Source organism: Chaetodon auriga, chromosome 22 (assembly GCF_051107435.1).
Source record: "Chaetodon auriga isolate fChaAug3 chromosome 22, fChaAug3.hap1, whole genome shotgun sequence".
NCBI lineage: Eukaryota > Metazoa > Chordata > Actinopteri > Chaetodontiformes > Chaetodontidae > Chaetodon > Chaetodon auriga.
Window position 1 is genome coordinate 15,278,466 of NC_135095.1, and position 477,218 is coordinate 15,755,683.

A 477,218-nucleotide genomic window follows, 5' to 3' on the forward strand; every position below is an offset into this window, starting at 1 on the left:
TAATGCAATTTAAAGCTTTGGGCGATTTTGGTGTTTTTAAATCACGTGCTGCTGTACTTGTGGTAAACGCTCAGCCTGCTTTCCCCGAATCTAAAAGGCAAATAACGACTGTCATTATTGTCAAAGAAATGCCTGCCTACTTCTTCCAGCTCTCGCTCCCTCCCTCTACACACACACACACACACACTCACACACACACACACACACACACACACACACACACGCCTCCCCCCGCGTCCCACCTCTCCACTTTCCCCCGTGCAGCCGAGGCGCTTTTCGTCTCCAAAGCCTGTCTCCAGAAGCATGTCCTCAGACATGCAGCCGCGGTGCGATGAAGCGGACCAAAAGACGCCACCAGCATGACCGCGTAAACGCAGGTAAGCTGGCACCTGAATAATCTTTGCACCGTACGAACTGGTTTTTTTTTCTTTTTCCTGATAAAAACCAAAGGGATCGATATTTCTCAAGCAGGTTTACCTGACTCTCAGACCAGGAGGTAGACCGCTTGTTCCGAGTGAGCGAGCGGGCGGCAGCTTTCATTTCGCGGTCTTGCTCAAGGACACCCCGACAGCGGGGAATCGAACCTTTTCAGATACGGGACTGTCTCTTTTGTATCCGCCGCGTTGCTGCACACACGTCAACACCTGTAATCACGATCCATCAGCGCGTAAAAGACGCCGAAATATGGAATCTCGGCCATTAGTCATATTCTCAATGATTTTTCTCACAATTTCAGACAGTGTGAAGTTGTTTTTACCGGCCAGAGTGACAAAAGTGTCTTACATTGTTTTTTAACTCAACAGAGCGCTGTAAAACATTTGAGGCCATGTAATCGGTTGAAAAATCGCGTATAAAACAGGCCTGCCAATATCTGCTGCTGGGGAAGCTTTGCACGAGGACAACGAAATGTTTGACGCTTGATCCACAGCTGGCTGTGCCATATGGCGCGTCGTGGACGGAGAGCAGAACTTTATTTGTGCTTTATTTCGTGCATCCATACCTGAAGCTGCCTCAGTATCGCATCGTACTGTTGCATGGTTCAGTGGCATCAGTCTTATTTTTCAGCCAGACGCATCCAACCCCCCCGCAGCTACAGCACATTGCGCGCTGTTCCACCAAATATCCGGTGCCGTTAACCCCCATTTTTGACGATTTTTTGCCACAGTTTTTCTTTAGGCGATTTTACCAACTATATTTTCATTATTTAGGCAAAGAAATACCAACCGGTTCTCCAGTAATGTGCGCTCATGGCACTCTAATGCGTTTTGGATAAACGCGTCCTCAGTTTCCTTCCTGCCTTCAGGAAACAACTGGTTCCTCCACTATTGTCCCCCCCTTTGATATTTCGTACATGCTATAAACTCTATTGTCTAATCATCGACACACGCCACAGATGCAGATCTGCGTGAGTCTCTTTGCCCAGGAGCAGCCTGCTCTCTTGTCTCCTCCATTCGATCAACCGTACTTGATTTCAGCGAGTTTGACCACAACAGAGCGATGAAAACGATATTTTTCTGCTGCCATGTGATTCCAATCTCTTTATACCAACAAACAGCAAAGTGGTGCGATTATATATGCGCTGAGATCTGCAAACCTGTTTAAGAACGAGAGGCGAGCACGCGTCGCAGCCACAGCCTACGTGCGTAAAAGCGCAACGCGAGAAACCGAACAGACTTGAGACGGCAGGTTTGTGTGACTGTGGCTCTTACAGTTGAGCTGCTTCACGCTCAGAGTGGATCTCCAAAATCATGCTTTGAATGTCGTACTGTGAGCTTGTTGCCCATAAATCCACCGCAGGACTCAGGACGCGGTATCCAAAAGGTAAAGCTGTGATTTATCACGACGCGTTTCTGTTTTTTCCACCCCTCGATTTCAGGCTGAACATGTTAGTTTTTCCGGATCTGGATGACAGTTCGAGTAACAGCAGTTGAGTCGCGTCTGTGTGAATGAAAAGGGGGAGCCAAAAAAAACGTGGATGGATAAACCAGAGCAGTGGGACGAGGTCTGCTTGTGATGGATGGAGGTAGGTTGTAGTTTTGGAGCATTTGACTTAACTCTGGCAGTAACAAGAGAGCGAAGTCTGCGTTAGTAGAGCCTGGAAAACTGAAAAATGAGAATTCCCTGCGAAGGAAAATGTGTTTACTCGTTATTTCGAGTCTCTGCTTCTGAACATGGAGGGAAAAAACGATTCCTCGGTTATCGTTTCGCTGCAACAGACGATTTGTGGTCTGTACGAGTCCCCCGTCACTGTGAATTCGAGGACTTTATAATAAGACACGGCACATTAAGTTTGTGATTATTTTTACTGAATGTATTATTTAATCAGGTGGATATTTACAGCAGGGTCCTTGATAACAGTGCAGATGCAGCTCACCTGTAGCACCAAGCTGTGCAGAGATTTGATGCTCATTTGTCACTTTGCTGTGCTGTGCTGTGCGTGAGTGAGTGAGTGCTGTGGCTTGACCTTGATTAAGCCTCTGCTGGTGATTGGTTTTGTTTGAAGAGATGGCAGCTGAACAAGAAGTAGCAGTGTCGCCTTCAGTGTCTGGATTGTCTGTTCCTGGGCGTGCAGGACGATGCTGGTTTTGTTCTTGGCCATTCAGGCAGATCTCCAGTTTGGAATGTGATTTGGTGCCAGAAAGAGGAGGGATTTGCCTTTTGCCACTGTCTGGAATCCATTAGAAAGTTTCCATCACTTCTGCCATGCATTGTTTTTGAGACTGCACTGGAACAGGTGATATTTCTATGTGCAGAATGCACTGAAAAATTAATTTTGGTGCTTTTTCTGAAGATTTTTGGAGGATACTTGATCACGACTGGGTGCCATCTGCTCCAACACTTGAACCAAAGGCATTAAATAAACAGTTCTGACAACTTATTATGCCGATGTAGAAAAGTTAGTCCAGTTAGTGCGGCCACAAAAAACCCTCCAGGTTTCAGAAATCACATGGTACAATCGCAGAGCCTCTGAAAGCACAGCCAGAAAGAAGAGCCATTTGTTTGGATTTGATTAAATCCTTCAAATGACGGAGGGCAAAATAATTTGACATTTTGTTCTTATTGCATAATTGCATTATAATCCTATTGTTTATTGTAGAAAATGTGATTATCACGAGCAACTGGTGAAACAGTCCATTCTCCTTTAGTAATGCTGTTGGAACTACTATTTCCACATCTTCTCCAGCTTTCTCAGTGTTATCATATAGTTTTAAATATCCTTAGCCTCACTTTTCCTCTAATGATTTCGAGGACTGAGGCACATTTGAGTACACTTTAACAACCTTTTCTGTCCGGTGGAAACATTAAGATCTTAAATAAACCTGCATTATTCAGCGTTCTGCTGGTCTTACAATGTGTTTCGTCACTGCAGAAGTTGGCAGAAGTTCCTCAGACTTGTTGCGCCCCATTTCCACTTATCACCCAGTCTGACACCCTGATGTTGATGGATGAGGTTTGGATGCACCGTGACTGCACAGTTATTTGACGGGTTTTTCAATTTCTGCCAGCCCTCCGAGGTTTACCGAGGTCAGGCGTGTGGCTTTTTTTTGTTTTTTTTTTAAACGTCCCTCCCTAAATCTATTGATATTACATTATAGATGCAGATATTATAGATTGTGCATATGTTTTACTGGAAGTGTCAGCAAATGATGGTGTGCATTGATTCCTACATCATGCTTGGCCAGCGATTCTGCATTCATGCCTGCTGGCATGTTGGTTAATGCAGAAGGGAGGAAAGTGACGCATGTAGGGAGCATATTCATCAAACTCTGTGACAGAATATCCAGGTTTTAAGAAGCAACCACAAAAAATGGTGCTTGTTGTCTCTAGAACATATATGTGTTGGCTGTTTTCTCTCATATTGAAATTATGAGGACATGAACCAGCACTGTGCTCTGTAACAGCTAAATGTGTATGCACACACACACACACACACACACACGCACACACACACGAAAATATACCTCTGTCTCACTCACATGGAGGACAGAGAGAGGAGGAGAGACTGAAGGAGGAGGCTCATGCCAACGCTCCTACCTACCATGAATGCACATTGCACACATATTCTCAAATCTGTGTTTTTGGCAGCGGTGGAGACAGTGTTAGAGGCGAGGTTGCTTTTGTAAAAAGTTAAATTTAGCCGGTGGGGCGCCTCATTCCATGGACATAAGCTTCTCGGTTGTAGAGCGGCTGCACAGTGCACATTAGTGAATCTGTGTAGCTGGCGCCCACAGAAAGGAATGTCTAATTATCACGCTTTCAACCGCAGTAGGCTCCTCTATTTGCACTGAGCTCCTGCTCTAATCGCTTTCTTTTCCTGCCATTACACACTTATTTATTTTATTTTTACGCAATTAAAATGTTATTTTTGCTCCGTGTGGATGAGGAGGTCCACGCAGCGTCGGCCGGGTGTTGAAGGAAGCTCTCATTGAGCAGAAACAGAAGACTGGCTTGTGTGGAAATTTTATGGAAGAGATGAAAAGAGATTCTATGAAGGGGTTTTACATAACAGCGAACAAGCAGCGTACCACTGTGTGTGTGTGTGTGTGTGTGTGTGTGTGTGGATGAAGGTTGTGTCAGTGAAAAGACTGACAGGATGAGGATGAATTTGACTCATACGTATGTCTAAATATGGCTTCATAAGCTTAAATATCCGTGTAGTAATCTGTGTCCACATTCATGCAGATTCCCACACGCTGATGCTGAACCTCCAGCCAGGGACAAATGGCTAGTGTACCCTTTAACTGTGCTTCTTATCAGATGCTGAGTGATTGCAGAGCTGTACAATATGAAGTGCCACTAAACCACCGCACGAAGTGGCATTGATTGGAAAGGATGGGAGGAGGGAGATTCCTCCTTAAGGTCATTATCTAGCAGACAGAGAGAGTTAGACGAAACAAACCGGCGTAATTGCATTTGTAACAAAAGACTTGGAATCAATGGACTAAGCACTACTTACAGCATTGTGTCAGCATATTTCATCAACATACAAATGGATTCAGTGACCCTGTAATTGCTCATAAAGTCTCTTCTATGAAATCAGCTCAGCAGCTCCCTGAAGTGTGTAGTCTGTGTGGACCCACAATTTTTGCGTGACTCAGAATACATCTGACAACCCGAATGCTGATCCACGCAGCACACGCTGCAAGACTCTGACATGTATCAGACATGAGAGTGATGTGTTTGCCGACATTACGGCAGTGTGGAGCTATGATTTACTGTCAGTCTGCAGATAAAAAAAAAACTCAGGTAATATGCGAGTGAGGAAAACATGTTTTATTTTCAGCCCTAGTGAAGATGGTAGAAGCGGTGTGATGATACTGTCACTCACGGTTCAGGGCTCCTGATTACTTTAAACCTGCATTAACAGATTTTTTTGTCCACTTGGGGGCAGCAGAAACAACACTGCTGCTGCTGTGACGTTAGCAAACGCTTGTTTGCACATACAGAACACATGGAGCAACATTATCATTCATTTGGAGTTTAATCCGCCAACTCCTGAGGACGCATATCTGTTTTTTGACTAACAAACTGTCCACTTTGCTCACAAGCTAGTCACTGACTTTAGCCTTGTTTGTGATAAGTTGGACCAACGCAGATATGTGCACTTTGCGAAATGCATTGCATGATGGTTAGTGATTTTGTCTGCCTTGCTCTGGATGCGTCTCGCTGGACAAAGATGTGCGCAGTTGCGACACCAAGGCATCGAGCAGTGACAAATGCATTTCGGAGTAAGTTTCTTCGTGCATCTTCCATTAATGCAAACTGGTCAAAACCACCGACCGACACTGTTATAGGGACTAATAGTTACATACGCCTTTCACATGCAGTATTCGACCTCCTGTATTGATTTATTTTAGAATGAACAGACACTTGAGTCACATTCATTTGTAGTGCAGTGTTATTTCCAGCAACTCTCATACACCCTTGAGGTTAAACCAAATCATTACAATCAATCATTACAAATGGTCTGGGAATTGTAATTGCTGTTTGTACTACAATTGCAGGATATAATTATGTATACATCCATGCTGTAGACATCATATAGCCTATAATAAAGAGCCGACTGAAGAACTCCGTCTCACACCCATAAGAACAATCGCCTCCATCTAACAACACAGCAGGTCAGTGCTTAGATCAGGCAGACACACAGAAGAAGATAATTAGCATAAATAATCGTTCAACAGTGTGGGGTGTTCTGTCGTTGTTGCCGTCTCTGCTGCTGCTGTATATTATCTCTTCCCTTGGTTTTATTCTCATGCTTTCATTATACGCTGTATATCTGCACTGCTATCTTTGCTTTCAATGTCTTTATTCATGTAGCTTTAGATGTTAGGAGAAAACAGATCAAAACATGATCAAAACAGTGAAGATGTGTGCTGCAAAACCAAAACAGTGAGCTAAAAGATGCTAAATTTCTGTGTAGCACTGAGGGGAACTGCAGAGTCAAGTGGTTATTATTTGTGGGTTCATCAGTTCAAGGCACATCATCCATGTTACACATAGTTTTTGATCAATTTTTAATGTAAAAAATACTGATGGTAGCAGCTTTAAAGTGGGAATAAAAACAACGAATGCACGTTTTGATCCATACTTCATACATTTTACAACATTCAAGTAGCCGAACCTCTTAAATGTACATCTTCTACAGGCAGATGGTTACATACATATAAACCGAAGAATAAAAACATCTGGAGAGTCTTTGGACCGAGTTCGGACTTTCTGAGGACATTGTAATCCAAACACCCCAGACGGCCGTAAACCTTTGTTTAAACATCTTCACACAAACTGTTTAGGTCTCTGGAGTAGGGCAGGGACGGTGTTTTAAAGGTATCGTTGAGACTTCTATCAGCAGATGACAGTTAATTGTACTCTGTATGCAAATAAACAGCATCTTCTGAAAGGTGTAAGTGTTAAATTTAGTTGATAGTGAACTTCATTTTACCCCCGTGGTACATTATTGTACTGTGGTGTTGAGCCCAGATATTATGTATTACTCCACTTCTAGTGCGTGTTTCAACAGGAACGACACATAGTAATTAGAAATTGTTTGCATAATGAATACACCGGAGATCTGAATAAAATCAGGAAATAACTCTTCAGGTGGGCGAAGGGCGCCTGCTTTTAACCAAAGCGGGTCACCATGGTGATGCTCAACTGCAATCAGAAACAGGAAGATTAAGATTTGTTTATTTGATAAATGCAGTGAAAAGCAAAGAACATTGGCATTTAACCCAGGCTTTTCAAAGCACTGTAAAAAGTCGCTTCCTCTCCTTTGCCGTACAGAAGGACACTTTGTTTTTAAACAGCCTGGCTGTAAATTGTCCAAGCTGACGCTAACTTTTAACGCTAGATGCTCCTTTCACCCTCGTGCTGTCCGTCTCCATTTCACGCCAGCGTAATAGAGCCATACATTCCAGCCATTGTGAAACTCTGAACAGTAGTTCGGTTGCGACGGCGGCGGCAGCAGTTGTAGTACTACCCTCAAAACCTCTGGAGATCCCTTTGAATGTGCTCTGCTTCCAGAAGCCTCAGGTGTTCCTCAGTCTTGCCGCTCATCCAGCAATAATGTCGAGCGGCCTTTCCCTGCTCTTAATTACTCTAAGCCTCAGCACCAGATAATTCCAGCCGGCTACTTCAAGCTCTGGCTCTGCCATTATCGTTGGCTCCATAAAACATTCAGTGTGCCCGTCTGCTCTCATTGGACCTTGGCAGGGAGGGGTAATTGCAATTGCCAGCAGGCCTAATTCCTCTATGATGGGAGATTGTAAGACATGAGACCAAAAAAAAAAAAAAAAAGTAGATGGAGCTTCTTCTCTGACCTGTGCATCGTGGGGGCGCATACACAGAAAAGCTAACATTTCACACAGAGTTTGGTGATGTGGAAAGAAAGGGAGCAGGAATGACATTTTGGGGTGATTACTTTTCCTCTCTAATTGTTCTGCTGCAACTTTAGCAGCAGGGGGAAACGCTCAGGCTGGTGACACAAGTTCTTGTAAACGGCGCCAGCATGACAGGGCGCCTTAATATCTCACTGTGCTGCTGCAGATGCTGCTGGTGTGGGCGTTTTTGAAGTAGCCCTGTGTGACTTTTTCTTCTCGTGGGCCAGGAGCACTAACAAGCAATTAGCCAACAGGAGGAGCAATTGGTATTTCAGCGGACAAAATCCAAGCTTACAAAGTCTAAGACTGCTCTTTTTTTTTGTTTTTGACTGGAGGCTTTGCTTGTTCTGGGAAGCAAAAACCACAGCAGATATCAAAATGGCTTAAAATAGTTTAGACAGACAAACAAGACCGAGGGGAACGTCTGACCATTTTTAAAAAGGAGGCAGAAAATTGACACACATGCACAACGTTGAATATCCGCTTGAGTGTTCTGTAGATTTAGCACAGATTACACTACAGTATAAGTGATGCATTAGAAGGAGCAAAGCGTTAATCCGTCCACTTTTTCAAGCTGCTGGCAGCTGACTTTTATTTGAAGAGGCAATAAAAGTCCAACTGTACTCCTGGAGGTATTGCTGTCCTAATTACAGGCCTGCCTGAAGCTGATGAACAGGAATAATGGCCAAATGGAGGCACCATGTACTTGACATCAATAATGAATCACTGCCTCCTTGTGACTGTGATTCTGTTGTTCTGCCCGGACACAGTTTATTGGTCTGTTCTGTTGGGCTCTCCACTACTTTGGTCCAGACTGAAATATCTCAACAAATACACGATGGGTTGCCATTAAATTTTCTCCAGACTCTCATGGACCCCAGATGATGGTTCCTAATGACCTTTATGATCCCTTGACTTTTTCTCTAGCACCACCATGAGGGTGACATTCATTTTGAATGACTTCACAACTGTTAGCTTGTTTTCCACAAAATGATTAGCAAGTTTTAGCATGCTAACACAGTGAACAAAGGTGGTGAGCACGGTGAACATTATATCTGCTAAACAACTGTATGTTAGCATTGATATTGTGGCCAAGCTGCCGTGCTAACATTAGCATTTAGCTCAAAGGACCTGAGTACAGCTTGTGCATTGCTTCACAGAGCAGCTAGCATGACTGTGGACTCTGTTAGCCACTGTAAGCAGCTACTTTTTCAGCTTGTAGTATGACAACTTCAAACTGAACCATATTCAGGATCCCATTATTCAGCATTAACGCCTGTTTTACTTAAAGCCTGAAGATACAATTGTCGCAGCAAAAATATGCTTTATAATATCAATTTCAGAAGCACATGACAGATTTTCTGAAGTTTGGATTTGGCTTAAGGGCTGCGCTTGATTATCATCGACTCCCACAAACCAAAAACAAAGTACAAATATGCATTTTGAATCACATTCATCCATCAGCTTACAGATTCTCGTACAAGAAGATAAATCTGAGCTTTATTGCTTTCTGTAATTACAGCTTTAATGATTATTCTCTGCTAGCAAGACGTGTCCCTGGGCTTTCTTAAGAATCTGAAAAATTTGCTCCCCGGTGACCACCACGAGTCCACTCACCTGAAACTGCCAGTTAGGATGGAACAGCCGAATCACCCTCAGCTCATTTCACAATGAAAGCTATCTCTCCATGGGGCCCAGCGGCAGCACATTCAGTTCCTTTCCATTCCAATAAAAGGAAGGCTATTTAAAACCACAAGACCTCTGACTTTCCTCTCCGCCAGAGTTTTGATCACGATCATTAATTTAAGAAAACATTTGCTGAAATAGCTTTAGGGGTTCAGACATTTCATCTACGCACAGGTGACAAGAGAATAATGGTTCCAGGTAGTCAACAAACTGCATCACACAATTACCATCTTCACTTCTTCGGCCAGAGAGAGAATTAGAGCTGCCTCTGAGACAGACGACTCGACACGAGGCTGAACACTGTGTACACACTCGACAGATAAACGCAGGCTCTGACCCTGGATATTGCGGATCAGATCGAAAGGTAAACATTTTTCCTCTGCACACTGGAGAGACACTACAGTACTAGCAGAGGCGGCGAGGCGGTGGCAGAGTGGCTGCTGTACATCCCATTCTGAGCCACTACTATTAAGTCCAGTGACAATCATTGTATGTTATTGGATTGTGCGTTTGCTCTCAGGTTATTTCTGCGCTTTTGCAAGTGACGACCTGTTTATTGCCTCGGGTATAAGTGAGTTCTGTGTTTTTTTTTCAATGCTCCGAGGGACTGTAAACTGTGGTTTTATTTTATGCGGTCAGCCGGTTGAATTTATTGACTCTGTCTACACTGTCTTTTAAAAGTAAACGTGAGACGAAACCCAGATATTGCTAGTAAATACCACTGTCTGGTTTGATGGCATTTGGTGGAACGAACGGCAGGGGAAATCACTGGAGTATGCAGACATACAGTATCACTCCAAGTTGCACAGGAAATGGGGTCATGAGATACTTCCACAGGATAAACATGACCGGGTTATTTAAGAGACAACACATAGCCTGGCTTGATAAGTGCAGTTGATAAGTGCAGCGTGACGGAGTCGTCTGAGACCTGTCTCACTTCCTCCCCTCGGGCTTCACTGTGGGAAGCTGGTGGACATTGCACTTTATCCAAAGCTTTGTACAGATTCATGGTCCGGTCTGACATTCACCACAAAGATCCCTGAAGGTCTCTGTAACCTGTTCCAGGTGAATGATTTGACATTTGAAAGAAATGCCAGCAAGAACTGATGTGGGCATTTCCAGGTTATCTTTTTGGCATGCATGAGTGTTGTGGAACTTGCAGGGCTTCTTCTTCTTCTTCTTTGCATTCCGCAGCAGATTCTGCCGTGGACACATGGTCGACTTCTGCACATTTCCCGAACAGTATTTTGAACCTCTCTGGCCTCCCGTTGAGCCTGCTCGCCGTGTCAGACTGAGGACCCATCTGAAATGCTGTTATTTGACTTGACAGGAACAGGACTGCCGACAGAGTCCAGAGACTCCACTGTGTCAGTGGAACACAAACAGACTGTGGGATAGATTCAATGTGTGAGGCGCTGACTGCACCTATGTTCACACTCTCTGATGGCCCTTTTTGACGGCCCTCTCACAAACAAAGCAGACATAGCAGAGAACAGACATGTCTGATCATGTGAAAAAACTTAAAGGCACAGTGAAAGAACTTTTCCAAGAGCACAAAAGCAATATATTTGATGTTTGACCTCATCTGCTTCATTGATTTTTGTAAATATCTGCTTATTCTGAAGATGCAGCAACACATTTCACAAGTTGGGACAGGAGCAACTAAAGACTGGGAGAGATGTGGAATGCTCCAAAAACCCCTGTTTGGATCATTCCACAGGTAAACAGACTCATTGGTTACAGGTGATAGTGTCATGATTGGGTATGAAAGGGGCATCCTGGAAAGGCTCAGTCGTTCACAAGCGAGGATGGAGCGAGGGTCACCACTTTGTGAACATGTGATTGGATGAAGGATGTTACACTTCGTAAAACTGTTGTCGGTGCTGTCTTCGTGCAATCTCAGCACCTTGATTGAATGACTCAGGAGAAATCAGGACTGTCGTGGTCCCCTACAGCTTCAAATCCCTGAGATTCTCCAGAGGCCGAGCGCGAGCTAAGTCGTGCCCACTTACGAGCCATTAAACCAAATCTCTGAGCAATCTGATCAAATCCCTCTTGAAATCAAAGCCCAGGCAGACGTCGCTTTACAAAAACAAAAGGTGTTCGAACTGCCATTAAAACACACTGTTCAACTGGGCAGCCTGACAGCTCAAGCCATTGCTATGCAGGTACATCTCCACAGCTGTCTGTACTTTGTTTGTCAGTCAGGAGACGAGTACAAGAGACAAGGTCATCCCACTTCTCTCGGATTTTACACAGTTTTCCAGTCCAATCAATACGGCCCTACATAGCTAAATCAGAGAGGTCTCATTCCCCAGTCGCCTGATAATTGGAAGCTGTTAGCATGGAGGACAGGACAGGAGTATCAATTGACTTCTCACTTTTTGTGGAGGGAGACTGATGCTGTGCTGACTCACTTTGTGCTAAAAGCTATAGTTCGAGTGTTGGATTTTGTGAGCGAACACAGCACTTCCTCAGTCTCCACTTTGGTTAGTCACAGATTTTAATATCCTTGAATTTTTAGCAGGGAAATCATCAGTCTTAAGCCTTTGGTGCTTCTTGGGTTGGCAACCTACTTTGCCAAGATGCACGATTTAAAAACACTTTACTCTTAAAGTGAACAATTCATTTCACATTAGGCCAAACACATTAGTAGTCCAATGTCTTTGAGCATCATATACCTTAGCATTCAGCAGCATGGAGACAAACTCTCAAGCTGTCTACTTGTAAAACATTGTAGACACCCTCAAGTTAAAAAGTGTAAGGAAAAGTGGCTTGTGCGTGTGAACCGAGAAATGCCTGAGTTGTCGTTTTGCTGTGAGATCTGAATGGAAAGCGGGTCTTGATCACTTTAACTAGGCACCTGTAGCATCTGGCACTGCCTTTGACTTTTCGTCACACTCTGCAGACCTGATTCGATCAGAAATGTTCCCGCTTTGCAGACGACTCTTCAAACCGTGAGCCTCGGTGATCAGAGCTACTTTGAAGATTCTTTTTTCTTTTGGTAATTTCTCTGTAAGACAACCTTTCACTCCTCAAAGTAATAATAACTGAACTTTTTGGGTCGTGAGCCAACACAGCCTCCAGCAATCAGTTGCCGGGGATCTTATTTTGTGTTTAAACAGCCATTTATTGCCAATCTCTCGAATCCTAATGAGACTCTTACTGTAATTAGTGCTTTATTAGAGGAAGGTGTGCTAGAAAGGTCAACCAGTTTGCTTCATACACACACAGTGACAACAATCAATGTGAGCAAAATACAAAGTGTGTTTGCTACGGCTGTCTAATTGGAGTGATTAAGGTGAAGTCCACTTTCTATTAGATCCAGGTAATTTCCAATAAGGTACAAGTTAAGGTCAAATAAAGGCAGAAATGTCAGATTTTTTAACATTTGGTTGGTATTACAGTCTGCTATCAAAAAGACTAAAATATGGGCTGTTTTAGTGGCTCAACCCTAATGCATATCACCCTCTCTTTCCCTCTCCCTCTTCATGTTTCCTGTCACTTCCTGTCGGCAGCTTTTGCATTAAACAGCAGAAGTGCCATAAATTAAAGAAACATCATGAAAGACTATAATGTGACTTTGTTCCAGCGCGACGCTTTAACACTTAAAGCTCCTCATGAGTTCTGCTTTGCATCTCAATTGAGTGAAACAAGAAAGTTCTTTGTCTTTCGATGGATTTTCTTATTAGAAAACACTTTTTTTTTTTGTAGATAAAGGAACACAAACCTCGTATCGGTGCGATCCTATCTTTAAATTACACTTCTGTCAGAGTGTGATTGCGTGTTCGGCGTAATTATGGCCACGTCAAACGACCTCTGATCAGAAGACGCCGAGCCTGAATCATCTCGTCCTTGGGGTAACTTCACCTTCTCTATGGTACTACAAGACTGGCAAAGCGAGAGCATTCACCCGATGACAAGACCCCACGTATGGACACAGCCAGCACAGTGCAGCCCATCATGGCCGTACTTGTTAATTGCTCTGGGTCATTAGGTGTCCAGGTCCACCTCCAGGTCTAATTTCATATGTTTCTGCGTCTCAGATCGAGACATTTGGTCCCTGCAGAGAGGCGCCATCATACAAGTTAAATGACAATAACGATTCCTGCAGCCCAACAGATTCATTACGGCGACCATCTTGTCAGGTATCACATTCCTGGAATTAATCCAAAGGGAACTAAATCCTCGTTTCTCCTCTCGGAGTTAATTGCAAATCACAGTGTCACTTTTCACTGTGCTGCAACAGTCCCTTGAGTGCAGCTCGTCCAATTATCTGTTGGCTGGTGATTTATTTGGTCAGTTCTTTCCTCCTTCCCTCCCCATGCTAGCATCCTTCATTCACACTCCCTCATTCCCTCTCCCCACTTCATCATTGTGCTTATCCTATATCCTCGCTCCTCATCTTTCCATCTTTCCCCCTCTTCGCTCTGTGTTTGGTCTCTCTCACTCCGGAGCGGTAATGGTCTGGTTCGCCATGCCGGGGCTCAATAATGAAGCTGCTGCCCTAGAAAAGCCATGTTAATGTTGACTCTGGGATCAGATTCTGCTCCGAGACGTGCAGCAGTGACAAATGAATGTGCAAGCCCGAGCCAGCCGTGCCCAATAAACGGCACATATAGATTCGTGGCTCGTGACTGAGAACTGGGAGCAGAGATGCTTTGCGGACAGATTATGGATATGAGAAAATAGAATTTCAAATTTGTCCACCGGGGAATGTTCAGATGAGCTGTTAACATGTGCTCGTGGTAAATATCTAACTAGTTTAAGCGGTTTGGGGCATGTCCAAGTGCAGTAGTACAATGTGTTAATAAACAGGAAAGTAGAACTGTGGCTCCCCAACGTATTGGTTCATCCATCTGGTTGTCAACAGCATTGACAAGCTGTCTGGCTGCTCGTGCTCTGCCACACTGACCTCCCTTAACCTCCTCGGTCCGATCTGACAGCCAGAGATGTGCTCTGCTCATGGAGAGGTGTGTGCATCTGTCTGTCTGCCACTGTGCTTAGCTGCATTTACATCTGAGGACTGCTGTGCCAGTGACCCCGGCTGACGTACATAGGCAAGACGAGAGGAGTTTCCTCAGTCCGCCGTCCCCACGTATCTCCTGTCAGTCTCTGTCTGTCCAGAGCCTGTAGAGCAGCCATGCATGCCTCCGCTCCATCACAAAGATGGTCTCTGTCTGCTGTGCCCACTCATGCTCCCATAGCTTGATGTGTAATCTATTAAAGTGCTGCAAACTATATAATGTCTGTTTGAAATGTTTCTCCAGAGGCAAACCCAAATGTCTGTCTCGATTCAGTGGTGAAAAAAAAAAATCAAAATACTGTCATGTCTCCAGTAAATTTCTGATTTGGGAATGTCCAAAGGTAATTTCCAATCTGAAAAACAGAAGGCATTAATTTGCATTTGCTTGCCAGGACGCCCCTTTCATACCCAATCATGATACTATCACCTGTTACTATTACCTGTACTGTTTCCATTTGATCACATGTCAGAAAGGATTAGCAAGTTATCACATTCTGTGCTGTAGATTTCTGAGAGGACCTATGGGACTATGGTGTCATCCACCAGCTGGAAATTCAAGTGTGGAGCTTGGTTGAAGACAAGGTGGATCAAGCAAGTTGGAGCCAATTCAGACAAATGTACTCATAAAATGTGCTTGTAAATGTAAACTGTGAATGTGAAAATAGCCTCTGACAGCCTATAACGATCTAGGATTAGTTTCCTTTGGGCTCAGTGGGTCATGTTCTGAGGCCCTGTATCGCCCGGAGTTTGGGAACATTTGCATTAGAAGGCGGGAAAACAGCCATTAGCCAAAAAACTCTCCAGGAGCCATTTCACAAAAGCAATTTGTGAGAACTGCTAACATGCAGATTGTAAACGGTGGCCATTCCTGATCGCTCCTCACAAATTGCAGATGAATTTGTGAGTCCGACTGGGCTCTCGCACACTCATGCTCAAAATATGCTGCTTGTTTGTTTTTTCGTCCGTGAAAATGTCAGAATGAGCAAGAGGAAATGATCTCATGTTGGAAACTTGGAGAATTGCATCCCAGATTAGTTGACACCATCTGGATTTCTCAATTGACCATACAGTTGGAGTATTTCGGAGGCAGCATCTAGCAGCCATTAATAACACTTTATCTGAAGGCTCCTCTGCAGTTGCTTCAATATTCAGCTATAGGGGTTTCTGCCTGGAGCTTTTTGCCTCTCTCAATCCTTTGCTATCTGCCAAAGATGATAAAAGGCTGTGCTGTGTGCCGTTTACTAACTTCTGGTTTGGGGGTTTTCTGCATATTGAAGTTTAAAACCTTCAAATATTTCTGCCAGACAAATAAAGGCCTTAAAAAGAGCTTCACTCCAGCGTCATGTGATTATCTCAGCAGAGAAGGCTGCTGTGGAAATGTAATTCTTTGCATCTTTCATTCAGTGACAAAACTGCAAAACAGCTGATGAAAATTAGGTTAAACACCTGGAGCCTGTTTCACAAAAGAGCCCGTGTCCTTTGATACGTGCGCTCATGCTACACTTGGATGGGAATGCATTTGCCTTGACACAGTATTACCAAATTCGTGCCCATCAAACGTGAGAAATTGCCGAGCTCGCTCAGCGCTGCGTTCAGTGGCCCCGCAAAATGACACCGGGCATCCATCTTGGAAAAAGGAGGAGCTGATTTTTCTCAGCTTTTTATGACACCAGTGAGGTTTTTGTTTGCAGCAGTTGCAGGGCAATGGCTCGTGACACTCAGATATGAGGTGCAGCACGTTCCCCAGCACTCACAGCAAGGAAAGCTGCATCCGTCATGCAAAGATCATCCCCACCCGCTCTCTTTGAAGTGATGGCTTGGATGTGTTGAGGCAACATGGCTTCATCCACAGAACTTTGTCCACAGAGAGACACCAGCGTACTCCTGCTGTGGAGACGGCGTATTGAAAAATGCATCAAACTCTCTGTGCATGAGGGATGTGAAATGTTATGAGACCAGGTGTAACGCGGCCAAGTCAATCAATTTCCAATTAAGCCCCGTCATCCATAATTCTTTTTAGCATGTAAGTGGCTTTTTAATCTTTTCGTACAGGAGGTGTGCTTAACTCGTGCACCCTCTGGAAAAAATGTCACCGAATGCGTGAGGTATTAATTAAAAGAGGCAACGTACCTGATGGATAAAGTTCTCCCTGTGAAAAATGTAGTTAATTTGTTTTAATTTAATTAATGCGTTCAAATCAGGAGGGCGAGTTCAACCGAGATCCGGCCCACTCATTTACAGTTCAGAAACTCCAGAGATTTATCGTGTCCTCTCGCTCGGCCACGTGAATAATTTATCACTCAATTTCTCAAATAATACTCAACTCTTACTGGTATCACCCTCTGTTGTGTGGAGAGGGAGGGTCGTAAAACCAAAATGCTGTTTATAAATAATTTTATGTTGTCTTTATGGTCTCTGAATTGTTTGGCTTTGATTGTTTGGACCGGAGACTGCAGAGAGATCGACAGTGAAGCATTACTCAACTCCAGGGAGATAAGGAGGCCTGGTTTTCTAAGTAAAGGCTGTCAGTTTGCTCAGGACAGAGAATGTGATTGAGCATGTCTGGTGGCTGCTTACACCACAGTCTTGCCACCTCACTCATGCGGCGATTGATTAAGCTGTCCCAACTGGATTTTCATTGGCCCGGTGCCCATCCTGGGGCAAAAATACACCTGCCTAGCCTGTCAGCTACTAAAGTTATGACATCATGAGGCCCCTCATAAGGCACCTCTATTGTTTTGAAATGAAGGCACATCAATTTCATGGGCTCCACTGCCCAGCGGATGATTTGTGAGTGCTATTATCCCTTGAAATCGCTCCGGAAAATGGCTGCAGTGTGAAGACAGGAATTGGTGCAGGGGGGTTCGGGGATTGGGGGGGTTGGTTGGTTGCACGGAAATGGTTGCGTATGCATCCGCTAAGAGCAAGAACAAGGTCGGCGTGTGGAGAAAAACAAAAATGTCATGTTTCCATAAAGAAAATGTGTTTATTCATCTAATTTTAGAGTTGCTTTTGGAAATGTCAAAGCTCACCATAAACATGACATCCAGCAAACACTTAACAGACGTGGCAGGAATGAAGAAGAAGAGGAAGAGGAGGAAATAGAAAGAGTGAGAGCAAGAGGGGGGGGGGGAGTGACCAATAACCTAGTTACAAAATCAGCATGCAAGCACTTCATCTTTTTTTTCCTCGCAGCAGCAATGAGAACAGGACTGACTGCCACCCAGCTGACAGCCGAAGTTTTCATTTCCAAGCTTGACTAATTCATTATAAAGCCATTTGAGTGCCAGAACCCTGCGTTTGTTATAACCCGAATCTGAGAAATATAAACTGCTGACTGTTTGAAACTTCAAACTTGACCATAGTGGAGGTAAATGCAGAATCCATCTTGTTAGGAATTCACTTCACTGTCCCCTTAACACGAGCGGTTCAATTTGTCTGAAGCTTCCACCTACTTAGCAACGAAATAAGCAGATTGCTGATAAGAAATGCTCATTAATCTGGTCCGTGCGGCAACTGGACCCACGCGCCTTGTGGCTTTTCAAGGGTCTCTCCTTTTTTAAGAACTCGAAGTCGTGCGAGAACAAAAACGTGGATCTGTTTGGAGGCAAGCAACGCGGCGTGCTTTCAGCAGACCAGCCGCCTGAACACAATACGTGGTCAGATGTTAAAGTTATCAGCCGAGTGCAGAAGTGAAGGAGCCTCGTCACCGCTCTGCTTTCCACACCTGCACTGAGGGATTTCAATTCTCTGGCAAAACCCTCTATGACAGCGCAGAGCCATTCTGCTGGGCCGAGATAAAACATAACACTAAAAAAAAAAAAAAAAAAAAAAGTTAAATAATCAATTCCAATGAAAAACGCCTGGGTATTAATCTAGAGCAGACTGCAGATGGTACCTCCCACAGGATTGCAACATGATTTGCAGAGGGATTTGGGAGATGATTTGCACCCTGTGAAAAAGTTATATACCAATATTTTCTAAAGTGCAAACATTTTATCATGTTTGAATGAATATGTGCAGCCTCGGGGCTTTGTTCGTTATTATAAAGTAAAATTGTCAGGAAATAGGAGAAATTATTCTTTTATTTCAGGCAGCATCTCTGTGCTGTTGCCATGTGTGGTCATCATCCTGCTTCAGCGTCACGATTAAAGAAATTTAAGACTCTCGAGGGGAAGGAAAGGTGACATCAGATGGTTTGGATTTTCAGGTGATCACTAAATTCAGATTAGGTGATAATAGTCATTAATTCTCGACTGACCGGGAGACATGACAGACGACAAGTTGGAAGGATAACTTGCTGGTCTCATTTTCCTTACACACCACATGCTCATTAACATTAGCAGTTCTGCCATAAAAAGCAAAAGAAGTAGCACAGATTTTGTAAAATCTGAGCTGAGGCTGTAATATGACTCTTTGACATCTGCTTTATCATATTTGAGAACGAGTTTTCAGAACAACATAGCTAAAGCAGGAGGGCTACATCAGGTCAAAGCTAGCTTGTGAAATAGCCATAGCTAGCCTTAGCTAAAGCTAAGTTTACTTTCCCAGCTGTTATTGTATTTGAAAAAATATAACATTTTGATGAGTTGACATCCTGGTAATTCAGTTTATTACCTGATAAGAGTAAATGTGGCTAAATCCAATCAAGATGGAGGGAAAAAGAAACAGCTAAACTCGTGCTAAAGCTAATTAGCCTCATAATGCCATTAGCTTTTGACTCAAGAGGAATTCATGTGATGTTGAGTGGTTAAACCACTGACAAACCTGATATTTAAATGTATTAAATGGGAGATTTTTCTCATTGATTTAACTGTAAATACTAAGAGAATGAATTGAGGATAGGCAGACACAGAGATGCATTTAATCCCTGTGAAATAAATACTTCAGCTTCTTTCACTGCGTCTGTAGTTACTGCGGTTTGCCTTGACAGGGCAGATTAATGTCAACTCTAATTTTCAGTCCCGGCGCCCTTTATCTGTCAGGTCAGGCCATTATTTGGCTCACATTGTGCAGCCTGAATTTGACAAAACGTGGATTTCCCTTTATTCCCAGCACTTTCGGTGTACATGAAGCTGTTGTTACTGTACACTTGTAAACACCAAGTGTTTTACCCCATGGGAGGAAGCAGTAAACTGTGAACAAGACAACATGAGGTCGGTGATGGCTCCCCGTGCTTCGTTTCATTTGAATGAGTGAAATAACAGATATTATCATTTACACCAGCCTAATGGTACATGCAGATTTTGAAAATACAAGATTATCTCCAGTACTAACACTGACACAATACACTGCCATCTGATAAGGGATTTATAAGCTTGATTTGAAAAGCTGCTGAAATCCTGTCAAGTTCCTGCTTCCTCAAAAATGTTACTCCTAATCCTCCAATAGGATTATAGTGATCAAGAGTAGTGTAAATGTACCTTTCAGCAGACTTGAAGCCCATGCAATGTCCCACAGAGTGAAAGCCAGCATGTGCGAGAAGGACGTCAAATTTGCAAAAGAAATGACGCAGAAAGACGTTTGAGAGAGAGAGCAAATAATTTCCACTAACGTCTGCTTAACCCGAATTTCTGTGCTGTTCTTTTCAGAAATATTCGCTGCTGTTTGACTTCTTGAAAAAGGAATAAATAATTCATTTCTCCAAAACATCATCCATTGTGAATTTAATTACAATCCGGGCAGAGAGTGTTGTGCTACTTCAGCTCTATCTTTTACATTCCTGTGAGAGGAAGCCAGTGAAGTCTCTAACAAAGCTGCCGTGTGATTCTGTCAATCCCACCTCTCGACTTGAACTTTCAGCGCAGTCCCAGCCATGATTAAAAGCCCCGGTGGCATTGTATGAAAGCTCCAGTCCATTGCCATCAAGATTACTGTTAAATCAAAGCTCGGTGGAATTTCATCTAATCTCCTTGTGAGGGATTCTTCGGAGCATCTCATTGACCGTAATGTGCAAAGCTAACCTTTATATGATCCGATGGTTGTTTACTCCAGTCTCATCCTGTCTCTGAAGCCTAGCCCTGAACTTTTAGCCCAGATTTTTTTTCATGCTTGCGTTAAATTCTGAGCCCAGCAAAGAAATGGATTTTCAATGAGGAGATCAGTGTAAAAGCACACTTTAAAAATGCGTTCATTTTAAGAGCTAATAGAATTCATTTCTATGAATATGGAAGTGGTGGTTTTGTCAAAGGGGAAAAGACTAAGTCAAACAGCTCATCATTTATGCTTGGCAATAAGTTAAAGAGACAGGTGTCTGAAGTTTGAACATTTTAAATCTCCGACTTTTTCCATCAATTTTTAATTTCCAATTATTTTTCCATCTGCAGACTTTGATTTCATCGCGCACTTTAAAGTATAACAAACAAATTCATGTTATATTTGTGCTTCCTTTTCTGAATGAACACGCATTTGTTCAACTCAAAAACGGAGCAACATTTGGAGAAAAAAAAAACAAAACGTGATGCTGTTGGCAGCAACATCAAAGAGGCTCTTCAGTGGTTCCCTTGTCAGGGTAAACGTCTGGTTTGCAGCCTGGTGTAAAAGATCAGCAGCTCCACCTGCAGTGAAGCCTGAAACTCATTAAAATATCATTATGTCCTGACGATATCTGGACAGAGATCATGCTGTGCCATTCGGTGAAATTAATAAACACGGCAGAGATGAACTGTACAATTGAATTCATGAGAACATTGCATTCAGTGGAAGATGTATTTGCACCCCTTACTAAAAGTATGCTGCTGTGTACACGAAGCGATAAAGTGCATCTTATCTGTCTTGACTTTGAGTCAACAGGTGGAGTTTCTGAGTAAAGCTGAGTTTGTCCATTCTGTGCTATAATGTCCCAGAATGTGACATCACTGGCTGATATATTGGTCCAGGTGAATGATTGCTCCAGCCCCGGTAGAGCAGAAGCACAAAGTACAAAAAACACAAGGTTAAATCCTTCAGAATTGTGCTTAAGTGCAGTACTTGAGTAAATGCACTACAGATTACAGCATGACTGGCACAGATGACTTGTCACTGAATCAAGATCGACATTGTGATGATAAAATCCTTTGTGCACTCGCTGCCAAAAAACATCCTTTGGTGGTTCCCCTAATTAATGCCGTTAGCTCTGAGTGGTGCTGTGCTGGGATGCACTGCAGAGAGAGAGCGGGCTGGAGGAAGGCAGGCGGCCGTGCAAACAGCTAAGTAAACTCTCCGGTTTAATAACTGGATCCTTTTGCCCTGAGGTTAAACAGATCCACTAATCACTCTCTTTGTTTGGCCTGGGTTTTGCATTCATCTAGGCAGCACCTGGAGCGATGGATGTCGGTTCGGCTCTTTCTGTGTACCTTAAGCTTAAACAGCTACAGGTGCAGAAACATCCGCCCACTGACAAATGAGCGATTAGTCAGCGCACATTTTTAATACATGCTGGCAGTTGTCCACGTATATTTAGTGACTTGTTATTTGGATTTGTTGATCGATCAGAGCAGTCAGTTAAATGGAAAACGTTTTACCAGCCAACCTTGCATATAGATCCATCATGAACATTAGAAGCTTGTTTCCCAGATATTCTGAGGAGATGCAGAGTCAGTGGAAGATTGATGAATTGGCTCGTAAGTAGGCTGACAGCCAGCATTTCAGACAGTTACATAATCAAGGCTTTTTATCCAGACACATGCCCCCCTGCTGGGATGCTGGCTGAGAGCAGATAATGAAGAGCCAGTGTAGATGTCCACTGAGATCTATGACCAGGTTCAGACATGGAGAAGCAACTCCTCCCTCCTCCCCATAATAATGCTGATGTTGCAATAAAGCAGCAGCCCACACTTGAAGGAGGGCCCTGGCAGCTGCAGTCCAGGGACACCAAGTACTAGGAAATTGCATTACAGACGTTCCCTTTGGAGTATTTAAAAATGGAAACACTGGAAGGCTTGTTTTATTGCTTTTGCTTTCGATGAGGTCTCTCCAAAGCGCTTCCGACAGTTCATAGCAGTGTGAACATGTTTTTGTAATAAGACGGTTAAAGCGGCACTCTTAGGGGGATCTCGGCCAGATGCACAAGTCATCAGACGTAAAACAACAGGGGTATTCTGAGGTGAAGTTGCGATAAGTTCAAATGTGATTTGGATGGTTTCATCTCTGTGGATATCAAATCAAGCTCAGTGAGCACCTTGTCTCATTTTCCATAACCCCCATGCCACATCTTTCTTCTCTCTACACTTCTCTAAATGGAATTTGACTCTGTTGCTATGCAGAGGTAAACCCCCCGTGAACCACAGTCTTAATAAAAGCGAGACCATTCACAGAACCTTAAAATGGCTGAAACTACTTCTGTAAGTCTGCAGGATCAATGTGCCATATGCTCGGTGACTACTATTGATGGTCCTCTGTGACATCACGCAAATACATTTGCATTAGGGCTGCACAAAATGATTTTCATTATCAGCTGATAGAAAATCTTGTAAAACGCATCTATCAAAGTAGTTTAAAATAAGCTCGAAAAAATGTAGCTCTGTGTGTTTACAGTGCAGTGACAAATCACTTCAAACTTAATACATGAAATAAAGATTATTCACAGCAAACGTACAAACTACAGAGTTAAACTGGGTAATATATCTGCAACCAAATCAAAATTGTCAAACTCAAATTGCTTTTTTCCCCTCGAGGTTTTTTACACGTCTTGACGGTTATTTTGAAAAAGACTTAAAGGAACTATGTGGAGGTTTTGACCAACAGTAGTGCAATACAACATGTTTTGCTACTGGCCCAGTCGGCAAGTGGGTCAAGAAAAAACTGGCCCAAATAAATTTCTACTGGCCCGGCTAGTGAGCAAGCAATGGCGTCAACCAGCCCAAGTTCAACTCGCAGCGGATCAGCAGAGCTAACTTCTTTGGTTGAGCTCTCCAACTACCACATGGTTGCTGTCGGACATCATTTTCCGCACTCTCTTCTCCTTCGGGATCAGTCAGGATGGCAGTCTCAGCTCATCTCATTCTCCAGAGCACCTGTTCCACACCTTGCTCGATACCTGCAGCCAGTACCTCAACCGAGGCTCCAGCAAGAAGAAAGCTGGACTGAAGCTGGACCTCATCTACCCCCCCAGCGATACATCTGGTGGAATAAGAGCATTGATGTTTGGTCCAAGGACCAAAATTCAAGCTGGACATCAACGATCGACTGAAGCAGGAGGACTACCAGGAGATGATGCAGGTAGGCTGGTTAGTTCCTTTGTCAGGCAGCTGAACAAACACGTATTCGTGTGTGTGTGTGTGTGTGTGTGTGTGTGTGTGTGTGTGTGTGTGTGTGTGTGTGAAAGGCCCTGCTCACTGAAACCTTCTGAGTGAACCAGGCTAAGCTAGTGAGTTCAAGTGAACAGGACTGTTCAATCCTTAATTAGCATTCAGGGTTGAACAGTGAACATAGCCAATTGTGGGAGAGCTCAGCTGAAGCAAAGCTGTTTGACTTAACTGGAAAGAATATAAGTTTAGTTGCACTTTACTCAGAAATCCATTTATTGATGGCGAGCCAATCGAGACGAGATCTCTAGATCCCTGGACTGAAGAGCTCAGAGACGAGCACCGCCGACCTTACTCCTCTCCTGCTATGTTGGTAGGGTGAAAACATAATAAACTGCACGAGGCCAACATCACTCTCATGCTCACTCCCAGCACCACTTGCACAACCCCAAATCCCAGACTCTGACTTTACCTTTTTTGGCTTGAAAAGACGGTTTCTTCATTCCTCTTCAAATGCATTCCCTGTGCCTGCGGAAGGACTGAGTCATAGCCATCGCTTGTTCAAGTGAATGGACTCGTGATGGGGCTTGCTTATCTTGTTATGTACGGACTCCAACTCATTGGTCGTTCTTTAAATGACATAAAAAAAAACGCAAGAAATGAAAGGCAGAAGAAGTGAGACAGGGAAGACAAGCAGGCGAAGGGTTAAAGACGTCAACATGGTACTGACGCTTCAGCCAAGTTTGACTTCTGTCAGTATTTTCCTGGCCTTTGCCTGAACCCTGTTTAATCCTGTGTTTTCCTGTGCCTCAGGTTCATCGTCCCTCTGAGCTCTCCTTGCCTGCTTTGCCCAGCGTTTGCCTCCCAGCCAACTACTCAGCTCACACTGCTTGTTCCACAGCTCCACCATATTCCTGGCTCAGCTCACCAAACCTCGATCTCAACCAGTTGTCAATAAATCTGCATTTGTGCTGTTGCAAGCTGTGTGTCAGAGCCCTGCTTTTGGGTTCGAGATTACTTTAAACGGCACAAGAATAGCTGTGTATCCAAGACCCATCGAGGACTTTAATCAAACCTCACGAAGATCAAGCTCCTCCACATTGAATGCTCCTTTTAAACTCTATGTTGTTTGAGGATTGACCTCCATTTCATCTATGAATCAAACAAGCCTGCCTGGTACTTGCCTGACTTTTTACTGACCCCAGGCCATCAGGCCCTCCTTATTGTTGGACCCTGGTGAGGGTCCTCAGTTTGTTTGTTTGTTTTGTTTGTCCTCAGAATGTATATATTTATATATCTGCATATATATATATTTACAGGTGTGTTCCACTGATGCAGTTGGTGGTGTAATGTGCAAAAAAATGCAGCAATAAACACAATGAAGATGCAAACAATGGACAAATTAATATATGAAGAAACTAAGGAAGAAAAACTTTGTTATGTTTTGTGGTGTGTTTGCTGCCAGCCCATCGCAGTGAGCTACCTACAGCGGTTGTTCCTCCAAACTCCTCTCCACCTATCCAGAAGCACATTGATTTCACACATGCTACGTCCATATTTCTCGCTTGTTATTACTCACTGATGCTAATGAACAATCAATTTAAAGATCCTTTACCAAATGCATCTTGCAGCCTCCGTCCCCCACAGGTCGCCAGTCTTCTGAACATTAACTGAAACTGACTGTCAGCAGCTGCCATCAAAAGAACTTTTAGAAGCAGCGTTATCAATGAGAGCTGGAACAACAACCACTATTTCACCATTTCGGCTGAACGCTGCATAAATCTGGGAGATAAGTCTCAAGATCAGGCAGACCGTCCTGGTGTGCACTAACACATATCTCACAAATGTGTTTTCAGTAGTGTAATCAGATGTAAATGTGATTTAGTTGGCAGCCCGGCCAGCTCTAAGGCATCAAATTTAATATTTATCTTGAAGGTACCTGATTATAGGTGTGAAAACAGAGGGATAAAGAACAAAATGCAATTGTTCACACAATAATGGGGATAAATTAGTTCAGTTTGGAGATCCCAGCCACACGGTGTAAACTCTGAGATATTTGTACAGTGAAGTACCTGCTAAGAGCTAGCATGCTAACCAGGAAGTGACAGATCATTCCTATGTCTTGATGGGGCTGAGACACATTTCAGGTTTTTATGAGTCCACATGGCATCCGAGCAGTTCAACAGGCGTGTTCTTTACCAGTTGTTTACCGCTCCTCAGTGGCGGCAGTCTTCTGTGCAGGTCGGTCACCTTATTTAATAGGAGTCCCCCCTCCCCAGAGGTAACTCTGGGAAGATTTAGGTGATAAAAACAGTGTGGATAGAAACCGCCGCCTGGCTCAGGCTGAGCACGGGGAGAACATACTGTTCTTTATGACCTTGATGGACGTTTTCACCCTCAAGTCCGCTGCTTGGAGCGGCAGAGAAACTCTTCTTAGGTCATGTCACTGTACAGCCAATCAGCACGCAGCATACTGTATCTGATCTCTATTACTGCCCATTTATTCAGAATTCTCAGATTTACTCATGGGGGAATTAACTGCCTGTCGGCGAAGGAGATTGCAATCCACGTCCAAGGCCGCCTATTAGATATTTTAAACCCTTATCGTCATCTGACAATTTTATGAATAATTTTCATCACCTCATAATGCAGCAGAATTGCTAGGAGCCTTCAAATCCTCTTTCAACATGATTACGGAACATTGAAGTACACTTGTGTTTATGCAGTGTCTGATCAGACTAACGGCTTTTCCTATTAGCATAATAAATGAATTAGAGCACCAGAGACAAAGATCATTAGGCAGATTTTCACCACAGGGAAATCATTTGGACAATGTATTGTCTAACAATGTGAGACAACAGCGATGCATCACGAAGCCCCAACATGTTTCACCCTGCAGCTTTGCCCAAATCCTTCACTCGCTAAAGCCCTGCTGGTGTTTGCATTCAGCCCAAACAACCTTCACTTCTTCAAGGCAGCTGTTTCGTTTCAGACGCGTAAGCCCTGCGATTTCTCTGCTGGCTTGTGTGATTAGTCATAACAGCGAATGGCATGGCCGCGGTGGCTAATGTGTCCATGCCGTGACATGCCATAAACACAAGTTGTTATCATGACACGGCATCTCTTCAGCAGCTTTAGTGTACTAAACACTGCAGCCTCAGGGTTTATCCCTGTATCAGCTGCTCCTGTCTTTCCCTCAACTCCTTCAGCTCGAGTTATTCCTCTGCCTGCAGTTCAAAAGCAGGTGTGACATTATTTCATTCTTGCTCTTCATATGCTAAAGACATAAACAACGGCTTGCTAAGAGTTGTCTTTAATAAGTGTGAAAAGCTTAAGTAAAGACATTTCTAAACCGCTGTGGTTCCTGCAAGGAGCTCGGCCTGGAATTTGCATTTAAACATGAGGTGTTCCTGTTAGCAGCTCATCTGGAAATATGAGTGAGAGTGTTGCAGCACTCTGGGATAATGGCCTCAGAGGGCTGTGGCTTCCATGCAGGGTGCGTACATTCAGTGAACTCAGGCCACAGTTATTTACATTGGAGGCGGTCAGAGGCACCATCATTTTCTTTGATTGTCATGCAGGACGTGTACATTATGTATATTGGGGGTTACAGGTCCATGGGGAACAAGGACTGTATAATTTATATAGTGAAGACTGAAGCTTAAATCCCAGTCCAGCTCCATGACGCCGTTCTACCCTTTAAACGGAATCACAGGTGGTGTAGATTCCCGAAGGAAACACACTGGTGTTGGGTGATCCCATCATGCATCATTTAAACTACAGTGTAAATCCATGTATGTCCTGTCATGTGCTTAACATGTATCAAAAAGTTATGATTTTTGAGTATTTTTGCATCAGAATCCATTTCTTTTCTCTGAAAACAAAGACTTAAGGATGGTTTTATGCATTCATTCAATCAAACAAAAACTTGTACTCTAAACATAGCTCCTCTCCGACCTTAACCACAATGTAATTAGATATTTTAGAAATCATTTTAAGCCCTTTTAACCTGTAAAAGTGTTGCCACTGGACATGATAAGATGCAGTGAATGTTGTGTCAGCGAAAGGTAGCACTGTTTTCCCATCGCTCATCCCTTTTTTCTCTTTCAACAGTGGCCATGGCTGTTCACCATGAAGCTGGAGCCAGACACACCCATCGCTCCCTTCTGTCTGAAAAAGCCTCTCTGGTGCTACATTGAACACAAACACTCTGAATATGCCATCCAAGTGCGAGAAAGCCCAACGGACTGCGTAACGCCCGCCGTAAGTACTAACACTCTCTGACTCTGTAGTGATAACTTTTGAGTGTTTACTCACACCGAGTCAAACCCCAGAAGAGAAAAACTCATCCTGCAGCTCTGATTTATGAATGAGTCATTTTCTCCAAATTACTGCCCCTCTGCTCAAATACTGTAGGGAGGCATCACACCCACAGTCTGTACACATGGATTCCACTTTTATTTTTTCCATGCCATCTGAGGTGTTAGGTCTGTCTTGATATATGATTTGACTTTACTGTGGGTCAGCGCTCGCTATTGCATTTGAGTTAAATTTATGCACACGGAAATGACATATTTACATATTGCATACCTCCCCTGAAGCCAAATCACTTCACCGAACCGCAGGTAGCATAAATGATTCCAAATGTATTCATCATGCATATGAAATAAAGCAGTCATTATGCATACAGGTAAAGAGATACCTGCAATTCTGTGCACTGAAGTCCTAAGATTTATGGTAATGGTTGCATCCCTGGATCATTATTACAGTCTGCGTATGTGACATTTTACTACCTTCAGTGGTGCTACAAGAGCTTGTCCTACATCAATGGACACAAAAGAGCTCTTGACCATGAAGTAAAGAGTAGAGCTGTGACTCCTCACCTCCTGAATGTTCACACCGCGCTGCAGACCTTGAACACAGAAACAATGTAGTGCTCAGACTCAGGAGACTGAGGACCGGGCGGGTGGGGTTAACTACATAAGGAAGGTTCAGATGCCTCAGGTAAGTAGTCAATTGTGGTAAAGCATTGTAAACAGATGGAAGATTTTTAACCATGTTAGCTGCAGAGCTCTGAGCGCAGACTGAAACAGCTGTTATTTGGTGCAAATAACCATCTCAGAGAATGAATCCTAAAGACTTTCATCCAGCACCGTCATCAGGTCAGAACAGTTTGTCCAATGCTTGTGTTTGTTGTATAACCAACTAAACTCTACAGCACTGCAATTACAATATAGTTTATCGCATTGTTTTCAAGCCAAGCCTTTGAGATGTACATCAGTATGCAGTTCAGCAAGCCGCTGCGTATCTTGTCTTATTGCTGTTCATTTTAGAAGTTTCGTAGCGCAGATATCGTGATTCGCGACAGTGGCACTGCACAGCGGTTGCCTCTTTGGACTCTGTATCACGGCTGAGCTGACGACGACACTTTGGGTCACCAGAGAATCAGATTCCAGAGCAAAAAGGTGGCGATTCAGTTAGCGTCGCTGTTGATTTTGCACACTCCGCTTGAAGATCCGGTGGTGGCAGAACTCACTCCATCAGCCTCACAGTTCAAACATCTTTACAGATTTGCGGTTTGTCTTCTGAAGCTTCAAACGCCATCAGATCAGGTGTCTCTCTGTCATGCCAGACAACCCCTGCTCTCAAAAGGGACGTCATGTACAGCAACGTGCCAGCACTTGATATCAACAACCTCACTTCTGTCTGTGTGAGTGTGTGTGGGCATTATCAGCAGACATGGCATCCACGTGCACGCACACACACACACATACACACACACACACTCACACCACTGTTTGATGCTGTTCCTCCAACAACACAGTCAAGAGCTCTCCCTCTTCATCATAGCGATGCTGTCCAGAACCATATCTCAAATGGAGCCGCAGCTCTTTCATTTCACTGAGATTGAGATTGTGTGTAGATGAGTGTGTGTGTGTGTGTGTGTGTGTGTGTGTGCATTTGCCTCTCTAACTGCATATCGGTGTCTCTCATTTGCATGAGAGTTTGTGTCTCTTTGTGTGCGTGTCTTGTGTCTAACTGACTGTATATTCATCTTTCTACTTCTTTCCGAGTGTGTGTTTGTGCGTAGAACACCCCCAAAGGACTGCCAGGTCAGTTCCATGTCATCCCAGCCAAATCCCTGGCACAGATTAACAGGAGAGGGCAGCCCCAGCCTTTGAGGGCAAGAGTAGTGGGAGCAGTCGCACCAATTAGAAACCGGCAACCCGACCACCCGGCCCCACACTCACCCTGGCTGGCTCGAGATAACAGAGCCGGCACACATGCTCAGACAGATAGGCGTGCACGGGGATGCGCTTGCCACATACCCACTCATAACTTGGTAGCTAATACATATGCAACACCCTACCAAACATCATCCATTAGCTGCAACAGGGGCCTGAGCGTGCTGCTGGAAGTGTCAAATATGCATGAGGGAGAGGAGGTCTCTGTCTCATAATCCTCCAGGCAATTAATACAATCGTTTCCAGGACCGAGCACCCAGATGCACCACTCTCTGGGCTCGTTGAATTTTTTTGGGTTGACTAATTTACAGGTACATTGACCAGAGGCTTGCTTTTATGGATTGGAGCCGCCTGGAAGCCGACAGCAGGCCATACATTGAGAATTGTCCAAAGTGATGTATGGGGCTGTGGGGACGACCTGCTCACGGTGGAAAACACTGCTGGAAAAGCTGCTAACAGAAAAAGAAACGCTTTCTGTTCTAATTACATCACGGCACTAATTAAGCAGCGATGTGGCGTTTGATTTAACACAGATTCACAGATTTAACATTTGCACCACACGAGCAGGACGAGTGTAGACTTGACTGTCATGGAGAATTGCATTTTTTCTTGATACATCCATGTTTTCATCGTATTTCTGCTCCTGCCGAGTGTCGTCTTCAGTATACTATAAAGCATTTAATTCAGCCTCGCTTTTTGTTGTTGCTTCTGCAGATGTTTTTAGCCTCCAGTCAGATATTGATTGAAATGTTCAGCCCAGTGTGCGGAGAGGGGGGGGCTGGTATTCAGAGGCATCGGGGTTTGGTGGTGGAAGCAGTATTGATTGCACTTAAAGTGACAAGATTGAGGAGGCCCACTTTGACACGTTATCCCCACTGCCGCCAACAGACAAAGTGCGGGCCAGAGGAGCAGCACGGATTGATTTCTGTGATCATGAATGGCCTGAGACCTGTGAATCAGTCGTGCAAGCTATGCTGCTTGAAATAAGTCAACAATTTTTCATAGGGCTGTGGTAATGTATGGACTGACAGCCTGTTTGATTTAGGAGGACAAGCAAATACTATGGTAATGAATAGGCTTGTGCACATTCTGACAAGCTGAAAAGTCCTCACAGCTCGGGCAATAATAACCCAGCGTGTAAAGCAGACTGGTAGTATATTCGAGGAGGCAGGTATTGCGGTGCAGCCGGTTTGGGCATCTATGGGATTTTGTTGTGCATAATTCACTGGTGAGGCATGAAGCTGATATAGCCTCTCCCCCTCTTATGACCATCCATCAGGTGAAATTGCTTTCTTCTAACATTAGGCTGTCAACGAGAAATAACAAATGTAGCCATGCAGAGCAACACATGATTACAGGGTAATAATGCCCCGAGGTCAGAGCAATGTGACCTCATTCAGAGCCGTTTGTCGAACGGAGCAAGTGAAGTGCTCGTCGTGCTGGAAGATGAGTCACCGGGGAGCGGCTCAAGCTCATCCGAGGCGGCTGCTGTCGGGTGGCCCGCGTCTCTGTGAAGTCTGCTTTTTAATCATCGCAACTACACGTTTCATATAATTGAAAACGCGTCATTTTGACCGTGACGCTCTTCAAGAAAGATTCACTGGGAGGTTTGGAGAAAGACTCAAAAGCGTGCGGGGAGCGTGATGGAAAGCGTTTACATCACCTTTGTTTCTGGTGGGCTCTTTGATCACTGCTCCAAAACATCTCTCGCCACTGGTGGAGAGCTTTGGAGCCCCACACTTGCTCTGATTGATATTGTGTAAATCCATCACGATAATCTTCCAGGAAATTGCACAGGCGTTTCCAGAGGTCTAATCGAGACTCGGGCGTGCTCACAGACTTGAGTGGGAGTGAGGATGAGGAGGAAAATGAAAGGACAGGCAAAGACAGATGGAGAAAGACCTGCACGGCTCAAGATGGATATTTTGAAAAGTCTGAAAATGTTTGTGGACACGGTCGGCTGGAGCATGGTGTGTTTGAGGAAAGCACAAAATTAATAAGTGAAGAAGAAGACATAGTGACTGAATGGAGAGAAAAAAATGTTTGACATGCTCCAGTGATCCCCGCTTCTTCCATCCCAGTGTTCCCCTTCCTCTGTGTCGCCTGCAGGTCTCTGGTTCCATGTGCTGCATAGCCAATTACCCATGAAAATGAGAGAGAGAAAGCCGGGCGCAAGTGATTAACACACACTACACACCGAGCACCTCCTGGATGCAGAGGCAGAAACGTGGATGCACGCGGAAAGACAAATGTTCTTTAATATATTGTAAAAGAATTTCCCTGATGAAGCTTAGCGCTGCATCTGTATTAGGGCCGTATTAGAGCATTTAATCAAAATGCCGCATTTTTTGCCCTCATGTTGTGCCAAAGGAGAGGATACAAGAGCAAACTGGGGGACTAGTTTATTGGATTTTTCTTTTTTTCCTTCTTTACTCAACATACAGTGTCGTAGCAGGAGGCTCCACACAAGCAAACGCTGCATGTGTGTTAGCGCATGTGGTTGTTGGGGTTTCTGTAACTGAATTCTGCGGTGTAGATGGTATTGTTCATCGCAGGGAAGGACTCAAAGGATGTCTTAATGAATGGCGCTTGGGGAATGCATTGTCACAGCAGAGGGAGGGATGTATGCTTTGTTTCTGATGTAGAGATCTGTGCGCTGACAGCACGGCTAACGCTGTTTCAGTGTGGTGAAGTGTAGCTATTTCACACCTGACGCAGAGTTTTTTTTACGCGTTTCATGCTCTTTGCACAAAAACAAAGTCCTTCATCCTGACGACCAGAGCTCAGCTTATTGCCACCGCTGCCTGCGAGACTGAAACAAGCGGCTGAGAGGCATGTTCCTATATGATAAGTTAGATGTGACAGCCACTCTGCTCAGCCTTGGGAAGCTTAGTGTGCACATGCCTGTGAACAAATAATGCAAAGATGTGCAAATAACATCAAATTCCATCTTGGCTACGTTTTATTTGTTATCTGTGTTTTTCTCTAAGCTCCTAATCAAAACGCAGGAGGGGAAATTACGTGCATATATGCATCTTTAATATCAGGAGTATGAATTTCTCTGACATGGTAACATATTTTAATCATCTGAGGATTTCCGTGGTTCAAATGAGTGGGTTTTCCAGCCGGGTGGGATTAGCGACGCTCGGCTAAATGTGTGTAGAGTCGCTAAACTGTGTGTAGGACGGTGTCGTGTGCAAATGCTCGCATGCTTGTTTAAAACCACCTGTGTGTGATGAGCATCTTTCCCTTCTTGGGTTTAATTAGGTTGGAAATGTCAACATATGAACCCTTCTCTTCCGCCTTGTGAAGCGTGCGTGCAGCGTTTGCTTCGGCGGATGTGAGATCACCGTTCTTCTTTTGTCACATGTTGACTCGTGGACAATTGGAGAATGTGAATGATTCAAAGGCAGGGCCGAGAATAGCTGCCGGAGGCGCCTTTCCCTTCCTGACCTCCATTCTTCCCAATCTGCATCATGACAGAAGAGGGAGATATGGGTCCTGGCAACCACCAATTAAGGCCACATATCCTTCACATGAGGGGTACTGCTTAATCAAAGCTCTGAGAATAATGAGCTAAAGTAAACAGTAATTACTGGAGCAGGTCATTGATTACGGTTCTGTCTCTGACTGGCCCCATGGGATTTCCAGGCAAGGGAACATCAACAAATATCCAGCAGATAGCAACACGCGACCTTATGGCTACCAATAAAATCCATTCATCTTGCTGAATTTGCATCAAATATAATTCATCTGCACGTCACCGAATCCAACTGTATTCAGACACGGAGACCGATGACGACTCCTCCCCACTAAACACACACTCACACGTTATTATTCAGGGTGTGATGATAAATCCAGTCATTGTGCCCCTACCGGCAGCGTGAATTATGCATGTCATATAGATTTGCCCTCTCTATGAAAAGGTGGAGAAAGACCTGAGCGTGCAAGCTGCCATCACATTAGGGAGAGACGAGCGTGGATTTGAGAATAGCTGATTCGTGGAAATTACTTCAATCTAGGACTCAGTTTCAATATAATCCAAGAGTGAGAGGTCAATAACAGTGGGTTAACAATACGGGTCAACAGCACAGACAATAATTGTCTTCTTCTGAATGTTATTAGGTTGTATGAGACTCTCCACAACAGAAAAATGGCAGCATTTGATGTTTCTTCCTGTGTTCATGTATCAAGAGTAACCTCCTGGGTGAATGCGAATGGATGTTCTGTCTTACCTGTTTACAGACAACATGTTTAGGAAGTGTGGACTGGACTGCTTGAGGTAATAAATACCATCTGCACACTTGTTAGCTTTAACGAGCTAGCCGTACATACACTGACCACACTGAGCTCGGAGTGTACTTTGTATTATAGTTTTGTATTTGTTTCTGTCAGAAGTCAGACTTTTTTTAGCAGGAGCTGCAGTTCATACAGTAATTTCCCATCAAATCCTTGTCTGTGTTTGTTCATGAAGCTGAGTCATACAGATCTGCGCTGTAGCCAGACAAGAGCATCCACATGGGCTGATTTTGGAAAACCCAGAATTACACAACATTGTTTTGCTCCGAGTGCCAGCATTTTTTTAAGTTTTTGTTTTCTACAATATCTGGGCATTGTAACGACAGTGTAGTTAATGTTTGGGAAAGATTGTGATTCTGTCTAGTAAACTAAGGCTGGGGTATTTCTGCATACTAATACAAAGTTAGGGAAAGGTCATGGTTACATTTAATAAAAAAGCAAATTGCAGACATGCTAAGCTCTCATCCATCACCCTGAACTCCACATAGGGCACGCTAATTCCTCCTTAATGTCAGCACTGGATGTAAATCAAGAGCAAAAATTCCTACCACTGGATACTGGGTGGCTTCAGGACACCCTTTTTTTGTTTGTGTAGTTGAGTCACACAGCCCCGAGATGAGTGCAAAATGTTCGCTTTGCCTCAATCCACTCACGTCTTTCCATTAACTCTGTGTGTAATCAGACCACCTTTTAAAATTCGCCCTGTGTTCAGTCTGAACACGCCCTCAGGGAGAAGGTCAAGCCCATATTGGAAGTTTTAGATGCCCAAACTTAACCATCTCTCAGCCACAGCTGTGCCAAAGAGGCTCATGTCAGCCATTTTTTAAACTCTGGCAAAAAAAGCAATATTTTCTGCCTTTTAGCTGTTTGTATTCTTGGTTATATCCATTTCCTCAGAGAGTCTCGACAACACCTGAGGTACAGCCACATGAATCCTCCTGCGCTCAGAGAAGGGGACTCTAACAGGGCCTCAGCTCAGAGCTGCTAATTTAACTGCACATAGGAGACACTGCAGTCTCTTGATTGTCTCTGGGGGCAGAAGCGTGATGCTAAAACAACCACTGATGGACATTAACAGTATGTCAATCCAAACAGCGTTCTGGTCGCACTGTAACGACAAAAGGTATTGAGTTATCTATGCACACTGTTTGTCTGCAGGGGCGGGGGGGAAGGGGGGTTAAGGGCCATCGTACAGGGTGGCAGCTTGTCTGTGCATTAGAGCGGGAACACAAGAAGGCTGGTCTCTCAGATCATTACCATTCATCATGGCTATTATCATCAGAAAAGATACTCATAAAACCCGCATATTAGCCCTCACTGCAGACACATTATATACTGTACATAATCCTCCATTACAAGCCATATTGCATTCCCACTAAATCAGTGATGGAGAGATTCTCGGGCGCCGAAATTTGCATACATGTTACAGTCTGTGTGTGGGTAACATGAAAAATGCAATTTTCTGGGTGACTTCTCACTCCTCGAGATGGCGGCTGTGCGAGAGAGAGAGAGAGAGAGAGAGAGAGAGAGAGAGAGAGAGAGAGTGCTGCCACCTGTAATTACACTGCTGCTGACATTTCTCATGATTTTGACTGCCGGAGCAAAAGGCTGAAAGTTTGTTATTGAAGGGATCTTCCCTCCGTAAAAGATATACTTGGCCGTAAAGTTTCTGTATCAGTCATCCCTCGTGGCCTGGAGCGCTGCATCGATTGTAAAAAAAAAAATAAAAATAAAAAAACAACATGGCCTTCAAAAGTGGCAGATTCAGAGAGGATGAAGTCAGCTGGAGGCAGTTTTACGACAGCAAAATAACATAGAAATATTCATAAAAATGACGTTTTTTCGAGGTTATTGGCTGCTCCTGCAGTGACGCAGCCCCAGTATTCTACACATCAGGACTACATCCAGTGCAAACGTTCGACTCAGATATCAGTGTGCCGTATATGTAGCGAGGTGAGAGTATTGACGTCTGCGTGCTGGATGAGTGTGTAGCATCTGTATTTCTTATTAATGATAACCACCATCTTTCCCAGCCTTGATGCGTTTTAGTTGCCTACCCTGCACCACAAAAAGCAAAGTCAACGTAAGAAAAAACACCTTAAATCAAGGGAATATATACTTATTTTTTGTCTGACAAGGTATATCTTCTTTTGAGGCATGTTTTATGGTGGAGCATTTCAACTGTTTCACGCTTTTTGTCCTTAATTTTACTTAAACTTTGAGAGTTTTTGCAGTGTAACCACATTTTAGTCAGAGCACAACAGGATACCTGGGATCTGCACTGTGCTGTGTGTGTTTTATGTGTTGTTACAGAGGGACTTAACTGATTTATAATTATGTATTGATGGTGTAGCTTCAGAGCATGTAGCTGCCGTAGATATGCTGCATGGCTGCAGAGATACAGAATCACCTGGAGACCGCAAGAGCTGCCGTTTGGCCTACCTGTGTTCCCTCCTTCAGGATTCTGTAATACAATATCAAGCAAGTCAAAAAAGACTCCTGCTAGCTGTAAAAGCCGCTCTCCATCACAGTAACTTAAAGAGTGTAAGATTGTGAGGCAAGGCAGAGTAGAAGGTACCTGGGTGTAACTCCAGTTCTATCAGTAGATGCCCACAGATGTTCTGTCATCAGTAAAGTAAGTAAATGAGTGAATGTACACACAGTTACTGTGGGGAACGCAGCCGAAGCACCGGAAGGCCTGATCATGTGCGATAAATCCGCTTAGCGTTGTGTTGCAGCCATCAACAGATGGAATCTAATGCTGAGCTATAAATCTAAACTGAACTGCTGCCATTCCTGTGTTTACTGTTGGCTACCAGGTTTGCAAGCTCTGTTCTTTGTTGAATTAACTTTGGACTCATCTGGTGAAGCACTCATCCAAAGAAACAACAATTTAAAATTCTGAGAGAGAATTTCCTCTCAGTGGAACCAGAAATCTTGAGGATTTCGGATCCCCTGGAGGCGATTCCAGTTTAAATACTCTGCACTGACTTCTCCCACAAAGTAACAGAGGCAAGAATCAACCAATATTACGCATAACGTCTTTTTCTCCGACAGTAGAGGGGAAATAAAGGGATGTGTTCCAGGGTCACATCTGGCTTCCCTGCTATTTTGTATCTAGATATTCATCCATCTGAAAAATGCAAGTCCTCCAAAGGGTCCCTTGATCAACCATGAGTTAGAGTACTCTCTGAGGCTGAATGAGGCACATCAGTGACAGACTTCTCTTCAGTTTTTGCTCTACATCGGCAAACCTTTGACTTCCCACGTTAGATTAGTGTTTTGACATGAATGCAGCTCCGTGGAGAGTATCAGCCCGCCACACAGTGTCCAAGATGTTCGATTTATGACAACCCTCGCTCTGGCGAGGGTTTCGATTCAGCACATCAATAGCTCTCAGTAATTTCTAAACAGAATGAATGAGCGGTCAGCGGGGAGTCTAGGAGAGGAGAGACAACCAACTTCGCCACAAGAAGCTCTTTCTCCCTGTCCTGCTGAATTTACAGTGACAGGATTATTCCCAGCACAGTGACACACAGTAAATGTAACAGCCTCTTTCGTCTTTGCTCTCTGCGAGGGGGCAGCCTCTAAGAGCACTTCTGCAACACATTTGTGAGAATAAAACTGTAATGATGTGGCTGAGGTACAAGAGTTTCAACATGGTGCTTTTTGGATTTTCAGTGGATGCTCTCTGCTCTCTCCACGCGGCGTTCTTTCGACATGGCCGCAGCACAATCCTCCAGCTGTCCGATATTGGCGCGCAGCACCAAAAGGGGGTTTAAATCTGCTGCCAGGGAGCCTCAGCAAGACAATAAACAGATTTGGGCATGGAGAAAAGGCTACATGTCTCAGTCCTGCATGTGAGGTGTCAGCGTTTGATTAATGCCTGACATCATTGTGCATTTCGACTTGAGCAGGCTGATAAACTGAGAGAAATTGCTGATGGATGGCCACCTCCCTGCGAGATAAGGCTCATTTCTCTCCTTGGGATATAGGCAATACAGAAACTAGAGGTTCCTATTCTGACATTAAAGACCTTCTATGTATCACATTGGCGATCTTATTACCTGTTGGATCACTGCAACAAGATGGCCTTGACTTTGTGCACTCTTTCATGAAATGGCTTGGGCACAGGACGAGGGATGGTCACGTGCAGCGTTCGAGACACAGGTTGGATTTTTTTTTTTTTTTTTTTTGCAAGTGCGCCAAATGATAAGAAGCCAGATAGAGAAACACACGTGACAACTCATCTCAGCAGCAACCTAGTGTGCAGTGAGATCTCAAAGATGCCACATGGGCACATTAATGATTAATTAGTTTGTTTGTGTCACATTAAACATTGGTTCATTTAACATTTAGGTGTCAAGATTAATTTCCTCTCATCATAGCACGCCTTCAGGGTAAACTCAGGTTTCTGAACAAGCAAAAATAAGCACGAGACATGAACAAAAGCATGAAATTTCACAACAGTCTCAACAGGGTAGATTCCAAGTATGAAATATTCATTGCACAACAAGAGCTGGGAGAAAAACAACTCTTAAACTTGTAAAAGCTTCTTATAAACACGTCTACCCTGAAGAACTACCTTCTCAAGACTCCTCAATACACGTTAACTGAATCACAGTTTGTGATTGTATTGTATTCATATAACCTAATCAATACTTTAGATGGATGATGATTAGGACAGCCTGAGCAAAGGGACTGCTGATCAATTACATGTGCATCAGCTTCAAAAAGATCCAGAAACTAGATTTCTAAATGACTTCTCATGTCCTAATTCACTGGCTTTGCAGTCACATGAACATCATGTTTCATGGAGAGGATCGTCTTTTCCGACCATCAGAACAAATAAACGTCTTCCGGGTCGTAACATTCGCTTTCATTTACCCTAAGGGCAGCCCTGTTAGGAAGATTTACCACATCTTCAGCTGCCTGCAATTGATTTGAGGTGAATCCCAGTGGAGTCGAGTAAATGAAATGTCAACATCTGCGTGACATGTGATGAAAATTAATGGCATCCCACATGGGAGAAGCGACGGTGAGGAGGTAAAAGTAAGCAGTCGACTGTCATGTTTGGTGAGAGAAGACGTTTTGATTCACGTATTCATCTTCAGACTCTCTTTACTTTCACCCAGCAGTGGTTTTGAGTGAAATGACTCAACCATTGGTTTGGTTGAGACACGAAATTTGGTGTTCATCCATATCCTGGTCAGGAGGAAATGCAATCTGATTAGTAACTTACATGCTAACTCAGATGATTAACATGGTAAACGTACTTACATACGTAGAATCTGCATGTTAGAGAGCATATTAAAGTGCTGACATTAGCGTTTAGTAGTGAGCATGGCTGTTAACTCTTTGTCTTGTTTGTGGCGTTAAAGGTACTGAAAAATGGTATTTTGAAAACTCTCTCCAGGACGTTGTACTTGAAATAATCCCAAAACCTCAGTGGCCCTCGGTTCCAACGGTAACAGATTTGGGTGAACTGGCCCTTTAACTGGAAGCACTTTTAAAGAAATCCAAGAGGGACAGAGGATGCGGTACGCAAGGCCTGTTTCTACTCTCCGAAACACACAGTCTGCATTGTGAAAACTCATCTATCAAATTAAGCAACACAGTCGTAAACCCAGTGAGGGTGTTTTGAGGAGGGCGGGGGCATATTTTGTATGGCTCACTGGAGTTCACCTTTTCTAATCTCTGTCATACACCTTCCTCATCTTCTCACTGTAATTATGGGCTACATTCACCACGGTTGATTTGGCGGCCCTGGTAATCGTATTAAGTAATCCCACTACTGAATGGTAGCAACAGGACATTGTTCAAGAACTTTTTCTAAGATGCTTAGGCTGGCAACGTGCCAGACATGACTCTATTCCACCGCTCTAATTTTCTCTTTCTTGCTGCTGAATGTCAGTTCACCTTGATCTGGTCTGTTGTTGTCAGCTTGAGTTACAATTTGTAGCTGTTTCAGGAGCCGAGCACAGGGCAGTAAGATGGACAAATCCGCACAAAAATACTATTGATAGCTTTTTTTCCATGTTTGTCTGGGCCAAGTTTTATTGTTTGGTTGTCTTTTAGTCATACTGTTCATTGCCAAATGTCATCTACATCATGGCAAGTACATTTGCAGTGCAGCTGCTGTGGAGCTGATAGCAGCAGTGGCTAAATTGAAAACAAGAGAGACATTTAATGTTGCAGAATACAACAATGCCTCATATTGCATTTGGATATTGAGTGATCAATTGTAAATGCATAACAATAGAGATAGCCACAGAGAAAGACTTGGGACTCCATCAAAGTGAAGCGTCCTCATTATATGCGGCGGTTCGCAAAGGCTGAGCCATGTTTGTCTTCTCTGGTGGGGTGGCTGGGCAGAAAGTTATAGTGCAGCAAGGGAGGACTTGCACACAGAGAACAACAACAGACTAGAGTCTGGATTTGACAAGTGTTTGATCCGTTACAGACAAAAAATGTGCAAAATGTGCAAACATTTCAGTCCATGTTGGACATGAGGCACACATAATGAGTCAACCTTTATGTGGGGTTACTCTACAGGTGCATCTCGTCAGTCATTTAAGGCTTGATTGGACACACATGAACCAACTACCAGCAGGTCATGTCATTACAAAACTCATAATGCTGATATACAGTATACACAGAAATGTTAGCTTGTTCACTGAGGTTCAGACAGTATCAGTCAGTAGAGGAATCTTCTCTGGCCTGGCATCAAGGACAAATCTTTGGGGTGACATTCTGGAAACCCTTCAGTAGGCTTATGTACTTCATGTAGGCCATAAATTGCTGGTTTAATGGGAAAATCATTAGTGAAGGATTTGTATTCAGACTGAGTCACATTGCCAGAGGACAAGGTTTGCTGTAGAAAATATTCAATTTCCCCTTCACTTCATGCAGGCACATGGAGATAGGAGATGGGACAGTCGATGCTGGTGGTGGTGGAGGAAAACTAATATAGGTGGAAAACAGACTCAGAGTTGAATCTCCTGGAACAATCTGTAGATCACGATAGTAATGGGAGGTGGAGGTTCTACGTAGACTGGACCAGGAAAAAAAATAGCAGGAATTCACCAATAGAGTAATAAATACAAAACATGGACAGAGATTTTGTTTATTGAGCTTTTGACAAAACTTGAAAGACGTTGAACTGCGACTAGCATGTCTCTGTTGTTCTCTGACTTTTTGGGTTCAGAGTGGGAAATGCAGGAAACTCATTAACTCTGTGGTTCCCAGCATTACAATCATCATACTCCAATCAGCTCAGGAATATCTATGCTGGGTTTTCAAGCTAAACTGGTGCACTTCTTGTCTCCAGTCAATGAGGTCCAGTATGCCCAAGGAGCGACAGCCAGTTAGCTTCAACTAGCCAGAAAGTATACAGTTCATAGCTCACCTGTTCTGCAGAACTGGATTATTCTTCAGCTCCATCCTCAGTCCTCCATCAGACTCCCAGGCGGTCCATTCCCAGCAGCCCACTGCAGCCCACTGACCAGGAGGTAACGGTGGTGTTTCCAGAGAATCACAACGCTTGTTCATGAGTCACTTGGCTTTGTTTTCGTTGGCCAACTTTTTTAAGAGTATTTCTGTTTGCTTGCTGGGATCCTGAGGAGGAGTTTTTTTATGGAGACTCTTGCTGATATTTGAACTGATACAAGGACTCATTCATTGCGGTTGAACTGTGGGTTTTATATTGAGCACTGATTGTATAATACACTGAGGTGAGCTTCAAATTCCTGTCTGCTGGTGCCTTTGAGATTTCTGTTGTTAGTGATTGTTATTCCAAGGATACTGAAAGACGTGCTTCTTGTGTAAGGCTGACTGGTACCTAAGTGATGGGCACCACAGCTGCTGGTCAAACCGATGCAATATGAATAAACTTCCTGCAACAGCATTTCTATTATGAAGTAATGCTTCCTGCTGTAGAGTGCATGGGATGCTACAGCGTGCAGGCTTACAGTGCAAGTAACCTATCAATGCCAGCACAGAAGCAGCTGTGTTTTTAAGCCCCAAGTTGCGCTCTCTTGTTGCAGAGAACCATGACCAAAAGAAGAGGCTGAGCTGAACTGGGTACACCAAAAAAATGGCATTTAAATCCAGTGTAAGTACTGGGAATCACACAACACAACAGGATCAGGTTTGAGAATGAGAGCTGTCGGCGTTGTTCTTGTGCCTTGGCTGAGTTTGTTGCCGAGGGTGCATTGCCCACTTTGGTCATTTCTCAGACACCCTCCTCCAGTCACTTCATCTCTGGCATAATGGAAAATCACTCTGTTTCACCCCACAGCCCCGTGCGTCTCCATCAGCCAATCAGAGGGCCATCAGAGAGGAAAATCCTCTATTTGATCAATATTCCAAGAAGCATATGAATTATGGTCCAATACACAATTTAGTTACTTTTCATTTAGCATTATCAATAGCCACTCCTGTTTAGTTCAGGACTAATTGTTCAGGATGTAAATCATTACACATTTCTCTGGAAGTCATAGTGGGATTTATAACACACACTATAAATACAAGATAATAGATTGGTAGTGATCTAGGCCTGTTGGCAAGACTGCAACATATTTTTCATGTATTTGTGTCACCAATAGCTCTGATACTGTGTATTTCACTGTCAGCCACCTGGGATGTTTGAATATAGAGGCAACCCTTTAAGGCTTCCCCATTTTTGGAAGTAATGGAGCTGTCCCTGTGGTGAATAATTCAAACGACACGCTGACGGGTGACTTTAATCACTCTTTGGCTGTCAAATGAGAATCAGAGGCCACAGACAGAATCATAACATCATAACCACCACATAATTACAAATTATAGTTCTGAATGGGACTGTAAAATTGCCTTCTGCCTTTGACAAAATGGTGCCAAAGGGAGTAAAGTATTATTAGAAGTAATAAATCATTTCCATTTTTCCCTCTTTTTTTTTTTTTTTTGGATCTTGACACAGCAGTAGTGAGGGAATAATCCCTATAGCGAGGCCATACACTCACATGTTTAATTTATAGCTCTGTAAGATTTGAAAAACAATAAATCTTCAAACATGACCAAGACAAAGATTTTGCAAAGAAATTTAAAAGCCTGTGAGCTTTGAAATCGTGAAAAGGGAGCTGAACATAAAACCGAGGCTTTCCCAACACCTTATTAACACACTGTTTTCTACAGTATTCAGCTACACTGCAATACACAGATTCCAGTCCTGCACTCACACTTTTCATTATCAGGTTGGATGTAATGTCCATTCAGCTTTTTAGGAAACGTTTTACGGCTGTCTCGAAGAATTTCAACAGTTTCAACAAATTAATTTCCCACAAACTTTGTTTCAAACCATCAGCAGAATCTTCAGATGCCACACCAATTTGTCTCCATATTTAGCAACTTACAAAATATGCACTTCTGAACTTCTGGCAATTACATCTGTAGTGAGAAAAACCATCCTCGGATGACGGAAGCTGGCGCAGGAAAAGGCTCTGAGGAGCTCTCTGCTAAGAGTGTGCAGTCACCCATTACTCAAGTCTGGCCTCTCTGGCTGTTCCTGCAGCCTCCCCAGTCTAACATGCGCAAAGCCGCTGCTTTTATTACTGCAGGGGTCATTGATGGTCGGCCTTTCATGACTGCCTCTGATGGCAGAGAGCTCTCAGTGCTCATGGACCATGTGGTTGTTCATTTCCATACACATACTGACACACAGGAGGGACGTGCACAGTTGAAATTTAACGTGCAAGTTTGCTGAAGACCTTCCTCATTCCCTAAGAGCATCTCTCCATACGCACAAGAGGATGACAACCTCCAGCCTCCGATGCAGCTGCTAATCTGGGGCTATAAATCAAATTGGCAAAGCCACTCCCTCTCAGCCTCAGCCACATAAAGGCGGCGGAGCTGAGTGTAGCATGCTGATGCCAGTCCCTGGAGTCTAGCTGCGGCCATCCAGCTGGACTGACGCCTGGCAGTGCTTCTGCTCGTTTCCTGCCATCGCAGGCACACAGCGCTTAGCAGTGGTTTATCGAAGCCACTGTGCCATGAAAATATGACGGCGTGAGGCCTGCAGATTAAAACCACTCTGTGCTCCGTCATCACAAGACGAGACGCACGGCGCTCTATAACAAAACATTTCACAGAAGTCACAGCTCTGGGTCACAGCCAGATGGAGTTATCGTTTCCTTTCCATTTGCCTCTGCTGAAAAAAACTGATACCAAAAAAACAATATTTGCTCCCCAAACACTGACGGCTCATTCGAATTTGCCAAGTTTGGTCCCAGCTGTTTGATCTCGCTGTCCCTGTTTCAACAATGACACTCTGCCACTCATGACAAACTAAAGCAGTGCAAATCCAGATGGTCTCAGTATGATAGCAGTAGTAATAATTAGAATTATAACTAAGATTTTTGCGATGGCATATCCTCAACCTTTGTTTTCTTTGCATTAAAATGTACCAAGTGAGCATTTCTAACCAGAGCGTTCCTACAGCAGCACAATATTACTTTTCCAAACCAGAAGGCAACAGAAGAAATGAAGCCGTTACGCAACACAACAGCAGCTCTTTTAGCTCCTGTGTGTTGGCTAACTCCTACGAGCCCTGCCGGCTCATGAGGGAGTAAACAGATCAATAGGCCCACCTGAGAGATGGATGCTCACCTCCTCCGAGCAACGGTGATCAAGCATATTCTACAAATCCCTCCTTTCAGCTGCAGCCTAATGACGCTAATGGGCAGCAATGCTCTCAGAGACCCTTTATTACACTGATTAGGCCAACAACCTCAAATATAATGTCCTGATCTGATTAAGAGATGGACACAGCTGAGCACGGCGGGGACAGAATAGACAGAGAGCAGACTCAGAGATGGGTTTTTGTTATTTATGTTATCTAAATTTCAAAGAACTGGCAGAGCATTCGTGCTGATGTATGGTAAAATGTCATCTGTAAGAGGTTTATGGTCATGTGAAGTGTTGTTGAAAATTAAGCCATTTTCCAAGTGCACTGCTGACACTGACAGGCAACTGTCTGCAAGTGATAGGAGCCGTCGCTGCTGCCAGCCGCAGACATCCTATACTGGATCTGCAGTCATGTTGTGGAGCCTCATGGATTAAATTGTTCTCAAATTTAGGTCACTGTGACAATACATTCCCTCGTCTGCAGCCCAAGTTAGCTCAGACCTTAAACGATGCCCCGAGGACTTGTTTACCTTCAGTTTCCCACCAAAATGCATTGTGTGCACATCCTTGAGGTATAACAAATGTGCTGAATGCATTTCCTTCCTCATGACATATTTGCATATTTTAAACCATGCATTGTTTACATCCGTCTTTGCAAGCTTCTTCTTCACTGCCTTTGCGGCTGCACTGCTACGCTTCTTTGCATGTTGTTGCGGCCATTGGTCAGTAAAAATATGTGGAAACCAGCAGCAGGAGTGTACATCGTGTCACTCATGCATGCACAATACAAACAAAGCAGTGACCCACTCGTGGAAACATGCTCCATAGTAGTGGCCCAAATCAGCTATTAAAAGTGGGCCTCTACCTACAGCTTGATACTCGTGCAGAGTATGATTCAGCGTGTGGAAACAAGTCCTGTTTCGGTGTGCTGAGGGAGATTTGTCACGTTTAAGGAAAGAACCCGAGTGATGTCATCAGGGTTATCTCAGACTGAGACTGGAGAAAGCTTGCATTAAAAACTAGGGGTTCAGAATTTAACAGACTCATTTGCTACGCAGTGAGAGTCTAATGTAAAGACAGGGAATCGTAGGATGCAGCGTTTTTGGAGCTTTAGCCACACTAGGGATTAAAAATGAGCCTAGCTCACCTTCTATTAACCATTTTTATGTCTCTTGTGTGAAATACAAAAGATCACTCCCATTACCTTTTTATTTTTGGCTTTGCTGGAGCAACTGTCCATCAGATTAATTAGCAAACACAGGCTAGCTGCTAGTTGTTGGCCTACAGTGGCTCATTAGCAAATCACAGTAAGAAAGCTGACCATTAAGACACTATATTTAGCCATCCAAGCACTAAATCAAGCAGCAGAGAACAGTCAGTTCAGTGTAGCTCTAAGTTCAGTTGAGGCCATTAATGCCCAGGTTCGATGGTGTCAACAAAGCCCTGTTTAGATAATAGTTTGCTCCATTTTTCAAAAAAAATGTCATGTCTTCAGACTCTTTAAAATCCAAAAGACACAATAATGCACCTCAGCTTTGAAATTTATCATGTGATCCTGCCAAACCAAAATCAATCATTTCCTCTGGGATGAAACCCGCAGTGATGGATAGCACCTCCCGGCTCACTGTGAGACAAGAGTGCCACTTTAGGTGTGTGTCTGTGTGTGTGTTTGTCGACTACACTTCATTTAGCACTGCTCCACAGGGGAGCCAGGGGAAATCACACAGAGACGCGAAGAGAGAATAAACAAACAAATCAAAAGCATTAAACCAAGCAAACACAACGTAGGAGGCTTTTTTAAGGACCGTTAAACCTCCATTATCCACCTCAAATTAAATGTCTTCTTTGGTGGACTCCTCTCGTTCTGTAGGGAGGTATGAACATGGTAAGCACAGGTTGCAGGAGAGAGTAAACAAACTGGGTGCCAGTAGCGGCGGCTTAAAACAGATAAAATGGATATTGACCGTAATCTTATCACACTTCTCCTCATTTTTATCGTGAGTGGAGAATATGTGCTGTTTCCCCGGAATAGAATTTCCTCGACATTCGCTCCAAAACTCCATTTTTCACCGGCAAGAAAGGAATTAAAAGAGCACAAATGCTTCCACTTTGAGCTTTCTTCAGTGTGCAGATACATCTGAGTGTGCCGATGCCTCACCTCCTCCAGTCTATATTTATGTGACCCCACCCACCATCTTCCAGCTGCAGGCACTCAGTCGTTGGATGATCCAATTAGATGATACAAGCTATCTGCAGAGCTCAGAGAAGGTACAAATCTACTAGATCTACTAGTACTACAAGCGACACATTTCTCTCAGTAAAGGGACACACACACAGACAATACAAGCCCCAATGCATACAGATGCGCAGCCGTATGTAGCGAGCTGCCCTACATTTTGCTTGGAAATTTATAGTCTTAGGCTCTTGATTTAAAGGATTACTTAAACATTTTGGGAAACATGCTTTTTCACTTTCTTGTAGAGGGTTAGATAAGAAGATGGCCATGACTCTCATGTCAGTACAGTAAATATGAAGTTAATAAACCGGCCTACCAGCATCTCTTAGGTATGTGCAAACACACTGTGTACAACGTGCTGGTCGTTAAGAGAGAGAGCAGCATGCAGGAAAGACAGTAATTACTGATTGTATGTCCATTCTGTGCCATGAAAGCGCCAAAAGGTGTGTTATTCTAACAGGACTGAGTGGAAATTAAAGCAGCTGTGGTTGGAAATGAATCATATGAAGTAAGAAATAACTGCAGCTGATCTGCTGTTAACGAGGCTTATCATTGTCCAAGTCACAGAGCAGCTCACACTGCGACACACTGGGACAAACTAGCACAATATTTATTTTTTTTTATTTTTTTTTTTTACAAAGGTGCAATTTATTGCATTTTCCGACTTAAGAAAGGGGAGAAATAATTAAGAATTTGTCATCGACAGCGTTTCATAAAGTTTCCTCTAACGCAACAACTCGGAACTTTTGCTGTCACACCAGGTGAGAACACAAAGATAGCTCACCCAGATACAGATCCCATTTTAATACCAGGTGTAAATGGGGTGTCAAAGCCAGGATGAATCGGCCTCAGCCACATTGATTTTCACCGGGTTTTATACTTGGTTCATCTTTCCAAACATTACATCAAACTGTCTTCCTGCCTGAAGTTATTTATACGTAAGAAGAATACCAAGAAGCTAAATTGAGAGTCCATAATGTGTCCGTCTCGTCCGTAGGTTACGAGTAATGGATTGGAAAGTTTTGTTCCTTTCATCAAAGGCCACGCAGTAATGTACAGAGTGTTTCTTTTCTCTATAATTATTCACAGCTAAGAGCTTTTTCTCCCATTATATCTGAATGTATTCAGTACTTAAATCAGCCACGTAGGAAAACGTCCACCTCTAAATCACTGCGAATGTGATTCAGCTCTTAGACTGACTGATAGAAGTGTATTAGACCTGTCAGTAAGTTTATAAAAGACTTTTAATGAGGGGTATTTATGCATTGTGAAGGCAGTATGCGCTGTATGCTGATTGGCTTTGTTTAAATAGTCCCATGATTGAGGAGATCTGCTGCATCTCTGATCTCTGTGACCTGCACAATCTAACTGGACCCCCTGATGGCTGAGCGCCTTCAGCTGGGAGATGGTGGATGGGATCAGACGGTGTGTTGACACAGAGCGGCGTTAAACCCAACAGCTTTGAAAACACCTGATGCAAGGAGTTTCTTGAGCTTGGTAGTCCCCTTCAGTTCTGTGATTCTCCTGTATTGCCTCACTGGAGGACCACATCCATCTATAATAAGCTCCTCTGAAACTCCGAGTTTATGTTGGCTTGTGCATTTTGGCGCCCAATCGGGAAATCTCTTTGAGAGCGGGTAGATACAATGGTCCAGGCTGACATTTCAATTGAATGGATAGAAAATGGCTATAGAAACCGTGAAGGTTACGGTCTAAAAATAGACAAGAAAAGTCCTCAATGCTTCAGGGTGGTGTGGAGAAACCAAGGATGGGATGTAGAAAAGAGATAATAGAGGTCATAAAAGCAACAGGTGAGTAAGTATTTAGTAAAAAAAAAAAAAAACCCTTATTTGCATGATGCGTTTTATTGCATTACGCTTAACTCTAAACCCTGAAGTTTAAAGTGGTAATATTTATATCGATAAGGGGGTTTATGCAAAAGCAAGGCTGAAAGACTGCACCATGACGGGGCCAAATACTATTAATACTACACGACTTTCTATGTTTTCACCAAACTCAGCACAGTGCAAATCCTCACTTTCCCAGAATTTCATCATTTCTTTTGCTGCAAACGACTTTTTTCTTTTAAACCAAACAAAGGAGTGACTGCTGATAGCCTTTAGCATGCAACACCCACACAATTACAGTGCAGCGCGCCGTCTGAAGCCCTCACCCTCCTGTTGCTTATTAGTACAGTCAATATGCAGATCATGCAATTTGTTGACATGACGTGTGGGTGAACGAGCCGCAAATGAAAATTAAACAGGATTAAAAGAGGTGATGTTTTCCTTCTGATGGGTGCAGAGAGGAGATCCCTCTGCACCGATGGACTGTTTACCGTGGCTCTCGTCTGCACTCGACTTTCACCTTCTCTGTTTGACTGACACCGTGATTGCAGCATAATGATGAGCTGAGACAGATTTGAATCTATTCTTCCCAGGCAAGGATGTCCTCGCCCTTTCACGCCGGTCAATTATCCTTTTTGTGTAATCGGTCGTCATCTCAATCAAATTACAACAAAGGGGATCAAAATCAGCCTTTTTCCCTGTAAATTATAGACCGTGACAAAGTTTGAGCAGAGACGTCGGAAGAATTGACTGGAATTAATCTGATTTTGTCGCTGTCACATGTGCGTAGGCGCTCAAAAGCTGCGCTCGAGCTATGTTAGAAGTTTGAAGAGGCTCCCTTTGGGTTTTTTTATAGGTCAGATTTACCCAATTGGGCAGGGAACAGGAAAAAGCTTTATCCCATTTGTAAAACAGAATCACTTGGAGCCAAAACACTTTTTAGTGTCGATTATTAATGCAGAGGTTTCTGATCCCGATTTGCCGTGCAGCCATCCCTCCTCTTCCTCAATGCTTCGCCTTAATTCCTCCATCGTAAAGAACTGTCGGCTCGTCCGTTGAGGAGCAGCTTGTCCTCACTTCTCAATAATTAATTAGTGTAGTGCAGTTACTTAAAAACACAGACAACAGCAGTTGAATAACTGCAAATAAATTCACACGAGTCGAGCGGATGACACTGTTGAACGTTTGTGCACAACAGAAGGTTTCTTTAAAGATCTCTTCGTCTTAATGACCTAAAACACAGTTTGTGTGTGAAACACTGAGGGAAAACTTTGCTTTGCAAAACATCCGTCGAGGCGAAAGCGGCTGCAGTGCACGGCATGATTTGTGCGTCACGGATCGGCTGCGAGTCACTGTGGCGTGCACAGATAAGTGTCCTTGTTGATCTGTTGCAAGGCCTCATTTACTGTGTGTGTGTGTGTGTGATCATTGTGTATTTACTTGTATTGTCTTGCTCTGTATAACTTAATGATTGTTACCTGTTGGTGATTACAGAAATGTTTATTTCCCTGCTTGTTGGCAATAATCCCTTCAGTATATCCTCACCAGCTTCATTAACTTCCACATTTCCAATCAAGATAAGGGGAAATTACACTGAGGGAACAAAACAATGCAAACAAACATAGGAGCACCGCAAACAAAGCGCCCACTCCTGCCATTCGGTTATCAGTGTGTAAACTTATCATATACCAATTAAGTTTTTATGACCATGAGCAGCTTTGTGAACTCTCCAAACAAGACAAAATAAAGCAGGAATGATATTTTTATTCATCTAAATAAACAAACTGCTGTTGTATCAAAGGAGTAGGAGAATCTGGAGACCTTTGATCCTAATTTTTACCCTTTTTTTGTTATTATTATCAAGTGGGTTTTATTCTGCGTCTTATTTTACATTTATTTTCTATTCCTGTTTTTATGTCTTTGTTATGTGAGGCACTCGGTGCATGTGAAGCACTTTGAGCTGCTGTTCTTGGCTGAAAGGTGCTATACAATTAAAGCTTATTATTGTTATTATTATTGTTATTATATAGCATTATCAGCCTCTCTGTGACGGTGTACAAATGCCCAAATTCCCCAACGTGCAAGCAAAAAGAAAGCGAGGGGTGATTGCCATTTGTTGTGACTGCGTTGGATGGCTGTGGGCGTAACAGCAACGGTGGAAATCCAGTAAGAAAAGAGCAGTAAATCTAAATCTGGCAGCACAGACTCTGAACATCAACCCTGCGTTTTTTTTAATTCCAGATTGGCTGAATTCTCAGTGCGCCTCTTCGCTGCCTGTGGTGCAGATGACGTCACGCCAGCCACAGCCTGAATAATGTGTGAATGTTGTGCGCACGTTAGACAGCTCATCAAGATGAGTGACAAGTGCTGGGGCAGGAGCTTGATTAACAGAGGGGGAGACGTGGATGCTGCTGTAACTGTAATGCCGCTCGGCGAGCTGGAACTTGGCCTCCAGCTGCGTTGAACCTCCGCGCCCCTCGGTTTGTCTGGGATGCAGAAAAGAAGCGTCGACCACACGGGAGTCCTGGTGTTGCTGCATGTGCTGCAAGTTGTTGGGTTGTCGCTGTGTATTAACGGAGTGTCATGTTGAGTAATGTGCCATAATCTTGTTGGGAACACAAGTGCCAAAAAATTAATTCACTGAGAGCTGAAAGGTCCTGAAATACCCAGTGACTGACGCTATTAACATAATTTGGGTGAATATGGGCATAATTCTCTAAATTAGTAGGGTACCACTGGTGTGTGTGCGTGTGTGTGTGTGTGTGTGTGTGTGTGTGTGTGTGTGTGTGTGCCACCACAGTGTTAACATAAATGCCTTTGGTTGGTTCCTCCAGTCTAACAGTTTTCCTGGTGTCTGACCCGATCCAGTAAAACTAGACAGAACTTAGTCCAAAAGTCAAATATTTTGACTTAATTTTTTTTAAATTAAGTTCACTAAAGAAAGCTGATGTGTTAAACAAGTCAGTCTCATTTAATCTGATGAATCGCTTCATTTAAATTGAGGATTTTTTCAAGGATTTTTTTTTTTTTAGGGCGATCATCATAAACTATGACCACAGATGTTAGAAGCTGCGTTTGAAAACCTCAATCGAAGCTTTGAATGGAAAACACGTCGTTCAGCACAGCCCTGATTTCAACTTGAACCGGTTGCTTTATTTTTTCCGTAGACAATGTCTGTCTGAATTTAGTGACTGACGAGTTGGACCTTTATAAAGTGCAGCCATCAGCTCACGCAGACATTCCTGAGGCCTTATCGTGGAACGTTAAGAGTGAAAATAGTCAAGGACCCTGTCTTGGTCCTTGAAGGTACTCCACGATTTAAGTGGGTTTTTTTTGTCTGAGAACTCCTTTTCAACTCCTTTTCATTGGATAATGGTCCTCTTAGGATCATTTAATACCACAGAGCACCTTTAAACCGAAGATATAAACGTCTTTGCAGCATTAAACTATGATCTATCCTGTTGAAGGTGTGTTCAAATCCATTACACAGCTCCTGTTACCATCTGGTTTCATTCAGCCAGCTGCCGATCGTTCACGTGTGCCGACACCTATCGGATCCACGCTCCTGTTGACAAGTACAAGACTCTGCAAACAAGCATTGTTTTATCAAATACAGCGTTTACAGCCGGGTTCAGAGCAGGCAGCTGTTCGAGCCACACCGTAGCCACAGAATAGCATGTAAGTAATTCTCAGTGGGAAATGACCAAACACAGGAAAACAACAGGTAATCATCAGACTAATGGAGGCGTATTTACAGAGAGGTTGCTGCGAGGATGCCTCAAGGCAAGATGCAAATTACAAAACAGAACTTGGAAAAAGGAAAAGCCTAAACACAAAGTCAAAGCTTGTTAAAGGATTATGTGTTGCAGTAGAGGTTTGGCCAAACGTGGCCAAGCGATTTCTTATATATTTAGCCTATAAATGTATTAAATATAGCAAATCCCTCAGTCAATGAAAGATGTTTTGATCTGTGAAAATGGGTCAAAGACCGGCCTTTCAATGGTTTTTGCCTACAGGCGACGCAACATCACAATCTACCAATTAACAGAATCCAAAATGACAGCGAGTTTCCTTGGGCTGATTCCCTTTGCGTGCTCTAATGTCAACAGAACAGCCGTCATCGGTGTCAGGTCTGCTAATGAGTGTTTAGTTGGAAGCATTTGATTGGCTCTAGGCACAATGTTTTGATGAGATGTGAGGTGCGGTGCGCCGCTTTCGATCCCGCAAATGTGAAACACCAATTAGCCATGTCTGAATGGCGGAGAGTGGTTTCTGTGCACAGAAGTCCAGTGGCATGCTCCCCCCCGAAATCTAAAGCTGTCAGTCAGAGCACAAGGGGATGAGATGCTGAAAGCAAGGGGAGGACAGACGAAGAAGGGCTAATTACATAGCTGACACCTCTAGCCTTCAGATATCCTTTTGCGGTGCATTTTTTTTCACATTTCTCACAGTAATTTCCCAACAACCGCTTTGTTTGGGTGTGCTTCGCTGTGCCAGCATGTGTTTTTCTCCATTATTTTTAGGACGTGGCTTGATGAGATGGACAGAAATGATGTGACATATGCGGTGAGCAAACCACAATGTTGGCAGTTTGTGTTATCCCTGTTGCAGTACTGAGAACAGTGCTTGTCAGTGCTATCAATCCCGCGTGTCAAGACCCACTGGAAAGACAGATGGCTTAAATAAATCAAACATGATGCAGGAGCATGCCTCTTGTCTTTCACAATGCTTCACGTATCCACCAGCAGCAGGATTAGAATGCCTCTCACAGCGCAGCTCTTCCTGTGTGGTCCACTTTTCAGAAAATTAAACCCTGTGATCATTATTTATCTTTTTAAACTTCACAAACAGCATTTAACTAAGCAGTCACCATTATGGATGGTTATTCCAGGCGGGACAGCCTCTCGAGGCAATGCAAATAAGTGGAGGGCAGATAGTGAAGCTGCAGTATTTAATATACAACATGTATAATTGATGACAACGGCTGTGAAATATAGTGTGGATTCAAAGGGTGGGAGCTTATTATAATTTTACTCTTTGAAAGAAGCCAAGACCTGGCCTCCAATAATGTTTCATTTGGAGCGTTTGCACAAATTCAGCTCTGTGAAAACTGTAAAAAAAAGGGCAGAAAGGGCACTGCCAAAAACTGCCAGTCAGTTATCACATTAATCCACTTCTAATCTCTTTTCATCAGCGAATAAATGAGGGCCAGCGACAAGGTAATCAATTCGGGAAAGCCACATAAATGGGTGCTGTCAGAACCCCCTGTCTGCGTGACAACATTGCTCGACAGGCCGTCAGGTTTGAGTTTGAGCTTCGGTCATGGCGCATCTGTTATTTGGATCAAGGTGGACTTCCATGGATTAGCATCTGCCAGCTGCATTAAAAGCGTCACCACTCGGCTTCAGAGCGCAGATTACTGCCAAGGATGCTGATGGCCACTTGTGACTGGCTGTGGCACATCGTGTTCCTGTCTTATCAGACTTAGCTGAAGTTTCCTCTCTACAAGTGTTGAGACAGATCCCTCTGCAAGTGAACAACCACAGAGAGGCTTCATGCATCAGCGGGTCCTGGACTGCGAGTCCCATAACGCTCCACTGAAACAGACAGTTTGTTAGTCTCCTGGCTTTTGGTTCGGCTGTTGCATTTAAAGAACGCAGGAAAGTAGAGTTTGGAGATGAGACATCGCTCTAAACCTCTAAAAAAAAAAAAAAGAGCGCGTTCAGTGCTTCACTCTCTTCAAAACCCCACTTTATCCTCCCTGAATGCTGCTCTAGGTGAATCTATATTGTGATGGAAATCATATGAGAGACTGGAGCAGGTACTGTAAATACAGCAGCCTGTCCAAGGGCAACATAGCTCTGCTTTTTATCACTAAACTCTGAATCACAGGAGAAAGACAGTGTACGGGGGGGGAAGGGCAGTGAAATACAGAAACAATGAAGTGGAACAAATCCAACAGGCACACGCTTTATCTCGCTCCCTTCGCCTCCCCTGCCTTTTTTCCATTTTTGCTATCTTTCTCTATCTTAATGAGCACCACAGCTTTCTATCGAGGGATGGTGCCAGTGTGATGCATCACAGGCAGGACACATGCAGGGGAACGAGGACAGGACAGTCGCAGGGTGACAGCGATGCCGGCAGAGCGATTAAGAGTGCTTAGACAGGCCTGCTGATTCAGAGTGCGGGCGAAAGAGCAGCATCATGCCCATGGGAACGGCACCCATCGTCTCTACAGGAGGAAAATGTCAGAAGCTCCGAGTCCAGTACCTGTAATAGATGGATGGAGTTCTTATTGATCCCCTGAGGGAAACTGCAGTGTTGCAGCAGCGATTCACAAATCAAAAAACACACATGACTCACGCTAAGATGACCTGAGGTAAGTAAGAAAAACACAATTTTAAAAATAGACACACATGCATAGAAACCACTTCATTAGATGAGAAATAAAAATAGTTCTTGTATGAAGATAAGATAGAGCCCCCAAAGTGCAAATTAAAGTTCAATGTGCACAGTCCTTCAGAAGATAAGTCGTCCCTCGTTGCACAGAGGGGAGTCACTGCACAGCATCATTGCAGTGGGGAGGAATACTAATCGGTGCATTAACGTTTTGAGTACATATTTCAGTACAAATATTATGTGTGAAGTTTTAAAATTTCCTTTTTTGGCATCCTGCAGCGGTCGTAAGTAAACTTACACCTCAATGCATGCTGCAACCCCCAGATCCTACCCAGGGAAAGTGAGATGAATGGGCTGAAAGCAGCAAATAGACAGCGCCACAAGCGTAATTTGAAAGAGGCTACAATTGCGTAACAAAACACAAAAATTGTGCATGTAGTTGCTTTGAATGGGTTTCTACAAGTGAAATTACCGTAATGCTTGAAAAACAAGGCGAGGTCGACTTCCCGGACATGCTCCTCGAAACCGTAATGAGACTCGAGTTCTCTCGTGTGTGTAATATCACATGACTTTTCTTGACTGATCCCCGGCTACTGAATACCAGCTGTGTGCTGGACACCTTTTGGGAAGCGGTTAAACCTTTAAGAGTGTCACATTGAGAGTGACATTAACAGGCTTATGCTCTTCTCACTGAGCTCACTCTAGTCAAAGGCTAAGTTATAATTGCTCGTCGGCCCGAGTTAAAATGTCTGGTCGGAGAGTCAGTGCGCGCTGAGAGCCGGTGGCACGATCACAGCCGCTCACTGTACAAAGTCTGAGAGCTCACTTGTATAACACGATCTCATTATTCAAAGGCAACGTTGATAGAAGGTGACCTTTCCATTTGTTTGCAGCAGACGCTGCCTCATATTTTATTTTTACTCCTCTTAGCCGTGCTGTCTCAAACTCTTCAGCAAATCAAAATTGAAGTGCATATCCCTGTAACACTTATGCGTTCTTTTCCTCTGAATTTCCATACTCTGTACTGTGACACCATACACTTGTTCTGTGGTGGCAGCTAAGGGCAGGGTTTAATTGAACAAGGCCTGTGAGAGGAAGCCCCAGAGCGGCACCCGCAGGGCTCTGCTTCACCTGCGTGAGACGATTTACTAAGCCGCTACATAAATGCAGTGGCTCGGAGAGCGCATGCATGTCTGCGCTCCATGTGAAATCAGTAATGAGCGAGCAACTGCCAGGAGAGACTAGCAGGCCAGCTCATTGCCATGCGTTGTATGAAGAAGCAGGGACAGCAGGGGAGTCCCAGAGGCAATATGGAAAAGGAAACAGACTATATTGTCATCCTAATGGCAGTGTTCATTACTTGGGAGATGCTCTTAGCTGATAGCAACAATAGCTTAAGACTCCATATTTGCACATATAATGTGATACATGACGGTGTCCCTGTCCGAGCAAAGCTGAGCTCCGAATCTTGGATGGATTATGTGAATCAGAGCCTGAAAAAGCAGCAGGTCTGTCGGTAGATGAGCCGTGGAGAAAGGCATGCACTGTATCGCGCAGGAACAATCATCGATGTTCTATTTTTTCCCACATGAGACATAGATTAGATAATCAAAAATGGGCATATTTTTACAGGAGAAGAAATGGAAACGTCAATACACTTATTCAAGCTCAGAGGACTTCTCCACGCGCAGCGTTAGATCACTGCACACAATTTGCATTATTCCATCCATAGCATTGGCTTTGCCCGAAAACTCTGCAAGCTGCCTGTTGCTGGCAGTGTCCTGCAGCATTTCACCGGAGAGATGACTGGCCTGACAGATGTTGCTTAATATGTCTGTCTGTTGATTATAGCTTGTTTCAGGGCTGCTGCAAATGTCCTTGGTGCTCAGTGAAAATTGTTTGTCATGTACCAGCTAACGGACACCTGGGACCATTCTTTGGACATTTGGTATTAGCTCTGTGCGTCACCTAGCCAGCAGTTTGCGAGGCTGCGGTAGAGATGCATGCACCGAAGAAAAGCTCACATTTGTGGCCGGAAGGAGAAACAAACGCACTTTAAAAGATTATGAAAGACTTGGGTATCAACAGGTTTTCGGATCGGCGCAAATATCACAACACCAGTCTCTCAAGAAGGTTTCTGAATTAAAGCTGGAGGCTGTGTTCGTTAATATGCACAGCTGCATGTAAACAGGAATATTAGTTAGTAGGAGGATTGTTTTGTTTTCAGAATATGTGCAAAAAACTGCATATTTGTGCATCTAAACATAGTCAGTGCCTTAAGAGCTCTCATGTGTTTCCTGATCTGCATGATGGTTTTAGCTAAGATGGATTTTTTTTGTAGGTCAGATGGTGTTTATGGTATTTTTAGATCAAGGTTCCTGATAATAGTGGATATTTTGTGCTGATACTGGAAACACAGCTGATGTTACTTAAACTATAATAAGACACTAAAACTCTCCGCTGAGATTCAGACTGATGAAATTGTACTGGGCTCGGAGAGCAGCTCATACCACTGCTTTTACTCCTGAGAAGCAATTATGATTAGAAATATGGAAATCTGCTAATTAAAGCCAAATCAACAGAGGATACACGGTGCAGGGTTTTTCAGTCACGGGTAAAGTATTTGTATGAAATCAAACGTTTAATGTGAAGTGAGAGGCGAGATAGCGAGCGTTGGAGTAAGTAGCGTGACCGTGTTTGGGAAGTCGTCGCCGCCGCAGGGTCTCTCTGTGTGACAGGTGAAAATTGACTCGTCTCTCTTACCTCCCCAGCTTGCTTGAGAACTTTTTTGTCATTCGTTACTGGCTGAGCTCCAGTGTTTCTGCATCCCAGAAGGCTTGTGATATTTTCCAGACTGTGTGGCTTCTGAGCTGACAACTATGGTTAGAGCTAGAAAAGATCTTTCCATTGACCTGCATCTGTTCACAATACATTGACTTGGCTCTCACAGGCTGTTTTACTCTTTGCTCAGCAGAAGGCTAAAACATGCTTCCAGGACTTTTATCTTCAAAATGTGGATCGAACAGATTTTAGGGCCGAATGTGGCAGTGAGATCCAGGCTGGGCTGCCTGGCAGAGCAGCAGAGGTCGTATGTGACACTGTCATTTTTCACAGATGGTGTGGAGGCTGCCATAGCAAAGTAGCAGGAATATCAATAGGCTGATCTCAAAAGCATCCTCTGACAAGGTAAGGAGGGGGTGTTGCTGGATAGAGGGCACCTTAAAATGACATTCCTGCAATGCTGGAGATAACTTGCTGTAAATCAGTATGAATATAATTTCTGTGAAGTGGCATCTAAAGGTCACAGTGAAAGAGTTATGAGGCTCTTGCTGTCAAGTCTCAAGACAATTCATCAACAGAAATAAAGAGGGAGTGGAGCAGTCACTCGCTCTTGATTTGCTTGGCCGCATTACGACTGGAAGATAGAGAAGTGTGGCCAAGAGCTGTGTTCATGCACTCCCTCGCTTAAGTAAAATATGTGCACAGGCGAAGACATGCAAATTCTCCAGTGTACATTTTGATCTCGTTTCCCTCACTCGGTGCACAGCGACACATGGCCACCTACAGGTTCTCTGGGGAACCTCCGGGTAGTTGACTGTTTGCAGATTATCACAGCTTGTTTTTCCACCCGCCTGGATGCCATTTCCTGCTCGTTAACTCTCCATTACCGACTCCTGCTTCATGTCCACTTAACACAAGCGCTGCTAGAAAGGTCTGGGTTTGAAAGGCTCCGCCTCACCTGCAAAGATGAGGTTTTCCCTGTAATTACATCCTCTCGTGCATAATGCCATTGTCTAACTTGTAATGAGAGGCCAGTGTCAAGTTATTCCATGAGGGTTTTGATACTCCTTCAATTAATCGTATAGTTATCTTACTGGAGAGGTTGTTTGCCCCGTGACCCTGTGAGTTGTCAGAGGGCAGAGGCGCCTGGTGGGATCTCCCAAGATAAATTAGCTCCAAATGATGGGAAATATTAGAAGTGACTGCAAGACCCCCTTGAATCAGCTTTAATGGGAAAGCGTGACCTCCACTGAAAAGGGAAACCCCCTCCGAGGAGTAGGATGGGAACTAGATGCAGTTGGGCTCATGTCTACGCACAGCACATGCTCTGGAAACAGTGCGTGGATTGGGCTGGACTTCTTCAGCGCTGCCAATGGTGAAAGGCAGCAGCCAAGTGTTTAAATGCTCATGAGAACCCAACTGGGATCCACTGTGTTGGAGGAGAGAATATGGCATGCGCGCCATTGATATGAGCCTTCTGCTCCTTAGAGTGGGACCCATGTATGTGATCCTGGCAATAAATAAGTGCCACATGGTCAGTGGAAACATGAGGGTTTCCTAGCCGCACAGAAAGTATGAACACTTCTCATTTCCGATGTGGTGAGCCAACATGTTGTACAAACCAGTTTTTTTCTGGCATGACCTGGCTCTAAGGTAAGAGTCTGAGACTGACTGGCAGATGCAGGCATTGTAATGGACTGTTGTGCTCTCATTTTACCTGATAATGAGTTTTCCCAGCATCTGGGTAATGACTGAGTTGTGGATGGAAACGGCCAAAATTGGCTTCGTCCAGAGGGCGTCAGGGCTCACACCTACAGGTACAGGGTTAAAAGCTAAGACAGGGGGGAGCTTCAAATAGAGCCCTTGCTCCTATAAGTTGAAAGGAGTCAGTTTGACCGAAATGTCTCTCACCAAGGGGTATTCCTCGTGGTGGTATCCCCCCTGGGCCTCCTCCCATGTGGAGATCCAGGAGGATATTTTCACAGAATTTGCTGGAGGAATTGTGTTATCTTTTCTGGGAAGGGAACACCCCAAGATTACCGAGGTAGAGAGGGGGTTATGGCTTGGGGAAGAAGACCTCTGGCCTGCTTATTGTAGCTCACTGTCACCGTGAACCGGCACCCAAATAAATGGCTGAAAATTAATGGATAAATGGCTTTGATCATCCCCTGTATAAATATTCACACCAAATCTCTCCAGGCATCTGTCAAACTCAATCCCCGATACCCCTGAGATTGTGGAAAGAGCTTGAGGAAATGAATGCAAATTTGTAAGTATGCCTCACCAGCTCAACATTGGAATTGGTTTGTAGCCCTGTTTCGTCAGGACACGGGGATGGTGCGTTGGTTTGATGGTTATCATGACCTTTTTCATTTCCTGCTAAACATTTCTTCAAATATTTGTATGCGTTTGTGTGTCTCAGTGCTTTGTCAGTTTCCCTGTCTCAATGACAGCCTGGCTGGAGAGCAGTTTCCACTCACTTGGGATGAAATGAGTCAATATTTACCTAAGCAGGAACTTAACCTCACAGTAGAGTCCAAAAAGATGTAGGAAATTGTCTCAGTGGAAAAAAAAGACTTCCACTTTATGTTTACCAGCCACCATTGATGTGAAGCAGTTCAAACTTCCCCACACTGACATATTTCACCTCTTTCAACACCAGAAACTGTCATCTATGCTCTTCCAGTATAGCGAAGCCTTGGGCTTTGGATGAGCAAGTGAAGTGGTGATTTAAAAAAAAAAACAGGAACTTGCTTATATCCATTAACTGTAACACCATTGGGAGGAGTGTTGAATGGATCTACACCCCCTGTGGAGCCGCTATACTGCAGCAATGATGGCTTTTGCATTCCAGTCATGCTTCTCTGCAAACAGAAAGTAAACGAAGGCCTAACCCTGCAGCTCCATGGAGAGGGCCAGCAATGAAAATGCATGTAATCATTGGAAGCAGGGGGCAGGTGCCCTGGGTTTTACCTTGGATCAGTGCTCAAAGATGGGGAATGGGAATCTGGACACCAGGGAGGCAGCCAAATGCATCGGTTTAAGAGCAGCTATGCAGCTGCCACATTTGGAAATAATGTTTCTTGTATTTATGCTTGAAGCTACATTAACACAAAGCTGGAAACTGTTGCCTGTCCCTGACAAAACCAGTGACCCGCGTAAGTGGTTATTTAGCTTCAAAAACAAGGCAAAGCCAATATTGTCTAAAAAACAAAACAAAGCAACGACCGTTTCTTACTTCAGTTCGGTTACTTGAGTTTACTCGTCATCTGTCCTGAAGTCCACTGCAAAAGACAGTGAGGACGGAAGTTGTGGAGAAAGGTTGAGGTTGGCCCTTTCTGCTTCCCGGAGGGCATAAGCAATTTTCAGCTCTACTGAGCCAGCTCCAGGAATACCTAAGTCCTGACCACAGAACAATACTCAAGCTCATTTATTCATGTCCCCCCATGGCAGCAACTGACTTGTCTCACTTTTTTCTAATCCACTAAAGAAAAATTTAGGATAGTGGAATCCACTGAACCCCATTTAACTGCAAAAGTTTAAGGATGATGAGGATAAACAATGATGCCAAGCCTATCTCATACTTTACTTCGAGCACAGTGAGTGTGTTAATCCATTAAAAAGTGTGATGAGATAAAGCAGAAATATCTGAATATTCATCTCCCTCAGGATAATAATGGATGTGTCACTCATGCTCTGATTGGGCTCTGTCAGATGCACCAGCACTGACTGCAGTAGTACTGAGACTTGCAGGTAAGCTCTATGATTGATAGCTATGCTAAGAGTGCCACTGCTGCTCTCCCCAGGCGATGGCAACTGCACTCATGCTCAGCAGGCTGGGATGCCAGCATCTCTACCAGTCAACACGAAAGCAAAGATGTCTCCCTTCTGTTCAGTGCAGCTTCTCTGCTATTGTTCGCTGTTTTCTTCGGGAGACGAGATGTATGTGAGCGTGAATCCTGCAGGCAAAAACTGCAAACAGATGGCTGAAATAAAGCACTGCACCTTGGAAGCAGAAGCATCTCGCAGGAGGTTGATGAGTCATGACTCACAATATGTGGATGGAAGCTTTAAAACAAAGTCTAAGCTCCCGTGAGACCTTTTCAGAAAACCATAGCTGTCCACACTGAGCTGAGAAGGATTTGTGCATCTTTAGTTGGCCTGGCTGGAGTCAGAGATTTCAGGTGTGGGACGAGGCTTACGGCAGCTGGAGGTGGACAAAGAGCAGCTCGGGGAGTTGACTGCCTCCACTGCGCTATGACCATCTATACTGATTCACTTTACTCCTCTAATCCACTTGTCTCAAGCAAGCCACAAGTGTGCCCCATTTGTATTGTTGGTGTTTTTGAATATAAATCGGCGGACTTAAACATTTTATGGGGATTAGGCCAGCTTAGCTCCATGGCTAATGCAATGATTAGGGATTTCTGGCACAGCAGATAAGTGAATGTTCACTAGTTACTCAGCAACTGCGCTCAAGACCTTAAGCCAAAACGGCAAAGTCTTGGACAAGCTTTCCGGCTGTGGCAGCGCGTCACCCACAACACTTCATTAACTCAGGCTGCAGGGCGATACATCGGTTTCAGGTTGTTTTGCTTCATGAGATGGCGCGATCTATCGTCACCATCAAGCTCAAATCGAGTGAGTGAAGCTCAGCATGTTGACGCAGGTGTCTAAATGTAATCTGAGGTACGACAATTACAAAGAAAAGCAAAGGAATAAAGAAGTGTTGCATAAAGGAAAATGTCTTCAAAGTTTTGTGTTCTCAGGCAAATGAGTCAGATTTATTAGCAATATGTCTACACTTTTCATATTTAGCATTTATCTCTCTTTACCGAACAGGCACTTTGATTCTATCTTACATCTTGATTAAACTCCAGATGTTGTCTGAACAATGATAAATGTGTGTGGTTGTCCTCATGGGTTTATAAGTCAAAATTACCCGAGATTTGTATTCACTGCAATGTCAAGAAACTCACTGGGCGCCATATTGATCTTTCTTTTAAGTCACAACAGAATGGTGCTTTCAAAAAGCGTTTGATTCACAGACTGAACACCACAGGCTGAACAAAGTTTGATTAGTTCTTTCAAGAAAAAAAAAGGCAGCTGAGGAAAAAGTTGAACCACTTCTTCCGGCCTGATGATATTTATGTCAAACTGAGAAGTGATAAGCCACCAAGTGTGCCATAAAATCTGACCCATAGCGGCCAAAACAGCTCAGAGAGTTGTGGTCCAGCTCCAGACGCAGACCAGACAAACCACATAACTCCTCATATCAAAGGTCTGTGAAACGCAGGAGCGAGCAGTGTATAAATCAAAGCAAGGTCTCCAACACAGGCAAATGTTTAAGGTTAAAAGCGAGAACTGGTGGGTCACTTGAGGATCAAAAGAATTTTATAGTGCCGTATGAAGAGAATTTTTAAGTGAAAGTTGGAAATGGACCTTTGAAGATAAAATGTCAGCGCCAATTTTGTCAATAATTCCTTTTAAAGTTTTTATTGAACTCCTGGTAATACAGACTGTGTGTGTGGTGTATAATTACACTTTTCCCCCTCTCCCTTTAAAGCATGTGCATGCTCACATTGCATAGTTTAAAAAGCTATTACATCCACCGCAAATATAGGGGTTTGGGAACACATTCAGAAGAAAGAAGAAACGAAAAGACAGTAATTGAAGCCATTAGTAATTCGGAGTCATTAGGCATTGTGTGGTCGAAAATGCATCCATCAAAGCGGGTAGGCAGACAAAAGCCTGGAAAAAAAAAAAAACAGCTTTGAGTATTCTGCATGAAACAATAAATATGAAGCTGATAACAGTACAGATGTACACGCTTTGAAAAGACAGCAGAAGCATTTTTCAGGCAGCACCACACCGACTTTGAATAAACTCAGTTGTCCAGTAAGTAAACAACCTCTTCCTGAAATGAACTGGGTTTGCACTATTCAGATCCTTTATTTAAGTAAAAGCATCAATACCACACTGTAAAAATACTTTACAAAAATACAAGTAGAACTGCTCAACGCAGAGAAATGTCACCAGTGGCTGTTATACCGTGATAAATTATACATTAGCATTATTAGCTCTGCATTAACATAAAAGCAGGAGCTCATTTTTAACCTGCAGCACAGGACTGCAGCTAATAATCATATCAATTATGGATGAATCCGCAGATTATTTTCTCCATTAATCGATTGATTCTATATTATGGTCTCAATTAAACAGAGTGAAAAATGATTCGGTTTACTGAGAAGAAAACAGACTGTCAGATCTGAGAGGCTAAAACCGTGAAATGTTTCAGAGATTTTTGCACGAGAAACAACGATTGATCCGTTATCAGAACTGATGAATTGATGAATCAGCTGGTTGATTAATGGACTGATGGTTTCAGTTCAATTTTAACAACATGTTTTGTGTGTAAAACTAGTAACTAAAGCTGTCAGACAAATGTAGTGCAGTAAATACTCCAATATTTCCCTTTAACTGTAGTGGAGTAAAAAGTACCATAAAATGGAAATATCGCTTTGAGGTACTTAAGTATACAGTACTTGAGTGAGTGTACTTAGTGACTTTCCACCACTGTGGGCTGTAAACGTTGCACCACCATGCTGAGGACATCGTGATATCCTCATTTGACTCGTTGCCTCATTTCCACCCATCTCATTCTTCATCAGCTGCTCATGTGCAGCCCCTCTTTAGTGTTTTTGTCTTTTCTCAATAATGAAGCAGGTGTCTAATGGCGAGATGTTATTTACGCAGTGATTATGAAAAATATCTGTGCCAAATATCCGTGCTTCTAATTACCAATTTAATTGGCTTACAGCCAAAATTGTCACTGTTGCTTGATGAATTGCTATTAGACGAGCTAAAAGCTGCAACACAGAAAAGGTCACAGCGCTCATAGGGATGTTTGCAGAGACGTATTGATTTCTATTTATTTATCTACCTCTGGATCACCATTAATCTCCCCTCACACCATGACACATTAAAAGATGAAACAGCATCTTTTGTAGCATATTTATACTGAATGTGACTGCAAATAAATGCATGTTAAGTGTCAATGTGGTGCTAACGTTTCACTGTATTTTTTTATTATTTATATTTTCATAAGATTAATTCTCTTAGACGTGTTTAAAATACACAACTACTAAGAAAAGGCTGAGAGTATTCCTGAATGTCTCAATGTTAGCATGATATAACCCGTGACCCTGTGGTCTGTGTGTGCCATTCAAAAGACTTCAAATGACTAAGACACAGTCATCACTTGTAGCTCACTGCAAATCTTCTTTTCTCGTTTGTTCTCTATTGTAGGTTCCATCTGAGTAGGAGGTGGCAACAAAAGACCAAATGCCATGGATGTATTCAATTTCACCTACTGGAATGCCTCTGAAGGCAATGACACAGAAGCCGTGGAAGAGAGCGACAGCGCCTACAAGACTGTGGAGGTGGTGTTCATCGTGTTGGTGGCCGGTTCCCTCAGTTTGGTTACAGTTATTGGAAATATCCTGGTCATGCTTTCCATCAAAGTTAATAGGAACTTACAGACTGTCAACAACTATTTTTTATTCAGCCTTGCATGTGCTGACCTAATTATCGGACTGTGCTCTATGAACTTGTACACGGTCTACATAGTGATCGGGTATTGGCCACTGGGGCCGGTGGTGTGTGACCTGTGGTTAGCCTTGGACTATGTTGTCAGCAATGCATCTGTCATGAATCTTCTCATCATAAGCTTTGACAGATATTTCTGTGTCACCAAGCCCCTCAGCTACCCTGTCAAAAGGACCACCAAGATGGCAGGAATGATGATTGCTGCGGCCTGGGTCCTGTCTTTCATCCTCTGGGCGCCAGCCATTCTCTTCTGGCAGTTCATTGTCGGTGGGCGGACAGTGCCTGAGAAGGAGTGCTACATCCAGTTCTTCTCCAATGCCGCAGTCACCTTTGGCACCGCCATTGCCGCCTTTTACCTGCCTGTCATCATTATGATACAGCTGTACTGGCAGATCTCCAGAGCGAGCAAGAGCCGCGTGAAGAAGGACAACCGCAAGCCGTCAGGAGCCAATCCGGAGGCGCTGTCGCCTGGCCAGAGGAGGAACAACATGCCAAAACCCAACAATAACAACGTACCAGGAGAGGACCCAGGACGCTCCCAGAGCCAGAACGCTGACGATGGAGCTAACCAACACGATGGAAAACTGCAAAACGGCAAAGGACCTTCCTCGACCACCGCCGAGGGAGAAACCGAAGGTGACGACGTGGCGAGGGAGAACTGCGCTCCTGCAGAAGAGAAGGAGAGCTCCAATGATTCGACATCCGGCAGCGTGGCCGCGTCCAATCAGAAGGACGAGGAGGCGGTGCCCTCCACCGCTAACTCCAGCGCAGAGACGAGCCAGCCACTCCCGCGTCAGCGAGCCAAGGCGGGGGGCTCCAAGCTGACCTGCATCAAGATCAAGACTAAATCGCCCAAGGGGGACTGCTACACACCGTCCAACGCCACCGTCGAGATCGTCCCGGCCACAGAGCGGCAGAATCACGTGGCGCGGAAGATTGTGAAGATGACAAAGCAACCTCCCAACAAGAAGAAGAAAGCGGCACCATCACGGGAGAAAAAAGTGACCCGCACCATAATGGCCATCCTGGTAGCTTTTGTAGCCACCTGGACTCCTTACAATGTGATGGTGCTTATTAACACCTTCTGCTCCAGCTGCATCCCCAACACAGTGTGGACTATTGGCTACTGGCTGTGCTACATCAACAGCACCATCAACCCGGCCTGCTACGCTCTGTGCAATGTCACATTCAAAAAGACATTCAAACATCTTCTCCTCTGCCAGTATAAAAATAGTAGGTCAGCCAGATAAATATGGGCCACTTTGGAGAAAGAGATGAAGTATGAGTTGCCTGTGTGAGAGTGTGCCATCCGTGTGTGTGTGTGTTTGTGTTTGTGTGTGTGTGAGAAAGAGGTTTGCGAGATAAAGACTGCAAGAGCACATCTGAAATTACTTTAATTCATTAAATCTTTTTTTCTTTCCTTTTTTTCAAATTTCTCTCTCAATAACCGGTTGTAGCACTTTACACAAATTCAACTGATGCCAGTTGCGTTGAGATGTGTCGTGCAGAAGCAGCACAGATAAGGAGGGTTGTGAAAAATTCAGATTCATTCAGTGTTGGGAGCTCAAGAAAAAAAAAAAAAAATGAGGGCGCGTGAAGCAGGGAGCACTTGGGAGTGACACTGAGCTGATGAAAAATGAAAAAAGATGAAGAGCGGAGGAAGATCTGCGCTGTACGAAAACACAAGAAAACTTCAAAATGGGAAAATAGGGCTGACTGAATTTACAAACCTCAGAAGTTTGAAGTTCAGTGAAGATACCTGTAGATAACTGTACATATCAGTGTATACTCAATATTTATGTGAGTGCACATGTGGGTGTGTGCTGGCTCGGAGTATGTGTGTACACCCATGCGTGCCCATCTGCCTGCCTTCTTTCTATCCGTCATCATGGCACTTCCAACCAGCAACATGTAGAATAAAGTGGGGCAGCTTGTGTAGATTGCTTCTGACATGGCCACATCAGGGCTGGAAGCTATCCCATCTACCAGTGAACCCCTGTGGGAATGAGTTGCCATTAATACATAATAGATATATAAATATATTAACGCTGCACTTGTCATCTTGCCAACCGGTGGCTATAAATAATTTCAAACTTAAAGAGTCGGTTCAGCCAAATTACAGAAAAGCATTTTCTCACTTACCTCTGCAGGTGGTGTTTGACCGCGCTGCTGCTGGTTAGGTTGCTTTTATTGGGCCGGCGAATAAAATAAACAGTGTCGCAAAACAGTGGATATGCATATCATTTTGCATCTAATCAACAATTAGTCTTCATAAGTGAGAAAACGTGTTTTCGTAATTTCCACAAGCCAATTCTTTACGGGAAGTTGACTCATTTTGTGCCATAAAATATTAAAATAAGTATCTTACTAACCCGATGAAACCGTGATCCAACTAGAAAATAAACTTCCAATTTGATTTCGAGGAACAGTTTTTGGGATATATGCTTATTTGCTCTCTCGCTGAAGCAAAGGCATCGTTAGCTTAGCTTAGCATAAAGACTGGGAGCATCTAATACGTTATATCTCCTTTGTTTTATGCATACAAAAAAAAAAAGTTGTGGTGTCACAAGGTTTATGTGTGGGATTGTTCACGTGGGACATTTGCGTAACTCTCACGAGCCGCCTCAAGTGAAATTTAAGCAAAATTTTGAAATGTCGCAGAAAAGAAAAAAAACAAGAAAATGCAAATTAGGCGCATTTCCATAAACTAGTTTGGAGCGAATAAACCAGGTTATGTAAAGTGTAGTTTTGTCAGAAGATGGCGGTATTAGCTACGTTAGCATGGCTATAATAAACAGAGTAGAAGAAGAAGAATGTTGAAAGCTGGAAACACCAGTCTTACTGCTTCATGCCATCGTTGGTGCTAGCAGCCATGTTTTAGCGTGTTATGGGAATATCCTGGAAGACGACGAAGGCGGAAACAGCTTCTTCTTTGCGGAAACAGTCATGTCAGTTACCTTCGCTATGTCAGGTGTTTCCATCTCCCATGTAATGCTTTAACACTTTTAACTTTTTTTAAGCTTTTCAAATGCGATATTTCAAAATGTGCATAAAAACACCGGCTACTGTGAGGAAGTCACTGCACCCGGCCAAGAAATAGTCCCTCACATAACGCTGTAAAACCATGACTTGTCGTTTTCACATTCTGGGTTTTTCATCAAAGAAAACTCACCAAACAGAACCTGCCATGTGTCATAATACAGAATAATCAAATAGCTTAAAGAGCAACAAGTCAAACCGGGGAAAAAAAAAAAAAAATGGCATGAGATTGTTCAGTCGCACTCTTTGATTTGCCAGTCGTTCGTGTCACATCATGTCAGCTTTGACACCCGCTGACAGGACGTTTGATGTGTATTCTGTGGTGGTTATTAAGATGTTTATGTTTGCTATTTCACCACCGCGAGGAGCCTTCCTGCTCCGAGTGGAACAGGTGGCTGGAGCTCAGAGCTGTGGCTTATTAGCGTCTGTGGGAAGGCATTGTGTGCTGTGTTTGTGTGTGTGTGTGTGCATGGGAGACGTCATTTGATCCTGCTGATTGGTGGATTGATGTCACAGCCTGTACTGTACCACACTGTACTGATGATGATTGTGAGGACCTGTGTGTGTGTGTGTGTGTGTGTGTGTGTGTGTACATGCTGACATGTGTGTTTGCTCCAGGAGTGGAGTTTATTTCTGATCACAGGTCGCGACCTTGTGGTTTAAATAAGGGCTAATTCCACGTCTTTCCTGCACGTTCCTCCTTTTCTCCGTCTCCTTTTTTGATTAACGGTTAATTAATTCCATGTAAATCATCATATTCTTAAATTAAAAGTAATAAATTCTTACTTTAATTACAAAAGAAATCAGAAAATATCCATTTTCTGTCAGACATGTTCTGTGTAGTCATGCGTGTCATCCATCATTTCAGCCTATTAGACTAACCTCAGTTACATTAATGTATGCTCACCAGTAGGATTGATGAATATGCATGAACATTTGCCATCAGGCGGCTGCCGCGGCGGCTGGTAGGGGGGCTTTGCGCAGGATCCTGCCTGCGCCGAACAGCTCCTCAAGGCTGTCTCCTTAAAGAGAGATCTGGGACAGATCCTATAATGAAAACTCACCATGAGGCTGATCAGATTACGGGACGATGTGGAACACCTACATTTGAGATTAAAGATTGCCCATTACACGCTCAGCTTGTGCTTGAATGCTACGCGCCCATGCCCCACTTAGTGCTCCACTCAGCCCTGATCCTGTTATAGTCTCTGCCTCATATATGAGGTCATGAATGTAATGTAAATATGTACATTCATTAGCTTGCTCTATCATTTCTTCTCTTTTACTCATTCAAACCCTCCTTCCTGCTGGATTACATTGCACATGCTGCTCCAGTATTTACAGAGTCAGCGCAGGATCAATATTCTTGCAGTTGCATTAAAATTTCAATGTTGTAGAAGTAAATCACAATTTTTGCATGAAGCTAACACGCTGATATTTACATTTCTTTGCTGGCAACTTACAGCAAAATGGTAAACGCTATGTTAAAATACCAGAAGCAAGTATTCAGTATTCAATTACATGAAATCATAATGTATAAATACTACAAACTAAAACATTTTAAACCCCCCCAAAAAACTTGAGTTCTTCTTTAAATAAAGCTGTTGAACTGTCAAAACCTCAGCTGCTCTGTTTCGTCGTGTCCGTGTGGACGCGGTTTGATCAGATTTGATTGGCCTCACCTGGCAACATGTGCAAACAACCCAAAGACCCACCAGCAATGATCAGATTTGACTCACATGTTGCTCAGTTGTGATTGGTTACAGCTGAGCCCTGCACGCCTCAACAGAACACAGAGAAGAAGAACAATCTGGGTGAAATCTCTCATGTGAAACAACCAAAGCTGTGGTAACTTTGGCTTATTTGACCCAATGAGTCCCACATAAAGACAAGCAGCTGATGGAGAAAAGGCCTTTAAGGTCTTGTTCTCCACCATTTTTTAAATCCCCAAACACATACATGTTTGCACTTATGCACGCTCTATAGACATTGTCATCAGGATGGAGGACAACTATTCACCAGGCCGCGAACGCAGCATTATCACTGCCCGGCGCTTTGCGAGGGAAGCCTCCTGCAGCTGTTTAGAAGAGGCCGACCTTCTCTCCAGCATGACAGCTAACTGTTAGCATACTGACAGCTTCGATCAGATGAGCTGAAAGCATAATAGCTTATGATGCTCGCCTGTGACTCACAGGCCAGCCACAGCCTTGACGGTGACACAATGATTGATTGACACACATACAGACAAATCAGTGCTGCAGTCAGACGTGTGGTGCGTTGTTGAATTAGGTGATAAAGAGTGGGATAGAACGTGATAAATGTCTGTGTAAGCACTGAAAACAAGTACAGTGTTAGAATTGTTAGCTTAACTGCGATGAAAACTGGGACAGTTTTTGTAGATATTTGTCAGAACACAGGACGCCAAGACAATCCGGGATGTCTGGCGATTGCATGCTTGCATTTGGTCTTTACAAATTTAAATGATTTCCCTTTTTTTGCATATAGAGTGGAGAAGTGAGATCACAAAATAATTTCTTTAAGCAGACATGCTGGAAATTCATTGGTTCCACCTCCTCAAATGAGAGTTTTTGTTCCTTTTCTCCAGTTTATGTAATTTAAACATACAGTACTCTTTATGGAGGATATTCAGTTTTATATCATTGGATTATTACTGATGCATAATATTGAAGCAGCACTTAATGTTGCATCGATGATAGTGCGTCAAGATGATCACGTTTTATATAAATGTACTCACTAAGTACATTATGCATGAAACGTGGCACTGAGGAAGTATGAATTAGCAGGAAATGACGAATTTAAGTACCAGTCGCTTAAAATTTTACTTTGTAGTATTTGATTAATTGTCGTTTACACCACTGCTGCACAAACACGGATGGCCTTCCGTGTTGATCTATCTGAGCAGTTTCAGCAGGAACTGAGGCATCCATCCAAGTTCAACATCCGACCATCCGTCACGGTGATAAATGGAGCCACGTCTGTCTGACATCTGTCACACATCTCAGCAGTGGGTAAAGAGCCTTCCAGAATATCTGATTAATCTTTGCTAAGCTGTCGTTTGAGTGATACCAGCAGGAGAGTAAGTGGCTCACAGCTCAAGCAGAGGTCCGGGGGTCCCACTTTGAGCAGCTGCTTGGGTGTTTGATGGAAGGTGATGGCAGTTTATCACCTCCTGGAGCGCGAGGAGGCCGAGATGCATCTTAAAAAAAAACAAAAAAAACCCATGCACTCCAAACATCAGGAGCAAAGTTCTCTAAACCATTACCCCCCCCCCCCCCCCCCCCCCCTCCTCCTGCTGCTGTTGCCAAATGGCTGAGCAGATGAGAACAAAACAGCGTTCCTGTATCTGGCGTTGTCTCGTGCTGGCAACTGAAACGGGGGGAGTGGATGATGATGGGAGAACGTGGAGAACGTGAAAGCGCTGTTGGATGACAGCGGCTGTCATAGCTCCCAAGGTGAACATTCTGTACGTGTGAAACAGATAAGCTCGCCTTTTGCAGGGAAGGAGGCTGCAGGAGGAGGAGGGGGGGGTTGTCAGTGACAGAATCCACAGCTAGAGGATCACACTGCATGTGGACCATGTTTGGAGAAGCCACAGCCGTTCTGGGCAGGTCAGCCAAGGGTTTTGCTGCAGGAATTTGAGCGTCCCAGACGAAACCTGCCGCCTGGTGTAAACACAGTGTGACATGCCGCTGTTTACCATCCCTCCTGCGCTTTTATTGCGCCTCATTCTGACATTAAGATAACAAACAGAATCCATAAGCAAACAGCTCTCACTTTGTGGATTTTATGACCTTCATACGTCCATGAATCCATTGTAATACATATTTTCTGTCTAATATGACCAGACCGAACATTGTCTCTATTGTAAACAACAGATCATGATGTGCCGTCAGAGCTAGCTGGGCTCCTCTTCATACGGCTTATGTCAAAGGGCTAACCTCCTCTTACGGGGTACATACGACATGTGACGACTTAAGGTTTTTCTGGCTTCGCTCTTTGGGCCGCTGCTGACAGCAATCTTGTGCAGCAGTGCACGAGTGAAAAGGCAGCAGCCCACGCGTGCTGCGAGAGTTTTATCGGGAAAACGTATATCGCCAGATTGTACAGAGCAATTTGAAGTGCCTTATCCAGAGTGACGTAACCAAATTGCTCTTTTATCCTAAAATCCTTGTTGTGTCTTCAGTGCGTCTGTGCTGAAAGTTGTGGATGGTGCTGCAGTGGCGCGCGTTAACGAGCTTCTTATTCGGCCTTCGTAGATGAACTTTTTTTTTTGGGTGAAGATATTGTGTTTGTCAGCTCTGAGCTCCCGTCACTGTAATTTCCATCTTAACAGCCGCCGCCTGATTGCAGAAGCAATGAAAGTTTGGACTGAACAAACCGAAATCATCATGCCGTCTGAAATAATCTAGAAAAAACTGTACAGTACACAGTCACAGCAGTGACATATTTCAATACCATCCTGGAGGCACAGCGGGTCATTTTGGTTGACTTTCCATCCAATTTGTGTGTGTCTGCTGTATGTGTGAGTGAGTGTGTGTGTGTGAGTGTGTGTGTGTGTGTGTGTGAGTGTGTGCATTTGTCATATGTGCTTTTCCTGTGCAAACCACATCATTACACCAGGATCAGTGGTGTCATTTGGGTGAGTGTCTGTGTGTGTGCGTGCAGCTTGCTGTGCGGTGTTTTATTTTTTCTAAACGCCATCCTCAGCATGAAGACATCAGATTGGACAAAATATCACGGCACACATCAGGGAAGATGCACACAGCGTGACTGTCTGCTTCTCCGTCATCACTCCTTCCTCTTTAAACAGTCTTTCAATAGCAACAGGCTTCCAAAGACTCATTTAGACACAGCTTTGCGTGGTACTGGAATACATATAAATACATTATATTGTACATTTTCTATCACATTTTATAAATCTGGTTATCATTGTACAAAGTCCAAATGTAGTATTGCAGATTAGAATATGATCAGTGTACAGTATCTTTTTTTTTGGTTTGAAATTAAAAATGTTATTTAAAATCTATAGAGATATGAATATTATGGTTATGGAGGTGTTGAAGTGTGAAGTGGAAGGTATAAATGTATTTCTAGGGGGCATGATTTCCCAAGAAATGGATTCCTGTCCCGCAGAATGAACGACTGGATCCAAGCTTTTAAACTTCGGTGCAGCGTTTCAGGGGATTTCAAGAGTGACTTTTGCAGCCAGAAAGGAAAAAAAAAAAAGAGAGAGAGCAAACCTGGAAACCCAGAGGAGGACAAAAGCTAAAACTAGTTTCAATGTGACCCAAAAGCCCAGAGGCAAGGGCTTCATTTTGACTCCACCTGTAAATTTGCAAGGCTTCGCTCTCACCTTGGGACGAAGCCGCTCGTCTGCTATATCACCGGAAACACTTTCTAACTTTTGCAGTTTTAACGCTCTGGGGGAAAAGGTGTTTTTTCGTGGAGCGGCCAAAGTGTTGAGGGTCGAGCCGCTCGACCCCGTCTGAACTTCGAGGGTCACGATTAACATGTGGATTTAAAACGAAATCAGCAAATGGGAAAAAAAAGAAAAAAAAAAAGAAAAAAAACTCAGTAGCCTGCTGCAAGTGTTAAATGTACATACAAGTGTTCATTTTTCATTTGCTTCTGTACGTAGATGTTCATTGTGTACTCACTCACTGTGGCTTGTGGCTTCTCTTGCAATAGGAACATTTAAGAGTCTATTGTTTGCATTGTATATATCTATATGATAATACATTATATGTAATTCAGATGTGGTACATTTGAAATGTACATACACGTCTTTAATAGCTACAATCTGAATGTTTCCCCCCCTCCCCCCCAAAGAATCCCCCATTTATTCTCCTCCCCCACTATGATACTTCCTGTATAGTAAAAATGGTATTGATTTCCTTTTTGATGCATTCTTGATTGATTATTTGTTCTGGACAATGAAGTGTTGCTCTCACTGGCCACCTCCGACACTGTAAGATGAACTGCATCAAGTGCTTACATTGTGCCATATTCTCTCAGAATGAAATTCAAATAAAAATATATCAAAATGTGGTAGAAACTCTGGCGTTTTTGACTGTCAGGAGGGAGAAGAGAGGAATCTTTTCTGCCTTGTATTTTTAATTTGTTTTTATTTTTGGAAGTGTAACAGGAAACAAAAGGGGGGTGTTAACTCCAACTGAGGACTACAATAGTCAAGACTTTAATTTTTTACAGCCAAGAGCTGGAGAGTAAAAATCAGTGGGTATAAATTGAGGTACAACAGAGCAGCAGAAGGAAAACAAACTAAAAACAGTTTGCACACTTGGACAGTAGCTATTTCATGCAGCCTCCAGAAAGAACAAGCTTGTGTTTATTCTTACCGGAAATAAAAGAAAAATATCATAAAGCACAGAGTAATGGGGGAAAATGTTACCGTTAACTTGAGCCATTTGAAAAATTGCAAATGCACAACTTTTTTTTTTTTTTTTTTTGCTCAAATTAATTAAGTGAAGATGTTTAGAGCTTCACTTTGAGCAAACTGCTTCATTAAGTCGGGGCAGTTCTCCAAATTAGAGTTAGGCTATGCAACTGTAAGACAAATCCTATCCAATTTGTTCTTAAGAAAATAATCCTAGAAATAACATCATTAGGTAAGAGAAGCGCTAGAAAACAAATCTCGTCCAAATTCATTATTCATCCCTACCGCTGAGTATTATATCGTCTATCGCAACATACAAGTTGTTTCTTATCAGGTGCTAAAAAGAAGAAAAAAGTAAAACATATTGTCACTAAAAGTCATATTTCCACTGGTTTTGTCAAAGCTCTATAGGCTCCTACTGTCAACCTACAGGACACATGAAGAGGAACCGTGCTGGAACAGGGCAGTGAACGTCTTTCCACCCTCTTCTTCCTTCCTCAGCGGGACAAACAACCTCATCAGTCCATTTGGGTGCGCTCTCGCTTCTTGCCTTCCTTCTTTTGCTTCTTTGCATCTGCAGAGACAAAGTTAAGAGTGTTTACTCGAGACAGTTTCGCTGCCAGAGGTGATGTGTTTGAAAATAAACAAATCCCATTGTGTCCATGAAGAGCACAGATGCTCCGCTTCAGATTGTAATAATCAAGGTTTTTTTTTTTTTTTTTTAATCTTTATTTATTTATTTGTTTTTGCCGGGGCGCAGGTTTAATGCACGCCGTCCCTCCTCCCGCTCTCTCCAGGGGACTGATTTGGTGGCTCTGCGTACGCCCTGTGAAACCCCCCTTTATCAACTTCCCGCAACAGTGGATTGGTAGCTGGCAGCCACGACAGAAGCCACAGTCCATGGCTTCCTTTTCTGCTTTGCAGGTTCTCCGCTCTGCTGAACTGGAAGAGAGCACAACCTGCAGCGGTTTGGCTAGCTAGCTCCTGGCTAGCTGTTTGTTGGACTGTCAATCAGCTGTGCTGTTTGTGTGTCTCTGCTGGTCTGCATGCATGTGCATCAGCCTCCCAGTTTGCCTTTTTATTCTCTGAACACGTGCCTGTTATAGATAGGAGTTACGTACTGTAAATAAATCGACTTTTCGTCTTAAACTGAGCTGATTCCCTGCGAAATAGGACTATTTCATAGACTGCATTTCATGACAGCAGGAACAACAGCTCTTGTAGATAACAAAAGCAAAACAATAAGGACATCTCAGTTGTTTTGTCTTTTAATTTCCTGTCTACACAGGAAGTGCCATGTGTTGTGTAAGTTCACATCTGCACTGGTGATCTGACCATATAGTGTGTATCAAAAACATATATTATACACTACACAATGTCATATTTCTACTCATGTTTCTAAATCAGCCTCCAGCCAACCGAACAATGTTTTGCTGGTTTTGTGATTGTTTCATGATTGTTTCATGATTGTTTCATGATTGTTTCATGATTAATGGAAATGATGTTAATAACTTAATATTATGCATCATCCAATTAGTGGAGGATCAGTGCTCTTAATTTTTTTACACTATGAAACCATCAAACTACTGCTACAACACAAAGAAAGCTAGTTGAGGTAGTTATAAGCTAGCTAACACTGTCTGTACTTTGCTAGCTATCAGCTTGCTAATGTTGTAACCAACTATGCTAGTTGTGAGCTAGCTAACGCTCCTGGTAACTTTGTGAACTGTGAGTTAGCTAACACTGTCTTTGATTTTGCTAATTGTTAGCGAGCTAACGTAGGTGATTGTAGGTGATTTTGTGTTTACTCTGTGTTTACTACAGCTAGCGATAGCAACCAAAGGTTAATGACAAGCTTATGACTGTAACATTCCTCTAAATATGAAGCTACCACAAGAGCTAACTGGCACAAATACTGGAAACAGCCCAATAAACAAGATACATCACAAATGGTGAACTTTAAAGGGGCTGGTAGGGGGAAACAGCTATGTTTTCAGTCTTTGCGCTAAGCTAAGTTAGCTGGCTGCTGAAGGTGGCTTCATATAAGGGTACAGACAAAGTGGAGGCATCAATAGCATCATGTAACTATCAGCAAGAAGGTAAATAATCATGTCAAAATGGCTGTTGTTGCCTGCAACCTCTGTACGTCTCAGCTGCTTTTTCAAAATACATGCATCTGTTTATTCTTCTTCGATGCTTGGCGCCACTAATCTTCCTACTCATTCCCAGTGAGCAGTGTTTTCTAGGAAGCTTTTCAGATTATGACATGTTGAACAGAGATATCAGCCTGTGTAATCCACACCCTTTTGTTTCGGCCGCGTACCAAATCCAAAGCAAGTTCCTAATGCAGCACTTAACACTAAAATTAGATCCTCCCACATCGCTTTCGTTTAGATTCACAACTCAACAGGCTTCGTGCTATAAATGGAAGACGTGTCAAATGTGACATAAAAATCGGCGCGTATTTTCATAATGGAGCCGTTTCGGAGGCGAAACTAGCAGAAGTCGCATGAGAAAAGCAGATTTGATTAACATGCATGGAAATCCAACAAAGGGACAGTGATATAAGAAATAAAGCATCTTGGTGTGTGTCAAAGGAGATGAAGTGTGATAATATATGAAAAGACTGTCAATACCTAAACCCTGAATTAATTTTTGTATGAATGGATTATCTTGAAAAGGACACCTCCACAACTCACAAATCCTCGATAATGACATGCCGGCAAAGCGGTTCGGAACAACGACAAGGTGTGCTTAGTCAATGAGATTTCAATTGAGTTTCAACCTTTTAACATGCTGAATGTGCGCGATGAGGAAAATCTTCTTAGAAATCTGTTCTTGTCACCCGGCTGCAAACTTCCACGGGCATTAAGATTTTGACGCGCAGAGCGTTCTCACCCATGCAAATACGGAAATTGCTCTTCCATCCCTTTTGTTTGCTTGTTTTCATTTGTTTGAAGATTTCCTCTCTCTCTTTTCTCTCCCCGCCTGCTGTTTTTGTCAGCATATTCCGCTCTCTGGGGACGGAGATGGAGAAAGGGATCCACTCTCGCTCTATCTGCTCCATATATGAGACGGGGACTCTCATATTAGACTGGAGTACTTTCTGCTGTATCCTCGCTGCCTCTGACACAGACTCATAATCAGGTCTGTTTCTGCCTTTTTTTTTTTTTTTAGCTCAAGAACAGAATCTGACTTCTTGACATCTGTTGCTTTTCACCCATAGTAACTTTGCATATTGAGATTTTAAGTGCCAAATGTTAAATCACATCATATAAATGATGCACCGTTACAGATAAAACTACCCCACAGTGCATAATGTACTTAAAATTACCTCCTTCTTGCCTAGCTGCAACATCAATTTTGCTGCCAAGCGCGTGGTTGCATTAATAATACATGATAATACCACAATGAAGAGGGCCTCTGACACACAAAATACTTTTCTGTTTGATACTTTAAGTACATTTTAATGCCGTAATGCCACCACTGCATCTATTTAACCTTTAAAAAATAACATTATGCCATAGAGATGTGTCTTTTCCCAGGGACCCTGGTGGCCTAAGGGTTAAGCTATGGACCATGAACCGCAACATCCCTGCTTTGCATTCCGCTCGGGGCCTTTTTTGCATGTTTTTTTCTTCCCTTCATTTCGTTGTTTTTTTTCTACCGTTATCTGTCTAAGTTAGGAATTAATGCCTGAAAAATCTTTTTATTATTATTTGAAAGAAAACATCAGCAAACTGCACCAACTGCAATGCAGGGAGACAGCTAATGCAAGAGAGGTGTTCATTACAGTTATAGATTCATTTATTATGCTAATAAATGAGTTCAAATTGACGAAAATGAGCTTTCTTTCCACTTTGCCATGAGATCCAGAGGCAGAGTGTGATGGCTGCCTTTGGACAAATTCACAGAGGTCATCGTCACATGACTGATGGTCTGTCAGTTATATTTTAGGCAGAAAAATCTGCCTAAAAAGGCATAAAATTGAGCTATTATAAGTTAAGTATCTGTTACATAGTTTGACATACTTTTCTTAACTTCAGAGTTTCTAAAGTTTCTCTCGGCCTCGGCCTGACAGAATCATTGAGTGAGTGTAATAATTGTATTGTGCGTGGCTCTGGATTTTAAGTGATTTCAAAACCTGAGCACCACCTGTCTGTCCAGGAAGAATGACACAAACAAAATGGCTCCAAACAAACACAGACATGCCAGAAATATCCCGACAAAGCCTTTTGTTTAACCTGAAAGCAACTCTGGCGTCCAAAGCCTCCCTCACCCGCGACTCGCTCCTGTTCTTTGGAAAGCGAAGGCGGGGACCTTGAGGTTTCTACAGGCATTCATAATGTTTCATTTCTGTCACTCTTTGTTCTCTCCTTCGCTCCGCAGGGTCTGTGTTTCACCTGGACGAGACAGCAAAGACACGCAACTCTGAATCTCAGATCGCTCCCAAGGCGCCTCTTAGCATTGTCTCCTCCAGAATCTGCAAATGACAGATGCTACCTCCATCACAGCGACCCGCTGCAGTCGGGGGAAACCTATCTCGCAAACCCAAGGTGGCTGTTCAGAATTGCAGATTTGGCAGGGCAGATCTCTGCTCCCACCCGGGGGGTTAGATAGCCTCTCCTCTCTCCATCTAAGTCACTCCGAAGCCAAACATTTATGTTTTTTTTTTTTTCCATGAGTCCTCTGATCCCGCTGCTGTGGACTGTATCTCTGCCATCCCCTGACACGCACAGAAAAGCAGACATAATTCCCCTTCCTGTACACACCTCATTGTGCACAGCACCGCCTCTTTCTTTCTCCCAGTAACCTCTCTGCTTCCCAGGGCTTATCTTCCGACTGGCAGACACGGGAAATCGCGCCGCACATCGCGCAATCCCACTGCTCAGATAGCGAGGTCTCTCTTCCCAACCGCCTCCCTTCATCTCGGCCACTGTCATCCTCGCTCTGCTTCTCTGTTGCCCACAGCTCTCACACCTCTTGGGCTGTCACTCCACATCCACACATCTGGCCTTCATTAGAATTGATGCGAGCAGGTACGCCGCGCCGCACACACGGCTGCGGACACGTTTCCGCTCGAATGCGCGCACACATGCATCGACATGTGAACGTCTACAAATTCATTTGCATTTTTCAGCATGAGAAGTTCATGACCTACATTGATATTCCTGCATAATGAAACACGAGGAATTAAATTTGAAAAGCAGAATAATCAAAGTCGAATGTGGACGCATTCATGCACACTGGAAAGGTATTGAAATTTGGACTTCACACCTTCCTTTCGGATTTTCTTGCCGTATACTATTAGCAGCTAAAAGGGTGTGATGATTAAATTCTTTGATGTTGGCATGAGGTTTTTTTATTTCACCAATTTGGCTGAAGGTTTGTGTTCTCAGCACAGAGTGAGACACGTTTTCAGTGGTTTTCCTGTTTATGATACCCATGAACAGCAGCTCAACCTGCAGCCGGCGTGAGGAGAGCGTCCGGAACGAAAACCTCAGAATTGCCTCTCTGCTCTTTGCAGATGATGTGGTTCTGTTGGCGACAGCAGACCATGACCTTCAGCACGTACTGTGGCGGTTTGCAGCCGAGTGTGAAGCAGCCAGAATGAGAGTTAGCACCTCGATGTCTGAGGCCATGGTTCTCTGCCGGACAACGGTGGATTGCTCCCTCTGGGTTTGGAATGAGTTGCTGCCCCAAGCAATGGAGTTTAAGCATTCTGGGATCTTGTTCATGAGCGACCATCACCTGGAGCATCGTCAGCAATAACGTGCGCATTGAACCAGACTGTTGTGGTGAAGAGAAGCTGTGCCATCAGGCGATTTTCCAGTCGATCTACGTTCAGACCCTCACCTGTGGTCATGAGCCGTGGGTCGTGACCAAAAGAATGAAATCGCAGGTACAAGCAGCCTCCGTGTGGTGGCTTAGAGAGAGGTGGTGAGTTGAGGGGGAGCTCTGATTAGAACCGCTGGAACGTGCAAACTCCACGTCCACAGAGACGGATGCTGATAGATTAGAGATCTGTCCATGGTCTACCTTTCTTCACTCTCACCAATTCCATTACGTGATAGGTTCATTCCTCTACACCTCTGGACAGCATAAATCAAAGCAGAAAATGGATGGACATTACACCACTGCCATATTATTTGTCAAAATGCAAATATTACATGTAATATGCAACATCTCAAACACTTTTATACACATTCCCACTGTAAATCCATACACCTCTATAGGTTTTAACAGTGCCGCCCTGCAGTATGTATATTCGGTGGAAAGCATGGAAAGAACGCAGATGGCAAGTACAGTACAGCTCCTCCAGAAACTTCCTGTCACAATGCATTAATGATGTGCTACCGAGTGAAAAATTTAAGCGATTCCTCCTTTGAAAGTCAAATGGAGCTTGATATAAAAATCTTAAGACAAACAGCAGAGCAGACAGGCACGTTACAGTTGGCAGAACTGCAGCTGCAGACATCCAGTAGACAAAAACTGTCTCAGAAGTGCGCACGTTGTCTTATGGTAATTTGGGGCTTCACCTGACTGTGGCTGTTCCACAAAGTGACAGTGGGGTTAAGCAAACTCCACGCGCAGCCCTTGTGTGCACACGTGTCATCTGCCGACCGTGATAAGGGCGCAGTTTATGACCATTGGCAGCGATTCTGCACTCATTATAATCCTGTTTGGACAATGGGACGTCCACAGTGGGTCAGTTACATCCTTGTTTGCAAAATTAGCAAAGGGCATCGGCTCACTTGGATTGAATGGAGCGAGTGCTTTCTTATCACCGGCTTCACACACATCTCTCCAAGCAGGCTGCAATGTATTCTACACGCATCCATGTGGTTATTTAATATTCTGCCATTCGTTCTGTTCTCGTGTCAACTCCGGTTTTCCAATAACTGTCCATTTCCGCAGAACGTGAGAGGTAGTAGCTAAAGAACTCCCTGACTTCAGTGTCTTTGTCAGGACTGAAGAAAGCTAAAAGCACGTAATTACAGCTGAATAGTGAGTTAACCTTTTCACCCCTGCTTTAACACTGTCACTCAACACCTCAGCTTAGCGCTTAAGTAGGTGGATTTCCATCACGCTGATGATGGCTTGAATACGAATGTGAATTAGAGATTAAAATCATTTGCGAGGGTTTGTTGGATTTAGCAAAGATGCAATCAGTGTGAGATGTACCTGGAGGCAAGATAAATGCCTATCGAACTTCCACAGCGATTATCACAAAGAGGATAGGGGAAGTTCACTCTCACACACACCTTGATAGGTGTACTGGTGCTAATTTATCATCATTAAAATGAGGTTCAGATTATTTGATTTCACTTTGACCCGTGAGTTAGAGCTAAAACACACTGAACTCCCTAAACGGCGCAAAATATATGAGCTTGTCAGGAGGAATATCAGCAGTTCAGCCGAAGAAACAGAGACGCCCAAGTGGCAAACACGCCTTCAGCTATAATTAATTAAGCAAACCAACTAATCTAACATTCCCTGTAACTGTTTACAATGATTTGACAGTGCAATAAAGTACTGGAACGATCCTCCTCATAAATCATCAGTTTGTTTCTGCGTGGGCCTTCCTTTTGATCCAAAGCGACCTAATGATGTGGTTTCTCTGGAGGGTAAATAATATTTCCAGCTTTCAAACTAGTCAAAACAGGCTACTGTGCTGCATTCAGGATGGTCTGTTTTTAACATTTCTGTCTATTTTACATCACAAAGAAGGCGGTTAGCGACTACCAAAAGAGAAGCAATGTGACTCCCATTAACTCCAGTGTTGTCTTAGCTGTACATTCTTAGCTGGCTTGCTAATGTTAGCCAATGCTAAGGCTACACTCTTGAATTGAATTAACCTGACAAACTTGTTAGCAACAAGCAGCAACAGAGCGATATTATCATTTATTTGGAGTCGTATTTTTTAAATCTGCCAGCTCCTGAGGGAAACAGCTAGCTCTTTAGCTGCTAAAATCACCACATCTGCTGTTCAGTACAGTGCGTTTTCTGAGCCTTTTCACCGAAAACAGCTGCTTGTTACGACTGAAAACGATGCTATGAGAACATTGAGCCGGAATAAAAACAATTAAGTCGCAGGATGAACCACTAAAATACAAGAGGCTGATATTAGCTAGCGATTGATGGTCAGTAAATTTCTGCGACGAATGCACGTGTTAAATACAGAATATGCAACATGAGGCTGTGTAATGTGAGTAACTCTTGTTGCAGGATGACAGAGAGATGGACAGACAGCAGTCAGATGGAGATATTCCTGTACAGCTGAAGTGCCAGCATCCGTTTAAAATTCATTCCAGGGTCAGGCTCAGTATGTCCAGTGAGAGTTACATCTTATCTGGTGATTTATTCCTCTCAGCTTACCTTGCAGCTTGGTCTTGGGGATTTTCCCACAGGGCTTGGTGGCTGTGACAGTGGCAGCACAGGTCGCATCCATAAGCGCTCGCTTCAGCACGCCCGTCCTGTTCTTCTTGCCTGTCGCCAGATCGCATTCCCCCCAAGCCTGGAAGTCGTACTTGCATTCCCCTACAGCACACAAAGAAACCAGACGCTTAATTAGATGCTTTTGTTAGGTGAAGGAGCTCTGAGGAGACACAGTAAAGGAGCCATCAAGCACACAACCTGGTAAAAGGACACAATGCAGCCTCCATGTTTATTTTAAAAAACAGTCAATTGCAATCAGTAGCTGAAACAAGCCCCTTGAGCCAGAGGAGTTGTTTTTCATACACTCTGAATGGCTGTTTGATGAGCAGCTTTAATTTACTTGGCTATTATCTCCTCTCTATCAATAGAAACCGTCCGAGATTCACAGAGCGAGCTCTGCTAAAACCTCATCACCAGGCTCTCCTATTAACAGCAGAAGAAAAGGTGCTTGTGCACACACGAACAGATGGCCCTTCACAGTTTTGATCTTATATTTCCTATAGGATGAAAGCTGCTGACAGACGGATGCAATCAAGAACAGCCTGTTCATGCTGGAAATAATGGACAGACACGGCTTCTGAGGAGTGAAAGTACTTTCAGCAGCACCTAAAATAAATTTCACATACGTGCTTTCATTTGATAACCCACCTTCAACTGAACAACACAGGACGCAAGATTGCTCTGGAAAATAGCGGTGTGTCTTTTACAGAGATGTGCTTGAAGAGCACAGCGTGTGTGTTTGTGTACAGTACGTCCACGTCACTCAGTTCTCCCTCCATTATTTTGTTGCCACTCTAGCCGGGCGCCCTCCAGGCTGCGACACTCATTCCTCTGCTCCCTCGCACATGAAAGCGTCGGACCCCCCTGCCACCGCCTCTGAGATCCCAGGGTGCTCATCAGAGGAGGCGAGAGGGGAGAGAGGGGGTGAGGAGAGGAGGAGAGGGGGAGTGACAGGGCCATTGTTGCAAGAATCCTACAGGGATTTGCTGAGCATCCAACTTTAAAACCCTGCGCCTCCGTAATTTGTCTCCAGGAGAGAGTACTTCCTTGCGGGCTCCTGGGAATTTGTCAGGGAGCCCCTGTCCTCCTTCAGGTGACACATACATGTAGGGAAAAAAATGGTTGTACACGCCCACTCATCAGCAGCCCTACAACCCGACACACGTGAATCGCTTTCAGAACGATTGGAGATCATTCAGGAAAGAAAAATGAAACCCAGTGAAAAATACTGGTTTGGGACTTTGAGAAAGTAGTTAAAGCTGAGCATCGGGGATTGATCGAGATCATTATATTAATATTTTCAGGATGGGAGAGATCTCAAGAAGACTGACGCAGTATGTATTGTCACAGGTATATTTAGGACCCAGTACCACCAGAAGATGAGTAGAGCTTGTAGCAACTTTAATTTCAGGCTTTGAAGAAACAGAAAAGTAACAATAAAGTCTCTTTTGATGGACTCTGAGTCTCTTGAAGTGTTTGGTGACGCAAACAACAAACAGTCACAGGCAGGCAAAAGATCCAGGAAGTGCAAAAGCAACAGTTTGGTGAAGCACACAACAAAGAAGCACAGGTAGACAAAAAACTGGGAGAGCAGGGACAGAGGACTGATGTATTTACAGGTCTTGCAGGAGAACAAAGAACAGCCTGGCCCTGAGTGAGCGTGTGGCAGCAGCTTACTGACTGGGAATGAATCTCAGGTGTGTGACCAGGTGAGTGGGCAGGTGGGCGTGGCTGGCAGGGGAGCGAGAGTACAAAAGCAGTGACTGAGCATGTGATAATGGAAGTTCTTCACATATTCAAATACTTTTCCAGACTCCTACAAACCCTCAACCTGCCTAGTTTTCATCACGATGAGTAAACTGACGTTGATGTGTGTAACGGGGGGAGTGATTCCCTTTCTGTGATCACTTTTCAACATTACTCCTCATCTGTTTCAGGCTTTGTATGCATTCACTGAACAAGTATCTCTGCGGTCTATTGTATAGGAACCCATTAGCTGTACTGCTGGTTACCCACGTCACCTTCTCCACACAGTTGTCCTCTTTTTCGGGGTCATGCTGCGGGCAAACCTGGCTCTACAGTATTGTGCACATCCTCCCATATCAAGCACAGCATTTATACCCTCCCTGGATTGTTGTGTCGCACTCCTGTGAGTTGCAAAAAAAAAATCTATTTAGGCCATGTGCTGCAAGCTTAAAACCACTGTTAACCTAGTTTTCACTTGTTTGTTTTTAAGGATCTTTTGGAGTTTGATATTGTAATCAGATGTAGCAGATTTGCCAAATGGGATGTTACATGCTCCAGATCGAGTCTGGAACAAGTCACTTAATTCAGAGGTTACACTTTTTCTTACAAAGTTCATGCATTAGTGCAGAAAGTCACATGTGGTTCCCTAAAGCAACATGTTTGGTACCAGAACTCAGCCTGCGACTCAAAACGCTCTTTACATCAATGATTTTCAATGAGCAGCACCACATCTGAGTCCAGGTTTGGCTGCCAGGGTTGAATTACAGGGTCTTTTCACACCAATTCTGACGCATTTTGTGTAGGCACCAAATGTTACAGTATTCATTTATCTTTTTGATTGCAAAAATACCCAAAATAAAAAAAGACACTGGCTCAGGTTGCAAGGATTTTCAGCCCCTACAACACAAGGAGGGCCAGTTAGCCTCTTCTTTACTTTTCTTTTCTCAAGTAACTTTCGACAATTTAAAGGCCAGAGGCATGTAACTTATTGCCACTTCTCAAAAACTCTGGCTGTTGTAATCTATGGAGCCAGTTAGCAGGACCATTATTTCCTGCAGTGTGTTCATCACTCGTGACAGGCTCATTGCAGAGCAGCAGGCTCCTGCCTGACAGGCCTTACTGGGGGAACAAAAGTCCCTGAGGCTTGTCACTGTAAGACATTTGTGCTGTGAAGGCTGCACAGTCTCAAGCCCAAAAAAGCAAATGACAAAGCAGGATGATTATTCCTGTGTTTTCCATGACGATGTACCACGTCCTCAGCAGACATTTCTGGTGTACCTCTAATTAGCTAGCTTACTCATTCCTATTGTGAAAATGGGACCATTGTTCGTGTGAATGACAGGCCGGCATGCATCACGGGGGGGGGGGGGGGTACGGGGGGGGGGGGGGTGCGGGGTGGGAGGGATGGGAGCCTTGCAGTCGTACAGAAGGAGGGAAGCTCTCTGGATCTCTCAGTGGCCTTTGATTATTGAAATACCCTTTAAAAGCAGCTTAGGGTAAAGTCTCACCTCCGAACTTCTTCTTCCAGTTGCAGGGGATCTTGCAGCGCTGGGTCTTGATGGTCTGCTTGCAGTCGGTGCCGGTGCGCGTCCCCTCCCTGGTGCCCAGTCCACAGTCCCCTTCGTTGGCTACACAAACGCTCCACTGCCACTCCCCGCAGTCCGACTTGCGCTCCTTCTTCCCTGTAGGACCAAACAAACACCAGTTCTGTGTAACCTCCGTATGCTATCACCACCGAGGAAGTTCACCAGTGTGACTCGTTTGAAGTGGCAGCTCTTGTCAAAGCGATGCACGACCGCAAGTCCTTTAATTCTCTGAATGCTCACCATTTTTCTTTAAAAAGATCTGTTTATAGTTTCACGTGGCTGAGAACAAGCCCTTTCATCGTATAAGCTTAATCATTTTCAGCATTAAATATAAATATTCAGGGTTTGAGGACCTGCAAGGATTTCAGCAGATCCAACAGACTTCAAGGTTTTAGCCTTCAAATGTCAAATCATGTATTTAAAGGGTCAATTTTTAGGTCCAACCAGAAACAAATGTCTCACATCCACATCTCTGATTATAGGAAGTGCGTTAGAATCTTAGTTTTTATTAAAGCAAGAAAAGAAACCTGCTGTTTGCAGCGTTTAGAAAAGAAAAAATATTTACCCCCTCATGGGCTTTTGCAAATTATTTCAAGGTAGATGTAATGGGTTTAGGTGCTTGTGCTAATTTCCAATGCAAATGAACTTTTTTCCCCCTTGAATTTAAATGAAGCTAAATCCTGTTTTCTTTACCCCAGTGAGAGTTATCTAACTTATTTTGCCTTTCTTGCAAGATATTGCTATTTGTCTCTGGTAAATTCTCAAAGGAGACAAACTGCTTTACTCCCAAAGGCTATTTTTTTCATTTTCATAATTTTTTAAGAGTTGTGTCCAACTAAAGAAGTTGTTAACGGGGACACTGCTCACAGTGCAGACTTTTGGAGAGTAATAGCACTGTACGTCATTCCACTGAGAACAAGTCAATTTTATGCTGATGAGGTTAATTGGCAAACATGGCGTCCATCATCGCAAGCGAAGACTTTTGATTTGATTTCAAGCTGAACAGCGCGGTGCTCCTGTTTCATATTAATCTACAGTATGAAGTCAATCTAAACCTGCAGAGGTGGATTAATTCTATCGATTTTCCTCTGACTGAGGAGTCTGTCCTGAGCTCTGCAGGATTCACCTTGTTTCTCTGCTTTGCCTCCTTCAGCTGCCATCACCGTTAAGACCAGGAGTGCCATTACAGCCACCCGTGTCCACTGCTTCTGTCCATTCATTCTGAAAGAGAGACAAGACGTTAGAGGAGAACCAAATCAGGAGGAGTTATTTTGGAAAGTGTCCCCCTGTTGTTTGAGAACTTGTGAGTTTTGAGAACCTAAAAATGCGCCTGAACTTGACACATTCAGGTGTTTGGTGGAACAGGAGGAGGGAGAGAGAGGAAAAAAAAAAAAAAGCAATAGTTGTCCCAAGTCTCAGGAGACAGAGGAATCGCCTGGGGAATTTCCATCTCTCATCTCGTGTCATTTCCACTGTGCTGGATTCCAATATCAACATTTTGATTGTCTGCACTGCCTCTACACTGTCAGTCACGGCTGCATCTGCTGTCAGTCTCTGTGAAACCTTGTCACGAGGAGATAAAGCGTACCGAGCTTGATTTGATTTGTCAAAACTCTTGTTCCTCTGCGGCATGAAGTTTGAAGCAAGAAGAGAAGTTTAACTGATTCTATTAATAATGTAAATAGGTCAATAATTAATAAGTCAACCCTTGTTCACAACAGAAGACTGAGGCTGTCTTGCCTATTAATTGTGAGTGTTTAAAGAAACCTTTGCTCTGTGATTGTCACCGAAATCACTACTGATCCCTATCAGTGCTGTGTCGGAGTGTTATGAGTGAGTCTGTGCATGAGGATGCATGGTTTCACATTATTCAACTGACTGACCTGATGCAGCAAAGAAGAGCAATAATGCAGGTTTCAAAATGTTTAAAAATGTCTTTTCCACTGTTTTACAACGAAGGAAATGCAGGAAACATGTTTGTTACTCAATGAAAGGCTCTGTGTGAATCCCAGAAACTTTAAATCTCCACAGGGCACCTTGGAAGGTATTGGGTATTGGCCATATTTTCTCCATCAATGTCATTATAAGATTAAATGTTTCCTCTCTCACTCAGTCATGGCGGGCTGGATGCCACAGCAGTCCCTGGCCTCCTGTCACCTCAGACAGGAATTACAGAGAGTTTCACACAGTGACTTATACATATTTTAATCTGGAAGAAGAGAACTGGGAATGTGTACTGGGAAAGAATAAGTAGGGCCATGGCATCCTGAATTTGGGAGTAACAATATTCACTTTTTGACTTGTCTCGAGTCCAAACAGGCTTAGTGAATTCTACAGTAACTGTCCAAGAAAAGATTAAATCTGCTGCAAGGAAGTGAGACAAGCACAATGAATCGTCATGAGGAAAATGTCTCTGCGTTGTCTCTGTTTGCGTCAAGCTGCCGACATTTTTTTAGCAGGTTTAACATTAAAATTTTAACATTTTAACAAAAGTATTCCATATTAGCAGAATCAGAATTCCCTTTATTGTCTGATGCTCCAGCAGAAAGCTGTTGCTGTCACGACCACCGGACTGATGCGCTGTGATGGAATTAGAGCAGAACACCCACTCTGTCCGACTTCGCCTGCCTTTTTTTCTCTGGTGGAGAAATCCTCTGGTAGACGGCGCTCTCTGAGGGGCCAGGCAGCTCCAGACTGAAGCAATTAGGGAAATAATATACATTTATCATTTTTAATTAATCACCAGCTGGCTGCGAGCCCCCCCGCCCCATTGTGGAACGAACTCACATTCCAAACTTTTCATTTCACTCACTTTCAACTCATTTTTATTACGTCCTCCACAAGGCTGCAAACCTCACCGGCCGCATTTCAGAAGCAGAGCGTTTTGCCTGCCTGATTTTGCTCAGATTGGGCTGATTTGCTCATTCATCCTTCATATTTGTCCTTCTCTCATGCAAAAGCAGGCTTTGCAGCATCTGTTTTAATTGTGTTTTTTGTTGATGTAAGATTGGGAGCTTTATTTTGAAAATTCACCGGATTCTCGGCACCGTTCCTGCGTCTGACTTCCTGTTCTGCTCTGTGCAGATAGACGCATTGTCTAGAATGGCAGCGTTCAACTCAGCACAGTTACAGTCCATCTTCAAAGGAAAAACGGCCTCATAGGTTAGATTTGAAAGCAGGTTATTACGATCCATATTTATGTTTACTGCTAGGCTGTGATCTTTATTGGCTGTAGTAATTATGATGGAGCAAAGTCAGGTGATGTAGTATAAAAAGCAAGAAGGTTCACATTTGGTGGAAGGTGCCAATCAACTTATGTAACATACGCAAAACCCAAACCATGATTTTTTTCCTGCCTTGCAACATTAATCATGTGACAACAAAGGTCCGGTACGCCTGTCGCTGGTGCCGTCCAGCAGTCACATGTGTTGTCATTTGTTTGACTGTTTGCCAAATGAACCTACGCAGTCGTTTAAGTGTGAGGACGTGCAGTCAGTCTCTGAAATTTAAATGAGGTATTCAAACCATAGGCTATATTTAATTATGGGATGTTATCGTAGTGTGTTTTACACAGGATTTAGTGTCTCCCAGCACTCATTATGAGCCTCGTGGTAGCAGCTGTAGTCAGCCGAGAAAAGTCGTCTGAATCCCTCACATGATTGATGTTATGCTTCTTCGGCTGTGACAGCGCAGAGAAAAACCTGTTTTGATGAAATACTTCAGACTCCCATCTCCCTTTTTTGTTTTTTTAATGTTGACTCTTTTTAAGAGATTCCAAACTATTCATCTCCATAACCCAAAAAAAAGGGAAAAGCAAAAAAAAAAAAAATGATTGAATGCCAACTGTAAGAAGTGCATACAATGAGTTCTGAGAGTTTCTGAGAGAAAACCCAATGAAAGCTCCCCGATAAAGATCATTTTCCAACAGAAAGGCATTGTGGCCTTTCAAAAGAAAGCCTTTTCCTCGGCTCGTCACATGCAGGATGACGGGTTCTTGGTGCAGTGCGGGCATGAAAGGAGCCCGGGTTGATGGCTTTGAATGAGCTCTCCATACAGCAGGTTAAAGAATTAAACTGAATTAAGCAGCTCCCGTGGAGCTGGAGACTCCTCTGAGACGACAGGTTTCTCCTCCTCGCCGTGTCAATAAATTAAATTGAAGTCTCTCCCAACCATGTAGCTCCTATTTCCAGAGCATGACAGCACCTATAATGGATGACTGCGTGGATCGGAGCATTTGACTATCATTGAGCAGGCGTGTGTGCTGCCGGTGTAACGCTTTGATAAGAAGCGCTGGGGATTGCCAACTTAAAGGACGTCAACCTGCGCTCCTCCATAAACGCTCTGCCCCTCTTTTACTTCAGTACACACACAGTCAGATAGCTCGACGCGTCGTGACGGGGAGAAGAGGAGCTTGAAAAAAGAACTGACGTTTTCTCCTTTCAAGTCGTGGCCCCTGGCAACCTGCCCACGGCTCCTCACTTCACCACTCAGACCCCCGTAATTTGACTTGGAGCGGAGGTTTTTCTAATTTCGCCTCAGTTCGCCACGTCGTCCTTCAGGGAGCTGCCGTTTGGCTTTGCAGGATGTTTCGTCCGATGTTTCTCTAACGGGGAATCAGATTATTTCAGGGTCGGCTAAAGTTGATGCCAGACACAAGAGAAGAAGAGTCATCGATCATCGCTCAACTTGTCCCCAGATTCTATGTCAGATATTTGATCCAGGATATCGACGTACCTGAGAGTTTAGAGAAGTGAAGCTCGAACAAACGCTTCATAAAACTGGGGTTTGTGAATATGTTGTAGCTGGCTCTAAAAGAGACGGCGCTCCTTGTGAAAATAAAGATGAAAGGTTCGGTGCTGTGGATTTTCGGGTGTTTGAGCACAGCTCTTTTTTTTTTTTTTTGAACATTCACATCAATTACAGAAGACATAACTTCAAAACTAGGAACGACTAGGAACCACTCTTGGACTCTTGGAGAAGTAAAAACCATGATCGCGTGTTCAAATATGTTGTTTTCTATCCAGTCAGGTGTGTGAGAAATGTGTGTAATTGTAGATCTCCCAATTAGTTTCTCAATTAATTATTTAGTCTGTAAAACAACGGTCATCAGGGTTTCTTACTTTATCCTAAAATTGCTTGTTTTGTTGAGCCGGCAGTCGAAAATGCAAAGATATGCATCAAATTCTCACATCTGAGAAGCTGGAACTGCAGGATGTTTGGGCTTTTTTGCTTGATAAATGACTGGAACAATTCCAGTCGTGTTCGAGCTTCGACGGGAACGGGAGAACTGAGTGTTTGCAAACCTCACACCGTGGACGTCTCATGAGCTGGAACATCAGAAGCATCCAATGGCCAGTGAGGCTCATGAGCCAGTGAGAATTAGTCCTATCAAACCCTCAATTTGCCCCATTGATCCAGACTCAGCTGCGGGTTCCTGGCGAAAGGGATGGAGGAGGAAAGCCAATACTGGCCACAAATCGATGGAGCATCAGTGATTCCTTGTGTGCTCCAGCGAATAAACACAAGACGCTCCACCACTCTGGAACGCTCTCTCCTCTGTCTCATTAGGGCTGACGTAATCCCTGCCGCGGACACGAAGGAGATTCTGTTTATACATCAGCTCCTTTCGCCTGCGCCTGATGGCGGGAGGCGATGGAGTCGACAGCACAGGAATAAAGGAGAGTGCAGTTTAATGAATCAGTTGTAAGGCCGAAGAAAAGGTGAATTACTTCGGTTATTATGTGCACTGGCTGGGCAAAAAAGATTTCCGCCATTATCGCCGTGTGAAGAATGGATTTTGGTTTCTTCCATTTCGACCATTAACCTCTCAGAATCCAGTTCTTAATCAGAGGACTTGTCTACATGAATAAGGGGAGCATGTAATTATGCAACAGCCCCTCTGTGGTGTGTTAATGATGAACACAAATATTATCATAACACACATGTATGCTTTTAATATCACTTAGCTGCGCATGAATTATACATGTTTTTCTTTAATAACTCTTTGCCCCCGGAGGTAACAAATCAAGGAGCGGGGTTTCCGACGGCAGCTCGCTCTGACTCTCACGCAATACTTGCAGTGGTGTCATTATGCAAGCATTGAAATTAGTCCAGATGTGCCATATTGCATATTAAAACACACTTTAAGTCATGTCCGAAAGCTGCGAACATTATTTAGAATCCACAAACATACATAACTGGTTTTAGCGGACACTTTAAAGTGGTTATACTCCTACATTTTAATAATAACAATAAAATGTGACAATGTGAAAGAGCGTGTAGTGATGAACCTGCAGAGAATTATCAACCAAACCTGCAGCCCGCCTCGCTTTTATGGAGGTTTATATCAAGTTTTAGCTCATTATTGAGCCGTCCGGCCTGCAGCCTTTACTGTTTTACTTCACTCTCATCGCTCTCGTTTATGGCCACAGCAGCAGAGAGAAGCTCCAAAAACCCACTGGACACTCCCTGCTCAGCACCAAGCGCGCACAGTTAGCAACTAGCTGGTGGACAAAGTGGAGCGTTTAGCAGCCAGAGAGCCAGACGTTTCCCTCAGGAGCCGGTAGAGACCAAAAACAGAGCTACAAGAGACTCAAATTCGCCCGAGAAACACCTACAAATGAAAGATAATGATGTTCTGAAACTGCTGGATGCTATATGAACTTAAACTTATGCTCAGCCAATCATAAAGAGCCCTTGAATTGATTACATCTCTGGTGATTAATGGAATGGCAAGTTAACCCTGATAGCAGGTCGGACAGGAACAAGCCACCAACACTCCATCCAAAACATGGTCCATGACGTGAGGCTGATCGACTGAACGCCGAACAACAGGCCAGCGAGCAGAAAAAGACAACCCCATGTGCACTTCATGCAGGGGAGAAAGTTGTGGATGGCAAAGACAAAACATGCTGCAATAAGCATGTTTTGTCTTGTGCAATAAGCTTTCCCCCCCCCCAGTTCTCCCCCCAGCTTTTCCGCCTTTTCACAGCCGCTTTCAGTTTTGGAGATACGGTTCACATGAACGTGCAATCGGAAGGAAAGCCAAAGTCTTGTAGCCACACTTCTCTTTCAAGTGGTAAACACTGGTCTCATGTGGAAAGAAGCACTCGGGTCACACAGGCCTATTATAAGTGCAAAAATGGACCTGAGCGAAGGGGTCTTCACCTTCTCTTCGCTTTACAGACGGTGAGCATCTGACTCACAGGTCTTTGTCCCAGCATAAAGCACCAGCCCGGAGGAAAACGCAACACACACAGCTGAGGTAAGGTAACAGAAATGAACCTCTGCAGAGGCAGGAGTTCAGCAAACAGCAGACACAGTCCATGAAACAGGCAGGAAGAAGCTGCTGTGTATCACACTGTTCCAGCACGTGTGTGGATGCAACCTGTCCTGCTTCCTGAAAGGTTTCAGCTCTGCCCGCCCCCTAAACCAGATACCACATCACAGGAGTCCGCTGTGCCTCAGCTCTTCAGCGCTTTAGCATCTTTTAGCTCATTGTTTTGGTTTTATGGCCAAAATTTTTTACTATTTTGACGGACTTTAACCACTCTCATCAACCTTATGTCCAGCAGCAGGAGGCAGCCATTTTCACCAAAATAAAGCTCTGATAAACCCATTTTACACCAACTGCCCAGCGCCACACTGCAAAAAGACAGAGTTAGCATCTAGCCTGAGAACATCTTGGAGCATTTAGCGGCGAGAGCTACTTTGGAGGAATCCAAAGACAACTACACGACGATTGGATATTGGTCTTTAAATCGATCTGCTGGCCAGACATCAAACTCAAATGAAAGCTTACATTGGCTTGATGTTTGAAGGGGCAATTCCTCACAAACAGACCTTAACCGTTAACCCCCAATTGGCCAAAAGAATCCTTAATGCTGCTTTGGGAGCGCTCATTGATCGAAAGATTAACTGAACAGCAGCTCGAGGTCTCTTTTCTGCTGTTGGTCTGTTTAAGAAAAGGCTCGACTGAAGGTGTTTAGGTGGTGTAACATCAGCAGGCAGGCTGCTCCATTCCTTAGATGCACAAACGCTGAACGCCATCTCACCAGCCTTTGAAAATGCCCTCGGCACACGGGGGAGATTTCCACCTTGTGACGGGAGAGATCTGCTGGGATTGTAAACTGACAGCATGTCCACACAATGCATTGTTGCAGCTTACTGCTTCTGCTTTTTGTCGCAGCGACTCGCTTTTTTACTTTCTTGGAAAGCCGTCACACAAAAACATCTCAGTTGGGCCGACGCTCGTCCTCCTTCTTGCAAAGCCGATGACCCTTTCCTGGTAAATAAAGGCCAAATTACTGCAGAAACTCAATTTAAAAGCATCTCACATAAATGTCTTTACTGGGAGGATCATTTCTGCTGCTGCTAAGACATTTCAGATATTTAGAAAAACAGAAACAAAGGACTTTTTCCTGTATGGTTTGGTTTGTTTATCTTGAGTTACAGAGAGAGAATACAGCACAATGTCCTTGGGAAAAGTCAGGCAGAAAAATTCACTTCTGAGCAGCTTTCCCATCTCAGGAGTTGTGATTCAGAAAAGCAGCGAACGCCTCACCTAGACACAGGGCATATTGAAAGGATTTATTTCGGAGTTTCTCGGCCCGTGTGTTCCTTGAGCGGAGCTTTTGAGAGATTCCAGCACAGATGAAATGAGAAGTGTATTGACTACAGGACAAAGGAGGGTCTTTGAAAGAGACAGACAGGCTGACGAGCATGTGAAGTAATATAACTCCGATGCACAGCCACAAAAAAACAGCAGCGTGAGGAGCTGTGTGAAGGCTTCCAGCAGGAAGAATATGGATGAATAAATGTAAATCATGGAAGAGAAAGCTGCTCGCTGCAATAATACCTCCGGGTTTGATGACGACAGCCATTGAAGAAAAGGGAGTCACCTCTCACGGGGGCGTCGGACACCTTAATTGAACTACGCCGCCATTTCTCATGTTTTCAGGTGCAGGTGATTAGAGGGAAATACGGCACATTTTCTGACTTGTGTTTTGTAAAGGTCAGACGGCGGGGGGGGGGGGGGCGTGGAGAGGGTCCCTGCTATCTCTCAGAACAGCCCTGGAGGAGGCCCCAGGGAGTCGTGCTCCGGAACAAAAACAGCATGTGTGGCGCTCTGTGTGTGTGTGTGTGTGTGTGTGTGTGTGTGTGTGTGTGTGTGTGTGGTGTGTTTGAGGCCAAGCGCTGAAAACAGAGCTGGGTTTGAACAGAACGACGGCCTTGTTTAATGATAAAAACACAATATTAAGGACAAACAAAGGCTCAGTGAGAGCATCGGAGCTGAAACGGCTGAAATTGAAGACTTCGATTTATGCATGAATGCCTCCATTACGCCGATCATATTATATCTGCGCCTCCACACACCCACGCCGTCACTTATCCTCCCACTCATCGCCGTGCCCCCTTTTTCTTTATTATGAGCACTCACATGAGGACGTGATGAGCCCCATACTGTCGCTGGTACGACAAACCCCACTGGTTATCAGTGACCCTCCTCTTTTGGGATTATAAGTCTGCATTTCCACAAATGAAGTATTCACCTCCACTCCCTGCATCTCATTACATCACAGCCCATTCAGCTGCGTAATATTTTAGCCATCTTTTCACATGGGAAAAAAGGCTGCACAAAGAGAGCCAGGGGGGCCGCACAAGTGGATTAAACTTTCAATAAGGGCTTCTTTTCAGCGGAGACAGGTTGGTAAAATACCACAAGACAACGCCTTTTTAGCACCGGCTCAAGGGGTAAACATTTCAAACAGATGTTAGAGAGTGTTCAACTTCAGGACGCCGTGAATGATGGCAGGCGGGTTTGAAAGATGCCCACTGTTTGCAGCTGTTTTGAAGGCTTTGTCTCAGTTTTAACAAGCGGACTTGAGTTCCACTGGCTGAAGTGTGCTGGACACAGCACATTGTTTTTTTTATATTTTGACTGATGCCTTTGAAAAAATCTGTCACAACAGCTTAAAAAGGCTGAGATCTGACACTCAGGGCCCTGGAGGGTCCCGAGCCGTCCTTGCTGGACTTACTTTGTTTTGATTCGTTACACATTCGTTTAAATAGCTTCAATATTCCAGTTTACATTAATGCTTCCATGGAGCAAATCCCCAAACCTGCAATACCTGATTTATTTGGCCACTTGGAGGCAGCGGACACAATACAGCGTCAACAGTTACACATCCAGGCGATACGGAGCATCATTCATCTGGTCCAATATTCACTGTCTTTTGTCTCTGTTTTTGGTCTCTACCAACTCCTGAGGGAAATATCTGACACTTCAGCTGCTAAATGCTCCACTAGGTTCACCAGCTAGGCACTAACTGTGTGTGTCTGCAGTGTGGTGCTGAGCAGGTCGTTTTTTGCTGGCCTGCCCCGGCTGGAAATGACGCCACTGGAGCGGCGAGAGTGGATCCAAACAGTCAATTTGCTGGCGGACAGCTCAACAATGAGCTCTGAGCTTCAGGTGATGATTCTCTGGTTGTCATTTGATGTGATTTTTAATATAAAAATATCGATTAAAGCTTCTTTTAACATATTTGTTTGAGCACAACAGGGGCCTGGAGCTCGTTTTTGGCCCTGTGTAGCAGGATAGTGCTGCTGCTTTCCCACCTTTTTGGCCATTTTTGTGTTAAAATGCAAAAAATGATGCTAATAATTAAAAGTTTACATAATTATAATTAGGAATTGTCCTGTAGTCCCACAGCTGACTGATTAGGTTGGAGCTGCGACAGTATTCTTCAGCTTGGTTTCTCGTGTACTCAGAACGAGAAGGTTCACAGGCTAAACGCTGAGGGATGCAGGCCTCGCACATTTCCAGAATCAGCTGAAAAAAGGCGACACAGCGTGAAGTTCGTGAGTCAGCAGGTTTGACCGCTTTAGATCACGCTGATCCCGGCGTGCTGTATTCCTACTTGTCCATTCGTCTCAGTGCAGGGGGCCGAATCACCTGCGGACCTGCCCGGCTGCAGAGGACGCCTGTCCGCCCGCCCGCCCTCGTCCCTGCTCTTCCCTCAGTCTGGGAGCCTTGTGATTGCTAGAAATAGCTGTTCCGATTAGATCCTGCTCTGTCTGCCTGCTGGACCTGTGCAATCTGAACCCCCACCCCCCCCCCCCGCCAGCAGCCGCTGACAGCCCAGAAACGGAGCCCCGTCCCTCAAGCCCCACGCTGTTAGCATCAGCAGTCACCGCCTCCCCTCTCTCCTCTCCTGCCTACTCTCCAAAGGCGCCAATTTAGAGGTGTCTGTCTAATTGAATAGGCAACATTTATCTTTATGTGTGTGTGTGTGTGTGTGTGTGTGTGTGTGTTCCTCGCAGGAACCCGCTGAAAGCACCTTGAGTCACTTGTTCATTAAAGTATGCTGGATGAGAAAGCCTTTGCACACAGCGTGGGCAGCTTTGTCTGCCTTTTGATTAAGCCATCCTCCCTCCTTTTCTCTCCTCCATCATGTCTGCATCTCGCTCTCCCTTCCCGTCTCCACTCCTTATTCAAAGTATTTCGCCGCGGCATTCACGGGGAATTTGTATTTCTGTCCACTTCTGTCCGTTCATATCTCTGCGTATTTAATTTTGCTTGTAAACAGGCTGTGGATTTTCACATTTGGAGTGGAACTGCAGCGGCAGCATATTAAAGAGCCCAGAAATCACAGCCTCCTTGAGAGTGGGAATGTGCTTAATGTGCTGTGGATTAAGGTAAATAATGCTGTAGCAGATATGCCTGCCAGTCATGACTCACTCATGAATAATACAGCAAAAATGTGAAATATGAATATGGTTCTGATGTATGAAGTTCAACACAGTCACGTTTATTTGAAGGTTCATTTCAACTGTATAGATTCCCTCATTAACGTATGCACACTGACGGAGCATCAGTGAGTTCCATACGAGTCAATTAGAAGGACATTAATTACTTACTCCCTGCTGTTAAGGTGGTCCTGCGACAGTCTGTCAACGGAAATCAAGCGTTCGTCCCCAGTCGGGTTAAAAATGGCTGTAAAAACTTTCCCAGGACGAAACTAGGCCTAATATGAGCGCTAACCACCCTTCCACAGCAGGCTTTGTCTGTAAGCTTTTAACCACGGAGTAACTTATAATAAATCATGAGCGGCTCCTGCACTTTGAGCGGATCAGCCGCTGGAGGATTCTGTGCTTCGAGATTTGTCCATTCGTAAATTGAACACCTCTAATGCACAGGAAATGGAAGCCGAGGTCCATTTGCATCTGCAGTTACAATAAATTCCAATGGTTTTTATGGCTTAAACAAGATAATGAATGTCCGTAGAATCTATTCAAAGCAGTCTCGCAGCAGAATCCACATCTGTGCCGTCCCTCTACACGCTCTGTGCTTCAAACGCTCACAGCTCTGCTAAATGCTTCTGTCTCAGTCCTAATGGGCAGCTCTCTAAGCTCACCAAACTGACCGCCATGCAATAAACACAGTTGAAGACGGCGACACGTGAAAGGGTTTCTGACGCACACGCAGCGCTCGTAGGCTCTGATGATGATCGTCTGTGACATTTTAACTCTCTGCTTTGTAAGATGCTGAGAAACTGTGTTTACTCACATGTGCACGTGCAAAAGTACACGTAAAAAAACAGCTTTTTAAGATACACGCACTGCTTTTGATATGTTAAATCCCCAAATTTGGTGCAGCACCACACAAAAAAGTGTTGTTATAATCACAGACTTTGTTTTAGCCCAAACCCCCAATGTATTAGTAAAATTCACCATGTCACTCACTCACTCCAAACTTCTCCATAACACGCATAAAACGTCTTTTTTGTTGTTTCTACTGTGTGCACCCTAAGAGATTTGTAATGTGTTATTATCTCATGATTTGTTAAAAAAAATAATTTGAAACATTTGGGGGAACTGAATGGATTTGGGAGGCCCCCGGTTGCGAGTGTGGTACAATAAGAAGCCACATGTTTTCCTCGTGGAGGCTCATTTGAATAATAATGACAGCGGGCTGAAAGCTCGACACACCACTCCACACAGCCTGACCTCAGATCCGGATCTGGACTCTGTATCGTGTACCACACACCGGAGACGGCATATTGCTCATCCTCTGGATTTAAACATGATTCCAGTCTGAGATAACCTACATCCACCGCCTACACACACGCCAACGTGTCTCCACAGAGGTTTACCACCCACCTCCCCCAAACCAGGCGTCACGCTGCGAGGCCGAGCAGGAGCACGGCTACAGCTGCAGGTGGAGAGATAAAGCCTTCAGTTACCTGTAATCCCACACCAGCTTCTCGCACACGGCGTTATGGCCACAGCAGCGCGAACCCCAGACCGAGAACACGCGCTGTAAGAGCCGCGTGCACTACTACGACAAGCTGTCCGTGATACGCTGCACTTCACTCCCCACTTCGTTTTTTTTCTCACATTTACTCCTGAAGTTTGAGCTTTTTTCTCCCCCAAGGAAATCCAAAGAGCTACGGCAACAGACGGCTGCTGTTTGGAGCTGGAAATCTATGCTTTTATGAGCCGAGAGTGGGCCGAAGAGAAAAATTTATTTATAAGAAAATGTCACTGATTATTACTTAGCAGGCACGCAGACTGCAAGGAGTTCTGTTTATCTCACCCACTGAGTTATGAGACTTACATTAGAGTACAAATTTGCATATGTTCTCATTCAGAAGTGAGACTGAGCTGTACAAATATCTTTAAAATGACAACAGTCATGACTTTGTGCGCAAGTTGATGAGGCAAATATAAAACCTATGTGAGGGCTTGACCTTGAAAATGTGGCACGTGATAGAATTTAGAGCGACAAGACACTGGAAATGTGCTCAGCTTCAATAGAAGAAAGGAAAGATATGCGGCCACACAAGCCAGATGTTTCTGTCAGTGTGACATCTGCAGGCTGCTCTGCAGTGTCACGCCCACGTGCGCTACAGATCTCTGTCAATTAAAACCAGCCACCACTCTTCACTTATTAAAGCACAATGGAGCTTCAAGGTCAGCGGCTGGAAATGCACAAGTGTCAAGGAGCCGTGGACGGAGGACACGCGCTGCTCTCTGCAGTCAGAGCACAACATAACCTGCGTCATTTGGTGGATATTTTTATCCAAAACGCATTACAGCACAGTGCCAGCGAGACTGTGCCAGACAAAGCGATTAAACAGGTTTATGCATCATGTTTGTGCACAGAAACGTCGAAGAATGCGAGGCAGGGGCTCGTTTCGTTACCTACGACGTGCTGTCGTTTGTGTCAAATTCACAGACATTGTAATCAACTTTTCCGCGTTTAATTTCATTAGTTTTGCTCTGTTTTATCATCCGGAGAGTACTGCTAGCACATTGCGCAGCGCTGCATGCAAGTTGAGAGAGAAGATGTGAGTGAGGCTGTCAAAGGATTCATTAATGCTCCTCTCCCGCCTCCCCTCACTCTCTGCCTGCAGATCTCATCCTGCATCTTGAAGGGAAGCCGTGGTGACAGTGGTGCCAACATTAACTTGCAAGGCATGCTAAGCCGCGCTGTCACCGAGACGTGCTCGAGACGAGAAGTTCTGACTGTCTGACATCGACACAAGACAATAACCGAGAAAGTGTGGGCAGATCGTGTTTACTCACTTTGGCAAAACAAATTGTGCTGGACAGTTTTGACAGCTGTTCCCACCATTTCGTGGAGATGTAATATTGTGTTTACAGTATTAGTGTCACATACGTAGCGTAGGTACTGGGGAATGCATACAGTACATGCTGTTCATATTTACCTTCACATTTAAAGCAGTGCTCTCCTGAGCCCACAGACTGTGAATCACAGGCGCTTTCATGTCCTTCTGCATGTCTTCTTGAAATAGATCTTAAAGGTGCACTTGTATATGGTCTCTAATGTGGAATAACAAAGATCCAGCATGGGTTCTTTGTTTCCTGAAGCACCGCGGCCCTGTTGGCTCCCCTGTAGCCTGCGTGGCGGTGGAACAAAGCTCGACTGCAGATTACGAGAGCCGCACAAAGGCAAACAGTTGTACATTTCCCTCCAGGCTGAGGCTCACCTCAGATCACACAGCAGCACCGGAGAGAAATACAGTTCAGCATCCACGAGGCGCGTGTCACGCACCCCTCGACCAGTCCACCCCCCCCCAACCCCCCCACCCCGGCTAAAAAAAGCCTATTGATTTTAAAATAATAATAATCGTCGGTCCCCACAGCCCTTTGAGTCGCAGCATTACCTCGATATCCGTCCAATTTCAGGGATGACTGCCACCGAGCGAGTTTCGGCCTTTGAATCACCAACCTGTGCGATTCGGTAGGTGGGAGGCAATCATCAGTGGTCGTTTTCAACTATTTTCTCCCAAGGACACCAGTCGGCATATGCAGATTCCCTGTCAGCTCGCGCACACACATCCAAACCTTCTGTTCGATTCCCATCTCCAGTTTGAAATGTTTGGCTGATTAATATTCGCTCGCACGCTGCTCCCAGGTGGACGACCCGCAGAGAGACGGGAGCTTTAGGTGCGCCGCTCAATAACGGTGTTTCTCTGCTGCTTTGGTTGGGGATTTGTTTCTCTCTGCAGTTTTTCTCCTCAAATGCCCCCAGCAGCCCGTCTGAAGCTCAAAGATAGCCGGACAGAGTTGAGGTGAAGTTGTTTTTTTTTGTCCTTCCCAATATTATTCGCACAATTTGTGGCTGAATATGGAACATGCCGAATGGATTTTACTTCCTCTTGAGATGAAATAATGAATAATTTTCCAGCTCTTACACCTTTTTCTATGAATGAAGTGGCTCGGGACACGAAAGCGAGGAGGAAAAACAATGAATAAGTAACTTAAATCGTTAATTTAAAGCTCTGAATCTCATTGGTCTGTAATTAACTGAAAAAAATTTGAGAAAAGTTCACTTTTGAAGTTACTCATTTCAAGTGTTCTCTTCTGGCTTGTTTTGACAAGAAAAAACAGCAGCTAGCCTGCAACACAGTGGAGCCTTTAGCAGCTAAAGAGCCAGATGTTTCCTTCACGAGCTGGCGGAGACCAAAACGGAGCTAAAAGAGCGTGGATGCTGGTCTTAAAGGTCGCTCTGTGGCTGCTGAATGTGTGAACACGTATTCTCATGAGATGAAATAATGAATAAGTTCACAGCTCTTTCGTTCATTTAAACGCCTGAATCTTATTGGTCTGTAATTAACTGAAGGAAATCTGTCAAAGGAAAGTTCAGCTTTAAAGTTACTCATTTGAAGTCTTCTACTTTGGCTTGTTTGGACACATTTCACTCCAGAAGCAGGTGAATGGGCACCAGGAATGAGTGTTTTGACTCCATTCTCACTGCAAGATCTGTCACAGTTTGAGCGAAAATGAATCTGAAAGCCATGTGTTAGACTGTGTGACTTATTCTGCGAGTAAAGACCGTCATTTGTTCCTTTCTGCAGCTTCACGCCTGTGAAAAAACAGGCTGTAAAGTTGCACAGCTCCACCAGCGAAGGGTCAAACCTGACCAATAAATCAGCGGTCACTCAGTTTGAGCATATTCACACTGTTGTCTTTATCTCCTCCACACCTCCCCTTTGATCACTAAATCATTTCTTCATTTCTTTTACAGCAGTAGGTGGGTGTCTGAAATAAGATTTTAGTGCTAAATGATGATTAGAATTTCCCACTTCAATTCTCCACATGAAGGGGAAAAAAAAGCAGCTTATTTCTGATGACTCAACCACGGAAAATAATCACACCTATTCAGTAAAGTCTATTTTTCTTCTTAATGTGGGGCAGGAATTGGAAGCAGGAGACTTTGTTTTGATGGTGAGATTGGTTTCTTTTGATTTAACTGTCAGCAGAGGGCTCTCATGATCTATCCACAATGGCCCTGACCTCTCATCTGCACTCTGTTGCAGTAACTGTATTTAATGACACCCACCATCAATGTCCTTTCATGGCAATATTGAGCAGAGCTTTTCTCTGCCGCTCGCTCTGTTTTTCTACCTCAAATAATGGCGGGGATGGCTTTAGCGTTTACCTTTCTTCACTGTCAAACACTGTGTGCCTCTTTGTGTCCTGCTACTCGATGTCCCATTGATCCGCTCGCAGCGCATTCTCCTGTTTGTACTGGACGAAATGATATCCATGCCCCTCACACCTTCTTCGCTCTGACCTCCAGTGAAGGTGTTCAAAAGCCTTTTCTTTTTCCCCTTGTAGCTGTCATATCGAGAGGATGACCTCATCAGCTACACACTGGCCTCTACTGGGTGAAATAAGTTACAGCCTGAAGAAAGGGAGGCAGAGAGAGGCTGGAGGTGGTTTTGGGGGAGATAATTTCAAACGGTTTTTGTAGATGGAAGATGTCAGCCACATTAGGGGTTCGTGTTCATGTTGATGTGTAGTTTTGGAGCATGCAGCAGCGCTGAAATGAGAGTTTCTCCGTTACTCCTTGTGAACCCGCGTGTCTTCTCATCTCCCCAAAACACTCTTTTGGCAGGCTTTGAATTACCTGCTCTCATCCCTGCCTAAATTGTTCAAATATGTTAGAAGTTGATCAAACAGAAAGGCTTTCGGAGCGCACGGCCGACAGAGCTTCCCCTGTGGGCTGTTGGGGATCAGACATGAAAACAGGGAAAGAACAAAGGCTTGTCGGGACTGTTAAAGACGCCTGGACCATAGCAGCCCATCAAAATTCATTCAGTGAAACGGGCATGAAATACCCGCCGACTGCAAGAACCTCTCAAACATGTCAAAGCTCCACTTCTGTCTCTCAGAAAATATGGTGTCAAAACAGGGAGATACTTGCATTTAAGACACAAAGCCTTCGCTTCACTCGCTCTTTGTCGCAAACATAAACCACTAAATACATTCTCATGGTAAACCATGAACATTTAGCTATTAAAGACATTTAACTGATTTGTGTGTTTTAACTTAGTTAAAGCTGCAATAAGCAATATCTGTCATTTTAACAACAGGTGATATGACAACATGCAAGATGAAAGCGACAAACCAAGCCGGGGCTGAAAAATGAGGAGCAGTGTGAAAAACTGCAGTTCCTCGAACGACCACTAGAGGCTGGCTCCAAAAGTTAATCCCTGTAGACCCCTGTAATAAAATGCCCAACGTCAGGGCAGAAATAAACATGTTTACAGCTAATTTGCCTGTTCATGACAACTGTATGAGGGTGAATTTTTATATAACTCACTCGTTTAAATCATATTTAAGCTTAAAGTTATGCATGATTATGGACTTGGCTGCTCTGAGTGACAGCTAGCCGCTAGGCTAGGCTAGCAGCCAGGCTTCACTGGGGCCACCTCAGCTCCACCTATTACATTCTTGCATTAATCAGTGTGATTTCCAGCTACATTCAGGCGAAAAATTTGATCAATCCACTGTACACCACGTGCCCAGCACCAAGGAGCTCACAGACAAAGTTAGCAATTAGCTGGTGAACATAGTGTTAGCAGCTAAAGAGCCAGATGTGTAAACAGGTCACTGTTTGCTAACACGTTAGCCAGCTTGTTTTGCTACGGCCTTAAACTCAACTTCCTGCTCTTGAATTCTCGCATGTCATCATTTACATATGTATTTTGTATCGTTTATGTTTTTCTTTTCTTCTTTGTTACACGGAAGACGCGGATCAGGTAAAACCATCCATCAAAAGAGGAGCCGTGAAGAAGCAGAGGAGGTAGAGAGGAATTCAGCAGAAATGAGATGGAAGGGCTACAACTCATTATCAGGATATATCCTCATATTGTGTACAGTCTCTGTGCTTAGGGTATAATAACCTGTTCCTCTTGTTTCTCAGTGAAAAATGTGAAGAACGTTTCTGGTTGAAACCCTCCAACGACAAAGAAAGACTGCTATTTTTAACTTGTTTACTCCAGTTTGCAATGATAGTGTCACTCAGCTCCTACTCTGCCAGGGTCTGTGCAACCCTCAATGAATCAAACATAGCTTGCGTCGCACTATATTCCAGGAGCCAGTGACAGTCTTATTTCCAGCCATCGAGGAAGCAGGGGAAAGTTATTTACTGAGAATGGTGGACAGAGGAAGATTGGACATCCCAGATCTGTCAAGGACACGACTTTTGGCCGAAGCAAATCCTTCACTTTTATTGCATTGTCTTTGGGGCCATTTGGCACGAGGAGATGGAATTGGGAGGCTAACATGGTGCATTGCTTTCATCTAGCACTGTCTTCCACTGCTAAGTTTCCTGGACAGAGACGAAGTCCAGTCTATAACCTGTGGAGTCCAATTCCTCATAGAGTGTGGCCTTGCTCTCTGGAGCCAAATGCTGATCTGAGACTAACATTCATTAGAACAATGGGTATCACAAAAAAAGGAGCAAACAATTTAAGCAATCAGCTATAAAACATCTCTGATACCACCTGGCTGAATGTTAATTGAACACCTGTTTTCCCAAAGAGTCCTCACAAATCTTGCCTTCACACCAGACTTAATAAGCATATAAATAACTTTTTTATATGAGATGTTCTTGACTGGAGAAGAGAAAACAAAAAAAAAATGGCAGTAATTGGCATGTAATTGGCCTGCAGGTCCCTGGAGGTAACCAAACAGTGTGTGTGTGTGAGTGCGTTGTTTTGTCTGCGTGTTTGACAGAGAGTTGGAGTTTTAAGTGGAGAGCAGTCACCGAGGACGGCACGTGCATCACCACAGAGATCCACCGCCTGAGGTCCTCTGACGTCAGCTGCACAGGCTGATGGGAATTCAATACACAGGATCAGCACCGCCTAATTTATTCCACGATAAAACGGGCTGCAGCTCGTTCCTCTGCAGTTCCACGGACGGCTGGGGCCCACGAACGTCGCCGAAATTCAGCTCAGGAGGTTTCTGCGCATCAGTTTGAACCTCCTCTCGCTTATTTGTTAAGCAGCTATAACAGGTGCAGAATAACAAAACACCCTCTGAAGGCAACAGTGAGGCCAGTTCAATTGCGGTGCCGCCTGCTGCAGTGGTGTTACAACACAGGACACTGAACAATCCAATATTCCAATAAGCCACATTCACTAAAGAGTGCCGAAACATCTATTTTGACTGGAAAGGTAGCCGCTGCGTGACGTTTCAAAATATGGCCCATTGTCCAACCTCATCTAGTCTCATTCCTCACGCACACACACACACACACACATGCAGTGCTTGCTGATGTCCACCTCACAGATCCGTCCCATTCACCACCGGCCTGCCTCTGCAGTGAGCTATTTCCATCCATCAGCAGGGCAGCCCACCAGATTTCCTGTGTGCCCACTGCTGTCATTGTCTACATTCATCTGCACAAAACACTATTTGCTCTGGCTTTATTTACCAAACCATAAAATGTGGCGATGCTATATGTGGCACGATTTACAAATAAATAAGGGAGCCCATCTCGCGGCATGGACACATCCAATCATTCCCGTCCAAAATGAAAACACAACTCAGAGCTGCGGCGCGAATGCCAGGAGCCCCTCGATGACACGGGCTGTGCTCAGCTGTGGGGCGGGTGCAGGGTTAAAGGGTAGACGGAGGGGGGGGCGTAAGGTGGGGAGGTGGAAATAGCTCATGCCCACAGTCAGAGCCCACGGCATTAAACACGACCTTCCAGCTTGCCACTGAGCATTAGGACAGTCAGAGGAGACATCGAGTCCTCGTACGAACACTGCAGAGTGCACCAACACCGACTCTTTGACTTTAATGTGTGTCACACAAGCCAGCGCAGTCAAGGCTGCCTCACCCTGTGTGAAAAGAGCATGCAGGTGCCCCAGACCGACACCGAGTCGGTTCTCTCTGCAGCGTGTACGCAGTCAAAAGAGCCGCAGGAGAAGCACGAGTTCGTAAACTAAAAGGTCGAAATGCAGCATTGCTTGCACGTAACTAATTAGTAAGGTTATTGACAAATAATATATCATGAAGACGGTTGATGAATTACAGGAAAAACCTGAATAAATTGGTGGAGAAATGCCCATAACAACTTAATGCGCACCAGAAATTAAGGATTATGCAATAAAGTTGACAAAAAGCCAATGCAGGGATAAAAAATCTGATCTAAGATATTAGATTTTGAATTAATAGGCCTTCAAGATGGCCCACCGTGAAGGCACAAAGTAATTTCTGATACTTTAAAGTGGAAATTTGTCCCACATTAAAGGTGGCAAGGTTATTAAATATCATATTATTAAAGTCAGTTACGGCAGAAGTCTGACTGGGGAACCTGTACAGGACTGCAGGGGTTCAGTTCCTGGCAGCAGTGCCCGACCCCAGTTGGCAGCGCTGGTGAGGGATGAGGAAGCTGGTGAGGGATCGAGTCCTCGTCACAGCACTGATTTGTTCTTCTTGTTCACTCTTCAGCCTCCCCAAGCCGAGAGCGGGAGATAGAGGCATCAAGGATGGCGGTGCAGAGGGGACTGGCTATTCAAATTAAGGCAGCCCCCTGATTTTCTCCATGTCCCTTGATGATTATGTTTAAAGGTCACTCGGGGTTCAAAATCTGACTGGAAACAAAGGATATCTGAACGTGCTTGTTCCGGGTGCAGCCCCAGGGTCCAGCTTTAGTGCTTTAAAACACTGTATGTTCTTCTGAGAGCACAGAGGTGGCCAGCTGGTGTCCAAGGGCATCTCAAGCGGCGTTTCCACCTGTTTCTGTGCCCTTTTCCACAGAGGAAATGGCAGAAATTGAGGTGGAATAGCTGGAAGATGAAAGACATTTTACAAATGCACTTCGACGTGTGGCACTTGCTTCTTCTACTGCATTAACACCATGCTGCCGCTCACTGTTATCTGCCTCCAGTCTGTCAAAAAGAGGAGGTAACAAAAAGAGCACAGTGTTGGGAGGAGGCACGTAACTGCAACATCCCTGGTTCGAGTCCAGAGGGGGCCCTTGTCCCATGTCACCTCCCTCTCTGTAAACCATAAAGGCTGATTAGAGGGTACATTTGTCCCAAGAGACAAATTTGTTCATGAAAAAACACAAACATCTTCTGAGGTGGGACGCAGCGGTGAAATGCCTTCATGTATCACACTTACTCACGCTCCATTAATCACATAATCTCGTCATGTCCTCATGAATATTTTCACGTTAATGTAGTCAAAGCGAATGTGCAGCCATTTACATTTTTGGGGAGTTTTAATGAAAACGTGGCTCCTGTCAGATCGTGTCAGAGCCTCCCTCTGGGAACGCTGGGATCGTTCTGCGATAAAACTGTTGGGAAGGGACGGTGGCGGGTGCGTGAGGAGCGGATGTCTCAAGGGTAGAGAGACGCCCCTGACGCCCACAATGCATCAGGCTGAAGAGGGCGTCAACCGAGAGCCACTCAGAGGGCTAAACAGAGCGAGTTCACGTTGTGTTTTTGCCTTCCCTCTCCCGGGACGCTGCCTTGTACTGTACTGTCCTCGTCATGTACCGAACAGCATGTGAACTGTTGCTTTACTAGCCCCGCTAACAACTCTAAACTCCAGCCGAGACAGAGGGCAAGGCCGCAGCCCTGGCCTGGTGTTTGTGGTCAGATGGAATGTGAACTCCGGGTGAGAAAAAAGAGGGGAAGTAATAATGAGGCATCCCCCCTCTGCTGGTTGTTTGTTTGGACAGACCGGCTGTCTCACAGCACAAGCTGTGGATGGAATACTAATGGATATGACTAATGATTCTCTCTCGCCTCTCTCCCGATTCCCTCCTACTCGACTCTCCTCTCTCGCTCCTCCTTCTCTCCCCTCCCCGCCATGTGAATGAAAGTTTTAGCTCGCGTGTTACAGATTCAAAATGCATGATTCAGTTACAACTGCAGGGACAGCTGTGACATGCACGTGCGTTTCAAGGTATTTAGGACAAATAAATAATGCCTGACACGTTTTCTCCCTCGGGGCTTTGTTGAGCACACCCCCACCCTTAGTGATCTGGGGTTCTAATCACTTATTGGTGGGTGGACATAACACCATCCTTGGTTTTTGCAGCCATCGAGTGGGTCTGTCTAATCCTCTGCACATCCATCTGAGGTGTTTAGCTTTCCAAATCATACCTTCTCCAGAACGTGGTGCCTTGGGGGAGGAACAGGAAGACATCCCAGAGTTGCAGAAACTCTCAACTGGGCCAGATTAAAACCTGCTGAGATTCAAACAAGGATTAGACACCCCCTTTGGCATTAGGAGGCTGTATAAACTGTTTAAAATTATTTTGGTATTAAGTGTTGAAGATTTGGCCTTTAAGCAGCCTGGTAACCACTGTTTGGCCTAATAAAAAGAGCTGCAAGAGCGAAAAGGAAGAGATTTTCTGTCCTTCTGTCCTAAACATATCGTTTCACTGAATTAGTTGGAGGGAGCCAGGTTAAAGAAATTGGATGTCCCTTTCATGTGATCACTGCATTTAAAATAGAATTGAATTTCATGACAAACTGTGCAAACCCTTCCGATAAGAGAAGTTTGTCACCGCAGCACAACATTACCATTAGCAATCCAATTAGCAGTGGGATTGGAATGGAGACACTAAGTGGGAGACGGTGTTCCACAGTACGGCTCACGATCAATTTAACTTTCCATTCGACACCAGTGGCCACATCACAACAAATCCCAGCATCCCTGTGAGTAAGAGCAGCTTGCCGCCACGCGACTGAGCGCCTTCGTCCTCCATTTACAACCTACGCACTCTTTACATCTTGCGAGAATCGAGCTCTCTCTGTAGAACTGATTATTATATTGCTAATAACTCTGCCGGCCGGGTCGAATCCACTCCCGGCTACGGAGCAGCCAAAGAGCGGCTCTAAATAAAACGAGATTGCATTGATTGAGACAATAGATTACAGCATTTAGGCGAAGCTTTGGCAGCATATTGGCTGCACGTTATTTAATAGTCCCCTCAGGTTTTACCTCTGGGCCATTTAGCAAGGTTCTGCATTGGGGAGAAAGTTTTCCCAGTCGATAATGTGGCTTACTTTTATTTCTGCTGCACCTGTTATCAGAGAGAAAAGGACTAATGGAAGGATGATCAATTAAAAACATTTCCATGAGCAATTACCACTGCATTCATATAACACTAATATCCAAAAATGTCTCCAATAGGCCATTTTTTTTCTTTTTCATTTTAAATACAACTGAAGCAGCCCCGCTGGCCCAACTCTCCTCTTTGTCTCCAGCTTTCTCCTTTTTCCTCTGATGACATGGTGCGTGAGAGAGACAAGATCATGCCTCAGATCATTAGAGGAATACAAACACTACCCACTCCCCTGTGCTTCACACTCTGAAGCCTGCACACACACAAACGAGGGCTGAGGGAGCGCCCTCAGGACCTGTATTCCCCGTGTGACATTTGTTAAAGATACTGAACTACTGCTACTACTTCACCGCTGCCATCAACCTCATTTTCAGCAGCAACAGTAACATCTCTGTTCAGCTCAACGGAAAAAAAAAACCCTGTACCGAAGCGGCTGTGCACCAAACTGCACAATCAGGAAGTTAGTGACTATCTGGAGAACGCAGTGCAGCTAAATAGCCGGATATTTCCCTCAGGAGTGGTTGAGATGTTGTCTTTAAGAGAGCTAAAGGAGAATGAATATTGGACTTGCATGCATCAGTTGGACACAAACACGGCGCCAAACGAATGCTAATGTTCTCCTTGTCTTCTTCATGTGTGGATAAACTGTTTGCTAGCTTTATAGGCTGATAATGTGACATTGACTACGTTTGCATGCACAAAACACTCAAACACAAGAGGCCAAAAATCAATGAATCCCGGTTTAACGTCTTTGCTGACTATTTTTGAATCAGTGCAGTGCAGCTGGATAACGTTTGATGTAATTTTACAACTAAAACAGCCAGCCGCTGATTTATATTAATTCCTGTACAGTAAGAAAATCAATTGGCAGACTCACGTTACATGAAGCATTTCATTAAATTAGATTAATCACAGAGTTGCCTTTGCAGTATTCTCATAATGGATGCCTCCAACATGGTCTTGCCAAATGATTAATGATGATGAAGACTTGCAGCAAAGGGGATAAAACTTGCAAAACCACTGATTTGTTCTTTTAAATCTTAATGTGCCACAAATCACCAGTGAAATCAAATCAAACACATGCAATTAAATGTTGTCCAGCCTTCCACTGCGGTATGTTTCCTGTCTCCAGCCCTGCAGCCTTTGCCCTTCCTTCTTTCAGTCACCTACCGGCAGGTCTGGGGACAGTTTGTGTGCGTTTGTGCATATGTCTGTGAGCTTGTGTGGGCGGCCGTGTGACTGAGCAGGACACTAATGAGCGGATTGATTACAGTGGAAAGCCTCGGGTTATCATTAGCTCTCCGAGGATCAAACGCCAGATCAAGCCGACAGCAGGGTGGGGAGACGCAGGCCACGATTAGGTATTTGTTTTTCCACAGGAAAAGTAGAAAATCCTCGTGCATTTAAGGAAGGAAAGAAACGAGCGCCTTCTTAAAGCCGCAAAGCGAGATGGTGGATTCTGATCAAAAAGCGACTGAGGGTTTCGCGGTGTGCCTCGCCACTTACGCGTTAATACAAATCCTGACTTGTGTGCATAAATTCATCCACAGAGAAGCATTAGTAGCCCCATCAATGGACTCCCTCAGACAATGGGGACCAACACCACACAAGAGGAACATTCTCTCATCACCGGCTTAGAGGTTCTGCAGACAGCTTTGATTGTCTCGTCCTTGCCTGTAATGAGATAGCTGCTCACTTGACGTCTCCATGAGAACGTCTGCGTTTCCACATGACAATTAACCCAACAGCCTCGGGTGCCGGTCCCCTCGCAGTCCCTGCTCGTCTCCACAGCTGAATAAAAGATTAGGTGAGATTTCAGTGGCAAGCTCAGGTGCTTTAATTGTGAGCTCCTCTGCGTAGCCTGAGGAACTGTAGTTAAAGGGTAATTCCACTTTAACACAGCTATTTTCACAGTATTGGACATTATTTTTTATCGACTATTGAATGCTATACTCTGCCGTGACCTTGGGTTGCAATATCTTTGTAAAAACTAACGCGAGAGGGAAAGAACCATTGATCACTGGCATTGTGTTGCATTATGGGACCTGTAGGATCCAGTGTTTTTGGAGCTTGATCCATGTTGTGAACTAAATGTCAGGATATTGGAGCTTCTGCTGCTCAAAATCTGTCACCTGTGAGTTAAAACCTGTGTGACTGTTTCTGTCACACTTCTTTCAGCCCTTTCAGACAACCAGAAACAGTGGCCAAACAAAAAAAACAACAGCAAGTCGCGATACACCAGAATCCATCTTACTGCATCTTCTGCGCTATGACGTCTACGGCTGGATGCAATGAAGGATAGTTCCTTGACAGGCCTCTCTTCTGGCACCCCTCCCCTCCTTTTTTTCTTCTATTCCTCTCTTTATCCTGTCCTCCCTTTCTTTGGAGGCCCTCCGGACCCCATCAAGGCTCATTCTGTTCATCCCACATGTGAGGGGTCAGTGCGTACCCCACAAGAATAAACCAGCCACTCAATGTGAGGATCTTTGTGTATGTCCTCATCCCCCTACCCCTCTTTCTCCCTCTCTCTCACTTACTTGTGCCCTATAGACGAGAATTGGCTCCATTCACAGCCCTTCCCTCCCCCCTGGAGCGGGCTTCTCAGGGCCCTAACAGCGCAATTCTATGCCTTATTGCTCCAGCTCCTCCATGGAGAACAGTCTCGTCAAAGCATTTGTGAAGACACAGACGGAAATGAACTGGCTTTGTGCTGCTTAGTCTTGACATATAGGCCAGATCACGTGGTGAAGTCTGTGGGGCAAGCGTTTAACAAGAGAAAAGGGCAGAATGTGTAAAATGTCTCTTAAAGGGCCTCCAAGTGGCCATCTTGGAAGGAAAATGCCAGGATCTTTTTAGAAATGAAGCAGTTTTATGAGTTTGGCCCTGCTGGCCGTCCTCCAGCTTAATCCACATTGTGTTCTGACTTCCTACGGACCAAAGCTGGTTTCTCAAGCTCATCTCCACCTCATGTTTAATCTCCCCCGGCTCTTTCATTAGGACCACACCATGTGTTGATTCTAAAGAAATGAAGCGGACACCTCATTTCGAGCAAGAATGAGCCGGAGAAGGCTTTTGTCTGCTGCAGGAATGCCCATAAGACAGAGAGGAGCACTGTTTGGTCTGACTCGGGTTGCTATACCAGTGCTGGAGAAAGCCATGGCAACGCAAGCAGAAGGTCTGCCGGACCACATAGCGCTGATACAATTCAGCTGCTCCGGGTTTGTCATTCCAGTCAGGCCTGACCCAAATTACGACATCCTGGGCAAAAGTGGCCCACTTCAACCAGCACGCATGCACAGACATACTTAATCGGGCTTGCGTATATTTGGCTGGTAGCGATAATAAACAAAACATATGGATGTTTGAAGTCTAATCACTGAGGAAACGGCCCTGTTAATGATTTAACACCACAGTCCGTAGCCCATGGCTGCTGGATTATTGGGACTTTCCAATTGTTTACCCAACGTGTCTAAAAGCCACTTTCCCATCTGCGCTTATAATTCTCAGCATTTTAAGCTTAATAGTCTTTTATGTTTTCATATGTTTATTATCTCCTATCAACAGCCCCAGGGAAAAAATCTGCTTAAAATGGGAAGAGCAACAAAGAAGCGATTAGGACCATGTCTACAAAAAGTATCAGGAAAAATGCACAAATGCAAAACATTGTTTTGATCACCAGAGAAACTTCGGCTGAGATTCGTTTGCAACTTTGCCCAAAGTTTTCCCATCGTGAGATTTAAAAAAACAACGTGAGCACAACGGGGGTTGATACTGACAGCTCTGGAATGGCATAAATCCCACCCCCGACATTCACACACCACCACGAAGAAAGCAAAAAAGCATCAAAAGTGGACTTCCTATCGTCCACCGCCGAGTCTGTCTGCGCTGCTCAGCTCAGCTCCAAACTTTTCTGCCTGCCTGGCTGCTCAAGTCACCACCTCACCATCACATCACACCTGTCCCACAAAGGCCATGTATCATGTGCGCACCCAGGGTTTAAAAAAAATCCACTTACGTTATTTTGGAGGTCTGGTAGTTGTATATCAGAGCTTGAAGAAGTTTCTCTAGACTCTTTTCATCTGCACCTCTGCCCCGCTGCCCTGCCTCTCCAATACTATTTCTCTTTGTGGGCTGAGCATACGATAGCTGTGTAGTTTTTTTTTTTTTTTTTTCTTTTTTTTGTGTGTTGCATGGGGTGAGGGGAGGGTGATGGGGTGGGTGTTGAATGCTGGGTTTCCTGACTCGTGATCAGGAGCTCATTACCCGCAAGGTCACTCCAGGGACGCCCTGCCTGGCACTCACTGAGACACCGGAGAGAAGATGTGAGATGGACGATGAGAGTGTGAGAGAAAGAAAGAGAGAGAGCAGTTAAGAGCCAAAGTGCCTGGGAGACCCGTGGGGACGAGGGGAAAGAGGCGAGACAGAGGAGAGAGGCGCAAATACATGTAAACAGAAAGAGAAGGGAGACGGTGAGAGACACTGATCCAAAAGGCAACAGAGAGGCAGATATTCACAACAACAAAATGTGACTGCGGGAGCCCACAGAGGGAGGAAGGTGGGAACAGCAGCCCAGTCAAACCACACTGAGTTACATAAAATATCTTGTTGATCCATGGAAAAGTGAGTCCGACCGCAGGAATCAATGGAATATTGACAAGCACCAGCTGGGCACTGGATTTGTTTTTCAGCATTTTATATGGGCCAGCTCTGCAAAAACATGCTGTCATGTGAATGACATCTGATCATGCCATGTTTTTTCTGTGTCTCTGTGGCCTCACTGAATGGTTGTCTAATGTTATACAGTAGCTATATGTGTTGAGTTTTTGATCTCAGTGAGACTGCGTGATCACAGTGAATGGAGTTAGAAATCACTGCTCTTTCATGACGACGGAGATGAATATTTAGCCTGAAATTAGCAATTCTTCCCACTGTTGATTCATCTGATCAATTCACGGATGAAACGTTTAGTTTAAAAATGTTTCAAAATGAAGAAAATCACAGTTTCCCAGTGCTCAAGCAAACACCTTTGCTCACTGCGTTCAACCATGCTGTGTGTTAGCTGGCTCGCTAACGTTAGCCTCTAGTAAGCCTACATTCAGGCTTGTTTGTATGGATTGAACTTGTGCTGATGTAGTCATGGTCTTCCTCCTCTAAGAGTCTAAAGCAGTGATGATGCACTTTAGTCCTTTATGTCTACAGAGGGAGCAGGTCCTCTTCTACAAAACCTGCCATGTGGACCCACCAGGTTTCTACAGTAGACCAGAATGGACAAACCGAACTCTGACTCCAAACGAGGGCTGTTCAGTTGGTTTCAAGCTGCAACGTCACCACTAGATGCCACTAAATCCTACACACTGGACCATCATGGAATTTAAAATAGGTCGATGCTGACTTCCAGTTTCAGGCAGGACATGAACAGTGGTATCTTAGCTGTGTTTGTTTGACCCATCCACTCACCCCCCACCTCTTTATACTACATCACCTGACTCTCTCCCTCACTCCTAAACACAAATATGGGTCATAAAAAACTTGCTTGCACGTCTAAGCTATATGGGTGTTTTTCTGGTGAGGACAGACTGGATCAACCAGTATCATCCACCTGAAAACAGAAGACGTCGGGTGTGGTTGTGGAGGCTTCGGAGTTGTTTAAAGTCACCTTTGCTGAAACTGAGTAACTAGTGATGTAATCAGTAATGTACCTGATTACTTTTGCTGATGATAAATCAATAAAGCCATCACACTGTCAATAAATACTTACTTAGTCATTGCCTACATTGACGGATTACATTTTTTCAAATAACTAATTGCTTCAGCTCCAAACAAACCTCCACAGCTCTACTTGATTACAGATGTAAGCGGCTAATTTATCACAAGAAAAAAGGGCAGTAAACAAACAGCAACAGTTAACTGTTAAATTCAGGCTCCCTTTAATTGTCAAACTTGAATTTAGATAATTAAACATGAGACCAGTTTTTACAGCTATCTGGAAGTTAGTCTGCAGTCCCTCTCTTCCACCTTAGCTGCCATTTGTGGGCAGTTATCCTTTTAGAGGGACTGTGGTAATAAGCTGATACTCTCGGGGTGTTTGGAATGGCAGATGGCTGGAGATGACCCTTTAGAGCATCCCCGGCACCCAGCCGCAGCTGGACAAGCCTGGACTGACAGATTACAGCACACACAATCAATAAAGTGTACCATTAGATCTGTCCACAAAGCCCTGTGTACAATACTGATGTCAGACCGCCTCTGTAAACTCTCTGTTGTCCTCACACAGAGAAATGGCCTTATATTTCACCTTATAAGGCTGTCTTTCCTGGCTCGGGTTCGTGATCGAGTGCCTGGCTCGAATTCATGCTGTACTAGAAAAAAAAAAAAAACCTCACAGTGCCAAAAAAGCAGCTCTTTAGCTCATAATTATTAGATAAGCCATTTAGTGCCAGAGTCTATTGTTGAGGTGCCGTTCAAAGCCATCCACAATGTGATTAGAATGCACCATTTCAACACTTTAATGGTCATTTTTAGGTGGAAGCACATTTAAAAACCATTAGAGAGTGTGATGGAGACCCAGCATTATTAATTCAAAGAGAGGGACAAACATTAGCATTAACGGTTCCCAATGGTCAACTTTGTTCTTAAAACTAATACCAAAATCGTCTCACCAGAGCTGTTTTTAAGTCAAGTTTCAATTGTGAGATGAGGTCGAGTCTCAGCTCCTTTGCAATGACTTTCAAATCCATGAGGGCAAAGTTACATCTCACAGGAAGTTACAGGACGTCCCTGAATGGTGACCATTAAGAGTTTTCCTTTCAAGGCTGGATTCAAAGTTGAGAAAAGGTGCTTTTGATCATACCACATTATTTTCAGAAGCTGTATTTTTGACTTCTTGACAATCTCACCAGTCCATCCTCACCATTAAAACATCTGTCTGTGCAAGCAGGTTATTATGATCCATGTCTACGTTTATTGTTAGCCTGCGACCTCTGATGGACTTAGTGTAAAGAGCAAGATAGTCCGTTGACTTATTTTTACTTACATAACATCCTTAAGTTACGTAATAAAACAGTAACATTTTTAACTTCAAAAATGACCTAATGAAGTAGTTTTGGTGCCTAAACTGTTCCACAATGATAACCACATGGCGACGAAAGAAGAGTTATTGGCAATTAACCAAGTTGTTGGAGACACTGGAGACTTCAAGTCCAAGTCTCAAGTCTAAAAATCTGCTTTTCATTATCACACTGTGCAACTTCTTCCAGGTTGATATCAAGCAGGATGAGAAAGAGGTGAAGAAGTGAAGGGTGAGATGTGATACAGGTATTCATGCTTCAAGTTCAAGAAGCCTGGCAACTGAAAGCTTTTTGAAGGTCATCAAAGACGTGCTAAGTTGAGAAAAATGTCAAAATTGGTGAGCAGTAGGTCAGCCGTAAAATAATGGTTCATTAGTACGGAGCCTTTGGGCTGTTTGGTCCATCTGCCCAAGAAAGATATATCCTCATCTGAAGTTTAAATTAAGACAGAAAGTAGAAATAAAGGCATTGATTTTTGGACAAGAACAAGCAGTTGAACAACAGTTGAGAAATTTTAAGGAACACCTCAGCGCACACGCGGCCAAAGGGCATCAGAAAGCAATATGTTTTCAGGACCTCAACAAATAAGGAATGAAAGTCTTCCCCACCTCCATTTTCTAATCACAGAGCGAACAACTGTGTTCTGTTTGTTAATATTAACCTGTCCATTGTTCATCGATGCTTCCCAGCCCTCGGATGTTGTTAGAGAGCTGCCTCTGTGACTGAGCTAACACTGCAGTTAAGCATGTTCAGCATCATGTTGCACTGGTGGGGATTTCAGCTTCAGCCCCAGCGATGGTCAATAATTAGTATGACTCATACCCCATGCTGATAACGATATAGGCTACCATTCGACTGCTGCCGTCTCATATTCAACTCATTAATAATACATTTCATCCATTTGCGCCCCCCCCCCCCCCCAGCCCTCCCATAAGTGTGCGATATGTTTTAGTGCCATCCACAAGGAGCTTCTCCAGTGATATCATTTCCCTCATTTGATTAAATGAGATATGACAAACGATGAAAAAATGATGCAAAATGATCCTCGCCGGCCTGTTCTGAGAGCTGATTTTCTGTTGTGCTGAGGGCACGCAAGGAGCCTCGGAAAACAGTTTACTCAGATATAAAGGGCTCTGAGTGAAATATGATCTTTATATTAAATCAAACAGCTCCCTCGTTATTTTTGCTCACTTCAAACGGGCTGCTGTCACTGTGAGCCTGAACAGAGCCTGGGATGAAGTCGCCGTTAAGCCCCACTAACCCTGTTCGTTGAGTGCATGTCCACCGGCAGCCCAATAAGAAGACGGCAGTGACTGGGCCTGTCTGCGGTGAGAGTCTGATGAAACCAAATGAAATCAGCCTGTCGAAGCCAGCCACAGCGTTTCTTTCAGTCCGCAGCTCCAGCGGCTGTGCCCCTCCACCCCATCGTTCCCTGACAAAAAACACCACGAAGTATCCGCACAGATGAGAGCGCCAGGAAATGGCAGAAAAGTCATTTTCCACACCTTTCTCTTTTAAAGCAAGCGTTCAATTTGTGCAACATGTCTGAGGGGAAATGGAGATTGAATTTATGGCTGTGCGAGAAGGAGGGAAAATAGCTGTGTCTCAGAACATCCTCTCAAATCACTCAAAAGTTGTTTAGAGATCAGATAATCGTACACAGCATGTACAACACGCCAAATTACACATTCCCAGGTCAAGGGCGGATACGCGCTTTGCTCACCGTCATCGTCCGTGTGCGTTTCATTCATCATGCGAAGGCGGCGCATCAGGACACAACGCAGCAACAAAATCACATGACAGTGTCTTTCACAGTATGTACCCTGCTGTCATATCCGACACGGGACAAAACACACACACACACACACACCCCGAACATCTGTGGGGCCACGACCGCCATTTAAATCTGTATCCGGCTAAATACTGTATCCAGCTGTCAACGGTACACCTAATGAAACAAGTCAAGTTTATTTATATCGACCTTAATCACAAGTTTGTCTCAGAGGGCTCTGCAAGCTGCACAGCACACAACACCCTCTGTCCTTACACCCTTGATTCAGATACAGAAGAAGTTCTCCAAAAAATAAAAACCTTAACAGGAGAAGGGGAGCGATGTACTGATATATAGGTAGAAATTACAATATAGAAATCTATATACAATCAATAATATGCAAAATATGAGGAATTCAATACACAGAATGTCAATACTATAACCAAGAATTGCGAAGCTGCAGAGCCAGTGAGTTAAAGAGTTTCAAGTAAAGTGTAAATGTCCAACAGAGTGTTTGGAGTGTAGAGAGTTGAGGGAAAGAAACGACTCCAAAACCAATTAATTTTGATAAATCTGTGTGGTCATTAGAGTCACTCATGGAGACGAAGTAAATCTACGACTGTAAGTCCAACATTCAGCCTGTCCTCACCAGAAAAACAGCCACGCAGAACCTCTGTGCAGGTAGGTTATTACGACCTGTTATTTACAGTTTCTGTAAGGTGGCGACCTCTAGTGGCCGTAGTAATTATAATGGGAGCAAAGGAGGAAGTCGGATGTAGTATACAGAGCAAGAAAGTCCTCGTATGAAGGACATCCAGCAGACCGCCGCTCCTGTCCCGTGTGAAACGTCAACACTGACTTATTTTAACTTAAGTTACATAATGTACGTAACAGTAACCCAATGAAGGTCCTGTACGATGATGGTCTGGTACGCCTCGTGCTGGAACTGTCCAACAGACATATGCTACATTTCATTTTGCCAGTTTATTTGCAATTGATCTGTTTGGTCATTTAGGTGCGAGGACGTGTTGCAATGTTCACCCCCATTTTAGCTCATTTTTGGTCTCCGTGCACTCGGTTTATGAGAGCTTCTTCCTTGAAAACAGCTCCGACTGGGAGCCAAGTTGATGAGAGCGGTGAAAGAAAGAGCAAAGCTGTGGGCTGGAAAACCAAACGAATGAGCTAAAAGAAGCTAAAACCTTCGCAGCAGAATGATCCATTGTTACTGTAAAAACAGGAGCTCGTGCAGCTTTAAGAAATTAAAAATCCCTTTTGATGCTGATCATTTTTCAGTGGATTCAATGGGGAAAAATAAAAGCACAGTCTCCTTTAGAGTAACTCAGGATGACAACACCAACACCTCAGTGAAGGCGATTCCTGTCACGAATCTTTATGAAAGCACAATCTTTATATCCTGATGAAGTTTATGGCTCTCATCTATTCAGCATGAGGTAATGAACGGTATCCCATTATACCCATTTAATTTCACAAGAAGCTCAGTTTCATTAATAAAGCATAAGCTCCTGGTTGAATATTAATATTTATATGCCTGCACCCCAGCTAATAAAAGTAAAGACACTTTCACTTTCCAAAGACGATCCTCGGCATTCCCCGTGGAAGATGATCGACAAGCTTTCTTTTTCTGTTGTTGTTGTTGAGCAGCTAGCAACTTCAGGCTTTACACATTTTTATTGTAACGCGATGTAAGAAGCAAAGGTTTAGCTCGAACGCTTGTAAGACTGCAGCTGCATTTGTTATTCAGGCCTTAATGCAGTATTTAATCTCCATTTAAAATCCATTTGATGCTAATTAGTTATCATACACTTCTAGCATCAGCAGTGTAAGGGTGAAAATGTATTGATTCGCGAGATAATCACACTAAAATGCTGATTTATTAGCCTGACGCTTTTGTGTGATAATGCGGTTCCCTCCTATTGGAAACCAGTCCTCCCCTGGGATCTTGGAGGATGTCGAGTTTTAGTTACTCTTGGGCGTCAGACTGCGGGAGCTCCTGCCAGTCATACAAATGGAAATCTGATGCAGTACAGGGTTCATTTCGCTGTGTACAATGCCTCAGAACTTTTCCGGCTGAATTTTAATGCGGCTCCAACCAGATAAATCAAACATGTCCTCTCCTATACTCATGTATAACCATGTCAGTGAAAGCCTCTGTCCTGGCCGTCCTGTTTGAACACTGCAGAACTTAATTTATGACTGACAATTAATCTGAAGGAGCCAAAACACTCCAGCGTGGCCGGCGGAGCGTGACAGCGTTGACGAAAACAGCTCTCGCCCGATTCGTCTCCCAGCCGACAGTCTGGCCCCGTCGCCCAGCGTTTATCTGCCTCCATACGCTTCCCCCCAAAAACTCATTAATCTCTAATGGCTTAATTCTGTGTTTCCAGTATGGCCTGCGTATGTTCTCATTAATGGCTTTTTTTTTTCAATCTTATTCTATAGAGCTGAAGCAAGATTATAAAATGTCTTTTTCTTAAAAAAAAAAAAGGATTAGATTGGAAATAGAAAATGTACGTGATCCTTCTTGAAGTTATTTGATGGTGAGCGCTGCAGATAATCGAGTATGAGATCTGGTAGGAGGGATGATGACAGAAAATGAAAATGTATAAAAGCTTCAAGCAAGTCGTACTTCAAACACAAATTATGAACTTGTGAAAGACGCTGAAAGACGTAGGGTGAACTAAGTTGGTAGAGGGCAAAGGAGTCTCTGCTGGAGCGCCGTAGTTTGTACATAATCATGAAAAATATCCACAGCTGGAGGAGAAAACTAAACTTTTGTCATATCTGAGACATGTTGGATCTTTTTCAGAGTCACATTTGCTAAATGAGTAGATTGAAAACCCCAATGTGAGGTGAAAAAGTGCCAAAAAGGAGGGCCCAGACGTCAGTCTGCCTTAGAAAACTTTCAAAACAAGGCACGTAGCTCTGGTATTTTGTTCCTAACCGTTGTCAGGATTATGGATTCTCACTCTCCCCTTTGGGTATTTGCTCTGTGGTGAAATAAACACAGCCTTCCATATTTCATTTCACTCCGAGCATAAAACACATTCCTCCTGATTTCCGGGGTCTCAGAGACAAGTCAACAATTCAGTCTTTCAGTTGTCAAAACAAACCAGAAAGAAAGGCAGCGGGCACGTGAATGCATCCCTCGCGCCCGGTAAGCAACCGCTTCGAGGCCAATTAGTGAAGGAATTGCTGCGAAAAAGAACTTCAAAGACAGAATGAGGGCCGGAGCGAGAGAGGTGAGAGGAACTTAAATGACACATCATCCGCTGGGTTCTGCAGAAGAGACTTGGCGTCATCGTCCAAAAAACAGAGCTCTGTGCTTGTGCTCGGAGCGTCTCGGTGTTCCCGGCAGTCACCTTTAACAATAGGATTAGTGCCAAGCTGAGTAGCAAAAAAAAAAAAAAAGAGCAGAAGAGGGAGGGAGGATGAAAACTGCCTGGGATCACCGCTATCACTGATGGAGCCTGAACCCTCGGGGGAGCACTCGTCTCACTGTTTGATTTGTTCTCTGTCATCTAGTCTGTAGCCAGTGGGCTGGGGGCTGTTTGCTTGGCACTGCACGGCTTTTATCTGCCGATTGAGAGAAAGGAGGAAGGGAAATAGCTCTGTGACCAAATGCTGAACCTTCCTCCTCCGGGGGACCGCTGAAGGAAGCCGCCATTGACCCGAGGACGTCGCCTCGTACCTGATGTTGCGACGCCTGCGTGATGAGGGGAGCTGCTCGCATCCACGAGCATCTGATTCTGCTGCTCGGACCGTCGCCTTGCCTCAGTGTGCTTTATAAATATGACCCACCTGTGGTACTTAAGTGAATCCAGATAGAAGTCAATATCCTCATAATATAATGCCTCTGTCTCACTCCAGCCGATCACCAGTTGTCAGTGTTTGGAAGGGCCTGCAGTCCAAATCGATGAGAAAACAAATTACCGCCGGCAACCTCGCCAGAGGGCTGAGGAGAAAGGTTGAGCCGCAGTCGCGTTTCAACCACAGTCGGCCCCCCGTTTCCAGAAAAAGACTGCAAAATATTTTCAGTAATAAGACAGCATCTGGGTGATAGGGACCATATGCAAAACTCGTGGATTTGTCTCGATTTTTGACTCTGTCGTCTTTGGAGGATTTAGCGAGACAGCTAAAGTGTTTGTGATTGGCACCGGGCCCCCTCGGCCTCATTTCTCCAGTTGCGGGCTCCTCTCCGAGTCGGCCAAGCGTTTAAACACACATCAGCTTAGCGGCCGCTGGTCCTGCCCTTTGCAGGTGCTCACTGTCAATCCAGGAGGTGGTTAAGTAAATAAAAGTCCATCTGACAACACAGCTCGGACCATCTGCAATCAGCGCTCTTCAGGCCGCAGCGTCTGTGCTCCTCCTCGGTTACTCGCACTGTAGCACTCATACTACTGAAAACAAAGGCGGCGGGGAATCGTAGCAAGCCATCAGCCTTTTAATTAAACTTGAGGATTTGCTCCAGTCCAGCTGCAGTATTTGATTTGCAGACTCTGCGAAAGTCAATTTATTCCCTTCAGTCTAAAAAAAATGTAATCAATCTTGATTAAGAGACAAGTTCCTCGACGTATACTGAGACTTGATCACGACGCTGAGAGGAAGCCACAGCGGCTAGGGAGAAACGTCCAGCTCAAATTACAGACAAGACTCTGTTTAAACAGGGACCTAACTTTGATCACAATGCTCTCAGCTCTTTTTGATTAACATCCATTTTTAATGAAGGCGCATGCAGCAGCCTCAGCGGGGATGTGCTTCAGCAGTGAACAATTTGTTGTGGATGGAAATGGACATTCTTGCAGAGATAAAGCAGGAGGATTAGCCTCGGCGTTGCAGCGCCCCATACTTAAAGCCCGCTGATGAGTTTTCATCTATCACGAAGGTGTACCAACACTGTATTCTCATTAGCAAGCATTAAATGTGTTGCATTACAATGCAGCCTCCCACATCGTCTCCATTATTCTAATTGGATGAGCGGATTTGTAAATTTATCTACAAAAGCAACAAATTTTATACACTTTTAATTTCCCTTAAAACTTATCTGATTCTTTTTTTTAAGATAAGCCTTGAACTTAATTCTGGCTTGCATCAGGCTGTATGCATATTGATCACAGCATTTAAAAAAATGAAACATTTTGAGCACATTTGCATTCACAAGTTACATTTTATGAGCGGCACCATGTGGAAAATCAACCGAGCGAAGCAGCTGCAGTGATATGTGTTTCATTTGTGTTGTATTTGGGTCAATTTTAGCCAAGCAGACGGAGCAGAGCGCCAGCCACATCGACATCTCTATTAGTGTCCTCTGGCATACAGATGAGAATGCGTCTGGTCCGAGAGGAGCTCTGTGATTTCCACTTAATGAGGTTGAGAATAGCCTCAGTCCGATCAGGTAAGGCCAGACTGTCTTGACCTTTAACACCCCATAACCATCAGTCACAAGAGCCTGACAGATTGCAAACAACTGAGCGAAGCGCTGACTAGATCATGCATATCACTGAGAAGAGGCCGGAATCAGCCGGCATGGTAGAGAGGTCATCAGGGGGAAGTCAATTCCCAGTTAATTTCTCCCCAGCTATCGAGCTATTTATCCATACATCAGTCAGAACACTAAACTGTATATAGACTTAATGCGGTTTTAAACGGTAGAGAAATAAGAACCTTTGACACAGATGGGACTCTGGACTGGAAAAACACATGAAAATGAACACGAATGAAAGTAGCTGACCAAAGAAGGCAAATATTTCCCTCAATTTTCTGTTTTTTGTCGCATTTTTGAATCTACAAGTTCAAAGCAAGCCCATAACTTTTATTGAACAACCTCTAAGCATTTACAGGACGTCGGTGAATGCGAAAACGTACAGCAGAAGTAGCACAAGAGTCACAAAAACAGTAAAGTGAGGCAAAAGTAATGCCAGTTTTGCAGCCATATCTATGCAAAGTTTGCCAACATTAGCCGTAATATGTGTACTGAAGTGAGAAAGGTGTGTTTTATTCATTATGAGTAACATTAGGTCGTCTCTTCTTTCAAAAGTTGCACATTCCCACTTCAAGGTAAATTTAAGCTTGAAAATAATCGTTTCTACTTGTGCTCTGATGCAGTGGTGTCTCTGCTTCTCTCTCACAGCTACTCCTGTGGCCTTAAATTCAATCTCCACTCCACCTGTCTGCCAGCGTCATGATAATGAGACCTTACAAGCCATATTTACAACAGGCTCCCTGAATGCGCACCTGAAGACATTCTCCCTCAAGACTTTAAAAGATTCTGTCTCTCTGTGTATTTATGGGTCATTTCTGAATGTTGTAAAATACTGTACACTATTTGAAAGCCACAAACAGGTTTGATCAATAACTCTATTACACGTAACTGCATGGTTATGGTCACAAGTGCCGCCAAACGCTCAATAAGGCACGACCTTCAGTGAAGGTGCAGCGTGGTCGGGCAGGGGACACGGCTAAACAATTACCCAAGCTCGTTTCCTCTACTGTTCAGCCACCGTACGTCATTGTTTTATCAAAACTGAAAAGGCCTGACAGTATACAGATACCAAGAACTCCTCAGTCCATGGATCGATGGCTGATTATAGCTCCTGCTGTGGTTTAAGCACCCTTCATCGCAAGCCATGTCCAATTCTATAGCAGCACGAGTCCATACAGACGGTCGCTGTATTACATTATAGCATCACAGAAATGCAGTGGAGGCTTAATTCTGAGTTATTGTGGCTGTAAAAGATGTTCAGAGAAAGTGGTGTTTTTCCGTTGTTTCAAACCCAACTCGGAGCCTCCTTCAACTCGATGTGACATTCATTAGATTTAGGCCATCGCAAACTTATTAATATTTGAAAAAAAAAAAAAAGAGGGACCACAACAAAGACTTCAAACATGGCATTGTTCTGACTCGCCCACGCTAAACCTGTGATTTTTCAAGTCGAGAACTCAGCCAAGCTTCAGGATAGTCTCATTATGCAATTGCTATCATCAAATGCACTCAGTCGGGGCTTCACTTGAAGAGTTCGCCGTGTCTCCTCTTCTTAAAAGGGAACCGCGGTGCAAAAGAAGGTCTCTTATCAGTTTCTCCACTCGTCCCGAAATCTGCAATTTTCTTGACTAGTTTTTTTTTTTTTTCTTCTATCCGCTGTCACAAGCATATTAAAACATGTCAGGACATAAAAATCATTAGCCCTTGTAGTCTGACATTTAAATGCAGCCAATTCTCTGAGTCATCTGGGGACACGTCCTCCTCTTGTAGAAATGTCAGACTAATAAGGTACAAACAGCCGACCGTAATCCGATTCAGTGTGCGTCTTTAAGCATAAGATGCAATCAATGCATTCAGCCCCCTGGTATCCCAGCAACATGCCTGTGCCTCTCCTCCCGAGCCTCTAAATCTTTTCTTCTTACCCAAACATAAAGGAGTAGGAGGGGACGGGATGGTTACTGGGAGGAATGTGTGTCCGTTTCTGCCCAGCAGCCTCTGCAAACGACATGCCGATGTTCAAAGGAGGAGCATGTTGATAAAGCTCAGCCATTTTAACAGGTCATGACTGTGGAATATGTCAGTGTGGGCTTCCTCTGACATTCACAACGGCAGAGATGATGCTAATGCACCCCGCCCTGAGTAAACTAGCACTTCCAAGGCTATATTAGCATCTTTGTTTAGCATCTCAACTACCAAATGCTTGGAATGTGCCCACATTGAGTGTATGTTACAGTAAAAAAAAAAACATGTTTGCACATTTGCACCAATTCTTGTTTATCTGCTTTGTTTATTTTGAGCTCTTTTAGCTAAACAGCTAAAAGGCCAGTCCACACTAGCCAAATCCAGGTCAAGCTCCGCTAACGAGCCTTTTCTGGAGCTTTCAACCACATCGCATGGTGTTCATCGGCGAGTCACTTTCAGGACTTCTCACCTGAGCTGGTTTATAATTCAAGTTCATTCTTCAAAACAAGCCCAACTCAAGGTCCATTTACTGGCATTTCAACTGCATCTTCATCGCCACACTACAGCTAAAACATTTTTTAAAGGGTTAAAAGTACAAAAAGTAGTCCAGCACATACACTCACACACACACAGATACTCAAATACACATAATCCCTTATTAATACACCTATTTCTATACTGTTCACACCTAAACGATAAAATCCAGCTGTTGTATTTTTATTTTATATGAAGGTTTAATCCTTTTTCATGAAATCAGACCCCATTTTTGATGCTATTTATGGCCGGCTTTGTTTCAGCAGTTACTATTCAACGTATTTACATTCAGTAATTACCTCTCTGTGCAGCGGTTTTTGGCAGTGCGCCACGGCCGGGCTGGATTCATATTGTACACCTCCACATGAGACATTCACAGGAAACAAAGCACGTGTGTAATCCAGCGTTACAGCCTGTAATTGTACGTCATTATAATGATAATAATGTAATTGTCCTGTAAATGGCGGTCCACCTGGCCGTTCATCCCGGATGTTTATGGGTCTTTTAAACCTTGTAGTGCAGCTAATTTTAAATGGGCGTGGGCCGTCCCATCGAACCCGCCCTGTAGGTGACACAGCGGCGGCTACACAACAGTGCCTGAAACTCAACACGTTGTGAGATAGAATGTAAGAAAACACGGATATTGAAAGGAAACATGGATGGTGTCGTCGTCCCATAGAAAACACGGCCGCTCTGCGCCTCAGCTCTCACAGCGGCATGATGATTTCAGCCGAGGACAACAAAATAAAGTGGAGCAATGCGAGGTGGGATATGATGACAGACGAGATGTGGGTGGTGGTGTTGCTGGTGGCAGCTGTAGTCTTAATGGCAGTGCTGTGTTTCTGTATCAGCCTGTGTGTGTTTGTGTCTCTGTGTGTGCTGTACATACTGTAGTAAGGACCTCTGCGGTGCTGCTGACTGCCCAGATTACAGGATTACTGCCGTTGCGGACTGTTCGACACCTTTAAGTCAGGCGAAAGCTCCAATCCCTTTTCTGGCAATGGGGATTTATATCATTCAAATCCTCCCTGCAGCGAAGATAAAAAAAATGAATTTAATCTCACAGAATTGTCACAGGCTGAAATCATTCTGATGTGTGCAGCCCAGGGAATGTTAATTAGCGCCGAGGTCACGAAAAGTCCTGTCAGCAAAAGCTGGGCAAACATTTGAACCGGCATAGGTGTGTTTGAATTAACCACCTCGACACACAGGCTCAAAAAGATAACCCAAGCAGCTGCTACGTTTCTTTAAAGAGGGCTCTGTATGCTCAGTCCAGGTCATGGCTATCAGGTCATTTATCAAGCAAATTATGAGCATCACACACTCTTCGATGTGTTGTCCTGTGCTTTAATCACTCCCAGTAGGAGCACACACTCTCCAACACACACACTCACACACAGAGAGGACTTGTAGCGGTCAATGGGGGATTGTGCAGCTCCGTCCGGCAATCCATATCTTATATTTGTCCCACCATAAAGCCACTGAGGGCGGGGTATTTGTCTCCCAGTTCAGCTCTTAATGTGCACTATCACGTGACAGAGGCCCTTTGGGTGCCATACTGGCGGAGCAAGCATATCCATCTGAGCCCTAAAGAGACCCACGCCTCCCTTCAGTAGATGAAATCAAGGGAAGCCCGGGGCCAATTTGTTGCTGGAGAACAAAACCACATAGGGGCTTTTGCTCAAGTCCTTAAAGTGGATTTTGGTCCGCCATGATGCAGGTGATGATCACATTTAGTCGAAGCGTTCTGCGGGCTTCGAGCTCAATAATGTCGCTCTGCCTCTTCGCCAGCGAGGTCTCTGGCTTCAGCCCGGCGGCCTATCTCGTCACGCCACGGCTGATTTGACACATCGATGGTGACAGGCGGCTCTGGCCTGAACTGAGCCAAATGACCCACATAGAGATGTCAATGCACGGTCCTTCTGGTCCTGCCACAGCCCCCACATGGAGGCATCAAGACCATCCAACGTACAAGTCTTACAGGATCCAGAGCAATTGCATTAATATCCCACTCCTGCTATTCAAGATGATGTGAAATGTGGCGGAGATAAGAAAAAAAAACACCTCACACGTAACTCAATTCCAGCTGGAAATTGTTGTGAGCAATTCCCAGACACGGGGACCATTTCCTGACACTCTCTATACCATGTTTGATAGCAGAGGGGTGAAAAAAACTTAATAAAGATTTGGGTCATCACAGACAGCAGATTCATCCGGCTAAAACAAAATTGTCATCACTCTGCTTTGCTGAGCTAGAGCTTAAAGGGAAGGGAGGAAGCCAGGAGGGGAAATGGGTTAGCAAAGAGATAGAGAGAGCAGCTGTGTTGTGGTGTATTGCGCTGTCTCTGTCAGGCCGTGCTTATTGAATTGATGTCACTCCGTTAAACTCCAGTGGGTTGGGTCGCTGTGTGCAGGTGTGTGTGTGCGTCAAGGAGAGAGGGAGGGAAATACTGATAACTGTGGTTTTCCTGTGAATCTGGAGGGCCTGGCGACCTTCCAGAGGCTCAAGGAGTTTTCTGAGCCGCAGGCTTTCCAGCAGCTCTCCAACGAGATCGAATTTACCTCCAATTCAGTGCACATTTGTGGCTGTGCAAATGTCGGGGTGCTTATGCGGAGGCTCTGCTGCGTGCACGTTCATGCGTGGGCGTGTGTGAGCAGACACACCTTCAAATACACACTGAGAATGGCTTGCAGGGAAAATACCTACAGTCTGTTTTTTTTTTTTTTTTTACTACATCACACACGCCTTGCAGTGTCCCTGTGAGATTGTTGTCAAAAGTTTCTCAGCCATCACCGAGGGGAAAAATCGATACTTGACCAAAAAAAAAAAAAAGTAGTACCTGGTCTGTGCTGAGAGCGCCTTGCAAGCCTTAGTGAAATTGTGCATTTAATCCAATTTACGTGGAGCGCTCAATTCATGTGTGAAAGAAGAGGCGAAATGAAAGCATCCTCTTATGAAATGGATGTCCTATAGTATTTCCCTTTGACGACGATGGAGCTCGCTGCTCGTGAGTCACGATGTGAAGAGCATGGAAGTGATTTGTCAGTGCGTCACACGGATTTGAATCTGAAAAGATCAAATATTGATATGGAAGAAAGTATAATTTGGCTCTGCTGCCCTTGTCCCTGTCTCTTTCTCTTGTCTCTCGGGTACAATTACAATTATGACTAAACGAGGAGATTAATCTCATAAAGGCTTCTCCACACTACGCACTGACTCAGCTGCAGCCTGACTGTCTTTTTTTTTTTCACTGCAGCACTTTCAGTATTCAGTGGAATGTTATTATCTATCAAATATAGTCTGTTATGAGTGTAAGTACGGCGAAAAGCACTGTAGGACATTTGTGTTGTAAATGAGGATCCTGTGAAAGTGGATCCACTGAGGCTCGATGCAGCTAGCGCTAAAGTGCAGCTTCATATTCTGCAAAAGCTGTCATGTAGTCAAACTGAAGCGAATGTGAATTTTGGAGGTAGCACAAGCCAAAACTATGATTCACTCAACACATCCAGTTATTAAAGGAAAAAAAATGAGGCTTTATGACCTCAATTCATGCATATGTGAGACAAGAAGAAAAGCAGAAGTATCTGGAGGACAAACACCGAAAGAAGCTGAGTTCATGATAAAGTTGTTAGACGCTAATCTGTCAGAAGCACAGACACGCTCCACGCACACATGGTCCATATGTAAAATGCTAGCTATCAAGCTACAGCTAATGTCTGTGCAGCTGTGACATTGTAGGAAATATACACAGACTGCAATAGTCAAATTCAAACCATGGAGAGGTGAAAATTAGCTTAGAAAATTAGCTTGGTACAGTTTAAAAATGCTCTGGGTACCTATTAAGGTATACTTTATAAAGAGTTAAGAAGTTCTAAGTTGTAAGTAATGGGTTTAGTAATAGTTTTCATAATTGATTAATCATTTTATTAATAACAGTTGGTTCATTCATGACAGTAGGCTGGCAGCCAGCAGTTCCTTCAGCCCGTCCGTGGGCCTTAAAATACTTTGTTTGTTGTTATTACCGTCAATTGACACAAACGCTACATTCACATTTATACTCATAATACACGACGCGAGAAAGCAAATTTCACCTGAGGTGATTGATGCAAACCATTTCAATCACAACAGGAGGCAGAGTGAACACCAGCAGCGGACGTGCAGCCATTTTTAAAACTGAGCAACTTTGAGGCTACTCACCATTTACGTCTCCTGGTGATCCACAGATCGGCGACACTCACACTCCGTCAAAAATGGTCTGGAAACTTCCACAAAGGTCCAGATGATTCACTGCAATGAATATATAAATCCAAAACATTACAATAATCCACGAAAAGATTTGTTCTCCTTTTCAATTAGCAAGCAATGTGCTCGTCTTTTGTGTTTTCCTTGTAACAACTTCAGGAAACACACACAGTAGGGCGCCATCTTGCCTCCAGTGACTCTGTGGAGCCTCAGCTTTCAAATGAGAACTCGACCAATCACGACCTGCCATCTGAAGAGAAGCCAATGACAGTGTGAGTTAAACAGAAGGCCTTCCTTCTCTTCTTTCAAATGAAGACTGAACCAATCACAGCTGATTTTGCAGATGATTGACGCTTCAAATAGCCAATGAAAGTCTAAAAACACTGATAAGCCACTTCAGGGGGTGTTTCTGCTGCCCCCAAGTGGCCAAAAAATGCAGGTTTAATTAAGTTTTCTCATTTCAAGTGGCGTTAATTTGCAGTTACCTTATTCATTAGTAATTCAATGACCATTTAAAAGGCCATTAGTCACAACTCATAAACCCTTCATAAAGTGTGCATACTTAGGATGCGGCATCTTTAATAAATGAATATGTTTTATCATTTCGGTGACAGAAAACAGGTGTTGTGTAAGCATTCAGCCAATAATGATGTAGAGGGAGGACTGCTTGTCATCACCATCAATCCATACAATAAAATCTCTCTGTCTCTTTCTTTACCTCTCTCTCGTTCCTCCTCCTCCACTCCTTCCTCCTACAGTGGCCCATAATTCACTGGCTTCAGCTCACTTTTTACTGTCCGGCTTTACTGAGTAGCACAGCACAGTAATAGACTATTGACTTTTTGTCACATATTTGCAAATAGGCTTGTACAAGGGTGAAATAAATATGAAACTGTTACGCTTCGCTGATGATGCTTTTAATGCGCATTCTCAGCTGCAGTCATTAGTATTTCCACTCTTAAAAAGGAGGAGGCTCCGTGCATTTGCAGTCCGGCTCCGTCAAAGTGATGTCAGAGCGGCGATGATGCTCTCCGGCGGCGAGACGGGTCTGACTGGGGTTGTCTCTGCTGTGTGTTAGCCTGCCTGTCCTCATTAGATGCTGAGAGATTGACACAGCCTCCCCACCCTTTCCCCTTCCCCTTCAGCCCAGATGAAGCTCTGTGAACACTCGCTGGGTGTGGGCAATAATGAATCACTATTAGCCTGGGTCACACTCCCTGACAACCAATTTAGGGAGCAGGAGAGGCTGCAGACAGTGACATCCAGGTAAATGTGAGCCTTCAACCGCTTCATCCTGAGGTCACGCAGGTATTTTCAAAGCATCACGGGAGAACAGAACAGATTATATCTTATCTTCTGATGTTTGTTTGCTCGTGGGTCATTTTGATGCAAAGTAATAATGACATTTCTGCATGAATGCTGCAGCACAAGTTCAGTAGCTTTTGGCGCTTTAGCCATAAGTGGGTACATGCTGACATCTAGTGGTGGTGAATACTCACAGCGCAGAAACGTGTTCATTTCAGTGTGAAGGGGCTGTCAGATTTTATTATCCAAGGTGATATGTGATTAGAAAGAAGTAAACTTTTCTCCCTGTTAGGGAGAGAAACAAACTTGCAGCAGCATCCATCAGAAGTGACAAATACACTGAGAAAAGCACTTTATTTATTCCATATGCTGCATGCTTCCGGGACTAAGGCAACAGATGATGTGACATCCTGTTAGCGAGAAAGACAAATATTTACTCGAGCGATGTGAGAATGATAGCATGCATACAATAACTTCAAAATTCCACTAAGCACTGAAACCTTCAGTCATAATCACCCATAATTACAGTGACTGATGATGCATGTGCTAAACACAGTGATGTCTAATGCAAATTACTGTATGAGCATTGAAAGGCTCACAATGAGGTTTACGACGCCCTACACTAAACATCCACAAAGTAAACGCTTTATTTGCCAACTGCAGCGGAGCTCAGCATGCCTGAAAAACTCTCTTTCCAGGAGGGATGTGAGGAAACTGGCAACCAGAACATCTGCTGGAAACTCATAACCTGCTTTATGGATGACAAACAGACCATCTGTGTCGAAAAGGCAAAGAGGGCACGTCAACTGAATTAAAAGTAACTTCTGGAAAGCTGAATTTATGCTCACGTTCTTCTTGAAGGTGACCAAGTGCGGCCTCCTCCAGCAGTCCGGGGGAAGACTGCAAGTTTCCATTGCGATCAATCAGTAAAATAACGACGGCTCTGAGAGGAAATGAAGGTCTGGACTCTCTGTGGCATACTAAAACTGACAGCCAGAGATTGGATTCTTTCTTTCGGCATCAATGTCCCGTCAGTTCCTTTCAATAAGTTCCTGATCGCTACCTGTTCCCCAGCTGCCCCGACCGAGCCGCATCAGACAGCTAAAAGGTAAATGTGGCTGGAACATAGGTGCCGCGCTGCATTTCAGAAGGAAATGCTGTACTTTATTTTTCATTTAGGTTTCGTTTTTACAAACCAATCCATCAATTAATGGAGAAAATGAAAGTGAAAGTAATCATTAGTTGGACTTTTATGCAAAATAGTTCAAACTGAGCTCCACCTCAACCAACAGCAGTAAAATCCTGCTTTTACATTAATGCATGAGTCATAACAGTCTGATGATTTAAATGATAATAGCATTACAGTGACAGGGGACATTTTTCTGCATTGACTAAGTTTACTTTGAATACTTCAAGGACGTTTTCCTGATTACATCTACAAACTTTTCAATGCAGGACTTTTATTTGTTATTTTACAGTGTTGTATGAGTACTTTTACTTCAGTAAAGGATCTGAATACTTCCTCCAACGCTGCACATAACTAATGAACTCTAACATTATCGCATGAATAACACATTAAATAAATTATGCATACAAATTCTGCTAATTCAATCTCATGCAATAAAAAAGTTAAGGATTAAATGTGGCAGGAATTAAAAAAGCATATTATCATAATGGGTTTTCTGTTTCCAACTAAGCCCCGGGAAGCCATTTAAAGTGAGACAAGCGACCAATCACAGGATAATACTAAATGTAAAGCTGTAAAGCAGCAATAGTTACCTAATGTTTGCTACCATTAGCTAGCATTAGCCCTCATAAGACAATGATCATATCAGACTAAGTAAGGCTGTAGCAGCTAAACCCCTCAGTGTGGTGTGAAGCAAGCTTTGGGACAATGTGTAATTTCTTCTCTCAGCTCTCCTCAAACCACATTCAGACAGTGACTCATAGCACGAATATAACCTCTGCACAGAAGTCACATTTCCTCTAAATGCACTGCACAAAAAAAAATTAACTTAATTGTTTTTTGGAAAACAAACGTAACCACAAGAGATCGGTCATGTCCTTGTTTTTCCACGTTTCTAAAAACGGCTCCTTGATGTCCTCGGTATTTGAATGCCACGCTGGCAGGAGGATCCCTGAACATGACGACTGCGAGCGTTTTGCTTCTTTTTCCAGGCCTGGCGAGCAGTCCAGGAGTCTAATCACGCACCAGAGAGGGACACTCGGGCCAAACGCTGCTCGTTATCAGGCCTAAACTCGCTGGCGATCAAAGGACGGCGAGGAGCTTCCACGGCATCCAAAGAAGTTTCTGCCACATGCACTTCATCAAACTACAAGCACAACTGGACTCCAAGCGGACAGAATGAAAACTGAAGATAAATGGAGTCTGCACACGGGTGCTCTGCAGCTGTACAGTACATTTATCAAGCAGAGAGAAGCCCAGTGAGAGGACTCTATTTCTCTCTGTCTATTTGTTGTTTGGAGCATAAAAATAGCAGCAAATCCAGAAACAAGCTGTTTGAAGAGGATGCAAAGACATATGAGACATGCCTGAGAGTGACTAAGGACTTAACACCACACCAGACATATTCAATTATAAATTCACTGAATGTGACAAGTTTTCTGATTAGCATTTATGTCAAATGATCTGAGCGTGCAACAAACTCGCTGCTTAATGAAAATATGAAATGTGATCAATGACAACAAGCAAAGACTGAATCAGAGTGATTCCACTGCCCGTTCAACCACGACACGCTCGGCAGTTTGCATTCACTGCACGCTCGTAAACCTTTGGCTGTACTTTGCCACCGGATGGCGCCCGATGCTGAGCGCTGTTTGCAGAGCTCACTGAAGCCCTGATGGAGGGAAATGAGAACAGCTGCAGGTGTGGACCCAAGCTCAATATTTCCTAATGGACATATTTCTATACTGGACTGATTTATTTAGAGTTTTTAGATTTCATAATCATACTTTCATCTGTTTAAGATGAATTTGAGCACAGAGTTCATTCTTTCATTAATACTGAATGTGGATTGTGGAACTTTCAGGCCTGTGAACGCTGAAATTGAAGCAGTATCTACTTATGATCTCTGCTTTTTGTACTTTTACATCATTTAAAGGATTTTTAGAGGCCTGAGGAGGTGAAAGTATGCAGTATTTCACTGAAGAAAAGAAGCAGAAATTAAAAAAGAAAAGTGTTTTTGTTGCAGCATTTTTCTTTCTTTTGTTTCTTTGTCCTCTCCCATCGTCTGCTCAGGTGTTTCTCCCTCAGAAACCAGACTCGAGTAAGAAGCTGTGTTGTTAAAAATTTGGCTTGTTAAGGGTTAAACGTGCCTGCTCTGCCTCTGAGACTCCGCCTCCTTTGGATGACTCAGCATAACAGGAAGCAGGAAGCGCTCACATCGAGGCACGTATATCTGTCACAGGGCTTCGGCTGCCAGGTATGTTTCCCTCTAACTTTTCTTATGGCACTGACATTTGTTCAGTTTGCACTTTAAAAACTGATCTGTGGTCAGCAGTCTGCAGTGGTGGTGACAGAGCTCTGAGTGTAAACAAGGCCTCTCCCTGTGCTTGATCAGCGCCTGCACCTTTGCCCCACTTTCATTTTCAGTGCTGCCGTCAGGATGGCCGGCAGGCTCTCGCTCCCGGAGGTGGACCTCTCCTGCTCCATATGCTGTGAAATCTTCAAAGAGCCGGTGGTCCTCAAGTGCAGCCACAGCTTCTGCGCGCCCTGCCTGCAGCAGTACTGGACACACGGCCGGAGTCGAGACTGCCCTCTGTGCAGAACCCGGTCCGTGGACGACCCCGTTCCCAGCCTCACCCTCAAGAACCTGTGTGAGTCGTACATGGAGGAGAGCGCGGGTCGGGAGGAAGCGGCGGGAGAGCTGTACTGCGATCCGGGGGAGATGTGCCCACTTCACGGGGAGAAGCTCAAGCTTTTCTGCCTGCCGGACAACGAGCCCATCTGTGTGGTGTGCCACACCTCCAGGAAGCACAAACAGCATGACTGCTGCCCCGTCAGCGAGGCTGTGGTCGACGTGAAGGTAAACACTTCAACACACGGAACGAAGGTGGAGTAATGACATGCGTGTGCTCGGGGCTGTTGCTCTGAAGTTTCCTGAACAGATGTGATGCTGTGGAAGTCTTTTAAAGCTCAATCTGTCTGTTTTGAACAGATCTTCGAATTAATTTTCTCTTAATTATCACACTCAGGAGAAAATTAAGTCAGCCCTCAGCTCTTTGCAAGAAAAGAGAGACGCTTTTGACAAAATGAAGAAAACCTACGAGGACACGGTGGCGTACATTCAGGTGGCGTACGATTCTTCATGAGTCCATATGTGGAGGTCGTGTGTGTGTGTGGCCATTTCCATGCATGCTTGTTTTTATTTCAGGTCCAGGCTCAGTTTGTGGAGAGGCGAACGCGTGAGGAGTTTGAAAAGCTTCACTCTTTCCTGCACGCCGAGGAGGAAGCCCGGATGGAGGCGCTGAGGAGGGAGGAAGAGCAGAGGACTCAGGCGATGAGGCAGAGGATTGAAGAAATTAGCAGAGATATAACGTCTGTGTCTGAATCCATCAGAGTGTTAGAGGAGGAGATGGCGTTGGAGGGCATCTCCGTCCTTCATGTAAGTCTGGAACTGTTTGAGTAAAAGTGCAGCTGCTTGCATAACAATACGAGCTCTTTTTTTTTTTTTTTTACTCTTTTGTGCATTTCTTTTCTCAGAAATGCAAGAGGACACTGACGAGGTGAAAACAGCTTTTATATTTTTAGCTTTTCTTTTCTTTGCTTTCGTTACAAAACGTATAAACTGTCTAATTCTGCTCCCTGCAGAGCTAACCGCCCAATCGAAGATCCAGTAATGGCCCCCGGAGCGCTCATAGATGTGGCCAAATACGTGGGCTCTCTGAGCTTCCACGTCTGGGAGAAGATGCATAACATCGTCAAATACAGTGAGTACATACTCCGTTTGTTCGCAGGCAGTTTCACTGGAGAAAAGGTTGTGATGCTGAATGAGGCAGCTGACAGTCTACCATCTTTTCTTCAGCCCCGGTGACGCTGGACCCCAACACCGCCGCCCCGTGGCTCGTCCTGTCCGATGACCTCACCAGCGTCTGTGACAGCGATGAGAAGCAGAAGCTGCCCGACAACCCGGAGAGATACGACCCCGACACCGCCGTGCTGGGCCGCGAGGGCTTCACCTCAGGCAAGCGCACCTGGGACGTCAGCGTGGGAGATAACACGGCATGGGTGGTCGGCGTGGCTAAAGGGTCCATCAAGAGGAAAGAGAAAGTGTCCTCGGTGCTGAAGAACGGCTACCTGTGTGTGTACTTTTACCACAAAATGTACTTTGCAGGCACCTCTCCCTTAACCAGGCTCAACCTGAAGAGGAACCCGCAGAGGATCAGAGTGCAGCTGGACTGCGACAAAGGCAGGGTGTCTTTCTACGACCCGCACGACAACACGCACATCTACACCTTCAAGCACGCCATCACCGAGAGAGTCTTCCCTTACTTCTGGGTGGGCTGTCAGCAGTGTCCTCTGACGGTGGAGCCGCTGGAGGTTTCTGTCAAAGCTGTGGAGTATTGTTGAAAATGCATTTGCACTTCGTAACTTTTCTTTAGCACATTAGGGAACTGTTCTTGACGTTCGCACAGTCTGAGGAGAGCGTTCAGAACGCGGAATCAAACTGAATTTCACTACTTTCTTTTCCAGTTTAAAACACAATGAATACTTACGCTCATTTCAGTTTGATCTTTGCACTTTTGGACTATAATAAAATGTCCTACTATTTCTCTAAAATGTTTGTTGTTGATGTAAAACGCAGTCTGGTGGTGCAGGAAAAAATGAAATGTGGCTGCAGTTTGATGGGTCAGTGTCTGCATGTCAAACTCTAAATGTTGGTTGTTACGTTGGACACTAAATATGCTTTGTGTGCAAACGTTCATGATGTTACAGACGTTTGGGAGTGCTCATTTACTAATAAATAATTTGCAGATATCATGACTTCCCTGTCCGTCCTGTCTGTAGTCTACACCTCCATGTTCGGCCTAAAATAAAACAATGAATTGGTTCTCCTCTCACCTGAGTGATATGAGTCCACACATCAGCCCTTATAAAACATGATTAAAAGGTAGATAAAGTATAACTGATGTATTATTACAGTGAACTTCATTGTTCTTACAGCTTTATATCTACAAAGATCAGAAATCTGGTAAAATATGGGGGAGTATTAAGTGTGTATTCCTGGAGAAGATGAATATGCATATAAGCTACATATTAAATAAGCTTGTATACTACAGTCAGTATTCTAAATTATATCCGTATTTAATTGGTATTAATTACCGTGAAAACGTTGTAAATTCTTACTTGTTTTTGTCTTTTCTTCCATCGTTGGACTTGAGCAGCTCTCTCTCTCTCCTGTCTTCATCACTCCTCCCTCTGAACCGACAGTTTCCTCCTCTTCCTCAGGGAGAAACAGGGTCGTTTCACCGATGCTGCCAAACTTTAGTTCACTTCTCTGAACAAATCCTCAGAGTCCCTTCCATCATTTTCTGAGTCCAGCGGTGTGAAGCTGCTGATTAACGCTGTGAGCCTCCGCAGGTGTCAGGACTGACGGTGAGCTTAGCCAATTAGCCACCTGTTAATTAGCTGGCGTTAGCTTTCACGGCAGCGCGCTAGCTGGCTAGCTAGCTGCAATGCTAATAATGTGTGTAGCTAACGGGTGAGAATGTGTTTTAAATCCACAAAGACGTTCAAAAGTTAAAGTTAATGTTTTTAGTTAGAGGCTGGGCGAATTAAATTTACATAAATTATGACCTCCAGTCGCTGGACGTTAATGCAGCCAACAAGAAAAAGACTTTTATCTTGAAGCTAACATCGAGCCGCAGTAGAGAAAATACTGACTTGAGTAAAAGTAGCATTGCCACAGTGTAGAAATACTGTGTTACAAGTAAAAGTGGCTTCAAAAGTGTCAGCATCAAAATACACTTAAAAGTAGCACTCGCTGTACAAAGCGATCCATTTCTGAACAGTAAGCTATAATTGTGTTGTATTTTTACAATATTAATGTGTACATCAGTTAAATGTTGTGTAGCTCATTATATAATAATATATTTCTGTTCATAAGATGTCAAAACAATACAATGAGAGAGATACTACTTTTAGCTCTAGCCTCCATCATGTCCTTAATTTGCTAAAAATGTGTTGTTCAGTGTTTTTTTACAGGAGGTCCAGGATGTCTTTTGTTTCATCCAGGAGAAGATCAAAGAGAAAGATGGCAAACGATGTTTTCGCTTTTGAGCCTCCATCCAAAGCTTCCAAAGTCACCTTGCTGAGCCCGTCCCTCCTCCTCCTGGAGATTCCTGCTGACTCCAACACCAGCCTCCCGGTGTGGGAGGCCGTCAGATCCCAGCAGCTGGACGTCACCTGGGGCATCAACCCCTACAGCATCAGTGTTCATTTAACCCCTGTGACCTCGATGCAAGGCAAGGCTACAACTTCCAGGAAGCGTGGAAGCACGTCTGGCAGGGCACAGACATCAGCGCCTTCTTCCAGCGTCCAGCAGTCCAAGGTGGTCGTCCAGTCCATCGGTCAGCAGCATGACACCTGCCAGAAGACCTCCTGTGTCCTGCTCACCTACTTTGAAAACAGCAACCAATCACCAGGGCAATCTCAGAAGATACCCACAAACCACACGCCAGGCACCTCCCTCCTCGTCTCCCTGCCGGTCATCATCGCCCATCCGCAGCCTCCCGTTCAGTCCAGCATCCCTACCAAGGAGGTGGTCCTACCCGCCATCCAGACCCACACCAAGCTGCAGGTCCGGTCCAAAGTGCCCGTCTCGGCTTCGTTCCGCACCAAGAGCTCCACTAACATCCAAATCTGTGACAACTTCCTCCTGAGCTTGTGTGACGCTGGGGAGAAGTGCAGCATGCACCACACTCCCCTCCCGTTCCACTGGCAGCTGTGGTATGTGGCCGGCCAACAGTGGATCGACTTTGGCCCTCGCAATCAGATCTTACTGGAACGACACTACAGCAATGTCAACCAGGACAGCGTTTGCATCAGGGATGGGTGAGTAGAACTAGAACTCTGATTTTAGCTTCACTGCATGTTGCTGTAAGATGTTTCCTGCTAATAAAGACGAGTACAAGACTAATATCTCAGATAATTGCCAACAAATACATATTCTCATTTTCTCCTGTCATCAGTTTTCCCTGAGTCAAAAACAGAAGTTAATGTAACCTTACAGTGTGGTCCAACTCTCCCTTTAGCCACGTCAGCTACTCTCTGGACTTTGACTCGATGAAGCTGGACGACTCTTGCAAGTATGCTCGGGTTAGACGGCTGACTAACTCTGACCAGCTGGTGAACAACCCTTTCTTTCCCAGTAAATGGAGGATCTACTGGTGGAACAGCATCAGCTGGGAGGAGTACAGCGAGGTGAATGTTTCCTCTTTTCTCTCTGGTTTTGAGTTCCTGTAGTGGTTTTCCTGCTCGCCAGTCGCTCCCACTTCATTGCTTGGTTCCCCTCTTCGTAGAGCGCGTCCGCCCTCCTGCTACAGAGGATGAGTGAGAAGGAGGCCAAGTGCTCCTTCAGTATCTACCCACAGACCTACGAGGTGGACTTCGGCACCATGATCCAGACCAACGTCAACACAAGTTTCCAGAGAAAAGTTCGCTGCAGGCCCGTCTACCGATCCCTTGATTCCATGCAGCCTCACCTCCAGTCAGCATCCTTTCTCTGTCTCCCACCCACAAATGAAGTAGAACGTTTGCCATAGGAATTTTGCTTGTGATTCTAAAAAGAAAGCTTTTAAGAGGTTCTTTGCAACATTATGTCCTGGATTTTAAGCAAAGTTGTGTGGTCTATGGTACAAATATGGTTTGGAGTTTCAGTTTATAGTAGCAGTAGTAGTAGTAGTAGTTAATCCACAGAACTTCAAATACTAAGATGATTCAGATTTGCAGTAATGGCTGTTTTTAAGAAAAGTCCTGAAATGGTCCCACATCTCCTCTTCCGGACATTGAAGTCCTCCATGTCTCTGCTCCCCATCCCCAGGACAAGGATCCACACTGACCCCACGGAGCCCGCCAGCGATCCTCTGCTAGCCAACTTCAGCGTGGATCCTCTGGAGGAGTTCAGCTCCTGGTATCCTCCAGTGTGGCGTCTGACCTCAGAGGAGGACTGCAGCGTGGTAGACGTTCCGGCCGGCACGCAGGCTTTCCAGCGGGTCAAAAACCTCTTCTACCAGGGCCTGTCTGAGACCGAGGTGGACGTCATCAGCATCCAGCAGGTCCAGAACCTCCTCCACTGGGACAAGTATCAAAGGTTCAGCTGCTGTCTTTTGTCTTAAAACCTCAAAGTCTTAAGTTACAAAGTAGGTTTGAACAAACAGATCATACTTCAGTCATTTTACATGCCAGCACTACCACTTTCTGTCTGTTTCAGCTAAAACTGAAGCTTTTGTTACTACAGTTACTGTTTGAATTAGTAAAGATAATTATTGTTGTGTGCCTGCATACCTGTACTGCTTTAGGTCACATGTAGGTCTCTCTCATTCTGCACAGCCAATGTCTTATCGGCCAGTTGTGCCAACGAAACAGATTCTACCTGTAAGTGTAGGGCTAACGAATCTGCTGAGCTTGTTTCAGCACAAAACGCTGGCAAGCTAATATACAACTACAGTACATGTAAACATAAGACACACATTGAGCGTAAATATCAGTCTGTGTTTAAGTTTGTGATGGTTGTTGTCTTACAGGTACAAGGTGTACATGCAGAAGCAGCACACCAAGTCTACAGAGCCTCTGGAGAGACACCTCTTCCACGGGACGACCAGAAAGAACTCAGAGGACATCTGCCACAACAACTTCGACCCTCGCCTGGCCGGTGTCAACGGCGCGTCCTGCGGTTTGGGCTCCTACTTCGCCACCAGCGCCTCCATCTCCCACACCTACTCTGGGCCGCGTGGGGTCCGCCACATGTTCCTGGCCAAAGTCCTGGTGGGGAAGGCGAGTCTGGGAAATCCAGAGTTCCGCCACCCGCCGCCGCTCAAGTCCGAGACGAGGCAGCACTGTCTGTACGACTCCTGCGTGGACAACATGCACAAACCCACCATGTTTGTAGTCTTTGATAGCTGTCAGTGCTACCCATACTACCTCATCAAGTACAAAGAGCTGCCCAGAGAGATTAAAATTTAACAGCAGGGGAGCTGATTCGTGTTCATTGTTCAGACATAAACAGTCAGAAAGTGTCCGGTTGTGAGTTGACCTGAAATGTTATCAAATGTCATCACACGCAGTTGCAGCAGTTCGCTCAGATAAAATGTACAGTATACCGATAATGTCACATTAAGTTCTACTGGGCAGCGAAGAAGACGTGTAAGCAGAACAAACTCTTTTTCAAAATGTCTTTATTTTGGTTATTCAAACGTTTTACATTGATGGAAATAAGTACTTTTGTTTTTCTCTCAAAGGTGTTCTGAATCAAACTGTTCATGGTTCATCAAGTTCATGTAATAGACTGTTCACTGAATACATTCATCTCTCTGTGTCTCAGCACAAGTTTGATCTTCCATCGTTGCAGTTGCATCTGTTAAAATACAGAAATATGCCCGACTGTATGTTTGTCAAATGCCAGACTGGAATGTTTCATCTCTTGTAGTAAAAGCATCGATATACTTCAAAATATTTTCAGGAAGTTTTTTTTTCTCTCTCTTCCAAACTCCATTGCACACAAAAATGACAAAACTGAACTTTCGTAAGTTCCTGGCACGCTTTTATTTTGAAAACATTTGTAGCAATTTCCTGAAGAGCAGCCGGGTTTTGAATCTGTTGGTTTGCATGCTGAGGAGGATTTCTGAGTAAGAAACACTATTTTCAAAAAGGAAGTACATCTACCCCTGAAAGCGTCTTCAGCAGGACGTCCCACTCATGTCCCACTGAACACTTTGTCTTTAACGGATCCAGATTTAAGGTGACTGTGACAGAATTTTTACAGCTGGCTCAACATGTTTGTACTATATTGATGTTTTCGCCGCCCTCCACAGACATACAGCACAAATTAAGAAAACATTCGGGACATTTCATGATGTCGTAAAGCCACGTAAAGGAGAGTTTCCCTTATTGATTTCCCTTAAGTTTCCCTTCTAATTCAGAAGGGAGCAGATGGAGACAAAGAGGCACAGGCAGTTATATTTTTGAGGGGCAACATCTGTATCTATGTACAAATTAAAATATAAGATCTGTCTAGTGTATTAATCCTTAACTTCTATCCATTACTTTAAAACTCCATGTCCTGAAATGACATTTAGTATTTAATGTTTAAAGACTGCTACAACAGCTCCAATAAGAAGGCATTACCTTGTCTTTTATATACAGTGTGTATATCCTTTCTCTTTCAATGTGCAATTCTGCATTTATGTTTTCTTTTTCATGAAAATCCAACTTGTTATGACAAGAAAAATCACAGTCACAAGAGCAAAATTACACTTATTCACAAAAAAATCCTAAAAACCGTAAGACAGGCACCTTCGCCACAACCATAAAACGAAGGATGACAACAGCACAGAAAAGAATGACGTTAAAATCAGTTAGAAAGTAGACGGCAGGTTAAACCATGGAGCCACATTTAAAGATGTAAACAGGACTGAACTCAGTAGCCACACCAGCGCCGAGACTGTGACGCCCGCTGCTCATCAGAAACCATTGTTGGATGGATGACAAACAGAAACCTTTTCTTGGTTCCTTTTCATTAAATAATTCTGTGATTTGTCCTGAGGGTGGCGCCAGAGGAGCGGCCATGTTGTTATGTCGTAGTAGTTCTTTTTGCACCAGATGTCTGATGAGCGCCAGTCTCCAGCGCAGGTGGGAGCGTTCATTCGCAGGCCAGCTTGCTGTCGAAGCTCGACAGGCCGATGGCGAAGGCCTGCAGGGCGCACATGGGGTAGTTGTAGTCCAGAGTGAAGATGTCTTCGGCCACTCTGCCAAACTGCATGACGATGTAGTCAGCTAGAGTTTGGGGAAACAATCACACAGCGTGTTAATCATTACCGTCGGCCTGAACAGTGCAGAGAAGGTGTGGACAGTAAGGGGGGGGGGTGCTTACGGTCGTTGTCGTGAACTATCTGAAAGTTTTTCACTGACGCTTGGGTGACGCGGCCGTGGAAGTTCAGCACGTAAGACTGGGTGTCGTCGTTCCACACGGGCGCCTTGTTGTGCAGCTCGATCAGGTTGTCCAGCGAGTGATTCTGCCACCTGCTCAGGAGGCTCTCCTGCTCCTGCAACACAAACCCACGGTCAGGTTTTTTACCCGCTCGGCCGACTGCGCATCAACTGCAGACCTCACACAGCGCTGCATTATTGTTTGCTTCCAGGACCGACAGACTCACATTTTGAGGCCTCGCAGGGACTCTTTCAAAATTCATGTTCATGCCCGGGATGATTACAGTCATCTTACGCGGCCCTTTGAATCCCAGCACGTTGGTTTCCTGCCAAATAGTACAACATGGTAGAACGTTATGAATGAAGTGGTAACGCAGCAAACAGTCGTGTGTGTGTGTGTGTGTGTGTGTGTGTGTGTGTGTCATTCACTCACATAGCAGATGGCAGCAAGCTCCTGTCGTGTGTTGCTCTCTTCCAGCAGCGCCCCGGGGTTTTTGCACGGATTGGTGCCGTTGTCGTACACCGTGAATTTGGTGCCCATGAGGTTGGACCTGGCAGAGCGTCGGTGACGAAATGTTCACAGCGTTTCACATTTGTCAACTGCTGGCAGCATTTTTAACATCTGAGTCAGAGCAGAAGTGCTGCGCTCGAAGCGGTTATTAATAGGCGCTGCTAAGCCTCCAAAAGCTGAATTTAACAATAATTTATGCCGGCTAACACACCTATTTGTCACAGATACATGGACAGAAATGTGCAGAAAAACCTGAAGAACCAAGGTTTTCAGGAGGATTTCAGGCAGATTTCACTCTGAACTTTTTAATAATCTAAACTCAGGTTTGCTACCAACAAACAACCAGTCCCCCAGCACACAGAGCAGATCTGAGAGGAAGTGCGGCTTTACCTCAGTTTACCGATGAAGCTCTCCCCCTCTCGCGACAGATCAGTGGCGTCCACTGAAATAAGGTAGTTGGACGTCTTACTCTTCTTCCTCTTCCTCCCCGCCAGCAGAAACACCTGGAACGAGAGGCAGACATGGATGTAAACTGACCTGTGTTGTGGTAAGTGGTCAGTAAGTCTTCGTCTGCCCACACTCACCCTCTTGCCGTCCTCTCTCTCCATGTGCATGAAGTAGGTGGGGTACAGGCCGCGGTCCATGCCCTTCTTGTCCCGGGTGATTCGACATTTAACAGTGACGCCGCGCGGAGCCGGACGAAAGACAAACTCCTCTAGATTGGCCACGTCGATGAGTGCGCTGTCCGCTGTGGGGGATCCGGGGGTTACCGCCTCCTGGGTACAACGCACGCAGACTTTTGTTAAGATAACAGCTTTTTTACACAATACTTAGTGCTGAGACTGAGATCATGTGGTCATTTATCGGGACGCTCACTGGAATGTCTTTGCCGCTGGCAGCCGAGGAGGGTCTGGTGGCGTCTGCGTTGAGGGACAGAGAGCACGTCCGTTCATCCTCCACGTCGTCTTCATGCTCGCTGGCTTCGTCGAAGTTCATGCTGCCAGACAGACCTGGAGGGGGAGAAGAGGCACAGCTGTGAGGGAGCTTTAAGGGGGCATGATGGCCCTTTCATGCTGGGGAGCATGAAATCGCTAGTTTTATATTTCTATGAAAATTCAGACTTTTGAACAGCCGAAGAGGAAACTGGTTGAAGCCTTGTGAATCTAACTGAACCAATCCAAACTGCTTTCTGTCAAACAGAGCCTCATGATCGTTCAGTTACCGCTCAGCGCTCACCTGACAGAAAGGTCACATGTGGCCGGTGGCTTCAGCTGAAGCCCTGCCTGTCACAAACAATGCAACTGTTTCAAAGTCAGTTTCTGCAAGGCTGAGATTAATGTCTGGAGATGAGGCTGAGCGTCCCTCTGAGACTCGTGAAGACACGGCTCCCTGCGTGACTTGCAGCCAGTCAAGACAGCTCGAGACATCTGTCTCTTCATTAATAATTGGATTTATCAGCCAGGACGCAGCTCTTGGCTGCAGCTATCGGCCATTTGAGTGTGCTGTCACAGGATGACAGCGGTCCACTGGTATGGAAACGTCTCAGTAAGGACGGCAAATTGTTTCCCCGCAGCTCTGCAGCGTTTGAGACATGTCAAATTAGGACATTTTTAACTGTGATTAAAATTCTGCTTAAATTAATCGCATGACCAGACGTGACATTGACAAAGATAATAATGTGGTTGGTATAAAATTATACAGCATGTTGCACAAGTCTCCCTAATTACTGAAATCCAATTTTTAGCTCATAACCACAAGTGGGCTTCTGGTGATGGGACCCCACAAATATAGTAACACAGACAGTATTTTCTACATGGCACACAAAATTCGGAGCGGTGGGACCGGCCTCTGCAGTATTGAACAAGAATAATAATGTGACACTGCCAAACACAATATTTGCACTGGGGCATTTACAAGAGATGAACCCAGGACGTGCAGCTGTCCCTGAGAGAAAGCAAGACCTGTCGTGAAAGACGACAGGCTGCACATGTTAGCCTCGCTCTAACAGTGACTCCAGGGCTCCAATTAAAACAGCGAGCAAAGTCGTGTGAGCCGGTGGTGTCTGAAACCAGCCACCTGGAAACGCCAGAGAGGACTCATAATGGTCTCACCACAAAAGCACTGCATAAAACCACAAAAGGCACACAATCATCACCGCACAGCACATTTTACAGTCAGCCAAAAAGACTTTGACTGAGTGAGCTGATCAAATATGAATGTAAGTCCAATTTTCTATTTCCTCTGGAGTCGGGGGACATGTGAGGACAGAGAGCCGAAAATACCTGCCGGAAGTCCTGAGGACGTATTCTCATGCTAAACCGGGCTGACATTAACAATGAGGTCATGCATTATTGAGAGGGACAATGACATTTGCTGCTGCGGCATCACGTCACACTAAAGCCCGGGAACAAAGATGTGATCAGTGGAGCTGCTTTTGGTCATGTGACCCAGGAATCACCTGTGGCTCTGCAAGTGCGTGGAGCTGTTTAACCTTATTTATTGAAATGGCAGTTAACATGCTTTCAGGTTGGAGAAACTTGTTTTTACTCCACAGGTGGATCCAAAAAAAGTGGACAGTCCACTCTGGGCTGGACTTTACCGTGTCTTCCATAAACTTCACGACTCCCTGCCAGCTGGCTGGCGAGTGTGGGTGGCGGACGCTATAATGATGCCATAGATGAGCACTGCAGTATGAACAATGCCCCGGCCTATTATTAAATGACCCGTTTCTCACTGCGTCACCATCAATCACGCCACTGTCTGCACCCATATTTCAACCTGCAACAGGAAGCAGAGTGCTTCCAATTCTAGGGGACGTCAAAAAAGTCCGACTTTGCTGAACAATAGCTGCTAATCTGGAGTACTTAGAGCTGCATCTGTCTGTGAGAGCTTCTGATGTGTTTCTGTGCAACTGGTGCGACTGCCTCGTTTAGGTCTCTGTTCTTATTTCTCCTGCTGCACTCAGGTCTGATCTGAATGAGACTGCCACCCAAAAAATGTACATATACACTGTGTATAAATAGAGTTCAGCTGCTTAACCGTCATCCTGATCTGAATAACTTCCCTTTCTCACTTTACTCTGTATCTTCTATTGTCTTTCACCTCATGTTAGACTAAGTTACCAGAGATCAAGCAGCAGCACACAGCATATCATCTTTGATGCTACTTTTTGGTGAAACAGCATCAGTGGATTCCTCAGTCGGTGATGAAGGCAAATAATTAAGCAGCATTAATGAAACCACATCCCCTCTTACGACATATCTTCTCTAAACGCCGGATGAAAGTCAATCAATGGGATTCGTGGATGCTTTAATAGAGAATTAGCGCCTCACTAGTCATTCATGGGGTAAATTAAAGGGATATTGAAACCATAAACTGTAATTACTCAACATTAATTCACTGAGAATGAAACTTGTATCTTTTTATGACACTGTGGGGTTGACTGTAAACTACAGGTGTGACAGTGAAGTCCTTTCATTGCAGATGCTTATTGTAGAACACTGTAAAATCCACAAAATCCTCTCATCCATGACAGGTATGGCTCTAGTGTATGAGTGGATACCTCCGACTCAAGAGCCGTTCAGAGGTGATTGCTGTGCTGTTGTTCATTGTATGTGACATGGCTGCCACTTTTAAAGTAATTGTAATTCAAGAACAAACTTATTCCTTCACAAAAACAAGGTGTGCTTCCTCTTGAAAAGCCAGTCTTGTGTGTTCCAGGTCAAAGGACTGTGAGTATTAAGCTCTGCCAGGCCTCACCTTTTTTCTGCAGTAACTCGTGGATGTCTGTCTTGGGCTCCAGCAGCGTCTCGGTGTCTCCATCCCTCTCAGGCTCCTCGGCAGTGGGTGACTGAGGCTGTGACTGGAACTGAGACTGGGACTGGCTCACTGACAGGATTTGGATTTTCATTCCCAGATCAGGGGCTTCTGAGCCCAAGTAAGCTGCCGGGCCATCGATACCTACAGCAGGGGAGGACAGTCGGTTTGCTGTTGTAGCTGTTACTGTTTGCACGTTGTGCTAATTACGCAGAACTGCTGGTCCGTGTCTGAACTCTGCTCCACCACAAAAACAACAGGCTACAGGTGTTTCCTCACCATCCATGATAACATCATTGGTGACGCTGAGTTGAGACTCTACCAGAGGGGCCTGCTCCTCGCCACGCCGTGTCCTGGAGCGCCGGGGCCGAGCCTCCATGTTGGGCTGGACCATCATAGGGTCCAGACGCTTCCTCCGCTGCTTCTGCTTCAGCAGCGCCCTCTGTGGGTCAAACAGGGGAACGGAAAAGGCATGAAAACTCTATGTATGCATGTGCTAAGTGCTAAGTGACTGGAAAGTCAATCAATATATATCAGGCTTCTAATAAATATTACAAGCAGTCGAGACCATTTAGCCAAGATGGAAAACACTGACTGTGAGCTGAAGATAATTACATTAGTATGCATGATCAGCAGACACTGCAAATGGCCAGGAGGATAACCTTAAAGATGAAGACCCTGTAACAGACACAGGTGACAGCTGCACTGCCCAGTTTTTAGAAGTATCTTGCAGCAAACTGAAGTACTGGGCAAGAGGAAATTTAGATTTCCTGGTGGTAGATGATAAAAAGTCCACAGTCATCCTCTGGGGACCATGAAAACCTGCATCAAACTGCATAGAAGTCCATCGAATGCTTGTTAAGATATTTCACACTGAAACAAAGTGTGACACCGACCGACTAACCTGCCGACCACTACTGTCATCTCAAGAGCCACAAGCTGGACAAATCACACCACAACACAGTGTACGGTTTGTGTAAACTGGTGATGGGAGCTGGTCCAACAGAAGTAGGAAAGAGAGCTACATCCTGTCTAGACCCGTCAGGCTGCAGGATAAACTCCTCCACAGCTACACGATGGAATAAGTGACTCAATGTATGACTATTTCACGTAATAGAAATGGCAACCTTGAAAAAGCTTTTCAAACTAAAGAATTATAGAAATTCATTTTCTATTGATGAACAGCCACACTGTATGGACGAAGCAAAGGCACCTTATAGCTGAAGTGAATGCAGGAAAATAACCTCACGAGTGAAGCATAAAGAGAGGGGCAAAAAGTAAAGCCACAGTGAAACCTAACAATCATGCCAAGGCCAGAATCCCTCAGAGTGCAGTGGACGGGCTCACTGGACGGCTGAAACAATGGGAGCTGTGAGAGTCTCATTTGGCGTTACACTGTATTGTACACTGAAGAATGGCTAACTTTCACCCAGTGAAGGCTATGAAGACATGAGGCAGGTCTCTGAGGACCCGGCTAAACATGAACCCTCACTGCCTTTTTTTTGTAGTATGACTACACAGAATTAGTACACGCTTCAGGTAGTGTGGTTTTAGTGACTGGTGATGAACTTTCATCCCGGCCATGCCGTATCCACTCCCGCCCTGAGCCCCAGTCTCCTCGGTCAAAGCAGCCGGTGGATTACGCAAGCGAATTAATGAGCGCGTCAAATGCACAACAACAAGACCTGTTTAGTGATGCTGTTTAGTGAGCTGGAAGAGACCAGGAAGGCCTTGTCTCATATGTGCCAGACCAAAGGGCCTTTCATAACTCATCAGTCATTGTGCTAACACTGAGAAAATAAACGTCTCGAAGAAATCCGTCTCACTGTTTCCACGCCTGTGTGCCAGCACAGCTTCAGCTGCCACCACTCTTATGAGTGAAAAAGTGGATTAATGTGAAACTTTTGCATGACCAGCAACATAAAAATCATTCTCCTTTAGCACAAAGAGGCAGTGTATTGACAGCAGATGGGAAGATATAGTCCCATGACTATGCTATTCACATGGATAAGCAATAGAAATAAAAGAGTTCTTTACTGCACACGTGTATGAGGATCTTAATAATCTGGACATGGATTTGTGTTATCATTTCAAAAGGCTCTGTGTTAAGAGGACCGGGTTTTGCATGCCTGCTTTATGGCTATAAATAAAGGCGACAAATGAATAAAACATAAGGCAGGTTTATTATAATGAACATCATTACTGTTAGTGTAATAAATGGATGTGGAAATACGACCAAATTATGAGTAGCATAAAAGTGATGAAGGGGAAAGGTGTATGTAAAAATGAATCTGGCCTGAAGCCGTTTTGAATTTCAGATTGTCTTGATTATGATTATAGTTTTTGACAATCAGTTGGTGCGATTTGACTTTTTCAACACTTTGCCCTGACTACTGAATGACAAATGACTGAGAATGAGTCTAAAGTAAGGTTCAATGGCTTCTTCAGACAGATTTTTATCTGCACTGTCAGCCTGCACTCTGGACCTATTCTTCATATAATCAAAGTCTAACCAGTTTGTGTTGCTTTCCCTTCCAGTTGCTATTTTAAGATAATCTATTGTTATACTCCATCCTTCTGTAACGACGCGGGACTTGGCATTTTGAGAGCAGGATGTGACTCCATCCCGTCTTTCCTGCATCAGCCAAAACATGAGAGGAAGTGCACTTAAGTATAAATCTGATTTCAGGAGACAAACTGCATATTAAAGTGTGTCTTTGTAAAGAAACTGACAAAAGAAAGTTGAATATGGTAAAGGAGAGATTACTGGAAATCAGGCAGCCTGTATCACTCAGTCTGTAAACTGTTATCCTCAGACAAATGACAAAAAAAAAACATGAGAAACAATAAATATAAGAAGTTACAAACCTGCTCCATTGACATCCTGGACAAGTGTGTGCCAAAGTTAACAGCTTTCTCTACAGAAAAACATTACAAAGTCCCGTTTGTCTTGCCGGTCAGACGAAACTATGTTCTCCCCAAAAGAGCAGCACTCCTGCTGGGCATGACTTTGTCTGCCTGTCCCTCATTCCTCTCCTGGAACTGAGTCTGACAATCGATAAAGCAGCAGCCTCCTCTGCACTGCGTGGTCCTCTGACAGAAAAAGGGTCTGTCTCTCAGGCGATTGCCGAGCGCCACTGTGTTTGTGTGTGTGTGTGTGTGTGTGTGTGTGTGTGTGTGTACGTGCGGCCACTGTTGCTAACTGAATCAGCAGTCATTAGTGCTCCAGCGAGAGAGAGAGAGAGAGAGAGAGAGAGAGAGAGAGAGAGAGAGAGAGAGAGAGAGAGAGAGAGGTGCGCTCACAGTGAGATACGCTCACAGCCACACTGCTCTGGGTACCGTTATCTGAGTGGCTTTCATTTTTCTTTCTGACACAGGGTGAGAAACACCGAACTGAGTGAAAAGATGGATTTAACTTTTACTGCGGAATATTTATTTGTTCCCACAACCTCCACGTGATGCCTCTCTGGGCATAAGTAGGCATGAGTGTTTGTCCTCATGAGTTATGTAAGAGCAGAAGACTCTCAAGTGAGGCTGGTTGGACTCAGCTGAAAGTACGCTGCACAGCTGAGCCACAGCGGGACCATGGGACACACACACACACACACACACACACACACACACACACACACACAAGGCCAGGCACCCTGCACTAAATCCTCCTCTCTCTTTGAACTCAGCAATCTGGCCCAAGTGTTCCTTTCTGTCTAATGTGTGAGATAGCAGCGTACGGCTCACAGCTTAAAGCAAAGCTCTGCACCGCGGCTCTTCAGCGAGGTTTGGGATGAAGCGTCTTACGGGGAGGCGGGGTGAAAGGAGAACAAATGTGAGGCAGGAGAGGGGCTATGTCAGGTAATGGGCGGATAACAGGAAACAATTCCACTTCGGGAGTAAGTAAGCATTAAAATTCCAAGTGACTGGGCAGGTGAAAAACAGGAGATTTCCGAACAAACGACGTTAATCCCTAAATTGCACGCCACTGCAGTGATGCTGGAGCTGCTCCTGCCAGCAGCAGACACCCCTTGGTGACCCCAGAGTGGTAGAACACAAGGTCATCTCAGCCCTTTAACTTTACAAGATCCACGCAAACTCTTACAAATATAACAGGACAGCTCTCAACCACAAACACTGTTCTGAATTGTCAAAAAGTGTGTGTTGCTCATTTGTGGATGTGTCTTGGCTTCCTACCTGTCTTTCCAGCTTCTGCTCCATAAGACTGGCACTGTCATCTTTAATACCACTACAGGGGAAAAGGAGAAATCGTTCTTATAGAGTTAAGACGTTTCATACAGCATTTACACTGAATTACATTTTCTTATCGAACCAGTAGAGGTTACATTAATACAAGGCAACAAAGGCTTTGCATCCTTTACAATGACGTCACAATACCAGAATTCTAAAATTCAGTACAACAATAGTACAAAAAACAATAGTTGATGCCTCTTTCAATGCCATGGCAAAAAGAAATAAAAGTCCTAAGCACACAAAAAATTAACCTTAAATCCCGTATGAAATAAACCAATTAAGGCGTTAAGGGGGTTTAATGACAGTGATGTCTGAGCCTGCTGGAGAAACATGGCGTGACCCATTCCCTGAACATGATCGAGAGAAAAAAGAAAGCAAGTTTGAGAAAGACAGAGACAAGGAAGAAAGAACAGGAAAGAGGACAAAGCTCCAGCTGAGAGGATGCCTAGCAGTCTGGGTCCTCTGGGCATTTATCCTGGACACCTATCTGAAGGGACCGGGCCTGTGTTGCTTGGCTACGGTGAGGAGAAGGGCAACAGCAGGAGTCTGTACTGTCTGAGTCACGGTCAGAGACCTACAGTGTCTCTACCTCTGAAATTAGGGGGAGGGGTTAAGGATTAAACATGTAGGATGAAATCACTCCGTCTATCTCTCCACTGGGCCAGCCTATCAGATACCTGACTCTCTCATTCTCATTCTCTTTTTCCAGCTCTTGTGTGCAGGCGATGACACACGCTACTCAAGGACCTCACGCCCGATGCCGACTGACATGAAAGCTCATCTCTGAAGGACAGCCACTGTATGCCAAAACGTCATGAGTTCTTAAAACCCATTGAAACTGAGAAGAACTCGAGTGCTTTTTATGAGCCTGTTCCACTCTTATCAAGCCGGAGCCTCATCATCTGCAGCCCAGCAGCCTGTGTGGGTTTGAGTCACGATCGCTCGATTCTACGTCAAAATGAGTCACCTCGCACCGGCGTGTCATATCATCACTTGTAAATCCCTATCCGAGTATCCCTCACTGTCACTGACACTGGCAAACGCATGGGTCCGCTGGGAGGCCACCTGAGAACAGGTGGTGGTGACAGGGAGGAGGGCCAGAGGGTGGAGGGTGATAGTTGTTTTTTAATTACTCATAAGGGACTGCCGTTTAGGGCGGTAAGGAAAGAGATGGGTGAAAGTTGTGCAGGCGAACTCGAGACCTCAGTTTCCCACTGGGCTGTGTCATTGATAATGCTGTCTCTATGCACACCCTCTACATTACAACATCAGACTTTCCTTCATGGTTTCCACCTCAAACACAGTCTCTCTGTTATAATGGTGCTGTGGTACCATTGTTATGGTAGCTTGGTATTCCCATCGTCGATAATATAGTTGGAGCTCTGGGGTATGCATGCCCATTTTTGCTGTTCGAGCCTCCACAGGAAACAATACAAAATACACGCATATACCAAAGCTGCAGGTTACTCTAAATTTGTGATGATGCTTAATCAGAAATAGTTTCTGTCAGTCCAAAATCTTCTGTTGACCTGGTCATTCAAGCCACAGACTGTGAGAGGACAGTGGTTTAAGAGTGTGTTTTGGTGTGTGTAATGCTGCCTACCTTGCTGTTGAGTTAGACGAGATGCTGGCAGAGCTGGAGGGTCTTCAGGGAAAACGCCAATTTGGCACCAATGCAGCCAGTAGCACAAGACATGTGGGAAATAAGAGCATGGGTTCAGCAACAAGATCAGAAGCTAACAATAACGCACTCTGTGTGGCGTACTTCAATCTGCTGGGGGGTGGGGGTTGAGAGAGTGTCCTCTACCACACATGTTCTTGGAAAACATGCTCATATGCACACGCACACACACAAACACACACACAGGCTTAGAAAGTGCCTCATCACTGCTGTGAGTGATCAATGTTTCATTAGTCCATCACAGCTTGGGTGACAAGAGAAGGACGCGCCACTGTTGTCCCTTCCTTGTGTGCCAGACCATGGTAACCATGGAGATTTCAGCTCCGTCAACAGCGCACCTCCACCAGCATTGATTAAAAACCTGCAGCCAGTTCTTGGGCTTCACTGTAACTGGAGGCCTTAGCACTGTGCTGTGAGGATTTACAGAGGAGACAGAGGGAGTGCTCTGCACATCAAAATATTTATTCACACAACATTTGCTCAGAGGCTTTTGTGGGGCAAATATTAAATGTGAAATATGATCTTATAGACTTTAGAGAGAAAATGTATAGCCTAATATGATTTTAATGCTATAAATAATGAAATGGTGATGACTGTCTATCACACAAATGCACACAGTGCAAAAGAGGACTTGACGATGACGATGAAATGCTTCTTCAGGATGAAAAGAAGAGCTGTGAAGAAATTGCACGCCATTAGCCAGAAGAATCTTATTATGGGGTCACAGTCCATTTTGGCTTTTGTATTTTTTTTTCTTAATTAAAAGCCTTCCACTTTGCCACTTCAAAAGGGAATCTGAAAGTTGAATGAGTATAACTTGACGTCTGCCATAGGCAATTCAGCTTCCAACTTAGAGAGGGTACAGAATAAAAGGAGGACTGATAAGATTAAGTGCTTAATTCCCTATGTGTCAGCAGCGCATGGCAACCAGAGAGGAAAATTATACCGAGATATTGTATGATGCTGAAAGAATGGGAGAAGGGCAAGCACATTATCTGTCCTCTCCCACTGTGAAGCTGGACGGTACCTGGAGGACTCTGGCTTTTCACCTAAATAGCTCACTTATATAAATCTGGTCTGCCACAACTGCAACTATTTGTTTCCAGCTGAGGACAGTTTTTGGTACAGGTTTATCTTACACAGAAAGAGTTAGACGCATTAGGTTTATATATGGGGAAACCCTTAGGAAGCATCTCCGGCATATCCAAATGCAATGCTGAAAAGCTGAAACCTCAACAAACTGGGTCACTGTTAGTTATATTCTGCATACCATACTGCCATTATATTAGAATCTAGATATTACTGAGGCTTGACAAAGAAAATGCTAAGGGGCCACACTCAACAGCGAGTCATTCCAGCTGTTCCAGTAATCAGAGGGATGGATATTCTAAGCACATCCTTTGCTATGAGAGTGTTCCAATCAAGCACCCAACAGCAGATGAAAAAAAAACAGGTAGGACACACACACGTAAATAATCAACTCTGGTTACAGCACACAGTCGCAGCCTCATGCCCTGAATAAGTAACGACATGGTGGCAGAAACATGAGCGAGAGGCACATCTTTGACTGCGGGTCAGCCGTTCAGCTGGCCAGAGGGAGAGAGCAGTGACTGGAAGAAACACTATAGTAGCGCTGACCTCTGTCCTGGCACAGGCCACTCTAGCTGTCAGCTTGGGGAAATAAAGCAAAAACGTGTTTGTCAGCGAGTGTGTTAATGCAGGAGCCAGCCGTGCTACTGGAACAAGCACACCGTAAGTCTTGGAGCGCGCACAAGGAAGGCTAGTTTCAAACAGCTGCCTGTATGGTACCGAGATCATAACATGGTGCAACTACCTGTATGACCAGCGGCTGTAGACAGGCTGAGATCCCCCATTCTTCACAGTGTCCATGGATGCGGCTGCAGGAATGTTACTCCACGGCTCTCCAAACTACGGTATCACAGAAATCTTCATCTACGCTGGAGCTCAGAGTTGCTGTGCAGTCCTACCTAGCAGTCAGCCCTGTCAGCTCTAACATCTCTGCTATTATGTGACTGAGAAAGAGTAGCTACGTCCCACCCAGGGGAGTGACAGCTACCGGTGCCGAGGGGCAGACCGAGGCTGAGAGACTTGGGGCTGTTACCATGACTTTGCACTTAAGGCAACCAACGAGGATTCAGCTAGAGATAGGTATGAAAGTGACAGGCCTGAAAACCAGAGGGACAAAGAACAAGCTCGGAAGGTTCTATGAACTTCAGTGAAGTTGCTTAAGCAGGACAGTTTGAGCCTCACTCTCAGTGGCTGCAACTATTCTAAAATAAAATCAGTCAGACTGCTTACTATCACCTAAGTTCCCTTATTTTACTGCCAGACTCCTTTCCAGTAACTTTCTGAAAGACTCAGCAATCAGTCGCAGCTCATTTCCTCTGACTCATGAGTGGGCTCCACATATGTCAAACCGCAGATGCACAATCTGTCTGGCATCTCAGTTATATGCAATAGTTGGGATTTATTGAGCTTTAAATAGCCCGAATCTCTTCTAAAAATTAATGCCTCATCAACATTACTGGATTACTCTATGTTTGACCATCAGTGTATGAGTAAGATAACCCAGCCTCTGTTCTGCATGATAATACTGAAAAGCACATGCTGTTTTAAAAAGGTAACTCAATAAACATTAAAACCTATAGATTACCTTTTCTAAAAACAGACATGGTGCGCGCACCTTAATCTAGTTGCTAGGAAACCAGAGTCTCTCAATCGTTTTTCTGTGCCTATTTGCAGGAGCCGGAGACAGAAAGCACAGAAAAAAGGAAGAGAATGTTTGTGTATGTTTGTCCTGGGAGACAGCAGTAAACTGGTATATAAGTCAACCGATGATGAGCAGGGGAATCGTTCACCAGAGGGATTAATTACTGAGCTCACAACAAATGATGGAAATACGCTACAAGAGTTGATAATAATACCATTTCCCTTGGGGGGACAAGGGACACACTCCACACAGACGCTTTGTTTAGGCAGCTTTAAAGGAACATCGGCTACTGTCCATTAAATATATGGGCAATCTGAACATCTTACAGTGAGAGAAGCCACTTAACACTAATCATAGTAAATATAAAACCTAACTCTGTAACATACAGCAGAAAATACAGCTTCAGTTAAATTTACGCAATACTGTGGCATTCAACAAGGAGTGTGAGTGAGTCCATTACAAATACCAGGGATGTTTTTCAGCATCGCAGTGCATGGGAAACAGAGCGCATTACTCTGGCCAACTGGGCCATATGTGTGTGGAATCCACTGGACGACCACAGTAGATCACAATCAACCGCAAGCCATGCCTGTAGCTGCAGAGGTCAACCGCTATCCTTGTGGAGAATTTTTTTTAATTGATTGATTTGTAATGATGGTGTAATGATGGTCAACTAAGATGAGTATTGAATTCATTTTCATACATCTATTCCTCTTGGAGGCCAGACACATTATACATTTGGCAGTTCAGCCAGCTACATTTTCCCACCGTGGTGACAACTGACAATTGCTGACAACTGACCACTGATGTGTGTTTTGCAAAAAAAAATCTAGTCAAAAAACTAGTTCTTTGCTCACTCTACAGCAACCAGGAAGCTCCTTAGTGATCTTTTTGACCTTGTTCAATACTGCACGCTGTAAAGACTCTCCTCTGGTATTGGTGGTACTCAGTGATATTACACTGCATATCTGCTGTACCCAGAACCAAAGCAAAGACTCCACTGTGGTTAGTATCCAAGAGCCTTGGCAGACCTCGCCTCAATCGTCAGTAATAATAATGTATTGTTATCTACCATTGCCTTTTGGCTGATGATTCTTTGCTGAAAGCGGATGTCTTTAGGTGCTCTTAGATGTCAGATGTCCCACTTCTCATTAGGTAATGTACTAGATTCCTATCACTAACCGTGGCAATGATAGTACAGTGCAAAAAGGACAAGAAACCTTCAACAGCCTCCCACGTTCAGCACTACACTCCTGTATGCTGTCCCTGCAACACTACATTTGTGATGCTGTTAAGAAAACTCACTCTTCGGATGCGTCAGCTCTCAGGCTCAAGGATTTGTAACTGCTTCACTCTGTCGATTGAAATTAATTAAAGTGAGTAAATATTAAAAAGGCCCTTGTGCTATGGAAAAAACTCTGCAATGAGTAATTATGATACCACTAACAGTAATTAATACATTTGTGAGATATTAACAAAAAGACAAGAAGTGGACAAGAGGCCCTTGTGCAACCATCTTTCAAGGTTGATCATGACAAATGCTGAGTCAGCCATCTGTGAACTTTAACACAAACCCTCTGGGTTAGTTGACCCCCCAGAGCAGTGCGCATCACAGCTGGTGTGCTAATCAGAAATGAGTCCATTGCTGTGTCTCACATTACCATACTGACACAGTCAGCCAAGACTTTTCCTAGTGTAAAATCGTACTGTTTGTTCGAGAGCTGGGGAAAAACATAAACAGGGTGGTAGTTAGCTTCGCCAAGTCATTTTCTAACTCATGAATCAGCTGACACTGACTGGCCCCACTCAGGTTCAATTCAACAAGAATATTCCTTCATAAAGCACACATTTTGAAGGGCAACACTGAATCTAAAAACTTAATAATAAGCATCATGTTGCATTATGCGTCTATGCCGTGAATGACAGCCCTTGCCTGCAAATGTTAACAAAATCGAATAATCAGACGGGGACTGCAACAGGAAAGGGTGGGAGACGCTTTGATTCTTATCTCCCTGCAAAATCAAAGCGGGCCTCTGCTCAAGTGCTTGATTGTGCATAGAAGCTTCTTTCACGTATGCACTCACATAACACTCAACCCTTTTGCCAAACATGTGTTTCCATGACCAGCACAGTGGACATCAGAAGGAAACTGCAGGAGGCACTATGGTGCATTATACTGAGGTGAATTGCATGTGTTGAGCCTGACTGTGGCTATCAGGCTTCGATGACATCAGGTTTACATTCGATCCCTCTGTTACTTTCATATGTAGAATGAAAGTCAGGGATGACACCCCATGTTTTGCATTTACTGACTGACTTGTTTACCTACTTAGTTATAAATGCATTAGGCGTACAGCTTTAGTGGCTGATGCGGGTGGTGAGGATGTACGCTACTTTACAGGAATGCCTCGAAAGGCGTGCTCAAACATGACATGCAAACATTTTCTCCTTATGCTTCTGCCTCATTGCATTCAAAGCTAAACCCAGTCAGAGTGCCTGACTGTGGCTACCACCATCTGTGATGTAGATCATTTCAGTGACTGTAATCCAACAGAGGGTGATGGATTCCGTCTCGTCACCCTACATTCCGAAACTCGACGCAATCATACATATTATGGGAATCATTATAAACTGTATCGACGGAAAAGGATGAGGAAATTGCAAGTCAAAATACACAAATCTCTAACCAAAACAAGGCATTCCTGGCTGTCATGTAGATATGTATGATTATCTTGATATACATGAATCGGGCTTTACATTACTAGATAGATGAGTTCGCTCACTATTAATGAAGTACCACATTAAAGCTGCGGATGTGGTGTTTATCAGCGAGCAACATCATTAAAGCCCGTTAGCCGCTTGCGTCACTTGATGGATTTCTTTCCTTTTCAATTATTGAGCTAAAACGTTGAGCGATTTGGGAAGCGCTTTTGTACTTCGACACCGCGACCGTTAGCTCGCTCACCGACTTACACTGAGTAACATCACGGTTACATCGTCAAAAATTTAGACGTGTTAAATGTCATTCGTGTTTTTTCCGCCAGCTGTGGAATGTTATAGCTAGCTGGTCACAGTTACAAGCTAACGTTAGCTACCTCAGCCCGGGCTCTACTGTACGCAGCGGTGCCTTTATAAAAGTTGTGGGTGACAGTTAAGTTTTTCGGGGTACAGAAAACGATAAAGACACCGGCTAGCTTCTCATTCCGCAGCTCAACTAACAGAACAAATGCTAACATAACGTACGAGCAATGTAAGCTTTGTTTTACCTCATGCTGTCGTAATTCATGTTTCTCCACGGTTGCTAAGGAAGATCCTCGTGCAGCGGTACACTTTTTGTGGACGCGGTTGAGAAGAACTCTGTAACTCGGTCCTTAGTTACCGAACACACCAAGAACGGGCGATCCTATTGGTCAGCCGATTACTTAGGTGGAAGGTGATTGGCGGACAGTCCGTAGAGGGGTGGCGAGTTGTCCTGCGCAAAGAGTTGGTACATTTTTTCCTTTTACCTTGAATTATGGCGTTGCTTCAATTCAAAAATGGCTCACAGCCATGAAAAGCAAACCTGTTGTTAAAGAAAAGATGAAAATAAAAGGGTTTGGTGCAGTGACCGGTAACAATGACAACAAATACTTCAAGAAACTCAATGCATCTGTTATAATTACTAATGTCCTTCACCTCTGGTATGGTCACAAAACATTTCCTGTCTGAAAGCTGGAAACAAAATCTTACCCTAGAATATTTTAAGTGTATGGATTTGCTTTTTTACCTTTATTACATTACAGAGAGAAGGAGGTTCCTTCTCTGAGTTTCACTATCCCTGCCACCCCATTACTAATTGTAGAGAAGAAGAGAGAAGTCTAAATTAAACAAGAATTAAACTTTGAACTTATTCATTTATTCTATACATTTTATGCAGCACATCTGAAAGACAAAAGTTTGTTAGGTTACACAGCATTGCTCACAATCACCAGCAGCAGCTTTCAAATGATCCTCCAGCAGCCGCCTTGTGACTTCAGATTTCATGTCACTGACATTATACAGCATTTGCTTGATACTAGAATGCAGCCCACACAGGCACAGTCTTTTCCTATTTATCTGCCATTTAAATGCTGAAGAACAACAGACTATAGGTGTGTGTTGCTCGAGGTCTTGACTGGATTTGAATGTAAGGACTGCCTCTGCTTTGCGAGAAAGCTACTTGAATACTGCACTAAGTATTACATTTTTGACCTGTTCATGATTTGATTTTTACAATTATACCTACCAGGGCTGCGCAGAGGGGGTGGGTCACTTTATTATAGTTATTTCATAACGTGCCCGCCTTATTATTACAAGGTTCACTCAAAGTAAAAAGAAGCAAAGCCAGCGAACTGAAATGTCATAATTTTACAATGCAGCAGCTCCATTTAGGGCAATAAAAATAGTTCATAGAAAGACAGAAAAAGCCCACTGAACAATCAATACATTTTCCTCTGTTGACAGTGTTGCCTGATCCGTTTCTCGCCAGCTCTCCACATCAGCTGTGAATTAACAATTTTGAATCAGAGAGGTGGCCCCTCTCCTTTAAAAACAGCATCAAACTCCTCCTCCTCCTCCATGTCACCTTCAACCCATAATCCCTCTCTGGTGTGTCAGCCACCAAAATGTCAGGTGGCTGATTATATGGTGGTGTACATGACTGAGGCAGTAGCAGGCGCAGAGAGGTGGGGGAGGAATCACTGCTCCCCTCTTGTATTACTTTTGGAGTGTCTACATCAGGTGGTGGATCAACACCGGCGTCCTCAGTGGCCCTGAACTCATTGGAGGCAGGTGTTGAAGCACAATCTGCTGGGATTCTGCATTTCTCTGTCACTTGAACAGATGGAGTTTCAGTTTGGTCCGAACGTCTGCCGGAGGATGCAGCACTGTCAGAAAATCTCTCCACATTTCTTTTTCTGATTGAGGTCCTCGGTCTCTGCGGTGTGTCTGAGTACAGTGCACTTGAAAGCGCCCCTCTGATTTGGCATGATCCCTGCGGTTGATTCCCGGCATGAGACACAACGGTACGCTCTGCAGCTCTCTTTGAGCATGTGCTCTTTGGTTGATGAGGCTGGTCTCTTGACCTTGTCTGAAACGTTAATGAGGGGAATTTGCACACGCTGTTTTTCCTGGAAAGCTGACTGCAACTGTCAAGGATGCTTGTGGCAGAGTGGCATTTTCTCCTCCCTCGTCTCGCTGGAAGGGCAGCTGCAGCTGAACTGTCAAACTGAGGGCTTACCTAAGCGAATCAAAGCACAGCAAACAAATAGCAGAATAAATCTTCAGCCACATATAATACTTTTTACTCTGTGATATAACTGTACAGGAAGTTTATCTGCAGACCCTTAAAGCTGGAATAGATTCTGTGACGCTTCAGCAGTGGGCTGTTATCAAGCAAAGAGCCATGCTGTAACCAAAAAAGTGTCCAGAATGGATGAACAACGTACCCAAGAGTTAAGTGCTGAGCTGGTGCGTTCGTGTTTCTCTGTGAAGAATTCTCTGGGGTTGAGTGCTGCTCGGACTTCAGGCACATTTTGGACTCTGGCGCCGCACACAGTCCGCTCCAGGAACAGCAGGGGAGGCTTCTGTGTCTTTGCAGCTTTACGGGGCATTGATAGAAATCATTCCTGGAGACCAAGTGGAAAGAAAACATCACTAAAACCAAAACAAATGTGTGATTCAAATATTGGACTTTTACTGTTCTTGACACAGTTTGTTTAAGGTTCAGAAGGCCACAGCCAGCTGTTCACTTTGAACGTTGAACGATCCCATTATACATACCTTAAACTGGTACTTCGCGTGAGACATAGCCACCATTACAAACAATTAATACGTGCAGAAACGCTGGTTATTGCATTGATTTCTATAACAAACTTTCTTGTTTCCCGTCTTCTGGTTAGTCGTTATTTCCTGGTTTCCACTATTGTCGTCTCTGATTGGTGCATCGTGGTCTTTGGTCTCGCTGCTATTGGTGTAATGTTGTACCATGTGATCAAAGTGACGGAAACAGCGCCTACAGCGCCAAAATTCAAAAAAACGTTTCTGAATCGACCTGACGGCATGTAAATAACACTAAATGGAAGAATATCATAGATATTATGGATCCTTTTATTTAACATCGAATATGATCAGAGTGTTTCAACTGCTCGTAGGAGTCCAGCCATGCGGGATTGCCTGAAAAATTACAGGAATGTGAAGGTTTGGCTTTATCTAGCTTTGTTGGTCGTTACAATGCACTAGTTAGCTAGTTAGCTGTTAAGCGATGATTAGCCACCGAGCTAACTTCCAACCAGAGCTGACGTTATCGTTGGCTGAGAGAAAGTTGCAAAGTTAGTAAGAAATGGCATGTTCAACAGTTAATCCGTATTTTCTTTAAGTATTTCCTCCAAATACTTGTAATGTTCATGTCGTATTCCGATGCATGTAATTCATGTGTGCCAAGTGCCCGTCACACTGAATTCAACTTAAGCAATATGGCATTGTAATATTTTCATGACTTTTTCTTCAAATATGCATCGGTATTAAAATCATTTAAGAGTTTTATCAATAGTTACAAGCAACTCTTCCATTCGGCGTACCTCACACATCCAGTGCAGGGCTAGTTTTAAGAGAGTCTGAACTCCATTAAATGCACCTCTTTTTGCTGCCGCACTTAGCGTTAGCTCCACAAGCGTTAACTGTTAGCTAACTAACGGGCGATAACGTCAGAAAGTAGAGTGAATTGGTTATGTAATTTGGCATTGTTTTGAGATGGATTGCCGCTGTCTATTAGCCAAAATTTTCGGAGACCCTTAATTATTGTTACTGTAGTTAAAATAAGTTAAATATGAATCCAACTGAAACGTTGGACGTTTTCCAGGGATTCAGCGGTAAACGTTACACAAAACACGCCGTCAACCGTAGACTGCTGTTCTAGAAGGCAGAGTCGCCAGGGAACAACAACAACTGATATCTGAAAACAGGCTGCTGAACGAGCAACTGCACACCTGAAAAACTGACACACGGACGGTGTGGATCTGAATTTCATCTTGAGGTCCATTATTAGCATATAGCCGTCCAACCAGTGTATTCTGACAGGTATTTGATTGAAGTTGATATCTAATCTAGATCGATCATCGTGCGGAGGAACGGTTTGAGTTAACTTGTTAGCTATCAGCTTATTATAGACTTCATACCTTCTGTCAGACAAACGTTAATTCTAGTTATCATGGTGTGTTGATGTGCTCCTTGTGCTATGTTTAGCAGCTTTTAAAACACTGAATGTATTTGTCTTTGTGTTATATTTGCACAGATTGCCAGTGAACCCCAAGGAGCATTTCATTGATTTGATGACCATGAGACGGAGCCCGAGGAGACCCCTGATCCTGAGAAGACGAAAGTTACCTTTTCAGCAGAATGAAAAGCCAGCAGCTGAATGTCAAAGCCCATCTGGTGTAACAGACTCCAAAGAGCCTTCTGAATCCAGTGCCAGTCAGTGCTTCCCCGATGGCATCCGCATTATGGATCACCCGTCCATGTCTGATATACAGGTGGTTGTCGTTCCCAAAACAGCAGACCTTCAGAGTGTTATTGAGGCCCTCACGGCCAAAGGAAAGGAGTGCGGGGTCCAGGGACCAAACAAGTTCATCCTTCTTGGTGGGAACGGCAGCCAGGAGGATGGATCTTTGTGTCAGCCTGCTGCTGAAGGGGGTGACGTCTCTACCAGGAGTGCAGTTGGTCAGCCGGTGAAAGCAGAAACATTGCACACTCCGGACGCTAAACCTCTCACTGGAATTAGAGCATGTATGGAACTAATTTTTTTTCTTCTAAGATCGTATTTCAAGTGCAATTGTGGACCTGTTTAACAGCACCGACTTGGTTAACTGTCTTTAATCCGTCCTTTGTTTAAGCAATATTGGTTTTTGCTTTTCTTTATTAGTGAATAAGGATCTGGACTGTGGTCCTTTAGATGACAGCCTCACCAATATTCAGTGGCTGGGCAAAATGAACACATGTGCCTTGGAACCAGATCCTGCCAAGCAGCCGACGAGCACGGAGAACCAAAACTCAAACTCACAGACTTTTCAGGTCAGCCACTCCTTGTCGTCACCTCAGTGTGACTGATGTGAATTCATGTGCATGTGTGCAGGGATCAGTGCTCTCAGTCAGGTCTCAGCGTGTCCCCCAGACACCACCCTTTAACTGGTCTGTCTCACTTAAATGTCACGTCAGCGTTGGCTACAATGACTCCATAGAACTGGGCTGTTCAGTTGATTGCAGTCTGCATCCTCACTGCTAGATGACATTACATCCTACACATTGATCCTTTGACCTTCATTTTACCAGGCTAGACTATAAGAACAGTTTCTTATTTACAATGACGACCTGCAGTTTGCATCAGTATAATGTGTCCAGTCAGCAAAACTCTCAAAGTTGCTGACCAGTTTTTTCATTCATAAACCCACCTGAAGTCAGATTTAAGATGTTTCCATGCAGAAGAGTTTAGTAGAAATCTCTGTATTTTCTATACTATGTTTAGCTGATCTTCACCTACATGTTAATACATGTAACATGTACTCAAAACTTGCTTTCTTTTTTCTCTTCTTGCACAGGCACAAAATACACACATGGAGGCAGAAGCTGTCCAACAACCCATGTCAGAGAGGCCACCATACTCCTACATGGCCATGATCCAGTTTGCTATCAACAGCCGGAAGAGCAGGAGGATGACACTGAAAGAGATTTACACGTGGATCGAGGACCACTTCCCTTACTTCAGAAAGGTGGCCAAGCCAGGATGGAAGGTAGGTCAGAAGTGAAATATGATTGTGTTAGTCAAGAGCACGCAGGAGAAGCAGACAGCATCGCTCACTGAGAGACTTTCTTTCTCGTTCATCATTGCAGAATTCCATCCGCCATAACCTTTCGCTACACGACATGTTCATTCGTGAGATGTCACCAGATGATAAAATTTCCTTCTGGACTATTCGGCCGGAGGCCAATCGGTGCCTCACCCTTGATCAGGTGTACAAGGTGAGCACAGCCGACTTCTTACTGCCGTCACCATTTTCACATCCTTCCACCTTTATACTGCAGGGAGAATCTCATGCTGTTGAACTCTAGTGTCATGTCACATTATATGCTTATGATGCTGTTTTAATTGGGCTTTTTCAACACAGATAAGAAAGATATTTTAGAAGACACCCCAGTCTTCATGGTTTTCTGCCCTCTCACTCTACATTTTTCTCTACAGCCTGGTTGTGACCCAATGACTGCTCCTGTTCCCGTGCCAATGCTTTTCTTTCCCCACCAAGTAAGCTGGATTTACCTTTCTTTCAGTCATCTAGGGACAGTCTTCCTCTCTGCAGTCAGGCAGAAGAAAGAAGAAAAGGGCCAGAAAGTCAGAAGATGTCCGCTCTCACTTGCCTGTCTTTGTTGGCAGACCCTTTGACCCAGAGTGCAGCTGCAGCTGGAGGTCTAAAGTCTAGGGAAACCTTTTTGTTACAGGAGATGATATGAGCAGCAGAGACTGAAGTCACACTGAAAGTCTAGTCTGCTTTGACACCACTTGCCTTGTCCAACAAGGAATGTGTATACCCCTGTATAACGTCTAGGTACAGTTCTAAGAGTCTAACTTATCACTGGACTTTCATCTGTTCTAGCTCGCCAAATCCTAAGAGAATGCAGGTTGTCAGTAAAACGTAGTCAGGAATGAGAGAGCACAGTAAAGCCACCGAGGCAGTACACTCAAACTCTGTAAAGGAATGTTATGTCATTTGATTTTTCACAGCAACAAAAGAGGATACTTCCAGATGCAAGAAAAACAGCAGCTGGCTCCGGTGAGTTAAATGAGGAGAGGAGTTGGTGGAATGTCAGACACGCAGAAATGTCTGGTTTTTTTTAGTTTGAAAACTGGTCATTAAGAGGTTGTTGTTTCCTTTTCTTCATCCAGAGAGAAAGATGAAGCCTCTTCTCCCTCGAACGGATTCCTACTTGGTTCCCATCCAGCTCCCCGTCGCCTCCTCCGTCTATCTGCCGTCCTCATCGGCCCAGTTTCCCGCCTCCGGCTCGCAGCAGAAACAGAACACTTCACGGGGAGCCAAGAGAGTGCGGATAGCTCCTAAGGTGAAATCTCTGTCAGGCATTGTATAATTATGGATGAATCCAAACGCACACTCTTGACGTTGCTGCTGGTGATTTGAAGTGTTGCAGTTTGTCACCGTCAGTGTGAGATCAGCTCTGCTTTGCCTTGCAGGCCACAGTTACTGGTAGAATCGTAAAGTGCACGGTTGTATGTTTTACAGGTGACCCAAAGTGACGTCCCGGCTGTGGTGACGCATCCTCAGAGGTGCAAAGACCTCAAGGTGAAGGTGAAGGACGAGTCGGTGTGCGCTCCAGTTAAATGCGAGACTCCTAAATCGCTTCCCAAGAGACAAGTCAGCAGCTCTCGACGTAAGCAGCGCCTGGTTCACTCCATGCACGAGGAGCCCGTCCTCCTCTGCCCCGATAATACTTTCTTTGACTCTGGCGTCGCCTTCGACGCGTCGACTTTCCAGGACGTGCGAGATGCTGAGCTGGACGAGCACCAGCAGCACAGCCCCGATCGGGAGTTCTCCTTCAAGACGCCCATAAAAAGCAGCAGCCACCTGACCTCCTCCACGCCCAGCAAGCCCCCCTCGAATGTCTTCCCCGAGCCCTGGAAGGTGACCCCTGTGGGCAAAGGCAGCCAAAGTGTTCTGGACTTCAGCCCCATCCGCACACCAGGTGGTCCCGCAGTCACGCCGCGGCATGACTACACCACCTTCAGCTTCAGCAGCACTCCCTTTAAAGACTTTCCTCTGTTCAGCTCCCCCAGAGAGCTGCTCACGTCAGCCCCCTCCAGAGCGACCGGACCGGCAGACTCTCCCATGGAGTGCCTCAGGAGCAGCTGCTCCAGAGAGCTGCTGCAGGCGGGGGGCGCCGCACCAGCTAACCGCTCCGTCACAGAAGGCCTCGTGCTGGACACAATGAACGACAGCCTGAGCAAGATACTGGTGGACGTCAGCTTCAGCGGCCTGGATGACGAGGACTTGGGTATTGCCAACATCAGCTGGTCCGAAATCTTCCCTCAATTCAAGTAGCCTGAGGGCCAAAAATCTATTTGATTTCCATGGACTTGTTTTCCGGAACACTATAGGCTGGAAACCTCACACAGAGAGAGCAAAGCAGACGCAAATGTGGGAAAAGCAACTAAACCTTTAAGGAAATGACCAAGATTTGAGAAAATTGTCAGAGCTGGAGACGGTTAATGAAGATTATATGACCTGGATTCAAAGGAACAGGAGTGAACACTGTTGATTAACAGCTGAAGTTAATCAGCTTCGTCAGGCCTGGTTTGTAGAATTTGCCTTGGTTTGCATCTGCTTTGCTTTTCTCTGGAAGTTTCTGGCGGCTGTTGGGAGGAAGAAAATGATTTTTTTGTTACCAGGTCAAATTAGCAAGCTGTTCACCTTCCTCTTTGTTTCTCTGTCTCTTTTGGTGAATCAGTCCTGTGTCTTTATTATTTATCCTAGCTGTCATATCTGTACTGTTGAAGGAATCCCCTGAGAGGAGAGACACGACTAAGTGTATATGTATGTTGATTTGCACATTTTAATATATAATTTAGCTTTTACATATGTAAATGAAAAGACGTTATATTCGGACGGCCTCGACTTCTTTGAGATTTTAGATTGTGATGCAGGATTGTCGTTAGCAATAAACAGAGGCGAAGTAGTACGACCGGCACTAACAGTACGAATGTCTCTGTCCACTGATCCGTCTTCACCTTTTGACTTTCTACACCCTCACAGTGATTGTTCATCAGTACGCCACTTAGTGCCTGCAGAGGGACATTCTGCGTGCAGCGGCTGCTCGTGTCAGCGCCGTATTTAAAGTCTTTTGGGAACAGCATACTTCATATTTGTGTTAGTTTTCAATAAAGATGCGAACCACCTCGGTGTGTTTCTGTTCACCACAAAAGGAACGCAGCTTTTGGAGGACATCATGAGGTGAGAGACGCACGTATGGCTTTAATACTTCATGTGTGTTTATCAGTGAGAGGTTCTGCGTTGCAGTGAGTTGATCTGCTTCCAAATAAAACAAAAGTTGAATTGACAGATTGTTTCTGATTCAAAAATGACTTTATTGGTTATAACAGCTTTGGGGAAAAAGCAGAACTTTAGATGTTCATGAAAAATGCCTTTTACTCCTTTTACTCCAGTGCAGAAAGGTCCAACATTATGCAACTTTCCTCCCTAATTCAGTCTTAAAATCCTATTTTCTAAAAATTCTACCACAGCAGTCAGATAGGCCAGCTGTTGCCAGCATAGTTTCTCACATCTCAGTATCAAAATGGACAAACTGGTTTAAAGTGTAATGAAAAAAGGTTCTCGGACGTGTTGAGGTGGTGTCCAGGTGGCCAGTAGGGGGCTTCAGTATGTCTGGATTTCCTGTTGAGCAACTTCTAGAAGGATCTGCAGCTGCTTGCTGCAGCAGTCTGGGAATGTTGAGGAGAGTCAGAGTTACCACAGAGTTCAGACGGCTTTTCATTCTTGCCAAAGTCAGGACAAAACATGCAGAGTTTAGGGTTTAGTAAGCTGTCGGCCAATCTGAGGCTGAAAACCCCTGTAAGCTCTGGACCAGCAGGGTCTTAGTCTCAGGCCGACTCTTGTGTGAAAAGTCGTTTTCCTTCTCTGTTACAAACAAACATGTTCGTGCTTTACGAGCCACACATTCAACTTCTTAAAGTCCTCCTCCGCTCAAAAGCATGTCTCTTATTTTTGCTCCTCCAGCTTCACCATGCAGAATGACACACTGAGCATGAAAACTAAACTCCAACATTTGCAGGTTTTGGTCAGACTTACTGAAGATGCGTCTCCATCTATTGGGCAGGCGAAAGCGGTAGATGGTGACGTAGTAAACAGGGACCCCGGTCAGCGTGAGGACACAGCTCCACCCCGTGTTCCAGGGGTCCGAGTACAGAGACAGGCCCACGATGAAGAAGCAAACCACAGTGAAGGTGACGGCGATGGCCAGGGGCACCTTGGAAAGTCGCCAAAAAGAGCAAAATAAAAGAGTTTTAATGAAGAGGGAGATGTGCAGTTTGGCACAATAACCACAGACATCCTAACCTTAAAAGGTCTTGGGTGGAGGGGGAAGCGATATCGATGGATGAGCATCCCCATGGTTGCCAAGGCGATGAAGAGCCAGCGGGCGAAGGAGGCAAAGTTGATGAGCTGGTAGATCTCCCCTTTGATTAACATCAGCACCACCAAAGGGTACTGGAGACACACAATACAGCTCACATTCATCCTCAGTCCGCTCCTGCTGCGAGTGTCACACAGCGTGAAGCAGCGGAGGTTATAAAGCACCTTTTATCTGCACAATTGTACATTTGGGTGCCACTAAGAGTGAGAATCAATCCTGATTCAGAGCCGTCTGCTGCAGTAAATGTAGGATTTCCTGCCAGTAAACAAGTTATTACTGACTACATCACGCTGGACATTTTGTGACAGTTTTCTCACCAACTGAAGACAAAGAATAGACACACCTAAAAATGCTACACAGTTCTGACATAATTGTGCATTTAAAGCAAACATACATTAAATTTAGTAACAGTAGTTTTACATGCAAGCGCCATCTGCTGGTGAAGAGTGTGAGATGCAGTTGAAAGCTCAGAAAGAAAAGCTTGTAAGCAGACCTTGAGTTAGTTATCAAACATCCAAACATTGCCTCGTGTCCCACTTTGTCTTTTTTTTTTTTTTTTTTTGTTAGCTTTGCAACCTTAAAGCGTTTTTACCAGTAAGAGCACAGCAGGCAAAGGTGTCTGTCTGCGGATGTGAATCATGGAAAAGATTGCAGGCCAGTGACCCTCCCTGGCTCCCACAAACAGCATCCTGCAACACAAGCAGTAAAACTCACAATCAGGCTGTTCACAGTCACCGCACGCATGAATGACAGCGATAACACACCTGTGCTCGGATTACCTGGGTGAACCAAAGAAGCCACCGTTTAGCGCTCCGAGGCAAGACAGAGCCACAAGAATGGGAATCACGGACGCCAATCCCTCGAGAGCGCGGCTTGCAAACGTCTGCAGGGACATACTCTGACATGTCAGCGCACGGTTCATCTGTTTCCCACCACCCTGCTTCTAAACGCAGGCTATTAAAACACAGCACTGACCACGGCCACGGCATCCGACAGCAGCAGCTCGGCGGGGGTCATCATGGTGTAGTAGGCCACATTAACCAGCACGTAGAAGACCGTCACTGTCACCATGGAGCAGATTATGGCCAGTGGGATGGTTCTGACAAAAGGAGACGTGATAGCATTTTCAAGGCAACGTGGCTTTTAGAGACTGATTGACTGGAGATGTCAGATGTGAAATACCTAGTAGGGTTTATGACCTCCTCTGTGACAAAGTTCAGATAAAACCTAAAGGAAGAAAGGAAAAGCTCATCCACGGTTCCATTTATGGTGAGATAAGGCAATAAAGCCAGTGTTCATACCGCAGTGAATACCTACCATCCACCGTAGGCATACAGGCCGTTATAGAAGGCCAGAGGCAGCCTGTCCAACGTTAATGACTCGACCTCGAAACCATTGGCGAAATTCTCTGTTTTTCCTGGAGAGAAGACGACGCAGAGAGAAAGTGAGCATCATCGATGCCTGACACACGTGTCCTCAGGAGGAACAGTTACATCCTCCCACCTTTGGCCAGAGCGATGATGCCGGGGATGATGATGAGGACCAGGGCAAACGTCTTGATGAAGGTCAAGGTGACCTGAGTGCGAGAGGCCATGGTCACACTCCAGCAGTTAACTGCCACGATGAACGCTGCAGAGACGCAAAGACAAACAGCAACAGTAAAAGAAGATACACAGTATAATGTTACTGTGGATGGACGGAGGAGGTTTGAATCCACTCACTCAAGCCGATGATGCTGACGAGCTTGATTAGCGCCGTGGGAGCAGCGCAAGGCGCAAAGAACGGCTCCACCACATAGCGGCCGAAAGCCAGGGACACATAGGAAGCCACAGCTGGCCTGGAAATGGAAAACAAGCCCCTCATGTGGTGTGATTCGACTTCAAATCAGGACAAACGGGCACGAAATCAGACCAACCAACCTGATGAATAAGAATTCAACCCAGAGTCGTAAAAAGGCTGGCAGTGGCCCCAGTGTCTCCAGTAGGTAAGTGTAGTGGCCCCCTGATTTTGAAAAGCTGGTGCCCAGTTCAGCATAACACAGAGCCCCTGAAAGACACACTTTGTATTTTTATTGTGTAACTTATGAATAACATGCAGCAACATGCTCAAGCTGAGTGTTGGGTGCCAACAGACTTGCTAACATTTTTGCTAACAGCAATAATCTTATTTCATTGTATTTATCAAAAGCATTAAATGCTCACACACAGTACCACACACATGCTAAACAGTAAACTTCAGGTCAAGTAACACAGCGGATAAACGACACCGTGGAGCATCTCACCAAACAGGGACAGGACGCCGCACAGCGCCCACACCAGCAGAGAGAGCCCCACGCTGCCACTGTTCATCAGGACCCCCTTGGGCGCGATGAAGATCCCACTGCCCACCACTGTGCCGATGATGAAGGACACGGCAGGCAGCAGGCTGATCTCCCTCCGGAGGTGCACCACCTCCTCTTCTGCCTTCTCCTTCTTGTCCCCCTCCTCTCTCTTCATCTTCGTCCCGTCCATTCCTCTGTGACCACACTTTCTCTCTTTGATTAATGAATCTACGTCCTGTATCAGGCCTGCAAACTTGAAGTCCTTACCTTGTGTTTGCCTCCTCCTGATCGCTGCTCAACACCAAACCAGCAGCAGGATCCTTCCCTCTTCTCCCTCTGGTGCTTTCCCACCAAAACAGCAGTCAACAGCCCTCCCTGTACTTCCTGTTAACCCCTCTGGATGCACATTTGCAGCAGTTCAGTGAACGTGCATGGAGCTGTGCTTGGGAGATAATGCTGGCGACAACATAGCCGCCTTCTCCCCCGAACTTATCCTGCATGTTTTTCTTCCCTCATTGGCTCTTACCCCCCCACACCCCCCAGCCTGAGCAGGGAACAAAGGCAGCTCTCTTCCAAGCTTCAGCAAGTAATTACAGCAGTTTGAAAGCTCGATCCTTTCCTGCATTGTGCTGCATGCATGTGCTCTTACATGTGTGTACAGCTTGACGGCGGCCTTTCGGGTTGTGTGGAGTGAGGGTCAGGGCGCTGTAGAGGCAGCTGCACTGACTGCAGGAGGGCTGCTTTCAATAACAACACACATTTCAATCTTGCCCCCTCCTCTGTTTCACAGTGTTCTGGTGTTGAATCTCTTCTTTTTCAGCGACTCTGCCTCTCAGCTTTCATGCACAAAAGGCTTCAGCTGAACCTGAACCAATGTTTCAAGATCAAACAGGCCCCAGAACGGTTTTGAAAGAAAGGTAACAGAAAACAAAGACGAAGGAAAGTCACTGAGGCCACTGCATCAGCTTGTTTTTCCTTTTCACTTGACTGGCCGCTCCATGGATGTCAGCTTCACTTCATTAGCGACAGCTCTGCTTGTTAAAATTCCTCCACATGCACTGCACACTGAGAGGTTCCTCCGCTCAAGACTTATGAACTGTGAATTGCATTTGCAGTCACGTGTGAGCAGATGTCATCTGATGTCAGAGCCAAAAGCTGATATGGAAGATGTTGCAACATTATTGGATTTTATTCCTGATATGTGATGGCACTCTCGTGTCCAAGTTCAGCATAAGAGGATCACATGATGTCTTTGTTTTGCTGAGAGATGCAGTTAAAGCCAGTAAACATTTGACATATTAAACTCAAGCTGTTGCTTCATATACAAGCAGTCATGTTATACTGTATTTATGTAATAAGACATGAGGATATAATTAGAATTTGATGGCAGCAACACGTCTCTAAAAAGTTTGGATGGTGGCGACAAAAGGCTGGAAAAGCTGTGAGATGCTAAAAGAAAACAGCTGGTGTAACATGTCACCAGTAATCAGGTTAACTGGCAGCAGGTGTGTAAAAAGAGCATCCCAGTGAAGAAAAGGTGGGGAGGGGCTCAGCACAGAGAGCATGGCTCTGTGGTGAAAGAGGATAGAAATAAAGGATTATATAGATAAGATAATGAATAACAAGAGATCGTGAAAGCAGTGAATGTTTTCAGCAGGAGATAAATGAGTTATAACAGATGTTTCTAAAAACATTTTACCAATAAAACTTTGCAGTTGTCTCATATGTAAAGACGACATTCGTCCAGCAGAGGGAGCTCAACCATCTGACCATTCACTCAAAGCAGGCTGCACTTTGTGTTCCTTCCAGAAGATGGCGACGTCACCTCACTCTAGACATCAATTATCTATCAGAGAGATCCTGCGTTGCCTATTGCCTCTCTGCCCGGGGTAAGGCCATGGGACATCTGGAGCGTCACACTGTGAAATCCCATGGCAGGTCTGAATTTAGCCCCCCCTCTCAGCGGGTAACTGTGCCGCCGGCTCACACAGCCGCCCCAGGAGACGTGAGCCCAACTCCCCCCGCTGTTTTCCACCTGACCTCCCAGGATCCCTGCCCAGTCAAGTGGAGGCCAAACCAGCCCGAGCCGCCTTCTCCCACACACTCATGTCGCACAGAACACAAAGGGAATGCGGCCCGAGATTTCCCATGAGCCACTCGCAGGAGGCTCCCGGAGGTTTTCCCACTTTGTAAAAAAGTGGGGTTTGAGGACAAAGGCTTCCCACCAACCTTCCCTCAGCGGACATCCCACAGGAGGAGATGCACAGGAATGACGGCGTTAATCACCGGATTCACTCTCAGCACACCTCTGAAACGTACACAGTTACCTGATAACAACAGCTGGAATCTGAGCACGCGGCTCTCCGATGAAAGAGGGATCTCTGAGGATCTGGACTTGACCTGATGTGAGGTCGCGTCAGAGCCCTTGTTGGGAATCTATAGTGAGCTAAAACACAGTGACACGTTACCATTATTCATCTCCCTCCTTGTGGATTATCCCTCTCAGGGTAAACAAGGAGAGAAGAGTCGTCCTCCATGCTGTCCTCATGGAGACATCGCCTTGGCAACCAGCTGAGGTCTCTGCACACATGGAACGAGGCCCGGCGTCTTGAATCCCCCAATTACAAGCCCTATTATCACATGTTCTGTGCGTAGGTGTGTGTGAGAGACCCTGTCCTGGGAATTAATTAACCCTCACACACCATACTACATACACACACACACACATACACACACAGAGCACTCAGAGCACTCGGTCATATGGAAAGAGCCATAAAGAAATGCTCACACACACACACATATATACACACACACACACACTTCAGGCGCTGCTGTCTTAGCAGGGTGACGGAAACAAGCACAAACAGTGTGATTTGGACTGTTCCTGCAGAGTAAGTACAGACAGAAAGTCACATTTAATGAGAGTTAAATGATTCCTCAACTTGTCTGCCCGAGGGGATGCTGTTTCTAAAATAGATTTATTGGGCGAGGAGGGATGAGGGGTTGAATTTCCCTCCCTCGCTGGTGCTTTTATTGAGAATTTTATGTATTCTGCCTATTTTTGGTGTTGTTGTTCTGCTGGCAGTGGTGGAGGAAGTATTCAGATGATTCACGTGTGTAAAAGTGCGTTTAAGTACAGCACATGAGTAAATGCACTTTACAGTCCACCACTGCCTGCAGGAGTATTTCTCTGATTTCACTTCTATGTATTAAGTTATTATTTTTTCTTTTTTCGTGATGCTGATCATGAAGTCCATGTTCTGCATCAGCGCACCTTTCCGTTCAAACCTGTTTAGCGAGCCCTGTCTCTGTCGCAGTGTTGGATTCGCCGCCATTGTTTGCACCTGATCCTTCCTGTTCCGAACGAGCTCCAGGCCTGCAAACATTTGTGCTTATTATCGTTCTGCATTGTAAAATTAATAAACTCATAAACCTGCTTTGGGGCCCCGGGGCCAAAATGATCTCCTGGGCTCTTATTAACCCCCAATTCAGCCCCCCTTTCCAGTATTCCTATCATATATAATACACCACCCCAGTGTTTGGTGTGGTAATTTGTGGTTTGGTGCTTGAGGAACAATGAGTGTTTTTACCCTCCTCAGGATCTTTCGGGGGTCCCTGTGATCCAGCATTGAATGCTCTGACATATTCTCTCTCTTAATTGCTGTCTGAATGCGAACCAGTTTGTTTCTACTGGGTCAAGTCTCACCAGTTACCAGATACCATAAAACCAGATCCACAAATCAAAAAATATCAAAACGTCAATGTGAGTCTGGAATTGGCTCCCAAGACGCGCAGTCACGGACGCTGCTTTTAGCATTCAGCTCACGGCTCGCAGCCCATCTGTTATTGCTGTGACTCTGGCAAACCTCACGCACACACACGCACGCACACACGCACACACACACACACACACACACACACACACACACACACACACACGCACACACACACACACACACACTTCACCGTACAGTGTTTCCAGTATGAATTGCGCCGGCTGCGGGGAACAGGATCATTACATTGGATGACATACATTACACATGATGGATGGGCTGGGTGATGCTGCGTGGATAAAACCAATCGACAGGTAACAGCCGAGTGCTGGAGCACGCTGTTAGTGGAGAAGCTCGCAGTGCATTCTGAGATTACACTTCTGCCCACGAGAGGACGGCACGGACAGGCAGAAGTGACAGAAATGTTAAAGAAGCTGCTGTTCAGCGTTGCATTTGGCTGGCGGGATGCTTCACTGCCACGGCTTCTTTCGCCCGCGGACAAACAAGAAAGGCTGCGATTCAAAGCCTTCTTTGGGATTTTGAGGTCTTCCCAGTATCTGAAGTGTAAATAAACACCACCGGCTCTGCTGCGTGATGATACGCTCCCCCACTGTCCACAAGCCAAGACGCAAAGAACCCGGTTTTAAAAAAAGAGGAGAAAGAACAATACATCATCCTCGGCTGATTCAGTGGCTCCCAGAAGGAAATCCTTCTTCTCTCCTGCTCTAATCTCATTTTCTGTTTCGTGCTCTCGTTTTCTCTCTACTTATAGATGCATCCTGGGCGTTTGGAGTCCTGGACACACTCATACGGTACCTGACTGCAGGAGAAACTATCTCAGATCTGACTCAAAGTTTCTCCCTCCTGGTAAATTTACCTTGTTGTTCCTCGTGCTGGTCATACTGGCCTGAACACTAGCTTAATGACCAGGTTATACCAGGTTTGGGTCTTCCTGGTGGGTTCGTTTCTGGTGCAACTGCAGAGCAACATTCATAATTGAGGTACTGACCGACACTGATGTGTTTTTATTAAGAAGTCAGAGAGATAGTTTCATGACATTGTCCTTAATTAAATCTTTGCTTTGTGTCTTCTTTCAACAAATCTCCTGATTCCTTTCTGTGAGAGACGAGCAGGACCAGCAGGTCTGTTTGCAGCCTCAAAGATTCCTCGTTGTAGATCTTTGGGCCATGCTGCTGCTGCGGTGATATACCCTCCATCCAATGAGAGGTGACTCAGACAGCAGAGTGAGTCATCAGGCCTGACCCCGTCAGTTTCATAATGCCGTGGAATCTCTAACAGGGAGTCACTTGTAGTTCGATTAGTTTGTATAAATGGGTCAAACCACCTTCAATGAAGCGATTCATCTCTCCACGTCTTAACTTGATCGTAATTATCAACTTTTGCCTTAATTACATTGCAGAACTGCACCAGCGAATAACTAAACAACCAACAATCACCATGAAAATTGTGATTAAAGTGCAAAAGTCGCTGTTAATCACAAATAATGAACACGATTAATAATTCATCAGCGTCACCATGCAGTGGCTGCAGCCATTCATTGTGCACTTTGCTGCCATAAATTATGGATGTCACGCCTAAATGTTCGCGCTGTTTTCAATGATATCAGTCTATATCGACGTCATCGGTCGTTACAAAGAGCCCCTGCGTGGCACTGACGCTGAGACGACCACCAGATCTGTGTCCTGTACATGTTCCTGCGAGCCTGAATGCATCTGCAGTACTAGTCTAACATCTAAGAAATGAACTGTGTGTCGCCCTGCAGACGATTCACGTCGTCTCACCGCGTCCGCCCGTCCTGACAGCCTTATTGTGGCTGTAAGACACTCTGCCATTTATATGACCTTTATGGCTGTATTAGAAATGTTGAGAGATAAAACTGAGATATTAAGAGTTTTTTGAATCCCTCTTTCTGACACTGCCATGTGAAATATAGACAGAATAGGACTGGACACTATTTTTACTTTTCCATGAGAAGGAAGTGTTCCCATCATGCATTGTATTTCTCCTTTATGAATTTACAAGAGCATTAAAGCAGGAGTAACCCAGAGTGTCCGTTTCATCGCAACAAAATAAATTGCTCGTTAAAACTCATTCTCATTCAGCAGATATTGATTTGGTCTGAGTGAAACTGTAATTACATCGTATTACTTACACTGTGATGGACTGTGGGGTGGCAGACTTGTCTCTGCGAACCTCTTATCATGCTGCCAATGCCAAGCTGAGGTGAAAAGCTATAAGTGATGTTAGCTTCTTGCTAGATTTCAGGGTATACACTGTAAAACACTGCAACGGACCGACTCAAACTGCTTTGAAAAGCTGCACGTGAGCTAATAAGATGAATAAAATCTGTCTGTCCAAATGAACTTAAAGCTTAGTTTAGACTTTCAGTGCAGAAGCAGTCTCCACTTCCTTTCATAGGATTTTATTTGCTTTGTATTTTGCCTCAGACGTGGGCTGATTCTGTGCAGGAACACACAGAGAGGCAGACAGAGGACCATGACATTCTGCTTTTGTGATTCTGGCATCCTCATCATCGAGCTTTCATTGCTGTGGCGTCTTTGAACTGCATTTTTCCACTGATCACTTGTCAATTAAGCTTTGTGACAAGAATAGTGGCGTCCTTAGCGCCAAGACAACAGCGGGACTCCCATACTGATCGTCTCAGAAGTCTGCATGAGTAAACCCAAGAGAGGCAAAGGTGGTGGGGCGAGAGGAGCCAAAGGAGGCTAAAGGCCAGACCAGATGATTCTGGACCGCTGACAGCCAGCCTGGAGTCGCTGTCAATCATTCATCTCTATATGTTTAGTCAGTGTTGTTACAGATGCTTTGCAGACTTACTTGATTGGTAGATGACATTTTCCCAATGACTGGTGGACTAGGTGCCCCTATGTTCGACAATGGTAGATAAAACACGCTAAAGTGCCCTCTGTGGAGGCCCAATGGGCAAGAAAATGTGTTAAAACGCCCTCTTGGGTGCCCTCTAGTGTCCCTTCCAGTAGAGAAAACGTGGTTAGAGTTTGGTGTTTTTTTCACAATAAATGCATCACAGCTTCCTCCACTCTGATACTCTGGTGCCCCTCAGACAGCCCGAGTCTGATCACGGTCTTATACATACGAGATGAGACGATGTCAAAAAGTCCGACCACCCGACATCGTCTCTGTTGTACTTAAGAGTTAAAGACTCTTCCCAGCCTTAACCAAGAAGATATCTTTTAGCCCCTGCCTTCTGCCGTGGTGGAGACAAACAGAGAAGGAGGTCAGAAAACGGTCATGTGAATCAGTTTTGCACCCGTCATTCGTAACGCTTTCGGGAGGCGGGGAGGCTGACTCTCTGCCCAAAGCGGCGGCGGATCAGAAAACCCTTATGTGTGTCATTTTCTCTTTTATATTTTGTCGTTTAGCTCGGAGGACTTGTTTGGGATTCAAGCCAGAGATGTTCCGTCTCTCAAACCTCCATGTTTGTTCCCTCCAATCAAACTTCACTGAAGCAAATGCCAAGACTGTCGTAACTGCCTGACTGAGATACTGAGGCAATTCATCTGAAACGTCTAAAAAAGCAACAGAATCACCTTATATATTATTATTTCTGGTTTACTACTGCTGGAAACATCAAGTAACCATAGTGATCCAGTAAAATAGGTCGTTTATCATCGTTTTACAGCGACTACAGGTCCAGTATGTGATAAATGACCACTTCCATGAGCACTGAAGAGGCCAGAAGTCATATATATGTCAGACATAAACAGGGTTACACGGCTACTGTTCAAGCACGATGTACTGCATGTGATTCACAACATGTATAAACTCTTTCAGGGAGCTGTAAAACACAACCTAACCTTGTAAATACTCCAGCATGACAAACGACCCAAGAAGGTTTTTGAAAATCCCGTGCAGGCCACGGATGCATCAGACGGAGAGTAAACTCCCATTCAGCCCTCAAGACCGCGTAATTAATGGCCTCTGAGGAAATGTCATGAAGTTAACAAAGGATAACATTAAACTGCCAAAGTTAAATATACGCTCAACATTAACTTCTGTTTTTGTCAGAGAAGGTTAATTAATGTCTGAAAAGTTTGTTATAGGAAGAACTGAGAGGTCACCAAGGAGATGTGGCTGCGCTTTTGATTAGCTTGACAGTCATGGGTTATAAAACTTTTCCTCTTCTTCTTCTCTTTTTTTTTCTTTTTTTTAGATGAGGCCAAAAATCATCCCCTGCCAACCAGACAAACAACACCGCACCGCTCAGCGAGGGAGCGAGCCACTAATCTGCGATCTGCCCTCTGGAAGGGGTTTGAAGTGCTGTTGAGCAGATAGATGCATGAGAGCGCCTTTATTGCGTTCATCTGGCCGGTGGCTGAGCCAGCAGATCGCGCTGATGGATGACAATTGCGGGACGTCTCCCTTCCGCCGCGGAGGCTCGGCCGACTGGGCTGCAGTCCAGCTCCATGGGAGTGAACGGACTGGCGCTGTCTGCTCTGCCGGTGACTTGCCTTATCTTCCCAGGTTAATCATATAAGCCCGAACTGCTGGAGATGGACTGCTGAGAGAGAGACAGAGAGCGAGCCAGGAGAGTTTTGGCTTCCGTGAATGGATCTCTAAGGACAGGGCTGTTCTTGCTCTCTGGACTGGACCCAAGTAACACTCTGTTCTGCTCACAATCTCAATAGAGGAACACCACTTTTAAAGCCCTTTTACAAAAATCACACCCCCTGAGGAAAGCGGACGTAGACAGAAATCATTTGTTTTCACATGATTAAAGCCCAAATCCTTAACTTTTTCTGTAAACTTGCTCAAACCACCTGTTAACCTGATTGTTGATTTCTTGTTCTCACTCCCAGCTCGTCACATACGCTTGTTCAGACCCCCTTGGCATCACTTTCTCAGACACTGGGTACCCTTTAGTGTCATTTTCCAACGTGCAGGGTGGTCTGATAGACTTGTACAGGCTCCCAATGCATCAAATTACTTTGCATGAAAAGCCAAAAAAGTCTGAGCCAAACACTGTGACTCAGGACACCAGGGTTTGCACCCTGTGTGAAAAGCAGAGGTTGATGTCTCTGGTAAATGAAGTCCCGTACGCAACTAACATACTTATTGTGAGCCAGTTCACAGCTTTAACTGGGCATTTATGACTGTTCTCAGCAAGCTTTATTTCCTGCTAACTTGACCGTGGAGGCCTGCATGTTGAAAAGCCAAGTGGCAAGAGGGCTCAATGCACGGCAGGAAACACATGCAAAACAGGCACATTGAGAAAACGTCACCAGGTCGAAACACATACACAGCATTGAGTGCTGCAAAGTGAGAAAACACCACCAAATACAGAAACAGTGCAGGCAGCACAGACGACAGCAGGAACTGTTGTCCAGGGGACACTAAAAAATGATGCACAGGATTGGGACGTGCTTGTTGTTACTGAAGTCATTGAAGTCAGCTCCTGTAAGTGGACAGTAAGTCCCGGCCGTGTCCCGGCTGTGTCCAGACTTGCAGCATTTTTGCGTTTTCTTCAGCCCTCACTGCCTTTGTGCGTTGTTACCTTGCGTCGCTGCCATCTCCAAACTTTGCTGAGCTCCCCTGAACACATCAGCTCCCCCGTGGCGCCCGTAAACAAAAGACCCCCGTCTTTGCATTCCCCTCAGCTCGCACAGGCTCCACATATTGCTGGACGGCTTGCGGAGGAACCTGCCTGATCGGGCCGGGATGGCGGGGATGCAGCTGTGATGAGAGTCTGATGGCTGATTGACTGTGGCACTATATTACCTAAAGGGGCGTGTTGAGCTCATCTCAGCTCGCTCAATCAATGTAAATCTGTCCAGCCAGGGAATTTATGTCTCACATGATGAAGTGCTTTGCTTTACTGTGCTGCATTAATTTGACGGGGCTGTGATGTAGTCAACGACGCCACTTTCACCCATTGCCAAGAATAATAAGTGAGATGTAAGTCATGCAATGCATCATTCATCCACTGTTTGTTCCCCCCCCCTCGTGTCTGTTGAATGAATTTCCACCTTCGTGTCACTTCATCAGACCCACCACAGCGCTGTGCCCGTGCTCTCCTTTCCAGAAAAAGCTGGCTGACCAAGTGCTTTAGCGGAGAACCAGTTGCTAGGAGACACCTCCTCCCTGCCCTGCGGATGTCTGGGTTGCCCATTGTACAAATTTGTGAGTGTGTGTTGGAGAGAGAGAGAGAGAAAGAGAGATGCTCTGATTCTGGATTCAGGGTGACAATAAAACAGCCTTGACTGATTTACAAGTGCTATCAACTGTACACCACTTATTGTATAAATATCAATATTCCATTTCATCGTGCTCCAAAACATTTAGCTTCAAACATTTCACCATATTTTAATTGAAAAAAAAAATCACCTGAAAACGAGACGTGTTTCGTAACGTGTGGCCTTCAGCAGCAGGTGGATGTTTCTTCGTTTCCTCTGGTGGATTTGGGATGTTGTCTGATGTTCGCCTTCAAATCTCCTGATTCCAGCCTCGATCACAGAAGGTACATTCAGTGGATTCAGGTCGACGCTACCAGTTTTTACCTAAATTACCTCAGAACATGGGAGTCCTTCTCCATCTATATGTCACTTCTGACTGCTTTTCAAGGACGCCATCGTATCACCTCAGTCCTGGCTTCCCTCCTCTGGCTCCCTGTTTGGTTTAGAATTGATTTATTGATCACTTTTAAAGGAGCGTGCGTTTTGCCTCGAGCTGCAACATGTTCACCTCGTATGAGCCAGATTGCAGCCTGAGATCTTTGACTTTTATTCATTTGCTTTTCATTGCTTTTATTCTTTTGATTTGTGTTTATTTATATTGACATGTTGCATTTTTGCATCTTTTGTCTTCTTGTTTTCACTTATTTTGGTCTTGGGCCTGTTCGACCTGCTGTATAGCTCCACTATCCCTCTCCTGTCATTGCTGTTTTTAGTATTTTCTTGGTTCCAGATAAATCTGACGTCGCTGCTCACTTACAGAAGGATGTGACCCTTCCATCACACAACCAATGGATCCAAGATGTGATGCAGAAGATCAGGGCGGGAAAAAGAGGGATGCACCCTCAACGGTAAATTTGTACGACTACATACTACCAGCTGACCAAGTTATGACAAAATTATGACCAAGATGACAAATGATGTTAATGTCTTGTCTGATAAATGGAGAAAAATCACTATTAATAAATAATAATGATAATAAACATACTAATTCCCATTGCTAACAGAGATATTTAGCTGGTTTTCTGCCTACAAAATGCTGTTTTTGCTGAAGTTGCATTGAGAAAATGTACAATTCTCCTTATTTAGCTTCTACACTGTGAGCGCACATCAGCAGCACTCAGGTTTTTCACAAACAGTTTTGTTCAACGTGCTCTTCGTGCGCTCACACACTCATCTCCTCCTGCCTGTTGAGCTTGTTCCTTTCCCCTTGTGCATCTCTGAGCTTGTTTGTGTGTGCGTTCAGACGCAGCGTCGGCTTCCTGCGCTGTGAAGTCGAGGCTGACTCTAACCAACGGTCTCCGCTGGATTAACTGCGGTAAAAGCTTTCCTGCAGCTTGAGTGGTGTGAAGTCAGCTTGCATATGGGCAGTAGGAGGAGATGCAGAAGTGCGTGTGGGCTGTTGTTGTCGTCATATATGTGACCTCCTGATTGGGTCTTAACCCGAGGAAGGAACTGTTGTTTCCTGTCAGCACGCTTCCTCTGCAGTTTTCAGGTAATTAAACTGATATATTATATGAGAGTAGAAGATGTAATTAATTGCATTTCTATTTCTGTGTGGGGCCCACAGCGCAGATCAAATGACACCCAACCACATATTAGAGGGAAACAAGACAAACAATTGATCTTTGAGCATGCTCTGCAGTGCAGGCCATATTTATTTCCACTGTATTCCCACTGCAGCCCCTTCTCTTGATTACACTGACGGGCAACGGGGGTTGAATTAACTACTGTTTGTACGAGACACAGCAGAGATTGTTTATGAAAGATGTCTGTGATGTCGAAGTCTCAGCTCATAAAAGCCGGAGAGCACCATTATCAAACACACACTTCATAACAGAGATTAAATCAGAGTCTCTGTGGCGAAGCTCACAGCAGCACAACACTGATTACGCTCGGTCGAAGTCGTCCACCTCACCTTCGCTAACACTCAGAATATTATCAGGAGATCAGAGGGAGAACAGCGTTTAGCCTTTGGGTTGTGTTTTTTTGCTCAAAACAGACACAAAAAGACAAAATCGAATAAATTTATTTACTGTTTAAAGCTGTAAGAATTAAATGACTGTGTGTGCAGAGGGTCACTCATAGTAATGTGATTTATCAGCCATCTCTGCAGTTTGCTTTAGCTCGTTTTAGCATCTTTCAGCTCATTGTTTTGGTTTTACAGCACACATCGGCTCCATCTTCGTCATCACCTGCAAGCAGCTGTTTCTATGCAAAAATGTGGTTCTGTAATATGTCAGTGTTGTGTTTAATGGTTGTTTCTGCTGCCCCCAAGTGGCCAAAACATCAGTTCACGCAGGTCAGAAAGTCTAATTTATCTGAGATGTTACCACTTGCTTTGGAATAAAGACAGTTCATGTGTTATTTGTGATAGTTACTACCATGGTACCACACATTGTCCACAAAAAAGTTTAGAATTTTACATTACATACAGAATGAAATATGGGTCTGGTCAAGTATTTTCGGCTCGATTTCAAACAGGCCGGTGCTGTTCCTGGAGGAAGAGCCCTCTCATGGGGAGGAAATTATCCAAAAAGACAGAAACTCCCTCCTTCACGTTTTGTAATTTGCCTGCTGCTGCTGCTGCCACACAAAGACTTGTAAGCTGCATAAAGAGGATTTATTTGGACTGAGTCATGTCGTGGCTGGACACAGCATCGTGTTTGATCCCACAAATACAAGGTGTGACCTTTCCGTTGTAATTCTTGGAGGCTATGTGAAAGAAAAAACACAGTTTCGAGTGTGAATATGTGACAGTAACTGGATGTGGCAGCATTATATGAGCTCTGTCATAATATTTTGGCTAATGGGGAGGAGTAGGTGTGTGTGGGACGGGTGTTAAAGGTGTAACTTTGCATTTTTGCATAAAGACAGCGAAATCTGCTTTATAGCCAAGTGTAAATTGTTCTATTTAAGCCGTAAAAGTATAAATAAGCAGATTAAACGTTGAAAGGGACGTGAAAAAACCTTCCTCTGAATGCAGCTGAACTGTCACTACTGTAAATCCAGAAAGACAAAGATGTTTGATGAAAAGGCGAATGCTTCAACAGGATTAAATACGATAAGAGTTACTGGAAAAAGAAAAATAATTCTTTGTGTTCGTTCCTCCTTTGCAGCACCACAGATTAACTGTTTCTCCAGCGTTTGTGTGAACCAGCCAAGGGCTCATTCCTAATTCCGGTTTTGTCATGTCTCTCCAATTCTTTCTGCCTGCCCCTCCAGCCTACACAGATTAAAGCTCTACTTTCTTACCCTGACCCCGTGTGCTGACTCACCCGTTCACAGAGCCTCTTTGTTAACAAATCGCCACTTTCTCCGCTTGCAGGACGCCACTTTAAACTCAGAGTTCGCCCGTTGAGTTAACAGAACAGAGCAGTTCATGCACATATGAATCAAGACTCCACAGCACTGATAGCACTGCTCCTCATCAGCAAACATGTTATATGGAAGCTTACGTGATTTTTGTGTTTGGGGCTGCAAAATAGTTAAAAAAAAATTAGATTAAGTCTTTCTGCTAAATCTTGTGTGAATGTGTTTGGAGACCCAGTGTCCTTGCTGTCCCGGGTTTGGTCTCACGAGCTGACGAGCCGTCTCCAGCCCCATAGTTTCAGATCAATAACGCAGCTGTTTGAACTCCATCTCTGTCTGCTTCGCCTCGGTTGATGGACGTGTGTCTCTCCACCTGTCCGTCATCGCTGTGTTGGACTGTCAGTCTGGGGGATTAAAGCACACGTAGGTTGGCAGACAGATGGGGAGACGCGTCCACGATCAATACTTAATGTGAGGTAGATGTAGTCGGAGTGAAATGATTTGATCGGCTTATCGTTTCTGATTGAAGAAGGCGTCATGTTCCCTGGGACTGCCCTGTGGACTGCTGTCAAATGTGAAGTCTATTTTCCCTTTTTTTGTGTTTTTGTCCACCTTTAAATGGCGAAGAAATAACCAGAGCTCTGAGTTATTAACTAGACTCCCCCTTTCCCCGAGCTAATCCGTCCTGAAGTCAGCATTTTCAGAGTTTTCTGTGAAGCAGCAGCAGCAGCACATTGACAGCAGCTCTTCCCACAGTATTACACTTAAAAAGTCGATATCTTACACGTGTCTAAATCGATTTGGGACACCATGAAAGATCCTTTATATGAGAAACGGCAGTAAGTACATCGCTGCTTTCTCCGGATGAATAGCTCTCATTATTTTATGCTTTTATGTTTCCACAAAAAAAAGGGAATTACTTGTGCTTGTAAAAGAAAGAAATCAGTCAGACGAAATGAAAATGAAGTTATAAAAAATGCCACTCTTCATTTAGAAAAACCCCTTCCCTCCATCCTCTGTCATACAACGCCTTCAGTGAAAAGAGAAACCTTTCTAGCATATTGCTTTTTAGTTACGCTCATTTTTCAGGAGGCTAATTTGGAGCTGTGATGGCCTCGAAAAGCCCAAAACACATCAGCACACACTGCTTGATCTCACACTCTGGACCCTCCGTATTTCCGTATCAGGTCTCAGTCACATGTAAAGCAAACCAGATAATTACCTGTCCAGCAGAAACACAGCGACCGTGGCGTCACTGATGCTTTATCCAGACTCCGTTTGGTCGTACTCTTTTCTACACCTGTTGCTCTTTTTATTTAGCCGTGCAAGCTGTTGTTGGAAGGTGTGGAACTGGAAATTTATATATCCGCCTTGCCGTGCAGAAGAATCAAGTTGTGTGCAATGAGTGAGTGCGGCAGGTGGGTCAACCGCCATCCAGTCATTTCATTCATGAAACGATTGACCTGGCTTATAACCGGCACGCAGCAGCCGCAGATACCACTGAATTCACTATTTCATTCAGCAATCTCAAGTTATGTCACTCTAATACAAAAAGATAGCACGCGTCCTCCATCGTAGCCTCAGTGGTTGCCTTGGAATTTAAGACCTAAAATATATGAGTTATCACAAAACTGGAAAACAGCTCTCAGAGGAGACAAAGTATTCTGAATCTGATAGTTGACATAATAGAATAAGTCATCCACAGGAAAGAGAGAAGAATAAATTTGTGGAGAAAAGGGGGAGCTTTTCTTCTTGCCAGCCTCTATTGATTCTCCTCCAGGCCTTCCTGTGAGGATGCCCTGACCAGAGAGCAGCCATGAATAAATCATGGGGCGGCAAGGCGTGAAAGAAAAATTGAAATGAGGACTCAAATGTCTGAAGATGAACGGATAGCACGAGATCTGCTAACTTCTCTTATTCTGCCGTGGACTTGGAGCACAGAGCGCGGCTCTCCCAGAGGACCGCCGCAGGTTTGCTCGCCGTGATTGGACGGGATCACCTGTCCGGATCTGTCGCCTTTACAGGTTTGGGTCTCGACGCTCAGCTTGGCCACTGCGGCTGACCTTTGCTTCTCCATACGTTGTTCTGTTAATGAGGAGGAAGTCGATTTCATCCCGCTCCCAGAGCTTTGTGTTTTCGAGCGGCTGAGCTGCGATGCCTGGCCAGGAAGCGTGGAGCGGAGCCAGTGGTTCAGATCAGCACGCCGTCAGGGACCTGCCAGAACAGGGGATCAGGAGGTTGATAGTCCAAACTAAATGCTTAGGCATACAGAAAATGTGTTATACCAATGATGTGGTCAGATGTTTGGAGAACAATCCAATATCTGAACTCTATGTTAATTAAACACAGCATTGAGCCCATTTATACTCCTCTTCTATCAACAGCAATCAGACTCCAGTCATACACGTAGTGTGGTCACCGTGGACCAGCAGCCCGGGCTGTAAATCCACTGGAATGAGCAGCACCCTGGTGGAACACCGCCATGGGTCGATGGCGTCTGACCTGCCATGATTAAGTGGGAAATGTTCAGGGCTTTAAAATGCATTTAGCTTTCTTCCCGCCGTGCTCCCGGCTGCTCTCCAGGGACGGGCCACCGAACGACCTTCCACCTCTGGAGGACACGGAGCCCACGTCGGCTCGAGGATTCAGCGCCGGGCCTCAATTTGAAATTGCAAATGCGTCGTTGGAAATCATGGTATTCCCGACAGAGACGGGGGCATTGAAGGCTGTCGCCCACCATTCAAATGACAGCATCCTGGTTTCTAATTTGCTTTTATTTGCCCTGAGAGAGGAAGAGAAATGGCTGAGCTTCAGAGGTTCTTAGTGAGCTTTACAGGCTCTGTCAGGCTTTTTTTACTTCGGGGAGAGCCAGTTTACTCCCTTTAACAGTCTTTATACTAAGCTAAGCTAAGCTAATTGCCTTCTGGCTCTACATCATAGCTCTATACTTAAGACACAGACATGAAAGTGTTTCTGATATACTTAAAAAAATAAGCACATGTCCAATTTTTCCCTTTAAGAGGGAATATGAATGTTTTCTTGATGAAATTGGCTCATTGTGGATCTTTTTTTGGGCTCCATCTTGGTTCCAATAGACCCGCCGTTCCACCATGTCACGTTTTACCTCCTCTAAGAGCAGGTTATCGTTGTGCCGTCAAGTTAGCAATAATAAATGTGCAACATCCAGTAAGCTTTTCAAAATAAAGCGAAGCATTTCAAATGACAATTGTAGTTTGCTTATGATCAGACCCCAAAACCAATTGCTTAGTTTAATGAAAAGCTAAATAAAATAATAACTTCCGCTCTTTATATTAAAGTCTAACTTTGCTCCTATCATTATCGCCCCCTGCTGGTGCTACACCTTCATGCATGGGTGCGCTTTTCACGCCCAGACTTAAAATGGACGACTGTTGGACATGCTCATAGTCTACAAACACATGTTGAGCTGAGATCCGGACCACCCACTGCCGTGTCAGAATGATGTATTGTGGCAGAGCGTCGGTTTTAAAGGCTTTAAAATCACACAGTTGGTTCTGGGTGACTCTGATGGCAACGGCGACTCAAAGTCGATTTCCCTTATTGAATCAAACTCAGAAATTCTCTGGTGGAGTCGGGCCAGGCTGACGGCAGAGGGACAGTGGGGTTTGGACTGGGAAGTGACTGATAGCGCTGGAGTCTGAGGCGGTAATCTAAGCCCAGGGTATCTGTCAGATTCTTGGCACAGACAGCAGGAAGAGCTCCAGAGATGCTCATGGAGGATCGCAGTTGTCGGCCTGGCAGGAGATGATGGGGAAAAACAATGGAGAGAATATACCATGCTTGCAAATGCCTACATATAAAGGTATATACTGTTTAATAACTAATTGATTTAATCCAGATTCGACTATGACAATGCTTTGTGCTTTTATTCTGAAAATATCTTATTAAAAGTGGAACTTTTTTGCTCATTTTATCAGCAGTCGTTGGCGTTTGTATCCCTCTTTCTGTGGAGCTTTGACGTGTCGAACAGTCAGTCATACGCGTGCAGTATTTGGGTGAACTGACCCTTTAAGACCTCTCACCCCAGATGAAATGAAACTGAATAATTCACCTGGAAGCCTGGAGGGCGGCGCAAACCGAACATCAGCAGGCGCTGACGTGCCTGTCTGCTCGCTGCCACCGCTAATCGCCCCTCCGCGGTGATATCTCTTGATTACATGTCGACAGCAGTTTTGTATGCATGCATGTACTGAGTCACAGATTGTACATCGGCTTCACTCTCATTTCATGCCCGAAGGCTTTGGCTAATTAGCCTTTCTGTTTAATTCTAAACTTTTCCACTCTCGAGAAGACTTAATCAGCCTGCCTGGGTGCGTTATTTATACTTCCACTGAGAGTACTAAATATAGAGCGTCCAGTGCTGCTGATGCTGGAGGAGGAATGTACTTTTTAGGTCCATTGGAGGGGAATGGAAGTTCCTTGGCAGCGGATTCGAGGAACGCTTCCTCTGCGTTATGGGTGAGTCATAACTATCAGCTCATTAATTAATTCAGTGATTCATTCATTGCTCCATCAGTTTTTCCTTGTGGTTCTTCTTCTCTGATGCTTTTGCCCGTCTCTGAACGTCCTGATGAACTGACCCACCTTCATTTCAAACTGTTTCCATCAGTCCCCCTCGACAACAGGAGGCAGAGGAGCTTCTCACCGAAACACTGCACCTCTTCTCCCTCAAGCAGCACTCTCGCTCATGGAGGTAATCGCCTCGCTGCAGGCTCCTTTTTCTGTTTGCAGCATCCAACCTGAGCTCCATCCAGGTCTTTAACCCCAGACAATTACAGCCTCAGCTGTAGCCATATCTCTTATTCCATTAATAAACTCCAGAGATCCTCCGCAGTATCATTTTCAACCCTGCGTCAAAACCTCCCAAAGGCCTCACGGGAAGACGTCGAAGCTTCTTCCTCACACCAGCCCAAAAAAACCCGCCTGGCACTGGTGAGATTTGCTGGTTTCCAGTCTCTCAGGGCCCTATGTGTATCCTGCCCTTGCTACCACTTGAATTATTTATGTCTGCTGCATATCTGGCCTCTCAGCAGGCCCAAGACACTTTGCCTTTGAAACAGAGAGCGCACAACATTCAGGAGGAAATAATGCATTGTTCAGAAGACAGTAGGACGGGGCCACTCGGGCATTTTATACATGCCATCTGTTGAAAAAGGGATTCTCTGTCAGTTAGATAAACAATCTCAGGCAGTTTTTAAGCAGTCTGAGAGGACCGAGTGGTCATGTTCTCGCTAAAAGGCGATCAATGTGAAGTAGCGTATCAAAGACACTGCATGGATTTTTATATGCTTTTTAAAACTGAACATATATGATTCGGCTTCAGCGGATAACTCTTCATTCCCTCACTGCATATTCCCATGATGAACCAGACAGGCGGTCCATCACCGCTCCGAAACACAGGAATCACTGCAGGTGAGAGTACAACCCTTTGACATTGGCCTCATAAAACCTTTATGAGGACGCCATCAATCAGCTGTCGCCTGGAGAGAGCGCTGAAAGACCTTGAGGGGAGGCCCTTATCTGTCGAGGGACCCGACGATCTTGTTTATCCCACATAACAAGATTCATTGCATACGGAGGATGTCAGACACGATGCAACAAGCTGGGCGTCTGCGGCACAGATTTCTAAGAGGACTGGGCAGATGGGCGGCCAGACGCAGTGACGCACAAAACCACTACGAGCTACTTTTCATTCATTTTGAAGATGTTTCTGACCCTGATGTAGAGGAAGACAATCAGAAATTTAAGTTCAGCCAAGTTATAAACTGCTAAACTGGTGCACACGCTGATACGTCCTGGTCCAGGCGTCTTTTCAGTGCTTCTACCGTTGCTATGATTTGGACACTTGGCAGCTGACCAGGAAAAAAAGTGGAAATTGCCCACAGATCTGAGCTTTGCTTCATTTGCGCTACGAACAGGCGAGGCAGCGAGTCACCGGGGGCCCGGCATCCCAGCACTGCTGCTCCAGTGGCTGCTAAAGTGCTCTGCCGAGGGACATTGTGAGGCTACAGTTAGAGCACATGAACAGTGTGTTTTATCAGGCGTCCCCGAAATGTGTCGCAGCAGCATTGAGAGCACTGAGACACACAATAAAGAAAGAGTGAAGTACAACGCTGCATCATTACAGCAGCATTACATGCATGAGCTGTCAAAGCACAGTGAAACACTCCGAGGACAAGTTTCGTCTTACACCACACTGCCTAGAAACACGCACACACACACACACACACACACTTTTGGGGACATTACATACACTTCCATTCATGTCATGTTTTTTGTAAGAGGCTGTAAACTTGTTTATTTCTGCTGTTAAGTTGGGCATTAAAATATGGAGATCTATGGGGATTGACTCGCTTTTGGAGCCAGCCTCGAGTGGCCATTTGAGGAACTGCAGTTTTGGGCACTTCCATGTTGCCTGAAGGTTGCCTCTAAACCTTACCCTAACCCTAATTTAAACCTTACCTTATCCCAAGTCTTCACACTAATTGTCCCCACAATGTGACTGTGTAAACAGTGTGAGTAATACACACACATGCACACACACAGTTATTGCTGGAAACATCCCACTTGGCCAATATTTGCGATTTGACATAATAAATAACAAAGTATGCCCGAGTGTCCTCAATTCCCGTTGGATTTCCGGTGCGTCCAAACAGATTGCGCGTTGCAGGATCTGTATGTGCGACCTGAGCGTGACTCATGCGGAGCAATCAACACTCTGCTGTGTTTGCGTCGATGCCATCTGTGTCTTTACACCTCCGAGTCCTCCATTTTCCAAAACCTCTGACATAGCGGAGTGAAAAAGAGACCTCGCTCGCCGAAACCCTCCGAGCGCGTCTGGTCATAACGCATGCCGCTCCGTCCCTCTCTGTGTAAATATTAGTCATTGGGTGATGAGGAAGATGGTGATGGTGTAAGAGGTGGGGGAAGTCTAAGACATGACTGCATTCGAGCACCTGACTCTGGGCCCCGTGGGAGGACACTTCACACACAGGAAGGAAGTAAATGAGCGTGTACACGCGTGCATGTGAGTATGATGTGGTGCACCTACGTGTCACAGGACCCCGGGACGTGTGAGGCATGGAAAGGAGATCGGATAACCATTTTGTGCCTCTACCCGCCGCCCCGGCTTCATTAGCAGCTGTCTGTCAGCCAGGCCCCATACACCGCTGGATGGTTGCCTGGCAACTGGGACCCTGCTCGGCCAATCAGGGCCGGATGCAACAGTTCTCTCCTTGACACATAAAAGAGAGAGACCGAGTTCTCCTCCAATTCAATTGATTTTGCTTCAGTGTCGTTCACTGCAAGGGCAGAGCAGACTGGAGGCCCCTCGGCGGAGCGGGTGAGTTAGCCCAACAAAGTTGTGTTAACAGGGGCCACGTGGAGTCGGCACCCTCACAAGCCTTCCCGCAACCTTCATGAGCGAATCTCAGAAAGGCAGGGAGGAGAAGCTGCAAATCCCACGCCAGCTCTCCTCACCAGATGGATGTGAGACGTGCACACAAGCGGCCCGGCGCTCCATCGATGATGTGATGCACAGCAGACGAGGCAAAGCGAGGCAGAGGGCAACACATCCCGGCAGGGTTCATCTGTGGCTTACGGTAATAAATAAGCACCCGGGGCCATTTGCTCCACATGATACACCTGTAGATAAGACGGTAAAGACGACCATTAGACGAACCGTCCCCGCGCTTGGTGAATCATCGCTAACCAACTAAGGGCCCAGGTGGAGGAGCACAGGCGATGCATCATTGTTGTGAGGACCGCCGTCACGGCACATTCGTCACTCTGTTACCCTTTTAAGGTTTTCTTAGCTTCTCAGTCCATTGATCCAACATATTCTCTTCTCCGTCCTGTTGTTCCTCCCTGTCACGCACATCCACAGTGGATCTATGGATTCCAGGGGTGCGACATGATATGTTACAATTACTTTTGGAGCAGACCCATGGATCTTCATTTATTTTAAAGGTCTGTGTGCACTGATGTTGCTATGAGACCGTCAGGTTTTCTCCGGGTCTACCTTAACGTCTGAAATCACTGCAGTACATGATCGCATCTGCTTTTTTCACCTCATATTGTGGAACGACTTAACAAATAAACAGATCTGTTTCTAAATCCAGGGGGATTTGGATCATCTTTACTTAATTCTTTTCAAGAAAATCCCTGTTAAACTGCTTTTAAATATATTAACTATGTCTTCTCAAGTCATGAGGTGTAATAATCAGCTTTAATTCAGTTTCATTTATGTATCGTCATATCACAACAAAGGTTATCTCTTGACATTTCTCATATAGAGCCGCCTGTTTGGAAGTTGAGGAATGCTTCCACTGAACAATATATGCATTATGTGTGCATAAAGGAAAAGCATCCGTATACAATGAATGTGTTTGTGTCATTTTGATCAGTTTCACCTGTTGAAACAGCATCACAGATCCTAAATTTCACTCCTGTTTCCCCCTTTTTTTTTAAACCTATGATTTAAAGCCACATGGACGCTCCCTCCTTCGCTGCCACACAACCGTTCCCACCATGGTTCACGGCTTCTTCTTTGGCGGGTTTGAGATATGAACAGTAACTTCATCGCATCAACACTATGTATCAGCGTCAGAAACCCAGCGGCATTAAAAATAGATAAGAGTTTGAACAGAAATGTGGTGGCATATAAGACTGTAATTGCTCCTGGCGAATACTACATCACGCCGGGGGTTGCTGTCGTCTCAAAGCTCCACTGATCTCTGCTGCAGTTCAAGGCAGAGCTATCTCTCCTAAAAGCCAGAGCTGTCTCCATCTCCCTCTCCCTGCCGCCCTGCTACAAAAAGTCAATTGGATTTCAAATTGCGGAGGAGCACACTCGATTAATACTTAATGGCTACAGCAGCAGTGCTTGTCTTTCTGTCTGTGCGAGGTATGATGGCGGCGACACACGTGGCCTCCGAGCTCTGACACCGACCTCTGAGACGAGGCCTGAGCTGAATTTTCTGGTGCTATCATTTCCACACTGAGTGGATTCCCTTTGTCTCATAAATGGCAGCGACATAAAGGAAAACAGAATCTGTGCTGAAGCTTTAGAAAGTCAATCAATCAGAGACCAAGTTTATCAATCTTTTTGTGCTTCTCGCAGAGCTTTTTCTCTCCATTCCTGCTTATCCAGAGGCAGGTTACAGTGGCAGCAAGCGAAGCAAGGTAATCCAGACCAACTGGACACATACGAAGATGCTCTTGGCGTCACATTTTAAGGCACTGGATACCCCTTCAGTCTTATTGTTTAGCATGCATAATCAATATACAACGTCCAGCCAGACTTTCAGAAGCTTGCTGAGAGCAATAATAAATGATGGTTTTAACGCTTGTTTCCACAATCTCATTCTTTCGGTCAGCACTCAAAGCTAAACCAAGATGCTAAACCAAAGAACGTTAGCTTTGTCGCTGTGAGAACATTAGCATGTTATAGCTCAAAGGTTTTGTTGGTGGTGTACAGCCACAGAGCTGCTAGCATAGCTGCTGACTCTCACTCTTCGTAGTAGACATTTTCCATCATGAGGCCGTTCAAGTGCAGTTTGTGAGATATTTATAGAACAACGTGGCTATAACTTTGTTCTACAAGGGCATTGATCAACAGCAGTGACTCATCCACTGCTTCAGCAGATGAGACGGTTTCTGACTCTACACACTCACATTCGCTCTCGTGCTCACACTGTGTTTTGGACCAAAAACCCAACTCTTTCCTCTCTCAGACCTCAACGCACACATTGTCCTGATGGGTGGGCTTTTCCATCGGAACAGGCTTTTCGATGAGGACGGAGGTCTCAGCGTCGAGTTCAGGAGGGGTTTAACATTGGAAGAAAGGTGGCGGAAGATAAAGAAAAGCACAGACTGATCGTGTTTGTTAAGTCAGTCTACGTAGAATGTGTGCGCTCCATCAACAGACCTCATCTAACGCTGCCGTTTCCTGGCCGTGGTGTCGCTTTGGTTAACTCGGGCTGTCTGCATTCACTTCTTTCCCTCCCTCATTCTCTTTCTCCCTGTGAAGTAGGAAAAGTGTGGGATCTGCGAACGCTTTAGCTCTAAGCCGAACGTCCCCTCTTGCTCTCACACACCTTGTTCTTCCAATACTTGAACATCCTTCACTCACCTTTGCACGTGTGAAAGCAAACTCCCACTCACATGTGCACGCAGGAAATACAAGCGTCACCTGTGCAGCACATGCACAGCATGTCACAAAGTGGTTTCGGTAATTGCTCGCTGGATGAGAGTTTTTCTGCCGATATTTTTCCTGCATGCAAATTGCTCTCACTCGCTTAGTCAGCATGCCATTTATCCTCAGGTACTCTCCAACGATGAGCCCATCCGGCCTGTCTTCTCTTTATTCAGACAGCTTAACATCCAAGTGAGAGACATTATTCTATATTGTCCCCAGCGCGACGAGTGTTTGTCATAAAAAAATAAAAGGCCACTCATGAGGGTCATAAATGCGAGCGTGGCCGTAACTTTGCTCGCTCCCATTTGCGCTAACGGAGGCTGCTAATGAGATGAATCATGTAACCTGTCAAGAAATGGGAGCATATGGCGGCGCTGTAATAATTGTTATGGTATGACTTGTTATGCAGCACAGGTCAAGTTTTAATGCTGCATGAATCATTAGCAGCTGTAAGGTGTCAGTGTGGGAGATAAAGTCTTGAGTGGATAAACTCTCAAATCTGGCAGAATGTGATTTCACAGAACATCTGTAAGAAGACTTAAAGGGGTACTCCACCAGTTTTTTCGTGGCGCTCCCCTCTGAGGACAAACTGTGACTAAACAAGTGGAGAAAGTGGTTCCAAACCCCACTGCGAGTCGAAACACCATCGTAGTTTTAATCCAGAAAGACATTCGGCGATGCACTCTGAGAAGCACAGAATATTTTTACACTTAAAATGATAGATTTTGAAGTTAAAGCTTAATAATTTATAAGGAATGTAAGGAATGAAAGTCAGCACATGTCCCCTGATGACTCATTAACCTAACACACAGCTCATATTCTGACATGGCTCTTTAATCATGTCTGCACAGAAACAGGTGGCTGACTAATTGATAAGTCGATTGATCGTTATCCTACAAACCTCAAGAAATTTACTGCTTTTTCTTGCTTTGCATCACTGTAAATTTCATATTTGTGGGGGTTTTTTGAACAACTTGAGCTCTATAAAGTTGACATGTTGGGATAAAACAAGAAGCACGCTCGGCCCTCCACCACACTGCCCCAGAGCTTTGAAGAAAGAGCATTAACACTGTTTATTGTGAGGATATGACTTCTGTGTTTCCCGCTGTCACACTGGCACACGGAGGAGATGTGTGTTAAGGTGCAATAAGACTGCTTTCTCAGGAGGTGGGCCCGCCAGATAAAAAGATTTACAGGAGTCCAGACACCTGTAATCCCTCTCAGTTCTGTCTCGCTAATGCATCTCATACCCCGGCCCGAGCTCATCTCTGTTATCAGTGTATCAAGCAGCAAGAGGTTGGCAGCCTGCTTCATTTATGATTCTGGCGAAGCCTTAAAAACAGAGGTTAAAAAAAGCCGTAAAGATAGCAGACCTCTGGCTGCTCTGTCTCCGTGCAGGCTTGATATATGTCGACGTGTGTTTTTTGGTAAATCACGGAGGCCTTTTTTATGCTCTAAAGGACAGAGGGAATGGAAGCTGAGATGATGGACTCCCAAACAGGGATGCCTGCCAAAAACATGCTAACAAATGTGGAAAATGTCAGCCTTGATAATACACAGTTCCTTTGATCTTCTGCGAAACAAGCCGGAGAGGCAGGGCGTCCTGCCAGGCGACGCTGCTCCATTTCCCCCTCATGCGAGTTCACGAGAGCATTTTCTCAGCTGTCACATCATATGGATGGCTGTTTACATTATCATTTATCCATTTATATTAACCGGTGCACAAAGTCCCTCCATCATCCTGGGCAAACATTTGCATCAGCACTTTGTGCAGCCTGGTGAGCAAGCGCGTGTGTCTTTTTAATTGGCCTTGAGGAGCTCAACTGCTTAGCCTTTGAGATCATTGAGATTTTGATGTGAGATTTGCATGCGCCAACCCTGCGCATGAAAAGAGGGCCATTTGCATGACGAAAGGGGGGAGGGTGACTCGCTTAATGACATTCACACATTGAGCGTGTCAAGCTATGAGGAGGAGGATTAGATTTGAGAAGCGTCACAGGTCTCTTTTCTTTTTATAGGTGTCTTTTTATAGCTTCCTCTTGATTCCTTTATCGCTTTGATCGCTGCTCTTTAACCGGCGCCCGTTTTAGCATCATTTTCCACTGATGCCACAGTCAGAAGCTCTGCTGTAAAAATCCCAGATTTGAGCTTTGCTTGTGCAACTCTCTCTGAGACACACCAGTCAACATATGTGACTTTTCAGCTTGAAGGTGTTCGGATATGAGTGGGTTTCCATTACCTGCATTACAGCCATTCATATGCAGAGCTTTGCACTGACGCCTCTTGGGAAATTAATATGGAATGACAGGAGTGACATGACGCTGTAGTAGCAGAGCAGGCACGCAGTAGGTCAATATAGTGGGTGGGATGAATAGGAGCAGTCAGCTGCATTATAAACAGGCAATCGCAATAAGGCTATCATCATTCTAACAGTTACGGGGGAAAATCAGGGCATTTCATGAATAATCCAAACACATGCACTAGAATTTATCACCATCCACCACTGAATCCTATAAAATGAGAGATATCCCACCTGTAGCATCACCTTCTGGGCGTGTCAGTGCCTACAACTACTGCCTTCATGCAGGCTTTATAACCCACAAGCGGGTGTTTTTTCACTCGAGAGGAGAGCCAGCACTCCACTTCACCACTTAGCGCCGGGTTTGTTTTGGTAATTTATCAGACAAGAGGAAAGGAACAGGCTGGGGCTGCAACACAGAAAAGAGGCATCTGAGAGCTTTTTCCCAGGTGGCACCCAGGCCCTGCTAAAGGGAAGAATGAGACAGGAAACACCCAACTAGTGCATGTTAATTAAATATCCTGGCCAATGACAGGCAGCGGAAAGATAAAGCCAACCGAATGGACATTATCCCAGAATCCAGGGAACAGAGACACCAGCTCATCGCTCTTTGATGGCACGATTAAAACAATCTAATGTAATGCTTGAAAGTTACAACACAGAACGGTCGGTTGCAACAGCCTGTAGTGACATTTTCCACACACAGTCGTCACTGGGCTGCAGCACAGACACGAAGCATGCAGGATTCAGCACCATGGACAGCGGCATCAATCTCTGGTCAGTTCGCAGGCAGCCATTTGTCACGAGTCCACACTGCTGATGATGATGATGATGATGAAGCTGCTGCTGTTTGTTGCATTTTCACACCAAAACATTGCTCGTTCCTCCCTGGACGTATTATTTCATCGTGTTAATGACACTCAGAGGAACAGAGTAATTATGAGAAGGAAAGCAAAATGTGAGGAAGCCGGTGTGTTTAAAGGGCCACAGCTGCAATGCAAAGCAACTAATGATTATTCTCATTATCGTTTCTTTCTTTTGAACTAATTGAATAATTGTTTCATTAATAAAATGTCAGAAAATAGGGACAAATTTGCATCTCTAAGCGCAAAGTGACAAATTGTTTGATTTTCTTTGATTTTCAGCCTATAATGATGTAAATTCACAATCACAGTCGAGAAGCTGCCACCAACTTGTGTTCGGCCATTTTGCTTGTTAAGTCCGAGTTAAGGTCTAATTTAGTCTTTATGGGGAATTGTGGCTCAGAAAAAAACAAACTGAGACAAATCTGAAACAGGAGAAAGATCAGTTAGGAAGGCAACACAAAGCCGTAGTTTAAGAGAGTCAAAACAAATGAAAGGAGGTAAAACTTCTAAAATAATAAACATGGTGTCCTATGGTGCCTCCTTCGGCTGCACCGGAGCTGGATGTCCACTGCAGGGTGACAGCACAGCTTTTATTATGAACAATATGTATTTATGAAAATGTGAGTTTGAATTTATTACCATTTCATTCGTTCTTTGTGCTTGTTCTTCCAGACCAGTGCCTCTCTGGGCATGCTCCTATAGGCACTGGGAGCCCCAGCAGACTTTCAGGTGGATCCCAGAAGAAGGAGAAGAAGAAGAAGAAGAAGAAGAGGAGGAGGAGGAGGAAGCCACCATAATTCCATTCACTGCAAATATAATAAATAAATAAACAGGGATTTTAGAACAATGACTCACAGGTTTCACTCTCAGCTGCAGCAGATGGCCAGATGTACAGCATGCGGACATCCAGACACCACATCCACATGTGCTTTCTGAACAGCCCATTCCAAAAATATGGGCATTCATTTACTGAATAATGACTTCCACTTCCATGGTTTTGAAGCTGGCTGCAGGGATGTGACCAGTCACACACCATAATGGGAATAAACATGGTGACAGTGTCCATCTACAAACTGTTGGAACAAAGCCGGTATATATATCAAAAATATCAGCATGTGCTCCACACAAGAGACCTGGATGTTCCTTAAATTAAGAGAGAGATTTCACTCATTTATAATAAAAATCTGGAGGAACATGAAACTAAATGCACCTGTCAGCGGCTCAGAGCAGCCAATGACAACACCGACCTGGCAGAGACCATCTGCGGGACAAAATATTGGAGCTTCAAGCGGCGGCTGCTTTACCGACTGTGGGAAAGAAAAAAACATTTTCTACTGAATGGAAAAGTGTGACCTTACTGGTCCATAGACCGGGAATAATTTTAGATTTTCTACAAATGCTGTCAGGGTCAGGACGCATTTATTTTGTCGGTTTTATAGCAAAAATCAGTGGGAAAGGCAACTATTTTTGTTACGTTTTATGATAGTAACTTGTATATAGGCGACATTATTATTATTGTTGTTACTGTTATTATTATTAGCGTTATTATTATGATAGGTCTGCACACTGACGGGAGGAAGAATTGCACAGCTGCAACTTTAAGACTCCACACGCCTCCCCTCCGTCAGCTCCCACAATGGTCCTTTCCAGCTCCGCTTATCACAGCAGAATTTGTAACATGCCATAATTTCTTAACCGGTGCGTGTGCAGCCCCGGAAATCAAATGTCATTCCCCACCGCGGCTAATTTGGCGATTACTCGTGCTCTTTTGTTTTTGGACAATGCCAGCGGCGGGGACCGGCCGCACCTTGACGATCGGATCCTCGGCGCCGCTGCTGCCTCGCGCTGAAGAAGCCTCCTAGGATTGTCCGCTTGATGGTATAGCTTGCAGAGACTGCAGTTGTCATTGATCCGCTGCCAGAGCCTCGGCTGATAGTAAAGGAATAAATTGTGAGTATGCACGCTGTTGCCGCCGGTATTGCGGTGACCTACATTGCCCCATTCCAGCAGGCTCAAGGTGATTTTCCTCGGTGCCCTCTTCACAGCCTCAACTCTGGACTGATGGGGGGGGTGGCTGGAGGAGTGGGGGGGGGGCTCCTGGTGTGGATGGATACGTGGTGTATATAATCTATAGGCTGCATTTCGTGTGTGGGGTTGACATTGTGAGGCTCTGCAGGAGGAAAAAAAAAAAAAAAAAACCGGCCGGCTGTCAAAGAGGAGAGAGTTAAAGGGGGGCGGGATGCAGACTGAGCGGCTGGCATGATGTAATGCACTTGAGACAATAGCCAAGGATTCTCCCCAATTATCATTTCAGAGAATGAGGAGATTTCACAGCGGCGGATAGACGCGATGAGCGCCGCAGTCAGGCCGCCTCTGTGCGTGCGTGCGCGTGCGTGCGTGCATGTGTGTGTGTGTGTGTGTGTGTGTGTGTGTGTGTGTGTGTGTGTGTGTGTGCGGTTAATAACAGTAAAAAAGAGGAGCTGTCATGGGAGGAACAGCTGCCCCTCCTATAAACAATATTATTACCGGCTATTATAGAGAGGGGGAGAGCATGAACAGCGTCTCTGTCATCCATCCGCCGCCTTCACACACATTCTTACACACTTCCTGTTGTGGATGAATGACTGAAGGGATGAATGAATGAATGAAAAGACGCACACTCGCAGCCGGTGGTTTAATTTGACGCTGGAAGGTTAACGGCTGCAGGCACAGCTGTGATCCTCCTCTGATCTTTCACGTTAACACTCGCGACCACGACAGTTAATATTTGCGTGGATCGCATCGCGCTGAAGTTTCCGAGTGTGACACGTTTATGCAGACAGGGGATGCTTCATTTAACGGCTCTGCGTGGAGGAGTGTGACTTTCCAGTGACGCGCCTCGACCGTGGAAATGCGCTCCACTGCCTAACGTGTCCGGCAGAGCTTCTCTTACCTTGAGGTGTCATGCAGAGGGGTGGCTACCTGTGGCAGGAGCTTTTATGTTTCCAAAATGATGGCTTAAGGGCACCAGGCTGGACGAGCGCCGAACCCTCCATAGCGAGGGAGGTAAAATCCGGCTGAAATATAGTTGAAATCAGTTACAGCCTGAGCTTCACTGCCTTTTTGTTCACCTCGATCCGTGCTCTCATTCAGTCTCTATCGATTGATGGTTTGCATGACCTTGCTGCGGGGGATTGTGGGCGATGTTAAAGGCTACACGCTGTCCTTTCATGTTCTGGTGCGCATGCAGACTTATTTTCAGGTGAACACACACACACACCTAAAATCCCCACCCTGCCCCTCACACACACACACACACACACACACACACACACACACACACTTGATGCACAGCCTCCTCTCCCTTTCCCGCCACCCTAATGGCAGCAGGCTGGGTGTAACTCTACACTCGTGCCATCCTCCTCATCCCATTCACTTTTTCCTGCTTGGTGTGTTCACATGATACGATTTACAGACACAAGCTGATCTTTATGTTCTTTTTCTGACCCCTCCATGTTCTGCTGCAAGGATCCATTATGCAGTTTGTGCTTTGGGCTAAAAATACGAATATTGAAGGGAACAAAGCAACAGTTGTTGATGCATTTGACATAAATAATAGATAACAATATATAGCAATCGCCTATGTTTTTCATTTAATAAGATACAGGCTTCCACACGCTGACAGCAAATACAGTCAGCTGGTGTGTTTTTGTTTGTTCCTTTTATGGATAATTATATTTTCCCCCTCTCTTGATGTGTGAACGTCGCCCTTGGGTTTAATTGCGTTCAGAATATTTTTCCTTCCCTGCTTCTCTGTCTTAGATGCGTGCTTAGTGGAACTTGTTAAATGGAACACCTGACGAAGGTCATTGCACCAAAAATCGGATTGAGTGCCTTTTTTCACAGATTGCAGGAGATTATTTTTCATTTTTACGCAATTGTCAGTATGTCGGTGTCCTAATTTAAAGTCACGAAGAGGCTGATTTATTCATTTACTGAAAGGTTTCTCTACAGGTGACATCTGGATGAACTTCTGCAATAACACTCCTGCAGGGAATTCTAATTGAAATGTCACATGTTTTTATTTTTCTTGGCCAAGAAACAGCAAAATATTAAAATATTAGACCATGAAATTATCCAAAAAATATGCCATCAGGCTTTTAAAACTCCACCACGTCTTCATTGTTTAGTTAAAAACTATATGAAGACATTTTAGGTGTTTTCTCATTTTAATATCAGTTAATGTTTTGAAACTATTTAACTTTTAAAAGAATTAATGACACATTCCTCCAGCTTCTTCAATTGATGCAGCGAATGCGTCATCAGTGTCCACTTTCCACATGGGACACAAACCAACATCTCTGTTTGTAGCCTCTACCGACTCCTGAGGGAAAAATCTGGCTCTTTAGCTGCTAAGTGCTCCGTAATGGTCACCTGCTAGTAGCTAACTGGGCTAGCTAGTTGCTAATCAGCTGTTTTTCTCTGCTGATTGCTTCTGCTAAAGACTCTGATGTGAGCGGTGAGAGTGAACCAGAACAGCAAAGTTGAGGATGCTGTCGACTCGGCCATCTTTCCTTGATGTTTGTGCTTCTACCGTGGCTAAGAAGGCTATGTGGCTAAACGGTTTCTGGATGCTATGGCACTTCTGGTGCAGTCACAGTAGCTATTGTCTCAGATGGCAGCTACTGTCCTACGCCAGTCACGAAACACTGTGGCTGTCATGACTAATGCAGCGTTGTTACTTTTCTCATGTCTCGTGTCTTCCTCTCAGTGTCCAAGAGCCTCTCACCTTGTCGCACTGATCATTTCCACTTAAACCGCATCAATTAGCATCAGTGTTGCTTTTCATCACGCATGATGAAACCGCAGAACGCCGCGATGCTGCAGGTCACAGCTCAGCCCCGTGCAGCCTTGCAGCGTTGGAGATGAGTTAATAGTGCTCCATCCACTCAGTGGACTCCAGCTTGAGTGCTATTGTGTGTTCCTGTAGCAGTGATTAAATTGAATAGACTTGAATTGTTGTTTTCTTGGCAGGCTGTCTCTTGCTTGTCAGAAGTCTCTCTGGTGCACGGAGCCATATGAATGGGATTTCTCAGCACTATGAGTGTACCATGCAATCTGGTCCCTTCCATTCACAAAAATGCTGCATCACTCTTTTCCCACCTGTCGCCTGATACGGATGCCAAAGCGGGACAGAGCGGCGTGCAACAGTTTTCCCATTATCCTTTGTGCTCATCAATAGAGCCTGTAGATGCACTTTGCGTTCAGCTGCATGGCAACGAATCAAACACAGACATTATTTAAAAGCGGAATTTCCCAGTAGTCAGCTCCCTCTGCGAACGCAAAGAGACGTGTGTAATCAGCCTAGTGCTTCTGGTCCTGATGTCAGTGAAGTGCATTATCATCAAAACAATTTGGTCCAGCACTCGTACTCGTGTTGTGAGGACGGGGCATGAATGAACCTAATAGGGTGTTACAAATGTTAGAAAAGCTGACCTCGTATTTCATAAAAGATTAGCTTCCTAATGGGCTTTTTTTTTTGTTTTGTTTCGCTCCTTTCTAAATGACCGTCTCCTTACTTAATGAGTTAAGAGTTATGAATTCCATGCTTGATGATAATGAAGCTTTAAAGACACTATTAAATAATGCTGGTTTTATTTTAGCGTCTCCAAAGTCAGCCCAGCAAGCGTACAGTCGCACAGCTTATCTCCAAAGCCACAGAGTGTCGTGTTCAGTCCTCTGCTTGTTCTGCACACGCTCGCTCCTCCACATGTCTTTTGATGTCTCCCAGGTGGTGAATACTGCTGAATTTGCCTCGCTTGGCCATATATTGCTCAGGAACATACTGCTGTTTTGTGTGCTGCTCCTTATCTGCTCGCACAATTGTTTCCATTAATGAGATTAACTGAAGACATTCAGGAAATTAGCCGCAGCTTGCTGATTTGTTCTTACCAGAATGGAGTGGTTCGACATAAGTGGCAAAATGTACATCTGTCCCATATAGATAGTTCACTGCCTGCGTCAGCCTCACTCCGGGGAACTCTCATGTGTCTCGTGTTGTTTGTTTAATCACCTTCCCTCTGTCTATTTTGCTGTTTGTTAAGTACATAATCATCTTAAAGATATTACTTCTTTGCTGCCCTGACTTGAATAACAATGACCCAAGTGAGGAATCAGAAGTCACATGCAGATAAAAAACGTTTCTATAGCACAGAAAATGAGATTGCATTGTTATGACTATCTACAAAACCACGGCTTACATAAATGTTTTAAACATTTATATCCTACGATATCCGTTCTGACGTCAGGAAAGTGATTGGCCAGCTGCGTGAAGGTAAGAAAGAGTACAAGATTTGAACGTCTCTTGCAAACGTGTAGAACCGCAACGCAACACGCTGAACGCCTTCGAGGAAAGATTCCTCAACAGTGTGCAATGTTGTCCTCGTTTGGACGATCATTGCATTTTGTTCTGTGGTCAGACACATCACATGAGCCAGTTCCTTTCAAGCATGCTGACACCTTCAAGGTTTGGGAAAGGTCACTGTTATAGTAAAAAAAAAAACTATGGATAAAGTATTATAACAGCCTGTCTGCACAGGAGTCGTCTCATTCTTATCTGCCATCAGTACAGCTGTTAGCACATGCTACCATCTCGTGCTTTACATGTGCAACCATGACCTGAAGCATATTTCTTTTTTCTTCTGTTGTATGTGCACAATTGCAGTGCTTGTGTGTTGGGCACTGCCAAAACGAGGGAGCCTTACAATACTACTGATAGCAGTAAAACCCTGCCTGAACTCATGCTACTATGGACTGATGCTGTTGAATTTTTTGTTACATAAGTAGTGCGAACATTGTGTAAAGATAAGGCAATTAAAACAGTTGGTTAAGGTGAGGGAAGGTTTATGGCGAAGCTTAATAAAAAGACAAACGTTAATTAGAGATCTCTTGATTTCCACTCCCTTTCATTCTGCCTTGCTACTTATGCGTTGGCACTGAATGCTGCCATTGGGAATAAATTGTGAGCTACCGCACTGACCAGTATAATTCCTGGTGATACTGGGCTGCTGCAGTTGATCACTGTGGCTTCGGGTTTCACTGACCTAGAGTTCTGAAAAATACCAAAAAAGAGCCGTAGTTAGGGTTTTGCTGTGATTTCATCGTTTTTGGATTTGACGTCAAGCATTGCCTCTGTCTTTATGTTGGTTGCGACTTTTCTCAGCAACTCCCCGCTGCCAGCTAGACTTCAGTCTGGAGCCAGGTGTCTGAGCTTGGATGGGGGCTGCTATGCAGAAAAAAAAGGGGTTTTGGATTTGTTGCACTGATTGGGAAGAAAACCTCGCTCCCACCCCCCTGAATAATTCATTGATTGGCATATGGCATGGAGAGAAAAGCCCAATGATCCCTGCCTGTCTGTCTGTGTGCATTTCTCATTGCATCTGCGGCCCACAGCGTGTTCAATTGAGCATGCTGCTGTTCCTCCCTCCCGTGATTCCTGCATAATTTCAGCCTCACATTTAACATCTTTAACCAGCCGCGCTAAACTCAGTCACTTAAGCTTCGTCTTGTTTGTACAACATTCTCTCGCTACAAATTCCAGTTTCTCTCCGCAAGTATCATTCTGACAGATAAAATCTTACATATTCATTATTAGACATGCATTTATGCTAAGCCCAAGTCTTACACGCTAGTGCAATTTGAGGGCAGATTTCCTGGTGTACATTATCATAATGTGCCGCGATGTTGCATTGCGGAGGAAATCTGTGTGCAGCGACGCTCCATCTGTAGTCACTCTGTTTCAGGCTCCATGAATATCTGTAGACCAAATAGCTGTTGTAGTGGGGGTCAAATTGGTTGTTCAGATGTGAGGAAGTAGTATTGTCACTGCTAGCGAGTGCAATTTAGACAATATCTGCATCCCAGCTGGCAATAGAGCTCTCAGACCACACATTATTCACACTGCCCACTGTGGGTGATTAGTGTTTATCTATCCAAGAGGATCACACTAACTCTTACCTGTCATCACTGCTGCCTCTCTGCTTCACACTAAAGAGAAACAAGTGACTTGCTGCTCACATTTGCACTCCACTAATAGTAAATGGCAGATATTGAGCAGCAGAGGAGCCCCACAAAAGAGGACGTTTTTGGGGGAAGCAAAGCTCATCACTGCATTTGCTTTGTAGACAGGATATATTTATTATATTGTTCTTTTTCTGAATCTCAAATTTAACCAAAGAGGCAGGCTTGATGCTGCTTGAATTTCACAATTAAGCGGATAAATGTTTCAATGAGTGATATGGTTCGCTTTCAGGAGGCTGCTTCGTACGTCTAAGGGTGCAGACAAAGGCAGATCAGTCGATGCACTCTCCCTCCGTATCTATTGATTTTTCATAGACAGTAGAAATGATTTAAGGAGCAGTCACGGTGAGATCAAAGCATAAGGTGCAGGAACAAGACAAAAGGGGATTGTATGTGCCATGAAGCAGAAAAACATCCTCAATACACTTTGCTTTTCCGCACAGCTTAAAGGAGAGATGAAACGCCATTAGACAGCAAAAATGTGCCTGGCCTTTCAGAGCTTGTTTGTTTGTTTGTTGGTGCATCATGGAGACCACAGCGGAGTGAGATCACTGAGAAGTTGTGAGTGATGTAAAAGATCACAAGCAAAGGTCACACGTTGGGGTTAACCCGTCAGAATGTGGAAACGAGAGCTGCCATTTTGCATTTCATAGCTGCCATTTTGCATTTTGCAGAACAGAGATATCAATTTCTGCAGCAACAGTGTCAATAAAGTTTCTGCTGCAACCTGCAGATCGACATAGCAGGTTGCAAACTGTAGGAAATCGCTAACATAGACATATGTGAGTTGTCTAGAGCAGCAAAAAAAAGCATACAAGCAAACAACATCCCACATCAATTTTTCATCGTAAAGGATCACCTGAGGGTGGATTTAACTGTCACAACACAAATATTTACAATCAGCATCAATACTTTCAGCCCATATTATGATATTGCCACATGCCATATGGATTTTTATGCAACCAGCACCTTCCTCCCTGTGCACAACCAACATGTATTGAGCCAGAGTCGGGAATAAATCACTACCTTCTACTTAAAATGCACCACTGGTGCCCCAGCCGGTCCGCCGGCAGGCCCACTCTCCAAGCGAAGGCTGGCACGTGTGGAGAGTCCAGCCAAGCAGCTCACAAGCTCGGTCTCTCAGGTCTAAACGGCAGCGAATGGTGGCTGAATGGTGAACTGGTGGGAATCTGGCTGGCTGCCTGGAGAAGATATGGGAGACCCCGTCTCCCTGCCAGTGCATGCTGAGACACAGACCTGCATTTATAACCCACCCAGAGGGGACCAAGGCCTGGCGATGGGATATTGAAATCTCACTGAGTAAACCTGGCCTGGGCCAACTGTGGTGTACCGTTAGGATTAAATCGAAGTATTAGGGGTAGAGGTAGGCTTTTAATTCTCATTTGTAGACTGAGCAACTGGCTGGTGACTACGTATGTTTACCTAAGAGTGAAAGGGTCAACATATGTTTAGCAGTGCTTTTGACTTTAGTGTAACGTATTTGCTGTACTGGAAGTTATATGAGAAGATTTAGATAAATTTCATCTCTATATGTAGTCGAGAGATGTGGTCCAGGATGGAGTTAGCTTAGCGTGGCTTGTGCTGGAATCAAGGGGAAGTGGTTAGCTGAGTTTTGAGCCTTTTGTCAACCTCGGAGCTGTTATATTCAAGCATTACATCTTGTTTTTTCTACAGGTGGAAATAAGAAAATGAGACACTGTGGTTTAATCAGGTAGCTCATCAGTCACAATAACAAACAGCTGCGTCCAGAAGTCCTCCTGAAGATGCTAGCTTGGCATACTTCTGCTACTCTGAACGAAACCCTGATGGTTCTTAGATGTATTAGTTATTGGCTTGGTTGTAAATAAGATAAAAATAAGTAAATAAGACAGTTTAGGTGCAGTTGGAAGGTGTATTTGTTCAGTTTTGACAGCTAAGTGTTTACCCAGCTTTCATCCTCTGCTGGAAGCTAGCTGCTAAGCTAAACTTATCTGGGAGTCAAATCACGGTAAGAAAGAAAATAATCAAATCTTTTCTTTTAATGGAGCATCCTAAATTTATCTCGTGCTTTATGTTCACCTCATCTCTTTAAATCTTTATAACCCATATGTTTTGAAGCTCAGTTCACCTTGCTTTGTCACATGACTCTGCCATGCGATGATGCTAAAACCCAGTATTAGCTCATGAGCTACCAGCCGTTGGTCAGGATGAGTCCTGAGGCTTTCTGAAGTCCCTCAGGGAAGCTGGAATTTGGCTTCACATTTCCACTATAGCATAGATATGGTGTATTATGCAACTCAATCGGGGCTGGCCCATTAAACAGCACAAGCGTAAAATCTAGGGCAGAACGGCCAGCCTCCCAAGACGTCTCTACAGCTTTGAACCGCCGGGATGACGCCGAGTCGAGCTCCAACTGTGTCAGGCCCAGTCACATGCACACAGCCACGCAAGTAATAGTGGATATTCACACGTCATAGACACTGTCATGGACACACGTGCTATAAATATAAAGATCTTTAGCATGAATGTAATCCTAATTCCTTAAGACGTAATCTGATTCATTCAGAAAAAAAATCACTGGAAAGTACAAAATAAGCTCAAGATCAGTGGTTACAAACCTGGGGGTTGTGACCCCTCTAGTGGGTCACAAGATAAATCTGAAGGGCTGCAAGATGATTAACAAGAGTGGGACATTGCAAAATTTGGAGAGTTTTATGTCTTCACAACTTCAAACTGAGAACCATCACTCACTGGTTTAACTGCTCACAACTCAAAGATATATGCTGCCTGTTGCAAGGGGGCACAAATAGGTATTGCTTGGCTGTGAAGCATTATCAATGATTGGCGTGAAGTTTCATGAATCCGACTAGCTTAATTGACCATGCAAAGGGCCGACTAGCTGTCCAACCGTTACTCTGGCGGGTTGTGTGCAGCCCACTGTAACCCTGAAGGAGAATATGTTGGTAAAGAAAATGAAAACCTAATTCCCACCTGCAGAACAACAGCGCACTGCTGTTCAGAGAGGTTAAACCAACAGTTTGTCTGCAGCACATGATGACATTTATTCTGAAAAGGTTGCTGTTGGAGTTATTGGCACCTTTTGAGAGCGAAACTGAAGAGAGTCCTGCTTCACTCAATTAAACCGCTTCAGGTCTGGCCCCCGTAAATTGTTATTGATTAATATCGCCATCTATTACTTAATGCTGCCTCTTGCTGCTGAATGTGTTTTAAATGGCTGCTTGTCTGCACATCAAACTTGACTTTTTTACTGGGTAATTCAGTTAATGGATGACTTTACATTGAGGCTAATTTCCTCCTGGGGGTCAACAGAAAATAGAGAGGAGGAAATACAGCCTACATAAAACTGTAGCATAGAGTTACTTTGGGGATCTTGCAAGTTGTAATGTTTGATATATGTAACGTAAACATTTTATTCAGGATCTACCAGAGCTTATAACAGGCAACCCTCTGGAGAGAGGAGATTCCTTCAAGGTCAGTGGTGTAGCAATCGAGTTCACTGTGGAGAACAAAACATACTTAACATTATTAAATTCAACACTGTCTCCATCTTGTTCTCCAAACCCTGCGTGACCTCTGATCTCCCTCCTCCCCGGCAGCGCCAAGATGATGTGCGAGGTGATGCCCACCATCAGCGAGGACACGGCGCTGAGCCAGCGCGGCTCTCAGAGCAGCGCCTCAGACCCGGACTCCCACTTTGAGCAGCTGATGGTCAACATGCTGGACGAGAGGGACCGGCTGCTGGACACGCTGAGGGAGACCCAGGAGAGCCTCGGCCTGGCCCAGCAGCATCTTCAGGACGTCATCTACGACCGCGACTCTCTGCAGCGCCAGCTCAGCTCCGCCCTGCCACAGGTAAGCAATGAATGGATTTTTTGTGGTGCTTTTGGCTCTGCTGCCTGTTTGGTAGTATAGATATAGACAGGAAAGACTGTGTGGATCCACTTCACCCAGCATATGTTGTGGTTTGCAATAAAATTGGACTTTATTGCTTTAGTACCTTGTTGTGTGCCACATTTTGCTTTGCCCTCATTTGAATCCCTACAAACCCTTTTCCTGAATGTGAAATACATTCTTCCCCAGCAGTATCCCTTGTTTAAACTTTGGGTAATTATCTTTTAATTTACAGTACATCATGCTTAAATGAACATGGCACAAACATTGGGTCTTCCAGTACCATTATTCTGGAGAATTTTCCAACTCAGTGACTCTCGCTAACAGCGAACGAAATGTCCAAATTAAATCGTGCAGGAGAGTTTAACAGAGCAAATTTTCTGCTTCCCTTTAAACATTTGGGAAGTGGGTCTAATTACCAGTTGGACTCCAGTTGGACTGGATTGAATAATGATGGTTTTTGTACAGCATAAAGCTTGGTATTATACGAGTGTGTATATGTGTGTGTTCAGCTGCTGTTTTTGTTGCACACATTGCTGCAGTGCTACTGCCGTGCTGTGTTTAACCAACTCAGATGTCTTTAATTGCACCGTCATGTTTCAGACACCCTCAGGCAAAACCTGATAAGTAGCTGGCATTTAAAATCCCCGGCATAATTCACATTCAGTGTGTATTCAGCCATGTTGGCTGTATGACGCTGCAGGCTTGCCTCTGTGAAACATAATGGAAATATTGAGCTTGAAATTTTGGTGTGTTTTGCTCATTTTTTTGTGAAAAAAAAGAGCAAGTCTTACGTAATGATTCCTACAGTAAGTGGAGATTAGCACTTTCTAAAAGTGTGTCAGTAATTCTAGTCACACGCTCCCCCCGCTCTGTTTCCAGAAGACTCTGGAGGTTTGCTGGTGGAGAGGAGGACTTTGTTCGCAGGCGGTTCCCGCCGATAGCGCGGTAATCCGCATGGTTTCAGAGACACAGGCGAGGCACACGCTGTGTCTGTATTAGCTTTGGTGTGATCTCACATTACGGCTTAAAAGGGGTTTGAAGTGTTAAAACGATGCTTCCTATTTTGAATTAATCCAGCCAGAAAACCATTTCAATATCTGGCTTTTTTTTTCTTGCCCTATGGCCTTTAGAATAATTTGAATTAACCCACTTACACCTGTGGAACAGATCGCTGGCAGTCTGAGTGTCGACATGTTATGAATACGCCTTTACCGGAGACTGCCTGTGCTGTGTTTTCAGCTCGGATTCGTCTCAGACTGAAGGTCTGAACTCTGGGTTATGTGGTCTCCAGCTCATACTTTAGCCTCGGGGCTGTTATCCTCCTCAGAAGTTACACGCTGGACGTAATATACAGTTGAGACTACAAGACGAAAAAGGGAAAACTTAAGCACTACAAAATGCTGCTCATATATTTTACACGCTGAGTGGAACAGAAGAATCTTAAATCTTTTGTCCCATATTGGACGGCATGTCTTTCCTTTTTCCTGCTGGATTTGAGTCTTCCCGTCACTTCATGTCCAGAGAAAGCACTGATTTCTGCCAAAGTGAAGCAACTTTTCCACGATCAGACGATTTCGCTGATGTCCGCGGTCAGTAAAGGTTGTGCGGTGGCGCTGTGGTGATGTATTGGCTGTCACTGTGTAACGACAGAGCTGACACACTGCTCTGCCGATCGGGATCCTCCGAGCGACATCCTGGCTCATCCTGGTGTCTTATTGGCCAGCATGATATCAGCGCCACTCTAATGGTTTATGAAGACGTTTGTGATTGTGCAGAGGCATTTGGCTAAGGGCACAGTGGCCCTGTTGTGCCTCTCATCAATATGCTGCAGATAAGCGTCGCAGTTTCCGCCTTTTTGGACAATGAGAATGAGCTGATTCCACAGAAGCAGCCATCACCTTTGTGCTGGTGTGTTACGATTAGGCCGCAATGATCTGACACTTCTTTTACGACGGGACTTCTTCGATACAGATGTAATTTTGCAGCAATTTTTGGGCACCAGCAGTGTGGAACAATGCTCAGATAATCATATAGTGGGATTCTTAAAGAGGGCAATAGATAGCTTCCAGGTCTTTCTCCACTATGCGTGTGTGATTGCAGAGGAGGTGGTGAACGAGCTTCTTTTTTGAAGACAGAAGTGGCCTCATTTAGGCGATAGGCAGGCAGTGAATGTGTCTTTACTGATATCACTCCTCTGTTCCCGGAGCCCGGAGCGCTGGCAGGATTAGGCGTTGGCCCACTGCAAACTTCCCTCCCTCTTGTTCTTCTTCCCCCGCTTCCCTCTCTCCCTCTGTTTCTGCTGTCACTGCCTTTTCGGTTATGTCGCGCTTTGCCTTGCGTCTCCCTCTTCTCCTCTGTTCCCCCCCATCAGAGGTCACGGCTCCGCTACTCGTCATGACACTTTCGACTGATCGGAGTGACATTCGCCATCCCCACTCGGCGCTTCCAGGCAACACCGCATCCCCCCTTACATGCATAACAATCCAACAGTGCCCCTGTCCCTTCCCTCAAATGCCTCGCCTGCTCGCCCACTGTCCCTTGTCTTCTCTTCGTACACTTCATCAGGCCATTTTGTGACAGAGCAGGAGAATGGCAGAGGCAACCATTAGCTGTATATGTGTCAAATACCCATCGCTGCCTGACATTCTTTGTATATATTGATGCTAAAATGCTGCTGACTTGAACATATTTAAAGGATTTTTTGCATGCTCGGAAAGTGGCCCTGGCAGCCAGATTTAGAACAGAGTCACAGCGAGTGTTAAAATATAACAATACGGGATGTTTTTATTATTTTCTGACATTTTATAGACGACATGATTAATTGAGAAAATGCTCGGCAGATTAGAATCTGAATCAGAATCACACTCGGCTTCATAGGCCAAAGGACATACAGGACAAAAAGGACTTACAGCTTAATGAGGACAAAAGCCCAAAAAAGTAGTACCCACATGGAAGAATGATGAGGCAATAAACAAGATATACAATGAAATTTACAATGTGCAGCTATTTGTATTGACGGTGACAGTGAGTGGTGCATGAACGGATTATAAATGGCCTCTCAGTGGATGTTTTGGTTAATTGATAGTGAAAATAATTGTTACTTTGCAGCCCTAATAAGTAGACGAAACAACAGAAGATGAAACATCGTGTGCATTATTGACTTTATTTCAGCAAGTCAAGCAATGGATTCACCCTCAACTGCATCTCTGCTGTTGGTGCAACATGCGGGCAACTTGTACTCGCCTCCGACTATAAGCCTCTCAGGGAAATAAGGAGCCCCACCGTCATCTGAAGGTCCTGTCACAGCGAAGACTCCCCTCCAGTCCTCGATGGACCCAGTTCAGAGAAAGAGAAAGACACGTAGAGCATGTAGACAACCCAAAGCCTGCAGCGCCGCACACATGTGACCCTCATCCCATCCCCCATCGCCCCCGTATCGCAACACAGGCAGGCAAGCCGGCAGACAGGCGGCGTTCTCCGGAGCGCTCAGCTGTGCGTTACTGTACTCGAAGGGCCCTGAGGGGCTACGGGAGCCTTCTTCCCATGCTGTTTATTTACTGTTGCCAAACATGGTCTGCAGATGATGTTCTCAGCAGCAGCTTCCCGCTCCTGCTGATTCTGGTTGCTGGCACCAACTGCAATCATCCACAAACACAGATTCTTTTTTTACCTGGCTTTACCTGGCCAAGGCATGGTTAACGTGCACCAAGTTCTGTTTTTTATTTGTGATCCTGGCTGGTCAGTGGGGAACACCAGAGGCCCAGCCGACCTTTAGGTGTAGCAAAGGGAAGAAAATCACATGAAATGACGATTGAGCAGGCTCTGCAAGGTTTTTATCTTTATGTGAGAACATGTCCATGAGACACTGCACACTAACACTGCTGTGCAATTTACAGCATGTTTTAATCACACAGCCACTTTAAACTGTGCAATCTGCCTATATTGATCTTAGGAAAATTGAAATCGATCTTACGAATAGTCGCATTTTTATTGCCACTGTTTTCATTCAGATTTTGAATCATTAAGACATAAGTAATGCCATTAAATCAAAGATTAAAGCGTTGGATGTGCAGCTTCTTGCCCACTGGACACTCGGGACCAGCGGCACGGCCTCGGCTCCCCAGACGTTGATCCGAGTGCCTCGTCCTCCCGGCCAGACAGTAATAAGATACCAGCCAATTGATCACTCACGCTCCGATGTTGTAATGAAAGCCAAGACGGCACTAGATTACTGTACGGAGCAGCCCATTGATCTGCGGTTCGCTCATTCATGACCGTCACACTGGCTTCAGTAGAAATTACGACAGCGTCTTTCCTGTAATGTCTTTTGCATGAAAGTGTGATTGAGCTTGGAAACATGCTTTGATTTCACACAGCAATTACAGTTTCGTGTAAAGATTAGTAATTAGGGCGGCAGTGGATTTATCTAAAGGGTAAGCACTATGTACATCTCTGGTGTCTGGTCATTAGCACCCTGCTTTAAGTCAATGATCCACCCCTCCACCCCACTGTTTATTAATCATACATGACACGGCCATTCGTCAAAGAATCTGGCCACAGGCACGCAGCCATGTCCTCCCATTGCTCTTAAAGCTTGAGCCAATATCGCCAAAGGAGCGTTTGTAGTCACGGAATGTACCACTGTGTGGACCTCCATGGGGGTGCATGCTGAATGAGGAGAGGATGGCACGGCGGTGGGAGCGAGGGAGGAGGGAGGGGAGATGGTGAAGCTCCCTGACAAGGGCAGAATGTGGAAACGAAGATGACTAAGCTTGTCGAGGAGAGGGTATGAGAGGTGAATCCTTCTCCTCTTTGCTTTCTGTTGTTTTTTTGTTTTTTTTCTCCTCGCTGCTCCCCCTCCCTCCTTCCACCCCCTCCCTGTCTCTCTGTTGCTTGTACAGGAGGCCCTCCGGGCTCCAGCAGTCAGCCAGTCAGCTGGTCTCCTCAGCCAGAGCAGCACATGATTTTCCATGATTACTGTTATTGTTTGTGCCCCAGTTCGCGCCGCCTGCAGGCTAGATGCACGGCAGGAAGAGAGGAGAAACTGCGCAAAGACAAGCAAGACTGGGTTGCACAGAAGTTTACCAGTCTCTCCGTAAGCTGACAAGCCTTTCATCTTCAGAATACATAATAATACATCATAAGTAGCACAATTATGTCTGCAGACTTGATAAAATAACTCTGAAAAATGTGGTGTTTCATTTACCCGTGTCCTTGGCACTGCTATCTTTTTGCCTGATATACTCACATGCTGATAGACAGTGGTGGCGCATTTTCCAATTTTCCTGTCTCGCAAGCATTGATTTGCAAACTGAAGCCTCTCTGTTTTTTTTCTACTCAATTTACCCCCAAAGCCTTGTTTTTCCTCTCTTCCCTTAATTCTTTTCTCCCTTTAATCTTCTCCACATTGACAGAAGCAGGGATGGGCCCTTGGCACGCACCGTATGCATCAAGTGTCTGTAATGGCTCTGACAGAGATGCTTGATCAATACCCTTGAAAGTTTAGGGTCTGATTAGGGAGACGGATCTCGCCCTTCTCCGGATGAATCATCACCGCTAGTCTCTACGCCAGGCGCTGGATGCTGGTTGACCGTTGTCTGACAGCAGGTTGGCGGGGGAAACAGAAGGAGGGGATGAGGCAGGGGTTCTGATCAGACACGCCAAGGTGACAAGACGGTGCAGAAGGATCTCCTGCAGATGTAATTATCTCTCTAATGAACAGCACAGTAGGGCACCAGAGTGCTGTAAAGTCAGGAAGTTGCAGGAACAGTAGATCAGCCTAACAAGGAGACAGCAGCTGCTCACATACAAAGTCTTCTTGAGGGTCATTCAGCCTGTGTATTCAAAGATCACACTAAGAATTTCAATTGCAGACGCTGAAGGCAAGCAGAGATTATTCCCTCTGAGCTTGCAGCTTCCAGAATCACCACAGACTTTTAGCTAGTTCAGCTAGCTTGCTTCACTCCACTTTTCACCTGGTTCAGTTCAAAGATGAATTAATTTGCAGTTGCTTGACTGGTTGGTAACAAGTGAAAGCTGCTTCCTGCATGCACTTTATTACACTTAATGATACGATGCAGAAATGTCACCGATTTCAGCTCAATGTGATCCATAAATCTCAAAACATTTTTGACCTTTTCACTGCTCGGGCAGAACTCAATAATAACAACAATAAGAAGAAGAAGAAGAACGATGATGATAAATGTTACTTGTATAGCACCTTTTGTACAAGAAATGCAGTGCTTTAAAGCTGAGAAACCACATGCAACCAAGCGCTTCACATGAAAAAAAGACATAGAATGGACATAAAAACAAGATAGAAAATTAGTGGAGAGAAGTGCAGCCATTGTGATGCACCCTGCACACGGTAACATAACGTCATACGTCTTTATTACTGCATGTGGAATACACAACGTTTTGCATAAACATGTAAAGGCGATGCTGAATTTAGCTTAGATGACTATAAACAGTCAGAGTTTATTGTTTGGAGATGATGAAATGATCCCTCACAACTCTGAATCAGCCATCGTGCTATAAGTCAAAGCAGCTACTGAGGCCCGAGGAAGCGGCGAGTTCCTGGATAGTGATGAGTCATCACGTGTTAACTGTTTGATATACGCTGTAAGTACTCTTATTAGGGAAAAGGGCAGAAGAGCAGCACCAGTCATTCTGGCTGTCTGCAGCATTATGGAGATGACTCCACAGACAGGAAGTAATTACTCAAGCATGACAGACCCAGATGTAGAATGAAATATTTGGCACTGCTAAGCTACTGCTTTCAGCTGGCAATTGCAAGGTATTCATTTTTAATCTAAGTTTCCTCTCACAGCACATCAATTTTAAAAAGAGGCTTTCTCCACGTTTGACACGTTTTGCAGAAACGAGCGGTGGAAGCGTCTGCGGGGGCTTCAGCGGGTTGCCTGAAATCTGAAATCTTTTGATGTAATCGATCCACCCAGTCCAAGGTTTTAAAATTGTGTTACTGTTTGACCCAGATAATATTTGTGGAAGCGAGGTTGCTGTTGGTCTGTAGAGACCTGCGTGAAGCTGAGAAGTGGAAACAGAAGTTGTGAGTGAAGATCAGCAGCAGTGTTTATATCCTGAGACGTTTGGAGACTTAGCCCATCCCAGAAATATTTAGATTATCGCCTGATTATCGCCTGATTTCAAGTAATTTCAGAGAAAGACTGAATTGGATGGCTTTATCGGCCAAGTATGTGTGCACATTCAGGGACTTTGACTCATTGCATAGGAATAAAGAAATACAACTCAATGATTCAAGATTTTTTTTTACTGTTTCTTCTCAATCATACAAGAGAAAATCCTTTGGCACTGACTCCCTGACACTGTAGCAGTAGTACAATACAACTAACAATAAGGCATTAAAATGGTGCTTGAATGTGCAATAAAATAGAAGCACAGTAATATAAATAAAAAAAAATAATAATAATGTGAAGTTAAATGTGCAAGCTGCTATGTGTGTGTAGATGTGTGTGTGTGTGTGTGTGTGTGTGTGTAGACAAAGACAAAAAGAAAAAGAGTGAACAAACAACAAACAATGCATTTAATGAAATTTACAGTATGTACAGATTTATGCTTGAAATTTCAGTGAGTTTAAATTAAAATTGTTCAAATTAGGGGTGTGGTGCTGTGACCAGTTTGCAGAGATGAATATGCTTCACAGAAGATGAGTTATGGCTTGAAGACGTCCACAAAGGCAAAGTAAGGGTCACTTTGTGCGCTTAGATCATGTTCCACATTAATATCGCAGTGAGAGCAGGCAGGTCGAGCAGCTGCAGTATGTCGGCTATGGCGGGACCCTCCACACGCACCATAGACACAGCCTGAGCAGGATGCACATCTAAGACAAGGCAAGTTTCAATAGCAGGAGCAAAGAGGCGGGCAGACAGTTAGAGCCATGCCTGAAGCCTCTCCTCAGAGACAAGGTCGAGTGTTGAAGCCTCTTTAACCAGCACTCACGCTGTTGGTTAGTGGTTTAGGAGTTCAACCCACTTAATAAAATATACCAAATCTGTTTAAGACATCAAATATTTATTGCCGTTCGATGCCACCAAGCTTCCTGCGTGAGTCCCTTTTCTACGTCTGACTAAGCAGTGAGCCTCACTGCAGCATCTCTAGGTGGTTTTTTTTTTTTTTTTTGTCATTTCTTTTCCAAACGTCCCCACAAACACTTGACGATGAATCATTTGTAAATGACAGCGTGTAGGTAGACACCCTCTGAACACTTTGATGTCATCTCTCGCGGCGAGCCGGCGTGCACGTGCGTGAGCGTGCGTTTGTGTGGGCGGGATGGAAGTAAGGGGATGGGGGGGGGAGAGGGGGGCTTGTGTTGGAGTCTACATCACTGTGGGTAGAACTTAGGCATGACTCAGACCCCGAGGTAGGAAATACAGAAAATCTCACATCTTAGTTCACACACACACACACACTCTCCTGAACACACACACATACATGCTGCTTGCTGGCTTTGCCTGAATGAATTAGGGAACCGGTCCCTTGAGAGCCACTTAAGTGAGCAGAGTGAAATGAGGTTATGACCAATATTTAGCGCTCCTCGCAGCGCCGACCTGGAAATGTAATCCTCCCTCCAAAAGCAGCTACATCTGTTTATTTTGCCTCCACCGCTGATTAATATTAGCTCCTCAGTTTTACCACCGAAAGACTCTCCTTCTCTTTAATAACTAGCCAAGACATGATTATTTAACCATAACAGTGCAGCAAATGTGGGCTGACTGACGAGGAATTAGACCGACGTTCATTTCTGACAGCGCTGACATAATGTCCTGAAGACATGTCGAAAAAGACGAGCACTAATTCGATTTTGGGGGAGGGTTTGGCAGCTGCTCTTGACTCCTCAGACCAGGTCTCTGTCATGGAGTGGTGCTTTTCGACCGTGCAGCTGGTCCCCATTAACGGATACCTTTTAGCTTCTGAATGCTCCACTTGAAAGCCAGAAATAGAGCATGATGTCACGGGCTCTTGGCGCTGGCTGAGAATCTTGTTCAAGGACTCCTGAGAGGGCCGATGCCATGATGTCCTGCTCGCACCTACAACGTGGACTGTGCAGATTTCAGTGAAACATCTCAACAATCGTCACACATCTGCAGATGTTATCATTAAAATCAATCCACTCACTGTCCGTGATTAACGTGCAAGCAGAGCTCTTCAAAGCGGCACATTTACATCTCATGTGCTTCACATTTTGTCTGTAATTAGGGTCACTTGTTGCCGGTATTATTACTGTTATTTGTAATGAGGGCTATCTGTGATTTTGAGAATACACAAATAAGACTATTGTAAGCCTCCGTACAAGCGCAGTTTACTGAGAATAAAATTAATTTCAGCTAAAGTTCTATAGTAAATACAGAAAAATGATAAGTTTGGGGTATTAGAGCAGATGTAGATAACAGCAGCCATTTTGATGATTGATTATTTATATTGTTAAGCAAAGTATTCTCTGTTTCCAGCTTAGCTAGGATTTTTTATTAATTCATTTTTGTGTCTTAAATTGAAGCTGAATTTCTTCTAGATCTGTTGGTCAGACAAAACAAGACTTCTGAGAATCTGTGATGGACATTATATTGTATTTTACAGACTTAGTTAAGAGAGTTATGGAGAAAACAGTCTGCAAATTATGAAAATAATAGAAACGTGCATCTACAGTGGTAAATGTCTAATTGAAGGTCTATGTATGAAGAAATAAAACAACCTTATATACTATATTTATTACTTCAAACTGTCTGTATATCTCCATTAGCACTGAGCGCCTTCATTTTAGGTGATTGAGCTGTAAATAAGCCACTGAAGTGACTCATCGTATTGTCAGAATTTCATTGGCTAGTCAAAGCGTCAATCATCTGCAAAATCTGTTACAGAACCACTTCTGTCCAATGTGGACTGTGATTGGCTTCTCTGGTTGCTAGGCTTCATATGCTAGATTGTGATTGGTCAAGTTAGGTTTCATTTCAAACGCAACAGAGTAGCTGGAAACAATGTGGCGTCCTCTGTACATTTTCTCGGAAGTTGCGACTGAAAAACCCAGAAGACAAGCGGAAGAGGAGCACACCTGCTAATTTGAAAGGAGAAAACATCTTTCTGTGGATTATTATCATGTTTTGGACCAAATATTTTTGCTGCAGTCGATCGTCTGGACCTTTGTCGATGTTAGCGGATCGTGTTTGGTCGGAGTGTGGATCACCCAGACACTTAAAACGGTGAGTTGCCTCAATGTTACGTCAATTTTAAAAGTGGTTGTATGTCTGCTGTTGGCGTTTGTTGCCGCACCTGTTGTGACTGTATCTGGAAAAAAGGTTGCATCAGTCGATTAGCTTAGCTTTCTAACGGCGTGTAATATGAGTTTAACGGTGAATGTAGCGTTTGTGTCAGTACACCGGAAGTACAGGCCCGCCAGCGGGTTTCTGACTTTCCAAATGAGAGCCCAATCCTTGTTTTGTGTGTGTGTACACGTGTGTGTGCTCGCGTGTGTAGCGCACAGCGGCTAGCCTCGTGAGTATTTGCGTGTGTTGTCGCCATTGTCATTGTTACTGTCTCCGGTGACATTGCCACAGAGCCCCTGTTGAGCACTAAAAATAGTTGTCATGCTTGTGTATTCAGCCTGCAGCCCCTCTCACTTAAAGCATCTTCCCCCGCGCTCGTGGTAAACCTATGCGTGACGTCACGGAGACCGCGTCCATGCTTTGTACAGTCTGTGGTGTCCTCATCATGTCAGTGGCACAAGGCATAGAGTGAGTCTGTGAGAGCAGATGCCCCCCTCTGCCCCGGGCCACCTCCAGGACCACATATGCATTCACTCAGTAGAGCTTTTTATAGCGTCAGCAAGCGACCTATATATGTCTTCTTCCTACACTGGACGCATCCTGTGACAAGGACAGGAGTAAAATCCTCGCTTTTGAAGGTGAAATGTAATGACTCGCTCTCACTCTCCGAGGAGCTGATCCTCTGTGTCTCCCCTTTATCTGCGTCTTCCCAACCTGTCTGGAGCCTCCTCCTCCTCCTCCTCCTCCTCCTCCTCTCTGTGGTAGATATGGCAGCTTCCCGTCGCCCCCCCGCAGAGGGGCCCACAATCCGGCCCCTCTGATGTGACTCAGGTGCATCACAGCATCGCACTGTATGATGCCACTCCTCATCACGTGTCCAGTGTTAGGTAATACAGTGTGATGGCTAAGTAACATCCAGGCAGCGCTGCAGGGGATCAGGCTTACATCTGACATTGTTACGCGGTCAATGAGCCAGGGATGCTTGATATAATTAAGCCACGGCTTGGTGTGTCACTTTCACATGATCTAATGCGGCCCAGCCTTGCACTGGCACTGCTTTGTGTGTAAACCTCTCACTGTCTGGTAACATGACTGAGGGCAGACAAACAAAAGTCCTTTATTAACCGCTTGCAGAGAAAAAGTGATAAATGGTGCTATGTTACCTGCACAAGTTTAGACAACACCTCGTACGTTTGTGTGACAGCGGAAAATCTGCCCGCTGTGTAAAACAAACCTGTGAGTGTCTTTTGATAACTGTTAATGCTATTCTGCTGTCAGCCTCTTCAAAATCAAACAGCCACGGCGTCCTTCTAGACACACCGTTTTGCTCTCATATACAGCGTTTTGAAAAAAATCATAGAGGCAGCAGAGATATCCGTTCCCGACAGCCGCCTCGACGCACGAGGACACAGTGGAGCTGCGCGACATGTTGCATTTGGCATCGTTTTTCTTGACTACAAGTGTCTGCCGCCTGGCTTTGTCTGTTGCGGTCACTGCTGCTGTGTGTGCATGTCATTTACAGTCGAATGCAGCACGTTTCCAGGCTCATCAAAGAAATGCTGGAAATCAGAAAGCACACAGGGAAAGAATCCCTTAAACACATACACTCATACACTGATATTCCATCAGATTTAAGTGTTGCGCTTTCCAGGGACAACAAGATTACTGGGTGGCAGAGCTCAACTAACACATCTACTGTTCCCTGACAGTGGAGTACTGCACGATGTGAAGTTATTAAACCCAGCAGGAATTACTTAGCTGAGAATTACAAGTCAGCAAACTGGCACTGCAGGATTTCTTGGATTGCAATCAGAAGGAATTACGACATTTTAATAAAAAAAAAAATCTGAAACACACGACACTAGAAAAGCAGAAGACTGGCCAGGAAACGTGAAACAGCACTAAGCTAGCAAGAGATACGGTGGCTCACCGTCAGCCGCGGCCGGCGTGCTGCTCAGACTGCCAGACAAACACGAGGATTTAATGGAGATTTCTAAAAGAGAAATTGATTTCATGGAGCAGATGCCTGTGGATTTTACTCTCTGTGTTTTTTTTTTGTTTGTTTGCGCCCCAGCCATCTGTTAAAACTAATATTTATTTTATGACATTTCATTATTAGATTTTAAAGATGTAAAAGGTTCTGCTGGATCTCGGACAGATTCCTTGGCTTAAAAAGTGAAATAGTGCGTATCTTGCTGTGTCACGTGCTGGTTTTCAGTATTGTTGTTGTTAAAGTAGAAAGCCCCCATGGAGTTTCAATGGCACTGAATGCAGTCTTTTCTCACATCAGTCAATCAGGAAATATTGACTGCTAACCAAGCTAGCCATCACGTTACCTCTCTGAGGCTAATATGGTGCTAATACAACATTGTGTGTAACTTAGCTCTCTGTCACTGTCACTACCACTGAATTTGTTGGCCTAAACTGTTTTTTTTTTTGTTTTTTTTCCAGTAAAAACTACAACCGTCTGTCTCCAGCTTGTGTTTTAAGCTTGTTGCGGTGCACTTTGTCCAGACTGCAGACACAACAGATTTGTTCCTCAGATCAGATCTTTAAGAGGGACTGCCAGACTGTTTTTTTAAGTGATCAGATATTTGTGTCCAGACATCACCAACTTATCTGTTGTTCTCTGTGTTGTATTACTATAGTTATAGCAGAAGATACAATCAGTCTCTTGCATGCATATTTGTATCAATGTGATCTTTTTTCCTGTCGTTTTCAAACCTCATGCATTTCTTCAAATTCCTTAATTTTCTGAAATATTGGCATTGACTTCAGTTATTTGTATCTTTATATCTTCAGGTCACCCTTGAAAGTAAGCTGGTTAATCTCAAAGAAGTTTGCCCTTGAATTCTGACATGTGTATATATAAAAATCTAATAAGTGTATAAAACACATATTTGGCATTTTAAGAAGAGATTGATGGCTCACTCAGCACTGGCGTTAGCATTGAGCTGTAAGCTGCAGGTGGCAGTGGTTAATTAGTATCGAGTGTTAGCTAGCTGGCCTGGATATGTTAACAGCGTTTTGTGGCCCCGTTTTGCACTGTGATAATCATAGCCTGGCTTCCTTTAAAGACAGGGCCAACCCACCCACCGCTCCCTCAGCTGCTTGTTTTGTTCCCACTGCTGAGAGCAGTCATCTGGTGCCCGCCTCCCGTTGCCAGCTGCTGCCCGGCCAGCTTCTATCACAGGTATCCAATAGGGCGCATCGTGTGCTGTGGCACGGCCATGTCCGCTCCACCGCGGTGCTGCGCCGGAGCTGCCAAATGCTCATAAGCACCATTGAAGTAATCAACCAGATGAAACCCAGAGGTGCTGTTCTCTCTGTTGCATTTGTTATTGGTTAGAAAACATGTCCAGCACGCTGGCAGCTCAAAGCCCCATCAGCTGGGAACGCACGTCGGGGTAGGTGAATGAGCAACACCCCTGTACACAGCTGCTGAAGTGCCCTTAAGCCAGGCGTGTGTGTGTGTGCGCTAAGGGCCTTAAACTCGCATGAGCACATTAGAATCCCACTTGTCCTCTACACAAACGTCTTCCTAACTGTCTTCACTTTGTAAGAAATGTTCAGCGTAATGCGTCTTTTAACACCCGGTTAGTGGAACCAGATGGAAATGAGCTTTTTAAAGCAAGCATCCGCTCATTTACCGTTGATTAACCGGGACTGTCCCTGACAAATACACAAATTAAACAGTAAAAGATTGGGTTGCTGGGATGGGGTGAACGTAATGTACGCTTTTGCTGAGAAGGGAGCCTCAGCGCTTAGTCAACTTTCCCCAGATAAATAAAGCTTCAAACCATCAAAGTAATGAAATGGGCTGTGAAGAATGCTTAATTTGCTGTGTGAGTCATTGTTTTTGTTCTAACCAAACATCCACAGCGTCTTGTAACAGTGTTAGCAGGAGCCTGAACCCGAATGGAGGCACGGCAGGCGAGAAGATCATTGTTCAAGGATGGTTTAGTGAGTGCAGGCAGGTGCAGTATGGAGGCACGGCAGGCGAGAAGATCATTGTTCAAGGATGGTTTAGTGAGTGCAGGCAGGTGCTCAGTGGGGTGGTAAGATCGGATGAACGTAGTAAACAGAATCTTTCCAAAAAGTGTCTGTGTGTAGTTAACATTACTGTGTGACAGCCACTGTCGAGTGGCAGCTCAGCAGTCACCCACCACCACATTATACCCACCATTATTATATCATTTAAATCATCTCATCATTTCTCAGCTTTACCTCGAGACCAGTGATTCAGACCCCCATGTTGGGACCACTGTGATCAATATCTTGTGTTGTACTGTAAGTTAACAGTGGCAAACATGCACACTACACACACCCTCACTGTAGAGTAAATTGCTTGTACTTTCATGTACCAGTAAGTAAATTCCAACACTTCCTGCACTGTTTTGTCTGCTGCTTCATGGACGGAGGAAACAGCAGATGTGCACCCAGTCAAAGCCAGTTTTACCCCTGTTAGTTCTCAGTGGCTGAATTTCACATTCGTGCCTCTTTGAGAAAATTCAGGAAAATTGTAATCACATGGCGTCCTCTAAACTTCCTTATCACCACGACAGCTCGCTGCAGATTCGTCCATATTATACTATATAATATAGTGCTGCAGAAACGGGAGCTATTGATACAGCACAGCGCTAACTGAATTACTCTGACTGTCTCTCTGTATAGCAAAATGTTTCTGTTGTTACCAACAAAGAAGCGTTTGACTGAGGCCACTGGGCTGGAGTCTAACTGGGAGGCCATCGCTGCGCTGCAGCAGCATGTGAGGATCACAGGTCTCCTGCTTTATGGCTGCCTTTGAATGACTGATGGCTGCAGGGGACAGTAAACTGAGTTTTATTGAACCTTTTTCTTTTGAGACTTCAGAACTGTGTACATTATTATCATTCCCTCCTCTCAATGCACGCAGAGTGTAGATCAGCAGCAGCTCATTTTAATCTGCTGCCTTTGGCTCTGTCTTGCCGCTGAAATGCCTGATGCAGCTAATTACCATCTTGATTGGCCAATCTGAAGCAATCTCCCTCCATCTCTGACAGCATTAGTCATGTAATATGCAGACAAATGCACGGCTCATCGCCGATCCCCCGGAGTTTGGATTAGTAGTCAAGTATGTTCCATGTCAATCCCTTTGTCCACATTATGAGCTGTGCTTACAGTGACGGCGTGTTTATGTCTGCCATGTGTTCAGGTTATCAGTGCTGCACAGTATTTATCTTTTTATGACATATGTTTATCTTTAAGTACAGGGCAGTTTGATGAGCTGATTGATTGGATTAAAATAGCTGTCGTGTAGCCGTGCGGTGATGCAACCATCCGACGGTCTTTCTGACTGAATCGATGCAGTCTGGACCGGGCACCGCCGCCTCTGCCGGACCTCCGAACTCAATGACCGGCTCCATTACTTCGGCTCTTTATCGACATAAAATATGGCACGACCTCTGACCTGCGCGTGCAAGCGGCAGATTTGTCCAGAGGATTTCCATCATGAAGCCTCAAGAGGCCGAGGTTATTTATTTCACACGAGAGGATGATGAAACGAGCCTGGCACATGAATGTTTGTACACACTGCGATAATGCAATTTATATTTGAAAGGTTATGAGGGAGCTGGAGGGGTTTGAGCCAGTGAAGCAGTACGTGCGTGCATGTGTGGGTGGCTGTGTGCTACCTGCACGAAAAGCTGGGGTTATTTGAGGGAGCTGTATGCACTTTACATTTGACTGCATACTGTAATAAAAAGAATATGAATTTTAACCATAAAGAATAGATTAAGATTGATATTCAGGAGGTTTAGCTCACCTGAAAACTGAGTACTTGGCTTAAATTGCAGCCAAGGCAGCAAAATTAAACTGCTGCAGTATTCAAATGCGTCTGTATCTTGATGAAATAATCATGTGATGATGCCCTGAGTGAAATACACACTCTCTCTCTTGGGCTGTGGTAAAAATCCACCATCGCTAGGCGACCGCATCAGCTCTCCTGAAATAAAATGTTTTCAGTTCAAATAGCGGCGTGTTTTCCCAGCCACAATACATCAGCCGAAGCAGTTGTCTAAGAATACAATTAGCCCCTAAGATGACTAATCGTGTTCTCGTTTTGTCATTGAGCGCTGATGTGCGGTTGTTATGACACATATCTCTGCGGCTGCCGTGCTTGTCTATATTTGGCCATCAATGTGACAGTGCTAATTGATGATTTCCTCTTGTTTGCGGAATGGAAACGTGATTCACTCTCACATGAGAGAAAGGAGAGGGCAGAGACGCAGCAGCTGGAGGCAGGAGTCTAGATACAGGGGAGGAGGCGGGGGAAGATTTCGGATTTGAGCGTAGAGTGAAATGATGGCGGCGAGACAGCGATGTGCTGCAAATCACACGCGGGGGTCAGACTTTTATCGCCCGCCGTTCAGACGTGGCCGAATCCAGGCTGTAACTCACCCGTCTCCCATTCACGCCAGACACGGCTCATTCAAAGAAAGCGGCCGGCATTCATCCCACAAACACGCTGCTCGCTCAAGGTTGATGTGAAGTGAATGAATATTTGTTTCCAGTCAGGTTTTTAGCGCTCCGCGGTCGACACTGTCTTGGTTTGCAGCAGCTGGACACATGAGGTGTAAAAAAGCTATTGACTTTTTGTACTTTAGTGCTGCAGAATAAAATACACCTGCTCCAATACGTGATTTTTTTAAATTTTTTTCAACTCAGTCACTGGCATCGTTTCTGCAAGCCGCAGTTTCTTTACATTCAAACATGCAGGTTTTAATTTTATGTTGTGACAACGCTGTGATTAAGGTCTGCTGAGATTTGGGCATAAAAAACACTCAGTTTGGCTTAAAATATCTACTTTAGTCGTCAGAAATATCCTTACGTTTAGGGTCAGGACAGTCCACATGAATGTTCTCCATAAATGTTCCATCAACTAACAGTGGAAATTAACCTTTTTTGTGATGAAACTTCAAACTGAGCAACTAATAAAAAGGGTTTTTGTCGACCTGTTTAGCCTTTTCGCCACTGATTAAGACCCTGCGTGCCTGCTGTGGGTGCATGTTGTGACTGTGGGACTGAATATTCAGCTTACAGGCTTATTCAGTGACTGATTTTGTGTGTCGTGGCAAAGTCTCTCGTGATGCAGTCAAACTAAACGCTGTCAAAGCAGCAGCGTGTAGATTGATCAAGGACAGCTGAAGGCAGCCTGCGTGAGCGTGGATGTTATTCAGCCTCAAAATGCCACTTGTGACGTGGATTTTGGCAGAAAAGAAATGTGCCACTATTTTCCAAATTCTTTAGGATGGATGGACAGGAGCGTAAAACTGTTGTAGATGGACTGTGCACATTTAAGGTGAATTAGAATGAGAGTGACTTCCTGTAGCAGAGATTTTCAGGCAGCATGGGGGAGAGCATTGGGTTCAACATGCAGCACAGTTTGCAGTTATATGGTGTGTGTCTTGGTGTGGTATTACAAGTTTCAGTGGACCATTAGAATGCAAAAACATGTATTTATATTTATATATTTTACATGGCATTTTCACCTTTATTGAACAGTAGAGAGGCAGACAGGAAACGAGGGTGGCGAGAGGGGGCCTATGACACACAGCAAATCTGAAACTGGACCAGAGACGTTGCAGTGGGCGGCTGCTGGAGCCCCACTGAGCTTCGTTCTTGACCTTGAGAGCATTTATGTCATGTTGTGAAATATTTTAAACGCAGAGTTTCCCTCAGCCTCCTTCAGTAACCACACAAACCAACTTATTATCACCAGAAGTCCATTCTTAGGCCGTATGGTGGCAACAGAGCGGGCTGAAAAAGGTTGAGGATGAGGCCAAAGGCTCTGAAATGAGAGTCAGTAACCCTTCAGTTTACATTATTTAATCACTCTCTCTTTGTCGGTTGAACTCCTCGCCTGTGACGAGGGGTTACGAGCTTCGTACTGAAGGGTCACGAGCCAAAGAGGTTGGAAATGGCCTGTTGTGAGCTTCATGTGCTCTCCGGTGACTTTATCTTCCACCGTCCCAGTGAAAGATTAAATATTCCCGTTGGATGTGATGTTTGAGCTTTGCGATCATCCAACGATCAGAGAGTCCTTCCCATTCATCCCTCTGCTGATCCTGTCCTGGTTGTTCAATGGTAGGATGTTAGTAAGTGCACGGTTAAGTCAAACCGCCGCGTCGGCCTGAGCGTGATAGAGACATTAATGAGTCCGCTGACGTAAATGCAGCTGTAGGTAAAAGAAATGTTGACTTGAAGCCATCTCCTGCCAGCCACATCCTGTTTAGTTAATGGATTGGCAGTCGTTCACCGGGTAGACTCTCTCAATAATTCAGCCGCCATTTATTCTGGGCTAATGGATGTAAACGCCACCTTCCTGCGCTAATGGAGCCAGTGGACACGAAGGAGGCCTGAATCATCTTTTTACCTACTCGGAGCCACTTGATGATCACCAGACATCCTGCTCGTAGCATTATGCAACAGCTGCCATGTTTTTTTTTTTTTAGAAAGAGTTCTGCTCCTCCTCTCTTGTTTATGGCAAACAGACCCAGAGGGGGAGAGCAGCAGCGGAGAGCTAAAAAACATCATCCGGCGTGGAAGCTTCTAGTGCGGCGGCGGCGAGGAAAGCGGGCCAGAGTGAGGCAGCAGTATCCTCTCAGCGGCGGGTAAGGCGATGTGACGCACAGCTGCATGACTGACAGCTCCAGTTCTGCTTCGCAAAGTAGGTCGCAGCCAACTACCCCCTCTGGTGAGACACTGGCAGATAGACAGACACGAGGAAGGAGATGGAGACGGGCGGAGGTGTGCCGACGGAGGCAGACTGATTAGATTAGTACCCAGCACGTATCCTGTTGACTTGTGGAATCTGAAATGCACACCGCTGCTGGTTTGAACTCTGATCTTGGTGATAATCCGTGGCATCCCACAACTTTGCTTTCTTAAAATTCACGTCTCCAGCATGTTTTTTTTTTTGTCCGTCGTCGTCGAGATAAAGCGCACCGGAAGTAATTTAGCATGTGTTCGGCCGATGAGGTAATGAGTCACCTAATCGTGGCACACGAGGCCCAGTGAAATGACCCGGTCGCCGATGAGAGTCCTATTATCCTCCTAAATGACAGACATTAGATGTGGATGCAGCTGTGACTCCGCCTGCACGCGCTCGCTCGGCGGCGAGCCCACATTGAAGCAGAGCGCTGGCTCGAGCCTTGACCTCCACGCGCTGCACGCGCCGTATGATCGCCGTCGTCCTCGAGGCTCCAAAGACCAAACAGAGATATTTTGAGATGGACGATAGGAGGGGAGAGTTGGAGTGCAGCGGCAGACATGAGCACTCTGTGACTACGAATGGTTGATCAGGCACGCTTGTCTCAAACTGATGCCGTCTGATCCAACGACATATGGAAGTTTCTAAATTACAGACGTCGAGGGGTGTGACAGAGCTCCTGTATTATCATGATCAGCAGACAACAGTTTAACACCATATTTGCATTTTCCTGCACTGACATCGACAGTATCGCTGAATTCACTGTACGTGATTCTGTCAACCAAACGCTTTTCGTTCAAATGTTAAGTTTTACGAGCGTCGGCCCTCTGGGACGAATCGTTTGTGTAAAGGCCCAGACACAGCGGAATTGATTACTGATCATTTTTCTGTCTGGCACGCTGCAGCTGGGTGACGCAGAAGCTCGAGTCATAAACAGAAGCATCAGTGTGTGTTTACGCCTCGAGGAACGCAAGTTTGAGTACGATCTCTGAATTTCCAAGGAGGATGATGTCACTAAAAAAGGAAATGAAGAGAAAGAAATCTTACTTTCACCAAACAAATGTCATCTTTCAACGCACATTACTTTTCGTAAATCTTCTCAGGCCAACAGACATAGCCACATTTTAAAATAATGGTCAGCTGCATTTCTTTTTAATGTACCCAGACACGTTTCTTCATCTCGGCTCATGTTAGCGTGTGGGAGGCTAAATCAAGCAATTTCATGTCCATCTCAACGGAGCGTCTCTAAACGCTGCAGAACGTGCACACAAACGCCTTCACAACTTTTACCAACACTGAGAAAATGATATTTGCATATAAGAAAGCAAGCAAGTGCAAAACGAGTATCCAGAGCCACAGAAGTGAAGGCAAAGGAGTATTTTTAGAAGAAGTCAGTGTTTTTCAGGTGTTTTTATACACACATAACCCTGCCCAGCATGGCATGAAATTATCGTTCTGATAATCGCTGTCTTTCATAACTCCTCTCATCCAACATCTTGAGTGGACGGTCTAAAAATAGCCGTTTCCCACACACAAACCACTTTGAATCGACTTCATAATGGCGGGCTCGAAAACCTTGAAATCCTTCATTTGTAAGCTGTCAGAGCCGTCCGGAGCCATCTGAGGTGCTGCTGGACACGTTTTGTTGTGTAAAGACGGACCTGACGGACGGTGTTCTGCGGTCCTCGTTGTGGTTTTGGGTTTGACAGACCTTTGTTTTTGCACGCCTGGTCAGTTTTCTGGCCTCCATTGAGGAGAAAGGTGCTGTTTTCTTCCTCACTAGTTTAACGTGAGATCACGTACTGTAAACGGGACAGTGAGCTGCTTGAGGCTGCGTCTTCAGGCCTGTATGAAGTCTTAGTAGTCAAAACATAAAGTCCAAGAGGGGGTTCAGGCTTTGTTTCCTACATCTGGTACCTTCCACAGACAGTATAATAAGTGGGCAGAGTTTCCAGGTTTGAAAAGTAGAGCCGTTCTTTCTGATGGCCAGCAGGGGGCGACTCCACCGGCTGCACAAAGAAGTCCAATTGTATGTAAGCGTCTGAGAAAACGACCCTACTTTTCACTTGATTTATCACCTCAATAAGCATTTTCCTAATGAGCTTATGGTCCCAGTCGCTGGTTTCAAGGCTTCCTCGATACAGCACGATGTTCATTTAGTAAATTATGGTCCCATTTGGAGGAAAATGGACGATAAAGCAGGGTGTGCTTTAGGGTTGCTACCATGGCGTGTTTACACTCAGATCCGATCAGGATAGAGGCGTAGCGCCCTCTCATCCAAAAAAGATGACGGCGGCCATAATGCAAAGCTGGAGGCTTTGGGTGGTGTCTCTGTGGCTCTGTCCGCTACTTATTCTACAGTCCGTGGTACCATTTCTCTGCTGGGCTTCTTTCCACTCTCTGCTTGGTCTTACTCACCTTCTGAGGCCCATCTGTGGTCCAGAGTCATGGTTGAAGCTTGGGTAGGGTGGAGGCAGTTTCCATGGTGATGCTGAAGACAAAGGGGATGTAGAAGAGGATAATGGGTTGGGAACAGGGCTCAAGGGTAAAGTTAAGAGTGGAAGAGAGACATGAAGACCCAAAGGAAACATTACCATCTTATTGAGGTGGTTTGGAGAGGACTGCTCTGTCATTTGCTGCAGCTCGACTGCCGTTTGTCCTTTTCTGCATGTTCTGACACCTGAAATGTGTTCTTCTGTGGCAATAACAAGGAGCTCTAGAGTGAAGCTCCCTCCAAGAGTATTTGTGAATACAGTTATTGTACTCTGTGGTATTACACTCACTGTTTCACACACTCAAATCATGTCACTTCCAACCCGGACGCCTGTGGAAAAACCTTTATTTTGCTGTTCACGAGCACCAGAAGCTTTGAAATGTGCAATTTTAACCAACCAAATTAGGAGAAAGTTGTGTAGAAGTTTTGCCATCGCCTGTTATTGTTCATTTGAAGTCGTGTCGGGGACTTGGCTCAGTTAGATGAGCTGAGGTGAAGTGGAATCAGTAGATGGAGTATTTTTGTGCAGCGCTCGAGGCTCCACAATACATTTTAAGTTCTTGTTTTCTGTATTACAACACAGACATCGATTGTATCCAGAGCTTAAATGTTAGGAGCTGTGTGCTAATCATCATAATGAGAAATCGTTGGACATTGTGTCGACGTATCGAGCCACCGCAGGGAGGGGATCACCGCCGGCAGGTTTAGACTTGGTTACAGATCACTCAGAGAGGGGCGAGTTTACAGATGGCAGGACGTGTGATGGATGCACTGACAGAACAGGTGAAAAAGGAAATAGTAAAATGCCCCACCGTCTTGTTTGATTGAGGATGTGTGTCGAGCTTTGTGGAGCCGCTGAATGAGCTTAGTCAAGTGCCTCAGTGAAGTCTTTAAAGCTGCACCAATCAATAATTCTAATAGGAACAATGTTTTAAAAGGACGACGCAAAGGAAAGTGAAAAGAGCCGCTCATAGTTATGAAGCCACGGAGAATACAGCCCATCCCTGCAGCTCTGTGGACGCATACAGCTTTTTAGCTCTCTGCTTTGGTTTTATAGTCTCTTAGCAATAAAATCCAGTGTATTCTCCCTGAATATTGGACGGAGACGTGACTCCAAACGAATGCTAATGTTGCTCCGTAGCTGCTGTATGTGCAAAGAAACAGCTGTTTTGTAACATGCAAGCCACTTTCAGTTTATAAGGTGATAGTGTGTCGGATTAGCGAGACAGGAAGTCAGACACAGTGAAGTGAATCTGGTACCTTTTCAAAATAAAACACCCAGTGCAGCAGACTCCACATCATACGTCAGTAAGCTCAAATAAAACAAAGAAAGGAAAACATTTAGCTTCGAAGCCTGATTGTTAGAAGCACAGTGTCTGGTTTATTAGTGAAATGAGCTCATATATGTCCATTCATTTAACGTTTCTACGGTGGTCTGAAAAAGACATTTTTTCACGTGGTGCGAGTCCTGCTTCCTCCTGTGCTGTATTTTTGTCCTCCTCTACATATTGTGACACCTCTCCAGCAGGGTGGTGCTCCTCTCTGGCTGTGACCACCGGCTCCAGAGTGCTAACACTTTCAAGATGTGATTTTTATTTATTTTTATTTTTTTTAAAGCGGTGTGAGTTTTACATGGTCAGTGGAGAAAAGCAGAGAGACAGTGGGCCACAGATGGCCGGTGGGTAACTGATGAGAGAGGGGGAGAGACGGAGAGGACGTCCTTGACCTTCACACACTGACTCGACAGTGGCTGCGTGGTGCACGCCATGATGAAGCATCCCACACGCGGCCCTCAATGCACACACACACACACATTGACATGTAGTGCATGTATACAGCACACCTGTCTAATCTAACCAATCCATTCAAATCCCAGATCCCTGTGATCACACCTGATCCATCATTTGGTTACATTTGCATCACGGCGGCTCTATTTTATGCACATCCCATCTCTGTTGGATGAACAGTGGAGTAGAGAGTCTGTGTGGGCTGTTTCAGGTCTCTAGTATGTATATTTTATTAGATTGAGTTGAGACGAGGTTCACTGGACTTGGTTCTTGGTATGGTAATCGTAAAGCATTGTGGGACGGCGCCGCCATTTTCAGAGGATAGCGTACGCCGGTCGGTTGTCATCTGTCATCGTTCATGATCAGAGAAGCTCTCAGCAGAGGCAAAGGAGCCCGGACGTTAGCTAACGATAGGTTAGGTTCATCTAATGTTACGCTAACTGAATGCTAACAAAAATCGGCTAATCATGCAGGTAACTAGCAAAATGAAACGTTGGCCGACCTTTGCGTCTGACTGTCCGCTGCCACATTTTTGAATCTTATTCAGTGTGTGGTGTGCTTTGTGTTCGTTCAGCGGTGAACAGCCAGCAGGTGGCACTCTCACCCTTGCAGACAACATTACAGTCGTGGCGGGTGCGATCGGAGTCAGAGAGCCACTGTACACACTCTCTGCTTAAACACTGGTCTCTGCGCTGTGTGGAGATGAGTCATATTGAAAGACTAATGAGTTTGTCTAATCCACTGTGCCTTTTCTATCTCTAATGCCACGCTGAGCCATAGGACCTAATGGGAAATGTGACTTTGTGAGGCGTTGTCTGCATGAGCTAATGGCACATTAACTCAGTGCTGCGTGTGACGAAAGAATGGTGTCAGTGTGTGTGTGTGTGTGTGTGTGTGTGTGTGGTAATAAGGTGTGTAAGACGTACTGTATGCGCAATCAGTGATGATGCAAGAGCGAATTCAAAGAATGAAAGACGGAGAAAAAGCCTTGTGTTGTGTAAATAAAGGGATAAACTTTAATTGTCAAAGTCAGGATTAGAGGCTGATATTAAAATCTTCAGTCTCACACCAGGAAAGATGCATGAAATGCGCTGAGCTGCAGTTTCTTCCTCTTTCTCACAGTAAAGGCTGTTTAATCTCTGTAATATGAAAAATGGGAATCAAATCGGAGTCGTCCCCCCCAAAAAAAAATTTGGGGTGCCGTCGTTTCTGATCTGATGTTTGATTCCTGAACAGATTTTACTCGACATTTGAGACAGTTTCTGCAGCTAAATGCCAAAAAGACCGAGCTTCCAGCAGCTAGCCAAGTTTGCTGTGAGTTATTCTCGTATCTCCCTTCATCGTTCGTCACTGCATGAACGTTTCAGTCATCACAGATCGTAATCTCGCCTTAGATAAATACTCCCCCTCATAGTCATTCGTGTGTTCGGTATTTACCGTCCAGATCGTTGTGATTTCTCCTGTTTGAGCAGCAGTAAAAGTTTCTCCTTTGCTCTTCGGCTTTTCCGGATTTGCAGCTTTTGTGTGGTCAAATCTGAGCACGAGTCTTCACCAATTATCAGCGGCTGGATGAGGGAATTGCATCCAAACGTGTTAGCGGCGTTCCTTTCATGAACTCGTAGAGGAGATGAGTTTCTGAAAACACGGAGCACAACGCTGACCTGTAAATTACATAAGGCAGCATGACCCAGCTTCCCCCCTCGCTTTTATTCTTCCCTTACTGTGCTTTGTCTTTATCCTTTTCACCTTACCGCCAGCACTGTGTCTCTCTCTCTCTCTCTCACACACACACACACACACACACACACACACACATCAGGCACTCTCTCCATCGTTTTCACTCCCGTGCACACACACACACACACACACACACATACACTCTGAGACCTTCGCTCTCTCTCTTGCACTTCTTAAAATCTCGACCGGCTTTTTCCTCCCTCGCTGGTCCATTTCTGTCTCGCACGCAAACTCGCACACACTTTTTTTTTCCACCCTTGTACATGTGTATCCACACACTCGCAGTATAAACACTGAAGCTAAATCGCTGTTTTTCCACTTACTGTACCTATGTGCAGCTTTGTTTTTTTGCCATTTTCTCGTGACAAAGACGAACTGCGCCGGAGCGGAGGAGGGAAAACACACATGTTCATACAGTCACACACACTGTACTCCCATTATTTCCTGTGGGTTGACCTCCCTCTCTTTGATTAAGGGCTAGCAGTGGGGAGGCATGTGCTGACTGACTTGGTCACAGCATGCCACACACACACACACACATGCACACACACACATGCAGAGTTGTGTTTCCACCACTTATGGGGACATTACATAGACTTGCATTCATTTCCTGGAGACTCACCCTAACCCTAACCCGAGTCTTCACCCTAAAAGTTTAGGATCTATATTACAGGAACTTGCGTTTTGTCCCCACAGGGAAGGCGAGTCCCCACAGTTTGACTGTATAAACAGATTTTTCTCAAACAAAGACGCTGAGAAGAGTTTAATACATATTATGGACGGAGGAGAGCAGAGATGATGTATGAGGATCTGGAGGGAGATAAGTGGGAAAGATGAGGGATGAAGGGAGAAATCCAGGATGTGGACGGATGGATGGAGGGAATTTAATGATGGACAGGAGGGCACTGGGGGGGGGGGGGGGGACCATCTCTTCACATGTTATTGGATTTCTGGCTCGTGCCCCCAGTGGTTCCAGGACCAGACGAGAGCGATGCAAAGACTGAGTCAAAGGGGAAGGGGATGGATCGGGTGAGCTTAAATACTTTAGTGCGGAAATGGGATGTGTTTGAGGCATGCTCTTTGTTCCCAAACCTAGTTATAAAACTTCATATGTCCCCACACTATGAGTAATACACACACACACACACACACACACACACACACACAGATACAGTGGCTCACTCTGTGATTGGATGAGCGCATCTCTCTGGCTCAGGCACCGCGGTCTCCCTGGAGCCGCCTGCCAAGAAGTGATGTCACCATCTCTGTTTAGACACATCTCATCTCTGCCTTCAACAAGGGCAAAGCACAAAGCGCCGTTGTCTCTCTCTGTCTGTCTGTCTGTCGCTCGCATACATTCACGCGCCGCTGTGGCGGCCCGCCGTCCGAGTCTATACGCACACACGCCGACGTGTGAGAACGCCGGCCGAAGTCGCAGCAGTAATCCCATCCATCCATCCATCCTGTCTACAATCACACGGCTCGGTTAGGACTCTCCGCTTTTGCCCTCAGGCGAACGCCAGACTGCTCGAGCTGCTGTCTGAGGGCGCAGCGGGAGCGTCGGGGTCAGAGGAGCGACCTTGCGGCTGGTTTGACCGACTGGCACGGCGTGGGCGAGCAAAAGTAGAAGTGCTCAATCGTGAGGCTAATGCTGCGTTTCAGTACCCGTGCTACCATTACTACTCATTATGCCAGATAAAGATTTAATATGTACCAGTACATACATGCAGTATGCTAAAAGTACCAGGATGTTGTACTAGCCAGCATACTTATCTGGCTATTCTGTCCCACAATCCTCTGCAGACAGTGACAGAGCAGGGTTCGTACAAACCCCAATCCGTGGATCAAACGTGACCTCTGATCACAGCGCTCATTCTGTGAGTCCACTTCTTTATTTCGTGTACTTTATGCATGGAAACCCGTGACCCGCGGCCGTGCTGCGGCCTTAAATCTTTGGTATGAACTCTGCATCTTAAGCACTGGAAGCCGAGACTCGGGTGTGCGCCTCAACACTGATATTTAAATGCCAAGCGCATGTGAAGAGACGTATCTGAGAGGAGGCTGACATTTCTGAGGAGGAGAGAGGGGGTAATGAGAGGAGGAGGAAGGGCGAGAGAGGTGGTGGTCCGACGTTGGTGCGTCAGCGTGGACGTGCTCATGTGAAATCTGTGTTTTCATGAGTTTTATGTGTCTTTTGCATGTGACAGAATGAGCGTGTGTGTGTTTGTGTGTAAGTGACTGAGAGGGCTGGTCATGTGACGGACCGAGCAGTAGAAATAGAGGTCGTCAGTAATGGAAGTCACGCGTTTGTCGTGCCTGAGCGACTGAAAAAGACACACACGTGATTGCATGTTTATTGTCTGACTGGAGCTCGTAAAGGAAAATCCAGTCCGTGAATCTTTGAGCGGTTTTGGTGTATTTGTCTTACTCCTGCAGGGAAGCGTGCAGATATGAACCATCAGAATCAGACATCTCAGTTTGACAGAGATTAAAAACTTCATAAGTAAATCTCTTTGACTCTCTGAGTGCAAATACCTCCGACTGGAGCTGCCATCCTGCAAGGAGAAATGTATTATAGAGCAGGCAGGGATGATACTTTCTGCACCAGCGTGTTTCCCATGAAACACTTTGTCTTTCTCCCTCTGGAGCTCACTGAAAGCCACTGTGGGGAATGTAGGAACTGAGTAAGTAAAAAAGAAGGACAGGTATGTCGAGGGAGCGCCAAAAAAGGAGATGAAAAGACGCAAAATTTACGATAAACATGCAAAGTCTCACTGTTTCAGAGACAAAAATACTTCATTTGCATTCATTCTTTGAGTTAAAACAGTTTAACGGTGATGCAAAATATGAGCAAAGGATGAATTGCCTCAAATCAGATGTCAGTTCTGATCTAACAGTAATAATTACTCGGCTGACAGAAGAGATTCAGGCAGGAAGTGGATGTTAGGAAGCAGCTCAGAGTCTTTTTTTTCATCAAGAAACACCTGCAGACACAGTATGTGGTGCAACTTGTGTACAGTTCAGGATTTTTGGTCACTGTCCTCCTCTTCCTCTCCCAAATTCCCAAACCATTCAGAGTAAGAGATGAGAGGAGGAGGAGGAGGAGGAGGAGGAGGAGGAGGAGGAGGAGGAGGAGGAGGTTGTTGCGTGACAAACGGCGGCTCCAAATCCACATGCCCGTGTCTTTGCCCTCAGAGGCGAATTGGGTTTGTGCTCTTCTTCCGCCGGGTGGTTCTGTCCTCTCTCCATCCTTTTTCCATCCCTCCACTCTCGTCCCCTGTGGACGGGCCACTCTCGTCCGCCATCACATACAAGCACTTACACAAATTCACAGAGGAAGACGAAGGGGGGAGGAGGAAGGCGAGGCGGCGGCGGCGGGGGGGGCTGTTTTAGGAGAACAGAGTGCAAAGTTTACTGTGATAGAAGAAGCTGAACAGTTTGGCTGACAAAAAGAAAAAGGCTCAGAAGAGTTATTTTGAGAAGCCACAGCGACCTCTCAGCTGATCCGTCCCGTGCTGGAGACGTGTGTGTGTGTGTGTGTGTGTGTGTGTGTGTGTGTGTGTGTGTGTGTGTGAGATCGGGCCTCAGCGGGCGTCCTCAGGCTGGGCTGAGCGTGGGTGTTAAGAACCTGTCGACGCGTCTCTGTGAGCAGCTGGTTCGGAGCGTAACCTGAGAAACACGTTGTCGTTGAGCAGAGAGCAGCGGAGCGTCCTCGGTTTAGCCGTCTTAGCTCGAGTCTTCGTTCGTGCCTCCACGCCGCAGTCACTCGCCTTCATCGCGTTTGGTTAATTTGAGTTTCAAACGTTCACCTGGTCTTTCTTTTCTCTCTTCCTCTCTGCGCTTCCTGCTTCTTCGTGTTGGATCGCGGCCTCTTCCCACTCTTGCTCCGCAGGTAAATCTCTTTTCTTCTTTCACGCCGAGCGCAGAGATGCTGCACAGGAAGTCAGACCTCTCATTCGGGGCTGTTTTGTTCTGTCGTCGGTGTTTTGAAGGCTGAAAGCTGCAGCACTGTAGAGGTGTCAGAGTCCTGTGAAGCCGGGGGAGGCTTTGTGCGAGGCTGGGCCAAGTGCCCCAAAGCCCCCAGAACTCCAGGAACGCTGCGCGCTCCAGGCTAACTGCGCCGACTTGTTTTTGCTGAAACTGTGTTTGGGAATATGCAGCATGAAAGCACACGATCAGCTGACATGAGGTCTCAAGGTGAGTCCCGCTGCCTTCCCGCATCCTGAGGCCCTTGTGTGGCAGGACAGCTTCACCTCAAGGTCCATTCACGAGCTGCTCCGGAGCTCTCGATCGTATCACACGACCTTCTGACAACTGAGCAAACTAAAAAGTCTTCAGCTATTTGCTTTTTTCAGCTGCTCTTTCTGACAGTTTTGTGCTTTTATGTTGTATATTCCTGAATGTTTGTGTGTAATCGAACCAGCACTTTGCAGATCTGGGCTCAGGTACTGTTGAAACATAGAATAACTTCACACACAGCGTTTTGCAGGCGAGAACAGGGAGTTAAAGGGGCGCAGCATCTCATGGGTTTTGTGTCTTGCCCTTCAGTCCTGTTTCATTTCTACAGACTATGAAGTGAATGTGATTATGATGAGACCGGGCCAAATATTAACGGTATTTAAACAGACACACACACACTTGCACACCCTCACACACACAGTACACACAGAAAAAAGCACCCGCTGAAGCCGAAGCCTCACCTCTTCGGGGTTGCTCAGTCGCTCCTTAACTAACCCACCGAAGCCGCATGGAGACACTTTAATTTGGGAAATTGAGTGCAGCGGGCTCGGCATCTCATTACTGTCTTAGCTTGAAGTGGGGTGGGAGCCGGGGCTTCGCTTCCCCCTCTGATATCGAGTGCAGTTTTAGCCTTTTAAGACCGCGGAGATGCGCGTATCAAACAGGAGATGAGCTACGGCAGCCTGGTTCCGCCGTGAAAGACTGGACTGTCATGGCGGCCAACAAGTCAGGACGTCTCGGCTCTCTGAATTCACTGGTCGTGTTTCATTGGAGCTTTCACATCTGCCTGTTGGAATGAAGAACACATTGAGATTAACAGCTACATTCAGTCCAGAGCACGTGTGCAAATCTAGATTCAGAGCATTTAATGTCGCCTCAGAACGGTTGCTTTACCATCGCAGGAGCTGTGAAATGTCACACAGCTAAAGGTTATTTCCTCCTTCATTAGTGCCCGGCGAAACACGGCGATGGCTGAGCTCTGACTGAGCAAGTTACAGGGGTCAGCGGGCCAAGGGCGGCGTCGGCGAGATAACACGAGGGGGGCGTTAAGAGCGCTTCGCTGCAGCAGTGAGTGTGTAGATTATACAAGGTGCCATTTGTCCGGGAGGTAAAAGTGGAGGAAGAAGTATTTAGATGGTTTACTCAGTGTTTACTGTTACCTGTGGAATCATCCAAACAGGTGTTTTTGGAGCATTCCACAACTTTCGCAGTCTGCTGCCCAGACAGGATGCTGCTCGTGTGGCTGGTGTGTTTGAGTGTGGGGGGGGTGCTTCATTCTGATGGCTGACGCGAGGCCCCCATGATGCCTTGCGTCTATCGATCGTGGAGGCTTTCGAGCGCAGACACCGTTTCCTGCGCGAACAGACGTGCAAAGCTCACACCTGGATTCTGGCACAAGAAATGATACATGGCAGCAATTAAAGCACAAAATGTAAGTGACACCTTCTGGGGGGGGCGGGGGGGGGGCTGAGGTGCGTCCACCTGTTCGCTCTGATGGGCTCTGCTCTCAGAGCCATAACAACGGAAATGAAGGCGAAAAAACACAGATGAGGGTGAGGTGTACTCGTCTGGTCTGAAATGTGACTGAATACGTGCTGATGCTCATTTAGAAGTGTGTTTTTGGTATTTATGCCCCCACCGAACCGAACAAAAACAGTGATAACTCAGGGAGTGAACGGCTGCTTCAAAATGTCATAATTGAAAATGGTTTCACCAAATCTGGAGAGATTTTCCATAAAAATATGAGAATTATTTGTTCTATACTCAGTTTAACTACTAAAACGGTGTGGAGTGTCTCTGTTCGGTTACCTTCTGCAGCAAGTTACTTTTTCTTGTTGTCAGATTCTGCCATCTTGTGGCCAAACCCGGTATCACAGGGATACTGTACAGTAAAAGTCCCCTGCGCCGCCCGTCCAGCAAAGTCTGTTGTTTCAGTAAATACATACAGTTTAGATCTAAACAGTCCTGCTTATTAACATCATTATCATGGACAAACATGTATTAGTGACCTAATACAATGATGTTAAACAGACAAGTACAGTAAAATCTGTGATGGTTACAGATTATAACTAATTATATTATTTTAGGTCACCAAATGTAATTTTAATAAAGTGTGTATTATCTCAAGCAAGTTTTTGTTATGTACATGAAGAAATGGCTGATTCGGTGTCAGTGCAGCAGACAGTCGGCCGTTAACATCATTAATAAGAACTGATCATTTCAGATTTAAAGCGACTCCTGTCTTTATTTGACGAAGAGTTCGGTTATATTTTGACTACAAACATCATCATCATCATGACGTTTCAGCTCAAGACTAATGAATACACTGATGGGTAATAGATACACTTGGTCGATGTTGTGTTAAATATTCAACATGCATGCACACATTTACAGTTTCCTCCTTAGAAATGCCAAAGACACATGAAGAGTTCTTCTGCTGTTGCAAGTAGCTCTCGTCTTGGCCCAGCAGGTGGTGCTATAGAACAAGTGTAGTGAGACTCCTTAACCACCCCCACAGAAACTCTCCTTCACCTCCTCATTCCTCCACATGCAGCGCTGCGCTCGCACACGCAGCTCACACGTCTCCTCCTGCATGTCTCCAGCAGTCATTAAAACAATCCATTGACGGTGGCGAAGCGATGCCGAGCCGTGATCATCCCTGAGACCGTCTCTCCTCCGCCGGCGGAATATGAATCGGCTCTCTGGCGAAGGGCGGAGCAGAGCTATAAATCACGAGTCATCTGTGTCAGCAGACTCCTTCAGACTTCATAATGGTCTTTATCAGGCTAAAAGCAGCAGCCAGCGTCAGTAAAGATGGAAACAGATGGTTTTCTGCGCGGGGAAACACTGAATGCACCGACTGCAGAAGTTAGTGCTGCAGCATCGACACGCAGAAGCCGCAGTTTTGACCTTGGCAGCACAGATTTAACACACTGCTCTGGAACAGGCTTGGACAGCAGAGATTTAAGAGTTTTTCAGAAGTGTTTTTTATTAGTTTTATTTTTTTTAAATGTTTCTTCTCAGTTCAGTTTGGTTTCTGTTAGTTTCCACTGTGGGTTTGCTCATTTCAGTATTAGTTTTAGTTGTTTTTCTGTTATTATTTTGACAACATGGGGGTTGTTTGTCAGATTGAAGAAGGTCAGAATAGGTCTGAGAATACAAACACTTCATGAAGGCAGTTGATTCACAGCCATGCAGACACCCCAGTCTCAATAAACGTGCACCAACGCCCCCTCATGCTTTAGAAATTTGACCAAATTGACCAAGACTAAAACTAAAGACATTTCCTGTATATTTAGATTTAATTTCAGTTCGATTTGCAAGTACACAATATTGTTTTATAGTGTTTACTTCAGTTAACAAAAATGTTGTTTCTCTGCACAATAACCTGCAGTAATCCTGCCACATAGAGGGTTTCAACTTATTGTTTGACCCCTAACTTGTTTTCTGCAGCTTCGTTTGTTTGTGTCCGGTGTGTGTTTGCGCGTCGACGTGAGTGTGTTCGCGCTGTCAGGAGGCCAATTAAGGAGCGTGATCAAGTGCAGGTCTGTGCTGTTGGCGGCGACAGGCCGGAAGACGTAGTGCTCATGTGTCCACACGGCGGAGGATGGATGGTCCGTTTGGGGACAGTGTGTGCTCTCTCTCAGTAAAACAGCTTTCATTTCCATCCATCACCTCCACCCCGATGATTCGGCCTTTAGAGCAGCGGGCGTCTGTCCGCCCTCTCTGTCAGCTTTTGAGGGATTCGGCAGCACAAAAACTTTCCTCAGCTGAGTTTTGTTTTGCTCCGGTGCTCCGTAATTGTCCCATAAATCCAAACCGTCCTGGTCTTAATTGAACAAGATTTGTAATAATATTTTAATGCATGATGTGGATTTATGCTCATGCTGTTTCCACATGATTTTTTTTTTTCACCCCAGCACTCATTGAAATATTACATGTGCCCACTTTGAGCCTTTTTTCATTACCATGAGAACTTTAACCTTATTTCCTTTGCCCCTTTATTGGATTACTTAATGAGTTTTTGAGTCAGAAAGCAAAACTGCTGCAGAAATGGCATTTCGTGTCCCAAAAGTAAGGTTTGTTGCTCTCTGTGAGCGGCGCAGCGGTATTCTTCATGGGGCTGGGGGCGGTAATGAGAAAGTTATGAGATTGTTCCTCCCCCCCTGCACAGCTGGAGAAGACTGATGAGCCTGAACTTGCAAATAAAGTAAAAACAATCAGGGGACAGGGGAGACACACACACACACACACACACACACACACACACACACACACATATACCGAATGAAAAGAGCTCGTATACTCCAGGAAGATTGATAGTGTCAATATCCACTTCATTTCTACGGCGCAGTGTGTCTCCTCGTAGTTTTCCTCCTTCACGCTCGGCCTGAAGCTGCAGGAAGGAGCTCCACCGGTGACTGAAACTTGTCCGTTTCCTGGAATTGCAGCCTCATCCAATTGCAATACTGATGGGACTGTTTAAGCTCTGCAGCAATAAAATGCTCTTTAAAACTCTCATCGGGGTTTCATTCAGATTTTTCACGCTGAAGAGGTGACGCGTTACGATGATCTCCTCCTAAACTTAAGGGAGAAGTCATTGTTTCGCTTGCCATCCACGCTGGGCGGCATCTTCGAAGGTGTTTTTGTCATCTCGCACGTTTGCTGTCTGCGTGGGACAAAACCAACATTTAAATCCAGTGTTTGAGGGCCGCCCCGCTCTGCTCGCCCTCTCCTGTTGCTCGTACGTGAAGTCCATCACTACCTACGTAAATATTCAGAAATATGCAATCCTGGGAACACGCTGCTTTCTCTGAACATACATTAGACGTGTTCAGCATCATAACGCACAGAGAGCTGAGACCACAAACGGAGCAAAGTCAACATTTGCTTTTCCAGTGTGAAACAGCAGAAATATCACACATGCATGCACACGGTCGCTCTACATAAGGCTCTGGACTCCATTTAAGAGGCATCAGCCACCCACTCAGATTTCTGTGTGTGTACAGGAATGTGTGTGTTTGTGTATGTGTGCTTCAAAATGACAACCCACATCACTGTAGATGCTCCCAGAAGTGCCACAGAAAGCCTGTTCTGGATACTGATGGCATTGTTGTTGAGTTGGGTCGCTTTCTGTGTACGTTAGCCGTATTTTTAATTTTAGTATAATGTGGAGGATGAGTCAGTTGCCATTGTTTTTTTTTAGGAGAGTAATCACATCGTAGTCTGTTTTCCTGCTCGGTTTAAAGGAAGTGTAATCCCAGCCTGCCTGACTGCAGCCAGGGGCTGTGTGAGCTGCCATCTTGTTTCTGCTCTGAGCTCCACTCAGGTAGAATCTAACGGTCAAGCTCGAGTTTGTCTCCATTACAAGATTTTCTTCGTTCCCTCAGGTGGAGAGTGACCCAGAGATGGCAGGTGGAAATGTTAGTTGCTTACTCATCCAGTTTCCGGCTCTGTTTGGGTCGAGATAAACGAGGCTCCTTGAGACATGCGGTCACAGTTCTACTTCACTGTACACCGGAGGCAACATCATTTGAGTCTGCAGCCCTGCTAGCAGCTTTGTGAGGCTGTGCTTGGAGCTAAATGCTAATGAAAGCATGTTTCCCATGTTCACCGTCTTAGCTTGATTAGAAGAGGCACACACCGGAGCCGGAGTTCAAGTAACATATTCAGTATTTTCTGCAAAGCAAAGTTCACTAAAGTTGAACTCCAAGCGAAGTGAAGATTCGAATTAGCTTTGCCACCGGAAGCGACTGTCTTTGCTTGCCCTTCCATGCATTTCTTGTCAACACATATAACCGCTCCGAACACAAGGTGCTGAAACGTCTTGCATGCAAACATAAAATGAGAATATAATCAAAATGTGAGTCTGATGGGAAGCGCCTCTTGTTTCGAACGTTTTGATCGCATTTTCTGCATGAAACTGCATCTTAATGTAACATGCAGGTGATATGTTGTGCACACGGTTCTGGAAGCTGCGGACAAGCCTGTAACTCCCAGCAGGAACCCTGCAATCATGTTACTCACAGGCCACATTTCCCACTGACCACACCGACATCAGGTTTTGGGCTTCAAAGCGTCCTGATGCTCAGCGTGAGTGGATGCAGCGTGAATGATGCAACGTTTGATGTGAGCTCCTTTTTTTGGATTGTTCAAGCTGTTTGCAGACAGAAATTCTCCTCATGTTTTGCAGGTTTTTGCACTTTTTTTTCAACCCTCATGAGGTAAAGAACAAGTGAAGATAACAAACTTAAAGATTGTACCTCCACAACTGAACACGTCAAGCAGTTACATGCAGTTTTACAACTTCTCCTCTGTGCTGTGGTTACTGAGATATTAGTGAATCCAGAAAAAGCTTCATGACATTCTAATAAGACTGCAGAGCCAATAGCAAGAATGACATGTGGGCGGTTTCACATCGAAGCTCCGCGTTTGGTGACTCAGCCATTATGTATGACTTTTTTCTTTTTTCTTTTTTTTTTTTTTTTATTGTGCAGAAACATCAAAATAGCAGCTTCAAGTAGGAGTGTTTTTTCACTGTTCAATCGGAGCCCTTTGGTGCTCAAAAACACTTTGAGAAGTTTGTTCCACTTCTAAAGTGTTCGCAGCAGATGCACATTTTAATTGTCGTGCGTTGATATTAAAGCAGTGTTAGCGCCCTTGCAGTGATAAAGATGCTAACAGTTAGCTGCAACACCTCTAGGCTGTTGCTAAAACCAGGCCTTTAGATGCACTCTGTACAGACTTTGTACAGTTCGTCACTGATCTGTGAGCAGATGAACGTGCAGTGCAGCTGAGGAGAAAGAAGCTCGTCATTTTGTCCTCTGCTCCTTCTGTCAGCCTCTATTTCCGTGCAGAAAACAGCAGATGTAAACTCCTGATGTTGCCCGTCAGCACACGCACATGAATAACTGCACTGAAAATAATGATTGACATTTCATATCGCCGAATCAGCATGTTTCTTTGGAACTGCTGAGCACAACAGCGCACGCCATCGGGACGGTCCGCTGCGGCGTGTTTGTAATGCCGCGTTGGTTTTCGCTCAGGGGATGATTGAAAACCCGCTCGGCCGCTCTCCGCTCGCTCCGGGTCTGATTACTTTCCCGATGGACTCTTCAAGTGCATCCTGGAATCGGCTCTGTCTGTGTTATTTTATGTATGAGAAAACAAATAACTGTCACCAGCGGTCGTGTTGTAGGAGCTAAATATACAGAACGAGGTGTGATGGGACCAACGGGAACAGAGCCGTTTCTGATATTAAACAAGGCCCGCTTCTCTGCGCCAACAAACATCCTTATTGTTCTGTCGAATATGACTGGAAATCTTTAATATTATGTGGTTTGGATATCTGTTGTCCAGTTGTGGAACACCAAAACAAATGCAGTTATATCAGTAACCAATGAAAATCACGTTTTTAAGCTTGTAAGCATGTCCATGGGATGTTTCTTATAGGCTACAAGACATATCAGGACCAGTCTGTCACACATGGATTCAGACAAACATAATAAAGAACTTGCACGCTGGAGCTTTCCATCATGATAACGTCGTCAAGCTGAAGGCTCATTTTATCTCTTACTGTTATGTTTCTAACGTTGTAGAGAGCGAAACATAACCTATGTAACTATTGCATGGAAAAACGGAAAAAATGTGGAATTTTGACGAACAGAGATGAGATTTTAGGGGTTTAATCAATGTCGGGAGAGGAACTTTAAGCATTACGTTGGATCCTACTTCCTGAATTTTTCTATATTCACAAAACATCCAATAAATTAATAGTTTCAAGCATTATAAAAGTTCCTCCTGTCCATCACTGCCTCCTGCATGAGAAGGTCGAGCATTGAAGGGGTTTGAGAGAGCTGAATGTCCTCTTCTTTCCTGTCGGGAATCAAGTGGGACAGAGGTCATTCAGCCACAAGGGTGAAACCTCGAGTACTTCCTGTGCTCGAGAGCTGCGAGGAGCTGCGAGGAGCTGCGAGTGTCGTTTCCTGCAGCTCCTTTAAAGGGTTTTTTTTTTTTTATCCCAGCAATACTTTAGGGTAGAGCAATTTCAAATGACAACCTGCTGACAAGATCTCCTCTTTGAGACCAGCTTCCAAGGGAGACAGTGTGAGAGGCAGCTTCCTGTACAGCTTTGGTGAGACAGCTTGGCTGTTAAGAAGACTTGGAATGTCCCAGAGGGCGGCGAGCAATGCAATAAGTCTCAGGCTCTCTAACTAAAATGCATCAATCTCCTCCGTTTTTGTCTTCTGGCACTGGACGTCTCACACAACCTGCTTTGAAATCTTGCAGATCAAAAATGGAAAATAATGGTCCCGTGGATTTCATCATCCGCCGATCGCTGGGACGAAATCAGACAGCAGCCAAAAAGACTGCATGAGTCAGAGCTTTAAAATGACCACATAAGACAAAAGGCAGCAGACTCAGAGGACTGGAACATGAAAGATGCAGTCAGAAGGAGTGTTGCAGAGTGACTGAAAGTGCAAAGATAAAGGGACATGGAAGACGTGCATTAGCTTTGAAGCTGCGCCGCTCAAGATCTTTATGTAAAGATACCTTCAAATGACAAAGTGTGTGCATGAAACATGAATTGCATGCATGCATGAAACGTTTGCAAAGCTGATTTTTTATTTATTTAGAAACTGCATTATTTACATCGGTGTTTGTTCGCCTGCAGTCTTCTTCTTCTTCTTCTTCCCTGTATTTTGCTGGAGCTTTTCTTGGAGGTTCACTGCCACCTGTCAATCAGTGGAATAGTGCGAAACCATTGGCTGGACTTGTGAATTGAGTGTCCTACATGCACAAGATATCCTGGAAATTGTTGGCAGGGCTTAGGGACTGACTGGAAGTCATTACTTATATGTGTATATATTGTAGTGCTGGATGCAAATTTTGGATTTTTAATTTGCGTTAATTGCTTTAGTTGTATTAGTGTTTCTCTCTTCCTGCTCAGGGGTAGCAGATGGAAATTAGCTAGTGGCTAAATCTGGTGCAAAACCTTTCTTCTCCTTGTGCGACTGGTGCTCAAAAACTGTGCAGGATACCTTTAAATTCATGTCCACCCACAAGAAATGATTAAAGAGAAAAGGTTAAGAGAAAAAAGGCAATAAAAATAGTCAAACTCAGACCTAAATATTGCACTTTGAGGCCAAAACATGGCATCTTCCAGTCCATTTTGCATGACATCTCCTAATAAAACCTAATAATCAAAGAGCAGAAACGTTTACCCATCTCCTTTGCATATCCTTGCACAAGATACACGATTACCACTTCATTTAAACTCACCTGCTGTATCACAGCTGTTTGAAGGCGCCAATGCACAACGTCTTTATTGCACCTTTAGATATGAAGTTGCTGAGCCGTGCTTCCACTAACCTGCATATGCAGCAAACGGCAAAAGCTGTACCTCTCTCCAGCACCCACCCCCTCCTCTGCCGTCTTATTATCCCACTGTATGTACAGTACTGTGCTCTGTGGCCTCAGGGCAGAGCGCCTTTCCAAATGCACGTGCCCACATAAGCAGATATTCTCTACGTTCCTGTGAGTTATTAGGACTTCTTTTTGAAACAGGATGATTCCAACGTCAGATTTTATAACCACACCACTGCTTTTAGTTGGAAAGCATCTCTAGCATGTTAGCAACAAGCAACGTATTTACAGATCACAAAAAAATCATCAAAGCAAAGCTCGAATTATCTTATTAAAGAGTGAAAATGGAAATATTAGGGACGGCTTTTGTTCCAGCAGCCTTAAAACCTTTTTTCTGCTCTCCATCTTGAGTCACATCTTATCGACTGGTTGAGGTTACACACACACACACACACACACACACACTGTACCCTTGACAATAGGCCTCCAGCGTTTCAGCAGTGACGGGAGCGGGGCAACGTCCATTAAGGCTGTCTGCCCACACATGACTGTTGACATGATCAATATGCCTCCGCTGTGTCTGCTGCGCTTCAGACCTTCCTTTTCCAAGAAGCCTCCGTGCGGGGAGGAACCCGCGACTTTTTCTGACACCTGCAGATCTAGTGGGAGCGTTACTCCGTCATCTTGCAAGATCCTTCAGTCGACGGATATTAAGATAAACCAGTCAAGACACTCTGCTGTCAGAGCAAAAGCAATCTAAAAACACTCAACGGCAATCGCAATCAGAAGCTTCAATTGCTCAAGAGTAAAGAAATTAGTATTCTGGATATAAGGATGAAGCAGTTACAGCATTGATGGGACTAATTTGTGAGGGGGGGGAAAAGCCACAAACAGCTAGAAATCATTTTCTTGACGTTAATAACAGCCGGTGGAATTTTGGTGCAGCGTATGGCAGCAGGGAAAAGCCCAATTAGGCGGCGACGAGTCTAATAATGGAAGGTGGCAGCGTTGTGGAGCCTGGAGGGGCCCTTCAGCTAGAGACTGAGCAATCACACACAAAGTTACACAGAGAATAAGAGAGAAAACCTCAAGCTTTTCTTTGCAAAACTTTCAGGAAAATCTCAACAGCCAAAACTCTTGTTTCTTCAATAATTTGTCCTGGAAAACGTCCTGTTTCTTAAGTATTTGGAGATGCGGAGATGCTTGTTCTTGTTGCTCATATATTCTTGTCTCTGTCTGTAATCTGACTCCACACCCAGAGGAGCAGTGCAGATTTGCCGCTCGCTTCGGCTGACAGTTGAGCTCTTTGGGGAGCTCCATTATACAGTAGGTACCACAGTACATGACAACAGAGCTTCAGCACCTTAAAGGGCCTCGTCTCTAGTCAGCTTGTTAAGAGTGTGTGTTTGACACTGTGTGTCAGGCGTGGCGACAAACAGAGTATGCTAATTTTAACATGCCACCATCTCCCCTGAGTGTCCCCGGTCCTGCAGTCCCACAGTGATTTATCATGTGCTGCATATCAAATGCGCACCTCAAGCAGTCAGAGCAGGCGGGCGTTGCCTCTGGAGCTGTGCTATTTACAGCAGTGCCAAGTTGTGATAGCTAGAAATGACAACACTGCGTCATTCAGTGGCTGTATTATCGACTGTACGCTGTTCGGCTGTTTTCAGCGCATGTCACGACCCGTATGTTGAAAATACATCCCGTGGACGTTTAGAGATTAATGGCTCTGTTTGACGGACAGTTCGTGCAGACCTTCAGGATCCTCCAAATGACCTTTAATGACCTTCCTGCTTTTCTTTGTGTGTGTGTGTGTGCGAGCAAATCTCCAGCTGTACTTTGTGTTTAAGGCTAATTAGCCCAGTTTAGCATGCTAATGCTTTCAGGTTCGTTGGTGAACATGGTAAACATTACGCCTGCTGAACATCATGTTAGCATTGTCGTTGTGAGCATGTTTGCGTTTAGATTTAGCTCAAAGTGTCGCTGTGGCTAAGCCTAGCATCATGCAGCAGATATGTTAATCAGCAGTATTGCCCATAGGTTTACATAACTAGTGGTTGCATGTGGTGCTGAAACAATTGGTGAACTATTCAAGGTGTTTGATGACGGTTTGGTGCTTTTGGCTGTGGGGACTTCTAATGGACATTTTTCACTGTTTTCTGACATTTTATAGACTGATGATTAACCAGCTAACAGCAGAAATATCTGACAGGTTAATCTGGGATGAAGTAGTGGCAGCCGTGCTTCCCTGACAGGTTGTTTTAGCCTTTGGCCGAGCGTAGCCATTTAAATTCAAGCAGTTTTCAAGATAACGTTCTCGTCTTGCATGAAGTTTGTTTTTAATAAATTGCCACTTTCCCCTCCAGCGTCGGCCCTTTTGACAGTTTGAGTTTCACATTTGTGATTTTGCTCCGCGTGTCCGGACACACTCTAATGACTCTCGATCGCAGAATAATTGCTTTCTGTCGTCTCATTTGTCCCCATTCGAAGGTTGTGTACGAGTATTTCATCTCGCTAATTAATCAGATTTTTCTGTCGTGTTCAGCGCTGAAACAGACCTGGATCCAGTGACGGCGTGTCGCTGCAGTATGATTTCCCTTTTTCAGACATAAAAGAATCTGTTCAAAGCCACAGAAGTCAGCCACTTTCCCTGATGCTGGTCCAGCTCTCATCCTTCCACGCTGGTTTAGCTTCCTACAGTTTCTTGCAGGATGAAGTTGCAACAGCGATGGCCAAATCCTCATTACATATGCACAAACCGGCACTCGTTTCTGTTCCTTGTTTGCAGCTCATTTGCAGTTTAAGTGGATGTTTGAGCAAACAGGCTTGCAGCAAAAGCTTTGTCACAAGCTTACAATGTGTGTTAGAGGCACATAGTGCACGCACACACACGCACACAGACACACACACTTGTGGAGTAAGTGTGTGATTTACATACATATCTCCAGGTTACCACAGCCCTGCTCACCATCATATGTGGCCTCATACTCCCACTATCATTCCTGTGGGTCATAGCTCAGTGTTTTATGTGTTTTCGTTCAGCATCTGGAGGAATTTTTATCTGACCTCATCAGGCACTCCTACCTTAATGCACATTAGCTTCGCTGAGCAGAAAAACACAGATCCTTCTCGAATCCCCACGTGTCACCTGTTCTCTCTGATGGATCTGTCGAAGGCTGCAGATGGCCTCACAGATTCGGACCGCGGGCCGATCAAATGCAGGCTTTCAAACCAAAAATCAATTTGTTTCAGCTCTTGGATTGATGAGAAAGGATTGTTTGTGTTTTTCCTCTTAAAGGGTTTAGATGCAGAGTGGGATGCTTTTGAGGAGGCGTGCGTGACAGCGCACGAACGCAGCTGCACGCGTGCACTCGCTCAGGTGTTGGTTTAATGAACGTAGTCTCTGTGTCTGCACAAACTGCCTCAATGAGACCGTGCGGATAAGCACTTTGATGAAATATTGATTAGAAATATTATTTTTTTAAGCACCCTGCTTTGATCAAAAATTCTATTAAGTGTAATTTGTACCACAATAAGCTGCTTTAATGAATTTAAAATCATTCTTTGGTAATTTTGGTCTCATGACTCAATTCTAATTTTTCATCTGCGATGCTTTGGCAGCCCGTAGACAAAGAGTCATGTCGATCAGAGCTGGAGAAAACACAGAGAGGATTGAGAGGCTGCAGCCAATCAGCACTTAGAAGCATTAAGCCATGCCCACTGCACATCTGTACAATGACGTCAGAGTCCAGTGCGCTGCAGCAGACATGTCCCTTTATGTGACTGATGTGCAGGAGGGCTTAGTACTACCCTGATGGCAAAGATCCCGCGTCCACCGTCCGACTCTGTCGTAATGTTGCAGCAGGTTAGGCACAGTTCACGAGTCAAATGGAGGATGTAGAAAGATTAGAGAGGTTAAGCATGAGTCCCTTATCTGTGATTCCTCTGAAACTCCTACTTTTTTAACCTTTGTGTCACATGAACACATGAACCTGCTTCATTTCGAATCACTTCACGTGTCCAGTGAAACCAGTTCGAGCAGCACATCACTGAAATAATCCCTGACTGCATGTCCAGTTTGTCCCAGTTCTCTGAAATATTTTTTACACCAAACATCATCACTGCGAGTCTGTAAAACTGAACGCTTCGACCACAGTGATTGATTTTAAGGAACAAAACAGTTTTATTTTTCCAAGTTTTAGTCCCTTAATAATTTAGTTTTAGATTTCTGGCTTTGTATTTTTCTTGTCGTTCCAGACAGCCAGTTGGTTTCTGTTTTCTTCTGTATGGTATAAAAATCAATACCACAGTGAACCTGGTGTGTCCAGTATCAAAGGAATCACATCCACGCCTCACAGTTTAGGTCCAGTGTGGAGGTTTCAGTGGTGGATGTTAAGTAATTCAGTGACAGTAATTCAACGAGGAAAGGTGAATTTGACTCTTGTGAGGTTCCTTTAATTACCACACACATTATTTTCCCGGAGGCCTGAGCTAACCCTCGTCAGGTTGAGCCCACAGTGAATCCACAGCGTCGAGGGGGAATTCACTGTGGGTCACATTCCGGGGTCAGCAGTGCAAACTCAGCTCAGTCTGCTGCTCCACAGCTGGAGACGCCGTTAACCTGCTGTGTCAAGAGCAAATACTTTGAAGTCTCCTGGAACCAAATCCCTCCGAAGAGCGCGAGGCTAGCGGCGATTTAAACCCACTCAGCTTAATAAAGCTCACCGAGCTGTGCCTAACAACACGGAATCAGGCCAGAGCGTGAGCCGCTTGGGTCCTTCCTATAGCGCCAAACCAGATTTGATGTCCGAATATAAGCCGGATACTTTGTGATCCAGTTACCCACCTCATCAAGATCCGCCATGTCAACTTGAATGCTGGCACCAAGTTCAGTGGAACAAAGGAAATTATTTCATTTTTAAGATTTTTTTTTTTTTTTTTTCCCCAGATGGCTCTCAGTAGCTCTGACAAAGAATTGGATTCAAAAATGTGAATTACTCTCATGAAAAGGCCAGTTAATGAGAGAAAATTGGCTGAAAAGTGGAGACACTCCTGGTCGGACGTCTGCTCGAGCGGGTGCACTCGTCTTCATGTGGAATTGCAGATAAAAGCTGCCTCTAGACGACGAGCTCGTCTTAAAGCGGTTGGAGCAGTCGTATGTCATGGAAACCTTAAAGTGCGTCAGCAAAAAAAAAAAGAAAAAAAAAATCAATATAGACCTGCAGGGGAACATGGCAGGTCTGTGGAAGATGCTTCGAAAATGCTTCGATAATGGACGGTGGGCGGATATTTGTGGACGACAGACGACGTCACCGTGCCTTTTCCCTTTGAATAAGGTGCGTTTGTGAGAGATGATGGCGTGAAAATTAAAAAAAAAGATAAATACATTGTTGAATAAGTTTATTCCTCACACAGAAACGACACCTCGAGGTGATCATGAAGGAGTTCCACTTAGAGACGAACAAAAGTTCGAAAACCTTTTATTTTACAACTTGTGTTTGCTGGTGCACCCACCTCCAGACCCCAGCCTCTGTGAGCCAACAGCATCTCTCATACTGAGTACTTCAGACATGAAAACCTCTCCTCCTGCTCCACAGTTCAGGAATTCAAGCATCCGTCTCCTCCTCCAATCAGCGCGGAGCTACACTGCAAAAAATGCGCATCTATCACAGCCTTCACTATGTAATAATCCAGAACAGTGTTGGCACGTTTCCAATGCAAATATAGTCATTTCTAATCATTATTATTTTCTATGTTTATTTTCTAATCAAAATAAAGATGTTTGTTTAATTTATTTTAGTTTTTCTTTTAGGTTTGTCTCATTTTTAAGTACGCCCATGCTTTAAACAAAAACACTTTCCTGCAACAGTTTGTTTTCACCCGAGCGCTCATGAACCGACTTTAAATGACTTTCTGTCACAAAAGGACGTTTTTTACAGTGTAAAAACAGGGCGAACGTGCGTCCCCGCCGCCAGTCGAGGCACCCGGTGTGCTGTTGGCTGAGCCGCGCCGTGATGCTCTGACTGATTATTGGTGAAGCTGGAGGAGGAGGGAGGCGATAATCCGCGCACAGACGGAGCCATCCGAGCCGCGGGCAGAGCTGCTTGCAGCGGGCGTCGGGACGCCATGGAGCCGCTGTCTCTGCGCGGGGTTTCCTCTCCAGGCGAATCCCTTCAAGGACGCACAGAATAGCGATCTGCACGCGAGTAGGGACGCGCGAAGAAGACCAGAGAGTCGCCTCGTTTTCACTTTTGTCATCGCGGTTTTCCTTTCCCTCGGGGCGTTGCGCATCTCACCGGAGCTCCCCACCATCCGATGCCGGGAGCGCAGCGTCGGGTCACGGGCTGATCCGAGCGCTCGCCTCGGAGTTTCTGTGCAGCACGCCGCGCTTGGCTGACAGATAAACACGAACCAGCTCTGGATTGTTTGCCCATCAAAGGGATTATGATTTTCTCAGACATGAGCACGGGGACCAACTCCCCCAAGGTGCACCCACCGAACGGGACGAGGTTTTACACATTCCAGGCAAGTTGACGCGGCTTCAGTCCTCCTTTCAGCGGCTGTGCATCGTCGCTCAGATGTCAGCTGCTTCTTATTTCAGTGCTGCTTGTGTTTTCTTTTCCTGTGAAGTCTCTGATGCTTTGAAACGGAGATGCTGTGTGGCTTTTGTTTGAGATGTTTGCATGCAAAAAAAAAAAAATGTCTGCAGAGGAGCGCGTGCTGGCTGTTTCTCACCTGCACGACTCCCCCAGACTCTCACAGCAGCTCAGTCCTAATTTTCCGTGACTTTGCATCGGGTTTGCAGTGCAGTCCACTATTGTTTTACACTGTATGTGGATCCAGAGAGACGCAGCTAGAAATAAGTGCGGTAAAGTGAAAGCAAAGTGGGTGATGAGGAGTTGGTATGTGCACCCGGTCATCGTAGAGGAATAACATAAGGGACTCATCATGAAAGAAAGAATGCAAGAAGAATATGTCAAAGGAATTTCAATGGTTTCACACTTCAGCTTGTTAAATAAAACATCTGAGCGAGAGTGAGAAAATTCAGAGTTCATCTTCATCTAGCTACTGTATAATGATGTTCAATTATTCATGCTCAGCAGACTGTACCTCACCCCCTGTATATCTATATTTGAATTGTGCTCTAGTTCTGTTATATTCCCCCTGTTTTAAAGAGAAATAAGGACAAACGTGCACAGCGCCCTACATTGATTACCGTAGGCTATCCATGCATATTACAGCTCTGCCCAGAGCCCATGCATGGCAATGAAGCACTGTCAGTGGATATCGATCGACTGCGTTCCACATGACTCCTGTAACCGAGCCAGCACTTTTCAGTTTTTACCGTGGGTGGAAGGAAGAAGGGAAGGAAACGTCTCAGCGAGGGAGATTTTATTTTTTTTCGCAGCAGCCCTCGAGAACCTGCTGGTTGGCTGTGCAGTATGAAAAGAGAGTGGGGGGAAGAAAAAAGGTGTCGATGGTTTGATTTCTGGCATCCAGGTGCAGCCAGCGTGATTTCAGACGCGGCTGCTGTACTGGAGATGAGTGGAAAGTGGTTTGTGGGTTGTGTTTCAAGTGAGCTGAAGTGCTGATGGGAGCTCAGGTTTAGATGAAATGTTTATGGAGAAATACACCTGCCTCATTGGTGTCATCACAATCTGGGCCAGCGGCGGCAGCGTGTCTCATCCCTTCCTGCGAGTTTAAGATCTTTTTTTCAGATTTGTTTTGCCGGCGCTGTGATGTTTCAGATGCTTCTTTGCTGTTACAGTAAATAACAAAGAAAGGCCAGCGGCTGCAAAAGCCCAATAAGCCACAGGATCATTATCTCTGCCTCTTAAATCACCTCATCCAATATCATGATCGTCCGCTCCGCCGAGTCGCTGTGAGTTCCACACTTGAAGATTTTTTCCCCTTTGGTGTTTGTCTGGGGCGTCATAAACCTCGCTTTGCCCTTTCATGTCAAATCATTAGTGAAGACAGGCTCCCCGAGGGCTCGTACCTGTTGGAAGAAGCTCCTCTGATATCGCAAAATCAAAAGGCGTCTCAGCTCGCAGATTACAGTCCCAGGAAATCCCCATGAAGAGGAATCGTATGGAAAAGCAGCGCTGGGCTGCTTCAGTACACGTAAATCACCGCGCCTCGTTTCCTGTTAGGTCAAAGCGTGCGTCGCTGCCAAATCAGTGCTTTCTCCGTGCAGCCATTTTGAATGCAGTCCCTGTCAGATTGTTTACCAACTCCTAATGATATTCATTTGATAAGATTGCCCTTCCTAGTTTGCAATTACAAACCGTCTGGGGCAAATTGAATTAAATTGAAATGTGGGTGCCTTTTGAAGCCTCGGCGGCTCCATCAGCATGAAGTTATTCAGGCCCGTTAGTATTCACCGCCAGGCTCCGCAAACATGTACCCAGAAGTGTCAGAGTTTGCTTAGTTTGGGAGCTCGGGAGTCTGCCACACAGCTGTGTCTACAGTCTCTGCAGCTAGCGCCGACACCTCCTTAATGACATTTGGAGGCAACAGAGGTGACACATTAAGACGAGGGGAGTCAAATACTGCGTCTGTCTTTGCCAACCTGCAGTTTTGTGATTAACAGAGACGTCTTGAAATTGATTGAAGTACAGTAAAAACAAGGTTAAAGGCCTGTACCCATGCTAGCAGCTCTGTGAGGCTAGCTTAGCACAGAGCAGCTTTAACATTAGTGTGCTAACCTGCTGACAGGGCTAATAGTTAGCAGGTGTAACACACATATTTTAGCATGGTAGCATTTTGTTGGTGCCAGTGCTCTGAGCCCATTGGACCATTTAGTGGATTCACAGCAGACACATGTTCCGTCTCCGTATCCTGTTGCTCTTCCTTATAAAGTCCAACAGGAACTTTACGTACGTTTGATGCCCCGTTATAAAAAAAAAAAACAAGGAAAATCTAACGACATGTTTTTATCAAGCGTCACTTCAGAGACTCGTTCTGGTGAGAGTCAGTTGGAGGAACAGTGTGCACAATGTTTCTGCTCCCTGGGCGATTTTCTGGTGAGATGAATGCAGTTCTGGGATGTTGAGCTTTTATGAAATAAGCTCACTGAGTGCCAGAGTCAGATGTTCAAACACGTAGAAGAATCTCGTGTTGTGAGTCAGACTCCAGACGCCGTCCGACAGTTGAGATCACAAAGCAGCGTCTCTCACTGATGCTGAGTTTTAGTCGAGTGTCACTTTAGAGGAGAGTTCACTCCAGTTCAGTTCAACCTTTGTGGGATTATGAGTTGCTTTGTCCATGTCCTTGTATTTAATATCCCATTGTTCCTATCCAATCGTACCCCGCTAAAGTGTTTGTCAGGGTTGAGCTACCAGAAAAATTAGATATAATTGTTGCCCACTGTTTGTCCTTGGTTGTCAAATTAGCGCTGCATGTGATTAGTCTCTTCAGCTGCAGCGTCTTTACCCTAAAGGGCTCTCTCTCTTTCTCTGTCTCTCTCTTAAAATGCATTGCTTTCCATGCAGCGTGTCACCTCTCGAAATGGAAGGTACCATCAGAAGGAGAGGCCGTTAATTGAGAGGAACTGGATGTCAAGAATGAGGCACCGCTGACCGAGTCTGATCAATGCTGAGGCAGAGTCACAGGTTTCAGCTGTGGCCTGCTGTTGGAGTGGAGAGGAAGGAGCTGGCTCTCCTTCAGAGTAATCCTCTCCTTCACAGTGAGCTGGCTTTTTGGAAGTTCGGGCAGCTCGGCCGCCGGAGGGATTCGGCTAAAGGGCGGCTGTTTTCGGGTCGTCTCTGAGCGTCTGTCCTCGGCGCTCTGTTTGCAAGCGCGGCCGCAGCCCAGACCAGCCCCGCTTCATCAACCCGTTACAGCCGCGCCTCGTTTGGCTCGCCACCCTGACAGCCTGACTGAGGGTTTGCATTCAGCGCTTGACAGAAAAGAGGGATGACACTGCTGGGCACGCTGATTAAAAAGTGCTGCTTCTCATTTAGCCTGGTGCTTACCTCCGCGTTCAGACCGAGGCGCCGATGAACCCGCGTTCAGCGCCTCTCGGTCAGGCGTGAATCGTCTCCTGTGTACATCTTAGCGCCTTCACACCCGCACCCGAGCACTTTCAATGGGCCCCGTCAGGCGCTTTGAGCAGGGAAGGTCTGCGAGACGGCGTGACTCATCAGGGGACACCAGGCAGCAGTTTGAGTGACAAGTCGGCACCTATTTCTTGTGCACCCGGAGGTGTCCTGTCATGGCGATGCCTTCCAGTTTATCCCCGGTGCACTCGGTCTATTTTAGTCTTCAGTTTTCTTGCCTTTGTCAGTCGAACGCTGGCAAGTTGATTGACGGGAAATCAACAACAAGCTGATCATCAATCAAGTATAAGTATTCATATACTATGTAAGTTTCCACTATTTTTCAACATTTTATACAGTTGAAAATGAATCAGCAGCTGCTTTGATAATCAATTAATTGTTATTTTTAAGCAAAAATGCAAAAATGTGAGTGTTTTCTTCTCTAATATTAAACTAGATCATTTGGATTTTTGGACTGTTGGTGGAACAATTTAAATTGAACTTGGTCTGGTAATTGGTTAATTGAGAAATCAATCAACAAGTTCATTGATATCATTGATAAGGAAGTGACATTTTGATTTATTTCCTGTCATCTTTGCTCAACTTACTGTACTGGTGACCTCTCACTATCTCCTGCGTGTCAGCACTTAATCTTGGAAATCCCCATTTGTGCAGCATGACGATAGGCCGAATGCGGCGTCCCGCCCCTTTGGCGTGCCGGAGCAGCCTGTGGTTACTCTGCTCGTCACGTGACAGCCGGGGCAGCGCTGCAGGATCGCTGCACGATTAGCGGTAAAACTTTACTTTTCATTTATCCACGGACTGACACGGCTGCAGAGCGACGAGAGCAAAGACTCACAGCGAGGCGCGTGAAGGTAGACACACATACGCGTACGCTCACGCACACACAGTAATACGCCCAGCTGTGGGAGCGAGCTTATCCCCCCAGCTGTCTTAGCCGGCGCCCTGTCACACACACTCCCCCTCCCCTCCTGGCGTGCCCCGCCCTCACAGCGTCATGTGCTCGGGGACGGCGATGGAGCAACAAAAGGTGGCCGTATGCAAATGAGCGCAAACACGGCAAATTGATACACGGCCGACAGATTGAAGTCGAAGTGCTTGACCTTTTCTTTGTTGCGGCGGCACACGGTAATTGCTAACAAAATGCCCCCCGACGCACTCAAACACACAGCGCTCCCCTCGGTATCTATTCCCGCTGCTGCTGGTCTCCTGAGTGGTGTGTGTGTGTGTGTGTGTGTGTGTGTGTGTGTGTGTGTGTGTGTGTGTGTGTGTTGGATGCGTTTGCCCTATTTTCTTGGTCTTTTTTTAATCAGCCCTCGTGCATTTAAAATCTGGCCAGGGCAGATGGGGAAGGGAGTTTGACCCACTTTGATGGATTCCACACCGATTAAAAGGATGAGTGAGCTTTCGAAAGCAAGAGGCCCCTGTGTACGTGTGTGTTTGGGTGTGTGTGCGTGTTGCCAGTGTTTGTGTGTGGGAACAAGGGACAGAAGCAATTGAAGACCGTTTGTGTGCCAGTGATGTGTGTGTGTGTGTGTGTGTGTGTGTGTGTGTGTGTTACTGTAAAGCTTTGGGAGGGAGCTACGTTGCAGCTCCTCCAGGAACGTGTGAGCTCGCAGTCGGTTCAGAACAGTTCATTCCTCCACGGCGCGCGTTAACATCCACGTTCTGTCCACGACGCGCACGACGGAGCCGATCGCTGCCGCTCCAGGCGACGCTCGCCGCTCCACCCAAACTCAGTTTTTGCTCTTTTTTTTTGCTTCTGGACTTTATTTGAAGAAAACAAGAAAAAAAGTTTGAAGATCTTGTCCCAATTTATCAAAAATGAAACTTTTTTTTTGGCGATAGTTACAAGAAGGATCCTGGAGCTGAGGCCTGTTAATATCCTGTATTTTAGTTTATTTTCAACAACTCGCATGAAAAGACCAAAACCAACACATTCATGTGGTCCTACCGCTTTGTGGTTGAAAACAGTCGACAGTAAATGGCACTACTCGCTCCTTCAGTGTGAGTAACTGCTAAAAACCTCAGCGCCCTGCTTCTTCCGGGTATTGTTTAGCCTTTTTTAATAATGGAAGTATATATTCATGACCCATTTTCAAAGATTTATGTCTTCAGTAGGAACAAAACGCTTCGGGCTGAGTGCCACAAAGGCAAGTGAAATAGTACTGAGAGACTTCTGGTACCAACAGTAGATTTATCGACATTAACAAAGATGGAGAACGTCGCATTTCCTGCCTCATGCTTTAACGTCACGCTCGCGTATTCTCCCCCTCTTTATCACACATCATCCTTTAATCTCCTGGTGTCATGTCAGCCATTGTTAGCACATGGCCAACAGTGAAACAAAACTGATGCAGTGCAGAGCTGGTGTGCTTCCATACACATACACACACACACACACACACACACACACACACACACACAGATCCCACAGAGGTTTTAAAGCAGAGTAGGGTGCACACACAGGCCAGGCCACTCACATCAATAGAGTCTAGTGTGCCAACAACCTCTCTTCATTGATGCAATTATGGCGTAACCCTTCGCCTGGCTCGCTGCGGCGGTCTGATCTCATTTATCCAACAATGTGGAGTTTTTAAGCGTGTGGCCTGACAGAATGCAAAACCGTGAATTCATCAGTTTCTCTTTTCCAGGGTGAACTCGCGTGCTCTGTGCTCGCTCGAACGACCGACTCGTTAGCTGTTTGCCTGTGAGAGCGACATCAGTCCTGAGGTGTTAAAGATGTTAACTGAGGCGGGCCAAAGAAAGTCAGCTCGCGCCCTGTCAGGACAGACTGAGCCTGGAGAAAGGGTTCGACCTGCTGGAGAGGAAGAGGGTCAGCGCTGCGACTCAGAGGCTGCTTCACGCGTTGTTCTCGGACAGTGTGACTGCGTTGAAATGCTTTCGTGCCGCTTGTTTCGATGGCAGAGGGAGGAGAGATGGAGATAGCAGAGGAGTGAATTATGGCCGGTAATAAAACGAGCCCTACCTCAGCGCTGATCACCTCACTAGAGACTCATTCAGCCATTGACATTGTGTCATTTCCCCCCAGATTCAATGCTCAGACACCAAGTGACCTGATAGAAATAATGCACAGCCGCGACAGAATGAAGGAGAGCCATCCGTCTCTTTATCTGTTTCTGTGGCACACACACACACACACACACACACACACACACACAGTGTTTCCATCCCCTCACCGTCCTGTAATGCTCTTCACAGCAGAGTCACTTCCAACTTTTCATGGAGTACAGCTGCCTCAGTCTCATCCACGCTGCGTTTCTGCTGCTGTTTTCAACAATGTGCTCGTAATCCCACCTGCAGCTGCCATTGGTCACCTGGCATGAACAGCCATGAATGGGCACAACACCAGCCTCGTAAGAACTGCTAAGCCAATCAGAGACGTGGGCGGCAAATTAAGAGGTCTGCCATCAGAGTCGGGGGCAAAAGTCAAGTTCAAATGAATATGAACAGACGTGTTTGTAATTTGAATCCAGCTGCCACAGATTGTCGTCTCACCTGGTTCACAAAGCGACAGGTGACTTTCATCCACGATGCAGCCAAATAAACCCCGACTGAACGCTTTGAACAACCGCCTATCAGATGCTTTGGTTTCCTGATTATTCCCCCAGAACGTGTTGCCAGGCCCCAACATTTTACACGATCAAAGAGAACAGAAATAACCTAGTTTACTGACGGCAATAGATTTTTCCCCCCCTGCTGGAGCACAAGGCAAATCAATTCAAATGGCCTGTTGTGCTTTCCTGTGTGAATTTTGAATTTGAGCAAATCATTACAGACAGTCATTTAGTTTTTTTTTCCAGTTTCAAAAAAGAAGTTCCAGCTTTGGTGTTGGTGTCCTGCTGGGTTTGAAGTCCATTGATTTTCAGACAGTGTCGGCTCAGTAAAGGCACGGGGGCAGAACAGTTATTTAAACTTTATCAAAATCACAATATGGCGTGAGAGCTGCAGTTGGAAAAAAAGGTCAAATGCATCCAACGTGCCATTATAAATGACTAAATCACTAAAATCGTGACTCGTATTACAGCATCTGTTATCTCTGTCTCTGTGGCTGTCGGGTCAAAGATGATTTTAAGCTGTTATTTGCAGCCGGTGTAGTCGCCCCCTGCTGGTTGGTGAAAGAATGCAGGTTTAAGGTGCTCGCACACTGGCTTCATTTTAAGCTCCGTCCACTCATCACGCTGACATGACCATTCACTGAAGCCGGAGTAACCGTTCCATGAGGCCCTGCACCATTAATTTTATACCTCACACGTGCTCTGTAATGGGAGTAGTGGGGGATGTCTTTGGCCCTCCTGCGTTCCGCCATTAACTCTACATCTCCGCGCCTTTGTCTCGCGACCCCGACTCCTTCTGTCCGTCACTGCGGCGCAGTCCGTTCGGAGGCAGGCGACTTTGTGTTTTCAAATTGCTATCAGGGTAATTCATTCATCCCGAGCCTCTCTCAGCCTGCTGTGTTAGACTTTAAAAATGGTCTCAGTGTTTCTCTCACCCACGCTGTCTCTCTGCAACATTATGTTTCCCCCGCAGTCATTCACATGGCGATACAGTGCGCAGTGGCCTTTGTGAATAATGCAGTGGCAATAAAATCTTTTCCTATGTTCAATTACGCCGGCTTTGGCTGTCTTCTCTTTTATTGCTGCTCCTCTTCTGCTTCTGTGGATAAGTTTGTCTGCGTGCTGATTCTGGCAGGACCAGGCTATAAAAACCCAACAACATTCATTTTATCCTCCTTTATTTCTCTATTAAACCGGAATGGCTTCCGAAAGTGGGTCGGCTTGTTATAAAATGCAGTTCCTCTAAGCAGAAACGATCTTTTCACAACACTGCGGCGGCTGAAAGTCGTCCCGCGGGTCGCCTTGCTGCTCCGCCGCTCTACTCGTCTTGTGATCTCTCCGCTGTGACCTTTACCATAGATTTAGACATGTTGTCTCGCAGTCAATGGACAAAGCAGAGATGGTGTACTTAATTAGCAAGACATGCCTAAGAAAAGGAAACCTCTCTATAAGAAAGGAAGTCAATATGTGGTTATTACACATTCTGTGGCCTCTGACCTCCAGTGTCCATAACCAGGTCAACAAAAGATAATGAGTTTTACTTCTGTGTCCATCAGCCCACATTACCAATAACGGAAGGCGATACAGGCTAATGGCCTTAAGCTGTGAAGGAAGACAGTCCAGTCCAGAATCAGTTCTCGATCGATTGAATAGAAGCTCTGTTTTCAGGCTTTCAGGATGCTGTGCGTCAAGCCATCTCCTTCCTCCACTGAAGTACAGCATGACTACATCATAATTGAGATGAATGATCCACAACCTTTTCGTTTTAAAAAGTTAGCGGCGTTAATTAATGAATTCATTTGAAAGCATCCTACAGTCTCCTAAATGAGGAGGAGTGCTCAGCTGTTATTGATGTTATAGCCTCAGCAGTGGAGAGTGGCCTCGCTGCTGCCGCAAGGCGTGAGCTCTGCAGGGTGTTTGAGGTGAAACCGAGCACCTTCGCCTCAGACGGTTTAAGTTAAGGTCATCTCATTTGTTACTTGTTAGTCTCTTACTCAGATATACTTCATGTTCATACTTCATGAAGATAAATCGCTCTAGCATGCACGTGCAGTAGATTGTCTGGGCGATGCTGTTGAGTTCTGCCCTTTTTGGTTCCTTCAACGTTTTTGATGTTTGCGAATCGATTCAGGATCGTAAGTAGGTAAGAATCAACCCCTAATGACGACAGTTCATTTGTGTGCAGGCCAATGTCACATGAAGTAGAAGCAGATCGTAAAATCCATCCATTAAACACCGGTGTTATGAAGTCTAGAAGGTCGTGGAGGGACTGAGCTCATGGTTCATGTCCATCTGCATCTTTATATGTGAGGGCTTTCAGGCCTTATCGCATATATATTCTGTTTACACAAACTGCTAGCATAAAACCATCAAACCCGATGGAAAAACTGGATTGTAAACAGACAGCAGCAGCTCTTGCAGCTCTGTGCTCCCCCCCCGCCACCACCACCATCCTCCCACTGCACTGAAATGAAACCCTACAAAATCAATACATCCGCTCGCGGGTTCATGTGGGATAAACGACATCAGTTCATCAGGCAGCAACACAGAGGCCCCCCGCCGAGGAAACACCACCTCAGCACCCAACGTCTTTCCACGGAGGCTTGTTCACAGAGGGCCACCGGCGAGCGTCTGTGTGTAGAAAGCCAACAGAGAACTTAATTATCTGAGATCTTCACAGCTTTCCTATCCGGTGTCTGTTTGTGGAATCATTCCCACCTGCCGCGGTGGGTTTCGCTCTCTCTGGCACTGAGCTCGAGCACAAACTATGCAGCCGAGAACATTCTCACTTTTTTTTTCCTGGAGATGGTGATTTGTGCCAAGAGCCCCGCAGGTGAGCCAGGAGCGTCTATCCATTCAGGATTTTTAATGAAAGTGTGGAACGTCGCAGCTGGCAGTACGTCTGAAGAGGACTTGCAGAAGCGGCACCAGGGAGGTCCTGAGTCAGTTTACCAGGGGCACGACAATTAACATGCAAAGACGTTGAGGGACGACTTGGATTGGCTACTTCTCCTTCCTTGTGGAGAATATGACAGTCATCTGTTTTACAATTTCAATATTCTCTCCTGCTTTCTGTTCATCTAATTGTTTTGGAGGCTGTGAACGCACACTGCTCGTTCTAACATTGTTATCTCTGATTTTTCACCCAAATGATGGTTTAAACTTCCATTTTATGATAATAAAAATATGTTGTGCTCGGTCATTATAGCATGGCTGGCGGCTTCTGTACATATATTTGCAGTGGAGATGTGCAGAGTCTGTAACAGCAGCATGAGCCACATGTAGTTTTCCAGATGTAGCAGCTGCTAACAATCCGGCTCCTGTGCCCTGCTGTAAATAATATGCTAATGTTTGTACCACAGCGGCCTGTTTATGAAGATGGCTTCCATAGATGTGTTGGCTACAGTTTTGAGTTGGATCATGTTTGGCAGCGCCCAGTTTAGCTTCCCGTAACACCAGTTTGGAAGAATTTCACTCCAGTGACCACCGACCACGCGCACATACAGCACAGACATTCTACTGATATCTTTTACAGTTATTTTCTAAAATGAGCTGAAAAGCGTTTGGCCAGTCACAGAGGCTGAGTGTGAGGCTCAAGTGCTTCTCTTTCCATCCATCAGAGAGACTCTTTGTATTCAGAGGTTGATTACATGCTGCAGGCTGCTGCTATTGAGTTCTATCAGTAGTTTTGGCAGTTCGGCCTGAGAGTCGCCGTCAGCGGCGAGCGCCGTGTTGGCAGGCTTCAGGCTGCTGAAACATTCGCCGTAGCACTAAAGGTGAAGTGTGTGGTGAAGAACCTCGAGCTGTGCCGCGACCGGACTCGAGCCAGAGGCTTTCAAAGCTGTCCTGTCTCCTCTCTGTTGAACGCATGCAGGTGTTTGAGGGTTCAGGAGGAAAAGCGAAGGGACTGTAATTTTGAGGGGTTCTCGTTCCAGTTAATGATGTGATATGCTGAGATGTTACGACTGCAGTAATCAGTCTGATGCGTTTTGTTTTTTGGGAAATGACAGTGAAATTAAAGAATGCCTCATTTTTCTGGAGGGTTCTCAGAGAAATCCCTGGATCTCCACTTCAAGAGCCTCCTCATGCAGGAGATGCCTTCTGTCTCTGTAATAATAAGCCTGACGGCGACACAAAGCAGGCCACTGGCTGGCGTTAGCTCTGTGATCTGTGCTAATGTGAGCTGACAGCTAGCCCGGCATGGCATGGCTCTGACCAGGCCCGTTTGGCCCCGCAGGCCATTGCAGCCCTCGCTGGAGGAGGGAACGCCACCTGCTACACGGTGATCACTTCAGTGCGCGACAGAGCCGCCGTCCGCCCTACAAAGACCTCTGCATCCGCCCTCGGTTGCCGTGGAGACGGCGGCAGCGGCTCGTCTCGACTCGAGCCGGCGGAGCGGCTTTGCCACACCCATGGGTGTCTGGACGGAAAGAGGGGGAAGGCTGAGAGGGAAACTGGGAGATTAGTGAGGAGCAGCTCTCCATCACCAAGCAGACGCCAGGCTTTTAACGCAGACAAGGAAAATATTAGGTTTTTTTACTCTCATAATCACCTTGAGCCATGATTTACAGGGATACCACGCAGGATTTTCTTTAAAAGCGTTGTACATGACCCACTGGAAGCATTTATCTGCCTGTATTTTCTTATTGTCTTCTTATTTTGCTGTGCTCGGGATGTTTCTGGGCTGCAGCCTTTGGGCATTTGGTGTGTAGCCTCCAGCCAATAACAGCAGGTCAGGACTTAGTTAAAGTTAGCAACCAGGTGTCAGACCATAAGCAGCACACCTGCAAGAGGATGCTCCAGAAATGGTGGACGCAGCACGTCTGAAAGCTGACAACAAATGCTAAAATTTGCATTTAATAAGCAGGTTGGAAGCAGAGTCGTCTTTGTTTAATTTTTTAGAAAGTTTATACTGAGGACCGAAAATCCAAACATTTCAAACATTGCTTGGAGGAGGAGGAGAGGGTCAGGATGTTCCTCAACATGTGGGCGGTAATTTTTATTTATTTTCTTTCTGCCATGACGGTGCAAGCAGACGTGCTAAAAACAGACTGACAGGCTTGTATAAGGGGCTGCAGGATTGTGTGAAGCAGCAACAGAGGATGAGGAGAGCTGGGGAGCCAGAGATGGATGCAGCTCGGTCAGCTGTGAAAATAAAGTTTATTTTCGGATACGTTCAACAGGCAGGAAGAGATAAAAATCTTCGGTTTTTAACAGCCATCTGAAGATTTTGTGTTTTATCACTGTGTCAACCATCATGCCTCCAGATTTTGTCCCAGCTCCGCTCATCAGATTCCTCCAAATGTCTCGAGACGATGACACGTGTGTGAGGTTTGATTTGATCCGCAGCCTTGAAGTTATCTTTGCAAACACTTTTTGAAATTGCCACCGCAGGCTTTGGTTGTGTCGTTTAATAGCAGGCTATGCATATTAACAGATTTCCCATAGTGCCTCAGTAAACACAATGAATCTGCAGGCCACAACTTATTGCAACTGGGATTTGGCTGCAACACAGTTCATTATTCACAAAGCCAGGATTGGCTGGCCAGGGAATAGCTTAGCCACGGCCTAGCACATATGCTAATGCTAAGGCTTACGGTGGACCTGCTTTGATTTGCACTTATGGTGGTGACTGAGGACAACAAATGACGGATTAGATGGAAATTTAAAACAATAAATATTCTGCCGTTCCCTGAAATGATGGTACTGGAGCACAGTATGCAGTACCCAGTACCTCCCTGCTGGGAGGCAGGATTAATGAAGGATATCTGCAGTACATGTATACAGAGAGAGTACGACCGATGTCCTGACAAAGCGCGCATATTTCCCTGTTTGTTGTAAAGCCTTGAATAATTGACCACAAACTATAAAGTCAGCGTGTTATTTTAAAGAATGCTTTGAATTATTAATGCAGTTTGGCTCAGGTGTGTTAGCGCTCACATTAGATCATGTAGTCAACCTGGATGCTTTGAGGAAAACCTTTGCCTGACAGCGGCTAAAGAGTTGCTGCTTTAGCCGTACGTGATGAGATAAAGGTATCGCATGGTCCGTGAGTGAGTCTGCAGAAATAACCAGTAAGTGAAGCCAATATTTAATCTTTCCTCAGAAGAAATGCCAAAAAAATCCATTAATTTCTGGATGTAAATGGTAAAATGCTGGCATCTTTTTTAAGTTTTCAGATTGACTTTGCTACAGTTTTGTTGCTTTTTTCCAGTCGGAGTTTAATTCATTTTTGAAAGTGCCGTTTGATGAACGCTCGATGTCTGCCTTTAAAAAAAAAAAAAAACAGACAGGAGAGGTGTTATTGCCGAGCAGCTTTAACAAGAGGAGTTGTGAAAGAGAGGCTGGCAGCTCGCCGATCAATCCATCCATGCTCATTAAGTGTTTCCTTTACATAACACTGTCTCGCTTATCTGTGCAGCATTTGTAAAAATTGATAAAAAAAATTGGCATCGGCTCATCACCGCTAATAGTTTCCAGCTTGTGTTGCTGCCTGTTCTGCTTGTATCCACACAAATTACACAAGTGTTTCTCAATGTTAACATTATTTATGCCGGTAAAGATGCGGCTCTTTTTAATTCTGCAGCTCAGATCTGATCTCTTGATTTTCATAAACCGGAGAAGTTACACTAAAACTGATTCCACTTGATCACACAGTCAAATATCGACCTTGAGGACAATATAATGGGAAAAAAAACACTTAATTTTTGCTGCATATTTTTAATTCGGGGTGCGCAAAGAAATTCATAACCAACATAAACAGATGGCACGCATGGAAATGCCTGATCTGAGGAACTACGCTAAATTTGTACAGAAAGACATATGGACCCCGGCGGTTCCTTGATCCGCTGCCCTGGACTTGGACGAACCTCAAGACATTTGCATGTGTTTGAGATGTTTCTTAGTTCAGGCTGAACTAACGAGGAGCCTGATCCAGACCCTCTCACATATTGTTGTCTCCCACAGTCTGATGGATTATTCTCGGCCATGTTTACACAAACGCTTCCTCTCTAAAGCGCTGAGACAACGTCTGTCGCAGCACAGCACATAAATCTCCCGTTAGCTGGCGGTTGACGTGCATGTCGTATGTAGCGCGCAGGCATTAATGGCCAGGCTTTTAGTGTGCCTCGGGAACAGTGAGTTGAGTGTTCTGTGTTTGACCTTCAGGTGTTTTATATGTGTTTTCGAGCGAGTGCCCTCATGTGTTTGTATTGGATCGAGCGAGCACTCAGTGAAAAAGAAGAACCTGAGTTGTATTTTTCTTAGAATAATTTGGGGTCAGACTTGCACATCAGTTTTCTTCAGTGCAGCGATCTTAGCATGTTAGCGCAGTGATTGAAGGGTAGTTTCTCATGAACATTGGAAGCAAGTGGAATTACTTTCCGTCATTTGAGTTGATGCAAAGCCAGATTTATTTGAAAAAAGTGAGATTCAAGATGGATTTTCTGCAACCGTGTGCATGTCTGACAACTTAAGCTACTTTCACATGATCGGCATCAAAGCGCTTAACCATTAAAACCATTCGTTTTTTCTGCCGCCTGATTTAGCAGCAATACTTGGACTGCTGCAGAGAGCCAGTCAGACCAAACTCACATCCCTCCTGCTCAGCTGAATTTGTTTTTTTTACACTCTTACCAAGTTTGACGCTGATCCATGGGTTGTTCTCATGAAGGCAGCTCTTCATTCTAGTCATGTGGACACCAGAATAAGAGCTGAGTGTTGCATCAGTGCTTGCTAGCAGGCACCCTGCGATCTGTCAGAGACCTGCTGCTATGCTGCTAAGTTGCTAAAGGCTTGTGTGTGCATATAGAGCCTGTGCGTCCGGGGGCCCTTCACCGTGCCGTCAAACCATACGGCTGGAGGACAGCGTGTCGGAGTGCAGGGAGTATTGAAGTGAGTGCAACGTGATTTTTTTGTCAAGACGGAGCTCTCTGTGGGTGGGGGGTGGGGGGGGCGGGCGCGACGCAGCTGACATGGTGTGATGTTGAGGAAGTGATTGACAGGCCGCTGTCAGTTGCTCCGAATGCAGACTGTTTCCAAAGCTCTGGCGCCGCCGTCCGTCCCCCTTTTCCTGCTTGTCCTCACCCGCCGCGTGTCTCTGTGTCTCACCTGCAAACGGCAGCGTGCCACCTCCTCACCCGCTCCTGCAGGAGTAATTACAGTGATTTCCACAGTTTCTTTGTTCTCAAAGAAACAAAGGAGCCGTCAACATAATGCTGCAAAATGAGCATTTTTTATTTTTTATTTTTAATCAAAAGAGTTGAAAATTAATAATTTCCTTTTACTTCTGAAGTCATTTCCAGATATCTGTCTTTCAATTTGCTGCTCATCTCTTTTAATTTCGGACTTCAACAGGTGTTGACTCATGTAATTATTACTGACAGCGCCGGTGATTTGCTTCTTTCTCCTGCCTTTTCTGAGGCGAAGTTCAGGATTACATAACAAGACTGACAGTTTGTTGACGTACGTGAGAGTTTCTTACCGCCGCTCTGAAACATTCGTTTGTTTAGTTTATTTTCTGGAAGATTTCCTCCTCGTAATGTTTCTCATTAACTGTGTTCCCTGTGGCTGAAAGATAAATTTTGCCCCGGATCGTTTCAGTGGAACTAAGTGAGATCGTCTCACCTCATTGGCTGATTTTTGTACTTTTTTTTTTAAGAATGCGTTGATTTCAGGGCTCCGTGCTAAAGAAAGTGGCTCGTTTACAGAATATTTCTCCATCAGCTCGTCTCACATCCTTCTCTTCCATCCACTCCTGTTGAGTGTTGAGTGCTCTTCGGCTAAGCTAAGTAGCCGTCACTCTTCTCTTGTTGAGTTTGAGCGGTCTCCCGGCGAGCGCTGAGCCCTGTTGTCTCTCACGGGCTTTTCAGCGATGCTTCAGTCTGCCATCATTGCACCCCCGTCTCCCTCACCTGGTGTGTGTGTGTGTGTGTGTGTGTGTGTGTGTGTGTGTGTGTGAGCTCTGTTGCCTTCATTCCCCTCCCTGATGAGATTTCACACTTTTCGCGGCGGCAGCGATTACTTTATCCTGGCGTAATGCTGATTTCATGCTCGGCGGACGCCTTGTCACAGATGCTGCACCCAGTTTTCCAGCACCTTTCTTTTTTTAAGCTTTGGTGGCGCCCTTCAATGCGCCGCTGTTATCTTTTTGCTCCCTGTTAATCTTCATTAAAGTTCGGAGCGAATTTATGGCACGTTATCAGATTAGTTTGGGTGCAAGACTGACTGGTTCTGTACTCAAGGGAAGCGAGAGAATATTGCTTTTACTCACTCTCCGTCTAAACTGAACCTTTTTGTTTTTCAACCATTGTGTGCTTTTGAAGACCAGCTTTAGGCTGTTGAGGACTATTTATAGCACAAAAGCCACAGAAGAGTTCTTCCTGTGGTCTTGACATTTCAGCGCATAGAATGGCTTCCTCACACCTAAACCGTCCTCTTTAAATTTCCCCTCGTCTTATCGCACACCCCCCCTTGATTTTGCTTTTTGGAGAAAAACAGGATTTTGAGTCCTGGTCTTTGTGATTTGTATCACGGTGAAATCAGTAAAGGTCACACTATTACCTTAAAGGATGATTTTGGCCTTTTTAGTGGCTTTTAGGTGCATTGACAGTGTAAAGATTACAGGGGCTGCAGAACTGCATGTAATGTTCTGTACTTTTCAAGGGAAATGTGCATGAAAGGTGTCAGATATTTCTAAAAGATGAGCCCCTTTCAGTGACTTTTCCACCTGATATCTTCCGTGTGTTGATGTCATTACCTCTGCATGCTGTTTGCATGTTTGCTGAGGAGTAACAGGCTGCAGGAATGTGCATAGAAATGCAAAGCTCCAGCTAGCGCGTCGGCCGTTTGCCCTCTAACAGAGTGTATATTTGCTGGTTAAGCCCAGCTGCAGCTGTTCACTATGCATGAATGTGGAGCGAGCGGAAAGATAAAGTTTAATTTGAATTTAAAATACGGAGATTGCTAAACAAAAACGGAGTCACAGCTCTCACAGAGTGAACTCATCTCAGCTCCAAAGTCAGCGTTGTGTCATTTGTGTCACCTTCTGTCTGAACGTGTTGTGACCATCAGAAACAGCCGGCCTCACCCGATCGTCGGCGCTCACTCTGCTCTTTTCTGCTGCTTCACTGTGTGTGCAGACATGTTTTACTCTCTCTTTCCCAGCAAAGGGTGGCCTGCTCTGTAGATTTCCCTCCGCCGTTCCATTGTGAAAAATTTCAGCATGGAAAAAATAGTGGAAAACTTTACAAGGGTCACTGCACAGAAGGTCAGAAGACAACTTTGGGTTGTAGTTAATTGGGGTTTTACGGAATAATAAACGACGCTTCGCATTTATAATGGCACTCTGATGACTGGAATACTGTCCTCCAATTAAAGAGAACATTTTACCTTTTACTGTACTTCCACAAGCACAAATTCACTTCTCCTAGAGTGCATGTCATTATTTCATTAAAGCGCTATTGTTCACCTCGCCTTCCTTTCCCATGAAAATAACCTTAAAACAGTGCAGATGATGCGATTCTTTCTCTGGCGTCTCGCTCAAATTGTATTAGGTGAGTCTGTCTTGAGGAGCGCACAGATGCTCCATTCATCCTGCACAATCCTCTCGTTGTTCAACACGTAGACGAGCCTCTGTCGGGCGTAATCTCATGAGAGGTGCAGCATTTCGTTTTAATAACTCAGTTTTAATAACTTCATCGAGTTGGAGCGCAACTGGATGTAGCCCAGTACCGGCTGCTGCCCCTGGCCATTGAGAAGTCAGGCTCAGCGGATCATTTTATTATTTTCTGCTGTAATTGAATAAGTATTTATGGGAAAACTCTGTGATTCTCAGTAGTGGGAACCCATGAGTTCAGTGTGTGGAGTGCCAAGTTTTATCATTGGATGGCCAAAAAAAAACAAGCCTTTAAGTCACAGTTTGTTGATTGGTCTTTGTCCATGTCCGTCCATCCATCCATCCATCCATCCAACCATCCATCCATCCATCCATCCAACCATCCATCCATCCATCCATCCATCCATCCATCTAGCTTCCTATCCAACTAGCCATCTAAATGCCCTCGGTAGCTGCTAGCCTGTGCAGTTAGCTAGCCATAGGTCATTGTGCCTCTGTAGCATGTTCTTCCGTCAGCAAGCTTTACAAAGCAGATAGTTTTAGATTAAATCAGAGACGATTCGGTTGTTGTAACTTTGGAAATTGGTAGCTGTGGAAGCTGGAGATAAATATCCTGAAGGCAAGCTGTTCCTGTGAAGACAAGCTGCAGGGTAACAAGTTCCCTCCGCTGTACAAGAACATTTATTTGTGGAGACTGGAGCTTGAGTTTGGTTTGACTTTACTCGGCTCGTGAAAGTCGTTCAGGATTGGACTTTTCTGTCATGAATGTAAAACATTCACCCGGATGTTTTTTGCTGAAAAACTGTGTGCAGTAGACTTCGGAAATATTCCTGATTACAAAGGGCTTATCGAGAAAGAATACTCGTACAAACAGTTAGAAAATATTGGAGGGATGTTGAATTGGTGCTTCCTAAAGGAGATGAACATCAGTTCAGAATCTAACAGATTTACCATCATGGATGAATTAATCTTCCTTTATTGACTGTGTTCTTCTCCATCTTTCTCTTTCATGTTTCTCTGACACAGAGACTCATGAGCAGCCTGACCAACCAGCCCTCAGCAGACTGGGGTGGTGGTCAGCGGGGGCGGGGTTTGTTTGGTCGGGGATCTCTTAACCAGCCAGAACCAGAACGCCAATTTGATTCATTCTGGATGGTAATCACAGTCCCATCTAATTACACTCAACTAGTTCCTCCCTGGGAGCCCCTGTCCATGAATGCACCATCCTTTATGTGAGTACATACAGTCCATACGTCCCATTAGGATGCGATGTCTGATGGGACAGATATGACCACGTGACGTGGGCAGAGATGGAGGAGCTGGATGTATGGCAGATTATCATATGGCGTTGGGCAGCGGAGCGCCTGCCTCTTTGTTCATTTCCTCACAGATTCCACAAACAGATCCACTTCCTGTCTGTTCTCCATGATGCTATCCCGCAGACAGGAAATAACATGCCACTATTTTTCCCATCAGTCATTCTGCTCTCTGCGATCTGTCTCTCCTCTCATGTTCGCGTCTGTGTTGTGATATTCGTCAGTTCTTTATTTCCCGGCTCATGCTGCAAACTGCTTATTATAATGACCTGTCCGTCAGCCGTCAGAAGGTTTTATTTTCGCTTCTTGTCAAGGTTATTTCGCCTCCAACAGTCCACTTCTATCCAACTTCATTTGATCCCGCCGCTGCTCGTTTGAAATCACTGAAAATACGATGCTTCAAAGCCAAGAGCTGCGGTGTCGCAGGATCCCACTGCTGCACTTGTGATGTGTCGAAACTTTTTTTTTGTGTGTGTTTGAAATGACTTTATCATGACACCAGTGAAGCTGATCTCCAGAGGAAATCACTGGTTCCATAAACGCTCCTCTCCCGTCGTCTGTCTCAGCCTCTTTTAATTAAGTATTCAAGCCCTCAATCAATCAATACTTCCTCATGCATTTTACATTCACCCTGAGACCGAGGGTTTTCTTTCATATGTGCTGTAATTATTGGAGTGAAGGGGAGATATGACATGAAAGCCAGAGTTCAGTTGTCGGCATCGCCAAGCCCATCAACGGGAGCATCAACAGTTTGCAGTATTAGCAGACGGTCACGCAGCGTCGAAGTTTCACTCGTGCACTTTGATGTTTGGGCTTGCTCGTGATAAGCCGCCGAGTCTCTGAGGCACCGAGATTGAGCAAAGCACCCGCAGAGACGTCGTACTGTTTGTGTGCCTGCGTGTGCGCTGTCTCGAAATCAGCCGCGTTAACAGAGATGAAGACGTGCTGAGAAGCGATCAGTGAGGTTAGTCACTCGCTCGTTTTAGAGCGACGCTCATTGATCTGCGGAGTAAAGTGAAACGGAGAAGTTTTTCTTTTTAATCTGGTGCACTACACGGCCAGAAATATGTGGACACGCGGAGAGGAAAGAGGCTTTCCTAAACTTTAACCTCAAAAGCTCTTTATTGTCTAAAATATCAGTTTTGGTGTAAAGCTGAGATTTGCTCTCACTGGAGCTCAGTGCTTGTAGCCCAAACCATGAAAATCAGCCTCAGACTAACAGCAGACGAATTACTCAGACAAGGGTGTCCACATACTTTGACAGCAAATCCGCGATGCATCACACTTGCCTGTCACTGATGTTTGATTTTTAGCTAACGTGACATTATTTCTAACGTTTGTTGCTTAATATTATAAATGAAGAAAACCCAGATTTTGACGAGAAACTCCAAAAGATTTGGATTTGATGCTGAACTTCAACATCATGTCAATCGTGCACTGACACACACAGCAGAGAGTGATTTAAGACCAGAAAACGATGCCAGTGTGTATAAAATCTGTATAGATCTGCAGGAGTTCAGTGGACTGGAATGGAGCAGCGTGGAGTTTCATATTCCAGTCAATACATAATAGGATTTGTCTTGCCACGCGCATTAATTAACACCCCATCCAGAGTTAAAAAACAAGGCCTCTGGGGTCAGTTTCCACATTTAGCTCATGCAGGGAGGGAGGTGATCATGTGGCAGAGGCAGCGCGGGTCGTTCCTGTTGCTGTGTGTGGTTTGCATGCACACAGAAACATAACTTGTTCTCCCGCCACAAAAGGAGGAATAACGAGAGAGTGTCAGCGGTAGTCAAGGCAAATGATCCTTTTTTAAATACGACCAGCTTTTACTTAAATGGGGAATCTCCTCACTCACCATTCAGCCCACGAGTTGTGGTGTTGTTCAGGAAAGATGCACATAATGAGACCCCGAATAATCACCGTTATAGAGACGCTCCGAAAGCCTCTCTGACTCATCGCGCGCTTGTCTGGATCAAATGCAGTGTCACGGAGAAAAAACCCCAAAACAACGCAGTTAAAAAGGTTAAAAAGAATTGAAATTAATTTGAATTTCAAGTGGTGAATTTGATTTCCATAATGCAGTATCTGTGAGTCACTGCCGCTTGTGTTCGCCGTGAGTAGCTGCCTTTGTGAATAAAGATGAAAGGAGCTGTTTGCTTTCTGAGCCTCCGCCAGAAATTCATTTGCAGACACTCTCCGAGAGTGCGCTTTTGAGAGAAGTTGCAAACTTTCTAACCTCGGCGTTGTTTATCACAAGGTTGATTATGTGTTTTCTTCGCAGAACTCGCCCGTCTCTTAACCTTGACTGCAGCAGCGAGGCCTAGTGAAGCTTGAACGGATTTGTCTTAGGAAAGGAGGAGCTATTGGAATATTGGATTTGCAGGCTCAGCTTGGTTCTGCATGAGTGAGCTACTCGTGCTGCGTCCTGGAGGAAGTGCTGCCGGTGATTCGCCTCGACTGAAGCACTTTCACGTTGCCGCCGAGTTAATCGCGGGCTCGCATCTTTTTAACGTTGAGCTCATTCAAGGAAACAGCTGAGGGGAATGTGCCGTTACTCTTCCCATCCAGAACGCTTATCCCTGAATCTTGCCTTAAGGTGGAGAGGCGTGTGACCGCTCTTGTTGCGTAGCACCATGCAGTCAGTGGTGAAGGAAGCATTCACATCATTTACTGTACTTAGGTAAAAGTAGCAAAACCACACTACAAAAACTGTATTTTTTTGGCGTATTATGGTAAAAACAACACATTTCCTGTGTTTTTTTTATGTCCCCTCTGAGGGCTTTAACATTATTGACCACAGTTGTGCATTGCTGCTAACAGGAATGAATTAATAATCGAGTCTGCAGGCTGAAATGGTGCCAGAGCTGGTCTGTTTGCAGAGGCTGTGCAGCAGCAGCAGCAGCAGCCGATAGGAACTTCTCTGCCCCCGTGGAACCAAACATCAAGTTGATGCATGACTTCTCCACCGTGTCTCTACAGTATTGAACTTCCTCTCCCCCCCTTCCTCCTGTAGTACGAGCCCCGGAGCTGATCATGACCTTTTCTGCCAGCGAAGAAAGATTCCTCTGCTGCATACTTTAGTGAGTGTGCAGGGGTGAGCGGGTGGTGTGATTGCAGTTCATTACATGTCCGGTGCTTCTTGTTTTATGGATTTCAGTGTGTTTAACGAAACGTTGGCTCGGCGGCTCTGTTATCTCAACGCAGTCGTATTGCAGGTAAAGCCTGGCGAGCGCTAATGACACGCTCACCAAAGCGCTGTCATTGATGCCCTTTCCCTGCGGTGCCATCGTCATCAGGTGTCTGCTTCACTATCAGAGAGGAATTGTTCTTTTTCCAGCCGAAGGGTTTGATCCTGCATCGCAAATAAGGCCACGCGAGTGCATTTAAGGAGCCTCTGCGCCGTTTTATCTCCTCTCCCATCAGTCATACGTGCGAGTCATTTGATTTCTAGTCAGGGTGCTTGAAGTCTTCTTCAGAAGTCAACCTACACCACAGAATACACTCAAAGAATCGACTAATTGCTCAGGAGATCAAAGCAATAATCATCACATCAAAGAAAATAACGCAGAACAAAATCTAGGTTGAGCAGCACGCCGTCTGTTTTGAGCTCATTACAAAAAAAAGCTGATTGTAGTCATTACGTATGAGTCTTCTGAATATCTGAATACTGAAACTCCCTCTTTAACTCCCCAGTGCAGTCGCCTCGTAGTCACACTCAGAAATCTCTATCTCATTATTGACTTCCTACAAACAATCCCGCTGTCTTCACACCTAAACCACGCCTGCATAACTTGAAGCCTGGCAAGATGGATTCTTGCGTTGCATCATGTGTAACCTCGCCAGGATAGAGCAATTTCCACTAGAAATCAAGTTCTATGAATTTTCTAAAAAAGAAACCCCAAAAAAAGAAAGAAAAAGGTCGTTACTGTAGAATCAAGAAGCACTTAAAACAAATTGAGCCGCTCTGGAGACGAGTTAAAACGCTCAAACGCTGCAGTGCACAATGCTTCTAAACATAGAAAATCCTCATTTACCCACCAGCAGCCCACATGTGGAGGGATCTGCAGGACGAAGGGTCCGACCGGTGGCCAGTTTTAGAACATGGTTATTCAGAGATAATACTGACATGAAATATTTAAAGAGCCGAGGATCTGTGCTCATCTTCTGTCTCTCTTGACAGCCAGAGGTCTTTTTTTGTCCCAGCCTGATTCCTTCCCAGTAGGTGATATAAATATATATATTATATATATAATAAATGGCTGCATTGCCTGAGTTTTTGTGATAACATTACGGTCGCCTGTCAAAGCTGAAGATCCTTAACCTTTCTCAGCTCAGCCCTTGAATGTCACCTTGAGAATGTGCCTCCTTCTTCCTGTCCTCCTCGTTGTCCTCATCTCGTTTGTAATTGATTGGCGAGGAGCGAGGACTGAATCGAGGACTCTGCAGATTGATGGCTGCATTTTGCTAATAGAGATTCAGACTCCACGTGTGGGTGGCAAACAAAAAAGAAGCAGTTTCCAAGGAAACAAACAAACGTGATGCTCTGTGTTTAATATTGAACGTGCATCAGCGGAGTGGAAAGGCTTGTTTTCCGTGATAATAATAGGCATTGTTTATCCTCCACTAGTTGAATGTTTCCTCAGGCTTTATGTCATCCAATTTGCCCAAAGTAATGATTTGTTAAATAAAATGTGAATAATGAGAAGTGATTTCTGAGCGCCGGGAATTAAACGGCTTGATCACAGGCTGCCTTCGCAGCCATAACGCAGAGCCCACATTTGGGCTATGAAACTGGAAGATTTAAGGAAATACTGACATATGTTTGTGCTATTTAGAGATCCCAGTAGATTCGGTGGGTGGAAAGTGACGGACAGGCAGAGATCATGTTTTGGTAGACACATTCATTTTCCCCTTTGGATGAATTTTAATGATTTTGGTGATCCAGACTTTTCATCTAGCACCATCGTCAGGTCTATTAACGTCATCAATCCCACCAGACTCAACTTTATCTTATGTGTGGTGCTTATCAGCTAAGTGCAGCATGCTAACGCTCGAAACTAAGATGACAGACGTGACATTTCTTTAACATCTGCATGTTAGCGTTGTCATTTTGTGAATGCTTGCGTGCTCACATTAGCATTTAGCTTAGCACCCTCGCTTGGCTGTGGACTTGAGAGTAAACTGACCACTTCTCCTCTGGTTCAGTGGATAGAAACCTGGCAGTCAAAACACTTTTTGGGTGACCTGCTCATAATCCGTACACATTTGCAGTAGTTGACGATGGTTCTCATGTGGGCATGGCTTAAATTTACGGGATGACGAGCCAAAAAGGTGGTGAACCACTGCTCAAGTTAACCTGCTGCAATGTAGACTAGATCTAGATGTGTGTCGTGAGGTTTTTTCCTGTTTCTGTATGGATGAATTTCAAGAATTCATTTGTGCAGATGTCAAGTTCAGGAACCTCCACAAAGGGAGAATGAAGTGTTTGAATCTACAACCTCGCTATAATTTTCAAAAACGCAAGAATGAATCACCCAGGGCCATCAGTTAAGTTATAAAGAGCTCAAGGTCGGTGATGACTGTCACTGGAGAGAATCATCAGTTTTACCTTCCACATCGTGCAGAAGACTAACACTCGCAGCCGCCCAGAGGGGAGAGGCCACATGCTTTACTATGGTAACAATGCTCAGAGAAGAGGAAAACTTGTTTCCAAGGTGATGTGTTTTACTACATTGCGAATGTAGGTGGAGGAGATGGGAAGATGCTCCGCCTCGAAGCGCTTTTCAAAAACCACGCTCCAACAAGTCATGTCACGAGGAGCTGCTGCTTACGCCTCACCTCACCTGAATGTGGATTTTTCTTCAGAAAAATTCTCCCCAGAAAAACTCTGTATATCTGAATATATCCAGTTCTTCAGTGGACACTCCTCTGTTAATGAATCATTCATGGTGGCCCTCCTCACATGTTATAGGTTCAAAGTAAAGCCTCCCTCCCTGTGTCAACACCGAGGTCTCACAGATTACACGAGGCACGAGCTCGTAATATGTCCGGTCTGCTTGGCTGCCGAGATCCCAGTTTTAATTAAGGACTTTTATCTGGGGAAGCCAACAGCAGCGTTAATGAAAGGGACAGGCAGTTGGAGAACTTGGGAGGGATATAAATAGCAGCTTTTGTAGGCTAGGATTCCCTGTCGGGCTGGAGCCAAGCTCATCGCAGATCACGCCAGCTGATTAGCATAGACATGCTCCCGTGGCTGTGGATGCAGATGTGCCTCCGTGATGCTGTACACAGGATACACTGAGGATACAAGGTGTTCTTCCCCCGAACACAGACACGGATGCAGGGCTCTTATTTGCATTATATGCGTGTTTGTGGAAGCGTACACAAAAGACAAGAAAAATCAGATCACAGGACGAAGAGAGGTGTGAATCCACCCCGAAACGCTGGGGCGGGAGCAGCTACTGGCTTGTGTTTCTGGGCCTAATGTTGTTGTTTGGTTATTCTTGTGGACAAGTCGCCAAACATGGAAGGTGAGACTTCACGTTAAGGTATTTTCAGCACAGCTTCAGTGGAGCAATAGCAGGAAATGTCGGCTAACATCAGGCTGAGGTGTGACAGGTGAAAAACAAGGTCTCTGCTTTAAAGCCAACAGTTTGCAGCAGGACGCAGACCTTTGAATTCACTGAGAAGACCCTCTGCAGATGATCAGTTAAAATGATTTTCACTTGAATTTGATTATCCCAGGCATCCAAAGGTTGTTTCTTCCTGCTGCAAAAGGACACGAATCACCTCAGCTTACTGTAAACAAGGTCCTATTGTGATGTGGACTGCCCAGAAAATGGTTCAGGCGAATTAGTTTCTGATTTTGTTCTGGACTCCTGCTGCATTAGTTAGAAAAACAACCCCAAAAACAATGACTGATTAACGGGACCCTGTGGAGTTTCTTGGTAAACAAACACAGTTCTCTTTAAATTATGTGTTTCCTAATTGTATCTTTCCTCGAGGTCAACATGCTGAATGCATTTAGGTCCTTGTGAAACACTTGTAGACGATTTGTTTTGAGCACTTTTGACCGAGCATTGCAAGCAGCAGGAACTTACAAGGCATTCTGGGTAACACAGGAAACGATCACCTGTAGCAGATGAAGCCCAACAAGTGAAGAAGAAGAAGAAGGGGCAGCCATGCTCTGAACATCAGAGATTTATGTAATCTAACAGAGTAACAGTGTTCTGTGGTGGATTAAGAGCACAGCAGCGGGTGGATGGCGGAGTGGCTGAGGAGACATATGTTATGGCTGCATCCCAGCTACACATCTTACCGCAGCGAGGTTTTCTGTGTGCAGAAGTCACATTATCCTGCGTAAGCTGTATTCTGCCACTGTTTCTTTACCGAGGATAAGTTGCAGTGTTTCAGACTGACAGCTTGTGCGATTGTGGGTCAGCGTGGGGATTTGCTTTGAGTGAATAGGTGCGTGCGTCCTCCCGGGTCTCTAGATTTTGCTCTTTGAGTTGAAGGAAAGCACGGTTGCTCAAGGTCAGTCCATCCTGCTGCAAGGTCGATCATCGCAGTAATGGATTTTTTTTTTTTCTCCCATGCTTCATCAACAACAGCTTGTGTGTCTAACATTGTGTTGGCGTGTGGTACCTTGTGTGTATGCACGGTGAATGGACGTGCTGTGTGTTTAAAAACAACAATGAAGGATTGAATGAATGTGCACACTTGAGGCTTGTAAAAACATGTATCCCTGTAGCCTTGTTCACCTTTTAGCAGCAGTTTTCTGGAACCATATAGCTTTAAATTGCAGCAACGTCGCATTTTACTCTCCGTTAATGCAAAGTTAGGCGTGTGCAGCAGCCCAGCGTGCTTCAGATAAGAAAAACAGAATGTTAAAGGGGACACAAAGAGCGCATCTTTGAATCCTAAGTGGGCTGGTTTACCATAAGAAGCACAATTTGCATATCAAAATATCCTTCTGATTGCCAGCTTTCAGACGAAATGCTTCTTCTTCACAGTATGAGCCTCTATTCTTAGCTGCAACCAGCAGCAGCTTGTGTACATTAAGTCAATCTGTCTGTTGGTTGGACGTTTCCAAATAAGAAGTCTGGCAGAGCCGCAGAACTCCTGCTTCTCCCCGAGTTTAGCTTGGTTGCTTATATGAAGGTAATGAAAGTAATAGATATAAAAGAACACAAAGCATATCACAACCCAGTGGTGTCAGAATAAAGCCGGCGCTTCATAGAAAAACAGCTTTTCTCTATCTATAGTCAGTCGTCGTCTGGCAGGAAGGATTCAGTCATTACTCTGAAGAAAGCAAACTGCCAGAAAAAGCAGACACTGCGCATGAATCGTGATCGTTGTTCATCGAAGACTTCGATGGAATAACCTTGATTAATGTTTAGACTGACGGCAGTGATGCAGTGAGGGAATGCTTAGATTGCATATTGTTTAGTAATGCTTCTCTATACCAGCTCTGCTTTTTAATAGGCCGGCAGCTCGTTGGACGAGTGTTTCACGCTCTGCCTGATCAAACAATAGGTCTTTTTGTTGGTCTTGGAACAATATCAACCATGAAAGAAGTAAAAACGATCTCTGCTGCGTTGAGTCCATCTACATCAAATATTGTTTCATCTGTGTAGAGAACAAGCCTTGCTGGTGCCTCTGGAGCTCGTCATGTGTGGCACACTCCAGAGCTTCTGTTTCACCTACTGTGCAACACATCTGGCAACCCAACAGCAGATGAGGGCCTTTGGTGAATGTCTGTCAGTGTTGTGGAGTGTCTGCAGTTGGACACAGAGCTGGCAACCCTGCGCCTGTTGAGGTTTTAGGCAGAGCTGGCAACCCTCTTGCCCTGGAGATTTCTGACACATATCTGACAACCTCGGTAACCCTCGAGATTTCAGACGAATATCTGGCAACGCTTCATCCCAGCAGGGCTCGCTCCACATGGTGCATCTTGATCTGGCAACGCAGCAGCCTCCCAGAGCTGCAGAGAGCAGGCTGGTGCAGAGGATGGAGCTGGAAACCCACCAGGATTGGCCAGTTTCTGCCAGTGCATGTTTGGCCTTTTGAAATTTACTATCAAAACAAAGTTGTGCCCTTGGAATACATGACAGCTAATAGTATAGAATGTGGTTGACCTCCCTCCAAAGCCCCCATCCCTAAAAGATAAATATTTAAATATATGCGCAAATAAAACTGAATTTTAGAAAAGTAGATTACATTGCATACAAAGTCAGTCAGTATTGATTGACTGTGGACGTAATATTCTTGTGTGACTAAATTTGGGCTGTTTGCCAAGTATTACCCTTTTTGTAGATTAAGCATTATTTTTTCAGTGGCCACATGGAGGTGGAAGGAGAATTTTCTTTCTTTCGTGTCTTAAATCAAGGAAATTTTATTAGCTCAGGCTTTCTGTTGTCTATGCAGGGCTGTACTGATCAATCAGGGCATGTAACTGTAGACATAAAGATGTAAGGACGAAGCGAGGTGACCTTCATCAGGCGACCTTTGTCATTGTGGTGACAGTAATAAACTTGTGGCTAACTCTGAAAAACTGTCGCCGTTTGCCGAACTTTAAGCATCAAAACTACTCTGGTTAGGTTTAGGAAAGATGGTGGTTTGCTTGGTGACACCTGGCTGATGCATATAGAAGTTTGCATGTGCTCTTAATATCATGAAGCAACTTCAACAGTGCTGTGATGGAATCACTGAGATTAATAACCATGATTAATTACAGTATTTGGCACAAACAGGAGGACGTCCATATGTCCTCGCAGATGCCCTTTGTTTGACGGAGGGCTCAGCAACAAAATAATTAAGGATAAGTCTGCGTATAATCGTCTAATGACTTCTTTAAGACTCACGTTAAGAAGGTCAGAAGTGCCGGTGTGAAGAGGGAGCAGGCGGGATCGAGCTGTTTTCAGAACAATGGCCCAGAGGAACAATAGCAGAGATTTGAAGCATCATCAGCGGCGAACACTCAGCTTGCTGACTTGTGTTTTTTTTTTTATGCCATTGTTTTGCAGTGTAATGCGCGAGTGTGTGCCAGTTTTGAAGTCTGAATTCGGAGGACGAACGCAGGTGGATTTCTCATAATTTCTCGGAGCGCTTTCAGTGTTTGCGGTCTTTTTATAGATCCTGCACCTCATATATTATTGAGCCGCGTTTCGAGGGTTTTTCTGCCGTGCTTTTCCTCGACAGCGTCCAGTCCTCCTTTACCCTTGACGTGACCCAATCGCCACATTAAGATGCCGCTTGGGAGCCTCTGCACTTGTTTGCGTCCTGTAGTGCATCGTGCTTTCCGTATTCTGGTCTTGTAACACGTCATACTGAAGCATGGTGTGTGTGTACATGCCTCTCAGCCCTGTATCTTGTGTTAGCTGTGTGTGATGTGTGTGCAAGCTTTGAATACAGCTACAGTTACTAAAGAGCTCAAGCAGACTAAATCCTGTCCTGTCATACTGAGGACTTCATTCCCATATCTACCCTTCAATTTTACCCGTATGCTACCATTTAAAGGCTAATAAAAAGCTTCACAGCGTATTTGCAGCCTCAGAATTTTCCCTAAGCGAATATGCTGCCCCTGTTTCTCTGCTGCCCTTTGAATGTATGAGTCAGGGCCGCAGCCCCGCGATGCTCGGTCATGCGAACCGAAACTGAGATTGTGCTCTGTAGGCATGTGGGGCAGGTGAGGAAAGAGAGAGGAGGTGATGCTGTGAGGTAATCCTTCCTTCTGCACCGGCACAGCTCTGTCCGAGCTCCGGCTGGAGCTGCAGCGGACGAACAAAGACTCCTGGGTGCCGTCTGTCACCGCCATGCCCGGAGCACGTCGGGACGAGCGGTGCTGAGAACACGTGTATAAACCACGCCGTGGTTTGTTTATTGTGTACTACATTTGTTTTATAGATTTTATCTTCCAGTTGTGGTTTTATTATAAAGTAACTGCCATTTTAATGCAACAAGGCCGTCCAGCCAGTTTAAGTGAATACTGGAAGGTTGCTGCAGCCGCTGTTTTCTCTGTAAAACCAACAGTGAACCCTCACTCACTGCATAAAATCATAGATTGTAAATGGCTGAATTTTACTATTAAAGAAGGCATGAAAGTCCTAATTCTTCAATGTTGTTGTTGTTAGAAGTAAAAGTCATTCATTGAAATTTGTGAAAGTTTTGCCATATACTCAAAATACCAAAGTAAAAGTACTCATTATGCACAGTAACGTGTATTAGATTCTAGTTACTGATGCATGATGTGTTCATCTCTTTATTGATGCAGCCTCTTCGGGCAGCTGTGTCTCAGGAGGTGCACGAATCAGCGCTGGTGATTCGACCCCCAGCCCCTCCAGTCTGCATGTCGCAGGGTGCTTGGGCAACATACCGAACACCCCCCAACTTGTCAATTATGTTTTATCTTAAGCTCTAATTTTACATCATACTTTATATTTTGATGTGAGTTAGTAGTACAAAATATCATCTTTAAAGTAACCAGCAACTGAAGTTATCAGATAAATGTAGTGGAGGAACAATGTCCATATTTACCTCTGAACTGTAGTATGAAGTAGCAGAAAATACGAGTAGGTCAAGTACTGTACTTAAGTGCTGTACTTAAGTACAGTAAATGTACTTCCACCACTGGTGGGAGCTCACCCTCCTCCTCCCTCTTGAAAGGACAAACTTTACTCTGGCATTCAGCTCCAGAAGATTATTAGAGTGAGACAAACAAACCACATTAACCTGCCATGTACAGGAGAGGGCGTCGGGTCTTGTGTCACATGACCTTTCCGTCACGGCGTGATGGATGCTGCTTGTAACGGGACACTGGGGCCGAAACCCCAGGCAGGCAGGCAAAGCAAAACATCTGGCCGCCGAGCCCCGCAGGAGCTGAGGGACATTAACCTCCCAAGGACGATTGTCTGCCTGTGCGGCCCAACACAGAGCGTCCTTTCATCTCCGCTCTCACAATCAGTCCAGACCAGGCGAAGAGGAAGGCGCCTCATCGACAGCGACTCATTTCACATTCAAAACACAAACTAATATCATCTATTATCATTACTACCTGCTGAGAGCAATCACAGCCGTTCTGTCGCTCTGACAATAAAAGTGATCACACGGTGGAGCTGCTGTCCGCTGCGTGGTCATCACCTGCGGCCGGCTCGTGCTGGATTTCCTGGCCCCGCAGGTCCGTCCACGTTACCTTATCTCAGCACCTCTTGCCTGCCTGCAGACAGCATTTTCATCCCCTTCTGCCTCAGTCTGTGTGAATGTTTGATTTCAGCCTGACCAGACGCTCTCGCCCTGCTGCTGCTGCTGCTGCTGCTGCTCTGCACTGGAAGAAGCAGGGAGCTGATCAGAAGCTCGGTCCGTGTTCTGAGTCTCCCCGTCATGTGAACTTTAAACGGACATGCAGGATTGTTGTGATCGGCGTGCGCTCTGAATGCTGTTTCCTGAGCGCGGGCCGACTCTTGGGTGGTCTCCTTCGTGCTGCAGACCTTTTAGAAAATGCCAGAGACTCACAGCGCTGGGCCTTCAGCGCTAATTCATTTTGAACAGCGCCAGAGGCCATTTGACTTTCAGAGTTTACCTGCAGAGAGAAAGGGGGAGGAAACACCGGCGTCGGAGTGCGTATGTGTAGCAGCATGTCTCCTCTTGTCATCTTCACTGTGGAATACGTGCGCGCTTGTCTCTGAAAGCAGACATGTGATTAAGTGTGCATGCAGGTATCTTTTTCACAAATTCTGCCGTTTTCTGAGGAGCAGCCGTGCGACAGGAAAACCTCGTTATCCAGAGCAGTTTGACCTTTAAGAGCCAGCACTGCTGCTACAACAGCACGGGTGACACAGGAGTGTTTGGAATGGCTCGGCAATGATATGAGCAGCTGTTCCTGAAGAGGGTTTTGAACCAGCCCGAGTCACCCGTGCCTCATCGAGAGCCCGCGGCGCACCTCGGATACCATCTCGCCTCGCACTCCGCGACTGTGATTTTCATCCTCGTCCATATAATTCGCAAAGCAACCCTGTGATCTGCCGCCGAGCCAAACGTCCACAGAACTGTGCAGGAGAGGAGGCTGGAGGAGAGCGATAACGCCGCCTGAGCACAGACGCATCAGATGACGGGAGGAGACGAGCCGAGGAGACCGCTTTGTGTTAGACGCTTTTAATGATGACCTTAAAGGCACCTGCCCCCTGAGGCCTCCGAGCATTAGTTCTCCAATTTCCAAGACCCACTGAACCATATGAGATATCTGTGTGTATCTGTGCTCAATACGTGCATCCTGGAAGTGTTTACACATGGTTCAGTTTGATTCTCCGAGGGGTCACAAAAAAAAGAAGTACAAAATGTCCCAAGTGTTCCAGAAAATGTGATCATTTTCATGTAGTTTTGGTTGGTTCCTGCAGCTGGTGCCTGACCAGCGGTTCCTGCTAGACTTTGAGGCGCAGCAGTCAGAAAACAGTGTCCGTCAAAGCTCAAAGCAGAGCTGACAGAAACCTGAGCCGCATGGCTGGATACTAGTGAGAAAGTCAGTTTTTTCTTATTTGTGTGGACTCAACCTTTAAAGCAGTAACTGTTCATCATACAGCGCAGTTAAATGTCTGTGCTGTAATCTCTCCCTGTGCACGGCTCACTCCGCCGCTCTCAAATGCCACCCTCAGTCCAAACTGCTGAGACAGTAATTGTTAATTCATGCTGCTGGATATTTACAAGCCATTTAGCTTGAACGCCGTGTCCAAGACTGAGCAGACACTGAAACTGCATCACACACGACGCTTTGCAGCCGACTATAAACTGGAGATTATATGATCACCTTGATGGTTGGGGTGCGATTAGATGATGTTTTGGTCTCATCTGAGTCGTCAAACGGTAGTAAATGTTTATGGAGGAGTCTTAACTTGTGTACATAAGAAACAAATGCCCCTCGAGGGCTGTAGAGATCCTGAGGCAGTTAAAAGTTTTCTGAATTTTCTCAGACATATTTTAATCATGTCCTCGTCTTGGGCAGCGGCGCTTTGCCCCACTGTGCTTTTCTCAACTGAATCTTCTGGTTTCAGTGAGCTTTCCTTTCAAGGATCTTTGGTAAGTGAAGGTAAGGTTCAGGTCAGCGGGCCCTGAACTCCCCTGAGGACCTGAAGATCGCTTTTCAGCCTCCGTTTGAGACGAAAGAGAGGGAGGAGGAGGAAATGTCAAGGGTTCAAGAAAGTACACATCACCTGCTTTATGTCTGCTGCGCAGTGGATTGAGAGGAAGTCCTCACTTTCTGCCGCAGTCCCTCTAAAACAGCTTCGCACTCGCTTGCCGATGCTCTGCGTGCTCCTTTGTTAATATTCCTGCGATGAAGCTTTGGTTTTTTCTGATCTTACCAATCTTTTTCACATCCGCCAGAGAGAAAACATCAGACGGTGAGCTTCTTTGATGCACAGAGGGTGTCTTGTTTATCATGGCTGTCGCTGGATGTTATCTGCATGGGCAGGGATTGAATCATCAATGCTCCAAAGCCCACCCTCTCTCCCTACTGTAATCTTTGCAAATCCCACCACTTGTCTGATGAATTTTCCAAATGTGGCACCTCGCCCGCGCCAAACGGCTCCGTCGCTCGGTCGGTTATCAGCCTGACTAAAATTGCCATGCTTATCTGGGAACTGGACTTTGATTTACAACACTACGCTGAAGCTCATGTTCAGTGGCTTTCATCTCGGCAGCGTCCATTCATCTACCAGAGCACTGGAGCAGCAATATGTTTTGAATGCTCATTTCAGGCGCCTGGTGCTGTGGAACATGGCTGAACCTCAGTGTTCACAGTCATTACACCTCTGAGCCACACATAGGACACACGTGACACCAGACAAATGACACAATCAAACACCTTCTCAGAATTAGCGTGGAGTATAACACCGGAGGACGAAGTTAAAGGCAAAATTAAACTTGCAGTTTATATCGTAGAAATAATGGTGGTAAATGTTGCGCTAAAGAGTGTTTCATATTCATCTGAAATGCTAATAATAAATAGGAAAAATGATTGACAAAAGTGACAAAATCCATGAAAAAAATGTGCCCTTTGTGTTTGTTTCACAACTATCAAAACATTTTTGACAGAAATGGGTCATACTGTATGTTCGTTCTCCTCTATCCGTTCATACACAGATATTTGCTCTACTGTCTGTTGTAAACCTGTTTAGTCCATGCATAGCACCACTCGCGCTCAGTGATGGCATTTTTGAGTGACCTAATCATCCACAAAAAGCAATCTGTGGCACGTCTTCCTACCAAATCCAGATCATGCCACAAACCTGAAAATAAAGGCGGTGAAAGCTAAAAAAAACAGCTCGGGGTTCAGAGGGTTAACTGGTAATGAAAATGCACAGTTTGGTGCAGCTCGAGACAAGACAGTAATCCTATTTCCCTGCTAAGCTACAATAAGAGGACGCAGGGTCGTCAGCCGTGGGAGTCATCTCCTCCCGCTGTACGAGGCGAGTGGCAGCCGGCCCGCTGCTGGCCCCTGAAGAAGAAGAAAATCAACCATTTTTCCTCTGTGGAGCCTCCTGCTCTCCGTGGGTAATAGATGATGGATGGTGTGACATTTCCGGCCGTGCTTGTTTGGGTGTTTCACAGCGATGTGCAGCTTCGCCGCTGCCTGGATGCTCGATGTTATTGGGACCAAATGAGAAGAGTGTGACAGAACATTACATGTGGAAAACAGAGAACAGGCCTTCTCATCGGGTAATAAAACGCTCTCCCCCCTCCCTGACCTTTTTAATATGGGCGCGGGATCTCCATGCTGCATCAGTTTATCGCTGTGCGATACGCCGGACGTGTCGAGGGGATGTCAGCGGGATCTTCCTCACTCCCATTTCACCACAGCACAAGACAGTAACGCTCATTCCTATTGGTTCAAAGCCTTGAAGCCCAGCAGATGAAGGCTGAGGGTCTGAAATGACAGGAGTATATGTTTCTTCCCAAACATAGTCTATAATGTGTTTTGAGGTGGATTTTGTCACCTTTGGGCAGAGCCGGCTAGCTGTTTCCTCCTGTTTTCAGTCTTTGTGCAGCGATAAGCCAACTGGCTGCTGGCGCTAGCTTCATATTAACTGTCCTGACTCAGAGTATTTTTGGCTCTTACAGTATTTTACAGTTTTGGCTCGCACAGCACCGGCCTGGTCTCTGATTGGCTCTTTCTAATGGAGTGACAAAGTGGAAGGAGGAAGCTATTTTTATTGTAAAGACCCTCTTTTTTTTTTTTTTTGTCTTTTTTGTTCTTTTGTCTCTCTTTTATTCTTGCTGTCTGTAACAACTTAATTTCCCCTGCGTGGCATCAATAAAGTTTTATCTTATTTGAAAGTCTTCTTTTAACAGTATAATCAGGGTCTCATGGATAATTTAACAATACTGTAGGTTTTATTTTGCCATCAGTTCGAATACTTTCAAAATGATTTCAGGGAAATCTTGTTTTTATGTCAGTTTTGTCTAACAGTGTCCGCACTGGGCCAAATTAGTCTTATAATTTGCTGAATTCATCTGACATTGAACTAAATAAAGTCAGCAAGTCAACTGATTTAACCACATAACTTGAAGCTCAGTGATTGGATGTTTTTTCTCCATGGTTTTTTCTACGTGATCTTGTGCCTTCGACTCGAAGAAGCTGATGTTTTCTACTGCGAACGCCCATTCACGGCTTGAAACCGTCAGCGATCCAAAGCTGGCTGCAGAAAAATGAACCTCTTTATGTGTTTCAGTACCCTCCTGTTATCAGCTTGTATTTGTCGTGAGATCAGTCCTCTCACATCCCTGAGATGAGGCAAATTTCCACTCATTTAATCCTGCACAGCCCTCCTTCTCTTGAGTTTCGGAGGTGAGAGGTTGAAGGCTGTGCCTCGTGTTGTGATGGGAGGCGGTGGCGGTGTGCCACGTCCTCATACGGGAGTTCAAACGGATCAAAATTAGTTATTAGGCGCTCGAAGGGCAGTAAATTGCCGGGCTGTAATTTCCACTCTCAGATTTATGACTTGGCCTCAAGGGGCCTTTACAGCATAGACACGACCCCTCTTACCTCGCCCGCTAAAGGTTATTGTAAATCACACCCCTCCAACCCTCAATGCCATCACACTCGCTCTCACACACACATCTGCTCACACAGACACCCTTCCTGACCTTACATTTCCCCTTTTTTTGCAGTGATTTCCCTGAATTAATCCTCTCCCGTCTATAAGTTTTTTCATCCTGATGTTGTTTTCGTCCGGTCCCTTTAAAGGCATCAGCGCGGTGACCAATCCCCACGCTGCCCCCCCGTAGCATCGCAGCAGTGCCTGCAAATCGGTTCATTATCCTGCTCAAGAACTGGCTCTTATTTGTTTATTCAGCTTGCTCTTTGGCCTCTTTCAGCTCATTTGTTAAACTGTTTGACTGCCCAATTCCAAAAATCACAGGCAGCGAAGCCGAATAAAATCAATGCATTATTCAGCCAAGAGGATTCAGCGGCGTCTCTTCATTCATGGCTGGCTTGTTTTAAGTTAACGGTTAATTGTGAGTGATTCTGCTTGGTCCATTATGCATCTACTCCTGTGAAATTATGTGGATCTTTGTAGAGGACGTGTACAAAGCAATATAACATCAGACAGACATATTGCTTTTTCAGACTGAATGGTTTCCTGTGTGGGGAAAAGCAATAAAAATACAATCAGGCTTGATGTTTTTACAATAGCCCCCCGCAGCTTCTCTGTATCTACAGCTTATTGAATCATCCCACTATATTCTCTTTGGTTTTGAGCAGCTCTTTGAAGTTGCGATGGCTTTAAAACCTGCCAGTTTCTCTAAGAGGACGAGTAAGACCACCAACGCTGGAGTATTCCTGCCTGTAAGGTTCTCACAGAGGTTCTGCAGGTGGTGTTGGACAGCAGTGATTTGATTGTCAGTGGAGTCGGTGGGTGTCCTTGGTGGTATTTTTCAGACACACAGATGAAAGGCGTGCTTCCCGAGGAGGCTTCATTGATATAAGCATCCTTCCTACTGCTGTTACACTTCCTTCAGCTCACCAGCATGTCGCCATGAAGACGTAGACATGCTCGCTCAGCGGGGATAACCTTCTTAAGCATTCAGAGCTGAGGAAATGAGCCCGCCGGCTGAGCTGACGCTCATGTGCGGTGGCTGTTCCTCGAGGTCTCTCCGCCTCCTCGGAGGCCGGTCGGGAACCTCTGTGAGCGATTCTTCATCAGCAACATGTAGGCCAAGAGTCCAGCTGGCACTGGTCCTGAGTGGACTGCTTTATCAAGTAGTAGATTGATGATGAAGGCTTAACATAGAATTACTAAAACCTACCGGAGCACGCTGGAATGGTACAGACCCCAGCAAAAATCACATCAGCATCATTTTAGATTTTTTCAGTGGAAATCGTGACTCATAGTATCACAGCACTGGTTGTGCGTATCATTCAGCTCTAGCTCTAATTAAGTCTTGATGGCGTGCGGTGTCAGACTGTACGATATGTATTTTTGTGCCTCAGATGTGATGGGTGTCAGCTGAATCGTGGCGCTACGATGTCACAAAAAGAGACACAGATGAAAGCGGAGACATGTCATCGACTCACATCGTCTATCTGGGTCACTCTCAAGCTCTGGCCGTAGTGCTGCTGGTACTTCTAAGCATAGAGAATCCTCAGAAGAGGAGGAAGAGGAGGAGATTGTGAGACTGGTCGCAGCCAAGGAAACGAGGACATTTAGCACTTTGCAGTGCTAAATGTTTTTAGCAGTAGCAACACGCTAGATCAGCATTCTGCATCATTTTAGGTCAGATTACGCTTGATTGGTTTGTAAACGTGGGTCTTGGCAGCTGTCACTTTGTGGGATTTTGGACCTGAAACAAGCAGTCAGAGCAGCAAACCTTGGTCCCAATTAAATGACTTTTAACAAACCTTGCACCATTCCAGTTCCCCCCGCCTCGTGCATGGGAACAGGGCTTCAAAGAGCTGAATCGATAGATATTGGTTAGTTGAGTAAAAGTCCCTCACAGCGGTCCTTTAACAGCCTGCAGTGTTGAAGCTGCAGCCTTTCATTGATCTGATTTCGCTGCTCCGGTGTCATCACAGTGATATTAGCCCCCTTCAGTGTCACTGTCTTGCATATGTAGACATTTTGTTAACTGCAGCAAGTGCAGCTTTCGTATTGATAGCAGGAGGCTCATGTCATTATTCATTTATAACCACCCTCTGTCCCATCCTCCCTATGGTCTCCCGCGGTAAATATAACACTGTTTATCAAATATTAAAGACGTACAGTATAGAGCAGCTCTCTGAAACCAAGATGTCGTGATTGAGAGAGCTTATTGCCCATCACGCGGTACTTTCCCAGAGTGTTTTTCAGGACAGCAAATTAGAGTCACGATGTGTTCACAAAGAGCTCATTTAGTTGTTTCTTTCTGTGAAAGTTTTCAGAATTTGTCTAATTTATTCCACGAAAGAGTGACTAAAGGTCTCACTTTACAGTCTGACTGACTGGTTTTCAGTCTCATTCGCCTCGTTTTAGGCTTTTGTCTTGCGCTGTTGGTCTCAGACAACACCGCTAATCTCTCCTTCACAAAGCTTCCAGAGGCAAGAGATGGAGGCAGCGTTAGCGCGTCGATGGCTGTTCTTTTTTTTTCAAGGTGCTCTCTGTGTTTCACTCGGTGAATCAGCATGCTGTCAATCACACCACCACTTCCCTCCCGCTCCTGAGGGTGATGCACAATTGCCGGGGTTTGTTTTCTAGCCTGGAAGCATGACTCTCCTGCAGAAGAACACCTCCTTTCTAAAAAAAAAAAAAAAAAAAAAATCAGCTGCTGCTGTAATTCTGGCCGACAGTCAGCCCACTCTGGGAGGAAGCCTTGTCCACCATTTCATTTATAGTTCACCTTCTAGGCAGACTACATACACACACACACACACACACACACTCTCTCTCACACACTACCTGACATATTGCAGTGCTAGGCAGTTTGCCCAGGTAATGAGAAGGGGGGAAAAGAAGGAGGTGGGGGAGGTAGTGGTCCAGCAGGTCATGGGTAAAATAGTGCTAGAGAGGCTTGGAGCAAAACCTCAGCTCATCCAAGTGGAATATTGTACTTCCCAGCTGTTTGAATGAAGCTGTAACACTTCATCAAAAATGGCCCCTGATTGAACGACCTTGGATGACATTTCGAAGGAAATCAAAGAGAAACAGTTAAGAAGTTTGCAGTCGGCGCTTTGCTTCTGTTGGGGAGCTCGGCTTCAGTTCACAGCTGGGCGACAGTCGGCGCTCCTTCACCGCTTCCCCCGAGGGAGCCCTCGAACGCCTCCGGGGACCTGCAGTCGACGGTGTGTGAGCGTATACGCTGTGCATCACCCTCCACCTCAGCTCCGCTCGTAAAAACCACCGCGGAGGTGAAAGTCCGCTCAGCTGATGCGCTGAAGATGCTCTGTCACGCAGGCCCTCAGCACGTGCATCCTCGCCTGTCCATTCATGCGCCGGGGCCGCGCTCCTCTCTGCGCTCGCCCAGTCGTGTTTTCCCCACAGAGCATTCGGCCGCTCGCTCGGCTCCATCTCTCCGCCCCATCCTCCCGTTCTCGGGTCATTTATGAGAGCAGCACCTGCGGGCGGCGTTTCCTGGGAATAAAAATTCACCAGCTTGTGTTTTTCTTGAGAGATAGAGCAAAATAAATATCACTGAAAGGAAACAAACTTCCATTTGCTGCATTTCAGTGTTGTGAATAATGCAGTGTGGCCAGGGCACGCTGTAAACAACTGTGGTTAAACATGTGCTCCTCCTCGTATTGTTTTAGTTATCTTGATATGGATGTTTGTGTAAATGTTACTTGTGTGCAGTAGAAATGCAGATAAGCACAGTGTGATTGGTTAACCCTGTACTGTAGAATAAAAGTAAAAAAGACGCGTTTATTAAAAAAAAACAAAAACTAATAATCTCATCGCTCAACTAGAGAGTAAAGACTGTAAGACCTTGTTTCTAGTGTAAAATTGTTTCTTGTAAAGAGTTTTCCCAGTTTCTTTTCAATCACATTTAGCTTGGAGGTGGTTAGCTCAGCTAGCATAAAGAGCATTAACAGCTAGCTCTTAATCAAAGTATGAAAATCACAAATTGTTGTTTTTATATGACTGTTTTTGTACATGATAAAGAAAAATAATGTGTTAATTAGCGAGCTTCAGAGTTTTAGGTCGGTACGTATTGTTTAACTTTGGCGCGCGCTAAGCTAGCTGTGCCCCCCTGCTCCAAGCCTCTGCTAAGCTAAGCTAATCCCCACTGGCTCTACTGCAGCTTCAGCTAAACAGAATGTTTCCCCAAATTCCTCCAACATGTTGTTTAGTGTTGCCTGACTAGAAACACAACTTCTTCTTTAATTCTTAATTTGCAAACAGATTAAAATTCATTAGCCAGTTAGCCTCCTCTTTAAGATACGATAAGATGAAACTTTATTGATCCCACAATGAGAAAAGACAGACACAGAAAAAGAAGATACATAATTAACTATATGTATGTGTATTATACACTAGAGTATAAGATTAAGAGTCATCTTGTCTGGTTTGGTGCCTGTCTGAGCATGTTTTCTGGATTATTTTCAAATCTGAACACTCCCTCCGAGCCGGTGTGTGTTTATTTATGTGTTTGTACCACATTTGGCGTCAGACATTGATTAGCTGAGAAAACATGGAGAAGTTAATTAAAGCGGGTGTCAGAATGCCACGTTCAGCGTGAAGACAGCGCTGCAAGATCAGCTATCGCTGTTTATGTCACAAACAGCAACATCCGGTGTCCTCTAACAGCCTCTCTCTGAGCAGTGGAAGGATAGTTCTGCTGTTTCAGACCAACACAGTGTGTGTTGTTTCACTGGAGCCCATAAAGGTCCGGCCAGTGTGGCCATTAGGAAGAGGCAAAGCATCTCCTCGCCCCTGGGGTCACGGCCTTTTCTTTAACTTGGCTCTAACAGACAGGATGCTCTGAGGAGCTTTAAAGCGGAGAGAGTCCACCGCCGAGGAGGCTGGAGCTTACAGCCCCGTCGGAGCACCAGCAGGGGATTGTTGGCTCTCAAAAGCATCAAAGCAAATGATGCAATTTGGAGAAGGGCTTTTTTTTTTTTTTTTTTTTTTTTTCTCGAGAGGAGGTGACTGTGATTAGCCGCATTCCTCCGGGACGGAGATTTATGAGCTGTGAGCTTCTTTTTTGTGCCTGACCTACTGCGCAAACCCAGTTTGGGAAACGCGGAGATGCAAACTGTGTTCTGTGCTCTCAGATTATGTTCAAGATAATTTAATGTGGGATGACAGGGATCGCTGTGCACCATGCCGGATGGGACACTGGCTATTTGGCAAATAAGAATTCATATTTAAATGTGGTGATGTGATATCGAAACAGCTGCAGACGATTTATTTATGTCACGAGCATTTAAAGGTTATAAAATCTAAAGAAATTATCTGAATTTAATCAGATTTTCTCTGTCCTCCTCCTGTTGTGTTGGTACATTACAGGTCAGCTCTCGATGGAGATGACTCGGTTACCACAACAACACCTTCCCCCCCTTATCTCCTGTTGCTATGGTAACAGATGGGTGGTAACAGCTGACCCGATCTTCCTCTGTAGATGATCTAGTCGTTAACGCAGCGGGCCCTTTACATGTGATAGACACACTCGTCCCGACAGCTTAACCTTTTGGCTCATTGGCTTCTGTGGACCAGTTATAATAAAGTTTCTGTTAGTGCTGTCAGGCCCAAAAACTGGACTTTGGCCTGGTTTTGTCGCACACAGAGGCCACACTTACTCAGATTTTACTTCAGTGTCTGACAAAGATAGAAAAGGAGTTGCATCTTTTGATTATAGAGGACATTCAAAGGTCATAATTAGACAAATTACCATAAGTTAGCGCAGGGCTCTTGTATTGGATTGAATTAGATCGTACACGTGTAACTAATAAACGGGCCTGATGTTGATTCGGTAGGACATAATTAAGTTGTGATCACAGGAACACAGACGTGATGATTTAGTCATGATCTCAGGATGACAGGCCGGAAACACCCACAGCCACAGTGACCACTCTGGGCTTCCATAGCGGGAAAACAACAGCAGCCTGCAGCAGTCCACTTGGAAAATAACTGGATTTGCCTGCAGCTCTGGCATTTCACACCATTCAGCCCATGAGGGAAGAGAGGCCGTGTTCCTTTACCTACGTTGCATCTTAAATCCCGTCTCTGCTCGTGCACGTAAATCCACTTGACTCCTTCAAAGCCTTCACTCACAACACACAGCGAGAGTCTGTAGTAAATTAGGGATTTTCATGGTGTATGGTGTCTTTGTGCAGAGGATTTGTCGCTCTATAAGGTCCATAAGGATTTGTTGCGCTACTGTAGCTATGAGACACAATATTGCCGCGCTCCCTGGAGTTCGTCTGTAACGCTGAGTTATTGTCCTTGTCTCCTGAAGGGCAGATGGTGCACAGATTCTGAATTCCAATATGTGCTCAGATATACAGATCACTGGCTGTATTATATTTTCATTTTATGCTAAGCACAGGGTAGTTTTGTGACGAGTGCTGCGAACAACGCCGGTGCCAAAAAAGATGAGACGCTGCGTTGAACATCAACAGAGTGCGATAACCTGATAATCCTTTGTGACACATGCTCACCTGAAAACAGTCCAAAGACAATGTGTTTAATGTTTGAGCTCATCGGCTTCAATGATTTTTGTTAATATACTGATTCTGAATTTGATGACACCTGTTTGGGTCATTCCACAGGTAAACAGGCTCGTTGGTAACAGGTGACAGTGTGGTGATCCTGGAAAGGCGTTCAGTTTTTATGGATGTTTTACCCTTTTTTTTCTTAATCTGGGTTGTAAATAAGGTAATAAGACCTGCAGCTGTCAGTACTCACTCATCTTCAATATGGGTTTGTTTATCTTTTTTTTTTTTTTTTTTTTTTTTTTCAATTTACTGATAAATTTTGACATTGTTTGCACTATAAAAACAAATAAAAGCAGCAAATCCAGACTTTCAAAAAGCCGGAACAAGCAAAGTTTTTGTCGATAAACTTAATTATCAACTGAGTATAATAGAGTAATTAAAAAAAATCTTTCTAGACAAGGTAATTATAAAAATAATCAGCGGCGTCGGTGGGATGTTGTTATTGAAGTTTGTTTTAAGGTGTTTCGGGATAAATCTGAGCAGTCTGCATCAGTTCGTGCGACACTCAAACAAACACGTTTTCTCCCGTTTTGATGGTGAAATCAAACACGCGGCGTGCTGTTCCGCTGTGTCGAGCGGTTCTGAAGGAGAACGCGGGCCCTCCCGTCACTCAGGAGTCACATCGAGACAGTTGTGTCTCTGTTTGATTCCTTTGTACCTGGCTGACGCGACCCGCTCGCGCTCGTCTGTTCCAGGCTTAATTTGGGCTGCGATGACGGGGACGCGGGCTTGAAGTCCTCCTGAGTGACGGGCTGCCTCTCCTCCTCTGACGCTGGTTTGTTTTTGTCGCAGCTCAGAATTCCCGAGTTGGTTTGGGAACGCTGGTGTGTTTCACGCTGAGCCATAAGATTGCATTCTATGTGTTGTTAGCATGTTGTTAGCATGTTGTTAGCATGTTCTCTGTGTGACCTCTGAGCTCCATCAGTCAGTGTCGATTTGAATTTTAGTGCAAAAACGTCCTAAATGGAGCTGAACTGATCTGGAAACAGAAATATTTAAAACCTTTTGTCATTTTGTGATTCTTCTTTTCCTCCTCCTCCTCCTCCTTTTTCCTCTTCTTCTACTTGTTTATTCGTCCTTCTTCTGCTTCTCGCTTCTCACCGCGATTCTTCTTTGCTCTTCATTTTTCCATCCACCTTCTTTATTTTCTTCTTCTCTTCCTTCTTATCCTTTCTCACGCTCTTCATCTTCCTCTGCTTTCTTCTTCTTCTTCTCCTCTCCCCTGTCCTCTCTGCTCACTGTAATTATTCTTCTTTTTTTTCCCCAGCCACCTTATTTTTCTCCTCTTCCTTCTCCCTTTCATCACTTCTCACTGAGTCTTCTTCTCCACCTTTTTCTTCTCCTCCTTTTCTTCTCCTGCTTCTCTTTTTTCACTTCTCATCACTTCCTGTTTTATGCTGTAGAGTCTCTCCTCGTGTGTCGTGTTTTGTTTTACTTCCTGTCTTTGTCTCTTTCCCTCCCTTGTGATTGCAGATCTGTTTCACCTGTCCCTCGTTAGTCTCCCCTCGTTAGTCTCCCCTCTGGTTTCTTCAGTCAGTGTGTTTTCCCTGTCAGCTGTCAGTCGTCTGCGTCTGTTCCTCCGTCCTGCGTTTGTTCCTCGTGCTCCTCCTCTGTGCTCCTGTCCGTGCTCCTGGTTTGTGATTTGTTTATTTGTTTGTATTTCTCCTCATTCTTTGGTTTGTGCTCCCTCAGTTTCTGTTTTATTTGACTGGAATCAGCTTTTGTTATTACAGCTCTGAGTGTCCTGCATGTGAGTCCTCTTGAACTGCCGAATGTTACAGTAAACATGGCACCTCCTTCTCCTCCCCTCTTTGTTCTCTCCTCCCCCTTCTTCTCCTCCTGCTCCTCTTTCCTCTTCTCTTCCACACTTCGTTTCCCCCCATCCTCATGTCCTCCTCAGCAGTAGTAGTAGTCATAAAATCAAAGTGATGGTAGTACGAGTAATGGCAGTAACAGTAGTAGTGGTTGTAGCAGTAGCAGTAATGGTAGTAGTAATAACAGTAGTAGTAGTAGTAGTAGTAGTAGTAGTAGGAACAGTGTCACAGTGTTCATGGTGTCTCGTTTCATCAATGGCTGACCTCCTCATTTCTGGTCTAATCTGCTGAAGCTCAGCTCCGCCTGTGAGATCATTTCTGTCTGTTGTACTCCTGAAACTGCAGTCTGCCTCCCTGCTGCAGCTCCTGCAGCCGCCGCTCCACCACACACAGCAGCCTCGCAGTCTGTCGGCTCAGCTGTCGTCCACAGGGTCACGCTCGCGTTTGGAGCGCGACTCCGCCGTCGATGCGGGCGGAAGTCCGCTGCACCCGTCTCTCGTCCCCTGATTACCGTTAGACCTTTCAGTCCTTTCCCGTTATTCTGGAACCTTTGTTCCCAGGTGCAGTAATGTCACGACGGGTCTGCTCTCAGTAAGACGTTGTGCGCTTTGTATGAACATTAGTTATGTGTCTGCCGGAAGGGAAACCTCCCACATCTGCGTCTGTCACTGAAGGACTGTAATATTTTCTGAGGTCGTTCTTTTTACCCGAACCAGTCTGAAGCGCCTGTGGTCATAACCTTGATTTTGTTTTCCTGGCAGTCGAGTGTGGATAGACTGCTTGCTCTGGCTTCTTTTCAATATGCATCAGTTTGTAGGCTGTAATAGAAGAGATGATATCGCTCCCCTTTGACCTTTAACCTCAGCCTATATGACCACTGTCTGCTATAGACCGAGTGTGCTTTCATGAACAGCCTTTTCTGTTTTAGCAGCTTTGACGTGTACGTGTATTTTATGATATTACTGAGTAGTAAACCCGCTGGTTCAGTATATTCGCTGATTATTGCTCATATATTGGTGTCGGCATAAATGACAGCTGAGTAATACAATGAATATCAGCCAATGTGTTGGTGTCAATGGTATTTGAACTATTGATTTAGCTATCGGCTGCAAAAGTGCAGTATTCCTCGGGTTCTTATTGATTGTATCATGGTCTGGGTGAATACTCAATTCTGATTGGCTCCGAGGTGTCCATTAATTTCTGATAATGGACACCTATTAACACTGTTGTAGATTAATGGGGACAGTGACACGGATAGCTTGATAGTCTTGTTGTTTAACTTACCGTCAAATTACAATGACTGTTGGTCAATCATGCGCACGTTATTGATTTTGAATCTTGCTAGCATCACGTTAGCTTTCTGACTCATAGCTGAGCCAAAGGGCTCTTTGCACTGTAAGACTGCAACTAACGATTATTTCCATTGTCGATGAATCTGATTGTCTTCTTGATTAATTGATTAGTTGTGAGAGCCTCATGGGATGGTGGTGATTGTTCCAGGTATTAGTCACACCCTCAGGTTTTACCAAGTAAATTAGTCAATGAAAACGTAGATGAGTAGTCTCCATTGTTTTGTCTTTGGTTGGTATGGACAGGAGACAAAAGTGTGGCCTCCCTGGTGTCCATTAATTCCTGATTATGAACTCCTCATCTTCCCTCACATATAGCTTTTAAGGGGACTTGGTTGAGGCCTCGAAGCTGCAGGTGTATGTTAGCAGTAACATCAGTAACCTGTGGTAGAAGTTGTTATTTGTGATCCGATGTTCTTCTTTATAACAGGCCCTCCTGCTTCATGCTGCATTGCATCATCGTGGAGGGCTGTTGCAGAGTACTGTGTGATGCTAACCGTGATGCTGACCCTTTTCTTCTTTGTGTTGCTCAGGAGTTTGCCGCGCTGACCAAGGAGCTGAACGCCTGCAGGGAGCAGCTGCTGGAGAAGGAGGAGGAGATCTCCGAGCTGAAAGCCGAGAGGAACAACACCAGGGTGAGGACGGCTTCGACGCACGTCTTAAAGCGCTAAAGCTAAACCGATTATTCTGCCACCGATTAATCAACATGCCAATTCTCTGAGGCGCTCAGTAGTGTCTGTGCAAAGAGAGCCAATCATATCTGCTGCTGATGCTTGTTTCTTCCATCTCCAACCTCCCGAAGCTTGCATTTCCGCAAGCCTCTCTTAAAGTTTCCCAACTTGCCCCAAATGTTCACATCAGCTGCAGAAAACGAACAACTGCACCCTGCGATAGACGGCATCCCGAGAAAGCTTAAGCTATCTGGTGGGCACGGTCTTAAGGCTGCAGAAGCACTGAAGCAACCGTGCGCACTGTCTGTTTCCAATTCCCGGACATACCTCATTAGCTCCCTCCATTTTTCCCTCAACATTTTTCCACTCACTTCACACGGATGGCCGCTCAACAGTAAAACTAAGTCCAAATGGCACCGATGCCCTGCAGAGTCCAGGTCAAAGTACTCGGGAGAAAAAAACAACTAAAGACATTAGCGCATCGGCTCGATTTTGTGGAGCTGAAGTCTTGCATCTTCAGTAAAAATAAACATTTCCTTTTTAAAGCAGTAAGCACACTCTGCTGTTGACAGATAAGACCCTGTTTTCCATCCCACTGCTGATTAAGTGTGGATTTACAGTCTTGCACAATCTCTCTCTGGGTGGAGGCAGAATATTTTAGCACGACAGCAGCTGAGGAAGACAGGAGGGAGGTGAGGCGCAAGAAACGGGGACAGACAAAAGTCATTTTCACTCTCTCACTTTATTATCACCTCCAATCTTCCGATGGGCAATTACCAAGCAAACTTTAATTAAGCTTGGTTTCGCCGCTGACAGAGTTTTACAGTTCATAATTAAATCTTCGGGTGCATGTGCAGGCAGTCGGAGGACAGACGTGATGACGGCGCAACAGGTTGTTTTAGATAAGCGTGACAACCAAATGGCATGCATGTAAACTCCTAGACTCCAGTCATGCAGAGACATGATAAAAGGAAAAGGAAGAGATAAAGGATGAAAATATTTACGGGATGTGGTTGTTGTTCTCCAGACGTTACCTAAGGCAGCGTTCGCTTCACACTGATTGATTCACCGGTGGGCATTTTGTTGAGTGTGTATGTAGACATGATGGCTGCTGATGAGACAGCGGGATCAGACAGGCGGGAGAGGAGACGACGCTCAGTCTGCCTTCAGCTGCAGCCGAGGTCTGCGTGGGGGTCTTTTTTCACCGTGCATGCACATACAGCCCTTCTGCACACTCCTGCAGAGATGCTCATCGCTTCGCCTGCTCACTGTTTTCTATTCAAAATGCGTCTGCAGGGAGAATAAGACACATCCATTTTGCAGTGGGATGAAATATTACGGACTGCGTCTCTGTGTCTTTTAAAGTTTGTCTTGTGTCCCATAGCAACAGACACAAACCAGATGCTGGATGCTCGGGCCTCATGGTATTGATTAGATTTGGATTAGGCTGTTCTGCTGTGCTTTTGGTGCTTTATTTGGAGGCATGTATTGTTTATTGGAAGGCAGCGCGTTTACAGAACATGTTAAAGGAGTAGTTTGACGTTTTGGGAAATACACTTACTCATGTTTATTGCAACAGAGTTAGAAGAGAAGATCAACACCACTCGTGTGTGTGTGTGTGTGTGTGTGTGTGTGTGTGTGTGTGTGTGTGTGTGTGATAACATTTAGCAGGCTGTTAGCTTAGCTTAGCACAAAGACTGGAAAGAAGGGGAAACAGCTAGCTGTTCAGAGCTAACAAAGCTCACCAAGCTGCACTTCTGCCTGCAGCGTATTTTTAGATTTTTGTGCAGGTTAAACAAAGAGAGATGCTGATGGGCAGAATTTTAGGTAGGCTAGCTGTTCCCCCTTCTTCTAGTGTTTGTGCTAAGCTAAGCTAGGCTAAGCTAACCGGCTTCTGGCTCCAGCTAAATGCTGAACGGAGAGGGCCTTTAAAGTCATACAGCTCTCCTAAAAGGTCAAACTTTCCTCTCATGTTTTCATTTATCTTCTCCAGGATCCCAAAGCCTTTAAAGCTCTGTACTTTCCCTTTCGACCAATTAGCATCCTGTTTTCAGAGCTCTAAGTCTTTGACTGTTAAACTGAGTAAAACAAAAGCAGCCACAGGTATTTATCTCTGTAGGTAACTCGGATCTGCTTCTGATTTTTTTGCCTCTTCTCTATAACCAAGAGGAATATAAAAGAGAATATATTGGATTGGTGGGGTGTTAGTTGTCATTCACGCTCTCATGAGACCCTGCCTGTCGCTCTAGTCTTCATCTTCATCCCTGTATACTGCATGTTCTGTTAAATTGTTCCCAGTTTTCTTGAATAATTAGTTGATATCGTGCTTATTGTGTAAGAATCTCTGCAGAGCTTTGTTAGAAATGCAGTCCCTTGTAGTTCACCACGTGGGAACTTGATTTCCTAACCAGTGGTTAACCACAGAATACATCTAATCCAGCTGCGGCCTGTCGGGCAGCCTTCAGCGGGGGATGTTTAGACTAGTGAAGCGGAGGTATGTCGGGGATGAAGCCGGGGAGGCTTTTCTGGGAAAGAACGGGGAGAGCTGGAACTTAACCAGATCATTATCCTGGGGACATAATATTATGTCCGTGGACAACTTCCGAGAGGGAACGGAGTGTTGAGATGTGCATCGCCATGAAACTGCTGCAGTGCTTCCACGGTCCGGCACCCGTGAGTAACAAGGGGAAATGAAAGCAGATGATCCCGTACGCTGATCTCACGACGGAGCAAGAAGCAGTAATGAAGAATATTTTATCTCCAGCCAAACTGGTCTTCTGTCTCCCAGTCACATCCTGGTTGTTTACTCCCAGTTGTTGCTGTTGTGTAGTTATTTTCTTTTCCTGAAGTCGACCCTTGAGCTCTGCCTCTCATCTCGCCTGCCCCTGTGAAGCTCTCTGCTGGATTTGACACGCTACCTAGCAACCTAGATTAGCATAATCCCCTTTGTGCACCGCTGGAAGGATTACAGTTACTTTTTGGCCGATTTGAATGATTTCTTTTTTGCATGTTTCATACCTTTACTTTGAAAGGGCACAACATAACAGCAGATTTCCTTTAAAAAAAAAAAAAGAATACACACAGTAATTACTGTTAATTACTGCACATCGAATAGTTCAGGTTCTGATTCTAGTAACACAAATAAATGTGATTAACAATGTGTAACAGTGCGGATGCTGAACGCTAATTATAGTTATGTTAGGTGAATGTAATACGAAAGCTGTTGATGATTAATTTAAAGGTTGCATCTTAAGACTCAGCTCTCAAACCGCTGACGGTATATCGCATTAATTGCAGCATTGCACAGAGCGCCATCGGAGCAGTTTTCACATCACTGGGATGTTTTCTAGCCTGAAGTTGCGCTGATCCTTGGATTACATTTGTTATTCTTTAAATCTTTTATACAGTAGCCTCGCGATGTTGACTTCCAGGTCTACGAGCGATCCTGATGAAGCACACATGAATTAATTGTTCTTCTGGTGCTTAAATTAAGCGGATCTCAAGCTGAGTTCGGTGTGCAGAAAGCCGTTCTTCAATTTGGAGTCCTTTGCATTATGACTGCATGTTATCTGACATAATTACACTGCTGTGAGGAGGATTTCTGCTTTTCCAGTGGTGATGATGATGATGATGTTGATGATTTCTCATGTCTCACTCTCAAGTTACTGCTGGAGCATCTGGAGTGCCTGGTGTCCAGACACGAGCGGTCGCTTCGCATGACGGTGGTCAAGCGGCAGGCTCAGTCCCCCTCGGGGGTCTCCAGTGAAGTTGAGGTCCTCAAAGCGCTCAAGTCCTTGTTTGAACACCACAAAGCCCTAGATGAGAAGGTAAGTGAGCCTGAGCTTGTTTTAATTTCAGGGTTTCCTTGAACAGCATTAGCAGGATTCAGTGTTTCTAGCTCTTACACAGTGTGATTTAGGTGATTTACATCTGAAATTTGCTCTGTTTTCCTGGCGTCATTTGTTGGTTTTAGCCTCTACAACCACAACGTTTCTCCTGCCTCCTCACAGCCTGCTGGTTTGTGACCTCAGCGCCCTGTGCGATATCACCACCGCCCCTGTAATCCATTCATCCTCTCCTCTAAAAGCCATCATTTATAAAGCATGTCCAGTGGCGTGCTGTTCAGGGGAATAAAAGCAGTCTTGAGCAGCAGCAGGCGGCGGGGGGGCGGGGGGGCGGGGTGGCGATCCTGACTCAGACCCCGGCTAACTTCTAATCCAGGATCGACCTCCTCTGAGATCTGGCATCCCGTTGCAGCGGCGGCGCGCGGTCACCACGCCGTGCAAGTAATTGCTCCATCACAGCTGCGGTGATCCCAGACACTTTCTCTGAGTTCACAGAGGAGGAGAGCAGTGTAGGAGGGGACTCTCCTCCCAGCAACCGCTGCTTTAAAAGCAATAAAAGCCTCCTAACGCCGCTTTGAAGCCACAGCAAAGTGTTATTGTGAGGCCAAGAGAGGAAAAGAGGACAGCGCTCTCTGCTGCAGCGGCAGGGCCTCGATTCGGCTGCGTTAACCCTTCGATTGCCTGGATCCTGAGCTGTTTTTTCATTTGCAGGTAAGGGAGCGACTACGGGTGTCGCTGGAGAGGGTGTCTGCCTTGGAGGAGGAGCTCACAGCTGCCAATCAGGAGGTAAGAGCTGCCTGCGCTATTACGCTTTGAGATAATGGGTGTTGTCTTCTTTGTGTTGCATCCTCAGTGGTGACGGCTGGATGGAACGCAACACGAATTTATGTCTTCTAACATCAAGTGTGGCTCACAGGTTGTTTTCACTCACTAAAATCTACAATTTGGATGTTATTAGACTGTATGTACAGCATGTAAGAAAAAGACAGACAATGATTAGTGCAAGTAAAAGTGTTGGAGGTGATTAGAGCAATCAAACAGCAAATTCCCTCTAACATTACAATTTAAATACAGACATTGTACCAGGATACGAACCAGCTTCAATTCAATTGTGACAATGCGGTGTGACAAATATACTTGAATATGAAAACATGTTGTTTGAATAGGAATGCATTAAGTGCTGCAAACGTACAGTCCATATTTACTGATAAACAAAATATATGTTCAAGTTCAAAACAAGCCTGATGAGGAACAAATGAAATACATTCAAACGTGTCCAACTCAGAGCAAGTGTGCAGGATTAGGTGCTGCTCACATATGTGGATGTAAATCTAATACACGGAGTGACGCGTCCTGAATTATGCATCAGCTCAAACACCCAGAAACAAGCTGAGCGCCTCTGCAGGCTCGACTCGCCCTCATCCATGAAGGGAACAGCACAGAACAACACTGAGGCAGAACACTGACACGACAGCGGCCGAGTGGCCGAACTCGTCCTCAGCCTCAACCTCCAGAGCCGGAGCGGCTCCTGCACTGCAGATGGTCCTGTTCCAGCTGAGAGAAACCCCTCAGGCTGCCACTTCACAGCCTGTCAGACATGCCAGACCGAGAATAAAAGTCAGTAAGGAGAGAGGAGAGGTGGAGGGTGGAGGGTGGTGCGAGGACAGATCAGGTGGGAGGGGGGAAGAATGCAAAAAGAGCAAAGAGAGGCAGAAGACACAAATAGAGATGGCAGGTGGGAAGCAGAGGCAGGCCGTGTGTGGAGGTGTGTGTGTGTTAATGAGAGCGCAGGGGTGAAGCTGGTCGGAGCGAGGTGTGGAGACACGAGGGTGAAGGCGGACAAGCTGCGATGATGTCCAGGCAGACGATCCGGTCGCTGGTGCTCTGAATCCGAGATCAGACGTTAGAGCTCTGAAGAAAGGCGTGAGCGGGTGAAAGAACAATGCGACGGGCGTTTTTCCTTTACAGCGTTCGGACGAAGCTGCGTGTTAAAGTGTAAAGTCTCTCAGTGGAGGCGCTTTGAGGGAGCGCTCAGTACGTCTGCCGGGCCGTCCCTCATAAATGCTTAACCCCACACTTGTCAGCACGGCGGACAGATGAGTGATTGGACCTCGAGGCGGTTCAGCCTCCTTTGCCGAATAAAAACGTCCTCGCCTCGGAGGCTCCAGGGAGGCGGGCGGAGCCGGGAGCCGGGAGCCGGGGAAGCTGTAATTGATTTGTGATGGAGGTCTGCCGCGAGCCCCTTCTCCCCGCGGGGCTTCAGACAACACGGCCTCTCCTGATGAAATCATCGGCCTTTGACCTCACGCAGTCACAGGTGTTTAAGTGGCCGCGCGCTGATTACCGCTGATGATTGCGATCCGCTCTTAAGAAACAAACTGTTACCCAGACTGTGATGGATTCATCATGAGGATGGATTGTTGTTACTTCCAGGGAAATGAATCAACACTGTGACACATTTGGAAAAAACTTATATCTCAACAGCTAATTTGCGCCTATAGTCTCATCACATATAGAAAAGAAAAAAAATAAATGATCTTATATAAACAACACGATCAAACAAATATGTAATGTGATAAACAACAGGAGTGATTAACCTTTAGACGTACAGTATGCATGCACGGCACGGCTTGTTTCCATAAATAGAAGTTAATTACATCTGGCAGCTGCTTTGTTTTCCAAAAGGTGACGTCTGTCCATCAGCAGCAGCATCAAACTGAGCCGTTTTATCCATAATCTTATGAGTAAAGTCCATATATTGTTTAAAACGTCCATGAAGACCCTTCACTCCTCCTCCCCGCTTTTGTCCAGTTTCTCCTTCATCACATTACCTGACGCCGTCCTCTCCATCCAGCACACGAGTGCTAAAGGAAGATAAGGAAATCGCGGCGCAGGCCCATCTCATGCTGCCTCTCTGTCACACGTCTGCCTTTGATGAGACGTAGATCAAACAGACATAACAGGCGCCATGTTCCTTCTGCATCTGGCAAACTTCCCCTTTCTGCATCTGTGGCGCTCCGTTCGTCGCTTGTTGGGCCTTTATGTCACGGGTGGTGTTGGCGTTTGATCTCCGAGCTGGAGAAATTACAGACAATCTGGGTATAATGGTACAGAAGCATACGGAGGCGTAATTACGCCCTCGTTAAAAATAATGAACGGAGATGCTCTGTTGTCAGCGCGAAACAGCCCAGAGGACGGCGAGCTGTTGGCGGTGAAGTCTGAGGCCAAGCTTAACGTAAGCTGAAGGCCGTCCAGTGTGGATGGAGGAAATCAAAGAAGCCCTGACCGGCGCTCGCTCCGATGTCCGTGATGTGAGGTGAAACCAGACCGTGTCATTGGTCGTCCCGAGGCTTCCTTCACTGTTTCACTCACAGGAAATATCAGTGTTTGAGAGAAAAGCAGTTTTCTCCTTCACACAGAGATCCCAGTCTGAACAAAGATGACCTTCCTGTAACTCTGCCATCAACTCCTGTTTCAAGCAAATGTTGTAAATTATAACATCTCATAACTCACCTCATTTACACCTGCTGATAAAATGAGATCTGTGTCTGGACATCAGGATTATAAACAATCTGATCCTCCTCCAGAGCAAAATCCTCCATCAGAAATCAGCCCCAGACTCCCTTTAAAAAGTTTGACTTTTATGAGTTGTTGAGTCCGAGGAAACTTCAGAAACTCTCTGAAAAGCTGTCTGCGACGAATTCTTAATTATTTGTCCCTTCTGTTAAATTCAGCAGATGTAATGCATGAAATTATTTATTTCTTTTGTATTAAAAAAAACATTGTGTCAGTTTGATCCGCTGTGTCACGGCAGCACCAGTGTGGAGGCCACTCTGTAGATAAATTACACGCCTCCTTAAGAGCAGATCAGATGAACAGATGCAGCACACACCATCACACACACACACACACACACACACACACACACACACACACACAGGTGTTTCCTACTGTGTATCATTCGTTTCCCACACCTATTGCTTTCATTGTTTGGCGCTTTGATGCCACAGAATACACATACAGTCACAAATTAAAGGCGTCTCTTTCAGCCTTCTAGCTTGGACAACAAAAAAAGCTGGAGCTTAATATTTTATTTAATGCAGCAGAAAGGCATTGCAAGCTAACCGATCGGGTGTAAGCCAGGGGAAAGAGAGACAGACTCCCTGCCACCTGCTGGTTCAGACAGTCCAGGTGAACTGCATGTCCCTGATAACCCAGCTCTGCCCACCAGGCTCCTGCAGGGACAGGCTTGGCAAACCGGCGGGACTCATGCCAGAGCTGTGTTGCCAAATTACTGCAGTGTCATCCAAAGTAGAGAGAAGGAAGTTTGTTGGTGGGTCACTTTTAAAGGTTTCTCCCACGAGTTTCAGGTTCTGGAAAGTCTTGTTGTGGAAAGTACAAGAGGCACCGCAAAGTCTCGGGGGCTTCGGATTGTTTATGAGAGACAAGTTTCTCTTCCCCAGCGTGAAGAGATGATAATCACATGGTGTCTGTCAAGGAAGGGGCTAATTGTTGTTGTCGGTCACCCGTCTGACGGGATTATGACTTCAGGACAGAAGCGTAAGGTAGCGGAACGAGACACGAGGTCCACAGAACATGATAATTATAGTGATTGTATGAGTGTTTAAGTGCTTCCAGCTTCATGTTGGTTTCAGCCTTGTTCCATAAATTCCTGCAGAGAGGGACATACTGTAATTTAGTAGCATTGCATAAGAGGCAAGCGGGTTGTGTTTGTGTTTCAAAGCCACACCGACGGAAGAGACGTATGAAAACATTTGAAAGCCTGGTCTTGTTTTCGTCTCAGCTCTCTGAACCTCCCGCATGAACAGCCTCTACGTGCATGCAGGTATTCTGACATCGTGCATATTCCAGCTCTAATCTGTGCACCTTTCGCCTTCCTGCAGATTGTGGCCTTACGGGAACAAAATGCTCACATTCAGAGAAAAGTGGCTTCCGGAGACGGAGGCGAGGACATACTGGAGGGCAGCGAGGCTCAGCAGAAGGTCCATGGCAAGGTGAGCCTCCCTCACAGTCAGTGCACTGTGTTTTTTAAACATTTGGATGGACACACAAGTGGAAACCGCCATCTTTAACTAATGAGTGTTTGGCTCATGTCAACGTGCAGGATGCACGTTATCAAACTGAGCTGAGCTAATGTCACATCGTGGTCCTGATTTCACAACTCTTTCCTATAAATTTCACCTCCCTGCATCATTAGCTGTGCCACACTGTCACGAACACGTTACCATATTGGCAGAGAAACACTAAAACCTTTTATCTCCTCCACCAAATGGGTTATGCTTTTGGTTCAGTTTGTCTGTTTGTCGGCAGGATTACAGAAAAAGTACTTGGCTGGTTTTTATCAGACTTGGTGGACGGGTGTATCTTGGGCCAAGAAAGAAGCAGTTAAATCATTCCTGCACTGTTAGTTTCTCCTGCTGTCTTAAATGTCAGTTAAAGACTGTAAAATCTGTCATTAAAAGGCCTCGCTCATACATTTAGCTCTGCTGGCGTTCTGAAGGTGACCCACGGTCAGGTGAGCGCTCTTGCTGTGACCTCGGCCTCTCCCATTATGCAGGAGCACACGTGGACCTGCATAGCTGAATACAAATTTCCCTCTGATTATTAATTTAAAGACAGAGGTGCAGCTGCATCCGCATTCCCTCCATCACCGAACAGGCAGCGCATGAGAGCCCCAAAACAACAACCCCCGAAACCCACAGCAGACCTGCCAAATGCTTTTTTACATGCAGACGGCAGCATCTGCATCCTGCAGAGGATACCTGGGCGGATCAATGGAGACGCCGTTCGCTGGCTGGTCTGCTGCAGGAGCTGGGGGAGGGATGTGTGCGCAGAGGGATGGGCCAATGAGGAGACGGCTGTCGTCTGCCCTCCTGGAGATAGAGGAGTGAATATGAATGTGTGTTTATTTGTGAGCGTGTTTGCAGAGGAAATTGCATGCGTGTGCTAGCTGCTAAGCTGAGGTGAGAGTGAGAGCTGCAGTCTGACAGGCGTGTGAGGGGGGAGGACAGCCCTGATCTGCAGGATCCTCGTGGAGGCGCAGTCCCCTCCGCCCGATTCCACGTGTCCCTCAGTTGTCATTAATGTGACAGGTGGAAAGAGGTCGGCGAGAGGGGAGGAAGGAGTCAGCGCGGCTCTTGAAGCGCATATTGACCCGTGGAGCTCTCAGACCTTTAGCACAGACCTGGATCTGCCTGATAACCAGCTAATGCAGTCTGACAGCCGAGTCCTGTTGCTCCACCACTTTTAATTTCTCATCCAGTAAACATCCCGCACTGGACTGGTGCTGGGTTGGAGCTTGTTTCTTAGCTGCATTGATTTTATTTGTGTTTCAGCTGCATTTTATCTACATTGAATTACCAGCAGCAGTAGTTAAAGCCATTCTAGCTCCAGTTTGTTGATACTTGTCGTCCATTTCTATACTGGAGCCATCAGAAACGTCCCATTTCTCCTGCTTGTAGCAGCTAGAATGGCTTGAATGGTTTTGCCTGTTCAATTCTGGGTATTTATAGGCTGAAATGATGTGAGAGTGGAAATCCAATTCGGCATGTTTGCACATGTGCAGTGCAAAACTTGATTGCACAGTTTATAGCAGTTGTTAAGTAAATAAGACCTTTGAATCCACTTAAATTGAATGAAAGTGAAGGGAATTTAAAGCCAGGGCTGCAGCTAACGATTATTTTCACTGCTGATGAATCTGTTGATTATTTTCTTGATTAATCAATTAGTTGTTTGGCCTAAAAAATGTTAGAAAATGGTCAAAAATGTCCATTTGTGGTTTCCAAAGCCCAACACGTCCTCAAATGTCTTCATTTGGCCACAAACCAAAGATATTTAACTAAAGAGACCAGAAAATATTCACATTTAAGAAGCTGAAATCAGAGAATTTTGAGTTTTTATCACTCAAAGCAATCAGTCCGTCGTCCAGATGTCTCCAAACCAGGCAAACAGATCCAGCCCTCGGCGTGGCAGGACAAAGAGTGAACTGTCCCTTTAAATTTTCAGCTCATGTGGATCCAAAACTTTATCTAAACTCCTGCAGCTTATTAAAAAAGGAGCGTTCAAACTTTCTCAGCCTTTAAAAACAGGTGTTCTGGTGTTCCAGGAAAGTGAAACGAGCACAATAATGGGAGCCACGCTTGAATAATGTATCGTCTGTGGGACGGCTCAGACATTTGGCAGTAAAGTCGAGCTAAATCCTCAAAGTCGGCCCTTTTTACGAGAGCGGCCCGCGCAGGAGCGCTGGTATTAAAATCAGCCGTGTGATTTAGTGGGTCTTGTTCCCTGCTCGGGTGAATCATTGATCACAGGCAGCAGGCGGAGAGGCCCAATTAGGTTTGTCCTCACAGATGGATGGCCGAGGACGGGCAGCTGGGCCTGATACGGCAGAGAGACGGAGAATAAAGACATCACTTTTCCTCAATCTCCACTTCCACCTGCTAGAAAAATTACATTTGAGCATAAAGAGTTCGCTTTGTTATTCAACGTGCTGTCAGGCGACGTGAGTTATTAGCAGTGATAATAAAGTTGTTTTCTGATCCGCCGTCTTGGCTCTTAACCTCAGTGTAAGCTGGATCTCTGGCACCCCCCCCCCCCCCTCGATAATCTACCTCATGCAGGGCCACACAGAGCGAGAACTCAGCGAAACCTAATCATATTACTAATGCAAGTGTCAAAGCAATTTCTCCAATGTCGTGTGGAGTGATTCTCAGTCAGCTGGTCTCTGTCACCATCCAGAATCAAAGCGGGGAAGGAGCCACAGCCTTGAGCTCTTGAGCTTCAGCTTATTGGAGAGCCGGAGTGCGTAACTCTCAAAAGAAGAAATGCTATCTGAAGTGGGAGCGAGTCTGATTTCTCAAGGATCGCTTCAGTGGCACCGCAGGAAGTCAGAGCATGACAGGAAATCAGAAAATAGTTTTTCATCTGGTTCATTTTCAGTCTTGCTGATGTTTCTATGTTTACGCGTTCCTTAGGCAGATTTGTGTTATTGGACGTTGTCCTTCAGTCCTCATCTGGTCAAAACATGTTTTGAAAAGAGAAATCTGTGCTCCAAGAGTCCTAAAACAAACGGTGCCGCAAAGCAACAACAGCACAACCAAGAATGAGCTGAGAAGACTGATACCTCTCACGTCTGTGCAGTAATTATTAAGCTGCCTCCAGCAGCTGGTTAGCTTATCTTAGCATAAAGAAAGCTAGCTCGGCTGTGTCCAAAGGTAACAAAATCTGCCCACCAGCACCTCTAAAGCTTGCTAATTAGCACATTATGGGCCTGACTCATTAACTGAAGCTGTACAAAAACTCATCAAGACTCCAGGAAATACTCATTTTTATACTCTGTAGAGATAAAAAAAAAAAAAAAGAGAGAGCGAGAGAGAGATTGAGTGTGTTAAAGAGCTTTAGAGGTGCTGGTAGGTGGATTTTGTTACCTTTAGACAGAGCCAGGCTAGCTGTTTCCACCAGTTTCCAGTCTTGATGCTAAGCTAACAACAGATTCATGAGTTGTATCCATCTTCTCATCTAACTCTCAGCAACAATGCTTTAACTCATAAGATTTAATGCTCTTGTCGCACTGAAGCTAACGCCGCCGTCCCCTCTTTCCTCCCAGCGCCTGTCCAACGGCTCCCTGGAGTCGGCCCACGAGGCGAGCCAGGTGGTGGAGCTGCAGGACCTGCTGGAGAAGCAGAACTACGAGCTGGCCCAGATGAAGGAGCGCATGTCCTCCCTCTCCTCCCGCGTCTCCGAGGTGGAGCAGGAGCTGGAGACCGCCCGCAAGGACCTCATCAAGTCAGAGGAGATGAACAACAAGTACCAGAGGGACATCAAAGAGGTTACAGCACACATGCACACACACATTTGCAAGGGAATAACAGTTGCAAGAGAGACATCAAAGACAGCTAGCAGTGGGCTAAAAAAAGCTTCCATTAGCATATACTCTCACACTCTCCCGCCCGCTGTGGCTGCATGTATCTACACAAACACATGCACACACGGTTCAGGGCACACTGCTGCCTTCAAGTACGGAAAAACATGCCTTCATGAAGCAGGTGAGCCCCATAGATGTACTGCAGATCGCAGAACCTCCGAGAAGAACAAGCAGCTGTTTGTTCAGCTGCCGCAGTTTGTTCCTCAAACACTGTTTGACGCTCGTGTGTCAGCGTGTAAAGCACAAATAGCAGCCAGTTAAATGCCCACTTTCCTGGAGAAATGAGCACGTTTGTCTCATAAATTGGCAATTAAGAGCCCAATCATAAACCTGTTCAGTATACATCTGTGTGAGCTGAGTGCCAGTGAAGTGGGCTGCATGTGAATATAAGCTGATCCCCCGACGGCCCTCATATGAAATTACTATTGATTGCTAACGATGCAGCGATTGTGGTCTGGCAAATGTGGTGTTATCGGGCAGACCCCGTGTTATTACCCCGCAGAGCCACAGTTTATTCAGCTCTCCCAGTGACAGTGTGCGGTTTGTGAAGCCGCCTGTCTGCAGCAGTTCTCCATGCAGGAAATTAACTGTGGGAGATGATGCTGCCGTCATCAGGGGGAAACCTAGCGTCATGGCAGCCGCGTGAGATACCAGATCACAGCTGCTTTATGAAGCTTTATTGTTTGTCTTATTTAGGATTTGACTTGTTCCTCGTGTCGTATATGGAGCTAATCTGATGAGGAAAGTTTGTCACCTCGCAGCTCTGATTCCAGATCAGTAATGTGATCCAGATGTGTGTGTGAAGCCTCCTGGATTGTCTTTGCAGCTGCATCTGTATTTGAAGCCTTGTAGTCCAGCACAGGCTGATCGGTTGTGCTGATGTTGAGCTTCAGGTGATTGTTGTTGCACCCTGTGATGAAGCTCTCCGTCAGTCCTCTGTGACAGTCTCTAAGTGAAGACGCTGCAGATGATTCACTGGAATCATAGTGATAACTTACATTTCACCAAAAGTACACTTGATGCCTTTTATTAAGCTCCTTGTTCCAAGTCTTCAGTGCTTATATGAGTGTGACAGAGGCGTTTCAGTTTTAGCCCTAATTACACGCAGCTGCCTTATTCTCATATTTCAGTTCTCACTGTGATGAGAACATTTTGCACAGTTGTTTTAGAAATTTCTGCATTAATTAGTGGTTGTATAATGATGTTTTGTAATGAAATAATGGCGCTAAGTCGAGCCTGTGCAGATAATTAAACTGCAAAATTAATGTTTGCAAAAATACTTCTGTGAGTTCATATAAACTAGAAAAAAAAAGCTGAAATTTAAGATGTTTTTTATCTTCTTCATAGTCAAAGTTTGTGTTTCTGCAGGCCATGTGTCAGAAGGAAGACATGGAGGAGCGGATCGTCACGTTGGAGAAGCGCTACCTGAGCGCCCAGCGGGAGTCGACCTCGGTGCACGACATCAACGACAAACTGGAGAACGAGCTGGCCAATAAGGAGGCGTTCCTCAGACAGGTCTGTGTGGTCCTGGGAGTGCTTGTGACGGCTGATTTTTTTTGTGTTCTGCACTTCCGTCGGCTGTAAATGCTCTCATGATCGCTTTGTGTCAGATTGAGCTGGGGGTCTGTCGGTCCAGCTGGCAGCGGAGATGGACCGTTTTTCAACAGAGGAACTGCATTCAGAGAAGAATAACAGAAGCGTGCAGCTGCTTATGCAGGATAGATACTTCCTGTTAGCTAACAGAGCCCTTAGAGCTGATCCACGGAGGGTTTGGCAATGAGAAAACCTCTTGACATTGTGTCAAATAACGTCAGAGGAAATTACGACTGGGGAAGGAATTTTGATGGTTTTACTTAAATGTTTGCTCGGAGCAGATGCACGTGGCTCGAAGTCATCCTCATAACTGATGAAATGCTGTACAGTCTGATCAAACGATGGTACAGATTCATTCTCCTTTTGATGATTCCTCGTGATTCACTGCAGCCAATTACATAAATTGCCAGGCCATAGAAGATTGAGTGACATTTTCATGAGTACAGGCTTAAGCACCAGCTGAGCTCTGGAAGGATGGAAAGAATGGCATGCTAATATTAGCAGAAGTAATCATGGGCGCGCACAGACACCATGAGACACACAAGCACCTCTTGGCTTTGCTGCGGAGAAAGTTGCTCAGACACCAAGCGATGACTCTGCATTAGACATTTTTGGAAATATCAGTATCGCTCATGTGCAGTTATAAGACCACAGCCTGGAAGCAGGGGGAAAGGGCCAGCCTGGCCGTGTCCAAAGGGAACAAAATCTGCATAACAGCACCTCTAAAGACCAATAATCAACACATTATTTAACCCCCGCAAACTGTAAAAACTACAATTTGTGATATTATAGCAAAGGAATGGTCCTGACAGAGCCAGGCTAGCTGTTTTTAGCTTTTCAGCATCTTTTTCCCAGCCTAAGCTAACTGGCTGCTAGCCGTAGCCACACATGCACCATACAGACATGAGAGTGGTACCAATCTGGTACCAAAGAGTCAAGTTTTCCCCTTTTGGCTCGCACGCGACCAAACGCAGCCAGAAACCCCCTCAGGACGCGCAGACGTGCCCCTTCAAAGCCTGCGGGTTCGAGCTCCTGCTGCCACGCACACAAACACACTTCCTCGCTGGCTGCGTAATGCGTTTACTCGCCGTTGTGCCAGAAGCTGAACTCCGGGATCTGGCCGCTGATGTTTGAAGATGAGTCGTTCTGGGGGGATGTAGGCTTGGCCGTCGGTACAGAGGGATGATGGGAGGAGAAGAAACGGCGAGCGAAAAGGCTCAAAAGATGGACGGGAGGGCACCTGGGGAGGATATCACGAACAAAAACACACTGTCACGCTTCCCCAGCGTCATCTCAGACACCGATGGGATGGCGACGGGGGTGAAGACAGAAAGTATCAGTGACACACACAATACAGCACCGCCCTGGCCCACTCCAGTCTAATTACTGCATGTAGAGCTGCCAGGCCCGATGCTTCGGGGAGCAGAGCATCTGTCGCTGATGGCAAAGGCTGCCAACCCGGCCCCCAGAAAAAGAGTCTTAAAACTGATCAGAGCCCCGAGCAAGGCAGCGAGAAGAGTCTTAACACGCAACAGGGACTTACAAGTCACGCGGTGGCAGCTCCGCCGAGCGCCGGGCTCGATTTCCATCTTCATAATGGCGAGCGCCGTATCTGAATGCCTAATCAGGGCAATTACCGGTATCTGCTGAACGAAAGTTGCCACTGTCACTCTTGGCAAGTGCAGAGCCGCTGCTATTCTGACTCCGTTATGGTGCTATTTTGAAGGAGGGCCGAGGCGCGTTGCCAGAGCCTTCAGTAGCCAGCCCTCCTACTAAAGACGGATATCTGTGATTCTATTTTCTACCAGGCGATGATGCTCTGCTGACATTCGAAGGGAAAAAAGGAAGATTCACATTCACAGACTATTTCTGATATGATACTGTATGCAGGACAAAGGGCCACGAAACGCACTGGAAGCTATCCTTAAGTTGTGTCAGCTGCATATTTTGCTAAGAGGCTTCAGTTTTATGTGGCTGCTGATGCTGTTTGCTGTTCCTGAGAGCTCAACACTTCCTCCATGTTTACCTGCTGTCCCTTCCTGCAAGTGTTTCCTGCATTGGCTCAGAGTCGTTTTCTATTAGTGCACAATTATTGGGTTCATTGCTTTCTTGCGATGCCTGACTGATGCAGGATTTTCATTTGAAAATCAGACACTGACGTCGACTCTCTGCCTGCTGAGCACAAAGTCTGTGGCTGCTTTTAATTCATCATCCTAAAAATTTTAACTTTTGGAAATGTGTGATATGTTTTACTTTTTACTGTTTTTATTCCTTTTTTTATTTGATCTCATTCATTTTATTGTCTTTGTTCTCCTGCTCTCATGTCCTCTGCCTTTTTTTCTATCTCTGAAAACATATTGTAGCATACAGCACATGAACTGGGATTCTGCTCTAATTCCTCACTTTACCTGCTTTTAATTCCAAATGTCTGTGAAGTTTCATTGAGAAAAGCCTAACTGGTAGATCTTCTAAACGGCTACCTGCTACCGTTTGCCTGCACAGATGGAGGAGAAGAACCGGCAGCTGCAGGAGCGGCTGGAGCTCGCCGAGCAGAAGCTCCAGCAGACCATGAGGAAGGCCGAGACGCTGCCGGAGGTGGAGGCCGAACTGGCCCAGAGGATAGCGGCCCTCACTAAGGTACCAGCACACACCCCGCTGCCTCATTCCCACAGATGCCCTGGTCTCTAGATTGTTCTGTACCTGTTCTGTGTAAGTGTGCACGTGGTGTCATGTCATGACGTTTCAACATGTCCCTCTCCTCTTCCTCGGCCACATAGTCTGACTCCAGCTCCTCTTCCTCCCCTGATGATTATCACTTTGTTATGGAAGCTAAACTCCAAGACATGAACTCCATTCTTAGGAAGGTAGTCCCACGGGGCATCGCAGCTACTGCCAGCTCCTGTAGAGAGCCGATTTCATTCATTTATCTTCTCAGTGTTTTGTGGCGAGCGTGTTCACTGGGGTTCTGCTCTGGCTGTTCTACCACCATGGGACAGCTGCATGGCACTTCTGGCTGGAGCTCATACTTGGCAGTGCTGGAGGAGCTCTCCTCCTCTTTCATTCTGTCCTTTGGTGGCCTCCATCTTTCTCCTCGTCACTCTTTGTTTGAGCCGGCTCTCTCTGCAGTTCTGCTTTCAAACGGTAGACATCCATCTTTGAGTTTGGGATAGAGGCTTTGGCTTGTGTCGTCGCCACTGCTTTTCTCTGTTGCCCGTTCGGCTGTCGAACAGATCAGCGGCAGATCATCGTGCCCTCTTTTGTCCTGTCTATGCTGTGATCCGTCTGTAGGCGGAGGAGCGTCACGGGAGCATCGAGGAGCGAATGAGGCACTTGGAATGCCAGCTGGAGGAGAAGAACCAGGAGCTGCTACGGGTGAGTCAGCGCGGAGGCGTTGTGCCAGGCAGCGTTAACCAGGCAGCCACTCCTGCATGAGCACGACAGCTTGAGGCGACTGTGACTGATGACACATCGTCTGATTTATCACCAGTGACACTTGACCAAATCCGTGTTTCACACACTCTGGTTTGTAAAATGCTCACACATGACGCCATAATGTACTACCTCAGATCACATGGGCCTTCAGAGTCACCATTTGTAGTATTTTGTATGAAAATATAGTTGTAACCTCACTGAGAGGCCGTTCAGAAAGGCCTGCGTGAATTATTGGATTTCATCACATCAAAAACTTGCTGAAGCAATAGAGAAGAAGCTTAATGCTTCAGCACCAAAGATGCTCTGTAGCATCAAGATGAGCCACTACAAGCTGCACCACTGGTATGATTATGAGACTGATTATTGGCGAACGTCACAGCTAAAAAGGACAGAAAGCGCTGCTTTAAAGTGACCAGCAGCTTTACATCAAACATTCTTTTCACATCTGTAGATATGACTTTGAAATGCAGCTCTTCACTTCGTCCCTCCAGGCCCGACAGAGGGAAAAGATGAACGAGGAGCACAACAAGCGACTCTCAGACACGGTGGACAGACTCCTCACGGAGTCCAACGAGCGTCTTCAGCTCCACCTGAAGGAGAGAATGGCAGCTCTAGAGGAGAAGGTTAAAGACGGCTGCCATGTCGATGGAAACCTGCCAATATCACGTCCAATGAAACGTCAGGAGGAGACGGATTTTTACCAGCTGACTTTTTTTCTTCTCTTTGCAGAATCTGTTAATCCAAGACTCTGAAGGTTACAGGAAACAGTACGAAGAGTCAATCCAAGAAAAAGTAGGTTGCAGAGATCAAGAAGTGATGACTTATTAAAGTGCTTTTTAATATAGAAATAATGAGATTTTTTTTTATAAACCGCTGCAGCTGAATATTCATCAGCTTCCCGCATGGGGAGGATAATGAGATGAATTTCATCAGCAGCATGTAGAAACAGTGGAAAGTCTGACTCTGACCTGATCACATCTTGTCAAACTGTCTGATCCAGTCGCAGCTGGCTGAGGAGATTGAGAAACTGAGATCAGAGCTGGACCAGTTCAGATTGAGGGCAGGCTCCCTCACAGAACCCACCCTGTCACGGTAGGTCTTCCAGGCTTTCACTTACATGAGTATTTGCTGCAGCCATGTATGACTTCAGACCACCAGACAGTGAAATCTCCACTGACCTTTGACCTCCTGGAATTGACTGTGTGCTAAGCTCGGCCAGCTTTCTGTTCTGTTGCAGTACGGCTGCAGTTTACAATGATAACAGCGTCAAATTTACAGCTCCAGACACTTTGATTATTTCTGAAAAATGCATCCTTGATGTCGGACAGAGGTTGACAAGAAGCTAACATTAGCACCATGAGTTGGTTGAAATTCTTAAACTGCAGTGTAGCGGCAGTTAGCCCTGGTATTACAAGTTTAGGAAAGAAATTCTAATAGTTTGACAAGCTAACAGTATCTCAGGTAAAGTTGGCTTTGGTTGGTGGAGCGTTAACGTCCCCAAAAACCAGTATAGACCATGAAGGAGTCGCTAATGTTGCCTTCAACCCTGTTAGCATCCAGAACCTGTAGCCACAGGAACTAATGCTGCTTGGCCTGAAGTCACTCTACAATGGTGTACAACTGTAGGTGGTAAGCTAGTTAGCCTAGCATGCTAACACTCACAGCGTACGTGAGTGCAGATAAACACAGTTTAATTCATTCTTTACGCTTTTGCTAGGCTGTTTTTGGTTTAGGAAAGGCTACATTATGATAGCTAAGCTGTGACTGGTCACCTTCAGTGGAGGGGTTTAGCTAAAGGTCAGTTGTTTTAGGTGATTAGCACCTGGATGCTGCACCTCTTTACCACCACAGGACAAATGTGCTGCAGCCTGTACAGAGTCGTCTTACAGGTTTTACAGGCTGTAGAGGATAAAGAGCAGCCATTGTGCCTCTTCTGGTGATGAAACTCAGCAGTCTGGTGCTTCTCAGAAATAGGCCCAAACAAAAGTTAGATTCAGTTCACTGCAGTTCTGGAGCGCACGGACAATTAAGCAAGTGCATGAGACCAAGATGGGCTCCGTGTGCAAACGGGCGTCAGCATTTGGAGATGAACTCTGGACTGTTTCAGAGTCCAGCACACGACTTGGGATGCTCTGAAAAAGAGGTTTCCACCTCAGGAAGCTTAACTCCTCATGCAGCTACAGTCAAGTTAACATCTTCCAGCAGAGATTTAATAAAAATCCAGGCATAACTGATCCCACTGAAGCTTGTAAATGTAACAGGAAGCAGCTAAAATGCAGGAATACAGACGTCCTCCCTGCAGTAGCGGTCCTGTTATTTCATCTGTCACTGAAGCATTTCGCTCTGCACTATTGTTAGAAACACTGCTATCGCTGAACTCTCCATGTCTATTATTGGATGTTTTCAGCTTCCCTTTCATGCTGCACGAAGGTCTAATATTACAGTGCTGATGTGTTGACAGTAGCAGACATAATATTCTCCACAGACAAACCGTCTGCAGCCGCGGAGGCATGCATAACGAGCCCTGATCCTTCAAGAAGCACGCTTTACGCCACATCGCCGCGACTGTTAGCTACGCTTTAGGCACCTAAACACAGGATTTTACTGTCTGCATCACTGTGAACATCACCATAACGTTTTTGTTGTGTGTCATCTTCTTCAAGTCCCAGAGGATGTTTTAACGTAGGCTCACGCTGGGAAGGTGTAGCATGACTGATAAAAGCTCTCTCTCAGGTCTCATCTGGACACGTCGGCCGAGCTCAGATTCTCGTTGGGATCTCTGGCTGAAACCCAGTCGGACCACTACCGCTCGGCCAAGGTCATCCGCCGGCCGAGGAGAGGTCGGATGGGTCTGCGTGAGACCAAGGTGAGCCTCCGAGTCTTCAGTCTCAGTCTGTTTGTACCTTTGCTGAGCTGCTCATTCTCTCCTTGTTTGCTGTTTTGTCTCCGTTTGAAGGTCTTTAAGTTAGAAAGTCTCTGATATGATAATATCATTAACCTTTGGCCAGGATGCTAAAATCACATTAACATCTTGTGCTCTTGTTCTCTTGAGAATGCCTCGATCCTGCTTTATGTTCAGTGTCTTTTATGGCACTTTTAACTAAATTACAGTGTTGAGAGAAGACGTGGGGAGAGTTTAAAGGCAGGTTTTAAAGGTGATCTCAGGCTTAAGCTCTCGAAATGCTCTCATGCTTTGGTGGAGGAGGGACAACGTCCAGGCGAGCCTCCCCCAGGTTAACGTTACACTGTCCAGCAAATATACTGTTCCAAGACCAAATGATGTCCCTCCTTAAAAAGTTTAAATTGTCAGACAGAGTAAGACATTTTAGAGGATGATCAATGCAGTAAAATGTGCTGCTCACTGAAGTGATCCAGGAGGCGTCAGTTAGTTCAGTTTGGGAGCACTAAACAGAAAGTTTCAGGCATTTTAAAGTCAGAGCTCCTCCTCAAGGATTCCTGACAGAACGCTGCTTCGATTATCTGAAGAAAAGGTTTCCAGCTCCCCGAGGACGCCTCTAATTCCCCAAGTGCTTTTAAAAGCGCTAAATTAGACCTTGTGAGTTTGGTTTATTCACAGTCGCTCCTTATCTTTCCGTGCAGGCGAAATCGCTGGGGGAGCACGAGTGGCGCTCGCAGCAGCTTGGGGTTCTGGGAGGCCACCACTTCGAGAGCGACACGGAGATGTCGGACATCGACGACGACGACAGGGAAACGCTGTTCAGCTCCATGGACCTGCTGTCGCCCAGCGGCCACTCCGACGCACAGACTCTGGCCATGATGCTGCAGGAGCAGCTGGACGCGATCAACAAGGAGATTCGGTAGCTGACGCACGCGGCGGCGTTCATTTCATAGAAGAGGCCGGATTCCCAGACATATTGATCTGCTTCCTTTACTTATCGTGCTCCTAATCCACTTTGCTTCGTATTCAGTTAACATGTTTTTAAGGTCACGTCCCGGAAAGCTGAGCCGCTTGCAGATTTTACTGAACCGTCTCAGACCCCCAGCCTTTGCCTCTTTAAGCGATATTCCAGCCAAAATCTATATTTTTCAGTATTAAGTAACACCCTGTTGAGAACAGCTTTTATTCATATGTGTGCAGGATGATCCACCTATCCACTGTAATGTTATCAGTATGTTCTAGGTGCTCATGTATTCCTTCAGATATGCTAAAAAACATCTTAATTCACTGCTTTGGACTGAACTTGCGCTCCGTGGCGCTCATGCTAAGCTATCAGTTGTCAGACACCTCTCCTGTATGCACGCCGTGTTTTGGACAATGCGATCAGCCTCTCGCTTGTTAATGCTGTAATTATCTGGTGCTGATAAGTATTCATAACCCCAGGCGCAACTTAGCTCGGTTCTTTATTTCAAGGGCTCTTAACGTGCCTTTTGGTCTTTGCTAATTTACATCCCCATCAGGAGACGCAGAGCCACGTTCCGTTCAGGAGGAGTTAATTCAAATCTGATGGCAGATAGCGATCGTGAATCCGAGGAGTCGAGCTCGCGGCTAATTACAAAGTTAGACCCAGGCTACGTTAAAGCTAATGACCTGACTTTTAGCCTTTTTATCTCCTCGCTATTGCCTTTAATTAGTTTGCCTGTTACTGTAGGCATTTAGTGGAATTTGCTGGAGAAATCTCCTGAAATCCACCTCCTGAGACCTCCACAGAGGAGGCGCAGCTCTGTAACTGTGATACTGATATCATGTTTTCCTGGAAGTAAAAGAGGTTTTATTTAGCTCTATGCGGCAAAACCTGAAAATATGAGATGAAGAGCTTTTCCTCCTGTGTGCTCCTCTCCCGAAGGCTGATCCAGGAGGAGAAGGAGTCGACGGAGCTGCGGGCGGAGGAGATTGAAAACCGGGTGGCGAGCGTCAGCCTGGAGGGCCTCAACCTGGCTCGAATGCACCACCACGGAGCCTCCATCACTGCCTCAGCCACCGCCTCCTCCCTGGCCTCCTCCTCCCCGCCCAGCGGACACTCCACCCCCAAACTCGACCCTCGGAGCCCCGCCCGCGATATGGAGCGCATGGGGGTGATGACGCTGGTCAGTGTCTGTTTGCGTCCTGTTTGCACTCAGGGTGCTGCTCAAAGACCACGAAGGCCTCGTTTCTGAAGCTGCACGCATGTCTGAGTGTACTTAAGATGTATTTTTAGAGACTGTACCACTTTTGTCAGTACACAGAGATGCACTGTGTGTAAATATGTCTCACTCCTTTGTGCAAAGGCTCCCATATGTCCACAGCAGCTTCTGCATAGTGGGCTGTTTCAGTCAGTGGAAGAAGTCGTAATATAAAGAAAACAGGAAGCAAAAGCAGCTGCTCTGTCCAGGTTTTCTTACCGTAACGTTAAGCTGTAGAACTCCAGAAGACATTAATTTTTGAAGACCTGCTGCGTTAAATGAGCGTGCAGAGGAAGTCGTGACAGAAGCTGTCTCGCTCCGTCAGCTGTCATCAGGCAGCCCAGATGTCAAAGGGACGGATGGCTTACGGTTCCTCCCAGAATAGGCAGTATGTGTCTTACAGCTCGGTTCCTCGACCCGAGGCTGCGGCTCCAGATGTGCCCATCAAAGAAGAAAAACCTCTAAAAATATTCACATAATGCACCAGGACAAGAGGGCGCAGTGTGTCCTCGTCCCAGAGGCCTTCAGAGGAAGAAGACTGATTTTATTGATCGCGCAAATGAGTTGTTTACCAATCCGTCTTTGTCCCTCTGTATCGATCCGTGAATGGATGATCTGTTATCGGGCTCACGAGCGTCTGGATGATATTTATATGAACGAGCCAACAGCCTTTGTTTTTGTCTTTAACACGTTGTCTTTTCTCTGCCGACAGCCCAGCGATCTGAGGAAACACCGGAGAAAGGTACATGTGACGTGTGATGTAATGAGACCTGGATAATGACACCCTGGGCTAAGAGGTGGTTTCCTCGCCACGTCTCACGCCTGTTCTCTGCCCTCGCCCCTCAGATAGCAGCGGTGGACGAGGACGGCCGAGAGGACAAGGCCACCATCAAGTGCGAGACGTCCCCGCCTCCCACGCCGCGCACCGTCCGAATGACGCACACACTGCCGGCCTCCTCGCACAATGACGCACGAGGGTAGGCGGCACCAACACCCCTCAAAGACACAAGCCGCCTCGCCGCTGCCGCAGTTCTGGAGTTAAATTTTAGCTTGATGGTTTTCAGACGGCGCTGTCGTCTTCAGCCGTGTCTGCAATTAAATATAAGTCAGAAGGGAAAATCATCCAAACATGACGTCCTCTGAGAAATGATCTCACAAACTTAAAACCACCATGTTTTCTGTGCGTGTTGGCGCCCGCAGGATCGTGGCGTCTCTGGAGGCCGAGGCCAGTGCGCTGAGCAGCGTCGCCAGCAGCCAGGACTCCCTCCACAAACAGCCGAAGAAGAAGGGCATCAAATCCTCCATCGGGCGGCTTTTTGGCAAGAAGGAGAAAGGCCGACTGGCACATCTGGCACACAGGCAGGTCATGGTAGACCCACAAGGTGAGCAGGGGAGCCGCTGACGCTTCCTTCACTTCTCATTTCACTGAAAGACTGTTCAGATTTACCCAAATTTGTGTTGACAGGGTAGCTCCACTTTGAAGGCATTTCATGTGTTATAGCTGCACATTTTAAGGTTTTTAACGCCGTCAAGGCCCCTTAAACTTCCACTGGAAGGAGGCGGCGCGTTTTAGTTTTGGACGTGCAGGAGAGGATGAAGTCAGGTGTCCTTCGTCATCGTGGTAACAGTGAAACAGATAACAGATAATCAGAGAAACTTAATGCATCTCGTCCATCATTATATCATTTGGCTGAATTATATCAAACTTTTTAATGAGACCATAATGAGCTGATAGAACAGCAAAGCAGCAGTTTGAAGGTCATGACTGTTGAATTCAGTTATCACCTTTGTGTGATTGTTCATGTGTGTGCATCTTTACACAACTTTGGGTAAATCCTAAAAACAAATATTAACATGAATCAGAGGCAAATAAAGCACATACACACACATTTCAGTCTTTATTTACTTCACATCCTCAAGCATCAGTTTCAGGTGTTATTCACTGACATCCTGTGTTCTTCCTCCCGTCTCAGCGACCATGATGGACCCAGACATGGCGGGCCAGGACATGGGGGTGGGCAAGCTGGGAACTCAGGCTGAGAAGGACCGCAGGTTGAAAAAGAAGTAAGCTTTGCCCAAAGATCCTCATCAGCAGACACCTCAGGACAGACTTAGCTCCTGGTCATATTAGCATCTCCCTACATGACAGCACATAGCTCAGCCTGGTCTTTGACTCACGGACGCAGGCTTTACCCTCCACCTCCCATGTTTACCTTTAGCTCTCTCGCTCCACGAAAGCGCGGCAGTGGCGTTCGTGAAAGCGTAACCCGCAGCGAGAGCAGGATCGATAGAAAGCAGAAGCTGGATGAGCGTCCAGGAGCAGAGATCAGCCTCACTGTATTCAGACACAGAGCCAAAGTCGGGCTATTGATCCAGGCTGAAAACCAATTAATCTCACAAAGCTGCAGATGTGCTTTTCCTCACACACAAACACGCCGTAGATCACACCCACGCTCAGACCGGGGTGTGTGTCGGCCCCACAGGATAGAGGGGACCCCCCTCAAATCAGACCTGTCAGCAGAATGTGTGTGTGTGTGTGTGTGCGTGTGTGCGCATTGCCATGCCCCAGTGCCAAATGATGAATGTCATTTGCTCGAAGTGCACATTGAGTTGCCATGATGATTAACTTTGCCTCCCATGTAGTCGGTCGGTAGCGAGTACCGTTCGTTGTTTGTTGACAAACGTGTTGTTTTTTTCCTCCACTGCACTGACTTCTTCATAGCGGTGTCCGGGGTTACGGCCACAGCACCACCCTGCATCTTGGCGCCTCCTCCGCACTGCATGCCATTCAGCTGCCTGCACTACTTTTTCCATTTCAGCATCTTGATCGATCAGTACCGCCGTGGTCTCATTGTCGGTGTGCGTTTTCTTTTCTGTTTCAACGACAAAGTATCTGAATGTACCTGAGCATTTGAATGTAAGGCCATGGAGGGGGGAGGGGGGAGGGGGGAGGGGGGGACGGGGGGGGTCTTGCTGTGTTTCAGTGCATTTCTCATTTCCTCTGCTGCACGAGATGTTGGTCAGGACTGCATTGTAGAAGATGACGTTTTGTTTTTTTTTTTGACTGATCTACAGATGCTCCTGTAAACGAATGTCCTCCATTGTGAGATATGTGTGTGCAGGTGTGTGTGCGCGTGTGTGTGTGTGCGTTTAGAGCCGTTATCGTTTAACTGCCAATTAACTCATTAACATTTTGTGTACTTTTGTCTCCCCGTCACTCTCTCTCTCCTCTCTGCTCTCTGACTCTCTCCTCTCTTACCCTTCCTCTCCCTCTCATCATCCTCTGACTCTAACAAAGCGGGTAAGTTGTGAGGATGTGTAACTGACCTCCTGGATATGACCATTGTCTCCGCCACATTGCCCTGTCCGCCATCTTCTCCTGTCTGTCCTGCCATCCGTCCTCTCCCGAACGACCAGCGCCAAAGCTGACGCCTCTTATCTGTTTACCTCTCTATCCTTCATGGCTGTTAACGACGCCATTGCGCTCTTTCTTTCTTTTTTCATTTACCATCTGAAGACGTTTCTTCCCCCCTTTTTACAGTTCAATGGCAGCTGCATCCATGGCTGGACAGAGAATGTGCCGCCGCTAAAGCTGGGGCCCAATTATTACACCCGGAATGTCTTCCTCTCCTTATATGTGTCTCTATCTATTTGTGTGAAAATAACCAGCTGCCACGCCTGGTTATGGGACTGTCAACTGTTCTTTTTGTTTGTATGATTTGTCATAACTGTTTCCTTACTTCCCTTTCCCCAGCTATGTTCAGTGGATGTATTTCTCCATGCATTAGACCTGACCTGAACATAAAACATGGGCTACGTCCCCATGTGCTGGATAGAGGAGACAGTGAATGTACCTGGTTGTGTTCGGATCAACACATTTCCTCTGTCCCTGTAGGCTTCTGTATGCCATGTATGCTGTGTTTAAGTGCCCTTTCACTGTACTGAGGCCTTCAACGCTGAGAGTGCTACATGTATCATGTTTATTACTAAGCCCACTCTTTCCATTTGTCAGTTCTTTGACAACATGCTCAGGGAATGCGTTGTTGATTCTGAGTTTTTGTTATGAAATGTGTTCACTAAATAGTGCATTGTTTCTGGTGTGTGGGCGTGAGTGTGTTCCCTGGTCCCCCGTTTGTCCGGCGTTTTTTTCGGCTGGCCGTGAGTGTGTGTGTGTGTGTGTGTGTGTGTGTGTGTGTGTGTGTGTCTCGCCGAGCGTGGGAGGATTCAGTACAAACAGCCCCGCTCACGACAAGCCGACAGCATCTACTCGCCGGTCTTTGTCGACGAGGTGCAACCTTAGGTTACACTTCAACACCTGCCTGAAAAAAAAAAAAAGACAAAAAACATGGAGCACAGCCCAGACAATGTGAAGAAAGTTCCTTTTAAAAACACAATGCTGCGTGAGAGAAAGCGGCTCTCAGCAGAACAAACTCGGAGGCTCTGGACTGGGAAGAGCTGGTCCTGCAGCTCTGCACCTTCCAGGTGTGCACGAGTGCCTCCGCCAAGACGCTAAATCCTCTTAATGCCTTATTTTAATCAAATATTTACAGACTCTGCTTTAAAATCCACAGATAATCCTGGTTAATTTAACACTGTTTGGGATTATTAAAAGTTAAATTCGCTGCAGTGAATTCTAACAATCTCAGCTCAAGGTCCATTTACAGGAGTCTCTGTTCTGGAGCTCCATGAGGAGGTTTGATTTGCTTTACCTGCTCCAGAGCAGCGGCTGAATGAGCCTTCAGGTGAGATTCTTTCATGACGTGGTTTCAAGGTCGAGATTTAACGACATTTGCAGCAGCGGTGGGGAAAAAAGGTGCATCGAAACAACCGTGTGGTGGCGCTCTCCACCTAAGAAAATCACTTTAACTTCCACCTGCTGTGGTTAAGTTCTTGAGATTTCCTGCTAAAAGAAGCACACAGGGCTTGTCCTAAGATCAGAAATACTGCAGGTGTTAGAAGGGGACAAACGCTAACGGCAGGATTGAGGATGTGGGAATGAATGTAGTAGTGTGAATGTAATGTGTGTGTGTGTATGTGTATGTGTATGTGTGTGTTAGTGTTGAGGCCGGCCTGCGAGATAAAACGTGTGCGAGTGCTCGGCTCTCGTCGACACGCTGCAGGGAAAAGCAGAGCGAGGATGTGTGTGTGTGTGTGTGTGGGGCGTGGAGTGAGAAACTGTGTGTTTGTTATGACGTCCGAGCGCACGTGCTCATACGAGGTGTCCTCTGTCCCCGCCCTCTCAGACACGAGCTGTTGGAGGAGGCCAGGAGAAAGGGTTTACCTTTCGCCCAATGGGACGGTCCCACGGTTGTCGCCTGGCTGGAGGTAAGTTTGACTGTCCAACAGGTGATTTTGTGTACATAAACAAAACTATTTATAGACACATCGATCTATAAATAAGTTGCAGAATATTGTTCAAAGTAAACTTCATCAAAGTCCCATTTTCCTAAATCTGTGTGTTCATTCACCATAAACTCATGAGCCATTTAATACAGTTTTTGATATTGTTTGCTTCAGTCCATTCTGAGTAATTGTGTTCAGCTCAATTCCCAGAATCTGTTTTTTTTTGTATATTTTAGCAACAAAAAACACTGATCAGAAAGCAAAATAAGACTTTTACGATTTCTGATGAGTCATTGCAGTGAATCACTCACGCTGACACATTTTTGGACTGACAGAGGAAACAGCCAAAACACAGAAACACTGCTGCCCCCTAATGTTGGGCAGATGACCTGCAGCCTCGTGACAAACTCATGACAGCATCCCAGACCACAGTGTTCAGTCACTGATGAGGCCAGAATGATGTTCACAGCAAGATTCAACAGATCAAATCATGTGAAAAAGATTTTCAGCAAAAAGACAAAAATGATCTGTTAATCAGTCTGCCTCTTTCTGTTCATCTCCTCTCCGTGTGGTAAAGCTGTGGTTGGGAATGCCGGCCTGGTATGTGGCGGCGTGCCGCGCCAACGTCAAGAGCGGAGCCATCATGTCGGCCCTGTCCGACACCGAGATCCAGAGGGAGATCGGGATCAGTAACCCTCTGCACCGGCTCAAGCTTCGCCTGGCCATCCAGGAAATGGTCTCCCTCACCAGCCCCTCCGCCCCGCCCACCTCCAGAACCGTGAGTTGTACCGAAAACACGGGAAGAAACACGCAGAGTTTCAGTCGCACGAGCCGTCCGGACAGAGCTGATCAGGAGGAAGACGTGATCAGAGAGTGGAAATGGAAAAGAGGGAATAATAGGATAATAATTTAAGTTCAGGCGTCATCTTCTGTATGAAGCTGGAGTGGCCTGCCTGCAGCCTGTTAGCTTAGCATAAAGAGTGAAAACAGGGGGAACAGTTAGCCTGGTGATGTCAGAAAGTAACAAAATTAGCCTGTGAGCAGCGCAAATCTCACTAAATTATGGTTGTTAGTGTCAGTTAATGAGTCTCTATGCTAAGCTAACAGGCTGCTGCTCATTCTGAACAGACATGAATGAGAGTAACATCAATGTCCTCATGTTAAGAAAGTGAGCGAGTGTGTTTCCAAACATGTAAAAGATTAAAAACACTGAAGTTTGACGAGGCTAGCATGCTAACCAAGGCGCATCAGATCTGACTTTTATCCAGAAATACTGGTTAAAAACAGACAATCTGCCTCCAGAGCAGCTCTGACCAACGTTTGTATGACTGAACGTCCTCTCTGCTAACACACACGCCTCCACACACGGGTGACACGTGTGTTAGCCTTTACGCTCGCACTCAGCACGTTTGTCAGCGCTTTACGTCTCACCAGCTCTGACCCTCCCCGTCTCTGTGATAAGCGAGCATCACAGTGGCGACCCAGTTTGTGTAACATGGCTCCGGCGTGCCCTGTGCGGTCGCTTTCATAGCTCCCCGTTGCCGTTGTAATTGCACACAGTCCCTCTTAGGACTCTGCTGTTCCTTAATGATAGCGACCGTTCACGCCGCAGAGCAAAAACTAATCTGCTTCACACTGAAGGTGCACAAACAAAGCAGACCATAAATCACCCAGAGATGAGAGGCTGTGGCTGTTCCATGAACCCAGCTGAGAATATTCATTAAAGTTTGTGTTTTTAGTCCCATCTATGCACGCAGCGCTCATAACTCCCGAGCTCCTGCACTTGTTCCGTCTCCTCCTCTTGTAAAATAACACTATCAGTACTCTCTCATGCCCCCCCCCCACCCCCTCCCATCTACCACTTAGCTCCACTTCCACACCTCATGAAACTTTCATTACAGCACATGTAACTCCACGCGTCCCATCACAAACTCCCCCAGCTGTGACCGGCGCTCCGCCTGTTGTCACACTTAAAACCCCCCGCTCGCTCGACAGAGGGGGTTAATTGACCTTGTAAATATGGCGGCATGTGTAAAATCGAGCAGAAAATTGAGAGAGGGGGAATAATGGGTCATTTTGCTGCCGCCATTACAACCAAACCCCCCCCTCAAACATGCCCTGAGGGAGGGGTCCACCGTCAGGAGGCCTGTGTCCTGCACCTGGCCATGCAGTGAGCATGTTGGAGGTGTGCTTGTCAGAAACAATAAGAGCCTGCAGCCCTTTCACTGCCTGTCCTCCTCATTCCTGCCATATTTAACAGAACAGCACCGCTAATGAAGCTCCGCTAACTTGCATCATTCCTCTGACTCCTTCACAATAAAAGACAGCGGAGAGCTTTTAATGTGAAGCAGCAGCAGTAACTTTGACGCAGGAGTGAGACTAAACTCCGATTTCCTCTTCAGTCTCCAGCAGAGACAGTTTAGGAAAGGTCATGGTTTAGCCTGCCGCGGTGTAGCTAAAGCAGACCAGAAAGACCCTACTGGATCTGGACTGTGACCTTTAGTTTGTGACCTTTAGTGTTTTTGTAGCCATGCAGTCAGTTTTGGAGTTATCTGTGCTCAGACTTCTGCCTCCAGTCCAATAAAAAGAGTCTGCCGTCCATATTTTCCGCATGTGTGGATTATCCAGAGTTACGGACAGACGTGTTTTTCCTTGTTTTTGATGTACAGAAGCATCACAAACAGACAGTTCTTATCGAGTGATGGTCCTATATGACGGTAAATTGGGTTTGCCTCTGAGAAATCGTCTTTCCACAGTATTTTCACAAACTGTGTAACCAAATCGCCTTGATTAGTTGAGGAAATCGTCAACAGATGAATCAATAATGGAAGGAATTCACTGCAGCCTGAGATAAATCCAGAACCTTCTGCATGATGGGATGGCGCTGACAGCTCAGCGCTGGGGTTTACGTGTCTGTTGGTACTAATTCACCGCTCTTCTTCATGTGCATGGCAGTTCGTACCGTACGCTGAATGCTCCGTGTTGTACCGTGTTGTGTTGTGCCCTTTGACCCCTGGTGGGTTGGGGGGGCCAGTTCATGATCTGACTGTGATGCTATAACACTATTGGCTTACAGTGGTGCTGCTCTTCTTCTTTAACACTGCTTGCCCCTCCTACCGGACCTCTACTACCACCACCCCTGCTGCTGCTGCTCTGTCTCTTGGGCTCTGCCCCTTGTAGCCGTCAGGCAACGTATGGGTGACCCATGAGGAGATGGAGACCATGGCAGCCCCTTCCAAAACGGTCAGTCCCCTTGTGTCCTTCACCCTTTTTCTACCTCTGTCGGTCATGTGCGTCTGGCTGTGAGAGTGGATGTCGGAGGAAGAGAGGCGTGTGTGGTGACTGATGGAGAAGGCATGCGTCATTTAACCCCTTTCCTGGTCTTCTATCATCACTAATCAAAAACAGGATTTTAGTTGGAGGAGCCTCCGTCAGTTCAATGGTACAGCAGCGACGTAGCTGAGCCTGCAGCCTTGTGCTGCTGCTGCTGGAGGTTTGAGTCACTTTGACTGTTTGTTGCTGTGCTGCTGCGACTGAAACATCACACAAAACTCAAAAAGCACATCAGAGAGTCGGCCTGAGCAAGCTGGATGTGAAACACAGCGTTTTTATCCAAAGAGTAACTTCTGATGAGAGTGAGCTTTTACATCATGGTTTATATTACCTGAGATGGAGTGAAGGTAATGAATTGTGATCAGACATCAAAGTCATGTTAGTTTTGTCACTTTTAAAGGACCACATGAAGGCTATTACACCGTTTTGGGGCCTCCGCCGCCATCTTATCCTCCTGGAAACACAGAGCTAAAAGCAGATCTTGTGCCGTTTTGGGGACAGCTTGTTATCCCATTAGTAAACTAAACGCAAACTGTCACGTCAGGCCACATCTGAGGGTGAAAACAACCCTGGAGACCAATTCACATGCCATTTCCATTTGAGCTTTCTTTCCTTTTAACTCGCTCAGCAGTGACTTCCTCAAACCTTTTAGCAGGTCTTAAAAGCCGCCTGCGGTTAGTTCAAGGTTTGTTGAAATGCAGCAGGGGCTGGAGGGGGGGGGGCGTGTCTCTTTATAGGAGCCCCACGACCAAACTCAACTTTGGGTAATAGAAACGCATTCAGCAGCATTGACATTTCTGACTGTGAGAGTAGCCAATGAAACAGCTGCATCATGGATAACAGGTGCTGTTTAAACTGTCTGATCATCAGTCGGCTTTAGCATCACTTGCCAGTTGCATTTAGAAGAGTTCATAGAGCTTTTTAAGAGCAAAATTCCAGCACTTTTCAAGCACTTTCAAGGCGCGTGAATCAAAAATTAATTGATGTACGTTGTCACTTGGTTTATTTCACCAGCTGCAGGATTTGTGGTTCAGTCGTTGTCTCTCATTCATGTTCTCTCATCTTTGTGTTTCACTCAGAAGTCACAGTCTGAAGAGGGGAGCTGGGCACAGGTAAGGAGGAGCCCTGCTGATGCTGTTTCTGTCCAATAGTTCCAGATGATATTTTCACAGATGTGTCTCTCTTCTGTCAGACTCTAGCTTATGGCGACATGAACCATGAGTGGATAGGGAACGAGTGGCTGCCCAGTCTAGGACTACCTCAGTACCGCAGCTACTTCATGGAGTGCCTGGTGGACGCCCGCATGCTGGACCACCTCACCAAGAAGGACCTGAGGGTGCACCTCAAAATGGTGGACAGCTTCCACAGGTAATGGACTCTGGTCTGCGGCCTCACAGTGACTGACAGGAAGTCCTGTATTTAAACTGGAGCTTAGTGGTAGATTTCAGGTGTTTTAAGCTGTTAATTGTTAGCATCACATGACTGTCGACATGTGTGACTTCCTGACACCAGAACAAGTTTACAGTATGGAATCATGTGTCTGAAGAAGCTCAACTATGACCGGAAGGAGCTGGAGAGACGCCGGGAGCACAGCCAGCATGAAATGAGAGGCAAGTGAACCCAAAGCGGAGCCTGAACATCGCGACAAACGAGAAAAGACGAGGAAATAAAGAGAGATTCAGCTTTAAGACGAGATTTCTGTGTGCGCAGACGTGCTGGTGTGGAGTAACGAGCGGGTCATCCGCTGGGTGCAGAGCATAGGCCTGAGGGACTACGCCAACATCCTGCTGGAGAGCGGCGTGCACGGGGCTCTGGTCGCCTTGGACGACAACTTCGACTACAGCAGTCTGGCGCTGCTCCTCCAGATCCCCAACCAAAACACTCAGGTAAATCTGAAGTTAGACCGGTGAGAAGCTGGTTTATCAGCAGTGTGACGCCTCACTGTGAGGGGAGCGTTTTTCATCTTTCAGGTTTTTTTTGGCCTTGTCAAGCCAAATATAAAGGTGCTGAATATGAGCAGAAATATCTTCTGTCACCAGTTTGAGGCCAAAAGTAGAGGTATGTTGGTATCAGCCTTCAAAAAGCTGGTGGAATCTAAATCAGAACATGCAGATCTGCCAGCTGTCACTCTGGCAGGCTGCCCTGTGAATTTCCACTGCTCATCTCATCTATAATCAGGTGAAATGGATACGCAGTGCGAATAATGTAACGTGTCAGCTGCCTCTGTTACCGCTCGGCTAAAAATAGCTGCTGTGTTTTTGTTTTGTTTTTTTTGTCCTCAGGCACGTCAGATTCTGGAGCGAGAGTACAATAATCTGCTGGCGCTGGGCACCGACAGGAGACTGGATGAGGTGAGCTCAACAGCCCGCCGGGCCGACCTCGCAGCGCCTCGAGGTGGAACGTCACGACAGACAAAGCTCGCTGTTCAGAGCACTGTGACGACTGTTACCAGCCTAATTAATATTCACGATGGCTAGGAACGTATTATAGAAGCTCAAAAGTGTTTGATTACGGCACATTTATTCATGATTAGAGGCCTGAACGTCTTTTTTTTCTGCAGCCTTCCAAAGAAATATGCCTTCAAACATGATGCATATTTACCGTTTGCGTTCATTCTTCTGTGCATCAGTGTGACGACAAAGACTTCCGAGGTCCGTCGTGGAGGAGGCAGTTCCCGCCCCGAGACGTTCACGGTATAAGTATGATGCCCGGGTCCGCGGAGACGCTCCCCGCTGGATTCCGTCTCACCGCCACGTCTGGTCACTCCCGGAGACTGCCCCCCGAGGGTAAGTGCCGGTCTGTGCAGCTCAGCTCATTGTATACAGTACATTTTGTGAACAGCTTTCAAAGGCTCAGGTGAAGTCCACCTGTTGCACTGGTACATCGAAGCACCTCACCTGGCCGCAGGAGTCGGTGCGCCTTGCTGTGTTGTGACCATGTCTCTTGTTCTCTCCGACTCTGTGACGGCTGCTCTGCAGTCCTCTATGAGGCGCTGGATGACAGTCCTGACGACATGTATTTGGATTGGTTTCAAGGTCAGCTATGCCCCTCTGCAGGTCCTGGGCTTGTTGGCCCTGCGTGTATTATTACTCTACATATACTCCCTCCTCTTCACATGGTCTCTGCCAACCACTGTCCTGCTGTATCTCTCCTTTTCTTTGTGGTCTCTCGCCCTCGCCTCTCTCTCTCTCTCTCTTTCTCTACTCGACTCTTGAAGCTCTCTGATATCCAACTCCAAGGGTGTTGTTTTGCAGAGTTGCAAAATAGTTGTGTTCAGTCACCCTGGTGGTAAAAGCTAGGGGGTCAAGTTATGGATTAGGAGCCATGCTTGCTGGTGTGACCCTTGAAGTTTCAGTAATAAAGCAGCAAAACAAAGGTGGCTGAGCGGTGCTATGTAAGTTGGCCTGAATCAGGAGGTTTACATAGGCGACAGTACAGTCTTGGATGTCTCAAGAACTCAAACTGACAGTTTGTGTCATTCCTCATCCCTCTGCTGTTAAAAGAGGACACTGGCTGAGATAGGCTTTCATTAAAGGATAGTTCCAGGTTATTACATCTTATTTCTCTGGTTTTGGCCATTATATGAATTTGTTCTGATAACAGCTGCAGAAAAACACCTCAGTGTGAGTGCTGATAATCTGGGAACACAGCGGCTTTACTTCAGCAACATCTGACAGGTGGAAAATGATCCAAACAGCTTCATTCTGAGGTCAAACTCAAAGTGTGTGCACCCGTGTTACCTTAAAAACAGTCAAAGTGAAAGCTTCTGAGGACAGGAAGTCGCTCTGTAAGCTGTGATGGACGTGTACGACAGACTGTGACAGCTTGCTTTCATTTGGCTAACTTCTCTCTAGTGATGCTGCTGCTTTCCTCAGATTTCAGTAATTAACTTGCTGAAGCTCGAAGCTTCGAGTCCCATTTGGAACAAAGACCAGAGCTACTTAATCGAGACGCAGGTTGACCAAATTAACTAACTAAAGGTCAACCAAGTCACTGGTTCCCACTCACAGTTCTGACAGCTGACACTGAATCTGCTGAGGCCAATAAATGATCCCTAAATTGATTCAGCTTTTATTTTGAAGGTCAGGACTTAGCAGTAAAGATGCACACTGTGATAACCTGGAGATGACTCTTTAAAAGGATGCAGAGTGTATCAGCAACCGTCTCTTCACTTAAAGCCACCCGAGTTCTGATACACGACTGGAAACCATCCGCCTGCACTGGCCAGTGTTCTCCTCTAACACAGTGTTCCCAGTGACACTCAAACAGCCTCCCCGTGTCCCTCTGTCTCCACTCTCTGTGCTCCCGGTCTGTGACGTCCACAGTACACTCAGATCTCGTTGCTGGTGTTAATCCACGCAAAATGAAAACTTCCCTTGAGTGCCACATGTGACCCGTGGCTTCTCCTGAGGGTGACTCTGGAAGTAATCTCTGCTGTGTGAGGAGAGTGTTTTTTTTGCGTGTGCTCGAACTCATACCGTTGAGGACGTCTTCATCGTATGTTTGGGGTGGTGACCACTCTGGGTCCATCTGATAAACAGCAGGCTGTAATACTGAGACTTAAAGGCTCTTTCTCTCTCGCTGTCTCCCCCTACAGTCGGACCCTCTGCAGTGCAGCGGCTGGACAGCTCCACGGTGAGAACCTACTCCTGCTGAGAGGAGGAAGAGAGGGACCTTAAACTGTACGCTGTATGTAACACAACACAGATTCTCGCTCTGTCAAATACACAGCTTTCTTCAGAAGTGCTTAAAACAGATACTGGATGAAAGAGAAGAGGGCCAATTGTTTCCAGAGATAAGCGTGTTTGTCTCCTCGGGCTTGGCGAGCCTCCGCCGTGTTTATGCCAGGTAGCTGTGATAAGGTGATAGAAGACGGCGGGCTAGCAAACGAGCCGCGGCCTCATGCTGACATGCCCTCCTTTAATGTCCGTCCAAACAAGAAAAGATGAGTCGGTCACGGTCCAAGCTTTAGAAATCTGCCTCACATAAACCAGGAGTTCTGCACCTGACACAGAGATTAGTTAAAGTTCGTTTACGTGATCCCGCTCCTTCATGACGGAGCGTAAGAGAAGCGCTGTGTCCTCTGCTCAGTGGACTCACAGGTCTTCACCCACCCTTTACTTAAGGATTTCCACAGCAAAGCAACAGATAGAGGGCGTGACCCACGTCAGCTGACCCTCCTATCAAAACTCAGAGATGACAATTAGAAGTTCAGTGGCAACGACAAAGCCAGCTAACAGCCTAGATCCAACTTTAAGCTAGAAATAACAAAAGAAAACACTTACTGACAGAAGAGTTTGTTCGTTTTTTGTTCAGATTACAAAGCGAGCTTGGCCTAGTTTCACTTCCAACTGTCGTCTTTGTGCTGCCAGGTGCGGTGGAAAAGTGTAATTTCTCATAAGTATCTGCTTTGATTTGACTCACTATCCGCCTCTCTGCATCTGTACTGTTGGGAAACTCAGTCACAGCTCAGAGAGAAGACTGAACTCTGCTCGTTTAGCATGAAAAGTCCAGGCAGACATGAGACCGACAGCTGACTTCACTCATTCACTCCTACTGTGTTTGGATCCTTTAAATGACATCAATTTGCTCTCTTTAAAAGCATTAAAAAGGCCTGATTGAGATATATGTTTCAGTCTGGACTCGCCCGCCTGTCAGTCAGCATCACCTAAATGTTTGTTAGTTTAACAAACATTCAAATCTTAGTTCAGTAAACTTTTTAGTCCCAGACCAGAATCATTAAAAGCCTGCAGAGGGTCCTTAGTGCTGAGGTGGGAGGCTCAGCAGACAGGTAATAACGATAAGAAGGGGAGTAAACACAGAGCAGACGAGGTTTGGGTCAGCAGGGGAAAAGTTACACCTTCGTAATTTTGTGTTTCTCAAGAATGTGCTCATCCCGTGGAGCGCCCGGCCGGCTCTTTCTACTGCTTTCATCAGCTTATTTTCCCAGGCACTCCCACACAGACAAAAGAGACAGAACACAGTGCAAAGTTCAGCCAGAGCACGAGGCTGGAACAAAATCTGATGCTGCTTGCACACAGTCTGTCTGTCTTCCCTCAGCTGCACAAACTGATACAGACAGCACCAGATTTCCACAGAGACGCCCCCAAAGTACACCTTTCCTCACTGTTAAGATGGTTTCCAAAACACGCACACACACGCCAAGAGTTTCTGAAACACCATCTTATTTAGAGAATGCTAGAAACACATCACGTTTTTTACTGCTTTAAATTAGCCAACGCAGCTACTTCGACCTACTGCACCCAGCACGGCTCCACACTGACTCATTGTAATTCAGGATTTCTCGTCTTTTCTCCAGAAACCGAAGATTTCCTGCAGCGCCTCATTAAACTGTGTTTCCCTTCAGGTTCAGTTCTGATGGAGATTAACTAGGGGAGCTGCTGGATAGGCCAACCTGCCGAGGAACAAACCGTTGTGACGACACGCACTGCCAAGAAGCCCTGCGCTCCTCTCTGACCCCGCCTCCCTCGCCCCCACCCCCTCCCTCCTGACCCTACTCCACGCCCCCATAACGTGGGCACCAGACGCCGGTGCTAAACTGTCCTGCAGGCCTCCCTGTTGTCACCATTTCTACCTTTTACATGTACAGTAACTTGTCGAAGCATAATGTACTGTGTATTTCTTCTACAGGAGATGTGTAGGTTATCTGTACATAAATATGCCATTTTTTAATATATATACACATCTATGTATAAAAAGATATTCAGAGTTTGTGCAAAAAAATGTCCCTGCCACCTCATTTAGTGGACCATAGATTAATATATGCTGCTCTTTAAACTGTCTCCATATTACCCCGCCCCCTCTAGATCATTTTGTACATATGGTTTTATTTTTTCATTGTGCTGCTGATGAAGATGAACCCGCGCTGCACCACAGAGAGAGGAAGAGTCTGGACGTTGTGTGAAAACCTGCCCTCTAGTGGCCAACCAAAGCCACTCTGAGCCCCATTTCCAGCACCAACGAACCCGTCGTTCTCCTTTCTCGCTGTCATAAAGGAGCATTTTAAGAGGACGCGCCGACGCACCGGGACGACATGACAAGCACTTTGATACAACCGCATCAACTCAACGGACTAATCGGCAGCCAAGGACGAAACAAGAGGCGCCGCCGCTCTCCGAAGCTGCACAAAAACTTCTTCTCAGAGAACGGGGGAAAAAAAAAAAAAAAGCAGGACGACGCCGTGGAGCCTGTCCCCCGTCGTACTGTACGTTCCGTCCGGCGAGACGTCGACACAAAGGACAAACCACACACTCAGCCGAGCTGGCCTTCTCCCCCGACCCCTCCGACGTTAACAGAACAGAGGAAATAACTGAAAGACAGACTGCTTTAGCTCATCGTGTGCGTAGAGTGTATATGACCATGTTGAAGTGAGGTGACTTTAAAGACAAACCTGTTGCTTGCTGTGACTTACATTGGTGTAACTGTTAACTCTTTGTTTCTGTCGGAGTTTGCAGGGCACCGGCTGTACGGCCCTGTTACCTGTCTTTTAGTTATTTCTGATGGACCACTTCAACAAGTCTTACGCTTTTAATTTGTTTTTACATCTTCAATTTGCACGAACAATGAATCATTTTATTTTGTGTCCATTTTTTGTTTCTTTCTTTTCTTTTTTTTTTTTAATTTATTCTTGTACTTTGGTCAAAACTAAGTGGTGAGCAAGCAAATTTTCATTGTCAATTAAAAAAAAAAATGTCAGTGAATGAGTTATGTTCATTAGCTTTCATTCAGAATTAACACGCACGTTGCCTCTGTTCATTAATTATAAACGAGCACAGCACATAATGCTGCACGGCTTCACATTATTATTCAGATTATGTACAAACAGGCTGTTAATTTGACTGTTACAAATGGAAACTTTAACCCCGCTTCATGGGTTTGGCACAGTTCACATCAGGTGAGAAGGTGAAAGGTCAGTGTCAGTGTCTCCCTCCACCTTCGACACAGTTCACACCCAGTGCTGCAAAGCTTCAAAATCCATCCAACCTCAGTCTTCTCTCTGATCCAACAGACGAGCTCAGGCTCCGTGAGGTCTCAGGGCTTTTTCTACCTGCCGCTCGATGTCCTTGAACACGTCCGGGTCCTCGATGGTTGGAGTGATCTGCGGAGAAAACACAAAGCCCAAAAAAAACAGCCCAATTAAAATGGAATTAAAGTAATGATTGAACATTTACCTCAGTCAGTTATGTTTACGCGATGAGTGCACTCATCACAATGCAAGGACTTCTTTTAAATCCTGCATTTAGACGTAGAGCATTAAGGCCGTATCCATGAAAACCTTGTATTTACATCTGTGAACAGAGCCACTATAATAAGAAGTAGTGTTTTCTCAGGCCGTCATCCACTTCTCTCCTGACGCCTTTAACCTGATCAGCACAAACCTGAGTCAGTAACTATAAAGAGATGAAATCCCAAACGTGCCCTCACTTGTATTTAATGAGTGCAGGGCCTGCTAACGCGCCATCATTACTCAAATCCTGCACCACAAAATGAGCCTCACTGTTTCCTGAGCGGCTGTAAATTCACGCACGGGGGACGAGAAAATAAAATTCCCCTCAGCGAGTTTCTCCTGCAGCACTTAACTTTTAAAAAAAACTATTGGTGACGGCAGGAAAGCACAAACTGTTCTGCAGAGCTGCGTCAGACCTTGTAGGGCTTCCCGTTGACCAGGTTGGCCAAAGAGGAGCGAGGGATCTTGCCGGAGCGCGTCTTCGGCAGCCCCTGGACGAACAGCACTCTCCTGAAGGCAGCCACCGGTCCAATGGAGTCCCTCACCAGCTTCACCATCTCTTTAGTGATCTCCTCTTCGTTCTTCTGCACACCTGAGACACACGATGCAAACAATTTAAATTTGGTCGTAGTCTTAATTTTGCGGGCAACTTCTCTTTCGTCATAAAGGGAAAAGAAGGCGCCATCGAAAAAAAGAGGAAAAGTGACAAAATGACACCTGAGGAGTTACATCTTCACTTAATGCTACACTGAATGTCATGCCTCACCATGTTTAAGCACACACAAGGCCAAGGGCACAACACCCTTCAAAGTGTCTTCCAGACCCACCACAGCACAGTCTCCCACTGCAGGGTGCTGCAGCACTGACTGCAAAACACACACACACACACACACACAAACATGAAAATAACAAAGAAGAGGTGGGAAAACCTTTGTGTCACTTCCTGTGTAACCGCTCTCTACCTCCTCCAAGGCTCCAGCAGACAGCCTGTGGCCGGCCACGTTGATGACATCATCAGAGCGGGACATGATGTAAAGGAAGCCCTCCTCGTCCACGAAACCTGCGTCCATGGTGTCATAGTAACCCTGATGAAGGGCCACAGAGGAGTGATTACATGATGTCCCTGTGCAACGTGGTCTTTCGTTAGAGTTTCTTCAGTCAAACCCCTTAACGGCTGCTCTGTAATATCAGATTTCAACACTAGAGGGCCACATTTTACCACATATTAATCACTACACGCTCATCATTAATCCACTGACTCCAAATACAATTGTTCTGACAGACATTCAACTTTTTCTCTCATTGAATCAGACAGCTGTGCACATTATTTCATGTCCAATAAACATCAGAATGTGAGGACATAATGTAATAATGTCTTACTGGGAACTTGGTGAAGTAGAGTTCCTTGAACAGATCTTGGTTCTGCCACAGAGACAACGCTGCACCGGGTGGTAACGGCAGCCTGAAGGGAAAAGCAAGCCAAAAACACGTGTAGTTAAATCTGTGTCTGTATATTTGTATATTTGTGGGTCTAAATAACTAATAAATATAAAAGGAATTTAACACGTTAGATCTGAACTAATGATTGAAACACCAAAGTGACACGATAACGCCGACAAACTCAGCCATCAAGGCTGCAACTTCTTCAATCTGCGCGATAAAATGACTGGTTTTGTCAAAGGAGTCTGGTGGCTTTGAGCAGAGCGATGTAATCTCTGCTAAAATCACGCTCTCAGAATACCAATCTGAGGCCGTCTGTATTTTCCCTCAGGGGTTACATTGCAGCTCATTTCGTGGCTGCCGGCTGAGGCAATCTGCGGGACGGATCCCAAAACCTTTCACACCTCGTCGTCATATGGAACCCAGGTTTAGAAACAGCAGAATTACTCTTTCTATGCGAGTGTCTCTTCAGGTTTGAATCATTGTGAATTCAATGAGCATTAAAGGCCTTCTTTCTCCCCAATGAAGCATGACGATGGGTAACAGTCAGACTCTGCTAAACTTAACCTCCCTGACACACACACACACACACACACACACACACACACACACACACACACACACACAGCAGATAGGACAGTCTTTGTTTTTCCAGAGGCCACCAGTAATCCCCCTCTTGACCGGTGACTTGACCAAGGTGATCCCATTTCCTGAGTCTGAACCCTAAACATGCGTCTGCATAGATTAATTTCACCGCAAGCAGAATATTCAAAGCTAACACCTGATGTCTGATGGTGGCTGTCTGAGTCATTTGTGCTCTTTATGACCAAATCAACAGACTTAGAAAAAGCTACATTTGAAACAATTAGATGTTTAATAAATGCAACATAATTGCAAAGTAATTTGTTTTGTTTTGACATATAAAACGCACACTGCTTACAGGCCATAACACATCAGCATTACTCACTCAGTGAGTACTGAGTGTGATTTTATGATGCTGTGCATTTAATCAAACAGGGCTGGAACAGGTTTTCTGGCAGCCTGAAGGAAGTCACAGCCTTTCCCGTCTGTTTACAGCTCTACCTGTCGTCATCCCTGGGCGCACTGTACATGTGAATTCCTTGGAAATCCTCCTTGTTTGGCGCTGAGTCAAAGCCAGTTACAAAGAACAGGGAAACGGAGTTGGAGAGTGATAACAGACAGGCGGCAGGCTGGAAGATAAGGCGGCACAAAGGGCTGCCGGAGCTTTTGATGAAGCTCCCTTTGCATAGGCAGCCCATATATAAACTTACACGTTTCATTCTCCGCCTCCGGCACAGACAGGAGTGAGGCCCCTTGGAGCTGAATACAAGCCGCCAAACAGTGAATTATTAAGATTAATGACTAAAAGATCGGAGCTTAAATCTGACTTGAGCATTTCTGTGCTTGTGCGAGTGATGGAGGAAAAGTGAAGCAATGACTAAGCTGCTCACACGCCTGTGAACGTACCCACTCATCTTACCTCACCACGATATTTCCCAGGGTTCTTGGCTTCACCTCCCGCATGTCATCATCGATCACTGTGACTAGTGGAAAGGGAAGAGCACGCAATTCATATTCAGAGGCGGCGTATCACCCACTAGCCAACTTGAAGAGCCATAATATAAAATACTCTGCAGGGAATTACAAGCAGCTGCCAAGTTTTATCATTTCTGTTTTGGTTTATCTGCGGCTGTAATTGAGGCGCAGCAGTTTAGACTTACAATGTTTAAATAATGACTGGTGAGTGAAATTAATTTAAAAATAAACAACCCTGACTCCATAAAAGTTAAGACACTGCAGAGCATAAATAAAATGGTGTGATAACTGGCTAATCCTCTCTGACATAAACCAAACACCTGCTTGGATCATTCCACAGGTAAACAGGCTCACTGGTAACAGGTGAGAGTGTCATGATTGGGTATGAAAGGGGCATCCTGGAAAGGCTCAGTCGTTCACGAGCGAGGATGGAGAGAGGTTCACCACTTTGTGAGCACATGATTGAATAAAGGAGATTACTGCATGGGCTCGTTTTGCAAATAAATCTGGGTTGTAGAAACACAAGAAACGAACATGACAGGAAAAGCTGGTTTGTGTTTTGTGGGGTGCAGATCAATAGTTGTGACTCTTACCGTTGTAACCTGGCACAGGTTTCCCAGCCTGACCTGCAGGTGGCGTGAGTGAGTTACCCAGACCAATGCATGAGGAGGTGATGGCTGAGCCGGTTTCTGATGAGAGAGACACAAAAAAGAGGTGCATGAAGACAATGTGTGTGTGGGAGACTCATAACGCTTTCGTGAAAACACAAGAGCTTTGGATCCGTGCTGCAACGGCACAATTCTGACACAACCCCCGTGGATTTCTGGCTTTTCTGCTCTCTATGCAAATGTTAAACCTTCTGTTGGTGGGCTGATCAAAAGAGCTTGTGTGGTAGTGGGTTGCACTGCTTCTGTGAGCAGCATTAACCTACATAATACAAAACTATGACAGCTCCTATGGGCTCTCCCCGACTCCACAACCCCACTGTGCTCCACTTACTGCGAAGACTAGCCAGTTTGTCATGGCCCACCCAGAGAGCGAGCAGCAGAATCGATCCAGCTCACTAAGCAAGATTACATCAGAAATCACACAGCGGCAGTCCAGCCCAAGAACAGCATCTGTCTGCGAAGTTCCTCTGAAATTTGAAAAACAATGCATGTGAAGAAACACGTCTCAGTCGCTGGGTGTTGGCCGGTTTCTTGGCGTAAATACAAGAACAAAGATGCATCTGAGCGTTTGCATCTGTCTGGCCTGTTTTCTTTTCCCAGGCTGAGAGTTTTACTTAACCGACGCCTCAAACAACATGCACACGACAGGTGACGGACAGCTCAAAATCAGCTGCAGCTCAATGATTCCCACTGTTTTTCCTACGATCTGTAGGTGCTGTTTGCACAAAGGGGGAAGTTAATCTTGCAGACAGGACTAAGCTTCACTGGATGTTTAATTAGATCAGACATGTGGCCACATTTCAACCACAGTCAGCCCTTTGGCTTTCTGACACTAACACAATTTACAAACAAGAGGCAGCTGAAATATCTCGTGTGCTGCCATTTTGTGCACTAACATGCAAATTTATGCACACGCTGTTCCAAAAGGTAATCAGATTATGTTCTCTATAGGGAGCGCACGGTTGTAAATATGATGTTTCTGTCATGTATTGTTCTTGAGTTATTGTGGCCACAAGTGTCATGGCATTTTCCCCGGTTTATATGATAATGTATGCAGCTGGATGCACTAAAACCAAATCACATGAGTTGCTACACGGGGGGGGTGGGGGTGGGGGGACCACTTCAATCATTTTCTTCTGAAATCTGCAGTCAGCGGCAGCGCTGGTGGCAGAAGCGACTTGTCGTCTGGGAGGGCAAAGTCCACTGGCAAAACATCGAAGCTAGCAGGCCAGCTATGCAAATGACAGCTCAGTCGATACAACAGAGATGTCGGCAGCTCAGACTCCTCATTAAAGCTTGAGGGAGAGCTTCAGCTACAGAGGACTTCACCGGGGTTACACACCTGTCAGCTGCCGACAAAGAGACCGGGCTGCAGAGAAAACCTGGCCACCAAAATGACTTGGAAATGTTAAATCTGGAGGTGAGTGGTTCCCTGTGGAGTCTTCTTGTAAACAAAGTTTCTGTTTACATTCAGCGTTTCTCACCAGAGTACTTTGTCTGTATCACTGAGGTCTAACACACTGAATGGATTTCCCTCATTATAACATGACTGCAAACCTGCACTGCTCCCACCTGTGTGCGCCATGATCGGCAGGAATCTATATCGTTCTCTTGTTCACGTGTACGATAAACACGGAGCGCCTTTAAGCAGCAACATGCTGAACGCAGTGTCAGAAGTTGGGATAAGGAGCCCGGAAAGGAGTAGCAGGATGTTCAGATCATGACGTACTTCTAAGGTAAGACCCTGGGTCAACATGGACCAGGACTATCTATCAATCAAAGGTGGATTTAGACTGCCTCTTCCCTCTACTACGAATCAAACGGGTGCAAACGGCTGTAGATCCGCTCCAACTTCAGCACAGCAGGCTTCAAAGACATGAGCTTGGGGGCAGAAGGTTGCTGTTGGTTGAGGAGGGGATTAAGTTATCAAATGAAGGGGGGGGGGGGTCTAAAGTTGAACACATTATCCAACCACAGCGGCCTCTGAACCGGCAACCACGTAGGCCTCATTCATCAGTGGCAGGTTGGCCACTCCCTGCAGGGTTCAAAGGCCATCGCTGTCAGCAGACACAGCATTCAGTACCAACGGTTAAAAATTCTGTCTTCAGGAGGCCTTTAGTCCCGTCCACCTGGTCAGAGAGCAGGACCAGGACAAAGTGATGACAGACCCCCGTTGACCAATCGCGCCCTTATCTTTGACCTCAGGTGTGTAGCAAGACTCTGCTCCTTGTACTGCAACGTTTACTGCCATCATATAATCCAAATAGTACCAGAGCAAAGGGCAGATACTGTATTTATGTGTACATGATGTTTTTAAGGTAAGGTTCATGGTGAGGGGCTTCAAGGTGAGCACTGATACTTTCGGATGGACCTGGAAAACATCATCTTATCAACTTTACCTAACGAGCCCATATTGGCAAACCTATATATCGGTCAGGCTCCATAAGAGTCCTTTAAAAGCTCCATTGAACTGTGCGTCGATCAGAGCTCGACTCAGCCACCGAACCATGTCAGCATGAGTGCAGCGTTTAAACTTGGCTGTTTACAGCAGCAGTGAGGGCTCGCTGGCGGCGATTCAGGCCCAGCAGCGAGTAAATTCAAAACCCAAATGAAAAAAGACAATATAATTGGACCTTGACATTTTACAAGGCGCACAGGAAGACAGGGAACTGGCTGTGCAGCTTTCAGGCACGGGATCAAATCTGGACAAAGCAAAGATATCTCGCTGATAATTAGCTGCGTCACTAAGACATTCTGTCCTCGCGTTTACGTGAAAGATGCTAAGCTGACAAGAAAATAACTCCGATCCTAAAGGCTGACTCAGGCGTCTGCCAAGAACTCCTGAGGTTCTTCCCTCAGCCCACAATATGAAGGCTTAATGGATCCGAGCGCAGCAGTTGTTGTCCGTTTACACAGCTACACCCCGTGGCTCACAGAGAACACATGCAGAAATGATTAAAAACATTTTTGCTTACCTGGAAACATTTTTGACATTTGAGAGGTTTATCAGTATGCAGCAAACCGAGGAAGAGTTTACTTCTATTATTAATTCAAAAAGCCGACATTATCCCTTTTGATGTGGAAATATCATTATTGACACCCTCAGCAATGAAAGAACGCCACAGTATCTACCATGAAAATCTACCCGCAGGGACAAAGTCTCATCCAATTGGGTTATCTGTCCAAAACGTGTCTATTTAAGGCTCAAGATGAAAACTTCCTTGAGGTGAAACAGACAAAATACTTCCACTGCCGCTATTCTGGTCACATTGTGCTGAGGAGATTAAATATGCTGGCTAAGAAAGGTAGACAGCACAGGCTGAGACAGGTGAGCGAACGCTAGAGGGGGTGAAAAGGGGTGAAAACCTCGTCTGTGGGCTCGACTCGATCACACACAAACGCACGCTCAAGCTGTGTGGTTGTCTATCTGCTTGTCTCACTGATTGACTGGTGTTGTGAGTCTTCGGTACACACACACACACAAAAACACACCCTGGTATCAGTCTACTCCCACCTCCGTCTTTTCCTTTTCTTTTGCTCCTTCTCGCTCCCTCGCGCTCTCTTTGCCTCTGTACACAAACAAATCAATCTTCCTTCGACCTGTTGGAGATGAGCTTGGCCAGTGAGAGGCATTTTGAGTGTGATGAATGGGCTGGGGGGGAGGGGGGTGCAGGGGGCTGTCGGAGGATGCTGTTGGAAGAGCGGGATGGGCGATACGGTGGCGCCTTTTCAGCTGAGACGGTGCTATCGAACAGCCGCGCTCATTACCACTAGCTTGAGGTGGGAACTGCATTTCAGGAAAAACAAAGACGACTCTGATGCTGCGCTCTTCTGTCTCTGCAGCTCCTCCAGCACTCCACTTGTTTCTGAAACAGATGAAATAACGGTCTTCTCCTCAAACCATGTAACCCTACCCTTCCACCGCCTCCAATAGGCCCTGCACACTGAGACACACGAAAGCAACCATGTGTTGAGCACAGGGTCAACAGAGGATGCTGCCCACAGGGTGAGAATGGGATTGACCAGGTTCAGGCTTTAAGAGGAGCACAGCTGTAACTCCCATTCAAGGTTTTACGTCGATGCAAAATGTGCTGAAACACTGATTCATAGAATTGAAAATAATCAGAGTTATAAGTGACTACCACCTTCTACTCAAGCTAAAGTGCTGGGCTGTGAGCCAAAACGCAACAGAAAATCTGTTACTGTCCAAATATTTATAAATAAGTGTAAGAAATATGATATGAAAGCAGCCACTTAACTGGCTGACTTTCACTTCCCAGTGCGGCTGCTCCACTGATGCATTTAAATGAGGTGTCAGGTGAACGGTGTCGCTTGCACCTGCTGCCTGATGGCGACTTTGTCCGTCCCTCTCCTAATTGGGCCTCTGTATTATTGTTCACCTTGGATAACAGCACGGACGCAAAGTGCAAACAAAAGCTAGAAATGCCATGGCGTTCTTTGGCTCGTCACAGAGGCGTTTCAGCTCCTGGAAGGTCAGCGCAGAAGCCAGATAACACACAAGCAAACGGCACCTCTCCTTGAATGTGTGAGCGAGAACTCGTGACTTAATGTGCGATGTGTAAACAACAACGCTATCAGAAATAGCCACGGGGGTGCTTTCTGTACATCCTACATGTGCACAGCAGTGCTCGCGGTTGTCCTGGTGATGTGTGGTTGTGGCTGAAAAATATCTATTATTTTTTCAATACTGTCTTCTTTTACGACACATGTTCAAATTTCTCTAGCTTTGGACAAAACCAGGAGTTCCTCTGCCTCATACAAAATGGTAGTGAACGGGAAAGCCCATGCTGCACAAAAGCAAACACCAAAACAAAGCATGAGGAGCTCTGGAGGTGTATCGTGTAGGATTTGTGTAGGATTTGTGTAGAAAAATGCCTGTATTCTCTTACTGTCTTCTTATTTTGTTGTGATTGGGACGTTTCTGGGCCTCAGCTTTAGGGCGGTGGGTGTGTAAGCCCACCGCTCTGTGGCGGGTGTGCAGGGCATGAGCTCGGCCTTACATATAAAAAGGGAGCAGCCAGACGACATCAGTGTCTCTGTCTCTCTGCTGTCTGTCTGTGGCATGGATGTATATAAAGAGCTGCAGGTCTGTGTGTTTGATGGAGGAGGGGGTTGTGACTGACACACACACGCACACACAGCACTTTGGCTGCATTCATTCACACAGAATCCAGCAATGCGGCAGCTTCCCGCAGGGTTGCGCAGAGGTGTGGGCGTCCTTATTTGTGCTTTAGAACCCAACTGCCTTGAAACAATCAGAAAATAAACGGCTCATTTCTCTGATTCACCGCTTTGCTCTTATTAACGCCGCTCCCTCTCTTCACTCACTCTCCAGCTCGCTCGCCCACCGCTGCGCTCCTGTAACTGTGCCTTTAAGCAGGTGAGCATGGTGTCATTTTTCCAAATTTTTTTCTGAGAATTTGGGTTTCAGGAGTGTAAAACAATACAACTTAGAAGAGCTCAGACTGACACCATGGATGGCTGCCTGCTGCTGAGGAACCAAATACAAGAAGAAAGCAAAAGCTTGGCTCGCCAACCCTTTCTGATAGTGTGAAAATTAAGAGAGCGAAGAGAGAAAGGAAGGTTACAGCAACTGCTAAAGGTTGGTGATGTCGCTCACCAAAGACAGACCAGAAAGCAAGATGAGCAATCGTGTATAACATGTGCACACATATGCACACACACACATCCAACGCGCTCCCCCATTCACAACTCGGACTTTTCAATTTCATTCCATCAGCTAAAAACATTGCCTCCCTTATCACTTTTCAGACAGCTCGGCTCATTTGCTCAGAGCTGAGTTTATGCATACAAATTCACTACTTAACTTGCTAATGAAAGACCCCCGTCTTGTGCCTTAGAAACCTCAGCAGACAAGTGCTACAATGGCTTGGAAAGAACGAATTCCCAGGTTAGAGAGCTGGTGACAGCAGCCCCCAGTAAACAGCGAGGTAAAACAGACATGGCACCTCAGCTCTCGCAGATGTAATTACAGGAGCCACGGCATCTGCGCGACTGTCTCTGCAGCAGTGTAATGAGACCAAGTCGGCGACAGCAGATTTTTGGTGTTTGGTGTTGAATGACACGAAGCACAAAGCCAAAGGCTCCCACACATCTCCCAAAGGTGGGCAACGGAGCACTGAGGTGAAATGACTCGGGCACAATCTCGCTGAAATGAAATGTATGATGATTTGTTTTTAAAAGAAGAAGCTGGGGGATCGGTCTATCTGAAGAAAAGTGGAGGGAAAGAATACAAATAAGGCGAGAGGGGAAAACTTCTAGCTTACGCCTGTGAGGCAGCAAATAGACACCATAGGAATTTAGGCTAAAATGTCATTTGAAATGAAAGGATGTCCATGTTTCCCAGAGAAGGCCAAAAACTGGTGGCTACTACACCGAGCTGCTGTAGGACTTAACTTCCCTGTTGTAAGATGCGCAATTATTAAAATATTAATCTCCGCAGAACAACATTACGCCCATATGTGACAGCTGAACATTAGGAGACAAAGCTATGGACTTTAATCTGCTCTTATATCAGCCTCCACTCTTCTGGGAAGGTTTTCTGCAAGACTTGAGCCACAACAGCGTAAGTGTGGTCGCCCACTGATGTTAGGTGATAAGGCCGAGCCTACAGTCAACATTCAGCTGAGATCAGGGCCCTGCCCAAGTTTATCCACACCGAACTGGGAGAGCCTTTAAACTTTATCAACGCAATCTATTGTCTTAACATCACTGTGTGCTAGGGTGTCCACATATTTTTGGCCATAAAGTGTAGTTCACAGCAGCCACAATTAAAAAAGATCAGTTTTATGTCAATCAAAATGGCACCAGGTATGTCCAAATCATGAAAAAATGCCAATATATGCTCTTTGTGAGCTGGATCTGACATAATCTAAATTACTTACACTCCAACTGCCGGAGTGCAAGAATCGAACAAATCCTGACAATGCATAATAGGGATGTCCTGTCACTGTAAAACCTAGTTCTCTTAATCAATAATTCATTGGGATTATTTTCTGAGGCATGACAGGGTCAATAGGTTCATCGTTGAGAAGCTACTCGTGAAGAGATATCCTGCAGGCGACGGTATATTCAGATTCAAAGCAACACTGCAGAGGTTACAGTCCTGTAAATATCCCTGCTGAGCTTTCTGCTTTCAGGTTAAGAGTCCTTAACCCCTGATCCAGAGTACTGTTGACTGTGTGCTGACTTAGTGAATGCGGGTCCGTTAAAAGCCTTTGTTTTCCTTCAGTGCGAGGATGGTGTTTTCAAGGAGGCTGTAAAACTGCCTTTCACAGACCTTCAGACAGGCTCTGACTTCAGGAGGAGGATGTGTGGAAAACAACCCTGTGCCAGCACTGCATTTGGCAAAGGCCAGGGAGAGAAATGGACAATCGTACAGTTTATTTGACAAGGCAGGAGCTTTGAGAAAGTCCAGTTCACTTCTTCTTAGAGATAATTTCATTCTGTGTACAAAGGCTTCTGCTGTCTGTCTGCGAGGCTCAGAGCAACAAAGACAAACCGAGAGAGACACGAACACCTAAAACACTACTGTAAGTCCATCCACCAGCACTCACTGGTGAGGCAGCCGAACCCTGCCAACTGGAAACACACATTTGTTGCCAGGCAACACCAGTGACATCAGCAACCTTCATCATCACCCCCCTCCCCTCCCTCCACCCCCTGCCAATGGCACTTGGGTCTTAAAATAGCGCACAGATTATTATCTGGCTTCGAAATGGCAGACATCTTCTCATATGCACATAGGGGGAAGTGAGCCGGGCTGCCGGTGGCTTCAGGTGGCTCAAAGGAGACGCACTCTGCAAGCGTGTTGGTCCTGGGTGAGTGGGAGGTTAGCAGGGGGTGTTAATTCATCTGTGCGGGTCTGTGTGCATGTGACAGAAGCATATTAACACAGACAATACGGCGCTAATAAAGGTAAAGGGGAGAGATGGAGGGGGAAGCGCAGGTGAAATGAAAAGCAGTGTGGTGTAATGTCTGGGTTGATGGGACAGGATGAATCAGCGCATCAGATGACGGCGGGAGGCTGGGAAATGATTGAGTCCGCTGCACATGGGAATAACGAGCCCACCGATCACTTCCACTGTGCGTCAGGGAACTAATCTCGCCTGCACCAGCCAAGCGATTCAGAGCGAGAACTAATCATCGAGCTAAATTGGTCAAATTAGTGAAATTCTCGTCTGTGAGCTTGTTAGCGCAATTAAATCTCCAGCAAAGAATGTGTAAATTTGATGGTGCATGCAATCACTGGCAAAAATGTATGTTTGACAAATCTGTCAGTGGTTATGTATTCCTCAGAAAACCCCCTGAAACCCAAGCCTGCTGGCAGTATCTTTTTATATCTAAGGGGCTGAGACACGCTTCAACCCATGACCTCCCCTCTGCTGTAGGTCTCTCTCCACAGCACCACAATGGCAAACTGGCTGCTTTGTGTCAGCTGACTTACTTTCATTTTTCCAACCAGGGCCTTGTACTGATCTAAGGAGAGCTCTGCTGAGAGCGCTGCTGGCTCTTTGTCTGATACGGCTGTTTACCAGTCAGCACTGATACACAGTTGGCTGCGAGGTAAGGAAAGCCCCCAGGGGATGGATGGGAAAATGATACAAACCAAACTCTGTGCTGTTTTTAATCTTTTCAGCCTGTGCGCCGAACACAGTTGATGAACTTTTTCCAGCCTTGGGAGACGATGTCAAAGATGCATCTTTTATCAGGAGCTGGAAAACACACACTCTGTTTGATAAATAAAGAATTGTGCAGTGATGATACAGCAGCTCTACACCGAGGAGTTGGAGAATACACTTCAAAAGTCTGTCAGAGACGGGCGTCTGGGGTAGGGGTTCAAATAAAATCAAGTGACAAATATTTCATTTCATTTATTATTAATTTAGCCAGGAACCTTCCACTTGGAAGCGTGTTGAGAATAAACTCCATGTTTTTCAGCTGTCAATGACACACGCTCTGGCTCGCCAACTGAAACGCTAAAGGAGCAACTCTGATCCACTGAAGTACAAGAGAGTTTAATTGAAAATGACCTTGCATAAGATTTCAATTTTATTCCTGCCAAACCTTCAATAACATCAAAAATCTGTATTGTATACAGCTGTACTCCAGAATCCAGGTATGCTGCTAACCTGTTACCCAAAACCCTACAGGAACTCACATTATTCTACATCAAAAATGTTGTGTGCCATTCTGTTCGCCCACTCTTCTCATCATTGCTCATGGTGGCTGTTTTCTCACCATCGATTACAGCTTTCGGCTGCTGAATATCACATTCCAGGACTACAAGCGTGCAGCTGGAGAGATTTATGAGCGACCGCACCGGTGATTGATTTTGTTCAATTTCTATCTAGCAACTACAAAGGGCAAAGCACCGTGCAAGTGGAGGTACAGATTTATCAATATTTATACATGAAAGCCAAATGTGAGAGAGAGCAACGTAAGGGGAGTGCCACACGTTTGACGGATTTGTTGATTCTGAGCTGGAAGCCAGAGGGAAAACTCTTCAGGTTCAGATTATAATGAGATTCTTTAGGAGGAGTCTGTCTCTGCTTTCTGTGATGAGTAAACGAGCCTTGAATGCTTAACTGCTTGCCATTGACCAAGTGGCTTCTCTTTTGCAGGAGGGGGAAATGAGGGAGGGTTGTCTAGGGACAGACATTGCTAAAAAGTTGCTTGATCGATGTTCTGTCTCCTGAGAGACCGTCGAACTGTGACTCCCAATGCAGGCGACTCGCGAACTCAGAGCAGGCAGAGGAAAACTCTATACATCTCTTACTGGCATTTGATACCTGCACGTCAATATAAAAATAGTGATAAATATAAACTGCTTATATGTGCAGCATTATTGAATGAGGCTTTTGGAAGAAGTCCATACGTTTGAGGCTGCTAAGTAATCAAGGTGTGCTTGGGCAAGGCACTTAAATCATAAAGCTGGCGTTCATTTATATCTTTATCATTAACAATTACCCTGAAGAGACTAAAACCAACAATGAATTAATCCTGACAATAAGCAAGTTTCACTGCCTGTGTTGAAAGAATGGAACAATATGTTTTGTGCCACAAGATCTAGCAGCTGCATCTAAGCTGCATTAGGCTGCGGCAATGCTTGTTAGTATGATAAATTAATTATTGGCTCCAGTCTCTTCTGGGAAAGTCTTAACAAAGATAAAATAACGGCAGCTGACAGTGAGTGCTGCAGTGATGTGGATGTGAAAAAGGTGTTGCTGGAGAACAGGTGAGCTCAGACTACTCAAGACAAATAAACTCTGAAAAGTTGCTCTGCTCCTTCAGAAACGGCAAACTAATGACGATTTGATGAATATGTATAACATGGTAGGAGTCTCTTTCACCCACGCAGCTGAAGTCAAACTGCCTCAGACACACAAAGAGAAAGCGAGCGAGACGAGGAGTGACCCATTCTACCGTGAAGAAGTGGAGAACACATTTGGACTGCAGCATTGGCTGCCAGCTGCCAGTTATTGAGTTTAGCAGGGGGTGAAAAATCCAATGGGATTTACACATCTAGACAGAAATCAAGAGGACGCCAGAGGTTTTTCTCCAAACTCAATAAATTACCTAGGCTGGGATAGCCACAAAGTGTGACAGCATTTTGTTTGGGTGGACATGTGTGTCTGTGAGGGAGAAAGGAAGCGAGACTCAAACTTGCCTGAGAAACAAACACCCCTATGTTCAAGAAAGAAATGTTGGCTCGCAAACAGTGATTCTGAACAGAGAAAGATGGAAATCAGCAGCTCTGTTCCACACATCTACGCTAAAGAAAGTGCTAAACAAGTCCAACCATCTGCACTGCCGGTCACACACAATCTAAGATGGAGGTCCGGGTAGAGAGCATGGGATGCATTCAACAAAGAAGAGCAAACAATTAAATCACACAGCACCAAAAGGCTTGCAAATGTCATAATGTTGTGTTTGCCTGTGTGCATTGCAGCCCATTCCAAACCCTTCAACTCCCCCACAGCTCATATGAACAGTAAATGCTCGTCCAAAAGCCTTATGTAATAAAAAGATCACTGCACGGATATTTAAACTGAGCATGAAAATACCACAGAGAGGGAATTCACTGCCATTACAGCGCTGCTGCGAATCGATTGATTTTCACTTTCCATGAGGCCACTGCTAAGCACAGGCCCACAGTGTACATAGCTGCGTCCCAGTTCAGGGGCTGGATGGTCACCACTCAGGAGGGGGTGACCATCGGTAAACCCGCAGACCAGAATGAACCTGCACCTGCACCATGAATGAGACAGTCCAGGCTGACAAAGACAGAAACTACTGGTGGGTCTGCTGTCTCATAAAAGCAAAAATGGCCAAGTTTACCACAACAAAGTTGCTCTCAAAATTGCAGACAAAGTGGTACATTTCCAGACCTCTGAAAATAACACAGGAGTCTATTCCTGGCTTCCATCATATACGCCATGAAGTGTTGATCGTGTTGACCATTAAGGGCTATCTGAAGTAAATGACTGTACCTTGTGGTGTGTATATGTGTGTGGGGCTAAACATTGGTACTTTATTGGCAGAAAATTGACAGGCTTAGGTTTGTGGTGCAGCTTTGAAATGGAATGCAGCATATATGTGATAAGCAGACTGCAGGATCAGCCACTTAATTGCAAGACCCTGAACTGATTGATCATATTTCTGCAGTATTGCAGCGTCGAGCTCTTCACACTTCCACTGAGCTCGGACAGACCAATCAGCCAAGTGGGCTAATCTGCGCTCAGATCAGAGTGTGCTGCCTGTACAAACTCAAGGTCGATGGCTTTCCAACGGTCCAACAACACTATTGATTCCATATTTAACACAGATCTGTCGCCTTGTCCGGCATCGATCCTCCATTCGCACGGCCAGGATATTACAAAACAAAGAGACATCCAATTGTGCCCGTTCGCTGTCGCTGGCATATTTATCATCGTTGACTAGAACTTGGGGAGGACGGCAATCAAAAGCGGGGCACGACATTAGCATGATGGCACGCTGCCTGAATTCAAGCCTCCCATCCAAGAGGCTAACGGCGTTACCCATTCAACAATCACTACAAACCGAGGCCTGAGAAACAATGCAGGGAGAGCAGGGAACCCAAAATTCAAATGACACGTTATCGTCGACACCCACAACAGCTGCGTTGTATTGTCTAATGTACGAACACCGGACTGCGAGTTAAGGGGCATGACCTAGTAAGCCTTTAAAATGACAGCCATGACTCAGCCTCTGTGAGCATGACATTAATTTAAAGTGCACTGGTGCAATGCGGCACTGAGATATTGACTATGTTAATGGCTTTAAAGGCCTCCTGCAGGAAGGCCGATTAACCAGAACTTATTGTTAATCTTGTTCAAGTGAAAATCGACAGAATTCACATGCAGTTGGTTAGGCCAGGCTTTGTGTATTTTGGACTCTAAGGTAGGAATAAGAGGGTAAACACTCATTACCAAGTTGCCTGACTGAATGCATGCTTCAGTGGGAAAGCTATTTCAATTTCTGCTCCTGAACTGATGGACAAGGTTCCCATGATTGTTTTCTTTCCTTTATCTCCTTGTGAAGCACACAGCTGAGTCCTCACATATCAGCCAGTCACTCAGTGTCTCACATGGGAGCAAAGGCAATTGAACATTAGTGAACTCAATGAAAGGCGACGCCAATCAAACCCATTGTTTAAATGCAGAGCTGGAATGTGACCAGATAAAGAAATGCTCTTTGGGAGTTTTCTGACCCATCTATGGCTGAATATGAGGTCACAAAATCTATAGTACTGACAAGAAGTTGCAGAACACAGATATCAGCCTTATTGCATGTATATAGTGCAGAAAAGTGCACATTTCAAGACAAAAGAATTATGTCTGTACTCCAAAATGACCTCCAGTGAATCTCCTAATTATGATTGTGATTCAAATAACTGGTGCAAATGATGACACATCACATTATGTGACGATCAGTTCCCAGAGAGGCTTAGAAATTCAACCTGAAATGTCATAATTACTCCGGTGGAAGGGGCTCAACCCCCTCGTCTACAATAAAAAACATAGGAGGGATTAATCAAAGCGGGAAGTGTGATAAAATGTGCTTCAACAGGCTTTCAGGGAATAGTGATCTTCTGGAGTTATGTCTCTTCTCGAGGCCAAGCTAATGTCAACGGACTAATAAAAGTACAGTAAAGAACACATTTATAGTCTTCTCACTCTGATAAGCTTAACACAAGACTGAGTCTTAAAGATCAAGCTGAAACATACACAGTTCATGCTAATAAAGCACTTGAGGTCCTTGAGTATCTATGACACAAGAACTTAATCCCTACAGTTTTAGAGCATAGAGCTTCCCAACCTACTGAACTGATAGAACTAAAACCACAGGCAGCTTCACACATAGCATGTGCTAAGGGATAAATGGTTGAACAATTTTCATTTCAACCACCAGACATCCTGTGACACTAAGTCTTCCTGTCCAGTGTGGACATTTTTACATTCATATCAAAATCTTTGCCAGTGCAGCTTTAAATGCTGTGCATCATCGAGGTAAAAATCATGGTTCCCTGATTCAGATCTCTTTGATTTCTGAGTTTAGAAAGCAGAAACCTTCCTACCAGTCTGCCACCAGTGATCCAGGACAGGAACCCCAAAGCTCCTCTTTGCCCACTCCAGTGTCTCCACATCACAGCGCTCTCCTGCCAGGAATAAAGACCGCAACCTGCAAGGACACGGAGTCCATCTGTCAATCACCTTGAGGAAACATGACATGTACTCTCTCACAGGAAAGGTGACGATAACACACCGTCTATGCAATGGCAAAAAATACTTTTTATGGGGTTTTCTACCAAGTGTGAGAGTCCAGATGTTCAAACCAGTTTAAAGGCCTTAAGACAAAAATGGGACATTTTTCCAAGTTAACAGAAGTGCACTATTTACCAGAATTCGTCTCAAAGGGCCTACAACAAATTCTAGCAATTTAGTGCAGAGTAATGATGGATTTTGGCCATCTGTGTCTTTTTAAGTTTGCTAATTACACGCTTCACTTATTTCTATTAAATGAGAGATCCTCAAATCTGGGCAGCTTGTGAGCTGGTGATTTACCTCCTCGCTTTAAGTGTTTTGCAAATTGAAACACTTGTGTTGTGAAAACTTTCATATCAATTGTGAACTGTCAGGCCTCATATAAACTATGGCTGATAACTCCTCTTGATGCTCTTCACTGTGACTTATGCAATATGTCTTAAAGAAAAATAAGTTTGGATCACAACCAGTTTGTGTTCAAGGCATCGCCCTCCACTTCATTTGCCCTGTGCAGCATCCTTTCCACTGTCTCCAACAGAGTCTATAGATCTTGCCACCTTTGCTGACTAAGGATCTCTGCACCCCGCCTTTGATGGTTTACCTCCTTACAGTCACATTTATCAGGTCAGTAGAGGTGAGTCCTTGTTTGTGTTGAGAACCGCCTCCACTGGAGTCTCCCAGAGCTCAGCGCTTAGCCTCTTGCTATAAATGTCAAGGTAGAAAACACTTAATTCCACTTGTGCCTTCCATCCGAATCTTGCATTGTGATTCATCTCAAAGGCATTTTCAAGTTGGATGCCTTCCAGGAAATACAGTCTTGGATAGACTAGGTTGCTCTTTTTCCCCGAGTGTGGATGAGACCCTGAGTCATGGAGTGCCTGGAGACAACAAACTCTTGCAAGGACATCTGAGTAAATCAAAGTCCCTCCACTACGAGTCCCTCCTCTTTCAAGTTCTAGTTTCCTTCAAGTTTAGACAACTGCTCCTCCCTGGCTTCATGAAACCCTCCCTCCATGCCCTACAAGTGACCCAAATCACTGCAGTTTCTATCTTCAGCCTCCCTGATTTCTCCCACATCATTCTCTCCCAAACTCCCTCTGACGGCTGCCCGTGGCTGCTCATATCTAATTCACAACACTGCTGGCTGTTCACCACAAGGCTGTGGAGGGATCTGTAACCCCTGTAAGTGCAGGCCACAGTGCAGCCAAAGATGCTTGTCAGATTCCTACATTTTCCCACAAATGACTGCTGGTCATCACTCATCGGTCTCAACCCTCCACGACGGCAACGTGACCTTCCAAGTCCAATCAAACTTGAAATCACATTCTATCCTCTGGAACAGGCAAAAACATTTTCATCATGTCACTCTCTCCCCACTGAATAATATCTTTCCTTCTGCCGCTCTCTCCTCGGGTAATATTTCATTCTCTTTTTCGAGCACTGCTCTCTAACTTGATTGTTCTTTGGTCCCGGGAATATTATGTAGTCTGGCTGCTGTGGAGTTTCAGTCCCACTGTGATTGTGGAACATGGGCTACACGGCCAAAAAACACTGAATTCATGTCAGGAAGATCAACAACAGCCAAAAAAAATCTGCTGTCGTTGATCACCGCCCAGATGTTGAAGCATGCAAGGAGCCCATAGTTAGTTCAGCTTCACAGAACACTGCCCTCCAAAAATGGGAGCTTTAAACGTTCTTTTTTGTTTTATGGTTAATGTTAATGCCATTTTGTAACAGTTTATCTATAATGTTGCCATTCTGGAGCTAACACTGCTACTATAATGTATCAGTATGTATCAGGCATTATCATTTAAAGGCATAGAGACAAACATTATTTATTTCTATTTTATGCTGACCACCCCAATCAACTCATAATTTAAACTGACGGCTGCTTCCATTCGATTAAATATGCACACACCTTAAGTGTTTACATGCATTATGACTTTGTATCTTGTGTTTGTGTTGATCAAGCACATTAAGGTTATTTGACTCATAATAACAGCTTTAAGGAAAGAAGTACATCAAGGTCCATCCTGAAGCCTATGGATTAACAATACTGTCATTCAGCGGTCAGATAGATTATGCCCCACAGGAGCAGAGCTAAAGAGCCTGTGGAATAAATGAATGATTGACTCACTGACCCGGCAGTGACCTTATGTACCAGCTAAACAGCATTACACTCCCACTACCATGATTCCACTTATCCAAGGACAATTCAGACCCACTGTGGTTTTCAGGTTTTCTAAGGAGTTCAGAGGAAGCACAAGTTAGGAGGATTCACGCAGACAGTGTGACCTCAGATGTGGCTGTGGGAGGGCGATGGCTTGGCTGTGGGCCCAGATCAAGGACTGTGCACCGAGTCAGAAACAGCCAGAGTAAACATCCGTCTTGTGTTTTCAGGAAGAAAAAGATCTCAAGAAAAGCTCAGCTTTCTAAATTGCCTCTTGAAAACAAATAAAGGACAATATATAAAACCTTAATGATGGCAACGTGGGAGTAATTTCAGATTATACCTGCATGGCATAAAGCCACCTACATCTCAGCAGCTTGTTTGTTTTTCCCAACCTTGTTCAAATGATAATGCCTTGTTTATGTTAGATATTTACTTCACTGCCAAACATTTTGTGTCCACAGACTGAATGTAGGAAAATAATTATGTATGAGTCAAGCAACACCTGTTTCAAAATACACATCTCCACATGCATACAGCATGAGGACAAACACATTTTTAATTAATGTACAACTTTATGTACCACCAGTCAAGTTTACGCTCACATCCACTCGGGGTTAGTGGTGAAGGTGAGGCACAATGATAGAAAATGTACTCTGAAGCAAATATTCTGTCTCAACACAGACACTGTCCAACAGAGCGCTGCAGGGAAGACAGATTTTTGTAGGCCAATCCAGAAGTTAGCATCGCCCTGGTTCCCCAGACAAAACAGATACTTCAGGATACTTACAAGTTTTGTTCAACAAGGTTCAACAACACACCATACTACACACAACTTTACTGTAAACTGATAAATCTGCAGGTTGGAAAGTTTGCAAGAGTACGAGTTTTAACACAACACGACTGTGAAAGACTGGCAAGTGGATGAATTTCCATGTCTGGCGTGATGACATTAAAGTCCCAGACAAGTCTCATTTAGCCGCCTGTTCACAGCCGCCTTTTTTAAGACACCTCAAAGCTTTTGTATTTTATGTCATCAAACAAAACGAGTAAATCTCATAAGCTTGTTTAACCACAGTCGTTCAGGCATCTAGCCAAAAGCCTATTCAAAAAAACCTACTGACTTTGAGATGAGAGACCTAGAAGCACAACAGTGATAACTTATTTCAGTGTTTTAAGACACATTCCTGCCCCGCTCTATCAAGATATACAGCATGTTAATCGATAACAACTACTTCTATGCTGGTTTGCAAAGATAAGGCCACAGTAATCTTTACAGTATGACCTTGGAGAAGGCCGCATGTTCATTGGCCTTTTGTCTATGAACTCAACGACCTCGATAAATATGCTAACCTGTCAGGTCAGTGAGACAAACGAGTGAGAATAAAAGAGAGACACTGACTTAAACAAATGTGAATACAGCTGAAGTTGTTGGCGGCGATATTTTCCACACAGATGGACATTAAATCCCCAAAACTAGTGCATGAAGCCAGAATGTCTGTGTGCATGACTCCTAGTGTGTGTTGGTGTTAAGAGCTGCAACTGTGCAATATGAAGATGCATCCACAAAATGGGACAAGCAGACGAGAAAACACCCTGGAATATTCTCAGGAGTATATCTAAATGAAAGGCAAGCAAGATACAAACATCACCGGCTTTAACAGCAGCTTTTACAGCGCACCGCAGAGCACTACGGACCGGAGTCATGCATCAGTCGTTTATGAGGGAGGCTTCCAGCATTGAGTTAGTTCTCCCATCTTTAAGACACTACTGACAGAGTGTCTGCCCCTTTTGTCATGCTACATTTATGCAGAGCGCTGCTGCCATCACAGCTTCAGATGGCCCTGCAGCCAGACTCCCTCTTTCACATCCATGCTGACAAGTAATATGCCTCAGCACATTGATAAGGGACCAGGGCTAATACACTTGAGTGGGCAATGGAGGGAGTAAATGTCTCACAGTGTCAATAAACTGCAGACAGTGTTTGAGCTGTATCAAATTATCATTTGAGGTCTCTCCAGCACGAAATTATGTGTTTGAAAGTGAAGCTTACAGTTTTCTAAAAGATTTGACTATTTCAATTGACTCACTTTTGATAAAAACCAGCACTATTAACACTGACCTATCCTTCAGTATGTCATAAGAAACTGCAAAACACATACGCTAGATCTGGATCCATTCAGCGATATCGTCACAAACACGATGCTTCGATAAATTTTTCATGCGCATCTACAACACACAGCCTGGAGACGTCAGTCAGCCTGCTGAATTGAAAGCAATCTACAGAATCAATACAAGGTGGAGTTACCATGACCAAGAAACCAAATACAAGTGAGACCTCTTAAAAGAAAGGCTGGATTGCCTCAACACCTGATTCATCTAGCAAATTCAACGCAGAGACAAGCACTGACACATAAATTGTCATTAACTGCTCCTCTACGCTCACTAAATGAAAACACTTAAAATTCCAACATTAAACATTCGGTTTGGAAATGCCTTGTTTTATTGGCATGAAACCTCTTTTTGCGACTGTAAAATTGAAAGAGCAACATCGACCAGACGCTGAAGCGCTCTGTGCTAAAATGAAACCATGTTTCATTGCTTCCTTTGTACTGCTGCCCTCTGTCACAGTGGCGTGCTTTGTTCAGCGCCGAAGGGAAATGCAGTAATCTTTCACCAACCTTCCTCCTCCAAGGGGAAAAGACACATTAAGAACAAGAACGTGTGCACAGAAACTAGCATGTCGCTTCTATGACTGATTGTGACAGGGTTGAAACTGAGAGGATAAATGCCGCCAATATTTGAGGCATAAATACTGTTGAAAATAACCTCCGTCTGCAAGTACAGCATTTTAAAAGGTGCTATGCTTCGGCACAGCAAACAACCGAAGATTGTCAAATTCAGCGCACAATGCCGGAGTTACTGAATGATTCACTGGGGCCATAGGTCACCCACGCTCTGAATTGCTTTATGATTGTGTGCTTAGAGGCATTTTCAGACTGCTGAACAGAATGAAAGTGGTGAATTGACACTACAACCCCTTAGGTTCAAGCTTCTCTGCACTGCACCAAACAATTAGCAAATGTGATCATCTCAGCAAGTATCTGACCCCCCCCGGGCCAAAACAATAGCATGAAAAATGTTTGTTTTAACTTTGAGCTACAGAAGCCCTTTACGTGAACAGTGAGACAGCAGCCGGGAAACAAGCTCATGTGTGCATGATTTAATACAGGCGGGCTGCAGCAACCTGCCGTTGTTTGTTATCCATCCTTAATACCCAAGCAGGTTGAACTGAGGTACAGACTGTGAGCGATGGAGGTGGAAAAGAGCTCTGCATCAACAGATGGCCGGAGACTAACGAGAGGCTGGACAGGCTGTGCAGAACACCGCCAGCCATGAGATGCTTTAACACATCACTCTTGGCATTTCAAAGCCCGACAAACAAACTGCAGTTGAGGGTTAAGGCCTACGTGTGTAGTGCTCGTTGTTCTCACATCAAGTTCCTCAGGAGAACCAGATAATTAAACATTAGTTCTGGGTTTCGATGCATCAGTTAATTGTCCTGATGGGAGCATGGATCATAGTCTGATGGGCTGAAAGGCCGGCTTAGAATTCATCTTTATGTCTTACAACATGTCAAATCAAAAGCCAGTGTCTGCAGAGATTTTGCATTAAAAAGATTAGAGCATCTTTCAGGAAAATGTAAAATCATACACATAGTTGTACTTGTTTGAACAGCCTAACAAACTTGTGTGTGGGCCTCTTTTACATTTGAGATCAATCACCATCAGGGCTGAAACCGACTATTATTCCTACATCAATCAATCCTTTAGTCAATAAAATGTCAGAAAATAGCAAACAATGGCCATCACAAGTTTCCATAGCCCTTGGTAACATCCCTCAAGTTGCTTAGCTTTGTTTTACAAATTACAATCAGATAAACGCAGCAAATCTTCACCTTTGAGGAGCTGGAACCAAACTGATCAATCAATTTTTTGTCAATTGAGCAATCTATTACTCGACTAGCCACTTTAGCACTAATCTCTGCGGTACAACATAGAGTGTATTCCTTGACTTGGTGCTGGATTTATTAGAAATAGGAATGTCCTGCTGTGCAGAGCGTTGCCATCTACCTGGACAGGGGGTACTTCTTCCCAAATTCGGTGTGGGGATCCTGCTGGCGAATGGCTCGGATGGCGGTGGGTGCTGTGAACATGGAGGAGGCGCCGTTTTCAGACAGGACACGAAAGAACGCCCCAGGGTCCGGAGTTCCCACAGGCTTTCCCTGTAAACAGACAGGACAGCAACAGCTGGTTAGTTCAGAAACTGGAAGATGGATGCAGAGCGAATAGCTGATTTTTATGGAAGATCAAAAACATGACAGCAATATTTCTACAATGTTCCACAGTGCAAATTTACTTGAACCTTTAACTACAAAGCATGAATATTCATAGAGCAGCTGTTTAAATTGGAGACGATGCCCCGCAGACAGATGGGCCCAAGCATCCACGGATTAGTAAACACAGTTGTACTATAGGAGCACTGTTTGTCTAGAAGAGGAGATATAGACAAAGAATGCCTGCAGGCAAGTGCCTCCAACAACAATTTCCATAGTGTTTCTGGTATTCAACTATCCTGTCCCTCCAGTGAGAAGACAACTGCAGATGAATGAGAACGGTAAACAGCAGTAGTGAGTTCTGGCTGTCATATTTGCTCTGGATAAATATTTGTCTTTGTGTACTAATCAGAAGAAAGACAAAGGGCTGACAAAATCTTGCCTGAAGATAAACAGGCTGATAGAACAAGAGCTGGTTGTCTCACGTGGCAAACACTGATCAAACTGATCACGTGTCAAACACTGATCAAAGACTGATTTACACAGTAGCCCTCATAAGAAACACACAGCAAGATGAATAAAGATCAACCTCGTAGCCCTGGTCTGCAGCTTTTGTTACATGCTAATAATCCTCCACATAATAAGCAGCCTGCATAGCCAGTGGGTAGCGGACTCTCAAAGCAAAGCCAAATTGCCTGTAATAATCAGATGCATCAATATCAAGAGGTTGTTCAAAACATACAATCATGCAGAAAATATTTCACTGAAGCTTGTTTATTGCTTTACCATCCATCTTTATGAGAAGTGAGATGTGCTACATGTCAATGCTGAGCTCCTTAAGGTTTTGAACTGACACTGCTGGATAAAAATCAACATTTTGCTGAAGTATGCTGAACGTATTTGTTCCAGTCTATTCCACTATAAGCTCCCAATAAATGGAAATGATTGAGATATTGTTGTTGAGATATTGAAGGGATGAATATAGAGAGCTGTGGTCTGACTCTTGGCTGTGAACTGTAGCAGCCAGAGTCAAAAATGGCAACAGGGTAGAACAGTTCAGCACATCTTGAACTCAGTCGACATAAACCGGAGTCATTAACCAAATATGGATGTACTGAGCTTGCAGAGCCAACAAAGGCAGATACCGAACTGACATTAACCCTCTGGCATTGGAAACCCCACCAGCGCTACAAAACAGAAATTTCAGCAAACCACTTTGAAAAGCTGCCAGTTTTTGGGCTACAAACACACACACGCAATAGAAAAACAACATCCACATTTCAGCCCGAGTCAAAAAGCAGCTCTTGGTGGCGCAACAATTTGCAAAACAAGCCTATTCATACGATAACAGGATAATAATTCAGCAGTGGTTATTGGGGCATTATGAGGCCAGAAACCGTGTGAAAACAGCCGACTTGACTCCTATAAACGAGAGCATGTTTGGGCTGTTTTTCACACTGAGCGAGGAAGATGGCACACAGCTGGTTCTCTACCGCTGAAAGCTTGAAACAGATCCTGCAAGCCAGCGACGATGACGGCACCTTCTCCTCGGATGAAAGCGTCGAGGACAGCGAGGAAGAACGCCGAGCTTCGAGTCGATCCCGGTGGGGATGTTTGTGATGAGTAAGTGAATTTTTTTTTTTTTTTTTTACCTCTGTCAACTCTGCACAGGCACAGCATATCATATTGTTTCCTATGGCTAAAACTTCTGTCACAAAGCAGCTTGTATGAAAGTAGGCTAAACCTCCTCCTTCAGCACAGCAGACTGGAAAACTGCATCATGTCACACACGCTGCAGCCAGCAAAGTCAACTCATCACCCGTAAGCTACAGTTAGTGTAATGAACATTTTCATTCTTTCCTACTTATTTTCTCAGTCGTTGCCCCCTTACGTTCAGAGCAGCCCTCTCACTGATGATATATGCGCGTGTCATCATAATATCAGGCTCCTGTAGCGTAATGTTGCCTGCCACACAAAATAAGATCGTAATATTCACTGGAGCCTAGTAAATCAGTCTCGTGGAGGTTGCGACATTCCAGACTGATAGGCCATTACCTTGAACAGTGGGGACGGTCACTGTTAACGGCGTGTTGACACCTACCTCATTAATATTCAATATGTAGGTCACTAGCTTTGAAAAAAGGTCTAGCGGTTTAGTAGTTAAACCACATGAAACTTCTGAATGATTTTTTGTTTTTTTACATCTCAGCACCTCTGAGTATTTCAGTAGTGTATGTTTACTGCTCTCAGGTTATTGGTGCTGAGTGTGTGCTGAATATAAGCATATGCAGCTCGTTGAGACCAATGTTTCATACATAGGTGAAATATCTAAACATTTTAAGGCAGGTTAAAGCGGCTGACGGGCCTCCAGAGGGTTAAAACCTGACTTGTACGGCTTTGCAAGTTGTGTAATTTGGGTTTTACTGCACATGTTCTGCGATTTCTTCTCCGTGATTGGTTCTAAACATTAAACCTCGTCTGCAGGAACATACCTCATAGAGAATTGTGCTGTTACCATGAAGCAGAGGACCATAGCAGATGTATGAATGGCCGACCACCCAGCCGAGGTCTGACGCTGCCCACCAAACCTACAACAGGTTAAAAAAGGTGAAATATGTACAGACGCCCTATATATATGTATATGTATGTTTAATATACAGAGTTCTATTAATACTGTCTTTCGGTTCCCTTTGCAGCTTCAAAAGCTAAGCTTAGAAACACCTACAGTACTCGAAGGCCCTATAAATGTAAATCAAATAGCTTCTGTTATATAAATGATAAATATAAATGAAAACAAAGAACACAAGCAAAACATACTACTTCCAAAACTTATGACCCTTCAGTTACCATAAATATTCCACGGTGATCAAATCTTCTTTCAAGTACAGAACAATCTGTCTCTATCTGCTGCCTGCATGCTCTTTGTTCTCACGCATGGCTCTAACTGAGAGGAGGGTGCTTTATTGCCTTACATCTCCAGGACTGAGTCCATAAATATTTGACATGGTCCATTTCAGCATCACAGCGTAGCCTGCAGTGTCTCGCACAACACCCTGGGGGACAAGATAAGAAAAACATCATACAAGTGACAGGTATTGCACTCAGGGGTTTAACATCAATCTAAGCACAGCCGCACCGCACTGCTGTATTTTGTTTTCAAATGACTGCTTCTCCAACCAACTGCAATTTCCGACTTTTATTAGCTAATGGTGCCGCATGAATATTTCTGAGCAAAACAGTGTGTCCTCGTCCACAATTATGAGTTTCTCTCAAAGTTATGGTCTCCCTACAGCAATAACCCAGGAAGTCACAGTAACTCAGAGAGAGAAAAGCGGGCAATAACAGCACTATTAAGCTCAAGAGCCGGCCAGCAGGTGGATATTTTATATTATCTGTTGGTCAAAGGCAAAATGGTGCTATTTGGAATGAGCTTGGGGTTTGTTCCATTTGAAAGAGCCTGCAGGCAATTCCTCCTGCATGAGCTCCGGCTCCTACTGTGGAAACGCTCTGTCTTATTTATGTCACAGTGATGGTGTTTAGATTGGGCCTGAATTGTTTTGCAGAGTCAAAGAGCAGATGAGTCACACAGAAGCTGCACACAGACCTGACAGCATTTAGAGAAGCAGGGCCCAGAGAAAATCTCATAACTGGCCTTCGTGCGAATGTGTGTTTACATGACTTCTATAACTCTATGAATCAGGTATTGATTTCCATTTTCCCCTGCTGCTGATCTTAACCCGGTAACGTCAGTACCTTTGGCGTTCCTGTGGTCCCAGATGTGTAGAGGACATAGAGAGGGTGGTTGGAGGGAACAGAAACACAGTCATGCGGCTGAGCTGTGGCCATCTCTTCCTCCCAGTCCAGACTCAGCTCCGGACTCATCGATACTTTCTCCTGAAAACACAGAAACACAAGAACCACATACTGTCTGTGACTGCTCTATATTCATGGGTGCTCATTGGAGTTATGCTGGATTTGCAGAATTCAAATCTGCTTCCTCACTTTGGGGAAAAGAGGCACACACTGCTAAATATATATTTTACACATTGAGATATCTTCATAAGACGATTCTGTTTAAACTCTTCTGTTCTTTCGCCCATCGGCCATTACAGTCTGTTGTAGTCGCCAACAGAGTAAATGTCAGGTCACAGATTAATGGCCCTTACATCTGTGGCACCTGTCTCGCTTCTGACTTTCGTGAATCTCTTTGATACTTTTAATTTCATTAAGATTTAAAACATTCTGGGAGTCCTGATCGTCTCTTTCTTTGGTTCTAAGCGAACGAGCTCAAGACTAAAACATCTTTTAATACCAGGCAGACGCTGGAGGACAGACAGCCCATTGGCCCATTGCATCGCCAAGCCAGTTAGTGTTAAACTCTGCTGATTTAACAAGGCTTTCATGTTGGAAGTCGTGCTCACGGTACTGCAACCTTATGCTGACTGAATGCAGTAATTGATAAAGCAGCAGCCATCACTGTCAAAGTGGAGCTTCACATGGTTTTACACAGGGACTGTGTTTCCACTGAATTTTCTATGATAACTATTTCACTGAGTTCACTGATAACAGTGTGATGTCCACCATGTCACTCACAGATACCACTGGTAGAGTACCCAAACCAGGTGAAATAAATCATGTACTGGTCACTGAAGGACACTGCAGAGTCAGATTGAGGTAAATGGTGTAACTGAAAAGTGATGGGAGGAAAGAAATTTGAGAAGAACGATGGCAACGCTGTACAATCAATTTCAAGAATAATTTGTTTCCCGGGTCTAAAATTCAGCTCATTTCTTTTATGCTTGTGTGAAGGTGAAGCAAATTTCAGCTTGCTGTCACCATATTAATGAATATTTGCGTGCTGTTTAATCATTCGACTCAGCTCAGCCTGGTTCCAAACTGGGTCTGTGCCAGGCTGCTTATGACAGGCGGCAAACCTCCATTCCTCAGCTACCAATGCTCTACACACATTATTTCACTCCCTCCTATCTACGTGAACCGGCTATACTGGATCATTTCTTTTTGATTCAGTGGCAGGATTTGTAACACTGGCTTCTAGGAAATCATTCTTTAAAATCTATTGCTTGAAATTTACTTGAATCATTAAAAGCCATCTTCTCGGTCAAAAACGGCATCCCTTCGCCTTGGGGAAACTTTTCCTCCTAACAGCAGCTATACCGTGACTAAACTAATCAGATTTACATGTGGCCACCATATTTCAGATACATTTACATTCAGTCACATAACCTACAGGCTTAGAAATAACACTGTGTTGTCAGACTGAGCTTTATGATACTCTGAGCTTCTTACCATGTGAGGCCTGTTGTAGATGAGGACTTTAGAGGGCCTGTGAGAGCTCAGCTCCAAGGCCTTCTCCACTAGAGGGATGTACTCTACTCTTCTGCCTGGCTCGATGCCAAATGAGGCTGTAACCATCAGCTTGGGCTGGGAAAGAGACCAGGTGAGAATTTAATTGCGTTAAAACATGAAGAACTTACAGCATCATGATATGTTTCTACAGCCATATTAGTAACAGAGGCTAGGGCTCAAATCATACTTCATAACTACATGCTTTGCTGCATTTTTAAAAGGGTATTAGTGGCGTGAGCGTGTTGCCTGTGGCAGCACTCAAGCATCGAGTCAAATTCAGTTCACATAAGCCTTATTAACATGCATGTCATAATGATTCCATAGTAAACAGCAGGCTTACAACACACCTGGGGTATTTCTACAGGAGTAGTAGTATTTCCTGTATCTTTTTCAGACTTTAAAGTTTGGAGGTGATGCCGACACACAGCTGTGCTTAGCTCAGGAGGCACAGCAAGGTTAAACAAGGATCATTCACCTGCCTCTTCTTGACTTTACTGCTGAATGGATGCATTTCCATGGAAAGCGTCCTTGATCACATCTTATGTAGACACTATAAATTATTCACCTGAAAATAACTGAGTGTACCTCAACAATAAGAGTTTAAACACTTGATTAAGTAGCTGGCAGCAATACTTAATAATACTGTATTTCTTCAAATGTATATTTGTATAAACACATCACTCAACGGAGACCATTATCTTCAGAAACAGTCCCTGTCAAAATGTCAGGCCTGTTCATTAATTCTTCTGTTTTCCCTGTAAGAAAATCTCAGTGCAGATGGCACTGACATCCTTCTTGAGTGTATGGCTGTGAAAAGAAAAGGCAAGCCAAGTGCTTTCCACAGAGCATGATTCATTTTGAGCCTAACAACACAAAAAAGCCTCAGGCACCTCTGGCTTTCAGTGTTTCAGATATTTTGCAGGGTGAATGCCACATGAAAATTGGAATCGGAAAATTGTTAATTGCAGACTGCAACACGTAAGTACATACAAACAAAAAAAGGTCATCACGTGTCCTTAGTGTTCTAATGAGTGGCAAAGGTACTGAAGGGTAACACTTAATTAATAAAGATCATTTTGTATGTTGTCGTGGCTCAAGCCAAGAGAAATCTCAACTAAATGGTGAATAACAGGATTTTCTAACCTTGGCATGATTGATACGGACAGAAAGCTCTTTTGATGCAAAGCCGCCAAATATGAGGCTGTGTGGAGCACCAATCCTGGCACAGGCCAACATGGTGAACATGGCCTGCGGCACCATGGGCATGTAGATGACGACCAGATCTCCTTTCCGTACCCCATTCTTCACCAAGACTCCTGCTAACCTAGACACCTGGGAGAAGACACAGAGGAGACAATGCAGATTACTTCACGTATGTCAGCATGAATTATGGTGAAGTTCACACTGCACTCTTTCAAACGTCTGCATAAATCTGTTCTAGATAATTCTTCATGACTAGTACAATCAACAGAAACCAATGACAGTAAAAAAGCATTTTGTGCATGGTTTGTCGGGTTATTAATGTCACTGATTACCTTCAACTGAACATCGACTGAAACCTGAAAGAACGCTCTTTTTTGTCAATTAAATTAAGTGTCTTTTTGCTCTGGGTTAGGGTTAGCTACACTTCTGTTCATTTAGAATACATTTTGATTATACTGTGTGCAATTTAGTCTTGATTAAACTGAAGCAACTGCCAAAATGCCAATTAAGTTAATCATTTCCTTTTCTTCTCATTATTGTGTTTTGCTGTCTTCCATGCCAGCGTTACTTCAATCCCGCTGCCTTGGAGGAAAAACTTGGCCAACTGTTTCCGTCGAAGGATAGAAAATGTATTTATTGTCATGGCAACACTGGCAGATTTTAATTTCAGAGGTTGGGTGCATGCCTCACAATACATTTTTTTTACCACAAATCCTGGCAATCCAGAACAGACTTTAACAAGCAGACTAATCCAGCTCTTTATATGCTGTTCGGTTCTGTGACTTCTGTGACTTGTGCTTTTAAAAATACAATTCACCTGGTCCTGAAGTTCCCTGAATGTGATGATCTGTTTGGTTCCAGTCACCGGGCTGTCGTAAATGATGGCAGGCTGCTCCCCACGGCCGCTCTCTACGTGACGATCCACAGCGTTGTAGCACACATTCAACTTCCCGCCAACAAACCTGACAGAGACACAGTCCACCAACAAGCAACGACAGTGTTCAAAGATCAAATATACACATACATATATTTTAAACATGTGTACACGTAATATGAATAAATAAGGTGAATAAAATATATCCTATGCCACAGCCTCTATCAGCATATCTGTCAAGACATACTGTTCTTAAAGTGTATTTTTGGATGGTAGGGTTCTTTGCTGTTACCTAAAAACAGAACACAACTTGATGAAATCAACTGCAGGAAAACACATGCAGCTGCCTTCGCCAGCAGCACACGGCAAAATCAATGTACTTGATAAATCGACAGTTTCGGCTCTGGTGCTGCGCATACAGTGTGGATGAAGAGCAGCAAGCAGACTGAGCAGATGGTGTCTGGAAACTGCTGTTCTGGAAGCCAGAGAGACACGGTGGCTGTGTCCTTCATTTTTAACAGTCCCAGATTTAGGCAGCTCTGATTTTTGCTGTCATGTTAGATGGTGGCAAAACCACCCACCAAACACAAACAAAAAAAACATCTTCATTTTCACCTCGTTATGGTGCAGCAATGTGTCTGTGGGCTGCCTTGCATGTTAATAATGTTTGCTTTCCCCAAGAACATCAGGCAAGTGTAAACACATTCAGCCTCCTAACTAACATCCTAATTTACTTCAGCAGCTAATATAAGGCCTTCCACATTATTTGGATTTTTAAGAAACTGTCAAGTTATGAAGACACCCATTTTATGCAAATAGGAGTAGGCATACACATTCAAACCAAAGAGGGCAGGTGCAGAGCCAGAAGAAAGAAAGAAAGAAAGAAGTAGCTGGGACACTGCAGGGCTCCAAAGTCCCAGTTTTGTGCTACTAGCTAGCGTCACCTGATTACTTACATTAGAGTTAGCTGATTAGCTAGCATTAGCTGATTAGCTATCATTAATTTTCTCAAAGATAAATACAACACAAAGTTCAAAAAACAGCATGTCATTTCACTTACCGTGTTTGAAGACATTTCAAACACTGTTTACGACAACCCCATCCATATAAAAGACAAAAAACTTTAATTTTAACCGTGTAATAAGGTGAAGATTTGTTTCACCAAACATTTAACTTTCCGAGCCAAACAAAGATGGCTACCGGGTGTGACGTAACGGCCTCGCGTCTCTTTAAAGACTCGTCCACAAAATGTGTTGTTTTACTGCGAGAGACACTTATGTACGTTAATCTCTTTTTGTTTTTCCTACAATTACTTTATGTTTGCAACTAAAATGTTAACGTTTTTCTTTGTCGCTCCACAACAAACGAGAAACGTCACTTCCGGTTGCTCAACTGTAAAATTAATCAATTACGTACAGAAAGTTTCTGTGGTGTTTTTTTTTTTTTTTTTTTTTAATTTTGTTTTGTTTCAGTCCGAATCATCAGGAAACTATGACCCGCAACTTCCCTCAAAGTTTGAAATGCGTTTTTGCAGGATTACAGGTTATCTAGACTTACAATTTAAGAGTCTAAAATGTAAATACACACAGGTTTCTGGGGCAGGTGTGCGTGAAAATAGGACTACAAATACTGAAGGCCTCTTAAACTCCAAACATGGCGGTCCTGAGAAATCGCTGATGTGATTACCACAGCTGGGGTGCCCGAAGAGTTCGTTTGTGAACTGTAATGAAGTGATTTTATCCAAATGTTAACATGTAACGCTGAAAAAGCAACCAGTCTTATTTTTATTCAGATCACAAACTTTCACGGTTCATGGGAAGTGGGGAGTGACAGGGTCCGACTGTCTTTAAGACACAGGCTGCGGTCAAGCGCAAGTTGTTTTCACCCAAACACAGTTGAAATATGAAAGTGTTGCACTAAAAAAAAAAAAAAAACGCTTCTTGCTGTGTTGCTCGCTTGTGACTCTGAAACCTACCAGTTTGGAAACACTGGATCCTCAATGTGCAAAGTTTTACTCCACGGTTCAAACCAGTTAATGTCCTGTGCCACCTCACCCCAGAACCTCTCGGGGTGGTCCCTCGCTGCGGTGAAAGCTCGGCCGTACGCCGTGTCGGACGCATGGTTTCTGCAGGAGTGCGGGGCGAAACGCCTGTGGAAGCGTGCAGACGCAGGCGATCCCGCTGCGCTTTCGCCACGTTGTTGTGCAGCAGAAACTGTCCACAGCTTCCTCCCGAGTGTCCTCTTGCGCTGAAGGGGGACGCAGCGACTCAGAAAGTGTTTTATTTGGAAGTGCATTGCAGCTTTAGTTACTTCAAAAAGGTGAACTTGTCAAAAAGGCGTTTCTCCGTCTTCCGCTGTTCTCCTGCAGGTGAGGGGCCCGCTTCTGCTATTCAACCCAGAGCGACGTCATCTGTGGGGCCACGTAAAGGGACAGAAGCCTCCTGCAGAAAACCGTTCGCCTACAGCCCCCTCAAGGAATGCGAACACAGTGGCTGTTGTTGATGTGGGATGAAGGATGACCTTGGGCCAGAATCAAAAAATCAGACCTGTTACACAACACAGAAACACGCGGCACTGCGAACCGCCCTAAATGTGAGGAAAAACATGTGGCACACTGAAATAAGTTGTGCAAGGAAAGTGTGTAAACGTTCACTTTCGGGGTCGATTAGTTATCAACTATTCTGATACTCCGTTCATTGGTTTGAGTAACTGTTAAAGAAAAAAAAGTTTAAAAAAAATTCTCTAAAATCTTTCTTAAGTACAAAAGTATTTGCATCAAACTATACTTAAAGTACCAATAAGTAAATGCAGAGTGGGCCACTGAAGAATTACTTGTTATATTACCAGATTATAGTTACCGATGCATTCATGTGTTCATCACTTTAGTGGTTTAATCTTTAATAGTGCACAGATTTATGAGCAGTTTTAATCTGAATCTGCCTCTGAAGTGACTCATAGTCACTAAAGATGTAGTGGAGTAAAAAGTACAGTTAGACTCCACTTCTTTGAGTACATAAACCTTCTCATGTTCACAATGCAAACACCGCTGCTCGCAGTGATCAGGGAATGTGTTTAGGTGCTTGTTCGGGGATATATCTGAACACAACCGCTATGCTAAAGACTCAAAGTGTCTGTTGTCAAGCCGGGTCACCTGTTCTGGTTTTGTCACAACAGCAGCCTGTCCAATCAGACGGCGTCACGTGCGTCTGCTCGGTCACTGCCATCATCCAAGCTGCTGGTAAATACCCATAATCCATCTGACCCCCCTGGATGTGACCCCTGCGCACCGGTGGCCCTGGTTGAGTAACTCGCCCGTCTGATGTTTCAGATCATCTGTTTCTATTTCTACATGCAGAGCAGCGTTTTCCATCACACAGCTCTGGAAGCTCCCTGCTCCTTCTAGGAAACTGTTTGTATTGCCTTGCAAATACTGGAGTCCTTCCATTTCTCACCAAACACTTGAGTTCAAATTAAGTTGGACAACCAATTTGGAACTTTTTCAGCAGCTTGGCACTTGGACATTTGTCCCCAAACACACACAAAAATATATAAAGACAGCACTTATTATACCTTTTTGGCCAACATCATATTATCTATATTCTTCTTCATTTATCCCTTTCCAGCTTTTCAACAAACATTTATTCAAATCATGTCATCACATTGCAACAGAGCATGTAAGTTAACAATCTGTATTCATGTACGAGTGTAATCAAACACTGACAGGGACGCCTCCCCTCTCCTCCGGGGCTGTAATTTGTCAAAAAGCGTTGCTGAACCGCTGCTCGTCCATCAGTCTTTTTCTAACAATGCACAGGATGTTGGCACAGTGTGTATCATTCCCACACTCTCTGGCACGAGACGAGGGCAGAGACAGCGCTAGCTAATAGCTGCTTGTGAAGGCCAATCAGACCTTAACCGGAGTCCAAGATGGCTCATTATGTCGCCTCCATCTCGCCCTCTTCTCTGATTTGATGCGAGCAGCGTCAGTCTTTTGCAGCAGAAACCGGTCGGCTGCCCTTCAGAAACAGCTAGAGGCAAATTACCAGAGTTTATCTACAAATGTGTTTTCCTCCCCCGCGGAGTGTCTGAATAGGGATTTATAATCAAATTATTTTGAAGATGATGATCGCTGTGTTACACTTTGAATGAGTTTTGGACGCAGCAGTCGGCTCGCCAATGAGTTCACTCAACGTTATTTACAGTTAGAAATAACTGATACACCACTGCAGGTTACAGCAGAGGGAATTTACTTTAACAAACAGAAAATACTGGAGATACTATAATTTAATGTGGTACACTGGTGACGCAAGTCCAGGTCAAAGCAGGAGAAGCTCGGGTACTACTTCAGAAATATAATGTAAGTATAGAAAAGTCATTACAAGTATACTTTTACTTTTTGTGCATCATTTAAAGTACGTTGGACATATACTTTTAGGTGCACTTCTAAATCGATGCCATTAATTTCTACTTGAATGTATTAAAAATTAATAATCAAATCAAAATAGCGACAACAAGAGGTTGATACTTAAGAAAGTTTTTAAGCTTTGGCTCCTTTGAGATGTCTAAGAGAGGCTGTAGCTCATTATAAATGGATGTCTTCATATTTTTCAGTGTCAGTCTACGAGCAACTAAAAAGCCACATAAACAAATTTTCAGATTTCACTCTGTAATAATTTGACAAGAGGGATAATGCGCTCCTCTCTGCTGTCTCCTCAAAGGAAATGAGATTAAATCATCCAGGAGCTGCAACAAAGTGAGCGACTCATTACTTTTATGTCATGTATTATTCCATGCTGTTTCCCTGAAGGGGGCGTCAGCAGCCTCATGGTTAGATGAAATGTTGTGTTAGAGGTTAAAATCCCTGGGCAACAGCGTGATGTGTGAAAACCTGTATTGCAGATTCTCAGTTTAAGTGCCTCAAAGGCCGACATTTAACCCCAAAGTTGCTCCAGTTGCAAAAAATTAAAGTCTGTAACTCCAGTGCAGTGAGAGAGCATCATCATGGAGCTACTTCCCTTATTTGTTCCTTTAAAGAAAATTGCACATTTGTTGTGTCAACTTGCCTCATTAGAAAATAAATGCTATTTTAAAGATGTCGATCAGTAAACCTCTCACATATTTACATGATGACCAGCAGCTGCCTGATGAAGCTGCAGCCTGTAACATTAAACCTTAACACAAACCACTACAGAAATGCGTAATTTTCTCAGATCACCAGGAAATTCTCATCTATTTTTTTCTCAATGTGACGCGCCATATAGATCACAATCGATGCTGCTCAAGGATTAAAGTCAAGGGCTGTCAAAATTCATTAGTCAGTGTTGCTTTTTAATAAGTACAGACGAGCCATTATTACGTGGACATGTGTGTGTTCATGTAGTGAATCACTTCTGCTCTCCTTCAGTGCAGATATACAACAAAGTGACAGCAGCATCCCACAGTACCAGACAGAGAAATCCACTTTATTACAGATTTTAAACACACAATGCAGAGTTTTTGTCTCCCCCTTCTGGCAGTGAGAGTAATTACATAGACTCTGTTGATGCTTATGAGTATACCTGCAGGTAAGCGCTTTGTTTTTAGAATCAGAAACTTTTCCCAGATGCGTCAAACACCAATGCCTTTGTCACGCCCCTCTGTGTCTCATATAGTTTGTATGGGATGCCATACAGAAAGTCTAGCGGGCCAACGCCATGTGAAATGGAGGCAGTGAAAGTGTAGTTTTACCCATCCATCATCCCCAACCTCCTCCAAAGATGGACTTTTTTGCTCTTTATACTACGTCACATTTCACCGAGCTTCTTTAACTGTGAGAGATGGGTTTACATTGGAGTTACCTGAAAGCCTGGTGCTCTCACACAGACACAGGGAGGTGAGAAAACGTTGATATTTGAAGGCCTGCGAATGAGAACGGTCTGCTCCACCACACTCCTCCATGCTGTCGCCTACGGTCGCTCCCTTCTCATCATCTGATGTAAAACGTGTCACTACTGGTACGCCAGCGTGGGAATGTCGCCACGGACACCAGATTGTAAAAATTCAGGTACTGTGAAATGCAGAGATTTACCTGTGCGTGATAGGCTGAATCAGCAGTGTGTGAATTCATTTTGGCAAGTGCTTGAATGTGACAGATGCTCATGTAAAAGTCCAGCACTCCTGCTTCAAAACAGCCAGCGGAGACTCCATGAATCATCTGCATCCGGCCAATAAATAATCCAGCAAAACCTCCATAAAAAACACAATTTGGCTTTTTTTTTAAAGCATTTTTTGTATGGGTTGAAGAAACAAAATACAGCATGTAACCTAGAGTTTTAGGTGCTGGTAGGCAGATTATGTTAGCTTTAGACAGAGCTAGGCTAGCTGTTTCCCCTCCAGTCTTTATGCTAACATATGTACTGAGAGCAGTGTTGATCTTCTTATCTAACTCTAAGCGAGAGAGCAAATCACCATGTTTCCCAAATGTTTAAATACTCCTTTAAAGATAGTACCTGTTGCATTTGTTTTGCGCTGATGGGGATTGGTGCCTACAAACGCTCCGACAAACATTAAGAGCTTTAATTTGAAAGGCAAACACACTTCAGTCCAGCGGTCCTTATTTGTCTTGTCTACACGGCCTCTTGCGTCTCCGTCTGCGGGAATGGAGACCTTTCAGAAATCAATTCACTTGCATTTAAAGGGCTTTAAGAGCACTGCAGCGTAATCCCACCTCTTAAAAAAGGCAGAACTGTATTCCAACCCATATGGATGGGAGCCTGTAATCTCTCTGTGCCCTCTTTCCGTGCAATCGCTAAGCCCTCGCCAGCTCTATCCGTCCGTCCAGCCCACCCCTTACCACCAATTTACATCTGCACGCAGCTGGGTGGGCCGTGAGTGGCTGGGATTCATCAGCACATCAAATAAACAGAGCAGATTAGGATGATAGAATATTCCCTGAAAGGCTTGAAAATGATGAAAATTGAATCTAGCTGAAATACAAAGGTACATCGATTTTACATTTTAAAGATTTCATTCCTGGACTTACTCCATAGCATCCAATTTGAAGTGAAGTGAGGTTAGGAGTGAGGTAATTGCTTCCCAAATGGGTTTCGGCTAAAGCAGGTGATCCTCCTCTTTTTTTAATCTAAGCAAGATAAATGAGATCTAAATGATTTCAGCGCCTATATGATGCTGTGGATTTTGCTCTGCATAGTTGTGCACATGGAAGCTTAAATAGCGCTCGCTGCCTCCGGTGTGTATTCATGTTTACAGCTTGCATTTGTCACAGTGAAGTCATGTTGCCTTAATGTACCCCCCTAACCAGGGATTTGCTTCTTGCCTTTGTTGAGCACTGCTTCTGTCAAGTGCAATGACCGGCCATGTATGAGATATGCCATGGCAGCAGGCACCATTAGGCAGCAGATCTACAGTAAATGAAGAGAGCCAGTGGTTTGGCTCCGTTCCGTGGTAGCACATAAACATGAGGATTAATCCTTAAGCCCTTCAACAAAGGTTCACTACCATCACTCAGTCCTTATCAGGCTGCAAGCAATGCGCGTAGCCAAGAGAGGAGATGATAACAGGAGTCATGGCTCAGCAGTTCACAATAAACCTTAATGGCAACAGTTGCAATCAGCTGATCTCTGAGGGGCAATGGGTGAATGGATCATACCTGGCTGAGCATTTACGCATGCAAACATGGAAACACGTGGTTCAAAGGTTCAGCGTGCAAACCAGGGCTGGTCTGTGCATCACTGTATGCTGCTGCAGCATACAATGATATTTTGCGCATGCATCCAACAACGTGGCACCGTTATGATTGTTTGAACCTGACAAAAACATCTCAAGGTTTGGTGATGCTCGGGCGTCCACATACTTTTGGCCATACCCTGGTCATCAATCAGTCTCCTGAGCAGATATGAGCCTGTTATTTGTTATTTCTTCTCTACTAATGGACATCCACACAACTACTCAGCGGCAATATCCTCACTTTTAACTGATGAGCAATTTAATCTGGGGTTAAAAATCCATATTCTCTACAGCAGTGGGCTGTTCTGTCGTATCATACCAGGTTTTCTTTTCTTAGTATGTGTATGTGAAAAGCTGCTGCTCCTGTGCAATCAATGCCAGGTGATGAGATATGATGAGGATGGAGGCAGATTAATCCCCCTCCCAACCACTCCCAACCCCCCCTTCCTCTCTCTCTCTCTCTCTCTCTCTCTCTCTCTCTCTCTCTCTCTCTCTCTCTCTCTCTCTCTGATGCTGCAGCTCCTGTAGTCTCTCCAGTCTCCAGTAAACAGCAGTCATGGCGACAGTGGTCCAACCGCTCTCTCTGGATCGAGGTAAGGCGCTCGGCTGTCTGCTTGCCATCAGAGGGGTGCTTTTTTTTTGGCGTTTTGAAAACTTCTCCAAGGATCTGGCAACCCGGGGTAGATCCAGGTGTTTTCGCCCGACTCGGATTTCCCTCAGATTATCCTTACGGGTCGGTATTTCAAGGCAATGTGAGCTCAGGCTGTTCTAAAATAAAAGCGTCCAGCCCGTCTGTTCCGTGCGTGTGTTTTGCAGGACGGAGCGCTCGTTTCTTCTGTCACATTACTGCGGGGTCTTCGTGGGCACATTCATTAATTCGCCGTCATTTATTTGACTAATGGGTACCCTCGCACCGCTCGCAGCGCGTTTCGTTTATTCCCATTTTTATTATGTAACCTCCTCGGTGATATTATCCTGTTACAGCTCGTTTTTTTTTTGCGCTTCCTCTGCAAAGAGGCTTGGAAATCTACTTTGTTAGATAGGAGACAACTTTTGTCTTTGAATTGGACAGGTGCAAACCAGGCAGGCTGGTGCCCTCATGGGGAATACGAACAGCCTTTTTTTGTACTTGCAAACATGCAGAATGCAAGCTTGCACACAAAGGCTAATGATGTTTTCTGATGGTGTTACCCAGCCTGTTTGGCTAATGCACCACAGGTAGTGTTTACTCGGAGCTGAGGCAGCGTATGTAATTGTAGACCATGTGACTTAAACACATATTTGTGCTTCCCCTGTCCTCATTCATGGGGTGGCAATGCCTGCAGGAGGAAATTTTGCTTGATTACCATTTGTTTAATGTCCCCTCTTAAAGAAAAGAGCTGCTTTGCTATAACAAATACTTTTAATAACATCACAATAATACCTCTGGGAGGATACAACACGTCCTATATACAAGCCTGAGAAGTGCATCCTCACTTTAAATCTCTTTCTTGCTCAAAGTGTCTATTTTTAACTAATAACTGAGAAGGATCCCAGTCTAACATTGAGACCAAATGCATCTCCGCTCGTGAAATCTAATATTGCAAAAAGCTCGCATGGGAATTGGGTGCTGTCAAATATAGAGAAAGGAGACACCTTAGCTGTTTCATTTGTGCCAAGTAAAGCTAGCATCGGCTCCCCAGTCGCTTCCAAGCCACAGGAGACGATTATTAATACACGTTATCTGGTGGGAGCATGAATTATTATGCAGAAATTAATCTGACTGATGTCACTTGTTAGGCAGAATCCGAGTAATTAGCCGCAACTGATCGTTTTCTGCTGTAAGGAATTAGATTTTTGTCCATGTGCTCGATTGCAATTTGTTCTTCACTAAAGCTTCATGTTTGTGGGCAGTGAAGCCTCACTGATGCACAATCTGCTGGGTGCAGAAGTGCCATGCCATGCAGAGTTAATGAAATGAGTCTATAAGGTTGCACCTGGTAAATAGATAAACAATATAACCCACAGTTTCTCAACCCACTCGTCCTATAGAATTACAGAGAAGGTCTTAGCTGTACTGATTTTGCCATCTTGGGAAAATGTCAGCATTCAGCCTGGTCTGAACTTTTGTTGGGACGGAGATTCAGACGTGACCTCAGCCTGTACGAAGGCGAGCTGATCCATACTCACATGCTGTGGCATGAATAGGGCCAGTCAGCGGCTGGCAGCTGTAATGGCACGAGGAGTAGTAATGATAGTTTCACACAGGATCCGTCAGAGAGAGAGGCAACATTACAGGCTCTCTTATTTCAGCTGCTGCCACTTTGGAGAAAACACTATAATTGCTAATGAAAAGGCAGTCTCGTCTCGTGTTGGGAGTCGGCTTTCGCCGCCGAGTTGCTGAGTGTGTCAAACACACGCAGGGAGGAAACCGGCAGAGATGTTCATTTCCAAAGCTCCCACTTGGCTCGTTGGGTCACAGCAGGATGAAAAGATCTTACATCACTGCCCTTCCTGTTATTGTCGGAGGAAATGACTGTGATAAGCAAGCACCAGCAGCCTATATAGAACAATGGGTTCGAACCTCCTTGAATGATTTATTATAACAGTCTGCATTCTCTGTAGAGCTAGCATTTAAGTACATATAGGCCCAGAGATGACGCTCTTTTTGACATGAAAAATGAGAGCAGAGGTTATTGGGGTGTACCTCAGTTGGTCAAGGAATTTAAAAAACTTGTAGAGACGCTAGTTTTGGCACGGACCCCTTTGCCAAATCATTTGTGTGCTGTGATTACAACCACAGCAAAACAAAGCTCTAAAGCTAGCTGTATAGCTGTGAGCTACATGCTAATGCTAGCATGCAACATGCTCTCAGCGAAAATGCTAACATGTTGATGTTTAGCAGGTGTATCGTTCACAATGTTCACCCTCTTTGTTTACTGTTAGCATGCTAGCACATGCTAATTAGCAGTAAACACAAAGTACAGCAGAGGCCAAAGATTTATACTCTTAATCCAAATTATTCAACAAATAATTTTCGACCTGATGACGGTGTTTGATCATCTTTGAGGACCATAAATGTCTCTACCAAATTTAACGCTTTCAACAGATGTTAAAGATGTTTGTCTGAACTGAAGTGATGGACCGACCAACAGATCAACGATCACATCCCTTGAATAACAGTGCTAGCATGTATGAAAACCCCACTTGATAGGAATTAGCCACCTTTAATGAGAATTGACTCTACTGTGAATAAAATGCATGACATATATTAACAGCTGATATCAGACCCATATCCTGTATATCTACATCCCATAATTGAAGAACTGTATGCCTGTCTGTACAGTCTGGGATGAAACGAAAACTCCACTTACAGCAGGTGTTATCAGCCCTTGATGATAAAAGATTGACTTTATCTACAGTGCCTCTGCTTCAGTTCGTGACTTCCTCCATTTCCCAGAATGACCTCTGATAACCCAAAAACGCAGCTGCAAACGTGCTGCCTTCAGCTGCTGGTTGTACAGGTAGAAAGATCGAGCGATAGGAGCCGGTATCTTAGGAAGGGCTTGAAAGCAATAGATTTTCAATTTGAGAGAAAGGGTTGGGTCGTGCTCTTTACACAGAAGAGAACACCTTGTAGCTGCATCGCACTCCGGTCTACGGATGCGAGTTCCTCTGTTGAGAAAGTGGTTTCAGTTCATTCCTCCCTGTGAGGCTGTCGAACATCACTTCACAACAGTGACTCCAGAAAGAAGCCTGTAGTCCTTCGAGTACGACTTCTGTTGCTTTTCTTCACTATGTGGCGAGGATTGGTTAGTTTAACAATGCTGCGCTGTTTACAGCCTCCTGTCTGAACAGACTGGGAGGAATAACTGCAGCTCTCTACTGCCCCAGTCCTTGTTTTCCCTCAGAGAGATCACAGCGAGTTCAGTGATTTGAGGCCAGACCTTATTCCCATCACATGCTCTCAGTCACACGAGCAATTTGAAGGATTAGAGGGCTGCTGACAGGCTGACGTCACTCATAGCTGGTTATATCTCAGCGCACGTCCTTTTAATACAGAAATAAGGTTCTTAGAGGCTTTGAGGGACACTGTCCAGTAATTAGCAAGGATGAGGAAGACAATAAGCGCAGTGTTTCACTCTCTGCTCTCACCACAGGCTCCTGCAGGAGCCATTAGCCCTCAAGGAGTGATTTATTTGTCCTGCTTTGAGGGGATCGTCGCAGTAGGGCAAATTAGAGCTAATTCTCCTGGCATGGGCACAGGACTTGTTTAGTAAAACCCTGCCGTCCCATTTTACTCATTCTGAGCGTGATTATTTCAGTTTTAATGGGTGGAATTAGCAGCAGAGTAGCCAAGGGCACCAAGGACACTCAGGTCAAAGTGGCGGTGGCAGATGGCAAGGCCTTTTCAGGACGCTTCATTCTAGCACGCAGGGCACCCAGATAGCATCTCTCAGGGTACAAAGGTAGGAGTGGAGTCAGTGAAAGGTCATTTAAGCCTTTTCTGCCATCTGCTGAGTGACATTTGAATCAATAATCAAAGCCAGAATTTGAAAAAGAGGATCTTCAGGTTTCAGAGATTGAATCCCGGCCGCGTGGTTTAATGAGCTCAGCCTCTGATGTGGACGTGTTTATTTACATTGATGCAGTTTTGTCAAAATGACACTTCTGAGTACCGAAAATGAATTACACTCAGTTCTGCCTCTATTATAAATTGACTAATTATACCAGAAAACTGGAGCGCTGCCCAGTGCGAACACATCCCCACAACAATGTTGTGAAGCCTTGTGGAGCGTTGAAGCCTTCATTACGTGTCACTGTGGCTTTGTTCAGCTCTGTGCCTTTTCTCTAATCAGCGAATGATGAGGATGACCTTTTTTAGTCACAGCCTGATGTTAGAGGAGCTCAGGGAAATGAGTTTCCAGAGTGCGGTGCCACACAGACAATCATGGTTCATCATCATCATCATCATCATGGTTGTTAGAGCATCACATGGCTTATTCAAACTGTGACCTGTTATCTAAGAAATATAAATACACTTTTTTTTTAAAGAGATAATAATCCATCTCTTTCCATCTTTTTCAGTTCCTTCCACAAATGATTTTGTTCAGCTTTTGTTTTGTTTTTTTGTCTATTTCTAACTTAATCGGTGAGAAGGCCTTTCTACAGCCTCCAGATAGAGGCAGACATGGGATAGCTTCTTGCTGCATTCAATTCATGTAGCTGAGTGTTTTTCCAAGAAGAGAAACATTAGAGAATTATGTTCTGGTGTGTTTATGCCAGTGTTAGTGGAAAAACCTGTGTTTTTATCCCATATCTTGCACAAAATTTGATTAATTGTTGTTGAAATTAGGGATTAGAAATGGTCGCTTGTTCAGAAACTGACTCTAGAATATGATCGTTGCCCTCGATACATTCATACACTGTGCAGAATTTGCAAAAATCATGTTTTTTTTACATAAAAAAATACAGTACCAGACAACAAAGCAGCTCAATAAATGCACGATTACCACATTTATGTTAAGCGTTCTTGTGTTTTAGTATCGATTGTTCCTTTCTCAAAGGGTTTGTCTGTTCCTGTTTCCTTTCACTCCAACTGAACACACACAAAACAACAAACAGCTTCGTCTTTTGTTCCCGCTTCTCCTCCTTCGTGTTGTCTTTGTGTGATGAAAACTTGTAGCAATCTTAACAGAAGTTGTTGAGGCCTATTAGTGCTGAATGTTTTGCCCGCGGCCTCGTAGGCCCATCTGCGTTGAAACGCTGCCTTGAAATTGATGTCACGAGGTGATATTTTCGACATGGGAAGTCAAGTACACTATACATTTGGCATTCAAGTGATTACAGTCTTATGAACCCTGTGATCAATGCAGTTGATCGTCACAACAAAAAGTAGAACAATTTAAGTTTACACCATGACTCATAAACCAGGAATCGTGACAGATTATGCAGTTACTTCCCACTTAATCTCCATTAACAGTTCTGGTTTCTGTTTGTAGTCCGTTTAGTGTTGACCAATCACGCTTTGGTTGCAGGTAAACTGTCTGTGTTGGGTTCAAAAGAGGCGGAGTGCATTGATTTAGGTTTTTATTAGCTTTTCTGTAATTGATCTCCATTCATATTCAGCTATCTGTTTATAAAGATTACCCAAAATGTCAAGATAATCAGACTGTAAACAAGGACCGGAGCACAGAGGAGGAAGTCTTGGCCCAGATATCCATTATTTGCTAGCCAGATATCCACTGGCTGCACTCGAAGCCCCAAAACACTGGCGACGCTGGCTAAATTTCCATCAGACGATAACCGATGGGTTCAGAGATTGCTTCCCACTCTACTTGCAAACACAGTAAACACAATCCTGCCTGAGGAGACCAATGGCCCCCTGGTCCTTCACACATTCATTCAGGATCTTGCGGTTTGATGTGAAAACGAAAAGGAATATTGCATGAAACTTCTTGGAAAATGAAACAGTCTATTAACCAGTATTTTAATTCTGTTTGAAGAGCGAGAACACCCTTGAAATTGATGAGAGCATATAAGCGGAGGGAAGAGCCAGCAGTAAAAACCTGCAGGGCACAGGTTTTTTGAAGGTTTTAGGGGCTTAAATGCTACAGTTAACATTGGTTTTTGGCAGTTAAATAATGAATAAATATTGCGAGTCCATCATCAACACACAATGGACGCTTTGTTCGGTCCAAGTAATTGCGAAGTCTTGACAGTCGCGTAATTAAAAAACTTGCATTGAACTTAGCTAATTTAGTCATTAAGTATGACTAATGAGAATACCCTCGTCCTAAGTATAGCGGAGGGAAATTAAATCCTGACAGGATCTCTGCTGGTGTTATCACTCTGCTTAATATGGCACCGCTGCATTGCACTGACGCAGCGTACGCACAAGTTATTTTGACTGGTGTGTTATAACTCTATAAGATATCAAAAGTCTCTGTAATCACAACTCATGATTGCGCAACACTGTGATACCTCAGTGGGTTTTTAAGCTTTTTCTGGCAGATAATGAGAGAGATACTTTTTTCTTGTGTCACTGTTCTCTAAAAAAAAAATCCTCATTGAGAGACAGTAGCATCGGCTCCCCTTTCTTTTCCTTTGGAGAGGAATCAGTCAAACTACACAGTGAGAATGACCTAATTGCACATAGTCTGTCTGCTTCAGAGATACGCCAAATTTGGCAGACTTGCAGTTGTCAACTTGGAAGTTGAGTGTATACTTTCCATTGTGGCGGATGCAAAACTCATCCAGATGTTGCACACATCTGGACTCACTGAATCCTGTAAAACTGTCTGTCTCTGGGTTGAAATACAGCCAATACTGTACGATAAAGCACTTGAGGGCGGAACTTGATTTCCCTCCACTGCGTTTCTAGTGAAACAGTGACGGTGGTGACGGAAGAGTTCAGATATATCAGGCAGGCAGGAACAAGAAGGCTGGAATGCTTAGACTGAGTTACACAACAGGTAAGAAATACACGACTGCAGACTGTGGAATGACTGGTAGATCAGTAAGAGAGGTTAAAGGTACATAATCAATATTCTTACATTAATGATGCATCAAATGATTACATGTGTATGAAAAATGTCAATCAGAGAATTAACATCTGACCTTTCCCTCAGCTCTGCGGAGCCTGTTTCAGCTTATTGTTTTAGTTTTTACAGCCCACAACCTTCTGACAGACGCAGCAGGACACTTAAAAACCCACTGCACACAGCTCCAGAACCGCAGGCAAACAAAGTTAGCGGCTAGCTGGTGACCACAGCGGCTAGCAGCTGAGAGTCAGATATTTCCCTCGGGAGTTAGTGGAGACCAAAAACAGAATTAAAGGAGTGAGATTATGGAACTTGCATTGATTAGGTGGCCAGAGACTCCGAGTGAATACTGATGTTGCTCTGTGTCTGCTGGATATGTACAACAACAACTGTATGCTAACAAGTTGGCCATGTGAGCATAATAATATGTCAGTGTTCGCGGCTCGTTTGCACTGCTGCCAAAGTGCCCAAAATTCAGGTTATGCAAGTTAAAGTAGTAATACTGCAGTTAGCGCCGGGCAACATGGCTGAGATAATATTATGATGTCAACATATTAACAAGGATTTCTACATGAGACTATGGCAAATGTATAAAATAATGTACAAAATAATCAAGTTGATCTCACTGCAATTAACTGTGCTCACTTGTACAACATAACCTTTTATAACGCATTTTGTTCCTTTTGTTAAACTTTGCACAGGATTTAAATAACATAACATGATGGCACTGAAAGCCCATAAAGGATTTGTACTAAATGAACACAAACAGCAGAAGTACAGTAAAGTAGGAGCAGAGAAAACTACCAGAAGTAAAAGTACTCATTATGCAGGATGATCCAGAGTTACATTAATCAATAGCAGTGTATTTTCTAAGATCACTGTGTGTTTTTTGCATGGAAAAGAAAAAATAATGTGACGCAGCTAGTGGAAGTTTTCCTGTAAAGTATCTAGAAAGCAGTAATGCGTGGCTTGATATGCTGTTTATTATTTATTTATGACATACTGTAAAAGTGTCAAACCTGGCGGTGTTCATGCATGTTAGCACATAGCAGAGCCGGTAAGTCATGGGAAGGTATCATGTTGGCTGTATTACCCTCCGGCTGAAGTTATTCATAGACTGCATGCATATATGTAACCAGCACACCGTGTGGGTGTTCTGCACATGCTTGGTGTTTATCTTCAACCGTGCTTCATTTCTTCTGTCTTTTCTCAGCTGAAGGTACGACACGAGACGAGTGTGGTAACTCAACACGGTTATGTCAGTGTTGTCAGAGTGCACAGGGTCACGCAAGGTGCTACTACCCCCCCCCCCCCCCCGTCTCACTCTAGACTGTTTGGTAATGTAATATGTCATTTCGCTGCACATCTGATGGGGGAATCATTTCCCGTTAAAGTGACGTAACTGTGGTTCCCTGCAGTCATCTCAGCTGCTTTGTCATGTAACAGAATCACCCTTGGATGCCTCTTCCCCTGGGTTTTTACACCCCATCTGATGTCCCACTTTTACATCAAGCATGCAGAGCTCAGGGTATTGATGTGCACTCATGAGACATTTTTGCTGAAATCCTTGTGGTTCATTTGAGTTGAAGACACAAACAAAAGGAAGACGTATTTTTTTTTTCTTTTTTTTGCTCTGTATTACGTGCTAGAAATAATCCAGCAGTCATGTGCACAACAGTACCAAAAATGCTGTGACAGCAAAGCAGAAAATCTTCACAGACGTAGTTTCTGTGTGAGATTCGACATGGAAACAGAAAAGGGAAAATGTGCCAACACAGTACCAGCAGACATTTCATTACCTCTGAGCTGCTCATATATGATTACCTCTTATTACCACTCATTTCTGTGTGGAAACCTGCAATGACATTGTCCTTTAATCACTTTTTCTGCATCCATGCGCTGCTGCGTTTGGATAAAACTGCAAAGCGACAGGACATATATAGACAGGAGCCGTCAGTGGAGGTAACATCGGAAACTTCCACTGAATTTGAACTCGTGTGTTTGATGCAAAGTTTATGGAAAATTACCCTAATTCAAGTGAGAAAGATTACATCAGGAAATGGGCAGGCATCACTTCTGGTTAGCGAGATGAAAGCACCACCAGAAATGACTGCAATATCAATCTTTGAAGTTAAGATCCAAACGCCTCGTCACGTCCTTGATGTGGATAACGAAAATGGTGCTAATGAGCATGTGAAAGCAAATAACGGCAGAGAGGGGGAAAAATCTTTCCTGGATGGCCCTTGACCTCTATTTAATGAGAAAGAAATGCTCATAAACCTCTGAGACAGATGCCCTTGCTGCTTGGATGTGTACCAGCTCATTACGAGCTATTCAGAATCAGTGTTTTTTGATATTCAGGCACAGGAGGAAAAAATTGACCCGTTCACCTTGATAGAATGTATTAATATGGCGTACTTAGCAGAATATCAGATCTTTGAAATCCCATACGGTGCATTTATTTTTCAGAAAGTAGTTAAAGGAGCTGCTGCCAGTATTTTGCACTAACACTGCATCATGTGACAATGTGAAAACAAAAGTTACAATGCTTGTAGTGAGGAACTACAGAGAATTATCACCTGAATCTGCGGCTTTATGAGGCTTTCAAGGGAATTTCAGCTCATTCTTTTGCTGTCCGGTTCATAAATTTGCTTTTCATCCATACAAGGCTGGTGTTTTCTGTGGAAAAGCTCTGAAAAGCCACTGTACAAACTGCTCAGCACCAAACAGCACACAGACTCAGATAGAGACTAACTGGTGAACATAGTGGAGCATTTAGCAGCTAAAGAGCGAGATATATCCCTCAGGAGCAGGAGGAGACCAAAAGCAGAGCAGTAATTGTACTGGGTTTCCCGACTTCAGCCGCCTCCAAGTGGTAAAAAACATCAGTTTTTGCAGGTTTGAGTAAATCAGTGAACAGGCAGGTGGCATTGCATGATATAAACATATGTTTTCCATGTTTGTCACTGGAAGTTCGCCCGAATCAAGTAAATAAATTTCTTAACTGCGAGGTGCAAGGTTGATCTTTTACTGAAGTCAAGAGACTTGGATTTCTGCACGTGATGAAGCAGTGTGCACGACGCTGTGTTAAGAGTTGAACTTGAAGATTTTGGAGGCTGGTGTCTATTTTTACTCTCCAAAACCAAAAACTCAAGAGCTGAAATGCAGGGATTGAGTGATATCTGCTAACCAGCATACCGCCTGCAGTAGTAACCTGTCTTTAATTCCATGGCCAATATAAGTAGTTATTTATAGCTCGCTTAACACAAGTCAGCTGGAAGTATTAAATAATGTGATCTGGGGCTAACCTGTATTAGCGGTCTAGCTACAGCATATAAAATCTTCTAATGATAGTCATTTCAACAAAAAAAAATCCAAATAGTTGCTGGCTGGACATGAAGTCTGAGTAAAATCAATGCGGCATCCTCATTGAACATTGCATCATAGCCTATGTTGTGCAAGAAAGGTGTAGGAACACTAACTAAGGGGGAGGCAGCTGAGTGAAAGGTCAGTTGGAGAATGACAAGCAGGTTTTGGGACTGCATCTGGCAGCAGCACACGGACAGCAACTGCTGGTTGGACAAAATAAATCAGAAGAAATGTTAAATTTACATTGTGTTGAATAGAGTTGATTGATTAATGGCTGAATAGCATTATCCCGACGAGTCGCCCCATTACCAGCTTTCATCTGCCAATACAACTCTCACCGGACTAGTTCTCGTGAGCTGCAACCCGTCTCGATGGGAACTGAGCCTGCAATTTCAAGCAGATCAATATAATCCTCAGTGCTTTATTAGAGGGCGCTTGAAATAGAAACAGGCATTGGATTTCCGTGAGGCGTGCCCATTGTCTCCATATGTAGCATAAAGGTGAAATGCAATAAAGGGTAAAATCTTAGTGTGTTTCACGTTTCCTTTTTATGGCCTCATGCAGTATTCACACAGCCGGAGCTCGAGATTACTTCTTTTCTTGTCTCCCGAAGGTCTGCAAACAGTAAAAGCCCCTCTGTCTGCCGTCTGCTTTATTGAGTTACTCTATATTCCCAGAATTCAATATCAGTGTGTGTGCCTGTGTGTGTGTGTCATGCCTCAGTTTCTGTTTATCGCTGTGAAAAGAGACACTGGCACAGCCTTGAAGTAAGATGACTGTGTGGAGAAACTGATTAGTCAGTTTGTATTTGCTTCACTGCTTGTTATGATGGCACTTTATTTTCTAATAGTATATATTCTTTCCTTGACATAACGTAAATCCCCTCAGATTAGGGCTGCAACCAGCAATTATTATCCGATGTGTACATTCAGTTTGCTACGATGTAAAAGTGAGAACAGCAGCAGATCTCCATGTGGCTAAACTGTTGTTTAATCGACTCGTATCGGCACGATTTGCAGTACTAGATTGCATTGTCAATTTCTTTATCCCATTTCGCTGAACACACATGATGCACAGGCATGTGAGGCCGATGCAGAACAGATGTACAGTAATCTGGAGAATGTGTATGGGCCTGTTTTGTATTGATCAATCCGTGTTGGGCAACCAAGCGTGGTTGGAGCTGTGGAAGGTCTTGCAAAAAAGATGCTGTTGTTGCTTAGTGGGGTGACATGAATCTAAACCAGGACCTTAGGCTGCCATTCAAACAAGGTGTGAGCGGTTCTGTTTGGAAAATAATGTTCAATAAAATGAGCAATTCATAAACTGTGGAACAGATCTAAGCAGGATACATTTCAAAGCAGTCAGAGAGCTAACTTTGCCACTCTTTGAAGCTGCTCTTATCAATATTTTTACATTAACAATGGATTTATTGCCTAATTCTGCAGTTCACCCCAGCGCTCTCATCCTTCAGGTCCTTGCTTTTGCTTTAAGACCCACAACTTTACCATCTTCAGCAAAAAGCTTTAAAAACCCACGGTAGGCAAAGTTAGCTAACAGCAGATGAAGAGCCAGATATTTCCCTCAGGAGCTGGTGGAGCTAAAAGGAGAGGAAATACTGGAATTACATTCGTTAAATGGACAGAAGACTAATGTTGCTTTGTAAGCTGTTATTTGCTAGCATGTTCAGCATATCAATATATGGTGATCAATGTGTCAACAACAAATGTGTTTGAAGCTTCTTACACTGCTCCAATGTGGACAAGATATCTATTAATGCATGTTTAAAGAGCAAAAATGTGGAAAAAATCTCATCTGTCTGGGATGACAAAATAATTTACTATTCAATCAAATTATCTTGATAATGGACAATTTAATCTGTTCATAATAAACCAATATATTTTGAGGTGAAACCAGAACTCAGGGAAGCTCCGGAGCTCCACTGTGAAACTGTACCAGTCACCTCTCTTTGTGTGGTCACAGGTCACACACACTGAATAAAACATGTTATTGACCCAACAGTCCAAGTCCAGTGATTGACTACCAAATCACTTCCCTCTGCCTCCATTATGTATCTCTATTTGGCCTGCCAGTTTCAGAGGGCAAGAAATTAATCAGCCAAGCTGGCGGACTCATTCAGCTCAGGCTAATTATGGGAGGAGAGCTCAGTAGACCCCAGAGTCACAGCTCTAAGTTAAGGCTTACGGTTTAGTGTAAATGCTTTGTAATGCCCTCAGGTGCCTACTCTTACCAGGAAGTGTTACCTTTGAACAAATGAGTGCCTGACTTACCCCCTCTATCCTTTTTTCTTATGCACAGAGCTAAGCCAATGCAAACGACCCATGGACGGGACTTCTATTCTATCTTTCTTGCCCCAGCTGGCCTTGACTAAGTCTATTTCCATTATCCCACCCATTGATTCGCTCCACCGCCTTTCGCATGGCTGTGCTGTTAATGTAATTGAATGGGGCATTTTTTTTCCACTCTGTCCCCTTGGCATGAGTACCCGCACACTTATACTCACACCCATTCTGTCCTGCCAGATGTTGCCAGGGCTATCGAGCTGCTGGAGAAGCTGCAGGAGTCGGGTGACGTCCCCGGTCACAAGCTCCAGTCTCTGAAGAAGGTCCTGCAGAGCGAGTTCTGCACAGCCATCAGAGAGGTGAGTCACTGTCAAGGGAGGGAACCGCTGGTCTGTGAACACCAACGTGACTCATGTCTTTTCATTCCTTTTCCTCGGTGAGACTGTTTATTTTTTTATTTTTATGACCTTTCTCATGCTTGCAGTCCTTGCTATTGTGCTCTTGCTCTTCCACTCAATCATTGTGCTCGGTGCTGGGATGTTGTTTCCTTGGAGATGCTGTTGATGAAGCTGCTGCTCTTTCACCTGTTAAATCCCATTTGCTGCGTTGTCCATCTCAAGACCTACTTTTTCTGTTTATTCCAAACAAGCCAGGAGAGTGGACTTCACTTTCTGTAAGAAAAGACGTGGATGAGAAATACTAGACAACAGTTGGTCGTTGTCTACTAAGAAATAACTTCTATTAAACTTTGTAGGGGAGTTTCATTATAAGCCAATTTAAAACTCATACCTTCCTTGAGCCAGTGTTAAGTCATGCTTTATTACCTTCTGTCATGTCTGAACGGGTAGAAATATGGTAGAGACTCGTGTTTCAGGAGCCTGAGGAAAATATTCTTTGTTGGTTTACTCTGGCAGCATATCGTTGCTTTGTTTGCAGTCCATGAAATCAAGTGAATTTCTTGCATTATTCACCTGAATTTGACCACTGGTCTTTCAGCCAATGTAGCAACTGTACAGATGTTAGCTATAAACTGGCTAACAATGTATTCACTGACTGTGTGTACGAGGGCGTGCCTGTGTTCAGAGCTCACCAGGACCTCCAGCTGTGTCTCTTATTTCTCTCCAGCGCCTCCAATATGAAGTAGATTCATAAAGTTCAAGAATAATCACACATTTTTCACTCAAGTTGAACCATTTTCAGCCCATATAGACATTTGCCAGAGGCGAATCTGTTTTTGTTTGCACCCATTCACATCTTTCTATCGACTTTCTATCTAATCATGCTGCATCTTAAATTTGGCTCACATCTGAACACACTTTGAGAAATGGGATGAATGCCTCATTAGAGTAATACCATATTTTCAGCTTTCCATTATTTGAAAAGAGTCTTAGAAACGTACAAACTGGAGAGAAACAGATCTTTCTTTCAAAGTGTTTTGCAGCACATTTGTGTCACATTTTTTGCTTCGCTTGTTACAAAAACTCAATATTGTTAAACTATTGACTCTGGCAGACTCTTTTATACCAAGACAGAACTTTTCAAGAGGCTTTTGGTGACAGTGGTATTATTACAGGGACGACCTTGGGAAGTAAACATCAATGTGCCAGCTAAATAATGAGACGATATGAAAAAGACAAAAGCATAGCACAAGCTAGCATTTTTATTCCTTCTGTTTTCCCGCAGGACCAGAATTCTGCACAGGATGAAAACTTCAGTCTCTCTTCAGTCACTTTTGGTCACGGTCGATTTAGTTTATAGTATAATTAGCTGCACAGCAAGTGATTTACATATTTAGAAAGTTGCTTTTAGCCGTGTAGCATTTAGCATTGACTTTGTGTCTAGCTGGTGCAGCCGCCTGCTATTGCAATGCTAAAGCTGTTCATGTGCTGTTGTGCTGTGATTTAATGATACTGCAGGTGAAACACTCCCTCATTATGTTATAATATATTGTGATGCTGAAGAAAGTAGTATGTTGGGGGGAATTATGGCAATAAAAGCTAAATCTGTGCGCACCTTTATGTCACTGTTGTTATATCAGTTGAAAATGGCTGCAGCATAATGAAAATATCAGAGATTATTACTACTGTAATATTGTGTTACCGCCGCCGGAGCTGAAAAACAAAACTCGGAGGTACAGTGAATTTTTAAACATTAAAATCATCACAAGGCCAGAAAACATTATGGGCATTTCATAAACTTGATAAGCTCGTTACACTAAATTTTAATTAAGCAAGTCATCGTTAGAAATGGGATTTAATCACTTTTGTGTGAATCGTAAACAGGAGTTCTTGTTTTTCTCCTCCTATTAAAATGCTTTCATTCACATGCGCGCAGAACCGCCACCCACTGATCCATCATTTTACCACCATTCATCAGCAGGACCGGCTAGAAAACAAACAAGAGCATTCACTCTACATGACACCACTACACAGGCTGATAACCACAGATCTGGTATATTGAGTGGCCTGTCTGTTGTGAAGTATCACCCAGTGACACGTAATTGTTGAGCAAACAGGAATTTGCAGCGCAGAGACACGGACGACAGATGCCACAATGGCGTCCGCGTTGCGAGTTAATTGTAAACAGAGCAAACACGTAAATTATCCTGGAATGAAAGCAGACAATTAGCAGCAGACTCGATCAGTATGTCGGGGAGAAGCTCAACTTTATTATCTGGAGGGAATTGTGTTGTAATTAAAGGGACATTAAATGAGATTTTACTGCTTCAGAGCACAAAATAACCGTCAAATATTTTGAAATATTGATCAGTGACTCAAGGATTTCTCGGCCTACTGCTGAGGTCTATGCTTCGCCAAACTCACTTTCTAAGCCATAAAAGTTTCTATTACCGTCTGTTTGTAACATAGATATTTATAGAGGGTAAACAAAGTAACCCTACAAATTAAAACACAGCTGCAAACAGGGCTCATATTAATTTGAATGCTAGTTTGAATGCTAATTTACAATACAGGTGTGCTATTAGCCATGCTAACAACCGTACTTAAGCGGTGACAGTGCCGGTCTGTGGGTCAATTATCAGATGGGTTAAGATGACACTTCATACCGACATTCATTGTATCAGGCCCTCACGAAGAATTGTAAAAAGTTGAGTGCTAACAAGTCATATGTCAGCATGCTAATATGGTAGACTGATGTGTTAGCTCACAGAGCTGCTAGCATGGTTGTGGAGCCTTGCGGAGGCAATATAAGAAACCTTTCTCCTAAAAAAGCTTTTTTATACAGTTTCTTTGCTAAACACATGATAGAGGAAACTAATTTCTGTTTCATTTAGCATGACAGAACAGAAGTCATAGTGTAGAAGCAGGAAGCACTGGATTTGACGCTTGACACCATAAGCTAGCTTTGACAGGTTTAGGTACCTGAAACCATTAAAGGTTATGGTTAAAAAAAGATCTTGAATTTGATTAAAAATGTAAAAGGTTGAGGCAATGTTGTGTTTTAATACAGCTCTGACCTTTTCAGTATTTAACCAAGATCACAATCTTTCCCAAACTTTATCCAAGTGCTTTTAGTTACCAAACTATGACCATAAGGTCACGTTGATCATGCTTTTGTTGCCAAGGGAGGATATTGTAGGAAAACAAATGAGATAAGTTGACAGTGAACATTTTGCAGATCCGTTCAGTAAGCACATTACCTCATTGTTTGATAAGAAAAAAAACCAGCCCACAATCTGGGCTGCATTATGTTTCCCACAAAATGCACTTACTGATGCAAATTAGTTTGTATGAGCCTAATTTTTAGGCGACAATAGGGCTTCAAAGAGGTGAAATCTTGACAGCCCGTGTTTAACAAGCTGTATCACTTAAAAGTAGTACAAAAAAACTGTTGAGATAATTGTACTTTACTTTACTATTAGTATTTACTTAGCAGATTAAATTTTTGCTCAGAATATTTACAACAAATTTGTATTTTTTCTACATGGAATAGAGGTCAGTGAATGGGCCTACTTCAATTACATAATATACTTATATTTCTGTTAACCTTTCAGCATGTTTCTCATCGAAACTCATTAAAAGCTTTATTTAATAAATGTGGGGGTTCATTCATTTTTCAGCCAGTGTCTCATTACAATAATGTAATGTTTGCCAACACTGGCAATAACACCAATTAGGAGGAATAGCTTCTGACAGAACATTACGTAAAAACCCTTGACATCACGCAAAGTGACAGAGAGGAAGAAAGCGCTAGTCCTCTCCTTTCACTGGGTCCAGCTCTGCTCCGGCCTGATTGGGGAAGCCTGGCACATCCTGACACCAAGTGTACGTCTGGCAACCGGCTGACTGATCTCAGTGCCAGTCACTGGAGTGCAATGACAATGACTCTCAAAAAGCTCTTAAAAGGGCCTCAGCAGCAGCAGCAGATGCCCTTTGCCAAGAGGCAAAGATGCACCCCACTTCACCCACAAAGAGCAGGCTAAACGCAGTCACCACAGAAACCATCAGAGATGCTCTGGGATTTAAGTGGGCCGCTGCAAAGCTGACTATGGTTTATAGTCGATTACAGGTTTGTGAGAGCCGATAATACAACAGCTTCCCTCTGTGGTGCTGAGCCAGCTGGAGGACAGGTTGGACGTGTTGCTATTGCACACTGTAGATTATTATTGTTATTACGCAGAGCATTAAAGGAGTTGTTGTGGTGGAATATCGCAGTTGTCAACAGCTGTGTCCTTTGATGCACCGCTTGTATCGGAAACAATCAGGAGACGGGCCCACGGTGGAGGGGAGTCTCACAGGCAAAGCAGCAGTGTGGCTGGATTTAATGGTCTGACATGCAAGAGTGTTTTTGAATGTGTTTGTTTGTGACAGGAGGGAGCATTCACAACCACAGGGTTCAATTATCGGATGATCTGTTCTTCAAATTGTTAACGTCCCTGTGTTTCAGGCACAAAAAGATCTGTTTTCAACCACACTTTGGAGAATCAGAGTTTCATCCCAATTACTGCTACGTAGATACATAAAGTGTCCTTTACATCACCGACAAACATTCATCAAAATGTTGTGTTTTGCATGTTTGGATGTGCTTGTTCCTACTTTGTAGACAGCCACTGATTCCCGTTCATTTTAATTTGCAGAAACGTAAAGATAACTTAATTGTCACTACTTCAATTTTTGCATGTTATTTGGGTTTTGGATTAGATTATTAAAACTTATTCAAAATCTCAGATGTCAGAGCTTTCCTCCAGCTCTTGAATGCATCGCCCTGGAAGAAAAACAGCCGTTTCAACTACAGAATGATAGACGCAATTTCAATAACATAATGACACTAATATGAATCCAGTCGCCACCTGGAAGAGCAAAAATGTATTCATGAGTCCGTAAAAACGAATAAAGAAAAGCAAAACTTGTGTAATACTGGTATGACACAGGTACATTCCTGTAATAGGGACGGTTTTCCTCCACTTAAAGCCTTGTTGGGATTAAATCATATTCTAACTCATTTTGACTGCCCTCACATCTCTTTCCTATGAGTCATCCATCAGTGTTAACCACTCTCAAGTTAAAAGAGCCATAAAACACAGGTTAAACTGCTAAAGTCCTGCCCTCCTGTTATTCATTTTGATCACACACACCTCTGTGACATTTCATTATCACAGTTGACCTTTCTTTCAAATCCGGGCCTTGTGTGATATGATTCCTTCCTCCACACGCACATATGTGATGTAGCTCATTTCACAGTCTGCTGGGCCAAAGCAGAGCCTGTTAAGATGAGCATACATATCCTGACTGCGAGCCCACCTCCAGACCTGATCCTGTACTCTACGGCTGCGTCGGTAGAATTTACCAAACATGAATCAGCCTTGTTATGGATGACAGGCCGCCTGTCAATATGAAGAATGAACAGCAGGGAAAAGAGTGTGTTCAGCAGTGTTGGGATAAATGACAAAGAGAGAGAGTTTGATGAGCTGGTTGTCTTTCTCCGCCACGTTCATCAATGACGGGCGGGGGGGGGGGGGGGGGGATCGCGGATCTGTGCGTTAGTCTCACTGCATCAGCTTGAATGAGTTGTCAGGGTCAATCAGCCTTGCAAATGGGAAAGGAAGGACACAAGACGAAATGACTGGGAGAGCTAACCAGCTGGAAATGATGGAGAGTGGGAATTCGCAGTATATTGGGTTAGAGAGTCCCACATGACGAACGCAGGAAGTGCAAAAAGCACGGCCAGAGCGATCGCATCTCTCATCAGCTTTCACATTGCAGTTGATTTTCCACTTCAGCAGAGATTTTCAATCAACTTAATTGAGTGCGTTGTTTTTTATAGATGCCACAGCAAGCGAGGGCGGAGGATTTGTGTTGATTCCACGGCGATTCCCACGTCACATTAAGTTAAAGGATGAAAGGTACATTTAGTCAGCCCGTGCAAGTTCAGTGGTTTCCCCCTGCATCATGGTCAGCACCACCGAGAGGCAAAGTGTATTGTTAAGTCCTGTGCTGCTTTTCCAGCCCATCCCCCTCCATCCTTTCAGTCTCTCTGAGTCAGGAGAGGAAGCAGGAAGCCATGGTTACAAGCAGTGTCATCTTAGTTTGCCCCACAGGCATCACTCTCCATTCTCCGGCCTTGTAGGTGCCGGTGTCCGTATCCTATCAGGAATAATGCTCGTTTGTGCTTCGCCATAATCCACTGCTGAACCAGGCCAGAGGAAAACATGTAGAAAGGGGTTGGCTGAAGGTGTCGGTGTTGTAGCGATGGACGGCGAAGACGTCAGAAGGGGAATTGAAAAGATGCCTGCAGGACAGCTGGCCTTTTTAGAGCAAAGTGGAGACACAACAAGAGCAGAGGGACATTCAAAAGCACACAGCTATTTGTTCCATGTCATGGCTGCTGTTATTCAGGGCTCAACATTCAGGGAACATATGCAGAGAGATACTGAATGTGCATCTTGTTTCCCCTCCTTTAGAGCGCCGTAACACACGTCTCAGTTAATTATCATCACAGAAAGAAAATTAATATCAAACCTATGTTACTGTTTTTTTAATAAGAATGGATCAAGTATGTATGTGAAAGGGGTCGCTCATAGTGCTCAATCCACACACCTGAATCTGCACTTCTGCTAATCTCTACCTAGCATTTTAGCTCATTGTTTTGGTTTTTCCAGCCTGCTGCTTTACTTTGCAGGTGTAGCAGGCAGCTGCTTTTGATGAAAAAGCTCTAAAAACCCAGCCAGAACTTAGCCACTAAAGAGCCAAATGATTTCCACAAAGGAGGAACTGGAGACAAAAATGGAGACTGAATAGGGAAGAAACAGGTGGCGGAAACAAGACGTTGAATGCTAATGTCTGCAGGGTATGTAAATGTTAGCTACTTGCTCGAAAATATCAATTAATGCTGCTTTATGGTTATATAATATAAGATAAATGTTTAATTTTCTTTTACTAACTTTATGAATATCCAGCAAAAACTTCAATGTGAGCAAACAGGACTTGAAAGGAAACCTCATGTCTTGCTATCTTTTCAGCACTGTCAGACTGTGTTAGACATGGAGCAGAATCATATATTCCATCTAATAAATGAGGAAAGAATGCAACATTTATTAGGGCATCCGCTCATCAGAAGGCAGTTTCCAACACACCCACAATGGTCATTAATTAAGCTTTCAACTGCAAAATAAGTAAGCGTAAAACCCATCGCTGATGCACCCAGTGAGAGAGCTGAGAACTCTAATTTAACCCACTGCTGTGCTGCTGCTCCCTCTCACGCAGATGCCAAATATCGTACGAGCACTGCCGCTCTATCTGTAGCACTCCCGTCCTGTTTGAAAAGAGCCATTACTAAACATTTACGTAACTGAGACCAATGTTCGCAGGCCTGAAATCCATTACTTTAACAGATAGACGAAGCCAGGAATGCCGCTGATTCCATGTCTGAATGAATCAGAACGAGAGACAATTACAGGTAGAATGAATCGGTGTAATTAGCAGTTGCTGTAGTGTTTAGAAAAAGGATAGCTGAGGGAGAAAGGAAGCCACTTTGCAGGCAGACAGAGGCCTGAAAACCTTCCATGGCATTTATAAAGCTGTGCTCAGCCTCAAAAAGTGCAAAGGTGGAAGAAGTCCTCGGGAAAAGGTGTCATTTGGGAGTTGAGTCCACGTGTGGACTGCAGGCTACATTCTCCGAATGCATCAGCGCTATAAATCTCCAAAAATGTGTTGCAGTCTGAAACGTGGAGCCGCACTCCACAAAGCTGCTCATTTGGTCTTTGAGATTCATGAGCAAACAAGACAACAGAAGCTCAGGGATATTTTTTCTCCACTCTGAGATCTCTACTTGCAAATATCTCAGGGTTTGTACCCTATAAGTATACATCCTTTTGATGATTCAGAGAAGCGGGGCCTTTGTAATGTTGTTCTGTGGTACGTCAAAGCTACCGAGCCTGTTTGCTTGCAGGCAAGCTGCCATGCTTTGATGAGAGACATCATCTAGTGAGAGGAAACAGATGATTAAAATTCATTTCTGAGCCACAGCATCTGATATGTCATGGACAATAGTTTTGAGTTTATTTTGCACTGACAAATGTACAGAATCGCTACTCTGATTAGGATTTACTTGCTCATTTGCTCAATAAACTGCCACAAATGTAACATTAAAACGAGCAGACGTGTTTGTGCTCCATCGAGCGAGTTGCACCAACTCTGCAAAAAACATTCCTTCAGAGGCTTTTTGCAATCAGCTCATACATCTCAATCATTTCAGGCTTTCATCTCCTATTGTCATGTTCATTATTTGGTTTCAGCACTGGAGGGAAGTGGCAAATAAAATCTGAAAACTCTTATTAAACAGCGGCGTTCAAGGCTTCCCTTCCAGAGACGGGTACTTTTGTGTTGCAGTATATTAACCACACATCGTCATTCAGCACTGCCTTCTTCCCTCTTCTACTCTTTGAACAAGTTCAGTTATAAAATGTCTATAAAAGACACGTCTTAACTGGAAAGGTCAGCTGTCTGCATTGATTCTGTCTGCCTCAGCGAATAGGCACAAAACCTTGTTTTTCACCCAACTGGCTATACAGCAACCCATATCTTGGCACCAATTCAGACCCAGCAGTAATGTATCACTTTGTGTTCTGGAGACTTTTCTGTGCCGTCTGCAAAGTCCAGGACCAGGTTGTGCCTCCGTTTCCTGAGCGAAGAGTTTAGATCTTTTCTTACTTTCTTACTTCAGAGATGCATGCATAAGGTGCTGCACGCATGAGCAGCATTATTTTAAGATTATATAATATTCAAGGCTGGGACCCAATAACACCCTTAATACAGTAATTGAAATATTCTCTTATCTCCTTTGAAAGGCGTCTCACTTCGCTGCTGTCTTCACATTTCAAAGGGATTCAGTTTTACATTCTGGTCTTATTGAATCTGACATAATCTTTGATTTGCACGGGCTCACGTAGACATACACATGTGGGCAAAATAAGGAGATTTACACATTGTTTGCATGTGGCACATGAATGTAAACAGACTTTTTCTGGCTATCTTTGGGAAGTGGATGACTCTGGACCTGAGTGCTGGATGTTTTCCATCAGTCAGCTTGTTAATGCACAACGTGTCTGTAGAGCCAGCTGTGAAGGAACGCCATTATTTGACTACGGAAATGAACTGTTTGAGCTCAGACGCAGCGAGGTGATTTCAGTTTTCAACCATGTGAAACATAATTATAACACCTGCCTCTCTTCATTTCTTTCAGGTGTACCAGTACATGCATGAAACAATTACAGTGAATGGCTGTCCGGAGTACCAGGCGAGGGCCACGGCTAAGGTAAGAGCTGCTTCGGAGATCTGGATCTGAGTTATTATTCGCATTAAAAAAAAAACATTCAATATGACTGTAACGAATGAGTGCCGACCTGTGAAATCACATTACGCAACGATATTGTTCTCATCTTTTCTTCTGGCCTAAGCAGAACAAAATCGAGTGTTCTACTTTGCTAATGGCCCTCATTAAGAGCGTGTGTGTAATTAAGCATGTACCGAGGCAAAAGGCTGAATGTCAATATCACATAAGCACTACCGTAAATGTGTTTTTGTTGCTATATCACAGTTTCATTGTTGACCGTCATGATCGGCTGTATTTACACAGGATACTCTGAGATTGAAAGTAAACATAAGTAATGAATATATCATGTTGTCAGAGCACTGAACAGGATATATTGGTACTTATTTGGCGAGATATGGACTAACCTTGACTTAATCTGTGGCTTTCATCAGAGGGTTTGAGTTACCGTTATGTTTTCATCAGTGTAATTAATGCTAGCATCAAAAGCAGACATGCACATGCAGCTGACAGCATATAAAAAATGTAGTGTCTTCAAAGCCCCCTCTTCTTCAATTCCCAGCTCTTCATCCTTGATTCCACAATCTTCGCTCACTTAATGTCTGTGATTTCAGCCATAAATCTTTCCTCAATTCCACATAACGTTCACCCTGAGTCATCAGATGAGCAGCCACGAGATTCCCATCTTTAATCTGCTTTGCTCTCATAGGACACACATTTTGTTTGCCTGCGATGTCACTTCTTATCCTGTTACACAACCTGGATGAAAAATGACTCTGTAAAACCATGTAATGATAAAAGCATATTTGCTTTGGTATTGTCGCAACTGAGTGACGGCTCATTGGGTTGGATTGATTTCTTCATCGTGTTCTTGTTGATCAAAGTCTTTAGCGTGAATTCAAATCAAACCAAAATAAGCTATTTCTACATTCACTTTGCAGGCTTTGATTTGATCCTGATCCACTGCTCAGATCAGACTTCTGAAGAGATGACAGCCCGTTTCTGCTCACTGATGTGATGCATACAAGATGCCAATAACTGAACAACATCACGCTTTCTTTATATCTTTGCTTATTCCACTGAGTTATTTATTATTTCAGTCAGATATGTTTTGTTGTCACAGGTGAAGGATAAAATCAGAAAGGACATTTCCAGGTGCAGAGTTAATGGATAAGATATTTTGATGCACAGTCGAGAGCTTGACCCGGTCACTTGAGCAGGACTTCTCATCAGTGCCTCACCTGTGAGAGGTGCGAGCTTTTGTGAAAGACAACAAAGAGATGTGGCTTGCCTGATTTCATATGGAGGATGAGGATGATGAGATGCGTGGAGAGGAAGAGATGAGAGCACCTCTCTGTCCTTTTGTGATTCAGTGTCCAGCTGGGTCCACTCCTCTTCAGTACATCACATGGAGTGGGTGGAGGATGTTCATAGAAATGGATGACAAAAACAGAGGGATGTGTGTCTTTGTGAGTATGCAGAGAGATTACGTGAGGCTTCAAATGACCAGATCTGTCCTGTTTTGTTGGCTCCTCCATCCAACACTCTGCCTGGAGCACAATAGTGGAGAGTCTGGTGAATTGCAAATGAACACCTGGTTAAAGGAATAGCTCAACATACAGATAAACGCGCTTATTCACTTTCTCGCTGAGGGTTCGATGTTAATACCTCTCGCATGTCAGTGCATCAAGTGTGGATTTAGGATCAGCAGGTGATTATCTTAGATTAGCATAAAGTCTGGAAGCAAGGGCTGACTTTGTGGTTTAAGAGTAACATGATGAACATATTTTGGGAGAAAAGCCAAATGTAGGTGTTTTTACATTTGTGTACAAACTAAACAAGATAAAACATGTTAATTAGTGAGCTTTAGCGGTGCTGGAAGGTGTTTATGTGAACTTTGGAGAGAGTCAAGATAGCTGTTTCCTCCTGCTACCACTAGCTCTTTAAGCTATGCTAATCTCTTTAACTTTGGAGTGAGCCAGGCTAGCTGTTGCCCTGTTTCCACTAGCTCTTCATGCTATGCTGATCTCTTTAACTTTGGAGTGAGCCAGGCTAGCTGTTTCCCCCTGCTTTCACTAGCTAGTCAAGCTATGCTAATCTCTTTAACTTTGGAGCGAGCCAGGCTAGCTGTTACCCTGTTTCCACTCTATATGCTAAGCTAAGCTAAGATAATCACCTGTTGGCTCTAGCTCTGTACTTCATGCACAGGCGTGAGTGATATCCATATTCTCATTTCACTCTTTTAAGCAAATAAGCGCATTTCCAACTATATCCAAGTATTTAGGATGTACAGTATGAGACATTAACATTATCTTATTAATTTCTGCCAGTTACATATTACTGCATTTGGAATATCTCCTGTCATTTGTGGGGTGGGCACCATTGTCTGATCTGAAAAATTACACTTTTACTATTGACAAGGTGAATTTCACTCTACAGAAAAATTGTGATGGTTAAGCTGGGCAAAAAAAGAAATTTCCATCTCTTTTTTCTAAGCCTGGAGCAACCATGAAGGCATGATTTAAGCAGCTTTAAAACTCCTTCCTACTTTTCTTTCGTTTCCCCAAACTTTGAGAAGTTACTGCTCCTAAATCTGCATTAAACTTGCACATCCACTGGGCAATTAAGCACACAGCTAATGGCCTGAGCTGGCTTAGCTGTGGGGACGCTTTAAACTGGGACCACTGGATATTTTTAGACATTTTTATTCTCTTCAGAGAGAATCACCAAGCCCGGCCACGGTGCCAATTGCGTTCAATCAATATCAAACATAGTCTGAAAATAAAAGGGATGCATACTGTAGCAGCGGCATTGAAAATGAAGTCTATAAGCTGGCAGCGTAATGGTGACGAAATATGTGAAACATGCTTCTGCTCATCGGCCTCTCATACTTTATCTGGTGAGACGGCAAATCTCCTGACAGCTGAGATTTGTGTTTCACCTGAACCATTCGATTCTCTTTGATTGCTTCATTAATTAAATCAATCCAGCCTCTAATTCCTGGCTCGAGGCCATTATTACTGATCTTAATAGAGACAGGGAGTATCAGGGCTGCATGGGCTCCTGAGAAAATAATGGGAGCTGATGATCAAGTGATATATTAAGCCCTGCTGTACAGTCTAGTGTGGTTACCAAATAAGTATCCTCTAGCAAGCTTTTGCATTTAAAATGCCTCCTGTGTTTGAGAGGCGCCGGCCATCTGCCAGATTGTTTTTTTGTTCACAGAACGCCAGATAAAGTTGTGAAGGTCGATGTGCTGTGAGGTCTGGGAGGCGACGGCATGCATGCTGAGGAGCTGCCTCTTAGCTTCACAATGGGACTGAGAGGGAGGGAGGAGGAGAGGAAGAAAAGGAGAAGGACAGAGCAAGAGAGGGGAAGTTGGTAGATTACAATAACCAGATTAAGACGGGCAGCAGGAGAGAAGAGAGAAATGAGCGAAGCAGTTTGAGCAGAAATGAACGCTGATATGAGGATGCATATGAATATGGAGGAGAGAGCAGAGATGGGGGTGCTGCCTGGAGGGAGCATCAAAGACCTCAAAGTGCCAAGATACTTGTCTGCTGCTGGGGAATTTGGATACACATCTGCAAAAGCTCCTGTCAGAACCTCCCCTCCTCTGCTTTTTTATCCTCCCTTTTTCCCCATCTACCTCACGTATCACAGATGATGCCGACTTGACAGCGAGGCACCTGTGGCAATTCATCTGTGGATCAGTGGCCACGTGGTGTCTCTTTCTCTGTTCGCCTGCCATTAGCTTTCCCAGGCTCGGCTAACAAGCTCCTGGGTGCTTTGTTCTGAATGTACAAGGAGCGGGGAGCTTGGCTTGGGGTTCAAAGGAACCCCACAGCCAGAGAGCAACATCAACCAGCTGGTAGGGATACAGAGGGTGAAAGTTGTCTGGCTGCTCCTCCAGCGTGAACTTGGATGTGTTAATCCATGTGCTTAGAGAGCCAGAGAACTTCTCATGTGGAGTCTAAATCCCCAGCCCTGACTAAATCCTGAGGCTTTGTTATAGCCGTCCACCTTCACCGTCATTTTGTAATACTCTCAAAATTGGTTTCCTCCTTTGCATTCACTGTGAGCCTAATGAAGAAGACTGCGAGCTGGTGCAGACTTTCACAATCTCAAAGTGTTATGTTGATGTGGGCTTGCACATTTGCATCGGGATGAGATGCGCTGATTACAATGATCAAAATATTCAGTGCGTTGATGGAGGCTTAACTTTCCCCATTTTGATAGTGACTCCCAACTGTGAACTAAAGACTGCTGTCCAGAGAGAGTGCAGCAAAGCAGGACTACATTTCCCTGTTGTCGCAAGTGACAAATATGTTTGCTTTGTTTTTAAGATGTTCCCTTGCTTTGCCAAAGAAGATAGATGTATTTGAGCGCTGAAGTCGATTCTTGACCTTTGAGAACAGCTTTTGCAACAAACGTTCAAAGGTCCACATATAGACTGTTATGATGTTTTGTTTTGTTTTTCTCTTGGCTGCGTGCAACCACAAACAAGCTCTACCAACAACAAAAAATGTAAGATGTTGGACCATAAGGATGTCGGTAATGTGCAGTATGTAGCCTGAGAGACTCAAATCAGGGCAGCAAATGACCCACTTAATATGCAGGTAGAGAAGGTAAATTGTGTGGAGGCTGGCAGGAATTCTTTGGTCTATACTGTATAATTTCTCAAACTAAATGTGTATTTATTTAAGATTTTTTGCATAGTTTACAGTAAAATAATTGTGCATTTTTTCATCAAACCCTGCCTTGCTCCTCCTCCGCCAGGCCACAGTTGCAGCCTTCGCAGCCAGCGAAGGTCACTCCCACCCACGGGTGGTGGAGCTGCCTAAGACGGAGGAAGGGCTGGGCTTCAACGTGATGGGCGGCAAGGAGCAGAACTCACCTATCTACATCTCCCGCATCATCCCCGGAGGCGTGGCTGAGAGGCACGGCGGCCTAAAGCGAGGGGATCAGCTGCTGTCTGTCAACGGCGTGGTAGGTCGAACCAGTGTCACATTCTGATACGCCGCACAGAGACGGAGGCTTGATATATGGATTGGAGGGAGAGCACAGATAAGCTTTTCTGCCCTTATTTATTATTTAAGCGTGCCTCCAAAAAATATCCTCAATTCCAATAAGGAGGAAGTGTTTGATTTCCAGATTGATATGTGAGTCAACAATCAGGAGCCCTATTGAGATCAAAGTGCTGCACATGTCTCGAGGAAGGAGCAGAAACACTTCTCCGACCGCTCGAGAGACCTGAATAACACCGACTAAGCCTGCTCATTTTCACGTAATATCACGGGGTATTAAAAATGGAGGAAGTATTCCTCTTTCCCCCAAGACGAGGTGCTATTTTTAAGAATATATTCAAATCAGCTTCCTTCAAAAATTCCACTCTTTCTCTCTGTCTCTCGACCTCCCGCAGAGTGTGGAAGGCGAGCACCACGAGAAAGCGGTGGAGCTGCTGAAGGCGGCCAAGGACAGCGTGAAGCTGGTGGTTCGCTACACTCCCAAAGTGCTGGAGGAGATGGAGGCTCGCTTTGAGAAGCTCCGCACGGCCCGGCGGCGCCAGCAGCAGCAGCTCCTCATGCAGCAGCAGCAGCAGCAGAACCTGACCTCTCAGCAGAACCACATGTCGTAGGTGAGGCGCTTCATTGCTTTAAGGGTGAGGGGTGACTGGAGGCGGGACACCAGGAGCCGGCACCACAGAAGAAGAGGATGAATGAAAGCCAGTCTTAACTTTTAATCGGCTGGGACGCGCTGGAAGAACGTGCTTGTTTCATCATATGGTGCTTTTCATTCACGCAGCTCCATACGTTTAAGTCAAAACGTTGGTCAACTGCAATTAACACCTCAAATTTTAAGCCAGAAAACTTCAAAACAGTCACATGTGCTTATATCTGGGTGCGATGAAGCTACAGGAGACAGTCATCTTAGCTTAGCACAGAAAAAAAACTAAATCCCATACTTAGCTTAGCTTAAAGACTCAAAGCAGTGGAAAACAGCTAGCTGGGTCCAGAACCAGAAATGCAGAAATGACTGTTTTGTGGGGATTTTCTGTTCGCCACGAAATAGTTACAGCACAGAAATCCCCAGAAATCTGTTAATCTGTACACAAACCAAAGTGGGCTTTGAGCTTTAGAGGTGTTGGTTGGTGGATTTCTAGCTGTTTTCCCCTGCTTTCAGTCTTTATGCTAAGCTAAGCTAACTGAGAGAAAGGGAATAAGTGTATTTCCCACCGTAGCAGCAGTTATGATGAATTACTCATGGTGATTTTAAAATGATTTTAAAGTTAAATTTAGCTGTTTTTGTTTTATTTTTATTTTTAGTCAAACAATAACTGATCTAGCGACTCAGAAATCACAGTATGGCACTGCCTCCCGTGGCTTCATTTTGGCTTGGGGTCCCGGTCTAAGCAGCTGAGCCTGAACTGGACCGAGGTCAAGTCGAGATGAGCACAGATTATCTTTGAGCTTCAACATGGACTTTTGGATCTGAAGTGTGTGCTATTTTAGGACTGCAGGAACGCAGTCAGACAAATGAAAAGGGGAGAGTGGAAGCAGATTTCCACATTCAGTATTAACATTTATCATTCTGTCATCTTTTACATCTCTTTTTGGCTCCAGCTGATTATAAGGTGCTTTGTAATTCATATGAGCGCTTGGTATCTATCATGCAAGCATAGAGCAAAGGAATATAGATGGAGGGAGGTGACATGGAAGCAGGCTCAGCTCTCCTTTTCAGTTTATATTGGCTGTGCTCTGCTTTGCCCCGCAGCTGCTTTTATTGGCCCGTGTGCAGGTAGCAGGCATTTAGCCACCAGCACGAAGCCTCATACCTCAGCGGCGTATTTTGCAGACGTAGCTGGCAGTATCTTCTGTGCAGACGTCGCTGCTTCTGCTGTGTTCTGCCAGTGGTTCTGTTGTACGGGCTGTAAATTATTCAAGCTTAAAACGATTACATCTGTGGCTCATGCTCTGCAGGTACGCGGATAAGTAGATGCAGCCTGCAATGCTGTTACTTGGAAGCTACAGCTGGATGGAGGGTCTGCATACTTTTAGACAATATTTATACGCTCCAAATTTAGAACAAAGCACTGCCAGTCACACTGAACTATATTTTCGGTGTGTGAAAATAACTTAAAGGCAAGAAGAAACTTTTCAGACAGTCATCACACAAGCTAAATCACATCATGCTACGGTTAATTCAGCCCAGACCTCTCGAATTATTCCCTGACGTACTGCAGACGGGCATGTGTCCAAGATCTCTGTGGCACTGCCCGTTTGATGCTAAATCCCTCAAGCATATCTCTTGTCTTGGACTTGGCACAGTGCGGCTTGGGAAGGTATTTAGGAGCTTGTAACAGTGTGTTGTGGTGGATCCACAGACAGGGAACTGAACAGGGATCGTGTTTTATCAACGCCGCCATGCTGACCGCAGAGATTTGCTGTGGCGGCCAAGAGGCTGCCGACCAAGTGACACGCACAGGCAGACAAGACTGCGACATTAACAACTGGTCTGCCTGGAGTTCATCTCTGTCACATGCACAAACATTACACAACTAGCCGGAGCGAGATTTGAGCTCCTGATCGATAATTAGTTTGCGAAAATTTACTGCTGCAGTCAGAGGCTGTGCAGTGGGTATAACTCTGAGTTTTTGTTGTATCGTGGTTCGCAGGGTTTTTCTTTCAGCAGTTTATTGCGAGGCAGCAGCAATGGCATCGACACAGCCTGCCTGTGATTGTAGCAAAAACAAAGCATTTGCAGGGTCTCTCATGCAGCACAATGAACGGAGTCACTGAATGTGCCGTGCTAGCCACCATTGTCTCTGCACTGCCACACACACATGAGAACATCACACTCTATATCTCCGAAACGTACGAACATCTTGTTTTTTTTTAAAACAAATCAGCAAAAACATCAGAGCTAAGAGAGTGCTTAGCTTCCCAGGTAAAGGTCAAAAGGTAAAAGAGGAAGTAAAGCTGCCAGACGTGCTACACATACAGTTAGTAAAATTAATAAATTGTTGTACTTTCTGTTGAAAAAAGTGTGCAAACTCGACCTGAAAATGTGTTTTCTTGCGTAAAAACACGTTAGCAATAGTGGAGGAAGTGTAAGAAAATTAGGACACGTAACACCAGAAGTGCCAGCCTGTGCCCTTCAAATTAAAAGTCCAGCACGAGCGCACACCTGCAGGCCCAATACTCAGGTGAGGACACACATGTAGTTGGTGCAGGGAGGTCCTCTTCAACGTGGGTAAGCAGCGGACCGCCTCTGTAATCTCTTTATGTGTGGAGATACATGGCGAGCTATGTTTTTTAATTAAGGATTAAGCTTTCTTGTATTCAGGATGACATTTGAGTAGTGCGATGGCATAACGCGAGGTTTTAGCGTTGGCAGGCCTGATATGCATACACACCCAGAACAGAGTAATCTATTGTACGTGGGGAACTTAAAAAGTTTGTGATAATGGATTTACAAGGATATGAAGCTGTTATGAGACCAAAGCAGCAATTAAAAGCTCTAATCGTGTAGTAAAATCATCAGGCAGTACAGAATTAGCTTGATAACACTGAATAAAACATCCAGTCTCAAGTGTCTGCGAGCTCTGAGGCATTGCTCTCAGTCTCTTCCTCTTTGTTTGTGTTCGGCAGGTTGTTCCAAAAGAAGAAGAAGTGAAGGAGAGCGAGGAAAGGTGGATCTCAAAGACCGTCCGTTTGTGTTGAGGATCCCAGAGGAATCTTCTCCGTCGCGGAGGGAACCAAGTAGAAGACTCTTTCACTCTCTCCCTTCCAGTGTACCACCGATTACTGAGCAAAAACCACGAGAGAGCCGTCTGTCCTGAAATTGGTGCTTTGAAAAACAAGTATGAGGGAGGCTCGCACTGAAAGTCGTCCATTTGAACTTTGTATCCCCTTTTATAAGTTGTTCTCCCCCGGTCGTGACTCTTACTTGATCTCCCCTCAGTTGTGTTTTTGTCGTTTCGTTTCTCCATTTTGGGTTGCTTACAGGCGTCCATCGCACCGTGGCGCCTTTGCCATTTTGTCATAGGTATCATTTGTACAGTGGTGTTTCTATTGATTCCTCAACTGGTGCTTGTGTCTCTGTATGAATGACCATTGGTTTCTTTTCTCGTGTCAGACTCGTCCTGTTTTGGATAAACGTGAACTCTTTTTTACCTTCTATATTGTAGCAGGAAAGATTTTGTATCTTGTAGGTTTAGCAATAACACACACATTCTTCGGTTTTTACGTTTCACCACTAAATTCATGATCGGACACGTGCGTATATACAGAGTTTATGGCATAGGTGCAAATGTAAATCACTGTAAAGCAAACTGGGTCTTATGTACTGTAAGGCAGCTTCTTTGTCCAAATCCTCTGTGCCATTTAAAGAGATTATTGATTTACAGGTGGCATGATCAATTAATGTGCAATAACTGCGATAATTAACAGACTTTGTAAGCTACTCCCGACTGAAATTCATGGAGAAAATATATGTAACCAAGAGATTTTAACAAATCAGCCCTCAGAAATGAGGAAACAGACTAACAGAATGTCACCAGTTTCCATTGGGAATTAAAATATGCTAGAATTATGTTTATTTTCCAGACGTGTCTATTTTATAGTTTATGAGATCAGAGATTTATCATAAAGTTTTATTGTTCCTTTTAAATATTATGTATTCTTTCTAAGATTATTATTTATAATGGATTCATTGTATAACAGCTGGATATTAGCACATAGTAGATTTCTTCCCTGCGTTTCTGTTCTGACAATCATTTCTCCGCCAGCCCAGCAGAGCTGAAGAGGTTTACTCTTCTGTCATCCCCATCGTTGGTGCTAAGCGCTCCTCGTTTTGTTTGCACTTCCTCTTTTGTCATTCCCCGTAGGTGGCGCTCTTTTCCTTGTTTGCTCCACTCTGCAGGCTTCACCGCTTAGGCTGCTTCTTCTTTATCCCAAACAAATCCAAAACATTAAGATGCATCACTTCCTGTATGCTAGAGGATTTTTTGTTTGTTTGTTTGCCCCCGGAGAGAGGAGAGCCAATCCAGACGCTGCATGCTCAGAACAGCGAATGAAAAGCTGTGATGAAGTTCTAAAGTTTGCATTGTCACGAAAATGTTGCATCTTGGATTTAATGACTGAAAGTGAGGATTTCATTTTCACCTTCGATCCTTTCTGATCTGCGTCACATCTAAATGCACAAGTCCAGCAGAGCAACTTTCTTCTTCTACGTGCATAACGCGTGCCACGCTGCCACATGTTGCCATTTCCTGAATAACCCGTGAGCGCCGAGGCCACGTAATGCCAGAGCTTTCGCATTGGGTCGCCTCCGTGCTCAGGTTGTACAGAATATTCCAACAGATCCCTTTTTGTATCTTTAAATCACAGGTACTCTTTCTTAATTGACTTACATTTTTGAAGCTGATGGTCCCGTACTTACCGTAAAGATTCAAAAAAAGACAACAAACTGTTGATATGCAATTGTTATACATACTATATTTGTATAAATAAATCTATGTGCTTGTGTACAGTGAACACCTTGTCGAGCCTTCCTTCATATTCCCTCTTTATGGAATCATTCAGTATTTAGTAGACTGGAGCAACTGTGTTATCATTCTGACACCCAGAGAGGCATTGATTGCCTTAGTGAGGTAAAACTATGAAAACTATGAGATCTCTGAGACTGCCCTCTGATTTAAACCTTTACCTGTCACCTCAGGACATCCGCCATGTCTCCTCTGACGTGTCCTGACTGTTGAACAAGGAGAATAAGAACATCGCCTGTCTTTCCCTCTGCACGCTGCGCCCAATACCATCCCTCATTCAATCCTCCCCATTCGACCATCGAATGATGAAGCTAAAGATTAGCTGTCATTTCTGTGCATGTGTGTGTGCGCAGTGTGGGAAGTAATTGTTACAATAGCACCCCATGATCTAAGTGCAGCTGCTGAAGCTCGAGTGATTAAGCCTTGCGCAGCACCTCTGAGGGCTCATCCAGGTTCGTAGCGCTGGAACAGAGAGTCAATGGCCTTTTGTTAGCTCGCCACAAAGAGCAGACACTGAAACCAATAGAGAGGCTCATGTAAACGGCAGGTATTACACTCAAATGGTGACAGCAGAAGCACAAAGCAGAGCTGTTTCTCCACCGACAACGTGTCGCACACACTGTTAAGTCCTGTTGGAGCTGTTCTCCACCCCGAATAAGCAATTCTGCAGCAAATGACCAAACCCTGAGGTGACAAAACTCAAGAGGGCAGGTGACATTAGCGCAGGTGACAAATCCCTCCCCTGTGCCCGTGGCTGTTAACCAGGAGCGCAGAGAGCCTGAATCTAACACCTTCTCAGGATCACACTGTAGCCGCGATGAAAGCAGAGAGTTTAATGATGAAGACAGGTTGAGCTCTGATATACTGGAGCCGAAGCGCAGACGATTAAACAGCGCTGATATTCTGGTCAGCGTCTCTAAGTAACACTTTCTAACGTATCGCCTTCTTGATCTCTTTTGTAATCCTCTATTTACACCTCCGCGCCCTGAAATAGCACTGAGAGCGTTTACACTGCCAGGGTTTCATGCCTCCCAACGGTGATATCACATGACAACAATCACCACGAAGCAGTCGCTGAGGTTGAAATATCAGCAATAAAATATTAAAAATATCAAAATTTAACATCCTGCTGTGGTAGACAGGTGTACAGTAACGATAAAATCAAGCAGCAAGTAGACATAGATGAATAAATGTGCAATAAATACACTTCCATTGTCAAACTGACAGTCAAATGTCTCCTTTTTGCCTTAATATGTGAATGTATGTGTGTCAGTGCTGCAGTAAAGTGACAGTAATGAGCTCAAGAGTTCAACAGTCTTATGGCCTGCAGGACGAAGCCGTCCCTGAGCCTGCTGGTGCGGGACCAGATGCTGCAGCACAGTCTGCCAGACGGCAGCAGGCAGAACAGTTTGCGGTGGGGCTGATTGGGGCCTCTGTTGGCCCTCTTCCTGCACCGCTGGGTGTCGAGGTCCTCCATGGATGGCGGCTCCGTCCTGCTGATGAGCTGAGCGGCGTCCACCGCCCTCCACAGAGCCTCACGGCTGAGTGCGCTGCTGTAACTTCCACGCCAGGCGGCGATGCAGCCAGTCAGGGCGCTCGCAGTTGTGCACCTGTAGAAGCCGCAGAGTCTCCAGAAGGTGGAGGTGATAAATGGAAGATGGATGCATCTGTTTTTCTTTTGTTGTGTGTGTGTGTGTGTGTGTGTGTGTGTGTGTGTGTGTGTGTGTGTGAGACCAAATGTTTTATCATATTTTAAAAGGTATACAAACAAATTAAAGGTATCATGCACATAGCCAAAGTAAAATATGGCCTCAGGTGAATGATAAACACCTCAATACCTCAACATTAGTAGATCCATAAAGAAAAATGCCACTGAGAGCAGGAAGAAGGAAAAAAGAAAATCTTTAAAAATGAAGTAAACGTGTATTCACACAGGACCAGTTTGTGAAAAAGAAATGTGCATTTACAGATAATCTGTTTATTTTCATGCTGCAACAGGACCAGCAGACATCTAACATCCACAGTGTGTTTGTGCAGCGGAGAACGTGTTCACCTGAGCAGGTTTTCAGCCTTTCAGATGTGAGTTTATGTGCGCTGTTGTTTGTGGAAGAACTTTCTTTGAGCATGTTTTCATGTGTGGGCATGCGATCCGTCACACTCGTATCACACTGGTACGGATAAACAGGGCCTTGAGAGCGCATGAATGGACTGTTTATTCTCACCTGCAAAGCATAAAGACGCACCGAGACGTCTCCACTCGGAAGTGTGCGTATAAAATTCAACATTAAGTGCGACTTTTAAAAACACACACTCCAGGTGCTATTCTGATTAAATTCTCTGAACGCCTTAAGCCAAAGAAGCGGCGCTGGAAGCGGTGCTATCGTCATAATATCAGCCGAACAAATCAGAAATGCTACGTTAGAGCATTTCCAGCAGATCAGAGGTGTAACTGCAGTATATAATCTCCTTTTCTGTCTTCTTGCTTAGACAGCTGTACAACATCACAGATTGTGCCGGAGGGCAGAGTTAATTCTCCAAAGAACCCAGTCAAACGTTCACCATAAGATCAGCATCCCTCACAAATCTGAGAAGATGTATGAATGGGGTTATTACACAGAGACTGTAAATAGCTCCCTGAGGTTTAAACCTGCTCATCACTAGAATCCAAACACAGGAGCTCAGTTTGACGAGTGCTGATGTGGGAAACACCTCTCTCTAGTGGTCCCACCGAGTACTACAGTAACGCCTGTGCTTGCCTTTAAGTCCTGAGTCTATTAATTAGTAATGTCCACTTTCAGATTCAGATAAGAAGTTCACAAAAAAGCAGATCGATTTCATTCTCCCCGATTTCATGCTCCACCTGGGCGACCTTGACGTGAGCTCGTGGCGCGTCCTGTGCTGACAGCCCGGCCTCAGCTGAGCGGGGGACTCAAGCACAGAGCGGCCGTGGAAAAATGACATCAGTGACATTTGGAGTGTCGTACGCGGCCGTGGAGGTTAGTGAAATACAAGCCGCTGCAGGAATGTCCACAATGTCTCACAGAGCTGCAGCTCAGAGACGCAACCGCTGTGGAAGCGCTGGGATTTTCCTATAGGCAAATAGATGGATGGATGTGTATGTGGACATGTTTGAGGGAATGATTCAGCAATAAGATCATTGACAGGCTAACGTCTCGCCGGCTAACTCGCCTCCGTGTGACATTTTAGTAGACAGAAAGTATCCAAGAGGGTTTTTGAGGTGATGTCTGAGGTAATTGTACTTCATTTCAATTTCATGCTACATTATACTACTGCTCAAATACACTTCAGGGAGAAATATTATACTATATACTGTATATACTGTAGTAGTATTTTTATATTACAATATTGCTGCTTTTACTCAAGTAAAGGATTCGAATACTTCCTCCACTGTTTCAAGTACTTTGTACTTTTGCACCTCTACAAGGAGGGAATATTTTTTACTCATTTATCTGACAGCTTTAGTTTCTTTACTTTTCAGATTATCACTTTACATCCAAAAAAAACATACTCACAAGTACCATTTTATCATCTCACACAACAGCATTATACACTGTATCTGTGAGGGTAAATATAAATAAAATATGTCGCAGGGTTGTTTATATAGTTGAAAATAGTTTACTGTTGACCAGCTGCAACGTAAAAATGATCCTTAATGACTCTTAGATGATAATTTTTAACTCAAATTACATTTATCACTGAGAACTTTTGTACTTTTACATTGAGCCACCACAAAAACGAATCATGCAAGAGAAATATAGAGAAAAACTGAAGTAAGATAATGTTTGAATAGTAGATGTTTTTTCTTTAATTCAGCAAAGACTGCACACATGAGAGCAAACAGAGGCAGGAAACACGATTCAGGGAGCTCAAAATGAAAATACAAGAACAACAACCACAAAGGAAATATAGATTTAAACTGTAGAAACACTGCGTACTTTAACAGCATGATGAAATACATGATGCAGCGTGACACACATGTAACACCCCTCCCCCCAAAGTCCGACTATAAGTATAATTAGAGGCCATTTGTTCTCCACTCTGGTGTTGAAGGTATAATCATGGGTGTTAATGATGGCTCACATTTGGAAGGAGAGGACAAACAGGTACACACAGACACATCAAAAGCACAAAGAGGCACTAAAATGTGATCAAAGTCAGACAACATGTGCATTTTTAACTTTTAAACTGGAACATTTTCACTCGCATTCATTTACTGTGAACGTCTATGTGTCTGTTTTTGTTTGAAGCTTTGCAGAAAAACAGATTTCAGGGGGATAAAATGTCCTTTTACACCGCTGGAACGACTCATTGCTGTAGGTTACAGCACTGGCAAATGATTAATGGTATCAGCTGACCTCTATCAGTTTCTAATGTGATCTCCACACCTTGTTAGCTGGAGACGAGCCCTGCGCCAGACGGCCTTGTCACATAATAAATAACTTGCCCTTTTATTGTGATAAAACCACCTTTGCTGGACTCATTATTGTGTAAAATGCACAAGAATCTGCTGTCAAATAGTATTAATTTAGCTGTGTATTCAAAGCTGATGATGCATTTTGGATGTGTTTTATCTAAAATGTTGCAAAACCCTCCAAACTATGACTAATCAGTGATAGAATGATGACATCTGCTTTCACCAGGAGGTGATGTGTTTCATTTCTTCCAAAAAAAACGTTCAGTAGTGCGAGCTAGTCGTCAGTTTTTGGTGTCATTTTAACGTTTCTAACTGCTGACGCCGACATGTTCACAGTGACTTCACATTTGTTAGAGTGAACAACACAATGTTTACTTGTTTTTTTTTTTCCCACTATTTTAGCTCATTTTACCTCCTACGTGATGATTAATGGAATATCTGAACACACGGTGGCAAAGAGACAAACACAAAAAGCTCAAACTTTTGTACAAAACAGTGAAAGATTTAATATTCAAGACAACATGGAAAGAAAGACATTAAAACCGCTTAAATACCACTTCATGTTTGGAATAAAGCAACATTACATTAACTGCCATAATTAAATACGTCTCACTGGGTATAATAGCATGTATAGAATAAATGCACATTTACATTACATATTTACAATCTCATGTACAATATAAAAGCTGCTTGCCACAGGCCCTCAGACACAGCTGAGTCTCCTTCAGATCTGCACAAAACCAGTTCTTATCTCTTGTTGCAAATGCAGCTGCTGTTTGGTAAAAGCAGGGCGGCCGCCTGTGGCAGCACATCCACGTCAAAGCCAAGTATCCTTCACAGGACGTGGTAGACCGGCCTGGATCCGGGGCTCTCCGGCGTGCAGGGCTGCGAGTCGGAGCTGCCGGGGGAGAAGGTGGCGGCGTCTCTCAGAGATGCCGGCCCGCAGCTGGGCTCCACCGAGGACAGACGGTCCACGATGCTGGAGAGACACTCCAGACTGGAGGCTCCGACTGCCTTATCGCCCAAACAATCTGAGAGGAGGAAGAGTCGGGATTTCAATGCAGGGATTTGTGTAGAAATGCACAGCACATAAGTTTATTAAAAAAACACAGGAAAAAACGTCTCTCATTCATAAATTTCGGCCAGTTTTTATGGGTTTTTATCCACAATATACTTCAATCCTGGTACTACTCCAGAGGGCAAAATAAAACATACATTTCAAATAATCTACCATTCAGTTATTAGGTTGTTTTCAAAGTGCTATGCTGGCACAAATGCATGCCATGTTCATATCAGGCTGCTGTTGCTGTCCAGAGGTCTTACCATTCTTCGCATATGAATAACCGTTGCTGTAGTTTGCATTCAGCTGTTGCCACACTGGACTGTTGCTGTCAGCCTGCAAGGAAATGAGAAACCAAATTCACCCTTGAATTCTTGTAAACACTTAAAAAAATGCAAACAGGAATGTTTTGTTGGACTTGTAGAAATATATGTGGACTGGGAAGAAGCAGAAAAGGGGGCAAAAAAAAAAAAAAAAACAACCAGTGCCCTTCATGATATTCTGGACAGGCCAATAAATCCTGAATTCCAAAGTTATGGGCTTCTTTATTTCACATCCACCTTAAAGCCAAAGTGGCAGTGTGCGCTCCCTTCCCCTGCCCGGCTCTGAGCGTGGCCAATCGATTGTATCAGTGGAAGCAACACCAGTTTGTGCAAGATGACACTTTCTCCGAGTAAATCTGCAGAAAATCCTGGCAGCGGTGCAGAACATGCAGTCAGGATGGAATGCAGAAAAGCGCCCAGTTTTCCCTGCCAGGCTTCAGTAAGGTGGATTTAGCTCGGTTTATTAGGGCTATAAAGTGTCCAGTGGTGGGAAAGCCATTACTCCATCCAGCATCATAAGTTTTTCAGTATTAGCTGATACACTGTCACCTTCACACTGTTGTTGGGAACAGCTAATTCATCCCGACTTGTAATAACAACAGAGAGGACAGAGATACATGTAAGACTCCTGAATAGATGTTTGTATTAAAGAATTATGGAAGAGTATGACATGCATGGAGAGGCATGGTAATTGAGGTCTTGGGGCAAGACAAGCTTATTTGATTAATAGGTTTCTAAATGGGAAATCCAGGCTGTATTTTGAAATGAAATACTCTACATGGTAATGAGAAACGGCACCAGTGCTTTGCTGAAGCTGGAGCTTTTGTTGTTCGCTTTGGTCAACACTAAAGGCCTTTTCGGGTGATGTTTCTACCAGATGAAGTGCTGTCTTGCATGCAGTTGTAGTTACTCCTCTGCAGCAAACACCTGCAAGACGTCTGCACGAAGAGGCTGAGCATGAGGATCAGAGGTCTTACCATGCCGTCGGAGCAGCTGGACAGCGGGCTCCCAGGCTCCGAGCCGCTCTCTCCAGGTAGGCCGTAGTAGTTTTCCACCTGCTCTCGTAGCAGGTCCTGCAGGCTCTCGATGTAGTGGATGGCGTTGCGCAGGATCTCCACCTTGGGCAGACGTTGGCTGGGGTTGGCCGAGGTGCAGCGCCTCAGAGCTTCAAAAGCGTGGTTGACCTTCTTCAGCCGCCGGCGCTCGCGCATGGTGGCAGCCCGTCTGCGGTCCACAAAGTTGGACTTGCGCTTGCAGGCCTTGCAGGCCCACTGGAGGCAGTGTCCCGGCTGGTGAGGGGCTCCGGGGACCCTGACATGCTCGTCCTCCTCAGAGCCAGCGAGCTCCACGCCGGGGCCAAACTCCAGGCTGTCTGGAGATGAAGCGCACGCTCTGTCGTAGTAGACCTGGGATGGCGAGAAGACATCCATAGCTTGTTGAAGAAAGGAGCCTGAATGGATGGAGAGATGGGCGCGAAGGAAGGAAGGAGGGCAGAGGAGTGGGGTGAGAGAGAGGAGACCTCTGAGTGATATGAGGGGTCTGTTGCCCTGGGCCCCCCTTATATGCCCCCAGGCCAGAGCCTAGGGCCCACATTGGCCAGATCTAATTACCATGGCCCATTGGCCCAGCCAGAAGGCAGGCTGGGGTTAGCTCAGCTCCCTCCCTGCCCCATCCCAACCCGCTGCCTCTCACCCCCCAGTACCCTGCAGAGTTTCCCACATCTGCACTTACTGGTGTTTTCCTACTCATCACCACTCCGTGCTTCCAAAGAAGCTTCTCCAGCAAGGCCCTGATGAATACAATGCTTGGGAATGTTTGTCTGTGAATTTTTATGCCTTAATCACCACATGACCTGTTCATAAACAGAACTGCTCCATTTTGCTTGATTTATCTGTATTTATATCTGTATCGGCCTCCAGGCATCATGTCAAAGCTGACAATGAAAATGACACTCAGCTATGAAGACATAAATATGAAGAGAGTACGTTTTGTTTGGTCAAACTGTGCAGAAAAAGAGGGTGACCACGCGCAAGAGTATGCAGGCCAATTTTTACGGTGGAGACAACAGCGTTGCAGATGCAGCCCAGCTGCAAAGGAAGGTGTAACATTTCAAGCCCTGTGAATTCACATTAAGACCCCTCTAAACACCCCGAGCCCGTCGCCGAAGGTGCTGCGAATGAGGTGATCCCTGTTTGCCAAAGCTCATTAAAGCAGTAATTACACAATTGACACCAGTGCGCAATTCCCTGCACCACTCCGCTTCCAAGGACCAAATTTTAACCATTAAAATTTATTGACACAAGTCAAGTACTCAATTCAGCACAGGACAGATGGCCACTGTGGTGCAGCAGTTTTTATTCAAGTGGAGGACTGAGGGTGCAAAAATCGCTTTGATTCGACTGAAAATACATTTACTGGATATTTTCAAGATATCTCACGACGCTTTAGACGTTTTATCAAATGTAATTTTCTTCATATCAGCCTCTCCTTAACAGCAGGGAGGTGAGGCTGAGCTGTCCCTCTGCAGAACTGTGTCCAGCAGACGCAGATCATCTGATTGCAGCTACACCCTGACAAGCTCGGGTAATGATGCTGTTGACAGCTTACACGGATACAATGCGGATATTTCTCACAATGTGTCAAAACGTTTGGCGGGGCCCCTGCTCTGGGAACCGCGCGCACCTAAGAAAACACCTCGCCTCTGAATTGCCGTCGGAGTTTGGATTAGGCACAGCTGAAGAAGACATCGGCTCGGCTGCGCCCGAAGCTGCTGGGAAGATCAAAGGCTGCTCGGGCTGAGAACAGCGTCCACAATGAGAAAACCTGCATCAGCCGATAGCTAATTGAAGCCGGGGTTAGATTGGCGCAGCACATGTCGTTACTGGGAGCGCCGGGGCTCGCGTTGGCGCAGCGGTTGCGCACAGGCCTGCGCTGTGATCTGTGCGCACGGCTGGTCTCTTGGGAACTCTCTGAGTTTGCTTTTTTGTTGTTCTCAGGGGTCAGAGACAGAGTTAAGTGAGGGGCAGGGGGTGATCTTTAATGTCCATCTTCCTCACGTCTGAAAACCTTATTTCTTCTAAACTGCCTCGTGCTTTGACTTAATGTGCTGCTTCTTTGGCGCAACACAAGAAACCTGACAGAGAGGCGACTTATCACTTAACCTCTCTGCAGAGTAGATTCCTCTCAAAAGCCCATATTTAACTGTAGTATTTTTGTGTATTTTAACTGCCAAAATCCTGCTGTCGAACTGGGAGTTTTAATGTTTTTTCTGTACTTGCAAAAGGCACATTTATTTAGAAGTTGTTAAAGGAAAATAATAAAGTTGAACAAAAAGAAAGATGCACTCTTGTTACAGCCTCTTTCCCCCCAAGTCCATTTTACACTCCCCTCAAGAATTAGTGAGACAAAAAACATTTTGAGTGGCAACACCATTTGTTTGGCAGCGAGCAGAGAGAGGTGCGCTGCCAGCCCTGCTGCAGTGAATCCTTTTCCTTGCAGGATATTCAAGGAAAGTCTGGATAAATCAGAGCAGTCGGGCTCCAGGCTTATCCACCCCTCCTATAACAGCTCGCCTTTCATCAGCTCTGACTTTTAAGACACTGCCTTCACAGCCAAATGAGAATTATATGGTGTCATCAGTAACACCAAAATCCCTGTAAAGTTAGACAAGAGAGAGTCGGGGCTCCAGCAGGGTTTGTGTGTCTTTGTGGGGAGTGCATGTTCCAAATAAGAGGTTCAAAACACAGCTGGATACTGAGCTTTAACAGCAAATATAGCTCTTCTAATAGTGCAACGGTTTACACACAGTATGTCAACATATATAGTTATAAATCTGGTTTTTGGTCACATTGAGTCACCTCACAGACATTAAATTAGCAGACGGCATTGAGCGGCACAATGCAGTGAAGTGAAACTGCTATCAGATTGAGTGAGTGAGCAGGAGCCCATTAAAATCACATTACTGTTTAGGGATATCGTGTTTCTGTCTGGTCTCTATAGAAAACAGGATATTTGGTAAAAGATATGAATAGTTCTGATGAAAAGAGCCTCATAAGAGCTCTGCATGTTTCTCAGCTGTGAATTCGGCTCAGTGGTGGAGAAAGTGGCCATATCGTTCGCTTAAATCAAAGCACCCATTCAAAAAGATAAAAATACTCCATGACTCATACAGAAAGTCCTCCATTCAAAAGAGTAGTATTTTCAGTTAAAAGTACTGTAGTGTGTCTGCAGGATGCAGAATGGCCCAATTCAAGTTTTGTATTATTAGGCCACTCATATTTTTGTATTATTATTAGTGATACTTGACTTTATTTTAACCACTTGTGCAGTTTCCTGATGTGGTTTAAATACACTTTAGATGGACATTTTAATCTGAAAGGTAACTTTTAGCTATGAAATACGTGTGCTGCAGTAAAAATACTTTGAATATTCCCCTCTTAAATGAAACGGAGTATATAGCAAATGCTAGAGTAGCTTACTTTGAATGTCAGCACACAGAAGACAACATGCTGTATGAGAGACTTACAGCCATAATGACTGCAGTAACACTACTGCAACACATAAACTAACACGAACTCTGAGGGGACTTTAGTGCTGCTCAAGAGCCCGCCGCCAAATTAAAAAACAAATTTAATACAGTCGATCAATTAAAACCGTAATTGATGCTGCTGAAATGTATATTACATATCACATCTACATTTCACAGCTGTGGCCACAAAAGACCTCCTGAACTCTTCTGCGGAGCATTTTGGCATCTTTAAGCGGTCACTCAACACACGTTTTCAGACACTAACAGCACAGAAAAGAGGACGACCTTCAAACTGGAGCCTGGTTTCAAGTCTCCCACTGGTTCTTTCTCATGAATAAGATAAAGTTTTGGGGGAAAGTAAAGGTGATAAAGGTAGAAAAACTAGTTTCTAAAGAACAAAATTACCTCAATTTTTTTCTAAAGTGCAGGATTTGAGTAAATGTATTTTACTTTGTAACACTGCTGAAGCCACATTCATGTATTTTCTCAAGTCTTTGAGATAGCTTTGATTTCCAATCCTGGATGTAAGACTGAGGTCTTTAGCTTCTGATGAACACATGTGACACTTCGCATGAACACACATGTGCGTGTGTGTGTGTCTGCAGGCCTGAGAGATGAGGCAGAGTCCCAAAGGTCAACCGGGGCTTTGTGTCGTCCACAGAGATCTGAGGGAGTCCTGCACACCCCGACATCATCAACGAACGCCCCCCTCTCATGTCAACACACAACAAACAAGACTCAATGGATTTCCACCATGATAGCATCACGTTTTAATAGCTGCCATGTAAACGCTTTGCCATGTGACGAAGAGGCAAGCGTTGATGAATTAAGACTTCATTTCGCTTCGTTATCCCAACGGGCTTTGCACCCGAGCCTGCAGAGCAGGTTTCCACGTCCCCAACATACGATAGGAGAGGGGAGGAGAGGCACGCTGTGTTTGGAGGAGGACTCGAGTTACTGTTGCAGGATCAGTCCTGCTGGAGGCCAGTTGGAACAAAGAGAAGCAGCCTGGCAGCGAACTACTCCCGAGCACATTTTATGGACCTCTAACAGCCGTGAATGCTGGGAGAACTGGGAGATCTTGCTCTGATGATGGAGTTTTTTTTCTCTGTTTGTGTAAAACTCTGAGATACAGCGAGGGAGCTGTAAGTCTCTGTTTTATTTGCAGAAAATTTTACCCACCATTTGTCCCTGAGGTCACAGTTAAAACAAGGAATTTTTGTGCTTTTGGACATTCATAATTTATAAATAATACATGGTGTGATGCTTGCATTGCCTCTGCTTATCCTAGAGGTTTGGATGCACTTACTTTTCCAGCATAGAAGAAAGAGGAATACAGCGGTTTAGAGTATTGCAAAGGTAGCAATTTATTATCTTGGTCAGTTATGTACAAATACTTAAATACAATATCCGCTTCCGTAAAGAGTTTGTGTGCTTCTGAATATAAAATAAATAAATCTAAACATCACGTTCTTATAAAATATGTACAAATCTGTTGCTCCTGCTGTACAAACGAAGGCTGCATAGACAAACAGAAGGCAGAATGGCTGAATAAAGTGGAAATAATTTAGAGATAAACAATGGAAATTTTGAATCTTAAAACTGTTTGGCAAGGTCTTGGCTAGCGTTTCAGTTTTCGGCGACGTCCTCGCTGAAGTGGACTTTCTCGTCGCTGGTGATGCTGTTCACGATGGAGGACAGACGGAGGAGGCTGGAGGACGCAGAGGACTCGCTGGTTCCTGAAAACAAAGGAAACTGACCGTTGGTTTTTGTTTATTTATCAGTTTGTTGTTGATTGCAAGTGCAGGTTTTGACAGATGTACCTTCTCTGTGGTTTATCATTACTGCAGTGGAATGATCAGCAGAGGTCGACCACGTCTCTGAGGCCTGTTTCCAGTGGTACTCATCACCGGCCGCCTGTAGAAACACATCACATGTAATCAGTCGGGTTTCTTCTCATTTTGTGGATAAACATAAGTATATTTTTAACTGATTACTGCCACCGTGAAAAACACTTGTAAGGCCTCACACTTTTGAATGAATAAGAAAAGGACGAACATCACCAGGAGACCACAGGGATATTTTCATATTAACATCAGTGGCTGAATATCACACTGTTAGTCCAAATTGGATTAATTACAGCGTCATTAAAAGCACCACAGGCTTCATACGTCCATGCAGGAGTATTACAGGGAGCTTACTGATCCAACAGGGAATAAAAGTACAGTACAAAATCATCTGAATACCTCAGACACACTGAAAGACTCCTAAGGATTATAATGGGAATACTATAAGGCTCTTTTTTGTGATGGGTGGCTTCCACTTGTTGCTTACACTGTGTTCTTTGGCGTTAAAGTTGTGGGATGATCCGTTTTGCGGTTTTTCCTGCTCGTCCAGCGTCTGCAGGAGGTCCTGCAACCGTTCGATGTAGCTGATGGCGCTGCGTAAAATCTCCACCTTGGGCAGCCTCTGGTTGGGGTTGGCCACGGTCTTCCTCTTCAGCGCGTCGAAGGCCTCGTTGATCTTCTTGAGCCTCCTCCTCTCCCGGAGCGTGGCGGCCTTGCGCCTGTCTGAGGGCGCAGACTTTCTCTTGCAGATCTTGCAGGCCCACATGAGGCACTGGCCCTCGCAGTGCGCGCGGAGACCCGGAGGGGCGAGGACGTGCTCCTCCCCGCTGCTCTCCCCCCCGGTCTCGGACGGAACATTATCCTGGCCCGGGGACAGCGGGCTGTCATTGCCGTTGTACAGAGGGGACACCCCCGCCATGTCCAAGTGCTGTAGTGGTCCATGGTCCCCTTCTTCCAAATAGCGTAAATCATTGAAAAGATAAGGGTTGGTCTCAAAAAGGTCCATCATATTGTTGCGCCCCTCTCTCTGTTTTGACAGCGGGGCTGTGGCATTTAAACAGAGCAGCAGGGACACAAGTCACCAGGCTTATATATAGAATGTGAAACTCTATCCAACGCTTTGGCTGTCCCTCTGCATCAAGCATCTTTTCTTTTTTTTTTCAATGGCGCTTTACAACCCACTGACTTTGCGTAGGAAATGCATGTACATTAAGGCCTCCAGAAGCTATTGAAATGTCACCTCAGGTTTCATAACAGGTGCTTTACATATCTGCATCCGGACAAAATGGCAACACGGTGATATATTCCCAGCCCTGCCCCCGAAAGTGAAAGACATAAAAGCACGAGCAGGGCAACGCTGAATGTTAATACAGAGTTACTGCTGCCACTTTCATACAGGAAACACCTCATAATGAGCTTATAAGTTCTACTAACAGCTTTATTCATGCCTTTTAAGATCAATAATATGCCACATTAAAGAACAACCTCCTGCTGCGTTACCTGTTTTATATCCTGACATGAAGTGTGCAGTTATAAATGTTAAGAGGGTCATTTCTAAAAGATTTTCAGCTTTTTAATAAGGTAAATCAGCAGTTACAATCAATACGCTGTTAAGAATATAGATTCAAAGATGGCCTGAAGCTCATTTTCACAATTATTTATTAAAAACTAATAAAGTATTATTTACAACCTACAGACGTTTGATAAAGTATGCGTTTTTGTGGTATTTAGAGCGATCAATACTTTCTGTCGCATTAAAAAGACTAATCCATGGAAAATGATCACCTGACCCTGCAGTTCCCTTCAGGGCATTTTAGCCTCCTTCAGTTCATCCTCTTAGTTTTTACAGCCAGCAGCTTTAACGTTTTGGTTCACAGCTCTCATCAGCATCGTTTCAGGCCCGGCCAGCAGCTGTGAAAGAGCTCTAAAAACCCACTGGACGCTACCTGCTCAGCACCAAACAGCCGACAGACACAGTTAGCGGCTAGCTGGTGAAATAGTGGAGCATTTAGCAGTTAAAGAGCGAGACATTTCCCCCAGGAGCCGGCGTGGACCAAGAGCAGGGCGAGAAGGAGAGTGAAAGCATTTATATTCTTCAGGTGGACACAAACACGGCTCAGAATGGATACTGATGTGGCGTCCTGTCTGCTGAGTGTGTAAATAAGCAACTATTTGCTCAAAAGCTCACCATATCAGATTATCAGGCGGTGATCTGTCAGTGTTGTGTTTACAGCTTGTTCCCTCTGCTGATTCCCGATGAATTAAAGCGTTACCCAAAAAGCATCATCATAAAATCGTTTACAAAACAATTGTTAGAGCTCGTGTGTGCACTACCAAAGTATTTAGGCCTGTTTTTGACAACAACAGCTTGCAGAATGAGGACTTCTGTTACTCTGTTATACAGAAATCAGACCTGAGTGTGAACAGGTTTCATCGGAGCTGTGATGCTCAATAGGCAGGTTGAACTGTCGTGCACTGAGAGTATAATATCATTCATGTGCCGAAGCCATATAATCCTGTACACGCTTCAGATGTGTTGTGCCTGTTTTAGCTGGAGGGAATGGTATGGCCGATTGTAACTTGTAGAAAATCCCGACATAGATGCATCGGAATGTGCAGAGTCAAAACAGCTCTGACAAATGCATGCAGGGGGCGTTAAAAATAGAAACGTGGCTCTCAGATTCATAAAAGACATAAAAGCCCGCGAGGACGTGACATATAGCCTGTGGCATTTTTGCTACAACCTTGAAAGGTCTACAATTGCAAACTTCACAGGCGGGAATGTGAAGGATTCCTATTTTTGTACGTCTGCAGTTCTAGTGGGGTTCTACTTTTACCCTATGGGTGTCCCTGCCCCCTCACTCCAGGCTCCTTCGCTCCCAGCTTCTGTTACGTTGTTGTGGAAGGCTTAGAGTCACGGGTGCTTTTCGGCGTTTGTCAGGGTGTCGGAAATACTCTTACCAGCCAACACGGTACCTCTAAGTCTGACAAACGCTTGAATATAATGTGTCAGTTATGCCGCATTCACGTCATATTATACAGACTGTTATTAAGAGCAGCCAAGTGAGAAAAACTATTCATATCAGCTGCCTGGTAGTAATTCCAATTAGAGGTCTCTTATTTGTCTGAAGCTCTCCTCCTATCTCTGAATCATAATTAACCTGCAACAAATAACTGGTGGCAAAGAGGCTGCTAAAGCCACCACAGCTGACAGTTAGGTCAACATAAAATCCCATATTATTGATTAAGGAGCTATGCACTTTGCTTTTTTAAAATCTGGTTTTACTTGTCAGTGAAATCTATGTGTAATTTCATTTTATCGTGTCTAGTGTTAATCTTGGTGTTAATAGTGTCCACACTCATTTCTTCCCCTCTGACTAACAGTGTTGTTGTCTAACAACCACTAATATCAACACAGCTCAGTTATACTGACATTTTTTACAGTGGGTTTTCCCATTCGAGAACATGCTGACTCACTGCTGTAGCCCTACTGAGAGACTCAGTGGAAGACAGCCCCAATTAACTGTATTAGTTCCACCTGTGCAAGTCACAAAGCCTGCTGTGACAAAGCTACTGGTTTTTCCATCTCTGGGCTTCTTCTCACTCAGTGAGTTCAATACAGGGAGACATTTGGACTTGTTATTGCAGGAAAGCATTAAATTAATGAGGGTTATGTTCCATTTAGATTATACAAGCAAGCCAACATACAAAGAAGCCAAAACTGTCTCCTATAAACATTAACTTTTTAGGAAAGTGCTGATTTGCAACAGCAATATAATGAGGAAATGTTTATAATGAACACATTCCTATATAAACTTTCCTACAATATCAGCGTGTGGCACAGCAGCTTTAATGTTTTTGTGGTTTTCAAATGCAAGACAAGAACCTCAATCTCTGGTGAAGTCCTGCACTTTGAATGCCCCGGCCCTGCAGGTGTGTAATCAATGTAATTGATTGCACAGGTGCGTTTATCAGCACACTGCCATGTGACTTTATTTTAAAGCAAATGGCACACATTCAGATGAGAAAGTCAGATGATGTGATGTGCACAAGATGTCCCCGTCCAAACGGTGTTTCCTCACTGCTAATGCAGCAGGACAGAATGCAGATGGATGTATATTTCATCATCGGATCATCGTGCAGCTCATACTGCAGTTACCCCGGAGACCTTGCATTATTAATGTATGATCAATCACGTCCATAGAAGCCGTATAACAGTGCCTCGATGTTCTCTGCTAAAATGCTTGAATGTTATTGTCACTGGTGTTAAAATAGAAAGCACATTTTTCAAGATATATGTATTTCATCAAATATTGCAAATGTATGACATTTCCCTTTTTTTTTTATTCAGAAGCGAGTATTCTCAGGGGCAGTCACTTGTGGAAAACAATATAGCTTTTATTATTGGCTTGCTGTTTGTGAGCTTGCCATGCAGCAGAAATGATATGTATGATGTAGAAGAGAGTGACTGTGCATATGAATGTGGTGGATTCATTCTTACTGAGTGGGGGGTGTTGGTTTCTGAGCCCGTTTTGTCAGGTGAGATAGATTTCGCATCCCATAGTTATCACAAAAATCACAAAACACACTGACGCTTTTTTATTTTCATGCGCACAAACAGTCACAGTGCAAAGGAAAAGTGACAAATGATGATGAATGAACGATGATTAGGAATATATTGGATAAATTGCTCAAAATGTCTTATAAATCTAATATAAATTAAAATTAAGCCCGGCTTCAGATTATAATTGGCCTCGATCACTGAGCTGAAATGAAGACTCCACTTTTTTTTGTGATGAATGGAGTTGTTCCCCTGCTGTGCCACAATTGTGTATTCTCTCCCCCAGGGCTGCTGTGCATCCTGAACCGGACCATAAATTCCCGTCAGTGTCAAGGGGTTGACGCTTCAGCTGTCAGGGAGAATCATGGGATAGCATGGGTAGAAACTCAAACTGGAGGATCTGGCCTCTCGGGCAAGGAGGTGGACTGCAGGAAGTGTAAATCTGTCCAGAATCCAAAGAGGCTCAGAGTCAACAGCTCTGCAGTCTGAACTCTGCATCTAAATACTGAAAAAATATGATCCAATCTGAATATATCGTCTGTCTAAACTGACACAATCTTATTTACAGGTTCGGTAGATTGTGGTAAATAAAATGATCATTTTACAGCAGTTGATGGGCACTAAAAGCCAAAAATCAGTCTCAGTAGAATAGTTGACATTTTTGGGAAAGGCTTACTTTTCATTTTGCTGAGAGTTAGGCCCAATGGGAAGACTAATACCACTCTTGTGTAATCTGTTAAATATAACAACCAGGAGACATTTAGCTTAGCTTTGCACACTGGAAATATGAAAGCAGCTAGCCTGGCTCTGTCTGTTAAACACCTCTAAAGCTCACTAACACATTATATAGTTGTTAAATAAAACAACATAGAAAAACTGGTGAGCAACAAGTGCTAAATATGAGGCTAAAGCTAGCAGAGTTAGCTTGTTTTAGCAGTAAATCAGGAGAGCAGGAGTAAATAGCTAGCCTGGCTCTGAACAAAATCCAACAACCAGCACCTCTAAAGCTCACTAATCAATACATTGTACATTATTTGTTTAATAAAATGACAAACAAAAATTTGTGTAAAAACAAGTGCTAAATATGAAGCTAAAGCTAGCAGCGTTATCTTATTTTAGCATTAAATGGCAACAAGGGAAAACAGGTAGTCTGTTTGTGTCCAACCTTAACAAAACCTGACAACCATCACCTTTAAAGCTCGCTAATCAACAGTTATCTTATTTGTTTAATAAAACAATGGAAAAAAAAAACATATAAAAGCAAGTGCTAAATATGAGACTAGAGCTAGCAGCATTAGCATTAGCATTAAGACTGGAAGCACGTGGAAACTGCGAGCTTGGCTCTCACAAACAAGATGTAATGAGTTAACTGGTAAAATTTAAAGTTACTGGTGAGCATATTGCTTCACTTTGAAAAGAGCCAGGTTCAGGTGAGTTTATCTCCCAGCATCCCCCTCCTGTACAACCTGCTTCCAGCTACATGAAATTCATGAGGAAGAAAAGTTTAAAAATTTTAAAGTAGGATGTGATCCCAGCAGGGTCAGTCAGCATCTCCTCCAGTGGTTCAGATTCAAACATTTTTTCTTAGGTGAATAATTGATCAGGCACAAAAAAAAAAACATTGGCAGCAGATTTATTCCTTTATCAATCGGATCCTTCTTTGAGGATGGAAGAGATTCATCGATTATTTCACTTCACATGTGGAAAAGGAGACGATCAAGGTCAAAATCCATGAATATTATTTGGTATCCATGTCTTAAAAAAATATCAAGGACATATTCACCATACATTTTCCTCCAGCCTGGTGAAGTATGTGTGAATTGATCACATTAACTAAATTATATTAATATCTTTCCGGTCAGTGGACCCCTTACCCCCTGGAATGTATTCATAAGCTGCTTTGATGCTCTGAATGTTGGGACTTTATGATTTACTGCAGTTTATCTGTTGCCACTTTGCCTGAATGCTTACTTTGTTCCTCTCTCTATTTGCTCGTCTCATATTTCCAGACCGTTTCCAGATCCCCAAACTCCAAACCCGCGGTGTCATGTTGTCCTCGTTCTCAAGTCGAGTCCATGTGATTTTTCTCTCTCCGGCGAGTGTTAGAAGAGGGATCCAGTTAGGACCAGTGCTGACATGGGGGTCACAAACAGAACTGATAATGAACATGAACTGTAGGACCCCTTCGCTCTCCACGCCCATCACACACCTCTTACCCCCCACTGCACCTCCTGCCTCAGACAGGCAGCACACTCATTGGGCTGTTTTAGAGGAAACTCTGATAACCGTGACCGACACACCGTATATAACCCAGCTCCACACCTGGGATATGAATTAGCCTATCAAGGGTTAAGTACCCTGGTCATGGGCCCGATGACAATGCCTCACCTGGGATCATGACCCTTTGACCTTCAGGGTCTCCAGTCCACTGGCTCAGGCTGCAAAGAGAAGCTGGTGGATGAGTGGAAATGATCATATCTCAATACTGACTCCTGGTCAACATAACTCAAGATGGCTGTCTCAAGCAAGAGAAACAGGCAAACGTTCATAATTTCATATGATCACTATTCAGTTTTTACAAGGTAGTTCAGGATGTGGGCTTTTCAGATGAGTTGCATGTTAGTTTTACTTTGTTTTAACTTGAATTTTCTTTAAAAAAGTGACATCCGAACCTTTTGCGAAGTGCTTCTTTAGCTAAGTTTTGAAAAAGACTGAAAAAACTGCCAATCATAGACAGGAGAGGAGCAACTCAATGCAGAAAATTACAAAAATAAAGAAGCAAGGACAACAGGTGGTTTCAGTGAGCAGCAATAGCAAGAGCACTCCCTCCCTCTTGCAAAATCTACTTTCCGGAGATTACTTTGCAATCAGTACGACCAGTAATGAGACGTCTCTCACTTGAAGCTCGTGCTTCTATTTCTGTTCACGCTCAATATTAACACTCTGTCTTATTCTTGAAAGTGCTGCCTCAGATTATGAGCAGAAAATGGATTATACGTCAGGGACATTAAACTGGACGCACCATTTCCATAGGAGAGATATGGGTTAAGTTTAGAAAAGCAGCCGAAATTTCTCTCACGGCTGAAAACCACTTTGCAGGAGCTGGAAATTAGGCAGGTTGCCAGAGTACCATGCAGAGAGTATTTGAATTTAAGCATGCAAATCTCGCACAATTCCAGCAGACCACACTTAAGAAAGCCATTGTTTTTGCAGGATTTAACGCACAACTCACTATGTTTACAACAAATGTAAATGCTGTTGTTTTATTGATATGGAGTAAGAAAACTTCAGGCCTATATGCATAAACGCAGAGAATTCCTCCGAGGCCTCCTGCACAGGGCTGGAAGAGTGCCAATCGAGGCTAAAGTCTTGCACAAACAATGGCTCCCCTCGTTGGGCCGACCAGACCCTGAGACAGTCAGGATCAGCCGGGAGCACAGTCCCTGCCGGTATGATAGCATCTCCAACTGAAAACACAGCTAATCTTTTTGGCCTGGCTCCTTCAAACTCACAGAGCTAGACTCAACGGTGGTCAAACAAAGTGGGGAGTAACTGTCTCTGGAGCTAAGCTAACAGACGGCTCCTCTCACTCGTGCCCTGAGCTGCGGGTTAGATGGGGGGCTTGGGTTTCAAAGGCGAAAGGGGAGGCAACGCTGATGGCATCTGCCTTCTCTCTGGTAGACGACGCAGGGATTCAGTTCAAAGGCCGAGCGGCTGAAGTACATCAATTAGCGAGGGAAAGAGCTCGCTAGCTTGCCCGCTGGCCAGCTAACTCTCAATGACCTCAGAGCATTGCATTATGAGGCATGATGAGAGTGTTGCACTCCGGTCACACAATGTCAATAGCCGCTTGCAAATGGACTAGTATTGATGGACTGGCTTAAAGAGTTGTTCCTGCAAATGGATGCAAAGAATAATAACTCTTTAGTATCGGGAAAGGAGGAAGAAACACCAACAAGCCTGCAGGTCAAGCAGATTTTTGCAGCTGTTCACGTCCTTTTTTCGCCATTGTTTCAACAGGTCTCCATTGTAACAAACGCTGAGAAGAGGCCCTCTGCAGCTTATCACCTGACAGCCGATGGTGATTTAGCTTGTGATCTGAAGGCAGTGGTGTACGGGCCATACCGGGGCAAATCCCAGCGGGACGCCGCATCGGTGGGCCGGTGCACTGTCAAAAAAATCCATAAAGTTTTTACCGGCTGAGAGCAAGCTGCATGCAATCACAAGCAAGCAAGCAAGCCCCCACCTTTCCCAGAGCTGAATTTCCTTCCCAGTGCACCCTTGTCTGAAGGTCCCTCCTGATTGATTCTGTCCTCATTCAGGAGAGTGATGGATTAGATTAGCCTACTTGCCGTTCAGTGTGTATGTGTCTGGTATTATATCCCTGTGTGCCTGCCAGACAGAGATCGGGGCTTAGAGAGGGCACTGGCCTTGACCCGTCAGCAGACGATAGGAGACTCCTCGTCTGGCCAGTGAGGTGAGACGTTGACCCCGTCGCCCCCCCCCCCCCGCCCCGCCTGGCCCTCTGCGTTTCACTCTTCTTCATGTACTTTCCGATAATCGCCCTACGTCTCTCAAAAAGTGCCTTTCATTGCACAAAGAGTTTGGAAATTGAATCCAAATCAAAAGGAGATTTTTTTTCCAGGCAGCCTGTTGTTTTTTTTCCCAGCATTGCTTTGATGTCGCAGCCTGTAAACGATATGGTGGAACATCGCTATCATTAATATCACACTACCTCTGGGAGTCGGGGATGTAGCCAGCGATAACACAGAGTGAATCCAATCATCAGCGAGTGTGACTGTAGCCATGGCAACCCGGGTGACAATGATCCACCAATATTAGTTTTTCCTGAAGTGTCTGAGCCTAGAACAAAGCGTGTTTTGTTACAATGAAAATTGGACTCTTGAATAACAACAACAGCAGACTTATTTTTTGGGCGGGGGGGATAAAGCGCCTGGCTCCAGGAGAAACTAATAGGATATTGATGAATGTCAGTGTTGACGAGTGAGAAGAGGGGCACTGCTGCGCTGTATAATTGGTTATATGGGGTCTATCATTAAAACAACAGATAGCAAGAGCACTGAAGCTTTGGCTGGATGCAGGCAATAACTCGATAGCCATAAAGCCGCAGTGGGTAAAGCACACAGCCATGTCTGACTCAGCCATTATGGAGGCCTTTGTTACCCAAAACCCACGTTTTATCCCACTGATTCACAAATGTAGTTGATATGAGCCATCTTCCAAAGGCGAATCATCCAGAGTCATTAGACATGGACTTCTCTCATCTCTCTGCATGTCTGTAAGTCCTCTTTAGTATTTTACACAATATTTTTTTTATCAAGCAAAGATGCCAAATGGCTCCAGCTTCACTGGCTTCAGTTTATTATACGTATGGAGTTTATAATGATCTACTAATTCAAAGAATAACTGACGGATTCTTATGAGCTGCAGGCCTCATTTTAATTATAGCGTTATGAAACTGTTCATCAAAAAGATGTAACATTAGGATATGTCATCCAGAAATAATGAATATGAAAGATGAATGAAGCGGACACTCAAAGCAAACGCACAGTTTATTAATATTAGGACATCAATAGCACATTGTTGTTACTTTTAATTAGATCTCCTTTTTCTTCTCAGGTCTCTTAAAGCTCCTTTAATTTGGGCAGTCAGCTACGAATAAAGGATTTTAGCTCATCAGTGAACTGAAGAAGCATCTCTGATATTTTACAATACACGCAAATTGAAATTGCTACCAAATTCACAAATTTTGAATTATCAACCAGCGTTGTTTTAAGTTGGCTTTGTAAGGCACTTTCATTCTCGCCCTCTTTATCATTGAAATGTCTTCTGAAGTTCCTCTGCTAAGAGAGCGAACATGTCAGCCAGAATAACTACGAATGTGGATGATGAATTGAAGTGGACACTCGAAAGCTTTGCGACCGCTGCGTGAGATCCCCTTTTGAACCCTCATCTTAAGTCTTGTGACGCTTGAAAATCCTTAAACTTTGGAAATCATTAGCAGATAATGAATTTTAACTCATCATTGGACTAACTAAGCATGTTTTTGGGATACATTTCAATTGCAATATAAGCCTTCAAGGACAGATAAGACTCCGTACCTCCTGGAGTACTCTTCATTATTTTTAAGTGTTGTGAAACTGTTCATCAAAGAGAGCCATGTTTTCCAGAAATTAATGAGCGTTGAATGAAATTGATGCTAAAAAGGTCCCTTTACAAGGCAGCCAGGGGACAAGTATGAAGATGTTTTCCTGTTTGAAGTGTTTTAAAGGTTAAGAAGTCTCTAATTTGGTAAATCAGGAACTTTAAAAGGATTTAAATAATCAGTGATCTTGGTTAGCATCACGTAAAATAACCCAAATAAACAGAAATCCCCTTGACTTCCCGCTACAATGTTTATAATAGTCCGGCTTGGCTGGAAGCAATAAATGAAATGTGATTTACAATTGATCCCTGTAATGTTGACAAATGGGCTGAATGCTGTGTGAATACATACGTGTGTGGCCCACAAAGTGTAAGAGAATCCTGAGATTCCCACTTTTGACACTCGCATGAATTATTCTCAACAGGTTGCTCTCCACACCCAAGACCCTCCGGACTAGCATTACTGTCTAAACACAGGAGAGGGGAATTGAGCATTGATGATTGCGTGTGTGTGTGTGTGTGTGTGTGTGTGTGTGTGTGTGTGTGTGTGTGTGTGTCCTTGCCAGCGAAGCATACGTGTATTTGCATGCACACACCGAGTGTGCAATGCTGCAGGCATGGTAAGCATTTTATTCTGGAGGTGTGATGCTGTCGATGGTACTTTGCTCCTTCACGTGCAAAAAGCCACAGAGAACAAACCGCAGTGTGAAGCTGGAGGATCAACTGTCCTGTCCGAGGTGCCACACGTGCATGTGTACGCACACACACACGAGCCATGGCTGGTGTTGTGCATGCCGGCGGCCCTGAAGGTCATCACCACCTGTTTGATACAATAAAAAATCTAGTGTTACTGTAGTGGAAGTTATTGGAGATAGTGTTTCATTGTGTGTGTGTAATAGTAGTGCAGGTGCATGCAGGGAAATGGTCAGATGGGTGTAATATTATTGATAGGGAAGCATCAGTCTGCGCTCCTGCGGCTGTTTCATTTCATTGTCTTCTTGGTGGGAGATAACCAGGAAGTCGTTTACTGAGACAATGTTTTTGCAGAGAAAAGAGGTTAATGAAGAATATAATGAGTCGTAATCCGCTGTAGAAATTAATTGTCCATCCAAAATAAAGGTCAAGACATGCCTGCCAGCTCTGCTCACAGATTGAAAATCAATTGCTGTGAGAAGAGAGTATCTTTCTCCAGAGAAAGTCCCTGGCTGAGGTTTTAGGGGATGGTTGCCCTTAATGACTTAATCCAAGTGCAGTCTCAGTGGTCTCAGTGTATGTGTGTGAGTGTAATCCTCGCTGTGAGATGGGAGGCCAGAGCTGACCTCACTGTTTGGTTTCACAGGGTCTCCGGGGGCCCGGGGAGGTTCTGGGGCTGGTCCTTACAGCAGAGCGGTCTAAAACACTGACATTCAGGCCGGGGTCCGCGGGGACCGCCGGGCCCCGGCTCCTGTTACCGCCGAGTTAGTCACGCTCTGTGAGATTTATGTGTGGAACAGTGGTGAGGGCTTGGGTTGCACGATACCACCGAATTGTCGCGATATTAAACCCCTGCGGTATTGAGCTTGTAGTGCCAAAGATGCCCAAGTATCACAGCTTTGTCCATCTATTGTACACATGTCAGCACAGACGGATCAGCAGCAGGACGTGCTATCTGTGGTGAACTTTAAAAGATCATTTTCTTAATTCACATGCAGCCCCTGCATCACTTTTCCTTGACACGATTTCTGTGGTCAGATATTCTGAATTATGCAAGGAAAGGATGGTTAAATTATACCTCCACACTTTAATTAACACCATTTTAGCCTTCTCCCCCAAATGGCCTTGGGGATTAAAAGAAAGATGAATTCTTCTTCTTCTTCTTCTTCTTCTGTGGTTGACAGACATTGAAAAAGTAATTAGATTAGCAATAGTAAAAAAACTAAAACAAAAATTAGCCTCAGTGAGTGTGTTACTGTCACATGTGTACGTATAAGCATTTCACTGGTACAGTTGGTCAAGGTGGAGCTAATTTTAACTCTTTTATATACTGTTGAGTAGTTAATCATATCAGTAAATCATATCTTATAAGCTCATGTTTTGTGTGTAAACTCCTAATTTGTAAAGTAACCAGTAAGTCCTGTTTAGCTGTGATGTACTGACTGAGTTCAGTGACATAAAGGAGCATAAAACTGAAACACTTGTAATGTACAAGAACCTCGAGCTTGTATTTAACAACATCCTTTGACATCCTTTACTGTCAAATCAAGTTTCTTACTCTGTTTTGTGACAGTTTTCATCGTCAGATCAACACTGTGAAACTATGGCAAACTGGAGGCTTAAATATTATCAGTCGAAATCCAAAATTTATCTCCTGCACTTCAAAAACTTCACTTGTATCAAGTCATTTCTTTGTATAATCGAGTCACAGTTTCCAGCTGAAGTTGACTTGTTTAAAGAACTGTGCAGAAATGAGTCTGTATCTGGAAATCAGAGGATGAAACTCAGAAATTGCTTCAAACAATCAGACTTCAGAGGAGGCTGAGATGATCTGAGAAAAAAGAAAACTTTAAAGTTGAGATTAATTCCACTCAAAAATGACTAAATAAGATTGTTGCCGCGTCAGAAAAAGTGCTGATAATGTTTCTATCAGCATATCTTTATCGTCTAAATGTAAAACTTTTGGGCTTTTTTTCTCTAAAGTTGATGCTTTTTCTCCTCACGCACCAGCACGATCTAATGTCAGCAGTGGTGACTTCTTGGCTCTGAATGTGCTAAATAAAACTGGCATTACCTGATTATGATTGTAATTATATATATATATAATTATGATTATTCAAAGGTCTGGACGCGGGCGGTGATTATGCATCACTGACTGTGTAACCCCTGTGGGGTTTGCTCGGCTTTAGTACAAATGGCATTGGCAGGAATGTAAGTTTAAATAACGCAGATGTCGATGCCAACACGTTTTCGAGCATCATAAATCCCTACAATCAATTTTGAGGGCACCGTATCATCACAAATTACTGTTCGATCCTCAATCAGAATAGATGTTCCTCTTTATTTATCACCGGCAGTGATTCAGTTGTTGCTCAGCAGACGCCTTCACGCAGGTTACGACAACAGCCCGACAGAAAAATGTGACAGCGCATCTTCATGCGGAGACCACACAGCTAGTTAACTGGATGTGTGGTGGTCGTTTTTAAAGCAAGCACTTGTCCCGGCTGACATTTGGACAGGCCGCTGGTTAATGTGTTGTTTCACACTGTTTAGCGTTGATAGGGTGGGCTCGTGGTGTGGATGGAGCCAGGCGGGACCACCTCTCTGGTGGCTGACCCTGGGTGCTCGGGGCAGGGGGACAGGTGGAGCGGGACCCCCCATACTTAACCACGGACCTCCAATAGAGAATGCTTCGTCGTGTCTCCCCAGGTGGATTATCAGGTTGGGATTCTTCTGCATTTAATAGGCTTTTTCCGAGGAAATCACACCACATTTCATATATTATATGTTCATCTTGTGGCAAATATTCAGGCTTATTTCCAGCAAAAATAAATCTATTTCCATGAGCTTAAAGCATGTTTTTTTTTCAGACATTAAACTGGAAGCTGGACTTTTCAACTGTGAGTGTTGGCTAAACAAAAGCTGTGTTCTTACACCTCGTTCTTTGTGTAGGAGGTTTTTAGCATCCCTGTGCTACGCTGCAGAGACATAAGGGCTGCACACACGCCCCTGCATGGATGCAGACCACAAACAGGCAGCATAAACAATGCAGGGTCTGCCTTGTGTTTTATCTCCTTGCCACCCACAGTTTACGCCAGCGGGGAGCTGAAACTTTGCGCCGCCCGGGGTTCATCTGAAAGCCCCCGGCTAATCACCATACCCGAGTCCATCACAGAGCATGGCTCCAGCCCATTAGGACTAAACCACCCTCTGGCTCCCAGTCAAATTATCAAAACACAAACTGTAACTTTAAACTGCTATTAGACATTATTTCAGTTTCCCACCAGCCCAGTTCCGCTGCTGGCTGAAAATCAAGCCTGCTTGGTCGGTGTATTTGCCCCTTTGGAGGATTTCAGACGTTGTTATAAGAGAGCAGCGCCGATGTTTGAGACCCTCACGCTCATTTGGACATTCTTGGTGAGTGAGGAGTTCCTTTGGGGGCGATGTTTGAGTTTTGAGTCATTTCTTCATGCTTCTCGGATGGAAAGAAGACAGTCAGGATGATGAACAATAGGAGGGAATGGAGTCATCTTGGACCAGGGATTCCCCTCTTTTCCCCTCTGGTGTCCAGGACTGACCTGCTTGACCCCTTCTTAACAGTGCTTGACTTGAGGAATGCACATCTTCACTGTCTGCAGCAGACGCCTATTAGCACCCTGAATTCATCCCTCTTTATTTAGTCCTGTGAAATAGATTATTCACTGATTCCAGAGCTGTTCTCGGTGCTCCTCCCACCTTCTCTCCGCCGGGTTGAGGCAGATGAAAAGCGACGTCAGTGGTTGTTGGTTGTGTTTGTCGGACATGTTTTCCTTGATTCCCTCTCCCCGTGTGGTCCCCGCCGGCCTACTTTCAAAAACAGCCTCCCGAGACACAAGAGAGACGGAGCTCCACGCAGCAGCTGAGTCTGACCTCACCACAAGAAGAAGAACCCACAGAGAAACGTGCATCACACCATCCAACTGGCCATAATATCATAAAATATGTTTGATGATCCCGCAGGATGAAGCATTTTCTGGATTAATGGAGGCCAGTTTAAGATAAACTTTCAAAATCACCAAAGACTTAGCTTAAATAACTCATATGACTCCTAATGTTCAAGGCATTTCTATATGAAGTTTAAATCCAGTATATTCCAACAAGTCGTCAGCGCCTGCTTCAAAATGAAGTATAGTGTTGAAATCTTTATATAATCTTGATGTACAAAGAGCTTCAATTTTCAAACACTTTTATTTTTATCTTAGATGTCTGCACATCTTTTCATGTGCAAATCATCTAATTAGTGCTACATTTAATCAAACATTGCAAAAAAAAAAGTGTATTTAATGGTGTCTCATAGGCATGCATGAGCTCAAAATCACAGATTTAACTCCACAATATGTCACTTTAAGAAACATTTCCCCTCCATCACTCATAGTCAATTGGTTTCAATGACTCCACTTCATGTTATGCCCAATCTTAATATTTTGTTTCAACAGGATGAACATTCAGTTGAGGAGACACATGAGCTCTAATTGCCGGTTTCAGAGTGACTTTAAATTGCAGACTGCATTTAAGTCTAATCCCTTTTCACTTTCAGCCCCCCTAAACGCTGGAAATAAAATATGTTGAGGTGAAGCTGTTTTTAAACTGAGGTTATACACATCAAAATCATTAATACGCCACCAGTGTGTGCCTGTTCATGTCCATGTGCTCCATGCTAACTAGGCTCACGCAATGTTGAGTGATGGTAACGTCCTGGAAATGTCAAGGTCAGCATTCTTTTGTGACCAAAAAAAAAAAAAGATGTTCGTCGCTGTAAATGTACCCAACCACTTCTTTTCTCTTTCTCTATGAAAAGACATCTAAAGCATTGTTTCATATTGTGTTTTAATATATAATTTTGCATGTATTTCTTAACCAATTTCCTAGAAAAACTGCAGTATTTGACTACCTAATATTACATTACATTTAGTTCCTGAGATGCTAAACAATCTGTTTTTCAATGTTTGAAATAATGCTACTACTGTAAATGGCTATGCACTATGTTAGCATCAGAGCTAACAAGCTACCCGATGGTTAGCTGGTGTTAACATCACATAACAGGATCTGCCTGTAAAGGACTGTGTATTATTTCAGCATTTGTCCTCTACTGTAGGGAATATTTTCCTTGTCAACAAAGGTCTTCACCTGGGAAACAGTCGGTACATTCGGAGGAAGGAGGTCTGGCATGGTGGGTAAAAAGGGAGGAGCTATCGGACAGGCTGGGTAAACACAACAGGGTCATCCAGGGTTCAAACCCAGGAAACCTACAGTAAGGTCTTCAGTCTTTCTGTTCTGTTATTGTGCCTCTTCTTCTATTTGCCACACACCTCTGAAATTACTTTGGTCACCACAAAGGTCACAATTCCCCCTTTACCTCTCCTGCGCGACCATGAAACTTTTCCATTACAGCGATTCAGTCCTCTGCGGAGTGTGTCTGCATATAAAAAGTGTGTGCATGCATGTTATTGAAACCGCTGTGCCAGGTGAGATACATCCACAGAGACGCTCCTGGTCAGAATGTGTGGAATTTCAAAACCTGTCTCCCCCTGTGAGGAGTACGAAGATGATTTGCACCCATGCGGCCTCAGCGTTATATCACCGCGAAGAAGTCCTCACTCCACTTCACTGTGCCCCCGGAGTTAAAGTTACATGATGAATGACAGGGCAATCAGATCGACTTTCCAATGCAGCGAGACACTGCCGCCCTTGAGACAGCGCCGGAGGAAGAATTGCTTCACCGCCAGGCCAAAAGAACATCATGATAAAGAAGAGGCGGATACAGAGTGTGAAACTTAACAACAGATAACAACTGATACGATAAATTTCTCTAAGTGATCGTGCTTTATCTGTGCCAAATAAATTGATCTTCATGACCTAATTATCCTGAGAAGAATATGAAGCAGTGAAGGCTGGAGGGGGCCGGGGGTGGGTTGGGGTGATGGGGTTAGAGGGGATCGGGATGTCACTGCTCCGCTGAGCCTTCATTGAGGACTTGATGGATGCTCTGTAACCAATGGAGATAGAGTGCCCCCACAGCCAGAGCGAGCACACAATCTTCTCAGCAGATTAACTTCCATTGATTTATTGAGATTTACCTCAGGAAAGAAAACAGCTGGCAAAAGGACAAATACCAGAAATGTCAAGGGATACATTCAACAGGAGAAAAGCTAGCTCATTTGTTAAAAAGATGATTCTTATCACCATAAAGCTCAATAGATTTAGTGGGATAGCATTAGCCTACTGAGCAGGCAGGTTTATGACATAAGATGATGGATTTGTGTGGCGAAGAAAACAAGGCCACAAAAAAAAAATCCTTAAATAATGGATGTTTTTTTGTGTCATGGGTTATTTCTTGTTTTTATCTGTCCAAAGAAACACAAGCAAAAGTGTAAAGAATGAGTGTTTATCTGCTGTAATGTATGCTACAGTTGCTAGCATGCCTGCCTAACTAGCTTACTATCTCCAAATGTTACCTCCAAACCCAAGGAGCACATCATAAACTATAGATTACATCAGTTTGTTGGGGTATTGGTTAAATTAATTCAATAATAGTAATAATGTTTACAATTAGCACATTCACTGAATTGTATTTCCATTGTATCCTGCATCCTGTCACAGTTAACGTTAGCATCTCTGTTCTGCTCTCTGTTGGATTCAGGGGAAGCTGACTTTTCAGCAACCTTTGTGAACATTACCGAAGATAAAATATATGTTTACCAAACTGTTTGGTTGTCAACATCAAGCCAATAATTTCTATCAGTTTGACAATATTTCTCTTTTGATACTTTTGATACAAGTCACCAGGAAACAATGCACAGAGCTAAAGTTAGCTTAATTAGCTAGCCGGCTACAGCTATAAAAAATCGATGCTGGAGTGAGTATTTGTCTACTTCAGCCCAATATCAAGGACTTGTTGTTTCAACGATAATTGAGACTGTCGAGTTCTTAATCTGTGCCAGTTATTATTGTGAATATGTGCTGTGTGAGAACTGAAAGATTGACAGGCGCTGCATCGGTCGATAGAGGGAGGCTGAGGCTAGCGAAAGGTCAGTTGCCATCCTGTATATCCAGCAGACATTAGCATTCATTTGGAGTCGCCTGTCTGCACACCTGATGCATGTAATTCTGATATCTCTTTTGCTTTGTTTTGACATATCTGCTAACTGCTAACAGCCCTCTGCGGTTGAAGGAAATGACAAAAAAAAAAAAAAAACAACGAACAAAAACAATGATCTGAAAGAGAATAAAAAAGCTCCTTAAACTCAAGGAGAACATTTACTATGAAACCTAAAAAATAAAGATTGGTGTAGCTAAATGGCACTGAGGGCATGGCTGCTTTAAGGAGCCTGCGTTTTCTAATAGGCTTTCTTCTTATCATGCATGAAATGGCCTTGCTGCTAAGTACTGATTTCACAATTTTATCTGGGACGCTGCTAAACCTGCCAGAGGTTAGAGATGTCTGGGTAGGCTGAATAATTCAGACTCAGAGAGGAGGCTATTAAGTATAGATTATCTGCGAAGTTGAAATCAGAACAGAGGACATAATGCTGGAGGCTGATGATAGCTATTGAGGAAGAAATCTATAGGCCTGTGGGATTTAGTTGAACAGAGGCAGAAAAAAAGTGTAGTTTCGCCTTGTTCGGCCAAATGATCTCTGCTTTCTCTCTCCCATATTCCTACCGCTCCCCCTCCGCTATTAACACCCCTCCATTAAAGTGAAATATCAGATGTGGTCTAACATGAACATTAACAGAGCTCCCATGACATCAGCTCCACGCTTTGGCCAAAAATCTTGAATCTTTGGCACAAAAACATCAACTCAGCTAAGTAGCTTTTTTAGTGTACTCATAATGCCTTGAACATTGACTTGGGGTAAATTGTCTTTTATGTGCATTATGACTCAAGTGGTGCACTCCAACATTTTAAACTGCATCCATTACAGACTATAAATGCTGTCAACACTCCATAAAGAAACTGGCAGTGTGAGGCTTTTGCAGAAAACAAGGATCATCAAATTTTTTTTAGTGCACTTTATTCTGTATTTTTTGTACAATAACAGAAAGCAAACATTCAATATTGGCATCATTAATCCACAGCCTGGGTATATCTGGACATAGAGCTGGTTTAAGTCACATTACACATTAAATTAAGTCACATGAAGCCATAAGATCTTTAAACCATCATCCCACAGCATCTGTTTTTGTCCCAGCCTCCTCCAGACAAGTCAGGACAAGTCCGGTCATGTCGAGTCACTTCGGGGGTCTTGGGACTTCAGGAGCTTTGAGTCATATAATCACACTTCACACAAGCAACATGGTGTCATGTTAAGTCAGTTTACATTACAAGCCATGTTACAGCATGTCACGGTCCGCTACAGCTAATTAGCCGCTATTAAATTAATCACATCTCATCAAGTCGCGTCGGAGCATTTCATTTCGGCTGTGTGAAAAATAACCTTTTGGGAAAGACATCCGTGGATGTCCACTAGACTTTTATATGCCAGAGCCTCTGATCTGCAGTCCAAAGGGACCAATTTGTGTTCAGTATTTGTACAATAGCAGCTCATACAGTAGTTTCCTCCTGTGAATGCAGCCGTGTATTGGATGCAGCTGTAGTTGCGTTTAGGTGTGCCTCTCCGGGCCTTCTGTGTAATAATGTTACACGGCTTCTGCTCGGCAGATGTGCGCCTCTCTCCCTCTCCTCACACACACACATGCATACAGATGTGCATGGAGGAGAGGAAGAGCGAAGTCCCCCTCCTCCCTCCTGAAGATCCTTCCACACCTTGTTGATGGGACCGGAACTTTCCTGTGTTTCGCCGGGGTGGGCCCTGCTTGACTCATGGGGCCGAATGAGAGGGGTCGTGACCCGTGCCGTGAACTGCTTCCTGTTTCTGTTGAAGTGGCCTTCCGAGGCCTGCGGTGATCACAGGAGAAGCTGGCGGCCAGCCGGAGCGCATCCAGTCTGAGATGATGCTGCCACAGTTAAAAACATACATCAGCGGAGCGGTAGCTGGAACAGGAGCGAGGGGAAAGAGTGAGGCGCTGTTATTTACTGCTATAATGGCTACAGGGAGAAATACATTCACTCTGTCAGGCTCTGAGGAGGAGAGGCTGTGTTAGACTGGGGGCTCCATGGGGGAAGTTTCACTGATATTTCAGTCGTAGTGGTTCAGATCCCCTCTCAGGTTCATGTCCTTTTGATGGGTAATTATGGTTTATTACAACCTGGGTCCAATTTTAATAAGAATGATTATGGATTAGATTTAGAAAGTGCTTTATCATGATGCTCAAAGTGCCTAAGCGAGCTCACCAATGTGCAGCCGTTTTGCACCAGAACACTCACATCAGCTTGAGGTGGAGAGGAATACTGAGCCGATCACACAGGGGGTGTGATTAGGTGGACAGATGGAGAGAGCCAGGTTGGGAATTTTGCCAACACCTGGGAACCCCCTACTCTGCACGATAAGCGCCATGGGAGCTTTAATGACCACATGAGTCAGAACCTCAGTTTAATGTCTCATCGAAAGCACAGCGTCCCCATCACTGCACTGGGATTTTTTTTATTAGGACCAGAGGGAAGACTGATCCACTTCCAGCAGCAATTTAGTTTTTCCCTGGAGGCTTCCCATCCAGGTAGAAGCTGAGCCCGCACCTGCTCAGCTTCAGTCATTCAGCAGACGCAGGGTACATGCTTGTACGGCTGCTGACAGAAGCGGTTTTGGCTTTTATTTCTGTCAGTAACGGTAACATTGTGTTCACAAAAGTATCTGATTTCTGGGAATTCTGCAACTTTGCTGCAACAAAGTTTACGGGACAAGAAACGGGAGGGGTCACATGATCAGACAGGTTGTACAGTCAAAGTCAAGTCAAAGAGCTTAACGTCATCTGAAAGTCTTCCAATCTGAATGCAGTTTTAGCAATGAAACAGGAAGGATAAAAAGTGAGAAATATAAAGTAGAGGAATACATACACATATGCAACATCAATGCAAATATACAGTAACAAGCCAAACCTTTAGCCAGACTAAAACTGAAATGTCAGTAATAATCTGTCACTGTACAAGAAAATGGTCCGACTGTGATTTATCTTGAGACTCCCTGAGGGGTCCCGACCCACAGCTTGGGAACCACCGCCTTTCCCTTCACTGCAGTGTGATGATTGTCCCTTTAAAGCATTCGAAAACACCAATTAAAACTGTACAATTAGCTCCAACACTGAGGCACAATGCAAACCAGGTGGACAATAGTTTGACATAATTGTCACGTGGCTGTAAATTCCAAACATCAGGAGAATAACACAGATGTTGTCTTTGCTCCTGGAAAGCTGCCTCTTGAGTCATCAATCAATTTTCTGTCAAATCAACGTTCTTTCAGCCTGAAATTACATAAACCTTGTTGGACACATACATGTTTCAGATTAGAAGCTCAGAAAATCAATGTTAGTGCAGGAAAGGTGTCATTAATACCCCAAATCACCGTGTTTAAGGTAATAATGGGGCACTTTGCAGCAGTTACAGATTGGATGTTTTAAAGACACACTCTTATCTGACAAACCCAGTCACCTCATGTGATTTCTCCCCAGTCGATGGCTCCTCTGACCTCCTTATGCCCTGCTGACAACTGTCATGCGCTGATTTAGGATTATTTTTAAATCAGGAGCTGTCGAGGACTGACGGGACGGGGATGGGGTACCCGTCTCCCTGGAGGCCTTGTAAATCTGGACAGTTTACTACAGAGAGGGGGAGAAAAAGGGCCCCGTGCTCTCCTTGTCCAAACCCGGTGTAATCCCACCACTTCCTCTCCTCCGCTCTGCTGCCCGGGCTCACGCCGTAATGCATTTTCTGTAACTAACAGCCGTTGTTTCCCGATTGTCACGCTCCCATCCCTTTCTCTTGGAATGTGTGTGTGTGTGTGTGTGTGTGTATACTTGTGTGTGCGTGTGTAGCAGCAGGATAGGGTGTTGGGGTTTAGAGCTCTCTGCTGTCTGGAGAGCTGTGGAAATGGAAGGAAGAAAAAAAGAGACTGGTAGTAGAAGGTCTGGAATTGCAGTTAATATTAACACTACCCTCCTCCATTACTGTCCACCTCCTCCTCCTCCTCCTCCTCCTCCTCCCCCTCCTCCCCTCAGTTCCTTGCCCTATGACTGAGCCTTGGCAGCCAGGCGGGGCGCTGCGACCTGGGCCTCCTGCTTCCGTCACACTCGCAGAGTCTCCCTCTCGAAACAAGAGCACATGGATGTCAGGTCCTCTTGCGCTGGCAGTCTCCTGCCCCTTTCAACAGCTTTTACTCCTTTAATTAGCCATGTCCCCCCACCTCCACATATAGGGTGCGTGACAGGCCGAAACACACATATACTCAACACGGGATGGCACACCGAGGGCGGCTTGGCAGCAGTCAGGGGGCAATCAATTCACGCTCTTGTCTCTCAGTAACATCCTTCACAACACTTCCTGACAGGTCCTGAGTCGAGTAGCTCATGTGCTCCACAGCACTTAGTGAAGCTGACGAGGAGGTCAGATCCCTCAATGGAGCGCAACAGGTTTTCGGGAGATTGGCCAACCTCGCCCCTTAAGTGATGAGAGCATCGACAATAAAATTCACCCGCCCCCTGTGGCTGATGTTAACATTTTAGCAGACGCTTTAGTCGGTGTTGTGATGAACGATGAGGTGTCATCAGAGGGCAATAGCAAAGCCAGAATAAGACAAAATGCTCTTTTAGTTAAAAAACTTTGTTTATTGTTTCAGCTGCACACAACAGACAAATCGGCCCCTCGCGGCTCATGACCGTGAGTTATTATTTGTTGTATTTTTAGCTTCTTTCAAACTATTCTGGTGGCTTTTATTTGTTGGAAAATGAGACAATCTTGGTGAAAATTGAGCAGTCAGTGAGTTGCATTTAGTCCACTGTTTCCAGATCAGATGCACGGATGGTTGGGGGGAGGGTAGAAGTGTGCACTGCAATCCCGACCTGTCTTTTTTAATATTATATGTAAGTGATGACAGCATGGACAATTTCATGTACTGAGGCTCCGTGCTATCATGTTATTGAGCTCTTTGCTGCCTGTTAAGTGTTATTATAGGTAGTATGCTGCCAAGTTTGTGTCAGGAAGTGTTTTAAGGGAGCAAACAAGTGAAATTCATCTGGCGAGCAGAAGATCGATACCAGGCAATTGATCTTCCCAATTAACCTGCAAGAAAGTGAATGAGCATATTTCTCGAAATGTCAGACTATTCCCTTAAAGCCACTATGTGCAGAATTTATTTTATTATGTCCCAGCAGGGGGCACCAAAGTCAGAGATGTTCGAATCCTGCACACGATGGCTTTAAATCTACTCAATTCTCTCACAGACACACCTGTCAGACACTCACACAGCTCATTACTCAAACTTTTTTAGATGTACGGATATTTAAAGACCCGATTTCTGAGCCAGATATGAACATCACAACCAAACCAGATCAAAATATAACCAATCAAAGCAGTAAAACCAGCCTATTGTTCACCTATTTTGTTATTATGATCAGTTTTAAAACACCCCAAACAAACAGCTCGTAGCTCAGACTCTTATTAAGGATTAGCTGCATAAAGCTGAGATACTGGTGAATCAGTATTATCTAACATAGCGTTTAACCAAGCGCTTCCACGGAGCTCCAGAGCCATTAATCTTAGAGGGACACACAGAAGATAACGGTGCACACGTTCTCATCTCCCTCCAGGTAAGTTGACCAATCCTGACGTATCCCTTTAAGCATGGCGCTAAAAGAAACAACAACAAACGTGGCAGGAATGAAAGATAACCTCCATACTTCAAAGCTGTCTGCAATCAGAGCGCTGTGAACTCCAATAACCTGCTGCACAGGAGGTGAGGCTCTCTTGCATGAACTGTGTGTTTTCACTAAAATAGATCCCGGCCGGCCAGGCTGACCCCTGGGGAGGGGGGTAACACCGCAGGTCCACTGCAGGTTGTTGCAGGGAACCAGAGCGGCCAGCAGCCCGAGCTGGGGGCTAAAGGTTGAGGGGTGTGTGAGGCAGCCTATGACCTCCCGATTTGGCTCGGGCGTAACAGCCGAGCTCTCAGGGGGAAACCCCTGCATGACCCGGCTCACCCCGCACGCAGGCCTCGTCCAGTGCCACCCTGCAGCAGCCGCCGCCGCAATGCCTGCGCCAAGGTGGAGGCACGGGGAGGCGAGGGTGGAGGCAGCTTTTTAATGGGAGACAAAGGTTCGGCGGTGTGAGCGCGCTGGGACTAATTCCACTTTAGTTCAAGTCTAGGTTAAATGCGTCGGGAATGAGTCAATGCTGGCCGAGGAGAGTGTGACTAACAGTGAGGGTCAGTAACAGGGAGCCCTTTTCTGGCTGCTTTCAGACCAAAAACACGCTGAGAGGAGGGCGACCGAGCGAGGCCTCTTTGTGCAGAGCGAAACAGATGAAATGAATCCATCATCAGCTCAATATTCTCTCCCTCCACCCTCGACGGTAACGAAGGGTGCTTTAAGGGAACGGGCGGGGGTGAAACGAAGTGGAGCGTGGGATTGTGGAATAAAGAGGCCTGACTTTCAAGTTGTCATCAGCATTCATGCCAGACCTCTGCCATGTTTATTTCAAACATGCAGGTGGCTGCTCGTCTGTGATCAGCGGCCTTTCTCACAAACAGTTAACGCCCACAATAAAACCATTCGCACAAATCAAGTCACGTGCAGGAAAGCAGGAAAAACAAAACACTTGATGGAACCATTAAAAGCCCGAGACGCGTCTGCGTTTCCTCCACAAAGAGACAAGAAACTAGTCAGCAAGCGCTCCCAGCAGGTACTGTCGTACACGACTCTGAAGCCCCAAATCCACACAGACGAATCCAACATCTGCTTTGTCTGTTACACCAAAAGACCAAAGAGAACAAGTTGCCGTATGTGCGCACACACACACACACACACACACACACACACGCACACACTCATACATGCAGGATTGCTCACTGTTAACTGTCTGCTAAGCTTGGCTCCAGATGAATGAGAACATCCAGATGATGGCAGCGCTGTCGGCATGGAACTGCTCATACGAGGATTTCAGAAAACTGGGAATAACTTCTTTGAAAGTTTAGAAAGTGTCGTTTGAACCCTTTACAGAGCTGACGAGGGCTTGCTGTTTGTTATCTTACGTGTCTTTTCCTCCGTCCGCAGTGCTGTTGCGCTGCCTCTCTCAGTCTTTTAAGGTGCTGATTTGGTTTGAACATCATTGCTTTAAGTGCGAAAAAACTGTGACGATGCTCATTTGGCTTCCTGGGTAGAAAGCAGATGTAATAAACACACACACACACACACTGATGTGAAAGTCTTAGCATTTATCATAATTTACATTAGCTGCTGGAGCTGTGGGGATGCAGAGCCGGAGCTCGACGTAGATCAGATACCAAAACACGGAAACAGGCTTTTGGAATTCCACACATTCTGCTCGAGATGAGGGTCGGGTGTCAAACCTCAACACTTTTTGCATAAAGACGGAAATTTGTGTGAAGTATCTAAAGATTCTTACACCCTCAGTCATGTTTGTTTTGTCTGCACAACTAGCTGCAGCCAGGAGATGTTTTAGCTTAGCTTAGCACAAAAGCAGCAGAGGGAAACAGCTCACTGGGCTCTGGCCAAAGGTCTGCCCACCAGCACGTTTAACGCTCGCTAATTAACATAATTACATCTGGTTTGTTAAAAATGTACAAACACTGAAGCATTTCGAAGGGTTCCGGGTCAGACTATTTCCTGGCTTTGAGCAAATGCCAGGCAACCAGCACAGATTCCAGGAAGCACTGGGTCTGGTTACTTCTTGTTTTCAATCTTTATGCTAAGCTAAGCTAACTGCTACATATTTATGAGACTGACATCGATCCTATGATTGTATTTCCCAAAATTATGAACTACTCCTTTAAGACTTGGGCTGCAATTACACATTTTTTCATTATGTATTTATTTATTGATCTTTTTATTAGTTTAATTGATTGCTTAATCTATAAACTGTGGAAAAATTCAAGGTGACCAAGTCAAATTGTAAATTTTTTCTTGCTAAAAGTTCAAAACTCAAATTATAACCAACGATTCAAAATTATTCATGTGGTTAATCAATTAACTGAGTCATCAAACTTACTGTCAATGAATTCTCTGCTGACGGATGATTAACTAACTAATTGATTTTATTGCTAGTTAAGACATTAAAAACTAATGAATGAGGATGTTTGACACCGTACAATTAAAAAGAAACATGTTTATGTCCTAAAACATGAATGTTATAAAAGCATTGTTTCAGTATTAGCACCAGCAGACAACAAAGTGTAATAAATCCAGCTCCAGTCTCAATGGAGACATTCCTCCTGCTTCACACACACACACACACACACACACACACACACACACACACACACACACGCTCATGGTGATCACCTCCCCTCCAGGACAATGCAACCGATAAGCAGCTCGCCCCTCATTATCACTCTGGGCCCAAACAGCAGCGCGTCGCTTGGCTAAGCTGCATTTCCTCTCCACCAGAGCCAACATTTGCTGCTCTCTGCTACCGTCCCCTGATCCTCAGCCACTGGCACCCTCAACCAATTGTTGTTTACCCATTCAGGGCAATGAGGCTCGACAAGGAGCCAACTGCTGCAGGGAGGAGGAGGAGGAGAGCAGGGGTCAATATATGTTAATGACCAACCCTCCCTCTTTCTTTCTGCTCCGTCTTTATGCGTCTGCAGAAAGGAGGTTGGCAGAAATGGAAAATCGATGTACCTCAGGTCATGTTTGGAGCTGATTCTGTGTGTGTGGGCGTATTCATATGCTTTCATGTGTTAATTGTGGAGTGTGTGTGTGCTCATGGAGGCGTCGTGAGGGGAGGTGGGGATGAAGTGCAAGTGATGAAAAAATGCATCCTGGTCTAACACCTCAGTGCTTGTGTGATTTGGAGACCTAGAGAGGCAGAGGTGTTAACAGAGGAAAGGCAGGTGCTAGGTTCAGTGTGTGTGTGTGTGTGTGTGTGTGTGTGTCTGCACTCAGCCCTGAAGGAACACATCCTGCACACTGAATGACACTATTTAAAAACCAGAAGAATTACAAGACTTGTTGCACAAAAATAATCCAGGCACCTTTGTGCTCTGAGTCGAATTGACTTAATTCACCATCACAGCCCTTCATTTTTGAAATTACTGGAAAAGCAGATACGCAGCAGTGTAACTGAATCAAAGCAGCGGCTTGTTGAGAGGGAGGAAAACAAACCCAGGCGCCAACATGTTGCACATATCCTTTTATGTGTTACATGTGGGACAACAAATTTCACCAAACCACACATGGCACCAAAATTCTCCTTTTTTAGTTTCATTTCACTTCATTTTCCTGCAGACATGCACGGAAGAATGAAAAATAATCCAGCACCAAGTAACCTGTATCACTTTTTCATAAGGAAACCTTTATAAATGTTAACTAACAGCAGCTACACATCATTAATGTAAAGTGTCTCACTTTTTAATAAGCCATGAGCAAAAGTTAGTGAGTCATCTGAAATTATGGATTTTCTAAAAGTCAACAATTACGGGTTTTTGATCTCCTAAATCTGCAGGAATACATGTTAATAAATAATTCATAAATGGACTGCAGGGCTTTCTTCCAGGTCAGAGGTCATATGGTCCATTGGAGGGGTGTACCTGATGGACTAAGGAGCCAAAAAAGACAAAGCAAGTGTCACACTGGAGGATGAGCAGCAGCCAGAGGGATTTTTCACAACCTGGCAACCCAAAAGTAGCTCGAAATAATGTCTTTTAATAATCTATAAAACATGAGCCATTTCTTAGACCTTAAACATCTCGTTAGAGAGTCGTACCTGTGTGATCACATCCTCAGAACATAATCAGGGTCATTTATTCTGAACATGTTGTGATTTCAGGTCCTGTAAACAGGGTAGTTCTGCCCCCAAAACAGTCGCTTTGTACATTCCTGCCTTACTAAAGCTGTGATATACACACGGGGAAAAAAAAAGAGATGGAGACTAATTTTCCCATCACACAGAAAAACAGGCACAAACATCAATTTTGACAGCTTTGTGCTCCTTCTGCCTCTGTTCCCGGCAGCGAGCTACATTATCCGCATTAGTTTCATCTCTGTTGTCAGCCCATATTCCTTTCTGGAGACAGCAAAGCCATTTCCACAGCACAGAGTGTCACCGGCGTGGCATTATGGCCCGTAGAGGTGAGGCAGTAGGCAGGGGCAGAAAATAAACAGTAGTAAACAACAGTAGCAGCGGGGAGTGGGCCTCCCTGCTGTGTTGATTATTGGAGGGCTGTACACAGGCCTGATCCCCCCCCGGGAGCTCACCGAGCGGGAACGGCTGCTGCTGGCTGCCCACAGAGAGGCCAACAACATCTGGGCCTCAGCTCAGCTCAGCTCACCTCATTACAGTCTTGTTGTTGTGTTGGAGCACTGGCAGGGAAAACAGGAGCGGTAACAAGGAATCAGCAGAAAATGGGGAAAAAATGCTGCGATTTGATGTGAGAATACGAAACAGGATGTAACTGAGAAGCATGAGGAAATGGGCTGAGAGTCAATGTGTGTAAATTATCTGTGAAAACTGCTCTTATCGGGGAATAAAAGACAGAAAAAACACATTAAACCACAAACCGCTATAAGGAAATCAGAAATTCACCCACAGCGAGTTTCATTATACACTTTCACACACCTGAAAATGGCTGAGTGGAAAAAGCATCCATCAAATGAGCAGCGGCAGCAGCACTGTCTGCTTACAGGATCTGATCTTTAATAACAGCAGGCCTGGAAAAACAGTCGGCTCTGCTTCAGTGTTTCTCAGTTTACTGTTTACAGAGACTCCAGAACAAAGTCAGTGTGGGCACCATTTGCAAAGGAGTTATTTATCCAAGCAGGGATTTGTGTTTTCACCTAAAGGCATTGAGGCAGCAGAGTGTATTCAATGTTTTCAGAGCGGAGTTGTCATGTGGTGTGTATTCATTAAGCATATATCTTTATCTGTACTGGACTTGGGAAATGGCTGCAAGCCAGTTTCCTAATGGCTGCTGGTGAGTTCATGTGTGCATCACTGACTCACCACTGACTGTCCTCTGGCTCCCTCTGCTGGTGAAATGTGGCAATCATAAAGAGAGAATTAAGACAGATGCTGAAAGCTGTTTAAAAGTGCAGAAGTACAAGATAAACCGAGTAAATGTAAGAAGTGTTTACAAAGTAAAAACCTCAGTGATTTGCAGAACTTCTGCTAATGACTTTGCACACCCATTAATCTGTTTTCTCTATCAAATGACTGATTTCCATCTAGCTGCTTCAGTTTCAGGGTCTTGGTTTTGTGCACGCAGCCTCACTGAGACACTTGAACATAACAAGCGCTAATGTGATTAGCAACAGCTGTGCTTTTCCTCAGATAACAAGTCAAATGCTGTAAGACAGGCTTTTGTCTGCTCTGACCACCAATTTCATCCAAAAGCTTTGATCAGGACTCATCATTATAGAGCTGTATATATATTATAGTACATGCTATGATGGTTGTGCATCAAGTTCACTCAATGTCTTTGTAGCCACATCCAGACGCCAAAAGGTCAAGTTCAGTTAAAGAACAGCTGCCATGGCCTTGTTTCAGCAGGAGGATGATGTTGTTGCTCAAGGTCTTCTTCCTTAGTTTTCACCTCATATGTTTAAAATCATTCTTGAAGGTTCATCTTCTAATTCAAGCATATTCCTAAAGTTGAGAACCTGTTAGGATTTTGTATGAACGCTGATATAATAAATGTACGTACAATTTACGACAGTAAACAGCAGCAGTGCTCAGAGGAGAGGTACGAAAGCCTTCTGTACAGTTTTAAGAACAGAAAAAAGACATGAAAATTCTTTGTTCCTCCAATTTATTATGAAAATGTACAGGGGAATTAACGGTAGGACTTCTGGTAGCGGGCACGAGCTCCAGGTCCACCGAACTTCTTGGACTCGCAGCGACGTGGATCGGCGACCAGCAGGGTCCTGTCGTACTGGATCAGGATGTCCTTGATCTCTTTCTTGGAGGCTTCATCCACATCTGGAAAAGGACAAAACAAAACAAAACAAAACACAGGTTATCCTCCAAGTTCTTCTTCATACAAAGTGTTACTACATCCTGTGTACTTAAATTTGTACAGAATACAGTTTACATAAAGCAGTAAACAATGTACTGTGTCAATTCAGATTTTCCAATCCAAGCTAAAGAGACCTTTTGCTACACTAAAAGTTTCACTCTCACTCAGCTCTTTGCTATAAAAAAAAAAGTTATGAGCCTGTTGAAATTACACATTCAGTAACAATTGAGCAAAGTGAGCAATGATTACATTGTAAAGCGAGCGTCCCCTGACCAGGTAGTTTCTATGAGAACACAGCATTTAAGTCCCAGACTCCACATTTATGTGTGTAGACGTTCAGTCTTGCTGCTCATGACTGACTAGAGTACCAGAATTTAGTTGAATTGCTCTGACAGATATCGCCACTCCTGAGAATTCACTAGTTAAAGTCAGAGTTGTTGTTAAAGTCACAGTTGGCACTTTTAATACAGCACTTGTAAAAAAAAAAAAAAAAAAAAAAATCATTTGTATCTTTCACATAAACATTTATTGTCCTGAAATACAACACGTGCTTATAAAACACCACTTAAAGAAAAACACTTGCATGTCTCTGGGCCAAATTCATTTGGTTGAAACATTTGTACAGAATTTAATACTCACACTTCTGGTAGTAGGCAACCAGGGCTTTGGAGATGGCCTGACGGATAGCTGGAAGGCAAAAACAAAACGTAAATTATAGCATTGTGATAAAAATCTGAACATACACCGACTGCTAATGGGTAAATATGATGAATTTCATTTTGAGAAAGGGATGTTCTGCCATACCGTAGATCTGTGCGACATGTCCACCACCCTTAACTCTGACTCTGATGTCAACTCCAGCAAAACGCTCCTTTCCCAGCAACAGCACTGGCTCCAGAAGCTACAAAGAGGTCAACCACAGATTGTCAAATTGTCAATCAAGAAAAACAATCATGGTGACCTGGATATCTGCAAGTGCATAGTCTATATAAACACCTGCATCATGTTGCACTGCTCATCCCCCTGCCACTGCCCCATTCAAGAGCAACTGTTTATAGGTGCTGCCCTCCATCACACAGGTGCACCCTGATGTAAACCACCCTTCACAGGGGGACTCACCTTGTACTGGAGAGTGGCAGGCTCCACCATCTCCAGGGGTCTGCCGTTCACCTTGATCAGGCCATTCCCCCTCTTGCAGTGGGCAACTGCTGTGGCGGTTTTCTATGACAGAACCATCATCATCAGAATCAACTGAAAGGTGATATTTAAAGGTGTAACTCAGTACCTTTACCCATTGAGCTGAATACATGTCCTTTCATTCTATTCTAATTCAAACATGTGGTTGATCAAAACTCGTTATTTCTCGGCTCGTGATGGATTAGGGGCTCTGACCTTTTGAAAGTAAAAACGGAATTACTTTAACTAAACTTTGCATGTAAGTACTACGATTGCTTGAGAAGTCATACAGTTAAAATCAAACGTTGTCATCTTCTGAGGAGTATCACATACCCAACCACTGCTAGCAACCAAGCTAGCAAGTTCAGCTAGGTCTGATCCATTACAGTTAACCCGATCGGCGGCTAACACAGTTATCACCTTACAGGTGCTTTACATTCACGTACAACCGTAGCAGAGCCTTAAGCAAAGTTTCAGTACGTCTTAACAGTTGGTATTACATCTTATTTTGTCGGGTATATCGGTGTAAATCTACGACACGCCATCACTTCATGTGAGCTAGTTTAGCTAATGTTCACTAGCAAGACAGGGAAGCCACAACACCGCACGTGGAATAATTTCTGTATTTTACTTACTTTACGTCCAAAAACCTGGACAGACTGCAAAGGACCTTTAGCTGGCATGTTTCTGAAACACACAGGGAACAACAGTTAGATTAGAAACCAGCGAATGACTATATTTTACACTATTTTACCAGATCAGACTGAAGAACATACCGTCTTCAGCTAGGGTGCCGTACGGAGAGACCGACGGGGTTTCGCATGCCGAACATCAGGGGCTATTGCACGACAGTTAAGATATGATTTGCGGCAGGATTTACGACAGTTACCCTCGCTCTACCTCCATTTTACATTTTGTTTTGCTAAACATCATAGCTGTTGATGGAAATAGCTGTTTCTTGCTAGAAAATTGTGATTCAGTCACTACAAATCAGCATATCGTTGATAAATTGACTTACGCTTTACAGACAGCTTCTTTGGGTGCGTCATTAGGTCCTGGACATTGTTGAAAAGGGGACTTTTGAGTGTGTTTTCCAAAGAGGTAACATTGGTGCGGTTACATCGTGCATCCATATGAGTGTAAAGCCAAGTATAGAAATGTTGTGACGTCAAATAAAGCACTTTTAAATTTTTATGCCATTCACGGTGTTCATTCTGTATCTATCTTAGTGTATCCACATATAGCGTATATTGACTGGTATTTATATACATATGGTTATGCACTTCACTGTCTTCTATAGTTCCGGTACGACGCTAAATCAGCATTTCCTTGTCTCAGTTGTTGAACTCTTAACAGTTTGCATTAAACTCCAAACAGCCAAAGTGGTCAAAAAGCTAGTTTTAGGAGGCACGGCTGATTCTGGAGTAAAAGCAGAGGGTCGCTGTCAAATTAACACTGGTTTTTGTGATGTGAAATACCTTCATGTGCCATGATGTTACCGTCCCAAGAAATGAAGTTTTAGCCAGTGATGGCAAGCTGAAATCCAGGCTGTTGAAAGGATGAAATGACTGTTTTTAGATTGATTAAGGAGCTGCAACAGTGCGGGAGGAAAAACGCTTTACAGTAACCTCACATTGACTCCTTAGTCTTGTTACACAACTATATTAATAAATCATTATTTTACACATCATACTTTTGTGACTTCACATGAATAAGAGACGAAAAGTTGTCAAAAGCTGAAAATCTGGAGACATTTGGAAGTAATGAGTACATACTACCTGAAAAGATAAACTGAATGTTCAGAGGAGGACAGCTAGCTGTCTAAACAACAAAAGCCAGAAGAAGAAGCAGCACTGTTCTGCTGCCAAGTAAAGATGAAGGTCTGGAGACACAAGAAAAAAAAAAGTACAAGTCTTAGTTAGCTTGTATACTATGTTGATAAGGATGATTACATAATAGCTTGTTGCACGGCCTGTATATAATTTTAGCTAGCTGTGCACTGTACATTTTTCTTGTCAGAAACATGTCATCAAATCACAGATCATCTCGTATTTAACTCCCCATAAACTGATCTGTCAGTAGAAGTCCCAGCAGCCTGGTTAATGTTGTACTGTAGGACTCATGTTTTAGTGAGTCTCATCTTCAGTCACTTCTCTGAACCTCTGAACAACAGCACCCTCTAGTGTTGGTGAAATTAATGACACCATTATAAGTGTGACATCATCGCCATCTCAGCTGGGGGCAGGCTGTATCATCAACCAGATGGTGTCTGGCAGAGATCAGTGGCGAGTATTAATTTCTCCTACACTACAGACTGACAGTTTACATCAAACTACACAAACTCCCTGCACCTTTGTTTCATCAACCCTTATTTTTAAGCTTGTGGCGAGCCAAACCACGGAGATCACGTGGTTCAGCGCTGCTTGGGGCGGAGGAGCATAGGGTCAGGGCGAGGGGATTGTCCATGACATGGGAAAAAGGAAGTGGCGAGCTTTTGGGACATCACATCATCAAATATCAAACTGTGGTCCTACACAAGAGACGGGCTTTGATCTGACCACAATGTTGGACAATGTTGATGTGACCAAACTAGACCCTGCAGTTTGTGGGAGGAAACTGGCATCAAACAATCCCCTCTCTGCTTTCTCAAAATCCAACAAAACAAATGCAGTCTTTGTGGTGATTTACTCAACCAGATTGATGAGGGTGAAAACTGTACCAGGCGCCTTCTCTGTGCCCTTTGTAGGGGCACTTGTCAAGAATATCGAGCACTCGCATCTTGCAGTGCGACTCTGGAGGCAACGGAAAAGTATCAGCTTCAAGGCTCAGTCTTACCCTTAAAGGAGGAAAGCAGCAGGGCCATTCCAGGGTCAGAGGACTGAAGATAGATAGCATCTTGGGAATCTGTATACAGTGGTGTGAGTCATGGTGCGGTGTGCAGTACCTACCTATGCCTGACATTTACTACAGCAGGACTGGTGTTTATAGTGTCAGCCACGGGTGAACAGGCACCTGGCTTCTTTTATTGTCAGAGGGAATGAGTACTCTCCTCGGGAGCCGTGCTTGATAATGTTTTTTGCTTCTCTCAGTCTCAACTTCACGCTGCCCTGACTCCTAAATTCTTCAACTGTGTGAGAGCATAAATTTAAAGGTTTGACATGACAATCAGCCATCTTCTCCTGTGAGGCCTGTGAGCATTTTGGAAATAGAGCTCTATTTTTAGAGGTGCATTAATCCAGTTCTTGGCCACAAGCTGTAGGCACAACATATGACAAACTACCTTATATGTCATTGTCACCCTGTAAATGTTACGGTGAACATGTTAGAAAACAGCTGATTATACATCAAGAGCAATATTTGCATTCATTTGGAGTCTGTTTTCTTGCAACATGATTAATAGAAATCTGATATTCACTCCTGAGGACCATCTTTGACTCTGTGGGGGCACCAGCCTTCTTCTATGGAGTGGTATGCTTGTGCAGCAGCATCGCAACTGCTGACAGGAAGAGACTTAACAGACTGGTTAGGGAGGCCAGCTCTGTCCCGGGATGCCCCCTCAAACTGGTGGAGGTGGTGGAAGAAGCCTTCATCCCTGATGGAAAACATGTCCCACCCCATGCAGCACCCTCTGAGAACACTGAGCGGCTCCTTCAGACGCAGGCTGCTTCACCTGCTGCGTGTGAAGGAGAGATGCTGCAGGTCCTTCCTTCCTGCTGCTGTCAGACTTAACAATTAACACTGCTCTGTTTTGGTCTCTATCAAGTGCTGGGGAAAGTATCTGGCTCTTTAGATGCCAGAGGCATCACTAAGTTCATACTAATGTAATCTGTTTGCCGTTTGGTGCTGGGAGGTTAGCAGTCTGTGGGCTGACAGTGAACCAGAACAGTAAAGTTGCAAAACCAAAACAATAAGCTGAAAGATGCTAATATATGGTACAAAGCTGAGAGAAACTGCATAGTTTGCCAGTTCATAAAGTCAACCCCGCACATTGTACATAGTCATTTGATCCATTGTTGATACAAAAATATGGCATAGTGCAGCTTTAAAGTAGCCTCTGAATTCACATGTCTGCTTTCATACAGCAGTGAAAGGAGCAGGAGAATGAGAAAAGTTCTGTGCTGAAATGAAATGAAGACATATGTTAGCCGTTTGGACCTTTTCCCTAATTCTCTCTTGCAGTGACAAATGGCGCCGGCTCCATTGAAGAGTCATTACGAGAAGGTCTTAGTCCCAGTCTCTTGTTTTCTATGCGACACCCTCTCTTCCGGCGCCCTTCACCTTTCAGTTTATGCATGAGGAGTTTATTAGCTGATAGATAAATGTTGCTATGGGCTGAGAGTGCCAATATCTACAACAGAGGCAGGCAGACAGAGGAAGCACTGTGTGGGGATCCCGGGCTGGATGATAAGCTTTCAGATAAACCCTTGTTTGTGTTATGGGTCACTAGGGGCCCACCGTCACCGTCTGCATAGGAAGCCGCCGAATCGTCGCTGATTTCCTCCTCTGTTCGGCAGCCCGCTAAAGCATACAGTCCTTATGTGCTGCTAACTGTCAAGTCCATCTTACAATGTCCAGACCTCTCAACCATTTAAAGTTAAACGCTCTCAGATTACTGCTTTAGGTGGTGGTATTTTCAGCGCAACCTCTGCGGAGGACTGCGAGCCCAACGCCATCAGATTATAACTTATTCTGTTGGCATATGGCAGATAAAATCATAACGTTCTTAGAACATCCAAGATTCTTAAATCCCACTTTTTTTTTGTAGAGAGGCAGACAGCGAGCTTCAGTGCTTTAGAAGAGGTGCAGAGCTTACAGAGGGAGGAGAGTCTGCAGTCATCCAGTAAAAGAGCTGGCAATAAATAAAGACCACACCATATATGTGCATTTCCTCTCCACAGCCTTATGGAAACACATCACCTGGAGGCGCGACCCCTCGACCTTGTCTTGTCACAGCACCCTGAGCATGAGACAACGCTCTCAGATTTACAGGGGAGGAGATGCTGTTCCTGGCCGGCCATAGCGTCTCATTTGACCATAATAGGCCTTGCGGTGGTTGAAAAAGTGTTGCCGGTAATTGAAGTTTCCCTGAGCAGAAGGAGAAGATCTGCTAAACCCGGTAGGCGGAGAGGCCGAGAGGGGCGCAAAAGGTTTTGTGAGGTACACAGAAGTGCGGTCGCTGTGGCAACGGGAGAAAACTCTTTTGGGCTCATGAGGCAGAAAAGTGTCCTCCCTCAGAAGCAGCTGTGAGGCCCATGAGTCTGCAAGTCAAGAGAAATATGATTCAAGGCAACAGGTCTTACCTTTTATATCCCTGCGCGAGGATCCATAAATAGCTCCCTGTCTCACCACTTTCCTCAGATGTACCAACGTTTTCCATTTTATGACACAGGTACAATTCACATATTTGTCTTAAATGGTCAGATAAATGTGGAAAACGCATACGTCCGTACACTTTCATTCACTTTCTACACATATTTTGCTACTGTACACAAAATCCTGGGAGCAAAACACCTTCATTTGTCTTTTTGTCTGCATATTTTTAAGCATTTTCATTTTTTGAGAGACTTTTCAATACGCAGTCACTCTGTGGTGAACATCCCTTCTAATATATCTGTCACTGGTACCTCTCACTTCCACTCACCCCTGGAAGTGAGAGGTACCAAAATGGCTGCCACCCTCCCCATCTTGCCTGTCGCTGTGCCATGGCAGCAGTAAATATTGACGTCTGCCTGAGTGGATGACGGCTCATAGTACTAATATGTGGCCCCGTATTGAACCCTTGTTTGGACTTGAGCCCCTTCCATTAATTTGGCTATTTCAGCACGCATTTACCACATAGCAGTGGGCCTTGCAGCTGTCCCGTGCTCTGTCAACTTCCACGTGGCCTTGGAGTTGGGGCCACAAGATAATGCAGACATGAGTGGGCTCAGGGGTGCAGAGGACATATTGTCTCTACTCCCAGAATGCGACCTTTGTTCATGTTAGAAGTGAAACTTAAAGACCTTCCCTCAACATTTACTTTCCTTTTATAAAAGATGCATCTGTGTAGGAAATTGGAAAGGAACATGAAGACGTGCAGCAGCTCGAGTATTCATTTTTAGACATTTTCAACACAGTAATGGGCCACCCTAAATGACTTTTTTGATTGCACCTGCTTCCAGTAAATAGATGGGATCTATTTATTGAGTCTGCTGTAATTTACTGGGCCACAATGCACTTTCAACATGCGGCACATTGAGAAAGGAAAATGTGTTGAAACCATGTGTTCTGTAGTCACGAGGACGCAACATGAAGCAGCTGATCGGCAGAAGGGTCTCAGAGGACGATGCTTTCACGGCACTCTGCAAAAGTTCGACTGGTTTCTACTTTTTTACGTCAGTGTCAGCCATTAATTTATAGATTTCATTTAAAGTTTTCCATGTATAACAAATACTTTAATTAACAAGGCTTAAATCTTGTCCTTTTATTAGAAACATATCTGCAGATATTTGTTGTTTCTACTATTATTATCTAATTTTCTAATGCATATAGAAAATAGTTTCATGTCTTGAAACAACTGAAATATTCTAAAATATGAGAAGTCACCTCACTTAATTGATTTGAGACAGACATCTCTGGAAGCCTTCATACTTTTCACATAAGACAGCCGACTTGGTTAGATATCTGTTTTACGGCCATCATTCAGGATAGTAACTCTTGTTGTGTTCAAGGCGGTTCTTCGACTTCTGTGGCTGTATTTGGACTAAATGAGGAGTATTATTTAGCACAAAATGATTTAATCCAGCTCGCGCAGGAAGCCTCATTATGTATCTCAGCTGGCTTTTGTGTTTATAGAGCAGGTTGAAGGGCTCAAAGCTGCACTTGAAACACTGATGGAGCTCATGGAGCTGATCTGGCAGTACAGCAGGGCCAAACTTGCCAGCATAACAGCCTTTCATTCGCCATTTATCTGCGCTGTCACACATGCACCGGTACTTCCCCCTCGATCCATCTCACTCACTCACACACACACACACACACACACACACACACTCAACTCGCCCACACAATCTGCTTCATCACCCTCCTTCTTCTCTTGTTCCATCTCGCTCTCGGTCCACCCCTTCTTATTTCCCTCCATCTCACCCCTTTTGTGTGAGTGTGTGTGGGTCGGCTCTGGTCAGGGTTCATGTATGAGGCAGTGGCAGCGGGCTGAGAGCGGGGCCACGTGGGGTCTGGCTGACATCTACAGCGATAAAGCCAGAGAGGGTCACCGCCATAGCAAAGCCCTCTTTATTCCTCGCTTTTATTCCTTCTCTCTCCAGAGTTTCTATCTGATGTGCTCTGGAACACTGAGCTCCAGCCTGCTTCGGCCTTTGACAACATCTGGGAATACAATGATGAATATGATTGCAGCCAGCCACTAGCATCCCCTCATTTCTCTCCCAGCCTTTGCTTGTGCCTGCACACACATTAAAATGTCCAAAAGATGATGAAGTGCGACCTTGACAACATGATAACTACATGTTACAACTTGTGGTCTATTTCTCTCATCAGTGCACATAACTAATGATCATCACGTCATGCTGCTGTCAGCTGTTTCTTGAAGTTTGTCTTCAGTCTCAGAGTGCATTCAGTCAGTTTATTAGAGTGTTTTTGGTATCTTCTTATCTTTATGGTATCCATATTGTGTTTCCTCGTGTGTCTTAAGTCTGTGCTCAGTCACTGTGTTCCAGGCTCCCATGGGGAGAGGAGACAAGGCTGGGAAGCTCTGATGGGAAAGTGGGCCAGCGCTCTCAGCCCTCCACTGGAGAGCTCCTTAAAAGGCCTGGAGAGATGATGTCGTGGACTCTTTCCTTTCCCCCCTTATGTTTTTTTTCCTCCCTCCTACATCAGCGGAGAAGCCCGGCAGCAGGAGCAGAGCCAGGCTTTGGCCAAACTCATCATGCACATCAGAGAAACACACGACGCTGATGACTTCATTGAGCTGAAATAAGGCCTCCATCCATCAGAGGCTGGAAAGGCTTGTTATGAAAGATAGGATTTCCCGGATTGGGACTTATTCTGCTTTGTTGTACTCACTGTGTTTGCTTAAAGTACTCTTTGAATTTTAGAGTGTTGCTAACATTTGCGGAACTGCGGCAAAGTTCCCTTTATTTGCAAAGCAAAAGCAGAAATGAGGAGAAAATGCAATATCACAATAGCAAGAGATGCAGAAGTGGTCTTTTGCAAGTTGCGTTTGGCCAAGAGTGAAACCTTTTTCTTTAGCCGCTTTCCGCATATGTCGGCTGGACCTGCTACATCCTGGTGACTCTGACCAATCAGAACGTCCCAAACACATTAAATAACGGATGTCTTCACACGCAGCTGCTGCTCTGTCTATTTCAGCAAGGCCGGCTAATTTTTTCCATCACAGCCTCGGCGATAGGGGTCAAGAACCACTTCATGTACACAATGCCTGTAAGGCCAAAACAGATCCCTATGCCCTGTTTAACCTCGCTAACAGTCATCTTGGAGCCTTTGCACTGGCTTTTCCTCGGTGAGCTTCCAGCGCCTGGACGGAGTTGTATCGGGCGCGTGTTGCTGAGCTTTTCACCCTTTCCTCACGAGGCTCCCATCTCTGAGCCATCTGCTATTATCTGGGGAATGTTCTCCGCACACTTCATGGACATATATGTACCAGGGCTTTGACATCTTTGCTATTTTTAGCGTCGGCCGCCACTGGAGGTTGTTATAATGATGTCACACAGGCTTTCAAAATAAATCTGATTGTTTATCTTTGGTTGCACTTCCTGCCCACTTTCCATGTCATGCTTGTTTGTGTTTATCCATCTGTCAGAATGGATTTTTTTTTTTTTTTTTTTTTTGGGGGGGGGGGGGGGGGGGGGCTGCATCATTCTAGGGACTTTATCTGCATATCTATCTACTATACCCTACATCTTATTTAGACTTCACAAATTTGTTCATTTAAATTTTGTCTAACACTTGTTTGCTCTCTTGCCAATAGTTAGATGAGATGATTGATAACAAGATCACATCTGCACGGTAAACATGCAACAGCCTTTGAGCTTAGATATGTAGCTGGAACCATTAGCCAGTTAGCTTCAATATTCAGCAGAGCCAGCAGTCAGTCAGCTTCACCTACCTTAGCTTAAAAACACCAAGCTGCTGTATTAACCCCTGTAAACCATAACTTGACATGTTTTCACTTTTGGTTTTACACATATTAAACAATCAAGGTACAACATATTAATTGGTGAGTTTTAGAGATGCTAATAATTAGATTTAGCAAGGGATCCAGGCCAGCTGTGTCATCCTATTTCCAGTCTTTATGCTAGGCTAAGCTAACCAGCTGCCGGCTCCAGCTGCATATTGAATGTCCCTCTGTGTGGTGCCAATCCTCTTGTCTAACTCTCAGCAGGAAAGCGGATGAGCTTACTTCCCAAAATGTCAAACTACTCCTGTTAATATCATCAGACCGAGTTTAGGGTACGAGTACAGTTGGGAGAACGGTTAGTGGGGGAGTTAGGACATGAGGTTGGAAAATCAGTCTACCTTTGGGCTAAAAGCCTTGAACTCTGAGCATTATGCTCCCTGTACACCATAGACAACACCGGAGTGCATGCTGATCCCATGTGACAGCTGAATTGTGCTCCGATTAGTCTTTGTTTGGAAGCTCAGACACAGGAAAGGGGAAGTCACCCTTGAGGTGTTTTGCAGGGGTGAAACAGTCTCTGCAAACACCAACATCCCTCCCTGCTTTCCTCTGCCCTTGCATCACTCCCACTCCCTCTATCATCTTCCCCTCCGGCTCAGGTAAGAGCACACCGGGGCTGTTGACAGGTACCACATGCGATGAACAGCGTCAGTCGTCGCCTTTTCTGCTGCGACACAGCCACACCTCGCTGTGAGGCCCATGCCGAGCAGATAACACAGCTGAATGAAACGTTACAGTAGGTCGCTGCTGTTGACAGTTTCCCCCGGACAGCAGTCCCAGTGTGTCATGTTGTCCGGGACGAGCGGCCGACCTCGTCCGCTACGTTCAGAATGCACTTCATTTACATTCCTGTGGCTGCACTGAGGCCATGGGAGACGAGGATTGTGAATATTGAAACTAAAACTGCTTTGACCCAATTTATAGTGTGCTCTAAATTTAAACTACGTCAGAGATAGCAGTTCACTAATCAGGCTCCCTTCGCTGTGACAAAAAAGCTAAAATTTATTTGCATTTGCATCAAATAAAACCACGGCTAAGATTATAAGAGATCAATGGAGGACAGTTGTAGTGTTGTACACTTTAAAGGGAATCACATTAAATTTCAAAGAGTAAGGTTGGTTTCTTTCTTCTTCTTCTTCTTCTTCTTCTTCTTCTTCTTCTTCTTCTTCTGTGTTTCATGCCATTTTTCACTAAAAAATTGCAGACGAGGTGTCAGTTTGCAAAATGACTTTGTTACATTGCTGGTCGTCCTGCATAACATCCAGCTGGGATCCAGTCAGTGCTGCTCTAAACCTGCATTACCTGGTGTTTTGCCTCTCCTGAGCAGTAATTGATTGTCCTAATATGTGAGGTGAGGCAATAAATTCTTCATATCTTTTTGCCTGCGAGCTTTTTCCTACAGTGTGCTGCACAAGTTAGTGCTGATGATACTGTCAGATGGCTGCATAAAGGGTAATAATCAGATGTGGGTGGCTTCACTGCATGAGGGAGAGTAGCACAAGTAACACTTATCTATTTTTAAGCTGCTGCTGCTGCTTGAGGGCTTCCTGTGTGAAGTGTGCGGATGGAACTGAACATCCTCTCTGTATAATAGGGAAGAGTTAAAAGCTGGATTTTAAAGCTGGACACAATTCTTGTTTAAGTAAGTCTGAGCTGGATTTGATTTGCTTCATTTAAAGACAACTATTGCCAAATAGCCTTTTATGGGGTTTTGAGTGCCCTTCAGAAATAATTCATGTGTTCAGAGACGCGGCTGGATGGAGGTTTTAACCTCTGGTCGAAACAAACCGCGTATGATAGATGCTAGTCATGGGAAACACTGTATCCATTGTAACTTGCTGTAGATTTGAGGATCACCGAGGTCGTGGGAGATGAGCACAGTTAGGAAACGAGATATATGACACCTGTTAATTGAAACGTGAACCTGTCCACATGTGAAGTGAAGCGCCTTGAAGTACTGCCCATGACAAATGAGATGGTCTGTGACCTTTGACCTCGGAGAATGCACCCACTGGGCTCGCACCCCCTGATCTTCCACAGGGTTGAGTTCAGTTCACAATGTGTAAGCGGTATTTAAACCTGATAGGGCCGGGGCTTTAACGACTGAACGCGGCTCTGTTTTTCCGCTCATGCTTCTTTTCATCAAGGTGAATGGAAATAATGAGGGCAGAGGGTTTCAATGGCTAAATCAAGAACTCAAAGCAGGAGAACCAAAGCTTTGTAATGATCTAAGAGATAAATGATGCCAGTGGAAGTACGGGAGTGTCCTTTTCAGTTTTCTTGGGAATCCTTTTGTGGGACCTTTGATTCTGTGTTGTAGTATTTCAGTTAGAGTGGTTCCTTAGTACAACCAATAGGATCTCTCAGAAAGCTCATGAGCATTGCTGATTATTGCTATCATGTACAATAAAAATAGTCCATTGGGACAATTAATGATCGTGTCACAATTTGATTTTCATAATTTTCATTATGACTCTCAGGAGGAAAATGAATGCTAATGTTGCTCTGTAAGCTGTTTGCTAACATGTTCAGCTTCATAAAGTGATAAAACTGTATGTATGTATGTATATTCTTCAAGCCATTCCTCATTACTTCATACTCTTCCTTTTGAAGATACCCACTGAATCAGACTAGCTTTGACTGATGAAACCTCCCATTAGCTTTCTAACTCCATCACTTATACTGGAGTCAGTTTAAGAGGGATGTCTTCACAGCCAGTACAGACAGGAGGAACAATTTTAGTGGCCAGTAACTCTCTTTAAATCTACATATGGGCACGTGAGGACTGTTTTAAGACACACTTGAAAAAATATGAACCTATCCTTTTACACAGTTCCTGTCTGGTCATTTGTAATCTTGCAGTTTCCTTAAAGGCTCCTCCGTAATTTCGGTAATCAGTACAAGGACATAAAACATGCTCATCTTCATCTGGCTGGAACATGATATTTATTTTTGACAGCAAAAATTGATGATCTTTTTTTTCCATGGCTTGCTTGACTGGAATGATTCATCGTAGCTTTTAGCACTAACCCATTACAGGCTTCACCGCAGCTCCAGATTTTGGCCTATTATTAGCCTCTTTTCTCTAGGAAACAAGGTCACTCAAATAGCCTTGTCTTATTAGGCTGTCACTACTCATTTGGCTTTAAAGAAACACACATCCCAGAATTTAACGTGTCTGCATCGTACACTAAGTCCACTGTTCATTTGCACATACCTGACATAACGCCGTCACCATACATTTGAACTGAGTAAGCACAATCAAACATCCATTGTTATCATGCCGGCGTAATGGCCTGGGATTGAAAGAGCAGAATCAAGTGATGCTCCAGCTGTACAGCCCCTGCTAAGTGAAAGCGACTGCCCTATTTCTGTCTGGGGCTGTAGCTCAGCTGTCGTCTGCGAGTAGATCACCTCATGAACACCCCCCAGCCCCTCACTAGATCTTCCCTGCCGTGACCTGCACCCCAGTTTTGGTGCAGGTTGCTCATGCTGAGATATCTCCTTTATTAAGACTGCCAGGCGGCACAGATTATTTTATCATTTTCTTCAATAAACATTCCTGATTGTGCAGTGGTGCACCTGTCAAATGTGATATATAAATTCTCTATACATACACTGAGATGGCACAAAGAGGCTGCAACAGCTCCAGTCTGTCCCTTCCTGTCCCGACCCCAAAAATGCAAACAGTGGATCTGTGCAACGATCACTCAGTGTCCCCTCTGTGCGATACATGAGGTGTTGCGCAATGCTTAACTTATTTGGTCCAAATGATTAAGGGACCCAGAGCGGATTAACAGTTCACAAACACACGGGGAGACACAAGCATGTAAAGTAGCATCCACAGCTGAGGAGAAGGCCACAGCGTGTGACCACCGGCCAGATCAGGTTGCTATTATTATTCGTCTTGATGAGAATGGTCTGAAACAGTCTGCCCCCCTTCGTTGCCCCACCTGCCTTTCTCTGAACCGCCTCTCCCCTCTGTCCGTCTCTGCCAATAGGTTTCTGTTCGTCCACTTCACTGCCTGACACGGGACTGACCTTGAACAGAGTCTGCTTTCTCATTTCACTCTGCCCCTAAATACTTTGACAGTTGAAGCCCCTGGTGACATTGGATGGGAAGGTGAAGTTCTACACATAGTTAACATGCAGTCAAATGGAGATCCATTCATCAGTGATGGATGAGAGCTGAGCCCAGTCCAGATGTCACCTCGGGGCTGTTACTTCATGGATGAACTCTTATGGGAAGAACAGTGTTGTATTCCGTTAACTTTCACCTGATACCACAGGCTGGGACAAGCTTTCAAATCCACCAGTGACTAATTGAAAGGGTCTGAAGGGCTGAGCCAGCACTATCAGGGTATTTCTCAACATCACTTTTTAGACATCCCCTGATAACATCAAAGCATGACTATTTCTATCTGCCCGATAGCGATGCTGTCTGGACCCATAAACTGGGGAAGGAGATGAGTGTGTCAGTGTCGCAGGCGCCAACAACAGCCATTGGGTGACATGGGAGCATGGGAGCAGGGCGTCTGGCTTCTCTCAGATGGTACTGAGATGTCCACACTTCACCAGTCACCCCCAGTGAGTGCTGCTTGTCTGGGTCACCTGCACTGACATGCTGGTGGCTATGACTGGATATGCTTACTGTAATGCAATGAAAATTGGGTATTTCCCCTGGTTGATTACTCCGCTGGGGCTTTTGGAAGGCTTATCAGTGCTCTTTGAGACAGGCGCCATTGATAACTCCTCCAATACTCAATATCATTCATGATTTTTATGACAAGCAAATAATAGCCAGCTTCCTGCTGGCCTGACTGTCCAAAGAAGGGAAAATCTGGGCTGCAGCTGTTCATTACAGATATGAGTGTTATTGATTTTCTCAAGGAACTCTTGATAATTAAAGCAAGTAAGCGTATTTCTCAAAAATATCAAACTGTCATTATAATCAATGAAAGAATTCACTGACAAAAAAAGCCCAGATTAAAACAAATGCAGACTGATACTGTAGGTCTGATAAAAACCTCCAAAGGTGGACAGTTTTGACTGATATTTGGCTGATCTCTGATAAATCAGAAGGCCAATTTCAGCCGATATGAGCTGATGTGCTAGCATACAGTAACATAAGTTTAAGTGCTGCTATAGTTAGTTATAACCACTGAATCAAAAAGTCTATCATCCCTAGAAACACAAACAATCCAAGAGCTGAACTCCTTCCTCTTTTCCAGCTGTCTCTCCAGGACGTTTGACTTGGACAACTCATCTGGTTTCAGCAACCACCCCAGAGAACAATCCCTTCAGAGACACTAAATTAAAGCAGTAAACTCAAGCCTCCTCTGGGGGATCAGTCATAGGTGCTGAGGGCTCTGATAATGAAGTCACGCCGCTGTGAGCACGCCGACAATGACATGACTTTCAGGTCTGTCGATGGGTTCGAATCAGCTCGCTCATGCAAGTCTCAGCGGCTGAATGCAAACAGTGAGAGTGCTCCAGTGTAATTTTGTGGTATTGATACACTTGAGTCACTCCCAGACACTTTTATCCTCTCAGGGAACAGGAACAACAGCAAACAGTCATCAGAGATCAAAGCGAGGGGTAATGAAAGACAGGAGTTTGTCCAGAAGTCTCATGACACATGCCGCAAGACCGCCCTAATAGTAACAACTGCCTGTCAGAGGCGATGCTGACAAATGATTTTTCTCTTGCGATGTATAATGTGCTTCCTGCTGAGTCCTCCAACATCTCATCTTATAACAAATATTGAAAATTCTGACTCATCCTATGGCGTCACATCAATTACCACGATAATTCGCACTGATTGAAAGCAAACGTTGCGGCAAAAGTCATTTTAGTGACAATTTCATCACGTTCAGTGTTAGTCAGTTACTCTGCTTACTAACGCATGTCGTCAGTGACATCACTGAGGTAAATACAGCTGCTGAGGGGGCACAGCAGGATGCATAAACAGGATGCCTCACTGTACATCCAAGATGTTTGTATCACTGTGAAGTGGCGTATGCGGATATAAGTTGAAGAGTTTCAGTGCCTTCAGTGCAACAAGAGGCCCCTCTTGTGTAACTATATTGTTTACATTGTAGATTTAAGCAAACTGGAGGGGAGATTTGCAAGTTTGGTGGAAATTCCTTGACTTTTTTTTTTTTGCATTATGTCCTTTTTACCTGAAAAATACAGGTAGACCTGAGTCATGTTTTGATTTTGAATTTAGGGAGTAATACATTTCTGACAGATTATATATTAATTAAATCTAAGGGCATTTGTACTTTTACATGTGTCTGCATTTGCTGTCACATATTCAAAGCCTTTAATTGTTATGAAAATGAAATGTGATTTATTTAAAATACCCCTTTAAAACAACTGAACCAAAACTGTCAGATAAGCACAGATTTTTGCTGCTTGTGCTGCATGCAGTAACACAGTCTGCAGCTCCAAAACTCACTCGTGTACATCACACAGCGCGTTCTCATTACATCCAGAGCTGGATGTGGCCCACATGGCTCGCCTCGTGCTGTCAGTCACCGTAAGGTCGGCCCTCCACGTCAAACAGCAGCTTACACATCGCTTTCCCTCCAGCCCTCCTGATATCAGCACGCTGAAGCCGCTGGCCAACAACTTCCTGACACTGACGCTGTTGGTGTTCCACCATCCCTATGACTCAGTAGAACCACAGTAATTTCCCATGACATTTCTGTAACACTGAGGATCAGTATCAGCTGAGCTGCTCATACTCTCTGTGTCTTAACCTCCATGTTCTGGCACAGAGTCCCTTGTGCCGCAGCCCAAGTCTCATTTACTGCATTTGCAGACAATAAATTATTTAAATCTGTCTACATTCAGCGGCACTGACATGAAGTATGGCTCTGAAATGAGAAAACGAGGGTGGCGTGACTTCACACAATGGCTCATGGTCACAGTTGTATAAATGTTTTGGATCATGATTTTGCTTGAACAGCTTGTTATTCAGGATGTCAGCCTCAAGTTCA

General features: G+C 44.8%; 14 protein-coding genes across 22 annotated transcripts; 6 read left to right on the top strand and 8 right to left on the bottom strand.

Moving 5' to 3' along the window:
- The first annotated feature begins 258 nt into the window (after nt 1-258).
- On the top strand, nt 259-69,136 carry chrm2a (cholinergic receptor, muscarinic 2a). Of its 3 annotated transcripts, XM_076721667.1 has the most exons (4): nt 270-377; nt 1,877-2,023; nt 27,930-28,079; nt 65,594-69,136. In XM_076721667.1, exon 4 carries the CDS (start codon nt 65,635-65,637, stop codon nt 67,141-67,143), a length of 1,509 nt encoding a protein of 502 aa, XP_076577782.1. In that variant the 5' UTR covers nt 270-377; nt 1,877-2,023; nt 27,930-28,079; nt 65,594-65,634; the 3' UTR covers nt 67,144-69,136. The 3 variants fall into 3 exon arrangements, with proteins under 3 accessions (XP_076577781.1, XP_076577782.1, XP_076577783.1); XM_076721666.1 differs by lacking the exon at nt 1,877-2,023 and having other exon boundaries at nt 259-377; nt 65,594-69,130; XM_076721668.1 differs by lacking the exons at nt 270-377; nt 1,877-2,023 and adding an exon at nt 1,609-1,821.
- Nucleotides 69,137-75,049: 5,913 nt separating this feature from the next.
- ptn (pleiotrophin) lies at nt 75,050-115,353 on the bottom strand. The gene is made up of 5 exons (XM_076721670.1): nt 115,045-115,353; nt 88,245-88,339; nt 87,041-87,214; nt 83,727-83,888; nt 75,050-75,921 (listed from the first exon to the last, which is right to left on the bottom strand). The coding sequence occupies exons 2-5, from the start codon at nt 88,336-88,338 to the stop codon at nt 75,866-75,868; spliced, it is 486 nt and encodes a 161-aa protein (XP_076577785.1). The 5' UTR covers nt 88,339; nt 115,045-115,353; the 3' UTR covers nt 75,050-75,865.
- Nucleotides 115,354-136,794: 21,441 nt separating this feature from the next.
- trim35-14 (tripartite motif containing 35-14) lies at nt 136,795-139,483 on the top strand. The gene is made up of 7 exons (XM_076722928.1): nt 136,795-136,854; nt 137,025-137,457; nt 137,627-137,722; nt 137,806-138,036; nt 138,135-138,157; nt 138,243-138,361; nt 138,457-139,483. The coding sequence occupies exons 2-7, from the start codon at nt 137,038-137,040 to the stop codon at nt 138,999-139,001; spliced, it is 1,434 nt and encodes a 477-aa protein (XP_076579043.1). The 5' UTR covers nt 136,795-136,854; nt 137,025-137,037; the 3' UTR covers nt 139,002-139,483.
- Nucleotides 139,484-140,646: 1,163 nt separating this feature from the next.
- On the top strand, nt 140,647-143,615 carry LOC143315256 (protein mono-ADP-ribosyltransferase TIPARP-like). Its single transcript, XM_076722856.1, has 5 exons — nt 140,647-141,485; nt 141,686-141,854; nt 141,953-142,140; nt 142,474-142,743; nt 143,177-143,615. The coding sequence occupies exons 1-5, from the start codon at nt 140,647-140,649 to the stop codon at nt 143,613-143,615; spliced, it is 1,905 nt and encodes a 634-aa protein (XP_076578971.1).
- A 195-nt stretch (nt 143,616-143,810) lies between these two features.
- tulp3 (TUB like protein 3) lies at nt 143,811-161,950 on the bottom strand. Of its 3 annotated transcripts, XM_076722591.1 has the most exons (12): nt 161,828-161,950; nt 155,753-155,794; nt 154,093-154,144; nt 150,184-150,346; nt 149,848-150,048; nt 146,965-147,098; nt 146,673-146,864; nt 146,479-146,591; nt 146,011-146,128; nt 145,805-145,903; nt 145,522-145,693; nt 143,811-145,424 (listed from the first exon to the last, which is right to left on the bottom strand). In XM_076722591.1, exons 1-12 carry the CDS (start codon nt 161,845-161,847, stop codon nt 145,291-145,293), a joined length of 1,440 nt encoding a protein of 479 aa, XP_076578706.1. In that variant the 5' UTR covers nt 161,848-161,950; the 3' UTR covers nt 143,811-145,290. The 3 variants fall into 3 exon arrangements, with proteins under 3 accessions (XP_076578706.1, XP_076578708.1, XP_076578707.1); XM_076722593.1 differs by lacking the exon at nt 154,093-154,144 and having other exon boundaries at nt 161,828-161,928; XM_076722592.1 differs by lacking the exons at nt 154,093-154,144; nt 155,753-155,794; nt 161,828-161,950 and adding an exon at nt 152,773-153,113.
- A 760-nt stretch (nt 161,951-162,710) lies between these two features.
- Nucleotides 162,711-164,426, bottom strand: rhno1 (RAD9-HUS1-RAD1 interacting nuclear orphan 1). Its single transcript, XM_076722653.1, has 3 exons — nt 164,361-164,426; nt 164,027-164,206; nt 162,711-163,818 (listed from the first exon to the last, which is right to left on the bottom strand). The coding sequence occupies exons 2-3, from the start codon at nt 164,189-164,191 to the stop codon at nt 163,078-163,080; spliced, it is 906 nt and encodes a 301-aa protein (XP_076578768.1). The 5' UTR covers nt 164,192-164,206; nt 164,361-164,426; the 3' UTR covers nt 162,711-163,077.
- Nucleotides 164,427-164,689: 263 nt separating this feature from the next.
- foxm1 (forkhead box M1) lies at nt 164,690-170,531 on the top strand. Its single transcript, XM_076722446.1, has 9 exons — nt 164,690-164,777; nt 165,871-166,361; nt 166,498-166,646; nt 167,171-167,362; nt 167,463-167,591; nt 167,812-167,871; nt 168,349-168,397; nt 168,511-168,683; nt 168,863-170,531. The coding sequence occupies exons 2-9, from the start codon at nt 165,908-165,910 to the stop codon at nt 169,676-169,678; spliced, it is 2,022 nt and encodes a 673-aa protein (XP_076578561.1). The 5' UTR covers nt 164,690-164,777; nt 165,871-165,907; the 3' UTR covers nt 169,679-170,531.
- Nucleotides 170,532-170,697: 166 nt separating this feature from the next.
- LOC143315027 (cystine/glutamate transporter) lies at nt 170,698-309,396 on the bottom strand. Of its 2 annotated transcripts, none has more exons than XM_076722442.1 (13): nt 309,392-309,396; nt 174,067-174,299; nt 173,705-173,831; nt 173,507-173,622; nt 173,289-173,414; nt 173,103-173,202; nt 172,968-173,012; nt 172,761-172,884; nt 172,565-172,668; nt 172,378-172,474; nt 171,710-171,859; nt 171,443-171,620; nt 170,698-171,075 (listed from the first exon to the last, which is right to left on the bottom strand). In XM_076722442.1, the coding sequence occupies exons 2-13, from the start codon at nt 174,293-174,295 to the stop codon at nt 171,011-171,013; spliced, it is 1,461 nt and encodes a 486-aa protein (XP_076578557.1). In that variant the 5' UTR covers nt 174,296-174,299; nt 309,392-309,396; the 3' UTR covers nt 170,698-171,010. The 2 variants fall into 2 exon arrangements, with proteins under 2 accessions (XP_076578557.1, XP_076578556.1); XM_076722441.1 differs by lacking the exon at nt 309,392-309,396 and adding an exon at nt 174,373-174,549.
- ppfia2 (PTPRF interacting protein alpha 2) lies at nt 202,423-343,889 on the top strand. Of its 3 annotated transcripts, none has more exons than XM_076722436.1 (31): nt 202,423-202,772; nt 212,498-212,753; nt 304,418-304,519; nt 308,218-308,382; nt 309,112-309,186; nt 313,305-313,415; nt 317,027-317,248; nt 318,713-318,859; nt 321,440-321,574; nt 322,226-322,309; nt 322,861-322,992; nt 323,099-323,161; nt 323,370-323,461; nt 325,103-325,235; nt 325,970-326,187; nt 327,175-327,415; nt 328,203-328,232; nt 328,337-328,467; nt 328,691-328,872; nt 329,464-329,554; nt 332,734-332,815; nt 333,411-333,611; nt 336,014-336,076; nt 337,246-337,278; nt 337,359-337,534; nt 337,679-337,776; nt 337,877-338,052; nt 338,449-338,517; nt 338,796-338,952; nt 340,764-340,855; nt 342,534-343,889. In XM_076722436.1, exons 2-30 carry the CDS (start codon nt 212,505-212,507, stop codon nt 340,820-340,822), a joined length of 3,717 nt encoding a protein of 1,238 aa, XP_076578551.1. In that variant the 5' UTR covers nt 202,423-202,772; nt 212,498-212,504; the 3' UTR covers nt 340,823-340,855; nt 342,534-343,889. The 3 variants fall into 3 exon arrangements, with proteins under 3 accessions (XP_076578551.1, XP_076578553.1, XP_076578554.1); XM_076722438.1 differs by having other exon boundaries at nt 340,764-340,801; nt 342,534-343,885; XM_076722439.1 differs by lacking the exons at nt 202,423-202,772; nt 212,498-212,753 and adding an exon at nt 257,446-257,993.
- acss3 (acyl-CoA synthetase short chain family member 3) lies at nt 343,806-378,348 on the bottom strand. Its single transcript, XM_076722440.1, has 16 exons — nt 377,834-378,348; nt 375,802-375,946; nt 374,925-375,113; nt 373,722-373,856; nt 372,168-372,308; nt 371,387-371,467; nt 370,907-371,002; nt 368,212-368,363; nt 361,722-361,825; nt 348,005-348,100; nt 347,356-347,419; nt 345,795-345,876; nt 345,377-345,499; nt 345,181-345,280; nt 344,831-345,006; nt 343,806-344,285 (listed from the first exon to the last, which is right to left on the bottom strand). Exons 1-16 carry the CDS (start codon nt 378,151-378,153, stop codon nt 344,202-344,204), a joined length of 2,088 nt encoding a protein of 695 aa, XP_076578555.1. The 5' UTR covers nt 378,154-378,348; the 3' UTR covers nt 343,806-344,201.
- A 5,744-nt stretch (nt 378,349-384,092) lies between these two features.
- On the top strand, nt 384,093-417,099 carry lin7a (lin-7 homolog A (C. elegans)). 2 transcript variants are annotated; one of them, XM_076722073.1, is made up of 6 exons: nt 384,093-384,176; nt 397,016-397,134; nt 406,475-406,546; nt 411,341-411,550; nt 411,984-412,199; nt 415,213-417,099. In XM_076722073.1, the coding sequence occupies exons 1-5, from the start codon at nt 384,140-384,142 to the stop codon at nt 412,197-412,199; spliced, it is 654 nt and encodes a 217-aa protein (XP_076578188.1). In that variant the 5' UTR covers nt 384,093-384,139; the 3' UTR covers nt 415,213-417,099. The 2 variants fall into 2 exon arrangements, with proteins under 2 accessions (XP_076578188.1, XP_076578187.1); XM_076722072.1 differs by having other exon boundaries at nt 411,984-412,195.
- A 5,280-nt stretch (nt 417,100-422,379) lies between these two features.
- myf5 (myogenic factor 5) lies at nt 422,380-424,358 on the bottom strand. Its single transcript, XM_076722420.1, has 3 exons — nt 423,906-424,358; nt 422,869-422,941; nt 422,380-422,576 (listed from the first exon to the last, which is right to left on the bottom strand). The coding sequence occupies exons 1-3, from the start codon at nt 424,356-424,358 to the stop codon at nt 422,380-422,382; spliced, it is 723 nt and encodes a 240-aa protein (XP_076578535.1).
- A 4,727-nt stretch (nt 424,359-429,085) lies between these two features.
- On the bottom strand, nt 429,086-430,312 carry myf6 (myogenic factor 6). Its single transcript, XM_076722345.1, has 3 exons — nt 429,791-430,312; nt 429,280-429,373; nt 429,086-429,195 (listed from the first exon to the last, which is right to left on the bottom strand). Exons 1-3 carry the CDS (start codon nt 430,310-430,312, stop codon nt 429,086-429,088), a joined length of 726 nt encoding a protein of 241 aa, XP_076578460.1.
- Nucleotides 430,313-459,618: 29,306 nt separating this feature from the next.
- On the bottom strand, nt 459,619-461,845 carry rps16 (ribosomal protein S16). The gene is made up of 6 exons (XM_076722279.1): nt 461,795-461,845; nt 461,654-461,705; nt 460,962-461,063; nt 460,647-460,743; nt 460,482-460,529; nt 459,619-459,805 (listed from the first exon to the last, which is right to left on the bottom strand). Exons 2-6 carry the CDS (start codon nt 461,699-461,701, stop codon nt 459,660-459,662), a joined length of 441 nt encoding a protein of 146 aa, XP_076578394.1. The 5' UTR covers nt 461,702-461,705; nt 461,795-461,845; the 3' UTR covers nt 459,619-459,659.
- Between the last annotated feature and the right edge of the window lie 15,373 nt (nt 461,846-477,218).

Excerpts from the sequence above, each read along its gene's own strand:
- LOC143315256 (XM_076722856.1), top strand. The coding sequence starts at position 140,647 with ATGTCTTTTGTTTCATCCAGGAGAAGATCAAAGAGAAAGATGGCAAAC. Across the intron at positions 141,855-141,952 it reads GCTGGGAGGAGTACAGCGAG|AGCGCGTCCGCCCTCCTGCT; the intron begins GTGAATGTTTCC and ends CCCTCTTCGTAG. Across the intron at positions 142,744-143,176 it reads CACTGGGACAAGTATCAAAG|GTACAAGGTGTACATGCAGA; the intron begins GTTCAGCTGCTG and ends GTTGTCTTACAG.
- rhno1 (XM_076722653.1), bottom strand. The coding sequence starts at position 164,191 with ATGCCCCGTAAAGCTGCAAAGACACAGAAGCCTCCCCTGCTGTTCCTG. Across the intron at positions 163,819-164,026 it reads GCTCAGCACTTAACTCTTGG|GTAAGCCCTCAGTTTGACAG; the intron begins GTACGTTGTTCA and ends TGATTCGCTTAG.
- LOC143315027 (XM_076722442.1), bottom strand. The coding sequence starts at position 174,295 with ATGGACGGGACGAAGATGAAGAGAGAGGAGGGGGACAAGAAGGAGAAG. Across the intron at positions 173,013-173,102 it reads CTGTATGCCTACGGTGGATG|GTTTTATCTGAACTTTGTCA; the intron begins GTAGGTATTCAC and ends TTCTTCCTTTAG. Across the intron at positions 172,885-172,967 it reads GAGGTCATAAACCCTACTAG|AACCATCCCACTGGCCATAA; the intron begins GTATTTCACATC and ends TCCTTTTGTCAG.
- trim35-14 (XM_076722928.1), top strand. The coding sequence starts at position 137,038 with ATGGCCGGCAGGCTCTCGCTCCCGGAGGTGGACCTCTCCTGCTCCATA. Across the intron at positions 137,723-137,805 it reads ACACGGTGGCGTACATTCAG|GTCCAGGCTCAGTTTGTGGA; the intron begins GTGGCGTACGAT and ends TTTTTATTTCAG. Across the intron at positions 138,362-138,456 it reads GCATAACATCGTCAAATACA|CCCCGGTGACGCTGGACCCC; the intron begins GTGAGTACATAC and ends TCTTTTCTTCAG.
- foxm1 (XM_076722446.1), top strand. The coding sequence starts at position 165,908 with ATGACCATGAGACGGAGCCCGAGGAGACCCCTGATCCTGAGAAGACGA. Across the intron at positions 166,362-166,497 it reads TCTCACTGGAATTAGAGCAT|TGAATAAGGATCTGGACTGT; the intron begins GTATGGAACTAA and ends TTTCTTTATTAG. Across the intron at positions 167,592-167,811 it reads CCCTTGATCAGGTGTACAAG|CCTGGTTGTGACCCAATGAC; the intron begins GTGAGCACAGCC and ends TTTTCTCTACAG.
- myf5 (XM_076722420.1), bottom strand. The coding sequence starts at position 424,358 with ATGGATGTCTTCTCGCCATCCCAGGTCTACTACGACAGAGCGTGCGCT. Across the intron at positions 422,942-423,905 it reads CCAGCTGCTCCGACGGCATG|GCTGACAGCAACAGTCCAGT; the intron begins GTAAGACCTCTG and ends ATTTCCTTGCAG. Across the intron at positions 422,577-422,868 it reads TTATTCATATGCGAAGAATG|ATTGTTTGGGCGATAAGGCA; the intron begins GTAAGACCTCTG and ends TCCTCCTCTCAG.
- rps16 (XM_076722279.1), bottom strand. The coding sequence starts at position 461,701 with ATGCCAGCTAAAGGTCCTTTGCAGTCTGTCCAGGTTTTTGGACGTAAA. Across the intron at positions 461,064-461,653 it reads TCCAGGTTTTTGGACGTAAA|AAAACCGCCACAGCAGTTGC; the intron begins GTAAGTAAAATA and ends GTTCTGTCATAG. Across the intron at positions 460,530-460,646 it reads ACATGTCGCACAGATCTACG|CTATCCGTCAGGCCATCTCC; the intron begins GTATGGCAGAAC and ends TTTGCCTTCCAG.
- chrm2a (XM_076721666.1), top strand. The coding sequence starts at position 65,635 with ATGGATGTATTCAATTTCACCTACTGGAATGCCTCTGAAGGCAATGAC.
- tulp3 (XM_076722591.1), bottom strand. The coding sequence starts at position 161,847 with ATGAATTACGACAGCATGAG. Across the intron at positions 154,145-155,752 it reads TCGTCTAACTCAACAGCAAG|TGGTATTAAAGATGACAGTG; the intron begins GTAGGCAGCATT and ends TTTCCCCTGTAG. Across the intron at positions 146,129-146,478 it reads AGCTTCATCGGTAAACTGAG|GTCCAACCTCATGGGCACCA; the intron begins GTAAAGCCGCAC and ends ACGCTCTGCCAG.
- ptn (XM_076721670.1), bottom strand. The coding sequence starts at position 88,338 with ATGAATGGACAGAAGCAGTGGACACGGGTGGCTGTAATGGCACTCCTG. Across the intron at positions 87,215-88,244 it reads AGGCAAAGCAGAGAAACAAG|GGAAGAAGGAGCGCAAGTCG; the intron begins GTGAATCCTGCA and ends TTGGTCCTACAG. Across the intron at positions 75,922-83,726 it reads CCCCAAGACCAAGCTGCAAG|ATGCAAAGAAGCAAAAGAAG; the intron begins GTAAGCTGAGAG and ends TTGTCTCTGCAG.
- acss3 (XM_076722440.1), bottom strand. The coding sequence starts at position 378,153 with ATGCACTTCCAAATAAAACACTTTCTGAGTCGCTGCGTCCCCCTTCAG. Across the intron at positions 372,309-373,721 it reads TCTACAACAGGCCTCACATG|GAGAAAGTATCGATGAGTCC; the intron begins GTAAGAAGCTCA and ends CTGTGTTTTCAG. Across the intron at positions 348,101-361,721 it reads GGATCACTGGTGGCAGACTG|AAACCGGCTCAGCCATCACC; the intron begins GTAGGAAGGTTT and ends CTCTCTCATCAG.
- lin7a (XM_076722072.1), top strand. The coding sequence starts at position 384,140 with ATGGCGACAGTGGTCCAACCGCTCTCTCTGGATCGAG. Across the intron at positions 384,177-397,015 it reads ACCGCTCTCTCTGGATCGAG|ATGTTGCCAGGGCTATCGAG; the intron begins GTAAGGCGCTCG and ends CTGTCCTGCCAG. Across the intron at positions 397,135-406,474 it reads TCTGCACAGCCATCAGAGAG|GTGTACCAGTACATGCATGA; the intron begins GTGAGTCACTGT and ends CATTTCTTTCAG.
- ppfia2 (XM_076722436.1), top strand. The coding sequence starts at position 212,505 with ATGATGTGCGAGGTGATGCCCACCATCAGCGAGGACACGGCGCTGAGC. Across the intron at positions 322,993-323,098 it reads TGGCAGCTCTAGAGGAGAAG|AATCTGTTAATCCAAGACTC; the intron begins GTTAAAGACGGC and ends TTCTCTTTGCAG. Across the intron at positions 325,236-325,969 it reads TGGGTCTGCGTGAGACCAAG|GCGAAATCGCTGGGGGAGCA; the intron begins GTGAGCCTCCGA and ends CTTTCCGTGCAG.
- myf6 (XM_076722345.1), bottom strand. The coding sequence starts at position 430,312 with ATGATGGACCTTTTTGAGACCAACCCTTATCTTTTCAATGATTTACGC. Across the intron at positions 429,374-429,790 it reads TTAACGCCAAAGAACACAGT|GCGGCCGGTGATGAGTACCA; the intron begins GTAAGCAACAAG and ends GTGTTTCTACAG. Across the intron at positions 429,196-429,279 it reads AATGATAAACCACAGAGAAG|GAACCAGCGAGTCCTCTGCG; the intron begins GTACATCTGTCA and ends CTTTGTTTTCAG.